The 560466-nt window shown below is 37.6% G+C and overlaps 1 protein-coding gene and 4 long non-coding RNA genes across 13 annotated transcripts; 2 read left to right on the top strand and 3 right to left on the bottom strand.

Annotated features, from left to right (window-relative positions):
* Positions 1 to 43269: 43269 nt before the first annotated feature.
* On the bottom strand, positions 43270 to 64606 carry LOC112446329 (uncharacterized). Of its 2 annotated transcripts, XR_009494226.1 has the most exons (4): positions 64490 to 64606; positions 63564 to 63653; positions 62088 to 62217; positions 43270 to 43777 (listed from the first exon to the last, which is right to left on the bottom strand). It is a non-coding gene; the product is annotated as an uncharacterized lncRNA (long non-coding RNA). The 2 variants fall into 2 exon arrangements; XR_003034259.2 differs by lacking the exon at positions 63564 to 63653 and having other exon boundaries at positions 43273 to 43777; positions 64490 to 64596.
* Positions 64607 to 132533: 67927 nt separating this feature from the next.
* GPR85 (G protein-coupled receptor 85) lies at positions 132534 to 141249 on the bottom strand. Of its 7 annotated transcripts, none has more exons than XM_010804194.4 (4): positions 139329 to 139928; positions 139039 to 139156; positions 137839 to 137928; positions 132534 to 136727 (listed from the first exon to the last, which is right to left on the bottom strand). In XM_010804194.4, exons 1-3 carry the CDS (start codon positions 139699 to 139701, stop codon positions 137886 to 137888), a joined length of 534 nt encoding a protein of 177 aa, XP_010802496.1. In that variant the 5' UTR covers positions 139702 to 139928; the 3' UTR covers positions 132534 to 136727; positions 137839 to 137885. The 7 variants fall into 7 exon arrangements, with proteins under 7 accessions (XP_010802496.1, XP_024846295.1, XP_005205451.1 ...); XM_010804195.4 differs by having other exon boundaries at positions 136639 to 136727; positions 139039 to 139153; positions 139329 to 139931; XM_024990527.2 differs by lacking the exon at positions 139329 to 139928 and adding an exon at positions 140410 to 141249 and having other exon boundaries at positions 132534 to 137928.
* Positions 141250 to 167434: 26185 nt separating this feature from the next.
* Positions 167435 to 169252, bottom strand: LOC100847946 (uncharacterized). The gene is made up of 3 exons (NR_046270.1): positions 169217 to 169252; positions 168770 to 168854; positions 167435 to 168307 (listed from the first exon to the last, which is right to left on the bottom strand). It is a non-coding gene; the product is annotated as an uncharacterized lncRNA (long non-coding RNA).
* Positions 169253 to 169332: 80 nt separating this feature from the next.
* On the top strand, positions 169333 to 289353 carry LOC101907959 (uncharacterized). 2 transcript variants are annotated; one of them, XR_009494225.1, is made up of 4 exons: positions 169333 to 169415; positions 287005 to 287141; positions 287802 to 288562; positions 289043 to 289353. It is a non-coding gene; the product is annotated as an uncharacterized lncRNA (long non-coding RNA). The 2 variants fall into 2 exon arrangements; XR_234295.5 differs by lacking the exon at positions 287802 to 288562.
* Positions 289354 to 292025: 2672 nt separating this feature from the next.
* On the top strand, positions 292026 to 554797 carry LOC132345096 (uncharacterized). Its single transcript, XR_009494224.1, has 3 exons — positions 292026 to 294537; positions 416139 to 416255; positions 554712 to 554797. It is a non-coding gene; the product is annotated as an uncharacterized lncRNA (long non-coding RNA).
* The last annotated feature ends 5669 nt before the right edge of the window (positions 554798 to 560466 follow it).

Here is a 560466-nt window from a genome sequence, read left to right as displayed (position 1 = left end):
TCCAGCATTTATTGCTTGTAGACTTTTGGATCACAGCCATTCTGACTGGCATGAAATGGTACCTCATAGTGGTTTTGATTTGCATTTCTCTGATAATGAGTGATGTTGAGCATCTTTTCATGTGTTTGTTAGCCATCTGTATGTCTTCTTTGGAGAAATGTCTATTTAGTTGCTCCAAAGTTTAAAAAAAAAAAAACTTTGGAGCACACTCCACTGATTTTTATGGTGTTTTAATGAGTCATGGCTTAAAATTTAGAAAACACTGGCAATTTAAAAGATCTCTTTCAACCCCAAACCACTGTAATTCTATGACTCACATTGATTTTAAGAATGCTTTGTGAGATGTACCTTGCCATGTTGAGGCTACTCAGTGCCTTTTAAACATCATTTTTATGTCTGGGGAATTTCCACTATTATGAATGCAGGCCTAAAGCAATGACCAGACTCTGCTAATCATATTCTCTGGAATGAGCTGTCTGTTCAGAAAAGAGCAGAACAATGAAGCAGAAGCTACAGGGAAACTTTTGATTTCTTGAGGGAGACTGTGCTGGTGTGGGTCTTTTAGGATAATAGCAACTGAAGTCCTATCTTCTACTGTCCAACATTTGCTCTTTAAGCCAAAAAACAGTGAGGTGAGAGCTAACACATTAGTAGCTGACAGTGAGATCTGACCTAGGACATTAGTTGCTGGGTCTGACTTAGGTGTAGATCCAGGCTGGGTGGTCTGTAAGTCTTCCTCACTGGTCCTTCTGGAGATTGAGGGGACAACTGACATCCTTAAAGAAGTGCCTTGTCTATTTGAACAGCTGGAGTGAGCCCTGTTTTTTGTATAGAAATGTCTAGTGAGGAAACATCTCAGAAGAGAATTAGTTGACCTGAAGGCAGTTTTCACTAGCCGTCACTGTGACTTTTGGTGATCTGTTCTCTATTGGGTTCCTTACCTTCCTCTACTGCCAATGACGGTGACTTGTTCTTACTTCACAGTTGTCTGAATAAAAGAAAATCATAAACTGAAAATGTTTTGAATGGTTAAAGAATTACAAAAGCAAATAAATGTGATAGGTATCATTTGTTTTTAAGGGACTTGATAAAATTTTCCTGGATGCTGGAAGCTAGATTTAGACTTTCCTTTATTGAATGTGCATCAGTCTCCCTCTAGATTTTAATAGCTTGTCACTGAATCATCTTTCATTTTTCTTGTCCTAAAGGAAAGGTCTTTAGAAAACACAGATCTCATACATAGATCTCATACACAGATCTCATACTAGATTTGAAATTACAAGATGTTATATGTCAAAGAAGGAAGCAACCACAATACATTTCCCAAAGTCAACTGTATTTCCCCATAATTTTAAAAATACAATTAGAATTTTTTTTGAAAGCCAAATCAAAAGTTCCAGCCATAAAATTTTAATAAAAATGATATTTCTAATTTACCTAGAGTTCTGAAAATTCTTTATTCTAAAACTGAACTTCAAAAATTCTTCTTTTATTCAGTAAAGATGTATTCAGCCATAGGTCAAAAGTCTCAGTATTGTTAGGATGTCAATTTTCCCTAAATTGATGTAAAGATTCAAGGAAACCCCAATCAAAATCCAAGTCATTCTTTTGGTAGAAACTGACAAGTGATTCTAAAGTTCATATGGGGGGAAAAACCCCAGCAAAAACCAGAAGGTTCAAAACAACTTTGAAAATGGAGAACAAAGTTGGAGATCTCAAGACTTAGTATATGGCCAAAATAATCAAGAGTCTGTATTGGCTTAAAGAGAAACAAACAGATCAATGAAACAGGAAAGAACATTCAGAAATAGACACATACATGTACAGATAACTGATTTTTCCACAAAGTTGCAAAGCTCACTTGGTGGAGAAAGGATAGTGTTTTTGACAAATGTTACTAGAAAAATTGGACATCCATGTGCAAAACAATGTCCTTCAATCCCTACCTCATACCATTTATAAAAATTAACTCAAAATAGAAAACAGACCTAAATATAAAACCTAACACCAAAACTTTTAGATAAAAATCTTTATGACCTTGAATTGGGCTAATAATTGGCAAAAAGTTCATGGAAAAGTACTCAATATCATTGGTCATTCAGTTCAGTTTAGTCGCTCAGTCGTGTCCAGCTCTTTGCGACCCTGTGGACTGCTGCACGCCAGGCCTCCCTGTCCATCACCAACTCCCAGAGTCTACCCAAACTCATGTCCATTGAGTCGGTGACGCCATCCAACCATCTCATCCTCTTTCGTCCCCTTCTCCACCTGCCTTCAATCTTTCTCAGTGTCAGCATCTTTTCAAATGAGTCAGCTCTTTGAATGAGGTGGCCAAAATATTGGAGTTCAGCTTTAACATTAGTCCTTCCAATGAACACCCAGGACTGATCTCCTCTAGAATGGACTGGTTGGACCTCCTTGCAGTCCAGGGGAGTCTCAAGAGTCTTCTCCAACACCACAGTTCAAAAGCATCAATTCTTTGGCACTCAGCTTCTTTATAGTCCAACTCTCACATCTATACATGACCACTGGAAAAACCATAGCCTTGACTAGACGGACCTTTGTTGGCAAAGTAATGTCTCTGCTTTTTAATATGCTATCTAGGTTGGTTATAATTTTCCTTCTAAAGAGTAAGTGTCTTTTAATTTCATGGCTGCAGTCACCATCTGCAGTGATTATGCAGCCCCCCAAAATAAAGTCAGCCCCTGTTTCCACTGTTTCCCCATCTATTTGCCATGAAGTGATGGGACCAGATGCCGTGATCTTAGTTTTCTGAATGTTGAGCTTTAAGCCAACTTTTTCACTCTCCTCTTTCTCTTTCCTCAAGATGATGTTTAGTTCTTCTTCACTTTCTGCCATAAGGGTGGTGTCATCTGCATATCTGAGGTTATTGATATTTCTCCCAGCAATCTTGATTGGTCATCAGGGGAAAGCAAATTAAAATCAGAGAGCTACCACTACACATCAATGCTAATGACTAAATTTTATAAGTTTGCCCATGCCAATTTTTGGCTTGAACATAGAGGAAGGAGAATTCTCACACAATGCAGGTGCAAATGTTAAATGATGTGATTACTTTTGGAAATGGTTTGACACTCTCTGTGACTCAGACAGTAAAACGTCTGCTTACAGTACAGGAAACCCGGGTTCGATTCCTGAGTCGGGAGGATCCCCTGGAGAAGGAAATAGTAACCCCCTCCAGTACACTTGCTTGGAAAATCCTGTAGACGGAGGATCCTGGTAGGCTACAGTCCACGGGGTTGCAAAGAGTAGGGCACAACTGAGCGATATAACTTGGGGCTTCCCTAGTGGCTCAGACAGTAAAGCATCTGTCTGCAATTCAGGAGACCCAGGTTTGATCCCTGGGTTGGGAAGATCCCCTGGAGAAGGAAATGGCATCCCACTCTAGTAATCTTGCCTGGAAAATCCGATGGACCGTGGAGCCTGGTAGGCTACCGTCCATGGGGTCGCAAAGAGTCGGACATGACTGAGCAACTTCACTTTAAAAAACTATACATACACCTACCATATGATCCAGCCATACCACTCCTAAGTATTTACCCAAGAGAAATGAAAGCATATATCTTTATAAAGACATACATGAATGTTCACAGAAGGTTAATGTGCAAGAGTCCCAAATGAAACAAATGTCTCTCAACAGATGAATGGATAAACAAGCTATGATTTAGCCATACAATAGAATACTAGTCAGCAGTAACAAGAAATAACTATTGATTCACACAGCACAAATTAATCTCAAAATAATTAAGCTGAGTGAAAGAAGCTAGAGAGAAAACAAAACATACTTTATGGTTTCACTTACATAGGAATCTAGAAAATGCAAACTAATCCATAGTGACAGAAAGTGGATCAGTAGTCATGATAGGAGGGATTAAAAGGGAGCATAAAGAAACTTTTGAGGATAATGGATATGTTTATTATCCTGATTTTGGTGATAGTTTTATGAGTCTATACAGATGTAAACATTTATCACACTATACACTTTAAATGTATGTTCTCTATTGTATATTCTGTTAAAAATAATATGAAAGTGAAAGTGAAGTCGCTCAGTCGTGTCCGACTCTTTGCGACCCCATGGACACCAGGCTCCTCCGTCCATGGGATTTTCTGGGCAAGAGCACTGGAGTGGGTTGCCATTTCCTTCTCCGGAGAATCTTCCCGACCCAGGGATCGAACCCAGGTCTCCCGCATTGTAGACAGACGCTTTATCGTCTGAGCCACCTATACGTGGCACCTACTATATGCCAGACATTCTGCTAGATATTGTGTCTTCAGTTGCAAAAAAAGAGAGATTGTATTTTCATAAAGTTTGCAGTTACTAGTTAGAGGATGCAAACCAGTGGAATTCTTATTTATGTGCTATTTATAAAATAAAGCAAGTGTAAATTTGATACAAACTAGTTATGTTGCTGCCTAGATAAATTTAGTGTAAAAATAGAAAGGGCTTGGCATATCCATTAAATGAGAAGATATATAAAATTGAAAGAGATATCAAATAATTCTTGAATATGTCTCTTAACAGTGCCCATGACTTTAAGATAGAAAATGACAGGCAGCATTTTAAATTCATGATTTGGATTAATTCCTAGAAGTCAATGGTGATAGAGACTGGATTTTTCTGTTGAATTAAAATATGCGCTAGTTAATTTTAGAATATGTTTTCCTAAATGGAAAAAAAAAATTCCCATTAAAGTATCAGTCTAGTTAAAGATAACTAGTGGCAGACTAGTTGAAGAGAAGTATGATACATTTTTGTTTTACCCTTTCGTTCACTTTACATGTTTTAGGAAAAGCATTGATGGGGTAAATCTTTTGTTTGTTAATTATTTTAAAATATTTATCTAAGTTGATTTTAGCCTATAAAAAATTGTCATTTGAGGTTTATAAAACAGTCATAGTAATTAACTTCGCTCAATTGAAAAAAAAACCTATAGTCAGTGACATAGTACTTTGAAGTAGAGAAATTAAGCAAAGAAAAATTGTGACCTAGATAATCTAAAGCAATATAGTTTAAATTGGACGCTTGGGGCTTTTATATGGTGATTTTATACTTCTCCTTTTCTTTCTTATTACGTTTCCACTCTACATCCTTTCCAGCCTTTGCATCTTAAAGATATTCCTAATTCCTATCTTCCTTTATTAAAAGATAAATACCATTAGAAGGAACATTTTGACCTTTTTAAAAAACAAATTAACCAGTCATCATATGATATGGATTTTGAGGATAAAGACTAAATGCTATGTGATGGAGAAGACAAAGATGGGAAAGTGAATAATAGTAAAGCCATTTTGCTTGTTATAATTTTAACTCATAACAAGAAAAGAGGTGGTGGTTCATTCTAAAATTTAATGATTGAGTATTGAGTATTAATAAATTTTTGCTCAAAATTCCAAAATTTAGGCAGGGCTGAGGGATGGTATCAAGCAGATAGCTCAACTACTGGGAGAAAACCTACTTCCAAGATGACCTCACACATGTTCCTGGCAAATTGGTGCTGTTTCACCTGGGGCTTCTCACAGCATCATAGGTTCAGGGTGCAAACGTGTGTGCTAAGTCACTTCAGTCATGTTTGTGATCCTATGGACTATAGCTTGCCAGGCTCCTCTGTCTATGGGATTTTCCAGGCAAGAATACTGGAGTGGGTTGCCATTCCCTCCTCCAAGGGATCTTTCTAACTTAGGGATAGACCCACGACTCTTATGTCTCCTGCATTGGCAGGCGGGTTCTTTACCACTAGCCCCACTGGGAAGCCCCAGACTCAGGGTAGTTAGACTTATTTCTTGGTTGCTACTTCCTCTAGAGCATAAAAGACACTTCCAGGCCTTCTTCAGGGTTGATTGGTCTAACATAATCTTGAGTAGTTCTACATCTCCTCTGGATCATTGTTTAAGCTAACTTCTCTGCCTATAAGGCCTTCCCCATGCCTTTTTGCTAACCTATGTCTTATACTGCCTCCCATATCTTACACAAGAAGCACTCTCCTTTATGAAACCTTTTCTAATTATTTCATATTGGTATGGTAAACCTTTCCTTTTGAAACCTGGTAGCTCTTATAATCTGTAATATTCATTTGTCATTGAAAATATACTGTCTTATATTATTATTTTCTTTCCTATGGATAACATATTCTTTCTCCTCAACACACTGGATAGTTCTTGAAAACAAACCAAGGTCTGTATCTCTATATCACAGTGCCCACCATATAATATATACTAAATAATGATTTGATAGCAAGGGCAGCTGAATCCTGGGGCATCTTAGTTCTTAGTTCTTTCTAGGAGAGATTATACTGCTCAAAGTAATGTAGTATACATAGATGAACTTACATAGATGCTGTGTAAAAAATTCTATTTGATGAGATGTTTACTTGTACTACTAAAGAATATTTTTAATTATTAGATATAATGGGCTTGGATCATTTATTTTATTACATTTTTTTTCTATCTTTCTTTTTTCACTTCATGTCTCTTGGTCTTTCTCACTGATCCAAAGAACCAACGGTTATTAGGATGTTCAGCATCAGTGAAATAAGCCTAGAAAATGCAAATATAAAACTAGTTAGCCTGCAAATAATGAGGAGAAATGTTTACTAACCCAATTGTCTTCAACTAGACAGAGGAATATTAATAGGATACCTTTTCTGAACCACAGGCAAAGGTACCATCAGGCAGAGCTGTACTGGTTTTGTCCTCTAGTAGGAGAAGGCAATGGCACCCCACTCCAGTACTCTTGCCTGGAGAATCCCATGGACGGAGGAGCCTGGTAGGCTGTAGTCCATGGGGTCACTAAGAGTCGGACACGACTGAGCGACTTCAGTTTCACTTTTCACTTTCATGCACTGGAGAAGGAAATGGCAACCCACAGTATTCTTGCCTGGAGAATCCCAGGGACAGAGGAGCCTGTTGGGCTGCTGTCTATGGGGTCGCACAGAGTCGGACACAACTGACGCGACTTAGCCGCAGCAGCAGCAGCAGCAGTAGTAGTGAAGTCGCTCAGTCGTGTCCAACTCTGTGACCCCATGGACTGTAGCCTGTAGACTGTAATCAGGCTTCTCCATCGATGGGATTTTCCAGGCAAGAATACTGGAGTGGCAAAAATACTTCCTTCTCCAGGAAATCTTCCCGACCCAGGGATCGAACCCTGGTCTCCCTCATTGTAGGCAGACACTTAACCGTCTGTCCTCTACTACTCCATATGTTTGTAACTGTTATGACTTGGAGAGTAAAAAATGTACTGTTACGATAAGGAAGGAAAACCAGTGAATATAAGAACTTGACAAAGAATAAGTTGGATCTATAAAACAATGAATTCAATCCAAAAAATGTCTTGGCTTATAGATGTGTCAGCATCTTCAAAAGTAGTTTCTTTACAGGACACTGCAGTGGTTTCAGTTTGAAGAAGTTTCTGAACCTTTAACTCAAAGTAATGAGCCAGTTAATAGGAGACTGGGTTTTGTGTAGGAAGCAATTACCCCGATTGATAGGAAACTTGAGAAAATGAGCACAAGCTTTAATGAGATCGACAAAAAGGTCATGTGTCTGAGAGCTGAGATGGAGTAAAAAAGAATGATGATGGGAGAAATCATTAAAGAGGATGGCATGAAAACCAGTAAAAATAAAGATGAGATATAATATCATTGGATCTACCTCTCTAAAAGGCCACAGAATTAATTTATTTAAAGATAAAGTGGTCTCTAGAAATTTGGGAGAAAGGAGTTCATGGTTCAATTGTACCTTTGTCAATTATTTAGTTTTCATTCAACCCAGTATAGTGATAAAATAAGTATTAATAGAATAAATCATTCTATACTGATATATATTCTAGTTTATAGATGACTTTTGGAAAGAGCAGGTCATAAGCACTGCTTCCACTTCCTCTTCTCTCAGTCACTTCTCAACCCACTGCAATCTGGATTCCACCCCCACCAGTCTACTGAAATTGCTCTGAGAGAGGTTAGCAGTCATGTGATCGCCAAATACATTAGCCTCTTTTCAGCTCGCAGCCTATTTCTCCTTCCAGCAGAATTTGACGTTGTTGATCATTTTTCTTTCCTGTAAAGCTCTTTCTTGACGTCTCAGACACAGTTATGTCTTATTTTTTTCCGTTATGTTTCTGCCTCCTCTTTCTTTTTCTCCTAGTTTCATCTCTTCTGCTGGAGTTTTCCAAAGGAACCGCTATCTTTTCTCACTTTACATGATCTTCCTGAGTGATATCATGCAGTTCTGGTGTTTCAAATATTGTCTTTGTATCTCTCAAATACTGATTTTTCAACCCTTTCTTGAATTTTGGATGTATCATTGGATTAACTATAACTCTTCAGGTTTCATATCACCCTTTCAAAACCTGTTTTTTGTTGTTGTTATTGTTTGACTTTTGTTTGTTTGTTTGTTTTTTTGTCTCAGTTATCAGCAATCATATTTACCCTATTGTTCAAGCTAGAAATCTTGGAGTAATCTTTTATTTTTCACCTTTCCTCACTACTTATATTAAAGTTTGATCCATTCTGCCTCTTAAGGTTCCATACATGCCTTTCCATTGCTACTATTGCTATCCCAAGTCAGATTCATTTTATTTTTTTGCTTGGCATTTTTCTTGGTATTTTCTTAACTGGACTTACCTCTGAATCTAACTTGTCTCTGTTTCTATATATTCTTTATATTGCTGCCAGAGTTATCTTTTTAAATGATGGGTTTGATCATATTACTTCAATATTAAAAAAATCTTCACATATCTTGATGACTTGAGGGCTGCCTACTTAACTTCTAAAAACATTATCTTATATGAGCTCAGCTATTGATCCACAAGAATGGGCTGTGAGAAACTATATTTATTGAATGACACCCCATACTTTAGCCATAGTTGACTGAAACAGGAGGAGTAGATACCTGCACTGGCTCAATCTCTCTCCCTCCTGTAAAAAGGTTGTACTTATGAGCAATGGAGTCACCATGCTCTAATATGTAAAATGGAGAAGAAAGAAACTAGGAAAGAAAAGGAGAAATGAGTGATGATATACATGCTAAATTTCAGCCCTTCCCGGGCTGTTACTGCTTTTCCACTCTTGAATTCTGTAAGATATTTGTATCTTTATTTTTACAACCCCTTTCATTATAGACATCACCCAAGTGTATATCTGTTATTTGCAACTCAAAGAGTCTTAATAATTATGATTGTCAACAAATTAAGTTCTAATTCTTTGGCAGGCATGCAGTACTCTCCAAAAACTAGCTTTCAAGTTTCATCTCTTTTCACTGCCTCCACTCTCCATTATAGCCTCAGAAGATAATACAACATTGGTTCAATCTTATGTCTCCATGGGATTGTCCTCTTCCTTTTCCAAGTATACTTCCTTCTCAGAGGGACAGATATTCATTGCTCTTTCTAGTTTTCTTTTTTATTTTTGAGTTGTTTCGCTTTACCATACTGCAATCTCTACTCTCCTCACTCCCTTCCTTGTCCAACTTAGATTCCACAGGCCATAATTCTCTCAAGGATTTCCTCAATTACCATGTTCCCTTCTCAGAATTCCCCTTTAATACTCCCTCTTTCTCTGAACCATCAATCTCTTTGTCTGAACTAGGACATCCCCATCACCATACAAATATGCTCTCATATCTCCTCTTGATTCAATATTTTCTTCCAACTTTCATTCCATTTTTATGCTTCCCTTCAAAACTAAACTTCTTGAAAATGTTATCTACTCCTGCTTCTTTTATTGCCTTAGCTAGTTAGTGTTAGTCACTTAGTCATATCTAACTCCTTGGGACCCTGTGGACTGTAGCCCACTGGGCTCCCCTCTCCATGGGATTTCCCAGGCAAGAATACCAGAATGCGCAGCCATTCCCTTCTGCAGGGGATCTTCCCAATGCAGATATTGAACCCGGGTCTCCTGCATTGCAGGCAGATTCTTTACCATCTGAGCCAGGGGAAGCCCCTTCCCTAGCTAGGCTACCAGGGAAGCCCCTTCATTACCTCACTTCCTATTTACTCTTCAGGGCTTCCCTGGTGGCACAGTGATAAGGAATCCACCTGCCAAGGCAGGAGACACAGAGATGCAGGTTTGATCCCTGGGTTGGGAAGATGCCCTGGAGTAGGAAATGGCAACCCATTCCAGTATTCTTGCCTGGAAAATTCAGTGGACAGAGAGGAGCCTAGTGGGCAACAGTCCATGTGGTCACACACAACTGAGCACAACACCTCTTTCATCTGAATTTTGTTTCAAAAGTTCTACTGAAATTGCTTTAGTCAAGATCACCAACAACTTTTGTTTTATAATATCCAGTGGATAGTTCTCTGCCCTTAGCCCCATTGAACATTTTTAATCACTTCTTCCTTCTTGAAATAGTCTCCTCTTTTAGGTAGAATTTTAGATTCTGAGATACCTCATGCTGTAGAACTCTCTGTTCCCTCTCTAGTTATTCCTTATTCCCCCTGGGTTCCTTTTCTACCTAAGCTTTAAATGTTGGAGTTGATCTATTCTTCCCTATCTATATAGTTATTTCCTCAATCCTCCCATTCTTGTAAATCTGAAACCTTTGGTCATTATTGATTCTGCCTTTTGCTTGCTCACTTTTTAATTTCTCACCAACTCCTGTCAAACCTCTCTTCAGATATATTCATAGCAGCTCACTTTTATCCATCTGCCCTGAAACCTCTCTAATTCACTGCCCTTATAATTTCTCACCTGGACTTATGTAAAAACTTCCTAACTAATCTTCAAGAAGCCTCTATTTTTGTCCACCTTCCAATCTATTTTACATTTGGAAAAAGAAATTCTTTTCATCTTTTAAACATATAAGTTATATCATGCCATTTATTGTTTAAAACCATTTTATAGATTCATATTGCCCTTAGAATAAAATTCAAACTTTCTACCATGACCTACCAGGCTGTGAATTTAATAACAACATCTATTATTTCACTTTTAACTTGTTCTACTTTCCATTTATGCTCTAGCCATTGGATTCTTTCAGGCCCTCGAACATGTCAAACTCTTTCCAACCTCAAGTATTTTGAACATATTTCCTCTGCTGGAAATTCTCTATGCATTTTGAATTTTTGGCTTCTTCTCATCATTACAGCTTCTCCCTAGAAAAGTATTTCCTGACCATCAAGTATAAAACAGTGCCTTTTACCTGACCAAATTCCCTATCACAGCATCATTATCATTTTCTTCATGATATTTATCACCAAGTATATATTTCCCCCTGTTTATTATCTTTCTCTTCCAGTAAATGGGAAGAGAATTATCATATTTGCTTGTTTGCCACAGCATATCCTGGCACATATATTCATGGCACATAGTAAGTGCTTAACCAGTATATTGAATTAATGAATAAATGGATGAACATTATTGTGCTAGACTTTCTCTTTACCACTAATCCCAAAAGGCTGGGAATTTCTCAATGCAGGACCGTGCCTTATTCACATTTGTATACTGTACTCTGAGCATAATTCCTGACACATAGGAAATGCTCAGTAAATGCTTAGTAATTTTTAGCTAAAATGAGTACAAATCACCAGATAATTTTTAATAAAATAACTGCTTTACATTTCTGTGCTCTATATCATCTAGAAGAATCCTGCCATTAAGAAAAATACTGATTGTCCTTGGTTTATAATAACTAGTGTATCCATCTGTACATCAAATATTGAGAGCATAATAGTGCCAGGCACTGTTCTAAGATCTGGGGATATAAGAATAAAAAAAAAAAGAAAGAAAAAAACAGAAAACAACTTTTCCCTCATGAAGTTTTTATTTCAATGAGAATAATAACTCAAGGATTCTGCTTCAATTAGTGAGTCTTAAGCCTTGGTATTTAGTATTTTAAATTAGTATTCTAATGTACAGCAGGAGTTAAGAACCATTGCTTTAGGATGAATACTCCTTATCGCTTTTTTCCCCCCACCGACCATATACCTCTAGTGGCATTTTTTTCTATCAGAAAAAATTGACACATTACTTTCAATGTGTCAATATTTGCTTTTTTTTTTTTTTACTACTTGCTTTTTAACTTAAAGTATTTCAGGATAAAACAAATATGCAAGATAAAGCACCATATTTTAATGAATTATTCTCCTTAGCTAGACACAGAATCCACTCTAGAGGAGTGGAATGATTTGAATCTCTCCCACTTAGAATGTAAATTTGAATCATGAAGGCAAAAAGAATCTGAACAAGGAACAGAAAATATCTGGAGTTTCCTTTTCCTAAGTAAGCATCGTTTTGTAAGACTGGAAAATTTCTTGTTCCTTTTTTTCCCCTCATTGCTTTCTATATTTACTATTTCTATTTATTGCATGGAAAACTATATTCAGTGATAATTATTCATAGACGATAATTAGATGCAACAGGTCCATGTTCTCTATTGGTGTTGAGGACTTTAAATTTTGCAAGTGAACATGTAGTCTCCAGATACTTTCTGACACCCATTTTTATTGAGAAAAATATACATACACTTTGGTGAGTTACAGTAGATGGATGCAGCCATGTAAACATCAATTCAAATAAAGTACGGAATGTTTTCATCATTCTAAGAAATTACATTGTGCCCCTTCCAGTCAGTCTTCACTTCCCATATACAACTGATGTCTAAATGTACTCACATTCCTTTGATGTGTCATTTTAGGAATATTTTTCCTGTCCTTCAGCTTCTTATAAAAGGAATCATACTGTAAATGTACCTTTGTGTCTGGCTTCTTTCAAATCAAGCCTCTACAAATTCATGCATATAAGCCAGTTACTTAACTGTCTAGTTACACAAAAATTAACAGTTCTCAGAGAAATACAGTGAAATCTAGAGTCTTTACAATGTATCACCCACAATATCCAGTGTGCAATCAAAAAGGAATAGACACACCAAGAAACAAAGGGTATAATCCCTAGTCAAATGAAAAAAGAATCAATAGAAAGAGATCCCAAGTTGATCTGGACATTAAAATTAGCTTTCAAGTACTTTAAAGAAATAATTATGAAGATGCTCGTGGTTTAGGAAACAGATGATCAAAATGAGTGAATGGATAAGCAAATCTCAGCAGAGAAGTGAAATGATATAAAAGAACCAAATGGAAATTCTATAACTAAAAAGTACCAGAAGCATATGAAAAGTGATCAATTTCATTAGTCATCAGGAAAATGCAAATTAAAAACACAATGAAATAACATTCATATCCCCAAATTGCTAAAATTTAAAAGATGACAACCAAATGTCAACAAGAATATAGACCATCCTTTTGGAATATTACTGGTGGGAGTGTTAAATGATAGAGCCACTTTGAAAAAAGTTTTGGCAGCTTCTTATAAAGTAAAATATACACATCCTGTGACTTAGTATTTCTATTTCTAAGTAATTAATCAAGAGAATGGAAATATAATTAACCAAGTGAATGGAAACATATCCATACAAATGCTTACAAACACATATATTAATAGCAGAAACAATTCAAATGGCCAACAAGAGTTTAATAAACTAATTATGATCTGTTTATACAACGGAATACTACTAAGCAATAGGAAAAATGTATTAAAGTGTATTTCCTCTAGATTGTGTTGTAATGCCTCTGTATTATTCTTCTGGGGGTAAAGGATAAAAGTCACAATATGAGAATACTGAGAGGTTTCTTCCAGCTGAGAATAAACTTCCTGTGATTGTCACAATTAATAGGTGTCTCATGCCAATTATTGCTAGCTTGACCTTAAGTAGAGAGATCAATATTTTGAGGGATTTCCAATGGATACCAGATATTAAAAACTAAATCATGTTCCTACAAAATTCTTAGGTTAAAAGCTTAACCCTCGGGGCCTTTCCTGGTGGTCCAGTGGTTAAGACTCTGAGCTCCCACTGCAGAGGGCACAGGTTCAGGGACATAAGATCCCACAAACCACACGGTGTGGCCCAAAAGAAAAAAAAGCCTAACCCTCCGTGTGATTGTACTTAGAGATACGGCCTTTAAAGAGTAGTTATGAGTAAGTGAGGTCACAAGGGTGAGACTCTAGTCCAGCAGGACTGTGTCTTTACAGGAAGAGACACCACAGCTCGTTCACTCTCCCTGTAGACACATGCCCAGAGGAAAGGCCATGTGAGGATACGTGGAGAAGGTGAGTTTCAGCAAGTCAAACAAAGAGGTCTAACCAGAAATCAAAAGTTGCCAGTGCCTTCCTCCTGGACTTCTGTGAGAAAATGAATTGTTTAAGGCACCAGTGTGGTACTTTGTTATGGTAGCCCAGGAGGCCTGATACATCAAGACTGAAAACTTCTTGACTATTCATTATTAAACTCATGATGTTAACTACTAGGGTTTCTAACTAAAAGCTATTTAGATTTCTCTGACCAGGTAATACTATCATTTTTCTTAAGTTTTCTTGTCCTCTCCCTGTTCTTTTTATTCTTAAATAATTCATATTCACAAATAAGAAGATAGGATCTGATTCTTTAGAACTCTTGAATGATTCTGAAATTCTCTAGAAACACGAACTGACAGTGAAATGCGATATCTCACTGTATTTCAAAATGTGGCATCAAACCTACTTTAGATTCATATAGTGTCTGTGTGCCACTCAAGATTATCTTCAGAGGTAGGTATCACTGATATCCAAACATTACAGAATAAAGAATCTTTTAACCATCATTTCTGTGTGTACTCTTGACAAAGGGAGGGGGATTTTTAGTTTTTCCTGTTTAGTTCACTTTCCTATATTGCTAGTATCGTTTAGCAAAATAAATATTTTATCATAAGAATCTATAACCCAATACTATAATTGATTTTATATAATTTTATAATAGTAATATATGATGTTTTGCTTACTGTTTGCGTCTGCTCTGGGCTCAGTTGCTCAGTTGTGTCTGACTCTTTGCAATCCCACTGACTATAGCCTGCCAGTTCCTCTGTCCATGGGATTATCCAGGCAAAAATACTGGAGGGAGTTGCCATTTCCTCCTTGAGGGGAATCTTCTTGACCCAGGGATCAAACCCACATCCCTGTAGTTTCCATGTTGACAGGTGGATTCTTTACTGCTGAGCCACCTGGGAACCCCTGAGTGTTCCAGTATTTGGGATAATGCTGATTTATTGTCAGTTTTTTTTTCCAGTTCTAACTACACAAAGGAAATAGTTCAAAAATCTAAGGGAAATGAGAAATTATGTGTATTAGTTGCAACTTCATAGAATGTCCACCTTATTTCATCTTTAAAATTCTGAATACTTTACAGCAACCATTAGGTTGTTAGGCTTACCATAATGTCTCTCATCTCACATGTGTTATAATCTTATAATTAGAGAATATCACTTCATTCCTCTGTAGACCTGCCACCATAATGGGAAAATCTCATAATTACATCTTTATGGAGCTTTTGCAAATGAATGTTTATTAAAAACCTGAATTTAGTAAAGCAGCACATAAGGAGAGATGCATTTGCTGCGTAACAAATTGTTGGACCATATTATTATCTGATTATATTAACATGATATATCATGGTATAGACATTGAAGTGGCTATTTTAATTTCCTAATTACATCTTAGGGTATATAGTTTAGCATCCCTGTTATACAGATGAGGAAAGTTCACAGAAGCTGTTCACAGAAAGTCCTTAAAGAAGTGAAAGAAATTATTTTAAAATTGACATCTTTCATTTCCCCACATATGAATTCAGTTGATAGTCATTTCTCCAAGTGTATCATGTCTCATGCATGTAGAAACACAGAGTTTTCTGTTTGCAAATGTTAAATGTTTATTTCTGGTACTTGAAGATGATAAAGACTACACTATGAGAATGGGAGATGGGATTGCATTGACAGTGCAGATTACATAGCAAAAATAGCAGAGTTTTTTTTAGAGAGGGGTACTGAAAAGCTAAACAGAAAGCATGATACAATAAAACAAGAAAATTTGTTGTTTTAATTTTTTAACTTTTTAAAATTTAGTATTTTTTTAAATTTTACAATTTAAAATTTTTTAAAAAATTAATCAGCTAAATTTTTAAAAAATTAAAATTTTAATTTAAAAAAATTAAAAAGCAATAAATTAAAAAATTAATCAGCAATACATTAAAAAATTAATCAGCAATACTTAACAATATATAGACATTTCTAAGTTATTGTATATGTTAACACATTAAGTTATTTTGCACCTTGAAAGGCTCTAGAAGATGTTAGATTTTGTACATAATTTGGTAGATGTAAAACCCTTGTTTTTTCTGGGTGGTGGTTTAGTCGCTAAGTCGTGTCAAACTCTTGTGGTCTCATGGACTGTAGCCCGCCAGGCTCCTCTGTCCATGGGATTCTTCTGGACAGCATACCCTATATTGGGCTTCCTAGGTGGCGCTAGCGGTAAAGAACCTGCCTGCCAATGCAGGAGACAAATGTGGGTTCGATCTCTGGGTGGGGAGGATCCCCTGGAGAAGGGTATGGCAATCCACTCCAGTATTCTTGCCTGAATAACCCTGGGAACAGAGGAGCCTAGTGAGCCACAGTCCATAGGGTCGCAGAGTTGGACGGACTGAAGTGATTTAGCACGCATCCATAACCTATATTATCACCATCATTTCTGATGCTATGGAGTCAGTCATATGGATACCATTCAGGTTCTTTGCCGGTTATCAGAAGGCATGAATATAACTGAAAAATAACCTTCAGAATGGAAGAACCTATATTGCAGTCTCATTTGTTTATTAACCTATTTGTTCATCCTTTTTCAAGTAATGTAAAGCTGAAAAAAAGGACAGGGAAAGAAATAGACAGTTTTAGGGTTAGAAGCAAAATTATTATACGATGATCGGAACATGAAAAGGATGCTTCGGGAGTGGCTCAATCAGAGCAAGATCTTTCGGGTTCCTAACTTGATGTGATAACTCCAAAAGCAAAAGTAAGACTATGGCTCTCTCCACCTCCTATAATCCCACATGCCTTAGCGCAACTGCACCAGAACCATTGAGGCTGTTCTCTAGAAGTGGGGAGCCGCTACTAATGAGCCAACGTGCCAACTACTGGAAGCCAGCGTGGCATAGAGCCTGTGCTCTGCGACTGGAGAATCAGCAGTGAGAAGCCTGTGCACCACAACTAGAAAGGAGCCTCTGCTTGCTGCAACTAGAGGAAGTCCATGCAGCAGTGAAGATCTGGCACAGCCAAAAGTAAATAAATAAAGTTATTTTTAAAAAAACAGAACAGAGTATAAAAGAGATAGTATTTTTGTTGCTGTTGTTAAAAATGTCAGAAAATTAATGTTGCTATTCCTTAGGGTATATTTCTAGATGTAAACAATAAAGCTTGAAATTTTGATATAGATTTTATTTCAATTTCACCATATTTCCGTTCCTGAAATGTTGGCTCTTAGTGATTCAAACAATTGAAAAAGGAACTGCTGTGTTATCCTTGGGGAGATGGCCTAAGGGAGTAAGGAAATTTGGGTTCTGAATAATTCAACTTTGATACTAACTTGCTGAATAACTGAGAAACTTGCTAAACCTCTCTGGGAACACAGTTTACCTCTATATAAGGGTATTGAACTAGATATCTCTGCAGTCTTTTGCAGATTTTATTTCTAATGGTTGTTAGACCTCTGTTTTCATGGCAAGGTATGGAATCAATTATTTCTAGATGAAAACATTAAATTTATTTTGTGAAGAGACCTAGAGAAGGATGATATGAGGCCGAAGCAAGTCTGATTATAATTTTGAATTAATAATGCTGGAGTGATTTAGTACTATCAAGTACACAGAAGATTTAGATTTGCAAAGGCAAGGTATTCAAATTTTTGTGAACTAGTCTACAGACTACATTAGATTAAAAAAAATAATTTTTTAACAGACCTAAAAGAAATTCCAAGAGTTAATTAATAAATGTACAATGGATAAGATAATTTATTAATAGATGGTTGTATGGGGATTAAGAAGTGACACATACCTATAAAGTTAGCAAGAAAATAAACTGCCCAAATGTTCAGCTATTATTTCAGATAGTTCAGGTTGCTTGGTAATGCTGCTGCTGCTGCTGCTGCTAAGTCACTTCAGTCGTGTCCGACTCTGTGTGACCCCATAGACAGCAGCCCACCAGGCTCCCCCGGTCACCCTGCTTATTTAACTTATATGCAGAGTACATCATGAGAAATGCTGGGCTGGAAGAAGCACAAGCTGGAATCAAGATTGCCCGGAGAAATATCAATAACCTCAGATATGCAGATGACACCACCCTTATGGCAGAAAGTGAAGAGGAACTCAAAAGCCTCTTGATGAAAGTGAAAGAGGAGAGTGAAAAAGTTGGCTTAAAGCTCAACATTCAGAAAACGAAGATCATGGCATCTGGTCCCATCACTTCATGGGAAATAGATGGGGAAACAGTGGAAACAGTGTCAGACTTTATTGTTTTGGGCTCCAAAATCACTGCAGATGGTGACTGCAGCCATGAAATTAAAAGACACTTACTCCTTGGAAGAAAAGTTATGACCAACCTAGATAGCATATTGAAAAGTAGAGACATTACTTTGTCAACAAAGTTCCGTCTAGTCAAGGTTATGGTTTTTCCTGTGGTCATGTATGGATGTGAGAGTTGGACTGTGAAGAAAGCTGAGCGCCAAAGAATTGATGCTTTTGAACTGTGGTGTTGGAGAAGGCTCTTGAGAGTCCCTTGAACTTCGAGGAGATCCAACCAGTCCATTCTGAAGGAGATCAGCCCTGGGATTTCTTTGGAAGGAATGATGCTAAAGCTGAAACTCCAGTACTTTGGCCACCTCATGGGAAGAGTTGACTCATTGGAAAAGACTCTGATGCTGGGAGGGATTGGGGGCAGGAGGAGAAGGAGACGACAGAGGATGAGATGGCTGGATGGCATCACTGACTCGATGGATGTGAGTCTGAGTGAACTCCGGGAGTTGGTGATGGACAGGGAAGCCTGGTGTGATGGGATTCGTGGGGTCACAAAGAGTTGGACACGACTGAGCAACTGAACTGAACTGAACTGACCTGAGGAAATTTGGCCATACATAATAATTAAGTTTTGGTATAGATAAGTAAGGTGAGACTATAGGTCTTTTCCCTCATAGCTTCACTGTGTAGTGAAATGTCACAGTGAAGGCAAGTCCAAATTTGTCACAAATACAAATATTACATAGCAATGTTTATTGGAAAAAGTTATGATGCTTTATAAACTGCATCATTTTAGGCACTCTGACGGAATCTTGCACATAAACTTCAATATAGATGAATATGGCTATATTGTAATGCCAAATATAGCTAAAATTTACTTAGAGTCAGGTGAGAAAATCTGCCATTAGGCAGCCAAACAATGTACTCATAAACCATAAATCAGGGCTTTCTTCTAAAAGGCATAGGATAATGGGTTGCTTAGATATTAGGTTGTTCACCTGAAGGTATGAAAATCTGTACATTTGTAGCCAATGCATATACCATGAACACCATTCATTTCACAGTGAAAAACTACTTCTAACAAAGCCTCATGTGCTGATTGGAAATAAAGATATTTGAAAGGCTAGTGTAGATGCTTCTGGATTGTTTTGATTAGAGCCATTAAAATCCAGCTGACCACCCATTATGTGTATGTTCCTTATTAAGACACATCAATGATAATTACCTGTTTGATGGCTCAGATAGTAAACAATCTGCCTACAATGCAGAAGACCCTGGTTTGATTCCTGGGTCAGGATGATCCCCTAGAGTAGAAAATGGCAACCCACTCCAGTATTCTTGCCTGGAGAATCCCATGGACAGAGGAGCCTGGTGAGCTAGAGTCTATGGGGTCACAAAGAATTGGACACGACTGAGTGACTAACACCTCTATTTACTTCTAGGGTAAAATTAAACTGAGATTCATATATCTCTCCATCCACATCGGATTATTTTAGGGTAAATTACAGACAATATAGAGCAGCTTCCTTAAAATGTTAAAAATAGCAGTAATATGTGTGCTTAGTTGCTCAGTCGTGCCGGACTCTGTGACCCCATTGACTCTAGCCCTACATGCTCCTCTGTTCATGGGGATTCTCCAGGCAAGATTACTGGTGTGGGTTGCCATGCCCTCCTCCAGAAACAATAATATGGGTTTATCTTTGAAGGGGGTGCCATTTGTCAGCACTCACCTTTCTCTTTCTTTCCCACAGTTTCTCTTGTACCCCATTGAACCTTCTAATTTTTAATTTGTAATCCTTCTGTCCTGTCTCCTTCAAGCCCAGTTGAGAAGAAATAAAAATAAAGGGAACAAACTCCCTTTCCTGATAAGTCTCTCCAGCTGTATGGCTGTCCTTTTGTAATCAGTGTTTCTCTGACAACATGAGCACCTCAATAAATGGAGGGAAGAGGTGACTAATAAAAAAAGTGTTTATTTATAAATAAAGAAAATAAAGACTGACCTAAAATTCCATTACCCAGGTAATATGTTGACAGGTTAAATGAATAAATATTTGAATATGATTGGAAAAATACATACCTTAGAAGAGTGTGCTCGTGACTCAGTCATGTCTGACTCTTTGTGACTCCATGGACTATAGTCCTCCAGGCTCCTCTATCAGTAGGATTCTCCAGGCAAGAATACTGGAGTGGGTTGCCGTTTTCTTCTCCAGGGGACCAGGGGAGAGACTCCCTTCCCTATCTCTCTCCAAGCATCTTTATTTATAGCCACAGTCTTTTTTTGTGTAAAATAATGATAGGTACCATTTTACTGCTTTTTTCTAGAGGAAAAATGAAATCATTCCTCTTATCTCTCACAAAATGATCATTTTTCCTTATTAATTTATGAGTTCTTTGTAAATATGTCACAAATATTTTTTCTTACATAGTCTTTGATTTTGTTTATGGTTATGATTTTAGTTTTTACCATTCAGAAGTTACTCCACATTGATTTGAAAGACAACTTTAACATAATGGAAAATCTCTATGCACGCTGTGCACCACTTGACTTTTTTTGGTTTCATTGATCTATTTCTTCTCATGTTCCAATCTGTTTAATTATGGAAGCTACATGACATCTTAAGAGCTAATAGGGCTAGCTCCATTCACTCTTCCCTTTTAGAATTTTCTTCATCATCTTTGTGTGTTTATTTTCCCAAATGATCTTTAGTATAATTTTGTCCAGCTTAAAAAAAAATCCGTTTGGTGTTTTGTGACAGCATTTAACCTACAGAGTAATTTAGAGAGGAAATGACAATATCATCTCCTTTTTATACAAGTGAATAGTGTGTATAACAATTTATTTAAACTCTTCCATATACTCTCCTGTGTAGTTTTAGATTTAGGCATATAGATTCTGTAAATTTCCTGCAAGTTTATAGTTAAATATTTAAGCTTGTTACTGTTCTTGTAAATGGGATAATTTCTTCCAGTACAGTTTCTATCCAGTTGTTTCTGAAATATTGCAAAGCTAACATTATTTTTTAATATTTACTGTGTAACCCTTGGGCTTACGAATTTTCATGTTATTTCTAACAGTTTTCAGTTACTCTTAAATATATACGCATGCCCTGACATGGAAATGGTCAGTAGATATATGGACATATGTACCACATTTTGAATCTCCACAAAATTAGTGCTAAAAGGATAAGGTAGTCTGTAAAAGTTTTTTCTCCACCTTAAGCAGAATGGACAAACTAGATATGTATATTTTATTTACGTAATGGCTATAGGGCTTCCCTTGTAGGTCAGTTGGTAAAGAATCTGCCTACAATGCAGAAGATTGTAGGGTTCGATTCCTGGGTTAGGAAGATCCCCTTGAAAAGGAAATGGCAACCCACTCCAGTATTCTTGCCTGGAGAATCCCATGGACAGAGGAGCCTGGCAGGCTACAGTCCACAGGGTCAAAAGAGTCGGACATGACTTAGCAACCAAACCGCCACCTCCATATTGGACAAAAGAGAAAGAGAATTGTGACAGTTTACAGCATTTTACTGTGGTTGAACTCTTTGTCTTGAAAAGCTTGGCATTTGTAACTATGAAACACTGAAATTTTGTGAACAGTTTGAGGAAGAAGTAATAAGTTAACCAATTATTCAGACTTTCTGACATATTATTTCAAGACTTAAGTCTGAGAACATAACCTAATTGATCCATTAGCCTTACTCTAGGTTTTTAATTGGACCTTTTGAAGACAAAATTTCTTTGCTTTTACCATGGGCGAAGGGAAAAAATGACCACAAAATGCAAGCACCCAGGTTACAACTGAACTGAGAGAAGAGACAGCTCCTTCCATTTCCCACCAAATAGATCTATAATGTGCATTTGCTCAGTCATGTCAGACTCTTTACAACCCTATGGACTGTAGCCCTCCAGGCTCCTTTGTCCATGGGATTTTCCCAGCAAGAATACTGGAGTGGGTTGCCATGTCCTCCTCCAGGGGATCTTCCCAATCCAGGAATCAAACCCACATCTCATGTGTCTCTTGCATTGCAGGCGGATTCTTTACTGCTGAGCCACAGGGAAAGCCCAGATCTATAATGGGGAGCAGCAATTTTCAGCCTGTAGTGACTGAAATCAAGGTGGGGTCTGTTATGTAAGGAGTGTCACCCAGGAAGCCTGGGTAGAAGTGGGGACCAAAAAGTGAGTCCCAGTCCCTGAGAGTCAGGCAATGGACCTTTGTAAGACCACTTCTCACCAGAACATAGGAACATGGGTTTTTTTTTTTTTTTTTTTTATACAGTTTTTAAAGGTTACACTTCATTTACAGTTATTATAGATTTTTGGCTGTATTCTCCATGTTGTACAATACATCTGGAGGATTTCTGGATCTTAGTTCCCTGTCTATGTATTGAACCTGGGCCCTGTGCATTGGAAATGTGGAGTCCTAACTACTTGACTGCCAGGGAATTTCCTGACTATTTAACTGAGCTTTCTGTGTATTAAGTTTTTTATAGCACTATCTGTGATCTCCTAGGTCTTTGTCCACATTTCTTTCCAAAAACCTGTTATCTTTTATTGTAGTTCATCTCACGTTATATCTCCTTCTAGACTCTAAGAGCCTTAAAAGCAAGCCTCATATCCTGTTTACCTTTATATTTTCAGGATTTGGCAAAGTAGCTGATATAAAATAATGTCACATAAACATTTAATGAAAAAATAAGTTATTGTGATTAGAAAGAGGCAGACTGGTAAAACCAAGAAGGGAAGCAAAATTCATCTTCCTCTGAAATAAGAGGCAATAAAGTTGTACATATGTAGTATTGGCCCTTCATGAATGTGCTCTCACCACTTCAAAGGTAAGGTAAAAATTCTTGGGGAAAAAACTGGTTCAGCTAATTATGAATTTGTGTCCTAAGTATTCACACTTTTATTTTGGCCTACAAATATTGATAGTTGTAAATAAAAGTTTACAAGATATTCTCCATGAACCAGGGATAAATGAAGAATATGATTCCGTAAATTAGAGAATGGTTCAATGAGGTGATTATCATCCCATCCATTATCAGATCAGGCTGTCCTAAGGATGAAGATACTCAGCTTAATCTTATTTTAGGACTAGAATTGAGAAACAAGAGTCTATGAAGTCTTGAATGCCTGTAATATGTAAATGTGCAAGTATCTTTTTCTTCTTCAACGGCACTGAATATTTATTTTGGCTGAAACTTGTAAGCTATGTGATATTGTGATTAATAATAAGAAATATACGTATAGTTTTCATTTGCATTAAAGGATTAGAGCTCCTAAAACCCTTGGAATTTCCTAAGTGATGGAAGCAGTAAAGGTATCTTTTGTTATGTCCTGATGTGATTTTTGGAAAGCTGTTGGGTAACCTAGCTTCCCAGTGGCACTAGTGGTAAAGAACCTGCCTGCAAATGCAGGAGATGCAAGAGACTCGGGTTCGATCTCTGGGTTGGGAAGATCCCTTTGGAGGAGAAAATGGCAACCCACTCCAGTATTCTTGCCTGGAGAATCTCATGGACAGGGGAGCCTGGTGGGTTACAGTCCGTGGGGTCACAAAGAGTCGGACACGGATGAATCAACTTAGCTGGGTAACCTAAGGTGGGGGCGGGTTGCTAAGCGAACCAACCAGGTGATTAGAGGGATGAAACTTTCAGTTCCACCTCCTGATCTGCGGGGAGGAGAGAGGAGCTGGAGTTAAATGGCCAATGATTTAATCAATCATGTCTATGTAATGTTGCTTTTAGTCACTCAGTCATGTCTGACTCTGGACTACAGTATGTCAGGCTTCTCTGTCCTTCACCATTTCCCAGTAATGAAGCCTTCCTAAAACTCAAAAGGATGGGGTTTGGAGAGCTTCTGTGTTGGTAAATGAGGAGATTCAGGGAAAGTGGCACTTCCAGAGAGCATGGAAATTCTGAGCCCTTTTCCCATACCTTACCACGTGGCATCACTTTCATCAGGTTGTTCCTGAATTGTATCCTTTTTAATAAACCAATGATCTAGTGAGTAAATAGGTTTTCTGAGTACTTTGAGCCACTGTTGTGAATTATTCAAACTCAGGGAGAGGCTTGTTGGAGCCTCTGGTCTGTAGCCCTTGGTCAGACATACAGACAGTAACCAGGGCTTGTGATTGGCATTCTTGAGTTGGAGGAGGTTGTTAGAACCTCCTGATTGTAGCCAATTTGTCAAAAGCACAGGTAAAAACTTGAACTTGGGACTGACCAGTATCTCAGATGAGGGGAGGGGCAGTCTTGTAGGGCTGGGCGCTTAACTGTGGACTCTGAGCCTATCTCTCAATGGATAGAATCAGAATTGTAGAATACCCACCTAGTAACCTGAATCTTTAACTTTACTATTAAATGCTATATAAATAGGAATTTGGGGGCTTCCCAGGTAGTGCTAGTGGTAAAGAATTTGCCTGTCAATGTGGGAAATTTAAGACATGCAGTTCTATCCCTGGGTTGGAAAGATCCCCTGGAGAAGGAAATGGCAACTCACTCCAGTATTCTTGCCTGGAGAATCTCATGGACAGAGGAGCCTGGTGGACTACAGTCCATAGGGTCACACAGAGTCGGACACAACTGAAGTGACTTAGTATGCATGCACGCAAATAAGGATTTTAAAAAATAATTTAGCTACTGAAAATACAGAGCTTATTTTCAATCCCTAAAAGTATCTGGTAAGCTAGTGTGGGTTCAAAAATATTTTATCTGTTTCCAAGTAAGCAATATTATTTTATCAATATCAAAAGTTAATATAGCCATGTCATTAAGAAATATGATGAAATTTCTGAATTTGTAATTTGTGTTCTAGTAGCACAGAGAAGGCAATGGCACCCCACTCCAGTACTCTTGCCTGGAAAATCCCAAGGATGGAGAAGCCTGGTGGGCTGCCGTCCATGGGGTCGCTAGGAGTCAGACACGACTGAGCGACTTCACTTTCACTTTTCACTTTCATGCATTGGAGAAGGAAATGGCAACCCACTCCAATGTTCTTGCCTGGAGAATCCCAGGGACGGGGGAGCCTGTTGGGCTGCCATCTATGGGGTCACACAGAGTCGGACAGGACTGAAGTGACTTAGCAGCAGCAGCAGCAGCACTGATTTGGGCTTCCATTGTAGCTCAGCTGGTAAAGAATCTACCTGCAATGCAGGAGACCTGGGTTCGATCCCTGGGTTGGAAGATCCCTTGCAGAAGGGAAAGACTACCCACTCCAGGTTGAATCTGTGCTTTTGAGTAACTGTGAGGACAGTTTATTTAATTGCTATAGAGAAAGAAACCATGTTATATATGTTTAAATGTATGTTATAGTCTGTTTTGAAATGAGAAGGGCATGCCCTTTTAATGACAACAAAAACAAGGGAATTTATTAGTAGTCTAAAGCCTGCTATACCTATTACTGAGAGAAAACGCAATATGAGCCAAAGTATTGTGCAAATTTGTATTTGTATTTGCACTAACTTTGCACTTCAAATTTGTATCGAAGCCCTGGCTTTAAAAAGGGAAAAGAATGGGCATGAAAAAGAAACATGGTCAGAAAAGGAAATTTTTCTGCTGATTTGAAAAATGCTGTCACATGAAAGTTATAATGGGAAATATAGGACATATTCAACCTTGGGCTCTTTCTGTCAAATCATGAAAGGAAGGAAAAGTTAGAACTCTGAAGCAAAGAGAGTTAAGCCTCTGGGGAATTCACTAAGTCAAAGGTAAGCTGAGATCATAGATAACTATTAAAATGAGAAAAGGTGCAGTAAAATTTCAACTCCAACAATTGAGGAAATTTGGACTTTTAAAATTTGAGAATATGAATACTCTGATTAAATCTGTAGGGGGTGGAGCAGGGGAGAGAGGCTCAAAAAAAAGGTGCTGCTGCTGCTAAGTCACTTCAGTCGTGTCCGACTCTGTGCGACCCCAGAGATGGTAGCCCACCAGGCTCCCCTGTCCCTGGGATTCTCCAGGCAAGAACACTGGAGTGGGTTGCCATTTCCTTCTCCAATGCATGAAAGTGAAAAAGTGAATGTGAAGTCGCTCAGTCATGTCCGACTCTTATCGACCCCATGGACTGCAGCCTACCAGGCTCCTCCATCCATGGGATTTTCCAGACAAGAGTACTGGAGTGGGGTGCCATTGCCCTCTCCAAAAAAAAAAAAAAAAGGTGATATATGTATAATTATGGCTGATTTGTGTTATCGTACAGCAGAGACCAACACAACAGTGTCACGTTCCTCCAATTAAGAAATAAATTAAAAAAGAAAAATTGTTTAAAAATCTGTAGGGAATAAAATTGGATTAAGGTTCATAATTGCTACACTTAATAAAGATACTCTCACATTTTACCCAAGTATTTGTACTTCTTCAGACTTTGATCTAAATAATCTAACCTTTAAAAACATTTTATCATAGGTTATAAATTTGTACGCTCTAAGATACACTATTTGGAAATTTGGAAAACTCAGCGTGGCCACAAGACTGGAAAAGGTCAGTTTTCATTCCAATCCCAAAGAAAGGCAATGCCAAAGAATGCTCAAACTACCACACAATTGCACTCATCTCCCACGCTAGGAAAGTAATGCTCAAAATTCTCCAAGCCAGGATTCAGCAATATGTGAACTGTGAACTTCCAGATGTTCAAGCTGGTTTTAGAAAAGGCAGAGGAACCAGAGATCAAATTGCCAACATCTACTGGATCATCAAAAAAGCAAGAGAGTTCCAGAAAAACATCTATTTCTGCTTTATTGACTATGCCAAAGCCTTTGACCGTGTGGATCACAATAAACTATGGAAAATTCTGAAAGAGATGGGAATACCAGACCACCTTACCTGCCTCTTGAGAAACCTATATGCAGGTCAGGAAGCAACAATTAGAACTGGACATGGAACAGCAGACTGGTTCCAAATAGGAAAAGGAGTACGTCAAGGCTGTGTATTGTCACCCCGCTTATTTAACTTATATGCAGAGTACATCATGAGAAACGCTGGGCTGGAAGAAGCACAAGCTGGAATCAAGATTGCCCAGAGAAATATCAATAACCTCAGATAGGCAGATGACACCACCCTTATGGCAGAAAGTGAAGAAGAACTAAACATCCTCTTGAGGAAAGTGAAAGAGAAGAGTGAAAAAGATGGCTCAAAGCTCAATATTCAGAAAACGAAGATCATGGCATCTGGTCCCATCACTTCATGGCAAATAAATGGGGAAACAGGGGAAACAGTGGCTGACTTTATTTTTCTGGGCTCCAAAATCACTGCAAATGGTGATTGCATCCATGAAATTAAAAGTGGCTTACTCCTTGGAAGGAAAGTTATGACCAACCTGCTGCTCCTGCTGCTAAGTCACTTCAATCGTGTCCGACTCTGTGCGACCCCATAGGTGGCAGCCCACCAGGATTGCCCATCCCTGGGATTCTCCAGGCAAGAACACTGGAGTGGGTTGCCATTTCCTTCTCCAATGCATGAAAGTGAAAAGTGAAGTCGCTCAGTCATGTCCGACTCTTCACCGCCCCATGGACTGCAGCCCACCAGGCTCCTCTGTCCATGGGATTTTCCAGGCAAGAGTACTGGAGTGGGATGCCACTGCCTTCTCCAATGACCAACCTAGACAGCATATTAAAAAGCAGAGACATTACTTTGTCAAAAAAGGTCTGTCTAGTCAAGGCTATAATTTTTCCAGTAGTCATGTATGGATGTGAGAGTTGGACTATAAAGAAAGCTGAGTGCCAAAGAATTGATGCTTTTGAACTGTTGTGTTGGAGAAGACTCTTGAGAGTTCCTGGACTGCAAGGAGATCCAACCAGTCCATCCTAAAGGAGATCAGTCCTGGGTGTTCATTGGAGGGACTGGTGTTGAAGCTGAAACTCCAACACTTTGGCTACCTGATTCGAAGAGCTGACTCATTTGAAAGACCCTGATTCTGGGAAAGATCAAGGGCAGGAGGAGAAGGGGACGATGGAGGATGAGATGGTTGGATGGTATCACCAAGTCAATAGACATGAGTTTGGGTGAACTCCAGGAGTTGCTGCGGAGAAGGCAATGGCACCCCACTCCAGTACTCTTGCCTGGAAAATCCCATGGACGGAGGAGCCTGGTAGGCTGCAGTCCATGGGGTCGCTGAGGGTCGGACACGACTGAGCAACTTCAGTTTCACTTTTCACTTTCATGCATTGGAGAAGAAAATGGCAACCCACTCCAGTGTTCTTGCCTAGAGCATCCCAGGGTTGGGGGAGTCTGGTGGGCTGCTGTCTATGGGGTCACACAGAGTGGGACACGACTGAAGTGACTTAGCAGCAGCAGCAGTAGCAGGAGTTGCTGATGGACAGGGAGGCCTGGTGTGCTGCGGTTCGTGAGGTTGCAAAGAGTCGGACACAACTGAGTGACTGAACTGAACTGAAGATACACCATTATTTATTTTGGACAATTTAACTATAATATGCTACAATATTATTTCATTTTGCATATTTAAATTTTAGTGAGGTTGAACAGTTTTTACAGTCATCATGTTATGTGAAGTGTTGATTCATTCGTGCCCTTTCTTATCTGTTACTGTGATTTCTGTGACTTTTCTTACTGATTTGACGAACATATTTGTAGGAATATTGACACTTTGCTATGTTTACACGTGAAAGATAACATCATAATGTGAGTAAATGTTTTATAGAAGTAACATAATTGTTATAAATAAGTGTTTTATTTTCATTATACAGTAATGGAAAGTCAGAGTTTTTGGATCTGGAGGCCATAGCCTGCTGCTGCTGCTGCTGCTAAGTCGCTTCAGTCGTGTCCAACTCTGTGCAACCCCATAGGTGGCAGCCCACTAGGCTCGCCTGTCCCTGGGATTCTCCAGGCAAGAACGCTGGAGTGGGTTGCCATTTCCTTCTCCAATGCATGAAAGTGAAAAGTGAAAGTGAAGTTGCTCAGTCGTGTCCGACCCTAGCGACCCCACGGACTGCAGCCCACCAGGCTCCTCTGTCCATGGGATCTTCCAGGCAAAAGTACTGCAGTGGGGTGCCATTGCCTTCTCCAGGCCATAGCCTAGGTGCTCCCATTTATTGGCTGTTTAATTACAAAAATTTCAAGCATGTAACTTAGAAATAATCGCTAGAGGGTTTTTCTTTGTTTTTTCAACTGAAAATGTCTATAGTGGAAACTAGAGTATGGAAAGTCAATTAACTTAGAAAATATCAATGATCTTTGTGCAAAATAACCTAAAATAAGAGTGTTAGACCCCCAACAGGAAAGTTAAACAATTCTCTAAAAGTTTTTTTTACAGCTTTATGATAGCATGAAATAAGTTGTTATTATTGTTATTTATATAATAAGTCCTTGAAAATAAAGATTACTCTGCAAATGAAATTTCTGAGGATAGTGTGTAGAATCAAAAGAATGTGATAATATGCTTCACAATCCATTCTTCAACTTGCTAAAAGTTTGGGTCAAATCCTAGTATAAAAGGACCTATATAAACAATAATACTTAATATTTACACTGAACCAGATATCCTCCTCTGATTAAAAATACCATACCAGACATGTTTAAAGGTTGAGTCAAAGGTTTTAGGCATCAAATAAATAAAGTTAGGTACTGCGGAATATTTCAGAGCCCATGTAGGCACACTTCTCAGTCTTAATCCTCTTAATAGTTCTGGTGCTTCCTAATCTGTTCCACTGTTGTGTAGGCAGCTTGTAGCAGATGTATTCGACAAATGCTAAGGTACCCTGGGATCACGGTTGCTTCTAACCCCAAGTACATGAATAGAGCTTTATCATTTCCAAATACAGGCTGATCCCTAGTCAAGAAAATTTGTAATTTGGGGGGCATCCTGACTTACAGTGAGGACTCAGCTACATTGTCATCAACTATCTCGTTTGGCTATGCCTTTGGATGACAGAAGTGTTTGTTTTAAATGTTTGGTTGCATAGAGTTGGTGGACAAGTTTACCCTTATTTTTGCCTTCTCTCTCTAGTGCTCTCTTTCTCAGGCAGAAGACATAACCCTTCCACCTAGCTAGAGGGGAACATTCCACAGGAATTTATACCTCTATTAATATTCTTACTTTTGCAATAGAAACATGTGCCTCCCTTGGTTGTAGAATTTCTATTTTAAAATTGCCAGGGGTAAGTTAGGGAGTTTTGCTACCTGTGACTCTCTTTCGCCTCTCTCTCAAGTTCCATTCCATGGTTAGAATAGTCCTTGTAAAGAGTAATAAACCACACCCGTGTGTCCTACCTCCAAGTCACTTCAAATGTACGTATCGTAACCCTGTTTCAGACATCTAAAGAATTCAGCCCCTGGGCAATTCTACCTAATAAGAAATGTCAAGAAAATTCAAACCCATGCACTTTCCTCAATTTATTACTTAACAGTGTTATGTCACAAAGGGAAGGAAAAATCCTTTAATTATTTCACATAAGATATTCCACTTTTTAATTTCTGAGTACTTTTTTTAGTCAATAAGTAGTGCTGATTAGGGCTTCCATGGTAGCTCAGTGGTAAAGAATCCGCCTGCAATGCAGGAGACCCCAGTTTGATTCCTGAGTTGGGAAGACCCCCTGGAGGAGGGTATGGCAACCCACTCCAGTATTCTTGCCTGGAGAATCCCCATGGACAGAGGAGCCTGGTGGGCTACAGTCCATGGGGTCATAAAGAGCTGGGCATGACTGATGACTGAGCACAGCAGAGCACAGTGGTGATTAATTTCCATATTTTCAAAAGGCATCATTTTTGTATTTTCCCCTGCAATATGTATATTTCTTATACTAAGTTGTATGTGTCTATGTATTTTGTGGGACCAGGATAAACTTAAGCTTAGGCAGCTTAACATAACGAGATTAAGCAAATGAAAAACGGGAAAGAATTCAAGAGATGATGTCTATACTGGTAATTGAGTAAGGGCAAACTACTATCATTCAAAAGAAAAGCAGAAGAGGATAATTTAGGAAACAACGATTTCCTTTATGCCTCTTGAGCAGCTGGTTAAAGCTCAACCGATTTTTTTTTTTTTTTTTTTTACATAACAGGATACCAAGTACCAGGGAGCCTTGTTGGTAATGCATCACTGAAAAACATTTACCAAATGCATACAGAGCTTATAAAACTTGAAATATATCTACTGGCCAAACATCAAGGTTTCAAGGTCTCTTAAGTACTTTCTGTGCAGCACAGAGTTGTATTCATTACTTGAAAGAATGACGTGTTAATGGGATTCAGTGGTATTGGTATTTGACGTATAAGCTAGAGATAAAATTGAGTGAAATGAGTAACTTTTAAGAATGAATACCGGGGCAGGAAGAAAAGATTCTCTCCATCATTATTGAATAATGTCAATGTTTTCTGTCTAGGGGGATTTTCCTTGCTGTACATTAGTGATTGTTCCTGAAAACAGCTTATGAAATTGACCTTAAATATATTTCATGATGATACTCACCACTATGAAGTGTGTGTGCGTGTTTAAACCAGAATCAAATTTCCATTTCCTATGGGCTTTGAAAGGCTGTCTCCATAGTGATGGCCAATGAGCAGAGAGGATTTCACAGGTTTCTTTCTCAGTACATGCAGCACAGTCATCTCTTTTTATGTCCTTCTGTTTGTTCCCTGTACACCATTACTGGCTGCCTCCATGGCAACATCCAATGAGCTCTTGCACATACATCAGTGCACCCTCTGTGTATGCTCCTCTGTGTGTGCCCTCATGCACTCAGTGTTATCATAAAGCATCTGAGTGCCATACATGTCCAGTCAGTTGGTTTTATGTCCCTGGCAACCGCCTTTTCCTTCCATAGCCTCAGGATAGTACCAATTCTAATTGTCTTAAGAATTGTACCTATTGAGTTGTCTACCTGCACCTGATACACATTAATCTTCTACGACTTTGGTTTCATGGATATAAACTGTTAATATATTTAAATATGGAGATTATTGGCTCCATACCTACAGAAGGGCCCTAACTTGTAAAATATCAAGTCTCAATATGATAGCTGTCTTAGCCTGCAGTATTTTCACATAAAAGACATTCTATTTATACATTTTTCATTTCATGCTATTTCTTCCTAGAATTTAAAACACTCTAGCTTCAAATTTGTATTGTTTTGTTGTTTGAATGACTTCTCTCTGTGTGGTATTTTATTTTATAAGGAAACATTAAATCTGCCCTCAAGACACTTAATTGTTTTGACAATCATCTGACATACCCACCTTGATGAGATATGTGCCTAATAAGAAGAAGTTGATGGTGATATCAAGTAATATATGGATCCACTACTTAACTGACTTATTAAAAAATCTGGCCATGAATGCAGGTAACTGAAAGTGTATATTATTCTATTTTTTAACAGGTGAGGAAAAGAATAAAAATGAAAAACAATTTGATATAAAGTTGATTTTTGTGAAAATAAAGTAAAATTACTGGTAGCATATTGTACAATTACTGCTATTTCTTACCATACATATTTGGGAAATGAATGGATGAAAGGTATGATTCTTTTGAACTGATCTAAATTATTCATTGATAAATGATTTGATAACTGCAATAAACTAAAGATTGATTACTAAATTTTCTTATATTGATATCTTAATTTAGAATGACAAATTTGATTTAGGTCAGATGAAGTTAATCATAAAACCTTCCAAAGTAAAAGTTTTGGCTCATAAAAAAGTCATGAATCATAGGATAAAATAACCCATATAATTATTAATTATTCAATTTATTTTAATTATCTTCCTAGAGAAAATTTTTATTTGTTTTCCCTAAGATCTATGATAAAGTGTAGAAAATGCATGTTTATTCATTTGGTACTCTGGGTTTTGGATTCTTATAAATATAATTCTGGTATCAATTATCTCAGAGTAAAGACCCTTTGTAAATAAGAGGAATGCTACTCATTCAAGGTATGAAAACGTTTTTGAAGGTTCCTTAACTTCAAGCACAAATTAAAAGAGTTGTAAAAATGTGAAAGTGGAAAATTTTTAAATCAAAGTATTACATTTAAAATTTATTTTAAGTCAAAGAGGCAAAAATGAAACAAAACAGAAATATTAATAGATCAGAAGCATAAAGATGGTACACTTAAGACATCAGTATGAGATCAAACTAAAGAGAAGACTACTCTGGTTTTAGACATTTTTGTTATTTTGCTTATTTTTAACTTTTATATTTCTTATTAAGATATTTTAATTAAAATCTGTTCTATTGTAGTACTACACTTATAATTCCTACTTCAACTACTAAAATCATCATTTAATATGAATCAATTCAAAGTTTGGGAGCACAGTTTAGACTATTTGAACTTGATTACATCCAGTTATTTTCATCATTCTGTGTTTTTTTAAAAGTTAACACATATTGCAATTGCAATAATGCCTTTCAAATGGGTGATTTTCCCATGCGTTTTGGTTTTGTTATCCCCTTAAACCAGAAGTCCCATGTGTTTGTCTTTGGGAACAGCAAGAAACCTTGAAGTTGCAGAGACGATTATAGTATTATTCCATCCAGAGTACTTATTAAGCAATACTTGGGAATCCATGTTATTTTGAAATTTTCTGATTTTTCTTTTTAATTTTATTTTATTTTTAAACTTTACAATATTGTATTAGTTTTGCCAAATATCGAAATGAATCCGCCACAGGTATACCTGTGTTCCGCATCCGAACCCTCCTCCATCCTCCCTCCCCATACCCTCCCTCTGGGCCGTCCCAGTGCACCAGCCCCAAGCAACCTCGTATTTCTAACTTACAACTCTGCTTCAGCATTTCCTTAAGAGCCTCCCAATTTCCTCTCTTATTTTATTCACCTATTTCAGGAGCATCAAATTACCGGCAATGGAACATTTGCAGTCATTCTTTGGTTTTTCTTTGTTTGCCAAGAGTCATTTTATGTAATTGTTCAATATCAGCTTTTCTCACCCAACCAGTCTTACTGGCATGTGTTAGGTTCTATCTCACTTTTATGTAGGATATTAAACTGTCAGGTAAAACGAACAATTCTAGTGTTAAAAATTATTCTTTGCTTATTGCAAAGTTTTTAATATGTTTCCTTTTTGTTTCCTTTAACTATGGTGGAACCTAAAATTATACAAGACTATTGCTCCTGCTAAGTTGCTTCAGTCGTGTCCAACTCTGTGTGACCCCATAGATGGCAGCCCACCAGGCTCCCCCATCCCTGGGATTCTCCAGGCAAGAACACTGGAGTGGGTTGCCAGTTCCTTCTCCAATGCATGAAAGTGAAAAGTGAAAGTAGAGTGGCTCAGTCATGTCTGACTCTTAGCGACCCCATGGACTGGAGCCCACCAGGCTCCTCTGTCCATGGGATTCTCCAGGCAAGAACACTGGAGTGGGTTGCCATTGCCTTCTCCAATACAAGACTAGAAATTGCTTAATATTTATGCCCTTGCTATTGTTATGCAAGCAAGTGGAAAGTCATTTCCAACACTACAATTCACTTCATTAACAGCAAATAAAATTTCTATTTCTTTTTTCCTTCAATTTTCACACTGATAATTTAATCTCAGTGACTCAAGTAAATTATAAATTTTGTGCATGGTTATTTTTATAGGATCATTATATTATCAAGAAACGTTTATATTTCTCCATTTACAAGCTGAACAACCCTCAAAATGATTGTGAAAGTAAAGATAGCCCTTTTCTGCAGTCTTATTTCCTACCTTCCAGTGACAACTCCAAGTAAATCACACCATGAGTTTCTAAAGTGCCACAAAAGTCAATCTGATGCTTCTAATATTAATGGTCATGTTTATTGAGGTCTTACTACATGATAGACTATGTATTAAGCACTTGATATGAATTTATTCAATTTATTCAAACTTAGAAAGTAGGTACTTACTATCCCAACAAACTAGCTCACAATAAACTGTAGAAAATTCTTCAAGAGATGGGAATACCAAACCACCTTACCTGCCTCCTGAGAAATCCGTATACAGGTCAAGAACAACAGTTAAGAACTGTCCACGGAACAGCAGACTGGTTCCAAATCGGGAAAGAAGTACGTCAAGGTTGTATATTGTCACCCTGCTTATTTAACTTATATGCAGAGTACATCATGAGAAACCCTGGACTGGAAGAAACACAAGCTGGAATCAAGATTGCCGGGAGAAATATCAATAACCTCAGATATGCAGATATGCCACCCTTATGGCAGAAAGTGAAGAGGAACTAAAAAGCCTCTTGATGAAAGTGAAAGTGGAGAGTGAAAAAGCTGGCTTAAAGCTCAACATTCAGAAAATGAAGATCATGGCATCTGGTCCCATCACTTCATGGCAAATAGATGGGGAAACAGTGGAAACAGTGACAGACTTTATTTTTCTGGGCTCCAAAATCACTGCAGATGGTGACTGAAGCCATGAAATTAAAAGACGCTTGCTCCTTGGAAGAAAAGCTATGACCAACCTAGACAGCATATTGAAAAGCAGAGACATTACTCTGCCAACAAAGGTCTATCTAGTCAAAGCTATGGTTTTTCCAGTAGTCATGTAAGGATGTGAGAGTTGGACTATAAAAAAAGCTGAGCACCAAAGAATTGGTGCTTTTGAACTGTGGTGTTGGAGAAGACTCTTGACAGTCCCTTGGACTGTGAGGAGATCAAACCAGGCAATCCTAAGGGAAATCAATCCTGAATATTCACCGGAAGTACTGATGCTGAAGCTGAAACTCCAATACTTGGCCACCTGACGTGAAGAGCTGACTCATTGGAAAAGACCCTGATGTTGGGCAGGAGAAGGGGATGACAGAGGATGAGATGGTTGGATGGCGTTACCCACTTGATGGACATGAGTTTGAGCAAGCTCTAGGAGTTTTTGATGGACCAGGAAGCGTGGCATGCTGCAGTCCATGGGGTCACAAAGAGTCGGACATGACTGAGCGATTGAAATGAACTGAATTGAACTTACCTGAACTTACCATCCCAACTTTATAAATGAAGAAACTGAGGCACAGAGAGGTTTAGCAACTTGTCCACGGCCATGCAGTTAGTGAGGGGAAGAGCTGAGATTTTGAATCTAGACCATCTGGCTCTATTATTCTACAATTCCATGATATTCACACATTTTAATGTTCCTTTTAGGGGATCCTTGGTGGCACTAGTGGTAAAGAACTCACCTACCAATGCAGGAGACATACAAGATGTGGGTTTGATACTTGGGTCAGGAAGAACCCCTAAAGGAGAGCATGGGAACCCACTCCAGTATTCTTGTCTGGAGAATCCCATGGACAGAGGAGCCTGGGGGGTTAAGGTTCATAGAATTGCAAGGAATCAGGCAGGACTGAGGTGACTTAGCATGCATGCATTATGAAACTCTAGTTATAATCCTTCCATTACCTTAATATGCTAAATGAATTACAAAAATTGAAATTGGAATCACAAAGGCTACAAGGGAAACCAATGTGTTCCCTGAAGCTGCCTAAGCCCCATTTTCCCCCAAGTCCTCTGGATTTTGTCTTCATAAAGGTCATTGTCTATGATACTGCTTTTAATACTACTGTTGCTTTAAAAGAATGCTGGTGTTCTTCTAGTGCACTCCTACTGAGAGGAAGAAAGATGAAATAGCTGGGAAAGCATAAGTTTGAGGGAAGTTAATATAAACTGGTGGTCAAAAATTATTCAAAGATTTTTGAAATTTATTTTTAAAAACTATTTATATCAGCTCCATGGCCTATATATTATAGGTAAATATTTCCTAGCTACTCCTGGGATACCTGGATTTGAATTGAGAGTTCTAGTTTGTATGCCATCCCACTTTTCTTCCCAATCCTCTTTAAAAGTATCAGGCATCCTCAATTGAGAAACAACTCAGGGAAACCAAGAAAACTAGTGACCTCTAGTGAATGTCACTCTTTCATTCAGCTCACTTTATCAACCATTTTTGATGGTATGTATAGTGAGTTCTCTATCCCTGACTGTCCTGATTGAATTTCATGACCTCAGTTTTACAAGGCACAGCCATCTCTGCTTCTGTATGACTTACTTTCTCTCTGGGATGCACAGAAGGCTCATCTCAGAGTCTTGTTTCATGTCTCTGTTCTGAAGAGCTCTAAAACCTGCAGGCAAATGTAATATGAAACTTTGGCGGAGGCATTGTGACTCAGCCAGGCTGGAGAGAAGACCTTGCTGGAAACTTCCCATGCCTTGGACAATATATATGTGAACTCGAATTCAAAGTTCTTCCCTATTTACAAAATATTTTTGTATTGTAAAACAGTGTAACAATAATACTAGAAAAGAAAAAGTTACTTAGATTGTCATCACCCTATAAAAACAATTCTTTTTATCTTGTCACAAACATAAATATTAACACTCCTCTATCTTTAAGTGGAGTATTACAGGCCTCCAAGAGAAAGCCTTTGTTTTACCTTATGCTTACCTCCCTCAACTTTTTACCTGAAAAAAAATAGAGCTAATTCCAATAGTGAGAAGTGGACAGTTTCCTAAGGATGTAGTAGGGAATTGAGGAAGAGGACTCAGATTGCATAATAGCATTTTCAATATTCTTATTTCCCGCTCAAGGTTTCTTCTCTCTTCTGGTCCCTTCATCCCATCCCTTTATAGTTCCCCCCAACTAGCCTTAGCTTTTCGGCTCTTCTCCTTGGTTTTCACTTCCACCATGGCAAAATGATCAGCCATCTATTATTTTTCAGATGTGTCCCTCTGGGGTGTAATTTCATCCTCTCAATGTAAATTTCATGCCTATCTTACTGCGTTCAGGCTACCATGAAAAAATACCATCAATTGGGACCTGGTAGGCTGCAGTCCACGGGGTCATGAAAAGTCGGACACGACTGAGTGACTTCACTTTCACTTTTCACTTTCATGCATTGGAGATGGAAATGGCAACCCACTCCAGTGTTCTTGCCTGGAGAATCCCAGGGACGGGAGAGCCTGGTGGGCTGCTACCTATGGGGTCGCACAGAGTCAGACACGACTGAAGAGACTTAGCAGCAGCAGCAGCTGGATGACTTCTAACAACAGAAATTTATTTCTTAACAGTTCTGGAGGGCAGGAAGTCCAAGACCAAAGCACTGGCATATTTGGTGTCTGGTGAAGCCTTTTTTTCTGGTTCATTGATGTCAGCTTCTCTCTGTAACCTCACACTGGGGGAGGGAGCTAGGAAGCTGTCTGTGGTCTCATTTTCATAAGGGTACTTATTCCTTTCATGAGGGCTCCATCCTCATGACCTAATCACTTCCCAAAAGCCCTATCACCAAATACCATTACACTGGGGATTAGGCTTCAACATAAGAATTTTGGGAGGGAGACATAAACATCCAGTCCACAGATACATCGTTGACAAAATCTGTTTCTGTCTGGCAGGCTTCAGTGGGCTATTTCTCAAATCCTTTCCTGGAAGTGGGCAAACGATTGTGTGTTTAGGCTGTGGGAGGTGATGGTGAGTATTTGAGATCTAGAGATGGAAAAGGGACCTTCAACTGAAGTTTATTTAGGCCATTGTATCTAACTCATATATGGTACAATACTCACTTTAGTATTTGAAATAAAAGAGAAGGAAGGAGAGGAAAGAAAGGAAGAATGGGAAGGAAACAGAAAGAGCATTTTTTTTCCACTGGGTGCTTTTTTCAGCAGTCCACAGCTTTTTTGGTATCCACTTCCTTCATTTATGACTTATCTATTTTTAAAAATAACTTTCTGAGGTCCTTTTTATAATTCCCAGGCATATATGCTTTCAGTCGTACCAAGTCCTCTTCAGTTCAACATCCATATCTCCCGTTGTCAATTACCTTCTCTCACATGCTTTTTGTCTCATCAGGAAGTCTGGTTTCATCTGGATGTCATGAGCATGTGTTTAAGCTAACATGTACTAATGTGCGGAGAGTGGAGAGACATTTACCCTTTCAAGAAGAATTGTGTTTTAAGGAAAGATATAAGCCAGAGGAAGATCTTTTGGGGAGGATTCTATAGTTTAATTCTATGGTGTAATAACTGAAGTGTAAAAAACCCAAACAAACGAGGAAGTATTTTGGGCATGCAGGACAATATTTAAGCAAGAAGTTCTGTTTGGGAATCTGGATTCAGGATCAATTCACTGTTTTCACAACTGCTTCTCTTACTCACTCTTCTGAATGTAAGGATTGTCTAAAAGAATTTCTCCTACCTATACTCCTCCTTTTTTACATGTTATGATAGCTCACCTGGCAACAGTTCTGGGACTTTTCTATGGGGGCACTGGTATGTCCAGCTAGAGGGAGAAAAGGTTGAGATAGGATTCAGGGAATGAAATTTGTGGATCATCAGTAAGTGCTATTTCTCTAAGTCAAAACTGCTTCAACTGAGAAGCAACATTATTTGACACCTGGTCAGAAATTTCAGTAATGTATGTTTTAAATTATAAAAGTAATATGTGACGATTATAATCAATTTAAACAAAAAATTTAAATGGAAAATACATGAATTTAAAAGTGATGATTCTCTTTCCTCAACTCTATTTCCATCGTGAAGGGGCAACTACTGTTAGTAATTTGGGGTATAACTCTCCATACTTTTATCCATGCTCAGCTAATTTTGGCTCTGCATAATCCTGACATTTAGCTTTTCTAGCATTCTCATAGGCTATCTTGTATCAAAAGTTAGGTCAGATTTACATCTGGGCTATGGCAGATAGTATTTAATAAAGGACACAGGGCTGTCAAAATGAACATTTTTTGTAACATTATTTTAGAGAATCAGTATTGAACATTTAGTTCTTTATACGCATATGATAGTTCATTATCTTCCACAAAATTTTTACTTGCAAACATGACTATGCCTAAACTACTTATTTATATGTTCCTGTTTTGTTTTTATGTGATTTTTAGCTTGGGGTCTTTCTTCATGTTCCTTTTCTTTCCATTCTGATTATTTGGCAATGCATTTTAAATGGAGAAGTGGAATACTGGCTGGAGTACAAAACAAACTAAAAAGACTCTTAAATTCAGAAACTTCTATTCTTCTACCTATATTGATCAATGATTATTTTACACTTCTGTTTCTTCATCTATAAATGAACATACATTTTGGACAAGTTTGCTCTTTGATATACATTTAAAAATAATCCTTTAAGCCTTAAATCTGTGATTGTTTTTCTTGCATTTTCTTTTCTACAGGTGGAATAATTCAAGTAATTTTTATGCCAGTTAACTCTCCTCTTTGGGGGTTGTTAATTTGTTTCAAATGCATCAGGATAATTTTTTAAACATAAAATTTGCTTGAGAACAGAGCAAATTTGTTTTTTACTTACATTTTTGATGTGTTCTCTCTTTTTAAAAAAACTGAATTTATTTGAATTGTATTGACTGTGCAACTGTTCTGCACTTCAGATACTATTTTTAAAGCCTAGGACTGGCAAAATCAGTGAAAATCAGTTATAGAAGAAGAATATTTAATGGCAATATTGGAAAGAAACTGAGCCCTGGGAGTGTTAGCATACTTTAAACTGGATGTGAGTCAGCCATGAAATGCTGTTATCAAAAAAAGGAATGCATAAATGAGGCAATTATCTATGCAAATTTGGCTTCAATATGTTGAATTTATTATCATTTTATTATACAGGATTAGGTAAGCAGTATAATATAAAAATTGAGAAAGTAAAGCCCGTTCAATTGTATATTTTAAACCCAGAGTTAAATGAACTCTGCAGAAGAAGCAAGCCTATTTGGAGATAACGGTAACATTGAACAGGAAAACACTTTTTATCATGAATCGTAATTACTTGTGCAAAAAATTTACTGTATTCTATGTTTAAAACCACCAGGCTCTTCTGTACTTGGAATTCTCCAGGCAAAAATACTGGAGTGGGTAGCCATTCCCTTCTCCAGGGAATCTTCCTGACCTAGGGATCAAACCCAGGTCACCTGACAGCAAAGAGATCAAAGCAGTCAGTCCTAAGGGAAATCAACCCTGAATATTCATTGGAAGGACCGATGCTGAAGCTGAAGCTCCAATACCTTGGCCACCTGATGCTACGAGCCGACTCATTGGAAAAGACCCTGATGCTGGGAAAGACTAAAGGCAAGAGGAGAAGGGGGCCACCAAGGATGAGATGGTTGGATGGCATCACTGACTCAACGGACATAAATTTGAGCAAACTCCGGAAAGCAGTGAAGGACAGGGAAGCCTGGTGTGCTTCAGTTCATTGGGTTACAAAGAGTCAGACACTACTTAGCAGCTGAATAACAGCTAAGTTCTATGTTAGAATCCAAGCCTTAAAAGCAATGCACTATTCATTGCTTTCCCCCCACCTTTCTCTAAGAACATCTTTTTCACATAATGAAGGTGGTAAATGTTATGTGCTTTTCTCTGAGAAGATGCCTCTATCAAGTTCTCCTTGTTTTGAAATTAGCATTACTCTTTCCCACATACCAGAGTTAGGCCATCTACTGTCTTGATTACCAGTGTGGTAGTTGCTTTCTTCTTTCTGTGTCTTTTTTGGCATTTTGGTGAGCAGTGGGGAAAGGCTCTGTGTAGGGTTGCTGAGGAAATGCTCAAAGTACAGTATCCTGTACACAGCAGAGCTTAATAAGTAATAATTGAAAAGGTTACCAACCCTCTCGAGTCACTCCCCAACAAGGGTCCTCCTGCTTGGTGTTATTTGAGCTAAGAGAATGAGACAGAGTTCCGTTTGGCGGCAAAAGAAAACTTTATTCTTTTTTTCTGTTTTTACACACTAATTTATTTTTTATTGGAACATAATTACTTTACAATGTTGTGTTAGTTTCTGCTGTACAGAAAAGTGGATCAGCTATATGTATACGTGTGTGTTCAATTGTGTCCAACTCTTTGTGACCTCGTGGACTAGAGCCTGCTAGGCTTCTCTGTTTATGGGATTTTTCCAGGCAGGAATACTGGAAGAGGTTGCCATTTCCTCTTCCAGGGTATCTTTTTAACGGAAGGATTGAACCACGTCTCTTGAGTCTCCTGCATTGGGGTAGATTCCTTACCACCGAGCCACCTGGGAAGCCCCTGTGTATACATATGAGAAAGCTTTATTCTTCAATGAAAGAATAGGGAGATACAAGCTTGCATAATAGAGCACAGCTCTTCCCAATAGCCTGTGGGCGAGGCTGCCTTATAGGATTCTCCTGGGTTTTGCGGAGAAGGGGCGAGTTCTCGTGGCTCAAGTGTGGCTCTGCTGCTCATGCCACACTTCAGACTGAGGTGCTCCGAGTGGCCGCTGTACGCAGAATATGCGGCTGCCATCTTGAATGAGGCGTCTACACAGAAGTCAGCTGTGGAAATTTACCTCTGAGGCAACATGCCCAACGCTTCTGCACATGCCAGCTACAGGCAGATGACACTGGACTAAGAAGAGGTTAGACTTTATCTTATCACTAAATACCATCTTATTTTTTTTCAGGAACCCCAGTTGGTTTTTCTGGTGATGAGCAAACAACTGCATGAGCAAAATTAAGAGAGTAAAATCAGCTCATGCATAGCAAAGCAGGCTGCTAATTACTTGATGTGATTTGAAAGGCAGTATGCTGCTGCTGCTGCTAAGTCGCTTCAGTCGTGTCCGACTATGTGCGACCCCATAGACGGAAGCCCACCAGGCTCCCCCGTCCCTGGGATTCTCCAGGCAAGAACACTGGAGTGGGTTGCCATTTCCTTCTCCAATGCAGGAAAGTGAAAAGTGAAAGTGAAGTCGCTCAGTCGTGTCTGACTCCTAGCGACCCCATGGACTACAGCCCACCAGGCCCCTCTGTCCATGGGATTTTCCAGGCAAGTGTACTGGAGTGGGTTGCCATTGCCTTCTCCGGAAAGGCACTATAAAGACTGCTTGGTCCCTTAATTTGGCAGATGTAACATAGTGCCTGGAATTCTCACCTTCGGTTTATAGTTTTTCACTTTATGTTTGGGCACTGAATACTGGGAGTAACTAAAATGGGAGTTATTCTGGAGATAAAACCTAGCGTCAACCAGTATGGCATGTTAGCTAGTTTGTTATCAGTGTGAGAGCTTTAGAAAGAAAAATCTTTGATTTCTGAAGAAGAGGGATGAGAAATGGAGGGGGAAAACGTTTAGAATCTGGAATGTTTGTTTCTCGAATCTTAGGAGCAGTGAGGAGAGGGCTGGTCAGGGGAGAGGCACTCTCTGATAAGGGGGGCCAGCATAGAGAAGGTGGTTTTGGCTGTGGTGGTGGCAGGTAGAGGTGTAGGGTTAACTGAGGAGAAGTTGGACCTCCTTTACAGTTTAGTCCACATGTGAAAGAAAGAGAACTAGTCCAACTTACTCCCTTAGTTTTCTGTTTATGGCCAAGAGGGCTGAAAGGGGGCGGGGGGCGGGGGGACATTTCTTCCAACTGGTTGTCTATTGAACTCTTCAGAGAATAGCTTGACTGTCACCCTGCTTGCCTTTGGAGCCTTGAGAAAGTTTCCTTCCTTATGCTGGTTTTTCCATTCATGAGACCTTCATTCTGGGGGAAAGGAAGGGATTGTGAGAAGCAAAAGAAGAGCAGATGAGTGTTAGATTTTGGTCATTCTAACAGGTGTGTGGGTGGGTGGGTTGTGTGTGTGTTGCTCAGTCATGTCTGACTCATTTCAACCCCATGGACTGTAGCCCGCTAGGCTCCTCTGTCCATTGGATTCTCCAGGCAAGAATATCGGAGTGGATTGCCATTCCCTTTTCCAAATAGGTGTGTAATGATATCTTATTGTTGTTCTAATTCCTTAACTACTTTAAGGGTGCAGTTCAGTAATAAATATGTTCACATTGTTGTGCAACCAATCTCTAGAACTTTTTGATCTTCAAAACTGAAACTCTATACCCATCAAACAACTACTTTCCATTTCCTCTTCCCCCTACCAACTGACAACAACCATTCTACTTCTTTTTTAAAGTGTACAATTAAATGGTTTTTAGTATAGAATTGTGCAGCCATTACCACTATTAATTTTAGAAAATTTTCATCACCTAAAAAAAATACGACCTTTAACGATGATGCTTCGATCATACCATCTGACTCCCCCATCCCAGTTGTTGCCAACCACTAATGTCTTGTGTCTTTATAGATTTACTTTTTCTGAACATTTTATACCAGGATGTGAACTCTTGTTACTGGCTTCTTTTGCTTAGCACAGTGTTTTCCAGTTTCATTCATTTTGTAGCAAGTATGAAATAATATGCATTTTGTTTCTGAGTTTGATTGCTTTGGATACTTCGTATAACATACAGTGTTTTGTTTTGTTTGGGTTTTTTGAGTCTATGCCTGGCTTATTTCACTTAGCATAATGTCCCCAAGATTTATTTATTTGTGTCAGAATTTTCTTTGTTTTTAAGTCTGAATAATATTCCATTATATGTGTATATCACATTTTGTTTATCCATTCATCTGTCAATGGACACTTGGGTTGTTTCCATCTCTTGACTATTGTGAATCAGATCAGATCAGATCAGTCGCTCAGTCGTGTCCGACTCTTTGCGACCCCTTGAGATGCTGCTCTTAGTTCTTTTAGGTATATACCTAAAAGTGGAATTGTTAGATTATTTTTTAATTACATTTATATTTTTTTGAGGAACTATCATAGTGTTTTTGCATAGTAGCTGCACTGTTTTACATTCTAACCAAGAGAGAAGAGGGGCTTCAATTTTTCTCCAGCCTTGCCAACATTTATATTCTGATTATTTTGAAGTTTGGTTTTGTTTTGATAGCAGCTCTAGGAATGACTTTAAAGGTCCCTATCATCAAACTATCATCTTTTCTTTATCGATGTGGAGATTGTAGTTCAAAGGAGCAGTGATTCCCGTTAACAGTAGCTAAATGATTGAACTCAGGTTTTTAGAACCCAAGTACAAGGGTTTATATACTATCGAAGGATTCTCACAATACATCAGACAAAGCTATTAGAAATGGCAATCAAGAGGATCTTAAAATAAGAGAGATGAGACATTAGAAGCATGATGGAGGTTTCTATTCTTTAGTGTTATGTTTGTGTTTGCAAGGATGAGAATCTGTTGATAGTAATAGTGCCAAGGGGAGGAAATTTTTTATTTTAATTAGCTACAGGAACAGTAACGCTTGACCCTCATCAATATGCTCAAATTAGCATTATCTGATTTACATTGGTATTAGCCCAGGTGTGTGGAAGAGCAGCAGGAGACTATCTCAGATCATTACAAAACTGGAGACATGTCTTCTGTCTTTCTCTGAGGATTTTCAAATAAACAGTAATTATAATGGTAGCAATTTAGGAATTGCTGATTACATAATTTCCCTAAACCTGTCATTATCTGTAAATATTTCATGAAAAATAGAAATACAGTGTTTTTGATAGCTTCATGAAGGTATTTTTTTTCTTTGAAGAAAAAAACCCATTAACTATGTTCCTTGTATACTTTCCAGGTCAGGCAAATACTACTTCTGGAGCAGAGAATTATATCTACAGTTTCACATATCATTGTTATTCTTTATGGCTATATATTTTGGGTACAATGTTGCAGAAACTGCTAAATGTTTATTTGATGACAGACTTTCTCTCTTGCACTGTGCAGAGAAATAAGATGTGATAATATAAGTGGAATGTAGTGCTCTGCACAGTACAAAATCCTGCAGTTTCTTTGTTTTCTTCCTGCTTGGTATGCAAGATACTTCTAAGCATTCTGAAAAAATACAGATCATGGAGAATTTAAAACACTGGACACTGTGAGAATATCATGTGGGGGGAACAGTGACAGCCTGGTGAGAGTCATGTTCGGTTCACACTTAACATTTCTTTATTCTATCACCCCAATTTTATGGATGATAAGTGTGAAGAAGAGAGAAGTCAGGAGAAGACAGTGTCAAACAAATCACAGAAATGATCACACATTAAATTTATTCACATAGGAAATATTTACTAAATATCTATTATGTGCCAGGGTATAGTATTAGACACACATGGGAATGATATAGATGAAAAAGACACCATTCTTAATTTCAAGGACCTTATAAATACTCTCTGTGATGTGCTATCAAACATCAGAATCACATGGAAGTCTTATTCAGAGGTTGCCGGATACTACCCTTTACTTTCTGATTCAGTAGATATGGGCAGTGGTTGGGGAACAAACATTTGCATTTCTAAAATGTTCTTAGAGGATGTTGATGCTGCTGGTCCTGGGACCACCCTTTGCAAACCACGATTATAATGGAACTTTTGTGTCCACTAAAGGAAATTCTAAATTTAGAAATTTTTACTTGTAAAAGCCTTGTTTGATTGTATGTAATAAAAATATTGAGGTTTAGGACTTCTCTGGTGGTCCAGTGGTTAAGACTCTGTGCTCCTAATGCAGGGGGATCCAGGTTCAACCCCTGGTCAAGGAACTGATCCCACAGCCACAGCTAAGAGTTTTCATGCTGCAGTGAAGATCCTGTGTCCCGCAGCTAAGACCCAGTGCAGCCAAATAAATCAATAATTTTTAAAGATATTGAGGCTTTACATAGTCAACTGAGGCTGTGCAATTAACATTGGCTGTAAAAGTGAACTTAAAATAATTATGCTTCTGACATAGCTATATTCATATCTATACATCTCTATTTTTCTGTATTCATGTGTATTTCTTTAAGAAAAGATATGAAGAAAAGGTACCCAGTGAAACAGTTTTGGAGATCTTGAAACATATTTAGTATATTATCAACAAAAAGATACCTACTAAGGTACATGAGATATAAGTAAAAATATTTAGGAAAAAAAGCTTCAAATCAGTGAAATGTACAACCCCCTACCCCTACTGCTGCTGCTAAGTCGCTTCAGTCGTGTCTGACTCTTCGCGACCCCAGAGATGGCAGCCCACTAGGCACCCCCGTCCCTGGGATTCTCCAAGCAAGAACATGGAGTGGGTTACCAGTTCCTTCTCCAATGCATGAAAGTGAAAGTGAAAGTGAAGTCGCTCAGTTGTGTCTGACTCCTAGTGACCCCATGGACAGCAGCCTACCAGGCTCCTCCATCCATGGGGTTTTCCAGGCAAGAGTACTGGAGTGGGGTGCCATTGCCTTCTCCACTACCCCTACTAAAAGCTCATAACCCAAAGAAGCCTCACGAATGTTATAGAAATAATAAAGAAGAAAAAAACCCTTAATGGTTGTCCTGTTACATTAAAAACAAAATAACAGAATAAAATAATTGGTATGTACTTTGATATAATACAAAAGTGATTGTGTTTTACTTTAAGAAAACGACCCAATTTTCCATGGATTGGCTCCTTGAAGGAATCTTCTTGGTTGTTTAATGATGAAAATAATATAATGATAAGTTAGTAATGGTGGATCCACTTCTTTATGTAACTGTACATACACATGGTACAAAGTACAAGCAATGACTTGAGGTTATCAGACAAGAAAGAGTTGAATGTGGTACAAACAAGTATATAAATAGCAGAAGTGGCTAAAAGTGAGCTAAATATGGGTTACGTATTATGTGACATCCTTTTTCTGATGTTCTCAAAGAATATTGACATTTAAAACATTAATCTGCACTCACAGTGCTATTGAGAGGAAGTAGGAAAGCATCATTGCCTATTTTGCTGCATATTTAAGATGGATATAGAGAGGCATGAAGTTTTCCTGATGCTCCCAAAGCTTGATACTTAAGACTTAGGATCAGTACATAGGATCATTACTTTTGCTGGTTTGTTCATTTTGCTGTTTTAATTTTAGTCTAGCTTTAAACACCAGACCGCATTTTTTTTTTTTTAATGTAAGATTTGTAACAGCCTTTGTTTTGGAAGGAATTTCCAGGGATTTAAACTTGTTAATTTCTTCATAGCTGAGTTCATCTTCCGTGTAGGCGTAGCAGGCAGTTGCTGTTAGTGTGATTCAAGTTTCACCACTAGAGTGTCATCTTTATTAAATCTCTCTCTCGTGGCATGCTAGTGAACTAGTTCCTATTTTTGCCTGATGCTCTTGCCAGTGTCGTCAATATTACAGAATGGTGACATGGGAAGGGTCTGGAATCAAGTTGTTGTGGTTCACATTTCAGCTCCACTAATACATTAGGTCTGTGATCTTGCAACAGTTTCTTAATCCTTCTAAACCTGAGGTTCCCAGTCTGTAAATGGACTTTAGCAGGAGCTGGGCCTGAATTGCTATGAGGGTCAAGGAACAGTAATAAAGTCATTCTGGAACCAGGTCAACCTCTAAAGTTCAAAAAGGAAGAATCTCTCCTGGAACACAGCTGGAATTTTGTTTGACTGTATAATTGGAGAATTGACCAATTATAGACCAAGCTAGAATCATCTAAAGCTTGGACATATCTGTTTAGAGTGTTCAACTTTAAGCTGTTCTGCCACTTTGGCAAGTTTTTCTGGATAGAGGGCATTCTGGCATTCTGTGAGGATAGTCCATTTGTTTAGATCGAAAGTTTCTCAAACAGGAAATGATCTTAACCTAATAGGACATTACAATGGGTTCTGGAGTTTCTTGAGGTACTTTGAGGTATTCCTATAGTTCTTTGTAGTTGTGTACAACTAATGGCAATGACTAATCTAGGAGTATATAACCACTGAACAGAAAAGGAAGTTGTAGTAGTCTTGAGGCAGAGGATACATTTCAGATTGTAATGAGAAGACAGAAGCCAACTGTAGCTTTAAGTTTAATTGAGTTTATAATGTGAGCGGTAGGAATGACAGGGAAATAAGGAATTTAGAGGAAAATTCCTGTGAATTTTTATATTGAAGAATAAAGCTTTTAGTCTATATAAAAGTAGACTCCTAATTAACAACATCTAGGTTAGAGTTTGCATATTATTATGCTAATTCTTAGGATGCACAAAAAATAAATCAAAGGCTTTTTGAGGATTTAATTTTTCTAACCAAGTTATAGAAGAGCACAGTAGGACATTCTTCACTTCTCACTTGACTTTTGCAGCGTGCTCATAAAGGGAGTTATTTTTACAAAATATTCAAGGGCTTCTTCAAAGCTTCTTTTGAAGGATTTACTTTGTCATCAGATCTTTACTTCTCAATGACTTATCTGTTTTCTAATTTCACTTTTATGGACTTCAAGAAATCCTGCACCTTTTGTAAGATTTTCAATTTCACTGATAATTATATCATAATTTTTATAAGAAAATGACAAAGATATGAAAATGGTGCATAGGATAAAAGCTAGTGTGAAGCAGAAAAAGATTTTTGAGTATGAATTAATTTTATGTGTGGGAGTTCCTTAGCAAATATTCTTCTGTCATAATAGTTTTGCTTGCCTATGAAACCTTGTAAGTCTGAGAGCTGGAAGAATACCTACATGGATAAAAAGAATGGCCTGTGTAATTTTGTTATCTACTCAGGGCAGGAATCTTATGGCTTTGTCTGTCCGAATGTGTTACTGATAATAGAAGCACCCACATTACTTTAATATTGGTTGCAACCTATTAGCTCTACCTTCTAGAATTGGGATTTACAGATTTGATGATTCTCTTCTCAAACCAAAGATTTCTAAAAGTAAGAGGATAACTACATTCATAGAGTAGTGCTCCAAATTCCAAGTTGTAATTTTTGGACATCTATCATGAAGGTGATATGTCTTCAGAAAGTGAGGACATCCATCTAGAGTAATTCTTAAAATGGCAAATCTGTCCAGTGGCCACCTTGCTCTGGTCAACAGTTCCCTCCTCTAAAATAATGAGCTTGAGGCATTTGGTCAGGGCACACTCCACTTGGGCTCATGAAGTAAGCCTTTATCCCTGTTTGTTCCTCTTTCTCTGCCAGGAAACTAAGAAAGAACTCTCATAAATGTAGACTTCAATGGTTCTTGTAGAGGCTGGATGCTGGGGGTCTAAGCAGAAGTCCTGACTATGGTTACCCTCTTATCTGGATGTGGTGAATAAAAGCCACCTCAAAACAGGCTTACTCATTATTCCTAAAATGAGCTCATTACAGAGGTTTCTTTCTCATTTAGGCTGGGTCCACTGGCAGAATGGATTTTGCTAGAGTCTGTCCTCTTCCATGGGCATTTGAACAATAGTTTTAGCTTAGTGCCAACATTCTTACAGAGGGCTCTCCTAAAGCATATAGTAGGGAAACACAGGATGATTCTCAAAGTGCATGTGAGAGCATAATTGACATTTTGGACTAGATAATTCTTTGTTGTATTAATTGTCCTGTGCAGTGCAGAATGTTTAGCATCAGTCCTAACTTCTGTTCACTAAATGCCTACAGCATGCTTTTAGTCATGACAATCAGAGATGTCTGTGCTGTTGTTCAGTTGCTCGGTCGCATCTGACTCTTGGTGAGCCATGGACTGGAGCATGCCAGGCTTCCCTGTCCTTCACTGCCTCCCAGAGCTTGCTCAAAGTCATGTCCATTGAGTGGGTGATGCCATCCAACCATCTCACCCTCTTCTCCTCCCACCTTCAATCTTTCTCAGCATCAGGGTCTTTTCTAATGAATTACCTCTTTGAATCAGGTGGCCAAAGTATTGGAGCTTCAGCTTCAGCATCAGTCCTTCCAATGAATATTCAGGGTTGACATCCTTTAGGATTGACTGGTTTGATCTCCTTGCAGTCTAAGGGACTCTCAAGAGTCTTCTCCAACACCACAGTTCAAAAGCATCAGTTCTTCGACATTCAGCCTTCTTTATGGTCCAACTCTCACATCCATACATGACTACTGGAAAAGCCATAGTTTTGACTAGATGGACACCTTTGTCAGCAAATTATGTCTCTGCTTTTTAATATGCTGTCTAGGTTGGTCATAGCTTTTCTTCCAAGGAGCAAGGGTCTTTTAATTTCATGGCTGCAGTCATCTCATATGCAGTGATTTTGGACCCCAAGAAAATAAAGTCTCTCACTGTTTCCATTGTTTCCCCATCTATTTGCCATGGAACTATGACACCAGATGCCATGAGCTTAGTTTTTTTGAACATTGAGTTTTAAGCCAGCTTTTTCACTGTCCTCTTCCACTTTCATCCAAAGAGATGTCTCTAGACATTGCCAAATGCCTCTTCAGTGGAAAATGGCCCCTGGCTGAGACCCAATCCAGACCAATATTGGGAAATCCTATTGACTGTATCTTCAAAATGTATTCAAAATTCAACTACCTCTCATCACTTCCGTTTTCTATCTTTGTTCAAGCCACCATCATCCTTTGTCTGGATTACTGCAATAACTTCCTAATTAGACTTCTAACATCTGTCTCACCTTCTACCCTTAACATTTCAGTGTCTTCTCAATGCATCATCCAGAGTGATCTTTTAGAAACATGCCTGTTTATATCAGCACTTATCTCCTCATAACCCTCCAGTGACTTCCCATTTCCTTTAGAGTAAAATGGTCAACTGAGTGAGCCAAAAAAAGGTCTGTCTAGTCAAGGCTATGGTTTTTCTACTAGTTATGTATGGATGTGAGAGTTGAACTGTGAAGAAAGCTGAGTGCCAAAGAATTGATGCTTTTGAACTGTGGTGTTAGAGAAAACTCTTGAGAGTCCCTTGGACTACAAGGAGATCCAATCAGTCCATCCTAAAGGAGATCAGTCCTGGGTGTTCTTTGGAAGGAATGATGCTAAAGCTGAAGCTCCAATACTTTGGCCACCTCATGGGAAGAGTTGACTCATTGGAAAAGACTCTGATGCTGGGAGGGATTGGGGGCAGGAGGAGAAGGGGACGACAGAGGATGAGATGTCTTGATGGCATCACCGACTCAATGGATGTGAGTCTGAGTGAACTCCAGGAGTTGGTGATGGACAGGGAGGCCTGGCGTGCTGCAATTCATGAGGTCGAAAAGAGTCGGACACGACTGAGCGACTGAACTGAACTGAGTGAGCTTAAGACCTGTTGATACATTGCTACCACTGGCTGAACCAAGGGTCTACACAGGAGCTGACCATATGACAGCCAATTGCTCTTGGCAAAACTCGAGAGCTTTCTAAAAGTTTTTCATGAAGTTGTCTTCAAAGCCAGCTTAATCAGACAAGAACACTACCCTCATTCCTTATAGTCAGATACTTTTTATCCCAGGTTTTTTCCCAGTCTGATCATCAACCCATATACTAGACTAGGATAACAATTATCTCTATCCAAAAATTTAAGTCCACATGTGAGGATGAAGTTTTACTACCACTAAGTTCATTTAAAATAAAGCAGTAGATTCTAAAGGCAAATCTACAAGAGGATTCCCCCAAATTGTTTTAAACAATGTCAAGATTGATGGAATAAAAGCAAAAATTCCTAAGGTAGCTATATAGAAGGAGATACTATTCATTTGTATTTTTAATTTTGAGGTGTAATTAATATGACCTTTCCTGTTTTATCCAAAATTGCCTCCTAGAATAGTTTAGCAATGTGACATCTTAAAATAATATTTTGTAAAATTTAAAGAATATGCCCTAGAAATGTGAAAAGTAAGATAAAAATTAAACATAGTGTAAATCAAGAGGTAGAACACCTTAATTACAAGTGACCCAAAAAACTTTTCCCCCCAGATCAACATGAAGTAAGATCCTATGAAAAGAGCAAAAATAAAGAATGGTTAAAGGTAAAAAATTTACCCCCCAAATCCTTATTTTGATTTTAAAAGATGTCATCAGTCTTTTAGAGCACAGAAATAGTGAATGCCCCTCTCACTACAGCTTGGGAAGATCACATTTGCCATTGCTAGTCTGCTTTCAGTCTAATGTCTTCATACAGGAAAAATAGAACTAATTGGATTATTTTCAACCAGAAATAAAGGAACATAAATTTAAAAAAATATGTAAGAATTGATACAAAATGATAATGTTTGACAGGTTATAAATGGGAATGCAGATAAAAGATCCTATTGCTCTGTGCAATGGGGGTGAAGTCAAGCAAAGTAAACCTGAAAGTCAAATATCACAGAGAATATTTTGATGACAAGTTGGTAATGTTCTATTGCATAGCAAGAGCCCTTCAAAATATGAGAATTTGAATGTAAATTGGAAATACTCAGAGAGGTTCTCAGAGGTACAATCCTTGTCCGGTGAGAGAGTTATAATTCCTTGTTTATTTTTTATCTTTGACATGTTATAAGCTATTCACTTTTTCAAGGATTTTGTGAATTATCATTAAAATATTTATTGCTTTTACCGCCTACTTTTTGGCCATCATACTTCTCTAGGGAGAGAATACAATAATTTGACAGCATGTTGGCTCTTACACTTAACTTTAATCTCTTGTTAGTAAGTCTACTTTTTCTCCAGGCTTTTGGCTTGGGATAACTTTTTTGCTGCCACAGAAAATAGTGCCATCTTTCAGACATTAGCAAAAGTGAATTTAATAACATGCTAAAAACTTGATTTTTAAATACAGAGATACAATATAATAAGAGGCATGGCTGATAAAATCATTTAAGTGCATTCATTAATAAAGACACATTTTCCCATACTAGAGATGGCATAAGTGGTGCTTATGGTCTCCAGCTAGCCAGCCATGCTTATTTAATTTAAAATGCAGTTGAAACTGAATGTTCTATAAATCAGATACATTACGGGTTAATAGGGCCTTTGGGGAGGTTGAGATTGGAGGCAGTGAGAGGAATAGTCAGGGAATTTGACGCTGTAAATTATTTCTAAGGTAATTGATTTCCAAGTCAGACTTCAGGATGCCAAGACCGCAACTAAAATATGTTCTGGGAAACTGAGAGATTGAGAGAGGGCAAAAAGGAAGAATAGGAGTTAGAATTTTCTTCTTGTCAGGCCACATGTGGCAGTAGAAGTGCACCCCAAACTAAACTCTCTCATCAGATTACCCAGGATGAAGAGGGCTCCTCTAACCTCAGCCCCAGAAAAGTCACCAGGAGAGGATTCTCTCTCTTCTTTCAACCTCTTTCCCCAGAAATCACTGCTTAGATTTGTTGAGAGACAATTATTCATGAGTCTTGCATTTCTGCACCTCTTATAAAGCAAGGCAGTGACTACTTTTTGTTCTCAACTATATTTTCAAGGATGTTTGTTAGGAAAATGGAGATATTGTCTCCTCCAAAGGAAAGGGTAGGATTGTTTATAGTAGGGAGATAGAGATAGTATCTTTCTCTGGAGCAATGGGCAGGAACTCTCACAAACACAAGATTTGTGTTCCCTAAGGTCAGGGTACCTCTGTTTTTATTAAATGCTATGGGAATGGTGGGTCTGGGTATCAGTGCAAATGCTAACAGTCTAGTTATTGCCATTGCTTTGAGTAATAACTTGTCCTTTATCTCTGATCCAGGGTTTCATGTCTTCTACCAATACCCATAAACCTGGCAGGCTAACTTGTTAACTTGAAAGTAGCTTGTATGTTAGTTTGTGGCAGGCTAATTTATTAGCTTGCTGCTTTTTAATAAAAGCAGCATATTTTGATTAGATTCTGATATATATATATATATATATATTATCAGATCAGATCAGATCAGTCGCTCAGTCGTGTCCGACTCTTTGTGACCCCATGAATCGCAGCACACCAACTCCCGGAGTTCACTCAGACTCACGTCCATCGAGTCAGTGATGCCATCCAGCCATATTATATATGTATATAAATCTATAAAACTAAATATACCACCTATTTTTTACAGATAAAACTCTGCTTGTTTATATATACTAATTTAGCATAACGAACAAGATGTTTTGTGAAAAGAGAGACATGATTGATTAAAAAAGTCATTAACCATGACTGTTCCTATTTATGCTATTCAAAATTTTATTTTCATTATAATCCATAAAGTTAAAAAAATTTTTTCTTTTAATTGAAGGATAATTGTTTTACAATATTGGCATTATACTACATAAAGTTTAATACATACATTTCTATAGTTGTAAAGCTGTTTGTTGTGTTTTTTTCCTAAGTATTTGTACAAAAGAAAAATAGGTTCTGTTATTCTAAATTTGCTCAGTGGTCCAAAGGACAAACTCAACTAAAGTTTACTTTTCTACCATAAAAACATTTGAATTTACTGTTGCTAGGGAGCATATTGTTCTGAATTTCCTATTGTTTGTGGCAGAGTATGGCTCAATCCTGGTTAGGTGTGGCTGAATGTAGAGCCTAAGACAATTTCAAGGGTCAAGAAAAAAAAGTAAGAGCTACATTTTATAGCTTTAAATATATTTTATTATTAGATTTAAATGTAGATTTAGATTTTTGGGGAGTGGTGTGTTCTCAATACATATTCACTCATTCACTAAACTACTTTATAGTTTATATTAGAGACTGAGAAAGCTCTCTTAATTATTGAAACAGCCTTTTTCTCAGGATCTACCAGTTTCTGGTATAGACAAGCTATACAGTAGATGCAGCTGCTTCTCTTACTTTTTAGTGACCTAATTATTTTTTTTCAGTGCCTTACACATGGCAGGATAGAGAAGGATACTGAATTGAATATAAGTATACTGTTCTTCTTTAAGACTATCATAGAAAGTAAAATTAGGAATTGACCCAGGTTATTTCAACAAATAGAACAGTAGCATGTGCCCTTTTGCTCTGTAAATATGGACAAAAACCGATTTTTGTCAAACAGGCCATTCCTTAACTAACAAGCTGAAGCTTTCAAAGATTTCTGTGAAAATGTGTATGTGCATTAAGACCTTTGGGTTCCCTGGTGGTTCAGCAGTAAAGAATCTGCCTGCCAATGTAGGAAACACTGGTTCGATTCCTGGAGATCCAGAAAGATTTCCTGGAGAAGGTATTGGCAACCCTTCCCTGGTGGCTCAGACAGTAAAGCATCTGTCTGCAATGCAGGAGACCCAGGTTCAATCCCTGGGGTGGGAAGATCCGCTGGAGAAGGAAATGGCAGCCCACTCCAGTGTTCTTGCCTGGAAAATCCCATGGACGGCAGAGCCTGGTAGGCTACGGTCCATGGGGTCGCAGAGTCGGACACGACTGAGCGACTTCACTTTCACTTTCACTTTATAGTATTCTTGCCTAGGAAATTCCATGAACAGAGCCTAGTAGGAGGTTACAGTCCATGGCATCACAAAATAGCTAGACATGACTTAGCCACTAAACAACACCAACATTAGGATCTTTAAAAGATAATTAGAATTGTCAGGATAGTAATCACTTTATTTTAGCTGGTGTTCTGCCAGATAAACTAGACAGATTTGACACAAAGTTATAACAGCAAATAAATTGAAACATCATTTAAAATACTTGTCTTCACTCATGTTTTGGAGCTCAAGTTTGGTCCTTCAAATTAAATATCCACATTTAATTATTTAGTAGGAGGATAAAACCAATTCTCAAAACATTTAATAATAAAAATAAAGTGACAGAAAATATCTGACAAATAAGTGTTAACTCATTTCTGCATTATCTCATTTAATAGTCACAATTATTGTTATTTCTGTATTATAGATTAGGAAATTAAGACTTAAATAGAAATTAAGTAACTTGCCTGAGTTTACATAGATACAAGGTGGTAGAATTTTAATTCAGTATAGTTAATTCTTATAGCCAGAAAATGATAGTGTTTTTCAATGAAAATGAAAATGCCATTGTTTTTAAACAATAAGTCTGGCACTTGATATTGTCTCAGAAACCAAATTCTGAAGAAGAAATTTGTATTTCTTTTGTTTTATCCAATTCAACCTTAAGGTGGAACTACCATGAAAAAGAAAACAAAACAAATTATGCACATGTTGGGAATAGCTTGTTAGAAACCCGTTAACTTTCAACTATCAAGATTTTAACCACTAAAAGTATTAGGTTAAAGCTATCACTTGAGAAAATTGCACATGTCTCCCTTGGGAGAAAAATAACTCAATCCTAAAACTACAAAGCTAAGACTACAAACTCTACAACAAGATAGTACACACTTTAGCAGCACTAATCAATTAAACCTCATAATCCTGCTGAAATTGAGTTCTAACTTTCCTGAGAGGACACACCAGTGGACATCTATAATCTTCAACTGCAGATGCCCCAGAAGGTTTCTATCCTGGGCAGCTGTGCGGCTGCCGCTGTTCCTATTAGCTGCCTGGTCAGTGTCAGCCAGCAGGGTTCTAGATTACCCAGGTCTGAGCAACCTGAAGTTCCAGTGCTGATCAGGAGATAAAGTATTTGCTTTTGGTTCTGCTCTAACTTCTCTGCCAGCATTTCTGCAAGGTGGATAATCTCTCCAAACACAATAACTTTTTTCAATCAATCAGACCCATGGGTGGCCTTGAGTATAGCTAAAGCACAGGGAACTCTGCTCAATATTCTGCAATAACCTAAATGGGGAAAGAATTTGAAAAAGGATTAAAAAAACACACACAAACAAAAGCTACATGGAGAAATAAAGATCTCAATAAAATACATGAGAAATTTAAAAAATAAAAAGAAGGTAACTGCTTCTATGGTATGATTTACAGGACCCTCAATAAAGGACTTTGCTATACCTTGCAAAGTCTCTCATTCCCCATTTAATTTCTAGGGATTAATTTCCTACAAAACTGGCATGCCTAGAAGGTCTCAAATTACTTTATTAAAAAGGATTTAAATAATTTGGGGGACACAGTCATCTTCCCTAGATGAAATTAAAACTTCTGTTCACTCGTTGATTTTTTAGTTTTTATAATTCCTTGTTAATCAACATCAATCTGTACCGTATTTGACTAAGCCATTTTTCTCACAATTGAGAACTTCTTCACAACCAAACTGCCCTTGCTTCATAGGGTATAATCTTCAAACCTGTTAAGGACTACCCATTACCCTCATTATACCAGAAGCCAGCTCTGAATGCATGTACCCATTGTTAATAGAAGAGCCATTGCCTCCAATTCAGCCAAATGATATTAAAGCTAGTGTGTACAACTCTAATCTCTCTAATTGCCGTAGTTTCCAACCTCTGTTTTCATCAGAACTGTTTTTGGTTCAAACAAAATTTCACGTAGAACCTCAGTATTGATTGATATGTTCAATAACTATTAAGCACTTATTATGTGACAAGCACTGAATATTTGCCTTAGTGAGTGGAAATACCATCCATCCACCAAATAAGTTTGGACCAAAGTGTAGGAGTCATCCCTGATTCCTTTTTCCTTCACTGCATATATTCTGTCCATCAGCATTTTGTTACCTCTGCTATCTCCAGCTCTACTATCTTCATTTTTCCACTTCTCCCTACCTACACATGGTCCAAGTCATTGTTATCTCCCATAACAATGCCAGGATACACCTCCCTGCTGATTCTGTTCTTGCTCACCTATCATCTATTCTACGTATATGTGGCAAGATAATCTAATGCTTCAACATGATCTACAATGCTCTGTATGAACTGCCCTCTGCCTGCCATTCCCATTTCGTCTTGTCATTCATGAAGCTCTAGACACAGTGAAATTTATGCTTCTTTTTGTCAAAGATATTCCTGATCTGAGTTCTTTGCACTTTCTCTTTCTGGAGTGCTCACCAGGACCACTCATGGTTATCTCTTTCATATGTCAATAATTTTCATCTCAAATCATGTTACATCCTTAGATCTTCCCCACCAGACACTTAAATTAACCCTCCAACCCTTAGGCAGAAAGTGAAGAACTAAACAGCCTTTCAATGAAAGTGAAAGAGGAGAGTGAGAAAGATGGCTTAAAACTCAACATTTGGAAAACTAAGATAATGGAATCTGGTTCCATCACATTATGGCAAATAGATGGGGAAACAATGGAAACAGTGACAGACTTTGTTTCCTGGGCTCCAAAATCACTGCAAATGAGATGACTGCAGCCATGAAATTAAAAGACACTTGCTCCTTGGAAGAAAAGCTATGACCAACCTAGACAGCATATTAAAAAGCAGAGACATTACTTTGCCAACAAAGGTCCATCTGGTCAAAGCTATGGTTTTTCCAGTAGTCATGTATGGATGTGAGAGTTAGACTACAAAGAAAGCTGAGCTCCGAAGAATTGATGCTTTTGAACTGTGGTGTTGGAGAAGACTCTTGAGAGTCCCTTGGACTTCAAGGAGATCAAACAGGTCAACCCTAAAGGAAATCAATCCTGATTATTCATTGGAAGGACCAATGCTGAAGCTGAAGTTCCAATACTTTGGCCACCTGATGTGAGGAACTGACTCATTGGAAAAGACCCTGATGCTGGGAAAGATTGAAGGCAGGGGGAGAAGGGGATGACAGAGGATAAGATGGTTGGATGGCATCATCGACTCAGTGGACATGAGTATGAGCAGTCTCCAGGAGTTGGTGATGCACAGGAAAGCCTGGCGTGTTGCAGACCATGGGGTCACAAAGAGTCAGACATGACTGAGCAACTGAACTGACTGAAAAAAACCCTTAGTCACTCTTTATCACATTCCCTTGTTTTATTTCCTTCAAATCATTGGGTACTGTCTGAACTATTATGCTGTTTTACTTGTGTACTTTTATTGTCTACCTCTCACTCTTCTATAATATAAACTCCTTTCATAACCATGTCCTTTAAAATTGTTTTTGACATATAGCTGGTCCTGAATGGCTATCTTTACAGACAGTGGGGGATAAAACAAAGTCCTTGTCTTGACAGAAATTTCAGTTAGACAAAAGAAGTAAATAATGAATAGATACAAAGTGGCATCAGTTCAGTTCAGTCGCTCAGTCATGTCTGATTCTTTATGACCCCATGAAACGAAGCACGCCAGGCCTCCCTGTCTATCACCAACTCCCAGAGTTCACTCAAACCCATGTCCATCGAGTCAGTGATGCCATCCAACCCTCTCATCCTCTGTCATCTACTTCTCCTGCCCTCAATCTTTCCCAGCATCAGGGTCTTTTCAAATGAGTCAGCTCTACACATCAGGTGGCCAAAGTATTGGAATTTCAGCTTCAACATCAGTCCCTCCAATGAACACCCAGGACTGATCTCCTTTAGGATGGACTGGTTGGATCTCCTTGCATTCCAAGGGACTCTCAAGAGTCTTCTCCAACACCACAGTTCAAAAGCGTCAATTCTTTGGTGCACAGCTTTCTTCACAGTCCAACTCTCACATCCATACCTGACTACTGAAAAAACCATAGCCTTGCCTAGATGGACCTTTGTTGGCAAAGTAATGTCTCTGCTTTTTAATATGCTGTCTAGGTTGGTTATAACTTTCCTTCCCAGGAGTAAGCGTCTTTTAATTTCATGGCTGCAATCACCATCTGCAGTGATTTTGGAGCCCCCCAAAATAAAGTCTGACACTGTGTCCACTGTTTCCCCATCTATTTGCCATGAAGTGATGGGACCAGATGCCATGATCTTAGTTTTCTGAATGTTGAAAACTAAGCGTTTCTCATGATGTACTCTGCATATAAGTTAAATAAGCAGGGTGACAATATACAGCCTTGACGTACTCCTTTTCCTATTTGGAACCAGTCTGTTGTTCTATGTCCAGTTCTAACTGTTGCTTCCTGACCTGCCTATAGGTTTATCGAAAGGCAGGTCAGGTGGTCTGGTATTCCCATCTCTTTCAGAATTTTCCACAGTTTATTGTGATCCACACAGTCAAAGGCTTTGGCATAGTCAATAAAGCAGAAATAGATGTTTTTCTGGAACTCTCTTGCTTTTTCCATGATCCAGTGGATGTTGACAACTTGATCTCTGGTTCCTCTGCCTTTTCTAAAACTAGCTTGAACATCTGGAAGTTCACAGTTCACATATTGCTGAAGCCTGGCTTGGAGAATTTTGAGCATTACTTTATTAGCGTGTGAGATGAGTGCAATTGTGTGGTAGTTTAAGCATTCTTTGGCATTGCTTTTCTTTGGGATTGGAATGAAAACTGACCTTTTCCAGTCCTGTGGCCACTGCTGAGTTTTCCAAATTTGCTGGCATATTGAGTGCAACACTTTCACAGCATCATCTTTCAGAATTTGAAATAGCTCAACTGGAATTCCATCACCTCCACTAGCTTTGTTCGTAGTGATGCTAAGGCCCACTTGACTTCACATTCCAGGATGTCTGGCTCTAGGTGAGTGATAATACCATCATGATTATCTGGGTCGTGAAGATCCGTTTTGTATAGTTCTTCTGTGTATTCTTGCCACTTCTTAATATCTTCTGCTTGTGTTAGGTCCCTAACATTTCTGTCCTTTATTGAGCCTACCTTTGCATGAAATGTTCCCTTGCTATCTAATTTTCTTGAAGAGATCTCTAGTCTTTCCCATTCTATTGTTTTTCTCTTTCTTTGCATTGATCCCTGAGGAAGCATAGGTACCATAAAATCATAGATTTCTCTGTGGTCGGAGAAGGTGGCTCCACACAGGGACCATTGAGGAAGTGAGCTGGAGGGAGTCAGCCATGTAGCTATCTGAGGCAAGAATACACAAGGAGAGGGAAAAGGGAAGGTTTTAATGTTTTTGAGGCAAGCCTGGCCTCTTTGAAGCTAGAGTGAAATGGGCAGAGAGGAGAGTAATGGGTTACAGTGGAAGGGCTGTTTCTTTGAGCATTATAAAGTGAAAGTGATAATAAAAAGTGTTAGTTATTTTATTTCTCTCCTAGTTGAGTGAGAAGGCAATGGCAAGCCACTCCGGTACTCTTGCCTAGAAAATCCCAGGAACGGGGGAGCCTGATGGGCTGCCGTCTATGGGGTCGCACAGAGTTGGACACGACTGAAGCGACTTAGCAGCAGCAGCAGTAAAGTGAAAGTGAAAGTGTTAGTCGTTTAACTATGTCTGATTCTTTGTCACTTCAAGGACTGTAGCCCACCAGGCTCTTCTGTTCATGGAATTGTCCAGGCAAGAATACTAGAGTGGGTTGCCATTCCCTTCTCCAGTGGATCTTCCTGACCTAGGGGTCGAATCCAGGTCCCTGACTTGCAGGTGGATTCTTTACCGTCTGAGCCACTAGGGAAGCCCTCAACTCCTAATAATTTAGACATTAAAACTCACATTTTCCTGAGCAGCACACTTGGAAGGTATTTCAGCCTTCATGGAAGGTTTTTCATAAGTAGCCTAATGGGTTCCATTGAGGTTGATGTCACTCTGGATGATATTAAATTGTTCTGGTGTATAAAAACCCCTGAAAAGAATGCAAAATTGTGAATCATACTGGACCTCTCAGAAATGATTATCTTTTACTCTAAACAGTCAGTTAATCATATTGCTGACATTTTGATTCAAGGTCAAAATGGGGGAGTTTAGTTTGATTATGACATTTGTGTCAAAGGGAGATCAGCCCTGGGATTTCTTTGGAGGGAATGATGCTGAAGCTGAAACTCCAGTACGTTGGCCACCTCATGCGAAGAGTTGACTCATTGGAAAAGACTCTGATGCTGGGAGGGATTGGGGGCAGGAGGAGAAGGGGACAAGAGAGGATGAAATGGCTGGATGGCATCACTGACTCGATGGACATGAGTCTCAGTGAACTCTGGGAGTTGGTGATGGACAGGGAGGCCTGGCGTGCTGCGATTCATGGGGTCACAAAGAATCAGACATGACTGAGTGACTGAACTGAACTGAATCTGGTTGCTTCTAGCTACTTGCAGGCAAAGGGTGTGTATACCAGAAAAATAGCTTCATTCCAGTTTTCAGAAACACTTGTAATTTTGGGGGGAAGTGGCTCAGATGGTAAAAGAATCTGCCTGAAATGCAGGAGATCTGAGTTTGATCCATGGGTGGGGAAGATCCCTTGGAAAAGGGAATGGCACCCCACTCCAGTGTTCTTGCCTGGAGAAGTCCATGGAATCGCAAAAAGTTATACATGACTGAGTAACAAAGGTCCGTCTAGTCAAGGCTATGGTTTTTCCTGTGGTCATGTATGGATGTTGAGAGTTGGATTGTGAAGAAGGCTGAGCACCAAAGAATTGATGCTTTTGAACTGTGGTGTTGGAGAAGACTCTTGAGAGTTCCTTGGACTGCAAGGAGATCCAGCCAGTCCATTCTGAAGGAGATCAGCCCTGGGATTTCTTTGGAAGGAATTATGCTGAAGCTGAAACTCCAGTACTTTGGCCACCTCATGCAAAGAGTTGACTCATTGGAAAAGACTCTGATGCTGGGAGGGATTGGGGGCAGGAGGAGAAGGGGACGACAGAGGATGAGATGGCTGGATGGCATCACCGACTCGATGGACATGAGTCTGAGTGAACTCCAGGGAGTTGGTGATGGACAGGGAGGCCTGGCATGCTGCGATTCATGGGGTCACAAAGAGTCGGACACAACTGAGCGACTGAACTGAACTGAACTGAGTGACTAGCACATTCTACTTCAGACAGTAAACTTTTTGATAGACAAAATTATAATTCGAGTAGTGGGTACACAGAAATTAGGTAAAATGTTGTTTATTACAGAGAACAAATATAGGGAAAACCTTGGTACTTAGCTTCAAGGTGTTCATGGTTTAACTGATAGACAAGACAAATCATATACCAGTGTAACAATGGTTGTTTCCATACTGCTGTGCTTGCCTTCCTTCTGCCATGATTTTCTAGCCTCTGAAAGTTACTTCATCTTCCTGACCTGGGGAGATGTGAGGAGTAGTTGGCTGGTCGTGGTGGGATCCATCATCATTCGTCATCTGTGTGACTAATCTAACTTTGGCCTCATACCCATATTCTAATAATTGGATCTGCCTTTTGCTTTGGCATTGACCAAGCTCTCCTTGCATCCTGGTTATCTCTGTGCTGTCAGCCTCATAACATTTCCAGGGTTAAAAAGATTAAAGTTCTCCCCCAAGTCAAACCTGGGCTTGTGATCATTTGTCTGAGGCCACCTGCCTGTTTTCCCACCTGTTGTCTGCCACCAGAATACTCAATCAATTCTGAGATTGATATGATAGTAGTAAAATATAATTAGCAGACACTTCTAATTCCCAGGTGACAGAACATGGGAAGAAAAGACACTTACCTCACTATACAGTTTTGAATTTTTTACCATGTACTTAAAGAAAAAAAGAAAAAAAAATTGAAACAGCAACAACTTCAAAAACTGACAAGATGGTATTTTTCTAGTTCACAGAAAAATCTAGTTCACCTCAAATGAAGTACCTGATGCTTGAGATCCCAAGAAAGCAATTCACACAATGGAAACCAGGTAAGCTAACCCTCGATTATAATCTGAGGACTTAGCATTAAACCTCAGTGGTATGCCCTGGAAGGTTGGACTCTAAGATTACCTACAACTCCAGTGTGTTTTGTGAGCCCGTATGATAGCAAGACACAGAAGAGTGTGAAGAGTGTGTAAGAGACAGAGGATTTGCCTCAGTGCCTATGTGTGATGTGGGGGAAGGGAAGGACTTGCAGGCTTGTCTTCTTCACTGCACGAAAACAGAGGGGCAGGTTGGACACCCGCCTTACCTTTCAGTCTCTTGAAAGGAAGAAAAAAAGCCCCAAGGAACCATCTTTATATTTGAGTAGTCTTTCAGTCTTTTTAATACTCTACCTTCTTGTACTGTGTTGTAATCAAGGATCACATTCCTTCTCCTTGGAGATAGAATGGGAGGCCTACATTCTAATCCATTATTTAGGAGATGGAGTAGGGAAGGAAAAGGGATCTTTAATTTCCTCCCTAGAGAAGAAAGATTGTTGGACAGATGAGTTCATGATGGGAGTGGGAATGGGGGAAATAGATATTGGAGATAGGATAAATATAAGGTGAGGGTGGCTAGGTAATGTCAGGTAGGTTTCAGAGAGTCTGAAAGTTTTGATTAAGAGATTGGACTTTTTTCCTCTTATTTTATTTAATCATTCAGTAAATGTTCCCCAGGTGCCCACATGATGCCAAGCCTGGGTTGGAGGCAGGGTGACAATGATGAACAATATAATCTTTTGTGCTTAAGTAGCCTAGATTCTCTAGGGGGGAATAGATAAGTAAAGAGGCAATTAAAATAATGTATTAGTGCCATGTCTGGAGCAGATGGAGCTGTTCCAGGAAGACATATGACCTAATTCTGGGAGGATGGAGAAAACTCCCTAGAGGAGGAGACATTTGGGAGGTAGTCTTGAGCTAAACCTGCAGAGATGGTGGCAAAAAGCATTCAGGCAAAAGGACAATCATGCAGATAGATCAGAAAGTGAGCTTGACTTATTAGAGGACTTAAATTCCCTTCAGTTTATGTGGAAAGTAACCAGGAAAACAGTGAGTAATGAGACTGGAGAAATCTTCTAGGCTGGATAGTCAAAGCCCTCATAAAACACATGTTAAGTGGTTTGGAATTTATCCCAGGAACAATGGCAGAGCCACTGGATAACTTTATTAGGGAAATGACATAAGCAGGTTTATACTTTTAGAAAGATCACTCTGTCTTGTGTGAACAATAGATAAGAAGGAGGCAAGACTGGAGGCAGAGACCAGTTAGCAGGACATTGAAATAATCCAGGCAGGAGATAATGGCCACTGTAGTAAAATGAAAACTTTGGGTTTGCAGGAAGTGCTTGAATTCTTTTGTTGCATCGCCATTTCCCCCCTCTACCTTTCTTGCTGCTACACTGGGCTTTGGGAAGCTGCCCCTTACAGGCTAATCAGCTTTGCCCTTTGGCTTCCAGGTAAATGTGGCCAATGGGAGATACCTGTAAGTGATCAGAGGAAAGAAGAGTGAGGGTGAGATATCAGTTCCCACGGATCCCTCGCAGTTTGGTCATTACAGGCTGGCATCCAGCAAAGCCTGTACCGAGTGTCCGGCAACCCTATCCATATAGCTCTCCTCTCCAGGTTGGGTAACTGCTCCCTACTCTTGCCTGTTATGGCCTAGGGGAGGTAACTTCCAAGGTACTGCATCACCCTTATGGTTTCCTTTAGATCCAATCATTTCTTTGTAAATATTCTCATTATTAAGCTCTTCTCAAATTATGTAGCTTTCTGTAACATCTTTTTTGCTACTGGGGCCCTGACTGATGAACAAGAGGACAGTGAGAGTACATAAATGTAGGCATCATAAAATGGTATAATTGAAATGATCCTATGTGAGAGTGCAGGCAAAGGGGCAGTTGATAATAATTCCTGTAAATAATACATTTGAGAGGTGTTTGGTTTGTTAATTAAAAGGAATAACTATAATAATAGCTAGTATCTTGTTAAACGTTAGACACAGGGACAGGTCTTTAAATGCATTGTCTTATAAATTTCATGAAGTAGGTATTATTCCATTTTATGGATATGAAAATCACATCTTTTAGCAGTTGCATAACCTGATGTAGGTTACTCTTCCATCAGTGTCAGAGGGAGAATTCAGATTCATCTCTGCATGACTCTACATCATATTTGTATGGAGCTCTGAGGTATTTCCTGAATGCAAATACTTAAGTTTCTTAGACTAAGTTTATACATGACTGTCAATGGACTATGTCTAGAAGAATTGAGGTTGAGTTTGGGGAGTTATTTTCTAATCAGTTGCTTTAGTATTTTACTATTCTGGTGTGATTATTAAAAAGCTACAAAAATAATTTGACACTATTTTCCAGGGTGATTGTGTAACAAAGAGGTGCAGTCTTTGTATTGATCGAACTAATAATTTTTGATGGTTTCCAATGGTCACATTTGGAGAAGGCAATGGCAACCCACTCCAGTGTTCTTGCCTGGAGAATCCCAGGGACGGGGGAGCCTGGTGGGCTGTCGTCTCTGGGGTCACACAGAGTTGGACACGACTGAAGCGACTTAGCAGTAGCAGCAGCAATGGTCACATTAGATTGTGGGTAGCATTAAGATAGAGAACACTACAGAAAGAGGGAAGAAATTATTGACTTTATAGGAAGAGAAATGTATACATGTACATTTCTTGAAAAAGATTAACATTCCATATTGCATTTGCCACCAGAGGGAGTCATGTGAATGCCATAACATATTGACAAAGGAAAAGGAAAAATCATTAAATATTTTCTCCCAATTCCGCTGATATTTCAACAAGAATTCAGAATTTGGTAGAGCTTGTGTAACTATGAGAAAGGACTTAAACATCTCACTGTAGGGTTGGAAACAAAAGAAATGTCTTGCTTAAATTAATCATGCAGGGTAAGAGATAGATATCAAAACAAATAGACACAGTGCAGATTTTAGCAACACAAGCTTAATGTTACACTAAAACTAAAAAATGAAGCTGTGATTTATTTCGTTCCAAAAATCATTCTCTACAATTACCAAAATACTGTTCTAAAAAAAGTTTTGGAATCAACAATCTAATCAACAATTTAACTAATATTTCATTGTATTTTATTTTACCTTTATATTCCCTGTGCCAGGATGACTGTGATTGTTATTTTCAGTAAATAAAATAAAAGTGCATTGAAAAGAAACTTAAATAGGTAGAAAGATTCTGCATCCAAAGAGTATTTGATGTATCTATGCTCTCTGAAAACTTGGCCAAGATTTTCTCAACTGGCAAATTATGGAGGGGGAATGGGCTATTCAATAACTGATAGATTTATAACTCAATTTATTTTATATTTAATTTTAGAATTGATCAGTTAACAGCATTTACTGAAAGCTACTATATACACAGTACTGAATTGTCCATTAAAATCAAGACCAAGTGATAATAAATCTTAGAAAGACGAGCTCTGAAATGATGTTTAATGCCTTATATAGATCACTAGTTCTCAAAATATGGTCTTTGCCAGCCCCAATACTATTGCCTGGGAACTTGTTCAAAATACAAATTCTCTTATTTCAGTCCCAGATCTGTGAATTCAGAAAGACTAGACATGGGGGCCTAGCAATCTGTGTTTTGACGAGCTCTGTAGATAATTCTAATGTTGCTGCTAAGTCATATCAGTCATGTCCGACTCTGTGCAACCCCATAGACAGCAGCCCACCAGGCTCCTCTGTCCCTGGGATACTCCAGGCAAGAATACTGGAGTGCGTTGCCATTTCCTTCTCCAATGCATGAAAATGAAAAGTGAAAGTGAAGTCGCTCAGTCATCTCTGACTCTTTGAGACCCCATGGACTGTAGCCCACCAGGCTCCTCCGTCCATGGGATTTCCCAGGCAAGATTACTGGAGTGGGTTGCCATTGCCTTCTCCCTTAGATAATTCTAATATGCACTTAAAGTGTGAATCAATGATAGAGATCTAAAATCTGATCTCTTCAAAGTATTATAAGTCCAGCAATTTATACAAATCGCAACATGAGCTTTCTGTTTTGTTGTAATAGCTATTTTCTTATGGGTAAATTAAATTTAAAAATAAAAATTAAATGAGTGATTATGGCAAAGAATTGCAACTTCTAGTAACACCAAATAGTCATAGATTAAAGTAATTGAGTTTAGAAATAATAAACAGATGGATTAGAGAAGCAAGAGTAAACAATACATACTTTCTGTTCAATGGCAGTGGAATTTATTTTTCCTCTGTCTCTACAAGCATTGCTTTGTCTAAAGATCACAATTTATTCATTTTTCCATTTATAATTTTGAGATTCTATGATTACTTAGGAACTTAGAAGATGCTCTAAAAACACATACTTTACAAGGGCAAAGTAAGATTTACCTAGAAAACTAGAAACAAGATTAATATTACAAGATGACTTTTATATCATATTGTCTGAATTTTTCACAGAATACATGAATTACTTTATAATAGAAAATACATTTCCATTAAGTAAAAAGTGTTTCAAATTATTTTTTAAAGTCTAGCTGCAAGCAAGTAACTTTAATGTGACAAAAGATCTAGTTTTTAGTTTTCTTTACCTAATAAGTACTGAATTGTCAATATGACTAGCTGTGTCTTATATTGGCTCTTTCATATATGGTCAAGTACAGTGCAGTCTATTAGATTACAGGCATACCTTGGAGATACTGTGGGCTTGGTTTTAACCCAAAGCAAATAAAGCAAATATTGCAGCAAAACAAGTCACAAATGTTTTGGTTTCCCAGTGCATATAAAAGTGTTTACACTATACTGTGGACTATTAAGTGGGCAATAGGATGCTGTCTAAAACACTGATGTACATACCTTAATTAAAAACATTGTGTAGTTGCTAAGTCATGTCTGACTCTTTTGCAGCCCCATGGACTGCCAGGCTCCTCTGTCCATGGGATTTCCCAGGCAAGAATAATGGGGTGGATTGCCATTTCCTTCTCTAGGGAATCTTCCCGACCCAGGGATTGAAGCCATGTCTCCAGCATTGGCAGATGGATTCTTTACCACTGAGCTACCAGGAAGACTCTAATTAAAAAATACTTTATTGCTAAAAAACGCTAACCATTATCTGAGCCTTTAGAAAGTCATAATTTTTGCTGGTAGAAGATCTTGTCTTCATATTGATAGCTCCTGACTTATCAGGGTATGGTGGTTGAACAATGGGGTGGCTGTGGCAATGCTTAAGGCAATGAAGTTTGCTGCATCAGCTGACTCTCTTTCATGAATGATTTCTCTGTAGCATGAGAAGAAGTTTGCTACCTTTTTACCCACAGTAGAACTTCTTTCAAAACTGGAGCCAATCCTCTCAAGCCCTGCCGTTGTGTTTCAACTAATTTTATGTAATATTCTAAATCATTTATTGTCATTTCAACAGTCTTCACCAGGAGAGGATTTCATCTCAAGAAATAACATTATTTGGTCTTTCATAGGGAGCACCTTCTCATCCATTAAAGTTTTATAGCAAGATTGTAGCAATTCACTCACATCCAGATCCACTTCTAGTTCTCTTGCTATTTCCACCACATCTTCAGTGGTGGAATTTGAAACAATTTAACTACTCGTCTAAAGTCTTGAACCTCTCAAAGTCATTCATGAGAGTTGGAATCAACTTCTTCCAACTCCTGTTAATGTTGATATTTTGACCTCTTCCCATGAATCATGAATGTTCTTAGTAATGTCTAGAATGGTGAATCCTTTCCAGAAGGTTTTCTATAAATTTTGCCCAGATTCATCAGAGGAATTAATATCTATGCCAGTTATAACCTTATAACCTGTATTTCTTAAATCATAAGACTTGAGAGTCAAAATGACTCCGTGATCCATGGGCTACAGATGAATGTTGTGATAGCAGGGAAGAAAACAACATTAATTTTGTACATCTCCACCAACATTCTTGGATGACCAGGTGTATTGTCAATGAGCAGTAATATTTTTTTTTTTTTCTGGGCAGCAGGTCTCAACAGTGGCCTTAAAACTTTCAGTAAACCAAATTGTAAACAGATGTACTGTCAGCCAAGCTTTGTTGTTCAATTTATAGAGCAGACACAGAGTAGGTGTAGCATAATTCTTGAGAGTCCTAGGATTTGGGGGATGGTAAATGAGCACTGGCTTCAACTTAAAGTCATTTATATCCTATCCCCATTGCTTCATCCATAAAATGGAAATAGTAATAGTTCATTCTTCATGTGGGGATTGTATGTGACAATGAAGGAAAAATACAGCCATTTAAAAATTAAATGTGGTGAGATTTCTTTTATTAGCTCCCAAAATACAAAGAAATAGATGAAGCTAAGTTTATGACTTATGAATATATAATTACTCTTGAGAACATGCCTCTTGCAACTTAAACATAGGTTTTTTTATTAAGATTTGATCTTATTTACTGCTATTACTTAGTGGCAGGTGTGTCCTAATCCTGTGATAAGAAAACCATTTCAAGTGAAGACGTTAATATCAATTGATGACAATTATGCAGCCTTTTGAAAATCCCAGGAATATATCATATTTGTCATCGTAATTTTCAACTTAAAAAATTCATGAATCAAAAGCAGGGAGATCCAAAAATGGAGAGGACATCTTGTTTTTCTTCAGTGTTTACAATGATTGAAATTTGGAACATTTTTCATATTTTAATTAAAATTTTTTCTAGGTGCTAAATGAATATTGTTGATGTTAATATTGACATAAACCTTATTTTGTCTGAGTGTAATAAATGTTCAAGGAAGATACAGATAGTTGATAAAACCATGGGCACTCAGCAATCACTGGGAGTGATTAAAAGGCTACAGGTGTCAGGGAATCAACTGACACAGCTCATTTAAGACTACTGAGTAGCTTATGGTCTTCCCAAGTGGCTCAGTGGTAAAGTATCTGCCACCAGTGCAGGAGACACAAGACACGTGGATTGCATCACTTGTAAGAAAGATCCCCTGGAGAAGGAAACAGCAACCCACTCCAGTATTCTTGCCTGGAAAATCCCATGGACAGAGGAGCCTGGCGGGCACAGTCTATGCGGTCACAAAGAGTCAGACACAACTGAGCACACACGAACATCTGTGCACACACATTCAGTGGCTTATGAGCAGCACTCTGATGGAGATTTTTCTTCCCTGAACGAGAAAAGAAAGCAAGAAACTGAGACTAGAGAGATCACCTGTCATACAACTTAAAAGGAAGTGGACTTCTGATTCCTAGTCATTTAAAAAATATTTTTCAATGTAAGCAAATCCTTACAAAGTGGAAAGGGTGGATATACTATGATAAGAATATCTTCTTAATTCTCCATTTCATTATTTTAAGTAGTACTTATCTATCCATAATATCCTGTTTCTGCTGTGCTGTGAAAAATAACTCAGATTCAAATTAAATAAAAAAGAACTCTTCAAGGGAAAATATATCAATCCTTAAGATGATTTCTTTTGAACATATAATGTTGGAAGGTGCAGATGAGGCTAATGTGTTAAACATTTTTTTAAATTTTATTTTATTTTTAAACTTTACATAATTGTATTAGTTTTGCCAAATATCAAAATGAATCCGCCACAGGTATACATGTGTTCCCATCCTGAACCCTCCTCCTTCCTCCCTCCCCATACCATCCCTCTGGGTCGTCCCAGTGCACTAGCCCCAAGCATCCAGTATCGTGCATCGAACCTGGACTGGCAACTCGTTTCATACATGATATTTTACATGTTTCAATGCCATTCTCCCAAATCTTCCCACCCTCTCCCTCTCCCACAGAGTCCATAAGACTGTTCTATACATCAGTGTCTCTTTTGCTGTCTCGTACACAGGGTTATTGTTACCATCTTTCTAAATTCCATATATATGCGTTAGTATACTGTATTGGTGTTTTTCTTTCTGGCTTACTTCACTCTGTATAATAGGCTCCAGTTTCATCCACCTCAGTAGAACTGATTCAAACGTATTCTTTTTAATGGCTGAGTAATACTCCATTGTGTATATGTACCACTGCTTTCTTATCCATTCATCTGCTGATGGACATCTAGGTTGCTTCCATGTCCTGGCTATTATAAACAGTGCTGCGATGAACATTGGGGTACACGTGTCTCTTTCCTTTCTGGTTTCCTCAGTGTGTATGCCCAGCAGTGGGATTGCTGGATCATAAGGCAGTTCTATTTCCAGTTTTTTAAGGAATCTCCACACTGTTCTCCATAGTGGCTGTACTAGTTTGCATTCCCACCAACAGTATAAGAGGGTTCCCTTTTCTCCACACCCTCTCCAGCATTTATTATTTGTAGACTTTTGGATTGCAGCCATTCTGACTGGCGTGAAATGGTACCTCATAGTGGTTTTGATTTGCATTTCTTTGATAATGAGTGATGTTGAGCATCTTTTCATGTGTTTGTTAGCCATCTGTATGTCTTCTTTGGAGAAATGTCTATTTAGTTCTTTGGCCCATTTTTTGATTGGGTCGTTTATTTTTCTGGAGTTGAGCTGTAGGAGTTGCTTGTATATTTTTGAGATTAGTTGTTTGTCAGTTGCTTCATTTGCTATTATTTTCTCCCATTCTGAAGGCTGTCTTTTCACCTTGCTAATAGTTTCCTTTGTTGTGCAGAAGCTTTTAAGGTTAATTAGGTCCCATTAGTTTATTTTTGCTTTTATTTCCAATATTCTGGGAGGTGGGTCATAGAGGATCCTGCTGTGATGTATGTCGGAGAGTGTTTTGCCTATGTTCTCCTCTAGGAGTTTTATAGTTTCTGGTCTTACATTTAGATCTTTAATCCATTTTGAGTTTGTTTTTGTGTATGGTGTTAGAAAGTGTTCTAGTTTCATTCTTTTACAAGTGGTTGACCAGATTTCCCAGCACCACTTGTTAAAGAGATTGTCTTTAATCCATTGTATATTCTTGCCTCCTTTGTCAAAGATAAGGTGTCCATATGTGCATGGATTTATCTCTGGGCTTTCTATTTTGTTCCATTGATCTATATTTCTGTCTTTGTGCCAGTACCATACTGTCTTGATAACTGTGGCTTTGTAGTAGAGCCTGAAGTCAGGTAGGTTGATTCCTCCAGTTCCATTCTTCTTTCTCAAGATCGCTTTGGTTTTTCGAGGTTTTTTGTATTTCCATACAAATTGTGAAATTATTTGTTCTATCTCTGTGAAGAATACTGTTGGTAGCTTGATAGGGATTGCATTGAATCTATAAATTGCTTTGGGTAGTATACTCATTTTCACTATATTGATTCTTCCAATCCATGAACATGGTATATTTCTCCATCTATTAGTGTCTTCTTTGATTTCTTTCACCAGTGTTTTATAGTTTTCTATGTATAGGTCTTTAGTTTCTTTAGGTAGATATATTCCTAAGTATTTTATTCTTTCCGTTGCAATGGTGAATGGAATTGTTTCCTTAATTTCTCTTTCTGTTTTCTCATTATTAGTGTATAGGAATGCAAGGGATTTCTGTGTGTTGATTTTATATCCTGCAACTTTACTATAGTCATTGATTAGTTCTAGTAATTTTCTGGTGGAGTCTTTAGGGTTTTCTATGTAGAGGATCATATCATCTGCAAACAGTGAGAGTTTTACTTCTTCTTTTCCAATTTGGATTCCTTTTATTTCTTTTTCTGCTCTGATTGCTGTGGCCAAAACTTCCAAAACTATGTTGAATAGTAATGGTGAAAGTGGGCACCCTTGTCTTGTTCCTGACTTTAGAAGAAATGCTTTCAATTTTTCACCATTGAGGATAATGTTTGCTGTGGGTTTGTCATATATAGCTTTTATTATGTTGAGGTATGTTCCTTCTATTCCTGCTTTCTGGAGAGTTTTTATCATAAATGGGTGTTGAATTTTGTCAAAGGCTTTCTCTGCATCTATTGAGATAATCATATGGTTTTTATTTTTCAATTTGTTAATGTAGTGTATTACATTGATTGATTTGCGGATATTGAAGAATCCTTGCATCCCTGGGATAAAGCCCACTTGGTCATGGTGTATGATCTTTTTAATGTGTTGTTGGATTCTGATTGCTAGAATTTTGTTAAGGATTTTTGCATCTATGTTCATCAGTGATATTGGCCTGTAGTTTTCTTTTTTTGTGGGATCTTTGTCAGGTTTTGGTATTAGGGTGATGGTGACCTCATAGAATGAGTTTGGAAGTTTACCTTCCTCTGCAATTTTCTGGAAGAGTTTGAGCAGGATAGGTGTTAGCTCTTCTCTAAATTTTTGGTAGAATTCAGCTGTGAAGCCGTCTGGACCTGGGCTTTTGTTTGCTGGAAGATTTTTGATTACAGTTTCAATCTCCGTGCTTGTGATGGGTCTGTTAAGATTTTCTATTTCTTCCTTGTCGAGTTTTGGAAAGTTGTACTTTTCTAAGAATTTGTCCATTTCTTCCACATTGTCCATTTTATTGGCATATAATTGTTGATAGTAGTCTCTTATGATCCTTTGTATTTCTGTGTTGTCTGTTGTGATCTCTCCATTTTCATTTCTAATTTTATTGATTTGATTTTTCTCCCTTTGTTTCTTGATGAGTCTGGCTAATGGTTTGTCAATTTTATATATGCTTTCAAAGAACCAGCTTTTGGTTTTGTTGATTTTTGCTATGGTCTCTTTTGTTTCTTTTGCATTTATTTCTGCTCTAATTTTTAAGATTTCTTCTACTAACCCTGGGGTTCTTCATTTCTTCCTTTTCTAGTTGCTTTAGGTGTAGAGTTAGGTTATTTATTTGACTTTTTCTTGTTTCTTGAGGTGTGCCTGTATGCTATGAACTTTCCCCTTAGGACTGCTTTTACCGTGTCCCACAGGTTTTGGGTTGTTTTTTCATTTTCATTCGTTTCTATGCAAATTTTGATTTCTTTTTTGATTTCTTCTGTGATTTGTTGGTTATTCAGCAGCGTGTTGTTCAGCCTCCATATGTTGGAATTTTTAATAGTTTTTCTCCTGTAATTGAGGTCTAATCTTACTGCATTGTGGTCAGAAAAGATGCTCGGAATGATTTCTATTTTTTTGAATTTACCAAGGCTAGATTTATGGCCCAGGATGTGATCTATCCTGGAGAAGGTTCCATGTGCGCTTGAGAAAAAGGTGAAATTCATTGTTTTGGGATGAAATGTCCTATAGATATCAATTAGGTCTAACTGGTCTATTGTATCATTTAAAGTTTGTGTTTCCTTGTTAATTTTCTGTTTAGTTGATCTATCCATAGGTGTGAGTGGGGTATTAAAGTCTCCCACTATTATTGTGTTATTGTTAATTTCTCCTTTCATACTTTTTAGCATTTGTCTTACATACTGCGGTGCTCCCGTGTTGGGTGCATATATATTTATAATTGTTATATATTCTTCTTGGATTGATCCTTTGATCATTATGTAGTGACCATCTTTGTCTCTTTTCACAGCCTTTGTTTTAAAGTCTATTTTATCTGATATGAGTATTGCTACTCCTGCTTTCTTTTGGTCCCTATTTGCATGGAAAATCTTTTTCCAGCCCTTCACTTTCAGTCTGTATGTGTCCCCTGTTTTGAGGTGGGTCTCTTGTAGACAACATATGTAGGGGTCTTGTTTTTGTATCCATTCAGCCAGTCTTTGTCTTTTGGTTGGGGCATTCAACCCATTTACATTTAAGGTAATTACTGATAAGTATGATCCCTTTGCCATTTACTTTATTGTTTTGGGTTCGAATTTATACCCCGTTTTTGTGTTTCCTGTCTAGAGAATATCCTTTAGTATTTGTTGGAGGGCTGGTTTGGTGGTGCAGAATTCTCTCAGCTTTTGCTTGTCTGAAAAGCTTTTGATTTCTCCTTCATACTTGAATGAGATCCTTGCTGGGTACAATAATCTGGGCTGTAGGTTATTTTCTTTCATCATTTTAAGTATGTCTTGCCATTCCCTCCTGGCTTGAAGAGTTTCTATTGAAAGATCAGCTGTTATCCTTATGGGAATTCCCTTGTGTGTTATTTGTTGTTTTTCCCTTGCTGCTTTTAATATTTGTTCTTTGTGTTTGATCTTTGATAATTTGATTAATATGTGTCTTGGGGTGTTTTGCCTTGGGTTTATCCTGTTTGGGACTCTCTGGATTTCTTGGACTTGGGTGATTATTTCCTTCCCCATTTTAGGGAAGTTTTCAACTATTATCTCCTCAAGTATTTTCTCATGGTCTTTCTTTTTGTCTTCTTCTTCTGGGACCCCTATGATTCGAATGTTGTAGCGTTTAATATTGTCTTGGAAGTCTCTGAGATTGTCCTCATTTCTTTTAATTCATTTTTCTTTTATCCTCTCTGATTCATTTATTTCTACCATTCTAACTCACTAATCCTATCTTCTGCCTCTGTTACTCTACTATTTGTTGCCTCCAGAGTGTTTTTAATTTCATTTATTGCATTATTCATTATATATTGACTCTTTTTTATTTCTTCTAGGTCCTTGTTAAACCTTTCTTGTATCTTTTCAATCCTTATCTCCAGGCTATTTATCTGTGATTCCATTTTAATTTCAAGATTTTGGATCAATTTCACTATCATTATTCGAAATTCTTTATCAGGTAGATTCCCTATCTCTTCCTCTTTGGTTTGGTGGGCATTTATCCTGTTCCTTTATCTGCTGGGTATTCCTCTGTCTCTTCATCTTGTTTAAATTGCTGAGTTTGGGGTGTCCTTTCTGTATTCTGGCAGTTTGTGGCATTTCCTCACTGTGTGTGGGTTTGTACAGGTGGCTTGTCAAGGTTTCCTGGTTAGGGAAGCTTGTGTTGGTGTTCTGGTGGGTGGAGCTGTATTTCTTCTCTCTGGAGTGTAATGAAATGTCCAGTAATGAGTTATGAGATGTCTATGGTTTTGGGGTGACTTTGGGCAGCCTGTATCTTGAAGCTCAGAGCTGTGTTCCTTTGTTGCTGGAGAATTTGCTTGGTGTGTCTTGCCCTGGAACTTTTTGGCCCTTGTGTGGTGCTTGGTTTCCGTGTTGGTATGGAGGCGTTTGATAAGCTCCTGTCAATTAATGTTCCTTGGAGTCAGGAGTTCCCTGGAGTCAGGGTTTGGACTTAAGCCTCCTGCTTCCAGTTATCGGTCTTATTTTTACAGTAGTTTCAAAACTTCTCCTTCTATACAGCACCATTGATAAAACATCTACATTAAAGATGAAAAGTTTCTCTATTGTGAGGGTCACTCAGAGAGGTTCACAGCGTTACATGGAGAAGAGAAGAGGGAGGAGGGAGTTAGAGGTGACCCGAATGAGATGAGGTGGAATCAATAGTGGAGAGAGTGGGCTAGCCAGTAGTCACTTCCTTATGTGCACTCCACAACTGGACCACTCAGAGATGTTCACGGAGTTATACAGAGAAGAGAAGAAGGAGGAAGGAGACAGAGGTGGCCAGAACGATAAAAGGGGGGAATGAAAAGGGGGGATCCAGCCAGTAATCAGTTCCCTAAGTGTTCTCCACCGTCTGGAACATACAGAAATTCACAGAGTTGGGTAGAGTAGAGAGGGGTTAGGGAGGAGACACAGGTGACCTGGTGGAGAAAAAGGAGAGTCCAAAGGGAGAGAGAGCAGTCAAGCCAGTAATCTCGCTCCCTAGTGAAAAATGGGTCCTGAAGATTGGGTTCTTAAAGGTACAAAATTGGTAACAAATACATAAAAGCAAAAATTAAAAATTTAGAGTAGAGTTTGGAATTTCAAAAATACAATGTTAAAAAAAAAAGGAAGAAGAAAAATGAAGAGAAAACAAACAAACAAAAACAAACAATGTCGCAAAAATTATAAAGAAAATACAGGTACAAAATTGATATCAAATACCAAAAAGCATAAATTAAAAATCTAGAGTAGAGTTTGGAATTTCAGGTATACAATGTGTTATATAAAAGAAGAAGAGAAAGAAACAGAGGAAAAAAAAAAGTCACAGAAATTATAAAAAAACTATAGGTACAAAATTGATAACATATACCAAAAAGCTAAAATTAAAAATCTGGAGTAGAGTTTGGAATTTCAAAAATACAATGTTAAAGAAAAGAAGAAAAAAACAACAAACAAACAAAAAAAACAAAACAAGGTCAAAAAATTATAAAATATATATATATGAAGTTTGCTGAAGAAGAAAAATATAGGGTTTTTTGTTTTTGTTTTTGTTTTGCAAAGTAATAGGTTATAAAAGTGAAAATTGAAGGAACAATAGAGGACTTAAAATTTTTTTTTTTAATTAAAAAAAAAAAGAAAAGAAAGAAGAATGATCGTAAAAATAGTAAAAATATATCTAGGACTTTCTCTGGTTTTGTTGTGAGTATTGTGGGTTCAGTTCATTTTTGGCTAGTTCCTTGGTCCGACATATATTTCTCAAGATCTGTAGGCCCTTTCCTATGTAGTCCGTAGTAACCACGGGGTTTTAATCTATTGCCTGTAGCTTCCAAGGCGTTTCCCTCTGTTATAGCTTCTTCTGTTTGCTGGTCTCTTCAGTGTCTGGTTTCTGTCCTGACACAAAGGGGATGGTGGAGGACACTTTTTTTTTTTTTTTAGGCTCACTTGTTCAGTCGCGCTGTGGGGAGGGAGGGAGGGATGCTGCAAACAAATAACACTGGCGTGCGCCCGCAATGCCTCAGCCACACTGGGTCTGCCCCCGCTCACGGCGCGTGTAGCCTCCCTGCCCACACTGCTCGGGCTCTAGGTTGTTCCGCCGGGAACAATCCGAGGCTGGCCCTGGGCTGCATGCACCTCCCAGGTCCAAGCTGCTCAGGTTCAGGCACTCGGGTAGTCCTCAGAGGCGCAGACTCAGTTGGGCCTGCGTTTTGTGCTCTTCCCAGGTCCAAGCAGCTCAGGTGATGAGGTGTTTGGCGAGCGCCAATGCTGCGACTTATCGCCTCCCCGCCACTCGGTTATCTGGGTGTAAAACCGGCACACCTTCTCAGGCAGATGTTGACCGTCCAGACCCCCAAGAAGTTTTAGTTAGCAAAGAAGCCTGCTTACAGTTTTATAGATAATGTCTCTCTGGGGCTGCGATTGACCCCTTCTGGCTCTGGCTGCCTGTCACCGGAGGGGGAAGGTCTGCAGCTGGCTATCTCTGTTCAGTCCTTTGTTCCGTGCACGGGCCTGGCGGTGTCTTAGGTTAGGGCTAGCTTTTCGCGAGGTAGATATCCCGCAGTCTGGTTTGCTAGCCCAAATTATTTCCCTCAGATAGCGCTCAGGGTATTCAGGCCAGATTCTTACTCTCAGCGATGCAGCCCGCGCCGCGCCTCCCTGCCCAGCCCCCGCTTGCTAATGGCGTGTGCAGGCCTCTGCGCTGCTTCTCCGCTGGGGGAGTTACCATAGGGCTCACAATCTGCGAGTTTTAATTGTTTGTTTATTTTTTCTCCCTGTTATGTTGCCCTCTGTGCTTCCAAAGCTTGGCACAGATTCGGCAGTGAGAAGGTTTCCTGGTGTTTGTGAAACTTCTCTCTTTTTAAGACTGCCTTCCCAGGACAGAACTCCGTCCCTCCCTCTTTTGTCTCTTTTTTTGTCTTTTATATTTTTTCCTACCTCCTTTTGAAGAGTTGGATTGCTTTTCTGGGTGCCTGATGTCCTCTGCCGGCATTCAGAAGTTGTTTTGTGGAATGTACTCGATGTTTAAATGCTCTTTTGATGAATTTGTGGGGGAGAAAGTGTTTCTCCCCGTCCTGCTCCTCCACCATCTTGGCTCCTCCAACCAAATATTTTTGTTGTAAACATCTTTCATGATATTTGAAAAACAGTTTATTCTAAAGTTCGAAATTGTTCTTTCCAGCTTGGTTTTCACTGTGCTTTTGCTTGATTAGGAGAAGAGATGACTACAAATAAGATAGAGGTTAATGATTTATGAAACCCCTTGTATCAAAAGCTGGGCTACTGTCCCACTGCCCCCAGGAATCATGAATGATAAATTAGTATGTTACCAGTAGGTTATTCATTGTAGTGGTGAATCATCAAATTTGCTGGCTTTCTCCTGTGGCTCTAGGCTTTCATTTTTCAGTCAGACTAAATGTTCTATCTAGGATCACAGTTTAGAGTGACCTAACCTGTCCTGCTTTATTGACTATGCCAAAGCCTTTGATTATGTGGATCACAATAAACTGTGGAAAATTCTGAAAGAGATGGGAATACCAGACCACCTTACCTGCCTCTTGAGAAACCTGTATGCAGGTCAGGAAGCAACAGTTAGAACTGGACATGGAACAATAGACTGGTTCCAAATAGGAAAAGGAGTTCGTCAAGGCTGTATATTGTCACCCTGCTTATTTAACTTCTATGCAGAGTACATCATGAGAAACGCTGGGCTGGAAGAAGCACAAGCTGTAATCAAGATTGCCGGGAGAAATCTCAATAACCTCAGATATGCAGATGACACCACCCTTATGGCAGAAAGTGAAGAGGAACTAAAAAGCCTTTTGATGAAAGTGAAAGAGGAGAGTGAAAAAGTTGGCTTAAAGCTCAACATTCAGAAAACTAAGATCATGGCATCTGGTCCCATCACTTCATGGGAAATAGATGGGGAAACAGTGTCAGACTTTATTTTTGGGGGCTCCAAAATCACTGCAGATGGTGACTGCAGCCATGAAATTAAAAGAGGCTTACTCCTTGGAAGGAAAGTTATGACCAACCTGCTGCTGCTGCTGCTAAGTTGCTTCAGTCGTGTCTGACTCTGTGCGACCCCATAGATGGCAGCCTACCAGGTTCTGCCATCTCTGGGATTCTCCAGGCAAGAACACTGGAGTGGGTTGCCATTTCCTTCTCCAATGCATAAAAGTGAAAAGTGAAAGGGAAGTCGCTCAGTCATGTCCGACTCTTCGAGACCCCATGGACTGCAGCCTACCAGGCTCCTCCGTCCATGGGATTTTCCAGGCAAGAGTACTAGAGTGGGGAGCCATCGCCTTCTGCCGATGACTAACCTAGATAGCATATTAAAAAGCAGAGACATGACTTTGCCAACAAAGGTCTGTCTAGTCAAGGCTATGGTTTTACCAGTGGTCATGTATGGATGTGAGAGTTGGACTGTGAAGAAAGCTGAGCGCTGAAGAATTGATGCTTTTGAACTGTGGTGTTGGAGAAGACTCTTGAGAGTCCCTTGGACTACAAGGAGATCCAACCAGTCTTTCCTAAAGGAGATCAGATGTATTCTTTTTAATGGCTGAGTAATACTCCATTGTGTATATGTACCACAGCTTTCTTATCCATTCATCTGCTGATGGACATCTAGGTTGCTTCCATGTCCTGGCTATTATAAACAGTGCTGCGATGAACATTGGGGTACACGTGTCTCTTTCCCTTCTGGTTTCCTCAGTGTGTATGCCCAGCAGTGGGATTGCTGGATCATAAGGCAGTTCTATTTCCAGTTTTTTAAGGAATCTCCACACTGTTCTCCATAGTGGCTGTACTAGTTTGCATTCCCACCAACAGTGTAAGAGGGTTCCCTTTTCTCCACACCCTCTCCAGCATTTATTATTTGTAGACTTTTGGATCGCAGCCATTCTGACTGGTGTGAAATGGTACCTCATAGTGGTTTTGATTTGCATTTCTCTGATAATGAGTGATGTTGAGCATCTTTTCATGTGTTTGTTAGCCATCTGTATGTCTTCTTTGGAGAAATGTCTATTTAGTTCTTTGGCCCATTTTTTGATTGGGTCATTTATTTTTCTGGAGTTGAGCTGTAGGAGTTGCTTGTATATTTTTGAGATTAGTTGTTTGTCAGTTGCTTCATTTGCTATTATTTTCTCCCATTCTGCAGATGAATGGATAAGAAAGCTATGGTACATATACACAATGGAGTATTACTCAGCCATTAAAAAGAATACATTTGAATCAGTTCTAATGAGGTGGATGAAACTGGAGCCTATTATACAGAGTGAAGTAAGCCAGAAGGAAAAACATAAATTCAGTATACTAACGCATATATATGGAATTTAGAAAGATGGTAACAATAACCTGGTGTATGAGACCGCAAAAGAGACACTGATGTATAGAACAGTCTTATGGACTCTGTGGGAGAGGGAGAGGGTGGGAAGATTTGGGAGAGCGACATTGAAACATGTAGAATATTATGTAAGAAACGAGTTGCCAGTCCAGGTTCGATGCACGATACTGGATGCTTGGGGCTAGTGCACTGGGACGACCCAGAAGGATGGTGTGGGGAGGGAGGAGGGAGGCGGGTTCAGGATGGGGAACACATGTATGCCTGTGGCGGATTCATTTTGATATTTGGCAAAACTAATACAATTATGTAAAGTTTAAAAATAAAAAAAAAATAAAAAAAAATAATAAAGGAGATCAGTCCTGGGTGTTCATTGGAGGGATTGATGCTGAAGCTGCAACTCCAATACTTTGGCCACCTCATGCAAACAGTTGACTCATTGGAAAAGACTCTGATGCTGGGAGGAATTGGGGGCAGGAGGAGAAGGGGACGACAGAGGATGAGATGGCTGGATGGCATCACCGACTCGATGCAGACGAATTTTAGTGAACTCTGGGAGTTGGTGATGACAGGGAGGCCTGGCATGCTGCGATTCATGGGGTTGCAAAGAGTCGGACACGACTGAGCGACTGAACTGAACTGAACTGAACATTTATCCACTCTTTCACCATTTTTTAGATCCTTATATCTATCATTTTCTGACTTCTTTTAAAAAATGATTCTGTTTTAAAATTTATATCATTTTCCAGTAATGGATTTAAGTTGTTTTAGTGTAGCCTGCTATTTGTTTATAGAAATAAACATGAGTTCTATCTTTAATACTATTATTTACTATTATTGGAAATAAGAATGTTGTTATTAATATTTTCAGTAATACAGCCTTCACCTGTATGCTGCTGCTGCTACTGCTGCTAAGTCGCTTCAGTCATGTCCGACTCCCACCAGGCTCCCCTCTCCCTGGGATTCTCCAGGCAAGAACACTGGAGTGGGTTACCATTTCCTTCTCCAATGCATGAAAGTGAAAAGTGAAAGTGAAATCGCTCAGTCGTGTCTGACTCTTAGTGACCCCATGGACTGCAGCCTACCGGGCTCCTCTGTCCATGGGATTTTCCAGGCAAGAGTACTAGAGTGGGGTACCATTGTCTTCTCTGCTTCACCTGTATAGTGATATGTGAATTCTCTTCTCCTCTTGCTTCAAAAAGCTTTTCATTAGCTCTCAATTTTTCTCTATCTAGAATAAATTACTGAATTTTTCTAGTATATTATGGAGAAGGCAATGGCACCCCACTCCAGTACTCTTGCCTGGAAAATCCCATGGACGGAGGGGCCTGGTAGGCTGCAGTCCATGGGGTCACTAAGAGTCGGACACGACTGAGCGACTTCCCTTTCACTTTTTACTTTCATGCATTGGAGAGGGAAATGGCAACCCACTCCAGTGTTCTTGGCTGGAGAATCCCAGGGATAGGGGAGCCTGGTGGGCTGCCCTCTGTGGGGTCGCACAGAGTCAGACACGATTGAAGCGACTTAGCAGCAGCAGCAGTATATTATGGCCAACATAAAGATAATTATTTGAAAACAATTTTACAGGCATAAACACACATATACTCTTCTTCTTCTTGTATACCTATTTCTAATTTTATTTGTGATTTGGCATTTGTATGTATAAATTTATCCTGAATGACAGATTTTTTATGTAATCCAGGAAGACTTTTGTTTTCTTTTGTTGTTCAGTTGCTAAGTTTTGTCTGACTCTTTGTGACCCCACTTACTGCAGCATGCCAGCCTCCCCTGTCTTTCACTGTCTCCTGGAGTTTGCTCAGATTCATGTCCACTGAGTTGGTGATGCTATCTAACCATCTCATCCTCTGTTGCCCACTTCTCCTTTTGCCCTCAATCTTTCCCAGCATCAGGGTCTTTTCAAATGAGTCAGTTCTTCACATCAGGTGGCCAAATAATTGGAGTTTCAGCTTCAGCATCAGTGCTTCCAATGAATATTCAGGACTGTTTTCCTTTAGGATGGACTGGTAGGATCTCTTTGCAGTCCAAGGGACTCTCAAGAGTCTTCTCCAACACCACAGTTCAAAAGCATCAATTCTTCAGTGCTCAACTTTCTTATAATCCAACTCTCACATTCATACATGACTACTGCAAAACCTATAGCTTTGACTAGATAGGCCTTTGTTGGCAAAGTAATGTCTCTGCTTTTTAATATGCTGTCTAGGTTGGTCATAGCTTTTCTTCCAAGGAGCAAGCATCTTTTAATTTCATGGCTGCAGTCACCATCTGCAGTGATTTTTCTTACTCTAAAGAAATTTGAAGTTAATATTAATTACAACCAGTTATTACTAGTAAATGTTTAATAACCAGCTCTCTAGGAAAAAAAAAAAAAAGCTTAACTAGTGGTGTTTGCTAATCTCCATGGTGTAAATAATTTCACCATGGCTGATTTCAACTACCAACCTGTTGTCATTGAAATGCTGAGTGGGAAGATAATGCATGTAATTGGTTCTCTCAAACTAGTATGAGCCAACTGTAGCCAACCAGCGATTTTAGTTCCATTTTTATAAATACTCAGTTGACCTAATAAAAATTGAAATTACAAGGTTTTAATGAAGTTTTTAAAAGTCCTAATATATTTTGTTATATGCTAAATTAATATATATGTATGTTTTGTGTTTTTCTTTTTTTTACTTGCTTGTTTTTGAGAGGAGTGAAGCAAGAAAATTATCTGAGTACTTCTAAATAGATGATCATTGCAGGAAACTCTTTGTTACAACAAATCCCAGACATCAGAAATAGAGCCAGGTTGTCAGAGACATGGTTTTTCCTGTGGTCATGTATGGATGTGAGAGTTGGACTGTGAAGAAGGCTGAGCGCTGAAGAATTGATGCTTTTGAACTGTGGTGTTGGAGAAGACTCTTGAGAGTCCCTTGGACTGCAAGGAGATCCAGCCAGTCCATTCTGAAGGAGATCAGCCCTGGGATTTCTTTGGAAGGAATGATGTTAAAGCTGAAACTCCAGTACTTTGGCCACCTCATGTGAAGAGTTGACTCATTGGAAAAGACTCTGATGCTGGGAGGGATTGGGGGCAGGAGGAGAAGGGGACGACAGAGGATGAGATGGCTGGATGGCATCACTGACTCGATGGACGTGAGTCTGAGTGAACTCCAGGAGTTGGTGATGGACAGGGAGGCCTGGCGTGCTGCGATTCATGGGGTTGCAAAGAGTCGGACACAACTGAGCGACTGATCTGATCTAATCTGTCAGAGACATGAATTACCCCAAATCTTTTTTTATTTGGAGAGAAATCCCTCTAACACTGGCTTTATTGCTGCTATTTTTATTATTTGCAATCTGTAACACTGATGCGGAGAAGGCAATGGCACCCCACTCCAGTACTCTTGCCTGGAAAATCCCATGGATGGAGGAGCCTGGTGGGCTGCAGTCCATGGGGTCGCTAAGAGTCGGACACGACTGAGCGACTTCACTTTCGTTTTTCACTTTAATGCATTGGAGAAGGAAATGGCAACCCACTCCATGTTCTTGCCTGGATAATCCCAGGGACAGGGGAGCCTGGTGGGCTGCCGTCTATGGGGTTGCACAGAGTCAGACACAACTGAAGTAACTTAGCAGCAGCAGCAACACTGGTGAGTAGAAAGCATCCCTCTACAGTGAGTTTAATGATTTTGAAAACATAAAGGTTTTTCTGTTGTTGTTTATAAAAAGGGTAATTTAGAATAGTGCTCTCCAAACTGAAGTTCATAAGTGGGTATGGGTCTAAGAACTGTGAGCAGAAACAGGCAAAAGTTGAAGTAAGGATTTGGAAACTTCTACAGTAATTTTTCGACATTGCTGCAACATTCTAGTTCACGATCAGTGGACTCATAAGCTACGACTGTAGTCATTGAATGGGAATAGACAGTTTAGGCTTTAGTTATACTTTTAGAGAGTCATTTGGTATATCTATGATGAGGGATTGAGGATTAATTTTGAAAATATAACACTTGCCTCATTTTGTGTAGAAGTTAAGAGTATCTTGAGCTTGCCAGAATTGCTTTAAAAATCTTTTGCATTCCTATTGATAGTCTTCTGCAAGACTGGTTTCTCTACTTTTGAGTGTTATTAAAAACAAGAAGCAGCTGTTTAGAAATACATTGTTGTCAGTCCTATCTCGATTAGATAATATGACAAGCAAGAAGCAAGCTCATTTATTGCACTAAAACATTAAGTATTGATATCTTGGTGTTTCTTTGAAGTGTATGAATAGGCATTTAATATGGGAAATCGCTATTTCCTCACATAGTCTTCAGTTACTATTGTGGAATGACAAAAAAGTACAAGTGTGTTAGAAATCACTTAGTTTTGCAGTTCTTTGTAATTCTTTTTCTCTGCTTTGGTTATGTTTCGAGTACATCTATTGAAATTTTATGTAATTTTATATGTTTATTGCACCTGATGATAATAAATTAAGCTTGTCTTTATTTTTATTGCATTTTATAAAAATATTGGTCAACATGGAAACACTGGGCCTTCTCCACAGATAGTTTGAAAAGCACTAGGCTAGAACAATAACTGGGTAGGGAAGTTGTTCAATAATTACTTATTAGACAAATGGAAAGTTAGAGCTTTCAATAAGGTATAGATAGAACCTGAGGTTTTTTATATCTCACATTATTATAAATTAACAGTTAATAGCAAATCTAAAAAAGCATATGTTGTTAGTCATAAGATAACTTACTTACAGACTGTAACTTGCTTTACTTGGTATTAGTAATAGAAATGGAGAAGGCAATGGCAACCCACTCCAGTACTCTTGCCTGGAAAATCCCATGGATGGAGGAGCCTGGTAGGCTGCAGTCCATGGGGTCACTAAGAGTCGGACACAACTGAGTTTTACTTTTCACTTTCATGCATTGGAGAAGGAAATGGCAACCCACTCCAGTGTTCTTGCCTGGAGAATCCCAGGGACAGAGGAGCCTGGTGGGAGGCCGTCTATGCGGTCGCACAGAGTTGGACACGACTGAAGTGACTTAGCAGCAGTAGCAGCAGCAGTAGTAGAAATTTTCATTTATCTTCCCCGAATGAAATTTGCTGCATTCTCTAGTGTGGCTACAATAGAGTCTAGGGTCATATTAGGCAAAATCTTCTTTGAAAAAATACAAATCTAGTTATGCTAGTCACTTCTCTGCTTGAAATCCTTTAATGGCTTCTCATCACATTTAGAATAAAATCTAAAATCTTTTTAATAATATGCAAGGTCCTACAGGGTCTGTACCCCACTACCCACCTGACTTTATCTTACCTTTAGAATACTCTAGTCATACTGTTCATAAATGTTTCTTGAATAAGCCAAGCATGCTCTCATCTCAGGGCCCTTTTCTTGATGGTCCCTCTACTGCATACTCTCTGCCTAAATCTGTCCACAGTTGACTCTTCCTCATCCTTTGAGATTTCAGATCAATATCACATTCTAGAGTCTTTCCTTTCACTTCTGTGGCTTATCTATCCTATGACCTTCATTTATCATCATCATGAACCTATCATTATTCGAAATTATCTTTGTTCTTTGTTTGATTTTTTCCTCTGGGGCTTCCCTGGTGGCTCAGATGGTAAATAATCTGTCTGCAATGTGGGAGACCAGGGTTCAATCCCTGGATCGGGAAGATCCCCTGGAGGAGGAAATGGCAACCCAGCCTGGTATTCTTGCTTGAAAAATTCCACGGACAGAAGAGCTTGGTGGGCTACAGTCCATGGGATCGCAAAGAGTTGGACATGATTGAGCATGCAGGCCATTGTTCTCTTCCTTTCCACTAGAAAGCAAGCTGCATGAGAGTGGGAACCTTGTATTTTTTTGTTTGTGCCTGTATCCTCAAAGCCTAGTATTCTAGGAAGATTCTAGCATGTAACAGGTATTCAATAAATGTTTTTTAAATTAATTTACTTTTTTGAATGAAGGATAATTGCTTTACAGACTTTTGTTGTTTTCTGTCAAATATCAACAAGAATCAACCATAGGTATACATATGCCCCCTCACTCCTATCTCCCTCCCCATCCCTCTGCTAGATTGTTACAGAGCCCCTAAATATCTGTTTAATAAATGGATGGATGGGGGAGAAAAAGCATTTGAAATGTGCTGACAACACTAAACCACTTGAATTGACAGTGATGAGAGACTTGGAAAAGCCATTTCACCAAAGAGAAGAATAAGCCAGTGGAGGCCACATTGTTAATGTAAAAGCATTCATCTATGGAAGTGAGATATGTTTCTCAATAGGTGGATAAACTCCACTTCCCATGGTATACATAATGATGTAATCACATCCGCCCCCCCCCCAAAATCTAAGATTCCTTATCTTCAATAAGATCACTGATCCATTTTTTCTTTAAGAAGTCCAACACATTTCATACACCCCTCTGGAAAAATCAAGTATTTGTTACAGAACACAAGTTCTTAAGCTGTACCCATAGATTATCTGAAATTGGATGCCATCTGTGAATATGTACATTTTTTAAAAGGAAAATATCATAGCTTTCATCAGATTCTAAATAGGTCCGTGATTCCTAAAAGATTAAGAACTTCTTTTACATGAACTCCAGAGAACATAAGCAGGAAAGACTCAGAAATAACATACAATCTGTGATATTTTGGCATCAGTTTATAGCATATACAAAGATGAAGGTAGAAATTTATAAAAATACTTATTTCTATATAACTGTTTTTGAATACATCTGTGATTAAATTCCCCACCATGCATGTCATAAGAATGATAAAGTTAAGTGGCAGGCTCTCTGAAGATGAGACACATTTTGCAATTAATTATTTTGGCAGAATGACATAATTGATGAAGCTCACTTCATTGATTTGAGATTAATCAAAAGATACCAATAATCTTATGGAATTTTTTTTTGGTATGTGAAAATTTTCCTCTGTTAAATATCATAAAAGCACTAATCATGACTAACAGCTGAAATCCATCACACTTGATTTTCAGTCTGACTCTGATCAAAGGATCTACTTGAACTTTGTTTTTTAAAAAGCTAAGGCCTAGAAAATACTGACATAATTTATCACTGCATGTCTACTGTTTCATTTATAGCCTAGGATGCATTAAATAGATTTAGATGTAGATTTCATCCTAATTTAGTTTAGAAACAGAGATGCTTTATCTCATGTCATTTAGATGCATTCAATCAATTCTAATCTATTTTAGATCATTGAAAATATTACATATGCCAATTTCTGTTATTTCATTTAACCTTTGTAATAAAGAATAATGAAAGTCATTTTTGGAAAAACATACTTATAGTTTGTAATATTTATTTTGTACCAACCACTTGCTAAATGTTAATAGGCTGGATGTTATTGCCTTCAACATTATATTGTTAGATGGATGAATATATATCTATATCAGTATTTTAAAATATAATATACACATATATCTGCTATAATTATTTTCACAAGATAGTTACCTAAGTTGTTGTGGTCACTGTAACACATAGTTGATATTATTATGTAAATTACATAGTGAATATGAAGTAGTCTAAAAAATTAAAGTTTTGCTCTCTTAATTTTCTAGTGCTTCATGGAGGCCTTTTAGCATTCCAGGGTAGATCCATATTTCATATAAGATCACCATATTAAGAACTCATAGGAAAAGTTTAGAAATTTCTATGTGATTTTGATATATAATATATCCAAGTAAGAAAAGATAAAGATATAATTAGATCAATTCTAATATCCTTTCCTAGTCTTAACTTTGTGCTTAGTTGCTTAGTCATGTCTGACTCTTCATGACCCAATGGACTGTAGCCTGCCAAGCTCCTCTGTCCATGAGAATTCTCCAGGCAAGAAAAATGGAGTGGATTGCCATGCCCTCGTCCAGGGGATCTTCCCAACCCAGGGATCAAACCCAGGTCTCCTGCGTTGTAGGCAAATTCTTTACCATCTGAGCCACCAGGGAAGCCCAAGAATATTGGAGTGGGTAGCCTATCCCTTCAGGGGAAGCTATCTCCAGGGGAACTTCCTGACCCAGGATGGAACCAGAGTCTTAGCATTAGCAACCTTTATATTCATGTTATCCAAGTTATATAAAATAAAAAAATCATCATGAGTGTACTCTAATATTCTTCTATGTTTTCTTAATGAAATTAAGCAATTGAGGAACCTATCAGAAAAAGTTATTACATGCTTTGCTGGCACAAAAATGCCTTGCATGTTAAGCTTTTATACTCTTGTGAATCATAGCAAAGAATAATAACTATAGAGAGATGTTTCTGACCACTGGTACCCTACTTTTTGGTGTTACAGCTACACTTATCCATAAAATATCACATAATACTGAGGTAGTGGCTGCTTTATTATCAAGAAGAGTATCATCTATAGAATGGAGCATGATTTACAAATTGATAATGAGGTCTACTGCTCTCTTTCTGTGGGTCCTAAAATTCCACAATTAATTCTATTACCACACTGGTACAATTTGTAGTATTTCAACCTCTTTGGGTTATTTTCTTTTAAAATATAATTTTATTATATTTTTTTGATTACAAAAATGTTCTTGAATGAACAGGATTCATTTTTATTTTCAGGAAAAATCACCAATAAAAGTTATATTTTTTTTAATAAATTGCTCTTGTATAGAAGTTAATGTAGTCCAGTGTTGAAGAATGGGGTGATGTGATTACAAGTGTGGGTTCTGGATTTGTTAATGTAGCTCTGACCCTAACTAGTCAAGTGATATGAAAAATAATGTAATCTCTGTTTCAGTCTCCTCAAGTGAAAAACTGAAATCATAATTCCTACCTAGAAGATAGTTATGATTGAGTTATTACATGACAATGGATGGCCTAGATTCAGTGAGACAGTTCTAGACAGTAGCATCCAGTCCAACATTTTCTACTAGTGTCTTTGGTCTCCAGCTTTCCATATTGTTGCTCCTGTAAACCAGCTAGCAGTTTACTTGGACCTCTACTTCATTTTTCTTTTTTTGTGCTTCAGCCTGTGCATTTGCTTCTTCCTCCACTTGTCTCTTATGATTCAGAGGTTTCCAAGAAGATGATGTTAAGGCTGGGAGCTGCAGAAGCTTTTTAGTTAGATGCAATCCCTTTTGTCTACTTCTGTCCAGTCCCATTTGTTCATTTGTTTTTGTTGCCTGTACTTTTGGTGTCATATCCAAAATATCATTGCCAAAACTAACATCAGATTTTTTCCCTATGTTTTCTTCTAGTAGTTTTACAAGTTTAGGTCTTAGGTTTAGGTCTTTAGTAAATTTTGCATTTATTTTTTGTTATATTGTGAGATAAAACTCCAATTTCATTCTTCTGCTTTGGGATATTGAGTCTGCTGAACACCACTGATTGGAGAGACAGTCCTTTCCCGGTTTTGGCACCCTCGAAGAAGATTAGTTGACTGTGGATGCACTGATTTACTTCTCGGCTCTCTAAAAGTCTATTTTAATTTTGTAGAGCCATTTCAGGACAATAACTTTTTTGCTTATAAGAGACTCTTCCCAAAATAGTTTGAAGCTGGCTCCTACTATTGCAATAATTAACAGTTTATATAAATAAATTGCAGTACACCAGATTAATAGTTATTTTTTTCTTAATGACCGGCCAGACTTTACTTAACTTTACTGACTTTGCAGAGAGATCCTTTTCTGTTATATTTTAACTTCATTAAACACGCAAATGGTGAGGCTGAAAGGAGCTTACAAGTGACAGAGGATGTCCAGGAGCAGATTTTTTTGGTGGCAAAATTGACCTTTCAAATTTCCAAATTTCTCATTACTAAGCAAGCTCTGTTAATTTGTTTCATCCACTGGTAACAAACCAATGTGTTTATGAATAAATTTCTGTTGATAACTACTCTTTGCTTTTTAAAAAAATACAAGGTGAAGGATGTGCTAATTTTTCTTTGACTGATAAATCTTTTCACCCCTATACTTCTTATGAGGATACTTGTTATATCCTTGGGATATTTTTGTAATTTTTAGATAACTGTGTTAATATAGGCAGCAACTGAGATAGTTCATAGTTATTTTTCATTGCCTCAATCTATCTATAGTTCCATATAAAGCAAATACTTATAGAATACTCACTGTGTACCAGGTATGGTACTAGGCACTGGCAACACAAAGATAAGTAAGACACAGTCTCTTCCCCACAAAAAGAAATGGTTTAGTAAGACAGATTTTAACAGAGAAGTTACAATAGAATATAATAAAGGCTTTTATGGATACATGTGTATGTATGGCTGGGTCCCTTCATTGTTCACCTGAAACTATCACAACATTGTTAATTAGACATCAGTTTAATTCAGTCACTCAGTCGTGTCCGACTCTTTGCAACCCCATGAATCGCAGCACACCAGGCCTCCCTGTCCATCACCAACTCCCCGAGTTCACCCAATCTCATGTGCATTCAAGTCGGTGATGCCATCAAGCCATCTCATCCTCTGTCATCCCCTTCTCCTTCTGCCCCCAATCCCTCCCAGGATCAGAGTCTTTTCCAATGAGTCAACTTCACATGAGGTGGCCAAAGTACTGGAGTTTCAGCTTCAACATCAGTCCCTCCAATGAACACCCAGGACTGATCTCCTTTAGGATGGACTGGTTGGATCTCCTTGCAGTCCAAGGGACTCTCAAGAGTCTTTTCCAAAACCACAGTTCAAAAACATCAATTCTTCGGCGCTCAGCTTTCTTCACAGTCCAACTCTCACATCCATACATGACCACTGGAAAAACCATAGCCTTGCCTAGATGGACCTTTGTTGGCAAAGTAATGTCTCTGCTTTTGAATATGCTTCACGGCTCAGGGTTCATGTATTGCTGAAGCCTGGCTTGGAGAATTTTGAGCATTATTTTACTAGAGTGTGAGATGACTGCAATTGTGCGGTAGTTTGAGCATTCTTTGGCATTGCTTTCTTTGGGATTGGAATGAAAACGGACCTTTTCCAGTCCTGTGGCCACTGCTGAGTTTTCCAAATTTGCTGGCATATTGAGTACAGCACTTTCACAGCATCATCTTCCAGGATTTGAAATAGCTCCACTGGAATTCATCACCTCCACTAGCTTTGTTCGTAGTGATGCTTTCTAAGGCCCACTTGACTTCACATTCCAGGATGTCTGGCTCCAGGTGAGTGATCACACCATCATGATTATCTGGATCTTGAAGATCTTTTTTGTACAGTTCTTCTGTGTATTCTTGCCATCTCTTCTTAATATCTTCTATTTCTGTTAGGTCCATACCATTTCTGTCCTTTATCGAGCCCATCTTTGCATGAAATATTCCCTTGGTATCTCTAATTTTCTTGAAGAGATCTCTAATCTTTCCCATTCTGTTGTTTTCCTCTATTTCTTTGCATTGATCACTGAGGAAGGCTTTTTTATCTCTCCTTGCTTTTCTTTGGAACTCTGCATTCAGATGCTTTTATCTTTCCTTTTCTTATTTGCTTTTTGCTTCTCTTCTTTTCACAGCTATTTGTAAGGCCTCCTCAGACAGTCATTTTGCTTTTTTGCATTTCTTTTCCATGGGGATGGTCTTGATCCCTGTCTCCTGTACAGTGTCACGAAGCTCCATCCATAGTTCATCAGGCACTCTGTCTATCAGATCTAGTTCCTTAAATCTACTTCTCACTTCCACTGTATAATCATAAGGGATTTGATTTAGGTCATACCTGAATGGTCTAGTGGTTTTCCCTACTTTCTTAAATTTGTCTGAATTTGGCAATAGGAGTTCATGATCTGAGCCACAGTCAGATCCCGGTCTTGTTTTTGCTGGACGTGGGGTATCTGTTCACGGCTGCTCCAGCAAAGCGCAGCCACTGCTCCTTACCTTGGACGAGGTCACCCCTCCTGACCTTGAATGTGGAATAGCTCCTCTCTACCCTCCTGTGCCCGTGCAGCTGCCGCCCCTGACCTCTGACGTGGGGTAGTTCCTCTCGTCCCCTCCTGCACCATTGCAGCCTGGTGCTCTTGGTCATCGCCCCTGACGTTGGGCATAATTATACATATCCCAATACAAAACAAAAAGTTAAAAAAAGAGATATCTTTTTTTAAGGACCATCCCTATAGGTGGGTGTTTGCCAAGGGGCAAAGGAATAAAGACATTAAAGGTAGAGGAACTTTAGGTACAGATGTATAGAATGTTTTAGGATGTTGTCTGCTGAGATATATGAAAAGAAGGAAAGGCAAGGCAGGGAAAGGGGCAGCAGTAGTTCAGTGGACTAAATTGTATGATTGTTGTCTCTGGTGCTAAGTGTAAAGATGTCCAAATTGGCCATTGACAAGCAGAGAAGAAGAGGTATGACATCATCAGATTTTATAAAGAAAAAACTTTGATAAAAATTCTGAAAGCAGGAAGTGGACAACAGTGTCAGATCTCCATCTACCAATCTCTCCATCTCAATAGGTCTCTTCTGTACCTTTAGAGAAATGCAACTGCTGCAATGTTCAAAGAAACAAACTATCTCACTCTTTATCCTTTTAGATATATTTGTTTTAAGGAAGAAAATATAGAAACTTATAGCTAGAAGAGACCTTAAAAGTCCTGTGGTTTATTTCTTACATGTCCCACATGGGGAAATAGAATCAAGCCATATAGGTGGCTGAGGAGCCAGGGCTGTAACCAGACCTACGGTACTTTCTGCTGCACCATTCTGGTAGTTTGTTCTGGTTGCGTTGTTGTTGTTCAGTTGCTGAGTTGTGTCCAACTCCTTGTAACCCCATTGGACTGGAATATGCAGGCTCCCCTGTCCTTCACTATCTCCCAGAATGTGCTCAGATTCATGTCCATTGAGTCGGTAGTGCTATCTAACTATCCCTTTCTCTGCCGCTCCCTTCTCCTTTTGTCTTCAGTCTTTGCCAGCATCAGGGTCTTTTCCAATGAGTTCAGCTCTTCGAATCGGGTGGCCAAAGTATTGGAGCTCCAGCTTTAGCAACAGTCCTTCCAATAAATATTCAGGGTTGATTTCTTTTAGGACTGACTGGTTTGATCTCCTTGGTGTCCAAGGGATTCTCAAACATCTTCTCCAGCACCACATTGTGAAAGTATCAGTTCTGGTTTTTGAGAATAGATCAAATTGAGGATGCTGCTCAGCTCATCTGTATTATGAGTACAACAGAATATTTCATTAGGACAAATGGATAGTTAAATGAATTCTGATATTCCTGGAGGGAAATAATGAAATAGAGTTTTATCTGATTTGGACTTGATTTATTTTCTCTACATCATCTTCAGCATGAAAGTGATTTGTTTGACAATGGCTTCATATTGTAAAAGCCAGCTTTACATACACACAAAGTGGTTTGGAAGCATACTGTATATAATAATATAGTATAGAGTTTCAAGTAGTAGTCATCTTCTCTATTTTATGTAAATGTGAAAATCATTTTTCATTTCTATGTTTTCTTTACAGACTAAGCCTATTATAAAAATACCCAATTCTAAGCTACTAAATCTTGTGATATATTACAAAAACTTTGAATATAGGCATATCTTGGGGATACTGTGGTTCCAGGCCACTGCAATAAACTGAATATCACAATAAAGAAACTCACGCGAATTTTTTGGTTTCCTGGTGCATGTAAAAGTTATGTTTACACTACTGTCGTCTATTACATGTGAAATAGCATTATATCTGAAAAATGTACATCCCTTAATTAAAAAATATTTTATTGCTAAAAATTGCCAACCATCATTTGAGCCTTCAGTGAATAGTAATTTTTTTGCTGGTGAAGAGTCTTTCCTCAGTATTAATAACTCCTGACTGATCAGGGTGCTGGCAGCTGAAGGTTGGTGTGGCTATGGTGATTTTTTAAATAAAACAAAGTGAAGTCTGTCACATTGTTTGACTCTTTCACTTGACTACTTAGAAGCCATTGTAGGGTTATTAGGGGCCTAATTTCAATATTGTAGTGTCTCAGGGAACAGGGAGGCCTGAGGGGAAGAAAAGAGATGGGATCAGTCTGTCAGTGGCAGGCAGAACACACAGAACATTTTTTCAAATAAGTTCACTGTCTTATATGGGTGTGATTTGTGGTGCCCCCAAACAATTATATTAGTAACATCAAAAATCGCTGATCACAGATCTCCAAAACAAATATATTAATCATGAAAATATTTTAAATATCCTGAGAGCTACCCAAATGTGACAAAGAGACATTAAATGAGCAAATGCTGTTGGAAAAATGGTGCCAATAGATTGCTTCAGGCAAGGTTACCACAAACAAAGCTTTAAGTTGTGAAAACAATACACTCTCTGTTAAATGCAATAAAATGAAGTATACCCATAGTTACGGTGAATAGAAAAAATAACGTGACAGAAATTTAAAGTGCAGTAGTTCATAGATTTAGTTAATATAATTTTTTTTTTATCATTTTACCAGAAAATTTATTTTTGAGGTTTTCCATTTTAATAATGAAGATGATCTTTTTTACACTATTTAATTTGAACTTTATGTATTTGCTGTTTGAGAAAGCGGCTAGGAATTCGTGTTGTTTTAGCCAAGGAATGGCTTCCGGAGAAAAAATGGTCTTAAAAAAGGATATATTTCCAATATAAAATAGAATCCTCAACTTAAAAATTTGCATGTAGTTTTGGAGATGATTTAATTCCTTTGGCTCTTTGATGCAGACATGTGTTGTAGGGTCGTTTTAAATATGGAAAAGAGTTCATTAAAATGAGCCTGTTACTTAAAGATATGTAATCTCTTGGTACTTCTTCATGCAAAACAATGAGTAGACCTGCTGACAAGAAATTAAACTGGTCTTAGCATGGGAACTATGATCATTTTCGTTCTTGAGAGCCAATAAATGCAGATCCCTGCACACCTGCTTGGCTTTTATAATAATATCAGATATCCTTCAGTTTGGATTTAATGCCCCAAACTATGCAAACACACAGATGGATTAGAGGTTTCAAAAGGTTGTTAAATAATTTCATTATTATAGCTGATGAAAATGTATGTTTCTGAACCACTCTGTAATTACTCTGAGGGCTAGCATTGTCTAGATTGGTATTTATTTTGGTAGGTTCCTAGTTTATCTAGATTGCAAGGAGAAATATTGATAACCTCAGATATGCAGATGACACCACCCTTATAGTAGAAATCGAAGAGGAACTAAAGAGCCTCTTGATGAAGGTGAAAGAGGAGAGTGAAAAAGCTGGCTTAAAACTTAACATTCAAAAAGTGAAGATCATGGCATCCAGTCCCATCACTTCATGGCAAATAAATGGAAAAACAATGGAAACTGTGACAGACTTTATTTTCTTGGGCTCCAAAATCACTGCAGATACTGACTGCTGCTATGAAATTAAAAGACACTTACTCCTTGGAAGAAAAGCTGTGACAAACCTAGATAGCATATTTAAAAGAAGAAACATTAATTTGCTGACAAAGATGCATATAGTTAAAGCAATGGCTTTTCCAGTAGTCATGTATGGATGTGAGACTTGGACCATAAAGAAGGCTGAGCACTGAAGAACTGATGCTTTTGAACTGTGGTGTGGAGAAGACTCTTTAGGGTCCCTTGGACTGCAAGGAGATCAAACCAGTCAATCCTGAAGGAAACCAATCCTGAATATTCATTGGAAGGACTGATGCTGAAGCTGAAGCTCCAGTAGTTTGATCACCTGATGAGAAGAGCTGACTCATTAGAAAAAACCCTGATGCTGGGAAGGATTGAGGGCAGGAGGAGAAGGGAATAACAGAGGATGAGATGGTTGGATGGCATCACCAACTCAATGGACATGAATTTGAGCGAACTCCAGGTGATGGTGATGGACAGGGAAGCCTGGCGTGCTGCAGTCCATAGGGTCCACAAGAATTGGACACAACTGAGTGACTGAACAACTAGTTTATCTTGTGAGCATACACAGTGTGAATCATGCTGAAGTAAAGGCTACCATTCTTTAGATATATACTGTGTAATACAGGAGAAACTTAGTTCATAATGAAAGTTATGTAGTATTTCAGAAATAATTTCTCTGATTAATTTCACAATTAATTCACCCTGACTGAAATTCATGTTCATTTATTCATTTTTTTAAAAAAAGATTATTTATTTAGTTGTGTCAGGTCCTACTTACAGTGCATGGGCTTAGCTGCCCTGCAGTTTGTGTGGTCTTAGTTCCATGACCAGCGACTGAACTAGTGTCCCCTGCACTGCAAGGCAGATTCTCAACCACCTGGCCACCAGGGATGTCCCTCATTCATTCTTTAACTTATTAAGCAAATATGTATTTGTTAAGGTCTGAGTATTTTCCAGGCATAATTCTAGATGCTGGGTTACAGCAATGTACAAAACAGATGAACTTGTCAAAAAGGGTCTTTTTGTTTTAGTGAGGGGAGACAGGCCATAAGCAAATGAGTAAAGAGACAATACTGGAGGTGGTTAAAAAGGGCTCAGAAGAGAAATAAAACAGAGTAAAGGGAGATAGAAGATAAAGGGGGTGATGTGTATGCTGTTTTATATGTGATGACCAAAGATTTCTGATAAAGAAAAAATATAAGCAGAGTCCTAAAGGAAAGGTGGTAGACCTAAGCAGAAATCTGGGTGTAGTGGTTACTGAGAAAAGAGAACCATAAGAGCAAAGGCATAGATATGTGTTATTATTTCATATCTACAAAAAAAGAGACTGGGATAGGAAAAAGGATAGGTAACTGTGGTAGAGTCACAGCAATGCTGGTGGGCGGTGCTGGGATTTGAACCTTAGTTTTCAGAAAGACATAGGAAGTATAGAGAAGATTAAGCTGTATCTGGGGAAAGAGCATTCTACGCAGAGCTGAGGCCCTTAGGAGAGCATATCCTTAGTCTGTTATGAGAATGACAGACACGTGTACCCCAATGTTCATCGCAGCACTGTTTATAATAGCCAGGACATGGAAGCAACCTAGATGTCCATCAGCGGATGAATGGATAAGAAAGCTGTGGTACATATACACAATGGAGTATTACTCAGCCATTAAAAAGAATACATTTGAATCAGTTCTAGTGAGGTGGATGAAACTGGAGCCTATTCTACAGAGTGAAGTAAGCCAGAAAGAAAAACACCAATACAGTATACTAATGCATATATATGGAATTTAGAAAGATGCTAACAATAACCCTGTGTATGAGACAGCAAAAGAGTCACTGATGTATAGAACAGGCTTATGGACTCTGTTGCAGAGGGAGAGGGTGGGAAGATTTGGGAGAATGGCATTGAAACATGTATAATATCATGTATGAAATGAGTTGCCAGTCCAGGTTCGATGCACGATACTGGATGCTTGGGGCTGGTGCACTGGGACGACCCAGAGGGATGGTACGGGGAGGGAGGAGGGAGGAGGGTTCAGGATGGGGAACACATGTATACCTGTGGTGGATTCATTTTGATATTTGGCAAAACCAATACAATTTGTAACGTTTAAAAATAAAATTAAAAAAGAAAAGATCAATTAGACTGAAAGATGGATTTAGGGAAAGAATGGTAGGAGATGAGACTGGCATGGCAGGGTATAAGAAAAAGAGTTGTACAGATTGTGTAGAGCCTTGTAGACTGTTACAAGGGCCTTGGATTCTATTCTCAGTGAGCGTTTTGAGCAGAAGAATGATATAATTTTATTTGTTTTCTAAAGATACTCCAGGTGCTATGTGGTGAATGCCCTGTAGCGGCAGTAAAGGTGCCAGTAGGGAGATTATGTAGTAAGCTCAATAGCCTTGATCAGAGAAAGATTATTATGGTTTGTTCTAAGGTGGTAGTGGAGGAAAGGGTGAGAAGTAATTGGATTCTGTATATATTAATATTTTGAAGGAAGGGCCATCGAGATTTACTGAAATGTGAGAGCAGATATTATAGTAAGTCTCTAGTAGACAAATCATAATAATTATATAGTCAAAACAAGCATGTTTAAATGGATTCACTGATGATAATGTCCACTTTCAAAATTTGCATTTCTTTAACCTGAAGGCTTTCAACATATTCCTGCTAGCACCATTTTCTGTTTGATCTACATGATGCTGCCTAGAAATTACTCACTCAGCCTTCATTTATACAAAGAAGGTGTGATCAACATCTAAGACTCCTGCACAATATATTTATGGAGAATTGTGTATCAGTTTTTATTACAGCAAACTCTACTGTGTTTGGTTATTTTTAGATAATGAAGTCATCTCAAGCCCTGTTATCTACAAGACAGAATCTGGTCTTTTGGTGACATCTTAACTAATTCAAACATTTATACTCACATACATTAAAGATGTATTATTAACAAGTGTAATGTAGGTGACCCTATCAATTTAAGAAAGTTGAAATTAGCAATTGAGAAAATATGCAAACGAGAGTTCCTACCTAATACATTTGGAAGAAAATTGTCTTGAATTATTAAATTTTATGTATTATCTCACATCACCATTTATTCTTATGTTCTGTTTCTTTTAAGTCAAAGTAATTATATGATCTTTGGCAGAGTAAAAAGAAACTCGTCTTTGGAGTAGGGGAAACTTTTTTTTTTTTTTTCAGGAATAGTGAGATACACATTAGCATTATGAATTTAATGACATGATGACATGTCTATATTTTGCATAACCTTATGGAGTTAAAACTGAAGAGTTTGTATCATCTTTATGTAGACTCAAAAAGGCAGCTAATCACTCTATTGTGGAGCTACTTCATAGCTGTCTAAGGTTTAGGAAATAGATTTGGATTGGATATAGAGATTTGGGATCCTTGAGTGTACAGCTGCTTGAAATCACAGTCTAGATGGCACCTCCCAGGAATGTATGTAGGAAGAAATGCAAGAACCTGGTATAAGAACCTCAGTGACACTACAGAATGAAGATCAGGTGAAGAAAAGGAATCATCCAAGGCTGCTGAGCAGTGAGTGAAGCCAAAGAACTAGGGATGGGAATCATTATAGAGAGGTTGGAGAAGATGTTAGGAAACATGTAGTTACCAGTGTTAAATGTAACAAAGACAACAGATAATACAAGGGCTGAAAATAATATATTGGACTCCGTAATTAGATCTTTAGCAAGAACAGTCTCAGTGGCATGCTAAAGAGAGAAGACACATTTTAGCAAATTGAAGAAAAAATAGGTGAGAAAATGAGTCAGAATACAGAAGCTTGAAGGAAAGAAAGAATATATGATCAACTAGAAGTGAGGGCATGAGTATTATAGGCCAAAAGCAGGAAACTCCTGGAGAGAGAAGGGTCAGGAGGAAGAGAGAATAATTACTGGAGCAAGTCTCTTGCTGAGGCATCATGGAGAGCAGACAGGAAGGATAGATTTTTTTGTGTGTTGTGGGAGTAAATTCTGGGGTCCTCTGAGGGCGGGAAATGGAAAGAGAAAATGCCTGAGTTCATTGCAGATGTTTCATCTTGTGTCTTTACCAGCACTACACTTCTATGTATGATGCAAATAAAGACATTTCAGTTTATTTGAAAGTAATCGATTAAGTTTTCTCTTCTTTATTCCTGCGCTCCCCCACTGAATAACCACAGTATCATTTGTGGAGATATTGCCATATAATTTTAGTTATGTATTCTTAGCACGATATATGTAGACAGGAGCTGGTATAATATACATGGAAATATGGACATGATTATCCCGCACATTTTCACAGAAGTAAAAGTATTAGGCAGGCATATCTGAAGCATCTTTTAAATTTCATTTTAAGAATTTATTACATTGGGAGTTAAGTTTTATTTGGGCAAAGAGCACTAATATAGAACTAACTGTAGGGTTACTATTTTAATAGAGTGGTCCAGAACAATTTTCATTTCACTGAGCAACTATGAGACATGTGAGAGACTGGTGACACCTCTGACTCTTCCAGGTGGCACAAGGCCTGAGGTCAGAGTTCTTCCCCCACAGCTGAAGCATTCCAGTGTGTGAGACTGAGTATCGTTATTCTGAGAAAAGACAGAGAGGGAGTGTCTTCATGGGATAGAGTTTCAGTAGCTAAATTGTTTGATTAAATGATGTCTTGCTTCTGTTTTATTATCTAATTTATTGTGTACAGATGGGCTGAAATGAAAACCACACTTCTGAATGCTTGATGAAAGGCATAGAGAGTGATAGAGAGTATTTTCTAAAGATTAGCCCCTTTATCTTCCTGTTTCTTTCTTTTTCAGTGAAAATAAACACACAGCTAAATTGCATTGTTTAAAAAAAACTGGAAGAAATGAACTGTATGTAGGCCTGTAACTGTAAGGATCATCTTTCTAATGATGCTAATGTGAATTACTTTTAATAGGATTTAATCTCATGGGTTGGAGTAATAGAGAAAGAATCATCTCAGCTATTTAAACAAAATGTGCCTAAGTGGTGTATAAGGATTCTAAATAATATTAGCGTTCTATAGGTAAAGCAGTTGTTGGACCTAATTAAAAATCATTATTCAAAATATAAAATTATATTCCTATTAATATTTAATTTCTTTATATCAAATTGTTCTTTTTTGAGAAGTGGTAGGAAACTTTGCCTAAAATGTTTATATAGAGCACCATTGTATGTAGTTGACACTTTGGAGAGCGTTTTTTCAGGAATCATTTTCCAGTGATTAAAAATCCTTTGGATATTAGTATAATAAGAATTTGTTGTTGTTGTTCATTGTTCAGTCGCTAGGTCATGTCTGACTCTTTGTGACCCCATGGACTGCAGGAGGCCAGGCTCCTCTGTCCACCACTATCTCCTGTTGCTCAAATTCATGTGCACTGAGTCAGCGATGCTGCTATGAAGAAAAAGATAGACAACTGGATAAATGATGCTGGGACAGATGACTATTTGGGAAAAGATAATTTCCTACCACATATATATATATGTGTGTGTGTGTATGTATGTGTGTATATATATATCACCAAGAATTTCTAGATAAATTAAACATTATATATTTATCTACTATATTATATATTTATAGCATTATATATTTATCTATATATACATGTATGTGTGCATAGTTGCTCAGTTGTGTCTGACTCTTTGTGACCCCATGGACTGTATGTAGCCTGCCAGGCTCTTCTGTCCATGGAATTCTCCAAGCAAGAATACCGGAGTGGGTAGCCATTACCTTCTCCAGAGGATCTTTTTGATGCAGGGATAGAACCCGGGTCTCCTGTATTGCAGGCAGATTCTTTATCATCTGAGCCACCAAACAAGACATTGTTATTCACCTTTCAAACAACAAAGATGAAAGTGACATCAAAGTGAGGGAAACCCGGCTCTCTCATAAAGTACTGGCGGTATCAGTGTAGGGGACATTACGCAAGGTGCAGGTCCTTCTTCACTGAAGCATAATTGATTCAGCTGCTGGGGCTGTCATCTGCAAGGATTTGGAGATTGCCTTAGCAGAATAAAAGTGAAAGAAAGTGAAAGTGAAGTTGCTCAGTCAGGTCTGACTCTTTGCGACCCATGGACTGTAGCCTACCAGGCTCCTCCCTCCATGGGATTCTCCAGGCAAGAATACTCAGCCAAAGTCACATTCCTTCTTTAGGTTGATCACTGTAGTTGCATAAATCCCTAGTTAGCTAAAGTCAATACAATTCTGAACAGCTGTCCTAGCTTCAGAGGACAAGTACAGCTTTGTTTTGTTTGAGGGTAAACTGGTTATGGGCATCAAAAGACTTAAATGCAGTTTATTGTTTGACTCAGTGATTGTATTTCTAAAAAAGTAGTCTTGAAGATAGGAAAAGATGTATTTCTAAGGATATCACTGCAGCACAATTGATAGTATAGAAACTGGGTAGACAATTTACATGGCCAGCTGTTGGATAGTTGCAAAATCGTTTTGATCGTGCAGTTATCACAAGGCCATGAAAAATGAAACTATGGAAAAACATTTGACAGAGTACAAAAGTACTTATGTATGTAAAAATAACAGATTTCTAAGAAGCATATTCAGCATAATCTGTTTTCAAAGTACATATCAATGCATACAAAAATATAAAACAGAAATATAATAAAATGTTATCATTGGTTTCCTCTAGAAAAATAAGGTTATGGAACACTATTTTCTTTGAGATCTCTGACTTTTCTGAATTTTCAGCAATAATAAGAAATGTCTTATAAATTTAGGGGAAAATGCATATTTTACTTTTTAGCAGATTTTTTTTAACTCCTTCACAAACACATGAGAACTGTCATGGAATCTGCTTTGATTCTGATTTATTTCGTTTCAGGAAGGGATGGGGGAGGAACTCCCTACAAACACTTCCTATTTGTAAATGTTTGCAATGGGACACCTGCTCCCCTATTGTATATGTGTATCTTGCATGTGAGGTTTTTTTTTTTGAGGAGGGGAGCAACACAGTAGGTCTATACTCTTGACTCTCATCTTGGAGCCTAAGATTGAACTGACGACTACTCAGAACCTGTCAAACAGTAGTTAATAGAAGGACCAGTTAGCCAACCATTTTTTTCTAGGGCAATGGTTTTGGAGCTGACTAGAGATGAGGTAGGGAAGTAAAGTAAAGAGGGGTTACTGAAAGATAGGGTCTCAGGCCTCCTCTGTTCTTTCTTCAAGTAGAGTGGCTGTACTTTGATCTGTTTTCCATGTCTGACTTCTGAGTAAGGTATACTTGGAATTGAGTTTTCTTTGGTTTAAAGTAGTCTTTGAATGACAGTTTTCTATGGTCTTTCAGTTCTATCCCTTAGATCACTCAGAAGTATTTGGACTCTATTAGTTTAGCTACCATTAGAAATGTCCCCAGTGAATTGTGAATCAACATCCACTTTATATAAGGGGTAAAATAAAAATTAGTGAAAACTTTTTTTGGCCACTTTATTTTTTTAATTGAAGGATAATTACAATGGAAAACATTTTAATGTTTTCCAGAAGCACTTTGGAAGATTCCATTGTGTTAATATTCAACACCCTTTTTATACAAAAAACATGTAGAAGATTTCTCCTTGAACTTAGGATGAGAAAGACTTTTTTCCTGTAGTGAAATTGACAGGAGATTCAAAAAAATTTATTTAAATTTATAAAAATTTTATTTATTTATTCCTTTATTTTTGGCTGTGCTCTGTCTTCTTTGCTGTGTGGGCTTTTCTCTAGTTGCAGTGAGCAGGGGCTACTCTTTGTTGCAGCGTGCCGGCTTCTCGTTTGCGTTGGCTTCTCTTGTGGAGTACAGGCTCTAGGGCACACGGGCTTCAGTAGTTGTGGCACATAGGCTCAGTAGTTGCAGCTTCTGGACTCTAGAGCATAGGCTCAATAGTTGTGGCTTAGTTGCTCCGAGGCATGTGGGATCTTCCTGTACCAGGAATCAAACTCATGTCTCCTGTGTTGTCAGGCAGATCCTTTACTACTAAGCCACCAGGGAGGTCCCCATCATGAGATTTTTAATCAAGAATTAAAAAAACCAACTAAATTTTCATTTTTGTTTTGTCTACAAGTATGCTTGGAGTCAATTTGTAATAATTATCTTATTTTTCAACTATTATTATGCAAATATCTTTCATTTTAATGATTTATGATATTTCTTATTTTCATATGACCTGTATACTTATGATGTATTTTTATTATATGTTCTAAAACTTTTTGACAAGTAAATGGAATATACATTATAAATGATACTTTAAAATCTCATAAAGACTAAGTGCTAGATAAAATATGACATTTATAATTACAACTAACTTGTTTATTATATGAATGCAAATATTATGATAGGCCTTTGGTTAATAATGTTTCATTTTACATACTAAATCAGTACTTCCTCTCCCATCCCACCCTTCCATCACTATAGACTAGTGTACTTGTATTACCAAGGTCCTATCTACCTGCACAGCTCATGAGCTGCTCACTCTAGACCATGTATTTTCCTTAAACATTTGCTTTTCTCTTTTTTTTTTCAGCTTTTAAAATGTTATTTATTTATTTATTATTATTATTATTTTACTTTACAATATTTTATCAGTTTTGCCATACATCAACGTGCATCCACCATGGGTCTACACGTGTTCCCCATCCTGAACCCCCCTCCCACCTCCCTCCCCATACCATCCCTCTGGGTCATCCCAGTGCACCAGTCCCAAGCTTCCTGTATCTTGCATCGAACCTGGACTGGCAATTCATTTCTTATATGATATTATACATGTTTTAATGCCATTCTCCCAAATCATCCCCTCCTCCCTCTCCCACAGAGTCCAAAAGACTGTTCTATACATCTGTGTCTCTTTTGCTGTCTTGGATTCAGGGTTGTCATTACCATCTTTCTAAATTCCATATATATGTGTTAGTATACTGTATTGGTGTTTTTCTTTCTGGCTTACTTCACTCTGTATAATAGGCTCCAGTTTCATCCATCTCATTAGAACGAATTCAAATGTATTCTTTTTAATGGCTGAGTAATACTCCATTGTGTATATGTACCACAGCTTTCTTATCCATTCATCTGCTGATGGACATCTAGGTTGCTTCCGTGTCCTGGCTATTATAAACAGTGCTGCGATGAACATTGGGGTACATGTGTCTCTTTCAATTCTGATTTCCTCAGTGTGTATGCCCAGCAGTGGGATTGCTGGGTCATAAGGCAGTTCTATTTCCAGTTTTTAAGGAATCTCCACACTGTTCTCCATAGTGGCTGTACTAGTTTGCATTCACACCAACAGTATAAGAAGGTTCCCTTTTCTCCACATCCTCTCCAGCATTTATTGCTTGTAGACTTTTGGATCGCACCATTCTGACTGGCGTGAAATGGTACTTCATTGTGGTTTTGATTTGCATTTCTCTGATAATGAGTGATGTTGAGCATCTTTTCATGTGTTTGTTAGCCATCTGTATATCTTCTTTGGAGAAATGTCTATTTAGTTCTTTGGCCTATTTATTGATTGGGTCATTTATTTTTCTGGAATTGAGCTGCAGGAGTTGCTTGTATATTTTTGAGATTAGTTGTTTGTCAGTTGCTTCATTTGCTATTATTTTCTCCCATTCTGAAGGCTGTTTTTTCACCTTGCTTATAGTTTCTTTTGTTGTGTAGAAGCTTTTAATTTTAATTAGATCCCATTTGTTTATTTTTACTTTTATTTCCAATATTCTGGGAGGTGGGTCATAGAGGATCCTGCTGTGATGTATGTCGGAGAGTGTTTTGCCTATGTTCTCCTCTAAGAGTTTTATAGTTTCTGGTCTTATGTTTAGATCTTTAATCCATTTTGAGTTTATTTTTGTGTATGGTGTTAGAAAGTGTTCTAGTTTCATTCTTTTACAAGTGGTTGACCAGTTTTCCCAGCACCACTTGTTAAAGAGATTGTCTTTTCTCCATTGTATATTCTTGCCTCCTTTGTCAAAGATAAGGTGTCCATAGGTGTGTGGGTTTATCTCTGGGCTTTCTATTTTGTTCCACTGATCTATATTTCTGTCTTTGTGCCAGTACCATACTGTCTTGATGACTGTGGCTTTGTAGTAGAGCCTGAAGTCAGGTAGGTTGATTCCTCCAGGTCCATTCTTCTTTCTCAAGATTGCTTTGGCTATTCGGGGTTTTTTGTATTTCCATACAAATGCATATGGAATGATTAAGGCAGAACCATGATATATAAAAATGTTTTCATAAGTTTCTGAACTGTACTGTATAGAAAAAAAAAACTGTGTGTGTGTGGGGGCAGTAAATATTAAATCACTCTTTTTAGGGGAAATGAATTTTTGAAATTCACTGTGTATGCAATTTGAAGTGTAGGATGTTTCCATAGGAAATGAATGATTCATTTCAATTACAGAAAAAGGCATTTCATTAGTCAAAAATCCTATCCAGATGAGAATTATATGAATCTGGTAAGAGATTATTTTTCTATTTTATATCTCTATGTAGTAGAACAAATCTTGTTTTCCCTCCATAATTAGTAGGTATTCTATCTGTTTTTAAACACTTTGCTACTAAGATCTGGAAAAAGAGGTTCACTCTTCCTTTTTGTTCCTCCAATGGGGGATTGCAGCATTTTAGAGTTGTGTGAAAAATCTGCACTTGTCTGCCTGAGTGAGATCCTTGGTTCCTAGTGAGGGAGTGGTGATGGTGCCAAAGTTTTTCCTGAGTAGCCCTGGTGTGGACTCCTCCATTCCCTAGGGCAACTGAAGGCCAGAAAATGAAGAGAGATGTAGGAAAAAGTAGATCTATATAAATATTATAAAATAGGTATGCTATTATACTCCCTCTGTTAATAGAACTAAACACCTTAGACTACATATTGTTTACTGTTTAGTTTTTCTACCTTACAGTTTTTTTTTTATTCATTTATTCAACAAATATTTGTGGAATACCTATATGTAGGGATACAGTGGAAGCAAGAAGGTGAAGGATATCATCCCTGGTCTTGTGAAGTTTAGAATCCAGTGTATAGAGAGGCAGGAATTAAATAATTTTCACAAGTATGTATATATACAAGTCAAAACTCTTGACTTAAAAATATTTTAAAGGAAAAGCTCAAGAAGCCTTACTTAAAATAGGGCAAGGGTGGTAGTGGGTAGTTAGCTTAGACCTAAAAATGAATAGGTAGATATTATCTAGGTGAGAAGTGTAAGTGTAGAGTATTTAGGCCTAAAAGTTAAGTTGCAAATGTAATAAGCAGCTTTAAAGTTATAACATAGACCACAAAATGAGGAATAATTTATAAAATGGAAATAAAAAATCAAAGAAAAAAATCTTTCACATCATCTTCTGTGTGTTGCATCCGACTCTGCAAACCCATGAACTGTAGCCTTCTAGGCTCCTCAGTCCATGGGATTCTCCAGGCAAGGATACTGGAGTGGGTAGCTATTCTTTTCTCCAGGGGATCTTGCCAACCCAAGGATTGAACCTGGGTCTCCCGCACTGTAGGGATATTCCATAGTTTCATAAGTCATGACACTTTATATAAAATTTTTATTCCAGCCTTTTTTATCATTGTTTTTTAACACTAAAGGGCAAGTTTTCTTATCATTAAATTCTTAGATCTTACTTTTGAGGAATTCCTTGGAAAGACAAAGATATAAAAGGTTAGTATTTTTCTAGATTGCTGACAATCTTGGAATTTTGAATGTTGTCAGCTTTTCCTGAAGGATTAGTAGGCTAAGACCTTTCCAGAACTGATTTCTGGTCTCCCTGAACTATCATTTATTCTATCTCTGAGAAACATCTTCCATGAAGAACGATTTGTCTTCAATAACTTTTAGATCTTGACATGTTTTAATTGTGGTTCATTGACCTTATATTGATTGTTGTGTGGCCTGAGGCTGAATGAACTCTTCTTTCAGCTTTACAGAGAGAGCACCATGGGAAATCAGGATCATATGGTAATTCTTGTCTTGTGGATTATCATATTACAAATTTTCCATCCTTTACATTATTCCCACTTCCAAACTCTGCACTTGAATGACTTGTGTACAGTCATTTTGGCAGGCATTTAAATGCACACAGGTTGTGTTTGCTCCTTGGAAGAAAAGCTATGACCAACCTAGACAGCATATTGAAAAGCAGAGACATTACTCTGCCAACAAAGGTCTATCTATTCAAAGCTATAGTTTTTCCAGTAGTCATGTATGGATGTGAGAGTTGAACTATAAAGAAAGCTGAGCACCAAAGAATTGATGTTCTTGAACTGTGGTGTTGGAGAAGACTCTTGAGAGTCCCTTGGACTGCAAGGAGATCCAACCAGTCCATCCTAAGGGAGATCAGTCCTGGGTGTTCACTGGAAGGACTGATGCTGAAGCTCCAATATTTTGGCCACCTGATGTGAAGAACTGACTCATTGGAACAGATCCTGATGCTGGGAAAGATTGAAGGTGGGAGGAGAAGGGGATGACAGAGGATATGATGGTTGGATGGCATCACTGATTCTATGAACATGAGTTTGAGTAAGCTCGGGGAGCTGGTGATGCACAGGGAAGCCTGGCATGTGGCAGTCCATGGGGTCGCAAAGAGTCAGACACGACTGAACAACTAAACTGAACTGAACTGTGTTTATGAATATATAAAGGTCTAAACATCTAGACAAAAAGCAAATACTGCAGTCAATTATCCAAAGGCTTTATCTGCATGAGGTTCAGCATGCAGAAATTTACCTTTACCTGTTTCCTCTCCATCACTGGAAACTCTGAGAAGACATTCAGGCCTATCATAGCCCCCAGGGAGACTGGATCTCACAGCTCCAAGTTCACAAATATTTTGCCAACTCATTATCATGGGTTGAATTGTACTACCCCAAAATTCATATTTTGAAGCTTTAAAAAGCCCCCAGTACCTCAGAATGTGACCTTATTTGGAAATAGGGTGATTGTCACTGTAACTAAGAAGAGATCAAGCTGGAGTAGGGCAGGCCCCTAACCAAATGGGACTTGGTGTCTTTACAAAATGGAGAAATTTGGACATGGGCTTACATAAACAGGGAGAATGCTATAAGAAGAAGAAGTCAGAGATATCAGGGTAATGTTTCTGCAGGCCAAGGAATGCCAAAGATTGCCAACAAGCCAAAAGAGGCTATGCAAGAAGCATGAAGCAGATTCTCCCTGACAGCCCTCAGAAAGGACCAACTCTGCTCATACCTCGATCTCAACCTTCTATCCTCCAGAACCATGAGAGTAAGTTTCTGATGTTTAAGTCGCCCGGTTTGTGGTGCTCTGTTACAGCAGCCCTAGAAAGCAAATACACCCACATTTCAGTTGGTCTACTAGAACCCAAGTAAAGTTGGTCAAGTATTCAAACCCAAGTAAAAAATTTTTACCTTTGTTGAAGCTCTCTTCTTGGATCGTACAGCTTCTTTCATCTCTGTGATAATCAGAGATGATTCTCCCTCATCTGGCTCTTATGGAATATATATATTTTTCCATTTCATCTCTTTCCATACCTGATCTACCTTACTGCCTCCCCTCCTCATTCTCTACTAGTTTCTTCTATTGTGCCTTGAGGAAACCTGTCCATCTTCTCTGTATGATTTCTCTGTAAGTATTTCTTCTGCTTTTTTCACTTTAAATAAAGACCTGCATTTTAATCCTGCCTATTAGCATATGATTTGAAATCTATCATAAGGACTGATGTTGAAGCTGAAACTCCGATACTTTGGCCATCTGATGTGAAGAGCTGACTCATTTGAAAAGACCCTGATGCTGGGAAAGATTGAGGGCAGGAGGAGAAGGGGACAACAGAGGATGAGATGGTTGGATGGCCTCACCGACTCAATGGACGTGGGTTTGGGTGGACTCTGGGAGTTGGTGATGGACAGGGAGGCTTGGCATGCTGCAGTTCATGGGGTTGCAAAGAGTCAGACACGACTGAACTGAACTGAACAAAATCTTGTCGCTGATTCTTCCTCTGTCTACAACCGTTTTTACCTCCTCTCTCATGCCTGCTCTTTTTTTTTTTTTAATTTTAAATAGTTTTATATTTTTATATTCAATTTGAATCATGAGAAATTTTACATATCAGAATAAGAAAATATGTTAATCCTTCATACAATTAAAATACTAAAATGTGACTTTATTATTTTTTTTATTTTATTTTCTTTCCGTCACTTTTGTGATCTCCTCATTGTAGACTTGTCACCCTTCTGCCAGGCCGTTGACCCATTGATTCATTTGCCTCCATAACGAAGACGGCCCTCTTGTATTCCTTTATTATTTCCTGTGGCATCCTAAAATTGTTTGCAGTCTTGGCTTTCTGACATATCCATTGTCAATGATAAGTTATTCACATCACCCATTTCTCTGTTCCAACCTTGTTGGATAAAATGACAAAATAATGCCATTGGGTCCAATATTCATTTATGCTATGTAATTTCAGCTGGCCTTTGCTATTGCATAGCCATTATGATGTTTTCATAGCAATTCTTGTGTCCTATTCTCCCCTTCTGTCAAATTCTCCTCTGGTCCTGGTAAATCATCTTGCCTTCAACTATGATGAGGTTTAGTCCATATGACTTGGTGACCTCAGCATCTAAAAATGGAATTAATTGCATTCCTTCTACAAATAATTCTACTCTTTGGATTCTCTGTGATTGTCTATGTAGTCAGCCAATGGAAGCCTCCAAATGCAAGCCCAGGTTTACTTTCCTGGAAATATTTCCTGTTTATATCTTGGATATAGTTCAAGTAGAATATATGGCATTCCCCAAATAGGCTTTAAAATTTCCCAACTTTATGCCTCTGCTAATATTTCATACTTCCGAATGCTGCTATTTTTCACTCCTCATTTTGTTCATATCAAATAATTTTCACCTTTCAAAAGCCAACTCAAATGTAGCCTCTCCATCAAGCCATTCCTCATCACCCAGCTGGTACTGATCCTTTCCCCTCTTATGGCATTTAGTCCACCAGTTATAGGTAATTATTTTACCATTATAACATAGGCATTCCCCTTTTTTTAATTTTAATAGATTCTAAGCTTCTTTAGGTCAGACATGCAGTTTTATTACTCTATCTCTTGTGTTGCTTGCACATGATAGATAAAAACAAGTATTGTTGAAGAAATAATTTAACTGTTTAATTATTATAGCTAAATAGTTACATGTTTATTCATCCAGATACCTGAAAATTTTTAAACGTGGAAATCTTAGTATAGAAACATCATTTTCTGAGATGATACAATAATCTTCCAAAGCCAAATCAAGAGGAACCAAACCAAACCAAACAAACACACAAAAAAACAACCAAAAAATAAAAAACTCAGAGTTTAATACATGAGGTTTAATTTTTTTATAACCAGTGTGCTTTAGTTTTTCTTACTCTAAGGTATTATTTCCTAATTCAAAATGAAGTTGTGAGGATAATTTTTTCTCTGTATGTAGGTGAGTAAAGCTGTACAAAGCAGCCAAAAGCACCCTTTTTGTGTGTATGTCTATGCTACACTTTGTAGATTTACTCTGAATACTATTATTTCCCACAGGATTTTCAGTGTGGGTGTTCTTTGCCTCTGTCTTCTCTGCCACAACACACACTAACATAATGCTGAGAAATGCAAATACAAAACCAGGCAGATTAATTCTGGACTTCTTAGTTCTGTAACCTCAAGAAAGCAACAATGCATAAAATGCTGTCATTTGGGAACATAAAAAGAGATTCATGCCAAATTTATTTTTCTTTTCTTTCTTTCTTCCTTTAATACAGAATGTCTACTGTATCTTTTGGTTCATTAATTAAACCTGTCTTTTCTGAGGTATGCCTAGGAATTACTAGTATGGCCTTTCTAAATTTAATCTTAACTCCTCTTCTGTCTTCTGATCCTTCTGCTATCACTTTTTTATTCTTGCTGCCTAATTGAGTTGAGAGATGGTACTAGAGGACCTACAAATGAGTAACACTTACCGTTTTGTTTTCTGAAAGTTCTGAGCCATATATTGATTTGATAGGACATTTTGTTGTTGGTTGGACTTCCCCAGAGTCTCAGCAGTAAAGAATCTTCCTGCATTGCAGGAGACTTGTAGGAGACGTGGGTTCGATCCCTGGGTCAGAAATATCCCCTGGAGAAGGAAATGGCAACCCACTCTAGTATTCTTGCCTGGGAAATCCCATGGACAGAGTGGCCTGGCAGGCTATAGTCCATGGGGTTGCAAAGAGTTGGACACGACCGAGCGACGAAACAACACAAACTGGTAAATAGAGCATGTGCTTTTGAATTAGCTAAGCCTAAATTTAAATTCCAGTTCTACTATATATCCCCAGTAACTGAGCAAATCATTTAACTTCTCTAAGCCTCAATTTCCTTATCTTTTATTTTTTTATTTTTTATTTTTCTGGGGCTGGACCCCGGCGCCCGAAAGAGGGAGCGGCCGGCAGCCCCGCAGCCCGGGGTTGGGCATGGCGCGGCCCTTGCTCGGAAGGGCCCAAGAAGGGGAGCTGGGGCCTCTGGGCTGTGGGCGGCGCCCCTTATCTTTTAAAAGGAGATAATAACATTGACTTTTCAGGGTTTTTTGGAGTTTTAAATGAAATAGCATATATAAAGCACATAACACAGAGCCTGGCACAGAATGCATATAATAAATGGTGGGTATTATTCTGTTTCTACTTAAGGAGATATGTGATAATTTCATTTAATTACTACACATTCCATTGGCCCTAGGTTCTCTTTTTAGAATGTTAACAATTTGTAGCTGTGAGTCAAGTTTACCCCATACCTCCTCTACCACTTTGCCCTCCAAATCCAGCTTATTTTTGGAAGGTACTTTCCCTGGGAAGATAGAGATGAGCTTCTGAGTTTGATGAAACACGGCAAAGTGAGGAGGGGACTATGTACTGTCTCTTCCGTGAAGTTCATGTATAACTTGCCCATATTCCATGTACTTTCAGTGTTTTATTTCACCAGGATATTGCTGCTGAGAAAAACTATCTTTAGTGCTATACACAGGAACAATGTCTGCTGTGAAGCTCTGGGCAAAGAATAATGTAGCTTCTCTCATCACAGTGTTGGTTTTACTCAGGATTGGACATCAACATGGAAGTTAGAGAGTTTGGGATTGACATGTGTATACTGTTTTATTTAAAATGGATTACCAACAAGGACCTACTGTATAGCACAGGGAACGCTGCTCAATATTCTGTTGTACTGATTATACATACTCATGGTGCTATATTTATTGGAATGAATATGTAGTTTTCCTGTTTCCTTATTACTTCAATTATGAAGATTCATGAGAGTGTATCTATAGCCACAGTTATAATTTTATTAAAATAGTTATTTGGCTATTATTTTATAGATTTGATAGTGTGTGTGTGTATATATATATATATATATTCATGTGCACCCAATTTTTTGAAGGTTTATTTATCTATTTTCAAATCTGTCATTTATTAGATTTCATATCAGTAGTCATTTAAAAATAAATGGATGGCAGGATATATTTTTAAAATAAAATAAGCATTGGTAGGATTGTTTTATTTTTTCCCCCAAATTTAAATTGCTATTTCTGTATCCTGTTTTGAAGAGCACAGGATAAAATTAGTTATATGGAGTTTGTGGTTTGTTTATTGGAAATAAATGTCACTAATTAGTTAACTGCAAAATCTGCTGATTCCATTCATGCTAAGCCTATGAACAGAAAGTATAAAATTTGTTTTAGATAAGAATCAGTGAATTTCATATCCATGATTGGTGCCAGGTTGGCAACCTTTTAATAATACCAGATGGACATGGAGATTTTATTTTATTTTTTATAATGAACAAAATAGAGAAGCAGGTGCTACAGAACTATTCTCAGGGTTCCATGGGGGGAAATTTGGCTTCTATTTTCATTCTAGTATTATTTCTTGTTTTGAAACAGCTAAAGATTAGATATTGAAGGAAGGGAGTGAACGGTCACCAGTTGGGAATTCCTAGGAAATGAATTAGTACCACAACTACTACTGTGGGGTAGGTACGCTCACAAGCAGGATCTTAATACTCAAACACTTAACACATTAGAGCTGTTAGAATCAATCAGTTTAGTATCACTGTATCTCATAATTGAAAAGGATTAGGATATTTTTACTGGAGAAGGCAGTGGCACCCCACTCCAGTACTCTTGCCTGGAAAATCCCACGAATGGTGGAGCCTGCTAGGCTGCAGTCCACGGGGTCGCACAGAGTTGGACACAAGTGAGCAACTTAGCAGCAGCAGCAGCAGCAGGATATTTTTACAGATGTGACAAAAGAGGCCTACAGAAAGGAGATTTGCCCTAAGTTACATAGCTAGTTAGTGGTATACCCACAATTGAATTCCAGGTATCTAACTTTGAATCTGTTACTCTTACCATCACACGATATTGCTAAACTCTTAACAAGGAGAAGAGTAAAAATATCATCTGTTGGGTTTTTCCTTCCTATAGGATGAACTTAATGAAACAAACAATCAAACAAAGAAATGAGCTGTCTGTTGGAACATTTGCCTTGAGACAGCTCTTCCTTATTTGGTGGATTCTCTCAAGTTTCCACATAGAACTTCTTCCTTGGCAATTAGCACATTAGAAAGGAAAAATATTTGCAGCCTAATTTAAATCTTCTAATTAATAGTCATTATTATTTTTAATGTAATCCAATCGCACTGCAAACATTGGAGAAAACAATTAAGGCAAGCTGAGAGGGAGAGAGAGAAACTCTTTCACAATTATCACATTGCTGATCTCTTCTAGACCATTTCATATTGGGGATATTTTCTTGGAATTAATCAAAAGATCATTCCCCAGTTGCTTCATCTGGGATGTATGGTATGTGACTATGTCCAAACAAACCAAAAGAAATAGTCTATTTTAAATGGTTTTAGCGGTGAAAATTCTATCTCATCACAACATTGCAGAATGACCAAGTTATAGGATATAAGTGCACAGAAATATGTAAAATATAGTTAGAAGTTTTGCTAACCAAACTTTAAATGGTTAAGATGGTTTTATATTGCTTATTCCACATTTTTGCTTTTCCATTTATTATTTCTATCAGCTGCCATTCATTCTTGACTGGGTATCTAGTCCACTTAGCTCTCACCTCTGCATCCCTGGAACCACTGGTCCTCTGGGCAAACTGTCCAGATTGCTTGGCACCCCTTCCTTAATCTCTTCCTGAACCTCTCTTTCCAATTCACCCCCCGACCCAGTCCTAACCAGACTGGCTGCTACTAAGATCAGTCATGGCCAGGGCTGGCAGTAGGAAGGATTCGATCTCTTCTTTTCCACCTTGGTGCTGAAACTCTATCCCAACACACCCTTGTTCATTGTGTGGCCCTAACCCAGGACTCTTCTGGTAAAGATTAATTTTTAAGCATGGAGATAACAATGCAAAGGGTGAACATTTAAGCTTTTGAGACAGGTAGACCTAGGTTTAAACCCAGCTCCAACTCTTGTTACCCATTTGACATTAGACAAAATACTTTTCCTTTCTAAGTCTCAGTTTCAAACTATGAGAGTTGTGAAAGTGTAAGTGTTAGTCACTCAGTCCTATCTGACTCTTTGTGACCCTGTGGACTGCAGACTGCTAGGCTCCTCTGTCCATGGAATTCTCCAGGCAAGAATACTGGAGTGGGTTGCCATTTCCTGCTCCAAGGGATCTTCCCAACCCAGGGATCAAACCCAGGTTTCCTGCATTGCAGGCAGATTCTTCATTGTCTGAGTTGTGTTAGTCATTCAGCTGTGTCCAACTCTTTGCAACCCATTGGACTGTAGCTTGCCAGGCTCCATTGTCCATGGAGTTCTCCAGGCAAGAATACTGGAGAGGGTAGCCATTCCTTTCTCCAGGGGATCTTCCTGACCCAGGGATTGAACCTGCGAAGAACTGACTCATTGGGAAAGACCCTGATGCTGGGGAAGATTGAAGGTGGGAAGAGAAGGGGATGACAGAGGATGAGATGGTTGGGTGGCATCACCGACTCAATGGACATGAGTTTGAGTAAACTCCAGGAGTTGGTGATGGACAAGGAGGCCTGGCATGCTGCAGTCCATGGGGTCACAAAGAGTCAGACATGACTGAGTGACTGAACTGAACTGAACTGATGATGTTTATTATGATATAAGGCAGAAGAGCATGGAAAGTTAAAGAGTTTGGGCTTGGGAGGCAAAAGGCATATATTTAAATATTGTTGCACTCATCACTAGCAAGTTATTTTTTCCTCAGAGTCTCAATTTTCTCATTTGCAAAATAAAATGAATAATAATGCCTACCTTGCAGAAGATTTAGTGAGATAATAGCTCTAAGCTACTTGACACTCTAAGGTATATCTGTAAAGTGAATGCGAGAAGTCAAGTTCATTATGTATTACACTGCCTCCCTCTGACCTCTTCACTGTCATGGTTAGCTTTTCTATCAGAAGACTGGGTTACTCTCTTGCTAGCCTCTTAGAACCTAAGCACATTACCCAGAAAATCAGAGGAAATCTGCATTCATCTAACCATCCATTTATTTATTCATTTAACAAGTATCTATTATTGGCTATTGCTGTCCTTTATTTAACCTCTGTGTTGAACTTCCTTCCATAGCTGACAGATAGGTCTTCCATCTAGACTGGAAAAGCTTAATTTTAAGTCCCCAGCAACTTTCAGTCTTCCCTGTACTGCTGTGGGTACTGGAGCCATATCCTGTGGCTGTTGACTGGCCCCACCCACCCACCCCCAGCTCTGTCCTGAGCTTGTCCATTACAACTTGTGCCTAATTGACTCTTAATCATCCAGAATACTTTACCTTTAAACTAAATACTTAACCTTTCCTCCCCTTGATTTATGTCTCCCTTATTTTCTTCTTTCAGGTCCAGGTTTTCATGCTATCTAATATAACAATGATAAACTATTAATAAACTATTCTGGGCTTATGGAAAAGAGTTAGGTCCAATATATTCTAAGGATGCCAGATGCCAGGCAGTGTAGTAGCTATTGTGGAAGTCAGTGGTGAATTAGATGGGTGCAATACTTGTATCCACAGATCTTACAGTCAAGATGGTGAAATAGATAATTAAAATATGATGTGCTGAGGATTTCCATGGCAGGGAAACCACTTAGGATATGCACCTAATCCAGATTTGAGCGATCAGGGATAGCTTCCTAGAAGGAGAAATGTCTTTTTTCTTGGATTTAATATTTCTTTATTTTAATTTTTAACACCGAAAACATGTTGTATTGGGGTATAGCTGATTAACAGTGTGATAGATTCAGGTGAATATTGAAGTGACTCAGTCATACTTATACATGTGTCCATTCTCCCCCAACCCCCCTTCCCGTCCAGATTGGCACGTAACATTGAGTGGAGTTCCATGTGCTATATAATAGGTCCTTGATGGTTATCTGTTTTAAATATTACAGTGTGTACATGACTTTCCCAAAGTCCTTAACTATCCCTTGCCCCTGGCAACCATGAGTTCGTTTTCTAGAAAACAAACTCAAGGAGAAATTTCTTAACCAAGAGAAATGGGTGGTTGGAAGCCAGTGGTCCAGGCTAAAGCAAGTATAAAAGTTCTGAGTAGAGAGAGGGAATGACGTATTCATGGTAACAGGAAACATTCAGTACAGCTGGAGAATGGTGTGTAAACAGGGATTGAGAATAGATTAGGTGATCAAGGTATACATGGTCCAGATTAAAAGTGGCTTTGTAAAACACATCAAAGAGTTTAGACTATCCATGCAAAGAAATAGAGGAAAACAACAGAATGGGAAAAACTAGAGATCTCTTCAAGAAAATTACAGATACCAAGGGAACATTTCATGCAAAGATGGGCTTGATAAAGGACAGAAATGGTATGGACCTAACAGAAGCAGAAGATATTAAGAACGGGTGTCAAGAATACACAAAAGAACTGTACAAAAAAGATCTTCAAGACCAAGATAATCACTATGGTGTGATCACTCACCTAGAGCCAGACATCCTGGAATGTGAAGTCAAGTCGGCCTTAGAAAGTATCACTATGAACAAAGCTAGCAGAGGTGATAGAATTCCAGTTGAGCTATTTCAAATCCTGAAAGATGATGCTGTGAAAGTGCTGCACTCAATATGCCAGCAAATTTGGAAAACTCAGCAGTGGCCACAGGACTGGAAAAGGTCAGTTTTCATTCCAGTCCCAAAGAAAGGCAATGCCAAAGAATGCTCAAACTACCACACAATTGCACTCATCTCACACTCTAGTAAAATAATGCTCAAAATTCTCCAAGCCAGGCTTCAGCAATATGTGAACTGTGAACTTCCAGATGTTCAAGCTGGTTTTAGAAGAGGCAGAGGAACCAGAGATCAAATTGCCAACATCTGCTGGATCATGAAAAAAGCAAGAGAGTTCCAGAAAAACATCTATTTCTGCTTTATTGACTATGCCAAAGCCTTTGACTGTGTGGATCACAATAAACTGTGGAAAATTCTGAAAGAGATGGGAATACCAGACCACCTGACCTGCCCCTTGAGAAATCTGTATGCAGGTCAGGAAGCAACAGTTAAAACTGGACATGGAACAATAGACTGATTCCAAATAGGAAAAGGAGTACGTCAAGGCTGTATGTTGTCACCCTGCTTATTTAACTTCTATGCAGAGTACATCATGAGAAACGCTGGGCAGGAAGAAGCACAAGCTGGAATCAAGATTGCTGGGAGAAATATCAATAACCTCAGATATGCAGATGACACCACCCTTATGGCAGAAAGTGAAGAGAAACTAAACATCCTCTTGAGGAAAGTGAAAGAGAAGAGTGAAAAAGATGGCTTAAAGCTCAACATTCAGAAAACGTAGATCATGGCATCCGGTCCCATCACTTCATGGGAAATAGATGGGGAAACAGTGGAAACAGTGTCAGACTTTATTTTGGGGGGCTCCAAAATCACTGCAGATGGTGACTGCAGCCATGAAATTAAAAGATGCTTACTCCTTGGAAGGAAAGTTATGACCAACCTAGACAGCATATTCAAAAGCAGAGACATTACTTTGCCAACAAAGGTCCGTCTAGTCAAGGCTATGGTTTTTCCAGTGGTCATGTATGGATGTGAGAGTTGGACTGTGAAGAAAGCTGAGCGCTGAGGAATTTATGCTTTTGAACTGTGGTGTTGGAGAACACTCTTGAGAGTTGCTTGGACTGCAAGGAGATACAACAAGTCCATTCTGAAGGAGATCAGCCCTGGGATTTCTTTGGAAGGAATGATGCTAAAGCTGAAACTCCAGTACTTTGGCCACCTCATGCAAAGAGTTGACTCATTGGAAAAGACTCTGATGCTGGGAGGGATTGGGGGCAGGAGGAGAAGGGGACGACAGAGGATGAGATGGCTGGATGGCATCACTGACTCGATGGACGTGAGTCTGGGTGAACTCCGGGAGTTAGTGATGGACAAGGAGGCCTGGTGTACTGCGATTCATGGGGTCGCAAAGAGTCGGACACGACTGAGCGACTGAACTGAACTGAACTGAAGAGCATTAGGGAACCACTGAGGGGTTTTATATAGGACAGAGACATTATCAAGTTTGGTTTTAGAAAACTCATTTTGGTTAGTGTACAGAGAATGGTCAGGAAGGGTAGCTGAGCCATTGAAAATAGTCCATCTAGTTAGAAAGCTGCAGTGATTCAGGTGAGCAACGAGATTGTTAGAGGTTGAGACATAGAGGAAATCTGCAGTCATTCATGCATCCATTTATTTATTCATTCAACAAATAAATATTGTGCTGGGTTCTTTGCTGGGTTTTAGGGATTAAATTGTGAATGAAAGAGACTAGAGAATCCTAGCATTTATTGGGGGATTCTGAATGGTTGTGATAAGTGCCAGGACTGTGCTGAGTATGATAGGAGAGTGTCTAGCTGATACTTTGAGGGGTCAGCTGAAAGACAAGTAAAAGAAGTAAAAAGCAAGTTCAGATTCACAAGTACCTTGTACAGCTGCAATTATTTTTAAGCTGCCTAAATTTTCCTGGGGCTTCCCCCTTGGCTCAGTGGTAAAGAACCTGTCTGCAATGCAGGAGATGCAGGAGACATGGGTTTGATCCCTGGGTTGGGAAGATCCCCTAGAAGAGGGCATGGCAACCCACTTCAGTATTCTTGCCTGGAGAATCCCATGGACAGAGGAGCTTGTCAGGCCACAGTCCACAGGGTCTCAGTCTCAGAGTTGGACACGACTGAAGTGACTGAGCATGTACCCACGGAAGTTCTCTTGAGTTTTCATGGTGCACTGCTGGTTTCTAACTCTATTTGGTTCCTGGAATTGTAAATAAAATAATACCTAGTTTCTACTTCCCAAGTACCCATAGGGTTTGAATCTGGATGTGTCTCATGTCCCCTCCATCTAATGTGTTATTTCAGTCATTCTCACAGCTGTCTCCTTTAAAGTGTCAAAATGATATATGATATATTTTTTTCTAATATCAAAGATATTTTCTCAATTGTTTTATAGCTAATATAACTTTCAGGGTATAGAATTGTTTTAAGTTTATTTATGTGTGTAGAGCAGATATTTTCCACACATTTAGAATTTCCTTAATTTCTTTTGGGTGCTTATGGAAGTAGGATATTTTGTTATTATATGAATCCATTATTCTTTAATCTGTTTGAGAGATATAATGCAGTGTATATGAATTAAAATTTTGTCCCATGAGAGTCTTAGAATAAAAATGCATAGTTTAAACAGTGGAAGAATCTAAGTGTCAGAGTGGAAAGAGTTTGTCTCAGAGGTTCTTTTAAAAATGATGAGACAAAAATCAAGAAAGATTGATGACATTAGCTGGTTCACTCAGTAGTTTATTAGCAGCACTGAAATAGAATTGAATTCAGGTCTTCTGACTCTTAGTTAGAGGTACACTTTTTGTCATATTAAAATAGTTAGAAAGACATAAATTCTTGTTATTTCTAAAATATACCAGTATAATCAATTTTTACTAAAAATAAAAAATATAAATAATGCAAAGATATTTCTGTCTAGGTAATATGTATGAATAAGCTAACTAAACATTTTTCCATTGAATTTTTTTGTTCTATGCTAATAAACAAACCAGTGACTTGCTGTTGATAACATAGAAACTAAAAGATGTAAATTTCTTTTGAGAAGGCTTTTAAGATAGCCAACGAAATACTTACTGCTCCCCTGAAATTTCATTCTATCCAAAGATTTATAAGTCCTTTTATTTCATTGAAACAATGTAATATGCTATATATAATAAGAATTCAATCTGTTGTGATATTATTGCCTAGGAATATTCATCAGCCTTATAAACTTAGACACAATTAGGTCCATCCTCCTCAGAGCCTTTCAGACTCCATTTTCCATTAACTCATCCTTGTTGTGACATTTATGCCTTAGAAATGCTTTTTTTATTTTTACAGACCTAAAACAGCTGTTTGTATTATTCATCCAACGATGCCATTTATTTCATCAGCAGGAATCACAACCTTTGTTTTGTGTTTTCTCTGTTACTTTGGTTGGTTCATGAAATTGAGTCATTGGGATCCTGAGGGCGATGTGGAGTGGGCAGCCTTGGTTTTGTGGCCTTTGATTTGCCCTTCAGTGTCCATTGACACGTGAATTTGTTTAAATCCCTTATATCACAATAACCCTGAAAATCTTAATTTTATGGTATATCCCTTAGAAAGAGGAAACATCTAGCAATTTCAAGTCTGTGCATTGATGATGAGGGAAGAGAAATAGGAAATTGTATTTTTCATTTGCATTCTTTTAAAGTGAATGCACTGTAATTATATCTGAATTTCTCAAAAATAATGCTTACTAAAAGTTTTGAAATAGTGTAGAAATTCAAAGTGAAAGCAATACTAATTTGTACAAAACAGAAGCATACATTTTTAAAAAAGCAAATTCAATAGAGAAATTTCTGTATCAGTTGTGATCACTCAAAACAATTATTTGAATCTCTTGACCCCAAAAAGCATTTCCTATTATTGCTGATGTGTTTGACATTGACATGATGGAGTTAGGCTGGTATTAGCCTTTAGCCATTTTATGAAGGATGGCAGGTGAATTGTGGAGTGGGAGAGGTAGAGCTGGCCCTAGAGAAATATTGTGAATATGTGTTCAGTCACTCAGTCATGTCTGACTCTTTGTGACCCCATGGACTGTAGCCCACCAGGCTCTTCTGCCATGGAATTTTCCAGGCAAGAATACTCAAGTGGGTTGTTATTTCCTACTCCAGGGTATCTTCCTGAGCCAGAGGTTGAACTTGTGTCTCCTGTATTGGCAGGTGGACTCATTATCACTGTACCACCTGGGAAGCCCAGAGAAGTAATGCTGCTGTGGCTGCTGCTAAGTCGCTTCAGTCATGTCCGACTCTGTGCGACCCCATAGATGGCAGCCCACCAGGCTCCGCTGTCCCTGGGATTCTCCAGGCAAGGACACTGGAGTGGGTTGCCATTTCCTTCTCCAATGCATGAAAGTGAAAAGTGAAAGAGAGGTCGCTCAGTCGTGTCTGACTCTTCGCAACCCCATGGACTGCAGCCTCCCAGGCTCTTCCATCCATGGGATTTTCCAGGCAAGTACTGGAGTGGGGTGCCATTGCCTTCTCCAAGAGAAGTAATAGGGGATGTAAATTTCTCTTTCCAAAGAATCCAGTTTCTCCCTCATGTTACACTTACTTTAGTGCTGGCTTTTTCAAGTTTCAAAAAGTAAAACTTACTTGACTACCAAATAGGACTGAAGTTACCAATGTGTGGCTCTCAGTTCTCCCAGGTACATACTTTTTATCATAATACTATTTTCTGTGAATTCATTCTAGCCTGTTCTGCTAAGCTTGTCCGGCACTGCCTGAATTTATGAAAAAGGTAGTTTCAGGTAGATATTTCTAAGTAAAAAAAGAAATCTGTGCTGTCCTTCATATTTGACACTTTCCCTTGCAATTTAAAAGCAAACGTTAATCAAATCAATAATAATTCATTTCCTTCCTACTAAGTGTAGAAAATACCAAATCATACAGCCCTGGTTGATGAATACTGTTGTTGTGTTGGTGAAACATGACTTTATCAGGAGGCCTGGGGAGCTGGCCACTGATTTACTGAATCACTGCACAAAACCATATACCCACCTATTGGCAACTACTATAAGCTTAGAAGCTAATAATCTCATTCCTTCAGCAATGTCTGACACCTGTGAAGTGCAGTTTTATGATATAATTGATCTTTTCCTGAACTTGTTACCCAGAATTCAATCCTTTTTGATGGGATGAAACATTTGCTTTGCTAATTTGTTCCATGTATAAAGGGGAACATAATAGGTGGTGCATAAATGTTTGTTGAATGAATAACTGAATTCTCTTGAACATTAATTTACAATCGTTAAACAATCTTTTCTATGATCTCTCCTTCAGAAATAAACCACAAGCCCAGTTTAGTTAGATGAATAGAGAAAATTATTACTTATAGTTTTTCTGGGTTAATAAAATAAAGGCTTATAATTATTTGTCCCTGATCCTTACAATTATTTAACTCTCAGGAGAGCCTTTGAACTGAAAGTTTTAGTTTTTTGTTTTTTAAAAAAGTATTAGCTATAGGAATGGGTTTACAGGAATATGCCCACTTCCCCATTTCTTTTAAATAGTTGTAAAATCAAGAAATCCAACCATCCAGTTTTATTTATCACCGATTAATATCCAGAGTGCTCATTTCTCTAACAAATTAATGAAGTTTCAAGACTCACTTACTCTTACGTCCAACTGACACCCAAATTGTTCCCATTTATTTTGACTTAAAATAACTATGATCATGATAAAAATAATTTAATAAAATAATGAGTACAACACATATACAAAACCCAACATCATTTATGTTGTTTTTAACAGTTTATATCTGAAATGAAACAAATTATTCTAAAGTGTACTTGAATATACATTAAAAATGCAGTTGCTATTAGAAGGTTAATATCCTAAGCCAATAAAAAATGGAATATAAAATTACAGGGTTATATTCTTAATGGCATTTTAAGGGGGTTTTTCAAACATGGATTTGAAACATCTGTTAAAAACTGGGTTACTCTAGAATATATTTTATAATTTATTTTAATTACTGGGGAAATATGCTGATATTTAAAATTAAATGAAATTAAAAGATGCTTGCTCCTTGGAAGAAAAGTTATGACCAAGCTAGACAGCATATTAAAAAGCAAAGACATTACTTTGCCAACAAAGGTCCATCTAGTCAAAGCTATGGTTTTTTCAGTAGTCAGGTATGGATGTGAGTGTTGGATTATAAAGAAAGCTGAGCACCAAAGAATTAATGCTTTTGAACTGTGGTGTTGGAGAAGACTCTTGAGAGTCCCTTGGACTGCAAGGAGATCCAACCAGTCCATCCTAAAGGAAATCAGACCTGAATATTCATTGGAAGTACTGATGCTGAAGCTGAAACTCCAATACTTTGGCCATCTGATGCTAAGAACTGACTCCTTGGAAAAGACTCTGATGCTGGGAAAGATTGAAGGCAGGAGGAGAAGGGGACGACAGAGGATGAGATGGTTGGATGGCATCAGCGACTCAATGGACATGAGTTTGAGTAAACTCCGGGAGTTGGTGATGGACAGGGAAGCCTGGTGTGCTGCAGTCCATGGGGTCACAAAGAGTTAGACATGACTAAGGAACTGAACTGAACTGATGCTGATATTAAAACAATATTTATTTATGCTTGATAAGCCCTCTTAGTCTTGAAATTGTTCTTAGTGATATAAAAATGCATCTGTATACTTTATTACACTATAGCCTAACTGATTTCTAGAAAGAAAGAAAGTGAAGTCGTTCAGTTGTGTCCAACTCTTTGAAACCCCATGGACCATAGCTACCAGGCTCCTCTGTCCATGGTTTTTTCCAGGCAAGAGTACTGGAGTGGGTTGCCATTTCCTTCTCCAAATCGATTTCTAAATGATGCTATTTTTGAAGTCATGATGTGATGTATTGAAGTCTAAGTCCTTACTGAAGAATGGATTGAGATATCCTTGATTAACACAATGTGCCTACCTCTAAACTATTGTCCAATGTGAAGAATGTTCCAATATAAAAATGTCTTTAAAAATTTAAACATATAGCTTCAATATTGCTTAGTATATTAATGTTAAACTTACAGAGCTATTATAAATAAAACTCACATAGTCTTTCTGATTATGTAGGACATTTGTTTGAAACTCATCACAAGGAAGTCAAATGAGAAAACATGATAGTTCAAAATTTGTCACCACTAAAGAAAACTTTAAAGTTCCTTTGCCATTAAAAAGTAGCATTAGTAGCATATTTATTAATAAAGGAGAGGGCAGGATTATCTAGATTACAGATTCTCTTTCTCTCTCCCTGTTTTAGGAATAATATTTAGGTTAATATCTCAACTGGGACAAGGCAAAAATATATTTTTAATTTAAACATTTCTAAAATTACTATTTTTGCTCTTCTGTCCTTGTATGCAAATAATATGTCTACTTTTGGGGCTTCCCTTGTGGCTCAGCTGGTAAAGAATCCACCTGCAACATGGGAGATCTGGGTTCAATCCCTGGGTTGAGAAGATCCCCTGGAAAAGGAAACAGCTACCCACTCCAGTATTCAGGCCTGGAGAATTCCATGGACTGTATAGTCCATGGGGTAGCAAAGAGTCAGACATGAATGAGTGACTTTCACTTCACTTTTTAAGCATCCATTTATCCCTTAATAGTAGGGCTTCCCTCATAGCTCAGTCGGTAAAGAATCTGCCTACAATGCAGGAGACCCGGGTTCGATTCCTGGGTTGGGAAAATCCCCTGGAGAAGGTAATGGCAACCCACTCCAGTATTCTTGCCATGGACAGAGGGGCCTCCTAGGGTACTTAGTGGGGGTGGTAAATAGGCAGATGGCAAGACCCATGGGCTTAGAATCTTGCTAGAGAAATCTGAAGCAATTAAAGAACAGCATCCTATCATATAAAATCACACACAGATCACATATAACCTAGGCATGTGGAGAACTTAACTTGGGTTAAACTGATCAAGGATGGGACTGGAGTGGGGCTATGGACTGGATTGCATAGCCTGGGGAAGAAAGAGAAGTGTGTGTCTGTATGTTGGGGGACGTGTGTGTGCATGTGTGTGTGTGTGCATGTGGTATGTGTGTGTTTATATGATATGGAAAACAAGAAAATAATGAGAGAACAATATGGATAAATGAGCACAGTGCTACATCTTAAAATGTCTTATAATGGGTTTGGAACTTGATCTTATGAACACTATTTAGAGAGATATTGAACGTTCTTTAAAATAAAGTCAAATTCTAAACTGCTTAAAATATTAGTGCTATCCTTCTTTCCTATTACTTTCAAGTTTTCTCACTCCTACAGATGATGTTTTCCCCCAGTGTCACTAGTACATGTCACTGGAACAACTTTACCATTCTCTCTCATTTTTGATGTGGCTTCTTTCTGGTGATTAGGTACACGTGTCCTGCTACCTCTTGGCTTCTGCTACTAACAGTGAAACTGTATTTAACTGTCAATATAAATACAGATTTAGTTGACTGAAAATAGAGTAGTTCTTGGTTGAATATGTATGAGGATTTATTTTGTTACGTATATACAATTTAAGCTGGTCTTAAAAAAATAACAGAGAACAAATATTCCTCAGCAAAGCTCAATATAATAAGAAATGTCTTTCTCTCTTGCTATTTTTCTCCTAAAAATGATAGTTTTTTATGCCCAGGATGGAAATACAGAGCACTGGAGCTCTGGCACTGCAGAAAATGCTCAAGACCTTCCAGGCATAACAAATAATGGCACCAGAGAAGAACACAGGTTCTTTCTGCATCAGGGAACAGAGTGGCATCATATCTAAAAGCACTGATGCAATAATTGTACAGAATCCCAGTGCAAGTTGTGTGTTTCAGGAGCATGTAAAAATAGGAATATTTGTTTCTCTGAGTTATGAATTCTAGCACTCATGAATATTTTCTCATGCTACTACCAAATTCTTTATTAGTAGCTAAAAATTTTCTACAAAGGTAAGAATAATATCTCTTTCTAGTTTATTCTCTTACAAGTCAACAACCCTATAGACTCAAAAGATATAAAACTGGATGTATAACTAAGTAATTTTGTTGCTAAAAATCAGAAATTGTAAATTTAAAATGCATTGTTGATTATAGCCATTTAAACTTAAGCCTAGGATGTGATTAAAATAATAGCAAAACACTTCTGTAGTGGGTTGAAATTAAAAGCCAGTGTTTTCATGCATGTAAAACATAGCAAAAACAACTACAAAAAAAAAAAAAAAACCACCAGATTTGTGTTCATTTCACAAGTCTTTAAGACTACAACCTCAGCCATATTAGATTCAATTATAAGATTTTTAAAGCACACAGTACAACTAGTTGTTCACAATAGGTGCTTATTAAGTAACTGTTCAATGATAGATCATTCTGTAATCACAAACTGTGGAGGAAAACTAAGTTATCTTCCTAAATTTTGTTTCATATATTTGAAACAGGAACTTGAAACAAAATGCAGTGCCCTCTAAAAGAAATTTATGAATTATTTATAGTTGAGAATAGAACTTAAAAAGGAATAACAGGGCACAAATATCCATAATTTGGTCATTTGAAATGGAAGCAGGACATCAAGCCTGTCTGATTAAAATTAAAAGTGCTGTTATGAAGTTAGCACATGAATAAAGCAGAAGCCTGGTAAAAGAGAATTTTAATATGCTATAGATATTCTCCAGCATTGATATCGACAAGCTGGGATCAGTTTGGGCCTATAACTGCTTAGATAGGAATCTAGTTAGTTGAAATACTGTATGTAAGGAATGACTGTCAGTGGACCAGTGTAAGCGGTGGGAAGCTATATTTGAAATAACCATGCCGTTAATCTCCTGGGGACACAGGTGACCCAAATGGATAAACCATAGATTTGTTCAAGCTGGAAGAATTTTAGAGATCAATGACTTTGCTATACAATTGAGGGAACTAAGAGGTCAAGTGAATAGACCATGGTCTACAGCTACTCAGCAACTCAGTTCTTGACACCCAGGCCGGCACCCTTTTCTACATGGTACAGGATAATTAAATAGAAACTGTGTTTACTGAGACCACACACATGAACAAACAGGAGTGGCGGTATGGCAGTGGCTGTCACTTTAGAAGATGAAATCACCTAAGTAAGAGATCAAATATAAAGAATGAAATTGAATTGGGATGGATGTCAGGGGGCTCAAATGAACAAAACAAGAGCTTTAGAAAATTCAGTGAAGGATGGCCAGGTATGTAAATACAGAACTATGAGTCAATAGTTTATAACAGTGTGAGGACCATGTGGATGCACGAATGCCAAGTGGGCAGGACTCTTAATTCTGCCATTATATTCTCCATTAATCATTCCTTTACTATGTATAGTTATGAATGCTAGTTACAGAAGGCTTTGGAGAGATTTCAGGAAAGTAAGTGTAAATAGTTGAGACATGGGAATGGTGATCCTGAAAGTTGGCCTTTAAAGGGAGACTAGATAATGGACTTCACAAAAAGATTTTACCCAGCCAGAATAACCATCCTTTTAAAATCTCAACTTTATATAAAATGTGACATAACTGATTTAAGACTGAAGAATATGAGCTAGATGTAGGTAAAACTCTGCATATGGTAAGAGTTGTGTAGCCCACTTTCAAAATTTGAGTGATATAATATGAGCTGCTGCTGCTAAGTCACTTCAGTTGTGTCCGACTCTGTGCGACCCCAGAGACGGCAGCCCACCAGGCTCCCCTGTCCCTGGGATTCTCCAGGCAAGAACACTGGAGTGGGTTGCCATATGAGCAGTGTTATTCTAAACAGTCATGGCAGATTAGATGGATTCTCTTGTTTCTTTGGTAATACGATCCTATGTGAGAGTAGAGAGGGCTTAGTTACTGTCTACTCTTCTTTGCTTCCCTTAGTGGAATAAGAAGGTGAATAGCAAAGTGGAGGTGACGTCTGAAGGCTGGAACTCTGTTTCTGCTCAGTTACTTCAGCTCCCATTAGTCTTTAACCTTTTACAGTTATTTTGTTAAAATGAACAATAGCAATAGCAATAACAGAAGCAACAACAATAATAATAGCCAGTATTTACTGAATGGTCAATCCTGGCTGCATGCTGTTCTCAGTACTTTACATCCATTTTTTTCCTATTACTACTTTATGCAAGTTACTTAAGCTCTCTGTGCTTCAGTTTCTTCATTTGTAAAGTACAGATTATAACGGCATCTGCTTATTGTGATAATCAAGTGAATTCATATATGAAAAGTGTTTAAAACTGTCTTCAGCACAAAGTACTTAATTATTATTATCATCTCATTTTTGATCTTCAAAGCACAATCTTCAAAAATATTGTGATTGCTGCTACTTATTCCATTTACAGGTGAGCAAATTGAGACTCAAAGAGTTTAATAAACTGTTTTTAAGATCATAAAGATAGTAAGGGATATAGAATAAGGACTTGAACTTCCAAATCTTATGCTTTTTAATCTCCTTCCTATTGTGGTCCTCCTCTTCCAGGCACCAAAGGCTCAGCCACACCACATTAAACTTTTCTGATTAATAGTGGATCCTTATGTTGATCTACAGTTTGCTCATTTTATTATTTCCTGTCTCTGAAATGGCTTTCCTAACTTTGTCAAGTAGATAAATTTAAAATTATCCTTCAAGACTGAGTTCAGCTGCTACCTCTTCTATCTCACCTTCCTTCTCCCATCTTCACAGAGTTAATTGCTTGTCTGTGTTTCTCTTACACTTATCTCACATATCTCTCTTACAGCACTTATCACATTGTCTCATAATTTGTTCTCTGCTGGTAGATGGTGAACTATGAATCAGTAAAAATTAAAATTTATTTAAGATGCCAGACTTCCTTCTAAGGGCTTCATAAGGATGCCCTCGTTGAATCCTTTCCATAACCCCAGGATGTATGTTCTGTTATCCCTTTTCCCTTGAGGAGACATAGAAAGATTAAATAAGTTGCCCAAGATCATAAATGCAATAGGCACACAATAAATGATTGCTGAATTGAATTATGTCTAAGTAAAAATGCTTACTAAAAATGATCAAAAATTTCCTTTTTTCTCCTGAAGAAAATGAAATCTCTCAATTCAACATCATTTTGGATAGAGGAGAAAAAATAAACTTCTCTTTCATCTAGTTCAATTTTTCCTTTCTTAAAGCTATGAAAAGAAACAACCAATTACCTTTAGCTAGTTGAAACTCAATTATCAGTTCAGCTTTAAAGTTTTTAAAATAATATAATAACTTTCCCCCATGATATAGTAAATGATTTACTTCCCAATGATCATTATTAACATGATCTTGAACATCCATATAAGTTAAATGATATTTTATTGTCTATTCAAAACCCAGTAATTCAGGACATGCATTACAATGTCAATTTTAATACTTGTATCAAGAATCTATAAGTTTCCAAACACACAGATTAAAAAAAGAACTGTTTTCTGCCTCTAAGCCAAGACCCTGTGTCTTTCTGAGGATGATGAGGTACCAGAAAGAATGCCGGGTGTGAATAATTTCAAGCCCCAAACTACCTGTGACTCCTTTAAGGCCTTTTTTTCCCACAGTCACTCAGAGGGAAACACACTCTTTACTTTCTTCTGGGGCCTTAAGCGCTCCAGCCCCTGTATTAACTGCCTAATTTGGCGGGAGGAAAACTGGCTTTAATAGCTTTTTGAGCAGTAATGGACATCATCCCCTTAGCAAAAGGGGATGATAGAAAAATTTGTTTCTCTATTTTTAAAAACAAGATCTTGTTTATATAATCCTTTTATAAATTTAAAGCCTCTTGGTTTAAATATATTTTTTAGAGCTTGTTACAGTGCAGTAAATGGCAAAATGAGTTAGCCAAACAATCTTTTCTTCATCACTTCAGTTCTCAATAGCCCTTTAGCTTTTATGACTGCTTCGACTGATGATAAAAAATAATCCAGCCATTTCCAAATGCTACCTTAGTTTGAACCACTGTATAGACTAATTTTGAACTTGTGCCTCAAAATTGAGCAATTCCATCACTTTAGTATTAAAAAAAGCTTGTGAGAAAATTAGGAAAGTCATAGAACACTAGCATGCTTAGAATCAAGAACAACAGCAAAAAAAGTCAGCAACAGACAATTGTTTTAGTAGACCCTGCAATTTCCATTAAAAGCATTTAAAAGAGAATATTAACAAACATGAAAGTGATTCATTTTTGCATAGAAAAATAAACTCACATGATTTTAGAATCTTAAATAACCCATAATTCTGGGAACCATTCACCTTGTGTTTAGCCAGTATTTGAAACACTGCCATTTGTCATCTTTTAAATTTTCTTTTTCATATAGTTAATATAAGCTAGAGTTTTTGTTCTGCTTTAGTAACAATATAGTTTATGCTATATGTGGAATAAAGAATAGAACAAAGTAAATATATTTAATGTGAATACGCAGAAAGGAAGGGTTTTGGTTCTGTTTGCAGCTCTCCTACAGTAATTCCCATTGCAACACAACTCACTATTGTATGACTTAGCTGAAAAGGATATATCTCTAATTGTACATTTCATTGTATTTGCAATAGAAGTAAATTTTGGAGGCCAAATAAACTTTTCAGCTGATGAGGGTGAGGTAGGGAGTTTTGTTGTATCTACAGTAAGGAATAAGAAAAACATTGAAGGAGTAGCATGCCTTCATAATGAAAGACATGTAACCTGTTTCACGGGTTATTCCTATTTTTGCTTGAGCACCATGGGAGTTGGCATTTTAGTGCTTTCTTTTGATTGCACTTTACCCAGGCATTCTCATGCTAAGTTGCAGGAAGGTGCAAGTATGGAAGAATACCACCTCCCTCTCTCTTGAAGGAATTGAAATATCTCTTAAGTGGAAGTGGAGAGTCAGGACATGGGAGAACTTTTAACACTCAGGGTTTGCTGTTACTTTGTATATAGCACTAATAACTGCAATCTCAGGGTTCCAAAACACAGCACAGTGATTCATATACATGAAACAGTGAGCAGAATAGGGAGGCTTCCCTCTGAGTTGAGGGAGTTGATGTATAAAAGACCCCAGGGAATACTGGGAAAAGACAAGTGATAAGGCACTGAAGGAAAAATGGAAAACAGTCCATTTACAGTTATTATTACCGAGTCTATCTTAGAAACATTTACTATTGTAACACTTGTAACTTGTTGCTATGACATATTACTGTGATTAATTTTGTATTATTTAAATGGAGCCAATATGAGAAACTGAACAAGTTACTCACCTCCTTCTGCCTCAGTTAATATCTACATAGGATTTCACAGTTATAAACTGAAAGCCTAGCTCCAGCCAGGTATCTCACAATTAAACCCACTGTGTACAAAAGGAACCAGATGAGATAGTGTAGACACATCCATGCAAACACATTACCACTATTAAGGAAAACAATTTAAAGCCTGTTCAACTCAGATATAATTAGTCCTAGAGGGACACATTATTATTGATAATAGGTTTTTCTCACAAGGAAGTTGAACTCCAGTGGGAATGTATTTTTATGGGTTGCAGATTAGTAACATTTCCAAATTGAATTAGTTACAACTGTTTCAAAATATTGAATATTAGAATGAGTACCAAAATAGATAATGTGATTTGGTCATTAAGACACTGAAGCAGACTTTTATTTTATATGATTGCTACCATTACTCATTGACTTATAAATAGTATGATTAACTGGGGATGTATCTCACCCACTGCTTGCCCCTTGACTTGAAATACCAAGCTAGTCAAGAGTAAGCTTAAATGAGAGTCACTACAGTTCAGTATTATTCACTGATCACTGGGGCTGATCACTTACCTAAGCTGTTGGAATGTGTTATTCCAGATAGCTAGGTAGAATCAGGCAACCCCACTTGCTTGTTGCTGTTGACTCCTCAGTTCCCTATTCTTAATCCATGCCTCAGATTTTTTTCTCATATAACAGAGGCCAGTGTTCAGAAAACCGGGTCTCTCTGGCCTCAAAATCATTGCTGAATTTTCTCCTGATTGCTGGTGATATTTGAACCTCTCAGCAAAGTTCTTTATAAATACACTTGTGGTAGTTATATCTCCACTGTAAACTTTTTGAATTGGAAACATAATGTTATCAGAATATCTTTCAATAACATTTCCTTTATTGTATTTTAGATAATAATTTAGTACTAAAAAGGGGTCTTTATTGCTAGATTCAATTCACTGTTGTATATTAAATTTTGTCTCAGGTCCAGTATAAAGTAAAAATGAGTTCAAACAAAGTGCTTATTAAATCATGGCTTGAGTGGCCCTTATATGAGCTAAACTGCATATATCATTGAGTATTTCAATTATTTCTTTTTCCTTACTTATATTTATATTGATGTTCTTTACAGAAACACTGTAGCAATAAATAATTCTGTTTCACTAGATTCCTAATCTTATTTTTCAGGTACCAATAAAAAAAATAAAATAAAAACCCCAAACAAACAAAAGCAATAACAACTTTTCTGTTTTTGTCATAATGTAATTATAAACCATTTTTTTTACAAGTTATGTATTTAGAATCCAAGATTTCCACCATGGCCCAAATTAAAATGTGATGTCTATATTAAAATTCTGAACCAACCAGCTAAGCAGGTTTACATCTTTAAATATTCTGGCTTGTAAGAATAAATAAGTATGATAAGCTACCAAATAATGCTTTTGCAGACATTATTATTTGTCAGCTTTATACTCCCTTTCATTCATGCATTTCCAGTTCCACAATATAAAGTAGCTACAAAAATAAAAAACAAAACAAAACTATAATAGAGCTAGTCTTGCTATTTTGTGCTTGCCTCCCTGGTAAGAAAAATTAAGTGCCAAAAATGTAAAATTTATTTCAAGAAAAGTAACAGGCTACACAAGTAAATTTTGGCAAATGCAACTTTATATTGAAATTCACACATCTGAATCTTAAAGAATGAGACTCACAGACTCTAATGTATTTCTAAAATACCAGAAATTATATTATAAGCTTTCACAAGTTAAAACTGAAATAATTTAAACGACCAATACACTGAATGTGCAGAAAGTATAAACAAGACTGTGCCTTCGGTAGAATAAACGCTTCACAAATTGTGCAAGATGTCATACTAAGGCTGTGGTCTCCCCTTAACAGCCGACTTAAAATATAAACACACATCAACTGCCTGCTTCTTAGAACACACTAGAATGGGTAGCACACCTCAGAAGAAAATTTCATTATTCCAGTGATGTGCACCTTAATTTTGAAATCATGTGAGGAAAAAGGAAAAAGAGTGTTAAATGATCGTCCATGCACTTCCAGATGCATGACCATGACCAGTTACTGATTCAGTTTCCCCTGACTCCAATTTGCTCCAATACTAAATAAGATGAAAGATACTAGATAACCCTTTAAGGCAACATGTGTTTATTCTGCATTATTAGAACTGTTCAATTGTGACTGGTTGGTACCATTAATGTTGCCTCCCAGACCAATATCTAGTATTCATAAAATATAGATGAATTAGAAAAAACTTTATACCAAATCAACAAAAACCACATAGTTCGATGCTAGCAATTTCACTAGTAGATAAGGAAAGCGGTATTTAGAAATAGTAATGTATTAATACAAAAAAGTAAACTATAATTGGAACCAATATACTGCTTTGGAATGCTCCCCAAAACTTACAAGGTGATTTTTTAAAAGTGATAATCCAATTAATTCATGGCATGTCTTTAGTGAATTACAGTACTTTAAGTCCCCAAATATTTTAGTCCTTGCAAAACAATAATAGTATGAAATGTTTTAAAGTCTTCAAACTTCTAAAATTAGTTTTTTATCAACACATTTACCTCATGTCAACTTAATTTATTAAGATGTCCAATGCTAATTGGTTTTTTTTTTTATGTTTTTTCATAAGTAGTCATATACACAGCATTTAGCACTGATACTTAGCACCTGCTACTTTCATTATCTAGTTTTCAACCACATAAAGAAACTCAGGGCAGTGGTTCAGTCCTTTCTTAATTACAAACCTTCGCTGGCAGTCAGCAGGATCACTCTGAGATTTAAAATAGGATTATAGGTGAACTATTGCAAAGACTGCAGAATGTTGCCCAAATCCTTATAACTGCTGATCCCATTCTTGATTTTCTTCTCAAGAAATGGCTACAGGCCACAATTGCTTAGCAGAGAAGGTTAGTGTTTCACAAGGCTAAAGATTTACAGATGCTCCTTCATATAACACAGTAAGGTTCCCTTGGTAACCTGGATTTTCTGCAGTAAAGAAGGGTTGTGCTGAAACAGCGCCTCAGCTCCCTGTTGGAGAAAATGCAGACAAAAGGATTGATTCCTGCTTGGGCAAAACTCATCCAGACAGCAGCTGTTAGAAATCCCCCTGGTACTACAGGCCCTCTTGCAAAAACTCTCCAATAACAGGCCACCAGGTAGGGGCCCCACAAGGTTAAGAAGAGAAAAGTCATTATATAGAACATTCTGCTGATTCTTTTCTCCATTTTGAATTCATCTAAGACCAATAGCCTTCTTCTGCTCGTGGTGTTTGCATTTTGCCTGATGCCCAGCAAGGTGGGTGGTGTGGGACCCCTTCCAAATCCTGCTAGCCAATTGGCAGCTGCCTGGCCACTGGCTCCAGGACCATGAAAAGTCCAGTTCTGGCTGACTGCTGCTACAAACTGGACTGGCTTCATTTTCCTTCGGTCGTGGACAAAAAATATCAGCTTGAGGTAGACAAGCTGTGTAGCTAGGAGGATGAGGGCAAGGAGCAGCATAAATCCTAAGGAATCATTAGCCCTGAAGGAGCGGTGTTGGAAGGTACATTGATCTTCTTCCCTAATGAATGAGTAAGTGCCCACATCTAAAACTGGGGGAAATGCCATGGCCACAGACAGAGTCCACACCATGCAGATCACAGCCAGACACGTCCAAAAGGTCAGCCTCTTTGTATAGAAGCGATGATGGGCGATAGCTAAGTATCTGGTGACACTGATACAGAAGAGCATGAAAGCAGTGTGAAAACAGGACAAAACCCCCAGAAAGGCAATCACTTTGCAAGTCAGAGTCCCATAAGTCCAAGTAGAGCCATTTTTGACAGAGTTGAATACAAATGGGAAACAAATTGCAGATCTGAGGATATCTGAACAGCAAAGATCCAACAGGAAGTAGTAAGGTGCTCTATGCAAGGTCTTATCTTTCACGAGCAAAATGGAGATCAGAAGGTTGCCCACCACGCTGACTCCTATTATGAAACCCAAGGAAGTCAGTTTCAGAAAGGCTGTTAGAGGAGAGAGATTTTGCAAAATGTTGTCAGCTGCATGGCTATAGTTCGCCATAGATGGATGGAGGATAAAGATACAGCCTCAGTCAAGTCTCATGATCTAGATATAAGAACAAGGAAAAGATAGATCCATACATTTTACTGAAAATGTAATCCACAAAGAGAACGGATCTGATCTGCAGTCATGCTTCCTCTTTTCTTTCACTTGATTTGCCATCAGAATATCTGAAAACAAACAAAAAAAGCTATCAGTTTTTAAGTTAACAAGCAATGATGTCAGGCAGTGCTAATATAGAGCTGTTCATTTATGGGGAAGCAAATAAAGTTTTAATTTTGAATAATATTATTTGCTTTAGTATTTGTGCTTGAGATTTCAGAGAATTGACTTGTTTAGTTTTCTGAGCTAGATGAATTTTAAAATGTCCCTATTTAAAAGAACATACATTTGATTGGGCACCTTTAGGAGAGAAGGAATATAATGTTCCCCAAGCATAAAATATGCCAGTCTAGGAATTAATCACTGGTGTTGCAATGGAATCTACAAGATCGCTACCAGGAGACAGGAGACTGCCCACATTTATTTGATGTCTGTTAGTATCTGTCAGTGTTTTCCCAGCAGCTTCTCTGCTGATATGGATCCAGTGAACCCTTGCAGAATACATCTTTTAACTCTAGAGCCACTTTTCATGCTGCATGTTATAAGAAGAATATTTGTTGATTCATCTTAAAGCATAATTTCAACATTAGACTTCTAAATTCATAGGAACTTGTCCCAGGATTTGATTTGATTTAATCTTTTGTCTTTCCCTTCCCTTCCCATCCCCCATTTCTGGCAAATCTTTTCTCTTTTAAACCCACATGATTATTAGAAATGGTTAATGTAAATACTCGTCAGGGAAACACCCAGAGGAATAATGCACTTTCATTTGTAAACCTTGGCTGCCTGGTTTCAAATGAATTTAACATGAACCTGTATTTCTCGGGGAATTAAGCTTTTACCATTTATACTGACAATCTTCGTTGCAAATCGCAAGTAGCTTCATTTTAAAACAAAATGCACATTGTCTCCTAGGTGTTTGGGAACCCCACCAGGGAAATCGGTTTCCTCTGTTATTCCCACGAAGCATGTTTCCTTTGCCACTTCTCACTTGCCTGGAATATGCTGATAGAAGCCCAGGCAAAACTGCGTTGGATGATTTTAATTTCCTCACCGGTACATCCCCGGGTAAATACCGATCGCATCATGCAACATTATGAAACCTGAAATCCGCCACCCCTGGATTTATAATGGGGGGGTGGAGGAGGGGGAGGGGGAGAGAGACATGCATTACATACGCGAAGATGGGGAGAGAGATTGCTTCTGTGCTGCAAGGGAACTGTTCCCGGTGATTCGCAGTCCGATATTCCTCAGTCTTGCAACGCTTTCCAGAAATGGAGCTCTCAATAAGCCCTACTGAAGATGCATTGTCTGAATGTACTTCCATTATGCAGTTTATTGTAAAACACACACACACAAAACCCACACACAAAAAAACTCAAGGAGGGCTCTTTCCCTGTGAACCTGCAGTTTCATCAGCACTGTGCGCCCCCTCCCCCCAAACTTAACCGAGAGTATATCCTCCTACCTGTTGGTGTTGGATATCCCGACAGACTATAGCTTCTTCTTTCTATAAATTGCTGATTTTTTTTTTGCCTTAGTGCCTTGACTGAGCATCCAGGCAGGGCTCGGCGGCGCCTGCGCGATGGAGCCTCCTTGAGCTCCAGCCGCGTCCTCCCCTGTCGCAGCGGCACCGTCTCCCCCAGTAACGCAGGGGCCGCGGCGGCGGCGGCTGCCGTGGCGAGGGCGGCGGCAGGGGCTACTTCTGCCTCTGTGGAGCCAACTGGAGCCCCGACCCGTTTCCAGAGCGGGCTGGGTTTATTGAATGTCCTGTCCTGTTGAACTGGTAAAAATGGGCTTTTGTCCCCTGTAGCTGCTTCTGAACTTTTCCCTCCCTGCATTGGACGTGGGGATTTGGAAAGGCTAGTTCAGAACCTCAGTCCCACCCTCTTCCCTTAGGGCAGCGCATCCCGGTGCTGGGGGGTGCCTGCCCAGCCCTCAGCTTCCTGAAACCCTGCTCTCCCCAAACATTTTTTTCCCATGCTCTTTTAGGGTGGTCCAAAGCATTGGCAGCTTCTTTTAGCTTTCTTCTTTAATGATCTCTCCAGCTGACTGCATTTGCAGGTTAGCTGGGGGGGTGGGGGGGGTGGGGGTGGGGCTGGTGGTGGGGTAGGGAGGGAAGGGGTGAAGGAGGAGAGAAAGAAGAAAGAAAAGAAATTTTTTTTAAAGAAAAAAAGCTCAGTCAGGAAAATTCTTGTCAATGGGGAAGAAGGGAAACCAGGTTAGGGTAGCCCTTTCTTTGTTAGTCATCTGTTCTCCAGTGCACGCAGATGCGCGGTAAGTAGGGAGAAGCTAAGTTCAGAGGAAAACTGCAAAATGATTTATGTCCATTCTACCTTGACGAAAATGACTGTAGAATCAGGCATACACAAATTTTAAATGACCATTCCTCGCATTCCACCCCACCAAGCAACAGCCTTTCTTTTATTTTCTTGCAAGTACGACTGACCAATAGATTGGTAATGTTAAAGCAGTTGTGCGTGAGTTTCCTTCTCCCCTTTGTTTTACGGAAGAAAAATACTAGGAATATAACGATTCATAAAACTTACACCCGTTCAAAAGGTCCGATGATATCACGAGACAGCACATAGCCTGACACCTGGTAGTTAAGCGTGTCTCTGGAATCATACATTTCCTTATTTTACCATTTCAGAAGAATTTGTGGGGGTGGTATAAGATTTTAAACAATTCCCCACCTCCAAAAAAATGATCAGAAATGCTTTCATTAATTCCCAAGGTAAAAGGTCTGCTTCTCCTCCTGCATGCTTATTGCTTTATAATAATCTGTTAATGAAACAGAAAAAATAAAGATCTTCTGTACAGCAATAATTTGATCTCCAGACAGCAGTAAAATACCTCATTGCTGGGTGGTGAGATTGTGACATTCGGGGGAACTCAAGCCAATCAGCATACAGATAATATGGGTTAATTTGCATATTGTATTTCTATTGGACATACCAAGGTAAAGCTTTCTCTGGTTTAAAGCTTAAAATTGAATACTTCACTGTCATGATGTCACAGTCATTACACAAAGCCCTATGTTGGTAATATTGAAACAAAGTTATAGTTTCCTGATTTGTTTTGCCATGTCCTAAACCCAGTTAAGAAAAATAGATAATGATTAATATATATGTATGTATATATATGTGTGTGTGTGTATATATATGTGTGTGTGTATATATATATATATATATATGTCCTAACTTTGGCATTCCCTTAAACTAGAAAAATCAATTCTACAGCAGTACTGGAAATAACTTGAGGGCATTTCCATTCTAGTGAAACATTCTACTTTTTCGCAAAACAAGGAAATTCAGAAGTGTTTAAAACTATACATTGGTTTGCAACTTGTAAGTGAAATGTCAAATTCATTTCTGCAGAACTACAAATCAATTCAATTTGTTGTTACTTCCCAATTACTGTCCCAATGTACATTGCAAAAGAGTTATTATTTCCTGAATTTTTACAGTTTTAAAAAAGCTATAGGATAAGTGACAAATAAGTTTGCTGAAAATCTATGATATGTACAATCTTAGGTTGTATGGATTAGGGAAAAACTTTTTAAAAGTAAATTTAAAGGGTAACTGCACAGCCTGGCTTTGAAACAATAATTTACTTTGCAAAAAGGTATACGGCCAAGTTCCAAGAGTTTAACTTTCCTTAAATTGTAAGAAGCAGGTATTGATTCCTTAAAAATAAGGGAGGGAATACTGCATGTATGCAGTATTCTTTCATATCCACAACTCAGGGTATATTAAAGCTACTATTTTCCTTTGCAGTTGAGTGCAGTTCCATCTACTAGTTCGGTTTTTCCAGCTGTTAGACGAGAATGTCATTTTCTTGCCTCACAAGGGGGGTTTAAGAAATTAATGAGATATTTTCCATTTAGTTCATTAACCCCACTGGAGAAAACATTGAAGTCTGAATCTTCCACCAACAGGGTTTTTTTTAAAGTATGTTTAATACAGTAATAGTCAAAAGCTTTATATCATCTACAAATTCTCAGATATAAAATTATCACTTCAGTTGTTCAGATCAAAACATTATTTGTTCATAGCTAATTTCTTTTTGATTCCTTATATCACCAAACTTAGAAAAATTGGTTGTCAGGTTAAGAGTAAAGAGACAAAGCAAACAGCAAAATACTATGTACATTGCACTTGAAGGACTCTAAAAGTTTGAAGAAATGTAGAAATTTTCAAGCTCTGGCATATTATATTTACTATATTGATCAGTGGATTAGGAAGACTGATGCAATCTGTTTAATTTGGTTCTTATAATAAATATATATAATTTTATTTCAAGTAGCAATTATCTTCTTTTAAAAATTAATCAGACATTTCAGATTTTTGCCAAATGCACAATCTCATGATAGACAAATGCAGAATTTTCATTCTATGCATTATGTGAAAATGTGTGTCAGGAAGTAAACAATCCTTCCCAAATGCAGAGAATAATAGGCTAGGATAAATTTCTAAAGATTTTGCAGTCATTCATTTAAAGCACTCTCTCTCCATTCTAAAGCTGTCACTAAACATTTAAAAATGTGTATATAACAGCCCCAACTGTTACTAAAATCTAAAGCTATATATGAAAAAGAAGCTTCCATAAAATTTCTGGAAGTTATCTTGATAAGAATGACTCTCACTATGGATTTTTGTACAGAAGGATTTTTTAATAGATTATTTTAAAAAAGTCACTAACCTAGAACAAGTGACCAACAGAAAGGGAGAGTATGCATTTCTATTTTAAAAATGGTTTTCACCTCCTAATCTGTGGCAAAAAAAATGACCTTTTTCATACTGACATCTAAGTTACTGAAAGTTAGGGCTTTGGGAATTCTGCTTGAGGAACAAAATTATGAAAGAATATACTATACCGAAAAGATTGCCACTAGATTTTAAAAATCATACCTCTGGAATTTTGAATAATCATAATTGTGAATACCTCAGTGAAATTTCTTTATAATTTAAAGGAATTTTAAAGGATTAAGACTATGTCATGTTTCTTTTCAAAATGATAAAAGAAATTCATTTGTCAGATTTTTCTCTTTACTCTTTCACAAAACAGGCTACAAAGTGTTAATATATTTAAAAATTTAAAGTTATCATCTCTAAGACCTTTCTTCCCAATTTAATATCCAGGCTTTAAAACTTAGCAGTTTACCTTTTCTGATCTTTATTGTTCACAGTTTCATGCTCTCTGAAAACTTTTTCCTTTATTTAATTCATTTAACAAACATTTGTTGAGGTTACTCTGTAGAAATCACTATGCTAGATCTTGCAAGAAATGAAACATTAAGAGATAGGATTGATGTACAGCAGTTGCATCAATGTAGGGGAAGCCTGAACTGGTTAGAAGTAGAGGAGGTAGAATGAACAGAGACAAAGGGATAGATCCGGGGTAAGAGGAGGTAGAAGCTGTATTTTTCTTTTTTAAAATCAAATGATTAGGTAGGTAAGCAAAGGAAATTGAGGAATAAGAATTGACTCTAAGGTTTGGAGCTTGGATAACTGAGAGGTTCAGTTCAGTTCAGTTCAGTCACTCAGTCGTGTTCGACTCCTTGAGACCCCATGAATCGCAGCACACCAGGCCTCCCTGTCATCACCAACTCCCGGAGTTCACTCAAACTCACGTCCATCGAGTCGGTGATGCCATCCAGCCATCTCATCCTCTGTTGTCCCCTTCTCCTCCTGCCCCCAATCCCTCCCAGCATGAGAGTCTTTTCCAATGAATCAACTCTTCGCATGAGGTGGCCAAAGTACTGGAGTTTCAGCTTCAGGAGATGCCATTAACTAGGGGGAAAGTGAAAGTGTTAGTGGCTCAGTCCTGCTGACTCAGCAACCCATGGACTACTGTAGCCCCCCGCAGGCTCCTCTGTCCATGGGATTCTCCAGGCAAGGATACTGGAGTGGGTTGCCATTCCCTTCTCCAGGGGATCTTTCCAACTCAGGGATCGAACCCAGGTCTCCTGACTTTCAGGTGGTTTCTTTACCCACTGAAACATCAGGGAAGCCCTAACGTGGGGGAGCTGAAGTTAAAAAAGAGGGGCCTGGTTTGGTAAGGAAGATAATGAGTTAATTTTAGACAGATTGAATGTGAAATGCTGGTGGAACATTTAAATGCTGATGTCATATATGCAATTGGAAATGAAGACTGCAGATTCAGGAAGCACTTACAGGTAGGTGATGGTGGAAGTAGGTTAACTGTTGAATAACATTGCCAAGTGAGACTCTTGAGAGATAAAGTGTTGATCAGTTGTGTCCAGCTCTTTGTGACCCTGTGTGCCAGGTTCCTCTGTCCATGGAATTCTCCAGGTAAGAATACTGGAGTGGGTAGCCATTTCCTTCTCCAGGGGATCTTCCCAAACCAGGGATCAAACCTGGGTCTCTGCATTGCAGGCAGATTCTTTACTGTCTGAGCCCCCAGGGAAGCCCACTGATAGATAAAGTTGAGGTTAAATAAGTAAACAAACATGCCCATTCTTCTCTTTGTGAACAAACTAAAAAGCAAAAAGAATGCCTACGTTTAGGAAACAAGAAGGAACATGGAAGAACCAGAGCTAGAAGAAAATGAAAGGAAGAAGCACCAGTGCCACAGACCCCGAGGGAGAAAAGAATTTCAAGGAGGGAGTGGTCATCAGTATAAATTATATCTAGGAGGTTTTAAAAGGATGAGGGGCTAGAAGATATTATTGGATCTGGTGGTAAGGAAATCATTAGCAACCTTGGAGAGAGCAGTTTCAGAAAAGCAAGTCAGATTGAAAGGGATTAACAAGTGAGGGGCACAGGTTTAGTGGTTTATAGGATCAGACTCAGAAATTATTTTGCTATTAATGACAGTACTGTTAGTGATAAAGGTTTTAATGAATTCTCTTGATGTTTTGTGAACAGAATGTTATTTAAATAAGCATAGCATGCCTTTTTCTTCTGGAAGTCTTTAAAACTCTTCTTCTACTATACATTATTTAAATGTAATCCTGTGAATGAAAGAAAATGCAAGTTTCCCTACCATGTCTGGTAAAACTTTAGAGATTTGATCAAAGGTCCATGGTCTATTAAAATATTTTAAATTGTCTCTTTGTCTTTTTTTTTTTTTTTAATGGAGTTAGTTTCAACCATGTAAAAGAGAAAAGTGACCTATGTGGGTATAGCATGAGAATAAGTGTGGTGTGTGTGTGTGTGTGTGTGTGTGTGTGTGTTGGAGGAAGGTAGGAAAGCAAAGTGAGTGCTCATAAAATAATTAAGAATTGGGAAGTGTAATTTAATATTCAGGTTAATGAAGAGTCATACATATCTTACATGGATTATAAATTTTCACAGAATAAAAATGCAATATAATTTAAAAAACTCAAGAAGTCTAAGGCATTCTTTTCTTTGATTACTCAGAGGTTACCTCAATGATACAGTGCATTAAGGCCATTATTATAAGCACCAGTTATATGATAGGTATGAGCAGATTATCGTTATTTAAGCTTTTGTGGTGTTTAGCTTTTTGATAAATGGGCATCATTAAAGCATGGCTGAAAATAATGTTACCTTAGACTCTAATTTAAGAGCTTCTGATATTAACCCTCCAGTCCTGCATTATGATTTTCTGGCTAGCCCTTTCACTTTCATTTCTCCTAATTTTTTACACCTTGTAATTTTCTCTATACAGAGTAATAATTTTATAAAACAAAGACAAAACCAAAATTCCCATACTTCATAAACATGTTTACTACTTTAACTTGGTTAACATTTGGTAAAAGTGTGTGATATCTACCTAATTTTACATTAAAAAGGACATAAGAATAAGTCCTGGCACAACACTGCTTCATTCCTTCTGTAAACGTCAGTCTCCATCAGTATATGAGAGTTCAGACATTATCTTGTTTTGCCCTGTTTTTCTCTGGTGACCACATCTGGCACATAGAGGGCATTCCATACTTTTGGTTGAATGGGTGATTATGAATTGTGGATGTTGAATTGTGGTGCTGGAGAAGACTCTTGAGAGTCACTTGGATGGCAAGATCAAACCAGTCAATCCTAAAGGAAATCAACCCTGAATATTGGAAGGATTGATGCTGAAGCTGAATCTCAAACACTTTGGTCACCTGATGAGAAGAGCTGATTCACTGGAAAAGACCCTGACTGCTGGGAAAGGTTAAGGGTGGAAGAGAAGGGGGCTACAGAGGATTGAGATAGTTGGATGGCATCACAATCTCATTGGACATCTGTTTGAGTAGACTCGGAGATAGTGAAGGACAGGGAAGCCTGGCGTGCTGCAGTCCGTGGAGTTGCAGAGCGTCAGACATGACTTAGCAACTGAAGAACAATAACGAGAAGGGTGCTCTGCTAGGCACTGTGGGGAGGACATAAAAGAAAAGAAGAGAAAAAGAAAACAAAAACAAAACCCAGTGACACAGGCGCAGCTGAACTCTATGTTTCCTTAATTTAATAAGGCTGGGATAATTATTTGTATTATGGGCAGAAAGTTTTCTTGGCCAAGGATTTACTCTGGGTTTGGGGAAATTTTGTTTGCTTCTTAGCTGTATTACATTAGCATTTACATGATTCTTATTTGTCTTACTTCTTAGTAATTTCAAACTGGTTTTTAATAACAATGTCTCTCATGCAGTATAAGCCAAGAGCAAAAATTTATGCTTTATCTGGTACTCTTAATCTGGTACTCAAATATATGACAAAATATCTTAGCTGTTATCTGACTTCAGACTTACAATCACTAATTTTTTAACAGCCATAATGGTGGTGTATCATGAGAACAAATTTAAATCTGGTTTATCAATTCAGAAGTGAAAACTTGATAATATAAAAAGAAAATTTTAATCGTGAGTACTCTTTACTTAGTTTTGCAAATGGGTTTTCATAATTATGTGTAGAATAGACAGGAAAAGAGTCAAAACAGAAACTGGCCATTTAGATACTTAGAAAAGACTTCACATGGATAATATTACTCTTAGTTAAAAATCAGGGTTATCTTTTCTTGCACTTTGTCTTTTTTTTTTTTTTTTAGAAGATATTCATTTCCCTCCTTTACCAGGCATAAATTAGAATTGAATATGAGAGTTTTTTCTATACAGTAGTGCTGATTCATCTTACTAATTGAATACAATAAAAAGCTAAATCACCCTGTAAGTCCTCTTAGCTTGAACTAAGGCCAGAACTGATGATAGGGTTTGCAACATCTGGAACAAGGAGTGGATAGAATATTGCTTCCAGCAACTTGAAACAGGATGGTAGCTCACTTTCAGTAGGTGGTAATGACCTGGGAGTCGGTGTATACAATTTCACTGTATATAATATGGTTGAGATTACCTTTCTCCTTTATCTGATCTAGAATCATGGCATCCTGTATTAGCAGTTGGTATGTGATTCTTAGCAGTTTTTTCGGGGACAGCTATTGTTAATGGGTCATTAATCATTTCCATGGGGTATGAGGAATAATATTTCTTGCATAAATTATGAAACTGTGAGTCTTGTTTATAGAGATTCAAAATACCAAATGTCTTAAACCTAAAAACTCTGTAATCATTATGACTAGCTGTTACTCACAATCTTCTTGAATGTCACTGTGATGTATAGAAGTGGGCTGGTAAACAGGCTTACAATGTGGAGATGGAAATGGTTCCATGCCAAGAGTTCTAATATTTGAAATATTTTTTGACTATGGATTTCACGTCACTATTCTAAAGGAGATCAGTCCTGGGTGTTCTTTGGAAGGAATGATGCTAAAGCTGAAACTCCAGTACTTTGGCCACCTCATGTGAAGAGTTGACTCATTGGAAAAGACTCTGATGCTGGGAGGGATTGGGGGCAGGAGGAGAAGGGGACGACAGAGGATGAGATGGCTGGATGGCATCACCGACTCGATGGATGTGAGTTTGAGTGAACTCCAGGAGCTGGTGATGGACAGGAAGGCCTGGCATGCTGCAGTTCGTGGGGTTGCAAAGAGTCAGACATGACTGAGCGACTGAACTGAACTGAATCCCAATTAAAACTGTAGAGTAGAGCAATGATTGTACTTGCTGGTTGTTTGACCAAGGAATTTAAGTAAGAGATACAGATCAATGTTAGGTCCAGGTAAAAAATTTGTCCTTCTTGAGAATTCTTTTTTTTTTAATTTATTTATTTTAATTGGAGGCTAATTACAATATTGTAGTGGTTTTTGCCATACATTGATATGAATCAGCCATGGTTGTATACGTGTTCCCCATCCTGAACCCCCCTCCTACATTCCTCCCCACCCATCCCTCGGGGTCATCCCAGTGCACCAGCCCTGAGCACCCTGTCTCATGCATCAAACCTGGACTGGCAATCTATTTCACATATGATAATATACCTGTTTCAATGCTATTCTCTCAAATCATCCCACCCTTACCTTCTCCCATAGAGTCCAAAGACTGTTCTTTACATCAGTGTCTCTTTTGCTGTCTTGCATATAGGGTCATCATTACCATCTTTCTAAATTCCATACATACACGTTAGTATACTGTATTGGTGTTTTTCTTTCTGATTTACTTCACTCTGTATAATAGGCTCCAGTTTCATCCACCTCATTAGAACTGATTCAAATGCATTCTTTTTAATGGTCGAGTAATATTCCATTTTGTACATGCACCACAGCTTTCTTATCCATTCATCTGCCGATGGACATCTAGGTTGCTTCCATGTCCTGGCTATTGTAAACAGTGTTGCGATGAACATTGGGGTACACTTTCAATTCTGGGTGTCTCTTTCAATTCTGGTTTCCTCAGTGTGTATGCCCAGCAGTGGGATTGCTGGGTCATATGGCAGCTCTATTTCCAGTTTTTTAAGGAATTCGAGAATTCTGAATGTAGAAATTTCTGACAGTTTTAGTTGGTGTAGTGTCTCCTCTGGTCACTATGGGATTGTGGCACATAGCTCCAGGGCTGCTGTCATTTTATTCTACTTGTATTAAATCCTTTAACAATGAGAAGTATTTTAAAGCTTCCAGGTCTTTACTATCAGGTTTCTTCCAATGGAACTATGGATCCCTTGCATTTCTTTTTATAACAAATCTTGTTGGTTAATTAAAAACAACAAACCCATCATTTAAAATCTAAAATTTTCTATTCATTAGTTATTCACTGGTTCAGGTATATATACTGTGTGCAAGGGGGTTCCCAGATGGCACTAGTGGTAAAGAACCAGCCTGCCAATGCAGGAGACATAAGAGATGCAAGTTTGATCCCTGGGTAAGGAAGATCCCCCTGAGGAGGGTATGGTAACCCACTCCAGTTTCTTGCCTGGAGAATCCCATGGACAGAGGAGCCTGACCGGCTACAGTCCATAGTGTAGCAATGAGTCAGACATTACTGAAGGGACTTAGCACACAGCACACACACTGTATGCAGGTCTAGCTGTATTTATTGATTAGCATTATATAAAACCGGAGAAGGCAATGGCACCCCACTCCAGTACTCTTGCTTGGAAAATCCCATGGACGGAGGAGCCTGTTAGGCTGCAGTCCATGGGGTCTCTAAGAGTCGGACACGACTGAGCGACTTCCCTTTCACTTTTCACTTTCATGCATTGGAGAAGGAAATGGCAACCCACTCCAGTGTTCTTGCCTGGAGAATCCCAGGGACGGGGGAGCCTGGTGGGCTGCCGTCTATGGGGTCGCACAGAGTCGGACACGACTGAAGTGACTTAGCATAGCATAGCATATAAAACATTTTCACATTCATTGGTCCTTCTACACCCAAACAAAGCTTGTAAGTTCTTGAGTCCAGAAAAAAAACAACAACAAAATTTGTCTGTAAATATCCAGCCCAGGAAATGTTTTCCACTGCATCATGCATTCAGCCTCTGTTAAGTCAAGTCAGCACATGCTTAATCTGCTCCCCCACTTACAACATAAACAGTTCTAAAATTTAACTTTAAAAGGCCCTTATCAACAACATATGTAAAATGTGCACTTTTATCTTGGGGCTCTTCAAGATTTCACCTTCCAGTTAAAGATTCTTTCTCTCCATCCATGCACTGTTAATTCTCATAAATTCTAATGGGAATTAAGCACATAAATCCTTGGCACTTAGTTGAAAAACTAGGACTCATGCAGAGACAGCACTTTTGTATATAGCCTACTTGTAATCCTTTCTATAAATGGTTTGTTTTTTGTGCCATCTGGCATTGAATTGGTGAGATTTCTGCTGGGGTTTCAAGAAGACCATACATACATTGACATTTGGTGAAGAGAAGGGCTAAAGGTTTAATTCCACTTACAGACTATGTTCAGAAGGATGTTTTACTAAAAAGTAAAAAAAACCACAGTATTGATGCCGTCACCCTTTATCTTGGGCATATACAATATGCTTGATATTTAAATTTCTCTCTCAATATTTTTAATACTGCATAGCTCCATGAAGGCAGAATTCTGTTGATTATCTTTGTGTCCCTGGTGGCTAGAATAGTACCTGGCATATAGTGTGTGTTAGTTGCTCAGCTGTGTCTGACTCTTTGTGACCCCATAGACTGTAGCCCACCAGACTCCACTGTCCATGGGGTTTCCTAGGCAAGAATACTGGAGTGGGTAGCCATTCTCTTCTTCAGGGGATCTTTTCAACCCAAGGAGCAAACCCTGCATGTCTCCTGCATTGCAGGCAGATTCTTTACTGTTTGAGTCACCAGGGAAGCCTAAAATAATTGCATTAATTTTCAAGTAATAGAAATACAGGTTTTAGCCAAAGGGTTCCTTTTAGGTAAAATATAATTCAGGACTGTGTGTGTGCTGTGCTCTGTAGTGTCCGACTTTGCGACCCCATGGATGTAGCCCACCAGGCACCTCTGTCCATGGAATTTCCCAGGCAAGAATACTGCAGTCGGTTGCCATATAATAGGCATTAGTAATTATTAGTGGAGTAAATAGTTCCATTAAAAGCATCATCATAACTAAGAATTAAATGCTTTTTCTTTTATATCTATTTCTCCTACTAAATCTCCAAGTGGTAGTTTCGAAAATCAATTAAAGAATAGTCTCGTCCTTCCCCTCAGGAGTCATACTATATATTGTGGCCAAACACTTTTGCATATAATATGTTCAAATAATTTTAAAGTATAACATGTTCTAGAAAGCCCAAAGTCAACTTAAAAACTAGGCAGTATTAAAATTAGCAAGAGAACAACTTCAATGTCCAGTATATGTGTAAATACACAACTTTGAGAATCCTGAGTTTTTTTGACTGTTTATTAAACTCATTCTGAACATAGCCTTCAATAGAATACAAAAAATATGTACAGTAGGCCAATATTCTGATACCCTGGGGTTAAGGACTATAAGAGCTGAACTCATGTTTATCCTGGAAGACTGAAACTTTGAAATGACCACCAGGATTGCACAGATTTATTAGCTTTTGGAGATGAACAGTCACCAATATTTACCTAGTTTTTATAATTTATAAATTAATCTATGATACATTATTCTATTGAATTCCAACCTCATCCTATGAAGTATTATTCTCCTTTTAATATAAAAAAGTTTGGAGATAGGACTAATGAATAGTTACATGGTGCTTATAATGTGGCAGGTGTAATTCTTTGCATTATTCACTTACTTGATTTCCACAAAACCTAATCAAGTAGATTGCATGATTCACTTTACTGGTGAGGAAACTTGAAGCACAGAATTATATAAGAACCTAGGTCAATGGAAAAGGTGAGATTAAAAAGTGGTAAAAACCAGAAACTTGATTGAAGTTTTTCTTATACTAAGTCTGACTCTAGCATCTAAACCAGTCGAGAGAGATTTAATGTGAGCCATATACAAAATTTTAAATTTCCTAGTAGCCAAAATTAAAATGTAAAATGGAGCAAGAAAAACTAATTTTAGCAATACATATTGTTTAAACCAATATATCCAGAATATTAAGTCAATATATAATAATCCAAAAGTATTAAAGAGATATTTCATGTATTTTTTTCTAGTCAAGGCTATGGTTTTTCCAGTAGTCTTGTATGGATGTGAGAGATGGACTGTGAAGAAAGCTGAGTGCTGAAGAATTGATGCTTTTGAACTGTGGTGTTGGAGAAGACTCTTGAGGGTCCCTTGGACTGCAAGGAGATCCAACCAGTCCATTCTAAAGGAAATCAGTCCTGGGTGTTCTTTGGAAGGAATGATACTAAAGCTGAAACTCCAGTACTTTGGCCACCTCATGCAAAGAGTTGACTCATTGGAAAAGTCTCTGATGCTGGGAGGGATTGGGGGCAGGAGGAGAAGGGGACAACAGAGGATGAGATGGCTGGATGGCATCACCGACTCGATGGACGTGGGTTTAGGTGAACTCTGGGAGTTGGTGATGGACAGGGAGGCCTAGTGTGCTGCAATTCATGGGGTCGCAAAGAGTCGGACACGACTGAGTGACTGAACTGAAGTCTCCAAAGTCCAATATGTATTTTAGGGCATCTTTTAGGGCAGCACTTTTAGGGCAGCATTTTTAGGGCATCTTAGTTCAGACCTGCCACATTTCCAGTGTGAAACCAGCTCTGAGTCATCAAGCCTAAAGTCTTTACATATTGTTGTTGTTGATCAGTCTCTGTGTCCGACTCTTTGTGTCTCCATGAGCTCTAGCCCACAAGGCTCCTCTGTCCAAGGGGTTTTTCCAGGCAAGAAAATTGGAGTGGGTTGCCATTTCTTTCTCCAGGGAATCTTCCTCGACCAGGGATCAAACCTGAGTTTCCTACATTGGCAGGTGGATTCTTTAACACTGAGCCACCTGGGAAGCCCCATTTTTACATATACAGTACATATATTAATAGAATAAAAAGCTTGGAGAAGTGAATTCCCATACTGAGAGTTAATCAAGTACATAAACATTATGTTGGTAACCAGACTTGAAGAGAAAAATCAGTTGCCAAGACTTGAAGCCCCATAAAGCCTCTGTGGCCCTACTGTGAGGTATGGCTTCGAGGTTCCCCTCCTGCCTGGCTTCTCTCAGCATCTAATCTTCAGACCTAAATACCAAGAACTCACTGTACTACATTCCATCTTCCACACCTTGAAGGCCATACAAGCTGGTTTCACTCTCCAGAGGGACACTTGTTATTTATTTGCTATTGCAAAGTTGCATGAAGCAGAAAGAAAAAGTCCCCAAAAGTTCAAATTGCCATGGAATATAGGAGGCTGGAAACTCTCTTTTCATAGATTCAGTCATTGTTTCAATACAGATGGGCTATGGAAAGCATATTATCACAATGTGCTTCCATTTGGGAACAAGGCTAAAATCCTATGCACTTCAGGGTATGTGCTGTCTTAGAGATATTTCCCTACTTCTTCATGGATGCTATGGACTCTTGGAGGATTATTACACTCTCCCCCTGTTGACTGTTAGTAAATCCAGAATAACTTCTGTATTTTTACCTTAAATTTATTCAAACCTTTTAAATTACAAGAGCCAGAATTGATCTAAAGATGTACATTAATAAGTAGAAGTTTAGGAATTTTAAAAATTCTGTCTTAATAACTGTATTACTGTATTTCACAGGACTTGAATTTTAGAGGTAAGAAGGGCCTTAAAAAGTCACAAAACAGTGGTTTTGGAACTTTTCTTCCTTAAGGTAATAGCACAGGTTTTTTCAGATAAGATCATACTTGGAATTTGCACATAAAACAGATAATGGTGGAGCTCAGAGTAAAGTGGGATTGGGGCTGGACTCATATTCTGTTGGTCTTTTACTGTTTGATTGGGCAGCTGCCGAGTCAGCTCTGTGGGCCTAGATGTCTAATTAGCACAGTGAAAAACACTGCTTTAGTCCATACAACCCCCTCATATTTGATTTTGTGAAAAATGGTCCAGGTGTGAGTTCTAGAGTGATAGAGCAGTCAACAGAAAGAATTGTAATGAGAAAGAACCAAGATAGGTCAGAATTATTGCCTGGATATGAGAGTAGAACAAGTTTAAACTTGGCTGGTAGTAGATTGATGGGTACAGACACATACACAGACACACAGACACACATAGGGAGAGACAGAGATCAGACAAAGCATCCAGTTTTGACAGGCAGATAAGTTTAATTTTAGCAAAGGAGCATGAAGTAACAGCCAGCCATTCACATAACATCATTTATAAATGCTACTCTGTCTTGAACTGGAGTGTGGAGTCAGGGTCAGCCATCTGGAGTTGCCTGCCCAAAATGCAAGCCCCGGGGCCATCCTCTGAGGGGAGTAAAATGGAGAAAGGAATTTTCTAAGAAAGACAGACAAGAAGGCCAAAGTCTGAGACTTCAAGAATAAATGAACATTAAGGCATCAGAAGAGCAAGAAAAAAATTAAGAAGATAGAAAATGAGTAGCAGAGACGTATGAGGAAAACAGTCTAACGGTTATCAGTTCCTCCTTGAGGCTCCCTTGACAAAACCACCAGCCTCTCCCTAAAGCCACTGTAACAGCCTTGTAATTGGATCAAGTATCTTATCTTTTTTTTTTTTTCGCTTTCATAGCAAATAAAAACATAAGTGAAAATTTATTTTATCCATACAATTACTCATTATAGTAAAAGATTTTTAAAAAGACAATGCATTCTCTTAAATAGAATAGCTGCCTTTCTTCTTTTCTCTTTTTTTTCCTTCCTGCCTTCTTTTATTTTTGAATTCTGTCATTTGAGTACAATGAGATGTAGGCAACCTTTATCAGGCCCAAGGATAGGAGGGGAACTTAGAGTGCTTTCATTCACATAAAAAACCACTATAGAAACTATTTTATGCCAATTTATTTAGAAAGATAAAACACATATACAGATTAGCAACTGCGAACATAATATAAAATCATGAAGTGCTCCTTCCTTATTTTGATTCTATATTTTTATGGTAATGCTACTAATTTGAATTTTATTTTGATTCTACTTGAATTTTTTCCAGGCTACCAAATACAATAGATCATATTTCTTATTTACTATGAAATCCTTTATTTTGTCATTTAAGCCAGTGGTTCCCCCAACCTTTTTGGCACCAGGGACTGGTTTCATGGAAGACAATTTTTCCATGGACCAAGGACAGGTGGGATGGTTTCAGGATGATTATATTTTCCTTTTACACATTAACAAAATGAGACCCACCTTAACTTGTAAGTGACCTGCCCAGTGACCTCTAGTCTGTTTGCATTACAGCCAGAACTGGGATCCTTATCTCCTTGACTCCTCACTTAGTGCTCTTTTCATTATATCACATGGCCTTTCTTAGCCATAAATTTCTATCACATAGCAATGACACTGAGGAAAGAAACACTTCACTGTATGGTTTGCTGTTTATTATTTTAATAATGATCAAATTGGGCTTCCTAAGTGGCACAGTGGTAAAGAATCTGCCTACCAATACGTGAGATGAGGATTTGATCCCTGGGCTGGGAAGATCCTCTGGAGAAGGAAATGGCAACCCATTCCAGTATTCTTGCCTGGAAAATTCCATGGACAGAGAAGACTGGCAGGCTACAGTCTATGTGGTCACAAAGAGTTGGACACGACTGAGCACACACAGATAGTGATCAAATTAATATGCTTTCTTGTTAGCTATCATTACTATTGACCACTAACAATTAATAAATGTAGGGATCACTGGACAAGTAATGCTTAATTTCAATTATGAAAACAAAAAAATCATCTTGAAAATGAATATTCAAGAACATATAATTATTTTTCTTTTCACTTCATGTGCTCCCAATTATAGATTGCTTATTATAAAAGTACACAATGACTCTGGGCCTCTTCTCTAATAAGAGATTTGCTATCTTCTCTTCCTGGGTAGAAACCTTTCCTTCTACATTTAGATCTCAAGTGAAGTGAAGTGAAGTGAAGTCGCTCGGTCGTGCCTGACTCTTTGCGACCCCATGGACAGTAGCCTGCATCAAGCTCCTCCGTCCATGGGACTTTCTAGGCAAGAGTACTAGAGTGGGTTGCTGTTTCCTTCTCCAGGGAATCTTCCCAACCCAGGGATTGAACCCAGGTTTCCCGCATTGTAGACAGACGCTTTACCATCTGAGCCACCAGGGAAGTCTCAAACAATCTTTTATAAAACTAGACCTTGAGCACTTCTGGAACTATACAGTAACTATATACAGTAATTTCAACCATCCTCCTTTGTTTTTGGCCACACTGTGCACCATGCAGGATCTTTGTTCCCCAACCAGGGATTGAATCTGTGCCCCCTGCATTGGAAGCACAGAGTTCTAACCACTGGACCACAGGGAATTCTCCAATCCTCCATTTTTGAAAATATGGCTTCTTTAGAGACTCAAGATAACAGATTTATTATAAATATATTTGTGTACACATTTCTATTGAATTATCTAAAAATTAATATTTAAAAATCAACTTCTACTTCACACCTCTTAGCATGATTATCATCAAAAAGACCACAAATAACAAATGGTGGTGCTGATGTGCAGGAAAGGGAACCTTTGTACACTGTTGGTGGGAATGTAAACTGGTGTACCCACTATGGACAACAGTATGGACATTCCTCAAACAATTAAAAATAGAATTCCCATATGGTCCAGCAATTCCACTCCTGGGTATATATCTGAAGAAAATGAAGACATTAATTTGAAGATACCTGTACCCCAATGTTAATAGCTGCATCATTTATAATTGCCAAGATACAGAAGCAACTGAAATGTCCATCAACAGATGAATGGATAGAGAAGATACAGTGTATATATTTACTCATACATACACATATAGTTTTTCCAGGAGTCATGTACAGATGTGAGAGTTGGACCATAAAGAAGGCTGAACACTGAAGAATTGATACTTTGGAACTGTGATGCTGAAGAAGACTCTTGAGAATCCTTTGTACAGCAAGGAGATCAAACCAGTCAGTACTAAAGGAAATCAACCCTGAATGTTCATTGGAAGGATGGATGCTAAAGTTGAAGCTCCAACACTTTGGCTGCCTGATGTGAATCGCCGACTCATTGGAAAAGACCCTGATGCTGGGAAAGATTGAGGGCAGGAGGAGAAGGAGGCAGCAGAGGATGAGATGGTTAGATAGCATCACCAACTCAATGGACATGAATTTGAGCAAACTCCAGGAGATAGTAAAGGACAGGGAAGCCTGGTGTGTTGCAGTCTATGGAGTAGCAAAGAACTGGACACAACTTAGTCACTGAACAACACAATGGAATACTGCTCAGTCATAAAAAAATAATGTTAAAAATTCCAAAAGGCATTATTTGCAGTGGTAACAGTGTTAGAGTTAGTATTTTTCAGATATGCTGATCAACCGTTAATTGTAATGATGTTCATGAATTCATTTCTTGTTTAAAAACAGTTAAATTTTGGGAGAGGGAAATAAAAGCAAGTACTTTTCCTACCTGGGAAAGTGTCTTAGTATAGTGTCATGTCAACTTATTCATTAATCCCTTTTACAATTTTTGCCGAATCTATGTAACAACTACAGTGTTATTTATTTAGTATTTTTCACCAAATTTGATTATTTTTTTTGTCTTTCATAAAAGCCAGATGTGTGTTAATACAGTTTCTATAGTCATAAAGTAAAAATCTAATATTAAAATATAACTTTAAAAGTTTCAGTTGGTGAATTAGCTGCGTGGTCACCCTTTGGGAAATATTGGTATAGGGAAAAGAGAATTGCTGTGGAATCAAGCCTGGTTTGGAATCCTGACTCCATCACATATTTGCGTGAGCACTTACCTGATTCTGTTTCTGGATTATAAAACTGGAGCAATTAATACTGAAAGAGTTGATGTGTGCTTTAATTAAATGATTAAGTTTGTAAATTCCGCTCTCTCACCATCCGCAACCCGTCACAGGTCATCTCTGCAAGAAGTTACTTTCATTTTAGTGTCATAGTTCTTGGACAGTTCAGCTAGCTGCTTGGGGACCAAAATTGTCCCTTATGTTAATTGTATATTTATTAGAAATTAATCCAGTTTTGGTCCTTGTTGATAAACTCTTGTGCTTGGTTTTCTCATTTGGATTAAAAAAATTTGAAAAGACAAAAAAAAAAAAAAAAGAAAATTTGCCATTTGCAAAAACATGGATAGATCTGAAGGGTATTTTGCTTAGTGAAATAAGTCAGAGAAAAACAGATATTGTATGTTATCACTTAAACATAAAATCTAAAAACTAAAACGAATGAATATAAGAAAACAGAAAAAGACAGATACAAAGCGCAAACTAATGGTTACCAGTGGAGAGAGGGAAGGGCAGAGGGACAAGATAGTGGTAGGGGATTTTAAGAGGTACAAACTACTATATATGAAATAAATAAGCTACAAGGATATACAGCTAATATAACTTTAAATGGAGTATAATATATAAAAATGCTGAATCACTGTATTATATACCTGAAACTAATATACTATTGTAAATCAACTATGTGTGTGTGTGAAAGTCACTCAGTCGTGTCTGACTCTTTGTGACTGCATGGACTATAGCCTGCCAGCTCCTTTGTCCAAGCACCTCTGTCCATGGAATTCTCCAGGCTAGAATACTGGAGTGGGTAGCCATTCCCTTCTCCAGGGGATCTTCCCAACCCAGGAATCAAACCCAGGTCTCCCACATTGCAGGTGGATTCTTTACCAACTGAGCCACCAGGGAGGTTAATTCCAGGCTGGTTCAAAGGATATGAATATCTATTTGGCAACTGATAAGAACTGCCTTTTTTCTTATTGCAGTATAGTGTTATCAAAAAATGGCAAGATGTTGGATAGCACTGACATGCCCAGCATTATTTAAACATTTGTTTTTGAATAAATGATAGCAAATGTATGGGATGGAATATTATTTGGTTGTTAAAATATCCATTAAGCACTTAAATGTTAAACAAATGCTGGAAAACAAAATGGTAGGTATGCTCTATCACAGTTTTGTTAAACTTGTGAAAAGTGGCATGGAAAAGTGAGAATGGTTTTACCAAGGACAGCTGGTATGGATCATTTTGTTACTATACCATATCATTATTTCATGCTGTTTTGTAATTTTTTTAGTTAAAAAAGTAAAACATGACAAAGTGTAACAACCAGTTAATTTGGCTTAGAAGTTATAGGAAAAAATTATTTGTTACTTTGAAGTCACTTGTCATTCATTATATCAAACTGTGTAACTTTACTTCTCCAAGTAACTTCTCTCTCCAAGCATTAGTGTCTTCATCTATAAAATATGAGAGTACAGAGCTCTCAGACAATTAAAAAGTTAGCTCCCCAAGTGGTTGTTGTTTCTATTTCTGGAATGGCAACCTACTGTAGTATTCTTGCCTGGATAATCCTATGGACAGAGGAGCCTGGCAGGCTATAGCCCATGGGGTTGCAAAAAGTCAGACACAACTGAGCAACTGAGCACTCACGACCTTATTCACAGTGCTCAGCTGCCAATGATATTGTTGATATTTTTTAAAATGACTTTCATTGCTTCTTTGTACCTTTAGTGATACCTGAGCACTGAATTGATTTACTCTTTAGAAGTGGAAAGTCACAGGGCTCAAGTCAAAGTTCCAACACAACAGCAAGGTGAAAAATAGAGGAGTTACCTGATCCACTTGCCATGACTAAGGGTGAAAAGTAGAACCCTATTTGGGACTTTATTTGAGAGTTATCTTTGGAAACATAGAAAGATTTTGGGCTTCAGGTATTTTTTCTCTTTTTAAATTTTTGTCGATAAAGGCTTCTCATCCAAATGAAAATGAAATGTAGGCTTTGATATCACCTATGGTAGCCTAACCTAAGAACTAATGTGTTTACAACTGTCTTGTGATTACTTCACAGTGGATGTTTTTCAATGGATGACATTTAGAGTAAACATGAACTGCTTTCAGATAGAGTTCACACATTTGTGTGTAAAAACTCCCAACCTGCAATATTATTAAAAAGCAGTAACATTAGTTTCAATATCATACATTTATTAGCATATAGGCTTGTTTATTCAGTGCTACCATTTAATTTCTTCTTCAGGATTACTTAGGAAATAAATTCAATGCACAAATAATAAGTACTTACTGAAACTTCTAATAGCATAGACAAGATATGTTAGTATTTACAATGATAAAAGACACAATCTTGATTTCAAGAAATTTAAGATAAAGGTGACAAGGGCAGGGATGGATGTGAATGGGAGGGGTTGGTGGGGCTGGTGGTAGGTACAAAAGGGACAATAAGTATCTAAATAATCATAAAACAAGACTACAAGAAGTGCAGTAGTACAGGTATGAGCACTGAACTATGGACTCTGGAAGACAGATATTAACTCCTTTTGGGAAAGACTTCATGGAGAAGAGGACACTTATAAAGCAAATGAAATGTAAGCATGGAGGCATGGCAAGGCATTTGACTATGGTAATTCCAGCAGTATGAATAAAGAAATTGAGAAGGAAACAGAGGAGATCACCTTGTGTTTCAAAATAGTGGATTCTTTCTAAACTAAATTAGACATGTCATTAAACATGTACACACATGCAAGATTTTATAATGTTTCCAGTCATTCAGGTCAACTAACTACACTACATATTAAAACTTATTAAAATTATGTTCTGTAATTATAATTTAGATGTTCAAGAAAATGTTAAGACCTTGCAATGACTCCCAGAGCCGTCCTGGGCAAAATCTGAAAGGCTGGTAGCACTGTACTGAGGACAGTAAGGGCACACGCAAGTGACAGGATGCCATGGTCCACTGTGTATTCTTGGCTGGGGCATCCCTTTAATATATTAGCTCAGTATCATGAATACATTGATTAAGTGAGCAGCAATTAATATTTGACAGGCATTGTACTTGAAAATAGGAATACAACAGTAAATTAATGATATAGTCCCTGTCCTGATGGGGTTGAGTTTGGTTGAGATAAGTAGAGATTCAAATACAGAGTGCCTGATGGATATGTAAAGAATGCTGTGTGAGCATACAGTGGGCTGCATAGTTTGGAGAGGATGGATCAGGGAAGACATCCTAAAGAAGTGCTGCTTAAGTCTAAGACATTAGGAATAAAGCAGATGAACCGGGAAAACTAGGCCAGGCAGAGTAAGGAATATGCAGACAAAGAGAATAGTGGTAAAGGTGGGTAGAAAGAGAGAGAGGAGAGGAACATACATGGTGCTTTCTGGGAAGGGAAAAGCTTTAATGTGGCTGAAAGCTAGAATGTAAAATAGACTGAGGGTCATGGTCCTAGAGGAGACTGGGAAAATAGGGGAGAAAATAGGGTACATTAATAGTGCTGAGGTTTAAGTAAGTGTTAAGTGCTGGTCGCTCAGTCGTGCCCGACTCTTTGTGACCCCATGGACTGCAGCCCATCAGGCTCCTGTGTCCATGAGATTTTCCAAGCAAGGATACTGGAGTGGGTTGCCATTTCCTTCTCCAGGGGATCTTCCCAACCCAGGGATTGAACCCGGGACTCCTGCACTGCAGGCAGATTCTTTACTGACTGAGCTACAAGGGAAGCCAAGATTCATTAAGGATTTCATAAAACTAAGAAATCTGCTAATGAGCTTTGAGTTGGTATGTAACAGGATCAGATCTGTGTTTTAAGAAGTTTACCATGGTTGTTGTGTTTAGAAAAGATTGCAGAGGGTTAAAATGGGAGGTCAGAAGACAAGAGGTTGCTGTGGATCTCATCCATATCATGATGGTGGTCTGAACTTGGGTAGGAGCCTTGAGGATGGAGAGAAGTGGGTGATTCTAGGCAGAGTTTGGAGGTGGGCTCCGTAAGACTTAAGAGATGGACTGGATGTGGGGTGTGAGGGAGAGGAAGGGGCCACACACCCTCTTGGATGTGTCTTGGCCACTGGGAAGATGTGTCTAATAGCTGAGTCTCCCCAGCAGTGCCATAGGGACTGAGAACATGAAATTTCAAGGTTGCTTGTTCCTGGATCCTGCCTAGTTGACTTCAGTTAGTGTGTGTGCTGTTTGCTGTGAGTGGGAGTGGCAGGGCTACCGTTTGTTTTTATTCTTCCTTCTTGAGACAATCCCTAATCATACTCGTTCAGTTCAGAAAATGAACTGCCCCCGCTTCACTAAATTGAAATCCAAAAATGTACCAAATGACTAGACTAGTTTTCACTGAGGAATTTGAAGAGGAACTCCTCCTCATGCTGCCATATGAAAATGGGTAATTACAGTATTTTTAACTCATTAGACCTTGTTGTTTTTGAAATTAGGAAAACTCTTTATATGGAGCAACACATTTCTATCATTAGGACGCCTTTTAGAGATTACTGATGGCTAATTTTATAGATGAAAAAATTGTGATTAAGTTATTGGCTCAAGGTCAATTGCCTGGTAGTTGATTAATTTCTTTCTACATTGTACTGATGATGTCTTAAAAAAATGTTGACTAAACAAGTGAAAGTGGGCACATGTCATCATAGGACCCATAAAATTGTTTTATGTAGGTTATCACAATGCCCTGGTAATTTCTGTGGCAAAATGAAAGAGCTGTTCTGACAAATCATCTGAAATGGAATGTTACAGTTTCTGGTCTTGGCCATCATGTTTGCTTCTAAATTATTTTGTTAAGTGATCTACATACATTTATCCAGAGCATAATTATCTTGATTAACATTGAGAAATATGGTATTTATAATTCCCATGTTTAACAAAGTACTTCATGATTAGCCCTTTAAAAATAAATTCTCTTGTATATAAAATTTCATAATTTTATTTCACATTATCAGGTGCCAATATTTCCAAAATTTTACTCACCCATATACAGTAGATTCAGTGCAAATATTTGTGAAAGGGGTATTGTGGCTTTCATACTACAAATCACATTTTAGCATTTTATAGCAGTCATATTTTTCTGGTCTGCCTTTTGTTTTTAGATGTTAAATGTATACTAGTTAATCACAGAAGCAATTCAGAAAAATGATGTTACTAAAAATTAGGAAAAATAAAATCTTAAATGTGCTATTCTGTACACATATTTATTGATTTGGGCGTATTCTCACCTAGGAATAAAAATTCTCTTTGGGGTTCATAAGTTAAAATAAGAGCTTCCTCCACACTCCCCATGTAGGAAACAAACATTAAACACATTTTATGGTGCTTATATATTTATGACTTCCAATGAGATATGTTAAGAATATTTTTCTTGATGGAATATGGACTAGATTTTCTATTTTCCTGAAAGACAGAGGCAAATTTCTTGCATCTCCTTAAATGATCTGGGCCAGTTGCTAAGCTTTCATTATATCACTTAGAAAAGACCCATGGTTGAGCATGTTAGGAATTACTAAAGTGGATTCAATTTTCTTTTTTTCCTTTTTCTTTTTCTCAAGAGACTCAGGTACAGATAAGATGGCCCGAGGAAACTTTAGAGAAGCCAAATTTTCTTTTCTTTATAGATATCTTTGAGTTTTAGCAATTTGTAAGCTTATAATGATGAGAGAAACTATAATAAAGAAAACGGACTCAAAGAAAATGTCAAAATTAAAATATAAATGAACTGTTTAATAAGGGTTGTTTCTATAACTTCCTAAAGATACCCTCTTTATATATAAGCACAAAATTGAGGCTAGTAGTTTCCCACCCTCACCTTGTGTCTAGAAACTGTCCCCAAATATCAATTATAACAACATCCAGCATGCCAGGTCTTTAATAGTCCTTATTTCATGTATTCCTCACCTATCTATGAGGGAAGTAATATTTTTCCTCATTTAACCAGATAGGGAGGCAGAAATTTAAAAGAAATTGACTTGTCCAAGATCACATTTTAAGTGATGGAATCTGGCTATCTATTGAGATCGACTGGATTCCAGAGCTTGGGCTCTTAATCCCTATTGTGATACCACCAAAGAGGCTGATATGTGTTTCTGGGGAGAGATTGGTTTGGAGATTTGCTCCTATTCAGAGAATTCTCCCTTCATTATGTGCCACAGGCTAATATAGCTACACTTTTCTTACACTCAAAGTTGGACATGGCATTTGACAAACTTCTGCAGAGCTTAGAAAGACTAAGAGGGTGAAGGTGCATGTGACATGTAGCTACCGAGATTTCCTAGGCCTAGTTGGTTCCTTCACAGTTGGTATATTTGGTACAGTTTTTTTAAAAAGTTGCCATTTGCACTGGCAATGCTGAGACAAAGCATGGATACAGATCATTTTGTAAACTTCATCTGTACTCCTGCATTCTTGACTGAGCTTATCGGGTAAAAGTAATAATATATTATTTGATGGGTGAAAAGGGGAGGGTAAATGTGAGCGATCACAGGACCAAGGTCTCTGAGTAAAAATTCCTTGAATCGATGGTTTACCTGGTGCTTTTATCCCTCACTCTTTAAATATGCACCGAGGAGACTTGGACTTCCAGGAAGATGCACTAGGCCTCTTTTTTCCTATTTCTACTGCTGCTGCTGCTGCTAAGTCGCTTCATTCGTGTCCGACTCTATGCGACCCCATAGACGGCAGCCCACCAGGCTCCCCCGTCCCTGGGATTCTCCAGGCAAGAACACTGGAGTGGGTTGCCATTTCCTTCTCCAATGCATGAAAGTGAAAAGTGAAAGGGAAGTCACTCAGTCGTGTCCAACTCTTAGTGACCCCATGGACTGCAGCCTACCAGGCTCCTCCATCCATAGGAGTTTCCAGGCAAGAGTACTGGAGTGGGGTGCCATTGCCTTCTCCATTTCTACTGCTAAATATAGCTAAAAATCTCAGATATTATTTATAAAATGTATATAAAATTTGGAAGAAGGCAGACTAACTAGCGACCTCAGGAACAGAAAATATGGTATGAATTCTCTAGATTTTCTTTTTGTCTCATAGATCTCTGAGTAGGACTGGAAAAGCTGGTGACCCAGAAATGTCACGTGCTTAGACATGGCCATGGGCCACTGGAGACTATGCAGGGAGCCTGAACTTCTTCTCCCTCCTAGTAAGCACAAGGTACCCTATCTGCAGGGTCAGTGGATGGCAAGCAAGGAACAGTAAAGAGGTTCCCCTAGGACTTTTACCTCTGTCTGGCAGTTATAAGGCAGAATCCCAGAAGGAAAGAAGTAGATATGGTTGACAGAGCATTTGAAAAAATAATGGCTAAAAATCACCTAAATTTGGGTAAAAGACACAAATCTGTAGGTTCAAGTTGAGTGAATCTCAAACAGGATAAACCCAAAGATATTTATGCCAAGACATATACATCACCTTTTAAAAACTACGAAAGGAGAAAAAAACAATTTGAAAGCACCAGAGAGAAATGATACAGGAGAGGCACTGATTTTTGGCATTGGATGAATGGGTCGGCAACCAGCATTTCTTGCTGATTTTAGCTATTAGTCTTTTTAACTTGACTCAAACAAGCTAATATGTACAGAGCATTTACTAGATGTCTACAAATTATGCTGGGCACCCAGGGGACATCTGCTAATCCCATTCTTCCTGTAATTGCTCCACAGCAGGTATTACCCTCAGAGCAAGTGAAAGAATCTCAGAATTATAAGGAAACTAGAAAAAAAAAAAAAAGGAAACAGCAAATTTTGTAATTTGGGATTTCTAGATGAGCTTCAGCTCTGTGAACTCCCTGAAATTAATCAAAAGATGCCAGCATGTATATGCATTTTTCTAGGGAAACGACCATGGCTTTCATCAGATTCTTAAGACAGCTGGTGGCTCACAAAACCTTTAGAGACCATAAGAGTTTCTGCTCTTTTCAAGAAAAATCATATACTCCAACCTAGATAGAAAGAACTAGAGAAGGTATTTCTCATCATATACATCAGAATTACTGAAAGTCGCCTCACAATTCTCTATTATTAAGGAGAAAATAGAAAAATGGCAGTTTCTAATTCCTTTTAGGCACTTGTAGAAACACAGGCTCATTAAAGAATGTTTGCCTATAACCTTATTTTGAACATTAAAAAAATACTATCTGTTGGTGACTAAATAACCAATGCACTGTGATTTAAAATGTATTTTAAGACTTTCCAGGTGGCTCAGTGGTAAAGAATACACTTGCCAAAGCAGGAGACATGGATTCGATTCCTGGGTTGGGAAGATCCTCCTGGAAGAGAAAATGACAACCTACTCCAGTATTCTTGTCTGGAGAATCCCATGGACAGAGGAGCCTGGAGGGCAACAGTGCATGGGGTCAGAGTAGGGCATGACTGATGGTCTCTGTCCAATGCTAAGTCATGTCTGATTCTTTGCCACCCCAGGGACTATAGCCCCTGAGGCTCCTCTGTTCATGGGATTTCCCAGGCAAGAATACTAGGGTGGGTTGTCATTTCTTTCTCCAGGGGATCTTTCTGACCCAGGGATCAAACCTGAGTCTCCTGCACTAGCAGATGGATTCTTTACCGCTGAGCCACCAGGGAAACCCAGCCTGGCGGGCTATAGTCCATGGGGTCGCAGACTCAGATATGACTGAGCATGCACACAAGCAAGCATTAGGTTTCCTCTACCTTTAAAGCTGTTTTATGAACTGTCTTATGCCACTTGAGCCTCTAGTAAAGATAAAAACAGGCTTTCCTGTACTTTAGGTAGGATTTCTTCCAATGACAATGGAAAAGTTCAGACATACAAGGATACAGCAACAGCCTCTTTACCTCAGTACCAGTAGGCTGGTATAGGTATACCAGTAGGCTGGTATGTAAGAGATAGGACAAACTGTCCCACAAGCTGCATTTCTTTTTCCATCTTAAAAAAAAAAAAGACATGCAAAAAAGTTCTGTTGTAAATCAACTGAACTCCAATAAAAATTAAAAAAAATTTCTATTACTCAATGTATAACAGCCAATTTATCAGATAAAAGACTGTTTTCTTTGGTGGGAAAAACAAAACAGCTATGACAAAAACAGATCCATGTGGTTTCTGTCTTCAGTGTGTGGCTGTCCCTCATTCTTTGTATCCCCCACCAAATCCTTCATGCAAGCCAGGTCAGCTCATACCTGGAGAAATGCATACAAAGGATTTTAGATTGTTATTGCCTGTTTTCTGATCAAAATTAAGGCTCCCAATGTTACCTGGAGAGCTAGAGATTGGATAATGCATTAGTTTAGGAAAAAAATGTGACCACCTTTCATTAAGACCCCAGAGCAGTTTGATTTACTCATACAATTCTATGTTGGCTGTATCTACAGTCAAAGGAATCACTGTGGTCCCTTGTTAAACAAAGAATTCCATACCGCAACCTACAATGCAACCAGGAGAGGAACCTGGGAATCTAACGGTTTTTATCAACTTGTTTGATCCTTGCATTCAAACAAGTTAAAGCAATCTTCTTAAACTTGAATGTGTATAAAGTTATGCTGGGTTCTTGAAACAAAAGCAGATTCTGATTCAATTGGTTGGGGGTGGGGTGGAGGGGGCCTAAGACTGCAGTTTTAACAAGTCCTAAGGTGATACTGCTGCTGCCGAGGACACTTTAAGTAGCAAGGAAGAGTGTGCCTCATGTGGCTTGTGTGTAAATCAGTACATGCCATAATAACATTTGCCTTCTGCATCTGTGGATTCTCTACCAGGGGCCTCTTCCCTACCTTGATGCTGCCCATTTCTCATTTTTCACTGATTATATCTCTAAAAGCTGGAGTCATCAGTTAAGATAAGGCATCTACTCGTCTCCACTTAGTTCATAGAAACTTCACAGAGATAAAAACAGTCTGAAATAAACAGAAATGGACACCACAAATTAACTTACATAATAGGTTTATACTTAACATAGTATTTCTCACCATGGAGATGTTACTTAATTAATATAAACATTTTTTGTTTTTGTTAAACAATAAATCTCTTCTCCATTTCAATGTCAATATAAAGTATTTTTTTTACATTAAATCTTCTCTCCATTTCAATGTTAGATACATTGAATACATTTTCTGAACTTTTTCCCACACAGAGATAAGTTTTAATTTCTGACCAACTGTATTTAATGTCTAGGTACAGTACTAACTTGGAGATAACAAAACAAAAATCCAATAAAAATATGGAGAAAAATTCCTCAATGATGCAGGAGGCAGTGATTATAACTGAACAGTGGCAATTTCCTAGGATTCTGGGCAAGAGTTTCTTTCTTCCTACTGAGAATTCTGAAACTATGAAATATTACTTATGCAAATTTCAGCAAATGCAAATTACAGATGGCATTTTCCAGTGCATTATCTGTTGTGACAAAAACATGTTGTTTTACCTTTAACACAGTATATCAATTTGTTCCTTTTTATAGGAAAATACCCAATAAATTGAAACTTCTCTATTAACTGTTTCTTGGGAACTTTCAGACACCAAAGCTCAGTTCTGAAACTCAATAGCACAAAGGTTTTCAGAGGAAGGTTTGATTCAGGAGGCCCTTCAAAGTCATATCTGTCCATTTCTTTTTCGTGCATACACCCCCAAACAAGCACAAATGCCTGTAATACTGAGAATCACACCTAACAAGAGAGCAATTGCATCTCCGGCTTCTACTGCTTCAACAACAGGCAGCACCAAAAGCAATGAAAAGAGGACTAGGAACAACTGTGTTGAAACTGAGATCATGATGTGGCTGGTTCTTGAAGGATGATCTCTATAAATTAAAACATGGAAAAAAAAGGAATCATTAAAAATTCCAACCTTTTCACATGACAATATGAATACATGATAAGTAACAGTTCATGCAACCTTTTCAATTAGGGCCTATAAATTATATTCAGACTCATCTCATTTTATGGTGAAAGAACCTTTGGGAAGTAAATGGTAATTAAAGATAGTCATTTGAGGCTCATCTCCCTTTCTCATGATAATTTCCTGACTCCAGCGATTTTTCCACACTGTATAAGGCCAACACTATGGGTATCAACAAAACAGAAATTGAACAGTAGAACATAAGAAAGATAGATGATGATGCACAAGACAGTAACTTGGAAATTGTCCTAGAGAGTGAAAATTATATTTTCTTAGGACCTCTCCCATCCAGGAAATGCAGACAAATCTAGCAAAGTCAAACAACATATAGCTGTGAAGTCGTGGGGAAATAGTTAAGACTTACCAAAGAAAGCGGTACTGAATTCTATCTGACTCCCTTCCAGCAGCTCCGGATGCAGAGGCTAAGAGATTCCACGTGACAGCGCCTACTATCAGAGGGGCGTAGCAGGATTTAAAAATTACACATTATTAATTATTATTATTTTAAAGAGGCATCTAGAGTCAGCGCAGAGCGGGGAGGTTGTATGGAAGGGAGAAGAATGGGTAAAAACTAAAGACAAACAGTTTGTTCAAACGGGAACTAGATTTAAAAGTTCGTTTGTTCGCCTATAAAGAAAAAGCTAAAAAAAAAAAAAAAGAAAAAGTCAACCGAAAACCAAGTTCGTCCCAGGACTTGAAAGTAAGACTTTAAAAACAATCCCTGCTTTGGCCCGGCAAGGTGCAAATTTGCCCCGTTTGACAAATACACTGGGCAAGCTAAGGAGCCTTCGGAGACAAGCTCGTACATTACCTTCAAGGAAGCAGCCATTACAGAAATGGTGAGCAGGGCGATGTCTCCAAACTACATTTCCCACAATCCCCGGTGCCCACAACTCCCAGGGTTCTCCGGCGCGCTTCCATGTAACTGGCTGTAGGATGACGGTCCGGCTGTACCGGTGACGCGAAGAGGCGAGCTCCAGGGTTTCCTCACGTGGCCAAGCCTGTTACTGGTAAAGTGGTGTTGTGTATTTGTACGGAAGCTCACTGAAAAAAAAGGTCAAAAAATGACAGCAAGTGTTTTTCTTTTATTTTTTAATGCTGTTAAAGGTTTCAAGACGCACAAGAATTTTTGTCCTTTGACTGAAATGCATGCACCTCAGTCTGAAGAGATCATTGGAACAAAGCGGAAAATCTCTCAGATACATTTAAACTAGCAGCTTCTAACATTTTTGAAGGAGGGAATCCTTTGACACCATCTTTTAAATGTCTTATGACATTTGTTAATTCTTTTTAAGCAGTGGGGGAAAATATGATTAATAAGACGTTTTGGAAAGTGTTTAATACGTTTGTAGGGAAAAACAGGAAGTTTAAGGAAAAACAAGTTAACATTCTTTAGATCTCGGATTCAGGTTCTAGAGTTCTGAGTTTCCTCATTCCGGAGTGCAGTGTATGGTACACTTTAGAGACTTCTTACTCATGTGTTTGTGATACCCACCCTAAATATCCCCAAATATGGAAAGTTGTAAATTATTACTTTTAAGTCATAAGGATAAATTATTTGCATAAGAACCCTTCCTGAACGGCTTTCTTGCAATCTAATCTATGAAATCCTTACTGAACCTTTCTAGTCATCCAGTCTTCTGAACTCTCATTTACTGACTGCTGCTAAGTCACTTCAGTCGTGTCTGACTCTCTGTTACCCCATAGACGGCAGCCCACCAGGCTCCCCCGTCCCTGGGATTCTCCAGGCAAGAACACTGGAGTGGGTTGCATTTCCTTCTCCAATGCATGAAAGTGAAAAGTGAAAGTGAAGTCACTCAGTCGTGTCCGACTCCTAGCGACCCTATGGACTGCAGCCTACCAGGCGCCTCTGTCCATGGGATTTGCCAGGCAAGAGTACTGGAGTGGGTTGCCATTGCCTTCTCCCCTCATTTACTGACTAGAAAATTTATTTGGCACCCAGGAAATTATCAGTTATTAATGATGTGGCTTAGTCCCTCTGATTCAGTCTCTCAGACACAGAAGGTATATTTCAGTTCGGTGCCTGTAATTGGCATGCATTTTTTTTTTTTTTTTTTACTATTGGTCATCTTTTTTCTTACACTTTACTAATCTGTGGACTGACAGCAATGCTTTATATTGCTAGCTTCTAACACACACACAGCAGGTGCTCAGAAATGTTGGTTGATAACAATTATTTGAATAAATAAATGTGCCATCTGGATTCCATGAGAGACAAAGCAGTGTCAAATAAACCAAAGCAAGGTGTCTTGCGAATTGGAAGTCTGTGGATAATTACGCAATAAAGTCAGCATTGCTTCTCTAAACTTGATTATTTTTTTAAAAACTTGACTATTTTAACAAATTCTGTCTTTGACTTATTTTCCTTGAGCCCCTAGTTTTGTACTTTTCTAATCAGTTATATTTGAAATAGGAGCTATTTTAAAATATTCTCTAGTATTCTAGTGTGAACAATTTGGGGATTTAATTTTTCCATATATGTTTATTCAGTTAGCTGAAGTCAGCAGAGACCACAACAAATTTAGTATTATTGCAGACTTGTTTCTAGGTGTGTCAGCATTGAAAATAATGGACTAATTTTAACTTTGAAGAGTCTGTAGGTGGTAAAATGCTTTTTCTTTAAATTATGTTAAGAGATCACTTGGCCTATCTGAAAAAGAGTGGCAGAAGTTTGTGCAGGGATGTTTTGGACCCGTGTAGTTTCAAAATAAAATTGGTTAACTTTTTTAACCAGCATCTCCCCTAATCAGGCAATTTAACAAAGGTGTTGCTATATATGCTTTTGTCTACCTTATCACAACCCTAATTTCCAAGTAGAATGGTATCCTAGTTCTCAGTTTTCTTTTCTTACTCCCCTAACTAGAGGTTTAAAAATAAATCAGATCATTTATTCCTTGCTTAAAGTTCTCCAGTTCCATCACAACAAGCATAAGTCCACACTCCTTATTAAGACTCCACAATATGCCCTACACATTTTGGCCTCTGCCTGCCTTTCTAACATCAGCCTACCAGTCACTCATTCTTTCATGCTTATTCCGATCGAATCACACTCATCTTTTTGCTGTTTCTTAAACATGCCAATTTTGTGGTTTTATTGATTCAAATTTTTATTGAATCAAATTTTGTTCATTAATGTTTAGCCACTTTTATACTATTCATAGTAGAAACTACCTTATAAGTAAGAAGTCTACTTTTGGGCTAAACTGTGAAGGTGTTTAGAGATTATTTTGAGTCTTCACTCAAAATTTAGGTATTACATATTTTCTCTATCATATTAATAGCAAAACTTTATGTCTACATGTATATAAGACACAGGATGGTAAAATGCTTTTTCTAAAGCATTTCTAAAACAGAAGCATACTTTGTTAGGAACCTGTCTATAATGGTCCCTATTTATTCCTCTGTCCATTTGGTGCACAATTGGTAAGTCCACCTGGATGCTGTATTTTTTTTTTTCCTTAGTGATACCTGAATGGTTTCTTTTAAGTACTTTTTATTGCTAGATGAGCAGTATTGGCATTTTTGGTGATTTAGTGCTTTGTTGTGCTGACATTATATTGCAGGATGTTTAGCATCTCTAGCCTGTGCCTGCTCAATGAAAATAAAATTGCCCAATCATGAAGAGAATCAATTCTCCTCACTATTGCCAGACAGTCTTTGATGAGATACTGTTCCTAGTTGAGAACTACTCAAGTTTTCATCAAGAAAATAAAAGTAGTTGAAAACAGAATGAAACAGTTTACACACACACACACATACACCACACCCCCCAACACTGCAGTGCTCTAAGGTTTTAGATCCTTTCTCCCTTGGTTATGCTGATTTTGTTGTTATCTATTGATTTCCTTTGGGTCCTACCAGCATCTTTTCCAGATAGGTTTCCTTGATCACTGTCTTATAAAAGCACTGATAAGCAAATTGAGGTGAGATTTCTGCTTCTGTTTCTGTGACTTAGTCTTTAAGCTGTGGAGAGGTGCTGTGATGTAGTATATGGAATATTAGCTTTTCCTCTGGCTGATGTCATGGATTTGAGTAGTTACTTAATCTCTCTGAAACTTACTTTACTTTTATAAAATATGCTTTGTGAGAATTAAGTGAAATGTTTCTAATGTGACCAAAAAGATGCCAGAGCTCAGTACGTACCAATTCTCTCTTATTTGTATTTCTGTTCCCCTAGTTGCTGGTTGAGAGTTAGGGTCTCTGGGATTAGGCCACTTGGTTAGAATTCTGGTTCTGCTGCTTGTTAAATGTATGTAAACATTTGTAAAACTCAGCTTGTCCTTCTATACAACGGGATACAGTAGTACCTACTTCATATGTATATTATGAGGATTAAATGAGTTAATTTCTGGAATTAGTGGCTGGTATATAGTGGGCCCTCATTAAATATTAACTATTGTTACTTTATGCTGCTAATATTCTTGCCTGGAGACTTCCGTGGACAGAGGAGCCTGGTGGGCTGCTGTCCATGGGGTCACACAGAGTTGGACACGACTGAAGCGACTTAGCATTCATGCATGCATTGGAGAAGGAAATGGCAACCCACTTCAGTGTTCTTGCCTGGAGAATCCCAGGGACAGAGAAGCCTGGTGGGCTGCCGTCTATGGGGTCGCACAGAGTCAGACACAACTGAAGCGACTTAGCATGCAGCAACAGCAGCTGTTAATAAAATCCATGAAATTTGGGGTCTTCAAGATGTGCCTTCTCTCCATTGTGAATATGCTCTTCTGCAGACAAACATGGTAAATAAAAAATGTCTGTGGAACTCCCCTGATACAGAGGCATTTTAGGTATGGCAACCCACTCCAGTATTCTTCCTTAGAGAATCCCGTGAACAGAGGAGCCTGGGGGGCTGTAGTCCCCCAGGGTTGCAAAGAGTCAGATATGAATGAAGCAACTTAACACGCATACACTCAGGCTTTGGCTTCAGAGCTGACTGGAAAACATTCCCCTATTAGGCAAAGGCTGTCTGTTTGTTCCTTTGATGGGATTTTAATATTTATTTCATAGCCACTGGTGGTTACATTTATCTTTAAAATATATTCTCTATTCAGTGATTGTCACATCATTGATTCATCATACTGGATCAAAAGGGTTTTGAAAATATAGGTAATAGGGTCTAGATATGGGTGAATAGCTCCAAGAAATCATTCAGCTGGAATGAACTCTATGGCTACCTGAAGAAAACCCAACAAACACTTTTGAATTCTATTTCTAATTACAGCAGCTAATCTATAACTCTGCATTGCTTTTTCTATAAATTTCAGCAAAGAAAATGGCAGCGTTAGAAGCTTTGCTAAAAGGGAATATAATAATTGAGACTGTGGGCTCAGAGAAATGTATTATTCTTTCTTTTTTTAAAATTTATTTTTTAATCAAAGGATAATTGTTTTACAGAATTTTGTTGTTTTCTGTCAAACCTCAACATGAATCAGTCATAGGTATACATATATCCCCTCCCTCTAAAAAATTTTTATGTATTTATTTATTTTTGACTGTGCTAGGTCTTTGTTGTTGTGAAAGGGTTTTCTCTGGTTCTGGGGAGCGGAGGCTACACTTCTTTGTGGAACACAGGCTCTAGAGTGTGGGTTCACTAGTTATTGTGCATGGGCATAGTTGCTCCATGGCCTGTGGGTTCTTCCTGGACTGGGGATGGAACCTTGTATCCACCTGCATGGGCAGGCAGATTCTTTACCCCTGAGACACCAGGGAAGCCCAGAAACATATTACTCTTGATGGATTGTTAATGATATAATTAATTGCAGAGCTTGCAGGACAGAAGGAAGTATTTCTGTCTTACTCCTGAGAGATGGCACTCAACACAGTGTTGAACATGGTACCAAGATTTTTATCTTACCTCCTTTGCTTCTGTGAGGTCCACTGTTTGAATAGGATAAGCATTATTCTTACAACGCCTACTTACAACTAATTTGCTTATCTTCATGGATGAGGGAACTCTATTTTGCCAAATAGCTTTAAAAATCATGTTTGTTTCTCTTTAAAGTTTGACTTGTTAAGTCAAAGGTCATACATGTGGTTTTTATTAGTTTATAATGTATACTGTAATTGGAAATGTCAACTCAGGATTTGCTAGTATTAAGTGATGTAGTGAAAGTGAAGTCGCTCAGTCATGTCCGACTCTCTGCGACCCCATGGATTGAAGCCTACCAGGCTTCTCCGTCCATGGGATTTTCCAGGCAAGAATACTAGAGTGGGGTTGCCATTTCCTTCTTCAAGGGATCTTCCCGACCCAGGGATCGAACCCAGGTCTCCTTCAATGCAAGCAGACGCTTTTACCCTCTGAGCCACCAGGGAAGCCCCCAAGTGATGTAGAGGCAGGGATTAATTTCTGAGATACAGTCAGTATAATGATCCCCTCTATTCCTTTGACCTGAAGTTGTTTTTTTTAAATTTCTGATGTGCCTGTAAACTATCTTAACGAACTATTATTTCCTAACTGTAACTCAGATTTAGATGTTTTGTCTAGATCACTGACAAGGACAACGAGTGCTATGTTGTACATATGTAGTTCCCTCTTCTAAAACAGATGAGCATTTCCTTAGCAGTGCTACAGAGATGAGCAGCTTCTCCTGTGCCAAGCATCTGCTAGCTACAGGTTCTGCTTGTGAACATCTCTGGTAGCAACATGAACCACAGCTCTTCTGAAGCAGTGCCATATTCCATACCCCCACCTCCTGCCCAAGTTGTCTGAATGCTCCTGCAGGCTTCTATATAGTTCCTCTTTTGGCATTAAATATCTAGTGTTATCAGATCCAGAATTTAGTCTTTCAGTTTAGGAGAACCTAAGCTTATACCATCCTTCACTGAAACAGAGGAGGTCACTGCTAGGTAATGATACTCAGAGACCAAGAACATTACTTTAGACGCACATCTGAGTGGTAGAGGGCAAAATGTCACGTCAGTTGTTACTGAGAAGTGGTTTCAGTGATGATTGAAGAAGTTGCTTCTGCTTATTTTAACTGTTCGAAGTGGGTCATTGGTAGTCCCTGAAGGAAGGGGCTTCTGGGATCCATCAGGGAAGGCAGGATAGGCTGACATCAAGATATTGCAGTGACTGGTGTGTATCAGGAAGTTCATAAAACCCAGACTTCCTCATTAGTGATTGAGCCCAGCCAAGTGAGTGGAGACATTTTATTGGAGCTTCAGAATTAAAAAAGGCCATCCCAGAGTTAGTCAGTATTTCCCATCAGTAATAGGACATTCATCACTGAGACTGCTGCATTAGAACTGACTAATCATTAGGCTAACAGGATGAGATAAACTGCACTTTTCAAAGCTGTTCAGTGGCTTCAGAAAAAACTCCTGCTGCGTCTGAACGCTCCAGTGCCAGAATTTTACAGACATGTATGGGCAAGCTGCAAAAGATCATTTTTCATATGGTTCCAGGCACCATCTAGAGCCTGCTGCCAATGTAGGCTTGATTTCCACCAAAGAACCTTAGTAATCTGTGAGAATCAATCACATACACAAGTCTGTGGTGTTCAGGAAGCAGAGGAACCACGCCCGCAGGCACTGACAAATTCAAATTTTACATTGCTGGGGTTCCAGGAGCAGGCTAAGAATACCTGGATGGAACAAATTTATAGTTTTGAAGAGTTGTGACATTCTCTCTTTTAAAAAAAATTTTGTTTGGCTGTGCTGGATCTTAGTTGCAGCATACAGGATCTTTGGTCTTTGTTGCACCATGCTCTTAGCTGTGACATGTGGGATCTAAGTCCCTGACCAGAGATTGAACTGGGGCCCCCAGCATTGAGAGTGTGAAATCTTAGCCACTGTACCACCAGGCAAGTCCTGTGAAATTATCTTTTAATGTAGTATTTTGTTGATGGTAATGGACTGATTAAAAACATTGACTTTGGAGATGTCATCTGCTGACCCATCTCTGCCACTTACCAACTCAGTGAATTTGTGCAAATTAATCTAACTTCATTAAACCTGAGTTTTCTCATTTGTAATAGGGAAATCACCAGTCTTTTGTAGGATTTCCATTGTTGATTAAATGAAGTGATATATAAAATGCTCCATATGGTCAGTGTCTAGAACTCTCAAAGATATGGGATTAGCTGATCAGATAACATTTAAGTTGCATAAGAAAATTTAAAGTCAGGACTATCTTGCCTTATGGGAGGGTAAAAAAAATATTTCTCATGGAAAAAAAAGATTTTCTTAGAAAGCATGTTTTCATGATACATGGGGTAAGACTTTGATTGATTTATATTTAATAAATGCTTATATAGTAACTAATGTGTGTCAGGAGCTATTCTACACATTAATCAATGTAGATCCCTTTAGTCCCTAAAATAATCCTGTGAGGCAGATACTATTATTATCCCCTGATACAGATGCGGAAACTGAGGCATGGTTAAATAATTTGTCTAAGGTCACATGAGTGAGTTAGGATATGAACCTAGGAAGTTTGACAAAGTCTGCCTCTTAATCATTGCCCACATGCTTTCATGTGGAAAATGTCCACAACATCAAACTGCATTTTAATTTTCTTAGAAATAAAGTGTTCCAGTGTTGCTTAGGAAACATAACTGTGGTGAGTCACTGAGGAGTTGTTGGTGTTTATATACTTCCCTCTAGGCTCTTGTCTGGTGAATGAATGAATACCGGTATTCACCTAATTTGTTAATTGATTTTGACTTTTATAAGTATATACAAAATATAGTTTTTAAAAATTAAGGTATGTCTGACTTAATCTCAGAAGAGTACCTACTGATGGGTATAGACATCATATGTAAAATAACATATTGTGATGTGTTGGCAAATCTTAACTATCATGAAATTACTGAATTCCATATAATGTGCAAAATTTAAAAAGGAAAAAAAGAAAATAAAAAGAACCTTTTGAAAATCTTTGCTTAGAAGTGAAAAACTTAGTCATTGAGAAAGTGTAGAGAGGTTTTGAGCAAGTTAGTATGTGCAGTTCATAGGGAAATATTAATACCTGTGTATAGACCAGGTGCTTGTTATGATTAAGCACTGGTAACCATGGAGACAGCATGAAATTTATAAAATTAAAAACATACCAGGTAGAAAATGCAAGTAGCATAGGAGAGTGAATCATGCCCCAACTGGTCTTAGCTTGATTTCTCTCAAATATAAAGACTTAAAGAATTTCTATCTGGTCATTTTCTGAGTAAAATCACTCATTTTTCAGACTCTGAGTTTGTGCTTTGGATATCTCAACTTGTTCTTTGAAAATGTTTTTTATCTAAAGTTAATTTAGTCATGATAGAATGTGTGTAGGGTTAGAGTTTTTATAAGTAAGAAATAGCTTGAAAGCAGTAACTTTTAGATTGATCTTGGTAACTTAAATGAGTACCTGAACCTTTTATGTAGACATTTACTGTGAATTTTCAGTTGGCATACTGTAAGCGATTGGTCATGTTTAGTTTTTCAAATGTTTCTTTTGATAAATCATATAGATGGTCCAGGTAGAGAACTTTATGGTGTAACATCAGTTTCTGTCATGGAATGATTTGTTCATCCATGAAATGGTGAGCTGGAGAGCAACAATAAAGTTTCTTTACTCTTGCCTGTAATGTTTTGATTGTTTATAAATCTATTCCCTGAGTCCTTTATGACAACAGGTTACTTGCCTGTAGATATTCTGAAAGTGGTATTGTTTGAATTTAAAATCATCATAAATAATTAAAAAATTATAACAAAAAGGTCTTACTTTCAGGAAGAATAATTTTACTCAAGGAGGTTGCCAGATTTTCTGTTCAAAGCAAAATTCTTAATTTTAAAAGTAGAATAGATTATATTTTAAAAAAAGATTGCAACTGGTTTAATTGAGAAAAAGGTCCGATACAATGCTCTTCACAGTTTCATTTGATTGTGATTTGGACCTACTTTAATTCATTTTTAGCTCCCATTTCTCAAGAGAGTCAAAATAAGTGACCTCTATCAGACAGTCAAAGTGAAGCATTGCCTTTGTGAACATGCCTATCAACACTAGGATGTATTAAAGCGAATGTGGTTGTGGTGCATAGGAGTAGGGACGTAATCCTTTTATATTCTCTGCTTTAGTAGGACCCTTCATAAGAATACTCATTATACCATTGGTCACCAGGTTTTTAGAGGGACCAAGAGAGACAACAGAGAGCCCAGAGATGAGGGACAAGAGTTGATTCAAGTGATCCGAAAGTTAGTCCTGGAAGAGGGTTCTCAAAATGTATTATGTGGCTCACTTGCTTCCCAAATGACGTGGGGAGTTTATTTAAAAATGTAAATTTCTTAAAGAAATTCTCTAGATAGTTCTTAGGTTCATGAGATCTTAGAACCTTTGTCATTGGGGAAAGTAAGTTATTGGGCCTGATTATTTGGAAAGAGGAAATATAGAGGAAACTGAATAATGATCTTTCACTTAATTAATAATAAATTTAATAAGACCCAATTTGAATTATCCATCCTGCTCTCATGTACCCTTTTCCGGTTGCTGATGAAGCAGGAAATACAAATATTTCTTGATATTTGTTCATGTATTAAATGGCATTTTTTTCTCATTATTTCTTATAAACTTACTTTTATCTCTCTAAAACTTATTTAAAAAAAATGTATAAAACATGCTGATGATTTTCATTGTTAGAACTGTAGAAACATCTCATTCCTCAGAGAAACAAAACCTTTTCTATCAGTAAAAGGAACTCATTAGCAAAATGGATAGTATTAGCAGCTTTAAAACATAATGCAGTTGTGACTTTCACATAGTACTTCTTACAATAATCTGTTAAAGGTTAGGACAAAGTATTAAATGCAACTCACTGAAGATGATCAGAACGGTATGTGGTTGGTTCCTAACATGTAGCTTTCTGGTAATTCAACATTAACCAAGGATTGACTTTTTAAAGCCTTGGACCTATCTTCTTTAAACGTTTCTTCTCTCAGTAGGTATTTGGAAGGGAACTGGATAACCTGGAGTGCTGGTATTCTAAATTTCTGGCTGAAGGCCTAGTCATATGTTTTGGAACTCTGACCAGGATGTAGCAAGATAGTTATCCTGTTATGAAAATTGAGTAGCTCTAACAAAGACTGTGAAGAAAGCTGAGTGCTGAAGAATTGATGCTTTTGGACTATGGTGTTGGAGAAGAGTCTTGAGAGTCCCTTGGACTGCAAGGAGATCCAACCAGTCAATTCTAAAGGAGATCAGTCCTGGGTGTTCATTGGACTGATGCTAAAGGACTAATGCTAAAGGACTGATACTAAAGCTGAAACTCCAGTACTTTGGCCACCTTATACAAAGAGTTGACTCATTGGAAAAGACTCTGATGCTTGGAGGGATTGGGGGCAGGAGGAGAAGGGGACGACAGAGGATGAGATGGCTGGATGGCATCACTGACTCGATGGACATGGGTTTGGGTGAACTCCGGGAGTTGGTGATAGACAGGGAGGCCTGGCGTGCTGCAATTCATGGGGTCACAAAGAGTCGGACACGACTGAGCAACTGAAGTGAACTGAACAAGTGTTCTCTCCCAGGTATAGCTGGATAAAGTGGGGCTTGGGCCCAGGTCTTAACCTCTTTCAGTTATAGCTCACTGATTTTTCATACTGTTCCTAGTATTGTAATATACTTTTAGTAGCAGTTTTTTTATTATTTAGTTGCTAAGTGGAGTCTGACTCTTTTGTGACCCCATGGACTGAAGTCTGCCAGGCAACTCTGTCCATGGGATTTTCCAGGCAAGAACACTGGAGTGGGTTGCCATCTCCTTCTCCAGGGGATCTTCCCCACCCAGCAATCAAACCCAGGTCTCCTGCATTGCAGGCAGATTCTTTACCTCTGAGCATTACATAAATATTTGTTGAGTAAATGAATAATTTGTCGACTTAAAAAAATGCACTATGTGAGAATTGTGAGTTAAGAGTTATTTGGAGCAAAATTATGACTATAGCCTGGGATGTGGCCTTTCAGAACTGCTCCATAGAAGTGGAGGAGGGGACATCAATATATATGTGATTCTGGTGAAGAGGGATAGAAGTAACCAATCACACATTTGGAAGAAGGTGGTTGCTAGTTATGAAGATCAGGTGTCTCTTTTAATGATTTTAGTGCTTTTCTGGATATGAGAAGATGCAAGAAATTGGGCTCATAAAATCTTTTATCTGAAGGCCTGTTCTGCCAGTTTTCCCAGATCACAGAATGCCTCATACCTGATTTCCACCCTAAACTCCTTTCGGGGCATGTTGGAGGTCAGCAACTGCAGTGGCTAGTGACTTCATCCTTGTAGAGGCAGATGATGAGTGACAATTTTTAGTTGACAAAATAAGGCTAAAGTTTTAGTCAGCATAAAGCTCAGTTTGAATCATATATGTGACATAGCCATGGAAACAGTGAATATAATCTTGGGCTTCAAGAATAGATGTGTAGTATCTAGAATGGAGAGGGTAAGTATTACTTTGCTCTTTCCAATTTGGGGCATGTCTAGCAATATAGTATTCTTTTATAGGTCCCACAGGTGGCTCAATGGTAAATAATCTGACTGCCAATGCAGCTGATGCAGCAGATTCAATCCCTGGGTTGGAAAGATTCCCCTGGAGTAGAAAATGGCAATCCACTCCATTATTCTTACCTGGAAAATTCCATGGACAGAGGAACCTGGTGGGCTACAGTCCAGGTGTCACAAAGAGTTGGACACGACTGAGAAACTGAGCATTTTCACACTTTCAGAGAAACATTAATAAACTGGATATTAACTAATAGTGTGATATGATAAGACTACAATTTTTAATTGAAAAATGTAGTTGAAAAATAATGGAATGTAAATAAAAAGATTCATTGAGACTAACTAGTATTTTTGATAGCTATCCCTTAGGAGAGGTCCTAGAGGGAAGGAGTTGGAGTTGTTCTGGATGCCTGTGGGTGACAGGGAGAGAGAGGCATGTATTAGCTCATTAGCTTTTCATGTATGGAAAGCTTTCTCATGTTTTAAGAGAGAAGTGGCTGCGTTGGTGAGCAGTGAACGCTTGATCAGTCAGTAGGTTGGCTTAATGAACACTTTGCATGGTGTTACAGAAAGAATCCATGCTTCAAAAGGATGATCAGCTTCGATGTCCTTGAAGGTTCCATATGAACCTGACATTCTCTTGTTCTCTTATCTCCTCCTACCACCCCCAAGTCTTATGCTAGTTGTCTAGTGCTCAATACAAGAGTTTGTTTAAGAAATCTCCGAGACCCTGCTATTTATCTTTTCAAAGGCTTTATTTTTAGTATTTCTTTATTTAAAGTTGGGAGCAAACTGGACTTCTATTTCTGAAGAGAAAACTTTGTTAATGATTTCTCAATATTTGTAAATACATAAGAATATGATATATTATTTATTACTTATATTTTATCACCAGTAAGTGTTAGTTCAGTCAGTTCAGTCGCTCAGTCGTGTCCGACTCTTTGCGACCCCATGAATCGCAGCATGCCAGGCCTCCCTGTCCATCACCAACTCCCGGAGTTCACCCAGACTCACGTCCATCGAGTCAGTGATGCCATCCAGCCATCTCATCCTCTGTCGTCCCCTTCTCCTCCTGCCTCCAATCCCTCCCAGCATCAGAGTCTTTTCCAATGAGTCAACTCTTTGTATAAGGTGGCCAAAGTACTGGAGTTTCAGCTTTAGCATCATTCCTTCCAAAGAAATCCCAGGGCTGATCTCCTTCAGAATGGACTGGTTGGATCTCCTTGCAGTCCAAGGGACTCTCAAGAGTCTTCTCCAACACCACAGTTCAAAAGCATCAATTCTTGGGCACTCAGCCTTCTTCACAGTCCAATTCTCACATCCATACATGACCACAGGAAAAACCATAGCCTTGACTAGACGGACCTTTGTTGGCAAAGTAATGTCTCTGCTTTTGAATATGCTACCTAGGTTGGTCATAACTTTCCTTCCAAGGAGTAAGCGTCTTTTAATTTCATGGCTGCAGTCACCATCTGCAGTGATTTTGGAGCCCCCCAAAATAAAGTCTGACACTGTTTCCACTGTTTCCCCATCTATTTCCCATGAAGTGATGGGACTGGATGCCATGATCTTAGTTTTCTGAATGTTGAGCTTTAAGCCAACTTTTTCACTCTCCTCTTTCACTTTCATCAAGAGGCTTTTGAGTTCCTCTTCACTTTCTGCCATAAGGGTGGTGTCATCTGCATATCTGAGGTTATTGATATTTCTCCCAGAAATCTTGATTCCAGCTTGTGTTTCTTCCAGTCTAGCGTTTCTCATGATGTACTCTGCATAGAAGTTAAATAAGCAGGGTGACAATATACAGCCTTGACGTACTCCTTTTCCTATTTGGAACCAGTGTGTTGTTCCATGTCCAGTTCTAACTGTTGCTTCCTGACCTGCATACAGGTTTCTCAAGAGGCAGGTCAGGTGGTCTGGTATTCCCATCTCTTTCAGAATTTTCCACAGTTGATTGTGATCCACACAGTCAAAGGCTTTGGCATAGTCAATAAAGCAGAAATAGATGTTTTTCTGGAACTCTTTTGCTTTTTTGATGATCCAGCAGATGTTGGCAATTTGATCTCTGGTTCCTCTGCCTTTTCTAAAACCAGCTTGAACATCTGGAAGTTCATGGTTCACATATTGCTGAAGCCTGGCTTGGAGAATTTTGAGCATTACTTTACTAGCCTGTGAGATGAGTGCAATTGTGCGGTAGTTTGAGCATTCTTTGGCATTGCCTTTCTTTGGGATTGGAATGAAAACTGACCTTTTCCAGTCCTGTGGCCACTGCTGAGTTTTCCAAATTTGCTAGCATATTGAGGGCAGCACTTTCACAGCATCATCTTTCAGGATTTGAAATAGCTCAACTGGAATTCCATCACCTCCACTAGCTTTGTTCGACTGATACTATTTCATACGTAATGCTAAAGTGAACAGATGAATGGAAGATTCTGTATATTTTATGTAGACCAGCAAAAGTTTATAATCTGAAGATTAGGATAAAAGCTTAATCAAGCTTTTTTGAATGTGATATGTCTTAAAAATAGATTTACTGTGGAATACCTACAAAATGCTTCCTGCCATTAGTCAGATGTTCTCAACAGATTTGTGACTAACAAGTCATTTTACTGTACATTTGTATTTTGCTGGATGATTAAATCTTGGACCAAAGTAAGTTTTCATATTTCTTTTTATTCTAAATTTCAAATTGTGCTTTCCTGGGAAATTAACTGTTTTGATTTAGTTTCTGAGTGAGTAAATCCCTTAAACACTGGATATCAAAGTACAGTTAACCCTTGAGCAATATGGGTTTGAACTGTGGGGGTCCACTTGAATTCGTCTCGATAAATATATTGGAAAATTTTGTGGAGATTTTCAACAATCTGATGAAACTCAGAGGAACTGTATGGCCCAGAAATATAGAAAAAATTAAGAGAAAAATGTAATGAATGCATAGAATACATGTAGATACAAGTCTCTTTTATCATTTAATACCATAAAATATACACAAATCTATTATAAAGATTTAAAATTTATAAAAAATTACACATACACTTACAGACCATATATGGCACCATTTGCAGTGGAGAGAAATGTAAACAAATGTAAAGATGCAGTTTTCTAGGCTTTAGCAGTACATGAACTGAGAACTTCCAGATGTACAAAACAGGGTTTAGAAAAGGCAAAGGAGCCAGAGGTGAAATTACCAACATTTGTTGGATCATGGAGAAAGCAAAGGAATTCCAGAAAAACATCTATTTCTGTTTCATTGACTATTCAAAAGCCTTTGACTCTGTGGATCACAACTAACTGTGGAAAATTCTTATAAAGATACGGGAGTACCAGACCGCCTTACCTGTCTCTCCAAACCTATATATGAGTTAGGAAGCAAAATTAGTACCATATATGGAACAACTGACTAGTTCAAAACTGGGAAAGGAGTACAACAAGGCTGTATATTGGCACCCTGCTTATTTAAGTTCTGTGCAGAGTACATCCTGTGAAATACAGGGCTGGATGAATCACAAGCTGGAATCAAGATTGCTGGGAGAAATATCAACAACTGGATGTGGATATGAGGATGATACCACTCTAATGGTGAAAGCAAAGAGGAACTAGAAAGCCTCTTGATGAGGGTGAAAGAGTGAAAAAGTTGTCCTGAAACTCAACATTCAGAAAACTAGGATTATGGCATCCAGTCCCACCACTTCATGGCAAATAGAAGGGGAAAAAGTGGGAGCAGTGACAGATTTTCTTTTCTTGGGCTGCAAAATCACTGTGGATGGTGATTGCAGCCACGAAATTAAAAGATGCTTGCTCCTTGGAAAGAAATTCATAACAAACTTGACAGCATATTAAAAAGCAGACACATCACTATGCTGACAAAGGCCCCTACAGCCAAAGCTATGATTTTTCCAGTAGTCATGTACAGATGTGAGAGTTGGATCATAAAGAAGGCTGATAGCCGAAGAACTGATGCTTTCCAATTGTGGTGGTAGAGAAGACTCTTGAGAGTCCCTTGGACTGAAAGGAGATCAAACTAGTCAATCCTAAAGGAAATCAATCCTGAATATTCATTGGAAGGACTGATGCTGAAGCTTCAACACTTTGGCCGCCTGATGTGAAGAGCCAACTCTTTGGAAAAGATCCTGATGCTGGGAAAGATTGAGGGCAGGAAGAGAAGGGGGCGACAGAGAATGAGATGGTTAGAGAGCATCACCAACTCAATGAACGTAAATGTGAGCAAATTCCAGGAGATAGTGAAGGACAGGGAAGCCTGGCATGCTGCAGTCCGTGAGGCTACAAAGAGTCAGATTCGTCTAACAACTGAGCAACAACAAAGTGGAGTGAAAGTCGCTCAGCTGTGTCTGACTCTTGCGATGCCATGGACTAAACAGTCCATGCAGTTTTCCAGGTCAGAATACTGGAGTGGGTAGCCTTACCCTTCTCGGGATCTTCCCAACTCAGGGGTCAAACCCAGGCCTCCCACATTGCAAGTGAATTCTTTACCAGCTGAGCCACAGGGGAAGCCCAAGCAACAAAAGGGACTTCCTTGATAATCCAGTGATTAAGAATCTGTGCTTCTACTGCAGGGGCATGAGTTTGATCCCTGGGTGGGGAACTAAGATCCCACATGCCACATGGTATGTAGTACACTATTCCTAATGTAATAATTTCATAGCTACCTCCTGTTGCTATTGTGGTGAACTTGTTTTGCAGTAAGAACTCTGTGAGATATTTTTGTGTTTTTTTAAAGTTATAATGTTTCCGGTAATATATTATGAATATGACTGTAATACTGTATGCCATGAAAATTTTATAACAATTCATTCATTACCATATAGACTAGCTACTCTGGCTACTATAAAGTAATCGTATTGCTGCTGCTTCATTATGAATGCTTGAATCACTATACCTGTAAATAGGAATTTCTTTTTCATATTATCTTTTTGTTTTTGATTTGTAGTGTTAGTATTCTGTAAACAGCTACAGTATCTTGTATCATATAATGCAGTATTAATGTAGATTGTTGTTCAGTCACTATGTTGTGTCCAACTCTGTGACCTATCACTGCAGCACACCAGGCTTCCTTGTCCTTCACCGTCTCCTGGAGTTTGCTCAAACTCATGTTGATTGAGTCAGTGATGCCACTGAACCATCTCATCCTCTGTCGCCCTCTTCTCCTCCTGCCCTCAATCTGGTACTGACAGACAATTCATTTTATAGACAGATGATGTAGACTTATGACATCTATAAATACAGTATTGTAAATCTATTTTCCTTTTGGTTTTCTTACTATTTTCTTTTCTCTTTTTATTTTAAGAATACAGTGTATAAAACATATACAAAATATGTGTTAATTGACTGTTCATGTTGTTGGTAGGGCTTCTATTCAACAATAGGCTGTTTTAGTTAAGATATTGGAGAGTCAGAAAGTTTTGACTGCATGGGAGTTGGTGCCCTTACCCCCATGTCATTTAAGGGTCAACTGTGTATTTGACTTTTGAGCATGTGAGTACCAAAATATGTGTAATGTGCTGATCTGGAAACATGCTGACCCTGCTTGTTATACTATCTAGGTGCTTGAAGCAAAGCCTGAAAGAAAACCTAGGTTAAAATTTTGATGTCTTCTCGAAGCAATTCCTTAGTATCAGTTTTCTTAGGTCATATATTTTCTCCCTGGATTGCCAGAGAGTTTGGGAAAAAAATGTTCAAATTCTTTTTATAATTAACTTCCTCTGGAAAGTAAGAAATACAAATGTTATAACATTTATCACATGGTTTAACACTAGTGCCTTACACCGCCCACTTGTCAAATAGTCATGGGTTCTAATGAGTCTCCCAGCTATTCTAGAAAGAGTGGGAGTCAAACATCCTGCCCATATTTATTAGTTCACTTTCAACATATAATAGTTTTTTTGTGGTGCCTGTCTTTCTTATTTAGTAGACAAGCATATTGTGCTATCTAGTTTTGGTTCACATAACTTTCAAAGATTCGTGCAAAAAAACACCATGGGTTAAATATAATACTAACCACTCAAATGATTACAAAATGAATTTCATGATTTAATAAGCACAGCCAATAATGTGCCTCATCTATTTGGATCTTTTTATCTTTGTGTAGCATTTTCTTTCTAGATTATGTCAACCAGAATTGAATTAAGAGCCAGACTTTTGAATCATAGCATCAGTAAATGTTAAGCTAAGTTTGAAGGAGATGGTGTATATTTGATTGCATTGATCTTTATTTTGAAGTTATTAATAATATTTTAGTGTGAGGAAAGATTTTTGGATCACTAATTAATAAACTGGTATTACATAAAATTTTAATTCCATTTTATTTATTTTTAATAATATTTCTGTTATTGTATGTTTTGTACCTACTAGCACAGTAAATGATATAATTTATGTTATATATGTGAAGATTTAAAACATTTTTATTCGTAGAAGTACATAGTTCCGTTGACTCTTGAACAACACGGGTTTGAATTGTTCAAGTCCACTTATAAGCAGATTTCTTTCAACAAATATACAGTTGACTTTCCACATATGCTGGTTCTGAATCTGCTGGTTCAGCACCCTTGGATACAGAGGGTCCACTATGAGAGTTAAGCATACTCAGATATTTGTGTCTATGGTGGGTCCTTGAACCAATTCCCTGTGAATGCTGAGGGATAACTGTAGAAAAATCTGGAGATACTAGTCTAGGTTTAATTCACTAGGAGTAAAAGAAAAAGGCATATCATTTTATTTTCCCCCTAAAACATAAAAGAATGAATCTTTGTCCACATGTGCATCTTCCTATCCCCAACAGGAACAGATTTTTGTCATTCAGTTATTGGAAACCATTGTCAAATTATTTTATTTGTCCTTGTCAGAAATTTCTACTTAAGGAAACAGAAGATGCGTTTTCTGTAGGCAAGCTTTCTTTTCTGTGTGACAACTTATATCTATACATAATAGTTACATCTTTTAAAAAGAATGGCACATCAGCATTTGCTGTTGTACTCTTATCTATTTAATTTTCTGTGTGTCCATATGGTTTAGAAGAGAAACTTAGTTTGTATTAACTAAGACAAATGAGACTACAGTTAAGCAGACCAACTGATTTTATTTCTATTCTTCAAAATAGTGGTACTAAAACAACAACAAAACAAAAAAAATGAACAAACTGAAAAACAAAGAAGTCAAAACTTAGGATCTTTTCATATTCTTTGGATTGAAAAGTGAATAGAATAAAAGAATCAGTTGATTCCATGGCAACCTTTCATTCCTTTCCAAAGAAGATTTTAAGAGATTGAAAACATAAAAAGTAGATGCTGTTCTAATAATTCTTTTGTATTTTGATCAGAAAAGGCCTGAATCTTTATAAATCCAACAAAAGTACATTTGTCCCATCTTTGGGAACATAGAGATCTATTGTGGACAAATCATTTTTATTCTCCTTTTCTTCTTATGCTTTCAATTAGAATTTCATCTAGAGTATTTCTTCTCTTATAATTGAGTAACAAAATTATCCAATAATTTTTGCCAAACATTCAGGATTGTTCAGGAGAAAGGGTAGAAATAAGGTAACCTATAATACTAATAATTTGGTTCCTGAATTTTTTTGCAATTAAATGGGAACTGGAGTCAGTCAGTGATGAATTAAAGTTTAGATCTTTTCTCTGCCTCAATTAATAGGTTGACATCTATAACAGAAGATCAAGACTGACACCAAGATCTATGAAGTCAGCAAAATTACTGTATACTAGTGTATTTGCCTTTCATAATTATTGACTTGAGTCTTAGATTAGGCTGGATGGAAATAGATTCTGAGATGAAGAGGCTATTTGACAAGTGGTCTCCAGAGTGCATATGTAAGGAAGTGAGAAAAGGATCAGCAAGAGGGAGACACTGACCCTCAATGCAACTGAGCATCAGTAGAGACTCTAGGGAGCTCTGGAGCTGGGATGTCCTTTCAGAGATACTCTGTATTGAAGCAAGGGGTTCTTTGTTTCACAGTCAAGCTCATTGACTATGGGCTCTCCCCTGAGAGGGAGCTTAACTTTAAGTGAGGTAGTTCTTTGTGGCCAAGGGCATTTCTCTGTGAGGGACCCAAATGTGAACTGTCAAGAGATTGTATTCCCAACAGCTGAGAGAAGAATGCTTTATCCTTGAGGAAGGAATCTGGGTGAAGCATCCAGTACCAGCTATACTCCATAAGGTAGCACAGAATTCTGCACTCAGCTGTACAGGATACAGAATAGCAGCTTGGCTGAGAAGGTAAGTTCTTGTGGATCATGGCTTTTGTTACTGGCAAGATTAATTAGAACTGTGCTTGCTATGGATCATTGAGGCAAGCAGAGAGTATTCACATTTTACCCCCTTCATCATCCATCACACTCAAAAACCAAAGCTTAGATACTGTGTGTGAGAGTTGAACCTTAGATTTCTTAATCAAGAGATTCTCTAAATTGGACAGAGTTTATATTGATGCCAGCTGACAGAACAGAATTAAGCCTTAACATTAGGAACTCCTAAGTTTAGAGTCACTTTTGAATGGGCTCTAATTTTTTTTTGTTAGATCACTGGTTTTACTTTAATCATTGAGAAAGTGGTAATGTTTCTTTTGATTGAATTTGATTTCACTTATCATATTTGTTTAGATTCAGATAACATTAAGCGTGTTAGAGCCATGTAATTCTCTACCTTCTGTTAACCAGGCAGTTTTTAATGACTGTGAAAAGGAAGCAGATGATCAATTTTCAGACAGTTATCTGTCACTGAGATAACCCTGAAACAATAAAGATTGATTTTTATGTTAATAAAACTAGAGAGATCTCTTGACAAACTCAAACCTGGGTTTTCTGGAAAATATAAACTCATATATTTTTATATTTATAGGACTTGGCTTTAATGATACCAGGGTCCCTGTCAGACCTTAATAGTATAAAATTAAAATTGCCTAGTTTATGTATTTCCAAGCACTTAAGTTGGGATGTAGAGCTAAGCAGCTTAGTTCATTGTTAGTTAATTTAGATCTTTATATACACATGCTACAGTCAAACCAGTTGTGCAACAAAATGATTTGAATTTTTAAGTGTTTTTCAACATAGACTTACTGATGTATTGTTGTTGTTCAGTTGCACAGTCCTGCCATACTCTTTGTGACCCCATGGACTGCAGCACGCCAGGCTTCCCTGACCTTCATCTCCCAGAGCTTGCTCAAATTCATGTCCATTGAGTTGGTGATGTCATCCAACCATCTTGTTCTCTGTCGTCCCCTTCTTCTCCTGCCTTCAGTCTTTCTCAACATCAGGGTCTTTTCCAGTGAGTCAACTCTTCACATCAGGTGGCCAAAGATTTGGAGCTTCAGCTTCAGCATCAGTCCTTCCAGTGATTATTCAGAACTGATTTCCCTCAGCATAGACTGGTTTGATCTCCTTGCAGTCCAAGAGACTCTCAAGAGTCTTCTCTGACACCACAATTCAAAAGCATCAATTCTTCCATGCTCAACCTTCTTAATGGCCCATCTCACATCTATATGTGACTACTGGAAAAACCATAGTTTGATTATACTGACCTTTGTTGGCAACGTGATATCTCTGTTTTTTAATATACTATCTAGGTTTATCATAGCTTTTCTTTTAAGTAGCAGGTGTCTTTTAATTTTATGGCTACAGTCACTGTACAGTGATTTTGGAGTCCAAGAAAATAAAGTTTTCCTACGCTTTTGATGTAGACACCTAGATAAATATGAAATAGAATTTTTTCTCTGGAGGTAGGTTATGTGAAAAATTGACAGATTTACTTTGGGCGATGATCCATTGGTCTTCAAATGTAGCCTGTGATAGGGATTGTGGTACATGTAGACCTACTGGCACCCATTTTTTCCACTGTTGGACAAAAGAAAAGACAAGATGAAATGATGGAGAAATGGATAGAGTGAGAGGAAGGAAGGAAGGAGGAAAGGAGACCTAACTAGAATTTTTTTTAAAGCCTCATCTTATTAGACATCAGTCGGAAGTACTTAAATAACATCAAATGAGTGCAGGTAATATATTAGTATTTTCATTGCTACTGGTAGGAATTAGCCTCATGACACAGATATGGGGAGTTCCTTTGTTTATCACACTTTGAGAAACTGCAAAAGCCATCATGACTTCTGTTTCCTTTGAATCCTGCTTGTGAAAACACCTCACTTTGTTAAGAGAGCCTTGTAGGGAACAGTTCTCTTGTATTAGAATGTTGGTACACATTTCGAATACTTTTAGTAGTAGAAATAGCATTGCTTGCTTTGGAGCTATTCTGTGGTAAGTGGAGTCTCTTAATTTGTTTTTCTTCGGAGAAGGTATAATTGACTTAAAATATTTATATTAGTTTCAAGTCTACAACATAGTGATTCAGTATTTTTTTTGTATTATAAAATGATCACCATGATAAAATAGTTACCATCTGTCACCATACAAAGTTGTTACAGTATTATTGACTATATTCCCCATACTGTACATTACATCCCTGTGACTTGATAACTGGAAGTTTGTACCTTTCTTAATCTCCCTCACCTATTTCACTCATCCCATCATTTCTCTCCCCTGTGGCAATGACTAATTTGTTCTATGTCTGTTTCTGTTTTGTTTGTTTTAGACTCTGAAATCATATAGTATTTGTCTTTCTCTGTCTGAGTTATTTCACTTAGCATAATACCCTCTAGGTACATCTGTATTGTTGCAAGTGGTTTCATTATTTTTTATAGCTGAAAAATACTCAGTTGCATACCACATCTTCTTTATCCATTCATCTGTCAATGGACACTTAGGTCTCAGCATGGCTGTCTCCATTGTCTGGTGGGTCTTGAGGTTGGTACTGGCCCACTGGTGGGCAGATAAGCCCTTAGCACTAATAAGCTAGGAGGAGGACTCCAAAATGGTACATGCCATAGCCGTGTCCTTCCGGTAGATCAAGCTCCCCAAATTGGCTGCTACCAGTGTCTGTGTCCTCAGGAGGAGTCCCAGTTGCTTCCACCCCTTTAGGAGGTTTTCCAAGACTAGCAAGTGGTCTAACCTAGGCTCCTTTCAAATTATAGTCTCTGTGCTAGAACTTGAAGCATGTGAGATTTTTGAGTGCCTGAAAGCTCTCATTTCCAACAGCCCTCTATGGCTGTCCTGTGTAAGCTCTGCTAACCTTCAAAGCTTGATGTTTTGGGAGTTCTTCATTCTGGAGCAGGATCCCCATGCTGAGGAGCCTGATCTGGAGCTTGGGTCTTGCTTCTTAGGGAGAACTTTCACAATTGTGGTTATCTTCCCATTTGTGGGTTGCCTACCTGGGACTGTGGGTCTTGATTACATCATATCTCTGCCCCTCCTACCCACCTGGTTGTGGTTTGTTTTTATCTTTAGTTGTGGAAAATCTTCTCTGGTAGTCATCAGCTGGTTCTCATAGATAGTTGTTCTGTAAATAGTTGTAATTTTGGTGTGCCTGTGGGAGAAGGTGCACTCAGGCCTTCCTTCTCTGTCATCTTGGCTATTCCCCAGGACTCGGATTTTTTTTTTTTTTTGTATGCTCAAGGAAATATGTAGGACAATTAAAAATATGTTTTTAAAAGCAATAGAAATAACACTATCACTAAAATATCTGGTAGAATTTATTACCAGAATTTGTTTCTTTCCTATGTTGTGGAGACAGCAGTATTTTCACCCTTGAGACATTTATGAGATCTGTTATTTTCCTTTGGATTTCTTTTTTGTTAATTATTATTTTGTCCAGTGTTGAAGCTGGTCAACATTTATATTACTTGAATATATATGCACCATATGCTAAAATGTGTAAAGATTTATGATACACACATTGTCATTTTTATATATGACCGCCTTAGATTTTTATTTTCCATTTTATTTGACTCTTTGGCCTCATTTCATCCTGACCATTGCCCAGCATACAAGACGTAAGCAACAATTCACATGCATTGTAAACCCTCATAAACTACTCAGTAAGTTTCAGGGTGAGTCATCTTTATCAGTTGAAACTTCAGGCACTTTATTCTCCCTCTGGGCAACTGTAGAAGTACAGTGGGATGAATAAACATGCTATTTTGTGTGAAAAAGCAGGAATCACTAGGTCTTAGCCTCCTGTCTTCTGATGTCATAACTCTAGTTTATATTTTTGCACGTACTGAATATGTGAAAATTCTATCACCATCTATCTTCATTTTGGAGTGTGATCAGAGATTTTGATACTCCTGGATGTGGGGATTGGACTTGGGATGGCTGGTCATGAGAAATAGTTTTGGTTCCCAATTCCAAGTAAGTCACCCTTATATAATGAGAATCTGTTGTTCTATCTGGGGAGACATGGATAGTTTATCCTGGGAGACATATCATTTACCAAATAATGATAAAATTACTTCAGATAACACTGACTTTCATAGTCTCTCTGATCTGTTTATATTCTAACCATTTTCACTAGATTTCATTATAATAAATGGAGAAATGTCACTATAACTATTTTGTACAATTTTATGATTAATGTGTGTATCTAATTAAAATGACTTTATTAGACATTTTTCCACTTGATAAATTATTTTATTTTTCTTAAAGAAAAATACCTTTAAGCCTCCCTATAAAGAATATTGAGATTATTCAGAATCAAAGAACTAGATTTATAGCTTATGCTGCTGTGTTGAAGAGAATATGTTTAATGAGCTAGAAAGTCTGTGATCAATTTCAGTAACTGAATTTCCTTTTTTCTTATTTAATTCTTAGGGGCAGCAGTAGAAACTTGACTTTAGAAGGGAATAAAGAGCCATTTCCAGAAAGATGCTTGAGATTTAGAAATTGTTTGTATAGGTATTGTATATTAAACAGGTTAAACAAATATGTTCTTATTCAAATCTGAGAGTTTATATTCATAAATAATATTGCTTTTTTTACATTGGGCCTTGCATTTGGAAAAATAATGCTTATATAAACACATTTGTCAAAAAAGGCACTTCTCTTCACAAAGATCAATATTTGTAACTGAGGCAGTGAGGCTTTTAAAGTCCTTTAGAAGAGCAGTAGAAACTGCCTGATGCACATACCCTTAACTGTGACTCTCAAGATAACATCCTACAGTTATGGGAAATGCAAGGTTTTCGGGTAGAACTAACAGACTTATACACTTCTCCAAGCATACTGAGCTCTGACTGTGCCTCAAGGTGGGACTAGATGGAGTGTGATGACAGGGCCCCTGAAAAAGTGAAAAAAGTGAAAGCAGAGTCGCTCTGTCTTGTCTGACTCTGCGACCCCATGGACTGTAGCCTATGAAGTTCCTCGCTCCATGGGATTTTCCTGGCAAGAGTACTGGAGTGGGTTGCCGTTTCCTTCTCCAGGGCATCTTTCTGACCCAGGGGTTGAATCCGGGTCTCCAGTATTGCAAGCAGACGATTTTACCATCTGAGCCACCAGAGAAGCTCCCTCACGCGGCCCCAGATGGCACTATAAAACGGCTCTACAAAACCAAAACACTTCTTGTAATTTTATTGCAGATCACTATCTTGTCCTCCACCTTCATCTTTTTGTGACCTCACTTTCCCTCTTGTACTTTGAGGAACTAGCAGCTAGCAGATTGCTGTTCTACTTCTGATACCTTCAGGGGTCCACTATTCATCTTGCCTCCCATCACCTCCTGTGCATAATTCATGGAAACTATTTGTTCTGCTGTGTTCCGGCCACACTACACTGGAGAAACACTCACTGTAAGTAATACATGATCCACTGAATGTGCCTGCTTGTTTCTTCAGATTCGTTTGAGGCATCTTGTCTGTCAACCCTTCTTTGATCTCTCTGGGTTGGGGCTGATTAGTCCTGCCTTGAATCCCTGGGGCATATTGTACCTGTTTCTTTCATACCCAAAACCCTGTATTATTGCTTATCTTGTTCTTAACCCCTGCTCCAGACTGCAGGTTCTTCTAGGATGGAAAGTATGTCTTAATCATTTTTAATACTGTCATGCCTAGTGCTATGTGAGACCAGTTCAGAAAGGATAAATGCATACATTTATGCTTTCTCTTATCCTGAATAAATTATTTAAAAAAGGAAAGTGATGCTCAGGAAGCTAGGTACATTCAGTTCATCACCAAGTTCTGCCTATTATTCCATTCAGACATGTCTTATTTCCTAGTTTTCCATCTTGTTCTCTCTACCCAATTTCAGGTTTTTATCCTCTCTCTGTTGCATATTAAAAAGATTTCCTTACTGTACTGTATACTTAAAATTGTTAGTAAATTTATGTTATTTGTTTTTTATAGTAATAATAATAATGACTGTCTCCTAATGGACTCTCTTCCCTCCAGTCTTAACTGACATTCATCCTTCAAATAGCTGGCATAATTGTTTATTAATGTATGAATCTGAAAATATTCCTCCATAATTTATAGGATAAATTCTAAGAGCCTAGGATGTTACACAAGACCTTTTGTGGTCTGGCCCATAATTCTCTAATTTCATCTCTTGTTATTTTCTGCTTCAGTTATACTGTACCCATACTGTGCAGTTTATCAGCCTGAACCTTGCTCTCAGTTTTCCTTTGCAAAAAAATGCTCCTCTTCAGTCCACTTTTCTAGTAAACTCCTACTCATATGCAGTATACTGTAGAGGTTAAGAGAAAATAGGTTCATACCCTGGTTCTGCCACATATTTATAAATGATGTAAGTTGCTCACTTCAATTTTTCTCAACTGTAAATCAGGGCTAATAATAGTATATGCCTATGGTAAAGAATCTGCCTGCAATGTTGGAGACCTGGGTTCGGTGCTTGGGTCGGGAAGATCCCCTGGAGAAGGGAATGGCAACCCACTCCAGTACTCTTGCCTGGGAAATCCCATGGACAGAGGAGCCTGGAGGGCTACAGTCCATGGGATCACAGAGTTGGACATGACTGAGCAACTCACACCTTGACAGTAAATACACAAATGTAAGCTATTATTGCTTTTTTTTAATTTTAATTTTTTAAGACTTAATAAAGAATTCTATTCCTCCAGGAAATCTTCCAGGATTTCCCAGGATGGATTAGGTTTCTTTCCTGTGTGCTCCATAACTTACTCAGCAATTCTCTATTTTTGGACTCATCACATTTTGTTGAAGTGGTTTCTTTATATAACTGCCTCCTCATCAGACCAGAACTACTTGAAGGAAGAAATCATGTTTTATTTAGTTTTCTATCTTCAGCACAACACTTGCTCAATAAATGTTTGATGAAAGAATGAGTTGTATCATGGGAAGAATTCATGCTTTGGAGTGAGATGTGTTCAAATCTAATACTTACTATCGCTACATCTGTAGAGAAGTACTTAGTTTCTTTAACTGTTTCTATCTATACAAGGATTATACCACCCCCTCCTTTTTTTTCTTTTCTTTTTTTTTAGAATTAGTGACAGTATGTAGAGTCTACTGCATTGCCTGAAATAACGTTGTTATTATTAATATTACCTTGAAAATATATAATAATTTTATCTCAGAGTTAGTAAGCTGATGCATTTTTCCCCTGCAGAATCATCTAATTCTAAAGAACATATACATTAGTGCTTGCGTTTTTCTAAAGATCATCTCTTATTTAATTTCCCAGAGGTATCCATGGCTGTGCTTAACACTCTGTGGACACTTAGCATTTTTTCCTTGCAGTTTTACCAACCTCTTTATGTTTGCTTTGTCTGTGCAAATAGATTGTAAGCCTTTTGAGGACAATCATATATATTATTTAGTTTTATTCCTATCTTTCCCATCCATTGTTCTTATTCCCTCTTCCTAATAGAGATCTCTATATAAATAACAAGTCAATAAATGTTGATCTGTAGTGAAGAATGGAGGACTAAGAGTAGTCAGTGGCAACTGGAATATTTTGACTCTGGGAAGGTCCATGTCATTTGAAGTAGAATCTCAGCCAACAGTTAATGGAAAGATTGCACTCGATGTGAAGTGGAACATAAAAAAAGTATAAGATATGAGGCCTTCTCTGCAGGAGTTGGCAGTCTATTTGGCAAGATAAAGCATGCCCAAACTGAACTGTGAGGGAGTAGCACTGGACAGAATATGATTAGGTCTACACAGTGTTCAGAGGAAGGAAAATTAGGAATTCATGCAGGTGAGGCTGAAGTCAAGAGATTGCTGGGAGATTCAAAGGAGGGAAAAGAAGCCCATAGATATTTGAATGCTTATGATGTGCCAGGTATTGTTATGAACCTGTGTTGTATGTGAGCACACTTGTGCACATGATAGGAACTTTTCTTTCATTCATTCAGCAAACATTTTTTAAAAATTGTGTTAAAAACACAGAACATAAAATTTGCCTTTGTAACCATTTAAATGTATAGTTCAGCAGTGTTAAATGTATTCACATTGCTGTGCAACATATTTCCCAGAGGTCTTTCATCTTGTAAAACTAAAACTCTATACTGAATAAACAACTCCCCATTTCTTTATTCTCCTTGAACTTGTGTGGCTTTATCTAATTCCTGCAACACAATTATGAGATGATGTTAGGGATCCCATTTCACAAGGAATTAAATGAGGCTTAGAGGTTTAAGAAAATTTCCCAAGATCTTACAGTCAATAAAGATAGAAACATGAACCATGGTCAGGGAGGGAATGAACTATTAGGAAGCCACAGTTTTAGGTGAGATCCTGGAGAACTATATTTTGATTTCTGTAGTTGTTTTTTATGGGTCATTCATGGCCATGGTGGCTCTTGCCTCAAAAATGTGCCATAAAACATCTAATACTGCTCAATTTTCAGTAATTCTCCTTCCTAGGTCTTAGATCTCTGATATCTGCAATGTCACTGAGGAAAATGGCTGCTAGATAGAGAACATCAGGAAAAAGATAGTGAGTCTTTATGTCTGCTTTATAGGCATGTGATCCTCCAAGGCCATAAGATATTGAAGACAATTCTTTAGGGTGAAAGATGTTGGGTCAAGTTCGAAATATTGCTAGAGCTGTACATGAGGTGGGAGGATGGAACTTGAATGTGTCTTAATGGAAAGCCACCCTATTGGACTGACGGTGGCAGGGGCAAGGATGTGTGGGGGTGATGTTTTTGGCAGGTTATCAGAATGATAGGGAGGAATGGAAGTGAAAATACAAGAGCCAAAATACGGTCCCCAACTTAGGAGAGCTCCCTGTTTATTGAGGTCTTATAAATAGAATTTTCTTGTTGAGATACATTCTGGTAATAGATTAGGCCACACGTGGGGGTCTACAAAGTAATTGTTTAAGGAAGACACAAGTGGCAGATGTACTTGAAAGGATGAATTAGGAGTGGAAACCATTAATTGTTGCAAAAAACCCCACAACATTTTATTTATCAGGCAGTATGTAAAGTACTTTGTGTATATTTTTTGTCTTAATTCTTGTGGTAGGCATTATGTCCTTATTTGAAAAGCCAGTGTCTCAAAAAGGTAAAGAATTTGCTCTAGATTGCTGGGATGGTTATTAAACTATCATCTCAGCTTTAAAACCACTCTTCTGTATTTTGCTTTTTGATACTGAGGATGGGTGTCTGCAAATAACATTTCTGCTTTGTCAATTGGTTTGATTTGTCAGTGGCAGGTACTAGAGGGAGACTGCAAGCAGGAGGAAGTACATGGAATGTGCTTCTTCCTCTCTACTCTTGTTTTGTCTTTTTCTTCCTATCTGTTTGCTGCTACTGCTGCTAAGTCACTTCAGTCGTGTCCGACTCTGTGTGACCCCATAGATGGCAGCCTATCAGGCTCCGCCATCCCTGGGATTCTCCAGGCAAGAACACTGGAGTGGGTTGCCATTTCCTTCTCCAATGCAGGTAAGTGAAAAGTGAAAGTGAAGTCGCTCAGTCGTGTCCGACCCTCAGCGACCCCATGGACTGCAGCCTTCCAGGCTCCTCCATCCATGGGATTTTCCAGGCAAGAGTACTGGAGTGGGGGCCCATTGCCTTCTCCGTCCGGTTTACTGTTGTCTATTTTCCCTGTGAGCATCACCCCAGAAACGCTTCTTTCCCTCTGTGGTTTGTTCCAATAGCAGCAGTTGAGTCCAGTTTTCAGTTTTGTCTCAAAATCCCTAGAGCCAACCCTTAGAAACCCCAGAAACAGTTGGCCAGTCCCCTATCTTCAGATATCTGGGGCATTTCCCTCCTAGGTCTAGAATGCCTCCTACTTCTGAACTTAGGGACCTAGCATTATCTGGGTGTCCACCCTTCTAAGAAGTGTGAGTTTTAGCACCGTGGGGTCTGTCCTTCAGGTTTCTGTTAATAATTCCCACTTATTTCCTTATTCCTTCAAACTCAGGAGTGGCAGTTGCATCTTACAGTTACTATTTCTGTGATACCTCAGAATTCTTTTTTTCACTAGCTAATTAACAACTTTTATTGAATTAACATTTTTTTGTTGCTGTATAGTTGCTGTTCAATATTATGTAAGATACAGGTATATAATATAATGATCCACAATTTTTAAAGGTTATATTCTATTTATAGTTCTTATAAAATATTGTCCATATACCCCATGTTGTATGCTATATCTTGGTAGCTTATTTCATATATAATACTCCATATTTCTTCATTTCCCTACCCCTTTATTGCTTCTCTCCCTTCCCTCTTTCCATTGGTAACCACTAGTTTGTTTTCTGTATTTGTGAGTCTGCTTCTTTTTGTTATATTCACTACCTTGTTGAAAGACAAATACTATATGATATCAGTTATATGTGGAATCTAAAAAATACAACAAAGTAGTGAATATAACAGTACTTTATACTAATTTCTGTTTAAATAGCTGGTATAATTTCAGTCTCTTGGTTGAATCATGAAACAGTTATATACTACTCATTATCATCATCATCACGGCCTCTATTTATTATTTAATATATGTTTATAAGATGGCAGGACTACATTTCTTTTCTTGCTACTGATCTGGCTGCCTGTGGACTGGATCAAAATTTTTCATGGACACAGGCAGTTCAATCTTGCTAGCACTAGTAGTGTCCAACAGCCCTGTCTTGATGATGTTTTTTAACCTAAATATTCACCAGTACTCAAACACCAAAACGATACTAGTAAAGCTCTTTACAAGAGCAGGGACAAGCTTATTTTCCCCTGTTGAATCTGTAGGGACAGGAATAGTGTTTAGCAGTGTTTGGTATGTGTTTAGTGTGAATTTGCTGAACAAAGGATTAGATGAACGAATGAATGAGCAAGACTTGGCTAGAACTTCATCCTTTCTAATGGATGGATTATGGAAACTAACTTTCTGGATTTCTGACTTTATTTCTGATTTACACTTCTATTTCCATCTGGGACTAAATTGTTGATCTGGAACCCAGGATGTTTTACTGAGGCATAATAGCCATTCTAGAATTTTGTCAGTCTTACACTTCTTATTCTTTCACCAATCTTGGAGCTAGTGGCTGGGTATTTACTTCCAACCAGATGGACCTTCCTTCAATTGTAATATTACTGTGATCTCTCTCTGCTGCTAGGCTCAACTCTAGGTGTATCTGTGGAAGTAACCTCACCCTGAGCAGTTGGATAGTTCTCTGTGTCATTAGGATTTGCACAGTAGGCAGCTTCTCACTGCCAGCCTTTGGAGATTCTATATGTCATATGGTTAAGGCTGCACAGTATAGGATGTGTATATTTCAGATATTTTTTCCACTGGTGCTTATCATGTGCAGTACAAGCTAATAAAAGGACGACAGACTTTCTCCTTAATCTCACCTCAGAGGTGAAATGAAAATCACTTTAGTGATTAAATTTTTCTTGGTTACTTTTATGCTTGAATAAACTTTCTGGGGTATATGACCATTAAAGCAAGGGTACATTAATATACATTGATATATTTATATTTAAACATGACTTAATATATATTAAAAGTTAAAAAAATAATAAAGTTAAAAAAGAATAATGTATATAGGAATAAAGTAAATAATGGAAATTAAATACTTGTATGCTGAAAAATGTATAATATTAATAAAAGAAATTAAAGAAACAAAACATGACTTAATTATCTCAAATTGGGGCTAAAATAACTTTGTAAAAGATATAAAAATGAATATCTCATGTTTTGTTTCCACTTGTTATTATCTCTACCGTTTTACTTTTCCAGGCGGAGGAGAACCATTCATGGATCATATCACCTTACTGACTTCTTTCTGGTTCTGCCTTCTCTACCTGTAATACCAGAGAGCAGTAGAAATTTCTGCATGACTAAATGTTGGAAAGCCTCATTTCATAGTAATATGATATAACAGCATATCCTGAGCAGATAGGAGGCCTAGGTCCTAGAACAGAGTTTGACATCAGGGACTTAGGAGCTCAAATTCATACAGACCGACTCAGTTCTGTGTCATTGAGCTATGACTTAAGGCTCTGTAACTATTTTTTACCAGTAACTGAATCAGGCATTTATGAATGAGAATTTAGGAGTTAAGTAGGATACATAGACAGTTGGGTCTTACTTCCCTGTGTGTAAAATTTAGAAATGGTAACATTGCCACTGGACAAGGGTTAGATACTGTTTAGGATTAGGACAAGGGACTAACACAGTGGTGTGTGTGTGTGTGTGTGTGTGTGTTCAGTTGCTCAGTCCTATCCACCTCTTTGCGACCCTGTGGACTGTAGCCCTCTAGGCTCCTCTGTCCATGGAGTTTCCCAGGCAAGAATACTGGAGTTGATTGCTATTTCCTCTTTCAGGGGATCTTCCTGACCCATAAATTGAACCCACATCTGTGGTACTCTTTCTCTAAATATTGTTGCTTGCACTTTTGCTCTCATTGTCGTCTGGGTGATTGTCTGATGTATTGGGAGCAGGGAATAATTAGTCAGAAGAGAACTTAGAGGTCATTGTAATAAAATATTGTGAATATCAAGTTGAGTCTGGAATAACACTTGACTCCTGAAGTGATGATGATTTATGGCTAATTTGATATCAAGTTTCTATAATCCATGGGTTCTCAACAAATTGTGATTTTGCCCCTTCTTCCCACTACCCAGAACATCTGTCAAAACCTGGAGACCTTTTGTTTGTCATGACTGAAGGAGGAGAAAAGGGAACTGCTGTTACTCCATCTAGTGGATATAGGCCAGGGATGCTGTGAATTCTACAATGCACAGGAGCTCCCCAAATGTCAATAGTGCTGAGGTTGAGAAACTATCTGTTTCTCAACCAAATGGACTCTGTTATTATTTTTATTATCCTAGGATTTTTTTTTGTCACTGTGTACCTGTTTCTTGGGAAGCAGTAATATCCTCAAATTAAAAAAAAAATTATTTTGAATGTTACAGAATGTTCAGCACACAAGTTATCTACTTGTTCTCCACAGATGAGCATTCTCAAGCTATGGTCCCTCTGTGTTTGTATTTGTGTGTTCTTAATTCATAGTGATGGAACAGTATGAAATTGGAGACCTTTGTAGACAGCCATTCACAAGAAATTAACACATGGCTTTGACTTTTGAGGCTTTCACCATTTGAGCTACTCAGTGAAATAGATAACTATATAGAGATTCAAAATGGTTCTTTGTGAATTTGAAGCTGCAATGTGACCTAATATTTGTTTTAATGCCGATGAGTTCTTTCTGTGCCGTCAAAAGCAAAAAATACCTGGAGTGAAATCCTTTTTCTTGTAAACTCATGTGGATATTCTCCCCTCATCTAGAAACAACTTATTTTGACCTAAATTTTTTAGTATCTGTACGTATCTTGGGCTACCAGTAGAATGTATACTGACTGACGACAGTAGTGGGACCTTTGTTAATCTTTTAATCAGCTGGGCTTACTTTGGTCTACTTGATTTGTATCAGAGGAATTTTTTGGCAACGGGGAATTTCTGTGCTCCTTTAATTCTGGGTCACTGAGGGACTAGATGAGTTCATTCCCCCTTGTGCTACTCAGGAGCCTTATATGTATCTAACATATAGAATCATCGATTTGAAAGAGATCTGACAGTGGTTGGCAAGCTATTGGACAGAGCTAAATCTGTCCTTCTACTTGCTTATTTTTGTAAATAACATTTTATTGGAACACAGAAATGCTTATACATTTACTTATTACATATGGCTGCTTTTGTGTTAAAACTGTAGAGTTGATTATTTGCTATAGAGCCTACATGTCCCTCAAAGCATAAAACACTTTTTATCTGTCTCTTTATAGAGCAAATTTGTTCACCCCAACCCAATCTAACTTTCTCATTTTACAGATGAAGAAACTGAATACTAGGCATATTGACTAGCCTAAGGTCAGAATTAAGGTTAAAGCCTGATTAATAAATTTTGAGGAATGAGGATGATGAATATCAGACCAGTGACAAACTATGTTCTAACAGCAAAATGAAGGAAAAAATAAATATGCTGTAAGTCGATTACCTGAAGACAAAAAAACCTGGCTTGATTGATTCATTTCCTTCACAGAATTGATCATTCATCTTTATGTCATGCAGATACCACTGAAGTAAGACTTGAGTCAAGTGATATCACAATTTTATGCAGTTAGGTCCCTGTTTCCCAAATAATAGCAGAGTATTTATTGGTCAGCCTCCTGTATCTCAGTATAATATTCCTCAAAAGTTGAATTATTGATGGTAAGTCAGGGAAGACATTTTGGTAATTGCTGAAATCCTGAATGTATTAAGACTGACTAACTGTCCCTGTGTTCTGCTGTGGTACCAGCTGACAGTGATGAAATCTATAGAAGTAGGACACATTTCCATAACATGAATATTCAGGGTTGGTGATGCAAGAATTATTATTAAACTACTGGGAAGGAACACGTTCCCCTTATTATTTGATTGAATACTAACTGCTGTCTTTTTAAAATAATTCAGTATGAATACTTCAATAATGAGGAAAGAGAGATACATGGGCAAAAAAACTCATACATTTTTCTCCAGGTACATAAGGAGGAAATTAAGTTTAAAATACATAGTATGTCTACAGGGACTGTTTTGGAATAATTAACTATATTTTATCTAAATCTGTCTGTCTGACATATATTGAATTGTAATAGAAATCGAGATAGTTTAATTTAAATGATTTATATAAAATAGAATATGTAAAGAAGCATGTTTAACCATAAACAAAGACCCCTAAAATAAGTAAAATACCCACTACAAATAATAAAAATTATTACCAAAACAGTATATGTTAGATGTTAGACCTTACCACATTTCTGAGAAAAGATATTTACTTTTATGCAAATGAAATAGTTTATACTTTTCAAAAGGCCCTAGCACCTCTAAGAATCCTGAGTATACAGCTGAAGTGTCACCATATATGAAGTATATCTGATTCTTCATAGTGATGATTTTATGTGTGAGTAATAGAAAATAAAGGAAATTGATTTCATTCATTTGTCCTTCAGGTGTGAATTGAGTCTCTATAATGTGCCAGGCAGTGCACCAGGCTCTGGTTCCATGCAGATTCCCTGTCTTCTAAAAACCTATGACCCAGAGAAAGGTACAAACAAATAGTTTCATCAAAGAGTGATATGTGATGTATATTCTATAACAGAAATAAGCTCCGGAGTCTGTTGTGCCAATTTATCTTCTCTTTTACTAGTTTCTCATTATTTGTTCCAGTTCTTTCCTCTAAATAGTTTGGGTGGGGTTGTTCTTAAGCCAATATTGGGTTTCAGTCAGTTCAATCTCTCAGTCATGTCTGACTCTTTGTGACCCCATGGACAACACACCAGGCTTCCCTGTCCATCGCAACTCCCCAAACTTGCTCAAACTCATGTCCATCTAGTCGGTGATGCCATCCAATCATCTAATCCTCTATCGTCTCCTTCTCCTCCTGCCTTCAATCTTTCCCAGCATCATCGTCTTTCAAATGAGTCAGTTCTTCTCATCAGGTGGCCAAAGTATTGGAGCTTCACCTTTAGTATCAGTCCTTCCTTCCGGTGAATATTCAGGACTGCTTTCCTTTAGGATTGACTGATTCGATCTCCTTGTAGTCTAAGAGACTCTCAAGAGTCTTCTCCAACACCACAGTTCAAAAGCATCAATTCTTCAGCACTCAGCATTTTTTGTGGTCCAACTCCCACATCTTTACATGGCTATTGGAAAAACCATAGCTTTGACTGTGCAGACCTTTGTTGGTAAAGTAATGTCTCTACTTTTTAATATGCTGTCTAGGTTTGTCATAGCTTTTCTTCCAAGGGACAAGCATCTTTTAATTTCATGACTGCAGTCACCATCTGCAGTGATTTTGGAGCCCAAGAAAATAAAGTCTGTCACCATTTCCATTGTTTCCCCATCTATTTGCCACGAAGTGATGGGACTGGATGCCATGACTTTAGTTTTTTGAATGTTGAGCTTTAAGCCAGCTTTTTCACTCTCCTCTTTCACTTTCATCAAGAGGCTCTTTAGTTCCTCTTTGCTTTCTGCCATAAGGGTGTTGTGTCATCTGCATATCTGAGGTTATTGATATTTCTTCTGGCAATCTTGATTCCAGCTTGTGCTTCATCCAGTCTGACATTTCATATGATGTACTCTGCGTATAAGTGAAATAAGCAAGGTGACAATATGATACTTTTCTGTTTTTCTCTTTCTACCACCTTCTTCTGCCTTGAGGGTTTCAACTCTTCCCTGACTTATAAAATGGCTTCTGTTTCCACTTGACTGCCTTCCCCAAGCTGTTCTTACTTCAGTGCTTTGGACTTTAGATTTTTCACTTCCTCCATGTTCTTGTCCTCATTTTCCTCACCAAATCTAAGCTATCCAATGCCCTATTACTGAGGTTCACTCTGTTAGCTATTAAATCAAGCAGATATTCTGTTTATTTGTATATTAGGTGTTCATATTGGGTATCAGCAAATATAGTTCAGAATCTATGTAGCATTTTTAAATAGGAGTTCTTGATGATTACACATCCTTTATCCAAAATGAATGGAGGGGAGTGAAGCTGAAGTTTAAGGCTTTGTCTTCAAAAGGTGGAAGGACATGTTTTTTTGTATCTCATATCACACTGTGTAGGTGAAAGGTAAATGAATAAGAGACTTGATGAGTCAAGGTTAATGAGAGACTAGAACAGCCATAGATGTGTTATAAGCAATTCTTTTTAGCACAATGGTCACTTATCCCATATATTCCCCACTCCCCAGCCTATTTATTAAAAATATATGGGGCTCTATATGGGTCATGGCAGTGGGATATAATGTGAAGAAATGTGGATTTGGTATTCAAATTAGACTCAGTTTCTGCAAAAATTAAAATGCACGTGCAAACATTTAACATACAGGGAGGCTTTTGATGTCAGTATATGTGTTCTGCTCAATATATGTGTTACTTTTTAAAATTTTTTCCCCTTTCCTTCCTTTTACTAAGAGCAACAATGAGCCGTAGCTATTTGCACAAGTCTAAGTAAAGAAGCTTTGTAGAGAGAGCAAAAGGTTTTTCTGAAAGTGATCTCCACTTTCAGGGCAAATTCAGAAACTGGCAGATCTACATTGTTTGTTCAAAGATAAAACTGCATCGTAATCATACTCGTGGATGCATGGGGTGAATGAGTGACAAATGAACACCTCAGTGACTGTGAGATGGCAACCTGAAATGGGTGCCTCTGAGGGTAGGGGTAGGGACCTTCTCCAACGTTGCACAGAAGCAAGACAGCAGGAAAGGCAGCTGCTAAGAGGAGCTATCACGGATGCCTGTCTCTGAGATAGAATGACACTGTATATATGTTTCAAGATGCCGATCATCCTCAGTGTGCTACTCTGGGAACAATGGTTTTGATTTTTTTTTTTTTTTAGGCTTTAAAAAAACAACACCCTGAAGCTATTTTGTTTGTTTTGTTTTGCTTTAACTACTTACAACATTACAACCTGGGTTTAAATGCAAGAGAGTTTAGAAAATATTTAAAGAAATGGAAAATCACACTGATGTAAGCAAAGTTGAAAAGGAAACACGAGAATTATGTTAATGTTTGCAACAGGACTCAGGGCGGAAGTGGCTGAATTTTTGGTAGAAGAAGTAGGGCACTGCTGGAAGGTATTTTGTGATCCTAACTGAGATAGTGAGGGTAAGGTATGAGCCAGGAACTGTTGTCTTGACTGGGAAGTGGGAAGAATGTCTGAAACCACTTCAATAAAGAAGTGTCAGAAATGGAAACAAAAAGAATCAAACTAAACCCATTCATAACAAAGCAACTTCTTTCACTCTGCTGCTCTACAGAAGAGCTGGGATGGGAGTGGTACAGGGGATTAATGGCTGTTGTCCAAGGTACTGTGGTGGGGAGGTTATGGGAAGATGATATCAGCAGTGATTTCAGGACTAAATAGATTCATTGTGAATTGTTGAACACTACCTGGGTCACTTATGAAACCAAGAGAGAACACTGGATAACCTCCAGGAATCAGAAAGTTAAAAAAAGGACTAGGAAGTGGGCTGCAGAGTGGTACAACTGATGATGTAGTCATGAGCCCAAAATGGGCCGACAAATAGGAAGCAAAATATGTGGGGGAGGAGCAGGCGCTGGGATGAGAGGCAGTTCTAGGATAACTTCCAAACAGTAGAGATATACCAACAATAGCTTGATGATAAAGTATTTTGTCAGGGCCACTTATTTTGGTCCTTCAAATGTGAGCAAAATCTTCTAGGTTGAAACTACTAGAGCCAGTGGGTGATTTGTCACACTGTCCTTTTCCCTTTGCCAATGTGATTCCAAACAGTTGCTGGTCAATTAACGAGCATTCTGAGTGAAGACAACACAGAGCAGACTCAGGTGATCTACAGATGAATAGCATGAGTAAAGAATACATCTTGATTTTTTTTTTTTTTGAGCCACTGAAATGTTAGGATTGCTTGTTAAGGCAACATAACGTAGTATATTAGAACTGTAATTGTAGCTTGTGTTTTCTTTGAGAAGCAAGAAGGGAAATCCTAAGATGAGCCCTGAAGTGAAACTATCTTTTAAAGTCAATCTAGGTTATCAATCATACTTATCAATTTTACACATTTAGTTGAAAGCAAAAGAAATGATTACTTGTTCACTTATTTAGGATTTTAATTTTTATTCACATAGCAGCAGTAATGACTCATTTATAATATTATAGAACCACTTTTTAAAAATATACAGAGTAGATGTCTTGTGTGGTTTGCTGTGTTTGTGCTGTGCTTAGTTGCTCAGTTGTGGTCAGCTCTTTGTGCCTATAGACTGTAGCTTGGCAGGCTCCTTTTTCCATGGAGATTCTCCAAGCAAGAATACTGGAATGGGTTGCCATGACCTCCTCCAGGGGATGTTACCAACCCAGAGATCGAACCCAGGTCTCCCACATTGCAGGTGGATTCTTTACCTTGTGCAGAGTAATTTTAAAAAAGTAAAGGACAAGTGGGCCATTGATGAAGGGAAGTTTTATTGCTAAAAACCTACTTTAGAATATCCCCTTTCTAAATTATCATAGACTAAAAAGATGAAAGCATAATATGGAGAGATAAAACTGAGAGACTTACAGGTTCCTAAAGATATCAAGAAGACTTGCTATTCTACCAAAATATCAAGGCACAGTTAGGAATTTAAGGACAGAAAAAGATGCTAGAAGAGACTAGAACTTGATTCATGATAAAAATTTGTGAAAGCTAGTGGTTTTATAAAATATTTTCAACAGTATCTTTTTAACTAGTGTCCAGTTAAAAACAATTTCAATACATAATGAATAGCAAGGAGAGATAAGAAAGCCTTCCTCAGTGATCAATGCAAAGAAATAGAGGAAAACAATAGAACAGGAAAGACTAGAGATCTCTTCAAGAAAATTAGAGATACCCAGGGAGCATTTCATGCAAAGATGGACTCAATAAAGGACAGAAATGGTATGGACCTAACAGCAGCAGAAGATATTAAGAAGAGATGTCAAGAATACACAGAAGAACTATACAAAAAAGATCTTCACAACCCAGATAATCATGATGATGTGATCACTCACCTGGAGCCAGACATCCTGGAATGTGAAGTCAAGTGGGCCTTAGGAAGTTATTATTATGAACAAAGCTAGTGGAGGTGATGGATTTCCAGTCGAGCTATTTCAAATCCTGAAAGCTGATGCTGTGAAAGTGCTGCAGTCAATATGCCAGCAAATTTGGAAAACTCAGAAGTGGCCACAGAACTGGAAAAGGTCAGTTTTCATTCCAGTCCCAAAGAAAGGCAATGCCAAAGAATGCTCAAACTACCGCACAATTGCACTCAACTCACATGCTAGTAAAGTAATGCTCAAAATTCCCCAAGCCAGGCTTCAGCAATATATGATGTTCAAGCTGGTTTTAGAAAAGTCAGAGGAACCAGAGATCAAATTGCCAACATCTGCTGGATCATCGAAAAAGCAAGAGAGTTCCAGAAAAAACATCTATTTCTGCTTTATTGACTATGCCAAAGCCTTTGACTGTGTGGATCACAACAAACTGGAAAATTCTGAAAGAGCTGGGAATACCAGATCACCTGACCTGCCTCTTGAGAAACCTGTATGCAGGTCAGGAAGCAACAGTTAGAACTGGACATGGAACAACAGACTAGTTCCAAATGTGAAAAGGAGTACGTCAAGGCTGTATATTGTCATCCTGCTTATTTAACTTCTATGCAGAGTACATCATGAGAAACGCTGGACTGGAAGAAACACAAGCTGGAATCAAGATTTCTGGGAGAAATATCAATAACCTCAGATATGCAGATGACACCACTCTTATGGCAGAAAGTGAAGAGGAACTCAAAAGCCTCTTGATGAAAGTGAAAGAGGAGAGTGAAAAAGTTGGCTTAAAACTCAACATTCAGAAAACTAAGATCATGGCATCTGGTCCCGTCACTTCATGGGAAATAGATGGGGAAACAGTGGAAACAATGTCAGACTTTATTTTCTGGGGCTCCAAAATCACTGCAGGTAGTGATTGCAGCCATGAAATTAAAAGACGCTTACTCCTTGGAAGGAAAGTTATGACCAACCTAGACAGCATATTTAAAAGCAGAGACATTACTTTGCCAACAAAGGTCCGTCTAGGCAAGGCTATGGTTTTTCCTGTGGTCATGTATGGATGTGAGAGTTGGACTGTGAAGAAGGCTGAGCGCCGAAGAATTGATGCTTTTGAACTGTGGTGTTGGAGAAGACTCTTGAGAGTCCCTTGGACTGCAAGGAGATCCAACCAGTCCATCCTAAAGGAGATCAGTCCTGAGTGTTCATTGGAAGGACTGATGTTGAAGCTGAAACTCCAATATTTTGGCCACCTGATGTGAAGAGCTGACTCATTGGAAAAGACCCTGATTTTGGGAAAGATTGAAGGCAGGAGGAGAAGGAGATGACAGAGGATGAGATGATTAGATGGCATCACCGACTCAATGGACATGGATTTGGGTGGACTCCAGGAGTTGGTATTGGACATGGCAGCCTGGCGTGCTGTGGTTCATCGGGTTGCAAAGAGTCAGACATGACTGAGTGACTGAACTGAACTGAAAGTGAATATGGCTTCATATACAAATTTTAATATACAAATAGAAATACACATTTATACAAAAAAAGCTGGATAGTTCTGAATGCAAACTTCATAAAAACAATTTGATAATAAGAGGTTTTATTGTCTTTGTTCCACTTAAGTTAACAGCATTCCTAAATGAATAGTTTTGTAAGAGGAAGAAGGGCAAAAAGTTCTCGCTTACTTTAAACTCAGTCATCACTCAGAATCATGCTTGTATATACTTAATTGCTAGATTGTTTAAAAACAAATGAAAAATAAGAATAATGCATCATCTTTTAGTCTTCTAATTTCTTAGATGATGTTCTAGGCCAGAATACTGATATAGCTTAGACCCTCAGAGATGTTTTGAGATGAATTTGGGTAGGTTCAGAGGTTCACTGAAGCTAGACTACGTAACAATATTCTAAAAATATAGGAACAGATAAACAAGTCAATTTATCTGAAAAGAATGTATATTTTATTCCAGATAACTTGCAAATATCCCATATAGCTACAAAAATGGAAAATTATGGTGAACTTCAGTAGAAAATGGAAATGCCAGGGTTTCCTGCTTGTGTTTCAGTGGGGCAGTAGGTATTTGGCTTGCTGCTGCTGCTGCTAAATTGCTTTAGCTGTGTCTGACTCTGTGCGACCCCATAGACGGCAGCCCACCAGGCTCCGCCTTCCCTGGGATTCTCCAGGCAAGAACACTGGAGTGGGTTGTCATTTCCTTCTCCAATGCAGGTAAGTGAAAAGTGAAAGGGAAGTCGCTCAGTCGTGTCCGACTCTTCGAGACCCCATGGACTGCAGCCCACTAGGCTCCTCCATCCATGAGATTTTACAGGCAAGTGTATGGAGTGGGTTGCCATTGCCTTCTCTGAATTTTATTTGGTGAAGATTCAAAGTTATGAAAAATAGAGACACAACAAATAAAAATTACTGAATCAGCAGCATCAGAAAATCCAGCTCAAATTGTCTTAAACAACATAGAAAGTGTTGGTCCCATATTTATAAGTCAAAAGATGTTGTGAGCTTGAGTTGCCTCAAGCAGTTTTTTTTTTTCTACTTTCCTCCATGTGTATGGTTCTTTAGTGAAAGTAAAAATGAAGTCGCTTAGTCGTGTCCAACTCTTTGCGACCCGTGGACTATAGCCCACCAAACTCCTCTATCCATGGGATTCTCCAGGCAAGAATACTGGAGTGGGTTGCCATTTCCTTCTCCAGGGGATCTTCCTGGCTGTAAATAAGATGGCGACTATAGTTCCTGGCTTTACAAATCACCCAGGAGAGAATTCCAAGGAAAAAGAGGAAATGCTTGTGTGCCATGGTCATATGACACTGAATCAGTAATAAAGACTGGGAAGAGACAATGTTCTGTTTGGTTTAAGCCATATATAGTCATACTGGTACTGAGTCATATCTGCTGTTTGTGGAAGGGCTACCTGACAGGAGGAAGGAGAGAGTGGAGGATGGTTCTAGTCAGGGATCGATAGTATCTATAACATTGCTTTTATGATGGATACAGACTCTGTTACTTTCTCTGCCTGTGGTAAGATTTGGTAGAGCAAATTTAAGGTGTTATCCTTGCAGCTGAATCCTCCTAGAGAGTCAGGTCAATGACGTAACTAGAGTCCATTAGAGAGACTAGTTTATATAAGTGTACTTAATTTTATTGCTAAAGAAGGCATTTCTCAGACCTTCCCTTCTCTAAAGAAGGTTCCAAAATGCTCAGAGTTACTTGCCTCAAAGGGAACTTTCATAAGTTGTTAATGAGTTTCAGTGCTTGCACTGAAGGGTATTTGATTACTGGAAAATCTTCAATTTAACCCCTAATTGTCTCTCAGCTCTCTATCATTAAAGACATCTTCTCATTGGTCAGGTTATCTCCACTAATACTGATCTTGTTCCAATCTACCATGTCTCGCAGTGAAAACGGAAAACTGGAGAATGTGGTACAACCCCTTCCATTCTTCTACTTTCCACACACACATAATGCTTTTCTTATGGAGATCAATGGGTTTAGAACATCACAGGACCAAGTAGGATATATATTATTTGGAGCACAACTTTATTGTGTTGTCATTTTTTTCATTGTTTTTACTAAGGTCATCCTTCATTAAGGGTGTACCCATATTGTACCCTTCCACAAATAAGATGAAGTGTGTTAGTCACTCAGTCATGTCCGACTGTTTGTGACCCCCATGGACTACAGCCCACAAGGCTTCGCTGTCCGTGGAATTCTCCAGGGAAGAAAACTGGAGTTTAAGATAGTCTACAAATAACACCTCGAAGATCCTGGCAGAATTAAACATTTATTGCCTATAGTGTTGGTCAACTCAATAAAGTTTTTTTAAAAGATTTTTAAAAAACTGAGGCAAAATTTATATGAAACTCCACACATCTTATATGTATAGATTTATGGATTTTTACATATGTGTACATGCATGTAGCTACCACAAAGTTCAATATAAAGAATATTTAGAGTATCTTGGAATACTAGCTTGTGCCCCCTCTGTTTTAAAATTTTATATAAATAGATTCATACTTTATATCCTATTTTGGGTCTCACTTCTGACACTCAGTATTATGCTGGTGGGGTTCACCTATGTTACTGTAGGTGTTAGTGGCTGGTTCTTTTTCACTGCTGTGTAGTATCCTATATCAAACAATTCACTAAGCATTGTTGTATTGGCTTTCTTCCTTTCCTGTTTTACTCTCCATGCTTCTTCAGTTATGTTCCCTGAGATCACATCTCATACTACCTGTACCCATTTTTCCTTCTCTCCCTACACCCCTTTTATAGGCTCCCAGTGCTATTCCTATGAGTTAGGAGATAGGGATTTGATTTAGCTCTGTTCTTTACTTGATATTATTCCAGGGAAGCCACTTCATCACTTAGGGGCTCAATTTTCCTCATCTCTTATGGTGATTTATTCACAAAGTTGTGTCTGACTCTTGCAACCCCATGGGCTGTAACCTGCCAGGCTCCTCTGTCTGTGGGATTTTCCAGGTAAGACTAATGGAGTGGGTTGCCATTTCCTTCTCCAGGGGAATCTTCCTGACCCAGGGATTGAACCCACATCTCCTGTACTGCAGGCTGATTCATCTCTTATAGATAGATCCTCATGAGGATCTTTGAGATATATTCTTGTCTTAAATTTCTGCAGTTTAAAAGATGTCTTCTAGAGAAGACAATACTCAAAAAGTGGAAATAAATGGTGGAATTTCATGGACAAGAGGCGATGGGGTGAGGGGTAATATTTATAAAGAGATTTTCCTGTTGCCCTAAAATATCACCACCTGATTGTTTGCTTACCTTTTGGCTTTTCTTGAGCTGAGTCAGTCATCTATAAAGAAATCACTGATAGAGAAATCAGTACTTCAGTGTAAGGCACAGCCAGAGGAGGCAAAGATCCTTTGAAAGGGCAGTGCATAGGCTATGAATTGCCTTGTTTCATTTCCCATCTTTTCTGAGGATGACTAAAATCTATGGACCATTTCTGAGATGTTTTATTTGGCAAAGTTTTCCAAAAGAAGCATACATTTTAAGAGGGTGGCTGATAATGAACTTACCTGAGATTGTAGAAGTGAAAAACTCTGATGGTGACTACATGCCCTCCCCCCCAACTTCTATGATGTTTATTTTACACTAGATCACCTAACCCTTTCTAAGTAACTGTTATAAATTGCACAGCCATCATATTAATTGATTTCATATTTCATCGATTGTGGATGTCACTGAGGTTTGCCCTTAGTTGATGACATTGTTTCCATGGTAACATTTTAAATGATTGGGAATATGATGAGTAGAAAAGATCATTATAAATACATAACCTCAATTAATATATAAATGTTTGAGATTAAAGATGCATAATGCAATTTCTCAAAAGTGACCGAAACAGTTCAACTGTGGTTGGACACTGGTGGATGGTGCCTACACTGGTGATAAAGAAATCTGTATGCTGTTGCACAAATTGTTTGACCATACCACTTTTTAGGCTTTTGTGTAATTGAGAAATTGTGAAAAAAATAATTATATAATCAGTCATTAATTAGTTGTGTACAATTTTGATGCCTCCTGCTTCTCTCCTCTTATTTTTCTGTTATTTCATTCTTTGCATTTCTACCATAAAAGAAGGAAGAGAAGGTAAATTTTATGTGATTTTCATTTTACTTCTCAATAGCTCTGTGAGGGCACATTAATTAATTAATTAATTAATCAAAGTTTTATTGAGCACTTACTGGAACTAGTCCATGCTTAGATATCACAAATACAAAGACACGTGGTTCCTAACTGTAAGAAGCTCATTGTCTGTTGTAAATATAGACAAATTAGCAAATAATTGCCGTTGGGTAAAACAAGCCATTTCAAGTTGTTTTTATCTGTATTTTTGCCTATTTTGCTATAATTGCATAACCAAGGAAGTGCTAGAACTTCCCCAAAATGTAGGGAAGTACTTATAGTTACTAATTTAGATGAAAACATATAACTTACTGGAATTAAAGTGCCACTTAAAAATAATACAATTCAAAAGAGGAAGAAAGTTGAATTGGATTATGGGGTTTCATTTAAGGTCTTCATCTGAAAGTTCCCTCAGTGTTACTAACTATAGTACCACTTAACTCAAAATTGCCAGAATAGGCCTCCATGTAGAAAATATTATTTTCCTAAGTAGGCTCATCAGAGAAAAGCTTGCTTTTGACCAAGGTATTCTGTACTGCTGAGGCTGACCATAAAATAGCTGACAACTGGACTTTCCTTAAACTGGGAAGCAAGTCCTTTCTTGAAGGAGGAATTTGAGTGGTGCATCTCCATGGTACTATCCTCATTATGACCCTGTTTCATCTGCTCATTTCTCTTCATCTCCCAGATATCTAAACCTTGGCAAGCTCTGAGTCTCTGGACTTCTTCTCCTTCTATAATAACGTCCTTGGTAATTTCATCCCATCTGTCTTTCTAAATATTACCTATGCCCTGGTCAATCCTAGGTTTATGTCTTCAGTCTGCATGTCTTCCCTAAAGTTCAGTCATAAACATCCAGTTGTTTTTGTGACATTCCCACTTGGATGCCTAGTAGACATCACAGGTTTTGTCTAGCACTGAACTCCTGATTCTTCCCGTTCCCTCACCCCAGACCAATTTCTCCTGTAGTCTTTTCCATCTTAGTAAATGCATAACTTCTTCTGTTTAGTACTTAGGCCAAAATTTTGACTCCTCTCTTTTTCTCATACCCTACATCCAATCTATCAGCAAGTCTTGTTGGCTCCACCTTCAAAATATATACAGAATCCGATAGCCTTTTATCATCCTATCTGCTACCAGTCTGGTCCACTCCACTGTCATTTATTGCATTTCATTATGGAAGTTCCCTCCTAACTGGTCACCTTTGTCAGGTTTTACTCTCCTTCCATCTATTCTTAACTTTGTAGCCACAGTGATATTATTAAAACATAAGCCAGATCATATTCCTCCTTCAGTGGCTTCCCATCTCATTCAGAGTAGAAGCCAAAGTCATCACGACAGTGTGCCAGACCGTGCATGAATAGCACCCTCTTCTCTTACTTTCTGCGCAGTATCCTATCCCTGCCCTTGCTTCCTCCCGTTTAGCCACACTGGGTTCTTTGCTGTTCTTCAGTCAGGCAAAGCACTGCCTACTCAAAGACATAGGTGCTTAATGTTCCTTTTGACGTTAAGCACATGACAAAAGGGAAGCTCTTCCTTGGGTATCTATGTGGATCACTCTCCATTTCTTTTATGTCTTCACTCAAATGTCACCTTCTTGGAGAGATCTCTGTTATCATTTATAAAATATCAACCCTCACTCCCACCCCACAGCCCTCTGTCCTAAAGGAATACTTTATATTCCTTATTTATTGCCATGTAACATAGTCTAATTTTTCTTATTTATTTACTCATTTATTTTGTATTTCCTCTTAAGATCAAAAAGGCATGAGTACAGAGAATTCACTTGTTTTGTTCACTGTTATATACACCAGTTTCTAGAATATTTAGTAGGAGCTCAAAAATATTTTTTTGAATGACAATGAATATAAGGGTGAAAGAGCTAGACTCTGTCCCTTCAGGGAGCTTGTACTGGGAGACTGAGACCTAATAAACAAGTGATAATAGCAAAGAGTGTGTCATAACCTATGTGCTGGCCAGGTTGGTCAGCTCAAGAAACATATTGTGTGATTCCATTTAGAGCATAATGTATTATTAGCCATATTTTATGTACTTGACACAATATTTTAAAGTTGAATTTGAGTGTTTTTATATAGGTTGTGCCTTCTCTAGTTAACTCTAGGTTCTCCTCCTGCAGATTATATTGTATTCCATAGGATTTATGTATTAAAGTTACCTGCCTGGGCCCTCTAGGACTGTGAGTCCGCAACCTCTGTTTCAGAGGTTTCCAAGGATTTGGAGGTTCCCTGGCATGTTGAGAAGGATGTATTCTGAGCCTGTTACTACTGCTACTGCTAAGTCACTTCAGTCGTGTCTGACTATGTGCGACCCCATAGACGGCAGCCCACCAGGCTCCCCCGTCCCTGGGATTCTCAAGGCAAGAACACTGGAGTGGGTTGCCATTTCCTTCTTCAATACATGAAAGTGAAAAGTGAAAGTGAAGTCACTCAGTCGTGTCCAACCCTCAGTGACCCTATGGACTGCAGCCCACCAGGCTCCTCCATCCATGGGATTTTCCAGGCAAGAGTACTGGAGTGGGTTGCCATGGCCTTCTCCGAGGTCTTGTTAAAGTTTTAGTGTGAATCATAATAATTGATCTTACACACTAATGCTATTTTATGGTTTCAAAATACACTGGGTAAAGTGTCACATCCTGAACTTTTATAAAATTCAGAGTAAATTTTTAAAATGAATGCATGTCTGACTTTTATATTTTTAGAAGGTGGAAATATGAATCAAAATGGCAAAGCCATATACTATTCAGAAAAATGTAAGATTTTTAAAAATATGCATATTTGAAATGGGTTTTTATTTCCTTCACTGTACTTTTTGGGAGTTAGGCTTCTTGGGGGTAGCGGATAGCATAGCTTGTGATATAGCAAAAGCCAGCACTGTAGTGTTCACCTTTTCAGACCCTAGTCTCATCACAAGTGCATCTTGTCTGTGAACAGCTGGGCAGCATGGCCTAGAATTTCAGCAGACTCTGGAGTAAGACTCCTTGGGTTTGAATTCAGGTTTCCCCAGCTACCAGCTGTGTAACTTGGGAAATTACTAAACCTCTTTGTGCCTTAATTCCTTCCTCTGTAAAATGGGAATAATAATAGTGCCTACTTGGTAGGGTTGTTATTGAAGATTGTATACATTTATTTATATAAAGCAGTTTGATGAAGTTTGAAATTCAATCTCATGATAAATGTTAGCCACTGTTAAAACTATTATAATAATTTTTATAGAATATGCAAGAAAATTCTGAAAGCTGCTAAACTTTTATGGAAAAAAGATATTTTTTACTGATCTTTCATGTTGCTGTCAGGAAGAAAGTAAAATGTAGAACAATAATCTTATGACTGATGAATATGAACATTATTAAGGCTGATGTCATCTAATTTAACAATATGGCTCAGTTTATGGAATTTGAAAAAAGAGACGTGGTGTTTTTTAAGATGCTAGAAAGGAAGAATTTTCTTAGAATTTGCCTATCTTAAAATCTTATAAGTAGCTATTTTAGGAAAAAATATCTAGCTGTCTAAAAAATACTTCACAAAAGCAATCTTGCTATAATCTTACAAAGGGTAAGATTGTACAAATTCAGTAATGCTTTTGTGTACAAATACTTCAAGTATGCCTCATAAGGATAAAGTTGGGAGGGTCTTTTGTGTCCCACTTTTTAGTCTTTAGTAACATAGAATTGGGTAATGCAACTTTTGGCTGTGGCCCCTCCTTCTTAGATTGTATAACATTTCACCCCATACCTCAAGAAGGATGATACAGCAGTTCTTGGGGAGTGCATCTGGGCCAACTGCTGGAAGACAACACCAATTTCTCTCCCATTCTTTTTTTTTTTTCTTTTTAAAAATTTTTAAAAAATTATTATTTTTTTACTTTACAATATTGTATTGGTTTTGCCATACATCAACATGCATCCACCATGGGTGTACATGTGTTCCCCATCCTGAACCCCCCTCCCACCTCCCTCCCTATACCATCCCTCTGGGTTATCTCAGTGCACCAGCCCCAAGCTTGAGCACAAAGTTGCTCATGGAGGAGAATGTGAAAAAGGCAGTGGACTATTTCCAGGCTTGGGAAATGGAAGTTAACTCTGTCATTTAATTTTGCCTACATTTGCCTGTCTTATTTGTTCTCTGTAATCAAGATCCACTGAGAACATGAGTGAGGGCCTGCTAGGGAGGACTGGTGATATCAGAAGCTTGACTCATAGTAAATCAGTTGGAATGGAAAGGAATGTACTAAGGCTTCTTCAGAGACTGCCATTCATCTGTGTAACTCCTGCCAACATTTAAAATTTTAGAAGAAATTATTTCCAGATATTTTTAAGATATTTTAAAGAATTCAGGCAATTAGATTGCTTTAAAAAAAAAAAAAAGCTCTCACTTAGTATAATATGTTTTATATTTTTTAAGATAAAACTAACCATTATGATATCCTATGTGAGCTAATGCACAATTACATTATCTAGGAGGGGAGTGGTTAAAATAGTACTTTAGTAGACATTTACTGTGTGAGATGTCTTTTGCTTGCATTCTTTAAGGGAATTTACATGACAACTATAAAGTTGTTTTGTTGTTGTTTTAGTCGCTAGGTCCTATCTGACTCTTTTGTGACACTGGGGACTCTAGCCTACCAGGCTACAAACTCCGGAAGATAGTGGAGGACAGAGGAGCCAGGCATGTTGCAGTCCATGGGGTTGCAAGGAGTCGGACAAAACTTAGCAACTGAACAACAGCAGTTCTTCTACAAGGGATTGACCAGTACCCTCATCAGTGAAAGCACAGAGTTCTAACCATTGGACAACCAGGGAATTCCTCAACTCATGAACTTAAAATTGCATGAGTAGAACCCATTTCCGTATAGGAACAAATACAATTTGTCCACTACATACAAACTGTGAAGTTGTGAACTTTCAAAGATACGAGTGTGCATTCACATGTCCAATCACATAAGTTAGTGCGCTACTATATAGGTGATCGTGTTAGTTGGGCTAACATTGTTGGACTTCTGAACAAATTGGACTTATGAATGTGCTCTTGTAATGGAACTCATTCATATGTAGGGGACTTACTGTATGCACAAAAAATAGTAAAATTGGCTTTAAATCTCAGGTTTTTTTTCCTTTATTATTTTAAGCTTTCCTATAAAATTGAGGTATAGACTTTCACTCCAAACAATTCTCTGTTGTACAGATCTAATAAGATATGTAGCTGTCTTTTGAACCCTAAAAATTTTTGCCTTAACCTAATTAAAAATTCTTTTTCTTTATTTCATTGTATATATCTTTTTTTAGTCTTAACCAAGTTGTGATTGGTGTCCATTTCTTGACCTACGTTTCTCTCAGTGTTTTTAATGAGAAACAATATTAAAGAAGAAAACTCTAGGAATCAAAAAGATTGGATTCAAACCCTGACTCAGTAAGTTCTAGTTGTGTGTTTTGGACAAGGTACTAAAGAATCAATTTTCTCATCTGTTATATATTTAATAATTGTGCTTACTTTATAGTTGGATTTCCCAGGTAACTTAGTGCTAAAGAATCCGCCAATGCAGGAGACAGGGGGTTTGATTGCGGGGTCAGGAACATCCCCTGGAGAAGGAAATGGTAACCATTCCAGTATTCTTGCCTGGGAAATCCCATGGACAGAAGAGCCTGGTGGGCTACAGTGCATGGGGTTGCAGAAGGATTGGACACAACTTAGTGACCAAACAACAAGACTTATTCTAAACAAAAGCAAGCTCATGCATACATAAACTTGTTTCTTTTTTTCTTTTTAAAAATGAAAACATACAGAACATCATTTGCAAATTGTTTTCCATTTATTTAATGCTGTATAAGGAATATCACAAAAAAGATCTTCTCAACCAAGATAATCACGATGGTGAGATCACTCACCCAGAGCCACACATCCTGGAATGTGAAGTCAAGTGGGCCTTAGAAAGCATCACTACAATCAAAGCTAGTGGAGGTGATGGCATTCCAGTTGAGCTATTTCAAATCCTGAAGGATGAGGCTGTGAAAGTGCTGCACTCAATATGCCAGCAAATTTGGAAACTCAGCAGTGGCCACAGGACTGGAAAAGGTTTCATTCCAATCCCAAAGAAAGGCAATGCCAAAGAATGCTCAAACTACCGCACAATTGCACTCATCTCGCACGCTAGTAAAGTAATGCTCAAAATTCTCCAAGCCAGACTTCAGCAATACGTGAACCGTGAACTTCCAGATGTTCAAGCTGGTTTTAGAAAAGGCAGAGGAACCAGAGATCAAATTGCCAACATCCGCTGGATCATGGAAAAAGCAAGAGAGTTCCAGCAAAACATTTATTTCTGCTTTATTGACTATGCCAAAGCCTTTGACTATGTGGATCACAATAAACTGTGGAAAATTCTGAAAGAGATGGGAATACCAGACCACCTGACCTGCCTCTTGAGAAACCTGTATGCAGGTTAAGAAGCAACAGTTAGAATGGGACATGGAACAACAGACTGGTTCCAAATAGGAAAAGGAGTTTGTCAAGGCTGTATATTGTCACCCTGTTTATTTAACTTATATGAAGAGTACATCATGAAAAATGCTGGGCTGGAAGAAGCACAAGCTGGAATCAAGATTGCCGGGAGAAATATCAATAACCTCAGATATGCAGATGACACCACTCTTATGGCAGAAAGTGAAGAGGAACTAAAAAGCCTCTTGATAAAAGTGAAAGTGGAGAGTGAAAAAGTTGGCTTAAAGCTCAACATTCAGAAAACAAAGATCATGGCATCTGGTCCCATCACTTCATGGGAAATAGATGGGGAAACAGTGGAAACAGTGTCAGACTTTATTTTCTGGGGCTCCAAAATCACTGCAGATGGTGACTGCAGCCATGAAATTAAAAGACGCTTACTCTTTGGAAGAAAAGTTATGATCAACCTAGATAGCATATTCAAAAGCAGAAACATTACTTTGCCAACACAAGTCCTTCTTGTCAAGGCTATGATTTTTCCATTGGTCATGTATGGATGTGAGAGTTGGACTGTGAAGAAAGCTGAATGCTGAAGAATTGATGCTTTTGAACTGTGGTGTTGGAGAAGACTCTTGAGAGTCCCTTGGACTGCAAGGAGATCCAACCAGTCCATTCTGAAGGAGATAGCCCTGGGTGTTCTTTGGAAGGAATGATGCTAAAGCTGAAACTCCAGTACTTCGGCCACCTCATGCGAAGAGTTGACGATTTGGAAAAGACTCTGATGCTGGGAGGGATTGGGGGCAGGAGGAGAGGGGGAGGACAGAGGATGAGATGGCTGGATGGCATCACTGACTCAATGGACGTGAGTCTGAGTGAACTCCGGGAGTTGGTGATGGACAGGGAGGCCTGGCGATTCATGGGGTCTCAAAGAGTTGGACATGACTGAGCGACTGAACTGAACTGAAGGAATATCATTCTGTGTCAACACACAGGCTCAATCTCATTCCTTTAAATCACTATATAGTATTATATGGTATGTGAAATGTTTTATTTAGCCATTCCCATTTAAAAAAATCACAATTTAGATCATTTCAGTTTTGCTGTTAGAAACAAAGCCTAAATGAACAGCCTCTTGTTCTGAGAGCTGGTGTAAGTCGGATGGATTTCTAAAAGTAGAATTACTTAGTGAAAGATATATGCATTTATATTTTTGTTAAATATTGCCAAATTCTCTTCCTAAAACATTATCTAAATCGTTTGTTCCTACAGTAATACATAAGCATGCATCATGAAAATCACTTAGTTGTGTCTGACTCTTTGAGACTTCATGGACTCTAGCCTATTAGGCTCCTCTGTCCATTAACTTCTCCAGGCCAGAATACTGGAGTGGGTAATGGTTCCCTTCTCCAGGGGATATTCCCAACCCAGGGATTGAACCCAGGTTTCCTGCATTGCAGGTAGATTCTTTACTGTCTGAGCCACCAGGGAAGCCCAGAAGTAGAATTACAGTAATACACAAGAGGCTTTGATTTTGCTGTATTTTTACCACCTAGACATCAATCTTTTTTTTTTTTTCAGATTTAAAGTAAAAAGTTTCTTTTTGGTTTATTTTAGGAAATCCTCAATTTTTCGAGCCCTTCCCCCACCTCCCCTCATAAAGGCATCCCACTTTAAGAGAGAGCTTGGATGTCCTCCTGGTGGTGGAGGAGAGCAACCAGACCTTGTGGTGTTCTCTGGGTTCTTGATAGCCTCTTCAAATAGACATTATCAATCTTGAAAATTGTTATCAGTGTAACAGGTGAAACATGACATCCTACTGTTTAAAGTTACATTTCTTTACTATAATAAGGCTAAACATCTTTTCTTCCATGAATTATTGGTTTATCTCTTATTTAAATTTCTTTTGAGTTATTTTTAGTCTTATTGATATTCAAAAACATTTTACACATATATATTTATTAAACATGAAAATATTTCTTTGTAATCTATCAGATGAATGATTTAGTTAACCTCTTTAATTTTCTAAACCTATTTGCTCATGAGCATATTATTGAGTAGCAAAAAATGAAATACTAAGCAGCAGGACTAAAAAGGAGGAGAAATAACAACATTTAGAGATAATCCATGTGTTGTACCAAAAATTCTTGAATAAGCAAGTGATTGGATCCCTGTCTCCAAAATAGCTGATCATTTTTGTTAATTTAATAAAATATGAGATAACAATTAGAGTGTCTCATAATTTCTTTTACTTAACTGGAATGAGAATTGTTGAGGTTAGAGGCATTGTCCTATTATAGTGCTCACCTGAGTGCCTGTTACATAGCTGGTTCTTGGTAGTGATTTGATGAATAAGAGGAGTAAAAAGGAAACCAGGCAAAACAGAGGTCTTTTGTTAAAAAACATAGTAATTCATTTTAAAATGACATTTAAACATCAGTAGCTGATTTCATAATCATATGCTTCCCTGATGACTCAGCAGTTAAGAACCTGCCTGCAATGTAGGAGCCTCAGGAGATGCAGGTTTCTTCCTGGGTTGGGAAGATACCCTGGAGGAGGGCATGGCAACCCACTCTAGTATTCTTGTCTGGAGAATCTCATGGACAGAGGAGCCTGGCAGGCTACAGTCCATAGGGTCACAAAGAGTCAGACACAAATTAAATGACTTAGCATGCATGCACGTCATAATCATACAGCCAATATGATGCTTTAAGCTTGCAATAATTCCTAGGAACATTCATTTTTGCCATATTTTTGCCAGTTACAAGTAAAATTATTTTTCCCCCATGACTTGTGATATAAATTTGTAAATTATTTAAACAAATCTGACTACCTTTCTGCCTGCTAGGAACTCATATCAATCCTTATAATTGCCATTTAAACCACTACCTTTTTAAATGCAAACATGCATATCGAATGAAAGGCAATTTATTGTCAAGTGAACAGACCCTTTTATGGACCTTTTTTCCCCCCTCTTGAGGAAACCTTTGGCAAGAGAAATGATCATTCAAGCACTTGGAAAATGTCACAAAGGCATTACCACACTCGAAAAAACCTTTATTTTCCTTAGAAAGAAGGTAATTTTGTTATCTCATGGTCCACATTTAGTTCCTTCCACCTCATGACACCTGACATACCCTCAAAAGATGTTAGTGACAATCCTTGAACCTCTAAATTATAGGTTGATCACTCGTACCTTTCTTTTAGAAAGGGCAGTACTAAGTCAGCTTGACTGATGAAAATTTCAAAAAATTCTTGGCCTAATGTTAACCACTTGAAAAATAAAGTCAGTTAGGCAAGACTGTGCTACCATCCCGAAAGCATTTAGCTTACTTCAAAAATGCCTGAAAGTGCCATTCATTTATTCTGTTTGTCCAAAAGCATTTACTGAGCATCTACTCTATGCCAGAGGTGGGCTAGGTCCTGGGGAATAAAGGCAATTAAGACATAATATTGTTCTCCAAGAACACATAGTTTGAAGTCATACTTGCTTTACTCTTTTCAATAGTGGTAAATAATTTTGTTAAATTAATTCTAAGAATAGATATAGGTAGGGACAGTTATTGCCCATCTGCTGCAATAGGATAGTGCTATATAGGAAAAACAGAAACCGGAAATTAGATTGAACCACTGGAATGGAGCAGGTGTTTGGAATACATAAGCATACATAAACTAGGAGAAATTCCAGTTTAGGAGATAAAAATGGTATCCAGAATCTCTGTTAGTGAATAGGCAGAGTCCTTACTGGAGGGTCTAACCAGTGATCAGTGAGAATGTACAATGAGAGTTCAACATCAGTAGTCTTAGATGTCCAGACAGGCAGGCAGTTCATGTGCAAGTAGTTTGTCAGCAGATATTGAAGTGAACAAGACATGGTTTCAGAGCTGCTTCATATGGGAGAGTTTAACCTGGGGCATCAATTCTTCGACTCAGCTTTCTTTATAGTCCAACTCTCACATCCATACATGACTACTGGAAAAACCATAGCTTTGACTAGACAGAACTTGGTTGGCAAAGTAATGTCTCTGCTTTTTAATAAGCTGTCTAAGTTGGTCATAACTTTTCTTCCAAGGAGCAAGTGTCTTTTAATTTCATGGCTGCATTCACCATCTGCAGTTATTTTGGAGCCCTCCCCGCCCCCCCCCCCCCCCGAATAAAATCTGTCACTGTTTCCACTGTTTCCCCATCTATTTGCCATGAAGTGATGGGACCAGATGCCATGATCTTAGTTTTCTGAATGTTGAGTTTTAAGCCAACATTTTCACTCTCTTCTTTCACTTTCATCAAGAGGCTCTTTAGTTCTTCTTCACTTTCTGCCATCAGGGTGGTATCATCTGCATATCTGAGGTTACTGCTATTTCTCCTGGCAATCTTGATTCCAGCTTGTGCTTCATCCAGCCCAGCGTTTCTCATGATGTATTGTGCATATAAGTTAAATAAGCAGAGTGACAATATACAGCCTTGACATACTCCTTTCCCAATCTGGAACCAGTCTGTTGTTCCAGCTGAGCACTGAAGAATTGATGCTTTTGAACTGTGGTGTTGGAGAAGACTTTTGAGAGTCCCTTGGACTGCAAGGAGATCCAACCAGTCCAGACTAAAGGAAATCTGCCCTGAATATTCATTGGAAGGACTGATGCTGAAGCTGAAACTCCAATACTTTGGCCACCTGATAAGAACTGACTCATTTGAAAAGACCCTGATGCTGGGAGAGGTTAAAGGCAGGAGGAGAAGGGGACAACAGAGGATGAGATGGTTGGATGGCATCACTGACTCAATGGACATGAGTTAGAATAAACTTGGCAGTTGGTGATGGACAGGGAGGCCTGGCGTGCTGCATCCATGGGGTCGCTGAGAGTCGGACACGACTGAGCAACTGAAGTGAACTGGAACTCAACTGAACCTGGGGCAGGTAGAAAGGGAAAAGAATGGAAAGAGTATGGCATGTTTCTGGTTCTAATAATATTTTTTTATTTTATTTTATTTTTTAACTTTACAATATTGTTTTGGTTTTGCCATATATCAAAATGAATCTGCCACAGGTATACATGTGTTCCCCATCCTGAACCCTCCTCCCTCCTCCCTCCCCGTACCATCCCTCTAGGTCGTCCCAGTGCACCAGCCCCAAGCATCCAGTATCGTGCATCGAACCTGGACTGGTGACTCGTTTCATATATGATATTATACATATTTCAATGCCATTCTCCCAAATCATCCCACCCTCTCCCTCTCCCATAGAGTCCAAAAGACTGTTCTATACATCAGTGTCTCTTCTGTGGTCTCGTATACAGGGTTGTTGTTACCATAACATAGACAGTCGTAATAGAACAAGGCAGAAAACTAGTTAAGCAAACTGGGGCATATGGACCTCTAAGGGGGAACCCAGGGTTCTGCTCTTGGCTATTTCCCCCATCCCTATACCCCCTACCCCATTCATACAACTTCCTGCTCTCATATCCATGTACATATTTCACCTTTAAGGAGGAATGCTGCCAGGATAGGTCAAGTTCAAAGGCCCTCTCTTTAGATCCTAGTACTAGAAGGTAGAACATGGTAAGTGTACTTCTTCTGCCCCAGGGCCTTTGTAGTTACTGTGATACTTTCATCTATCAGATACACGTACAGCTTACACCTTTATCGTTTTGCTCAGATGACACCCTCTTAGAGAGGGAATATTGGCTTTGCTGTGTAAAATAATATTCCAACTCTAGACACTTCTACTGTCCTTACACATTTTTAGCCTTCTTCATAATGCTTATAACCTTCTGATATATTGTGAATTTCCTGAGGGCCAGACTCTTACCGTTGTATTCATTAGAGCAGAACTTGGCACATAGCAAGTGCTCAGTTAATACATCTTGAATGTAAAAGTTGATAATAAATTTATAAACTCATAAATAAATCATAAAGTTTATTAATAAACTCATAAATTTTGTATTTGTTTATAAGTGAGACTGCTTTCCTGGGCCCCAGAGTCTTGTGAACAATGAAAGGTAGAAGTTAGACGATAGACCCTGAGGCCTGACTATCTGGGTTTGTTTCCAGCTCCATACAATTGTATGACCCACTCACTTAATCTTGCTGTGCCTTTATAAAATAAGGATGGTATTATATTTACTTCATATGTTGTTTTAAGGCATGAATTATAATGTAAATCATAGATGCAAAACACTCAGAATGATGCTTCTTAAGTAATAAAAGTACTCAATAATTCTTAGCTATTATTGTTGTTTTATTATTATTAAACTATATAGCTACCTACTTATCTACTGGGTTGTCAAACAGGCATCTCAAACTTACAATGTGTAAAACAGATTTCTTGTTTTTTTCCTCTCTAGTGTTCACTGTCTCAGTCAGTGTTACTATCTGTTGCTCACAAAATTGGGGGATTATGTCTTTGATTCTTCTCCTTTCTTATCTATCATATTCAGTACATCAAATACAGCAAATTCATGAAGATTCTGTCTTCAAAATATATCCATGTCTCTCTAACTCCATTGCTAACACCATAATCCCAGATACCATGCTTTCCCCTTTACTTGCTATATCTAGACTGGTTTCTTTTTCCTCCCCTTGCTCCCTTATAGTCCATTATCACATAGAAGCCACAGTAATTTTTCATGAAGTCTCCTCTGCTTATTTCCATTGGTGACTTATCATTGCTTGTAGAATAAAATACAAACTGTACTGTGACCTGCAGAGCTGTGCCTATCTAAAACCCACCAATTGATTCTGTGTCATCTTGTTCCACTTTCCCCTTCATCTATAATCATTCAGCCACACTTGCTGTCTTTTTTCTTCCTTGAAACTGTTTACTGACTCAGAGCCTCTGCATGATTATTCCTGTGGCCTGGAATGCTATTCCCTGAATTCTTTGAATAAGTATTTCTTTTCATTTCTCAGATTTTAGATCAAATGTCATTTGTGCAGAATGATCTTCCCATAATACCTGTGGTAAAATTTAAAGATTATATGTGCATTAATTTTATGATATTTTAACCTGAGTAGTTTGCTTTACTGAAATAATTATTCTTATCATTGACTTTTAAGCTTTATTTATTTTCCCTGGACAACAGTATATTATGTTGAACCTGTCAATACGTTATTATAATGAACCTCATTGTAGAAAAATGATAAAATCAGAATTGCTTTGCTTACATTGGGATGAGGTGAGGTGTGAGGAACCAGATTCCCAACTGCTCATCCTTTATGTGGTCCTCCTAAGTGATTCTGAGCTTCAGGAGCCAAGTCTTTATAACCTGCACATAAATTTAGTCATTTTTGAATTAGAAAGTTGATCACAAAAGATCAGTGTATCTGGTCAGTGTAACGAAGTCTCTAAGAGTTTCTTACTGCATTTTAAAATAATTTCATTCTCATGCATTTATTCCTACAACTATATTTTCTACCTCTGAGGTCAGTAAATAGATATCTTTGAATTCCGAGCACCTAGTCTTCCGTGAAATGCTAGCCACTCAGCAAATGATTATTGACTAAATGAAATATGTAGATGAAGACAGACAGAGGTGAGATGTATAACTTTGGCTTTTTACTCTTTGTGGCCTTTACAAAAAGTTCCATGTCATAACCTCATTTCACAGGTTGTGCCAGTAATCTATTCTAACATGATATATTTTTGGCATGTCTGCTGAGTACCTGTAAATGCTAGGTACTTACCTGTATCATGAAGTTTTTTTTCCTCACAAAAATTCTTGAAAGCATTACCCTCACTTTTACATATGAAGAAATTGAGGTTCATAAAGATTAATTTATTAGCACCTTGTTAAACAAAAAGGACAGGATTAAAACATTTTCTTTCTGACCTCAAAGTCCATTATTTTTCCTTTATATTATGAAAAATCCAAAACATAATTCCTTGGTCCATACAGAAGAATCTTGAAAGAGTCATGTTAGTGGACATAAAATTTTAAAAGCTCTAAAAAGGGCATGCTGCTGCTGCTAAGTCACTTCGGTCGTGTCCGACTCTGTGCAACCCCAGAGATGGCAGCCCATAAGGCTCCCCCGTCCCTGGGATTCTCAAGGCAAAAAGGGCATAGACAATGGTAAAGGGCAAGTGTGATGACACCTGGCTTCCTTAAAAGATTATATCTCTTTATATTAGAATTTTACATTATGCATTAGGTATAATTAACAAAGGGGCATTAAATTTTATTTCACTTAATTTTGTTTTGTTAGAGCTTGACAGAATGTTGTTAGCATTAAAATGTGCCCTCATTTTATAAGTCAAGAAGCCTAGGCCCTCTGAAGTTGGCTATTATATAATTTTGAATCTTTGGTTAATGATAAAGTTGAGGAGAGACCTTTTTTAGCCATAATAAGAATGAGGGACATTGTAGAAGATTTATAACACCAAATGGACTATTCTCCTTTCTGATGGTATGTCTAGTATCCATTCACCAAGTAAGTAGTAAGTTTGAGTGCTTCTGGTATGGTTATGGAAATCCTCTTGTCTCTCCTTTTGGAGATGTGAGCCTTGTAACTGATGCCAGTCTTGCTACCACCCTGAGGATGAAGCTGAGACAGGGAGATGGGTGGACATGAAAACACTGTAAGATAACAGAATGGATTCATTTGTATTTTCTGTGACCCTTGTTACTCTTTGTTCTTTCAGTATGTGAACCAATACATTTTCTTATTAAGTCAGTTTATTGTTGTTTTTAGGTTTCCTATAACTTTCAGGCATGCTATTCTAACATTTAGAAAACTATAATGTGAAAATCCACAGATCTATATGGAAGGAATTAATTTTCCAAGTTTGCTTTTGATGACATTAAAATCTGTTTCAGAGGCTTGCGGAATGTTTGCCCTCACAGAATAAATGGCGAATACAAAGCTTTTAGTTGTATTTGCATTCAATAGATGACTGAGTTTGCTGACCTAAGTGTTATATCTTTTTTTTTGAAAGTTATTCTGAAAACTCTAATCACTACTGGATAGGAGAAAGCCATGTAGCCTTCCTATAATAATCTCCCATTTTCAGTATTTCATACTAAGGTAATAGAGATTCATATGGAGATGAAAAATAACTTACAGGTTTTTAGTGTAGGAAACCTACTATTTTCTTATGAAGGGGTGGTTACCTGGGGACAATCTGAATCAAATCCATTCATTTGGTTTATACTGTGTATATGGTGGAAATGGTGCTCCTGTCTCCTAAGATGCAACAATTATGTGATGTGCTCAGATGCTCAGTTATGTTCAACTATTTGTGACTCCACGGACTGTAGCTTGCCAGACTCTTCTGTCTATGGGATTCTCCTGGCAAGAATATTGGAGTGCGGTGCCATTTCTTCCTCCAGAAGATTTTCCCAGCCCAGAGACTGAACCAGTGCAGGTGGATCCTTTACCACTAGCGCCCCTGGGAAGCCCCAATTATGCTAGTATCCTTATTAACACATGTAAGTAGCACACCTAGAAGTGTATGTGTGTGTGTGTGTGTGAATTTGTATGTGTGCATACATGTAAACACTTTATTATTAGAACTGTATTTCTTATGCTAAATAGGACTCTAGTTTAATAAATATGAGAGGTTTAACTTCATAACATGAAATTTATAAAAGCTTTTTTAAAATTAATGCATGCACACGACTTTAAAACTGTAATTTCACAGTCTTCAGACCAAAAACCACAATCACAGAAAGCTAACCAAAATTGTCACATGGATCACAGCCTTGTCATGGTGAAAGGCCCTCCATAACTCAATGAAGCTATGAGCTATGACATGTAGGGCTACGCACGATTGGACAGAACTCTCATGGTGGAGAGTTCTGAAAAAATGTGGCCCACTGGAGAAAAGAATGGCAAACCACTCAGTATTCTTGCCTTGAGAACTCCATGAATAGTATGAAAAGGCAAAAAGATATGACACTGGAAGATGACCTCCTCAGGTCCATAGGTGTGCCATATGCTACTGGGAAATTGTGAAGAAATAGCTCCAGAAAGAATGAAGAGGCTGGGCCAAAGTGGAAATGATGCTCAGTTGTGCATGTGTCTGGTGGTGAAAGTAAAGTCTGATGCTGTAAGAACAATATTGCATAGGAACCTGGAATGTTAGGTCCATGAGTCAAGGTATATTGGACATGTTCAAGCAGGAGATGGCAAGAGTGAACATCGACATTTTAAGAATCAGTGAACTAAAATGGATGGGAATGGGGGAATTTAATTCAGATGAGCATTTATATCTACTACTGTGGGTAAGAATCTCCTTGAAGAAGGGGACTAGCCCTCATAGTCAATTAAAAAGTCCAAAATGCAGCACTTGAGTGCAATCTCAAAAATGACCCGATGATCTCAGTTTGTTTCCAAGGCAAACCATTCAACATTACAGTAATCCAAGTCTATGCCTCAACCACTAATGCCAAAGAAACTGAAATTGAATGATTCTATGAAGACCTATAAGACCTTCTAGAACCAACACCAAAGAGAAGATGTCCTTTTCATCATAGAGGATTGGGATGAGAAAGTAGAAAGTCAAGAGATACCTGAAGCAACACACAAGTTTGGCCTTGGAGTACAAAATGAAGCAGGGAAAAAGCTAACAGAGTTTTGTCAGAACACTGGTCATAGCAAACACACTTTTCTGACAACACAAGAGACGACTATACATGGACATCACCAGGTGGTCAATACCAAAATCAGATTGATTATATTCTTTTTTTTTTAAATTTTATTTTATTTTTAAACTTTACATAATTGTATTAGTTTTGCCAAATATGATTATATTCTTTGTAGCCAAAGATGGAGAAGCTCTACACAGACAGCAAAAATAAGACTTAGAGCTGACTCTGGCTCTATCATGAGCTCCTTATTGACAAATTCAGGCTTTAGTTTAAGAAAGATGAGAAAACCACTAGGCCATTTGGTGTACCTAAATCAAATCTTTATGATTATACAGTGGAGGTGATAAATGCATTAAAGGGATTAGATCTGGTGGACAGTGCCTGAAAAAACTGTAGATGGAGGTTTGTAAATATACAGGAGGTTTGTAATATTGTACCATCGCAAAGAAAAAGAAATGTAACAAGGCAAAATGATTATTTGAGGAGTCCTTACAAATAGCTGAGAAAGGAAGAGAAGGGAAAGGTAAAGGAGAAAGGGTAAGACATATTCAGTTGAATGTAGAGTTCCAGAGAATAGCAAGAAGAGATAAGAAAGCATTCCTAAGTGAACAATGTAAAGAAATAGAGGAAAACAATAGAATGGGAAAAACTAGGGATCTCTTCAAGAAAATTAGAGATACCAAGGAAACATTTCATGCAAAGATGGACACAATCAAGGACAGAAATGGTATGGACTTGACAGAAGCAGAAGAGGTGACGAGAATACACAGAAGAATTATACAAAAAGGTTTTAATGACCTGGATAACCACGATGGTGTGATCCCTCACCTAGAACTGGAAATCCTGGAGTGTGAAGTGGAGTGGATCTTAGGAAGCATTACTAAGAGCAAAGCTAGTGGAGGTGATAGAATTCCAGCTGAGCTATTTAAAAATCCTAAAAGATGATGCTGTTAAATTGCTGCCCTTAATACGTCAGCAAATTTGGAAAACTCAGCAGTCGCCACAAGACTGGAAAAGGTCAGTTTTCCAATTTCAACCCAAAAGGGGCAATGCCAAAAAATATTTAAACTGCTGCACAGTTGTGCTCATTTCTCATGCTAGCAAAATAATACTCAAAATTCTTCAGGCTAGGCTTTAGCAGTACATTAACCAAGAACTCCCAGATGTATAAGCTGGATTTTGAAAAGGCAGAGGAACCAGAGATCAAATTGCCAGTATCTGTTGGATCATAGAGAAAGCAAGGGTATTCCAGAAAAACATCTACTTCTGCTTCATTGACTACACTAAAGCATTTAATGGTGTGAATCACAACAAACTGTGGAAAATTCTTAAAAAAACGGGACTACCAGACCATCTTACCTGTTTCCTGAGAATCCTATATGGAAATCAAGAAGCAACAAATAGAAATGCACATGAAGCAATGGACTGGTTTCAAATTGGGAAAGGAGTATATCAAGGCTGTATATTGTCACTCTGCTTATTTAACTGATTTGCAGAATATATCATGGAAAATGCTGGACTGGATGAATCACAAGCTGGAATCAAGATTGCTGTGAGAAATATCAATCAACCTCAGATACACAGGTGATACCACTCTAGTGGCAGAAAGTGAAAGGGAACTAAAGAGACTCTTGATGAAGGTGGAAGAGGAGAATGAAAAAGCTTTCTTGAAACTCAACATTCAAAAAAGTAAGATCATGGCATCCTGTCCCATCACTTCATGGCAAATAGGCAAAAGTGGTTACAGTGACAGATTTTATTTTCTTGGGCTCCAAAATCACTGTGGACATGACTGTAGCCATGAAATTAAGGAAGACTGCTCCTTGGAAAACAAACTATAACAAAGGTGGACAGCATATTAAAAGGCAAAGACATCACTCTGTTGACAACAGTCCATATAGTCAAAGTTATGGTTTTTCCAGTAATTATGTATGGATGTTAGAGTTGGACTGTAAAGCTGAGTGTTGAAGATTTGATGCTTTTGAACTGTAATGCTGGAGAAGACTTTTGAGAATTCCTTGGACTGCAAGGTGATCAAACCAGTCAATCGTAAAGGAAATCAGTCCTGAATGTTCATTGGAAGGACTGATGCTAAAGCAGGAGCTCCAGTAGTTTGGCCACCTGATGCGAAGAGCTGATTCATTGGAAAAGACCCTGATGCTGGGAAAGATTGACGGAGGGAGGAGAAGGAGGTGACAGTGGATAAGATGGTTGGATGGCATCACCAGCTCAATGGATATGACTTTGAGCAAACTCCAGGAGATAGGGAAGGACAAGAAAGCCTGGCATGGTGCAGTCACTGCAAAGAGTGAGACATGCGTTAGCAACTGAACAACAATGGCTTTTAAAAAATCAAATAATACCAAAAGTGATTATGATGAAAAATAGTATCTTTCTTTATTGCCCATCCAGTTTCAATCCCTATGGTCAACAGTTTTAGCTTTCTTCTGTGATTTCCATGTATTTCTATATGACGTTTTTACTGTTGTATATTTACTGATTAGTTTTGGTTTTTATATATTGGCTACTTTTTGTGATTTGTGTGTTTGACTCCCTTGTACTTCTACCTTCCTTTCCCCATCCTCTTAATGTAGTTTTATTACTGTTCTTAGTTAAATAAATAATCTATGTATATATCATTATGACAATATCAATACAGTTTAAGTGAAGAAATACACTATAGTATACCTCTATATACTATAAAAGTGTATCGAAGTGTAAAAAGTAGGCAAATATTTTATTTGCCTATTTTTAATTTTTATTTAATCAGTCAGCCCTAAAGGAAATTAGTCCTAAATATTCATTGGAAGGACTGATGCTAAAGCTGAAATTCTAATACTTTGGCCACCTGATGAGAAGAACTGACTCATTGGAAAAGACCCTGATGCTGGGAAGGATTGAAGGCATGAGAAGAAGGAGACGACAGAGGATGAGATGGTTGGATGGCATCATTGACTCGATGGACATGAGTATGAACAAGCTTTGGGAGTTGGTGATGGACAGGGAAACCTGGCATGCTGTGGTCCATAGGGTCAGAAAGAGTCAGACACAACTGAGCAACAGAACTGACTGAATTTTTATTTGCTTACTTTTTTACATATATATCCTTGTTTTTCCATATACTCCATTATATAATTTATCATATAAATTTGTCATCTGTTAATTTCTGTGAGTGTAACCTTGGAGAGCTCCTTCCTTATGCTTGATTTGGACTTGTTGCTTTCTGGGACTGCTGTGATGCACTGCTGTCAAGCTCTAGGTGTTCTTTCTTACTCTCTTGGTTTGAGCCATCATTTCCTAAATTCCCTGTCTTCTGCTTTCTTGGTTTGTTCTTTATTTTGCTGAAGCACATTCTCCTGTTGTCCCTAAGAGAGACTGTGTGGTGGTTCTACCATATTAAAGATATCTTTTATTCTGCTTTTGGATTGGGTTTAGTTTGAAGAAAGCTCCTCTAGAATTTTGAACACATTCCTCTATTTTTCTTCTGGCATATAGTGTTGTAAAGAAATCTAAAGCCATTCTAGTTTTCTGATATTTTCCCTTCCCTCTAAGCATTACCCATCCTTAAATTTGTCATGGATCTTCATTACTTATTTTGTATTTTATCCAACTTTCTTCTTGATTATATCATTCTGTGATCCAAGCCTCTCTTGATTTGCAGCTGTCCTCTAACTCTTCTCTCTCCTTCAGCTTCTGCTTGTTTTCACATAGTAGTCAGACCTATTCTTTAAAAACTCAAGTCTTATTGTGTTGCTTCTCTATTCATAACCCCTCATTGACTTCCCATCTCAGAGTAGAAGGCTTCATGTGATTTGGTCTTTCTTTTTTTTCAATTGTGTATTTTTAATTAGATGATAATTGCTTTACAATGTTATGTTGATTTCTGCCATGAATCAGTCATAGGTATACATATGTCCCCTCCCTCTTGAACCTTCTCCCATCTCTTACTCCATTCGGCCTCTCTGGGTCATCACAGAGCACCAGGTTGAGCTCCGTCTGTCATACAGCTAATTTCCGCTGGCCATCTATTTTATATATGGTAATGTATGCCACCCTTATGGCAGAAAGTGAAGAGGAACTAAAAAGCTTCTTGATGAAAGTGAAAGTGGAGAGTGAAAAAGTTGGCTTAAAGCTCAACATTCAGAAAGCTAAGATCATGGCATCCAGTCCCATCACTTCATGGGAAATAGATGGGGAAAGAGTGGAAACAGTGTCAGACTTTATTTTTTGGGGCTCCAAAAGCACTGCAGATGGTGACTGAAGCCATGAAATTAAAAGACGCTTACTCCTTGGAAGGAAAGTTATGACCAATCTAGATAGCATATTAAAAAGTATAGACATAACTTTGGCCAACAAAGGTCTGGCTAGTCAAGGCTGTGGTTTTTCCAGTAGTTATGTATGGATGTGAGAGTTGGACTGTGAAGAAAGCTTAGCGCCAAAGAATTGATGCTTTTGAACTGTGGTGTTGGAGAAGACTCTTGAGAGTCCCTTGGACTGCAAGGAGATCCAACCAGTTCATTCTAAAGGAGATCAGTCCTGGGTGTTCTTTGGAAGGACTGATGCTAAAGCTGAAACTCCAGTACTTTGGCCACCTCATGTGAAGAGTTGACTCATTGGAAAAGACTCTGATGCTGGGAGGGATTGGGGGCAGGGGGAGAAGGGGACGACAGAGGATGAGATGGCTGGATGGCATCACTGACTCGCTGGACGTGGGTTTGAGTGAACTCCGGGAGTTGGTGATGGACAGGGAGGCCTGGTGTGCTGCAGTTCATGGGGTCTCAAAGAGTTGGACACGACTGAGCGACTGAACTGAACTGAACTGAATGTATATGTTTCAGTGCTGCTTTTTCAATTTGTTCCACCCTCTCCTTCCCCTGCTGTGTCCGCAAGTCTGGACAAAGCCTCTTGATGAAGGTGAAAGAGGAGAGTGAAAAAGCTGGCTTAAAACTCAACATTAAAAAAGCTATGATCATGGCACCTAGTCCCATCACTTCATGGCAAATAGATGGGGAAACAATGGAAACAGTGACAGACTTTATTTTCTTGGGCTCCAAAATCACTGCAAACGATGACTTCAGTCATGAAATGAAAAGATGCTTGCTCCTTGGAACAAAAGCTATGATGAACATATTAAAAAGCTATGATGAGCAAAAGCTATGACAGTATATTAAAAAGCAGAGATATCACTTTGCTGACAAAGGTCCATATGGTCAAAGCTATGAGTTTTTCCAGTAGTCATGTATGGATGTGAGAGTTGGACCATAAATAAGGCTGAACACTGAAGAACTGCTGCCTTTGAATTGTGGTGCTGGAGAAGACTCGGGGAGTCTTTGGACAGCAAGGAGGTCAAACCAGTCAGTCCTAAAGGAAATCAACCTTGAATATTCATTGGAAAGAGTGATGCTGAGGCTTAGCTTTGATCAAAGTTAATACTTTGGCTATCTAATAAGAAGAGCCAGCTCATTGGAAAAGACCCTGATGCTGGGAAAGATTGAGGGCAGGAAGAGAAGGGGGCAACAGAGCATGAAATAGTTGGATGACATCAGTGTATCAGTGGACAAGGATTTGAGCAAACTCTGCTAGATAGTGAAGGACAGGGAAGCCCGGCATGCTGCAGTTCATGGGGTCTCAAAGAGCCAGACACAACAACTGAACAACAGCAAGGAGAAATATGGGATATTTGATTGATTTTTGGTTGCTTGGCTTCTGAAACCTTTTCCTGTGTTTGGTATAATCTCTATATTAAGGGGAAGGATCCAGGACCACTGGTGAGTTGGCATTAGAAGAGGTAGCTACATCAGGCCACAGAGGCAGCAGTGACCCTTTTTCTGTGAACAGTGTTCAGAAATCTTAGCTTTTAGTGGTGGCATTGTGGGTTCTGTTGTCTCTATGCAGGGCCAGTTATAGAGGTGTCATCAGAGGAATAGGTTTTCAGCATGCTTTTAGATTTTTTTTCTCCTTCATTGCCCACAAATACATTTATAAACAATTTGCCAAAATAATTTTACCAATTAGCATTTCTATCAACTCTACAAGGAGAGTTGCTCTACACTTTCAACAATACTTGATATTATCTCTGATAATATGTTTTTAGTAAATTGTTTCTCTTTAAATCAGCCAAACTTTGTTTATTTGTTGATTGGTTGGTTGGTGGAAACTTAGAACCATATTTGATGCCAAAGGGGAGGCATAAAGTTGAAGGATCAAGGAAATGTGAGCAGGAAGTATGAAGAGGAAAGGGAAGACCAAAAATATGAGAGAAGTTATTTTGTGTAAATAAAGTCTCAGAAAATGTAGGTATAGAGTCTCAGAGGGCTAATACAGGAGGAAAGACACAAGAGAAGCCATTGGAGAAGATATGAAAATGTAGAGGGAAAGTAAAAATGGAACATTTTCGTATAGAATGATTAAAACTTTAAAACATTCAGAGTAACAATTAGATTTAAAGTACCTAAAAATTTTACTCAAAATTTATTTGTTCTGTGTAAGTGTAACTTTATGTGAAATTTTTTTGTTTTTTTTTTTTGATCAGTTGCTAAGTCGTGTCCAACACTTCGTGACCCCATGGACTGCAGCATGGTAGGGTTCCCTATCCACTATCTCCCGGAGTCCACCCAAACCCATGTCCATTGAGTTGGTGATGCCATCCAACCATCTCATCCTCTGTCATCCCCTTCTCCTCCTGCCCTCAATCTTTCCCAGCATCAGTATCTTTTCCAATGAGTTGGCTCTTTACATGAGGTGACCAAAGTATTGGAGCTTCAGCTTCAGCATCAGTCCTTCCAATGAATATTCAGGGTTTATTTTCTTTAGGACAAACTGGTTTGATCTCCTGTGAAGTTTAATCTTATTTAAATAAGCATTTGCTATATACATGAACTATAATTAAAGTGTAATTTTCCTTTTTAAAATATGTTTGTATATTACTTGCTGTTCTCACATAAAATTATAAATTTATTTAATTTTCCTAAATAGTCATAATGTCAAGAAACACCCTTCTTTTCTCATGGTTTCTATTTGAAGAGAAGACAAACTTCTAGAGTTATTTTCCCTAGGATTTTTATTAGTATCCTCCTTTAATGTGAGAAGTGCTTTGCTTCCTATTGTTGTTGTAACAAATTACTATGAACAGTGGCTTAAACAACACAAATTTATTATCTCACAGTTCTGTGAAGTTCAGAAGTCTGACATAGGTCTCACTGGATTAAAATCAAATTGGTGTGGCTGAATTCCTCCTGAAGGTTTTCAGAGTGAATCTGCTTCCTTGCCTTATGTGCTGCCTGCATTCCTTGGCTCATGGTTGCCAGCCCATTTTTTTTTTTTAATTAATTTATTTTTTTGACATCTCAGTGCTTTTATTTCATTTTTTTAAATTTTATTTTTAAACTTTAAAATATTGTATTAGTTTTGCCAAATATCAAAATGAATCCGCCACAGGTATACCTGTGTTCCCCATCCTGAACCCTCCTCCCTCCTCCCTCCCCATACCCTCCCTCTGGGTCCTCCCAGTGCACCAGCCGCAAGCATCCAGTATCGTGCATCGAACCTGGACTGGCAACTCATTTCTTACATGATATTATACATGTTTCAATGCTATTCTCCCAAATCTCCCCACCCTCTCCCTCTCCCACAGAGTCCATAAGACTGATCTATACATCAGTGTCTCTTTTGCTGTCTCGTACACAGGGTTATTGTTACCATCTTTCTAAGTTCCATATATATGCGTTAGTATACTGTATTGGTGTTTTTCTTTCTGGCTTACTTCACTCTGTATAATAGGTTCCACTTTCATCCATCTCATTAGAACTGATTCAAATGTATTCTTTTTAATGGCTGAGTAATACTCCATTGTGTATATGTACCACAGCTTCCTTATCCATTCATCTGCTGATGGGCATCTAGGTTGCTTCCATGTCCTGGCTATTATAAACGGTGCTGCGATGAACATTGGGGTACACATGTCTCTTTCCCTTCTGGTTTCCTCAGTGTGTATGCCCAGCAGTGGGATTGCTGGATCATAAGGCAGTTCTATTTCCAGTTTTTTAAGGAATCTCCACACTGTTCTCCATAGTGGCTGTATTAGTTTGCATTCCCAGCAACAGTGTAAGAAGGTTCCCTTTTCTCCACACCCTCTCCAGCATTTATTGCTTGTAGACTTTTGGATTGCAGCCATTCTGACTGGTGTGAAATGGTACCTCATAGTGGTTTTGATTTGCATTTCTCTGATAATGAGTGATGTTGAGCATCTTTTCATGTGTTTGTTAGCCATCTGTATGTCTTCTTTGGAGAAATGTCTTTTTAGTTCTTTGGCCCATTTTTTGATTGGGTCATTTATTTTTCTGGAGTTGAGCTGTAGGAGTTGCTTGTATATTTTTGAGATTAGTTGTTTGTCAGTTGCTTCATTTGCTATTATTTTCTCCCATTCTGAAGGCTGCCTTTTCACCTTGCTAATAGTTTCCTTTGATGTGCAGAAGCTTTTAAGTTTAATTAGGTCCCATTTGTTTATTTTTGCTTTTATTTCCAATATTCTGGGAGGTGGGTCATAGAGGATCCTGCTGTGCTGTATGTCGGAGAGTGTTTTGTGTATGTTCTCCTCTAGGAGTTTTATAGTTTCTGGTCTTACGTTGAGATCTTTAATCCATTTTGAGTTTATTTTTGTGTATGGTGTTAGAAAGTGTTCTAGTTTCATTCTTTTACAAGTGGTTGACCAGTTTTCCCAGCACCACTTGTTAAAGAGATTGTCTTTAATCCATTGTATATTCTTGCCTCCTTTGTCAAAGATAAGGTGTCCATATGTGCGTGGATTTATCTCTGGGCTTTCTGTTTTGTTCCATTGATCAATATTTCTGTCTTTGTGCCAGTACCATATTGTCTTGATAACTGTGGCTTTGTAGTAGAGCCTGAAGTCAGGTAGGTTGATTCCTCCAGTTCCATTCTTCTTTCTCAAGATCGCTTTGGCTATTTGAGGTTTTTTGTATTTCCATACAAATGGTGAAATTATTTGTTCTAGCTCTGTGAAGAATACCGTTGGTAGCTTGATAGGGATTGCATTGAATCTATAAATTGCTTTGGGTAGTATACTCACTTTCACTATATTGATTCTTTCAATCCATGAACATGGTATATTTCTCCATCTATTAGTGTCCTCTTTGATTTTTTTCCACCAGTGTTTTATAGTTTTCTATATATAGGTCTTTAGTTTCTTTAGGTAGATATATTCCTAAGTATTTTATTCTTTCCGTTGCAATGGTGAATGGAATTGTTTCCTTAATTTCTCTTTCAGTTTTCTCATTATTAGTGTATAGGAATGCAAGGGATTTCTGTGTGTTGATTTTATATCCTGCAACTTTACTATAGTCATTGATTAGTTCTAGTAATTTTCTGGTGGAGTCTTTAGGGTTTTCTATGTAGAGGATCATGTCATCTGCAAACAGTGAGAGTTTTACTTCTTCTTTTCCAATTTGGATTCCTTTTATTTCTTTTTCTGCTCTGGTTGCCAGCCTATTTTTAAAGCCAGCAGTGTAGCATCTTCAGATCTCTCTCTAACTGATTGTCATGCCTCCCTATTTCACTTATAAGGACCTCTGTGACTACAGATAATCCCATTCAGATAGTCCAGGATAATCTCCCATCTTGTTAGCAAGTTTGTTAGCAAGCTGATTAGGAAGTTTGATTGCATCTGCTGCATTTTCCTTTGCTGAGCAACTTATACTCACCGTTAGACATGCATTCTTTATGTGGCTATCTTTCTGTCAACTATTTCAGAAGGTAGAGGAAACCAGTATTATTGAATTTTATCTGCTTACTCTGAAGGTGTGATGGTCTTTTCCTTTTTAGCTGTTTTAAGGATATTTCCTTTAATTATTGGAAATGGAGAGATAATGCCAGTGAATTAAAAAAAATGCATGTTTTGAGGCTTTTCTTTACAGGCTGGTTTTTTTTGATGTTTCATGTAAATAGTCCAGAAGTAATATTTATCTACTATAATTACTAAAATCTACATTATACTCTTAAAAGGATTGCAGATTATGACCTTTCAGAATACTCTGTAATCACCTGTTTCATGTATGATTTTTTTGGTATAAATTTTAAAAGCTAGAATTATTGTGAATTCTGGATTCTTTGTGAAACAGCACTTATTTCCATGTCAAATTTGTTGGCTATCAAAGACTTTCTACCAGGTTGAAGTGAAATAGGTGAATTGCCGTAAGTGATATGAACTGCAGAATTCTATTTCATTAGAAAAGTCCAATTTCTCTTTTTTACTAACTTTTACTTTCATCTTATAGGTCTTTTTTCTTTTTTAGAAATACTTACTAGATTAGTTAATAGTTTTGACCTAATATGGCCTATCCATTTTCAGTTCTTGTTCTTAAAACTTATCTTTAGAGTGTGCAGTGACATCTGTACCCATGGAAATCAAATCAATTGTCTTTGTTATAACTCCCATAGAGACTAGCTGTATGATTTTCTTGAGGTTGGTCACAGTCATAATAGATTAATTTTAGCATATTGAAAAGAAAATAATAACAGTTTGAGTACTAAAATTTTTATATGCTTATTTAGAAGATTATATTGAGGGTTTCATGTTTGAAACATACATCAGTCATATCTGAACTATTTTTTAAAATGATTTTGCATATAGAAAGTATGTTTGGTCATAAAATTTGCTTTTCTCACATATATTTATGCCATTATATCTCTATTCCTTTACTTTCTATTTCTCTCTGAATTATCAGAGAAGTTATTATTGCCTTATCATCTCTCATTTAACCACATATGATAATATACTTAATTTTGGATACTACATTTTACACATATTATAGTGTGAACTTTTTCTATGCCATTGAAAAAGATTTAAAAGTATGTTTTAATGTTTGAATTGTTGTTGTTATTCAGTCACCAAGTCATGTCTGACCCTTTGCAATCCCAGGGACTGCAGCACACCAGGCCTCCCTGTCCCTCATCATCTCTTGGGATTTGCCCAAGTTCATGTTCATTAAATCGGTGATGCTATTCAGTCATCTCATCCTCTGTCACCCTCTTCTCTGCCCTCTGTTATTATTGTTATTGCCCTCTGCCTTTTTGTTATTATTCTGTTTCAATTTTTAATATTATAAATAATGCTGAAAAAGCATTGAAAGCTTTGAATTTATATCTGAAATCCAACCTTGAAACCAATCACAGGTTTTGATATGATGGCCCCATTTTTGTTTTTTTTTCAAATAGTCTCTCATTATAGTTTTGCTTTGAATCAGTGGTTATTCTGGAGAGTGTTAGAGTATTTTCAGTCACCATGATTTAATTTGTCTCCATTAAACATTTTCAAAAAAGGATTCAAGCCTTCGTGGATTGCGATTGAAAACGTGAACTGTACAGTTTCTGCTTTTAGGAATTGATTGGGGAGTGGGGAGTTCTTTGAAGCTATATTTACCTAGTTATCAAAGTCAAGAATCAAATAGGATCTTTGAAGTCCCGAGATAAAGAATTTTATTAAATTTTTTGAAATTGCATCTGAAACCCGCTCCTGTTCTCCCTGCGACATATCTAGCTGATAAAAAACTAGAGGTTTGGATACAATATGTTCTTTATGTATTATTCATTATGTTTATTTTATATCTTTTACATTTCTATTTAAAGGAAATTTTCTGGATTATCAAAGGATTTTTATATATATTTGTAATGGTTTTCAAATATTTACATCTATTCTGTGTGCTTTATTCTTGAAACCTTGGAATCCCTTGACAGCACTCTATCATGTCTCTCCCCATTTGTGATGAGTTTTATGTTTCCTTTTCTCACTTATTCATTCATTATTGAGTACCTATCATGTGCTGACATCATGCTAAGTGCTTGAAATACAGTGGTTAGCAAAAGCTAACCCCTAAGCCCAGATTGCTTGTCTCATTGAGTATAAGACATTTCTCAAATAAGTTGTCAATAATTGTGAATTTGCACCAATGATAATATTATAAAGAAAAAGTATATAGATAGTGATAACTCATAACTATTATTCTAGTTTTGTCTAAATAATGGTATTTCTGAGATCCCAATTGTTATCCCTCTTGTCATGCTATATATTCTTCTTGAAAATGTGGTTTTAGCTGCTTTTTTCTTTCACATGTATGTGTGGGTGAGACACATCTAGGACTTAGAGAGTAAACCCCATGCCAGAGCTCAGTGTGTCTCCTAAACTCTAACCTGTTTATTCTCTGCATCCTAGACACTGCCCTTGGATATCTCACAGACACTAAAATCCAATATGGTCAAAACCTGGCACATCATCTTTCTTTTCTTCACTACAAAAATTGTTTCTGTTTTCATACTGTTTTCTGTTAGCGGTACTACCATGTATCCAGAGAAATTATTGTGTTTAATTTCTTTCTCTGTCTTTAGGTCTCTTTCCCTAAGCTTCCTTCCCCTACAACTTGTGTGTCATTGGAAATATCACTGACTCTGTGATACTTAAGAATGTGAGCTCTGGAGTTAGAAAACCCTGGGTTCAGGTCTCAGCTCCATTGTTTACTAGCTATAGGTTAATATTAATTAACTGTACTGTTCCTCAGTTTCTAATTTGTAAAATTGGGATAATAATTGTACTTATCATATAAGGTGTTAAAGAGATTAAGTGAGATAGGCATAATACATTTCACCTACCTTGCTGGTGTTATTATTGCTATTATTATTTAGAACTTGATTAAAGTGTTTCGGACTCTATACATCCTTTTCTGATATTTTCTGGCAGAATTGATACTTTTTCCCTTTGTATATTTCTGATACCATGTGGATACTTATATGTATAATACTTTATTTCATTTGTTTATATACATGCCTTTCTGTCTTTCTAACTACATTGAGATAACTTTGAAGATAGGGCATATGTTTTTAGAATTTACATATATTCTAAGTGATAACAGTACTTAGTACACAGTAAGAATATAATACATATTCGTTCACAGGAAAAGGAACAGCATATAAAACATTCTGAAATGAGTGTGTACTGGGCCCTGTTCCTGATAATCTCTGGTTTAGTGGGGATATTGCCCTGAGAAGTCTGATATTTTGAGAACTCAGACTCTGCAGGTCTGGAAATCCTCAACTGCAGGCCTGCAGGCAGTTTTCAAAATTTCTATGGACTGTTTTTGAAGGAAGTATCAGGTATATATTTTATTGAAGCTGTGGAGAAGGCGATTGCACCCCACTCCTGTACTCTTGCCTGGAAAATCCCATGGACGGAGGAGCCTGGTAGGCTGCAGTCCATGGGGTCGTGAAGAGTTGGACATGACTGAGCGACTTCACTTTCACTTTTCACTTTCATGCATTGGAGAAGGAAATGGCAACCCACTCCAGTGATCTTGCCTGGAGAATCCCAGGGACAGGGGAGCCTGGTGGGCTATACAGTGACTTAGCAGCAGTGATTAAAAATAATATTGAATGCATTTAATAGTGTAAAATTGTAGTACAGCATGTAGATTGAGAATTTTTAGTTAACCTTCATTTAATAAATGTATTATTTATAGAAAATCAGAAGTTTTTTCATTTTTTGAAAAATCACTATCTTCTTTGATCAGTGACATAGATAAATTCTACCTACTACCTTTAGTGACCTGCACCTATCCTTGCAAGTTTTTGGAACATAAACTAATTTTTCTTTTTCTATTCAACATTTTCATCAGTTACTTTGATGCAGACATTTGTGACATGCCCATCAAATTTGCAGATAACATAAACCTGGGAAGAATGGTGAATTTGTTAAAATCCAAAAGGACCAACAGCTTAACAGGATTTAATATAACATTCTATCATAATATTGCTCAGATAACATGTGAACTTTTAACTATATACATAAAACAAATTGTATAAATAGCTCTAACTTGAAATTTATCTACAATATCTATCTAACTATGAATTTTGTTTTGTTTTGTTTTTTAAGCTGAATTTTCACCCGGGGAATAATGATCCAGAAAACTTCTCAGGTTATTTTGTTCTGGATAAAAATGAAAATAACTCCCTCATTAGGCGAGTGGTGGTGGTGGAGGGGACAAGGGTTCACACTAGAGTTGTGAGAGTTGAGTGCTGAAGAGCAGAGTGAAGTAGGATTATCTGGAAGATTCATTTGTTTTTAGGAAGAACAGGTTTCTGAATAAGTTGTTTTCACCTTTCCTCTGTGATAAGAAGGCTTGTCTGTGCCTGGTTTGGTGGGGGATGGGTGGATTGATTGATGGAGTTCTTTCATTTTCTTATTATCAAAGAATTTATTATGAGCCTACACAGCTAGAGACTAGGGGACAAAGTAGGATATTTTTCCTTCCACAGAGGATTTGTATTGGTATAAACCTATTATAACAGAAACATGAAGGAAGTAGTGGATTTGTCAATAATGATTGACGAGAAAGACTGAATCAGTATAACAACTAATGTTAACTATTGATTTGATATTGATGTAGAAAGAAAATTGAATCTAAGATCATAAGTCTGACTTTGCCACTACTCTATTATGTGACTTAGTCATTCTGAGTCTGTTAGATGAGGATTAACTTTCATGTCCCTTATTTCTAGAACATTCAGTTACTTTATTAAAGTATTAATTCTGTCAAAGGAATTGCCAAACAATCCTTTTTCCAAATGGCTGATCTAATTTAGAACTGACCATCAAAATAACTCTATGGTATTGATTTTCTGTCTTATAAGCCTGATTCAGGTAGACTATTTTAGGCACAGACAATAGGAGGTGAAATGCTACTCACAATCCAGATGATTGTTCCATCTACCTGAATGTCATCAAGTTATTCATCAATATTATCACAGTTTTACCTGGCTTCCTAATATTCAAATTCTAGTTTTAAAAAGGACAGTGTATTTTGACAGAACATATCAAGAAAAGTAAAACAATTCAATGAAATAATAAGCAATAAATTATCTAGCTTAGTTACATAAAAGAATAAAGGGGAAAGAAGGTTGCAAACTAAGTGCACAGTAGAAAGTCTGTATTTTGAGGGTTTCAAAGAGACATTCTGAAATATGAAATATTTTTTGTTTATTAATTCAACAAATAATTGTTAAATGCCTAGTATGGTGAATAAGGCATAGAATTTACAGTCTCATGGAATGGAAATATGCACAAATACATAGTTAGTTGATAAAGGGAAATATAAAGTACAAGTAGAGAGAAAGGCGACTGAATCCAGACATGGACATGTGGACAGGTGTCCAGAGGACATAGTGTCTAAAATGAGAAGGTATTAACAACAGAGAGTGTTGGGGGATATGGAAAAGGAGAATGTTATGAAAAATGTTTTGTGTTTAGAACTTAAATACATTTAAAAAAGTTTTAATTGGAAGATAATTGTTTTAAAATGCTGTGTTAGTTTCTGCTATACAACCACGTGAATCAGTCTTATGTATACATATATCCCCTCCCTCTTGAGCTTCCCTCCCTCTCCCCACCACCCCCCATCCCACCCCTTTAGGTCATCACAGAGCACTAGACAGAGCTCCTTGTGCTATATAGCAGGTTCCCACTAGTTATATATTTTACAAATGAGAGTATATATATGTCAGTGCTACTATCTTAATTTGTCCCACCCTCTTCTTCCCCTGCTGTGTCCACAAGTCCTCCCTCTACGTCTGAGTCTTTATTTCTGCCCTGCAGTAGATTCATCAGTACCATTTTTCTAGATTCCATATGTATGTGTTAATATATGATATTTTTCTCTTTCTGACTTACTTCACACTGTATAACAGGCTCTAGGTTTATCCACTTCACTTCAACTGACTCAGATGTGTTCCTTTTATGCCCGAGTAATATTCCATTGTGTATATGTACCACAACTTCTTTATCTATTCATTGGTTGATGGACATCTAGGTTGCTTCCAGGTCCTGGCTATTGTAAATAGTGTTGCAGTGAACATTAAGGTATGTGTGTCTTTTTGAATTATCATTAAACAAATAGGAATTTAATGGATTAATTTTAAATGTAGTTAGTTTATTTTTCCAGCTTTATTGAGGTATGATTGACAAAAACTGATAAAATGTGGTGTTTCGATATATGTATACATTGTGAAATGATACTGCACTCAAGTTGATAAACATATGCATCACCTCACGTAGTTAAACTTTGTGTATGTGTATATATACACATATTTTAAGTACAAAATACATTAACTATGGTCACTATGCTGTACATTAGTTTCCAGAATTTATTCATCTTGTAACTCAAAGTTTGCACCCTTCCACCATTAGCTCCACTTTTCCCCTATCTACTTGTCCCTGTCCCAATCCCCAGCCTCTGGTAGCCTCTATTCTACTGTCTGTCACTGTGAGTTGAAACTTTTTTAAAAAGATTCTATATGTAAGTGAGATCATGCATCATTTGTCTTTCTGTGTCTGGCTTGTTTTGGTTAGCATAACATTCTCCATTTTTATCCATGTAGCCACATATGAAAGGATTTCCTCTTTTTAAATTGAGATCTAACTGGTATATGCTGCTGCTGCTGCTAAGTCACTTCAGTCATGTCTGACTTTGTGCGACCCCATAGACAGAAGCCCACCAGGCTCCCCTGTCCCTGGGATTCTCCAGGCAAGAACACTGGAGTGGGTTGCCATTTCCTTCTCCAATGTATGAAAGTGAAAAGTGAAAGTGAAGTCACTCAGTTGTGTCCGACCCTCAGCGACCCCATGGACTGCAGCCTACCAGACTCTGCTGTCCATGGGATTTTCCAGGTAAGAGTACTGGAGTGGGGTGCCATTGCCTTCTCTGAATTAACATATAATACTATATTAATTTTCAAATGTACAACATAGTGATTAAATATTCGTATGAACTGTGAAATGATCACCACAATAAGGAGACCAGGGTTCAATCCCTGGTTCAGGAAGATACCCTGGAGAAGGAAATGGCAGCCCACTCCGGTATTCTTGTCTGGAAAATCCAAGCCCCATGGACAGAAGAGCCTGACGGGCTGCAGTCCATGGGGTCACAAAGAGTTGGACACGACCGAGCAACTAACACTTTCCACTGTATAATTAACATATAATATTACATTAGTTTTCAGGTGTATAACATAGTAATTAAATGTATATGAACTTGAAATGATCACAATAAGTCTAGTTTACATCCATCAGCATACATATTTGTAATTTTTTTCTTGTCATGAGAAGTTTTAAGATTTACTCTCTTAGCAGCTTTCAAATATGTGTTGTTAACAATAGTTACTATATTGTGTATAATGTCTCATGACTTATTTTATAGCTTTAAGTTTGTACCTTTTGAACCCCCTTCACCCATTTTACCCACCTCCTACCCTCTGCCTATGTATTCTCTGTATCTATGAGCTCTTCCTTTTTTTGTTTTTGTTTTAGATTCTACATGTAAGTGAGATCATATGGTATTTGTCCTTCTTTGACTTATTTCACTTAGTATAATGCCCTCAAGGTCATCCATGTTATTGCAAATGACAAGATTTTCTCCTTTTTTAGGGCTGAATAATATTTCTGTGCATGCACACATGTGTATGTGTGTGTAGTGCATTTTCTTTATCCATTCATCTGTCAATGGATTTCTAGGTTGTTTCCACATCTTGCTTACTGTGAATAATACTGTAATGAATATGGAAGTGTAGATACCTCTTCTAAGTAGTCATTTTATATCCTTTTGAAGTGTACCCAGAAGTGGGATTGCTAGATTGTATAGTAGTTATTATTCCATTTTTTGAGGACCCACCATATTGTTTTTCTTACTGGCTTGTACCAATTTACATTTCTACCAACAGTGCTCAAATGTTCCCTTTTCTCTATACCAGCATATGTGTCATTTGTCTTTTTTATAATAACTATTCTTACAGATAGGAGGTCATACCTCATTATGGTTTTGACTTCAGTTTTTCTGATGATTTGTGATATTGAGCACCTTTTCATATATCTGTTGACTATTTGTATGTTTTCTCTGGAAAAATCTTTTCAGGTTGTTTGCCCATTTAAAAAATCTGGGCTTTCCAACTCTTGCAGCTCAATTCCAGAAAAACGATCCAATCAAAAAAATGGGCCAAAGAACTAAACAGACATTTCTCCAAAGAAGACATATAGATGGCTAACAAACACATGAAAAAATGCTCAACATCACTCATTATCAGAGAAATGCAAATCAAAACACAGTGAGGTACCATTGCACGCCAGTCAGAATGGCTGTGATCCAAAAGTCTACAAGCAATAAATGCTGGAGAGGGTGTGGAGAAAAGGGAACCCTCTTACACTGTTGGCGGGAATGCAAACTAGTACAGCCACTATGGAGAACAGTGTGGAGATTCCTTAAAAAACTGGAAGTAGAACTGCCTTATGATCCAGCAGTCCCACTGCTGGGCATACACACTGAGGAAACTAGAATTGAAAGAGACACGTGTACCCCAATGTTCATCGCAGCACTGTTTATAATAGCCAGGACATGGAAGCAACCTAGATGTCCATCAGCAGATGAATGGATAAGAAAGCTGTGGTACATATACACAATGGAATATTACTCAGACATTAAAAAGAATACATTTGACTCAGTTCTAATGAGGTGGATGAAACTGGAGCCTATTATACAGAGTGAAGTAAGCCAGAAGGAAAAACACCATTACAGTATACTAACGCATATATATGGAATTTAGAAAGATGATAACGATAACCCTGTATGTGAAACAGCAAAAGAGACACAGATGTAGAGAACAATCTTTTGGACTCTGTGGGAGAGGGAGAGGGTGGGAAGATTTGGGAGAATGGCATTGAAACATGTATAATATCATATATGAAATGAATCGCCAGTTCAGGTTCGATGCATGATACAGGATGCTTGGGGCTGGTGCACTGGGATGACCCGGAGGGATGGTATAGGGAGGGAGGAGGGAGGAGGGTTCAGGATGGGGAATACGTGCACTCGTGGTGGATTCATGTTGATGTATGGCAAAACCAATACAATATTGTAAAGTAATTAGCCTCCAATTAAAATAAATAAATTATATTAAAAAATAAAAAATCTGGGCTTTCTATTGCTATTGACTTGATGAGTTCTTCATATATTTTGGATAGTTATCAGATATATGACTTGCCAGTATTTTCTCCCATTCTGTAGGTTACCTTTTCATTTTGTTGATTGTTTACTGTGCAGAAGGTTTTAAGTTTGATGTAGTGTTACTTGTTTATTTGTACTTCTTTTGCCTAGGCTTTGGTGTCATATCCAAGAATTATAAAGAATAATATCAAGGAACTTTTCCTCTGTGTTTTTCTTCTAGGACTTTCACAAGCTCACGTCTTATATTAAGTCTTTAATCTATTGGATTGGCCAGAATATGCAAATATTCTGCCAGAATAAGAAAGATTCCACATTTGCTCAAGGACTCAAATATAGTAAATGGTTAGTAATGGTTGAGGTAAAATTCATATCTAGCTCTATATGACTCTATATTATCTTTTCAATTGATTCACTGCCTCTCTTACTATTATGACAAGGCTCTTCAAAGTGTGCCTTGATGAGCAAGCACATTCTGCTTAGATATAAAGTGACCTATACATAGAAATTTACTATGCGTGAGTGATAATGTAGCTTTTATTCATTTGGTAACCAGAAAATGTTTTGCTAGGCAAAGAAAAGTGAAGAGGCAAGTTGGTGACTTGAACTCTCCAGATCATTAACCAAAAACAGAGTCCTTAGCTACCATTGATTTTTTCCTTTCTTGTTTAGACTGCTTTTGTTTGCCATCTGATTGTACTTGGGCCTGATGGTAGATAAGTAAATTATACTTGGGCAGGGATTTTTACCTGGATAAACCTTAAACCTGTTGACTAATTACTCCAATGTGACTATTTTTCTTCCCTTGTCTTTTTCTTTCTTCATATTGTCATCATGTATGATTGTATTTATAAAATTTTTTATTTTCATTTATACTCAAGTAGATGTTCAAAATGAAGTCCTTTAATAAAACATTTGAGTTCTTAACTTTTGTATATCAACAGATTTGTTTGAATAGTAAGAAGAACATCTACTAAACACTATGACTCTATTGGGATATGGTAGATAAATACATAGGATTCTTTTTTTTTTATTTTTAAATATTGTACTTACTTATATACTCAGATTAAAGCACCCCTTTAAATCTCTCTTTAAATAGAGACTGAGCATATAATAATTTTTATGATCTGAATGTTTGTGTCCTCAAATTCTTGTGTTGAAACCCCAAGGCCAGTGTGATGGTAAAGATGAGGACTTTGAGAGGTAATTAGGATTGTTAGGTCATGAAAGTGAGTTCTCATGTTGAAATAAGTGTCCTTATAAGAAGGGACACTAGAGAATGTGTTTTCTCTGTCCTTAAAGGAGGTCATGAGAGCACACAGGGAGATTGTAGCCCCCTGGAAGTCAAGAGAAGGGACTTCAGAATTAAACCTGTCTTGCAGGCATCTTGATCTTGGATTTCCAGTCTTCAGAACTGTGGGAAATAAATTTCTGTTGTTTAAAGCACCCAGTCTATGGTATTTTGTTACGGCAGCCCAAACTGATGAATAGAATGTTGTCACACAGATCTTATGAGAGCTAAACTTAATATTTAAGACTTTGAGGTAGTTATTTATTTTAAATACCTACATTTAGATAAAAACTTATTATTTCTCACAATCTAAGAAAGATTATAACAGATCCATTGTCACTATATAGATTAGATATTCCAAATTCATTACTTATCTGAATAATAATTGCCAGCCTTCCTCTCCATTATCTGTCTTATTTCCTTATCAGCCCTTTTTCCTTTTCTGACTTTGTGTTCATAATGAAAAATGTTAGCAATAATAGCTTTAATAATGGCAACATGTCTTGAATTTTTATAGCACATTTCCTCTGAGAGGTTTAAAGTGATTCAGATAAATTTCCTAGGTTTCACTGGCAATCTTCCAGTGAATTAGCACATCAGAATGAATGCAACCTCAGCTTCACAGCTATCTGTGTCGTCCTCTGTCCTCTTCTTTGCTGCTTGTATCTTATGCGACCCTACTCTTTTTCTCATCCTCTCTCCAGTCACAGGAGCCTATTATTATTCTCTTTATGTTTGAGTGGAATTTGTGTATGTTGCTTTTCACTCCTGCTGCCCCATGCGCATCTTGGGGGTTAGCAGTGCTTTGGACTAAAGAATATACACTGGAAATGAAAAGCAAGGACCTTGCTGGAAGCAACACTTAACAGAAGTGCCAGTTCTGTTTATAAGAAATGTAACCACTTTCGCCTTCAGTTCAGTTCAGTTCAGTCGCTCAGTCGTATCTGACTCTTTGCGACCCCATGAATCGCAGCACACCAGGCCTCCCTGTCCATCACCAACTCCCAGAGTTCACTCAAACTCATGTCCATTGAGTTGGTGATGCCATCCAGCCATCTCATCCTCTGTTGTCCCCTTCTCCTCCTGCCCCCAATCCCTCCCAGCATCAGAGTCTTTTCCAATGAGTCAACCCTTCGCATGAGGTGGCCAAAGCATTGGAGTTTCAGCTTTAGCATCATTCCTTCCAAAGAACACCCAGGACTGATCTCCTTTACAATGGACTTTAACTCGTAACAAATGGCAATTTTCACATCTAGGCAAGAATAGGAAAGAATCAGATTAACTAAAACCTAACATAAAATATTCAATTTTGAATGAGTAGGATAAGAACACTGAAGTGGACAGTAAAGACTGAGAGAGCAGGATAACACTTCTTGAATGCTAAGGGTATTTAATTAAATAACATCTCAGTGTTTTATTTGCTAATAGCTAGTCACTGGTGTCAGTGCTGAACAGAAGTTTATGAGCCTTGGGGAGGACATTGGAGCAATATAGACTGAGAGAAGGAAGAGGAATTCTTGGATACAGACATTGTTTTTCTTCTCATTATCTTTATTCTAATAATTTTTAATTCTTATATTTAAAGACATATAAAAGTGAAAGAATCTCAATTCAACTATACTTTTATGTCTCAAAATCTTAAATGCATGCTGGAAAAACAAAATATGCAAAATATAAAATCATGAGAAAAGACATATTTCAGTCAGTTTTATGAAAAATTTGTAATATTAAGAAATGATAAAGTAATTTATTGTTATGAAAGAATAAATATAAAACATCTATATTTAATTCACTTGTAAAATGCTCAGTAGTTTTGAATGCTCTTCTACAATGGAAGTTGGATATAATTTTCCTATGATGCTTTAGTAACTACTCATTCTTAATTTTTATAACAAGGTTTTTATGTAAATATACTGTAGTTTTCTGTAGTTAAGGTATATATTAGAACATAATAAAATGCTGAACATTTAGGTTACTCTAAAGATTTGTGTAAATAAACATTTTAAAAATTACATATAAAAATTTCTTCCTATTGGCTCCTGACCTCCCTTTTCTTAGAACTCTTACTCTAGAAAGCTTGCACTTATAAATTATTCCTTTGTTCCTTTGAGGTGTAAATCTCCCAGCCTCTTTCCAGTTTTGGAACTCAGGAGTATCTTTCTCAAGGAGCCATCCCTCTGAAAAGTAATCATCAATGTTAGATGATGATCTAAGACTGTGTGGGAGGGTAAGAGCTTAAGTTCTACAGTCAGTCAGCACATGATAAGTATAGGTAAATTCCACTGTGGTGGAGTCAGGATGTTGAGAACAAGGGAAGAAGAACTAGAAATGGGACCTATGACAAGGCAGGAGATGGATCCAAAGCACTTTTTTTTTTTTTGGTCTATTTTCTTGCATAAAGATACAGGCACCATGAACAGCCCATTGTCTCTTTTCCTTCCAGAACATTCCCAGTGAGTCCTACCTCTTGGAGTCTATCTGGAGAAAGACTGATGCTACAATTAATTGTTTGGTGCTGAGTTGATAGGGTCCTAAATTTGTTGGAAAGAAATAGCCAAATTATTTCCTTTTGTATGTGTATGTAATGGATCTCTTATGAAAATAAAGCCTCAGATATGTAGCATTTTACTTAATGTTATGGAATATTTGCCACATAGTAAGAACAAATTTATAAGTCACAGAAAATTAAAGAATATTTTCACTAATAGGAAGAATCTCTAAAGTATTTGGGCAGTTGTCTTCCTGTAGTACCTAAGCTTGATGAACAATATCATCAGCAAGTTTACATATAATCTCCTGAGTATGCTGTTGCTCTGCATTTATTAGTCTCTTCAAAGACGCTTTCAAAACTTTTCCATAGTTGCTTAATTTCAAAATGTTAAAAAGCAAATCCCTGACATGCTGACAACAGTGTCGATACTAATGAAATATTTTTGTTGGTTTTTGCCAAAATGCTTAGGTAACCTTTACTGTCTGCCTCAAGCTTGCTGGAAAATGCAGTGTTTTTTCAGAGTCTTATTGGGCTTCCAGCAAGGCAAACCATTTCTTTCTAGAGTGCTGAGAGAACTGTATTACCAGTGGGAGGAGTATGTGGCTTAGTAGGTATTGTAGGACTGGTTCCTATAACAAACTCAGAGATCAGGAAGTTTTGGGGAATGGGCCCTGGAAATAACACCTTTTGTGAAGGGAGGGAAGCAAGAAAGAGTGACCACGATTTCAGTGCAGTGGTGACAAGTGGTCTCAGCCTTTTCTGCAGGGAGCTCTGAACTGGAACACCCTTCTGAGCTCCCCATCGGGAGCTAGCCCCATAAAGGCAGCCCTGCCTGGCATGTGGAGGCATTGCAATCAGCATTACCACTTTCAGTTACAAGGATACCCCAAAGGACAGTTTTCTCAATAATTGTTTAAATAAATTTTACCAGGTCCTATTTGCTTCCTCCTTAAAAAGATAAATATTATGCCAATACAGTCTAAGTACTAGAAATCTGTTAATGGCATTTCAAATTCTGTTCTGATCTAATTCAATTCTGGTTAAACAGATTTGACCTGGAGAGCACTGATTCCTCTATCTAGTAATCTCTTTAAAAATTACTTTAAACTGGGTTGATTTATCAACAGGAAGATTCTATTTCTTCCATATTCCTTGACATCGTTGTCAGTGCACATTGAGAGAGTAGAGAGACTATCTTTGGATTATCTATGCCATTCTATCTAATCTTGAGATACTGTATTCATGAAAAAAAATGAGAGGAAAAGTGTGAAAAATGAAAATTTCTTAAGATACTTCAAAGATTTATAGCTCTTTTCTGTTTAAATATATTCTCCAGTAAATACTTTTTCCTATTTTTATGTGTACATATACATAATGTAAGCAATGAAAATATAAGAGAAATAACTTGATTTCATGCCAATTCAGGAGTTTTATAATTAGTTTCAAGTTTGAAAATACATAAATAATGTTTTATAGTTTATGACATGGTGCTAGAAAGACCAAGAGCTTTGATATTTTATAATTTTGGAACAATTTTTACTCTTACGGTATTTTCAATTTTTAACTTGTTAGTTTAGTAATGAGTAGGTGTCAAGTATGATACTAGACCCAGGAACAAAAACTGCCATCTTCAAAGACCCCACAGGGTAGTGGGACAATGGATTAGAAAGAGAGATTTACAAAATGGTGTGATAAGTGCTTAAGGACATTTATTTCCCAATTTTTCCCATATTATAAATGATGTGGAAAGAAAATAAGTGTGGCTTAGGAAAAAGACTGATATTTTTCTCTTGTTCTAATCCTGATTCTCTTACTAGTTAATAAAATAACCTTGCAACACTTAAGAAATCTTGTTCATGAATAAGGTGAGGATAACCACAATAAAATTAGATGATCTATTTACAATTTTTCAAGTGTAAACATTATAGGTAAGTTGACATTAATGTCATAGGTGAAACCTTGAAAACTGTAGTGAAATTTTAAGAATGTACACACCATAGAAAACATAATGCAACTTAGATATCTGTTTATACAAATCAATTTTTAAAATAGTGTTGTACAACAATTTTTGAACATTTACTTATAATTAATTGCAGTTTAAAGAACTCAACAAAACCTTAAAATACATCAACAATCTTCAGGCCTGCTGAGTGCTTCTGAAGTCTCCAGCAGTTTTGCTTAAATGTAATAGAAAGTTAAAAATGAAAGAGTGTTTATCTCTAAGGATCAAGGTTAGCTAAGAATTCAACCTTGGCCTAGTCCATTCTAGGTCCCACAAATAGAAGGTTGCCTACTTCCTCCTTGGCTGAGCAAAATGTTTTTTCCTAAGGTATGGACTCACCTGTGTCCTGGAGTTTCCAGCAGAGGCATGGCTCAGCGGTGGACTTCTGCAGGGTTGGAGGCACTGAGAAAGGCACACCTGCACAGGACCTTTTGAAGGAAAAAGCAAGAGAGTTCCAGAAAAAACATCTATTTCTGCTTTATTGACTATGCCAAAGCCTTTGACTGTGTGGATCACAATAAACTGTGGAAAGTCTTTCAAGAGATGGGAATACCAGACCACCTGATCTGCCTCTTGAGAAACCTGTATGCAGGTCAGGAAGCAACAGTTAGAACTGGACATGGAACAACAGACTGGTTCCAAATAGGAAAAGGAGTACATCAAGGCTGTATATTGTCACCCTGCTTATTTAACTTATATGCAGAGTACATCATGAGAAACGCTGGACTGGAAGAAACACAAGCTGGAATCAAGATTTCTGGGAGAAATATCAATAACCTCAGATATGCAGATGACACCACCCTTAAGGCAGAAAGCGAAGAGGAACTCAAAAGCCTCTTGATGAAAGTGAAAGTGGAGAGTGAAAAAGTTGGCTTAAAGCTCAACATTCAGAAAACGAAGATCCATGGCATCTGGTCCCATCACTTCATGGGAAATAGATGGGGAAACAGTGGAAGCAGTGTCAGACTTTATTTTTCTGGGCTCCAAAATCACTGCAGATGGTGACTGCAGCCATGAAATTAAAAGAGGCTTACTCCTTGGAAGGAAAGTTATGACCAACCTAGATAGCATATTCAAAAGCAGAGACATTACTCTGCCAACAAAGGTTTGTCTAGTCAAGGCTATGGTTTTTCCTGTGGTCATGTATGATGTGAGAGTTGGACTGTGCAGAAGGCTGAGTGCCGAAGAATTGATGCTTTTGAACTGTGGTGTTGGAAAAGACTCTTGAGAGTCCCTTGGACTACAAGGAGATCCAACCAGTCCATTCTGAAGGAGATCAGCCCTGGGATTTCTTTGGAAGGAATGATGCTAAAGCTGAAACTCCAGTACTTTGGCCACCTCATGCAAAGAGTTGACTCATTGGAAAAGACTCTGATGCTGGGAGGGATTGGGGGCAAGAGGAGAAGGGGACGCCAGAGGATGAGATGGCTGGATGGCATCACTGACTCGATGGATGTGAGTCTGGGTGAACTCCGGGAGTTGGTGATGGACAGGGAGGCCTGGCGTGCTGTGATTCATGGGGTCACAAAGAGTCAGACAGGACTGAGCCACTGATATGATCTGTTTTTTTGCTTACTGATATTTTGTTTCAGAGTATTGTAGAAATAAAACTCTTTGATGATCTCAGAAGGGAAATTGCGAAATAGTTTTCTTTCTCCTTCTTCTGTAACTCAGTGTTTGATTGGTCATTAGAACATGCTGAACTTTTTTTATATCCATCTGCTCTCCTCAATTTCCAACTCTGCCTTCAGTTTGGAGCTTATGAACTTTACTAGGTAATGGAATAGCTTACTCCTAACTAGGTCTCTTGTCTCTTGTGTGTTCTTCTTCCACTTGATCTTTCATATTGCCCATGAGTTCTTTGGAAAAGAAAGGTCTGATCCAATTATTAAAACAGATAACTTAGATGACTCCCCATGGCTGACAGTTATAAATTCCTCTAAGAAGCAGTCTTTGACTATGTTTGTTATAAGTGTTACATGCTCTTCAGAGAAGGCAATGGCACCCCACTCCAGTACTCTTGCCTGGAAAATCCCATGGACAGAGGAGCCTGGTAGGCTGCAGTCCATGGGGTCACGAAGAGTTGGACACGACTGAGTGACTTCACTTTCACTTTTCACTTCCATGCACTGGAGAAGGAAATGGCAACCCACTCCAGTGTTCTTGCCTGGAGAATCCCAGAGACGGCGGAGCCTGGTGGGCTGCCATCTCTGGGGTCGCACAGAGTCAGACACGACTGAAGCAACTTGGTAGCAGCAGAAGCACATGCTCTTAAAAAATTTTTTTCCCTTCTAATATTCTTTTGTTTTTTTAATTTATTTTTTGTTAATTTATTTTTTATTGAAGCATAATTGCTTTGCAGAATTTTGCTGTTTTCTGTTAAACCTAACATGAATCAGCCATAGGTATACATATATTCCCTCTCTTTTGAAACTCCCTTCATCTCCCTCCCCATTCCACCCCTCTAGGTTGATACAGAGCCCCTGTTTGAGTTTTCTGAGCCATATAGCAAATTCTTGCACTGTTGGTAGGTAAATTGATATAGCCACTATGGAAAGATGGTTTGGAGCTTCCTTAAAAATTTTTGTATTTTACTTGTCATAAGATCTTAACCAAAATGTGTTGAAAGTCTTGATTTCATTATTGACCTACTGTGCTTACGTGGTCAGACTCATTTCCAGTTGTATCAGTCTTTCTGGTGGTCACTGCTATATAGTAGGTGCTCATTAAATATGAAAGTTAAGTGCTGGAACATTTGGGCCTTAATTAGGCTTAGTTTTATACTTCTTGCCCTTCTTATGCATACTTCAGTATATCTGTTCTCAACACTTGCCCAGAACTCTTGGTTTTTCACCTTGGTACTCTCTCTATGTACTGTTGCCTTCTCATACATAGCGAAATCTTACCTGTTTTTTTAAGACAGGCTTTTAATTAATTCCACATTATCTTTGAAGACTTCTCTCATCTTGTTGGGGTATTTATTTCCTTTTTTGGTAATCCAATTGCATGCTCTTTTGGACCTCTGTGGCACTAAACTCTTCCTGCTTGGGAATGCAGTTAGTTTCTAATCTCTCATTTCTTCTACTTTGAAAGTATCTTGAGGGCACAGGTAATTTTAACTCATCTTAATTGCCTCCAAAGCATAGATGAAAAAAACACTAACTTCATGAGGAAGATACTAAGTTTTTATTAAATGGAGGTTTGATAAATTAGTATTTTTCTATAAATATTCTTCTGAACTCTTATTTCTGTAAGGTGTCAGAGATACTATATTAAATGAGTTCTTTGGCCAAATAGGCTTGAAAATACTGAGTTAAACAGAATTAAACACACTTTCAAAAAATCTGAGATGCTCTTTGGAGCTTTGAATGCTATTTTTTTTTTTTTTTAAAGAAATATTGTACCTAGCATTTCTGAACTTACCTGGCCACAGACTCTTCATCCACAGATTGAGGTGCTACTGGCTGGTTCCTGTCTTAGAGGTGAGAACAGTTCCAAATTCCAAACTAGATAGCCTAGGAGTTAACTAGATTAGAGATTAAATCTATAACAGAATTTGGAGGGGGCTCTGATCTTCCCACAGCTGCAGCCATGAGTTTTGAGCTGCAGGAGACATCTTAAGGATACTCAGCAGGTCAAGCACTGTTACAAGATTTTTTTTTTTTTTTTTACATTCTGAATGTTTAAATTGCAGTTATGTATTATAGAATGTCTCAATATTATATAATTTTTCTTTGTATAGGATATTATATGAACATTCTCTCAGTTGTTATGTGATTTTGCTTAACATATATATATATATATATATATAAAACATATATCTATAGCATGTGAAAATCCTGAAGAACAATTTTATAGGTGCACAGTTACTTGGGCTTTAGATAAAAAGGATTGAAACTCGTTGTTCAGAGTCAAAATGGAAGGTGATTTGATAAATAGTTTTTTTTTTTTTTCAGGGATTAGTTCTCCAGTTTTAATAACCCCATCAGTAACATGCATTAGGACCTCCCCTGATAGGTCACATATGATCTCGTTAGTTTTTTATCATTAACATATGCTCAATTTTCACTTGAAATCTGTACTTGGACACAATGGAAACGGTTGCCCTGGAAAAATATGCTTCAGTTTCTGTCATTCTCTTCATGTCAAGTACAACCTTTAAAAGAACTGAGCTGTATCATTTGTTTCCTTTGTATTTTCCTTTAACTTGAATACTGTGCTATGTACCCAGCAGGTACTTCAAAGGTATTGTTAGGCTGACTCTCTCACAGTCAGCACCTTCATTAAGTTTTACATGAAAGAACATCTTGGTGATAAGGTAGGGTGGAGTGTAGGGGTGGTGGTGGGCAGAAGCACCAGGCCCCTGGAGACTAGGAACAGTATTCAGAAGATCTTGATGAGCAAGAAACAAATATAAGGACGTTTACTAGTACACTCAAAGGACAAAAACCACTTTAAAGTGAGTAATGAGCTATATCCAAATATCTCAGAAAAACATCTAAAAGTCATAATGAATTACAAGAGTCTCCATGAGTCAACAACATGGTGCTTTTCAAAAATAGAGCATTTTCCCTAGGCTTTGTTAAAAAGGAGTATAGTAGGCAACATTTAGGCTTGACGTCTATCTCATAAAATGGCATAATTCCATGAGGTAGCTTGGAAGATACGTTGTAAGCTAAAGAAGTAAAAACCCAATTGATATTTTAATTTTGAGAGTCTTCCGTGAAAGATTCTTGAAAATACTGTGCCCATTAAGTCTCTTTATAAATAATGGCAGCATTCATCCACAAGCCAAGCTCTCAGATTCCCAAGTGCATTGGTTATAGTGCAGATGATGTATCCATTGCATTTTTAACCATAAAAAGTGACAATCACTACAGAGAGGAAACATTGCTTTGTGAAGAAGAGTGACTTTTCCCTGTCTTTGTAATACCTCTGGTAGTGTTAAGAACAGTAATATATTCCCATACTATCAACCTGTATGCAGCTATGATGCTAAATATTCATTAACTTCAGTTATACATGCTATGGGATTTCAAAGATGTGTAACAATTTAAAAAATTAATATACCTCTTGTGGAAAATTTATGTTGAATATTAAATACAATATGAAATGAAATAAAATATTTTTTCTCTGCCATTAACTCATTAAAACTATTATTTAGTTAATAATTTTAAATAAATTATGGAACTGGTAAAAATTAAAACAAGCACAGAGTTTTATCATAGTTTATAATAGTCTGTAAAAGGGCTCACTTTGTCATCAGATAGGTTTCATTAGTGGGGAATGTACATATCAAATAAACTCTGAAGCTAAAGAGTAGAAATTCCTTGTTTTATACAAGCCAGCCAAAAAATATAGAGAGGTTTTGGATAGTATACTTGATACACAAATAAGAAATATCAACCCAGCTTTGCACTTCATAAAAAAATAATACACATTTTCAAATTGTACCTTTATAAAAATAAGACATTATGCTGGGAGAAGCCCAAAAGCCCAAAAAGAAACCCACATCAGGCCAGCCACCCTAATTTACCAGTTATAAAAGTAAACCATCTTGAAAAGGGATCTTCCAACAGTCAGTTGAGCTGCCTACTGCATGTTAGTTTCTCTGGAAGCAAGCACTGAGATGGAATTGTTGATATAAATAGTTAGTAGACTTCAGCATCTGTATAAGGAGGGGCAACAGCAGGATTGGCAGAGAATCTTAACTTCAATAAAAGTCTTTACTAACCCTGTGTGAAGGTCTACAGTGAATTTTGCCCATCAGATTTGGTCCTGGTCAATCTGAGATGGCTGTTCCTTCATATTCCTGCCTTGCTCAGTCATCAAATGTGAGCTGTTCTGTAAATAATGTGACCTCGGATGAAGCAACTCTCTGTATCTGAGGCAGACCCTGAAGGAGCTGATAGCATACCTTATAGCTGGATAGCCAGTCCTTTGAAAAGAGGATCTTGGTCATGTTTCTCCCTGCTGACCCACTACCCTACTTGGAACAGAGATAAGTTTCCCTGGTATGGTTTATTATACAGTAATATTAATGGTAATACATCAAAATTTTGGGAAATTAAGTTATAAAATAAAAAAACAAAGCAAAATTTATTACTTAATATAGGTGTTTATTTATTTGATCTCCATATGGGTAAGATTGTTGAGGTATTTACTTATTTGATCTCTGTATACAATGGGAGGAATCAAAAGGAGAAAACATCAAGGGATTAAAAAACTCTTTAGTGTCAAACTGTCATAAGATGAAAGTTTGAACAATAAAAGGGATAATATTTGTAAAAAAAAATAGGTGAAGGATTTCTATCCCTTAATACATGATACTTTCAAATGAATACATATAAGATTTTTTTTTAGTACAGAAACAAGTCATGTGAGAAAGGATATGGGTACAGATAACACAAGAAAAATGTTTAATCTCATGAATAAAGAAATGTAAATTAAGACTAAAAATGCCATTTTAACTTATCAAATAAATATTAAAAGAAAGTGGTACTTATTGCTTATGCTGGTGGATGAGAAGGTCATTCACATAAATCGTGGTGGGAAAATAATTCCTTAAGACTTGTCTAGAAAACGTTTTGGCAATCTGCAGTAAAAGTCATAAAAATAAACATTCTCATCCAGCAATTACATTTCCAAAGTCCTACCTTGGAGAAGTGTTTCAGTATTTATGTATTAAAATATTCATCGCAGCCTTTTATGTTCATTAATAATCAAGTACAGGGATAGTGATAGTAAATGATGGGATGGAATGGTATATGACCATTAAGAATGCTATTTAGTAAAAAAATTTAACAGTGAGAAGAAGTGTTTATTATATTAAAAAAATTAATAAAATCTATATACAATATATACAATAAAGGGCTTCTCTCATAGCTCAGTCAGTAAAGAATCTGCCTGCAATGCAGGAGACCCGGGTTTGATTCCTGGGTTGGGGAGATCCTCTGGAGAAGGAAATGCCAACCCATTCCAGTATTCTTGCCTGGAGAATCCCATGGACAGAAGAGCCTGGCAGGCTACAGTCTACAGGGTCGCAAGAGTCAGACACGACTTAGCGACTTTACTACTACTACTACTATTACTACTACTACTATATGCAATAAAAATTCAGCTCTGAAGAATACATATTTGAGAGTATGGAGGAAGACTGCCAAATGGTATTGATTTCCACCTACTTTGACCGGGAAAAGTTTTTCATGTCAAACTGCCTGCCATCTTAATAAAGGCATTCATATCATCATTGTCTAGCACTTAAAAGTATCCAGATCTCCAAGACATTGAGGGGTTCCCAGGCAAAGATTAGGAAGCAGTTCACCCTCAAGTTCATCCAAGTACTGAACTTCTTCCTCTCACACTTTGAATCTTGTAGCTGAAGGTCTCTTTCTTCTATTAGACTTCCTTTCTCTCTTGAGTTTCTCTGGGTCTAGTTACCTCTGCTTCGTCTTACTCATATTTTCCAATCACAGTGTTTTCCCCACAAATTGAATTCAGCCAAGATTAGAAAGATGTTTAAATCTCTGTTTCTGCTCTGGTGAGAGCTTCAGTTGCTACTGAGTCATGAAAGAGCAGAGGATATGGGAAATATACATATATAAAGTTTCAGCAATACATGAACCGTGAAATTCCAGATATTCAAGCTAGTTTTAGAAAAGGCAGAGGAACCAGAGATAAAATGGCCAACATCTGCTGGATCATGGAAAAAGCAAGAGAGTTCCAGAAAAATATCTATTTCTGCTTTATTGACTATGCCAAAGCCTTTGACTGTGTGGATCACATTAAACTGTGGAAAATTCTGAAAGAGATGGAAATACCAGACCACCTGACCTGCCTCTTGAGAAACCTATATGCAGGTCAGGAAGCAACAGTTAGAACTGGACATGAAACAACAGACTGGTTCCAAATAGGAAAAGGAGTACATCAAGGCTGTATATTGTCACCCTGCTTATTTAACTTCTATGCAGAGTACATCATGAGAAACACTAGACTGGAAGAAGCATAAGCTGGAATCAAGATTGCTGGGAGAAATATCAATAACCTCAGATATGCAGATGACACCACCCTTATGGCAGAAAGTGAAGAGGAACTCAAAAGCCTCTTGATGAAAGTGAAAGCGGAGAGTGAAAAAGTTGGCTTAAAGCTCAACATTCAGAAAACGAAGATCATGGCATCCGGTCCCATCACTTCATGGGAAATAGATGGGGAAACAGTGGAAACAGTGTCAAACTTTATTTTTTTGGGCTCCAAAATCACTGCAGATGGTGATTGCAGCCATGAAATTAAAAGACGCTTACTTCTGGGAAGGAAAGTTATGACCAACCTAGACAGCATATTCAAAAGCAGAGACATAACTGCCAACAAAGGTCCGTCTAGTCAAGGCTATGGTTTTTCCTGTGGTCATGTATGGATGTGATAGTTGGACTCTGAAGAAAGCTGAGCACTGAAGAATTGATACTTTTGAACTGTGGTGTTGGAGAAGATTCTTGTGAGTCCCTTGGACTGCAAGGAGATCCAACCAGTCCATTCTGAAGGAGATCAGCCCTGGGATTTCTTTGGAAGGAATGATGCTAAAGCTGAAACTCCAGTACTTTGGCCACCTCATGCAAAGAGTTGACTCATTGGAAAAGACTCTGATGCTGGGAGGGATTGGGGGCAAGAGGAGAAGGGGACGCCAGAGGATGAGATGGCTGGATGGCATCACTGACTCGATGGATGTGAGTCTGGGTGAACTCCGGGAGTTGGTGATGGACAGGGAGGCCTGGCGTGCTGTGATTCATGGGGTCACAAAGAGTCAGACAGGACTGAGCCACTGATATGATCTGTTTTTTTGCTTACTGATATTTTGTTTCAGAGTATTGTAGAAATAAAACTCTTTGATGATCTCAGAAGGGAAATTGCGAAATAGTTTTCTTTCTCCTTCTTCTGTAACTCAGTGTTTGATTGGTCATTAGAACATGCTGAACTTTTTTTATATCCATCTGCTCTCCTCAATTTCCAACTCTGCCTTCAGTTTGGAGCTTATGAACTTTACTAGGTAATGGAATAGCTTACTCCTAACTAGGTCTCTTGTCTCTTGTGTGTTCTTCTTCCACTTGATCTTTCATATTGCCCATGAGTTCTTTGGAAAAGAAAGGTCTGATCCAATTATTAAAACAGATAACTTAGATGACTCCCCATGGCTGACAGTTATAAATTCCTCTAAGAAGCAGTCTTTGACTATGTTTGTTATAAGTGTTACATGCTCTTCAGAGAAGGCAATGGCACCCCACTCCAGTACTCTTGCCTGGAAAATCCCATGGACAGAGGAGCCTGGTAGGCTGCAGTCCATGGGGTCACGAAGAGTTGGACACGACTGAGTGACTTCACTTTCACTTTTCACTTCCATGCACTGGAGAAGGAAATGGCAACCCACTCCAGTGTTCTTGCCTGGAGAATCCCAGAGACGGCGGAGCCTGGTGGGCTGCCATCTCTGGGGTCGCACAGAGTCAGACACGACTGAAGCAACTTGGTAGCAGCAGAAGCACATGCTCTTAAAAAATTTTTTTCCCTTCTAATATTCTTTTGTTTTTTTAATTTATTTTTTGTTAATTTATTTTTTATTGAAGCATAATTGCTTTGCAGAATTTTGCTGTTTTCTGTTAAACCTAACATGAATCAGCCATAGGTATACATATATTCCCTCTCTTTTGAAACTCCCTTCATCTCCCTCCCCATTCCACCCCTCTAGGTTGATACAGAGCCCCTGTTTGAGTTTTCTGAGCCATATAGCAAATTCTTGCACTGTTGGTAGGTAAATTGATATAGCCACTATGGAAAGATGGTTTGGAGCTTCCTTAAAAATTTTTGTATTTTACTTGTCATAAGATCTTAACCAAAATGTGTTGAAAGTCTTGATTTCATTATTGACCTACTGTGCTTACGTGGTCAGACTCATTTCCAGTTGTATCAGTCTTTCTGGTGGTCACTGCTATATAGTAGGTGCTCATTAAATATGAAAGTTAAGTGCTGGAACATTTGGGCCTTAATTAGGCTTAGTTTTATACTTCTTGCCCTTCTTATGCATACTTCAGTATATCTGTTCTCAACACTTGCCCAGAACTCTTGGTTTTTCACCTTGGTACTCTCTCTATGTACTGTTGCCTTCTCATACATAGCGAAATCTTACCTGTTTTTTTAAGACAGGCTTTTAATTAATTCCACATTATCTTTGAAGACTTCTCTCATCTTGTTGGGGTATTTATTTCCTTTTTTGGTAATCCAATTGCATGCTCTTTTGGACCTCTGTGGCACTAAACTCTTCCTGCTTGGGAATGCAGTTAGTTTCTAATCTCTCATTTCTTCTACTTTGAAAGTATCTTGAGGGCACAGGTAATTTTAACTCATCTTAATTGCCTCCAAAGCACAGATGAAAAAAACACTAACTTCATGAGGAAGATACTAAGTTTTTATTAAATGGAGGTTTGATAAATTAGTATTTTTCTATAAATATTCTTCTGAACTCTTATTTCTGTAAGGTGTCAGAGATACTATATTAAATGAGTTCTTTGGCCAAATAGGCTTGAAAATACTGAGTTAAACAGAATTAAACACACTTTCAAAAAATCTGAGATGCTCTTTGGAGCTTTGAATGCTGTTTTTTTTTTTTTTAAAGAAATATTGTACCTAGCATTTCTGAACTTACCTGGCCACAGACTCTTCATCCACAGATTGAGGTGCTACTGGCTGGTTCCTGTCTTAGAGGTGAGAACAGTTCCAAATTCCAAACTAGATAGCCTAGGAGTTAACTAGATTAGAGATTAAATCTATAACAGAATTTGGAGGGGGCTCTGATCTTCCCACAGCTGCAGCCATGAGTTTTGAGCTGCAGGAGACATCTTAAGGATACTCAGCAGGTCAAGCACTGTTACAAGATTTTTTTTTTTTTTTTTACATTCTGAATGTTTAAATTGCAGTTATGTATTATAGAATGTCTCAATATTATATAATTTTTCTTTGTATAGGATATTATATGAACATTCTCTCAATTGTTATGTGATTTTGCTTAACATATATATATATATATATATATAAAACATATATCTATAGCATGTGAAAATCCTGAAGAACAATTTTATAGGTGCACAGTTACTTGGGCTTTAGATAAAAAGGATTGAAACTCGTTCAGAGTCAAAATGGAAGGTGATTTGATAAATAGTTTTTTTTTTTTTCAGGGATTAGTTCTCCAGTTTTAATAACCCCATCAGTAACATGCATTAGGACCTCCCCTGATAGGTCACATATGATCTCGTTAGTTTTTTATCATTAACATATGCTCAATTTTCACTTGAAATCTGTACTTGGACACAATGGAAACGGTTGCCCTGGAAAAATATGCTTCAGTTTCTGTCATTCTCTTCATGTCAAGTACAACCTTTAAAAGAACTGAGCTGTATCATTTGTTTCCTTTGTATTTTCCTTTAACTTGAATACTGTGCTATGTACCCAGCAGGTACTTCAAAGGTATTGTTAGGCTGACTCTCTCACAGTCAGCACCTTCATTAAGTTTTACATGAAAGAACATCTTGGTGATAAGGTAGGGTGGAGTGTAGGGGTGGTGGTGGGCAGAAGCACCAGGCCCCTGGAGACTAGGAACAGTATTCAGAAGATCTTGATGAGCAAGAAACAAATATAAGGACGTTTACTAGTACACTCAAAGGACAAAAACCACTTTAAAGTGAGTAATGAGCTATATCCAAATATCTCAGAAAAACATCTAAAAGTCATAATGAATTACAAGAGTCTCCATGAGTCAACAACATGGTGCTTTTCAAAAATAGAGCATTTTCCCTAGGCTTTGTTAAAAAGGAGTATAGTAGGCAACATTTAGGCTTGACGTCTATCTCATAAAATGGCATAATTCCATGAGGTAGCTTGGAAGATACGTTGTAAGCTAAAGAAGTAAAAACCCAATTGATATTTTAATTTTGAGAGTCTTCCGTGAAAGATTCTTGAAAATACTGTGCCCATTAAGTCTCTTTATAAATAATGGCAGCATTCATCCACAAGCCAAGCTCTCAGATTCCCAAGTGCATTGGTTATAGTGCAGATGATGTATCCATTGCATTTTTAACCATAAAAAGTGACAATCACTACAGAGAGGAAACATTGCTTTGTGAAGAAGAGTGACTTTTCCCTGTCTTTGTAATACCTCTGGTAGTGTTAAGAACAGTAATATATTCCCATACTATCAACCTGTATGCAGCTATGATGCTAAATATTCATTAACTTCAGTTATACATGCTATGGGATTTCAAAGATGTGTAACAATTTAAAAAATTAATATACCTCTTGTGGAAAATTTATGTTGAATATTAAATACAATATGAAATGAAATAAAATATTTTTTCTCTGCCATTAACTCATTAAAACTATTATTTAGTTAATAATTTTAAATAAATTATGGAACTGGTAAAAATTAAAACAAGCACAGAGTTTTATCATAGTTTATAATAGTCTGTAAAAGGGCTCACTTTGTCATCAGATAGGTTTCATTAGTGGGGAATGTACATATCAAATAAACTCTGAAGCTAAAGAGTAGAAATTCCTTGTTTTATACAAGCCAGCCAAAAAATATAGAGAGGTTTTGGATAGTATACTTGATACACAAATAAGAAATATCAACCCAGCTTTGCACTTCATAAAAAAATAATACACATTTTCAAATTGTACCTTTATAAAAATAAGACATTATGCTGGGAGAAGCCCAAAAGCCCAAAAAGAAACCCACATCAGGCCAGCCACCCTAATTTACCAGTTATAAAAGTAAACCATCTTGAAAAGGGATCTTCCAACAGTCAGTTGAGCTGCCTACTGCATGTTAGTTTCTCTGGAAGCAAGCACTGAGATGGAATTGTTGATATAAATAGTTAGTAGACTTCAGCATCTGTATAAGGAGGGGCAACAGCAGGATTGGCAGAGAATCTTAACTTCAATAAAAGTCTTTACTAACCCTGTGTGAAGGTCTACAGTGAATTTTGCCCATCAGATTTGGTCCTGGTCAATCTGAGATGGCTGTTCCTTCATATTCCTGCCTTGCTCAGTCATCAAATGTGAGCTGTTCTGTAAATAATGTGACCTCGGATGAAGCAACTCTCTGTATCTGAGGCAGACCCTGAAGGAGCTGATAGCATACCTTATAGCTGGATAGCCAGTCCTTTGAAAAGAGGATCTTGGTCATGTTTCTCCCTGCTGACCCACTACCCTACTTGGAACAGAGATAAGTTTCCCTGGTATGGTTTATTATACAGTAATATTAATGGTAATACATCAAAATTTTGGGAAATTAAGTTATAAAATAAAAAAACAAAGCAAAATTTATTACTTGATTTAGGTGTTTATTTATTTGATCTCCATATGGGTAAGATTGTTGAGGTATTTACTTATTTGATCTCTGTATACAATGGGAGGAATCAAAAGGAGAAAACATCAAGGGATTAAAAAACTCTTTAGTGTCAAACTGTCATAAGATGAAAGTTTGAACAATAAAAGGGATAATATTTGTAAAAAAAATAGGTGAAGGATTTCTATCCCTTAATACACGATACTTTCAAATGAATACATATAAGATTTTTTTTTAGTACAGAAACAAGTCATGTGAGAAAGGATATGGGTACAGATAACACAAGAAAAATGTTTAATCTCATGAATAAAGAAATGTAAATTAAGACTAAAAATGCCATTTTAACTTATCAAATAAATATTAAAAGAAAGTGGTACTTATTGCTTATGCTGGTGGATGAGAAGGTCATTCACATAAATCGTGGTGGGAAAATAATTCCTTAAGACTTGTCTAGAAAACGTTTTGGCAATCTGCAGTAAAAGTCATAAAAATAAACATTCTCATCCAGCAATTACATTTCCAAAGTCCTACCTTGGAGAAGTGTTTCAGTATTTATGTATTAAAATATTCATCGCAGCCTTTTATGTTCATTAATAATCAAGTACAGGGATAGTGATAGTAAATGATGGGATGGAATGGTATATGACCATTAAGAATGCTATTTAGTAAAAAAATTTAACAGTGAGAAGAAGTGTTTATTATATTAAAAAATTAATAAAATCTATATACAATATATACAATAAAGGGCTTCTCTCATAGCTCAGTCGGTAAAGAATCTGCCTGCAATGCAGGAGACCCGGGTTTGATTCCTGGGTTGGGGAGATCCTCTGGAGAAGGAAATGCCAACCCATTCCAGTATTCTTGCCTGGAGAATCCCATGGACAGAAGAGCCTGGCAGGCTACAGTCTACAGGGTCGCAAGAGTCAGACACGACTTAGCGACTTTACTACTACTACTACTATTACTACTACTACTACTACTATATGCAATAAAAATTCAGCTCTGAAGAATACATATTTGAGAGTATGGAGGAAGACTGCCAAATGGTATTGATTTCCACCTACTTTGACCGGGAAAAGTTTTTCATGTCAAACTGCCTGCCATCTTAATAAAGGCATTCATATCATCATTGTCTAGCACTTAAAAGTATCCAGATCTCCAAGACATTGAGGGGTTCCCAGGCAAAGATTAGGAAGCAGTTCACCCTCAAGTTCATCCAAGTACTGAACTTCTTCCTCTCACACTTTGAATCTTGTAGCTGAAGGTCTCTTTCTTCTATTAGACTTCCTTTCTCTCTTGAGTTTCTCTGGGTCTAGTTACCTCTGCTTCGTCTTACTCATATTTTCCAATCACAGTGTTTTCCCCACAAATTGAATTCAGCCAAGATTAGAAAGATGTTTAAATCTCTGTTTCTGCTCTGGTGAGAGCTTCAGTTGCTACTGAGTCATGAAAGAGCAGAGGATATGGGAAATATACATATATAAAGTTTCAGCAATACATGAACCGTGAAATTCCAGATATTCAAGCTAGTTTTAGAAAAGGCAGAGGAACCAGAGATAAAATGGCCAACATCTGCTGGATCATGGAAAAAGCAAGAGAGTTCCAGAAAAATATCTATTTCTGCTTTATTGACTATGCCAAAGCCTTTGACTGTGTGGATCACATTAAACTGTGGAAAATTCTGAAAGAGATGGAAATACCAGACCACCTGACCTGCCTCTTGAGAAACCTATATGCAGGTCAGGAAGCAACAGTTAGAACTGGACATGAAACAACAGACTGGTTCCAAATAGGAAAAGGAGTACATCAAGGCTGTATATTGTCACCCTGCTTATTTAACTTCTATGCAGAGTACATCATGAGAAACACTAGACTGGAAGAAGCACAAGCTGGAATCAAGATTGCTGGGAGAAATATCAATAACCTCAGATATGCAGATGACACCACCCTTATGGCAGAAAGTGAAGAGGAACTCAAAAGCCTCTTGATGAAAGTGAAAGCGGAGAGTGAAAAAGTTGGCTTAAAGCTCAACATTCAGAAAATGAAGATCATGGCATCCGGTCCCATCACTTCATGGGAAATAGATGGGGAAACAGTGGAAACAGTGTCAAACTTTATTTTTTTGGGCTCCAAAATCACTGCAGATGGTGATTGCAGCCATGAAATTAAAAGACGCTTACTTCTGGGAAGGAAAGTTATGACCAACCTAGACAGCATATTCAAAAGCAGAGACATAACTGCCAACAAAGGTCCGTCTAGTCAAGGCTATGGTTTTTCCTGTGGTCATGTATGGATGTGATAGTTGGACTCTGAAGAAAGCTGAGCACTGAAGAATTGATACTTTTGAACTGTGGTGTTGGAGAAGATTCTTGTGAGTCCCTTGGACTGCAAGGAGATCCAACCAGTCCATTCTGAAGGAGATCAGCCCTGGGATTTCTTTGGAAGGAATGATGCTAAAGCTGAAACTCCAGTACTTTGGCCACCTCATGCAAAGAGTTGACTCATTGGAAAAGACTCTGATGCTGGGAGGGATTGGGGGCAGGAGGAGAGGGGACGCCAGAGGATGAGATGGCTGGATGGCATCACCGACTTGATGGACGTGAGTCTGAGTGAACTCTGGGAGTTGGTGATGGACAGGGAGGCCTGGCGTGCTGCAATTCATGGGGTCGCAAAGAGTCAGATACAACTGAGCGACTGAACTGATCTGAACTGAAATGATTTAGGTTAATAAATATTTTGGCTTGATATATCTATATTATTGTAAGACTTGTGCTGGCTAAGGGAGATTAGATGAATTGAAAATCTGCTTGAAATTTTATAATTGCTGCTTGAGATCTTAGTCTGAGAACATTCAGAAAGTGTATTACTTTAATATTTAGGTTTTAACATAGTTCTTAGGGAATTTACAAGACTTTTAGAGAATCATTGAAGTGACACTGAAGACTTTTCATCTGAAGTGTGGAGGAATTTCTCAGTTACCTTATGAGGTCTCTGTGCTCCTTAATCAGTTTCATGGCAGAAGAAGGCAGTGCATGTTCTCTTATACAACTGAAAAGTAGTATTCTTCTCTTATTCAGAAATCTGTCTGTGCTTGGCTCAGACTTTCTTTGTGAGGAAAAGAAAGTATGTATGTGTGGGTTTTAAAGGCTATTTTAGGGGAATTTAGTGACTGTAGCAGCCTTTAAAGCAGCCTCTCTATTCTTGCTTCTTTTCTAAGTAGAGGAGAAAAATCAGCAGAAGCTAAGTTGACATCAAAAAAATCATTTCTGCCTATGACAATGTGTCTGGGACACAAAGCATTGACCTTGAAGCACTGGTCTATTCATTTATGGATGGTTTAATCAATGAGGTCTTTTAACAGCTGGACCATTTCTTCCTTGTAACCCAGTGGCTCACCCTTGCTTTTACTTTCTAGGTCTATCTTTATTACTCATGACAAAAAAGGAAGCTTAGGCTTCCACTTCTCTGAAGGTATTTCCTCAGTCTTACAAAAATGGAAGAAATGAATAGAAATTTGAGAATAAAAGAAGCTATCAAACTATGCAAAGCATTTGTGAAAATATATTCATATACCCAAAGAACTACAGCCTTGTATATATAATATGGTGAAGATAGTTCTCAGTTTCTATTGTAATCCCTGCCACTTTTGGTAAATAATCTGTGCTCATCAATCAATTTCTTCCTGGCAGCTGGGATAAGTTTATGAAATTGTCTAATATGGGCCCTTAAGAAAATAGTTATGTAAACATCCCTACAGCAATGTATATTCTTTAATCATTAAACTTTAAATATACAATCATCACGCTTTTATTGAGAAAAAACCCAAATGACCATCATAGGAGCCTAAGTAAAAAAAGTTGGGATTTCTTCTCTGCATCAATTAAAGCTAAAATGGAATAATAACTTTAAAACCTTTAAGGGAAGAAAGTGTATTCTAACGTAGCTCTTCAGCTGTGCTATTATTCATAGGTAAAGTCTACGAAAACATATTCTCTGACTTACAACCATTCAGAATACTTATGATATAAATATCTTTTTTGTTGATATTACTAAAGGAAATTTATCTGGAACTACAGAAAAAAATTAAATTGAAGTAGGTAGATGAGTCAAATGAAGAAGGAGAAAGAAAACTTTTGATTAAGGAGGTTGATTGAAAATGGATGTATGATTACAATATTAAAGAACCATCCTTTTTTATAAAAGGTGCATCTGTGTGTATGATGAGATAATGTTGCTGAAATGACCATGATATGAAGGAAGTATATTATTTCTAATTCACTTACCTGTGAAAACAAAAGCAGAACATAAAAGATAAAAAAACTTAATATGGAAATACAAACCTTTGTACAAAGTAGTAAATTTGAAGTAGGAGAATGAGTTTCAGAAAAGGAAAAAGGCTCTAATTAAAAAAATTCAAATAAAGGATATTTTTTAAAATGTGTGCTTGATTATATAGTTATGAATTAATATTTATAGAATGACTAACATTCTATAAATTTGTCATATTAATCTCAATGATAAGATTTATCATATTAATCTCAGTGATAAAAACTTTCATTTCACTCTAAAACATAAAAAGAGAGTACATGATCCATATTTCAAAACCATATCAGAAAAGAGACAACATTTTCAAAAAGAGAAGCTTGAAGGAAAATAGCATATCATGAAGCTATTATTATAATTATGAATACTACTGAAAAGTACTGAAAATGAGTAATATTGAGTGAAATATAACAATACTGAAATGTGTGAATTATTAATATATAAATTATGTAAATTACCATCATGTGGAAAATAATATGATCATATTAGGATAGTGGCACTAACACTATTATTACTATTATTTTGTTATTATTATTTTAAATATTTAATTATTTATTTGACTGCTTCGGGTCTTAGTTGTGGCACCCGGCATCTTTGTTGCATCATGCTGGATTTTTCACTGTGGTGCATGGATTCTCTAGTTGTGGCACAGGGCCTCAGTAGTTAGAGCACTCGGGCTCAGTTACTCTGAGGCGTCTGATATCTTAGTTTCCTGACCAGGGATCAAACCCACATCCCCTGCATTGCAAGGCAGATTCTTAACTGCATCACATCAGGTCTAACTGTTCTGCTGGTTCAAATATATGATATTTATGCTTATCTGATACCAAAATACCTGAGTGTCTAAGAGAATCATGCTGTACCAGTTCCTGCAAGGGCTGAGGCCTCTGTGGATGTTCTGGAACATGCCAAGGGTCAGACAATTCAGTTGATTTACACTCTCAGTTAGCTCAGGGTCCTCTAGTGACCCTACAGAACACCAAGCTTTCAACCAGCCAAGATACCACAGCAGGGCACCTTTCAGAAGCCACGCATCAGGGGCTCTATCATGAAAACTCATATTTGCTGCTTGGTGAAAACAAAGGTCTTCTAAAAAGAAAGGGCTGAGCCCAGGGTGATATAAGCCTCTGTACTCTGATCCCAGTATTTCCCAATCTTCAAAGAACTGGTGAGAAGTAATTTGTAGCCTGTATACAAGCACACCTTCTGTGGGGGAGTCTGGTATATTCCCTAATGGTAAGCCTCTCCTTATTATGGTGCACTTCTGACTCCAGGACTCCTTCAGTGTTTTGACTTACTGGGGCTGTGGTAGAAATAGCATGAATAACCTTAAATAGGAATGTTCTCTGTCCTCAGGGAGACCTGTAAAAATAAGACTTGTGAGCTCTGTTTAATGGCACTTTCCGTTTCTGCCCTAGTATATGTATACTAGGACTATTCATCCTGTTAAATACAACACATACTGACACAACTTGAAGATGAATCACATTTTTTCCAGTGATGTGATATGTCCATACAATTCAGCACCATTGACAAGTATGGTCCTAGTATCTATTGAGAAAGATCTGTTGAGAAATTGTGCATTGCTTGGACTCAGTTTTTGATAGAATACATTTTTTTAAAGGAGTCATTTTTCCCCCCAAGTGATATAATTGTTTTCAAATGATTAAGTTCTAAATTAGGAAGAAAATGTGAGCAGTGAATAGCACTCATATTGTTCAGTCATGATCAATTACCCCATATCCTTGGCATAGTCAATGATGCTTTTAACATAGAATAATCTTTGAGGTCACTGAAACTCTGCTGGTGACATGCAGAAGTCAGAGTGATCCATGTTGGACTCTCAGTGAACCTTCAAATCCAAAAATGATGTGGAAATAGAATGTATATAAAGTCGATAAAATACCATTAATTTGTTTAACAATCTTTTGATAACCCTGTGAGATATATAAAGAAGTTTGGCTTGGTAATTAGAACCTGCAGATCCTTTCCTCTGTCTCCTAAAATGGACTCCATCAAGGCTGGCTGAATACTTAGCTTCCCTGCAAAAAGTAATCTTATTTGAAATATACTTGCCACTCCTGCTAGAAAAAGTCACCTTGCTTTCTAATCATACAACAAAATATTTTAAGCATGAGTGGTGTGGGTACACCAGCTCCCTTCTCCCCAGGTCTCCAAAATACAACTTTTATTAATCTACAAATTTGGGGGATAAATTTGAGATGCACCTTACCCTTAGATGCTATGGGTTAGAAATTTATTCCTAGATTAGTATTTATCTCTAGCAAATTCTCTTTTATTAAAAGTATTTATAGTTCTTACAGAGTTCAATATGTCAGATCAGATCAGTCGCTCAGTCATGTCCGACTCTTTGTGACCCCATGAATCGCAGCACTCCAGGCCTCCCTGTCCATCACCAACTCCCGGAGTTCACCCAGACTCATGTCCATCAAGTCAGTGATGTCATCCAGCCATCTCATCCTCTGTCGTCCCCTTCTCCTCCTGCCCCCAGTCCCTTCCAGCATCAGAGTCTTTTCCAATGAGTCAACTCTTTGCATGAGGTGGCCAAAGTACTGGAGTTTCAGCTTTAGCATCATTCCTTCCAAAGAAATCCCAGGGTTGATCTCCTTCAGAATGGACTGGTTGGATCTCCTTGCAGTCCAAGGGACTCTCAAGAGTCTTTTCCAACACCACAGTTCAAAAGCATCAATTCTTGGGCACTCAGCCTTCTTCACAGTCCAATTCTCACATCCATACATGACCACAGGAAAAACCATAGCCTTGACTAGACGAACCTTTGTTGGCAAAGTAATGTCTCTGCTTTTCAATATGCTATGTAGGTTGGTCATAACTTTCCTTCCAAGGAGTAAGCGTCTTTTAATTTCAATATGTAGTGAGTCTATTAACAGTTTAAATTTTAACTTCACCAGATATAAGCTTTATTTAAATTTGGACTAATCTTGTACAACTCAATGAGTTATTCAGGTCACTGTTTGGCTTTTAGTGGAAATCTCGCAGACAGGCCTGGAGATCAGTGGGTGATATCAGTGGAGAATACATTGTGCCACAGGTTTATATTACAGCAATTAATACAGCTTCTGGGAGAAACTCAGACATAGGCCTTAACATCATCTCTCCATCATAATCATTCCTCATTTAGTTTGTTTGGGAAGTCTTGCTATTGCCTGCAAAAAAATGATCACAGATGAAAGTTGTCACATCCTGTTGAGAATGGACAATTATCCTTTATTTGGTTTCCACTTTCCTTGTAACAATACTGACAGATAATAGTATTGGTTAGAGTGTAGCGCTGTTAGAATTACTTTTTTCTCACCACATGAGTGAGGCATGTCCTCAGGCCTCATTACCTGGAGATGGCTGTGTTCTACCAAGCATTACTTTGCAGTGGCTATGTCTCTATGACAATAAGTAATCATTATAAAAGGGAATAAAATGGTCAAGTCAGTGAACCATTCTTTGTGATCATGCCATATGGGACACTTGTTTTCAGTGTTAAAAGAAAGATTCTTGTGATGTTTTCCCTTGGAAACTGGGTTCAAATATGGCCAGATAGAAACTGGTTCTTCAGGCTTTATCCTTCCAGGGTTGATGCTTATTCCTGATTGTCATCCCCCAAAGGAATGCTGATGCATGATTGCAATGGGCTTGTGATCATGATAATGTTTAATTACCTATTATTTAGGGAATAGTTCTTACAGGGGAATTCAGAGTAAAAGAATGTGAGATTTTGAATCACAACCTAACTCTTGACTCTGCCAGTTACTAATCACTTTTATATATTTTTTGAAATTACATTTACTTTTTATTGTGGTAAATAATACATAATGTGAAATTTATCACTTTAAATATTTTATTTTTTTTAAAATTTTATTTTATTTTTAAACTTTACAATATTGTATTAGTTTTGCCCAACATCAAAATGAATCCACCACAGGTATTCCCATGCTCCCCATCCTGAACCCACCTCCCTCCTCCCTCCCCATACCCTCCCTGTGGGCCGTCCCTAAGTACATCACATTGTTGTGATGTAACTCCATCAGAACATCAGAAAAGTTCCTCCAGAACTTTTTCAAATCTGAAGTTCTATATCCATTAAATAGCAACTTTCCATTTCTTTGTCTTTTCAGCCATTAGTAATCACCGTTCTATTGATACTTCCTGTTTCCATAAACTTGACTATTAAAATATGCTTCGTCCCTTAAGTACTCATAAATGTTAGTTCTTCCTATTAAGACATAGTTATTAACATTTCAGGCAGGATGCAGACACATTATCATAATTACTACATTGATTATTTTATAGTCTTTGGTATTTTCTCTTAATTATTTTTATCAGTTTTCTAAGCTTGGGAGTATACTTTAATTTAGGGGAAGGGGGATATCTGTTGCCCATCATTGAATAAAACACCAAATTTTAAGAAAAACATTGCATCATTAAACTAGCATTATGGGAGAGTCTGGAGAAGGAAGGGAAAAAGAATGGAGGCCTACAATAAATGATAATGTACTTGCATTTTTTCCCATTGACTCCATTTTTATCTAATCGTTTACTTTTAAAAGCTAAAGCTTCTCCAGAGATAGGTCTTTGCTCCCAGTTTTTTCAGGTAGAGTTCTGCTTGTTATACTGCATTGGCTAAATGCAGGAGTGGAGAGAGTCACAAGGTAATTTAATAGGAGTCAGCCCTGAAACCATCCTCCCAACTCTCCTCTTCTTGCTCCTCAGGTGACTGCCCATCTTCAGTTGTTTATGTTGCATTTCCTGAAATGAGGGTGTAGGAGGAAGAGATTTCCAGGAAAAATACCATTAAAATATGACTTTATAATTATTAGGCTGGCCCCATATTCCCTGGGCTCCTCTAAATTTCTTCTCTTTTTTCCCCTTCACTATGGCACCCCATTCCAGTACTCTTGCCTGGAAAATCCCATGGATGGAGGAGCCTGGTGTGCTGCAGTCCATGGGGTTGCTAAGAGTCGGACATGACTGAGTGACTTCACTTTCACTTTTCACTTTCATGCATTGGAGAAGGAAATGGCAACCTGCTCCAGTGTTCTTGCCTGGAGAATCCCAGGGACAATGGAGCCTGGTGGGCTGCCGTCTATGGGGTCGCACAGAGTCGGACACGACTGAAGTGACTTAACAGCAGCAGCAGTATTCCAGCTCCCTAAGCCTCTAGATCTGGTGCAAAAAACCTGAAAGTTCCTCTGATGACAGAAATTCATCCTTGAAGTTTTCTTAATGAAACCTTTGATAGGGTTTATTAAACTATGATTCACAAATGTAACTTGGTATACATGACATCTTGTGATATGTTAAGAATAAGCGAGTGCATCACAGCTCAGGTGAGGCTTCCAGATACTACATTCCATGATTCTGATTAAGCAAAATCATGGCTTATGATTCTTCAGGCATGGTAGAAAGGCTAATTACATTGACTATGTCATCAGCATGTAGCTGCATGTTTCTAGAGTCAGAGCTTATATATTATATATGACTTATAATAAGAAAAAATGAAAACTGATTTAGAAAGGCTGAATTTATCATTTTGATCAGCTATACTTCAGTTAAATTCAGCTCGTCTCCTCAAAATAATCTCAATTTATCCTAGCTTGATAGATCATAATAATATAATAAGTATATTATCTCTTGTGCTTTCTGAGCATTGTCCCATTCTGGAGGAAAACAAATACATTAGGGCAGTGATTGTTAACTTTTGTACAAACTTAACTAGATTAAAAAAAATCCCATTGTTCAGGTCATACTCTATACATTATATCAAAATTCCTGAAACTGGAGCCACAGAATAAAGCGTTTTAAAAGGTCCCCCAGGTGGTTCAGAAGTGCAGCCATGGTTGAGAGTTTGAGCCCTTGCCTCTTTTACCATTCTCGTTAATGTTCACATGCATACTTGATATTGATCAGAAACTAGTCAGTCACTCAATTGACCGAAAGGGTCATGAACACATACTTTTAAGATATTAAAATATTTTGTTAAGAGTTTGCTCAAGAAGTGTTTGTTCAAATCTGATCTAAGTGATTTGAAGAAGTAATTAAATATGTGTATGCAGCTTCCCTGGTGACTCAGACGGTAAGGAATCTGCCTGCAATGCTGGAGACCTGGTTTCAAACCCTGGGTTAGAAAGATGCCCTGCTCCCCACTGCAGTATTTTTGCCTGGAAAATTCACTGGACAGGGGTGCCTGGTAGGTTACAGTCCATGAAGTCGCAGAGTCAGACATGACTGAGTGACTAACACATTGCACATTCAGTTCAGTTCAGTTGCTCAGTTGTGTTCAACTCTTCACAACCCCATGGACTGCAGCATGCCAGACAGCTTCCCTGTCCATCACCAACTCTCAGAGCTTACTCAAACTCATGTCCATTGAGTCAGTGATGCCATCCAACCATCTCATCCTCTGTTTTCCCCTTCTCCTCCTGCCTTCAATCTTTCCCAGCATCAGGGTCTTTTCCAATGAGTCAGTTCTTCTCATCAGGTGGCCAAAGTAATGGAGTTTCAGCTTTAGCATCAGACCTTCCAATGAATATTCAGCATGGATTTCCTTTAGGAAGGACTGGTTGGATCTCCTTGCAGTCCAAGGGACTCTCAGGAGTCTTCTCCAACTCCACAGCTCAAAAGCATCAATTCTTCAGCAGTCAGCTTTCTTTATAGTCCAACTCTCACATCCATACATGATTACTGGAAAAACCATAGCTTTGAATAGATGGACTTTTGTTGGTAAAGTAATGTCTCTGCTTTTTAATATGCCGTCTATGTTGATCATAGCTTTCCTTCCAAGGAGCAAGCATCTTTTAATTTCAAGGCTGTAGTCACCATCTGCAGTGATCTTGGCGCCCCCAAAATAGTCTCTCACTGTTTCCATTATTTCCCTGTCTATTTGCCATGAAGTGATTGGACCTGCCACCATGATCTTAGTTTTCTGAATGTTGAGTTTTAAGCCAACTTTTTCACTCTCCTCTTTCACTTTCATCAAGAGGCTCTTTAGTTCTTCTTTGCTTTTTGCCATAAGACTGGTGTCATCTGCGTATCTGAGGTTATTGATATTTCTCTTGGCAAACTTGATTCCAGCTTGTGCTTCATCCAGCCTGGCATTTTGCATGATGTACTCTGCATATAAGTTAAATAAGCAAGGTGACAATATGCAGCCTTGACATACTCCTTTCCTGATTTAGTACCAGTCTGTTGTTCCATGTACAGTTCTAACTGTTGCTTCTTGACCTGCATACAGATTTCTCAGGACGCAGATCAGGTGGTCTGTATTCCCATCTCTAGGAATTTTCCACATTTTTTTGTGAAACACACCGTCAGAATCTTTGGTGTAGTCACTAAAGCAGAAAGAGATGTTTTTTCTGGAACTCTCTTGCTTTTTTGATGATCCAACAGATGTTGGCAATTTGATTGCACATTATATTGCATATATATATAATTAAATTCAAATATATAACTATTATTTAACAATTCAATTCAATTCTGTAACATGATAAGAAACCATAATGTGTTAAGATAGCTTCTAGGAAAATAGAAGTGAACTCTTGAGTATTTCATTTAAATTTCTTTTTTACCATGTAGACCAAATCACTTATATGCATATTTAAATATTTTTAAATAAAGATATGTGCCTTGGATAAAGAATTTGAAAATAAAACATATATAGCACTATAACCAAAATGTACATAGTAAAGCTCCTATAAAACCAGCCTTGGAGGACAGGATCAGCATCTATAAGGGAGACATTTCTTTTTTTTTTTTTTAATTTAATTTTATTTTTAAACTTTACATAATTGTATTAGTTTTGCCAAATATCAAAATGAATCCGCCACAGGTATACCTGTGTTCCCCATCCTGAACCCTCCTCCCTCCTCTCTCCCCATACCATCCCTCTGGGTCGTCCCAGTGCACTAGCCCCAAGCATCCAGTATCGCGCATCGAACCTGGACTGGCATCTTGTTTCATACATGATATTTTACATGTTTCAATGCCATTCTCCCAAATCTTCCCACCCTCTCCCTCTCCCACAGAGTCCATAAGACTGTTCTATACATCAATGTCTCTTTTGCTGTCTCGTACACAGGGTTATTTTTACCATCTTTCTAAATTCCATATATATGTGTTATTATACTGTATTGGTGTTTTTCCTTCTGGCTTACTTCACTCTGTATAATAGGCTCCAGTTTCATCCACCTCAGTAGAACTGATTCAAATGTTTTCTTTTTAATGGCTGAGTAATACTCCATTGTGTATATGTACCACAGCTTTCTTATCCATTATCTGCTGATGGACATCTAGGTTGCTTCCATGTCCTGGCTATTATAAACAGTGCTGCGATGAACATTGGGGTACACGTGTCTCTTTCCCTTCTGGTTTCCTCAGTGTGTATGCCCAGCAGTGGGATTGCTGGATCATAAGGCAGTTCTATTTCCAGTTTTTTAAGGAATCTCCACACTGTTCTCCATAGTGGCTGTACTAGTTTGCATTCCCAGCAACAGTGTAAGAAGGTTCCCTTTTCTCCACACCCTCTCCAGCATTTATTATTTGTAGACTTTTGGATCGCAGCCATTCTGACTGGTGTGAAATGGTACCTCATAGTGGTTTTGATTTGCATTTCTCTGATAATGAGTGATGTTGAGCATCTTTTCATGTGTTTGTTAGCCATCTGTATGTCTTCTTTGGAGAAATGTCTTTTTAGTTCTTTGGCCCATTTTTTGATTGGGTCATTTATTTTTCTGGAGTTGAGCTGTAGGAGTTGCTTGTATATTTTTGAGATTAGTTGTTTGTCAGTTGCTTCATTTGCTATTATTTTCTCCCATTCTGAAGGCTGCCTTTTCACCTTGCTAATAGTTTCCTTTGATGTGCAGAAGCTTTTAAGTTTAATTAGGTCCCATTTGTTTATTTTTGCTTTTATTTCCAATATTCTGGGAGGTGGGTCATAGAGGATCCTGCTGTGCTGTATGTCAGAGAGTGTTTTGTGTATGTTCTCCTCTAGGAGTTTTATAGTTTCTGGTCTTACGTTGAGATCTTTAATCCATTTTGAGTTTATTTTTGTGTATGGTGTTAGAAAGTGTTCTAGTTTCATTCTTTTACAAGTGGTTGACCAGATTTCCCAGCACCGCTTGTTAAAGAGATTGTCTTTAATCCATTGTATATTCTTGCCTCCTTTGTCAAAGATAAGGTGTCCATATGTGCATGGATTTATCTCTGGGCTTTCTATTTTGTTCCATTGATCTATATTTCTGTCTTTGTGCCAGTACCATACTGTCTTGATAACTGTGGCTTTGTAATAGAGCCTGAAGTCAGGTAGGTTGATTCCTCCAGTTCCATTCTTCTTTCTCAAGATTGCTTTGGCTATTCGAGTAAGGGAGACATTTCTCTAGACTTGGCTTTGTGGTTCAGAGCATCCTTAAAACTCTTTTAACTACTTGCAAAATGATGTGACGTGTGTGTGCGTGTGTGTGTGCATGTGTGTGTCTGCACATGTGGCTGACAACTAATATGGGTTTTTCTGGGAAGAGGAATCATGATTTTGATGAGGTTCCTATGAAGGAAATCTACTGTCACTTAAGGATGGGATGACATTCTGTGATTACAGTCTGGATACATTAGAGGATCGCATTTAACATGTAGCATGTCTCCATCTTTGTGGAGACAGTTGACCATAATACACTGGATCTGAACTCAGACAACTTGGATTTGAGTTTCAGCTCTGCAATTTACTGGCTTGAGTAAATTCAGCTTTCTAAGTTTCAGGTTTCTGGTCTAATAGTGATAATAATATCTATCCTACCTACCTAATAATATTTTAAGTTTAAAATCAACTAATTATTTGTAAACTCTAAACTTCAATGAAAATAAAAGATTTAGCATAAAAAGCAATTCCTGTGTTGACTGATAGCTAGCTTCCAGGCCAGTTCTCATGAACTCATATTTAAGAAGAGATAATCAGGCTGATACTGAAATAATGGTTTATGTATAATTAAGTAAGTTTCAGGGAATACAATTGACATATACTTGAAACCTTCTTTGTAGGTTTTGGCACATAGATGTGTTTGGGGGATATCATCTCCTCTTTAAAAGAACTACTTAAGCCCAGTAGATTTTGGCACAGAGGCAATTAACAGGAGGTATCTCTATTTTATAAACATGGAAGTTAAGGCCGATAACAGGAGAGTAATCTGTCTAAGGTCAAGGCCAGACACTTAGATTCCAAAGTCTACAATGTTAACTTCTGCACAGTATTGCTTATATACAAAATGATTTGAACCCATTTAGGAAAAAGCTGCAAGAAGCTGCATTTCTGAGAAAAGTGACTCAATATGGTGGCAAACTAAATGGGGGAACCTCTGGAAAATTTCATTTAAATCACATTTAAATCTCATTGAAATCATGAAGTGTCAATCATTTCAGTTGCTCAGTCATGTCTGACTCTTTGCGACCCCATGGACTGCAGTACGCCAGGCTTCCCTGTCCATCAAAAATTCCCAGAGATTGCTCAAACTCATGTCCATCGAGTCGGTGATACCATCCAACCATCTCATCCTCTGTCATCCCCTTCTCCTGCCTTCAATCTTTCCCAACATTAGAGGCTTTTCCAATGAGTTAGTTCTTTGCATCAGGTGGCTAAAATATTGGAGCTTCAGCTTTAGCATTAGTCCTTCCAATGATATTCAAGGCTGATTTCCTTTAGGATTGACTGATTTGATCTCCTTGCAGTCCAAGGGACTCTCAAGAGTGTTCTCCAACACCACAGTTCAAAAGCATCAATTCTTCAGCGCTGAGCTTTCTTTATAGTCCAACTCTCACATCCATGCGTGACTACTGGAAAAACCATAGCTTTGACTAGATGGACCTTTGTTGGCAAAGTAATGTCTTTGCTTTTTAGTATGCTCTCTAGGTTGGTCATAGCTTGTCTTCCAAGGAGCAAGTGTCTTTTAATTTCATGGCTGCAGTAACCATCTGCAGTGATTTTGGAGCCCAAGAAAATAGTCTGTCACTGTTTCTGTTGTTTCCTCATCTATTCACCATAAAGTGGTGGGACCAGATGCCATGATCTTCTTTTTTGAATGTTGAGCTTCAAGCCAGCTTTTTCATTCTCCTCTTTCACCCTCATCAAGAGGCTCTTAAGTTCCTCTTCACTTTCTGCCATAAGTGTGGTGTCATCTGCATATCTGAGGTTATTGATATTTCTCCCAGCAATCTTGATTACAGCTTGTGCTTCATCCAGCCCAGCATTTCACATGATATACTCTGCATATAAGTTAAATAATCAGGGTGACCATATACAGTCTTGTCGTACTCCTTTTCCCAATTTTAAACCAGTCAATTGTTCCATGTCCGATTCTAACTGTTGCTTCTTGACCTGCAAACAGATTTTTCAGGAGGCAGGTAAGGTTAGTCTGATATTCCCATCTCCTGAAGAATTTTCCACAGTTTGTTGTGATCCACACATTTAAAGGCTTTAGCGTAGTCAATGAAACAGAAGGAGATGTTCTTCTGGAATTCTTTTGCTTTTTCTATGATCCAATGGAGGTTGGCAATTTGATCTCTTTTTCCTCTGCCTTTTCTAAATTCAACTTGAACATCTGAAGTTCTCGGTTCACATACTGTTGAAGCCTGGCTTGGCAAATTTTGAACATTACTTTTCTAGTGTGTGAGATGAGTACAGTTGTGCGGTAGTTTAAATATTCTTTGGCATTACCTTTCCTTGGGATTGGAATGAAAACTGACGTTTTTCCAGTCTTGTGGCCACTGCTGAGTTTTCCAAATTTGTTGGCATATTGAGTGCAGCACTTTCACAGCATCTTCTTTTAGGATTTGAAATAGCTCAGCTGGAATTCCATCACCTCCACTAGCTTTGTTTGTACTGATGCTTCCTAAGGCCCAGATGACTTCACACTACAGGATGTCTGACTGTTGTTGCTTAGGTGAGTGATCACACCATCATGATTATCTGGGGCTTAGCAGAGTTAAATGACCTGACTTGCCAGGAAAAATATGAAAAATATTCTTTACTTCCTTAGATAAGCAGGACTGAAGTTCTGGGACTAGAACACTATCTAAGGTAGATAAACAAGAAGACATAAGAAATAATCTCCTAGAAATAATTACCTTAGCCAGGATCAGCAGTAGTAAATGGAGGAGTGTGAGCAGAGGAAAATAATCACCATGTCAAAAAGAAGTGATGACCAGGAAACTGATCCTTAATGTAGAGGCTTAAGCAAAATAAGGTAGAAAGAGAATAGAGACAAATTTCCCCAAGACTGACTCCCACAGCCTTCGACTCTTTCTCAGTCTTGCTGCAGTAAAATGAATAATCCATCAGTTCATATTTTAGGACTACTTGAATGGTATTAAAGAATATTTGTGTCCATTATTTTAAAAATGCTTTTTTTTGGTTATTATTTTGGTCTATAAAATTTCTCCTGAAGTATAACAAATGTATAGAAAATTACAGAAATCAAAAGAACAAAACAATAAATGATCACAAGTAAAAATTCACATGTGATGACTACATAGGTCAAGGAATAAAACATCAATAGCACCACAGATATATTTGTTGGACTCTTTCATGTATTTGTTTTGCAGATTTTTGCATTTTATATAAATGTAACAAGTTATATATATTTGTGACTTGCATCATTTGCTCAACATTGTGAAGTTCATCCCTGTTGTTGCTTACAGCAGTAATTGATTCATTTTCATTGCTGTATATTGGTTGTGGTAGATTGCTGTAACGATGGCTCCCAATAAATCAGGCCTCTCTGTGTTCATGCCCCTCTGCAATGTGTTATTGCTGCTTCTCCTTTACAAAAAGGAGACTATTCCTTCAGTGTCTTAAATCTGAGCTCGTCTTATAAATGCTTTGGCATAGTTTGTGGTGGAAATTATGTAAGTTCTAGGGCTTAGCCCTAAGAACACTTGCAGATTTCTCTCTTGCCTTCTTAGGTCCTTTTATTACCATGCTGTGAAGAAGCCTAAAGTAGCCTACTGTAGATGAAAGTCTATCCATGATGGGAGAGTAGAGGTTACCCACTGACAACCAGAACCATGTTCCAGAGGCCATCTGGGACCTACAGATTCAGGTGAGACATCAGATGACTGTAACCACATGAGTGAATCTAGATGAGACTAGTAGAAGAACCTCCTGGCCAACCTACAAAATTTTCAAAAATAATAAATCGTGGTTGAAGCCACTAAGTTCTAGGGTAGTTTGCTAAACAACAGTGAATAACTGAAATAGCACATATAAAAATATGACTTTATTTATTTATCCATTGTATTATGATGGATATTTTTTTTCAGTTTGGGGCTATTATAGATAGTTACACTATGATATGTTTTAGGAAAAATATGTATCATTTCTGTTGAATATATACCTGAAAGTAGACTTAAAAGATCAGTATTAATAGATACTGCTAGAAAGTTTCCCATAGTGGCTGTACCAATTTATACTTCCATCAGCAGTGTAGGAGTGTTCCAGTTGCTCCACAGTGCCATTAATCCTTGGCAATGTCTGTTATTTTCATTTTAGTCTTATTGGTATGTGGGGAGTGGTATCTCATAGTACACTTAATTTTAATTCTTCTAATGACTAAAGAGTTGATTACTTTTTCATATATTTATTGGCCTTTGGAACAACAAATGCATGTTTATTGTACCTGGAACAACAGACTGGTTCCAAATTGGGAAAAGAGTAGGTCAAGGCTGTTTATTGTCACCCTGCTTATTTAACTTATGTGCAGAGTACATCATGCAGAATACCAGGCTGGATAAATCACAAGCTGGAATCAAGTTTGCCGGGAGATATATCAATAACCTCGGATATTCAGATGACACCACCTTTATGGCAGAAAGTGAAGAAGAACTAAAGAGCCTCTTGATGAAAGTGAAAGAGGAGAGTGAAAAAGTTGGCTTAAAACTCAACATTCAGAAACTAAGTTCATGGCATCCGGTCCCATCACTTCATTGCAAATAGACGGGGAAATAATGGAAACTGTGAGAGACTTTGTTTTGGGGGGCTCCAAAGTCACTGCAGATGGTGATTGCAGTTATGAAATTAAAGGATGCTTGCTCCTTGGAAGAAAAGCAATAACCAACCTAGACAGCATATTAAAAAGCAGAGACATTACTTTGCCAACAAAAGTCCATCTAGTTAAAGTTATGGTTTTTCCAGTAGTCATGTATGGATGTGAGAGTTGAACCATGAAGAAATCTGAGCGCCGAAGAATTGGTGCTTTTGAACTGCGGTGTTGGAGAGGACTCCTGAGAGTCCCTTGGACTGCAAGGAGATTCAACCAGTCCATCCTAAAGGAAATAAGTCCTGAATATTCATTGGGAGGACTGATGCCAAAGCTGAAGCTCCAAATTTTTGGCCACCCGATGAAAACAACTGACTCATTGGAAAAGACCGTGATGCTGGGAAAGATTGAAGGCAGGAGGAGAAGGGGACAACAGAGAATGAGATGACTGGATAGTATCACTGACTCAATGGACATGAGTTTGAGTAAGCTCTGGGAGTTGGTGATGGACAGGGAAGCCTGGCATGCTGCAATCCATGGGGTTGTGAAGAATTGGACATGACTGAGTGACTGAGCTGAACTGACTGATTGGCCTTTGGGGTGTATGCCTTTTTTTAAAAAAAGTATTTGATTGAAGTATGTTACTTTATTATTGAGTTATCTGTCTTTTTCTTATTAGTTTGTAGAATTTCTTTATATATTCTTAATATAAGCCTTGTCAGTTTCATGTATTGAGAATATTGCCTCCCATTCTGTTGGATTGTCATTTCTTTCCATTAATGACCTTTTTTGAAAGTTTGCATCACCCCATCACTTAGGCCAACAGAAGTGATAGCTACAGGTGAGGTAATTTAGAATGAATACCATATAAAGAAGAGCATGCATGGCAATATGGCCCTGAGTTTATTGGTTTTACAGGGATGTGGTTCATACCATTAACTTTCTTTTTTTGTATTTCTCCTCAGGAAGAATTGCCTGTGGAAGTGACATAAGTGGTGAACTGTGGCAGCCATTAGATGTGCCTCATAGACCTCTAGCTGCAGCAACTGTGAGTAATGATGCTTTCTTGTTTATTGGCCACTTATATATCATGTTTTGTATAGTTAGTTCTTAAAAATTTGGTGTCTTTTTTTGTCTTATTTTGATGTATACAGTTTTTTACACATTCTAAATATGAAGTCTTTTTCAGATAAATGTAGGAGACTATTTTTCCCCATAGATATCCCAGGAAATAGCACTCAGGGAATGACATCACAAAACATAATAATATATAATAGGAAGAAATGATAGCATATGTGCAAAATGATAACATATGTACAAAATGGCTTGGTTTAAATGCCAAGAAAAATCTGTATGAAATAACCAAAGGGTTATTTTCCATGTGTTAAAAATAATAAAAAAAATCAATTATTAGACAAAATCAGAACATTATGGAAAAAGTATAGGGAAAATTTAAAATACCAAAATATAAATTTCAGAAATTAAACATGCGTGATTTTTGAAATTAAAATAATAATATATATGACAAAGAAAAGACTAGCTATAGTTGAAGAGAGGAAGATATTTAGAATACAACACAGAAAAATTAAGTGTTGGAAAATAGGAAGAAGAAATAAAAAGACATGGGAATATGGAGTGAGAAGACCTATATATGAGTTATAAATTAATAGAGAGTTGGAGAGAAAAAAATGTTTGAAAACAGGTTTGATAAAATGAAATTTCAGATTTATGAAACAGACTGAAAGAATTGTTTCAGTTCAGTCCAGTTCAGTCGCTCAGTCTGAGATGGACAAATAAAAACAAATATATTACTAAATCTATTTCTAATCAATAAAAATGAAGGGGAACAATAAAGAAGAAACATGTAATTCAGTACAAGTGCAGAAAAAGAATGAAGCAAATAAAAATCATTATTAAAATAAAACACAAAAGAAGATAGTGGAGATAGGATAAGACATACCATAAATCATTATAAAAATAGATTAAATTCACATATGTAAAAGGGAGACTCAAATTTTTCAGACCTTTTTTAGATATATTCCATTTGTATTAGACACAAAATATTATATAGTGACCCAGATATGTAAGATACATTTTGGGGAAAAAAACATACCAGGAAGTAACAGCCAAATAAATATTTTGATTAATAAAAAAGTTTTAACATGTGAATTATTAATAGGGACAAAAAGGGGTGTCACATACAAAGTAAAAAGACTCTTCTATCAATAAAGAATAAAATTAAACTTTATATATCATGGCTTCAAAATATTTGAAGCATATTTAAATATTTTAGTATTAAATATTGAAAAGGTGAAGGTGTTCAAAAGGTACAAACTTCCAGTTTAAAATAAATAAGACCTGGGGATGTAATATACAGCATGGTGATGATAGTTAACAATACTGTATTGTATATTTGAAAGTTGCTAAGAGAGTAAGTCTTAAAAGTTTTCTTCACAAGGGAAAAAATTGTTTAAAAGTGTATATTTAAAGAAAAAATTGACAGAATTATAAAAAGAATTTGACTAATCCATAGTTATGGCAGGAGATTTGCGCATGCCTTTCTAGTAACTAGTAAATCAAGGAGACAAAAAAATTTTCAAGGTACAGAAAGTCTGAAGAATTCAATTAACAAGCTTGATCTAATAGATATAAAAGACCTAATACATATGGCTCTTGACTACAGCAAATAGAGAACCCATGTTTTTCTCAGGTACTCAGAGATTAATGAACTTGCCTTTTTTTTTTTCTCTTTTTCTCTTTTATTTTTTTAAAATTTTATTTTATTTTTAAACTTTACAATATTGTATTAGTTTTGCCAAATATCAAAATGAATCCATCTCAGGTATACATGTGTTCCCCATCCTGAACCCTCCTCCCTCCTCCCTCCCCATACCATCCCTCTGGGTCGTCCCAGTGCACCAGCCCCAAGCATCCAGTATCGTGCATCGAACCTGGACTGGCGACTCGTTTCATACATGATAGTGTACATGTTTCAGTGCCATTCTCCCAAATCTTCCCACCCTCTCGCTCTCCCACAGAGTCCATAAGACTGTTCTATACATCAGTGTCTCTTTTACTGTCTCGTATACAGGGTTATTGTTACCATCTTTCTAAATTCCATATATATGTGTTAGTATACTGTATTGGTGTTTTTCTTTCTGGCTTACTTCACTCTGTATAATAGGCTCCAGTTTCATCCATCTCATTAGAACTGATTCAAATGAATTCTTTTTAATGGCTGAGTAATACTCCATTGTGTATACGTACCATAGCTTTCTTATCCATTCATCTGCTGATGGACATCTAGGTCTCAATAGATGCAGAGAAAGCCTGAACTTGCTTTTTAAGTGTGTTAAAATATTTCAAATCTGATAGATTTAAAAAAAATAAAGTGTTGTCTTTACAAAGTACAGCATGACTATTATATATATATATATAAATCAATCTTCTGCAATGCAAATTTAATATGGTAATGAATATAAGAAAGTATAGAAACCTAGATGAGTTGGATAGTTTTCTCTGAGATGAAAGGAAGCAGAATGACTCAAAGAAAGACTCAAAGTCTGGAATGAGTAGTTTTTTTTTTTTAACAATAGTTAAAGAGAAATATTGGAGAAGGCAATGGCACCCCACTCCAGTACTCTTGCCTGGAAAATCCCATGGACGGAGGAGCCTGGTGGGCTGCAGTCCATGGGGTTGCTAAGAGCCCGACTCGACTCAGCGATTTCACTTTCACTTTTCACTTTCATGCATTGGAGAAGGCAATGGCAACGCACTCCAGTGTTCTTGCCTGGAGAATCCCAGGGACAGGGGAGCCTGGTGGGCTGCCGTCTATGGGGTCACAAACAGTTGGATACAACTGAATCGACTTAGCAGTAGCAGCAAAGAGAAATATAAAGCAAAGATAGTAAACAGTTATTAGCGTATTATTAATTCTGGGTTGTGATTATGTGAGTATTGATTATCTTATACTAAAATTTTCTGTGTGTTTAAGTATATAAAAGTATTTTAAAGTGTGAAAAAAATCTGTGGAAGAATTAACTTGTAGGTGAAAACTTGTTTTTGAGATAGTATGTCCTAAGTCTTATCATGATATATTGATATATGCTTGATATTAGTATTATGGGCTCTGATAAAATGCAGTGTCAGGAAGATCTTTATATCAGCAACAGGGTGTTAGCAAATTCCTTGGAATTTGTCTCAGAAAGTACTGTATAAGTGGAACAGTTTGGGGGCAGTTTATTCAAAGTATCATAGTGTCTGCCTTCTTCATCATCACTAAGACCAGCTGATAACTTTGAGTGTGTTTCAGTGAATCTCAAATATCACAGAGTTGCTACAAGAATTAAAGGCAGCAATGTATGCCAGGTATATATTATGCTGTTAATATTAAATATCCAATCAGAAGAAACACTTCATTCAAAAGTGTTATATAAAAAATCAAGCTAGCTTCAGTATTCTCCTGGGGACTTTAGATACCAGTAGTCAACTGAGCAATACATAAAGAGTTGATAAGGGTAAATTAATGTACCCCTAGTATTTCATATTAGCCATGTTTTCATTCATGTATGGAATTAACCTAAAAATAAATTTAAATATTCAAGGAACCTTAAAATATATCATCTATATATTCTCGCTAAGAAACTTACCTAAGCAAAAAATCCTTCATCAAAAAAGAGCAACTCTGTTTTTGTTTAATGTTCTATATATTGTGTTCACTTTTGGCAAACATTGGTTTGTCAAACAAAACAAACACTTTTTGTTTTTATACTTCTGGTTTTCCTTTGCCCACTCTTTTATATTCATGCTATGAATTATAGTGTCTTAGATATCATCTTGTGTACAGCATATTTTTGGGACTTATTGTTTCTTTTATCTCTTCTCAATGTATGAGTCAATTTCTTTTAAAAAGTGGTTTTTATCTCACTTACCTTTATTACTATGATAGATATTTGAACTTAATTCTCTTATATTCATGTTTATTTAGGTATCTTATTTTTGGCTTTCTTGCTGTGTTCTGTTTCCTTTCTGTTGATACGTAATATCTGTCTCCTTTGTACCCACTCCCACCTCCTTTGTCACATACCAGTAACTTGAAAGTATATACTGAAGCATATTTTTATGTCTACTAGTAATCATCCCCATTAATACAAATATTCTCATCTTACAGCTTGAGGAATAAAATGATACATATTGATTTCTTCTTATAATAGATGAGGAATTAGCAAATGTGTAGTTTTGTTTTCTTTTTTTTAATTCTCTTATTAGTGCATCATTAATTAATCTTTTTGCCCTTATCTTATTATATAGCTTTTATTTAAATAGTGATAACAATTGTGTTCTCATTTGTAGAGAGCTACGTATTACATTGGTTATTTGGGCCAGACAGAACAGGAATATTGGAAAATAGACAAAATGAATTTGAACAGTTTTTATAAATATATTCATTAGTAGAATGCATCATACTTAATGCCTTTCTAAAGGAAGCCAAATAGTTTAAATGCTATAAAACATTTACAAAAATAACCATACATTAATCCACAAAGAAACCTTAATAGATGCTTTGGATTGGGAAGAGTGCAGCTATACTTTCTGATCACAATGCAGTAACAATTAGAAGTTCATGACAAAAAAAGAAATAAATAAGGAAATTTATTTTTAAGCAATTAAGAAACTAAATAACAATTAAAAAATTAACACTTCAAACCTTGAGAAGAATAAATATAAAATTTAAAAAATTTTCCAAAATAACTCTTAGGTGAAATAGAAGAAGTATTGACTAGCTGTGTGACTCTGGGTGATTTATATCTCATTACTGTGCCTGTGTTTCTTCATATGTTATTATGGTTCTTGTGAGGATTTAGTGAGATAATATATATAAGATCATTCCTGGCACATGATTAAACACTCAGATAGTAAGGCTGAGGTATAAAATCAAGCAGCTGACTGCCCAGGCTGCTGCTCTGAGCCACTCTACTGTGTTGCTTAGGTCTTCAGAAGGCAGTTGTTCTATGTCTGGCTTTTCAACCTTCCAACAAAATTGATTTTTAAAAATTAGAGCAACCTATATACAAGGTATCATAAAACTCTGTAGCTGATAAACACATGAATATGACATATTTCTTGCCCTCAGGAAACTAATTCTCTAGCAAAAGAGACAACACAGGTTATATACTTCAAGGCTGGATGTAGAGTGCTCAACTGTGGTCATGGGTAGGTCACAGCTCCTCAAATTATGCTTTGGGGATGTAGAGGCAGAAGACCTTCTTCAGAATATCCATACTTTTGGAATTCCTTTTTTTTCCCTTTATGAGTCACAAACCTATAGTGATGTTCTCTGAAGTATATGGTGAGTTCTATGCCTTCAGTGTTTTGAATGCATGTCCTAAAAAGGCAGAGACTACCTCTCCAGGCATTTTATTACTCATATGGCCATGGAAAAGACTTTGGGAGAAACTTAGTAAGTAAATTTATTAATAAATATGACTAAGTAGCATGCAACTTCTGACCCTCTCCCCTTTCAGAAAGTGAAATGAATGGTATCATAAAAAGAAAGACAGTAATTTATTCTCTATTTTGGGTAACCCACTGGGAAAAAAACTTTGAGAGTTGTAGATAGGAGGGTGAGAGAAATTGGTCCTGCTAGAATTGCTCTTTGAGTTGACAGCACATTTTAATGCAATGCCAGTCTTTTCATGCCAAAAACTAAAGGAAACCTCTGGGTACTGATTGATGAAATTATTTCACTCCCAAATGGAGTCTAAACTAAAAGTTTTTCCCATTTTGCAAAGCATAGCACTCTACAAGTTGGAAAGGTAAGGCATACTTTCAGCATGTATAAACTGTGGAGTACATTTCAAAATAAAAATTTTAATTGTGTTTGACATCTCAGGCCCGGTGCTATCATCCTATGAGAAAGTAACATCTGTTTTGACATTTCTAGTGGTAGAGACTTTAAATCAATTTCCACATTGCTTATCTGCTGGCTAATCAGAATGGATATGGCATTCTTCTTACCAACACATCCACAGGGAAGAAAGAAAAAGTACACAGGAAGTAAGGCTGGGCTCAATCTGGTTGATGAATTTAAATAAAAAATTTAAACTCCTTTGAATGTTATATCTAAGTTTTAATTCAGTGCAAAATTTGAAAATGTTCTTTTAGTTCCTAAACATTTAGAATTTTTTCTTATTTCTGACATATACCTTCTATTTGACTTAAAATTAATAGAACATTAAAGCATATTTTACCTCTAAAGCCATTTGGTTTGATCTCAAGTTAAGCTTGGATAAGGTTAATTTGCTATTATCAATAACAAGTGCTATAAAAATGGCTGAAGTAGATTTTTTTCGTATTTTGTGTTTCAAATTACAGGTATTGAAAAGGCAATTTGTAATCTTATTGCCTTGATTGTTGTGTCATCTTAACATCTCTTGACTCATCATATACATTATATTTAAAAGCATATTCAAAACAGATCCTTATAGGAATCATTGCTTCCATATCTTCCTTGTTTATAGGGCTTTCTTAAAGCTGCTGCTGCTAAGTTGCTTCAGTCATGTCCAACTCTGTTCGACTCCCATAGACGGCAGCCCACCAGGCTCCCCCGTCCCTGGGATTCTCCAGTCAAGAACACTGGACTGGGTTCCCATTTCCTTCTCCAATGCATGAAAGTGAAAAGTGAGAGTGAAGTCGCTCAGTCGTGTCTGACTCTTAGCGACCCCATGACTGTAGCCCACCAGGCTCCTCCATCCATGGGATTTTCCAGGCAAGAGTACTGGAGTGGGCTATACCAACTTCATTTTAGGTATATCTTTTGAAGAAAAAAAAAAGATTTCTACTTAACAACTCTGGATTTTCCTCAAAATTTTATCTGTATTATTTGGGTTGTAATCATATTACTTCTATTCTTTTCTTCTTTCTAATATGTAGGCATAGACTTCCTATTTTTACTTAAAATAGACATTGATTATAAACTTTTTGTTGGGTTACAAAGCACACACACCAATCAGCCCAATTGGCCAACTCACTTGTCATTTTGTTAGTATAGATGCAGCTTTAGTTAAGAGAGAGAAGCTTACAGAGGACTTTATTGGTAAATATGTGGGAGGATAATATTTTAACTTAATTAATACTCAAAGAAACTTCTGTGTTCTTTAAAGAAAAAGGCAACATTTAAGAACCTAAAAATAATTGAAATAATTTTCACTCTAGAATGTATTTGAATGGGTAAAGATGTGTCATAAATTTAAGATTTAATTTACCAAACAAGAAAACAGACATGATTGCTTGGATGCATAATGATTAAAAATAATTACTAATCATAGTTAATAATAAAGTAAGGTTTAATGGCTTTTCCTTTCCTTTTGACTCTGTTTATTGCATACAGTGGTGAACACAGTGCAGACCTCCTCTATATAAGTGTTGATAATGCTTAGATGAGCCAGCATTTTTATAATGCTACATGCATGTGTGTTAAGTCACATTAGTCATGTCTGACTTTTTGTGACCCACTGGACTGTACCCCACAGGACTGGAAAAGGTCAGTTTTCATTCCAATCCCAAAGAAAGGTAATGCCAAAGAATGCTCAAACTGCCACACTGGTGCAGTAATCTCACATGCTAGTAAAGTAATGCTCAAAATTCTCCAAGCCAGGCTTAAACAGTTGTGAACCATGAACTATCAGATGTTCAAGCTGGATTTAGAACAGGCAGAGGAACTAGAGATCAAATTGCCAACATCCGCTGGATCATTGAAAAAGCAAGAGAGTTTCAGAAAAATATCTATTTCTGCTTTAATGACTATGCCAAAGCCTTTGACTGTGTGGATCACAATAAACTGTGGAAAATTCTGAAAGAGATGGGAATACCAGACCACCTGACCTGCCTCTTGAGACACCTATATGCAGGTCAGGAAGCAACAGTTAGAACTGGACATGGAACAACAGACTGGTTCCAAATAGGAAAAGGAGTACATCAAGGCTGTATATTGTCATCCTACTTATTTAACTTCTGTGCAGAGTACATCATGAGAAACGCTGGGCTGGGAGAAGCACAAGCTGGAATCAAGATTGCTGGGAGAAATATCAATAAATTCAGATATGTAGGTGACACTACCCTTATAGCAGAAAGTGAAGAACCAAAGAGCCTCTTGATGAAAGTGAAAGAGGAGAGTGAAAAAATTGGCTTAAAGCTCAACATTCAGAAAACTAAGATCTTGGCATCCGGTCCCATCCCTTCATGGCAAATAGATGGGGAAACAGTGGAAACAGCCTCTGACTTTATTTTTGGGGGCTACAAAATCACTGCAGATGGTGATTGCATCCATGAAATTAAAAGACACTTGCTCTTGGAAGGAAAGTTATGACCAACCTAGACAGAATATTCAAAAGCAGAGACATTCCTTTGCCAACAAAGGTCTATCTAGTCAAGGCTATGGTTTTTCAGTAGTCATGTATGGATGTGAGAGTTGGACTATAAAGAAAGCTGAGTGCTGAAGAATTGATGCTTTTGAACTGTGGTGTTGGAGAAGACTCTTGAGAGTCCCTTGGACTGCAAGGAGATCCAACCAGTCCATCCTAAAGGAGATCAGTCCTGGGTGTTCATTGGAGGGACTGATGTTGAATCTGAAACTCCAATACTTTGGCCACCTGATGTGGAGAGCTGACTCATTGGAAAAGACTCTGATGCTGGGAAAGATTGAGGGAAGGAGGAGAAGGGGACGACAAAGGATGAGATGGTTGGATGGCATCACCGACACAATGGACATGGGTTTGGGTGGACTCTGGGAGTTGGTGATGGACAGGGAGGCCTGGCTACTGCAGTTCACGAGGTTGCAAAGAGTCGGACACGACTGAGGGACTAAACTGAACTGTACCCCACCAGATTCCTCTGTTCATGGGATTCTCCAGGCAAGAATACTGGAGTGGGTTGTCATGCCCTCCAGGGGATCTTCCCGACTCAGGGAAAACCCATGTTTCTTGTGTCTCTGCATTGGCAGGAAGGTTCTTTACCACTAGCGCCGGTTGAGAAGCCCTTTTAATACTACAATTAAGGTCATTGACAATAGTATTTGGGGAAATCAGATATTAGTTTCTAATGGATTAAAATAGGGAAATGGTCAAGACTTTTTTTTTAATCTATAGTTATGATGCCATTTTTGGATGAGTTGTAAAGATAATTAATTCTCTCATCACCACATCATAGAATTTTATATTGTCTCTTCAAAATGCAGAATATATATATTCATCATAATTACATAAGTTATTATAAATGCTTTAATTCTTAGTAGACCAGTAGTGCATGCACATAGCCATAAGAAAGTGTCCAATCCAAAATTATTTGGAACTTGAAGCTATGCTGAAAGAATCTTAGCTTTAAATTATTGGTTGTTTTTTCTTGTTGAATATAAAATTTTTATTAGCTTAAGGAAAAGTAACTAGCAATATTCTGTGTACAAGTCATTTCATTTATCCTCATAAAGTAATGGCAGCTTTAATTCTAACTATATTGTGGAGAGGAGTACCATAGATAAATCTTGAACCAAAAAATCATTTTTGGTAGATGTCATACAAACATCATACAAACATTTAATAACTCTATTCTGTCAGGTATTTGATTTAATTTTATTTATTTAATTTTATTTGCAATAATTTTATTTTGGAGGATACAGGAGAGAGTTACACAGGTGAAGGCTAGACATTTTGGGTTATTTTTTTGTAGTTGGGGTGAATGTTAGATATAATTTCTTAAATATTACCACCACTACAATTATAGAAACAATAATAAATAACTGGGTTTTGTCTGAGAATTGTCAGGAGCTGGTCTTAACCCAATTTCCGTATCTACATAACCTGTGTAAGCATTGAGTCAGGAGTGTTGCTGATCTTCTAGGCCACATATTCTATAGATCAAGATTTGCAATCCTCTTTCTCTGATATTGTTCTGATATTATTCAAAGACAAAATTAATTTGTCAATAACTCAGAAATTAGTAATTTTATTGGGGGATTTGGTTTTATTGGAAATATTCAAGAAATGATTAATGAACTGTGACAATATCAGATTTAGCTATTTATTTATTTATTTTTATCCACTTATGATTTTGGTAGTGTGAATGAGGATATACAGGTTCTTCCCATTTCAGAAAATTCTATCTTGTAGATCAAGTGGGACAAAAGTGAGAACCAAGAAGAAAGAAACATCCAGTGTGAGACTTAGGGTATTTTAGGAAGGAGGGAAGATTCTTACAGATTTCCTCTTTTCTACCCTTGCCATTTGAGTGATAAGTTTTGCACAGTCACACTTTTGGAGAGTCACAGCTAAGATGATGTCCAACAGAATGGACAAAACTAATGATGTTTAGGCCAGATTGTTGTTTAGACCTTGTGAGAAAAGAGCCAATGGGTGGTGTTGTTTAAGATCTTGAGTGAGGTAAAAATTCAGCTTTTAGGTTGTTGTTGTTAAGTCACTAAGTTACATCTGACTCTTTGCAACTCTATGGACTGTGGCACACCAGACTCCCATGTCCTTCACTGTCTCTTAGAATTTGCTCAAAATCATGTCCATCGAGTCCGTGATGCTATCTAACCATCTCATCCTCTGCTGCCCTCTTCTCCCTTTCCCTTCAATTTTCCCCAGCATCAGTGTCTTTTCCAATGAGTAACTTCTTTGCATCAGGTGGCCAAAGTATTGGAAGTTCAGCTTCAACAACAGTCCTTCCAATGAATATTCAGAGTTGATTTCCTTTAGGATGGACTGCTTTGATCTCCTTGCAGTCAAGGGACTCTTATGTGTCTTCTGATGTTTGTATATAAAATCCTAATCATTATCATGGACTAAGGCTGATGGTGGCTTTGAAGATCTGGAGAAGCTGTCCATTTCGCACTATGGCCTTGATGAACAAATACTTTAATGTCAAAAAGTGTAGTAGGAATATTTAGCATCTAGAGTTCATGGAGAAGGCAATGGCATCCCACTCCAATACTCTTGCCTGGAAAATTCCATGGATGGAGGAGCCTGGTAGGCTGCAGTCCATGGGGTCGCTAAGAGTCGGCGACGACTGAGTGACTTCATTTTCACTTTTCACTTTCATGCATTGGAAAAGTAAATGGCAACCCATTCCAGTGTTTTTGCCTGGAGAATCCCAGGGATGGGGGAGCCTGGTGGGCTGCCGTCTATGGAGTTGCACAGAGTCGGACACGACTGAAGTGACTTAGCAGCAGCAGAGTTTACAAAGCCTCAGAATTGCTTTTGAGGGTTACTCCGTCATATTTTTCCTCAAGTAATTCTGATTATAGAGTAGTCTATGAATGTGTTAGTCACTTAGTCATGTCTGACCCTTTGTGACCCCATGGACTATAGCCCACCAGGCTCCTCTGTCCATGGAATTCTCCAGGAAAGAATACTGGAGTAGGTTGCCATTGCCTTTTCCAGGGGATCTTCCTGACCCAGGGATCAAACCTGGGTCTCCTGCATTGCAGGCAGATTCTTTACCATCTGAGCCACCAGGGAAGCCCCAGTCTATGAATAGTTGATTTAAATTAGTTAAGATAGAAGTAAACAACCTAAAGCTCTTCATGTGTGGTATAGTGAAGTATGAATATAAGTTTGGGACACATTTTAGCTGTTCATGTGTCTCTTCATTAAAGCAAAGAGATTTCCCATCTAGAGATTAATTTGGTTTTCACATAACAATTTTATGTAGTATAAAAATATAAATTATATCTTTCTTTTCAAATTTTTGGCATTTTAACTATAAAGGAGAGCCAAGCTACCATTAGTAGCTTAAAAAAGGTCAACAATATAATTATTCCTTTAATGTAATTTCTAATTCTTAGTGAAGCAATTGATTTTGCATTAATTTCTCTCACTTTACACTGTAATATGCATTTGTACTTAATTTATATAGGCTATATTTGAAATAAGTAAAACACAATGCTTTGAAGTTTTCTATGATTTTTTCATGTATGTGTTCTGTTTGGTATATTATTATTTTTTGAATCATTGAAATTTTGTTGTATTGAATGTGATTAAATAGAATTAATAGGAAGAAAAACAAAGTGAAGTTAATCATCTCCGACTCTTTGTGACCCCGTGGACTGTAGTCTTGACAGGCTCCTCCGTCCATGGGATTTTCCAGGCAAGAATACTGGAGTGGGTTGCCATTTCCTTTGCCAGGGGATCTTCCTAAACCAGCAATTGAACCTGGCTCTCCCACACTGCAAGCAGACTCTTTACCATCTGAGTTATAGTTTGGCTCAGATGGTAAAGATCTGGCTGCAGTGCAGGAGACCCAGGTTGGGAAGATTCGTTGGAGAAGAAAATGGCAACCCAATCCAGTATTCTTTCCTAGAAAATCCCATGGACAAAGGAGCCTGGTGGGCTATAGTCCATGGTTTTGCAAAGAGTTGAACATGACTGAGTGACTAAGACATACACACACACAGACAAAGAGAATTTTGGATAATTGCACTCTTTTAAAATAATTGCTTTAACAGTTAAAATTACTAAATGAACTTTATCAATAAATAAGCAAAAGCAGGCTCAAACCTGCATTCTGAACCTTGAATCATGTGTTTTTCTTCCTGATTGGATTTGTCAGAGAATTTTTAAATCTCCATTTTGGAGATGTATCTTGCATCTCTTGGCTTTCTTATTATATCTTATGAATATTAAAAAGTTGCAAAAGTAATTTTTTCTGAGTTAATTGAGATTAGTTTTTCCTCAGACTTTTCTCTCAGCATTTTAAAAGGTGGATTCCTTAGTGGTGTCATTTTATGTTTCTTTTTTTCTTTTTTTGGTTTTTGCCTTGCATTGACATGAATCCACCATGGGTGTACATGTGTTCCCCATCCTGAACCCCCCTCCTACGTCCCTCCCCATCGCATCCCTCATGGTCATCCCAGTGCACCAGCACTGAGCACCGTCTCATGCATCGAACCTAGACTGGTGATCTGTTTCACATATGATAATATACATGTTTCAATGCTATTCTCTCAAATCATCCCACCCTCGCCTTCTCCCACAGAGTCCAAAAGACCGTTTTATACATTTGTGTCTCTTTTGCTGTCTTGCATATAGAGTCATCATTACCATCTTTCTAAATTCCATATATATGTGTTAGTATACTGTATTGGTGTTTTTCTTTCTGACTTACTTCACTCTGTATAATAGGCTCCAGTTTCATCCACCTCATTAGAACTGATTCAAATGTATTCTTTTTAATGGCTGAGTAATATTCCATTGTGTATATGTACCACAGCTTTCTTATCCATTTGTCTGCCGATGGACATCTAGGTTGCTTCTGTGTCCAGGCTATTATAAACAGTGTTGCAGTGAACATTGGGGTACATGTGTCTCTTTCAATTCTGGTTTCCTCTAATTATGTTTATTTTTTTAAGGATAATTTTTACTTTTGAAAACTCAAATTCCTCTTTTCTATGAGAATTATGATATAAAAATTGCATCTCCATCCCTAAGTCTGTACTGATATTAATGAATAAATCTTTTAAAAAGTTGAAAATAGAGAAGTCTGTGTAGAAGAATTCCAAGTAAGTATGCAGCTACTCCATATAATAAACATTATCTCAGCCAGGTGGTCAAAGTTAAAAATCATGATAAGTCATATTGAATAGTATATGCTCTTGATATGATGTACTGAGAATGGCGCTTTCAGTCTGTATTCTTCCTGTCTACAATCTATAACCTAAGACTTATGTTTCTTTCTAACATAAGAAAAACATTAGAAAAATCTCAATTGCGGTAAATTCTAAAAAATTACCTGACCAGTACTCCTCAAAACTGACAAGGTTATTAAAAACAAAAAATGCCTGAGAAGATGTCACAGCCAAGAGGAACCTAAGGAGGAATGACAACTAAATGTAGTGTGGTGTCCTGGAACAGAAAAAGAACATTAGGTAAAAACTAAGCGCCGAAGAATTGATGCTTTTGAACTGTGGTGTTGGAGAAGACTCTTGAGTCCCTTGGACTGCAAGGAGATCCAACTAGTCCATTCTGAAGGAGATCAGCCCTGGGATTTCTTTGGAAGGAATGATGCTAAAGCTGAAACTCCAATACTTTGGCCACCCTCATGCGAAGAGCTGACTCATTGGAAAAGACTCTGATGCTGGGAGGGATTGGGGACAGGAGGAGAAGGGGGCGACAGAGGATGAGATGGCTGGATGGCATCACTGACTCGATGGACGTGAGTCTGAGTGAACCCCAGGAGTTGGTGATGGACAGGGAGGCCTGGCGTGCTGCGATTCATGGGGTCGCAAAGAGTCGGACATGACTGAGCGACTGAACTGAACTGAACTGAAGGAAGTATGAATTAAAACATAGATTTAGTTAATTAAAAATGCATTTGCTAGGCAATCCCTCTTGTAGGTGTTGAAAATTTATTTCTAGACTATTATTAATGCTTTCTCAGGCATTCAATGTAATTTAGCAATATGCTGGAACAAAGAAACTGACACCATGCCCATATAAAGACGAGCTGTAACCAATGCCAATACATTTCTCTTTTTATTAATTTCACGTACCAAGAAAAATTAATCAAAATATCATATGGTATACTGGAATAAGAAAAGGACCAACCATCTGAAAACTTTGTAATGGGAAAAAGCTAATGTGGAAGCATCTCTAACTTAAAGAGGGAAATACGTGCATTTATAAATATCAGACATAACTACTTAGAATATAAATTGCTTGGGATTCTGTATGCAGCATATACCTTGGAGACAATCTCTGTTTAAAGTTGTAAAAAGGACATGTAATTATAGAATCATGTGTAGTTTCAGAAATTATATCTGCTATGATTGAAAACAGACTATTAGGTGATACCTCCCATACAGAAAATTTTTACCAAATATGTAAGTTACAATTCTAATTTTTCTTTAATTTTCCAAGCTTTATAAGAATGTTGATTAAGTTTACTCATGACCCTGAGATAAATGAAAATATACATATCTTCGATTTTGCATCACTAGTGGTATCATCTTAAGAAGAATAGCACCTTTTGGAGGAACCTTATGACTGACACATAATTATTTTTATACTCTGTGGTCTGTAGTGCATGCATTAGCAGGCATATTCTTTGGTGAATGACAGCATAATGTAGAGAAAAAGGACTCTGGAGAACCATATGGAGCTTCTGTGTTTCCATAGCAACTTGAGCATACATTGAAAGGATTTGTTGTTATGTATTCTTTATCTGTTGTATAATGAACTTAGTACAGAGACTCTTATCTTGTTTTTCTTTCCTTGTTGCCTACGTGGTAATTAAGGTGAAGCATTCTAATCTTAACTGATTTTCGAGTCAGATGATGGACTACAACACAATATATAAATATAATCTCAACTCTGCTACTTAGGATCAATATGGTAGAAAAATTGCATTTCCTAATTTTTAGAAGTGAGGTCATCAATTTGTGATAGTTTAATATAGAATAGATGCTGAATAAATATTTGCCTTCCTCCAACCTAGGTGAGGTTGTGTACATTCTTCAATATCATTTCAAGCATGTTTTTATTTCCATGACATAAAAATTATTTTGCTTCTATTACCATTGTTAGACTCAAACCTTATTTTGAAAGAAATGCCTCTATGGTGGAAAACTGATGGACTAGATGGCAGAGAATATTTTTGATGGTTGATGATTCAGCTTTGAGCATAAAGAGAGAAGGGTTTTAAATCTTTGCTTGGTTTCTTTCAAGAAATGTAACTGAGGTCAGTCATTGGTTTTATTTTCCTAAATGTATAGAAATTCCCTTTCTTTTTGATTTTCCATTTATAACTGTTTGTGATAAATACAAATGAGAAATATACAGGAAATAAAAGTAAAATATGAAAATTATATATATAATGACTGCCATCATTTAAATAAATATGGGCAAAGTTGATAGACAAAATTTGTAGTGTTAAGATAATAGACTTACATTTTTCAATATCTTGTTTTATTTTGCATTTTAAGTTAAAACACTTAAACTTTTTCATTTTAAATTTATTTCTAAGAAAGAATTAACATAGAGAATATCAGTTGTATGTGCAATCAATAATTTTCTGAACTGCTGCTCAGCCTTCTACTCTTAAGATCAACATGTATATATTTAGTCACTTTTGTTAAGTTGTGCCCCCCGCTATTACCAGACAGTATTACCCCAGGTTTCCCCGTCATTCTTCCAGAGTAGTAATCTCACACTCAAATATGTTGGGGGGCTTCTTAAGAAAAGGCATTGTATATAATAGAGAGTGATAGGTCTATTAGTAGAGTATGAAGAACCTGCATAGAGATATTAAACATGTATTCCGTTTCAGCATCTAGTAAATTCTGATATACAAAGAAGACAAATCTCTGGGCTAGATTCTTTTATCAACTGGGATTTTGCTAGTTCTGCTCTATTTAGAGCACATTTTCTTAACCTGACATCTGGAGACAGAATTTATCTTTAAATGGAAAAATATTTTTTTATTCTAACTGAAATTAAATATTTAATTATGAATGAAAATAATCGATCACAGTGGTATTAGCAGTAATTATGAGTTTGTCACCATTTTAAACCAGAGATGTTTTCATATCACATTACAACTTATGTAAATATCTCAATATGTTTTCATTTGCTACTACTTCGAAATGCAGTGCTTATTAGATACAGCACTAGGTCTTAATAGGAGAAGGCAATGGCACCCCACTCCAGTGCTCTTGCCTGGAAAATCCCATGGATGGAGGAGCCTGGTGGGCTGCAGTCCATGGGGTCAGGAAGAGTCAGACAGGACTGAGCGACTTCACTTTCACTTTTCACTTTCATGCTTTGGAGAAGGAAATGGCAACCCACTCCAGTGTTCTTGCCTGGAGAATCCCAGGGACGGGGGAGCCTGGTGGGCTTCCGTCTATGGGGTCGCACAGAGTCAGCCACGACTGATGACTTAGCAGTTAGCAGTAGGTCTTATTAAGGAAGATAGATATCTAACAATGAGGATGGATCAATTGAGACACAATTTGGGATAAGGAGGCTGGAAAATGAGATCAAGGAGCACTTTCTATTGTGTTTATAATATTCCATTTCTTAAGTTAGATGGTGACTTTATGAATGTTCATTTTATTGCTATCTTTTATAACCTACTTATTATTCTCTAAGGGTTCTTTTGTATGCAAAATTTTTATAACTTGTGAATCTTTTTATAGTATTTCTTCAGAAACCAATATTACCTGCTCTACTGTACCCCTTACTGAAAATTTCTTACCCAGTGTCCCTGTTGAACTGGTAGAGCACCATGTGACACTATCTTGAGAGAAGGAAACTAAAACTTGAAATGTTTAAAATTTACCATGTGAAGAATTTGTTGGCTCTGTATCCTCCAACCAGTATTTCTGAAGTCCCTTTTGATTTGTAAACTTCTGTAATCATTCAGGGGCTTCTCAGGTGGCTCAGTGGTAAAGAATCTACCTGCCAATGCAGAAGACTCAGGAGATATGGGTTTGATTCCTGGATTGGGAAAATCTCCTGGAGGAGGACATGGTAACCTACTCCAATATTCTTGCCTGGATAATCCCATGAACAGAAGAGCCTGGCAGACCACAGTCCATGGGATTGCAAGAGTCAAACACGATTGAGTGACTTCACACACATGCACAATAATCATTCAGAGGAATTATTTTACTTGTAAAAGATATTTTGTTTTATGATGTTAGGAGGCCTTGTCATTCAACACTTGAGGAGGGAGTAATTTTTTTTCCAACTGGCAAAAGCTGCAAGAAAAACACATGGGACAATTTAGCACCCTCTTGTAACACAACACAATGTCAGTCAGTGGCCCTGAACTATAGGTCTCTCCTTAATCTATTAGAAAGCAAACTATATCAGAAGTTAATTTTTTTTCCTACCTTTTCCTATAACTTAGGCACTTCACTGTCATATGGTTTGAAGTTAAACAGATGTGATTTTTTAAGTTTCATGCAAAGAATTATTATTGATGTGAACTTGGGTACTCTCACCTGCCATATAGTAAAGCCAATCCACTGACACCAGGCTGTGGTAAAGTACAGTGTTTATTACAGAGTGCCAAGCAAGGAAAACAGGCAGCTGTGTTCAGAAAACCTGAACTTCTCAATGGCTTTCAGGGAAGGTTTTTATTTATTTATTTATTTATTTTTGCTGTGCTGTGCAGCATGCAGTATCTTTGTTCCTCAATCAGGAATTGAACCTGGGCTATGGCTCAGAGGTAAAGAATCTGTCTGCAATGCAGGAGACCCGGTTTCAATCCTTGGGTAGGGAAGATACCCTGGAGAAGGAAATGGCAACCCACCCCAGTATTCTTGCCTGGAGTATCCCCATGGTCAGAGGAGCCTGGTGGGTTACAGTCCGTGGGGTTGCAAAGAGTCAGACACAACTGAACAGCTGACACACATATGATACTGAAAGTGCTGAGTCCTAACCACTGAACCACCAGGGAACTCCCCAAGAAAGAGTTTTTAAAGGCAACATTTGAGGTGAGGATTATTACAGAATTATGACTTTCCTCTGATTAGTTTTGTCCCTGGTGGCTCAGACGGTAAAACATCTGCCTGCAATGCGGGAGACCTGGGTTCTATTCCTGGTTTGGGAAGATCCCCTGGAGAAGGAAACGGCAATCCACTCCAGCACTCTTGCCTGGAAAATCGCATGGACGGAGGAGCCTGGTAGGCTACAGTCCATGGGGTTGCAAAGAGTCGGACACAACTGAGCGACTTCACTTTTACTTTCTGATTAGTTGGTAGTGAGGTAACAAGGTGATGTTTTGGGAATCTTAATTGTTAGTCTTCTGGCACCAACCAGTCTGGGGTTTATGTACTTGTGGTTGGTACATAGTCCCTATTATACACCTGGGTTGCAGAGAGTCATTGTGTCTGCATATCTCACAGATATGAGTCAGATTGTTATGAGCAGTTGTCCAGGACTTCGTTGTTTTTTTTTTTTTCCCTGAATTTTTGTTTAAAATATCAGTACTTTTCTTGTTTGGCTACTTTTCTTTTGTTTCTACATTCCCTAATTTTTCTATTTAGTTAACTGCTTGTTGGATCTCTGGGAAGACCTCAGAGACTAAAGCCTTTTTCTACAAAAAAGAAAGGGGGAACTAAAGGAGCTTTTGTATTTAGGGCTCCGCAGGGTCCTGCTCAGTTTCAGAAGAATAAAAAATAGTATCTTTTAAGTAGATGTAAGTACTATTAAGCATTATATATCATACATGAGCAACCCACTGTAAATGACATACAAAGGCCAGTTTTTGGCTGTTTTGAGTCCAATTCAGTTCAAAGGTATAGGCATTTTCAGCTATGCATAATTTAATCTGACTTTTCCTATCAGTGAAAATTGTCTTATTTTGATATAGTAACTTAATATTGTACCTGTGATCCTCACTTCATTTAGATAATGTAATTTTAATATATAACCTATGAATTTTATGAGACTCAGTAGAAAAAACAGCTCAAACTGGAAAGGCCAGATGAGTAAGGTGACCAAATAATTATAATCTGAAAAATTGTCACTAAAAATATCACATATGGGAAGCACAGTGGCAAGGAATATTGTCTGCATATCATTGGAAAGACTTCATTATTACAGGTTAGAGATAAAGGCATTCTGAAATATATTAAAGGAATGCTCAGCATAGATTGCTGTTGAATTTTTAAGAAAATAAAGGAGAAGTCATAATGTTTGACTATTAGAGAAGATTTCAGGATTTGGGAATACTTCTCTAATGGAAATTAGCAAAACAGGCAAACTGAACACGAAGAAGAGACAGCTTTCACTAAAATCAAAAACTTGATGAAAAGTGTGCTTACGTAATGTTGCAGTTTGACTCTAGGGTACATACAGCTGCTGCTGCTGCTGCTAAGTTGCTTCAGTCGTGTCCAACTCTGTGCGACCCCATAGACGGCAGCCCACCAAGCTCCCCCATCCCTGGGATTTTCCAGGCAAGGGTTCATACAGAGTTATACTTAAAAAATTACAGAATGCTTTTACAAACGGAGTCTTTGAAAAAGTAGTTCATTATATGCAAAAGTTGTTCAAGTAATATTTTGGAAAAGCAGTACAACATTTATTATTGCGTATATCTCTATTTATGGGCTGAATTGTGTTCCCTCAAAATTCATATATTAAAGTCCTAATTTCCAGCATCTCAGAATGTGACTTTGTTTGGAAAGAATATCTTTAAAGAAGTAATTAAATTAAAACGAGGCCATAAGTGTGAGCCCTAATTGAATCTGACTAATGTCCTTATAAAAAATTAGTACAAACAAAGAGACACCAGGGATGGATGTGTATAGAGAAAAGATTATTTGAGGACATAGCAAGAAGGCATCGTGCTAGAAAAGGAGAGAGCCCCTCACAATAAACCAAAGCTGCCAGCACCTTGATCTTGGACTTTCAGCTTTCATAGCTGTGAAAAATAAATTTCTGTTGTTTAAGCTACCCAGTCTGATACTTTGTTTTAATTTTTTTTAATCTTAATTTTAGATGAGTATTTCATACAGTTAATTTATTAGTTAGTTTTGATATTAGAGACATTTAAATGACTGCAGACCACTATTTCTAATTGAAATGCCTTTTTTTCTTTCATTCCAACAGTGATGTTTGATGTAGCTTTGATAACATAGGTTATGCCTATTTCTTCAGTCAAGGCATCCATTTAAATGGTTTATAGACTCAGTAAACCTCCCTACCCTAGCTCCGCTTTTTTGATGTGTGATTCAGTTAATTGTAAATGTCAAACTGTCTCTATTTATAAGAAATATCTTCTTTAACATGATAATACATTTCTTAAGGACTATTTATAAGTTATACAAAAATGTACTGTTCTTATATGAATAAAAATGATCTTTGAGGAGAATGTGATACTCAGAAAGAGGTTATTCTAATAATAAATATGAATTTTCAATTAGTATATTTCTGTATGATAGTAACTTTTTAATTAGGGCTGATTAACTCTGTGTGTGAAGTATTTTGCTTCATTATTTCTCTTGCATGCATTTGTCTGATCAGATATAACCTGTAAGAAATGGTGGGGAAGGGTTATTAAAAGAAAGAAAATTTTAATCAGCCTAATAGTTGTGGTAAAGGATGATGACTGGAGGTTTTAACTATTGATTAACATTAACCTTATAGGTTATTTATTAAAAATTATCTCTTATATAAATGAGAATACAGTAAATTTATAACTAAATTCAAGTAATACAGAAAGCAAATTATTATAGTACATTTTATTATTTTATAGAGGGAAATATAACTGAAACATAGAAATATAAAGCAACAATAATAATAAACTAGGGTTAAAGTGGGCTTCCCTGGTGGCTCAACTGGTAAAGAATCCATCTGCAATGTGGGAAACCTGGGTTGAATCCCTGGGTTGGAAAGATCCCCTAGAGAAGGAAAAGGCCACCCACTCCAGTATTCTGGCCTGGAGAATTTCATGGATTGTATAGTCCATGGGGTCACAGAGAGTCAGATGCAACTGAGTAACTTTCACTTTCAGGGTTAAGCTAGACTCATAAAAGTGATCAAAAGGTCTAGGATTTTGTGTCACTTATAGTTTGTCTTCTTTTCCCTGGAAAAATATAATTATAGATCATACTAACAACTATGAAAATGCTTCATTATTTTAAAAGCAGCTAGTGTTGTCCTCAGAAAAAAAATCATTCAAAAGAACACAGTTCCCTGTTACTTTTGTATCAGTTGTAAATATATTATATATGAAATGCATGTGTATTTCACTGATGATTAAGATGATAACAGAATTTACATGGCATGCTTTAGTCATCTTACAATATACCATTAAAAGAAAACAAAAACCAAAGTAATGATATAATCTCCCTACCTCAAATCTGATTGTCAGGTTCCAAATGTACAGGGGTTAATGTGTCCATTTCTTCCTTCTCAACCTTCCTATTTATAGGCTTAAGGAAAAAAAAAAAAAACTGACATGACTGGTATAAGAAGAAAATGTCAAAAGGTTATAAAACACTGCAGAGAAGACATTTTTAATGAGTCTTCGAAAACCCTGAAATAAGAAAGATCAGAAATAAGGTTATTATAATGAAACCAGTGTTCAAGACATGTTTTCTAGTATTATTTCTGCCTATCTGTACTGCATAATTAGTGGTAGGCAAGATAGGTTTTAAACTGTGATAAAAACAACATATTTTCAAACTCTGACTCCTAGCTCTGCTGCAGGCAGCTGGGAATGTTTTCCAGAAATAGAAGATGGCTGTAACAAACAATAAAATACAGGCAGTGAAAACCATGGTGATCTCTTTATCACATCTGTCATCACTGCACATACTGATGGATTTATCACAATGCCATGTGAATCTGAAGGCAAAGTGTCACATTCTGTGGATATGCCTTTCCTGAAGGATTTATTGCTTCATTAGGAAACAAGGGAAGAACTTTTTTTTTAATAAAAAATTTAAGAATGGATTCATATTCTCTGATAACCTGAAATAAGATTTTGAATGCTATAAAAACATATGCTTCATTTACACAGATTTACTTCTGCATTTACTCATTGCACTTCTTTTGAGAAAAAATTATGTCTTAGTTTCTCATAAATCAGGAACACAAAAGCTTGGCTCCTTTTACTTAATAGTTTGGTGATGTTGAAGACTCCAAAACCCAAATAATAAAACTGGTTAGAGGCTTTATTATTATTTTTTTTTAACTGTCCTGTTTTATCAAGTCAGCCAGGAAATTAAACCACTTGTCCACATTGCTCAAGCCTGAGGTCTTATCCTGTCATACAGATTAATTATATGACTTTAGGTCTAAATAGGAATGTGTCAAAAAGGGTGCGGATAAGGGTCAGAAAACCTGGGTTCCAGTTCAAGTCTTCCGAACTTAATGACCTTAGAGAATCATTACGTTTCACCTGAGCATGGTGTAAGTAAAATAAGAGCACTGCAATCTTTTGTGAATTAGAAAATTATATTCATTCTTTTATTTGTCATATATCTACATATTATTAAGGCAACAAAATCTAGAATATTACTGGATGATAGTGAGTGTTGGGGCTCTACATCCAATAATATATGTTCATTGAATTCTTCCAGTTGTATGGGATTTACCTAAATTCATCTTTGGCAATTTAAGACTGTTTTGTAAAAGATCTGCTAGTATCTTATTTTTTTTATTTCTAAAAATTGTACCTGTATGTCATGTATGGATGTGAGAGTTGGACTGTGAAGAAAGCTGAGCACCAAAAAATTGATGCTTAGGAACTGTGGTGTTGGATAAGACCCTTGAGAGTCCCTTGACTGCAAGGAGATCCAACCAGTCCATTCTGAAGGAGATCAGCCCTGGGTGTTCTTTGGAAGGAATGATGCTGAAGCTGAAACTCCAGTACTACTTTGGCCACCTCATGCGAAGAGTTGACTCATTGGAAAAGTCTCTGATGCTGGGAGGGATTGGGGGCAGGAGGAGAAGGGGACGACAGAGGATGAGATGGCTGGATGGCATCACTGACTCGATGGATGTGAGTCTGAGTGAACCCCGGGAGTGGGTGATGGACAGGGAGGCCTGGCGTGCTGCGATTCATGGGGTTGCAAAGAGTCGGACACGACTGAGTGACTGAACTGAACTGAACTGATGACTTTGGCTATAGTCACTTAGTATCTTGGGAAAACTAACTTACTTTATAGGAGCACAAAGTATTTGGAGTAGATGGTTATTAACATCCATTCGAGTCTTACAGTGTTCTGCCACATTTGTGCCACTCGTTCTTTGTTTTGAAATCTAGGACACCAGGCAGTAAAAGGACTTCAGACTCAGCAGTTCCTATGTGCTTGTGGCTGAATGGAACTGAAGTTGCCTCCGTCACTGGCTTCACTGTCCAGTTTACTTCACGTTACAAATTCTGTTACAAAGTCCTCACTATTTTGGTCATAGAGATTCTTGCTTGTTTTTGCCTAAGGCTTACAGAGTTATGAGTAAATATTTCATCAGTCAAACTAACACCTAAATTTACCCTTTCTTTTACTTTATTTTCTATTTTCATGAAAGATCTGTCACAGAAACCCCTATATACTAATGTTGCCACAGGCATAGATCATCAGTAATTCAAAATCCACAACCATAGATTCTGGATTGATTGTCATTTGTTTGAATTTTACTTTCTGCCTCTTTTGTGATTTGGAATCATGTTAAATCAGTTATCCCTTTTACTCTTTTCAAAATCACCTGTATTAATTAGTGCTCTCCAGAGAAGCAGAACCAATTAGAATGTTTATATATCTCTCTATATATATCTGTCTGCCTGTCTGTCCATCCATCCATCCATCCATCCATCCTTCTATCTAGAAAGAGAAAGAGTTTTTTTTTTTTTTAAACAAGGAATAGGCTTGTTGTGGAGACTGGCAAATCCCAAATCTTTGGGTTAGCTGGCATGCTGGAGAATGGAATTGTTGCAGTTTGAGTGTGAAAGCAGTCTGCTGGCAGAATTCCTTATTTTGGGGAGTACGAGGGGTTTTGTTCCTATTAAGGCCTGATTGAATGAGGCCCACCCACATAATAGGAGACACTCTGATTTAAATGTTATTCTCATCTAAAAAGACAAGACACTTTCACAGAAATATCTAGACTGTTGTTTGGCTAAGTAGCTGAGTATCATGACCTAGCCAAGTTGACCCATCAAATTAACCATTATACAACCCTTGACATGTGCTTCATTGTTTTCTTCAACATACTGCTTTTAGCCTTCCTTCACAATCTCCCACACTAATCTACCACATAAAACCTTCAGTTCTCATCTGTTATCATATTTTCAGCTGTCTCCTTAGTATCTGCCCCCCGCCCCTGACCATGTTCTCTTCAGGCCCTTTTGTTCCAGCAGGTTTAAAACAAAAGCTCATGATCTTTTCCCCCTTATCTCTTATTTTCTTTTATTAATGACAACATTGTTCAATCTAGAAAGCTTGAAATCATCTTTGAATTAGTCCCCTTCATCCTTTTCTCTAATGAAATTCCAGCTCATTCACTTACTCAAGATAATGTCCTAACCAAAGTAAATAAAATAATGAGGAGGCAAACAATAAGTAAATAATTCCTCAAATAATTATAATTGTGATAAATGGTATGATGAAAAAGCACAGGGTAGTAGAATATTTTATAACTTGGGGACCTCATGTAGTATGAGAGGAGCAGGGAAGACTGATATCAGAAGGATTCATATAAGTTAGTTAGGTAAAATTGGGGCATAAGGAGATGAAGAGTATTCAAGGCAGAGTAAACAGCTTGTGTAAAGACCCTGATATAGGAAAAAATGAGAATTGATATGATGCCTGAGTACTAACTCTGAGTCAGGAATTTTTATTCTCAGACTATGATATGGATATTATGATTTAGATACTAATTTTGGTAAATTGTAGGGGTTCAACAAATGTCTGTTGTATAAATAAATAAATCTTTATTTTAAATGAGAAAAACGAGACTCAAAAGATTAAGTAAGGAGTTCAGATTTACACAAGATGAAGTGGCAGAATGAGGAATCTGCTGATTACAGGAGACACAGGGAAGAAAGCCACTGCCTCCAGTCACCCCATTATTGCCCCATCAGCAAGACTAAGAAACACTGTCAAACTTCTAAATTATTAGTAAATCCTGGTAAAGAAGTGTATGATATTCTAATTTTGCTAGACTGATTTTTTTTTTTTTTTTTGGTGTTTGGTTTGCATGATCTTGATAACTTTGGAATATATTCACATAATTAACCCTAGAGATTTATTGGATGATTCATTTCTTTTCTGTTCTTAATTAATCTCAGCATTAGTTTATTTCTTTCTTTCCTAAAAGTAATAATGACTTTTTAAAACCTACCAAAATATTTGCTTTAATTGCATACAAATGAAGTGATTATGAATTTCAGATTGGCTAGATTTCAGAATAATTTACTCCATCTTTTTTTCTTACAGTAAGAAATAACATTTCTATTAATAATTTAGAATACACTGTCTTGTAAAAATGAAATCAAATTTAAGTGGACTCCATTGACATCTCTTTTAATTTGCAGTTATAAGTTTCAGTTTTCTTGCTTGGAGAATTCTATGGACAGGAGCCTGGCAGGCTACAGTCCACAGGGTTGCAAATAGTTGGACGTGACTGAAGTAACTTAGCACACAAGCACTGCCAAAGGAAGAATTAGACTTCTTACAGAAAGAATCACTTCGAAATTAAGAAGCTTTCCATAGATTCCCAGTTTTAATATCATGGTGGTGGTACCAGAAATTTTGAAAGAGATATGGAGCATTGTCTAAACGTGAAGATTCACTGCCAATAGATATCAGAGGTGTTACTCTTTTCCTGTGGCTGGCTACTTTTTAAATAATTTCACTACAGCTTCTGGCCTCACCACTCCACTCCTGATTATGTTCAGGGTCTCAGTGATATCCAGTTTGTTGGAATTCAATAGAAACTTCTCAGTACCATCAGATACAAAAGGATTCTCTTCATTCTTTTCTTAGTTTTAAGGACATCACCACTTGTGGTTTTCCTTTTGCATCTTGTAGTGACTCACCATGTTCTTTGCTGGTGCTCCTCAGTACTTGACCTTCAGATGCTGGCAGGCAGGCATATTGGTTCGTCTTATGTACCATGTCCTTTCTGGGTGATCACATTAATCACCATTACTTTAAATATTGTCTTTGTGCCAAGAGTTCTGAAGTATCTTTATAATCCACGTATTTCTTTAGAGCTTCAGGATCATTTATTCAGCAACATCTTTGATATTTCCATTTGGACTTCTCCTCTGCATCTCAAACTTAACATGTCTAAAAACTGAGCTGCTAATCATCTCTCACACCCAAACCTGCTCCTTTCATTGTTTTCCCAATTCAATTACCATCTATCCCCCAAACTGTTTCATCTTTGATTTAGATCTTTCTCTTTCAGAAAATCACATTAATCTTATCTTAAAAATATATGACATGTCTTCACTTTTCTTCTTTTCACTGCTGCTCTTCTCATAAAAGCAACCATTGTCTTTTGCCTGAACTGCTTTAGTAGCCTTGTAACTGGTCTCTTTGCTTTTACTCTTGTCTTTAATTTGTTCTCAGTACAAGGATCATTTAAAATATAGGTCATCATCTAATGTCCCTGCTCAAAACTCTTTTCATTATACTTAGAATGGAATCAAATGTTGCCATGAGTTCCAACACTCCATGCCATCTGGCCCTGTCTACCTCTCCTTACCGTATTGTGACTTTCTTTTGCTCGCTATACTCCAAAGTTATGGATTAGCCTTGTTAATGTAATTTCTTCCTTGTTTCTGTTTCTCAGACATGTAAAGTCTTTCCAGCTTTTGAGTTTTGTTGTTGTAGCCTTGCAAAAAAACTCTTTCCTCAATTATTGTTTTTGAATTTTGTTTTTATTTTTTATAATGGCTGATCCTTTTTTTGTCCTTTAGGACATTTCATGAAAGTTTCCTTCTCAGAAAGTTATTTCCAGACTTCCCTATCTAAGTGCTTATTCTAGTCCCAATCATATTCTCATGTTGTTCTGTTTAGTTCCTGCCATCACTTGGCTCAATTTGAAATTATCTTGTTTGTTTGTTGCCTTATTCCTAAAGCTAGCTTGTAAGTAATTTTTCTGAAAATTTAAAATTAGTGTTAAATGTAAATTTTAAATGTGATTGAACAGACATGAAATACTTTAAAATGAGTTGATGATCTGACAAAAAGCTTAGGAATTTGCAGAGGTAATAAAAATGAAATCAGGAATTCCTAAATTCATTATGACTGCTACATTGGAGGAATAGTGTCTTTTCTTTTTTTCTAGTAAATTATTTTTATGTTGGGATGAGATGTTGAGGATCTGTCTGCTTTGAACCTCTTGTGCATCTCCATGTCTTGCTAAGTCTTGTTAGGCCAAAACGAAAGTTCTTGATTGAGCGCTTCTCAGAATTTTTTTTTAAATTGCATCAGTATACATATATCTCCTCCCTCTTGGACCTCTCACTCACTCTCAACCCCTACCCGCTCATCTAGTGACCACAGAGCACTGAACCAAGCTCCCTTAGCTGTACAGCAAGTTCCCACTAGTTATCTATTTTACACATGGTGGTGTATATATGTCAATCCCAATCTCCCAAGTCATTCCATCCTCCCTTCTGCATCTCATGTCCAATCTCCATTCTCTATGTCTGCATCTCTATTCCTGCCCTGCAGATAGGTTCATCAATACCATATTTCTAGATTCCACATATATATATTAATGTATGCTGAAGACAGTCTTGAAAAGTGAGGTTCTTTCTCTACATGAGGTAGGCCTCTGGACAAATAAGTTGTGCTTACTTCTTGTCATAAAAGCAATGGATTCTCAAGTTCAGGCTTCCTCTCCTATAGTGAAAGTGAAGTGAAAGTGCAAGTTGCTCAGCCATGTCTGACTCTTTGAGACCCCATGGATTATACAGTTCATGGAATTCTCCAGGCCAGAATACTTGAGTGAGTAGCCTTTCTCTTCTCCAGGGGCTCTTCCCAACCCAGGGATCAAACTGAGGTCTCTTGCATTGCAGGCAGATTCTTTACCAGCTGAGCCACAAGGGAAGCCCAAGAATACTGGAGTGGGTAGTCTATCCCTTCTCTAGTGGATCTTCCCGCCCAAGAATCAAACTGGGGTCTCCTGCATTGCAGGTGGATTCTTTACCAACTGAGCTATCAGGGAAGCCCTCTCCTGTAGTACATCCTCATATATGTGTGGGTTTACTCTCTCTCTCCTTGCTGCTCTGTAGAATTGAATCTTTGCAACTAGACTGATAATCCTTGTATTATTTTGCTGCAGTCAAGTCCTTTTCTGTGGTCTGGAAGTCTTGTGTCTTCTATCAGCTTTCTGTGGAATGGTAGAAGGCTTGTACAGATATTTTGGTGGGCATTCTCTAGGTTTTAGGCTTCCCTGGTGTCTTAGATAGTAAAGAATCTGTCTGCAATGAAGGAGACCTGGATTCAATTCCTGAGCCAGGAAGATCCCCTGGAAAGTGAAATGACTACCCATTCCAGTATTCTTGCTTGGAGAATTCCAGGGACAGAGGAGCCTGGCAGGCTATAGTCTATGGGGTCACAAAGAGTTGGAAATGACTGAGTGACTAACACTTTCCCTGGGTTCTAGCTCTTCTCAAAATAATTATATTTATTTAAGCAGAATAAAATCCCAATAGAATGATGATTTCCAATTTTTTCTTCTACTCTGAAACTATGATTACACATATATTGGCAAACCGCGCCCACCCCCCCCCATATATTGGCCTTCTTTTTATATTCTTCAATTTTATTTAAATGCCTATTTCTTCCACCTTTTTAATTTCCTGTTCAAGCTGGCTTTAGAAAAGGCAGAGGAACCTTTTTCCTCTGAGATCAAATTACCAATATCCACTGGATCATGGAAAAAGCAAGAGAGTTCCAGAAAAACATCTATTTCTGCTTTATTGACTATGTCAAAGCCTTTGACTGTGTGGATCACAATCAACTGTGGAAAATTCTGAAAGAGACGGGAATACCAGACCACCTGATCTGCCTCTTGAGAAATTGGTATGCAGGTCAGGAAGCAACAGTTAGAACTGGACATGGAACAACACACTGGTTCCAAATAGGAAAAGGCGTACATCAAGGCTGTATATTGTCACCCTGCTTATTTAACTTCTATGCAGAGTACATCATGAGAAACGCTGGACTGGAAGAAACACAAGCTGGAATCAAGATTTCTGGGAGAAATATCAGTAACCTCAGATATGCAGATGACACCACCCTTATGGCAGAAAGTGAAGAGGAACTCAAAAGCCTCTTGATGAAAGTGAAAGAGGAGAGTGAAAAAGTTGGCTTAAAGCTCAACATTCAGAAAACGAAGATCGTGGCATCTGGTCCCATCACTTCATGGGAAATAGATGGGGAAACAGTGTCAGACTTTATTTTTGGGGGCTCCAAAATCACTGCAGATGGTGACTGCAGCCATGAAATTAAAAGACGCTTACTCCTGGGAAGGAAAGTTATGACCAACCTAGATAGCATATTCAAAAGCAGAGACATTACTTTGCCAACAAAGGTTCGTCTAGTCAAGGCTATGGTTTTTCCTGTGGTCATGTATGGATGTGAGAGTTGGACTGTGAAGAAGGCTGAGCGCCGAAGAATTGATGCTTTGAACTGTAGTGTTGGAGAAGACTCTTGAGAGTCCCTTGGACTGCAAGGAGATCCAACCAGTCCATTCTGAAGGAGATCAGCCCTGGGATTTCTTTGGAAGGAATGATGCTAAAGCTGAAACTCCAGTACTTCGGCTACCTCACGCGAAGAGTTGACTCATTGGAAAAGACTCTGATGCTGCGAGGGATTGGGGGCAGGAGGAGAAGGGGACGCCAGAGGATGAGATGGCTGGATGTCATCACTGACTCGATGGATGTGAGTCTGGGTGAACTCCGGGAGTTGGTGATGGACAGGGAGGCCTGGCGTGCTGCAATTCATGGGGTTGCAAAGAGTTAGACACGACTGAGCGATTGAACTGAACTGAACTGTCTTATTATCTCATTTGCTAATTCTCTTTTCAGTTGTTTTTATTATTCTGTTTAAATTGTCCATTGAGTGTTTGATATTGACAATTATGGTTTTTCCAGAAATTCCATCTATTTTTTAAAAAGACCTGCCAGACCAGAAAAAGTCTCTTGTCTCTTACTCATGTTTTCAAATTCATTTTTAACTTATTTTAATCATTTTTAAGTACACTTAAAAATTTTGTTTCTTATAATTCCAATATCCGAATTTTTTGAAATTTCATATGTGTTTTCTTTGCTGTCTCTTCCTCATGGTGCCTTATTTTTTCATGCTTTGGCTATTTTGGAGTGTAAGTGCATGTTCTGCTGCTGCTGCTGCTAAGTTGCTTCAGACGTGTCCGACTCTGTGCGACCCCATAGACGGCAGCCCTTCAGGCTCCCCCATCCCTGGGATTCTCCAGGCAAGAACACTGGAGTGGCTTTCCATTTCCTTCTCCAATGAATGTAACTGAAAAGTGAAATTGAAGTCGCTCAGTCATGCCCGGCTCTTAGCAACCCCATGGACTGCAGCCTATCAGCCTCCTCCATCCATGGGATTTTCCAGGCAAGAGTACTGGAGTGGGGAGTACATGTTCAGTTAGGCCCATTTCAGTGACCTAGCTTGAGATCATACCTATAGAAAGGATTTGAATTTGTTTCAGGTGGGTTATCTGGAAGACCCCAATATCTGATCCTTTAAATTAATTACCACTAACTAAAGGTAAAACTGGGGCTTTCCAGGTGGCTCAGTGGGTAAAAAATCTTCCTGCAATACAGAAGATGTGGGTTCATTTCTTGGGTCTGGAAGATACCATGGAAGAAGGCATGGTAATCCACTTCAGTGTTCTTGCTCTGAGAATCCCATGGACAAGAGGAGCCTGGAGGGGTGTAGTCCATAGTGTTGCAAAGTGTCCGACATGACTGAAGTGACTGAGCGCACACACAAAGGTGAAGCTATTGCCAAAATTATCAAAGGTGACTTCCTTGCCTGCTGCATTAGCATCCCAGAATCCAAAGCCCCGGAGGAGACTGAAAAATTTTCCTGCTACTTTTACTTGTAGGTAGATATTTTTCTAAGTTCATCATTTCATTGAGATTGTAGCTTTGAGGGCCTCTATCTTGCCTGGGCTCTATCTTGCCTGGAGTAAACTCTGGGAGTTGGTGATGGACAGGGAGGCCTGGTGTGCTGCAATTCTTGGGGTTGGAAAGAGTCGGACACGACTGAGTGACTGAACTGAACTGATCTTGCCCAAGCTCTTGTTGCTTTTTCACTTATAGTTGTTGTACTATTATCTTCTTTTATTGTACACATAGAATTTTCCTTCTTTTCCTATTTTTATAGTCTTACCTTGGAAGTTTTACATTCCATTTGTATTCTTTTGTTGTCACTATTACCCTTAAATTTTATTATGCATACTTAACGCTTTAGTCTTTCTGTCCTCGTTTGGACTAACACAAGCACATTGTATCAGTATAACTGTAAGTCTTCTGTTACTATCTTCCATGTATTTTTATTTAGCATTTTTGGTGCTATAATTTTTCTTCAACTTTTAATTGAAATATACATAGAGAAAAATAAACTTGTCTTAAGGTACTTGCTCAGTGAAATTTTATAAAGATTTTACAGGGTGAACACAGCTGTGTATTCACTTTTCAGATCATAAATAGAGTATTTATGAATATAAATAATATTTATAGCACTCCAGAGACCCTTGTATACTCTCCCAGTCACTACCTCTCTAAAATGTAACTAGTTTTTTTTTCCATTGATTAATTTTGACTAAGTTATGGTTTTGAATTTTGTAAAAATAGAGTAAATAAAATATTTTTTTTATTTGGCATCTTTTACTCAATATTATTTGTATGGCTTATCAATATTTTTGTGTGTGGCAGTAGACTGTTTATTTTCATTGTTGTAAAGTTTTGCAATGTATGGATATGTATTTTTATTTATCTACTTTAATATTGAGGAAGTATTTGTGATGTTTCCAGTTTTTAGCTGATACTAATAGCTATGTCAGCATGATACCAATGATACTGTGAAAATGCTATAAAAATTTTATATATGTTTTTGGTCACATATATGTGTGCATTTCTGTTGGAGTAGAATTACTATAACATAAGGAAGCACATGTTCCGTTTGCTAGACATTGCCAAGCAGTCTACCAAAAGTGATTATTTCAATTTATACTCTTACATAAAAAGTGTTCAATAGTATCAGTTATTTCACATCCTTTCCAATATTTGGTGTTGCCAGTCTTTTTCATTTTAGCATGGTGTGTTGGTAGTTGTTGGAGAAGGCCATGGAACCCCACTCTAGTACTCTTGCCTGGAAAATCCCATGGACGGAGGAGCCTGGTAGGCTGCAGTTCATGGGGTCGCTAAGAGTTGGACACGACTGAACGACTTCACTTTCACTTTTCACTTTCATGCATTGGAGAAGGAAATGGCAACCCATTCCAGTGTTCTTGCCTGGAGAATCCCAGGGACGGGGTGGGAGGCCGTCTATGGGGTCACACAGAGTCGGACACGACTGAAGAGTCTTAGCAGCAGCAGCAGCAGTAGCAATATTGAACACCTTTTCAAATTGGCCATTTGTTTACCCTTTTTAGTCTGAAAGTGTTAGTCAGTCAGTTGTGTCCAACTCTTTGCAACCCCATGGACTGTAGCTTGCCAGGCTCCTCTGTCCATGGAATTCTTCAGGTAAGAATACTGGAATGGGTAGCCATTCCCTTCTCCTGGGGAATCTTCCTGATCCAGAGATTGAACCTGGGCCTCCTGTGTTCTAGTTTCATTCTTTAACAGGTGGTTGACCAGTTTTCCACCTTGTTTTTAACCTCTCCCCAGTTAATAGTTTTTATACTGTTTTTATATTTAGATTTACTGTTCTACCTTGTAATGTATTTACTTATCACTGATTTTTATATTCAGTTCTTTCCATCTAGAATTAATTTTCTTCCTTTAGTGTGTCTTTCAGTGTTATGTTTTGTGATGTGTAAAGTTTCTCAGTCCATGTTTGTCAGAAATAGTTTTTATTTTGACCGTTTTATGAATTTCTTTTTTAACTGGATTTATAATTCTAGGTTTGACAGTTATTTTTCTTCTGTATTTTCAAGACCTATTTCTACTGTCTTCTAATTTCTTTTGATATTAATAAAATATCTTCTGTCTGTTATATAGTTCTGTTGGAAGGAATCTATTGTTTTCCTGCAGATACGCTATTTTAACAATAACCCCTTGTAATTGGTAGTCTTCGTATACTTTATATTCTTAAAGTTCCATCAAATACTCTTTGCATTTTTGCTTTCATCAGTCCTGCTAAGTATGTGGTGGTTTTCTTCAATCTGAGAATGTTTAAAAATTTTTTAAATTTAATTCTGGAAAACTTTAGCCTAGTATCATTGCTTTCTCATAATCCTTGTTTGAATCAATTGTCTCCTCGTATTTCATCCTTCTTGAATTTTATCTTGCTGCTGCTGCTGCTGCTGCTAAGTCACTTCAGTCATGTCCAACTCTGTGCAACCCCATAGACGGCAGCCCACCAGGCTCCCCCGACCCTGGGATTCTCCAGGCAAGAACACTGGAGTGGGTTGCCATTTCCTTCTCCAATGCACGGAAGGGAAAAGTGAAAGTGAAGTCTCTCAATCATGTCTGACTCTTAGTGACCCCATGGACTGCAGCCTACCAGGCTCCTCTGTCCATGGGATTTTCCAGGCAAGAGTACTGGAGTGGGTTGCTATTGCCTTCTCCATGAATTTTATCCTATCATCCCTATTTTCAATCTCTTTAAATTATTGCATGGCATTCCATATAATTTTCTCAGCTATAACTTCAACTACCTTATTTCCACTTTAGCTGTCTATTCTAGTCATTAACTTACCCGTTGAATTCATCTAGTAGGATTTTTTTTTAATTTAAATAATTATATATTATGGGCAATTTTTGCAATCTCTATTTGGCTCTGTTTTCAAATCAGTCTGCTATTTTCATATAACTGTACTTGCTTTACAAGTATAGTTTTTGTTCTTTCACCTCTTTGAAATTTATATGTAGTAATTAAAATTAACCTTTCAGATTATATTATTTGTTTATATTATATATAATATTATATAATTATATTCTATATATATTTGTTTCATTCATTTTTTGAATTTAGAATTTTTCATCTGTATTGTTATCTCTCTCTTCTTCTGGGTACTACTCATATACTTTGTGACTCTGAGCTCATTTTTAGTGGTGGTTAATTTTTGTAGAGGACTGGTTATGTCCTGGACTTCAGAAGTAAACACCAAGGTGTTTGATTCAACTTTATGTTAAAAATTTTAATAAATGTTTACTCCTTTTCTTTGGTTTTCAGCAGCAGACAACCATCAATGTTTTGACCTTTTTAGCTTAGAATTTCAATTTTTTTGAAAAGCTGTATTTTCATCCATGCTGGGAATAGATAGTAAATAGATAGAAAATAGGAGACAGAATTTCTCTAGTTTCTGTTCATTGGTAGGGTTGCCTTTATAGATCTCGGCTTTATATATGGGTTTAAAGTACAACTCTCTACTTTTTATTGCCCAGAGATGTCTGCTACATGCATGTACAAGAATTAAATTTTCAGTCCCTGGCATTAAGATCAGTATTCTATGATCTTAATGAACCATTTGGCTTTTACTCCAAATTATTGCTTTAAATACATTTTGTTTCTGGAACATGGAATTTTCTCTTCCTTCCTTTTTTCTTTCATTTATTCAAATTATACCATAATTAAAAACATTTTCACTACAATTTATTTAACATTTTTATATATTTAGAACATGGCAAATCAAACATATTGATCAGATGTCTTTTCCAAGACTCTTCATATATAGGAAACTTTGTGTTGCAGTAGATAACATCCTATCCCTATAATGTATCTTATAAAGAATTGCATATTTTTTGTTCTTAAACTGTATAATTTTATTACTATTTTATATACTTAATTTATTGAGAGGTCATTTGTGTGAGACACTGTGGTGTGTATCCATTTCATATGAATTATGCTCACTCTCATAGAGCTTACTGTCTAGTTAGGGAGAAAAGCATAAATAAATATTCCTACACATAAATGACAATTACAGAATGTTTTGAAGGAGTTATTTAATACTGGAGAGATTTGTTAGAAAGCCCTTTCTCAAAAAGTGATATTTAAGCCAACAAGAAGGAACTCATCAGCTTAAGGGGTCAAAAAGAACATCTTAGGCAGAAAGAACAGTATACATAAAGATAGGAGAAAATATGATACCACTGAAGAACTGAAATAAGACCAGTGTAATTGGAGTGTCCTGGGAAAGGGAAAGCTACTAAAAGGTGAACCTGTAGAAAAATTGGGAATCAGGACATTCAGGGCCTTGTCAATTTTGTAAGGAATTCATTTTGTTATGAATGCGATGGAAAACATTTAAAGGATTTTACATTGAGTGGTGATGTAATCTTATAAAATATCACTTTGATTGCTGTTTGTAATAGATTTGAAGGAAGAAAAAATAGAATGAAGAAAAGGTTTATCATAAGAGCCTAGAAATAAGATACAACAGGGACTTGAGCTAGAAATGGTGGTAGAAATGAGCACAAGTGGAAAGTAAAGAATAGCATGATATTAAACAATAAAAGAAATTCTACAAGTGGTAAGAATAATGACATCTAAGTATACAACTCTTTGAGTACTGCTCTAAGGGTCAATTTTAGTGTATACGTCCAGAAGTTCTTAGCCTGGGAACTATATGAACGTCAAAGGACCTTCAAAATTTTTGAAATTTCATTTGAACGTTCATAGATCTACATGTAAATTTTAATAGATCTACATGTGAGGTTTTCTCTAAGGAGATGGTCCAAATGTCTTACTACATTCTCAAAGGATCTGTGTCCCCAAATCCTGAGAGCTCTAGATTTAGGAGAGCTATTTATAAATATTGTTTCTCTAATGCAGGCTTTTAATTAGGATTTTCTGGTAAGACAATTAAAAATTGTACCTCTTGTCAAGAACCTGGAAAGAATACTTTCCATGTAGGCATGATATTAAAAATAATTAACAACCATTGGCATATACCAGTCTAAAGATGGTACCATCTGAATGGATGCTGGCCATAAATGACTATTTCATCATTTGCATTCCAGATTCTATATTGTTAATTAAGGGAAAGATTTGTTTGTAATCAAACATGGTAGAGTATAGCAATAAAATCCATTTATGAAAACAGAGAGGATGACTGCATACAGAGTAAACCCATTACCCTTTATGGTAGTGGGTCATGGTTCCATATTAAATAGTTTATTTTCTAGAACAATTTTGATTTATAGAACATGAAAACTGTTTAAAAATAGTGTAGATATTAAGAAAGCATGCCATTATTTTTTCTTTGATCTTCAGAGTTTGTAAGATTCATCCAACAGAATAGACTGAACTAATATTCAGGTAACCTAAATAATTTTAATATAATGGAAAATAATTTAAAGAACTTATTTACAGCAGTAGCTGTTTCCAAGTTTTGTTCCATGGAGACACGACATAAATGGCAATTAAAGCACATGAAAAAAAAGTATTGTTATGCTGGGTATAAGTTTTCTTCATCAGTTCTAGACTCTTACTTACATCACCTTGAGTAGTGTTAAGGTCTTAATTTATGAAAGTAGTGTAAGGAGTTTTATTTTACAACACAAGCAAATTGCAAAAAAATACAAAACAGAGAAGCTAAAACTAAATGTTTTAAGACTCAAGATTTTGGGTTAATGGAAGGAAGGACTACCTTGTATTCATAAAGATCCTGAATGATTAGACTTCTCTTGAAGACATACAGCTGGGTTTTTCTATAGAATGCACAGTTATTTAAACACATTGTTTTCAAACCATTCCAAGGAGAACACCTATGGGTCTTTATTTAAAGAATTAATGAGAATGACTTGTAATTAAGAGTATCCATTTATGTAAACATTTGTTAAAAATCTATAAAAATGATTATCATGTTATTTAGAAACCCAATATCATCTCCTTTACCTTTGTCTACATTATTAATTTGATTAACAGTGGTATTTGTTATTGTTGTATTCCAGGTTTAATTGTCATAAATCTTAAATTAGTGTAATCTGAATTAATAAGATTTGACTGTATTTAAAAATGAATGCTTTTTAAATGAAAACAAACTACATCTACAAGAATTGTTGAAACATAGGTCTGTAATAATTCTAAACATATTTTTGGCATATTACTTATTGTTTTAAGCTGTCTTGGTTAAGATAGAGTTAAGAATTAGACATACCAATCAAATGGACTGAAGCACACCTTCCTTCCAAGTTTATCTTTATATTATTTAATTAATTTAATACATACGAATGATGTCCCTTGGGTGTTGGGCATTATTCTGAGTACAGGAGATACAGGAGTGGACAAACTCTTATTAGCACCTTTTGCCCCATCTTTTTCAGTGGGGGTGCTTCATACATTTGTAGTACAGTTAGATCTTTTGTCACATTCTGTACTTCATCCTAAGATCCTCAGAACTCCTAAATGTTTGATTATCTTTAATTAGCATATATTAAGATATTGCAAAGTTTTATGGGTTTTGAAAAATACACAGTGTCCTATATCCATCACAATAGTATACCAAATAGCAATCCCCTGAGCTTCATTTATTCAACCCTTCTCTCCACATACTTAGTAACTATTTGGTACAAATTTATGATTTTTGAACTGCAGAGTACAGACGTTAAATAATCATCTTACTCATTTGTGTTTAAAAGTTACTTTAAAAAAAATAGCTAGCATTTAGTGAGCGCTTACTACATGACAGGTACCATTTGCAAGAATTGTCTTTTTTTTTTTTTGCCATACATGTCGTAAGGGTTCTTAGTTCCCTGACCAGAAATTGAATCCATGCCCCCTGCAGGCCTGCAGTGGAAGCTTGGAGTCCCAATTACCAGTCTGGCATGGAATTTCCAAAAGTTACTTTAATAAGAATATAAAGATGATGAGTATAATTACGATTGTTCTGGTTATATAGTGCTGCTTAACAAATCACCTAAAACTTGGTCATGTGAAAGAGCAGTGATTTTTCTTCCCTTCCCTTCCTTTTCTTTCCTCTCCTCCCATCCTCTCCTCTTCTCTTTCCCTCCTTTCCTTTCCTTTCCCCCTGCCCCTCCCCACTTTCTTATAACAAGCTTTCAATTTGTGCAAGGCTTACAGGAGAAGGCTTATCTTTATTTCTCTACCGTGTGATCCAGTTTTATTCCTTTGGTGACTGGTCTGCTTATATATAAAAGATGTTATCTAGTGAACATTTGGGGAAGTATGTTCAATGCAACAAATATTTATTGAATACTCATTATGGATAAATCATTCTGCTAAGAAAGATAATGAATAAAAAAGATTTAAAAAGAAGATATGATTCCTGCCTCCAAGGAATTTGTAGGATATGTTTATTTTAATGGAAATTATTTAAGTGCTTTAACAAAGCAAAATAGCAGTGGCTTCAATGAAAAGTAGTACTTATTCTTCAGATTATAATCTAAGTGATTTATGGTTGATATGGTAGATCCATGATATCAAGGACCCAGTTGTCTATCTAGTTGCCTTATCATCTCTAGGAATAAAGTATTTCACAAACAGTACCACATTCTGGTAATAGAATGCTGGAAGAAGGGGTGGAAGGACTAACATATCACTGTTTTTAAAATCATGATATAGAAATTGTTCACTTCTGTTTTCCTCCCTTTTATGAGATTTTTCTCATATGGGCACACCTACATTAAAAGGTAGATGGAAAATAGTTTATGAAGCCGATTCAGATTGTAGTACTGAATGTAGATGGGGAGAATTTTCCACGAAGTAAAAATCATTTTGAAAAATGACTATGATACAAGGAAGAATGATATAGACGTTGTTAAGGCTGATATGAACAATAGAGTTTGGAAATTCAAAGTAGAGTTTAATTCTATATTAATAAACGGAATTATAAATACACTAATGTGAGCATTTAATTAGGCATAAGAATTTGAAAGACTAAATTCTTATCAGAATCTGAAAAATATAAAGTTGAATTTTGGATGAACAGAAACTCCAGTCTTAGTTTAAGCCATGCTTCAAGACTGAAGGGCTTCTCGATGACTCAGAGGTAAAGAATCCACATGCAGTGCAAGAGGCACAGGAGACTCAGGTTTGATCCCTAGGTCTGGAAGATCCCCTGGAGGAGGGCATGGCAACTCACTCCAGTATTTTTAAAAATCCCATAGACAGAGAAGCTGGGCCGGCTACAGTCCAAAGGGTCACAAAGAGTTAGACATGACTGAGCACACACAGCATTCAATAATGAAAGTAGCTGAAGATAAAGGTAGATGGAGATAGTTATTTGAAGAGGACCATAAATTAGGATATATATACTGGAATGAGGTTTGTGGATGGACATTGCTAAATGTATAGCATATTCTAGATTACTAATAAATATATTTTAATAAATATCAGATTACCTCCCCAAAGATTTAGATGTACTTCTCCATTATTGAATGTGTTATTTGGGAAGTGACATATAACCTTATTTTGGAGAAGTTGCTTCATAGTGAGTATCATTCCTCCATGGTCACTTGGTATTTCCCAGCACCAAATGAAAGGCAATTGGCCTATGTGTCCCCCTCTCATACCTTATGAGGAAGGACCATGAGCACTCTCCACAGAGGACATATATAGCAGTGGGTTTGCCAAGTGCTTACAGAGAAAAAAAGAGCAGGTATTGGGCTTATGGGGGTACCCAGGTGGCACTAGTGGTAAAGAATCTTCATGTCAGTGCAGGAGCTATAAGAGAAGAGGGTTCTATCCCCTGGAGAAGGGCATGGCAACCCATTCCAGTATTTTTTGCCTGGAGAATCCCATGGATAGAGGAGCCTGGCAAGCTATAGTCCACAGTGTCTCAAAGAATCGGATACAGCTGAAGTGACTTAGCACACATGCATGTGTTCAGTTCAGTTCAGTTGCTCAGTCAGGTCCGACTCTTTGTGACCCCATGAACTGTAGCACGCCAAGCCTCCTGAAGTCCACCCAAACCCATGTCCATTGAGTCAGTGATGCCACCCAACCATCTCATCCTCTATCGTCCCCTTCTCCTCCTGCCCTCAGTCTTTCCCAGCATCAGGGTCTTTTCAAATGAGTCAGCTCTTTGTATCAGGTGGCCAAAGTTTTGGAGTTTTAGCTTCAAAATCAGTCCTTCCAATGAACACCGAGGACTGATCTCCTTTAGGATGGACTGGTTGGATCTCCTTGCAGTCCAAGGGACTCTCAAGAGTCTTTTCCAATACCACAGTTCAAAAGCATCAATTCTTCAACACTCAGGTTTCTTTATAGTCCAACTCTCACGTCCATACGTGACCACTGGAAAAACCATAGCCTTGACTAGACAGAACTTTGTTGACAAAGTGATGTCTCTGACAGTAATATGTTGTCTAGGTTGGTCATAACTTTCCTTCCAAGGAGTACGTGTCTTTTAATTTCATGGCTGTAATCACCATCTGCAGTGATTTTGGAGCCCAGAAAAATAAAGTCAGCCATTATTTCCACTATTTCCACATCTATTTGCCATGAAGTGAGGCTTGTAATATGGAAAGATATTCTCACACAAGGTGATAAGCCCAGCATAGACTGTGAGGACTTTTTATCTCTTGGTAAGGAAGTGTTTGCGGAGAAGGCAATGGCACCCCACTCCAGTACTTTTGCCTGGAAAATCCCATGGACGGAGGAGCCTGGTAGGCTGCAGTCCATGGGGTCGCTAAGAGTCGGACACGACTGAGCGACTTCACTTTCATGCATTGGAGAAGGAAATGGCAACCCACTCCAGTGTTCTTGCCTTGAGGATCCCAGGGACAGGATGGGCTGCTGTCTATGGGGTCGCACAGAGTCGGACACGACTGAAGTGACTTAGCAGCAAGGAAGTGTCTGAGGCCCAAGGCCCATTTTTATGTGACTGTGGTTGGGGGTTACGGAGGGGTGGTGGGATGTCAAAAGACTGCATGCATGAAACTACCTTTCCCAACACTAATTCCTACCACAATTTTAGAAAAGGTATAAAGAAGCTGATAAAAGATAAATTACCTGGATATATATACTCTTTCTTTAAAATAATTGCTTGGAAAAAATGTCAGTAGATAATACTGCACATAAATGTAGAAATGGCATATTCTATTATATGTGGAAATTATAATTAATAAGCACTGTCATTTAATCTTTTTGCTCTTAATAGTAATGCACGAGCTTGATTTAAGTCCTGTGGCATTGAAAAATTACTTTTATGACACAATATGGTTCACTAAATTTTTCTTCTTGGTATTGCATTATTTCTGCCTTTATCTTTATTTCCTTCTTTGTACTTATTTTGAATTTGTTTTGCCCTTCTTTCTCAAGATGAAAACTTATATTAATTATTTGGTCTATTTCCTGTTTTTCTAATGTAAGAATATACTACTATAAACTTACTGCTTTTATGGCAGCTCACAAATTTTGTTGTATCAGGCTTCTATTTTCATTATATTCAGAATATTTTTATCATTTCTCTCATGATTACCTGTGATATACGAATTATTTACGATGTGTTATTTAATTTCTGAATTTTTTCACATTTCTTTTTCTTTTTAATTTTAAGTTTCATTCCATTGTGGTCTGAAAACATACTTTGTATGATTTTAATTCTTTTCAATTTGTTAAGGTTTGTTTCCTAGCCGAAAATATCGTCTGTCTTGGTGAACATTCCATTGTATTTGAAAATAATGTGCATTCTTGAGTGCCCTATAAATATCAACTAGGTTAACTTGGTTGATGGTGCTCTTCAGGTCTACTATATCTTTGTGAATTTCTTCTTACTTTTTCTGCTTTTTACTAAGAGAAGAATGTTGAAGTTGCCAGCTATAAAAATGGATTTGCCTATTTTTCCACAGTTCAGTCAGTTATTCTTTGATGCATTGTTAAGTTTTGTTTTTAGGTGCATAAACATTTAAGATTGTTATGATCTATACAATGGTAATGAGTCTATATAATTCATCAGTTCTTGATGAATTAATTTCCTTCTAACTAAGTTATGGTGCTATTCCTTGTTTTGAAGTCTATTTTTATCTGACAGTATATTCACTTCAGTTTTGTTTTACATAGTGTTTGCATGACGTATCTTTTCCATCCTTTTACTTTTTACCCCTTTGTTATTTTATATTTAAAGTGTTTCATAATTTCTTTATTTCGTCCTTATTGCATTGTCCAATCTAACAATTTCTGCCTTTTAATTATGGTTTTCACATCATTTTCATGTAGTGTAGTTATTGTTACTTATGTTGTTTTTAAAAAATTTATACTCACCTTCTAGTTTTCTATTTTCTCCTCTGTTCTTTGCTTTTTAAAAATTGAATATTTTTATGATTCTATTTTGTTTCTACTATTGGATTATTAGTTGATACATTTGAAAACATATATAGTGAATGCTCTAGGGTTTACAGTATACATGTGTGACATATCACAACCTCCAAATATTACTATATCATTTCATGTAAAGTTTAAGCAGCTTGTACCACTACCATTATATTTGCTCTTTTATTTTTTGTTCTGTGATTGTCATGCATTTTACTTCTGCATATGTTATAACCCACAGTCTTGTTACTATTTTTGCTTTAGACTGTCAATTTATCTTTAAAGTGATAAAAAATAAGAAAAAGTCTTTAATGATTACCTTTATTTGATCATTTCTGGCACTCCTCATTTCTTTGTGTACATCAAGGTTTGCTTCTGGTATCACATTTCTTTTGCTTGAAGAATTTCCTTTAACATTTCTTGCTGTGGGTGTGTATTGCTAATGAATTAATCTTTATTATATCCAAAAAAAGACTATTTTGCTATCGGTTTTAAAGAATATGTTGGGAATGGAATTCAGAATCAATAGATTTTCTTCTTTCAGTGCTTTAAAGATATGCTATTGTATTCTAATCTGCTTCAGTTCAGTTGAGTTCAGTTCAGTCTCTCAGTCATGTCTGACTCTTTTCGACCCCATGAATTACAGCACACCAGGCCTCCCTGTCCATCACCCACTCCCGGGGTTCACTCAGAAAGGATAGCCAGGGCAACTTATAGTCTTGTGGGAAAGATGTACAAAACTCAAGCAAATATATACCTTTTAGAAATTACAAACTGGTTAAAGGAAAGGGCTTTATCAGAACAGTCAGAAAAGGAGACTTGAGAGCTTTCATTACTGTAAACAACATATGCATGCATGTGTGTTAAGTTGTCTCAGTTATGTCTGACTCTGTGACACTATGGATTCTAGCCCACCAAGCTTCTCTGTCCATGGGATTCTCCAAGCTAAAATACTGGAGTGGGTTGCCATGCCTTCCTCTGGGGTATCTTCTCGACCCAGGATTGAACCTGCTTCTCTTATGTCTCCTGCATTGGCAGGCTGGTTCTTTACCACTAGTGCCACCTGGGAAGCCCCATAAACAACATATTTTTAATACTGTTAATGAGAAACCTTACAACTGATTACAGCAACCAGGTTGTCATGGCACTTGAGCTGAAAGCACTAAGGAACAACCCTCATGTAACATTCAATCTGGAATTTGTTCTCTTACTTTCCAAATCCAGAAAGATTTATAAAATCTTTTTCTTTGCAGTTGTACAAAGAAAAAAAAAAAACAACTATATTTTAAATATGTAACTCTTAAGATTTGAGTTGGAAAATAGCTGCACCTCTGGAAGTTGATGCATTATATGAATCTTTGTATAGGAATAGAAATACTTGAAGTCTGAATTTTAAAGATTTAATTTTGAGCAATTACAAAGCTGTAAAAAGATGCTACACTGGTTAGCAAATGAGGCCTGATATAACACAATATACATCAGGTATAACAGGCCTGATATATCAGATATAACCTGATCTGAGTGAACTTGCAGAGGTAATGACAAGCCATGAACTGGTGTGATATACTCAGGTGGGTCTGGGCATAACATAGAAAAAGCTATCATAAAGTGATTCCCTTAGGGAGTAGGAAAGACATTTCACAAGCTCCTCTGGCAAGTGATGGGGATTCATGATTCAGAACAGAACCACAGTCTATTGTTTTTTATATTATTATATGTAGGTTTTAAAAATTTTATTATACATGTGAGTATATATGTGTATCTATTAAAGTTATATAAAACATGGATTTTATAATGTAGGTTCTGTTCTCAATTAGAAAATTTTAAATAATATTCCAAGTGATCTTTTACCAATATATCTGAGTTGGTTAGATTTTTCCAGCAATTGCATACATGAAGTAAGCAACACCTCTTACCTAAGCAACACCTCTTATCTTACCAAGGTCTGCTCCTGTATGGTATATTGTCCAGTTGTTGAAACTTTATTAGTTTATCAGATTAAAGGGATGTTTATTTTTGAGGGGAACTGTCATGTTTAAGTGACTAAGAGTGATGACTCAGGTCTCAGAAGGAATGGGTTCCAGTCCTCCATGTGCTATTTGTTAGCTTGAACTTTAGGCAAGTTACCTAATCTTGTTAAGTCTAGTTTATTCACATTTAGATTAGGGAGAGAAATGCTACAAATTCATAGGCTGTTTGTAAGAGTTCAATAAGATAAACTACAGTCTCCGCCATATGTTAATTGCTCAGTGTTTTAATTTATGATTATTTAGCAAAAACTATGCACACAGTCTCCCTAAAGAAAAATAATTTACTGGCAAAAATCAAAAGTAAAGTTGGAAAATTTGGACTTATTTTGTTCTGAATAAAGTCAAAAATTTGCATACAATTACAAGGTCACTGATGATGAAAAGGACGGGGAAAATTAAACTAATCTTTATCAATTTTAAGAAGTTTCATTAAAAAGCTTTCAATGACCCAGGTTTCACAATGTGGATATATGGATAACGTAGTATTCATATGGTATTCATTATTAAAAGATTTATCTAGTTGGCACATTGTTAGTTTTTATTAGTATTACTGTTTGACTGGTCACAAATATCTTGTTTGAAGACCAAAATGTCTTAGCATGGTTGGACATAAGTAGTTCAAGAAATGTTTCAAAATCAAAGCTTATGTTTATAAACTAAAGTGCTAATAAAAGAGTAGAAGCTTAAAAAAAAGAGTAGAAGCAATAATATAATAAGTGAACTGCTGTTTAGTGAAATGCTCCCATTAAAATTAATGTCTTATTTGAGAAGAGAGGTGGTGAAGAGAACAGAATAAAGTTGAATGAAAATTCTCCTTGGTTTTTCCAATATGAAAATGATGTCAAAATGAAAAAATGATGACAGCTATTTTATTCCACTCCTAGGAATGTTTGGAAATGTATCTGAATATTCATAGGAACACAGAAATCTTGCTATTGTCATGTCTAAAATGGACATTATAGTTGAAAATATTCTATAATGAAATTAACATTGTTATTTTTTAAATTATTTGTACTTCTCATATCTTTAGATCAAGATATGTTTTAAACATCTTGAGAGCAGTGACTATATTTTTCTCATTTTTTATTTCTTTCAGGATAAGGCACATACAAGTTTGTTTAACCATGATAATGTTCATAATGTATTTCACTTATACTAGGTTTTATTTCTCTACCTAGGATGTGTTCTAATTAGAGGCTAATGTAGTCATCAATATTTCCATTTTGAATTTCACTGTTAAGTAGATTTTCTGTCACAATTAGGGCTTAGTGGGAAGATGAAAGGACAGAATATTTTTAGCCTGTACTGACAAGGCTTCTAAACTATTTATTGACTTTTTGCAGATATACTAGTTATTCAGATCAGATCAGATCAGTTGGTCAGTCGTGTCCGACTCTTCGCAACCCCATGAATCACAGCACGCCAGGCCTCCCTGTCCATCACCTACTCCCGGAGTTCACTCAGACTTACGTCCATCGAGTCAGTGATGCCATCCAGGCATCTCATCCTCTGTCGTCCCCTTCTCCTCCTGCCCCCAATCCCTCCCAGCATCAGAGTCTTTTCCAATGAGTCAACTCTTCGCATGAGGTGGCCAGAGCATTGGAGTTTCAGCTTTAGCATCAGTCCTTCCAATGAACACTCAGGACTGATCTCCTTTTAGAATGGACTGGTTGGATCTTGCAGTCCAAGGGACTCTCAAGAGTCTTCTCCAACACTACAATTCAAAAGCATCAATTCTTCGGCGCTCAGCCTTCTTCACAGTCCAACTCTCACATACATACATCACCCCTGGAAAAACCATAGCCTGGACTAGATGGACCTTTGTTGGCAAAGTAATGTCTGTGCTTTTTAATATGCTATCTAGGTTGGCCATAACTTTCCTTCCGAGGAGTAAGCATCTTTTAATTTCATGGCTGCAGTCACTATCTGCAGTGATTTTACTTGTGTACAATAGAGAAAAATATATAGAATGTAATTATTTTGGCCATTATTTCAAACAGAAAAGCTGAACTTTTTATTTTTCTTTTTTAAATATAATAATACATTTATTTTACAGTGAGAACAACACCAGTAATGTTGGACCAGCCTTCCTAACAATGTTAGCACCATTAAGTTCAGTCTCTTTTTCTGAGCTGCCTTTAAAAATAAACAAAAAAACTGTCTTCTAGAAGCTAGTGGCTTATTAAAACATGACTTATACACTCATTTTATCCTCAACATTTTTCTCTTGGCAATGGAGAATAGAATTTTAACCAGATTTTTGATTAAGTGGGTATAGAAATGAGTCTGTCTAATACCTTGCCATTTTTGTTTTATTTAGAACCTGTAAAGAGTTTGAAGTTTCATAATACATTCTAAGTGACTTTATATCTGAAAATTAAAGTCTTTTAAGGGTGTTCCTAACATTCTACTTCCACTTTAACTACAAAGTGCTTGACTCTGTATGCAACTTAAAACAATATTGGGTCAAGTGGTGAACTTAAACTAATAGTGTTTATCATGACAGATATTTCAATACTGTCTTTGCTGTGAAAAATGCTGGTGTCATGTAAAAGGACAATTACATCTTTCAGCCTTACTGGACTCAGTCCTTGTTTTTCTTCTGGGTGTTTTGTTTTTTTTTTTTTTTCTCTTCTATTTCCCTTAATTCACTTGTAAAATTGGATACTGCAACAGAGACTATGGTATAATTGTACATTCTGCTGCCATAAGATAATTTTATTTTTAAGGAGACACTGCTTTCTGCTTCAGGGTAGAAGTAGATATTTTTTAGTGACATATTTGTCCTAAATCCAGCTGTGCTACCTAGCTATCTGGTTTTAATTATTTTTGGTGAGGAAAGTACTGTCCTAAACTCAAATAAGGATATGTGAATACATTTAGTTGATATTACAACTCACACACTTTGTGTTTATTATTAGCTATAACTATATACAGCCTGGAGTTCACATAATTTAATATCTCTCAAATGTGAACTCAGACACACAGAACAATTCTTTAAACAGACACAGAAAACCTCTATTCTAAAATCATTATTTTAACCAAATACAACAGGAACTCTGCAGTTTTGAAATGTGTCATTTCCCCCAAAGGAACTTCTGGGAACAATGCCCAAATCAGACTGTTATCTTCTGAAACAAAACTTGAGATTTAGCAAAGATGAATTTCTTACCACACATACATATCATTATATGCAAACTCTAAGGGCCTCACATCATTCCTATAGTGCTTGGATTGGTTGACTTACTGTTTAATTTTAAATGAAAAAAGGAAATTTTCTTAAAATTGAGAGTTTTCTCCCAAAGACTAGTTATAAAATCTTCCAAAGCTAAGGGGAAAATGTCGTTAGATGACAAATATAATTTTTTTTCAGAGAAAGAGATATTCATGATCATTATTTCTTAACCTTACCAAAAAGTCTCTTGATTTTTGTCCAAATTTAGATAAGCAAAGATAAAAAACAAATTAATAGATAGTTGACTTCTTTCTTTTATAGGAATAATTCTATATAAGCATCTGAATTTGTATCTGTTTATTTGTCTTTATCCTTATTAATCTTTGTGTTAGTCAATACACCCTTGAATATTTTGTAATAATCTCATAAAAGCAATGTTAATAATTTCTATAGCTTTAAGCACAGTATCTTTGGTCATATGTAATCTGGGAACTCATAGTTGATAATATCATTAAATGGATTATTTGGAAACTTAACATTTGTAGACAAATTTCAGGGATGGCTCAGTTTATACTAATTCTGCTATATGGAAACTTGAAAAGTATTATATATAAATTTTACCATTTATGATTCCTTTTGGTTATTTCTGATTCGTTGGGGACAAAGATTGATGTATACAAAAGTCCTAATGGAAACAGGTTATGTTCTTATGGATTCTGTGAATTGAAAAGAATCTCCACAATTTGTACTATATATTACTTTTATCATATTATACCTCTGGTCAGAAACACAATTGCTAACCCCAAAGATTCTGCAGCAAAATTATTGCCCTGTATTGAAGGAATTTATTTTACCATATGTTTCAACCCGTCTTTTCATTTAAACTTTGACCATGTTCCTACATAAATTATCACAAGTAGTCATATTTGTTATTAACTTCCAAACATTCAGTCTCTTCATTCCTTGTTCTCCAATTCATCATCCTTAGTGCAATCAAGTGTAGAGACTGGAACTTCAACATCATGGATAGTTTTGTACTACTGAAATCATTGGCCTCCTTTGATGAAAAGTCAGTCTTAATAACTTTACGTTTACAGCCTTTCAAAAGCTGAGCCTTTCAAAATCTGAGCATAAGAGATGCTCATGGTTGTTTTCATTGAATGTAGATAATGTTAACTTTCTTGAGAAGGATATGAGTCTATTCTATGGTATCTTGAGTTCCCATTCATTGAAGTATTCTTCTCTGAGCTTTTGGACTTTATTGTACCCCAAGAAATAGGTGTTGACATACATTAGAATTCAAGTCCCTTAATTTTTAGAAGTGACTTTCTTCATCATGCTAATTTAATAGTTTTTCATCATTCTTATGCCTAAACTAGAGGCTCAAAATGAGGTGAGGGTGGAAGTGAATACAACTTCTTTAAGAACTTGGAACTCTAATCATTTACCACTTCTATTTGCTTTTTCCATAGTAAACAGTTGTAAATATCATCATAACCAGCATTACAGAGAAAGCAGAATCATAAGTCACAAACTAAAAATCCATGGAAGGGTCTGTAAAGTTGCATATTTACCTAATTCAACTTTGTATAATTCTGAAGTAAGTTTTAGATTTTAAAAAATTTCTGGATGATTCTGTTCAGCTATCCAAGGCTAAGAAATATCAGTTCAGAATTTTCGTGAATGCCAAAAGTCCAATTTATTTTCTTCTCTTTACCTAGAGTTTGATCCATGAATGTCACAGAAGTCCAATTTTGCTTGCTGTTTGCATTCTAAGTAGTCCTGTTAGTAATGTGTCCCTTTTACACATATAATTTCCTTATCTCCATTATAATCTCTGTTATTTTTAACAGAGATCTATAGTTTATAAAACTTTATTAATTTATTGGGGAAGTCCAATTACATATGGTATGTTGCACATAACTGTATCCATTTTTTCCTGTTATAAGATGAAGAATTTACCTACAGAGTATATCTTAGTTCCATTTGTATTTATATCTAACCTGGCTGCGTTCATTTTTATAGTCAGTTTTGGTTGGCTAACAGCTCTTTTTTTTTTATTTGATTTTTAAAATTTGATTCCTCCCATCTGTTCTTTTTTGTCTTTTGCTGCCTTATCTTTTTCACTGGAACTTGGATTCAACCTGCTGCTGCTCCTGCTGCTAAGTCGCTTCAGTCATGTCCGACTCTGTGCAACCCCATAGACGGCAGCCCACCAGGCTTCCCCGTCCCTGGGATTCTCCAGGCAAGAACACTGGAGTGGGTTGCCATTTCTTTCTCCAAATGCATGAAAGTGAAAAGTGAAAGTGAAGTCGCTCAGTCGTGTCTGACTCTAGCGACCTCATGGACTGCAGCCTACCAGGCTTCTCCATCCATGGGATCTTCCAGGCAAAAGTACTGGAGTGGGGTGCCATTGCCTTCTCCGGATTCAACCTGGTATCCACTTATTTTCTCTTTTCCCCAATCACCCTCTTATTTATAAAAGTTAACAATTAGAAACAGGTTTTTGACATTAAATATTATCAAGCCTTCCTACAGCCAAAATTGTATGGAGAAAATAAAGATTTTAAAAAATTCATGTATTTTAAACTAATTTTAAAATAGCTATATTAGTGTTTTGAAGAAATATAAAGTACATGATTTATCATAAGTAATTTGCAAAGTAAGCAGAAATATGGGGCTTCCCGGGAGTTCAGTTGGTAAAGAATCCGCCTGCAATGCAGGAGACCCTGGTTTGATTCCTGGGTTGGGAAGATCCTCTGGAAAAGGGATAGGCTACCCACTCCAGTATTCTTGGGCTTCCCTTGTGGCTCAGCAGATAAAGAAACCACCTGCAATGTGGGAGACCTGGGTTCGATCCCTGGGTTGGGAAGATCCCCTGGAGAAAAGCTACCCACTCCAGTATTCTGGCCTGAAGAATTCCTGTATAGTCCATGGGATCGCAAAGACCAGAAATATAAGGAATTATGCACACTGATAGACAAACAGTAACATAAAGCAGAATAAAGAATTAATATTATTAATAAGTGGCTATTGAATAGGTCTTTTTTGATAATAGAAATTTGTAGTTCTCTTCATTTGCTGAAATTTCTAATATATGTCTTCCCCTACATGGAACTGATTAAATTAAGCAGTCTTAACATTTAGGCCTTAAAAATAGAGCTTATATGTAACAGGATTTCTGTAGTGAAAAAGGAAGAGAGCAGTTTTGCTCTTCTCATCTTCCCCTGTCCTGCGTAGTCTCTAATCCTTGGCCATTAGGACTCCTCAAGATCATGGCTTTTAAGCGTGTGAATCCAACTTGTGGGGAAACTTGTATAGAGAAATTTAGATTTGAGCCAGAATGGGTCTCCCTTGGCAAGTGAGAGGCTTGTGTATAGAATCCTTCTAATTGGGATCCTTCTACATGGGATCCTCCTATCATCTTGCATAGGGTCTTTCTGTTAGAATGCTCATTTCTGTATGTCAGAAGAATTGTGTAGCATAGATAAGGTTGTAACTGACCATTTTCTACCCTCTCAGAGTTTTTCTATGGACTGTTACATATCTACCCATTATTAGGCAACCAGATTATGTTGTATCTGGACAGAACAGGGCCTCTGAACATGCTGCACAGGCAAGACTTAACAGATGTTTCATTTTTATTATCACTGATGAGTTTATGCTTGCAAATAAAACATCTTTTGGTTTTCATTCTTACAAAAAGCCTTCTACCAGGAAAATACTTACAAAAAACAATATTGAGGTATACCTTTAAATGTGAACTTTTTGAAAGATCTTAGTGCTGAGTGTGTGAGGAGATGCAAAATATTAGAGTCAGCAGATATAAAATTAGTTCTGCACAGTAGCTCATCTTCATCTGAATGTCATATGAGTGACATAAGGTGTAAATGATTTTAAACTATAGAGTGCCATAAAATATAAAACACTGAAATTACTATTGGTCATTTATAGTAATATGTTTTTATTCAGACAAAGCTTTTTAGAGCAAAGTGTATTGGTAAGATTTAGGAAAATCTCATTATGGAAATAGGTCTTGATACAGGCTTCAGAGGAAAATAACAGATAAGCCATGGAGAATGGAATGATATTAAAGGCAGAGTAAAGAGGATGATCACAGTCTCATAAACTAAACTGAGTGGATTGGGGAGCAGTGAGATGTTGAATGTAACATTTACTATTTTCCTAGGTTTACATATAGACTGAAGCTTAAAAATGTTAGTTAAATGGTTAGATATAGAGATTAACACAGGCTTCCCAGGTGGTGCTAGTGGTAAAGAACCTGCCTGTTAAGGCAGGAGATGTAAGACATATGGGTTTGATTCCTGAGTTGGGAAGATCCCCTGGAAGAGGGCATGGCAACCCGTTCCAGTATTCTTACCTGGGAAATCCCATGGACAGAGGAGCCTGGTGGGCTACAGTCCATGGGGTCACAAAAGAGTCAGATATGTCTTAGTAACTAAGCACCAACAACATACTTCAGTCAACACGTCCTGTTTTGAGACTTTAATTTTTTAACCCAATGTAACTGGGCTTCCCAGATGGTTCAGTGGTAAAGAATCCACCTGATCTGTCAATCAGGAGATGCAGGTTTGATCCTTGGGTTGGGAAGACACCCAAAGAAGGAAGTGGCAACTCATTCCAGTATTCTTGCTTGGGAAATCCTATGGACAGAGAAGCCTGGAAGGCGACTGTCTATTGGGTTGCAAAAGAGTCAAGACACAACTTAGCCTCTAAACAACAAACAACAATGGGTTTATATCATACAGTTCACTAATGATATTGATAATCTTTTTACATATTTGTTGGAAAACAATTATCCATGGGTCCTTTATGTTTCTGAACATCCTTCATGAGGCACTGACTGCTGTTTATTTAGGACATAAACGGATGCTTATCATGTTCATTATTGGATATTAGAGACACCATTTCCCTTTGGTGCAAAGGACAGGTTTTCTTACTTTCCAGTATAATATGTCTTCCTATAGAGTGAAGAGCAGGCGTGTTTACTACATATTATAACAATTTGGGTTCCCTAAACTTAGAGTTCCTCTTCTGTAATGCAATACACTGGATGTGCATGTGTCATCTGCTTCTCTTTAGTTGCCTGTGGTTATTTGAGCTCAGGGAATTATCACAAAAATGCTGGCATTCTGTACTTAAATCATTTTCTAAACTTTCTTCCTATCCCTTGATGATAGTCCAAAAGAAATGATATGGAATCCCATGAAAACAAAGGGAAACCATTATTTAATTAACATCTCTCTTAATTAAGAACTTAAAGGCAAAGCAACATTAAGAAATGTTTATCTTAATATGGCCGCTTAAACAAGCTAACAGAAGCTAGAGGCTTACAGTGGATTATTGCCAACAGAATTCAACTGTATCTCCCAGGGCCCTGAGTGTTTTAGACATTGTGACTGTAACTTTATCTATTGTGCAGACTGATGACACTTGTTACACAGTCTTAGATATGGCCAAAGCAGCTTTTTCCCCCTTTTGCACCTGTTCATGTGGCAAGGCATCAGATATATGTTTTCAGTACTCTTTGGGAACACTGAAATTCCCCTATTTGTTGCCAGTGGATAGTGGAGGGTTTAGTCTCTGTCTTCATGAGTGTTGATCTGTACCAGTTATAGGAATAGAACTTTGGGCAAACTGCTTGTTTTTGAATTCTAAAACTCTCCAGCTTTCAGATCCTGTCTCACACAGTGTTTCTGTTGTATGTCTTGACCACAGAGCTGCTTATATTTTACCTGATTTCAATTATGTCTCTTATTTTACTGCTTTTCTACTTTGCCCATCATTGTGTAATTAAAGCAGAGGGTAATATCAAAGCATAAACTTGTTATATTATCTTGATCAGAAGCTAACCCAAATATACTTTTTATGCAAGGGATATGTGGTTGAAGTAACTCTAGTCAATTCTGAAGACAAAGGAAAATAAACTACAAAAGGGAAGTCTGAGGTCCTTTGTGACTATTAAATGAACTTAAAGCCCATAGACATGTCAAAACACAGCATCTGAAATATGGAAGGTATTTGGTAACTTTTAATAATTTCTCTTATTCTTTTATCCCTCATTCCCTCCTTTCTACCTTTCTTCCAATATGTTGTAATGGCAAGGGGAGGAGGAAGTGGAAGGTATGCTTAATTAGAGTTATCTTAACTGCAAGACTATGAACATTAGGGTTCTTTGTTCAGTGGCTGTCTTTCTGAGTCAATCCCTGTTTGTCCATGTTTGCATCTCAGTTGTGAATCCATAACAGACTTGGGAGAGGGGTAATTTTATAAAGAAGGGCTTCAAGGCTGAAAGGAACAGTATGTTGCAAGAATGCCTGCTCACAAACACATTAGTCAGGACTATAACACAGATAATGAATGACTTGGAGGATTGGATAAATGCACAGACCTAAGAAATAAATTGATAGTCCAACTGTAGATTGAGATGCTGAAACAGTATAGAGGGCTGTTTATGTTGGGGAACTTTCATAGGACTTTTAACTCCTGGGCTCAGGTTACATATCCTGGACCACATGAATGTCCCATATTTTTCTGACTACTTTTTATATTTCCTAAGGAATGAGCCTGTTTTTTTTACCCTGTTAATTTTGACCATCATTTACTTTTCACCTTGGAAGAACTTTCTATAAACATGGTTCTTGAGTAGTATCTAAACTTCAAAACAAATATGTCTTATTGTAACCGGTTTCTAATGTCCTTTGCTGCTAATTATTACAGAGAAACAGACAGGATAAGGAAAATAACAAGCTGAGAAATTTACTAAAAAATCTTACCATAGTAATTCTTTTTATTTAGTTCCTTATTCACTCTTTTGAAAACTTTAGCCACTCTTTTGAAAACTTTGGCCACAGTATTACAGAGTGGTAAAGAGCCCCATTTTTGCTGCTGTGCTTATTATCTCTGTGATCTTGCTCAAACTATTAAGCCTCAGTTTCCTCATCTATTAAATGGAGATAAAACACCTATTTCATCAGATTATTGTAAGGATTAAATAAAATAATATAGGTATATAATATTGTATATGTTATTATTATTTCATTTCTGATGCTATCCTTTCTCCTTCCCTTTCCAATTCCATCTGATTCTATATTGGCAAAGGCCAGGTGGATTTTTTTCCCCTAAAAGGCAATTCATACCTGAAGAATAAATCTATGTCAAGTTATAGGTTTTCCCTTTGTCTCTAAAAGACCTCTAAATTAGTTTGCTCCACTGGTTTCCTATTCTGCTTATAAGAAGCTTGAAGTCACCACTTCATCCTAACAAAAAGTAAAAAATCGAGGAGACAAAAATCAGCAACTCTTCTTGGATCTGTAAGACAGGGAATGACAAAGAGTAAATCCTGTGCCCAAGACCCAAGAGACATATAGGCAGATACAAAGGGTTACAGCTTCCTGGAGCATAGACTTATGAGTGGAAACTATGTGGGAACCAGTGTCGGGGTAGGAAAGCCTGAATTGTAATTGCTGGGTACTCCGTGTGGACAACGCCAAGATTTAAAGACTCTAGAGGACCCGGTCATAGGAGGCCTCTTTTCTATAAGGAGAATTATCTCCGGGAGCTTGATCAGGTTTTCCATAAATGGAGAAAATTCTCCTTATGCTTCCAGGAGGGAAAGACAGAAAGGAACCGTTATGAAACATATCATAGCACTCTGTTCTTAAGAAGGCCTGCCCTCAGGAGAGACTAAATACCTGGAGCCTACTTTGCTGGGGTTTTTATCAGAGCCTAACTTTGCAGGAGGGATTTGATTCAATTCCAGGCAGCCCTAGATTCCATATGAGAGAAGAGAAATATCTAATTTTAGCGCACTTCAGCAATCCTGGTCCCACCTTAGGGGTAGATGGAGGGGGAATTGAGACGCATTTGTGAAGTTCACAGTCTAGGGGTACAAGCTCTAAAGACTTGTACCTCTAAAAGACTGAGACCTAATTATGGGACTATTGAATGATTGCCCTCCTGCCACTGCTTACTACCACATTTCTAAAGGCCTGTTTATCACAGTTCCTTTTACCCAGTACATCATGTCCAGCTGCAAGAAAAAAAAAAAAACAAAAAAAAACTGCAAGGCATACTCAAAGGCAAAGCAACATAATTTGAAACAGCAAGCATCAAAACCAGACATGGCAGGGATGTTGGAATTATCAGATTGGGAATATAAAATAAAGCAAGATTATGCTCAAAATCCTTCAAGCTAGGCTTCAGCAGTACATGAACTGAGAAATTCCAGATGTACAAATTGGAATTAGAAAGGAAGAGGAACCAGAGATGAAATTGCCAACATCCTCTGGATAATAGAAAAAGTAAGGGAATTCCAAAAAAACATCTACTCCTGCATCATTGACTATGCTAAAACCTTTGACTGTGTGCGGATTACAACAAACTGGTAAATTCTTAAAGAGATGGGAATACCAGACCACCTTACCTGTCCTCTGGGACACCTATATGCAGGACAAAGAGCAACAGTTAGAACTGGACATGGAACAAAGGACTGGTTCCGCATTGGGAAAGGAGTATGTCAAGGCCATATATTGTCACCTAGCTTGTTTAACTTCTGTTCATAGTATATCATGCAAAATGCCAGGCTGGGTGAATTGCAAGCTGGAATCAAGATTTCCAGGAGAAATATCAACAATCTTGAATACACAGGTGATACCGCTTTAACAGCAGAAATCACAGAAGAACTAAAGAGCCTCTTTTTCTTTTAATAATTTATTTTTTCATTGAAGGATAATTACTTTATAGAATTTTGTTGTTTTCTGTCAAACCTCAACATGAATCATATATATATCTGTTCCCTTTTGAATCTCCCTCCCATCTCCCTCCCTACCCCACCATGCTAGGTTGATACAGAGCCCCTGTTTGAGTTTCCTGAACCATGCAGCAAATTCCCATTGGCTATCTATTTTACATATGGTAATGTAAGTTTCCATATTACTTTTTCCATACATCTCCCCCTCTCCTCCCTTCCCCACATGTCCATAAGTCTGTTCTCTATGTCTGTTTCTCCACTGCTGCCTTATAAATAAATTCTTCAGTACTCTTTTTCTAGATTCCATATATATGCATTAGAATACGATATTTATCTTTCTTTTTCTGACTCACTTCACTCTGTATAATAGGTTCTAGGTTCATCCACCTCATAAGAACTGATTCAAATGCATTCCTTTTTTTGGCTGAGTAATATTCCATTGTGTGTATGTACCACTACTTATTTATCCATTCATCTGTTGATGAACATCTAGATTGCTTCCATGTTCTAGCAATTGTAAACAGTGCTGCAGTGAACAAACTGATATTTTTGTCTTTGTCAATTTTGGTATTCTCAGGGTATATGCCTAGAAGTGGGATTGCTGGCTCATATGGTGGTTTTATTTCTAGTTTTTTAAGGAATCGTCATATCATCTTCCATAGTGGCTGTATCAATTTACATTCCCACCAACAGTGCAAGAGTGTTTCCTTTTCTCCAGCCCCTCTCCAGCATTTTTTGTTTGTAGACTTTTTGATGATGGCCATTCTGACTGGTGTGAGATGATATCTCATGTAGTTTTAATTTACATTTCTCTAATACTGAGCAATGTTGAGCATCTTTTCATGTGTTTGCTAGCCATCTGTCTGTCTTCTTTGGAGAAATGTTTAGATCTTTTTCCCACTTTTTGATTGGGTTGTTTGCTTTTCTGGCATTGAGTTGTATGAGCTTCTTGTATATTTTGGAAATTAATCCTTTGTCAGTTGTTTCATTTGCTATTATTTTCTCCCATTCTGAGCATTGTCTTTTCACCTTGATTAGTGTTTCCTTTACTCTGCAAAAGCTTTTACATTTAATCAGGTCTCATTTGTTTACTTTTGTTTTTATTTCCATTACTCTATCCTGCTTTGATTTATATCATCCAGTATTCTGCCTACCTTTTCCTCTAAGAGTTTTATAGTTTCTGGTCTTACAGGTATGTCTTTAATCCATTTTGAGCTTATCTTTGTGTAAGGTATTAGGAAATGTTCTAATTTCATTCTTTTATGGGTAACTGTCCAGTTTTACCAGTGTCATTTATTGAAGAGGCTGTCTTTGCCCCATTGTAATATTCTTGCCTCCTTTGTCAAAAATAAGATAACTCTAGGTGCATGGGTTTATTTCTTGGTTTTCTTTTTTTTTTAATTAAATTTATTTATTTAATTAGAGGCTAATTACTTTACAATATTGTATTGGTTTTGCCATACATCGACATGAATCCACAACAGGTATACACGTGTTCCCCATCCTGAACCCCCCTCCCACCGCCCTCCCCGTACCATCCCTCTGGGTCATCCCAGTGCACCAGGCCCAAGCTTCCTGTATCCTGCATCAAACCTGGACTGGCGATTTGTTTCTTATATGATATTATACATGTTTCAATGCCATTCTTCCAAATCATTCCCCCCTCCCTCTCCCACAGAGTCGAAAAGACTGTTCTATACATCTGTGTCTCTTTTGCTGTCTCCCGTATTTCTTGGTTTTCTATATTGTTCCATTGGTCTATATTTCTGTTTTTGTGCCAATACCATAGTCTCTTGATGACTGTAGCTTTGTAGTGTGATCTGAAGTCAGGAACGTTGATTATTCCAGCTCCATTCTTCTTTCTCAAAACTGCTTTGGCTATTTGGGGTCTTTTGTGTTTCCATATGAATTGTGAAATTTTTTGTTCCAATTCTTTGAAAAATGCCATTGGTAATTTGATAGGGATCACATTGAATCTGGAGATTGTGTTTGGTAGTATAGTCGTTTTCACAATATTGATTCTTCCTACCCAGGAACATGGAATATCTCTCTATTTGTTTATGTCATCTTTGACTTGTTTCATTAGTGTCTTATAATTTTATGTGTACAGTTCTTTTATCTTCTTAGGTAAGTTTATTCCTAGATATTTAATTCTTTTTGTTGCAATGGTGAATGCGATTGATTCCTTAATTTCTCTTTCTGATTTTTCATTGTTAGTATATAGAGATGCAAGTGATTTCTGTGTATTGATTTTGTATCCTGCAACTTTGCTAAATTCACTGATTAGCTCTAGTCTTTTTCTGGTACTATCATTAGGGTTTCCTACGTACAGTATCATGTCATCTACAAACAGTGAGACCTTTAATTCTTCTTTTCTGATCTGGATTCCTTTTCTTCCTTTTTCTTCTCTGATTGCTGTAGCTAACTACATTGTCCAAAACTACATTGAATAATAGTGGTAAAAGTGGACACCCTTGTTTTGTTCCTGATCTTATGGGGAATGCTTTTTTTCACCATTGAGAATAATGTATGCTGTAGGGTTATCATCTATGGCCTTTAATATGTTGAGGTAGGTTTTTTCTATGCCCATTATTTGAAGAGTTTTAATCATAAATGGGTGCTGAATTTTGTCAAAGGCTTTTTCTGCATCTATTGAGATTATCATATGGTTTTTATGTTTCAATTTGTTAATATGTTATATCACATTGATTGATTTGCATATATTGAAGAATTCTTGCATTCCTGGAATAAATCCAACTTGATCATGGTGTGATCATGCTTCTTGATGTGTTGCTGAATTCTGTTTGCTAAAATTTTGTTGATGGTTTTTGCATCTATGTTCATCAGTGGTATTGCTTGTAGTTTTCTTTTTGTGTGTTGTCTTTGTCTGGTTTTGGTATCAGGGTAATGGTGGTCTCATAGAATGAGTTTGAAAGTGTTCCTTCCTCTGCAATTTTTTTTGAAAGTGTTTTGGAAGGATAGGCATTAGCTCCTCTCTGATAGAATTTTCCTGTGAAGCTGTCTCGTCCTGGGCTTTTGTTTTCTGAGAGATTTTTGATCACAGCTTCAATTTCAGTGCTTGTAATTGGGTTGGTTATAATTTCTATTTCTTCCTGATTCAGTCTTAGAAGATTGAGCTTTTCTAAGAATCTGTGCATTTCTTCCAGGTTATCATTTTATTGCCATATAATTGTTCATAATAGTCTCTTATAATCCTTTGTATTTCTTCATTGTCTGTTGTAACCTCTCCTTTTTCATTTCTAGTTTTGTTGATTTGATTCTTCTCTCTTTTTGTCTTGATGAATCTAGCTTAAGATTTGTCAATTTTCTTTATCTTTTTAAAGAACCAGCTTTTAGTTTTATTAGTCTTTATTATTGTTACTTTCATTTCTTTTTCATTTATTTCTGCTCAGATCTTTATGATTTCTTTCCTTCTACTAATTTTTGGGGTTTTTTTTTGTTCTTCTTTTTTCCAGTTGTTTTAGGTGTAACGTTAGGTTGTCTATTCGATGTTTTCCTTGTTTCTTGAGGTAGGATTGTATTGCTATAAAACTTCCCTCTTAGAACTGCTTTTGCTGCATCCCATAGGTTTTGAGTTGTCATGTTTTCATTATCATTTGTTTCTATAAATTTTTTGATTTCCCTTTTGATTTCTTCAGTAACCTGTTGGTTATTTAGAAACATGTTTTTAAATCTCTATGTGTTTGTGTTTATTACAGTTTTTTGTTTTCTTGTAATTTATATCTAGTCTCATAGCATTGAAGTTGGAGAAGATGCTTGATATGATTTCAGTTTTCTTAAATTAACTGTGGTTTGATTTGTGACCCAAGATGTGATCTATCCTGGAGAATGTTCCATGTACACTTGAGAATGAGGTGTATTATTCTGCATTTGGATGGAATGTCCTGAAGATATTGAGATTCATCTCATCTAATGTATCATTTAAGACTTGTGTTTCCTTGTTAATCTTCTATTTTGATGATCTGTCCATTGGTGTGAGTGGGGTGTTAAAGTCTCCTACTATTATTGTGTTACTGTCTATTTCTCCTTTTGTGTCTGTTAGTGTTTGTCTCATGTATTGAGGTGCTCCTATGTTGGGTGCTTAGATATTTACAATTGTTATGTCTTCCTCTTGGACTGATCCCTTGATCATTATGTAATGTCCTTCCTTATCTCTTGTAACCTTCTTTATTTTAAGGTCTATTTTGTCTGATACGAGGATTGCTAGTCCAGCTTTCTTTTGCTTCCCATTTGCATGGAATATATTTTTCCATCCTCTCACTTTCAGCCCATAGATGTCTTGAGGTCTGAAGTGGGTTTCTTGTAGACAGCATATATATGGGTCTTGTTTTTGTATCCATTCAGTCAGTCTGTGTCTTTTGCTTGGAGCATTTAATCCACTTACATTTAAGGTAATTATTTTTATATATGTTCCTATTGCCATTTTCTTAATTGTTTGGGGTTGATTTTATAGATCTGTTTTCTTCTGTTGTATTTCTTGACCATATCAGTCCCTTTAACATTTGTTGTAAAGCTTGTTTGGTGATACTGAATTCTCTTAACTTTTGCTTGTCTGAAAAGTTTTTTATTTCTCCATCAATTTTGAATGAGATCCTTGCTAGGTACAGTAATCTTGTTTGTAGATTTTTCACTTTCAGTACTTTAAATATATCTGCCATTCCCTCTGGCCTGTAGTTTCTACTGAAAGGTCAGCTGTTAAGCATATGGTGTTTCCCATGTATGTTACTTTTTGCTTTTCCTTTTTTGATTTTTAATATTCTTTCATTGTGTTTAGTCTTTGTTAGTTTGGTTTGTATGTCTTGGCATGTTTCTCCTTGGGTTTAACCTGTATGGGACTCTGTGCCTCTTGGACTTGATTGACTATTTCCTTTTCCATGTTGGGGAATTTTCAACTATAACCTCTTCAAACTTTTCTCACACCCTTTCTTTTTCTCTTCTTCTTCTGGGAACCCTATAATTCGAATGTTGGTGCATTTGATATTGTCCCAGAAGCCTCTGAGACTATCCTGAGTTCTTTTCATTGTTTTTACTTTGTTCTGCTCTTCAGAAGTTATTTCCACCATTTTATCTTCCAGCTCACTGATTCGTTCTTCTGCTTAAGATATTCTGCTATTGATTCCTTCTAGAGTATTTTTGATTTCAGTAATTGTGTTGTTTTTTTCTGTATGTTTATTCTTTAATTCTTCTAGGTCTTTATTAATTCATCTTGAATTTTCTCCATTTTGTTTTCAGAGTTTTTGATCATCTTTATTATCTTTATTCTGAATTCTTTTTCAGGTAGTGTGCCTATTTCCTCTTCATTTATTTGGACTTCTGTGTTTCTAGTTTGTTCCTTCATTTGTGCAGTATTTCTCTGCCTTTTCATTATTTTTTTTAAACTTATTTTTTGGAGGTCTCCTTTTCCCAGGCTTCAAGGTTGAATTCTTTCTTCCTTTTGGTTTCTGCCCTGCTAGGATTGGCCCAGTGGTTTGTGTAAGCATCCTATAGGGTGAGATTTGTGCAGAGTTTTTGTATGTTTGTTTTTCCTCTGATGGGCAAGGCTGATTGAGATGGTAGTCCTGTCTGCTAATGATTAGATTTATATTTTTGTATTGTTTGTTGTTTAGATGAAGTGTCCTGCACAGGGTGCTACTGGTGGTTGGGTGATGCCAGGTCTTATATTCAACTGGTTTCCTTTGTGTGAGTTCTCACTATTTGATACTCCCTAGGGTTAGTTCTCCAACCAGTCCATCCTAAAGGAGATCAGTCCTGGGTGTTCATTGAAAGGACTGATGCTGAAGCTGAAACTCCCAATACTTTGGCCACCTCATGCGAAGAGTTGACTCATTGGAAAAGATCCTGATGCTGGGAGGGATTGTGGGCAGGAGGAGAAGGGGACGACAGAGGATGACATGGCTGGATGGTTTCACTAACTTGATTGACATGAGTCTGAGTAAACTCCGGGAGTTGGTGATGGACAGGGAGGCCTGGCATGCTGTGATTCATGGGGTTGCAAAGAGTCGGACATGACTGAGCGACTGAACTGAACTGAACCAAACTGAGGGTTAGTTCTCCAGTAGTCTAGGGTCTTGGAGTCAGTGTTCCCACTTCAAAGGTTCAGAACTTGATCTAGTTCTGGAGGCCAGAGTCACGATCAAGGTGCCAGTGGGATTGGTTTTGTGAGAGGTCTCTTCTCAGCTTGTCAATGGTAGACTCCTAGCTGTGTCTTCACATGGCCTTTCCTCTGAGAACCCTAGGATCTTAGAGATACAGTAAGAGCATCTTCCCTTGTCTAGGAGGAGAATGGAGGAGGTTTAATGGATCTGAAACACTCTTGTAGCATTCCCTGTAACACTGGTAACATTCCCATTAATAATCCAGAGGATACAATAAGTGTCCTGCCTAGCCTAGTTCTGTTGAGCCGCAGGAACTAAAGAGCCTATTGATGAAGGTTAAAGAGAAGAGATAAAAAGCTGGTTTAAGACTCAACATTCAAAAAACTAATGACATCTGGTCCCATCACTTCATGGCAAATAGATGGGGAAAAGTGGAAATAGTGACAGATTTTATTTTGCTGGGCTTCAAAATCACTGGGGCTTCCCGGATGGTTCTAGTGGTAAAGAACTCACCTGCTAAGGCAGGGGATATAAAAGATGTGGGTTCAATCCCTGGGTTGGGAAGATCACCTGGAGTAGGGCCTGGCAACCCACTCCAGTATTGCCTGGTAAATCTCATGGACAGAGGAGACTGGCAGGCTACAGTCTATAGCATCACACAGAGTCAGACATGACTGAAGCAACTTAGCACACATGCATGCATGCACAAAATCACAGCAGACAGTGACTGAAGCCATGAAATTTAAAGAAAATCTAGCTCCTTGGAAGAAAATCTATGACAAACCTAGAGAGTATATTTAAAAGCAAAGACGTTATTTTGCAGACAAAGGTCCATATAGTCAAAGCTATAATTTTTCCAGTAGTTATGTGTGGAAGTGAGACTTGGACTGTGAAGAAGGATGAGAACCAAAGAATTGATGCTTTTGAACTGTGGTGCTGGAGAAGACTCTTGAGAGTCTCTTGGACAGCAAGGAGATCAAACCAATCAATATTAAGGAAAATCAACTCTGAATAGTCATTGGAAGGAGTGATGCTGAAGCTGAAGCTATGATACTTTGGCCACCTGATGTGAAGAGTTGACTCATTGGAAAAGACCCTGATTCTAAGAAAGATTGAGGGTAAGAGGATAAGGTGGAGGCAGAGAATGAGATGGTTGAATGGCATCACTGCTTCAGTGGACATGAGTTTGAGCAAGCTACGGGAGTTGGTGAAGGACAGGGAAGCCTGGCATGCTGTAATTCATGGAGTTGCAAAGAGTCGGACACAACTTAGTGGCTGAACAACAACAACTGACTAATATGCTAAGGACTTTAGTGGATAAAGTAGACAGCATACAAGAAGAGATGGGTGATTTGAGCAGAAAATGAAATCCTAAGAAAAGTCTAAAAAGAAATGTTAGAGGTCAAAAGCACTGTGACAATAATAAAGGATACCTTTAACGGGTTTATTAGTAGACTGGGTTGCTGCTGCTGCTGCTAAGTCACTTCAGTCGTGTTTGACTCTGTGCGACCCCATAGACGGCAACCCACCAGGCTCCGCCATCCCTGGGATTCTCCAGGCAAGAACACTGGAGTGGGTTGCCATTTCCTTCTCCAATGTATGAAAATGAAAAGTGAAAGTGAAGTCGCTCAGTTGTGTCCAACTCTTCGCGACCTCATGGACTGCAGCCTACCAGCCTTCTCCATTCATGGGATTTTCCAGGCAAGAGTACTGGAGTGGGTTGCCATTGCCTTCTCTGGTAGACTGGGTTACTCCTACGTGTATGTGGTTTTTATAAAGACCTGGACATTTCCTTGTTGACCAGATGTACCAGCGGAATGAGGTAGTGCATGCCAACATGTCTCAAAGGGATTTATCCTTCAATGCTAGTGTTTGTTAAGGTGACCTTTCCATACAGTATCAGGACTGCATTGTAGGGTGGCTATTTAAATATATTATGCTTTTAAAAGTTGTTCTTTAAAGTCCTTCATGTAGGAAAAGAACTTTTGAAATCATGATCAGCAAGACACTTAATTTTTTTTATGTACTCTAGGGGTAATCCATTTTCCAGAGAATTTCTAAAGTTGATAATTCTCAGAATTGGTGCACTTCTGTTGGATTGAATCTTGCTTACTTTATTTCAATACTGTGCTCTGAGTTTATGAAGAATGAATGCAAGTAAAACAGTGAAATTTTAAGTTTTTTTAATCATCCATTTGTTGCATTTCTATCTGACCTGAGCCCAAGTGAGCTGCATAGCTGGCTTTCTATGCTTTGGGTTACAGCATATTAAATAATGTATAACTCAATGGCAGTAGCCTTATCTTCTCACCTGACCTTAAAACTTAGAGAAAAACTTTTACATGTCATTTCAAGACTGTTGCTTAAGAATTACTAACTGCTTTACCAAGAGTTGGCTTGATTTTCCTTATTCACTAAGATCTAAAAACCTGCCAAGTTTGAATTTTATAGCTTTAGAAGATTTATATATATATATATATATTTTTTTTTTTTTCCCTCTTAATTTTAGCAGAAAAGGTCAATGTTCTTTCCCAGGTTGATATACTTGACAGATAGTTGAGTGGCCTAAATAAAAATTATAGATAAACATACGTTGAAACCACAAAATTCTGGAGTAATCACATTAGATAATTTCTGAAAAGGCAAATCTGGAAATAAAGCTTTTTAATATTGTCATTTGCATTGCATATTGGATAGCAGTTGGGGTGAGGGGAGCCTTAGACAATAAGAATATAATTTAATTCAATCTTATAAAGTGACCTTGGGAAGGTACTGAGAATGCTTTTTTTTTTAAGCTGCATTTCATTAGCATATGTGATTTATAAACAGTTGTATAATACGGATTGCGATTGGCTTTCTATTATGCTTCCCAATGCATGTAACCAGTCATGTTTTGGTAAATGTTTACTATCTGGTTCTTGGGGGAGAGGCAACTTTGATTTGTAAAATTTGTGAATTTATATGGTATAAATACTTAATCCATGGCTGCTGTTGACATGTTTCCAAAAGTTCTGAAATTTTATCAGTCAGCTCTCAGAAGCTAAGCACAACACTAAGTGTAACTTGTCCACTTCCATGAGGTGATATAAATCTATGAAGACAACTTATTTAGTAATTTAGTTTTAATGACTATATGTTTATATATCAAAACTAAATTTGAAGTATTGTGAGATCTTTAAAATGAGATCTGGAACTCTAAGTAAAGACTAAATTGTGTCTCAGTCTATCATTGTTTTTTTGTTAAATGAAGATAATGATATACATTTGTTTATTCCCTTACAATGGAATTTTATTTAAAAATGATTTTAATATAGAGATCAATTGTTTAAGAACATATATTTAATCTTTTAAAGTAACTTGGCAGATTATATATAATTTGGGGGTTCAAAATATAATATTAGAGAAGAAAAGAGAGGTCATTCTATTTTGATAGATAAAAAGGTTTGGGACAAGCCTTAGACTAATCTAGTTGTTTGGTGGTAGGCTGGATCAGTGATTCTCTAAGGGGTCCAGAATTTTAAAGAAACGAATTAGTCCATTATCTTTAGACTTGTTCATATTTAGTCTGTACCTTCAAATATCTGTATCAAGATTGAACAAATGTCCATAGGACTTGATTCTTTGGTCAGTGGGTAATTGCAGATTTGGCTCTATTGTCTTCTTTTAGTACTTGTCCACACTTTAGTTGGGCTTCGCTTGTAGCTCAGCTGGTAAACCATCTGCCTGCAATGAAGGAGACCCTGGTTCAATTCCTGGGTCAGGAAAATCCCATGGAGAAGGGATGGGTTACCCACTCCAGTATTCTTGGGCTTCCCTGGTGGCTCAGATGGTAAAGAATCCATCTGCAGTGCAGGATATCTGGGTTTGATACCTAGGTTGGGAAGATCCCCTCGAGGAGGGTATCACAACCCACTCCAGTATTCTTGCCTGGAGAATCCCCATGGATACAGGAACCTGATGGGCTGCAGTCCATGGTGTCACAAAGTGTCAGACATGACTGAACGACTAAGCATAGCACAGAAAGCTTTAGCCTCTCCCTAAATAATTATAAGAAATTAATTTCATTCTTGAACCAATGAAGAATAATTTTAGCAGTAAAAAGCCCTAGCTGTTATAGCCAGTAGAATATGAAAGAATTGAATGATATCTACTTCCCTCTACACTCCTGGTATGGTTGGCTAGTTCTTCTTTAAAATTTTTTTTTCCTTTTTAATACAGTAGGACATAACCTACTGAATATAATAAAAGCCTGGCTGATCCCCTTTTGTAAGTTCTCTTAGGTTCTAGAAATTTCCTGATTATACCACACTCTCTAGCTTCTAGGACTTTGCATATTCTGTTCCTTATTTCTGATATTTATCCCTTTTCTTTGATTGGCTAACTGTAATCATTGTTTATTTCTCAGCTTTGACATTTAAAAAAATTTCTAGGATAACCTTGTTTAATTCTATAATCCCAGTTTAGTTACCTGTACTGTGTGTTCCTGCTGTTTCATGTAACTGCGTATTGTTATCGCCTATTTGTTTCTCCAACTAGTGTCACCTGTGTTGGAGCAGAAACAATAATCAGTTTTAGTTTTGTTGTTCACCTCATATCTTGCATCATGCCTGGCACATAGTGAACTTTCAAAAGCAATTTGTTTTGTAAATGAATGGAGGACTGGACAAATTATCTTGGACATTACTTTGAAAGTAATGTACCTTTCTTGACCAGTTATGAAAATTTGTTTCCTTGTAGTTCTAATTTTCCCCTCAATAAGCTTTACCAAATGGAGATCCTTTTGTTGAGGATTGTTTATAATTCAACTGCTGTTAATTGAAACTTATACATATATCCTAATTTCTCGGAAGAGCATATTTGGGGAATTAATTAACTGAATTATTTTCCAGGTGGTCACTTTTTGAGCAGTGATTTGGTAGGAAGAAACAATATTAAATGGTAAAATGAGAGAAAAGTAGCTTCAGTTTTGTCATTTCCATGTGATGTATATGGAGAAGGAAATGGCAACCCAATTCAGTATTTTTGCCTGGAGACTTCCATGGTCATGAATAAATTAAAAAAAGAAACTCAGATAGACTCAACTTGATAACAGTTTCTGAGACAATATTATCTAGAATGTAGTTTACAATTTATTATGCTGAGTAATTTTAGTAGCCAACTTGTTTTGCAATTTTAGTAGCCAACTTGTTTTAGAAAAACAACAAAAATAAACTATAAGGTGGTCGTATCTATATGGAAGTCATTGACCTAGAGAGTTCCAGGTTTCCTTGAGTGAAGATTTTAAATAAAATAACATTCAGTATCTCTGCTATGTTGTTGTTCAGTAGCTAATTCGTATCTGATTCTTTGTGACCCCATGGACTGCAGTATGCCAGGCTTCCCTGTCCTTCACGGTCTCCTGGAGTTTGTTCAAATTCATGTCCATTGAGTCAGTGTTGCTATCCAACTGTCTCATCCTCCAACACTCCCTTCTCTTGCCCTCATTTTTTCTCAGCATCAGGGCCTTTTCCAATGATTCAGCTCTAAGCACCAGGTGGCTGCAATGTTGTTTGGCTAAAACAATATACATGGGATGGCCTATGTGAATATGTTGTCAAATATTCTTTGAAAATATTGTAAAAATAAAAATATGTTGTGTGTGTAGTTTCTGTGTAATTTTAAAATTTAATTCAATCTTGGTAGGAAAGTGTAATTGCAGCAAAAACTACAAGCCTCAGTTAATCGTTAATGCATCATCTTGCGAGAATAGGAGTCTGTGTTCATAGTTACTTTGAAGAGATATCATGTGATTAAGGCATTGATTCTTATCATCTAAGGTTAGACTATTCTTCAAAGTTCTGTGTTTCACACTTCTCTTTGCTTGAACTATTTCTTCCACTAGAGTGCTTTATTCCTCAATCATGCAAGCCAAGGTATCTTCACACTAATCCTTTCAAGGTCTTTTTCTGATTCCTTTCCAGAACAATACATCTCTCATATGTACTTTTGTTTTTCTAAACTACAAAATAATTATTTATTTCAGCAGTTGTGAATTAAATTCAATGCTTGATAAGCCAACAGAGTCATAAAATCCAAAACATATGTAAGACTTTGGCCTCCAGAATTGTTCATAGTATTTTTGTGACATCATTCTATTGACCTCTATTGTTACTTTTCATTGTTACAATACATTGAGAGTGTATTGATCACTCTCATAAAACTTGTTTCCTCCCCTTTGAGTCTCTGCCTTTGGTTGGTATCTATGAGGTACAGGTGATACTAGCTTCAAGTCAAGCCTCAGTGATTGACAATGATTGATATTTGCAGGTTGATATAATCTTAAAAATTGGTTCAGGGATTGGCAGTAACTAACGCTTAAGCAGATCAGCACAGGATATATTCATAGCCATGGTGATTATTTGGTTTGGTCAAATCATATCCAAGTAGGACTTTGATGGTTAAATGTGTAGAAGAGCTCCTTTTTGTGACATGTAGATATAAACCTGGAATACTATAGCCATTTGACCACTACAAGAAAATATAGCATAAGAGTTAAGCCAGCCTAGATTCTTGATCAAAATTGAAATCTGTTCATTGATATTGATAATAAAAATCTTAATTTTTAAACTACTTGAATTTTCTGATTCTTGCGAATGAAAATAGCCTAACTGATGCAACTACCAAATGGACAGTAATAGAAAGAGTCTGTGTCTCATAGTTCTTTATGTCTCCAGTACCTAGGAAATGTCTACTTATAAAAGTTTTACAGTAAATTTTTCAGTACATTGAGAAAACTGGTGATGAGTTTCAGGTGTACAGTTTCTAAGCTGATTATCATTTGGGAAGTTGTCAATTTCCAACTGCTGCTGCTGCTGAGTCGCTTCAGTCATGTCCGACTCTGTGCGACCCCATAGATGGCAGCCCACCAGGCTCCCCCGTCCCTGGGATTCTCCAGGCAAGAACATTGGAGTGGGTTGCCATTTCCTTCTCCAATCAATTTCCAGCAACTAATTTCAAAAATTTTTCATCTTAAAAGTTTGCCATCTTGCCTGGGACATGTGTGATACCATCTGAGATCTGAGAGAACCTATACCTGAATAAATTCTAGGAATATTTATATTATTCATCATAGGATTGACAAAAAGAAAAAAAATTGTCATATTCAACCTCAATATATAACTTTCTTGTTATAAAATTATAAGATACATTTAGTAAAAAGTTATTAATAATGTGGCCTTTAAGAAGGAACGAACCTTGCTACTTCTAATGAATATTTCTGGCTTACCAGGTGGATTTTGACATGCTCTTCTTGAAATCCTTAAGGTATTTTACATACTTCAGTTTAGGAGTGGTAGGCTAGAACTAGCTTATCTTTTTGAAAGAATGGTTTAAAAAGAATAAAACTATATCCAATGACATATTTTTAAGACTAATTTTTAGAAACAGCATTTTCAATGTTTCAAAAAATATTGTTAGAGACATAAAATTTTCATTTTAAATGTAATATAGTCATGTTAAAAAATAGAATATAAAGAAAACAGGAACCATAATGTAACTAGCATTAGTTGTGTATTTTCTTCTGGTTTTTGTTATTGAATATGCTTTTATTGCTTTCTTGTCATCAGAGGCAAGATAGAAATTTTTAGGTTATACTTTTGATGTAATCATTCTTGTAAATGAACTGTGGTACTGGCAAATTCTTTTGGTCTTCAGATTGCAGATTTTAAGTATGATAGCCTTAGGGGTAAAATCTGAGAGTGAGATTTGTTTGGATGTATAAAGATCTTGTTTCCCTTGAGCAACTTTATGGAGGTATGGAGGCTGAAAAAATGAAATGGATGACTGGAAAATAAAACAGAGCAACTCCATATATAGATTGCAACAGAGGGAGAAAGAGAAGGCTTTAAATCCCAATATTCTCATTTATTTTTAAATAAAACACCATTTTTATTCCTCTTTCCAAATTTAAATAAAATAAGCATGAAAATGTATTTTTATTAACTGTATTTTGGTATGAAAATAATTCTATATTTGAAAAACTACCCTCAGGTGGCTATTATATTCCTCCAATTCAGATTGTATAATTTTATAAGGCATATTAATGCTTACTGATAGTTTCTTATTCCTAAGAATTCTAAATCTTTATTTAGAATTAGATTAAGCTACTTTGTGCTTTGTGTGCCTTGTGATGATCTGAAACTTTGAAAAAGAAAACATACACACAAACAAATGGGAATAAAAATTTAGTAATGCTAGTATTGTTGATGAAGTAGTAACCTTTAGAACTAAACTTTTTTTAATATAAATTTATCTGTTTTAATTGGAGGCTAATTACTTTACAATATTGTATTGGTTTTGCCATACATCAACATGATTGTTCTTTCTATTGGATTAAAATTAACTGTCATTCTTCCCTAATATTTCTAAGAGAAAATTAAGGCTGTATATCTCTAGTGTTTTTTTTAATGTTAAATCAACATCTCAAAAATTCCATGATTAGTTTCTCAGTGTTTTAGTGACCTGTCTTATCTTTGCTGGATAGTTATCAATGTTATTTCATGAACTGAGTGATAGGTTCAGCTGACTAAAACAATATAAAAATAAAATCAGTATGATTAGTTGATTTGGGGGGTCAGTAAGAATGATAAATAAGTTGTGTTGTGCATTTACTATTACTTTTCCCTTCTGAGATCCTGGCAGACAATGATTATCAGTTATGGAATATTTTTTTACCTGGGCTTCAATACTGAGACATGTCAGTTGGCACTTGAGTCAAGACATATTTGTTGGCTTGATGTGAACCACAAATTACATTTCCAACCCTGGTCAGCTGTCTTGCTTGGGGGAGAAAGTACAGTTGAGGTTAATATAAATGTATTGCCTCTACTATAAAAAATAAGTTTAGAGAGCATGTTCCACTGATATAGAATCAGAACTTCAGCTGTGTATATAGAAGACACAATATTATTAATGACCTAAACTGAGGGGGCTCTATTGGAGCCAACATATATGCATTATCTAAGTGGGAGGACTCTCAGCTAGCCTTACTCCTAGTTCTGGCAAAACAGGGGGTGAATTCCAGGGAGCAGGGATTTCCCCATTTATTAAACAATTATATTGAGATTTTGGGCTTCCCTGGTGGCTCAGATGGTAGAGAAATTGGCCGCAATGCAGGAGACCTGGGTTCAATCCCTGGGTCAGGAAGATCCCCTGGAGGAGGGCATGGCAACCCACTCCAGTATTCTTGCCTGGAGAATCCCATGAACAGAGGAGCCTGGTGGGCTATAGTCTATAGGGTCGCAGAGTCAGACATCACTGAAGCAATTTAGCATGCAGTCACACTGAGATTTGAGGCGAGTTATTGAAGTAGAAGGATAGAGAATCTTCATGATGACTATGGTCAGTGTCTGAATTCTTTTTTTAACAAGAAAAATGTAAGCTTAAATAGATCCCCTTTTTAATTAGTAATATTTTATACTCTCATGCTAATGGTAAGTATGTCCTTATGCTAATAGTGACCATACACAATTGATATTTTAAAATACTTTTAGAAATGAAATCTCAGGACCAAGAGCTACCTATGACTTAAGTACTTTATGACTGTTATTCAGTTTCCTTACTGGTGAATTTTGCATGTTCTGACCAGAAGATAATGTACTTTGGGTACTTAATTTGTATACCTGAAAGAAAAAATGATAGTATTGTACTCATGTTCACTGTCTTTTTAAAGTCTTCATGCATTCCTATTCATACCAATTTAGCACATTCTCCTAGATCACCTAACCAGGACAATTGCATTATCTATAATCATTAGTTTCTCCCTGATTCACTGCTTTTAATTGATATCACTACATTTTATTAAATTAAATTTGAAAAAAGTGTTGTGATTAAAAATAACCAGTTAAATGATCCAGTCAGAATGAACAGTGATTAGAAATAAAAAAGATAATAATATGCATTGTTATAATTATTGCAATGCTTTCTTATCAAATGATCCTTTTAATTTCTCTCCTTCCTCTTTAAATACTAATTGTCAGTCTTTCTGTATTTTTAGAATCTAGTGTTTATTTTAAAACTGGTTGAGTCAAACTGGTTGTGACATTCATTTTTATTGTTTCTGACAATGAATGGAGACAAATGGATTAAGGAACTGTATTTCTAAAAAATCTAGTCTTCTCCTTAACCCCGGTCACAGTTTCTATTCCTTCTGTGAAGGTCCCTGACCCCTAAACATCACCTGGAAGATTTGTCACTGGCCCACAACAAAATTTTCCACAACTGATCCATCCATCTTTGGATGAAATATTAATAACAGAGCATAAAGCCAACTCTGGAAAGTATGTCGTTCCATAAAATAAACTTTTTTGTTGTTTATCACTTTTCAATGTCATTATCAATGTCATCGATGGGGCTTATGGCTACACAGCAGAACTATTTGTGATATCAGAATGAAGCATTCATCTCAGGTCACCTCTGAAAAGGCAACCTGTCTTTATTGTTCAATCTAATTTTCTGGTCTTAAGCTTGAGTCCATCTAACAGTTGGGCTATTATATTAGGGAGTGCTATTTTCAAAGCATTTTCACCTTTTTTCTTTAATTTCTCACAGTATTTCTCTAAGAGTTAACAACCTTGTGTGGTTATTGGTTATTGTGTGGTTATTCTTGGCATTTGAATTGGCAGCATTAGCTATATCCCACAAGATCAAAACAACCTACTAGTAAATGAATAATAACTGAAATTTGAAATCTAGTTCTAAAGTCCAGGTATGAGTTTCCCTCTGGATACTTATAATTATTGTATATGTGACTTTGGATTAGGTTCTTTGGGCATCAGTTTATTTAGGTTTAGTAATATAAATTTAAGAAGGTGGTTTTGAGAATCAGTTAAAATAATGTGAAAGTGCTTTGTAAAGAATTATCTTTAACAGCTTGGTTAACTCTCTTCATTTCACCTGCATATGCTCATCCAAGGTAAATTGAGAGAATTCTCAATAACTGATTTATACTTTTGTGATAGTTGCGAACAGTTGTTCTAATGGTGACATACTGATTTAGATTTTGGATTTTTCCCCCTTTCTCTGAAAATTGGTTTCCATGTGACTTCCACATTTGTTCTAAATGTCCTCATCAAGACATTTAGATCTCTATGTTTACTTCTGGTAAGGATTAGGAACAAAAGCAGGGGTCATTTTCTAGGATAAATAAAACGGAGTACACATAGCTAATCCTATATTAAACTTCCACTCCCAAATAATATATATTTTTAATTTATTTATTATTTGATTGAAGGATAATTGCTTTACAGAATTTTGTTGTTTTCTGTCAAACCTCAACATGAATCAGCCATAGGAGTACATATGTCCCCTCTCTTTTGAACCTCCTTCCCATTTCCCTCCCCATCCCACCCCTCTAGGTTGATACAGAGCCCCTGTTTGAGTTCTCTGAGACATACAGCAAATTCCCACTGGCTATCTATTTTACATATGGTAATGTTAGTTTCCATCTTACTCTATCCATACATCTCACCCTCTCCTCCCCTCTCCCCGTGTTCATAAGTCTGTTCTCTATGTTTCTCCATTGCTGCCTTGCAAATAGATTCATCAGTACCATCTTTCTAGATTACATATATATGCTTTAGTATATGATATTTTGTTGGGGGCCAGAGTGAGGTACTCCGCCCATGGCAAAGGTCATGAGGAAGGAGGCTCGACATACGCAAAGGCGGGATCGAGCCTCAGGAGTCCCCCTGGAACTCCTCGAGCATCTACCCCCATAACCAGAGCCTGCCTACTTTACTACTTTGTGCTCACCTACACCTCTGACTTTACGGGGGGCTGTCCCCCACCACCTCTTTCGGAGAAGGAGTTAACCTAGAGCTCCAGTCAATAAAAACTCTTGGGTGTGACAAGAGTGTTTTAACCTACAAACTCCTCTGAAGGTTCTCTAGCCTGCCTGACAGGCTCGTCCAGCCACATGTGATTGCTCACAGCCTCCTAACCGTGAGAGGCACAAGATGCTTTAAACCCTCTAAAAACAGGTTCTTTAGAAAAGTTAGAAAACTATTAGTATAAGTATAATGGGCTGATTAGAAATTGTATTGGTGAAGGGTTTTTCATTTGTTGAGCCAATGTTTGTTGCTAAGTCTCCACATCCCCTGCCCTTACACACATTAATGAATACATAGAAGAAATAAATATTAACCTTTGATATTAATCACGTTAGACCTTAGGCTAAGTAAATTCTTTCCTTAACTAAAACCCACTACACCCTCACCCTGTAGGAATGTAACTTTATTTGGGTGGCGTCTGTTTTGAGAATAATCAGCCCTGGAGAAATAAGTGTCCTGATTGACTGACCGCTGTCACAAGGAGAGGGTCGTAAATTGTCAGCAGGCCCCCCTGGCCAGAAGATGATGTAACACCCCTAAGACCTCTGTATACATTTGTGTGAAGCACCTGACTTTAATAAAAGTCAGGACTGCTGTCCCCACGTGACTTTTGTATAACATCTCAGTGTATAAAAACAGACTCTGGAAAATAAAGAATTGGGATCAGTTTCTCGAAATACTGGTCTCCCCATGTCGCTCTCTCTCTCACTCTGGCTGAGTCTCCATCTGGAGCGCGGAACCCACCATGCTTACTAATTATGCCTGGGCTTCTAAGATCCGACCGGGGAGGCCTCAGTGTCTCCTCTCCTTCGGGAGAACGGAAGGACGCCTGCGGCCTACGTAAGTGGTGCAAGCTTCTTGTCTTGAAGTTTTATTGGTCCCCCGCGTAAACCAAGCTACTCAGCCTCTTTTCTCCACTGAATTTTCCTACTGAGCTATCCTCATCCTATTACTCTTTTTATCTTTGATAAAATATTTAAATAAATAGGTCGCCGACGCCGTCCCCGCTTCGAATACCCTGGATCAGCCGGGGCTGGACCCCGGCAATATTTATCTTTTTCTTTTTGACTTACTTCTGTCTGTATAATAGCTCTAGGTTCATCCACCTCATTAGAACTTACTCAAATGCATTCCTTTTTATGGCGGAGTAATATTCCATTGTGTGTATGTACCACTACTTATTTATCCACTCATCTGTCGATGGACATCTACGTTGCTTCCATGTTAAAGCTATTGTAAATAGTGCTGCAATAAACACTGGGGTATATGTGTCTTTTCAGTTTTGGTTTCCTCTAGGTATATGCCTAGGAGTGGGATTGCTGATCATATGGTGGTTTTATTCCTAGTTTTTTAAGGAATCTCCGCACCGTCTTCCATAGTAGCTATATCAATTTGCATTCCCACCAACAGTGCAAGAGGGTTCCTTTTTCTCCATACTCACTCCAGCATTTATTGTTTGTAGACTTTTTGTTGATGGTCATTCTGACTGGTGTTAGGTGATATCTCATTGTTGTTTTGATTTTCATTTCTCTAATACTGAGCAATGTTGAGCATCTTCTCATGTGTTTGCTAGCCATCTGTCTGTCTTCTTTGGAGAAATGTTTAGATCTTTTTCCCGCTCTTTGATTGGGTTGTTTGCTTTTCTGGCATTGAGTTGTATGAGCTGCTAGTATACTTTGGAAATTAATCCTTTGTCAGTTGTTTCATTTGCTATTATTTTCTCCCTTTATGAGTGTTGTCTCTTCACCTTGTTTATAGGTTCTTTTGGAATGGGTGAATTTAACTCAGATGACCATTATATCTACTACTGCGGGCAGGAATCCCTCAGAAGAAATGGAGTAGCCTTCATGGTCAACAAAAGAGTCCGAAATGCAGTACTTGGATGCAATCTCAAAAATGACAGAATGATCTCTGTTCGTTTCCAAGGCAAACCATTCAATATCACAAAAAATCCAAGTCTATGCCCCAACCAGTAATGCTGAAGAAGCTGAAGTTGAACGGTTCTATGAAGACCTACAAAACCTTTTAGAACTAACATCCAAAAAAGATGTTCTTTTCATTATAGGGGACTGGAATGCAAAAGTAGGAAGTCAAGAAACACCTGAAGTAATAGGCAAATTTGGCCTTGGAATACGGAATGAAGCAGGGCAAAGACTAATAGAGTTTTGCCAAGAAAATGCACTGGTCATAGCAAACACCCTCTTCCAACAACACAAGAGAAGACTCTATACATGGACATCACCAGATGGTCAACACCGAAACCAGATTGATTATATTCTTTGCAGCCAAAGATGGAGAAGCTCTATACAGTCAGCAAAAACAAGACCAGGAGCTGACTGTGGCTCAGACCATGAACTCCTTATTGCCAAATTCAGACTTAAATTGAAGAAAGTAGGGAAAACCACTAGACCATTCAGGTATGACCTAAATCAAATCCCGTATGATTATACAGTGGAAGTGAGAAATAGATTTAAGGGCCTAGATCAGATAGATAGAGTACCTGATGAACTATGGAATGAGGTTCATGACATTGTACAGGAGACAGGGATCAAGACCATCCCCATGGAAAAGAAATGCAAAAAAGCAAAATGGCTGTCTGGGGAGGCCTTACAAATAGCTGTGAAAAGAAGAGAAGTAAAAAGCAAAGGAGAAAAGGAAAGATATAAACATCTGAATGCAGTGTTCCAAAGAATAGCAAGAAGAGATAAGAAAGTCTTCTTCAGCAATCAATGCAAAGAAATAGAGGAAAACAACAGAGTGGGAAAGACTAGAGATCTCTTCCAGAAAATCAAAGATACCAAAGGAACATTTCATGCAAAGATGGGCTCGATAAAGGACAGAAATGGTTTGGACCTAACAGAAGCAGAAGATATTAAGAAGAGGTGGCAAGAATACACAGAAGAACTGTACAAAAAAGATCTTCACAACCCAGATAATCACCATGGTGTAATCAGTGACCTACAGCCAGACATCCTGGAATGTGAAGTCAAGTGGGCCTTGGAAAGCATCACTACAAACAAAGCTAGTGGAGGTGATGGAATTCCAGTTGAGCTATTTCAAATCCTGAAAGATGATGCTTTGAAAGTGCTGCACTCAACATGCCAGCAAATTTGGAAAACTCAGCAATGGCCACAGGACTGGAGAAGGTCAGTTTTCATTCCAATCCCAAAGAAAGGCAATGCCAAAGAATGCTCAAACTACCGCACAATTGTACTCTGCTGACACGCTAGTAAAGTAATGCTGAAAATTCTCCAAGCCAGACTTCAGCAATATGTGAACCGTGAACTTCCTGATGTTCAAGCTGGTTTTAGAAAAGGCAGAGGAACCAGAGATCAAATTGCCAACATCTGCTGGATCATGGAAAAAGCAAGAGAGTTCCAGAAAATCATCTATTTCTGCTTTATTGACTATGCCAAAGCCTTTGACTGTGTGGATCACAATAAACTGTGGAAAATTCTGAAAGAGATGCGAATACCAGACCACCTGATCTGCCTCTTGAGAAACCTATATGCAGGTCAGAAAGCAACAGTTAGAACTGGACATGGAACAACAGACTGGTTCCAAATAGGAAAAGGAGTTTGTCAAGGCTGTATATTGTCACCCTGCTTATTTAACTTATATGCAGAGTACATCATGAGAAATGCTGGACTGGAAGAAACACAAGCTGGAATCAGATTGCTGGGAGAAATATCAATAACCTCAGATATGCAGATGACACCACCCTTATGGCAGAAAGTGAAGAGGAACTCAAAAGCCTCTTGATGAAAGTGAAAGTGGAGAGTGAAAAAGTTGGCTTAAACCTCAAGATTCAGAAAACGAAGATCATGGCATCCAGTCCCATCACTTCATGGGAAATAGATGGGGAAACAGTGGAAACAGTGTCAGACTTTATTTTTCTGGGCTCCAAAATCACTGCAGATGGTGACTGCAGCCATGAAATTAAGAGATGCTTACTCCTTGGAAGGAAAGTTATGACCAATCTAGATAGCATATTCAAAAGCAGAGACATTACTTTGCCAACAAAGGTCCATCTAGTCAAGGCTATGGTTTTTCAAGTAGTCATGTATGGATGTGAGAGTTGGACTGTGAAGAAGGCTAAGTGCTGAAGAATTGATGCTTTTGCACTGTGGTGTTGGAGAAGACTCTTGAGAGTCCCTTGGACTGCAAGGAGATCCAACCAGTCCATTCTGAAGGAGATCAGCCCTGGGATTTCTTTGGACAGAATGATGCTAAAGCGGAAACTCCAGTACTTTGGCCACCTCATGTGAAGAGTTGACTCATTGGAAAAGACTCTGATGCTGGGAGGGATTGGGGGCAAGAGGAGAAGGGGACAACAGAGGATGAGATGGCTGGATGGCATCACTGATTCGATGGACGTGAGTCTGAGTGAACTCCGGGAGTTGGTGATGGACAGGGAGGCCTGGTGTGCTGCAATTCATGGGGTCACAAAGAGCCGGACATGACTGAGTGACTGATATGATCTGATCTGATCTTGCTGTGCAAAAGTTTTTAAGTTTAATCAGGCCCCACTTGTTTACTTTGTTTTTATTTCCATTACTCTAGGAGGTGGGTCATAGAGGATCCTGCTTTGATTTATGTCATTGAGTGTTCAGCTCATGTTTTCCTCTAAGATTTTTATAGTTTCTGGTCTTACATTTAGGTCTTTAATCCAATTTTCATTTATCTTTGTTTATAGTATTAGAAAATACTCTGTTTTCATTCTTTTACATGCTGCTGTCCAGTTTTCCCAAGACCACTTACTTAAGAGGCTGTCTTTGCCCCATTGTATATTCTTGCCTCCTTTGTCCACATATAAGCTACCCATAGGTGTGTGGGTTCATTTCTGGGCTTTCTATCTTGTTGTGTTGGTCTATATTTCTGTTTTTGTGCCAGTACCATACTGTCTTAATGATTTTTGCTTTGTAGTATAATCTGAAGTCAGGAAGATTGATTCCTCCAGCTCCATTCTTCTTTCTGAAGACTGCGTTGGCTATTTGGGGGTCTTTTGTATTTCCATATGAGTTGTTAAATTTTTTGTTCTAGTTCCTTGAAAAATGCCATTGGTAATTTGATAGGGATAGCTTTGAATCTGTAGATTGCATTTGGTGATAGTCTTTTTCACAATACTGATTCTTCCTACCCAGGAACATAGATATCTCTCCATCTGTTTATGTTGTTTTGATATGTTTCATCAGTGTCTTATAGTTTTCTGTATGCAGTTCTTTTATCTCCTTAGGTAGGTTTATTCCTAAATATTTTATTCTTTTTTTGCAATGGTGAATGGGATTGATTCCTTAGTTTCTCTTTCTGATTTTTCTTTGTTAGTATATAGGGATGGAATTGTATTGATTTTGTATCCTGCAACTTTGCTAAATTCAGTGATTAGCTCTAGTAATTTTCTGATATTATCTTTATGGTTTTCTATGTATAGTATCATATAGTATCTGCAAATAGTGAGAGCTTTACTTTTTCTTCTCTGATGTGGATTCCTTTTATGTCTTTTTCTTCTCTGCTTGATGTAGTTAGGACTTCCAAAACTATGTTGAATAATAGTGGTGAAAGTGGACACCCTTGTCTTGTTCCTGATTTTAGGAGGAATGCTTTCATTTTTCTCCATTAAGAATAACGTTTGCTGTGGGCTTATCTGCAAAAGGCTACTATATGGCCTTTACTGTGTTGAGGTCCAAATTGTATTTTTTGACCAAGATAAAGTAGTTGAATTGAGGTGCTCTTTGCATAACTGGTACCTAAGAAATTGATCCCAGAAAGAACCTTAAATATCAAAGAGTATCTTCCAAAAACATAAGGACATTCCTCTGTGGGGCAACAATAAATCTACTACAAAATAAAAACCTGTACAAAAGTTCAGTACACTTTATTTTAAAATAGTTAGAGGAAAAAGCAACAAGAAAAACTCAGTAGCCCTTCAAAATATTACTGATTTTCTATTTAGTCCTTGTAATTAATTCTGGTCATGAATACCAATTCACCATTGAATTCAGAATTGTTACTCATTTTGAGAAATGCATTTGCTTCTCTTCATAGAGTATCATTTTTTCCTTCTTACCATTGGCAATAAATTATCTCATCTTTGTTCTCTTCAATATTCTAACATTTCCCAACTCTTCCCTAAAAAATACCCCCAGTCATTCAAGATTTTAAATCTCTTCTCTTTTTCATTGACTAATTTCAGAGCACTTAAGCACTGAATACTTTATGCTCTTGTAACTGTGATCCCTTTTATGTTATGCATGTTCAAAGGGTTTTAACATATATTTAAAACATTGTTATCTTAGCTTTAAGAGAGTATACAATATTTTAATGTCACTGCAAAGAATGCAAGCTTCTTTGAAGGACTACCAATGTCAGTTACTTTTGTTGAGACATATTTATGCATTTACTCTGCTTATGAGAGGCTATTATGGTCATTCTAAAGAAAAAGTGGTCATATACAAATGCCTTTTTTTTTTCCCTCCAGTGAATCAAGAAAATTTACCCCCTATTTTAAAGGAAAACCTTTCATTACTATTAGAAATGGAGAAATGGTTTATTGGAGTATATCCCTAGTGAAAGCTGGACAACATCTTTGCTATTATTTCATCTTTAAAATGGAGGAAAATGGTACATACAGGTTGAGTTTTTAATTATATGACTGATACAGATGGTATGAGTATTTATTAAGTTAAGCTAGGTAAAAGTAATCATGATATCTGTAGTTATTTTGCCACAAATTTTAAACACTATAATATTTTCCTAGAAATATAATGTCAGAGTTCATTCTATTATAAAATGTTGGTGGACTCTGCGGAATGTGATCTGAATAAAAATAAAAAGATATTCAGATTTTAAAATGCTGATATGGTTGTATAAATTTCCCATGGCTGCTGTAACAAATTAGTATAAATTTAGTGGCTTAAAGGAACACACATTTATTCTCTTACATTTCTGGAGGTCAGAAGTCTAAAAAGAATTGACAGGACTGTGTTTCTCTGGAAGCTTTAAGAGAAAATCTATCCTTGCCTTTTACAACTTATAGAGGCTGCCTGCATTCCTTACTGTGTATTGACTCCAACCTCTGCTGCTATTTTTTTCACATCTTTCTCTGACTTATTCTTATGTTTCCCTCTTATAAGAACCTTCAGGGTAATTCAGGATAATCTCCCTACATCCAGGTCTTTAATTACATTTGCAAAATTGCTTTTGCCATGTAAAGTAACAAATTCATAGTTTCTGGGTTTAGGATGCGGACATCTTTGGATGTCATATTTTGTTTACCACAATGGTAACATAAACATATGTGCTTATATTAAAAACACTAAATCTAAGAAGGAAAATTCTTTTTGGTCCTTTTTGTGAGACCACTGTAGTAATCAATTTAGACTGAGACAATTTTACTTAAATCAGTCTTGACTCAAAACTAGGGAAGAAGAGATATAATCATGGCTTATTCCAGGTGTGGAACATCAGAAAGAGAGTTACTTGTCACTTCTTTTAACAAGAACTAGTAGCAAAGGGTATTTTTACAGGATATCTAATTTCCAGGTGAAATGTAAATTGTATGAATTTGGGATTTTGTGAAAGATTACTTTTTGTCTGACTTGAAGACATATGAATATGAACCATCGCCTTCACGTAGAAGGACTGTGTTTACTTCACTGACCACTAAGGAAACATTTGCTTCAGGTAATTATATGAATAAGAACACAATTCAGTTCTCCAAAATATCTCAAATAATGTTTTGAAGATGATTCAACTATATCTTGTAGTTGATATTTTTAAAAAACAGTATCTCTGCCATTACAGCAACTCATTTTGGCATCTCTTATAACAGCATCTGGAAGAATATGATGAGTTTTACTTTTTTTCCTTTGTTTGAAGGAGTATGGTCGAAAGTTTTAAATGGCTCTTTCATATAAACATATAAAGTGATTCTTGTCACTGTTCAGTTTTGAAGTAATATTGGAAAATAATGAACTAAAATAAGCCAGTGATTTTTGGAACCCAGATTTTGAGCATTTGATCATATCCCTGTCATCATTCTAAAAGACTAAATATAAATGTACCAGTCATATATTCACTATAATTTTTGATCAGAGGAGGGAGAAAAGAATTTTAGAAACTTGAACTACTCTTTTGAGAGAGATTTTTGTAGAAACTTAGGACAATATAAGCGTAGTGAAAAAACCATGAGACTGATGTGTATTGTGTGTAAGTTTCATGTAGTTGGAGGCAGAGAGAGTTAGCCTTCCCTTGATGATCTCCAGAGACACCTTACCCTGAATCTACTTGCCACTGCATATAATATTCCTGACACATGAGATACAATTAATAAACATTTCTGAAAATAAAAGGAGGAAAGAATATAAAATTAAGGGAAAGGATTATTAGTGCTTCAGTCACTCTAGATTTTATTTTTCACAAATACAAGTATATTGAGCTGAAGAATGAAAATGAACATGTTTAATTTGACTAAAAATAATTAAATCTCTAAAGTATGTAATTTAGGACAAATATTTTGTTTCTAATTTCTAACTCTGTATTAATGAAAGATAATATTAGGCTAGGTGGATGATGGACTTAAAATTAAATTTCGTATGACTTTTATTTTTCATTTTCAAATAATATTAGATATTCTTCTAAAACAAAATCAATCAGAACTGGTGAATATAAATGAATTATATCTGCTTGTCATCCTGATATTAGGTATGCAGTTGTTTGTATAATTCAGATTTGTAGTAGATGACACAATAATGCTATAGATAGTGGGCTTTATAGAGTCACTCAGTTGACTGTCAAGAGGCTCTTGTCCTTAAAATCCAAATGAAATGTGCCTGAATCCCAAGGGGGCTGTATACCTTTCTCCTAGATGTCTTTGGTTACAAATGCTTTTTCCTAGGTTTTGGATCACTTTGCTTTCCTTTTTCTGCCCCATAATATGCTCAGAAAGATCTCTATTCCTTCCCTTAAAGCTCACACACACACACACACAGACACACATACATACACACTCATGTCCATAGTCTCATTAGGTCAAGTTTTCAAGTATAGAGAGTGAGCCTTGATTTTTTTGTACCTATCGAAAGGGTTTTAAACTGTAGGGTGAAGAACTTGTAATTGAATATTAGATGTGCCTGTACTTAAAAAAGTGTTTTAGTTATTTTTTGCTAACTTTAGTCACTTTAAGAATTTTCCATAGTTTGTTGTGGTCAACACAGTCAAGGGTTTATCATAGTGAGTAAAGCAGAAGTAGATATTTTTCTGGAACTGTCTTCCCTTTTTGATGACCCAACAGATGTTGGCAATTTGGTCTCTGGTTCCTCCGCCTTTTCTAAATCCAGCTGGAACATCTGGAATTTCATGGTTCACGTACTAATGAAGTCTGGCTTGGAGAATTTTGAGGATGACTTTACTAGCATGTGAGTGCAATTGTGCAGTAGTTTGAACATTCTTTGGCATTGCCTTTCTTTGGGATTGGAATGAAAACTGACCTTTTTCAGTCTTGTGACCACTGCTGAGTTTTCCAGATTTGCTGGCATATTGAGTGCAGCACTTTCACAGCATCATCTTTTAGGATTTGAAGTACCTCAACTGGAATTCCATCACCTCCACTAGCTTTGTTTGTCGTGATGCTTCCTAAGGGCAAGTTGACTTCTTATTCCAGGATATCAGGCTCCAGGTTGGTGATCACACCATTGTGATTATCTGGGTTGTGAAGATCTTTTTTGTATAGCTCTTCTGTGTATTGTTGCTACCGCTTCTTAATATCTTCTGCTTCTGTTTGGTCCATACCATTTCTGTCTTTTATTGTGCCCATCTTTGCATGAAATGTTCCCTTGGTATTTCTAATTTTCTGGAAGAGACCTCTAGTCTTTCCCATTCTATTGTTTTCCTCTATTTCTTTGCACTGATCACAGACAAAGGCTTTCTTATCTCTCCTTGCTATTCTTTGGAACTCTGCATTCAAATAGGTATATCTTTCCTATTCTCCTTTGCCTTTCACTTGTCTTCTATTCACAACTATTTGTAAGGCCTCCTCAGACAACCATTTTGCCTTTTTCCATTTCTTTTCCTTGGGCATGGTCTTGATCCCAGGCTCCTGTACAATGTCATGAACTTCCATCCACAGTTCTTCAGGCACTCTTAAAGAGATAGGAATACCAGACCTGCTGACCTGCCTCTTGAGAAATATGTATGCAGGTCAGGAAACAACAGTTAGAACTAGAAATGGAACAACAGACTGGTCCCAAATAGGGAAAGGAGTACGTCAAGGCTGTATATTGTCACCCTGCTTATTTAACTTATATGCAGAGTACATCATGAGAAACATTGGGCTGGATGAAGAACAAGCTGAAATCAAGATTGCCGGGAGAGATATCAATAACCTCAGATATGCAGATGACACCACCCTTATGGCAGAAAGTGAAGAAGAACTAAAGAGCTTCTTGATGAAAGTGAAAGAGAAGAGTAAAAAAGTTGGCTTAAAGCTCAATATTCAGAAACCTAAGATCGTGACATCTGGTCCCATCACTTCATGGGAAATAAATGGGGAAATAGTGGAAACAGTGGCTGACTTTATTTTGGGGGGCTCCAAAATCACTGCAGATGATGATTGCAGCCATGAAATTAAAAGATGCTTACTCCTTGGAAGGAAAGTTATGGCCAATCTAGATAGCATATTAAAAAGCAGACATTACTTTGCCAACAAAGGTCCATCTAGTCAAGGCTATGGATTTTCCAGTAGTCATGTATGGATATGAGAGTTGGACTATAAAGAAAGTTGAGCACTGAAGAATTGATGCTTTTGCACTGTGGTGTTGGAGAAGACTCTTGAGAGTCCCTTGGACTGCAAGGAGATCCAACTAGTCCATCCTAAAGGATATCAGTCCTCAATATTCATTGGAAGGACTGATGCTGAAGCTGAAACTCCAATACCTTGATCACCTGATGCAAAGAACTGACTCATTTGAAAAGACCATGATGCTAGGAAAGATTGAGGTCAGGAGGAGAAGGGGATGACAGAGGATGAGATAGTTGGATGGCTTCACTGACTAAATGGACATGAGTTTCAGTAAACTCTGGGAGTTGGTGATGGACAGGGAGGCCTGGCGTGCTGAGTCATACGGTCACAGAGTCAGACATGACTGAGCGACTGAACTGAACTGAACTTTAGTTTCTAGCTTAAAGATCATTTCAGAACCCTTTAGTCCCATCTCCAAGCTCAGTCTTGGGCTTCTATTTTATACCCAAAAGTTTGGTGAAATGCTTTATTCAACAGTGGCTTGGCTCAAAATCTCACTTTTTCTTTTTTCCCCACTCATCAGTACAAAGAAAAATGAGCCTGTTTTCCCATTGATATGAAATTTGTTTTCCCCCACAGAATGAATCATTATCAGCAGTTTATGGATTGAAATAACATTTTTGTCTGTATTTTGTCTACTATTTTAAATATTAGTTTAAGGTATGATACTGCTGTCAATGTTAGATTATAACTAGTAGATATAAGGAAAATGTCTGGGAAATTCAAATGGTTCAGAGCTTGTGACACATGACAGCTCTTTCAATGTTCCTTAAGTAGACTAAAGAAAATGAAAATGGCTTTTTTCAGAACTCTTGAGAAATTAAATAGTAGAATATGTGTGCAAGACTAATAAAGATCGTTAGATTTGCTGACTAGGAACTATTAGAAACCTTGGTTGCTCATATTTCTCCAACTTCAGTGTACAGGATGATCAACTTGTACAGAGAGTTCAGCTGTCTTGTGGCTGGTAGAGGAGATACCACAGAGACTCAATTTTATGCTCACAAAACATTGCTTTGGGGTTCATTGTTACCAAGGCAGAAATGAGCTGGGACCTTATTTGGGTACATGAAAACATCTACCATTGAAAGTTGGTATTTGAGAGTTTCACAAGCTTTTTTACGGAAAGGGATTAACATGGTATAGATACACAATGAATCAAGTATTAGATTATCTGTTCAAATACTTCCAAGGATGGGTAAGGTAAATTACTTCTTCAGTATATTTACATTTTAAATGATAGTCCTTAGGTCTTGAAGGTTTTAATGCAATCTTCATAGGAACATGAATTCAAATCCAAATATCTGCTTATTGAAATGAGAAGTTTTTTTTTTTTTTTCAAGTTATTGTCCATTTGTGGCCTAGATAAGGCCTTGCCTAAGGTTTCAGATGATGCAAAATTTGACTCATTTCAACAACCTGTTTGAAATTAGGTAAAACAGATTTATTATTTTAATTTTTTTTTGGGGGGGGGGATCACTTGGGATTAACCTGAGCCAGAAATTTAACCCATAGTCAAAGACAATGAAGACAGAATAGCACAGTGGACATAGTACTAGACTTGGCAGTCAAACAGATTGTGTTTGAGCTCTTCTGTCATCCATTTGGTATTTGACTTTGGGAAAATTAACCTCTTTTTCTGATGTTTTCATCTGTAAAATGGGAGATGTTACCAAACCAAACTTGGATATGCTTGCCTGTGTACCCTAAGGCCAATCTCTGACACCATGTTATGATTAAGGAAAGTGCAGTTCATCGTAAGGCCAAGCAAGGAATATGGATGGATAATGTTCAAAACACCCAAATTCCCCAGTAGCTTTGAGGGAAAGGTTTTTAAGACAGGATGAGGGAGAGGGCTGCGGGGTATGTGGTCAGCTTATGGACATTCTTCTGACTGATTGGTAGTGATGTGATTGAGAGTCAGCATCATCAATCTTGTTCCTAACAATCTGGAGTCTATGTGCTTGTGGTCAACATACACTTAACTTCTTCCACCTGGTAGCAATTTCAGTATCTGCAAAATAGTTCCAAGATATGGCTATAATTATCTATAACCCTTGAAGAGGAACTAAAGGTCCTTAACTTTGTTTAATGGCTCTACTATTATTATTTTGTCTTGTTTGTTTTCCTTTCTTTCTGCATTTTCTCACTTATCTTATTAAATTTTTTCTTTGGCACTTGGGGATGACCCAGAAGGCTAGTTTTTCTATTCACAGGATGCAGGCAAAGGACATGATGCAGGAGGCATGTCCTAGGAAGGCCCCATAGGGTCCTGCTTAGTTACAGTCCCCTCTTTGATATTTCTCAGTCTTCAGAGGGAACAGGTGCAGGCAAGAATGAGAGTAAATTTTTAGACAGAGTAGTTAATCATAAACTTGTTGGGGCACTCAGTTTCAGAGACAATAACAAATTCCCCTTTAGATAGTTATTGTGAGCAATAAATGAGTTAATAAATGAGTACTGGCAATAGAAGCTCTAAAACATTTTCTATAATTTATATAGTACTTTATCTATGAAACACATGTGCAAAAACTTGTATGGAGAACATGTATATCTTAAGCTATTTAGATTTTGAAATGCTTATTTCTTATAAATATAAGAAAACGAGTGTTAATATGGAATTTTAATTAGACTATCAATTGAGTGAATTTTTACCTTTTGGTTATATATCTATTTGGAATAACATATAAAATACTTATTCATTTTAGCAAGCATTATAGTATAATAAATACTGATTATAGAAAATCCATCTGTTAATTAGCCAGGGCTAAATAAATTCACATAGCAGTGAGTAAAGTTCAGCCTTACATTGTGTTCCTGGATTTATACTGTGTAATAAAGTGTTGCTCATAATCTATATTTTTATTGGGAAAATATTAATTTAAAAAATAGAATGAATTTTAATGGCAATAAATAATGAGAAAATTGATTTTCCAGTCTTCATGGAAGTGAAGCTGTGGTTTTCTCTTAATTTTTTTTACATTAACAGAAAAATTCAGCTATATATAAGGGATAGTTGGTAAAATCTTATAATAAGCCTTGAACTATTGAGATAAAAATGACTATAAAGGTTCCATGAAGGTTATCTATCTTATAAGATTAACCTTATGATAAGCATTATAAAATTCAAATCTATTAATATTTTTGCTGTTTAAAATTAAATGAAATATAGTATATCTTGAATAACATTTCGGTTCAGTTCAGTTCAGTCGCTTAGTCGTGTCCAACTCTTTGCGACCCCAAGAATCGCAGCACGCCAGGCCACCCTGTCCATCACCAACTCCCAGAGTTCACTCAGACTCACATCCATCGAGTAGTGATGCCATCCAGCCATCTCATCCTCTGTCGTCCCCTTTTCCTCCTGCCCTCAACCCCTCCCAGCATCAGAGTCTTTTCCAGTGAGTCAACTGTTCGCATGAGGTGGCCAAAGTACTGGAGTTTCAGCTTTAGCATCATTCCTTCCAAAGAAATCCCAGGACTGATCTCCTTCAGAATGGACTGGTTGGATCTCCTTGCAGTCCAAGAGACTCTCAAGAGTCTTCTCCAACACCACAGTTCAAAAGCATCAATTTTTCGGCGCTCAGCTTTCTTCACAGTCCAACTCTCACATCCATACATGACTACAGGAAAAACCATAGCCTTGACTAGACGGACCTTTGTTGGCAAAGTAATGTCTCTGCTTTTGAATATGCTATCTAGGTTGGTCATAACTTTTCTTCCAAGGAGTAAGCATCTTTTAATTTCATGGCTGCAGTCACCATCTGCAGTGATTTTGGAGCCCAAAAAAGTAAAGTCTGACACTGTTTCCACTGTTTCCCCATCTGTTTCCCATTAAGTGATGGGACCAGATGCCATGATCTTCGTTTTCTGAATGTTGAGTTTTAAGCCAACTTTTTCACTCTGCTCTTTCACCTTCATCAAGAGCCTTTTTAGTTCCTCTTCACTTTCTGCCATAAGGGTGGTGTCATCTGCATACTGAGGTTATTGATATTTCTCCCAGCAATCTTGATTCCAGCTTGTGCTTCTTCCAGCCCAGCGTTTCTTATGAAGTACTCTGCATATAAGTTAAATAAGCAGGGTGACAATATACAGCCTTGACGAACTCCTTTCCTATTTGGAACCAGTCTGTTGTTCCATGTCCAGTTCTAACTGTTGCTTCCTGACCTGCATACAAATTTCTCAAGAGGCACCTCAGCATTAAGTTAATAGAAATTCAAATGAAAGAGTTAAGTCAGTTAAACATCTGTAGGTAGTTTTCATTATTGTTGAATCATCCTAAAGAAAAGAGACGCTGATCCTACAAACTTAAGTATATTTTTGTATCTTGTCTTTGAGAGCAGGAACTCAGCTATTTCTATTCTTTTGACCTCACTGGATTCTTGCCTCCAATCTCTGTATTGCTCTGAGATCATCTCATCATATTCTTGCACCTTAAATTTCTCTTGTTTCTCCCTTTCCTTTTTTATTTTTCAGCTTCAAAAGCTGCTCAATACTTTTTGGTAATCTTCAGAAATATATTTATAATTTTGTTTATGCCTCAAGCTACCAAGGCAACTCCTTCCTTTTCTCTCCTGCCAGCCTTCTACACCCATTACCTTTATTGCTTGCTTCTCATTTGCTCCCTACCATGGTTTGATTGATTGCCCCCCAGTCACTCTCCTGTCACTGCTTTTATGACAAATTAGATGTTTTTTAAAAAAATTTTAAATTTATTTATTTTTAATTGAAAGATAATTGCTTTATAGAATTGTGTTGGTTTTTGCCAAACATCATCTCTTACACTGAAAACTGCCAATTCTCTCTGCTGCATTGAAGAAACTTTGTTTTTTAAGTGAGATATGGTTCACACACATACACACACATATATAAAACAGTGTGTGTTAAGGTATACAGTGTGTTGATTTGAAACATATATGTATTGCAATATTATTACCACCATAGTGTTAGCAAACATCTTTGTTATATCATGGAATTATCATTTCTTTTTTGTGGTAAGATCATTTAACATCTAGTCCCTCAGTAACTTTGAAGCATGTAATGCAGTATTGTTAACTATAATCACTCTGCTGTGCATTAGATTTCCAGGAATTACTCATCTCTGGTTGCAGATTTATATCCTTTAATAACATCTGTCCAATTCCCCTACCTTCCAGTCCCTCTGTATTTCTATGAGTTTAGCTTTTTTAAGATTCTACATATTAGTGAAAAGCTTTTTACATGGTTTCTCTGCTGAGATCTAGTATACTTGTTTTACTTCTCTCAACTCTTTCAGTATTTATTACTCCTGTTCCCAAAGTGTTACTGTCCCCTAGTAATTACTTGCATGTTTTGGAGGACTCATGCTGCTGCTGCTGCTGCTAAGTCGCTTCAGTTGTGTCCGACTCTGTGCGACCCCATAGATGGCAGCCCACCAGGCTCCCCGTCCCTGGGATTCTCTAGGCAAGAACACTGGAGTGGGTTGCCATTTCCTTCTCCAATGCATGAAAGTGAAAAGTGAAAGTGAAGTCGCTCAGTTTTGTCCGACTCCCAGCGACCTCATAGACTGCAGCCTCCCAGGCTCCTCCGTCCATGGGATTTTCCAGGCAAGAGTACTGGAGTAGTGCCATTGGAGGACTCATAGAGAGACTTTTTTAAACTCAAAAAAAACTTATGTCTTTCCCTTGCCCCGTTTGTTTCTCTTCATTGTGACCCTATAACCTATGTTGTTTATTTAAGCCAGCAACCTAAGCTAAACCATTGTATGTTTACTTCTAGTGGGTCATGAACTTTTGGCAACAGCTTTTCTCTTCATCCTCTGCACCCTTCACCCTTAATAATCACCTTGTACAATGTGCTCTATGGCTATGTTGACATAGACGAAGTTTAGAAGTTTTTCTATGACCCTTCCTAGGAATCTTCCAACATTTTGGCTGGTTCTCTGATTCATTCACTTTTATCTGATTGTTGAATTTGCCCTCTAAAGGTCTTTCAGAGTCAGTAGTCAGACTTTCTCTTGCTTCTGTAGCCGTCAATACCAGAAAAAATAAATACCAAGATCCTTTTGCCAGGAACCTTTAGGCCTACTCTCTTCCAGGTCAGACTTAACATGTCTGTCTGCAGAGCTAGTTAGAGGGTAATGGGCCATGATTAAAGCACAGAGTTGTCTAACTCCTCCAAAGATACTGCCTCTCTGAAAGCAAAATTCATTAGTTTCACTGAACAAAAATTGAGCCTAGTGAAAAATTCTCTACATCTTTGTAAAGATTGCTTGTGTATGCTAAGTCGCTTTAGTCATTTCTGACTCTTTGCAACTTTATGGGCTGTAGCCTACCAGGCTTATCTGTCCATGGGATTCTCTAGGCAAGGATACTGGAGTGGGTTGCCATTTCCTACTCCAGGGAATCTTCCTGACCCAGGGATAAAACCTACAGCTTCTGCATCTCCTGGATTGGTAGGTAGATTATTTATCCATTGAGTCATCTGGGAAACTATAGGATATTAAAATGTTTAGGACCAATAGAACGTGGATATAGAAGTTGGGCTGGTGGTTCAGACGGTAAACAATCCATCTACAATGCTGGAGACCCAGGTTCAATCCCTGGGTCAGGTAGATACCCTGGAGAAGGAAATGGCTACCCATTCCAGTATTTTTCCTGAAGATTCCATGGACAGAGGAGCCTGACCGGTTACAGTCCATGGAGTTGCAAAGAGTCAGACATGACTGAGCAACTAACACTTTAACTTTTCATAGGTGTCAGGAACTCATGGAAATTTTGTTGACAGTAGCTGTGGATTGACAATATCAACATGTAGACAATAATTTAAACATACAGGAATTACTGGATATTTTCAGGGAGAATAAATAGTGTGAGAAAAGTTGAGTAGCAGGAGTAACACTCTTTTAATTATTCCCATTTTACAGATAAAATTGGAGCAAACTAGTCCATGTCACTAGTCCAGAGCTTCCCTGATAGGTCAGTTGGTAAAGAATCCACCTGCAATGCAGGAGCCCCCCGTTCGATTCCTGGGTCGGGAAGATCCGCTGAAGATGGGAGAGGCTACCCACTCTGGTATTCTTGGGCTTCCCTTGTGGCTCAACTGGTAAAGAATCTGCCTGCAATGTGGGAGACCTGGGTTCAATCCCTGGGTTGGGAAGATCCCCTGGAGAAAGGAAAGGGTACCCACTTCAGTATTCTGGCCTGGAGAATTGCTTGGACTGTGTAGTTGATGGGGTCACAAAGAATTGGACAAGACTGAGAAACTTTCACTTTCACTTTCAGTCCATGTTACAGTGGAGGTAGAAATACCTGCCCCTAAGATCCACGTTCTTTCTTATGAAGGCTCTAAGAAAATAGATTAGTGGCATCAAGCCTCTTCTCTTAATATTTAAAATAATTGGGTCAACTACAGTACTGGTTTTGAATATCTGTACTTGCACATAAAAATTACTAACACTTGATTTTTGCTTTGCTCTGCAGAACATGGCCTATTCTAGAATAAGTGTCCTTTTTAAAGTTTGTACTGTAGACATTGAATTATAAGAGATGTGGAACAAAAAGATACTCTATGACCTAGATTCTATCAAGCTACCTTAAAGAGTTTAAAATTTTTTATTTAGGCCTCACCATGGCATATGAGGTGGAGAAGGCAATGGCACCCCACTCCAGTACTCTTGCCTGGGAAATCCCATGGACACAGGAGCCTGGTAGGCTGCAGTCCATGGGGTCACTAAGAGTCGGACACGACTGAGCGAATTCACTTTCACTTTTCACTTTCATGCATTGGAGAAGGAAATGGCAACGCACTCCAGTGTTCTTGCCTGGAGAATCCCAGGGACGGGGGAGCCTGGTGGGCGGCATGCCGTCTCTGGGGTTGCACAGAGTCGGACATGACTGATGCGACTTAACAGCAGCAGCAGCAGCATGGCATATGAGGGGTTTTCTATAGGGTAGATATTAAAAATTAACTCATAAAATAATTTTTTTACTTCTATTAAACTCAAGGCAAAATGTGTCAAGATAGGTCATTGTTTTAAACATACGGTATAGCAAAGCAAATGTTAAACCTTTGGCAAATTACTCTATTTTTTGAAGGACGGATTTGAAGTTAGATAAAAAGAATAGGTTTTTGTGTGGGTCAAACTGTGCTGAATTTTTGGTTTTATTGAAGATTTAAAGCTAATGGTATTGAGGAGACTAACCAATTGAACTCTTGATTTACCTTTAGTGTTACTTTATAGTAAAGGGGACAAATACATCTGACACAGGTAGAAACAGGAAATACACGTCATGATCTATTTGAAGTATTGAAGATCTTTTTTGAAATGCTTCAGTTCAGTTCAGTTCAGTTTAGTTGCTCAGTTGTTTCCGACTCTGAAATGCTAGTCAGAAGTAATTAGATTTAAGAAAATCAGCGTTTGGGTATTTCTCTAATATCACTCCATAGTTTTGTCAAAACTTTGTACCTAGAAAACTCCTCTCTGAAGCTGAGGGGGATACATGATTACCCTTATTGATGATGTTGCCCAAAGCAAACTATTTGTTCCCTTTAATCTTTGTATATATCTTCCTTATTGCTTCCTTACCATAGCTTCCTTTTATTTCCTTCTGCCAAGGTTCAGTTCAGTTCAGTTCAGTCCCTCAGTTGTGTCTGGCTCTTTGCGACTCCATGAATCACAGCACGCTGAGCCTCCCTGTCAATCACCAACTCCCAGAGTTCACCCAAACTCATGTCTGTCAAGTCGGTGATGCCATCCAGCCATCTCATCCTCTGTCGTCCCCTTCTCCTCCTGCCATCAATCCCTCCCAGCATCAGAGTCTTTTCCAATGAGTCAGCTCTTCGCATGAAGTGGCCAAAGTATTGGAGTTTCAGCTTTAGCATCAGTCCTTCCAAAGAAATTCCAGGGCTGATGTCCTTCAGAATGGACTGGTTGGATCTCCTTGCAGTCCAAGGGACTCTCAAGAGTCTTCTCCAACACCACAGTTCAAAAGCATCAATTCTTTGGTGCTCAGCTTTCTTCACAGTCCAACTCTCATATCCATACATGACTACTGAAAAACCATAGCCTTGACTAGACGAACCTTTGTTGGCAAAGTAATGTCTCTGCTTTTGAATATGCTATCTAAGTTGGTCATAACTTTCCTTCCAAAGAGTAAGTGGCTTTTAATTTCATGGCTGCAGTCACCATCTGCAGTGATTTTGGAGCCCAGAAAAATAAAGTCTGACACTGTTTCCACTGTTTCCCCATCTATTTCCCATGAAGTGATGGGACAGGATGCCATGATCTTTGTTTTCTGAAGGTTGAGCTTTAAGCCAACTTTTTCACTCTCCGCTTTCACTTTCATCAAGAGGCTTTTGAGTTCCTCTTCACTTTCTGCCATAAGGGTGGTGTCATCTGCATATCTGAGGTTATTGATATTTCTCCTGGCAATCTTGATTCCAGCTTGTGCTTCTTCTAGCCCAGTGTTTCTCATAATGTACTCTGCATATAAGTTAAATAAACAGGGTGACAATATACAGCCTTAACGTACTCCTTTTCCTATTTGGAACCAGTCTGTTGTTCCATGTCCAGTTCTAACTGTTGCTTCCTGACCTGCGTATAGGTTTCTCAAGAGGCAGATCAGGTGGTCTGGTATTCGCATCTCTTTCAGAATTTTCCACAGTTTATTGTGATCCACACAGTCAAAGGCTTTGGCATAGTCAATAAAGCAGAAATAGATGTTTTTCTGGAACTCTCTTGCTTTTTCCATGATCCAGCGGATGTTGGCAATTTGATCTCTGGTTTCTCTGACTTTTCTAAAACCAGCTTGAACATCTGAAAGTTCACAGTTCACATATTGCTGAAGCCTGGCTTGGAGAATTTTGAGCATTACTTTACTAGCATGTGAGATGAGTGCAATTGTGTTGTAGTTTGAGCATTCTTTGGCATTGCCTTTCTTTGGGATTTGTATTTTTCCTAACACTGATAAGAACTTATTAGTTCTTATCCAAATCTGTTTATTAAAAATGTATTTATTTATTTACTAAGCACATATTCAAGCTGGTGACAGAAAGAGGAAATACACAGATTCTTTTAAAAGCTAGTGTATAAGGAAAGACAGAAAATAATGTTGGCTATATTCTCTCAAAAAGTTAACACTTGTTTTCAATTCATGTGATTACCACTGATAACTTAGGAATTTGGTAGATGAATTTGTCATAGTATTTAATATATTTGTTAAAACTTTGTATATCTAGGCCCAAGAATGCTAATCACTTTAGTCCATTTGTGTACTTCAGTGCACCTATCTCCTTGATTATTTGTGCTTGTCTCTTAAATTTCATTTTACCTGAGGAGCAGTGATTAGACCTGAATAGGAATGCATGTGATAGACAAATCAGCATTTTGTACAAAGGCAGTAACATGTGTCTGTGCTAAGTTGCTTTAGTCGTGTCCGACTCTTTGCTACCCTATGGACTGTAGCTCACCAGGCTCCTCTGTCCATGGGATTCTCCAGGCATGAATACTCGAGTGGATTACCATGCCCTCGTCCAGGGGATCTTCTTGACCCAGGGACTGAACCCATGTCTCCTGCAGCTCCTGCATTACAGGTGGATATTTTACTGCCGAGGCACCGGGGAAGCCCACAAAGGCAGGATAGTTTTTCTGAATTAAAGAAAGAAATGGGGCTTTAGGAGAATACATAAAAGGTAAATGGCATACCACTTCCTTTAACAAACACATACATGTGTTTTACATGTACATATATTTTTTATAGTTACTATTGTGCTTTTGGTGGGAAATGGTCTATATATGTAGGTTTTTTTCATCGGACCGTGAAATGATTATTTCAAATACAAAGACTAGTATTAATAACAGATTCTAAAAGCCAGCAAGGAAACCTGAAAGATACCTCCTCATTCTACATCTTAAGAAAAATAAAAAGGCCTAATCTGTGTCAAGAGCCACCCACTTGTTCACTTTAGAAAACTGTAAAGAAGTTACAGTGGAGCTGGCTCTGGAGCCTGGGCTGCTCTTGGTTCCCAGGGATTCTTCTCTTCCACACAGTTTATTTCTTCACCATTTCTATCACGTGACTGGTGCTGTGAAGTGCTTCCTGATAAGAGGGTGCCTCTGGAGAAGGATCCATGGAGTAGGCTAGTTCAGTATGACAAAACCTTAAAGGAGAGAAGCAAAATAAATAAAACCCACAAGCTCTTTTATTGTCTAGCTCAGCTCACTAGGGTTGAGCTCATAGTAGGCAGGCAGTAAGAATTCAGTGAATGACCAGATAAGGAGCCTCCAGCACCCTTCCCAAGGATTAGAAACGTTACAAAATCCCAAGTTTATGAGTCTTGTGCATTAGGATTTTGTGGTAGGCAGAATTCTAATATAACCCCTAAGAGTGTACTCTGATGTACACAAAGAATTCTCTCCCAGGTGTATACACACCTTTTGGATGACTTTCTGGGAGAACTCACAAAACTCTGCATATAGTCATACCTATGGCTATTATTTGTTTTACAGTGAGAGAATACAAAGCAAAATTACCAAATGGAAATGGTTCATGGAGGGGTGTATAGAGAAAACTAGGCAAAATCCAGAATTCTTCCCCTCAAGGATCATACATGACAAGCTTAATTGCCCCAGGGATGAGTTGTGAAGTGTTGTCTACCAAGGAAGCTCATTAGACATTCAGTTTCCAGGGTTTTTCTTAAGAGATTGGTCACTTAGCTTTTTCTTGGCATTCCAAACTTCCAGAAGGAAAGCAGGTGTTTTACATAAACCATATTGTTTGCACAGCCAATTTAGGCATAGCGCACCATTCTTATCAGTTAGGGCAGTGAGAAATCTCCCAAAATCTAACTTCCCATAATACCAGTTGAGTGTCAAATTTGCAAGCAGGCCTTTCTAAAAATAGCAGTCTTAGGTCAGCTGTGGTTAACTGTTTTCTGCACAGTGCCAAAGTAGAGATTTGGAGCCAAGACCTATCCAATGTATGCTTGGTCTGTACCCTTAGGAACAGAGCATATGGATTGGTAGCCAGGAAAATATTTGAATGTTTTTATGTTTTAGACACCTGCAGCTAATTAAAAGACCAATAAATATAAATCAAAGGAAAATATGGACTATGGGAAATTAAAATAGGATGGATTCATGATACAGAGTGTCCCTCAAAGCTCTGGATAAGCCCATTCAGCTATTTTTTCTTACAGAGTATGTACTATGTCTTAGGCATGTTCCTGGTACAAAATTATGGCTTGAGCAAGAGAAAAAAATATGTGCCTTCTGGAACTCATATCATAGTGAGGGAAGTCAGATAAATACAAATGAATAAATGATAATACCAAAAATAAAAATAAAGCATAGATGAAGGACAGAGGACTGTAGGATGGTAGGGGTAAATTTTTAAATATTTTGGAAAGACCTCATGATTAAGTTTCAGAGAGGGCAATGGCACCCCACTCCAGTACTCTTGCCTGGAAAATCCCATGGACGGAGGAGCCTGGTAGGCTGCAGTCCATGGGGTCGCGAAGAGTCAGGCATGGCTGAGCGACTTCACTTTCACTTTTCATTTTCATGCACTGGAGAAGGAAATGGCAACCCACTCTAGTGTTCTTGCCTGGAGAATCCCAGGGACAGCGGAGCCTGGTGGGCTACCGTCTATGGGGTTGCACAGAGTCGGACACAACTGAAGTGACGTAGCAGCAGCAGCAGCATGACTTAAGCTGAAGCAAAGACTTAAAGAGTGTGAAGGAGTAAGCCATGTTGATATATCGGGGGAAAGCATTCCATGTAGAAGAAACCATAAATGCCAATAAAAAGGTTTTGAGGTATGAGTATAAAATAGTGTGTTCAAGGAACAGCAAAGAGGCAATCTAGCTTTAGTAGAGTAAGCCAGAGATGGAAGGGCCAGGGGGCATAGAACCTTGAAGGTAATTGTAAGGCTTTGACTTTACCTTGAATAAGATAGGAAGTCTTTAGAGAGTTTTGAGTAGAGAAGTAACATGGCCAAACTTTGTTTTAAAGAATATTCTGGCTGCTGTGTTGATGATATATTGTTGGGAGCAGGGGTGGAAACATAGAGACTGGTTCAGAAGCTAATGCTGAGATGCTGATGACTTGGATCAAAGTGATCACTTGGGTGTAGTGAGATGTGGTCATATTTTGAAGGTAAAGTCAAAATTCTGTCTTTATTCTATTTGACTTATCAGCAGTCAGTAGGGCTGAGCACGCCTTCCTCCCTCAAGTATTGCCTTCATTTGTCTTCCAGCCACACTCTGTTGGCTGTACCCCTCTCACACAGGTGATTCCTTCTCAGTCTCCACTGTCAATGCCTCTTACTTTTAAACAAAGAATACCTAATGTTGGCTCCTTGGTCCTTTTCTGTATTTACACTTATTTACACTTGGCAATCACATCTGTTATGGATTCAAATACCACCTATTGGGTCACAATTCCCACAATTATACCTTCTACCCTGACCTTTTCCCTGACTCCCAGGTTTTTATTTCTAGCTACCTACTTGGTACTTCGCATGTGTATATCTAAAAAGTATTTCATATTCTTCAAAATTAAACTCCTAAGTGTCGACCTGAAATGTGCTACACTGGCACTCTTCCCTGTCTAGTAAGTGGCAGTTCCATCCTTCCAGTTGTTCACACCAAAAACTATGATATCATTATTGGCTCCTCTTTTTCTTGTATCTCATATTTAGCTCCTCCCCAACAAATGTTAGAATGTTTCTTTAGTTTTACTTATGTTGTACCAAACTCACCAAATTACTTTTTAGTCATTTTTATAGCACTTATCTTCTAAATTTAAGGACTATGTAAAAAGAAGAAAAAAAAAATACAGTTTTTACAGAGAGTAATATTGGATACTCATTTCCTTATTTCTGGATGAAGCACAGAGATAGGCATAGGCGATTGACTGAAATCTCTTTTAAATAATTGTGTAATTCAGTTAATGATTCAAATATACTTAAAGGCTTTATATCTAATTTTAAACCATGATAAAAATTTTATGCTTTAATACATTTTTTAGAAATAATTGTTTTATTAGTTATGCTTGTAAGTGTTAGCTTTGATTATAGATCACTTCTTACATCTTCATAATTAGCCTTTAAGTGGCTATGTTGTGAGTCTTCTTCTAAACTGTAACCTTTAATTATCACTAGAAGGTTGATTTCTTAAAGCCTTTGGACTATAATTAATCTTTGCATTTAAAAGAGAAATGTCTTTACCTTCTAAGAAGAAGATAGTAGAAAAAGATATTAAACTGCAAAAGAGAAACTTTAATTTCAAGTTCCTATATTGAAACACATGTAGAAAGTATGAAGTTAGTTGTGGGGATGCATCATATATCTCATTCTTATTTTTTACAATTAGCAGGTATTTATTTTGATGACTAAAGTTTAAAGAAAAGGAAGGCCTTAAATATGTATTTTGTTAACACTGATTTTGTTTTTGCTTTCTCTTCTAGAAGATTCTTTAGTTTTAAGGAAAAGATCCAGTTATTTTAACCATTAACATTGATATATTGGTTAAAGTAGCTCTTTCTGTGCTGTCTAAACTAAGGAGTAGGAGGGATCATTATTCAGTAAATTAGAAAAGATACACAGAGTATGTGACTAGTCAAGTGAATGTGAAAAGAAAGTGAAAGTGAAAGTGGCTCAATTGTGTCCAACTCTTTGTGACCCCATGACATGCAGTCCATGGAATTCTCCAGGCCAGAATACTGGAGTGGATAGCATTTCCCTTCTCCAGGGGATCTTCCCAACCCAGGGATCAAACCCAGGTCTCCCACATTGCGGGTAGATTCTTTACCAGCTGAGCCCTAAGGGAAGCCCCAAATGAATGTGACTCCCTCCATTTAAAGATTGATGACACATTTTTCACTCTTCACTAGACTAAATCCTAGACTTGAGAAGGATATCACATGTTTAAATATTTATAAAGGGTTCAGACAGGGCACTCTTACAGAATCATAAAACCCAAGAATTTTGCTCTTTGAGAGCATCTACTTACTCACCTGCTTGTTTCATGAGGTGAAGAAATATGTCCTAGAGGGATCCTTTGTTTTCCTAATCTCATATATTAAGTGGCAGAGAAAACCCCAAAACTGGTCTCTTGATTCTCAGTCCAGCATTCTGTTTACTACAGAGAAAGGCTGTTGTTGAGGCTGGAAAAAAGAGCTTTAGGTCAAATTTTACAGAACTTTATTTTCTACCATAGAGAGTAATCATTTGTTTCTCTGTAAATGCATGCATATATAGAATAATGAAAAAATGTATATATTAATGTAAATAAAATAGAAAAGTATAAATTTAAAATATTTATGATACTGAAAATCAAACACTGCATATTCATCGATATTATGGAATTAATCTGAATTTAAGTATAGTAGTGGTACTGTTACTCTTGCCTGGAAAATCCCATGGACGGAGGAACCTGGTGGGCTGCAGTCCATGGGGTCGCTGAGTCGGACACGACTGGGCGACTTCACTTTCGCTTTTCATTTTCATGCATTGGAGGAGGAAATGGCAACCCACTCCAGTGTTCTTGCCTGGAGAATCCCAGGGATGGAGGAGCCTGGTGAGCTGTCGTCAATGGGGTCGCACAGAGTCGGACATGACTGACGTGACTTAGCAGCAGCAGCAGCAGTGGTATTGTGGTGTGGTGGTAAAGAATCCACCTGCCAATGCAGGAGACACAAGAGACATAGCTTTAATGTAGGAAATGGCAATCTGCTCTAGTATTCTTGTCAGGAAAATTTAATGGACAGAGAAGCCTGGCAGGCTACAGTCCACAGGGTCACAAAGAGTTGGACACAACTGAACACATTCATGTATGCAATGGTATTGTGGTTATGATTATAAAGAGCTCTTATAGAGATACATATTGAAATATTCTCAGAACAAATGAAAAATAAATATAAGAAGTGTTTAAAAGAAAATGTTGCAGGAAAGAAACATAATGCTTGACTGACAACTTGGCAGTTAAAAACTATGTCCCTGCTATGTAGGCAGAGCCTCAAGGGAAACCACTACCTTTGTGGGCTCAACGAGGAGTTAGGATCTGGTTCTTAGTATTCCATGTTCAGGAAGTTATTTTTACATAGAAAACTCTGGGGACTTGATTGAAACTATCCAGGCTTACCAGTTTATTAATTCATACTGAGGAAGTTCATTTCCAGTGGTAGAAATAATTATATCCTCTACTGAGCATATTACCTTTGTAATATCAGAATACCTGGGAAACTGAGTTGGAAATCAGAAGTTTCTTAGTGATGCTAGAATCAAAGGAGGTTAACAGATGTAGGGATATTTCAGTCATAAGTCAGACTGAAAACTTGCTTTTGCTTCATTCTATATCATTTCTTCCTAAAGAGAGAATTCCTTTATAAAAGTGTTTCCCCCTTACCAGGCTTTTAAATATGTTAAAACTCTAGAGTAAGGGAGTTAGAGAAGGGGAGGTTCAGAAAAAGAACGAGACCGGCATTTTACAGGAACAGATCACCTTTAATAATGTGAAAAGGGGCAGCAGTCAGATTAGTGAGCTGCTGCACTAACCCAAGAAAAGAGTATATATAGGATATATAGGCATATATGTGGAAATCTACTGTCTTAAGGGGGCCTGTTCTCTAAGATTGTTCGGAGTAGTTATCTCTTAAACGGCTGGGGCAAGGAATTCTGGAGATCAGCCAGAGGCTGGACTGGCTGGGAGCTGGCTGTAATCAATCTTAATGTCCATTTTTTTTTCCCTTTGGGTGAGAGAGTTCTTTGTTTTGCATAGAATGGTGGGGAGGCCCCGGAGAGGAGTTTTAACTCCAGGCTATTTTGAGCTGTGTAACTTTCCTTCAGAAATTATTCTTTACTTCTTGTTGCTTATCAAGACTGTCACAACTTCATGCTAGACTTGAATGAACCTAACGCAAAATTTTCAGGATTACATTTTACTGGTCTAACTGAAGTTAATCCTTGATCAAATAAATAGGATTTGGTGGATACCTTAGTCCCATCAGAACTTCCTTGGTGGCTCAGACAGTAAAGCGTCTGCCTACAATGCGGGAGACCTGGGTTCAACCCCTGGGTCAGGAAGATCTCCTGGAGAAGGAAATGGCAACCCACTCCAGTATTCTTGCCTGGAAAATCCCATGGACGGAGGAACCTGGTAGGCTACAGCTCATGGGGTTGCAAAGAGTTGGACACGACTGAGCGACTTCACTTTCACTTTCTTTCTTAGTCCCATCATCACCACCTTTACAAAACTATCTTCCTTGCCATGGTCTCTCCAGTACCTGACATTAGGGAGATCAGGAGGTCAGAAAATTGGTTACATGACTGCTTTGTAAAGCCTGTGGGCCAGAAATGGCTTTTATACTTTTAAATGATTGAAGAAATGCAAAAGAAGAATATTTCAGAACACATGGATATTACATGAAGTTTAAATTTATATGTCCATAAATAAAGTTTAATTGAAATACAATCATTTATGGCAGAGTTGAATAGTAGCAACTTTGTAGACTTTGGTTGGCAAAGTCCAAATGTCTCCTGTCTAGCCCTTTAGGGAGAAAGCTTGCTGAACCAGCAGTAGATAAGTAAAATTTATTTAACAAATCAAGGCATCTTTTGAAATGGGCTACTCTTGTGAATGGCTAAACTCATTTAGATGTTGGTTCACAATTTTCTGATTATAGAAGATGGATGTTCTTATTTATAATATCTTGAGGGTATTATTTATTTTACTCATTCATTCATTTAATCATCATTCCACATTCATTATACACTTACTACATGAAATTACATCTTATTTTCCCAGCTAGAGAAATTTGAATGGTCAAATTAACTCTTAAACTTTAGAGGTCAGTGTCATAAAAGAAAATGTTCTCTTTGCACTTTGTTCTAAGTGGGAATGTGAAAAGCAGCATTAGGCAGAATAAACCGTAGGTTGGATTTAGTTTGTCTATAGTTCCCAAATTCATGAAACAGTTATGTAGGCCTGTTGTGCTAACAATGCCTGCTCCTTCATTTTTCATTAACTGGATTAGTGGTAGGGGTAGGGGGAAACTAGAAACAAAGAAGGATATGTGACTCTCTTAGAGCACAATTGTGAGTCAGTCAGGTCCACACATCTTCTGAGAGAACTCCATCAACATAGAAATCAGTTAACACATGTTTAGTGCTCTTTGGTATAACTGGAATAGTTTACCATTGCATTTGGTTTAATATATTAAATAAACATTTAATTTTAATTAAATTCTCTTTACTTTTATCTTAGAAGACCAAATGCCAAGTAAATTTTCTTTAGGGAAAAATCAATCTTACATTTATTCCCAGTTCTCTAAACTCCCAAGTCGCCTGACCTATATTTCTTAGATCTGAACTCTTTGAAAGTACTTATATTTTCCAAAATGAAGATTGAAAGATTGACTCCATGACTGGGAACCACTCTTAACTGCATCCAATTTATCTTCCTTGGAGCTGCTGGACTTTTTTTTTTTGACCCAAACTAGGTCATATTTTTCCTTTTCTTAAAACTTTTCAATGGTTTCCCAATACTCTTGCAATAAAATCTAACCTTTCAACCTTGACCTATAAGATATAGTGTGACCTGGTCGCTGCTTGCCATCAGTCTTACACCACTGTCTCTCACTCCTGTGTCATTGTCACCCTGGTCTTCTGAGAATATAGCAAGCTCTTTTGAGCCTCTGAGCTTTAATGCTTCTGGCTTCATCTGCTCTGAAGTACTTGCTCTTCCTTGATTCCACCCATTGCTGCTGCTTTCATTATTTAGGTCAGAGCTTAAAGGCCTTCCCTTCATGGATGCCTTTTCTTCACTCTACTTAAAGTAGATGGCAGAATTTCCTTCTCCCTATTTTCAGAGAAAAATTGTGCTGCGAAATTAAACAGACAAAGAAGACTTGTTCAAGACTATTGCAATAAAGGAGAGAGATTGAACTCCATTGAAACAAAAAGCAGGGAAGTGTTTAAGTTCGGAGGTGAGCTAATGGATAGCTTTTGGAGGAAATTTGGTGAGAAGGGTTGTCAGGCCAGCTGTGTTCACTGGTGAAGTTAGGCTCCTACCCTCCAACAGAGCCTGGAAGATAGGGTATCTATTTTTCTTGATCATTGCAGTTCAAAGGGATACCCCCGGTCCTTGATGAAGACATCCTTGGGTTGTAAAGCTGGTCAGAGGCTGCGAGAAGATTTTCATCTCAAAGGGACTGAGAAAGAATTGCAATTACAAGTTTTCTAAAGTAAATCTTCTAAGGAAAGGGAATTCAGCTAACTATAGTCAGAAGGAAACTGGTCTAAAGCTTGGTTAAGAAGAGGGGAATGTTCAGTGTTGGTCACCAATATGCCTTATCACAGCATTCCAGTTATTTTCTTCATAGCATTTTAAAAGTAGTTAATTATTGAATTATTTTCTGTCTATTCCACTAAAAATACATGAAAGGAGGGACTTTGTTATATCCTCAATTCCTTGGACAGTGCCTAGAACACAGTAAGTACTCAAGAAATTTTATTTAATGTATAAGTGAATGAGTGTAGGCATAGAGGCAAGTGGGGTCTTATAGAGATATTCTGTACATATTAATGTTATTAACAACTGGGTCAGCAGCTAGACTTCTTTGTGTGCTTATGTATGTCCATGGTACAAGAATACTGAAAATCTGAATTAATGACTACTAATTTGAAATTTGCTTAAATGAAAACCGATGAATAAGTATTAAAGCACATTGAGTGGGAACAATAATACAACAGTACATTTAATTACTTCATGTCATTCCTTTATGTGCTGCTCCATATTCTTCCATGGCAGATTTGCTGCTAAAGTGAGACCTTATACTTTTTATATCCATGGTAAACATGTCCATTCCAGGACTCAGAGAATGTTAACATAATCAAATACAATTAAGAAAGATTCACTCTATAAGAATTCTTAATATTAGAGCTAAGACCCTTAAAGAACTTGGGTTCATTCCAGATTCGTGAAATCATCAAGGCATCAGTGTGACTGTCATAATTAACTAAATCACAACATCCAAGTTGTAATATATTCATTTTATGCAAATGCATCAGTAAAGAGCAAAATGCTACAGTACTGGAAAATCATGTTTTTCATGAAAAACAAGGATGACTCATTAGGCATGCATCCCACAAAGTCTGTTTTGTATTCAGAAAGCCAAGAAAATATAGATCAAATCTAATTTCTGAAAATGTTATTAGAAACACTGGTTCTGGATGACTGACTTTTGAAAGCTGAGATAATCAATCAGAAAATGATGACATCCTTTTCTTCAGGTTAATTGTACTCTCAATTGCCTTCAAAAGATCATGATTCTATGGTAATGAGGTAAAGCTAATGTTCAAAAATTTAGACCACTTAAGTGAAGTTTTTAACAAAAAATGCCAGTAAAGAGTAATATGTACTTTTACACCAGACAACTTTTATGCATCGTTTTTTCCTTAAACATACACTATGTTTGATTGAGAAGTGAAGCACAGCCTTTAAGATCTTAAAAGCTTCAATTAAAAGAAGTTAAAGTCACATAATTGCTTAAGAATATACAAAGTGATTTACTTCTAATGGAAGGCACAGAATTTTATGAGGTATATTCAATTATGTTTTAAACCTGAAAAAAAATTTACAGGTTTAAATTTACATATTTTCCTTTAAATATCCAAACACATACTAGTACCCTGGTTATTCTAGACTCTATTCTTTTTATCTTTTTTCTTTATACAGTTTTGCTAGTAGATCTCACCCCTCCCTTAGTTTGGGAGCCATCTGGGCACATATTTTTTGTTTTTGCTCTTATCAGAATATAAATCACACCATTTGCAAGGCACAACAAATCAGATCAAAATATGACAAACAGGAATTCTGGCATCAGGAAGTAAATCTACTTGTTCTGCAGGGTCTCCTTAGATATGAGGGAGTTGAAGGAATGGATGGGATATCTGGGAAGTTAGACAGCAGACACCATGTGAAAATCAAAGTAGGCAATTGGCATACAAAAAGGAAAAGTGGTAGGTACAGGGTGCAGCAAATCAGGGATCTGTTTATGGGCACTGGCAACGAGGTCAGGATTCTCATTCTTATTCAACAAATGTGTATGAAGTACTCTAAATGATATTGAATTCTCTCCATATGTTCTACCCCTCAATTACCTATGAATAATTCTCATAGGTTCAATTATGTCTAATGCTGGTAGTCCCAGGTGTCTGACTTAACTCAGATCTCCTCCACTCTAGACTAGCATATAACTGTTTACTTGATATCTGCTCTTGGATATCTGAGTCGCTTTTCAAATCATGGTAATGGAACTCTTGACTTCTTCCTACTCCACCCTCCCCAACCTGTATCCATCTGTTCCTCCCACTACAATAACACATCTTCCCCATCTCCTCATTATAAGTAGCTTCTCAAGCCTGAGATTATCCTGGATTCCTTACACTGTCAGTGTTTATGTTCAGGTCCTCAGTACATTCTGTGAAATAAATGGCTAAAATTCATCTTGGATCTGCCTTCTTCTCTCCATCTTTGTTGCCTTCATCTTGGTCTAAGTCTTCAACATCTCTCATTTGGGATCAGTTAAATAACCTGCTAAATCTTTCCGACATACCAATCCATTACCCACATACAAGTGCTCTTCTCAAAATTCAAATTAGGTAATATCAGGTGGTTTAGTCGCTAAGTTGTGTCTGACTCTTGTGACCCCATGGACTGTAGCCCGCCAGGATCTTCTGTCCATGGGACTTTCCAGGCAAGAATACAGGAGTGGGTTCCCATTTCCTTCTCCAGGGGATCTTCCTGACCCAGGGATCAAACCTGGTCTTCTGCATTGCTGGCAGATTCTTTACTGACTGAGCCACCAGGGCAACATTGGGCTTCCCAGGTGGCACTAGGGTATAACACTGCAATGGTCTTCTATTGTACTTAAAATAAAATCCAAATTTCTTACTATAGTTTCTAAAACTATCTACCTCCTTACCTCATTCTAGACCATGCTCTCTTCATTTATTGCATTCACACTCACTGGCCTTTTAAAATTATGCAAATACCCCAAGCATTTCCTGATTCAGAGCCCCAGCACATACTCTTTCTTCTGTTAGCTGTTTCCCACCACAAAATGCACACACGCTTTTTACATAGATAGCTATTTCTCTTCCTTCAGATCCATCTTTTAATTTCTTCTCTCAGAAGGACATACTTTGATTACCCTACCTAAAGAAGCCTCTCTTCTACTATTCCCTATTTCTGCTCTTTTTTTAATCATAGAAATTATTTTATCTTGAAATAATTAAATGTTTTAAATCCCCTGTTGAATGTAATATACAAAAGGTTAGAGACTTTGTGGTCTTGTTCACCTATCTTCTGTACCTAGCATAGGGTCTGGCACATAGTAGATGTTCCATGAATATTTTATGAATAAATGACTCTTGGGGATACAGAGAAGAGTAAGACAAAGCCCCTATATTCAAGCCATCACTGCTGAGTGAGAATAATCCTACAGAAATAGCCAACCCATACCTCTTTAGTGCTGAATACAGGCTTACACAAATTTCTGTGCATGTAAAAGAAACTGAAAGTGTACAGAGGGAGGGAACATATGGAGAAATATAGAGAAATTAAGTACATGTCATTATTAACTGATATTTTAACAGAGAGGGAACTTCTCTGTGACTAAGATTCAGCCCTTAAGAAGAATATGAGTGATTCTCTGACCGTCCCTTCTGCCCACTCCTACCATGACTCTGGAACTATATATGTGTAGGAAATGAAATCTATAGCAATGGATACCCAGGCAAGTCACTGTGGGTTACATATCCCTTCTATAATTTTTTCTAATCCTCTGTTTAGAATCTTTCCTAATGAGTGGGCAGCCATTATTTCTAATTTAATTAATTTACTCCCTTTGAAAACTTCATGTTTGGTTATTTTTCCTGTCTCAGAAAGAACATTATTTCAAGCTCTTTGCAGGTCTAGTAATTGTGGACTTGTATTTTTCTTCTGCTCAGAATATCAGGCATAAAAACTCAAACAATCTCTGCCAAGAGAGTTTGTTTTCTATTTGTTGCGTCTTCCTTACTCTGACACCTTTGTAGGACATAATTATCAAAGATGCTGACTTCTTTTCACGTATCTTCATCTGTACCTGACTATGTAAAATAGGGTAATGCTAGTTGCTGTAACAGCTAAACCTTAGAGTTTTAATGTGATGTGATGAAACTCACGTTTTAGTTCTCACAACTTAGTGGTTTATGTTTCACAAACTTAATGGCTCTCTATGAATATTCCTGGGCTTCTCTGGTGGCTCAGTGGTAAAGAATCTGCCTCCAATACAGGAGTCATAGGAGATGCAAGTTTGACCCTTGGGTTGGGAAGATCCCCTAGAGGTGAGCATGGCAACCCACTCCAGTATTCTTGCTTGGAGAATCCCATAGACAGAGGAGCCTTGTGGGCTACAATCCATAAGGTCTCAAATAATTGAACATGACTGAAGCGATTTAGCATGCACACATGCATAAATATTCCTGGTGGGCTGGAGTTTCCTCCATGTGGTAATTCTGGGATCCACACTCCTTCCATCTTGTGGTTTTTACATCCCATGGGGATCTTAGGTGAAAAGACAAAGAGTTAGTGGATAATTAACATTTGTGTTTTTAAAACTATACCATGAAGGTGACAAACATATCTGCCCACATCCACGAGTAAGAGCTAAACCAGTGGTTCTTGGATGCAAGAGGAATCTGGGAAATGTAGTTTATGGGTGAGTTAATAGCTCACAGCATTGAATCTTCCATATACAAGGGAAATACAGCATTTTGTTGGAGATTAGCCATCTATAACTTCTGGAGTGGTGCAGTGGTAAAGAATCTGCCTACCAGTGCAGGAAATGGGAGGAGATATGGATTCAATCCCTGAATCGGAAAGATACCTTGGAGTGGGAAATGACAACCCACTCCATATTCTTACCTGGAATTTCCATGGACAGAGGAATCTGGCAGGTGGACTACAGTCCATGGGGTTGCAAAGAGTCGGATATGACTGAGCACACACACATGCACAGCCATTTATGCCACAATGACCAAAAGTGTAATAGAAATATTTACTTCCTTATTCCAGTTTGATCTCTGCATAACATAATTATCCATAGTAAATTTATTTTATTTAATGTTAGTAATCTATTTTATTACCAGTTCCCCAATAACTTTATGTCTTATTTATTTCTTGGAATCCCTGGTGGCTTGGTGGTGGAGAATCTGCTCGCAGTGCAGGAGACATGGGTTCAATCCCTGGGTCAGGAAGATCCCCTGGAGAAGGAAAAGGCAACCCATTCCAATATTATTGCATAGAGAATTCCATGGGCAGAGGAGCCTGGTGGGCTATAGTCCATGGGATAGCAAAGAGTTGAACACTACTTGGCTACTAAATCACCATTTACTTCTCATATTATTTACTTATAGGACTGTAAGTCCCTTTTAAAGGCAACATGGTAAGGAATATTAGGCAGATTGGTTGGTTCTGCTTTTGGCACAGAGATGAAGTGCTCACTATTAATGAATAAGGCATAGGATACATGACACCCATTTTAGTTTACTTCCCCCAGGTAAAATAGGCCAACAAGGTAATAAGACCACACACTATTAGGACGTTCTTTTCTGGAAGAATGTCCCTGCAGTGTTTCTTTGCACTGTATTCCAGTTATATGGGCATATACTCTAAGTATATAAATCTGCTCCCATGGAATAATTATGTCTTTCTGCGTTTTCCCAGAAAGTTATTGAATCAATTCAAGAATCACATGCTTATTTTGATGAAATATATAGTATTGATTCTTTTTATTGTATTTGTATTACACCAAATAGCTCAGAGATACCAAAGGAACATTTCATGCAAAGATGAGTTCAATAAAGGACAGAAATGGTATGGACCTAACAGAATCAGAAGATATTAAGAAGAGATGGCAAGAATACACAGAAGAACTGTACAAAAAAGATCTTCACGACCCAGATAATCACGATGGTGTGATCAGTGACCTACAGCCAGACATCCTGGAATGTGAAGTCAAGTGGGCCTTAGAAAGCATCACTACGAACAAAGCTGGTGGAGGTGATGGAATTCCAGTTGAACTATTCCAAATCCTGAAAGATGACGCTGTGAAAGTGCTGCACTCAACATGCCAGCAAATTTGGAAAACTCAGCAGTGGCCACAGGACTGGAAAAGGTCAGTTTTCATTCCAATCCCAAAGAAAGGCAATGCCAAAGAATGCTCAAACTACCGCACAATTGCACACATCTGACACGCTAGTAAAGTAATGCTCAAAATTCTCCAAGCCAGGCTTCAGCAATATGTGAACCGTGAACTTCCTGATGTTCAAGCTGGTTTTAGAAAAGGCAGAGAAACCAGAGATCAAATTGCCAACATCTGCTGGATCATGGAAAAAGCAAGAGAGTTCCAGAAAAACATATATTTCTGCTTTATTGACTATGCCAAAGCCTTTGACTGTGTGGATCACAATAAACTGTGGAAAATTCTGAAAGAGATGGGAATACCAGACCACCTGATCTGCCTCTTGAGAAATCTGTATGCAGGTCAGGAAGCAACAGTTAGAACTGGACTTGGAACAACAGACTGGTTCCAAATAGGAAAAGGAGTTCATCAAGGCTGTATATTGTCACCCTGTTTATTTAACTTATATGCAGAGTACATCATGAGAAACGCTGGACTGGAAGAAACACAAGCTGGAATCAAGATTGCTGGGAGAAATATCAATAACCTCAGATATGCAGATGACACCACCCTTATGGCAGAAAGTGAAGAGGAACTCAAAAGCCTCTTGATGAAAGTGAAAATGGAGAGTGAAAAAGTTGGCTTAAAACTCAACATTCAGAAAACGAAGATCATGGCATCCGGTCCCATCACTTCATGGGAAATAGATGGGGAAACAGTGGAAACAGTGTCAGACTTTATTTTTCTGGGCTCCAAAATCACTGCAGATGGTGACTGCAGCCATGAAATTAAAAGACGCTTACTCCTTGGAAGGAAAGTTATGACCAACCTAGATAGCATATTCAAAAGCAGAGACATTACTTTGCCAACAAAGGTCCATCTAGTCAAGGCTATGGTTTTTCCTGTGGTCATGTATGGATGGGAGAGTTGGACTGTGAAGAAGGCTGAGCGCTGAAGAATTGATGCTTTTGCACTGTGGTGTTGGAGAAGACTTTTGAGAGTCCCCTGGACTGCAAGGAGATCCAACCAGTCCATTCTGAAGGACATCAGCTCTGGGATTTCTTTGAAAGGAATGATGCTAAAGCTGAAACTCCAGTACTTTGGCTACCTCATGCGAAGAGTTGACTCATTGGAAAAGACCCTGATGCTGGGAGGGATTGGGGGCAGGAGGAGAAGGGGACGACAGAAGATGAGATGGCTGGATGGCATCACTGACTCGATGGATGTGAGTCTGGGTGAACTCTGGGAGTTGGTGATGGACAGGGAGGCCTGGCGTGCTGCGATTTATGGGGTCGCAAAGAGTTGGACACGACTGAGCGACTGATCTGATCTGATCTGATTACACCAAAATCTAATGAAATTTTAAGTATAAAATCTTGTGATTTTATATGAGAATTTAAGCATAAAATGCAAGACAAAATGGAAACAAATGACATTCGCAGCATCATTATTTTCTTATGTGATATAGGCAGAGGGAAAGAGTAGTATTTCATAGATGACAACATTATATTTTTCTAGTCTCAGACTTCTTATCTCATCTTGTTAAAATAAAAAAAAAATGCAGAGTTTCTTTTCCAGCTTTAGAGAAGAGAATGAGATTGTTCCACTCTTCTTTTAAATGTAATTAGTATAATAGAATATCCTTACATCAGTGTGTTCTTTCAGAGCTGCCAGTCATTTGCTGAATTCCTAAAATATTTTATTCCCAAATTCTTTGCATGCATACATACAACCAGATCATTTTGAAAGCTGTAAAGTGTGATGTAAAAAGTGAGCAGTCACTTCCATCCTCTTCCTGCCATTGCCCCCTAAAATGGACACAAATTAATCTTAATCTTTGAGCTATAAAGAGATTTCTGTGGCTTTATGAAAAACATTACAATTTTATAGTCCCTGTGCATGGCTAGTATATGGCACTTATGGCTAAAATCTCCTTCCTAATAACATTTTAAATTCCACTGAATAAATATCATAGAAGATGAGATAATACCTCCAGTTTTTCTGAATTGGTCTTTCAATCCTGGAAGGTAAACAGGTAGAAACATGTATCCTGAGGATTTGCTTCTTTGTGTTCTGACACTTTATAAAGTGTCAACACTTTAAAGATTCTTGGCTAAATATCCTCCTCTGCTATTACCATTGAGCTTGATGAGCTTGGATTTAGCGGGGTGGTTACTGCCAGGGGAGTAGTTCAGCTGTGTCAAATTACATAAAATAAAACCTGTTTTAGAAATAGTAAGGAATGCGATTGCTCAACAATAAGCTTGCTTAAGCCTGAACAGACGGAAGAAAAGTAGAGCAGACTGCTAAACAGATGATAATAAGCAACAGTTAGACTCAAAGATGGTGGCCTGATCTGAAGAGAATTAAAGAACCATTTGCATCAGATGTTGGAACAGTTAAGCCACGCTTAAAGTCAGTGAATGTCATTGGAAGCTGCTTTAAATAATGTGATGCAACACAGATTATTTTATGTATTTGCAAAGCCAGATTGGATAAGGAGTAAGAATTTCAGAGGGAACAAACTGACCGGAGATGTCAGTTTGTTTATAGTTTGTTTACTACCTTTATAGATGGCACTAATATAGATGAACTAGTACATTATGGAGAAGTGAGCTAATGGGCTCAGGAAGAGAAATATGAATATTAAACTGACTTCTCAGATTTCATCAGAAGTTTTTAGTTTATATGTGTGCATCTTAATGTCTACACTAAAGCAGAACACACCTCTCATCCCTGCCATCTCATGCTTAATGAGGAAGATAATGTGTGTGTGTGTATGTGTATTTGTGAATGTTTATGTGCATATATCTTGTCTCCATATCTAGCTGCAGATAGATAGATGCCAAAACTGACCTCCTTTAATCACTATAGATATTTTGTTTAAATATCTTGAATTAACAAACTTATATAAGCTCTCAAAGTTATAGTTTATTTTTAATCCTTTTCATTTCAAAATAATTTTAGTCTTATAGAAGAGTCGAACATGCAGAATGGAATGTTTCTGTATATCATTCACTAGCTTCCTTTAAAGTCAATTTCTTATATACTCTATATTACATTTATCAACTAAGGAATGAATGTTGGTATAATACCATTATACCAAAATCAGATTGATTATATTCTTTGTAGCCGAAGACAGAGAAGCTCTGTACAGTCAGCAAAAACAAGACTGTGGCTCAGATCATGAACTCCTTATTGGAAAATCCAGACAAATTGAAGAAAGTACAGAAAACCACTAAACCATTCAGGTATGACCTAAATCAAATCCCTTACAATTATACAGTGGAAATAACAAATAGATTCAAGGGATTAGATCTGATAGAGTACCTGAAGAACTATGCATGAAGGTTTGTAACATTGTATAAGATGCAGTGATCAAGACCATCCCCAAGAAAAAGAAATGCAAAAAAGGCAAAATGGTTGTCTGAGGAGGCCTTACAAATAGCTGAGAAAAGAAGAGAAGCTAAAAGCAAAGGAGAAAAGGGAAGATATACCCATCTGAATGCAGAGTTCCAAAGAATAGCAAGGAGAGATAAAAAAGCCTTCCTCATTGATCAGTGCAAAGAAATAGAGGAAAACAATAGAATGGGAAACTACAGATCTCTTCAAGAAATTAGAGATATCAAGGGAACATTTCATGCAAAGATAGGCACAATAAAGGACAGAAACGGTATGGACTTAACAAAAGCAAAAGATGTTAGGAAGAGGTGGTAAGAATACACAGAAAGTGAAAATTGCTCAGTCCTGTCCAAGTCTTTGCCACCCCATGGACTATATAGTCCATGGAATTTTCCAGGCCAGAATACTGGGGTAGGTAGACGTTTCCTTCTCTAAGGGATCTTCCCAACCCAGGGATCGAACCCAGGTTTCCCACATAGTACACAGTTTCTTTACCAGATAAGCCACCAAGGAAGCCTAGAATACACAGAAGAACTATACAAAAGAGACTTGACCCAGATAACTATGATCATGTGATCACTCACCTTGAGCCAGACATCCTGGAATGCGAAGTCAAGTGGGCCTTAGGAAGCATCACTATGAGCAAAGCTAGTGGAGATGATGGAATTCCAGCTGAACGATTTCAAATACTAAAAGATGATGCTGTGAAAGTGCTATCCTCAATATGCCAGCAAATTTGGAAAACTCAGCAGTGGCCACAGGACTGGAAAAGGTCAGTTTTCATTCCAATCCCAAAAAAAGGCAATGCCAAAGAATGCTCAAACTACCACACAGTTTTACTCATCATATGCTAGCAAAGTAATGCCCCAAATTCTCCAAGCCAGGCTTCAACTGTACATGAACCGAGAACTTTCAGATGTTCAAGCTAGATTTAGAAAAGGCAGAGGAACCAGAGATCAAATTGCCAACATCTGTTGGATCATAGAAAAAGCAAGAGAGTTCCAGAAAAACATCTACTTCTGCTTTATTGACTATGTCAAAGCCTTTGACTGTGTGGATCACAATAAACTGAAAATTCTTAAAGAGATGGGAATAACAGACCTGAGATCTCTGGTCTTACCTACCTCCTGAGATCTCTGTATGCAGTCAAGAAGCAACAGTTAGAACCGGACATGGAACAAAGGACTGGTTTGAAATTGGGAAAGGAATACGTCAAAGCTGTATATTGTCATCCTGCTTATTTAACTTATGTGCAGAGTACATCATGCAAAATGCCTGGTTGGATGAAGAACAAGCTGGAATCAAGATTGCTGGGAGAAATGTCAATAAGCTCAGATATGCAGATTATACTACCCTTATGGCAGAGAGTGAAAAGGAACTAGAGAGCCTCTTGATGAAAGTGAAAGAGGAGAGTGAAAAAGCTGGCTTTAAAATCAACATTTAAAAAACTAAGATCGTGGCATCTGGTCCCATCACTTCATGGCAAATAGTAGGGGAAACAATGGAAACAGTGACAGACTTTATTTTCTTGGGCTCCAAAGTTACTGCAGATGGTGACTGCAGCCATGAAATTAAGAGACACTTGCTCCTTGGAAGAAAAGCTATGACCAACCTAGACAGCATATTAAAGAGCATTACTTTGCCAACAAAGGTCTGTCTAATGAAAGCTATGGTTTTTCCAGTACTCATGTATGGATGTGAAAGTTGGACCATAAAGAAAGAAGAATGTTGAAGAATGGATGCTTTTGAACTGTGGTGTTGGAGAAGACTCTTGAGATCCCTTAGACTGTAAGGAGATCCAACCAATTAATCCTAAAAGAAATCAGTCGTTAATATTCATTGGAAGGACTGATGCTGAAGCTGAGGCTCTGGCCATTGATGTGAAGAACTGTCTCATTGGAAAAGATGCTGATGCTGGGAAAGATTGAAGGCAGGAGGAGAAGCGGACAACAGAGGATGAGATGATTGGAAGGCATCACCAATGATGATGGCATCATGTCCATAGGGACATGAATTTGAGCAAGCTCTGGGAGTTGGTGACAGACAGGGAAGCCTGTCATGCAGCAGTCCATGGGGTTGCAAAGAGTTGGACACAACTGAGCAACTGAGCTGAACTGACAATACTATTAACTAGACTAGTCTTCATTCAAATTTCCATTGTTGTTCTAACATTTTTGGGGGAGATACCCAAAATACCACATTACATTTAGGCATTGTGTCTCCTTATTCTCTTCTGACCTGTGGTTATTTCTTGGTCTTTCCCTTATCATTCATGGTTTTGATAGCTTTGAAGAGTACTGGTCAAGTATTTTGACCCTCAGTTTTGGTTTGCCTGATGTTTTCTCATGGATAGATTGTAGAGTTTGGAGAATACCACAGAGGTGATGTGCTCTTGTCACACCATACTGGGGATGTGTGCTGTCAAAGTGACTTATTAGTTTGTTAAGTGGATATATGCCAGGTTTCTCCACTTGAAATTACTATTGAAAGTGAAAGTCATTCAGTCATGTCTGACTCTTTGGGACACCATGAACTGTAGCCTGCCAGGCTTCTCTGTCCATGAAATTCTCCACGCCAGAATACTAGAGTGGGTAACCATTTTCTTCTCCAGGGGATCCAACCAACCTAGGGATCAATCCCAGGTCTCTTACATTGCAGGTGAATTCTTTACTGTCTGAGCCATCAGGGAAGCCCAAGAGTACTGGAGTGGGTAGCCTATACCTTCTCCAGTGGATATTCCCAACCCAGGAACTGAACCTGGGTTTCCTGCATTGCAGGTGAATTCTCTACCAGATGAGCTATCAGGGAAGCCTGAAATTACTATTACATCTACTTTAAAATCTCTGTATCTTTTATGAAAGTGTTGCATGTAAGATACAATAGTTGTTATTGTTTAGCTGCTAAGTCATGTCTGACTCTTTTGCAACCTCAGGTACTGTAACCCACTAGGCTTCTTTGTCCACAGGATTATCCCAGGCAAGTGTACTGGAGTGGGTTGCCATTTTCTCCTCCAGGGGTTCTTCGCAACCCAAAGATCTAACCCCAGTCTCCTGCATTGGCAGGCGGATTCTTTACCACTGAGCCACCAGGTAAGCCTGGTGAAAGTAGTCATTGCATGCATGTGTGCTAAGTTGTTTCAATCATGTCAGACTGTTTGCAACCCTATGTACTGTGGGTCCCAATGCTTCTCTGTCCATGGGATTCTCCAGGCAAGAATACTGGAGTGCCTTGTTATGCCCTCCTCCAGTGATTCTTCCTGACCCAGGGATTGAACCTGCATCTCCTGTGGCTGCAGGCAGATTATTTACCACTGAACCACCAGGGAAGGCCCGGGTAGTATTGAGCTAACTTTAACTGTTAGTCATGTTAGGTGAATAGGAAGAGATTAGTTTCAGTGACATTCACAAAAGCACAAAGTGTGGAGAATATATCCTTTGCATTTTGAACATACAAACAGTAGAATATGCATAATCCCTAGATTAGCATTTTGAAGTTGTTTCATAGAAATAATAATTTCGACACATTCAATATTGCCTACTTATTTACAACAATATTCAGTTCACTTCAGTCACTCAGTCGTGTCCAACTCTTTGCGACCCCATGAATCGCAGCACGCCAGGCCTCCCTGTCCATCACCAACTCCTGGAGTTCACCCAAACTCATGCCCATCGAGTCAGTGACGCCATCCAGCCATCTCATGCTTTGTTGTCCCCTTCTCCTCCTGCCCAGAATCCCTCCCAGCATCAGAGTTTTTCTAATGAGTCAACTCTTCATACGAGGTGGCCAAAGTATTGGAGTTTCAGCTTTAGCATCAGTCCTTCAAAAGAACATGCAGAACTGATCTCCTTTAGAATGGACTGGTTGGATCTCCCTGCAGTCCAAGGGACTCCCAAGAGTCTTTTCCAACACCACAGTTCAAAAGCATCAATTCTTAGGCACTCAGGTTTCTTCACAGTCCAACACTCACATCCATACATGACCACTGGAAAAACCATAGCTTTGACTAGATGGACCTTTGTTGGCAAAGTAATGTCTCTGCTTTTCAATATGCTATTTAGGTTGGTCATAACGTTCCTTCCAAGGAGTAAGCGTCTTTTATTTTCATGGCTGCAGTCACCATCTGCAGTGATTTTGGAGCCCCCCAAAATAAACTCTGACACTATTTCTACTGTTTCTCCATCTATTTCCCATGAAGTGATGGGACCAGATGCCATGATCATCGTTCTCTGAATGTTGAGCTCTAAGCCAACTTTTTCACTCTCCTCTTTCACTTTCATCAAGAGGCCTTTTAGTTCTTCTTCACTTTCTGCCATAAGGGTGGTGTCATGTGAACATCTGAGGTTATTGATATTTCTCTCAGCAATCTTGATTCCAGCTTGTGCTTCTTCCAGCCCAGCGTTTCTCATGATGTACTCTGCATAGAAGTTAAATAAGCAGAGTGACAGTATACAGCCTTGATGTACTCCTTTCCCAGTTCTGAACCATTCCATTGTTCCATGTCCAGTTCTAACTGTTGCTTCCTGACCTGCATACAGGTTGCTCAAGAGGAAGGTCAGGTGGTCTGGTATTCCCATCTCTTTCAGAATTTCCCACGGTTTATTGTGATCCACACAGTCAAAGGTTTTGGCATAGTCAATAAACAGGAATAGATGTTTTTCTGGAACTCTCTTCTTTTTTCCATGATCCAACATATTAGGAAATAGAAAATGAGTCCTTTATCATTCTTAACCTTTTAAACTTTGGCTCTATTTTTTCTGTTTTTAAACACAGCTGTTTAATCAGTTCATTTTGTCATAGGTAAAATGCTGTCCAAAAAACTGATAACATTAGTCTTTTAATTTATCACTTGTTTTGGTGTATATACACAGGCTCTTATTACAGTTTCTTGAGACTACAAAGAAAAAAGCAAAAATATTGTAAACATGCAAAGGCATACCAGTCAGACTGCCAAGATAAAAATAGAACTGAAGGGAAAATGTATAAACACTTCTGTAATTCTAACATTTAGTTATTAATCAGCACAGAGAAATCCCTTGCATTCCTATACACTAACAGTGAGAAAACAGAAAGAGAAATTAAAGAAAAAATTCCATTTACCATTGCAATGAAAAGAACAAAATACTTAGGAATAAATCTACATAAAGAAACAGAAGACCTATATATCAGATCAGAGATCAGTCGCTCAGTCGTGTCCGACTGCATGCGACTCCATGAATCGCAGCACGCCAGGCCTCCCTGTCCATCACCAACTCCTGGAGTTCACTCAGACTCACGTCCATTAAGTCAGTGATGCCATCCAGCCATCTCATCCTCTGTAGTCCCCTTCTCCTCCTGCCCCCAATCCCTCCCAGCATCAGGGTCTTTTCCAATGAATCAACTCTTCGCATGAGGTGGCCAAAGTACTGGAGTTTCAGCTTTAGCATCATTCCTTTCAAAGAAATCCCAGGGCTGATGTCCTTCAGAATGGACTGGTTGGATCTCCTTGCAGTCCAAGAGACTCTTAAGAGTCTTCTCCAACACCACAATTCAAAAGCATCAATTCTTCGGCGCTCAGCCTTCTTCACAGTCCAACTCTCCCATCCATACATGACCACAGGAAAAACCACAGCCTTGACTAGACGAACCTTTGTTGGCAAAGTGATGTCTCTGCTTTTGAATATGCTATCTAGGTTGGTCATAACTTTCCTTCCAAGGAGTAAGCGTCTTTTAATTTCATGGCTGCAGTCACCATCTGTAGTGATTTTGGAGCCCAGAAAAATAAAGTCTGACACTGTTTCCACTGTTTCCCCATCTATTTCCCATGAAGTGGTGGGAAACTATATAGAAAACTATAAAACACTGATGAAAGAAATCAAAGATGACACAAATAGATGGAGAAATATACCGTGTTTGTGGATCAGAAGAATCAATATAGTGAAAATGAGTATACAACCCAAAGCAATCTATAGATTCAATGCAATCCCTATCAAGCTACCAATGGTATTTTTCAGAGAACTAGAACAAATAATTTCACAATTTGTGTGGAAATACAAAAAACCTCGAATAGCCAAAACAATCTTGAGAAAGAAGAATGGAATTGGAGGAATCAACCTGCCTGACTTCAGACTGTACTACAGAGCAACAGTCATCAAGACAGTATGTTACTGGCGCAAAGACAGAAATGTAGGTCAATGGAACAAAATAGAAAGCCCAGAGATAAGCCCATGCACCTATGGACACCTTATCTTTAACAAAGGAGGCAAGAATATACAATGGAGAAAAGACAATCTCTTTACCAAGTGGTGCTGGGAAAACTGGTCAACCACTTGTAAAAGAATGAAACTAGAATACTTTCTAATACCATACACAAAAATAAACTCAAAATGGATTAAAGATCTAAATGTAAGGCCAGAAACTATAAAACTCCTAGAGGAAAACATAGGCAAAACATTCTCTGACATACATCACAGCAGGATCCTCTATGACCCACCTCCCAGAGTAATGGAAATAAAAGCAAAATAAATAAGTGGGACCTAATTAAACTTAAAAGCTTTTGCACAATGAAGGATACTCTAAGCAAGGTGAAAAGACAGCCTTCAGAATGGGAGAAAATAATAGCAAAAAAAGCAACTGACAAAGAATTAATCTCAAAAATATTCAAGCAGCCCATGCAGCTCAATTCCAGAAAAATAAATGACCCAGTCAAAAAATGGGCCAAAGAACTAAATAGACATTTCTCCAAAGAAGACATACACATGTGTAACAAACACATGGAAAGATGCTCAACATCTCTCATTATCAGAGAAATGCAAATCAAACCACAATGAGGTACCATTTCATGTCAGTCAGAATGGCTGCTATCCAAAAGTCTAAAAACAATAAATGCTGGAGAGGGTGTGGTGAAAAGGCAACCTTCTTACACTATTGGTGGGAATGCAAACTAGGCCAGCTACTATGGAGAACAGTGTGGAGATTGCTTAAAAAACTGGAAATAGAACTGTCATATGACCCAGCAATCCCACTGCTGGGCATACACACTGAGGAAACCAGAATTGAAAGAGACACGTGTACCCCAGTGTTCATCACGGTACTGTTTACAATAGCTAGGACATGGAAGCAATGTAGATCCCCATTGGCAGACGAATGGACAAGAAAGCTGTGGTACATATACACAATGGAATATTACTCAGCTATTAAAAAGAATGCATTTGAATCATTTTTACTGAGGTGGATGAAACTGGAGCCTATTATACAGAGTGAAGTAAGTCAGAAAGAAAAACACCAATACAGTATAATAATGCATATATATGGAATTTAGAAAGATGGTAATGATGACCCTATATGCGAGACAGCAAAAGAGACACAGAGATAAAGAACAGACTTTTGGACTCTGGGAGAAGGTGAGGGTGGGATTATTTGAGAGAATAGCATTGAAACATGTATATTACCATATGTGAAGTAGATAGCCAGTCCAGATTTGATGCATGAGACAGGGCGCTCATGGCCGGTGCACTGGTATAACCCTGAGGGATGGGATGGGGAGGGAGGTTGGAGGGGGTTTCAGCATGGGGACATATGTACCCCAATGGCTCATTCATGTAAATGTATGGCAAAACCACTACAATATTTTAAGGTAATTAGCCTCCAATTAAAATAAATAAATCATTTAAAAAATAAAAACACTTTTGGTGTGTTTGACATTAAAGAAGAAATATAGATATATTACAGTGACACAGAGATAACTTTCTTTATAACTTCTACTGTTTAAACAGTTTCACAGTGATGCCAGGGTAATGTGAAGCATTTTGAAAGCTTTGATTTTAGGCTACTTCCTTTTCCCACCACTTTTTTCTAAGCTTACAATGCTAAAGATAATCAAGGCTTAATCTCTGGGCTCATTTGAGGGGGACTTGTTGACAGTTAAGCAACATTAGGAAGATAAACTTTCCTCAAAGTAGATCAAAGGAAACATATGACTTGGGAAAAATGAAAAAGAATAAAAGAAAGTAATTTAAAAACTATGAGAAAATTGTGCATCAGCAAATTACCTTTTCATGTGTCCAAAGATCTCACCTAGCTTTAAAGCCTACCAGTCAGCAACTGACAGTTGAGGATGCACTTTATTCTTGAGAAGGGCAGCATGCCAAATGCTCACTGTTCTCAGAAGGTAGTCCCACTGTGAGAGGCAAAAGAGTGAGGGCAATGAGCCCCTCTAGCTTATTATCTATGTTCCCAGCAATAGTGTAAGTCAGATGCCATCTTATGTTTCTGGAGTAATTTTAAGGGGATAAAAATATTCTGTACAGATATTTTATTTTATTTATTCTCTTACCATCACCTACTTTCTTAATAGATACTGATACTAATGAGAAAATTACAAAAATAGTCATTAGTTATTAGTCACTAGCAGATGGTTTTAAGCACACAGATTTCTTATTGGAAGGCTCTCTTTAAACTGTGCAGCTGTTAACCATGAACTGAAACTAAAGTTGTTTTTGAAGATCCTCTGTTACTCAGGTTTAGAGTGTTAATCCTGACTTAGTACCCATTCCTCCTGATCAAGTTTATTTTTGGACCTATCTCTACCTTTTGTAGGAAAAATTTAAAAGCCAGTACTCTTTAGCATAGACAATCAGAAAGAAAGACAAAAATGAGAAGGGAGGAAGAGAGGGGAAGCATTAAAAATATCATCCTTCTTTCCAAGAACTGGAAATTTAGGGTCTTAGAACAAGTGAACGACTTGATCTCCAGCTTTTATTTCTGCCCTATCCTGTGTTTACCCGTTGACAAATCTATGGCAGGTAGGCTCACAGCTTGAGTCTTTGTTTTACTAATTTAAGGTCTGCATATTTTCAGAGTTCCACGGAGAGGAAGGATGTCTAGGGACCTCTGAAAGGTATAGGCCTTACCTTACCTAAATAAAGAGAAAGATAAGCAGTGAGCCAGTTGGAGGTGGGAGTAGCATCTATGCTTGGATTCCAGCCTAACACACTATATGTCTTACAGAGAGGAGATTATATTTGAGAATTTAAAAAGAAGAGATACTTTACTAAAATCACAGCAAGATAGATAAAGTATAAGGCAATAAACCTTACTTGATTATGTCACAAATGTTTACTTCAACATGAGAGAAGGGGTACTGTTTGAGCACACGATAGATGTCTGAACAGGAAGCCATGCTCATCTACATTTGGAATCAAGGGACAGTAGAACAGCAGGGAGCCCAGGCACAAATCATGATACCTTTGGCTTTGGCTTCAGAATCTTCAGTAGCAGACATTGCTCCATGAAGTAGGGCCTGAGGAAAAGGGATGAGAATTCCTGTCTGGTTGCTCTTGAGAACAGAGTGAGAGGTGGCTTCTAGAATTACTTAGAAGGGATTTGAGAAGCCTACTTTTTTTTCTTAATTAGGCAAAGAGGAGCAGGACTAGAGAAATATTATTTTTGCCAGTGTTATTCTGGGTCTGTTTTATATTTCATGGCCTGGACACACAAAGAGCATAAGACATTTAACTGATGTGCAGTTTTAAATATTTGCATTCATAAACAATGCAAATTTTATTTTACCTCTTTGGAGTCAGAGATTTAAATTCAATTCACAAAGATATATAACACAGTACCTGAATCTAGGCTTTATGCATTTAGAGAAAAAAATATTAACAGTAGTATTCTGGAAGGGACCTGCAAGTTTCATGATTATGAGTATAAATTTATTGACCCAGATTTCCTTCATTCTCACAAATGAGCATGAGTTTCTGGTAAAACTTTGGTTTTAGCTGTTCTGGCAAGAAGGAAAGAAAAGGAGGGAGGGAGAGAAAGGAAGGAGGACCAAGTTAGTTGTTTGTTTGAGGTGCTCAATTAGTTTTGGACCACCTCAAATATTTTCAACAGACGTGACAGGTTAAGTCAAAGGAGTAAAACCACTTTGTTGGTCCTAATGGTCCCAGATGGACTTAATATCCCTCATGTGAATGGTAGAGTTTGCATATATATAATATATATATAATATATATATATATAGGAGCGGGGAATTTCCATATATATATACTGCTGCTACTGCTGCTAAATCGCTTCAGTCGTGTCCGACTCTGTGCGACCCCAGAGACCGCAGCCCACCAGGCTCCGCCTTCCCTGGGATTCTCCAGGCAAGAACACTGGCGTGGGTTGCCATTTCCTTCTCCAATGCATGAAAGTGAGAAGCGAAAGTGAAGTCGCTCAGTCGTGTCCGACTCTTAGCGACCCCATGGACTGCAGCCTACCAGGCTCCTCTGTCCATGGGATTTTCCAGGCAAGAGTACTGGAGTGGGGTGCCATTGCCTTCTCCTATAGGAGCAGGGAATGGTTAGGAAAGTATGCGTAGAGACTGGTATGCGAGAATGAAAATTCTAAACCCTCAAACCATCAACTAGTTCTTAGGTGCTACTGAAGAATGGAAAGAATGGGACCCTTACTTTCAGGATCTGAAGACATTTAGTGTCAAGTTTTGGACTGAATAGGCAGTGATGAGCTAAATTGATGTACATAATAAATGGAGGGGATCTGAAAGGAGAAAAAGCCTTCTAGAAGAGAGAAGGCTGGTCAGTGCCTAGTCTGTATTAAAATGTTCAAATTTGGTAAAACTTAAAGTCCTGGTCCTCCAAACCTTTAGTACGCAACATGATAACCTTGAGTGAGTGGGTTGGGAAAAATTGGAGAAAGGGATAAATTCCAGATCTGGGCTTTCACAGAGCAGAAGGAAGAGAATGACTACAAGATAGAAGTCTTTGAATCCACTGGAAACTGAAAAAATTCAAAGCCAAAAGTGGCCAGGAAATTTTAGGTCCTAGAAATTATCAGGAGCAGAGGAAAGACATTAAAATTAACATTGAATTTTACTTAGACCTCAAAGGCAGGATGACCTCAGCTGCTTTTTTGGTCTTTCAAGCAGCACATCATTGGCAGTAGTGGAACCAACTAGGCAGCCAACAGCCTAAAGAGATGGTAGTCATTTGGCCCTGCTGCTAATAATTTAACTGCATAGAGATGATAACAGGAATTTAGCAGGGATCACAGTTTAAGTCATTTCCCTATTTTATGTCACTCAGAATATTTTTCTAAAAGTGTTTCAGTCCCTGAGAAGAGAAAGAGCAGTAATAATGTGCACCCTATGACTTCTGAGAGAAATCTAGTATCTCATATGACATTTACTTTTTCCTTGCCTGTAAAGAGGAATGAGATACCTTGGTGATGAAGATAAATGAGATCAACTACCGTGTATCATTTATATCTCAAGTTGCATTTTTTTTTTAAACAAGCCACATGGGCCTGTTAAAATTGGAATTTAAACAAAACTGCAGGGAAATAATTATCTTAAGGTGAATTGCTTAAGAGGGAAATTGCAGTTTGACACTGGGGGCTGGGTAGTTTATGAGTGTAGAATCATAGAAATAGTCTGCTCTGAACAAAAGTAGCATTTAGCTGCAGGTTCTATTATGTATTTGATATTACTGATCCTAGCAAAGTGAGGAATAAAAATTGAGCATTTATACACACCAAGCTGAAGAAAGAGGCCTTTAAATTACCTTTCAGACTGTGAGTTTAATTGAATTTCTCACATTTATTTCAGTATAATGACAGCAGGTTTGTTGTGTGGATGTCACCATTCTTTGAAAGCTGCTTTATTCTTCCCAATAGCACAGAACCTGCATTCTTCATTTTTAGAGAGCATTCCCAACAATAAGTAATGCTTGCTTATAAATTGGAGTGCACCAGAGTCCTATTTAAAGGCCAGCCTCACTGACAGCCTTGCAGGATAGAAGGGGAGAATATATGTTTTATGCTCATACAGCTTCTTGAGGAAATGGAGTATATATAGTCAAGTTATGATTACAGTTATGGTTAGGTTCATTTATTTGTCAAGTGCCAAGGAATACACTTGAAAAAGCAAAAAAAAAAAAAAAAAAAAGACGAAGAAGATCAAGACAATATGCTTGTTTCATAGATGATGTTACTATAGAATAAAAGTTTGTATGAATCCCCAAGACAGATACATGCCATTATTTTTTATCAGTTGAGTATTATGTGAAGTTGTTTTATATTTTTTGGCACATAAAGCTTTTCCCCATTGAAATAGTTGATTGTCTTTATCAGTTCAATGTAAAATATAGTGGATGTTTGCTCTTCAGAGAGGATGATCCTTATAAAAACTCCCCAAATTAAAAATATATATATTGTTTATTTACTCCTGGATTTCCTAAAAGTCATATTTCCATTATGCTACACATGCCTGCTATGCAAGTTGACTTTTCACAGGTTGCTAAGACTTTCTCTCTCATTTAATGAGCTATCTCTGTCCTAGCTGGAATAGTCATGCTAATTCTATCTGAATTTATTTAAACAAATACTTATATAGTACTACTGTAAACGCTTTATAAATATTAACTAACTTCAATCCTCATTATAACACTTTGAGAGATCATTATTTTCACTTTAGAGATGAGAAAAATAAGCAGGTACTGCTGAGAATTTGCCAGAAATCAGTTTGATTAAAACTCAAGAAGTCTGGTTCCAAGGTCTATATGTTTAATAATTATGCTATGCCCAGGAGTTTATAGCACATACACATTTCTTCTTATCAATGATATGCTATTCTTTAAAAATTCTTTCCTGCAAAGATCTATCTGTTTCTTTGACTTTTTATTTACTTCTATCACCAATTTTAAAAACTAACTTTGATGTGGTAGTGGGGGATGGTGCATAAGTATTATTCCACATGTATAATTATGGTCATGTTTTCATTGCTCAGCTGCTGCCCAGGTGCCTTGATGGACTGCAAGACTCGCTCTGATATTCTGCCCTTTCAATACATGTAATCAAATTGTTTCTCATCAAAATTACAGATTACTGCATGCAAGGGACCCAGGTCAGTCTACAGTAGTCAAACCTATGAATGTTAAACCCATAAGTGCCAAGATTTTATTACAGTCAGTGCTTAGGGCGAGTGAAGTGTTTCATTTTCTTAAATGCTTTCTGGCCATACCCACCCCAAATGCAAACATATACTATTTTTCTTTGCATAATTCTACTACAGAAAAATATTTCAGGATGACTTTATTCCTTGGAAGATAGTACTCTGAAATCTCTTATGGGTAGATGTGAAGTATTTAATACATATTTCCAAGTAAATTTAGCCATTTATTTCTCTATCCCCTGTCTCTTCCCCCCTCACATTGCCTTGTTTGTTTTTGTTTATACACTGTATTTCTATTTATCTTAACTCAGGCCAAGAATTCATGTTATCTAACTCAATATATAACCTGATGAATTTTCCCAATTAAAAGCTAATTATTTTCACATCTAGGATTTAGATTAGAAAGTCAGGAAGCAAACTTTTAAAATATACAGTTTTTAAGTGATATTCCTGTGGACTTTTGATTTACATTGAGCAAAAGTTAACAAAAGGGGAAGTGGTCTGTTATATGTGGTCAATGATCAATTGCTTTTTAAAATTTCCTTGCCAACTTTTCCATTCTCAATTTTTGTTTATTTCTCACAAAGATATTTTTATACCAGGAGACATATGTCTTTAAGAGTATTTATGGAAAGGGTTACCTTACTTTATATTTGTACTATAGTTAGATTGTTCTAGGCTTTGCTGCATTGGACACTGTTTACCCACTGCTTCTGCAAATAGCTTCAGTGAATTCCTGTACTTTAATCTTTTCCTTTTTTAAACTCTCTTAAAAGGCAGTGAGCAGAATGAGAGTTATAAATTACCCTCCAGCAAGTCAGTAGTTCTCTAGCATGTGACTCATTCAGGAACTTATTTAAAATGCAGGTTACTGGGTTCCAGCCTTGGAAAATCTGGTTCAAGTTGTTTCATTCTGGTTGTTTAGTCTTTGATAACCAGTGATTCTAATGCTTTTGCTCTGTGGAGGACACTTGGCAAAATGTGTTTCACAGTGTCCAGTGCTAAGTCTCCTTCCCTTTATTTCCTAAAGAGGTTCCAATGTATGATATGACGGGTGACATCTACACTAAATGCCATGGGAGTAAGAAAAGAACAAATTGGTTTAATTTGAAATTATCTTCTGCCAATAGTCAAGAAATGACTATATCCAAAGTGCTACAGCCACTTTGGAAAACACTATGGGGTTTCTTCAAAAAATAAAAATAGAACTACTATGTGATCCAGAAATTCCACTTCTGAGTATATATACATTAAAAAAAAAAAAAAAAAAAAACTGAAGCATGGGTTTGAAAAGATACATGGATCCCAAAGTTCATAGCAGCATTATTTACAATTGCAAAGATATGGAAGGAACTTAAGAGTCCATCAATAGATGGACAAAGAAGATGTGGTATACCTCCACCACATATAATGGACTATCACTCAGCCATAAAAAAGAATGAGATCATGCCATTTGTAACAACATGGATAGACCTAGAGATTATCAAACTAAGTGAAGTAAGCCAGAGAAAGACAAATACAAGATGATATTGCTTATATGTAGAATCTAAATTAAAAAAAAGCATAAATATGAACTTATTTACAAAACAGAAATAGATTCACAGACATAGAAAACAAATTTATGGTTACCAAAGGGAAGGGTGGAGAGGAATAAATTAGGAGTTTGAGGTTAAAATATATACACTATTATATATAAAATAGACAACCAACAAGGACCTACAGTATAACACAGGAAACTATACTGAATTTCTTATAATAACCTATAATGAAAGAGAATGTAAAAAAGAATATATATATATTTATATATGTATAACTAGATCGCTTTACTGTATAACTGAAACTAATATTGTAAATAAACTATGTTTCAGTAATAAAAAGAATAATGAAATTTTTCCATTTGCAGCCACATGGATGTACTTGGAGGGTCTTATGCTAAGTTTAATAAACCAGACAAAAAATGACAAATACTAGATAATATCACTTACATGTGGATTCTAAAAAATAGAGCAAATGAGTGACTATAACAAAAAAGAAGCAGACTCACAGATATAGAGAATAGAATTAGTGGTTCCCAGGGTGGAGTGGGCAATATAGGAGGGTGGAAGTAGAAGGAACAAACTATTGGATGTAAGATAGGCTACAAGAATGTATTGTACAACATGGAGAATTTAGTCAATCTCTTCTAATAACTATAAATGGAAAGTAACCTTTAAAATTGCATAAAAATTTTTGAAAAAGAAAAGACTATATCTGTAGGCTTTTATCTTCCCCTGATCTCTGAATATAAGGGGACAGGGTAGAGTTTATGTAGCAGTGAAAGGATCTCTTTCTTTTGGAGTATTAGTATTAATATTGGAGGAGGAAATGGCAACCCACTCCAGTATTCTTGCCTGGAGAATCCCAGGGGCAGAGGAGCCTGGTGGGCTACAATCCATAGGGTGTCACAGAATCAGACAAAACTGAAGTGACTTAGCATGCACGCATGCAAGAAAAAGATAACATTAAGTAAATATGTGTTGGTTATCAAGTATTTATTGAAAACACAACATATCCTATCTGCAGATCACTGCCTGAAATAAAGACACATTTGGGACCATTTTGATCCCTACCTTCCCGAATTACATGGCAACACATCTAAGCACAACCCCAGAGAAATGAAGACAAGGCCCAAATCTCCAAATGAAAGTTTCATAGGAATTTAGTTCAACCTGCTGATAGCATTCATAATACATAGTAGTTAATGTGACAGCAGTGACCCATGCTAACAAATGGCAAGTGTAAAGGGAGGATTGGGAAAGGACAAAGTTGCTTTGTCACAGGCTTGTTCAGTTATTCAATCTGGAGTCTCAATACTGATTTAGCTTTTCTGCCTCAGTTCCTCTGCTTACTTTTTGTGTGTGCATGCCCAGTCATGTCTGACTCTTTGTGAACCCATGGACTGTAGTGCATCATGCTCCTCTGTCCATGGGATTATCCAGGCAAGAATCCTGGAGTAGGTTGCCAATCCCTCCTCCAGGAGATCTTCCCTACTCAGGGACCGAACCCAAGTTTCCTGCATTGGCAGGTGGATTCTTTACCACCGAACCACCTGGGAAGCCCTCTGTATTTCCTTTACAGTTAACTATTTTCCTAGAGTCCTTACTGGATTAGGAGTCAAAAATAATGAAGTAAAATGTTGGTTTTAAAAACCTGATGCATAAGTGCAATTTTGACTTGATCACCTCAGTCATCATAAAATATTTATAAAACAATTTCGTAATTTATTAATTGCTTTAAAAAATCCATGCCCTTCACCAAGAAACCTTTGTGTGATAAAAAATACATTAAAATATTTTAATATTTTAGCAACAACAAACTGCATTACAAAAACAAAGACTAAACACCTGTTAGGACTGTAAGCCCAGGCATGTCTAATTGGATAGGTATTCCTGGAACTCATTACTTGGTGCTCTGCTGATTGCTGCTCAGAATGCCAGGTCTCAATTTAAATCAGTTGGTTAGAAAATCCTATTGTAGGGTTTCAAAACACTTGGCCACTTCTGGATCTTCTGTAATTATTAGACTTTCATAATTAACTGAATATTTAAAAAAAAAAGCATATACTGTGGGTCATGAATAAAGCTAGGAATTTGTGAGTGGATCAAAGCAAATCCATCAATATTATTGGAACTGCAACTCAAAGTGCGAGTCCTGACAATCATAGGCCAGTAATGTCATCCTGTATATGAGGATGATACAGCACCAAGAGCCCTCCCTCACATAGATGGGTATTCTACGTGAATCAAAAGATGATTCATCCATCTTTTGTCACTAGCCAGTTCAGTGACCTTGGATGACTCACTCAACTTCCCTATATGAGGGCCCATTTGGTAGTTATATGTAAGTACTTTCAAAAGTTCTATAAAAATGTTCCCATTGCCTATGGAAAAAATGTCAGTTTATTATGGCCTACATACTTAGAAGTTTGCTAGGAATTCTGGACCAGGAGAAGACATGGAAAGTATAGGAAAAATAACAAGGAAGCTGTAAAACAATAAAACTCAGTAAAATCATAATTGTAGAGACCCAGAGACCTTGTGAAATTCTCCTTTAAGTTAAGACACAAAGTCTTTAATTGAAGAAATAACACATGTCTTCATGGTGTCCACTATATGCTTGATATTTAGCAAAAGCTAGAGTTCAACTCTTGAGATGGCTAATTAGTTTTCTGTTTTACCTAGTACGTTGCACTGCAGAGATGACCTCCTAGAAGTGTAATTTAGGGGTTAACAAGACTAACATAAAGTTTTTTAGCTCCTGCTCATTCTTGCTGGTGTTTCATAATCTACGGTAGAACTTTAGTGTTCTATTTTAAGACTTTAATCTCTGGCAAAATTCAAATCCTCTCAAGATTTAGCATGCATGAGTTTCTGATGCTTCCTGAGAAGTCTCTAAAGTAGGAAGAAAGATAGAAGCTCTTTCTTGAGAGTGTCTAATATAGAAGAAAGTGACCAGTGATCAGAATGGGGGAGTGGTGTGAAATCACTGAGAATTCCAAACTGGGGAGAAAAAATACAAAGTAATGACTACCTGATGAGAAAGGAAAATAGTATGATGGGGAAGGTGATGTATGTAGGAATAAAAAATAGACTCAAAGACTCATTCCCTACTATATAAAGTTTCCCAAAGCCCTCTGCCTTCATACTATAAAAAGAATAACATTCTAAATGTGGCTCTTTAACTTACATTTCTCAGTTTTGTCCCATTCCATGTTTTTTCTGTTAAGAAAAGAAAGGAAAAGAAATGGAGGTGGCAGAAGTTCAACCAAAACTATTAATTAGCCAGAAAGAAGAGAATATTATTCTATATTGAACATAACGTTAAAAATACTAACTTACTGAATGCACACTTATCAATTGCTTATATACAAATGGGAAAGACAAGCAATAAACACATGCAAAAGTATATTAAATACAAATAAGATAGAGATGAGTGCTAGGAAGAAAAATGCAGAAGAGGGATAAGAAAGTTGGGGGAATTGGGGCATGATTGTTGTTGTTGGGGTTATTTTATATGGATTGACAGAGAGGGCTCTAAAATAAACTGATATTGGGGCCTAGGGTCAAACAAAGTGAGGGAAGGAGCTGTGTTGGTAGGTGAGTAAAGAGATTTCCAGTTAGAGAGAGCTGTAAAGTGCAAAGGCTCTGAGGCAAGTGTATGCTTAGTATGTTCAAGAAATGAAAAGGAGGCCAGTATGAGTGGAGTGATGTGGTGGAGAATGGAAGTGAGAGTAAATGAGGTTCATGAAGCAATAGCGTCCTGGTCACTCATACCTTGAGGTAATTGTAATTACTTAGGCTTTACTTCAGAGAAAGTGATGGCACCCCACTCCAGTACTCTTGCCTGGAAAATCCCATGGACAGAGGAGCCTGGTAGGCTGCAGTCCATGGAACTGCGAAGAGTTGGACACGACTGAGCGACTTCACTTTCTCTTTTCACTTTCATGCATTGGAGAAGGAAACGGCAACCCACTCCAGTGTTCTTGCCTGGAGAATCCCAGGGACGGGGGAGCCTAGTGGGCTGCCATCTATGGGGTCGCACAGAGTTGGACATGACTAAAGTGACTTAGCAGCAGCAGCAGGCTTTACTTTAAATGGGATGGGAAATCATTGGAGGGTACTGAGTAGCAATCTGATGGCTTTGCTGGGCAAAGACTATGGAAAGATAGATGTGTGCCAGGAAACTTAGTGATTGATTTGGATTGGGATCAGGGTGGATCAATGGAGGTGGTAAGAATTGGTAAAAAAAAAAAAAAATGTTCGTATGTTTGGTCACAAATTCATTTATTAAAGCAAATATTAGTGACAGAAGTCACAGATCATGTTCCATGCTGGAGAGATAACAAACAGAACAAAGTCCATGCCTGCCATCAGTAAACTCATGGCTTAATAGGGGCAAACAGGTGAACACCTGCCTTTAATGCCTGGTAAGACAAATGAATCTAATAGAAAGGAAAGCGTTATTACTCTTGCTTAGAAAGTGGGAAGCATCAGCAAAGACTATCCAGAAGGAAAGATTCATGAGTTGGGTAATGAAGGAGGAGCACATTTGGCAGGAGATTAAAGGAAGGAAAAGAGAAGGCCTTCCACATAAGGGCCACAGTATAGAAAGAGGTGCAGAGACACAGATAGCATGGAATATTCAGGGACTGTGAATATGATAGTTGCATTTATTCAAGTCAGAGAGAGAGTAGGTAAAGCCAGGGAGTAGTGGGGCAAGAAGGGAGATGATGAGAGAATTTGTATAGCATGACAAAGCATTTGCATGTGGTCAGCCAGATTATGGGGAATCACTGAAGGATCTTATGCAAGGAAGTAGAATCAGCTTTATATTCTGGAAATGTAAAATTTTCATTAATAGGAGCATTTCCTTTCAACTTTAATTATACAGTTACATTTCTGTAATAGAGCAGTATATAGTAAAACTATTGTATGACTTCTTCTTCAAACATGATAATAAGCAATCATTTATTGAGCACTTACTCTGTCAGGTATGGGGCAGAGGGCATTGCTCACATTAATTCATTAGATCTTGACTAATGCCTGTTGAAGTAACTATTGTTATGACTCTCTTTAAGAGGTAGGAAAGCTAGTGCTTTGAGAGGTTCAGGAACTCATCCAAATTAATAGGTGTGAGTTGGGCTGGGCTTTCAGTCCAGTGTCACAGGCTCTCCTCTAACCCACTTCAGATACTGGTTGATGCTCTCGAAAGGACAACAGAAGGTACTAGGAATAGGTCTCTTCTAAAGACTGTTTCATTAAATTGAGTCTCTTTATAATAGGCTAACCTAAATTATAATTTATTAATTTAATTATGTATGCTGCAAAGAATAGAAGGACATGAATAATGTTCTAGGAGCTGGGAATGAATGAATTCAGTGTTAGAATGAATTTATAGATAGAGTTGTTGCTTTGTAGGTTTAATTTCAGTTTTAATGATTCACTAAGGTAGAGAAAAGAAAGAAAAACTAATTTCAAAATATTATTTAGACCTTAAGAACAAGTTATCATTTACAGTACCGTATCTGAGACAAAATGCATCCTTCATAATATAGACAAGTTTTCACAATGTACCAGTCTCTTAAAATTTACTAGTGTATGTTGCTGTCTGATCTTTACTATAGTATATACTACAATTAAATTATTTGTAAACTCATTCTGCTGTTGTATGTTATTCTTGAGGTGGTTAGCTTAGTCCTTTCAAGGTTTCAGCTGGTTCAGCAGATCTGTCCAAGGATCAAAATCTTCAGTAAAGGGAAAGTTTTTATCTGGCTCAATGCCCTGTGCTAGTCAGACATCAGCAGTAGTTTGCTATGTCACTCCTCATTGGTCTGAGGTTAAAACTGCTTTTGTGGAGGTGGTTGGTCAGGATCTCTTCTCATTGTTCTCTAGTATTATAGAGATGGAGCACACACATTTTCTTCCTTGCTTACTTTATCATGCTTCATATCCAACAGCACAGCAAACAACTGATTAGATGACCTACTTAAGTGTGCCAGCATGAATTCACACACTTCTAGTATTTAAGATGTGTGAGTCTTTGACTCTTCTCCTGAGGTCCAGCTTTTTATGTATTTTTTCCCTTACATTTTCAGTATTTCCTTTTTGAGTGGATTTATTCACTCTAAATACTTTGTTCAATAGCTTTAAGGAAGAAGTAATAAAGTGGGTACCTAGGCTGTGAAAGTGAATTTTAGGTGATCACTAAAGGAGAAAAAGAAAGATACACCCATATGAATGCAGAGTTCCAAAGAATAGCAATGAGAGATAAGAAAGGCTACCCAAGTGAACAATGCAAAGAAATAGAGGAAAACAATAGAATGGGAAAGACTAGAGATCTCTTCAAGAAAATTAGAGATACCAAGGGAACATTTCATGCAAATGTGGGCACAATCAAGGACAGAAATGGTATGGACCTAAAAGAAGCAGAAGATATTAAAAAGAGGTGGCAAGAATACACAGAAGAACTATACCAAAAAATCTTAATAACTTAGGTAACCACAATGGTGTGATCACTCACCTAGAGCAAGACATCTTGGAGTGTGAAATTAAGTGGGCCTTAAGAAATGTCATTATGAACAAAGCTAGTGGAGGTGATGGAATTCCAGTTGAGCTATTTCAAATCTGAAAAGATGATGCTGTGAAAGTGTTGCACTCAACATGCCAGCAAATTTGGAAAAGTCAGCAGTGGCCACGGGACTGCAAAAGCTCAGCTTACATTCCAATCCCAAGGAAAGGCAGTGCTAAAGAATGGTTCAGTTCAGTTCAGTTCAGTTGCTCAGTTGTGTCCAACTCTTTGTGACCCCATGGACTGCAGCACACCAGGCCTCCCTGTCCATCACTAACTCCCAGAGTTTACCCAAACTCATGTCCATTGAGTCGGTGATGCCATCCAACCATCTTATCCTCTGTCATCCCCTTCTCCTCCTGCCCTCATTCTTTCCCAGCATCAGGGTCTTTTCAAATGAATCAGCTCTTCACATCAGGTGGCCAAAGTATTGGAGTTTCAGCTTCAACATCAGTCCTTCCAATGAACACCGAGGACTGATCTCATTTAGGATGGACGGGTTAGATCTCCTTGCAGTCCAAGGGACTCTCAAGAGTCTTCTCCAATACCACAGTTCAAAAGCATCAATTCTTCAGAACTCAAACTTCTTTATAGTCCAACTCTCACATCCATATATAACTACTGGAAAAACCATAGCTTTGAATAGACCTTTGTAGGCAAAGTAATGTCTCTGCTTTTTAATAAGCTGTCTAGGTTGGTCATACCTTTTCTTCCAAGGAGTAAGGCTCTTTTAATTTCATGGCGGCAGTCACCATCTGCTGTAATTTTGGAGCCCCCCAATTAAAGTCAGCCACTGTTTCCACTGTTTCGCCATCTATTTGCCATGAAGTGATGGGACCAGATGCCATGATCTTTGTTTTCTGAATGTTGAGCTTAAAGCCAACTTTTTCACTCTCCACTTTCACTTTCATCAAGAGGCTCTTTACTTCTTCTTCACTTTCTGCCATAAGTATGGTGTCATCTGCATATCTGAGGTTATTGATATTTCTTCCAGCAAATGATTCCAGCTTGTGCTTCATGCATTTCTCATGATGTACTCTGCATATAAGTTAAATAAGCAGGGTGACAGTATACAGCCTTGATGTACTGTTTTCCCAATTCTGAACCAGTCCATTGTTCCATGTCCAGTTCTAGCTGCTGCTTCCTGACCTGCATACAGGTTTCTCAAGAGGCAGGTCAGGTGATCTGGTATTCCCATCTCTTTCAGAATTTTCCACAGTTTATGGTGATCCACACAGTCAAAGGCTTTGGCATAGTCATTAAAGCAGAAATAGATGTTTTCTGGAACTCTCTTGCTTTTTCCATGATCCAACGGATGTTGGCAATTTGCTCTCTGGTTCCTCTGCCTTTTCTAAAACCAGCTTGAACATCTGGAAGTTTACAGTTCACATATTGCTGAAGCCTGGCTTGGAGCATAGCATTACTTTGCTAGCATGTGAGATGAGTACAATTGTGTGGTAGTTGGAACATTCTTTGGCATTGCCTTTTTTTGGGATTTGAATGAAAACTGACCTTTTCCAGTCCTATGGCCACTGCTGAGTTTTCCAAATTTGCTGGCATATTGAGTGCAGCACTTTCAGAACATCATCTTTTAGGATTTGAAATAGTTCAACTAGAATCCTATCATAGAAGGCAATGGCAACCCACTCCAGTACTCTTGCCTGGGAAGTTCCATGGATGGAGGAGTCTGGTAGGCTGCAGTCCATGGGGTCTCGAAGAGTCAGACATGACTGAGAGACTTCACTTTCACTTTTCACTTTGATGCATTGGAGAAGGAGATGGCAACCCACTCCAGTGTTCTTGCCTGGAGAATCCCAGGGACAGGGTAGCCTCATGGGTTGCTGTCTATGGGGTCACACAGAGTCGGACACGACTGAAGTGACTTAGCAGCAGCAGAATCCTTTCACCTCCACTAGCTTTGTTTGTAGTGATGCTTCCTAAGGCCCACTTGACTTCACATTCCAGGTTGTCTGGCTCTAAGTGAGTGATCACACCATTGTGATTATCTGGGTCATGAAGATCTTTTTTGTATAGTTCTTCTGTGTATTCTTGCCACCTATTCTTAATATCTTCTGCTTCTGTTAGATCCATACCATTTCTGTCCTTTATCGAGCCCATCTTTGCATGAAATGTTCCCTTGGTATCTCTAATATTCTAGAAGAGATCTCTAGTCTTCCCCATTCTATTGTTTTCCTCTATTTCTTTGCAGTGATCACTGAAGAAGGGTTTCTTATCTCTCCTTGTTATTCTTTGGGACTCTGCATTCAAATAGGTATATCTTTCCTTTTCTCCTTTGTTTTTTTGCTTGTCTTCTTTTCATAGCTTTTTGTAAGGCCTTGTCAGACAGCCATTTTGCTTTTTGGCATTTGTTTTTCTTGGGGATGGTCTTACTCCCTGTCTCCTGTACAATGTCACAAACCTCCATCCATAATTCATCAGGCACTCTATCAGATTTAGTCCCTTAAGTCTATTTCTCACTTCCACTGTATAATCATAAGGGATTTGATTTAGATCATACCTGAATGGTCAAGTGGTTTTCCCCACTTTCTTCCATTTAAGTCTGAATTTGGCAAGAATGTTCAAACTACTGCACAAATGTACTCATTTCACAATCTAGCAAGGTAATGGTAAAAATTCTCCAAGCTAAGCTTCAACAGTACATGAACTGAGAACTTCCAGATGTTCAAGCTGGATTTAGAAAAGGCAGAGAAACCAGAGAACAAATTGCCAACATCCACTGGATCATAGAATAAGCAAGAGAGTTCCAGATAAACATCTATTTCTACTTCATTGACTACAGTAAAGCCTTTTACTGTGTGTATCACAACAAACTATGAAAATTCTTAAAGAGATGGGAATAACAGACCACCTTACCTGCCTTCTGAGAAACCTGTATGCAGGTCAAGAAGCAACAGTTATGACTGGACATGAAACAATGGACTGGTTCTAAATAGGGAATGGAGTACATCAAGGCTGTATATTGTCACCCTGCTTATTTAACTTATATGCAGAGTACGTCATTTGAAATACCTGGCTGGATGAAGCACAACCTGGAATCAGGATTGCTAGGAGAAATATTAATAACCTCAGATATGCAGAGACACCACCCTTATGGCAGAGAGTGAAGAGGAACTAAAGAACCTCTTGATGACAGTGAAAGTGAAAAAGCTGGCTTAAAACTTCATCTCTAAAAAAACAAAGATTATGACATCTGGGTCCATCTCTTCATGGTAAATAGAGGGGGAAACAATGGAAACAGTGAGAGTTTATTTTCTTTGTCTCCAAAATCACTGAAGATAGTGACTGCAGCCATGAAATTAAAAAACACTTGCTCCTTCAAAGAAAAGCTATGACCAACCTAGACAGGATATTAAAAATAAAAGACATTACTTTGCTGATAGTGGTCTGTATAATCAAAGCTAAGGTTTTTCTGGTAGTCATGTGTGTATGTGAGACCATTCCTCATCAATTGAAGAACTGATGCTTTAGAACTGTGGTATGAGAGAAGACTCTTGAGAATCCCTTAAACTGCAAGATCAAACCAGTCAATCCTAAAGGAAATCAGTCATGAATACTCATTGGAAGGACTGATGCTGAAGCTCCAATACTTTGGCTACCTGATGCAAAGAGCTGACTCATTAGAAAAGGCCCTGATGCTGGGAAAGATTGAAGGCAGGAGAAGGGGACAACAGAGGATGAGATGGTTGGATAGCATCACTGACTCAATAGACACAAGTTTGAGCAAGCTCCGGGAGATGGTAAAGGACAGGGAAGCCTGGCATGCCGCAGTCCATGGGGTCGCAAGGAACCAGACACAACTGGGTGGCTGAACAACAAATTAACACAATATAAAAACCCATACTAATTCAAGGACACAACATAGTGCAGTATGCCAAAACAGTATCAGGGACATTGAGCACATCAGTTCTTGCAACTCGGAGCAGCTGAAGGAAGAAAAGGGCAGGAGGAAATAAATTTAGTGATTTTTTGACTTATCTTGATGTCCCATCACTTCATGGGAAATAGATGGGGAAACAGTGGAAACAGTGTCAGACTTTATTTTTCTGGGCTCCAAAATCACTGCAGATGGTGACTGCAGCCATGAAATTAAAAGACGCTTACTCCTTGGAAGGAAAGTTATGACCAACCTAGATAGCATATTCAAAAGCAGAGACATTACTTTGCCAACAAAGGTTCGTCTAGTCAAGGCTATGGTTTTTCCTGTGGTCATGTATGGATGTGAGAGTTGGACTGTGAAGAAGGCTGAGCACTGAAGAATTGATGCTTTTGAACTGTGGTGTTGGAGAAGACTCTTGAGAGTCCCTTGGACTGCAAGGAGATCCAACCAGTCCATTCTGAAGATCAGCCCTGGGATTTCTTTGGAAGGCATGAAGCTAAAGTTGAAACTCCAGTACTTTGGCCACCTCATGCGAAGAATTGACTCATTGGAAAAGACTCTGATGCTGGGAGGGATTGGAGGCACGAGAAGAAAGGGATGACAGAGGATGAGATGGCTGGATGGCATCATTGACTGGATGGACATGAGTCTCAGTGAACTCCCAGAGTTGGTGATGGACAGGGAGGCCTGGCGTGCTGCGATTCATGGGGTTGCAAAGAGTCGGACACAACTGAGCGACTGATCTGATCTGATCTGATTAGAATGAGAGGAAAGAAAGCATAAGAGATTGAATTAAGGTATACTGCTTAGAAAAAAAATAAGCTATGAACAACATCATATATATGCTGAACAGAAGGTATGTAGCAGTCTGGATACTTGAATTAGGATTTTGGTTCTGTAGAAGATGCTGTTGATGCCCTGCTCAATACTCTGTTACTGGACTGGTGCACTACCTGTCAGTTTCAGAGTTGGATACACATGGCTCACAGCAGGCCTCCAAGAGATGGCCCACCTGGGAAGTTATTCCTATTTCCTACCTCCAGGTAGCCCACATCCAGTGACTAATGGATGCAAAACTCCAGCTGCTTTGCCTGAGTTGGGATCAGTTCTGCAAAGTGCTTACTGCTCCAGCACCATCATGGATCAGGAGAAGGTTAGGCTTACCTGTGATTTATCCTTGCTGGGCTCTTTCCCTTTCCTGCATCCCTCATTCAGTTTCAAATATCTTCTGAGATCACTCCCTCAGTAAACTTCGTTCATCCTGACTCTTTGTCTAAGGCTTTGCTCCTCGGAAGGCCACCTGAATGTGGCTAGCTTACCAATTAGCTTTAGAGTATATAGCAGGTGCCTGATCTCTACTAGCCTTGGTGTTCTCACTAGTGAAGTGAGAGGATTCATGATAACTTTGTTTCCTTCCAGCTCCAAAATTTTCTTTTCAGGGGAAGGAGAAGTATTGGGTCTTTTCTCTCAGCAATTTTTTTTCTGATCCAGATTTTCTGTGTATTCTGAGCATTTTTGATCTTTGAAGCAGATTGATAATAACTAAGTTGTCATTTAATTCTAATTTTCTTCCTTAATTGTTTTCTTCTGCCTTTAAATGTACACCCTCTGGAGTGGAGAGAACCATATCTTAAAGCACTGCGATCATGAATGTATTGATAATTCCTTTCTCCTGGAGTTTGTCAATAACATTGGCCCTAAGGGAGGAGGCAAGGGATCTCATCTCAGCTGTTCTTTAACTCTGGAAAGTTATTGAAAAAACAATTCATGTTTTTTTATCCTATACAATCATTAAATAACACACAAATGGAAACACTCATGGAAAGCAGTATAGCTGTTGATCTGAATTAGCATCCACATAAAGGATCATAAAATATTAGAAGAATATTCTTATAACAGAAAACCCTCTGTATGATTTCCTGCTAAGTTCTATACTGTCTGGTTAAAATCACACCACAAGAGAAAGGGGTTCAAGATGGTAGCATAGGAAGATGTTGAACTCTCCTCTTCCCACATACACAGTGAATCTACAACTACATATGGAGTAATTTTCTCTGAAGGGGACCTGAAAACAGGATGAACAGCTTCTTTAAAGGGTAAAAGGAGAATATTGAGATGAATAGGAAAAACAGTGAGATGGCCATGCCAAGGGAAAAAAATAACACATCCCAGCTGTGGTAATCCACAATGGGAAGGATCACAAAGGTACAGTTATTATCCCCAGTGAGTGAGAGATTTGACCTTCACATCAGATACCCCAACCCTTACATCCAGCATAGGAGAGAAGGGTCCAGAAAGCACCTAGGTTTGAAAACCAATGGGGGATATGTATAAGAAACTATAGAAATATAGCAAATGTAAAACTTGCTCTTAAGGGGCTTATATGCAAACTCACTTGACTCAAAAGCTTGCTCAAAAACACCAGATTGAGAACACATGGACCCTCAGTGAAGAGGACCCACTTCCTAATGTTGAAGCATCTGGCAGAGAGGCAGGAACAAGGTGACATGACATTCTCCTTGGGGTCTAAGACACTGGAAGAAACAGTTTTTGTGATATCAGTCTACCTTGCTAGGGGTAGAGATATTATGTTAAGTGAAATAATTCAGATGAAGAAAGACAAATGCTTTATGATTTTACTCCTACTCTTTTTAGATTCCACAATGAAATCTAAAAAGAGCAACAAAACAAAGTCAATCAACAAAGAAAATAGCACAGAAACAATTTCATAGATGCAGAAAAAATATTATTGATTACCACAGGGGCAGGAGGTGAGAGAGGGTATGCAAAATTGGTGAAGGAGAGTCAACTGTATGGTGATAGATGTAACTAGATTGGTGGTGGTGACCACACTAGTGTATACAGATGTTAAACTACAAGCTGTATGCCTGAAACTTATATAATAAAAGAGTAATAATGAATGAAATATAATCATGACTTAAGATAGAATAAGTTTAGTTCAAATCCTTGTCAACCAGAGCCCATTCTAATGAAAAGTATGAACATGTGTCAATGTATGACATCACGTCTGATTTTAATAGCCTCCAAAAAAGAGTTTTGAGAGTAAAATTGTGATAGCTCCAAACACTGTGGCAATACAACTACTTTGATACCTAGTGGGAAATTTGCAGAGATCTCTGGCATAGGGTATTCAGAATATATAGTTTCTTTTTAGATAACAAGAATGAGACACAATTGTATGCATCTGGCCCTCCAAAGTACTAGGGAATCATCCTTATAGGTAGCTAATAATGGATACTGGAGTGGGTAGCCTTTCCCTTCTCCAGTGGATCTTCCCAACCCATTGATAGAACCCATGTCCCAGGGATTGAACCCAGGTCTCCTGCATTGCAGGTGGATTTTTTACCAGTTGGGTCACAAGGGAAGCCCAAACAAACAGGACCATCATATGATGCATTGACTGGGAATCGAAACTGGGTCTCCTGCATGGGAGGCAAGAATTCTACCACTGAACCACTAATGCCCCTATGGAGGGGTCCTCCAAAACACACTTGAGGTCTTGAATAACAAGTGATGTCCGAGATGACTCAGTTGAATGGAATAGCAATTTCATTGATCCTTAGGGGCTTCCCTGGTAGCTCAGATGGTAAAGTGTCTGCCTACACTTTACCATCTGTGGTAAAGTCTGTGGGAGACCCAGGTTCGATCCCCGGGTCGGGAAGATCCCCTGGAGAAGGAAATGGCAACCCACTCCAGTATTCTTGCCTGGAAAATCCCATGGACTAAGGATCCTGGTAGGCTACAGTCCATGGGGTCGCAAAGAGTCAGACACGACTGAGTGACTTCAATTTCACTTAAGGCAATATAATAGACATAATACATACATGCTTAAAAATAATACATGGTTTGTATATGCATACAAACTCCTCTTTGGGGTGGTAAATTAAAAATGTGTAAATTCCTTTGAAGCTTCATAGGCTTTAATGAGTAGAATATCTTATTGCCTCCTTACAAGTCATGCATATTTACATATTTGATTCTTGTTAACTATTACTGCTGTAACTGCTTCTGAACTAAAAGCTTGATAAAGTATGAATGTGCATATAGCATGTGATGATTTCTCTCTATTTGCCTTTCTTCAGTTCAGTTCAGTTCAGTCGCTCAGTCGTGTCCGACTCTTTGAGATCCCATGAATCACAGCACGCCAGGCCTCCCTGTCCATCACCAACTCCCGGAGTTCACTCAGACTCACGTCCATGGAGTCAGTGATGCTATCCAGCCATCTCATCTTCTGTCATCCCTTTCTCCTCCTGCCTCCAATCCCTCCCAGCATCAGAGTCTTTTCCAATGAGTCAACTCTTCCCATGAGGTGGCCAAAGTACTGGAGTTTCAGCTTTAGCATCATTCCTTCCAAAGAAATCCCAGGGCTGATCTCCTTCAGAATGGACTGGTTGGATCTCCTTGCAGTCCAAGGGACTCTCAAGAGTCTTCTCCAACACCACAGTTCAAAAGCATCAATTCTTCAGCGCTCAGCTTTCTTCACAGTCCAACTCTCACATCCATACATGACCACTGGAAAAACCATAGCCTTGACTAGGCTTTGTTGACTTGACTTTGCCTTTGTTGGCAAAGTACTGTCTCTGCTTTTGAATATGCTATCTAGGTTGGTCATAACTTTCCTTCCAAGGAGTAAGCATCTTTTAATTTCATGGCTTCAGTCACCATCTGCAATGATTTTGGAGCCCAAAAATATAAAGTCTGACACTGTTTCCACTGTTTCCCCATCTATTTGCCATGAAGTGATGGGACCAGATGCCATGATCTTCATTTTCTGAATGTTGAGTTTTAAGCCAACTTTTTCACTCTCCTCTTTCACTTTCATCAAGAGGCTTTTTAGTTCCTCTTCACTTTCTACCGTAAGGGTGGTGTCATCTGCATATCTGAGGTTATTGATATTTCTCCTGGCAATCTTGATTCCAGCTTGTGCTTCTTCCAGCCCAGCGTTTCTCATGATGTACTTTTCTTACCTATCCCTAATTCTCTTTCTACTTTATGCCTGAGACTGCAGAACTCTGTAGCAAAGTTACCAAGGCTCCTTGCCCTTAGAATTCCAGGTGAAGTGGGTCAATAGAAGGCACTGATGGGTGTGAGAAGAGAGTGTGTGAGAAGAAAGAGACTGGGCCTTAACTTCCCCTGGTTCCTTTCCTTTGGGTCTCTAATCTGCAGAGGGTGCCTAACCTATAACTTGTGGTGAGCAATCCCTCTTGCATGGCTACAGCTCCCGTTTTTAGACTTGTAACATCGTTACTCCCCTTACACTGCAGGTGGTGGTTTCTTACTGTTGTTAGCTTCTGGAAACCCACTCCTCTATAAATACTCCTTTACATATGTACTCTTAGCGATCCTACTTGAATGTGCCTTGTTTCTTGTTAATGTGTGAATTATCCTTCTTTTTTATATTATTAATATATCAAACTAAAATCAGGAACTCTTAAGCTTTTTTCAAATGCCCATTTATAGAGTCAGGGATCAAGATGAATATCACAGAAAAAGAGAGGAATAGTTTATCACAAGTAAATATGTTTGAGTAGAGAATCATTCTGTCCTTTTTCTGTACACTCCCTTGCCTGTCCAACCTTCCCACATCCTCACTCTTTCTCCAATACACAGAGCAATCCTCTGCCTCAAGTCTTTGTATTTGCTGTTTTCTGTAGATACTCCTCTGAAATATCTGACAGAAGTGTTTGATTTGCCTCTTCACTTCTTCAGGACAATGCCCCAAAGCCTTATTTTTATAGAGGCCATCTTTGTTCATCTCCGTTAAAATCACAACTCTTGACTCCATTGTTGTACCCTAGTTAATTTTAATTATTGTGCTTATTTCCAAGTTGCATTATTTATTTATGTGTTTATAGTCTGTCTCTTCTCACTAGAATATTTTTTCTATGGTACTTTTTTTAGCATCAGGAACTTCCCCAGTGGCTTAGCGGTAAAGAATCTGCCTGCAGTGCAGGAGCTGCAGGAGACATGAGTTCAATCCCTGGATGGGGAAGATCCCCTGCAGCAGGAAATGGCAACCCACTTCAGTATTCTTGCCTGGAGAATTCCATGGACAGAGGAACCTGACAGGCTACAGTCTGTGAGGCTGCAAAGAGTTAGACATGGCTGAGCACACGCACACACTTTTAGCGTCTAGCACAGTTTCTGGCACATATTAGTAGCTCCATTTTTTTTTTTTTTGCATGAGTGGATAATGAGAAGAAAGCCAGTGAAAGATCAAGTGAACATCTATGTGTGTGTGTTAGTGGCTCAGTTGTGTCCAACTCTTTGCGACCCCACAAACTGTAGCCCTCCAGACTTCTCTGCCCATGGAATTCTCCAGGCAAGAATACTGGAGTGGATTGCCATTCCCTTCTCCGGGAGATCTTCCTGACCCAGGGATACTTAGAATTCTTTAAAAAGAGGAGACACAAAACAAACTCAATTGCAATTAAAATTTCACCAGCATACATCATGGAAGCTCTTTTAACTTGTAGATGAAGTAAACTGTAGGTTAAGTTTTTCAAGTAATTTAAAAATTATTATTTCATTATATTTCTATACATTCTTCCAAGTAAATATGAAGAACAACAACCAAAATAACTCACTATCTCTGGTTCAGGACTAATTTATACTGAGGGTAATGATATGAAGTGTAGAGAGAAAGATATAACCTAGAATTCTGATTTTGACTAACAAGTAGAATTTCCTCTTTTCTCAATAATGTAAATAATTGGTGGATTTGGAGAAATTTGGAGGACCTCAGAAAGAGAAACCAGATGAAAATCATAGGGTGCTAAAACTATAACACATGATGACTCCATCAGACAGATGTGAGTCTACTTGAGTTTTAAACAATCTATGCAAGAGAGTCACAGTTTTTAGTATTTTTTTTCATTGAAGTGTTGAAGATTCTTGCTTCCAAAATGTTTTCCCTAACATTTGCCTACATTTCCTACAACACTCACTTTGCTCACTTCATCCTTTGTTCAGGAAGTGTTTGTAAAAACGTCGGTCACTATCCATGGTAAAGTAACACTATCTAGTGAGATCTTTTATTTACCTTATTTACCTACGTTTATCATTTAACCAAAATAGAACCTGTTGTACTTAGTGAGTGTTCAAACAATCATTTGCTGAAAATCAAGTTCACAGTTGTTTTCTCCTACAGTTCCTTTACTTTTGGTTTTAATGTCTCACTTTTAAACACATATATTTTTATTTCAATCTCTGATCCGCTTAAAATGCCCTGTCATTTTTTTCAAATTTGGTTGAAATTTGACAAGATTTGAGTACACTTACTATTCTCAAAGGCTTTAAACAGTGTTTCTTAAATCTAGTTGCACTTTTAGAATTACTTGCAAAGCTTTTACAAAAAGGATACTGATGTCCAGACCCCAAACCTCGAGAGACTGATTAAATTTATATTTAAAAGTACATATATAGAACAGTCTTTTGGACTCTGTGGGAGAGGGCGAGGGTGGGATGATTTGGGAGAATGGCATTGAAACATGTATAATATCATATATGAAACGAGTCGCCAGTCCAGGTTCGATGCCTGATACTGGATGCTTGGGGCTGGTGCACTGAGACGACCCAGAGGGATGGTATGGGGAGGGAGGAGGGAGGGGTGTTCAGGATGGGGAACACGTGTATACCCGTGGCAGATTCATGTTGATGTATGGCAAAACCAATACAATATTGTAAAGTAAAATAAATAAATAAATCAAAATAAATCAAAATCTATTAAAAAAAAAAAAGTACATGGATATCAGCATTTTAAAAAATGTTCCCATGTAGTTTTTTTGTGCAAGAAAGGACTGGTACCACTGCCTTAGAGGATTCAGATTTGTGGATTTATTTTTGCATTAACTTGCAGCAAATTTATTTAATCTGAAAGGACCCTGATAACGAGATGACCTAGTGAGCAGACAGTATTACAGATGGCCAGATGCTTGTCTACCTATCTTGAATCTCTGTATGTCATATGAATGCCATCTTATGTTATCACCCAACAAGGAGGATTAGCTGGGAAAAATATGAACATATTTATCTCTAGCAGAGTGGGAGGAATCACACAATTGCTGAAGTTTATCTTTGACATCTGAAGAATAGGTCACACAGTTTTAAGCCAGCCTTCCAGCAGAGATGGAAACATCCGACAAACTGCTTATGTGATGTACCCATAATAATTTAACATACTGTGCTTTTATCCACTTTTTTGTTCATTTGCTCTGCTAAGCATGAAGAGTGACAAAGAAAGACAAACTGTTAGCATTTAAATATTATGATGCATCCCTGTCTTTATCATCTATTTTATTTCTATTTATCTCAGTTCCTTTCTTTTCTCCATTCTACCTCATATTATATCTTTCCCTCCTCCACCTTAAGGAGCCAATATGATAATAAGGGTCATTTTTAAATAATAATTTTTAATAAGCAAGTGACACTGTGATAAATTCCTCCATATGATGTATGTAGTGGCTCACTGCCTTACTCAAATGATTAATTAAAATTGATCATAAAAGAATGCTAATTTACTGAGACCTCTTTAATACCTCTGAATCCTCTATTATAAGTGCAAAATCACAATGATGTGCAGCAGCAGAGACATTAATCTTTGAATGAGGAATCCTTTGAGTTATGGACAGCTACAGGCTTCTCTGAAGTTTGGTGCTTTTAAAGCAAGTAATGAATGTCCTTTGGGAACCCCCTGACAGATTTCATAGGATTTGTTTCCTTTTCTATTGGGAATATGGCAAATATATCTAAGGGAAATGGGGAAACATAAAAATGTATCATTCTAATTATGTCTATATGGATAGAAGATTTATTCTAGTTCTTTGAAAATTTGAGTGTATATTCCTGGTGTTATTTAACAATTACGTGACACTATATAAAATGAGACTGTCTTAAAATGGATCCCAGGAGACAAAGGAAAAATTTCTGAGGACAGGATTTCAGGCTCTGTAGATCTCATCCTTTGGAGAAGGTGATGGCACCCCACACCAGTACTCTTGCCTGGAAAATCCCATGGACGGAGAAGCCTGGTGGGCTGCAGTCCATGGGGTCACAAAGAGTTGGAGACGACTGAGCAACTTCACTTTCCCTTTTCACTTTCATGCACTGGAGAAGGCAATGGCAACCCACTCCAGTGTTCTTGCCTGGAGAATCCCAGGGACGGGGGAGCCGGATGGGCTGCCATCTATGGGGTTGCACAGAGTCAGACACGACTGAAGCCACGTAGCAGCAGCAGCAGCAGATCTCATCCTTACCTGTCATCAACCCCATTGTTCTAAACAGGTGATTAGAATTCAGCCATTAACAATGTCCAGGAATAAAAACCACAAAGTGATTGCTGTAAAAATAGAAAAAGAAGGGAAAAGAAAAGTAAATATAAAGAAATGTAAACTGTTGAGTGTAAGAATTAAATCTGGCTGAATTTTCTTAGCTCTCATGTTAGGTAAAAGAAAATATACTTTGGCCAAAATATTTTGGCCACCTGATATGAAGAGCTGACTCATTGGAAAAGACCCTGATGCTGGGAAAGATTGAGGGCAAGAGGATAAGGGGACAACAGACGTTGAGGTGGTTCAATGGGATAACCAACTCAATGGCCCTGAGTTTGAACAAGTTCCAGGAATAGGTGATGGACAGGGAAGCCTGGCATGCTGCAGTCCATGGGGTCACAAAGAGTCAGACATGACTTAGTGACTGAAAACAACAATATCAGGTATTTTAAATATAAATAAATAGAAGGGAGTAATGCTAGTGTTATTAATTTATATGGAGGAGAGAAGGCTAGAACTTTATAACCTTTAGGCTGTGCTTCCTAGGTGAGACAAAAAGTTACAGTAAATTCAGGGTAGAAAATCAATTTTACTGATTATTAGGCAAGTCAGTCTGAAGGGATCATCTAGTGTTCTGTTTATATATGCCCTGAAGATATGACACAGAGACAGAGAATAATCAAGGACTTTTCTGTTTTGGCTACATAACATCATAATCATCATCAAGCATTAATTGATGTTTGGGTTCAGTAGTAATCACTAGTGTTCTGAACAATAATGAAGAGGTATTAGACATATCAGAAGAACAATGTGAATAGAAGGTTGAAATCTTATCTTCTAGTTGAAAGAAACAAATACTCAAAAAAAAAAAAAAATAGTGCTGTAAGGTTCCCAGAATTATGTGTAGTGTCACTGGATTTATAGACAAATCTAGGCCATATTTGAATCAGAATTAAACAAAATGACTAAGCCTTTAAGTAAAAACTACCTTTGCCTTCTATGCCCAAAGCACCTCTTGGTTCACATTTTACAAGAAGGAAGGCATAATATACACTTTAAAGTACATGAGGTCATTGGAAATTACACATGAAGTAATTGAAAATTACATTTTTACATAATTGTGATTTTGAGAAAAAAGGGACTCATGCTTTTGCTGAAGTACAGATCAATTGAAAGATGAACATAGGAGCATTTTCACTTGAAAAATCTGGGAAAGTAAGTGTCTTTGAAAGTATAAATGAATATTCCTAGATACAGAAACACAATCCTAGGGATAATTTGTTGTTTTTGTTCAGTCACTAAGTTGTGTCCAACTCTTTGTGACTGCATGGACTGCAGCATGCCAGGCTCCCTCATGTATCACTATCTCCTGGAGTTTGCTTAATTTCATGTCCTTTGGGTCCGCGATGCTATCTAACCATTTCATTCTTTGTCACTCTCTTCTCCTTTTGCTTTCAGTCTTTACCACCATGAGTGACTCTTTTCCAATGAGTTGGCTGTTCACATCATGTGGTCAAAGTACTGGAGCTTCAGCTTCAGCAGCTGTCCTTCCAATGAATATTCAGGGTTGATTTCCTTTAGGATTGACTTGTTTGATCTCATAGTCCAAGGGACTCTTAAGAGTCTTCTCTGCACCACAGTTTAAAAGCATCAGTTCTTTAGCACTCCACCTTCTTTATAAGCCAACTCACATCTGTACATGACTACTGGAAAAACCATAGCTTTGATGATATGGACCTTTGTCAGGAAAGTGATGTCTCTGCTTTTTTAATATGCTCGATGGGTTTGTCATAGCTTTTCTTCCAAGGAACAAGCACCTTTTTATTTCATGGCTGCAGTCACTATCCACAGTGATTTTGGAGCCCCCCAAAATAAAATCTGTCACTGTTTCCACTTCTTCCCCCTCTTTTTGCTGCTAAGTCACTTCAGTTGTGTCCGACTCTGTGCGACCCACAGACGGCAGCCCACCAGGCTCCCCTGTCCCTGGGATTCTGCAGGCAAGAACACTGGAGTGGGTTGCCGTTTCCTTCTCCAATGCATGAAAGTGGAAAGTGAAAGTGAAGTCGCTCAGTCGTATCCGACTCCTAGCGACCCCATGGACTGCAGCCTTCCAGGCTCCTCCATCCATGGGATTTTCCAGGCAAGAGTACTGGAGTGGGGTGCCATTGCCTTCTCCTCCCCTTCTTTTTGCCATGCAGTAATGGAACCAGATGCCACGATCTTAGTCTTCTGGAATATTGAGTTTCATGCCAGCTTTTTCGCTCTCCTCCTTCACCCTCATCAAGAGGCTCTTTGGTTTTTCTTTGCTTTCTGCCACTAGAGTGGTATCATCTGTATATCTGAGGTTGTTGATATTTCTCCCAGCAGTCTTGATCCCAGCTTGTGATTCATGCATCCCAGCACGTCACATGATGTATCAGTGCTCTCCATAGAAGTTAAATAAGCATGTTGACAATATATAGTCTTGGTGTGCTCCTTTTCTGATTTTGAACCAGTCAGTTTTTCCATGTCCAGTTCTAATTGTTGCTTCTTGACTTGGCGTACAGGTTTTTCAGGAGACGGGTAAGTTGGCCTGGTATTTCCTTTCTTTAAGAATTTTCCAGTTTCTTGTGATCCACACAGTCAAAGGCTTTTGTGTAATCATTGAAACAGAATTAGATGTTTTTGTGGAATTCCTTTGCTTTTTCTATGATCCAGCAGATGTTGGCCCTTTGATCTCTGGTTCCTCTGCCTTTCCTAAACCCAGTTTGTACATCTGAAAGTTCTTTGTTCACATACTGTTGAAGCCTAGCTGGAAGGATTTTGAGCATTACCTTGCTAGTATGTGAAATGAATGCAATTTTACTGTAGTGTGAACATTCTTAGGCATCGCCCTTCTTTGGGACTGTAATGAAAACTGACCTTTTCCAGTCCTGTGACCATGAAGAGTTTTACAAATTTGCTGACATATTGAGTGCAGCACTTTAACAGTATCATGTTTTAGGATTCTAAGTAGCTCAGCTGAAATTCCATCACCTCCACTAGCTTTGTGAGATAATAATTAATATTTATTGAATAATTATTATGTGCAAGGTGCTGTTGTTTTAAGAACTTTATGTAAATTGACTGGTTTAATCCACTTTGCAATCCTGTGTGATAGATATATACTGTTATAATCACCATTGTACAGGAGAACTAAACCAGAGATTAAGTACCTAAACCAAGGTCACAAAGCTGGTAAATGGCACAGCTATCATTGGAACCTGAGAATTTGGGGTTCAGATTCTGTATACAAAAACCATCACACTAGAGTACCTAGATATATTAGGATGATTTTTAAAAATGCTTCCTTGCCTTTGGCCAGGATTTTATCATAACCTTATAAAGTTACTTTTCATTATGTGAATTTCATATAATTAAAAGTTCAGTGACTACAGTGAAAAGCTGAACCTATGTCAAAAGCAATAAGAGATGACCATCATACATCAGTGGGCAAACTTGTATATGGTTCTGGAAGCCTTTGGAGGAAGGGGAACAGGTGAAGGAGAGGAGAACTAAGGGCACACAGCCAACTGAATTTTCCTGGACTCTTAATACCAGGTTGAGTCATAGTGGGAGTGTCAAGCAGAATGAGAAAAGAAGTTTGATATATTGATATATCTGTGGGAAAAGGCTTCTTTGTTTAAGCTGTCTGAGGCAGCAGGGCCCTCAAACCACTTAGGTGATAGATACAATTCAAGGACCAACACATGGCTGAACAAACTGAAGCCAGTATTCTGCTTTTGATATGTTAACTCATTATATTAGAATGAGATTTCTTCCAGGCTATGACCTGATCTAAGAGATCAGGGTAGGGTTTCTCATGCTCAGGACTATCATGAAACAAACCATTGTATCATATATAGAGAGATACTAAAGTGTAAATTCCTGGTGTACATCTCTTAATATACCTAGTCAGTGCTCTCAAATAGTTGGTGGGGAATCTGCTGTAATTTGTCCTAAATAAGAGCCTCTAAAACCCTCTAGCGAGGAGATGATACAGTTCCCCTTATCATGTAAGTTTCAGAAGTCAAAGGTTCTCTGTATCATTCAACTAGTAACCCTTTTATAACAAATGTTTTGTAATGCTCCTTTTTAATTTCAAGATTAAATTGTAGATACTATATTCTATGTATAGGGGCTTCCCTTGTGGCTTAGTGGTAACGAATCTGCCTGCCAATACAGGAGACACAGATTCAATCCCTGGATCTGGAAGATCACCTGGAGAAGGGAATGACAACCCACTTCAGTATTCTTGCCTGGAGAATCCCATGGACAGAGGAGCCTGATGGTCCATGGGGTCACAAAGAGTCAGATATGACTGAATGACTAAATGACAATGACCATATCCTGTATATAATATTAAAAATCAATATAATGATCTGTTTTATTATAAAAGAAAAATAAATGAAATAAGGTATACTTTAATATGAAAATAGTCATGACCACACAAGAAAATCAAAGTGGTGGGATGCTTGCATCTCTACATGGGATTCCAGAAATGTGACTGTTTCAAATGCAGATTGAGGCAGGCATATTGAATTGGTTATATTGGTGACTCAAACGTCACAAGTAACATTGCTGTCAGAGATATGGTTTTATGAAATTATAAACAATTCTTGGCTAAAATTCAGATAAAGCAAAATAAAATTTTCCACAATTTTTTTAGTACTGGCATTCCTGGAAAAATCCCTATAGGGAAAACCATGTAAAATACACTATGCTTATTGTAAAATTTACTTAGAATCCAAAGACTCAGGTTATAAACAGACTTTTTCTGTTTACTGTGTAAGTGACCAGTGGGATATTTTTGGAAGTCATGTGGAATGTCGAACAATGTTTGGTCAGTATACCACATTATGTACTATAGAACACACATTTTTGGCTCTCTCTCATGAAAAACAAGTGGTGCCCAGCATTGTTATGACAACTCAAAATATCCCACTCTTAGTACCACCATCCTGAGAACCGTTGGTCTGGCTCACACTTGCTTCAGTGGAATTTAAGTCTTTTATTTATTTTATTTTAAAGTGGAAATAGCATAGTTATTTATCTGCTCTCATGTACCAGTGACTGCAGACTGTATGTACTGCACATGAAGGTTATTGTTTAAGTCTTCTTTAACCCTATGAAATGCCAGGGAAGACATTAAACAAGACATCTCTCTGTAAAACTGAAGTTGCTTTATGAATGATTCCATTATGGCAACAGTGAAATTCAGTTCTTAGAAAGAAAGTGTTCTTTAGCCAATGTAAATTCCAGAAGGGAAAAAAAGAAAAAAAGCCGCAGAAACCATTATGGTCATTTTGAAGGGCAAATAAATCTAAACTATGGATTTTATCCAATACACAAGCACAAATGCAAAGCAGTTTTTCAGAGGGTCAGAAGCTCTTACACAAGATTATACAGTCAAGTTCAGTTAGCATGAATCCAGCCACAAAAATCAATGTTACATATGTCCTGTCATAATGACCCACACATAAATCTCATTGTCCTGTCATAATGACCCACCCATAAATCTCATTAAGTGCCAGACATATTGATAAATCCACCAAGTGCTAATGCTATCTGACTCAAAGATAAGATGCCACATGTTTTGTGTCATTCATAGATTATTTTAGACAGGAATAAATTCTTAAAGGAAAAGAGGATAAGAGAATGAAGAGAAAGTTTATGCTGTTAAATACATTGAGATTTCTTTTTTTCTGTATTGTTTGAGAAAAGCACCAACTTAGTAACCTTGAATTTTGTCAAAGGATTTGACATCCATGAAAACAGAGAATGAGTGGAGCCTGATGAACTATAATCCATGGGGTCACAAAAGACTTGGACACGACTTAGCTGCTAAACCACCACTACCACCATGGGAGATCAGGGAGCCTGTACGTTCCAGTGACTACATTGATAGATTATCAGGACAGTGCCCAAATGGTTAGACAGAAACAAGACAGCCTTTCATGCTTTTTAACTTGGCAAGCATTGCTGTTATTAAGAACTCTCTGAGCATACGTAAGATTCTTGAAAGATTTAAAATGCAAATAGATCTCCCTCAATATGTCATAAATCAACACAGAGTGGCCATATATATTAGTTTACTAAATGTAGTATGTCTTCAGATTCATAAATCTTGTATTATTTTTGTATTCACCACAGTGATAACCATTCAAAAAAGTGAACCTCTTGTACAACAATGTGTGTATGCTTAACTCTTCTGAACTGTTAATAAAATGTATTAGAATTTTAAAAAGTGAATATCTGAAGTCAAAACTCTGCACATCTGAATAATTAGCCCTGTGTGGTACACTTTAATTATTGCAAAGGATATTATCCCTGTGAGTGCAGGGAAGTGATTTCTTTTGTTCACAGATATATCCACAGAATCTAGAACTTGCCTCTCACAACAGGAGTCCACAAAACTTATTGAATAAATATTGAATGTATTATTAAATATTAGTTGCTTGCAAGAACCCTGGTGTCTTTAAGTGTATAATACAATCAGTAATAAAATATACTTGTTGTTGGAATCAAGTCAGATAAAGTATGTGAAAGTAGTTTACCAACTCTATCTGAATTATTATTACTGTTACATTATTTGGTAACAGTATTTACCTTTTACAATAAACTTCCAGGTATTAATCAATAAATGAATAAAAACCAAAAGAGTACCTGACTTCTCAGTAATGCAACACATTTCTTGAAACACTGTCTTGTTTTTTTGCATGATGTCTACTGTCCCATATTTCATTGGCTACTCAATCTCTTGTTTAGTTTTACTTTTTGCCCTGGAACTTGTGAGATCCTCTTTTCTTCTTTCTTTGCACTTTCTCTTTTGGTAATACTGCTCATTACTATCACTCTATATATCATCTATGAACTGAGAACCCTTCAGTTATGCTCATTTCAAATGTATCCTCATGTACATATTTAACTGCCCACTTGACATTTTGAAAAGACTATTTCATAAGCATCTCAAAATCTCTGTGACTATGACTGAATTTCACTCTCAAACACCCCTTCTTGCTTTAAATTTCATTCTGCTTTCATACTTCCCCAACTCAGTAGATGTGAAGAATACCCCTTCAGTTACTTAAGCCAGAAATCTGGGCAGCATCCTTAATTTACTTTTCTTAATCCTTTGCATTACCCAAGCCAATTCATCAACAGATTTTTAAAGTCTATCTTCAAAATCTACCTCAGATCTCTGTCTTCCTTGTTTCTATCTTCCTTGCAAGCACTCTGGTACAATATACCCTCTCTTCTTCCTTGGAGGACAGTAATAGTGTCCAATTGGACTTCCTTATTTCTTTTTTTTTAAAATTTTATTTTATTTTTAAACTTTACAAATTGTATTAGTTTTGCCAAATATCAAAATGAATCTGCCACAGGTATACATGTGTTCCCCATCCTGAACCCTCCTGCCTCCTCCCTCCCCATACCATCCCTCTGGGTCGTCTTATGGACTCTGTTGCAGAGGGAGAGGGTGGGAAGATTTGGGAGAATGGCATTGAAACATGTATAATATCATGTATGAAACGAGTTGCCAGTCCAGGTTCGATGCACGATACTGGACTTCCTTATTTCATAGTCTATTTAGTTGCCAAGAAGAACGATTTAAAGTTAAAATTATTTTAGTACCCCTGTATGTTCTCTTGTTGTAGTTAGGATGTAATTTAAACTCCATGATACATCTTATATGGTTATGATGATCTGACCACAATCTATATTTTTTCTAAATAAATTATTTTAATTGGAGGTTAATTATTTTACAGTACTGTAGTGGTTTTTGCCATACATTCACATGAATCAGCCAGGGGTGTACATGTGTTCCCCATCCGAACCCCGCTCCAACCTCTCCCCCATCCCATCCCTCAGGGTCATCCCAGTGCTCCAGCCCTGAGCGCCCTGTCTCATGCATCAAACCTGGACTGGTGATCTATTTCACATATGGTAATATACATGTTTCAATGCTATTCTTTCAAATCATCCCACCCTTGCCTTCTCCCACAGAGTCCAAAAGTTTGTACTTTACATCTGTGTCTCTTTTGCTGTCTTGCATATAGGGTCATCATTACCATCTTTATAAATTCCATCTATATGCATTAATATACTGTATTGGTGTTTTTCTTTCTGACTTACTTCACTCTGTATAATAGGTTCCAGTTTCATCCACCTTATTAGAACTGATTCAAATGCATTCTTTTAAATAGCTGAGTCTATTCCATTGTGTATATGTACCACAGCTTTCTTGTCCATTCATCTGCTGATGGGCATCTAGGTTGCTTCCATGTCCTGGATATTATAAATAGTACTGTGATGAACACTGGGGTACATGTGTCTCTTTCAATTTTGGTTTCCTCTGTGTGTATGCCCAGCAGTGGGATTGCTGGATCATAAGGCAGTTCTATTTCCAGTTTTTTTTAAGGACTCTCCACACTGTTCTCCATAGTGGCTGTCCTAGTTTGCATTCCCACCAACAGTGTAAGAGGGTTCCCTTTTCTCCACACCCTCTCCAGCATTTATTATTTGTAGACTTTTGGATAGCAGCCATTCTGACTGGCATGAAATGGTACCTCATAGTGGTTTTGATTTGCATTTCTCTGATAATGAGTGATGTTGAGCATCTTTTCATGTGTTTGTTAGCCATCTATATGTCTTCTTTGGAGAAATGTCTTTTTAGTTCTTTGTCCCATTTTTTGATTGGGTCGTTTGTTTTTCCGGAATGAGATGCATGGGCTGCTTGAATATTTTTGAGATTAATTCTTTGTCAGTTGCTTTGTTTGCTATTATTTTCTCCCATTCTGAAGGCTGTCTTTTCACCTTGATTACAGTATCCTTCGTTGTGCAAAAGCTTTTAAGTTTAATTAGGTCCCACCTGTTTATTTTTGCTTTTATTTCCATTACCCTGGGAGGTGGGTCATAGAGGATCCTGCTGTGATGTATGTCAGAGAATGTTTTGCCTATGTTTTCCTCTAGGAGTTTTATAGTTTCTGGTCTTACATTTAGATCTTTAATCCATTTTGAGTTTATTTTTGTGTATGGTGTTAGAAAGTGTTCTAGTTTCATTCTTTTACAAATGGTTGACCAGTTTTCCCAGCACCACTTGGTAAAGAGATAGTCTTTTCTCCATTGTATATTCTTGCCTCCTTTGTTAAAGATAAGGTGTCCATAGGTGCATGGGCTTATCTCTGGGCTTTCTATTTTGTTCCATTGACCTACATTTCTGTCTTTGTGCCAGTACCATACTGTCTTGATGACTGTTGCTTTGTAGTATAGTCTGAAGTCAAGCAGGTTGATTCCTCCAATTCCATTCTTATTTCTCAAGATCGTTTTGGCTATTCGAGGTTTTTTGTATTTCCATACAAATCGTGAAATTCTTTGTTCTAGTTCTCTGAAAAATACCGTTGGTAGCTTGATAGGGATTGCATTGAATCTATAGATTGCTTTGGGTTGTATACTCATTTTCACTATATTGATTCTTCCAATCCACAAACATGGTATATTTCTCCATCTATTTGTGTCATCTTTGATTTCTTTCATCAGTATTTTATAGTTTTCTATATATAGGTCTTCTGTTTCTTTATGTAGATTTATTCCTAAGTATTTTGTTCTTTGGAGAAGGCAATGGCACCCCACTCCAGTACTCTTACCTGGAAAATCCCATGGACGGAGGAGCCTGGTATGCTCCAGTCGATGGGGTCGCTAAGAGTCGGGCAGGACTGAGTGACTTCACTTTCACTTTTCACTTCATGCATTGGAGAAGGAAATGGCAACCCACTCCAGTATTCTTGCCTGGAGAATCCCAGGGACGGGGAGCCTTGTGGGCTGCCATCTATGGGGTCGCACAGAGTCGGACACGACTGAAGCGACGCAGCAGCGGCAGCAGCAGCAGCAGCAGCATTTTGTTCTTTTCATTGCAATGGTGAATGGAATTTTTTCTTTAATTTCTCTTTCTGTTTTCTCATTGTTAGTGTATAGGAATGCAAGGGATTTCTGTGTGTTAATTTTATATCCTGCAACTTTGCTATATTTATTGATTAGCTCTAGTAATTTTCTGATGGAGTCTTTAGGGTTTTCTATATAGAGGATCATGTCATCTGCAAACAGAGAAAGCTTTACTTCCTCTTTTCCAATCTGGATTCCTTTTGTTTATTTTTCTTCTCTGATTGCTGTGACTAAAACTTTGAAAACTCTGTTTAATAGTAGTGGTGAGAGTGAGCACCCTTGTCTTGTTCCTGGCTTTAGGGGAAATGCTTTCAATATTTCACCATTGAGTATAATGTTTGCCGTGGGTTTATTATATATGGCTTTTATTATGTCGAAGTATGTTCCTTCTATGCTTGCTTTCTGGAGGGTTTTTTTAAATAAATGGATGTTGAATTTTTGTCAAAGGCTTTCTCTGCATCTGTTGAGATAATCATATGGTATTTTCCTTCAATTTGTTATATATATAATATATCACATTGATTGATTTGTGAATATTGAAGAATCCTTGCATCCCTGGAATAAAGCCCATTTGGTCTTTTGTATGATCTTTTTAATATGTTGTTGGATTCTGTTTGCTAGAATTTTGTTGAGGATTTTTGAATCTATTTTCATTAGTGATATTGACCTGTAGTTTTCTCTTTTTGTGGCATCTTTGTCTAGTTTTGGGATTAGGGTGATAGTGGCTTCATATAATGAGTTTGGCAGTTTACCTTCCTCTGCAATTTTCTAAAAGAGTTTGAGTAGGATAGGTGTTAGTTCTTCTCTAAATTTTTGGTAAAATTCAGCTGTGAAGCCATTTGGTCCTGGGCTTTTGTTAGTTGGAAGATTTTTGATTAAAGTTTCGATTTCCATGCTTGTGTTGGATCTGTTAAGATTTTCTATTTCCTCCTGGTTCAGTTTTGGAAGGTTATATTTTTCTAAGAATTCATCCATTTCTTCCAAGTTGTCCACTTTATTAGCATATAGTTGGTGAGAGTAGTCTCATGATCCTTTGTATTTCTATGTTGTCTGTTGCGATTTCTCCATTTTCATTTCTATTTCTGTTGATTTGATTCTTCTCCCTTTTTTTCTTGATGAGTCTGGCTAATGATTTGTCTATTTTATTTATCTTATCAAAGAACCAGCTTTTAGTTTTGTTGATTTTTGCTATAGTCTCCTTTCTTTCTCTTTCATTTATTTCTCCCCTAATTTTTATGATTTCTTTCCTTCTACTTACCCTGGGGTTCTTCATTTCTTCTTTTTGTATTGCTTTAGGAGTAAAGTTTGGAGAAGGCAATGGCACCCCACTCCAATACTCTTGCCTGGAAAATCCCATGGACAGAGGAGCCTGGAGGCTGCAGTCCATGGGGTCGCTAAGAGTCAGACACGACTGAGCGACTTCACTTTCACTTTTCACTTTCATGCATTGGAGAAGGAAATGGCAACCCACTCCAGTGTTCTTGCCTGGAGAATCCCAGGGATGGGGCATCCTGGTGGGCTGCCGTCTATGGGGTCGCACTGAGTCGGACACAACTGAAGTGACTCAGCAGCAGCATGAGTAAAGTTAGGTTATTTATTTGATTTTTCTCTTGTTTCTTGAGGGAAGCTTGTACTGCTATGAACCTTCCCCTTAGCACTGCTTTTACTGAATTCCATAGGTTTTGGGTTGTCGTGTTTTAATTTTCATTCATTTATATGCATATTTTTATTTCTTTTCAGTTTTTTTATGAGATTTTTTGGTTATTCAGAAGTGTGTTTTTTAGCCTCCATATGTTTGTATTTTTAATAGGTTTTTTTTTCTCCTGTAGTTGACATCTAATCTTACTGCTTTGTGATAAGATGCTTGAAATGAATTCAGTATTTTGAATTTACCAAGGGTAGATTTATGGCCCAGGATGTGATCTATCCTAGAGAATGTTCCATGTGCACTTGAGAAAAAGGTGAAATTCATTGTTTTGGGGAGAAATGTCCTATAGATATCAATTAAGTCTAACTGGTCCATTGCATCATTTAAAGTTTGTGTTTCCTTGCTAATTTTCTTTTTAGTTAATCTATCCATTGTGTGAGTGGGGTATTAAAGTCCCCCACTATTATTGTGTTACTGTTAATTTCCCCTTTCATACTTGTTAGCATTTGCCTTACATATTGTGGTGCTCCTATGTTCGGTGCTTATATATTTATAATTGTTATATATTCTTCTTGGATTGATCCTTTGATCATTATATAGTGTCCTTCTTTGTCTCTTTTCACGGCCTTTATTTCAAAGTCTATTTCATCTGATATGAGTATTGCTACTCCTGCTTTGTTTTGGTCTCCATTTGCATGAAATACCTTTTTCCAGCCCTTTACTTTCAGTACGTTTGTGTCCCTTGTTTTGAGGTGGGTCTCTTGTAAACAACATATATAGGGGTCTTGTTTTTGTATCCATTCAGCCAGTCTTTGTCTTTTGGTTGGGGCATTCAACCCGTTTACATTTAAAGTAATTATTGATAAGTATGATCCCGTTGCCATTTACTTTGTTGTTTTGGGTTTGAGTTTATAAACCTTTTCTGTGTTTCCTGTCTAAAGAAGATCCTTTAGCATTTGTTGAAGAACTGGTTTGGTGGTGCTGAATTCTCTCAGCTTTTTCTTTCTTTTTTTTTTTCTTTTTTCTTTTTTTAATTTTATTTTATTTTTAAACTTTACATAATTGTATTAGTTTTGCCAAATATCAAAATGAATCCGCCACAGGTATACATGTGTTCCCCATCCTGAACCCTCCTCCCTCCTCCCTCCCCATACCATCCCTCTGGGTCGTCCCAGTGCACCAGCCCCAAGCACCCAGTATCGTGCATCGAACCTGGACTGGCAACTCGTTTCTTACATGATATTTTACATGTTTCAATGTCATTCTCCCAAATCTTCCCACCCTCTCCCTCTCCCACAGAGTCCATAAGACTGTTCTATACATCAGTGTCTCTTTTGCTGTCTCGTACACTGGGTTATTGTTACCATCTTTCTAAATTCCATATATATGTGTTAGTGTACTGTATTTATGTTTTTCCTTCTGGCTTACTTCACTCTGTATAATAGGCTCCAGTTTCATCCACCTCATTAGAACTGATTCAAATGTATTCTTTTTAATGGCTGAGTAATACTCCATTGTGTATATGTACCACTGCTTTCTTATCCATTCATCTGCTGATGGACATCCAGGTTGCTTCCATGTCCTGGCTATTATAAACAGTGCTGCGATGAACATTGGGGTACATGTGTCTCTTTCCCTTCTGGTTTCCTCAGCGTGTATGCCCAGCAGTGGGATTGCTGGATCATAAGGCAGTTCTGTTTCCAGTTTTTTAAGGAATCTCCACACTGTTCTCCATAGTGGCTGTCCTAGTTTGCATTCCCACCAACAGTGTAAGAGGGTTCCCTTTTCTCCACACCCTCTCCAGCATTTATTATTTGTAGACTTTTGGATCGCAGCCATTCTGACTGGTGTGAAATGGTACCTCATAGTGGTTTTGATTTGCATTTCTCTGATAATGAGTGATGTTGAGCATCTTTTCATGTGTTTGTTAGCCATCAGTATGTCTTCTTTGGAGAAATGTCTATTTAGTTCTTTGGCCAATTTTTTGATTGGGTCGTTTATTTTTCTGGAGTTGAGCTGTAGGAATTGCTTGTATATTTTTGAGATTAGTTGTTTGCCAGTTGCTTCATTTGCTATTATTTTCTCCCATTCTGAAGACTGTCTTTTCACCTTGCTAATAGTTTCCTTTGATGTGCAGAAGCTTTTAAGTTTAATTAGGTCCCATTTGTTTATTTTTGCTTTTATTTCCAATATTCTGGGAGGTGGGTCATAGAGGATCCTGCTGTGATGTATGTCAGAGAGTGTTTTGCCTATGTTCTCCTCTAGGAGTTTTATAGTTTCTGGTCTTACGTTGAGATCTTTAATCCATTTTGAGTTTATTTTTGTGTATGGTGTTAGAAAGTGTTCTAGTTTCATTCTTTTACAAGTGGTTGACCAGATTTCCCAGCACCACTTGTTAAAGAGATTGTCTTTAATCCATTGCATATTCTTGCCTCCTTTGTCAAAGATAAGGTGTCCATATGTGCGTGGATTTATCTCTGGGCTTTCTATTTTATTCCATTGATCTATAGTTCTGTCTTTGTGCCAGTACCATACTGTCTTGATAACTGTGGCTTTGTAGTAGAGCCTGAAGTCAGGTAGGTTGATTCCTCCAGTTCCATTCTTCTTTCTCAAGATCGCTTTGGCTATTCGAGGTTTTTTGTATTTCCATACAAATGGTGAAATTATTTGTTCTAGCTCTGTGAAGAATACTGTTGGTAGCTTGATAGGGATTGCGTTGAATCTATAAATTGCTTTGGGTAGTATACTCATTTTCACTATATTGATTCTTCCAATCCATGAACATGGTATATTTCTCCATCTATTAGTGTCCTCTTTGATTTCTTTCACCAGTGTTTTATAGTTTTCTATATATAGGTCTTTAGTTTCTTTAGGTAGATATATTCCTAAGTATTTTATTCTTTCCGTTGCAATGGTGAATGGAATTGTTTCCTGAATTTCTCTTTCTGTTTTCTCATTATTAGTGTATAGGAATGCAAGGGATTTCTGTGTGTTGATTTTATATCCTGCAACTTTACTATAGTCATTGATTATTTCTAGTAATTTTCTGGTGGAATCTTTAGGGTTTTCTATGTAGAAGATCATGTCATCTGCAAATAGTGAGAGTTTTACTTCTTCTTTTCCAATTTGGATTCCTTTTATTTCTTTTTCTGCTCTGATTGCTGTGGCCAAAACTTCCAAAACTATGTTGAATAGTAATGGTGAAAGTGGGCACCCTTGTCTTGTTCCTGACTTTAGAGGAAATGCTTTCAATTTTTCACCATTGAGGATAATGTTTGCTGTGGGTTTGTCATATATAGCTTTTATTATGTTGAGGTATGTTCCTTCTATTCCTGCTTTCTGGAGAGATTTTATCATAAATGGATGTTGAATTTTGTCAAAGGCTTTCTCTGCATCTATTGAGATAATCATATGGTTTTTATTTTTCAATTTGTTAATGTGGTGTATTACATTGATTGATTTGCAGATATTGAAGAATCCTTGCATCCCTGGGATAAAGCCCACTTGATCATGGTGTATGATCTTTTTAATGTGTTGTTGGATTCTGATTGCTAGAATTTTGTTAAGGATTTTTGCATCTATGTTCATCAGTGATATTGGCCTGTAGTTTTCTTTTTTTGTGGGATCTTTGTCAGGTTTTGGTATTAGGGTGATGGTGGCCTCATAGAATGAGTTTGGAAGTTTACCTTCCTCTGCAATTTTCTGGAAGAGTTTGAGCAGGATAGGTGTCAGCTCTTCTCTAAATTTTTGGTAGAATTCAGCTGTGAAGCCGTCTGGACCGGGGTTTTTGTTTGCTGGAAGATTTTTGATTACAGTTTCAATTTCCATGCTTGTGATGGGTCTGTTAAGATTTTCTATTTCTTCCTTGTCGAGTTTTGGAAAGTTGTACTTTTCTAAGAATTTGTCCATTTCTTCCACGTTGTCCATTTTATTGGCATATAATTGTTGATAGTAGTCTCTTATGATCCTTTGTATTTCTGTGTTGTCTGTTGTGATCTCTCCATTTTCGTTTCTAATTTTGTTGATTTGATTTTTCTCCCTTTGTTTCTTGATGAGTCTGGCTAATGGTTTGTCAATTTTATTTATCCTTTCAAAGAACCAGCTTTTGATTTTGTTGATTTTTGCTATGGTCTCTTTTGTTTCTTTTGCATTTATTTCTGCCCTAATTTTTAAGATTTCTTTCCTGCTACTAACCCTGGGGTTCTTCATTTCTTCCTTTTCTAGTTGCTTTAGGTGTAGAGTTAGGTTATTTATTTGACTTTTTTCTTGTTTCTTGAGGTGTGCCTGTATTGCTATGAACTTTCCCCTTAGGACTGCTTTTACCGTGTCCCACAGGTCCTGTTTGGGACTCTCTGGGTTTCTTGGACTTGGGTGATTATTTCCTTCCCCATTTTAGGGAAGTTTTCAACTATTATCTCCTCAAGTATTTTCTCATGGTCTTTCTTTTTGTCTTCTTCTTCTGGAACCCCTATGATTCGAATGTTGTAGCGTTTAATATTGTCCTGGAGGTCTCTGAGATTGTCCTCATTTCTTTTAATTCGTTTTTCTTTTATCCTCTCTGATTCATTTTTTTCTACCATTCTATCTTCTAATTCACTAATCCTATCTTCTGCCTCTGTTATTCTACTATTTGTTGCCTCCAGAGTGTTTTTAATTTCATTTATTGCATTATTCATTATATATTGACTCTTTTTTATTTCTTCTAGGTCCTTGTTAAACCTTTCTTGCATCTTCTCAATCCTTGTCTCCAGGCTATTTATCTGTGATTCCATTTTAGTTTCAAGATTTTGGATCAATTACACTATCATTATTCGGAATTCTTTATCAGGTAGATTCCCTATCTCTTCCTCTTTTGTTTGGTTTGGTGGGCATTTATCCTGTTCCTTTATCTGCTGGGTATTCCTCTGTCTCTTCATCTTGTTTAAATTCTGAGTTTTGGGTGTCCTTTCTGTATCCTGGCAGTTTGTGGAGTTCTCTTTATTGTGGCTTTTCCTCGCTGTGTGTGGGTTTGTACAGGTGGCTTGTCAAGGTTTCCTGGTTAGGGAAGCTTGTGTCGGTGTTCTGGTGGGTGGAGCTGTATTTCGTCTCTCTCCTTTCGAAGAGTTGGGTTGCTTTTCTGGGTGTCTGATGTCCTCTGCCGGCATTCAGAAGTTGTTTTATGGATTTTACTCGATGTTTAAATGCTCTTTGGATGAATTTGTGGGGGAGAAAGTGTTCTCCCCGTCCTACTCCTCCGCCATCTTGGCTCCTCCCCCTCTCAACTTTTTCTTATCTGGAAAGCTTTTGATTTCTCCTTCATATCTGAACGAGATAATATATGCAGATATATTGCTGGATATAGTAATCTGGGTTTTAGGTTTTTCTCTTTCATCCTTTAAGTATGTCCTGCCATTGCCTTCTGACTTGCAGAGTTTCTATTGAAAAATCACCTGGTATCCTTATGGGGAAGTTTTCAACTATTATCTCCTCAAGTATTTTGTCATGCTCTTTATTTTTGTCTTCTCCTTCTGGGAGTCCTATGATTTGAAATTGGGGCATTTAACATTGTCCCAGATGTCTCTGTGGCTGTCCTCATTTATTTTCATTCTTTTTTTCCTCTCTGCTTTATTTCCACCATTCTATCTTCCACCTCACTTATCCTATCTTCTGCCTCTGTTATTCTACTGTTGGTCCCCTCCAGATTGCTTTTGATCTCAGTTATTGCATTATTATTCATTATTGATTGACTTTTTTAAAAATTTCTTCTAGGTCCTTGTTAAACATTTCTTGCATCTTCTCAATCCTTGTCTCTAGTCTGTTTATCTGTAACTCCATTTTGTTTTCACGATTTTGGATCATCTTTACTAGCATTATTCTGAATTCTTTTTCAGGTAGGCTCCCTATCTCCTCTTCTTTTGTTTGGTTTGGTGAGCATTGATCATGTTCCTTTACTTGCTGAATATTTCTCTGCCGTTTCATTTTGTTTAGATTGCTCTCTTTGGGGTGGCCTTTCTGTATACTAGAAGTTTGTGGTTCCTCTTTATTGTGAGGTTCCTCCCTGTGGGTGGGGTTGGACTAGTGGCTTGTCAAGGTTTCCTGGTTAGGGAAGCTTGTATCAGTGTTCTGGTGGGTGGAGCTGGATCTCTTTTCTCTGGAGCACAATAAAGTGTCCAGTAGTGAATTTTGAGGTGTCTATGAGTTTGGTGTGACTTTGGGCAGCCTGTATTTTAATGCTCAGGGCTATGTTCCTGTGTTCTTGAAGAATTAGCATGGTATGTCTCGCTCTGGAATTTGTTGGCTCTTGGGTGGAGCTTGGTTTCAGTGTAGGTATGAAGGCTTTTGGTTGAGCTCTTGTCGATTAATGTTCCCTGGAGTCAGGAGTTTTCAGGTGTTCTAAAGTTTTGGATTTAAGCCTCCTGCTTCTGGCTTTCAGTCTTATTCTTACAGTAGCCTTGAGACTTCTTCATCCATATAGCACAGATGATAAAACTTCTAGGTTAATGGTGAAAATATTCTCCACAGTGAGGGACATTCAGAAAGGTTCACAGAGTTATGTGGAGAAGAGAAGAGGGAGGAGGGAGATAGAGGTGACCAGGAGGAGAAGAGGGGGAGTCAAAAGAGGAGAGAGCAATCTAGCCAGTAATCAGTTCCCTTAGAGTTCTCCACAGCCTGGAACACCCAGAGAGACTCACAGAATTATGTAGAGAAGAGAAGGGGGAGGGAGGAGATAGAGGTGACCTGGGGGAGAAAAGGGAGAGTCTAAAGGGGCGAGACCAATCAAGCCTGTAATCACACTCCTGAGTAAAAATGGGTACTGAAGATTAGATTCTTAAAGATACAAAATTGATAACAAATGCCAAAAAGCAAAGATTAAAAATCTAGAGTAGAGGTTAGACTCTGAAAAATACAATATTAAAAATACAAAACAAAATCAATCACAAAAATTATAAAATATATATGTATGAAATTTGCTCTAAAATGGGGTTTTTCTGGGTTAACTCCTGGAGTTGGTGATGGACAGGGAGGCCTGGTGTGCTGTGATTCGTGAGGTCACAAAGAGTCGGACACGACTGAGCAACTGAACTGAACTGAACTGAATAGTAGTTTATAAAAATGAAAATTAAAGGAGTAATAAAGAACTTTAAAATAAAAAATAAAAAAATGATAATAGTAAAAATATATCTAGGAATTTCTCTGGAGATGTTGAGGGCAGTGTGGGGTCAGTTCAGTTTCAGATAGTTCTTTGTTCCAGCTTATGTTTCTTCTGGCATCCGGTCCCACCACTTCATGGGAAATAGATGGGGAAACAGTGGAAACAGTGTCAGACTTTATTTTTCTGGGCTCCAAAATCACTACAGATGGTGACTGCAGCCATGAAATTAAAAGACGCTTACTCCTTGGAAGGAAAGTTATGACCAACCTAGATAGCATATTCAAAAGCAAAGACATTACTTTGCCAACAAAGGTTCGTCTAGTCAAGGCTATGGTTTTTCCTGTAGTCATGTATGGATGTGAGAGTTGGACTGTGAAGAAGGCTGAGCGCTGAAGAATTGATTTTGAACTGTGGTGTTGGAGAAGGCTCTTGAGAGTGGTGTTGGAGAATACTCTTGAGAGTCCCTTGGACTGCAAGGAGATCCAACCAGTCCATTCTGAGAGAGATCAGCCCTGGGATTTCTTTGGAAGGAATGATGCTAAAGCTGAAACTCCAGTACTTTGGCCACCTCATGTGAAGAATTGACTCATTGGAAAAGACTCTGATGCTGGGAGGGATTAGGGGCAGGAGGAGAAGGGGACAACAGAGGATGAGATGGCTGGATGGCATCACTGACTTGATGGACATGAGTCTGAGTGAACTCTGGGAGTTGGTGATGGACAGGGAGGCCTGGCATGCTGCGATTCATGGGGTCACAAAGAGTTGGACATGACTGAGTGACTGATCTGATCTGATGCTTCTTCTTAAGGTTTGTAGGCCCCTTCCAATGCTTAGATAATGCTAACTACAGGGTTTTAATCTGTTGCACCCATCACTTTCAGAGCGGTTCCCTCTTCTTTGTTTATTTTGGCTTCCTCTGTTTGCGGATGTCTTTAGTGTCTAATTTCTGCCGTGACACAAGTGGGTGAAGGTGGTCACTTATTTAGGCTCACTTGTTCAGTTGTGCTCTGGGGAGGGGGGAACACTGCAAACAAATATCACTGGTGTGTGTGGGGAGTGCTCACAGTATGTCTGGACCACACTGGGTTTGCCCCCACTCATGACGTGTGTCCTTTCCCTGTCTACACAGCTCAGGCTCCAGGTTGCTCTACAGGGGAACTGTCCAAAGCAGGCCCTGGGTTTCATGCACTTCCTGGGTCTAAGCTGCTCAGGTTCAGGTTCTCGGGTACTCCACAAAGGCACAGACTCGGTTGGGCGCACGTTTTGTGCCATTCCCAGGTCCAAGCAGTTCAGGTGACCAGGTGCTTGGCGAGCACACTGTCCCAGGTGGGCTGTGCATCTTATTACCTACCCAGTCCTAGCCGCTCAGTTTCCCGGGTGCACAGTGAGAGCGCCTACTCAAGTGTGCTGTGTGTCTCCTCTGGGGAGTTGATCTCTGGCTGCAACCCTCCTGGCAGATGTCACCTGTCCAGGATCCCAGGAAGACTTGGTTAGGAACTGGAAGCCTGCTTACAGTTTGGTGAGGGATGTTGTCTCTGGGGCCAAGATTGCCTCTTGCCTTCTGGCTCTGGCTGTCGCCCGCCTGCCTCTATGCCTCCGGCTGGGGAATGGGCAGGTCCACAGCTGGCTAGCTCTCCTCTGATATTCTCTCAATCCATTGTTCTGTGAGCGAGTCAGGCTGTGCCTTAGGTCAGAGCTTTTCACAGGAAAGTTCTCTTTCTCTCTCTCTTTCCTCCCCCCCCCAGCTATCCTACAGTTTGGATGGCTATCTCACCTTAGCTCCCTCAGATTGTCCTTAGGGCATTCAGGCCTGGTCCTCACCCTAATCATGCAACCCGTGGCTCCCTGTTCAGCCCCCACTCAATGGTGGCAGACGCAAGCATCTGGGCTACTTCTCCACTGGAAGTTGTGGTTAGGCGCATATTCTGTGGGTTTTTTCTTTTTTTATTCCTCCCAGTTATGTTGCCCTCTGAGATTCCAAAACTCCCCACAGACCTGCCGGTGAGAGGGTTTCCTGATGTTTGGAAACTTTTCTTCCTTCACGACTCTGTCTTTGGGACGGGTCTCTGTCTCTAACTCTTTTGTCTCTCTTTTTGTCTTTTATATTTTGTCCTACCTCCTTTCAAAGAGAATGGGCTGCCTTTCTGGGTTCCTGGTGTCCTCCGACAGTGTTCAGAAGTTGTTTAAGTTGCTCAGCAGTCAAATGATCTTTTGATGAATTAGTGGGGGAGAAAGTGATCTCCCTCTTCTATTCCTTTGCCATCTTTGGACCTCCCCCTGCAATCTATTTTTTTACAAATTTATTTCATATCTCTCTTCTTTTCCATACTCTGGTTCTAGTTAGCATACACTCTGATCTTTGAACAAATATACCTTTTTGTTTGTTTGTTTTAGGACCTTTATACATGGTTTTGTCTTTCTCTAACACTGCTTAACCTGAAGAAGGAAATGGCAACCCACTCCAGTATTCTTGCCTGGAGAATCCCCATGGGTAGAGGAGCCTGGTAGGCTACAGTCCATGGGGTCACAAAGAGTTGGGCACAAATGAGCAACTCACTCACACACACACAACACTGCTTAAATGGCTGAATTCTTCTCACACTGTAGCCCTCAGCTTATGTATCTCTCAAAGCATCTCTTAGCTCTTTCTCAGAATTAGCCCCCTCCTTGTTCTTCAGCACTATACACTGTGGTTTCTCCATAAGATAAACTGTGATCTGGGATAATGTATTCATTTGTTTACTTACATAATACTGTCCCTCCCTAACAGTAGCCTAATTCCTTGAGGGCATAAACATGTCTATTTTTGCTGTTACTTTCCTGCTGCATCATTTCTGTCTTCTCCACAAACCTGAAAGATCTAGGACAGGAACTGTGTCTGACTTTGACCACTTGGTACCTAGCACAGAGCCTGTGTTACCTTGTTGGATTTTTTTTTTAAACTAAAAAGCAACTTTTGATTATGTAGAAGGAAATTATTATCCAATCAACAACGTTAGATGAAAAGTAGCAGATTCTAACCAGATCATCTTGCATAACTGCATGTATGTTTCTATGTATCTAAGAATGGGCCATTACACTATCTTCAATCTTCCAAAACTGATAGTTTTAAAAATTGTGCTTAAAAATTCTTAAATATAAGAAACTTGCCATAAATAATTCTTACCACTTGATTTCGTTAAACCATAGTGTGGGAAACATCTACTAAACAATGAATGTCATTCGAACTAAAAAGTTGTATGACTTTGATGGCTACAATTACTTGTAATGCCTATGTTGAAAAATATCAACTATCCTGCTTAGTATCTATGAGTTTTATTCTGAATTATGAAGCCATTTTAGAGAACAGTTTCCCTTCATGAAAAGAAAAACAAGATGGATATTTTATTTATCTTCAAGTTTTATTTATTATGAATGTGGAAGCATCACAGATACAAGTATTGTGACTGCATGCATGTGTGCTCAGTTGCATCTGACTCTTTTCGACTCCATGGACTGTATGTAGCCCACCAGGTTCCTTTGCCCGTGGAATTTTCCAGGCAAGAATACTAGAGTCGGTTGCCATTTCCTCCTCCAGGGGATGTTCTTGACCTAGGGATTGAGCCCACATCACCTGAATCTCCTGCATTGACAGGCAGATTCTTTACCCCTGCATCACCTGGGAAACCCTCAAATACTGTGGATTGTTTTTCAGAACTTGACAACTTTAAGAGTGGAGTTTGTTAGGCTTATATTCAAGTAGTTCAGTGGAGCCACATTGTTGACCTAAAGTCTTATGAAAAATGTGACCCCTTATATTCTAAGGAGCATAGTGTTGGAATTTGCAGTCTAGCTTCAGCTATGCATTTTGCTTTATTCTAAAGAGAAAAAGCCTCAGAGCTTCCTTTGCCATAAATGTCCCCTGATTTCCTTATAATATCATTGTTTTAAATCCATGCTTTGTGAATACTATAAGTAAGATTATGTTATAAGATGACAACAACAATAGTCTTTGTAGCATTTCTGCTCACTGAACTCTGCTAAATGATGAACTATGGAGGGATCCTTGGAGAACTGGTGACATTTGCCTAGGGGACAGAAGAGGAAATAACAAAGCTTGGGGTGACATTGAGTATAATATATTTATAGGACAGTGCAAATACTGATCCACATTGCTCAGAGGGACTATGTGGAAAAGAAGAAGAAATAAGACAGACTGGGTAGTAAGACCAGTGAGGACCTTGAAAAGCAGGCAGAATTATTCAAACTTTATCCAGTGGGGGACAGGGAGTCACTGAATATCATTAAGCAAGTAAGAGAGTGCTCCCAAATCATCCAGACTTATGTTATTCATGGTAACAGATTTTGCTTTGAAAATGGTCAGTTATGGACAAACACAATTGTGATGCAATGCTTATAAAAGATGTATCTATCTATACCTATGTCTAAATCTATATCTGTTTCTATAGAGTGAGAAGGAGAGAGATAGAAACCGTATGTGTTAACACATAGTATATCTTCAGTGCATGTTAGTTTCTAGCCCTCCTCTCTAAGGCTTAGCACCTTTGGGCTAGATAATTTTGCTCCAGGAACATAGTTATTTTTTATAAAGTATGACAGTTATAATACAATACTTGTCATTTGTGTGTCTCACAAAAACCTTTAGTAAGAGAGCGTCCAAACATGGATACAATTATCAAATTTCTGGAGACATATTGCTGAGAGATGTATTTTGTACAGATCTGCACTTCATACCAACAGATGACTGGTAATTCTATACTCAACACATTTTAAGAAAAATTTTTAATAACTTACTAAATAAAACCATAATTCAGAGTTAGATACCCAATAAAAGTTCAGGTATACTTGGAAATTACTAAGGCAAATTAAATTTTCAGTTGTAACTAACTGCCTACTAAGACTCTGTTCCAAGTCTAGTGTCCAGGATCCTTACCCTGGAACAATACTGAAAGAACAGTCTGAGGTCAAAATACCAAATTTCTTTAGGAAACTCATTCAATCAGATATGCTTTAAACTCTCAAATCTGTTTTCAGCCTGCCTAGTGATGACAGTGCAGTCTTGCAGTATTGCTTCCTGGGCAGATACTGACCCAGTTGAGACCTATAGGTCCAGTGTGGACAAGTAAAGGATCTTTAAAAAGTAACAGAATTGCCACCAGGGTGATGGTGACTAAGCAAACATGGGCCATCTCAACGTAGGATCGATCAAACTGCTCCCTTGGATGTCTCTCAACTATTTAAAGGTGTTTGCTTTCTGTCACAGTACGTCTGAGGAATAAGATGGTCCCTTGTGCTCAGGAGAATTTGTTCTTTGCAGTCTTTCACACACGGTTTGGAGAGCAGGGTTTGTCAAGGCAGGCATCCTTAGAGAAGATGTGATCAGAGAAATGTTTGAGTCCACTTGCCAGCTGTTTCTCGCTTAATGAGTATCAGCCACAAGGTCTGGCTCTAATATTGCTAATACATGTGAGGCCCAATTTCTCTCTCCAAAATTTGAGGGTGTTGGACTTCTATTCATCTTCTTTCACATTGGTTTCCCCCTGCTGACATCTATGGGATAACTTCCGCCTCTGGCCTGGAAATGTTTCTTTCTCGATTTGCCAACATTATGACCAACACGGCCAGCAACTGCTGTGTATAAATGGCTTAGTGGTGATAGCACTAAATAAAATTGTACCATAAATTGTGCTATGGCTTTTGCTAATATGCAGTGGTATGTGTATATTCTCAAATTACCAATCTAACCCCAAAACACTAATTGGCTTCCTACTATGTCTTCTGCTTAGGTCTTCTGGCTCTTCAAAGGTCATCAACAGTATAAAAGAACTGAAAAAAATCTTTGATTGCAAAATATAAAAAAGAAAACAATCCAGAAGAATTAAAAATAGTAAATGTCTAAATAACTACCAAAATTAATATTGTTACAACCTCATTAATAGTTAAGGTTCCTGCCCATTAAAATTTCATGACTATTGAAAAAATTGTTATTTAGATTATTTCACATTGGAAGAATTCCTGGGTATGCATTATGAGACTGAAGAATTTAGCACCATTCATAGGTGTTTGGCTTATAGCCAAATTAAAAAATAAAATTATACATATCTATAAGATTTTATACTAAAAATAATCTTTTAAATGAGCCATAATGTGGCTCTTAAAATTTAACATGTTTCAAATGATGTGGAGTGACACTTCTAAAAAACATCTAAGTCCTACAGTGGCCCTAAGGCAGCTATGCTTGTTGTACATGGTATCAGGAAACACAGGGTGAGCAAAACTACCTATTTTCAGGGAAAAGTGAAAATGAAAGTTGCTCAGTTGTGTCTGACTATTTGTGAACCCCTGCACTGTAGTTCATGGAATTCTCCAGGCCAGAATACGAACGTGGGTAGCCTTTCCCTTCTCCAGGAAATCTTCCCAACGCAGGGATCAAACCCAGGTCTCCTGCATTGCACGTGGATTCTTTACAAGCTGAGCCACAAGGGAAGCCCAAGAATACTGGAATGGGAGGTCTATCCCTTCTTTTCAGGGAACTCACAGTCAAGTAAGTGATAGGCACTGAAACAAACATCAAAAAGACCAGGTGACATACGATAAGATGCATAATTCAGCGAGACAAAAATGAGTGTTAAAACATGATTCTTAAAGAGGTACTGCTTACTCATTCTACTCATGCTGGACTCCAGAATTTCTGGGGTATCTTTTGAGGCTATGTCTGTATATGGTTATCTAACATAGAGTTTCATGGAGATCAAAAGAAGATTCCTTGAGAATTGTGGATCCCAACTTCAAATTGACAGTGCATATATTATTATACCTTAACATGAACATAAATGCAAATACCTGTAAAACTTACATCGTGTTAAGTTCAGTTCAGTAGCTCACTCGTGTCTGACTCTTTGTGACCCCATGGACTGCAGCATGCAAAGCCTCCCTATCCATCACCAACTCCCAGAGTTTACTCAAACTCATGTGATTGAGTCAGTGATGCCATCCAACCATCTAATCCTCTGTTGTCCCCTTCTCCTCTCATCTTCAATCTTTCCCAGCATCAGAGTCTTTTCAAATGAGACAGTTCTTCACATCAGGTGGCCAAAGTATTGGAGTTTTAGTTTCAGGATCAGTCCTTCCAATGAATATTCAGGACTGCTTTCCTTTAGGATAGACTGGTTGGATCTCCTTGCAGTCCAAAAGACTCTTAAGAGTCTTCTCCAATACCACAGTTCAAAAGCATCAATTCTTTGGCCCTCAGCTTTCTTCATAATACAACTCTCACATTCCATACATGACTACTGGAAAAACCATAGCCTTGACTAGAAGAATCTTTGTTGGCAAAGTAATGTCTCTGCTTTTCAATATGCTGTCTAGATTGGTCATAACTCTTCTTTGATGGAGTAAATGTCTTCTAATTTCATGGCTGCAATCACCATCTGCAGTAATTTTGGAGCCCCCCAAAATAAAGTCTGTAATTGTTTCCACTGTTTCCACATCTATTTACCATGAAGTGATGGGGCCAGATGCCATGATCTTAGTTTTCTGAATGTTTAGCTTTAAGCCAACTTTTTTATTCTCCTCTTTCACTTTCATCAAGAGGATCTTTAGTTCCTCTTCAATGTCTGCCATAAGGGTGGTGTCATCTGCATATCTGAGGTTATTGATATTTCTCCCGGCAATCTTGAGTCCAGCTTGTGTTTCCTCCAGCCCAGCGTTTCTCATAATGTACTCTGCATAGAAGTTAAATAAGCAGGGTGACAATATACAGCCTGGATGTACTCTTCCCTATATGGAACCAGTCTGTTCTTCTGTGTCCAGTTCTAACTGTTGCTTCCTGACCTGCATGCATATATCTCAAGAGGCAAGTCAGGTGAACTGATATTCCCACCTCTTTCAGAATTTTCCACAGTTTGTTGTGATCCACACAGTCAAAAGGACTGATGCTGAGGCTGAAACTCCAACACCTTGGCCACCTCATGCGAAGAGTTGACTCATTGGAAAAGACTCTAATGCTGGGAGGGATTGGGGGCAGGAGGAGAAGGGGATGACAGAGAATGAGATGGCTGGATGGCATCACCGACTTGATGCACATGAGTTTGGGTGAACTCCAGGAGTTGGTGATGGACAGGGAGGACTGGCGTGCTGTGATTCATGGGGTCACAAAGAGTTGGACACGACTGAGCAACTGAACTGAACTGAACTGAACTGAACACAGTCAAAGGCTTTGGCATAGTCAATAAAGCAGAAATAGATGTTTTTCTGGAACTGTCTTGCTTTTTTGATGATCCAACGGATGTTGGCAATTTGACCTCTGGTTCCTTGCCTTTTCTAAAACCAGCTTGAACATCTGGAAGTTCACGGTTCATGTACTGGTGAAGCCTGGCTTGGAAAATTTTGAACATTACTTTGCTAGCTTGTGAGATGAGCACAATTGTGTGGTAGCTTGAGCATTCTTTGGCATTGCCTTTCTTTGGGATTGGAATGAAAACTGACCTTTTCCAGCCCGTGGCCACTGCTGAATTTTCCAAATTTTCTGGCGTATTGAGTGCAGCACATTCACAGCATCATCTTTTAGGATTTGAAATAGTTCAACTAGAATTCCATCACCTCCCCTAGCTTTGTTCATAGTGATGCTTTCTAAGGCCCACTTGACTTCCCATTCAAGGATGTCTGGCTCTAAGAGAGTGATCATACCATCATGCTTATCTGGGAAGTGAAGATCATTTCTGTATAGTTCTTCTGTGTATTCTTGCCACCTCTTCTTAATATCTTCTGCTTCTGTTAGGTCCATACCATTTCTGTCCTTTATTGTGCACATCTTTGCATGAAATGTTCCCTTGGTATCTCTAATTTTCTTGAAGAGATCTCGAGTCTTTCCCATTGTATTGTTTTCCTCTATTTCTTTGCACTAACCACTGAGGCAGGCTTTCTTATCTCTCCTTGCTGTTCATTGGAACTCTTCATTCAAATGGGTATATGTTTCCTTTTCTTCTTTGCTTTCATTTCTCTTTTCACAGCTATTGGTAAGGCCTCCTCAGACAGCCATTTTGAGTTTTTGCATTTTTTTTTCCCTTGGGTGTGGTCTTGATCCCTGTCTTCTGTACAATGTCTCGAACCTCCATCCATAATTCTTCAGGCACTCTATCAGATTTAATCCCTTGAATGTATTTCTCACTTCCACTGTATAATCATAAGGAATTTGATTTGGGTCATACCTGAATAGTCAAGTGGTTTTCCCTACTTTATTCAATTTAAGACTGAATTTGGCAATAAGGGGTTCATGATCTAAGCCACAATCATTTCCTGGTCTTGATTTTGCTGACAGTATTGCCCTTCTCCCTCTTTAGCCACAAAGAATATAATCAATCTGATTTCGGTGTTGACCATCTGGTGATGTCCGTGTGTAGTCTTCTCTTGTGTTGTTGGAGGAGGATGTTTGCTATGGCCAGTGCGTTCTCTTGGCAAAATTCTATTAGCATTTGCCCTGCTTCATTTTGTACTTCAAGGCCAAAATTGCCTGTTACTCTAGGTGTTTCTTGACTTCCTACTTTTGCATTCCAGTCCCCTGTAATGAAAAGGACTTCTTTTTTGGGTGTTAGTTCTAGTAGGTCTTGTAGGTCTTCATAGAACCACTCAACTTCAGCTTCTGCAGTATTATTGATTGGGGCATAGACTTGGATTACTGTGATATTGAATGGTTTGCCTTTGAAATGAACAGAGGTCATTCTGTCATTTTTGAGATTGCATCTAAGTACTGCATTTCGGACTCTCTTGTTGACTATGATGACTACTCCATTTCTTCGAAGGGATTCTTGCCCACAGTAATAGATATAAGGGTCAGCTGAGTTAAATTCACCCATTCCAGTCCTGTTTAGCTCACTGATTCCTAAAATGTTGACATTTACTCTTGCAATCTCCTGTTTGACCACTTCCAATTTGCCTTGATTCAAGGACCTAACATTCCAGGTTCCTATGCAATATTGCTCTTTATAGTATTGGACATTGCTTCTATCACCAGTCACATCCACAACTGGGTGTTGTTTTTGCTTTGGCTCTGTCTCTTCATTCTTTCTGGAGTTATTTCTCCACTGGTCTCCAGTAGCATACTGGGCACCTACCGGCCTGGGAAATTCATCTTTCAATGTCCTATCTTTTTGCCTTTTCATACTGTTCATGGGGTTCTCAAGGCAAGAATACTGAAGTGGTTTGCCATTCCCTTCTCCAGTGGACCACATTTTGTCAGAACTCTCCACCATGACCTGTGCATCTTCAGTGGCTCTACATGGCCTGGCTCATAGTTTCATATTAGATAAGGCTGTGGGCTATGTGATCAGATTGGTTAGTTTTCTGTGATTGTGGTTTTCAGTATGTCTGCCTTCTGTTTGAGAAGGATAAGAGGCTTATGGAAGCTTCCTGATGGGAGGGACTGACTGATGGGGAAATTGTCTTGAGTACGTTGTGTACTCAGATGTAATTGTCCCATTTTCCTACCTGAGGGGCTAAGTTTGACTAAGAGCTAATAGAGCTTAGGGGAGAGCCTTCCATCTCCATCCTCATGCATACTGAGGTCCTCTTTTCCCAAGTTTTATTCATATTTTTCTGTGTTCCGCATTCTTGTTCCACAGTGAATGAAAATATCACTTCTTTGTGTTAGGTCTCATTTCTATTTAAATATATTTCAAAGTATCTGTTATATTTCTCTAGGTTTGCTTCAATAATAATAAAGTAAAAACCATTTCTTATTGAATGTGCTTAGTTGCTCAGTCGTGTCCGACTCTTTGTGACTCCATGAACTGTAGCGCGCTAGGCTCCTCTGTCCTTGGGGGTCCTCCAGGCAAGAATACTGAAGTGGGTATTAATAATGATATTTTATTATTAATAATACTTTATTATTATTCATTCAATCTCAGAATGATAATGAGATACCCATGGAAACAGACCATGACAATCATGTGCAGGGAAGACGAAAATGAGACTGAATAGTGGTGGGCCCACTTGAACGACAAGGAAGGATACATTTCACACAATTTGCTGGGACTATACCCATGAATTAAACCAAGACAAAGGAGCTTTATTAATAATAAAGCCATGTCCTCCTCCAGGGGATCTTCCCAACACAGGTACTGAACCCAGGTCTCCTGCATTGCAGGCATATTCTTTACCATCTGAGGCACCAGGGAAGCCCCAGTAGTCCAATAAGTGGTCCCAGTTCTTGCACAGAACAGGATTGTCACTGTGTATCTTTCTGAATGTGACATGGGGCACCTGTGCCCATGCAGTGCATCAGCTTCCTGCCAAGCTCTGCTCCACCAAGCTGAGCATCCTCTGCCAACAGTGACTGCTCCAAGTTACATCTACTTCCAGAGCACCTTCTTCATGACTTTCAAGTTACTCTGTCATTAAAGTGAGTCTTGAGAAATTTCTGCCACAAATGTCGTATTATTTCTTCTTAGTGGTAACAGAGATTAATTCTTCATGAACTAAAAAGTCTGCAAAGTTTCAGGCCAAGCTCCTTTGTCTTGGTTTAATTTTTGGGTATAGTCCCAGCAAATTGTGTGGAATGTATTCTTTGTTTCGTTCAAGCATACCCATTAAGATGGGTCTTAAGACCATTCAATCTCATCTTAATCTTCCCTGCGCATGATTGTCATGCAGTCTCCTTCTTTCATGGGCAGTTTATCATCATTCGGAGATTGAATGAATAATAATAAAGTAAAAACCATTTCTTATTGAATCCTTAGCATATATTGTTGTTTTTGAAGTTGCTAAGTTGTGTCTGATTCTTTTGTGACCCCATGGACTGTAACCCGCTTGGCTCCTCTGATCATGGAATTTCCGAGGCAAGTATGTTGCCATGTCTTCCTCCAAGGGATCTTCCCATGGCTCTGAGCTACAGATATACATTTCAACTAGTTCCAGTATCTTCTCAACGTAGATATTTTTATCTCTATTTTACAGGTGAAGAAAAATAGTCTCAGATTTTATGTAGTTGCTTATGGACTTGCAGAAATATCTCAGTCAAGATTCAGCTCCCTGATGGTTAACTCCCACCATCTTTTCACTACAGGATACTCGCTTCCAAATCTTTATCACGTATTTCTTAGGGGATAGATTGACTTTTCAATATATTATATATGATGCCAGCTCTGTATGGGAACTTCCAATAACTATGATGTATGATAAGTTACTTTCCACTTAATGTCTCTGCCTGCTGCATTTTGGCCATGATAAGAGTTCTTTCTGTTCATGCCTTTCTCTGTTGCGCTTATAATATGGGGAGAGTTAAATAGATCTCCTCTGGACAAGAATCAATATTTAGTTGCAGGAATCTCAGCTGGAGACAGATTTTCTCCCACTGTGTAGTGTCAGGCTACTTCTTATTTAATGCCATTGAGTTGTTTCTCATAACTGCAATCATAAGTCGTATTGTTCAGTAGAATCTTTTCCAATACTAGATATACTACTGAATAATAGAGATAAGCCCAGAATGCTGTGGGCACAAAAGAAAGGGACATAGGTCCATGTGGTTCCTTTGTTGCAGGGTCTTTACTACTGTTTACAAATTATTCTAATTATTTGCTAATGTAATTGCTCAAAGTTTGCTTTCAGTTGATAAGTCTTTACCAGTTGATTTGTACTGCAATGTTTCCTTTAATGTACTTTACAAAATGCCTCCTTCTATTTACTTAGTATTAAGCAGAGAATGGCTCCTTTCTGATTTGCATGTGCTGTCCTATGCCTGTTTTTCTTCTTTACGTATAAAGAAGTCTTTATGTGTAAAGAAGTCTTTCAGCAGTCTGTTTGCTATTTACTGCCACAATTGAAAGGGTTATAATTTATTCCCTTTAGTGGGAAGAAAAACTTGCTGATTGGGATCACAGTTGAATATGAATCTTTTATAGGACACAAATATGTTCAACATGTTTAGTGATTAAACATTCCTTAGAGGGTGGTCTGGTTTATCCGTTTTGTATTCAAAATCATAATTGTTATACAAAATTAGTTCAGTATTAAGAAAACAATTAGTGTACTACTTCCTACAACAGAACAGAAAAGAAAAAAAGCAATTTGGTAATTTCAATAATATCAGAAAAAAACCTGGAAAAACTTTACACTCATATCTTATTTTTAAAATATCTTTCTGGACTCACATATAAAATTTCATCAATATATATTGTTTTTGTAGCAATATTCATCTCAAATCAGTGGTGGACTTCATTCTTAATAGAATCCAGTTAAAATCAGGTGGAAAACAAAAATGCCTGTTATTATCATTGTTATCTAATTGTTCCGAAAGCACTAATCAAAGCCATAAGTTATGAAACTGAAATAAGAGGTATAATTATTAGAAAGGAAATGTAAAATTATCCTCATTTGCAGATGGTATAATTATATACTAAGAAAAAAAGAATGAACTGAAAACTATAAGAATTAGTAAGAAACTGAAATAAATGTACTGATGTAAGAAGAATACACAGCCCCCTCATCCCATAAATGACCCACCAAGACAGACTTTTTACTACTATTACTACTATTTCTATTATTAAAAGTGACCTCTCAGGACTTTCTTTGAAGTGATGTCCCTGCTTTTGATGAATATGATGAAGATGAAGCATGTCCTAAGCTTCAAGGCACAGGCACAAGTTCAAATTCTGAGGGCCCTTCATCAAGGTCATCCCTATCATCCTAAAACTTGGCAATCTTAATATATGTTTTAAAGACAGTCTTAATATATGTTAAAAGATTCTGGCACCACACTGGTTCAGAGAGGGTTTGATGCATCTGTGACATTACGTGTTTCCAATTAGGAGTCCAATGAGAAAAGTAAACAATATTTAGGGTCCAATCTTTGTCTACTCCCACTGACACTTCTGACAATAATAGGAGCAATATGTCCAGAGGCAAAACCAGAAGACATGGATCCAACACTCAGCTGTGTTAGAATGGTTAGCAGAAAATAATGTCACATGTTGCAGAATTAGAAAAAAATCCACAACTGCATTAGGGACAAAAACACTGACAGTATCTAAATCTCTAATTTCTCTAACTTGGGAGAATGCTGAAGTTAAGAAATGAATGAAGGTAGGAAGTTACAGGTGAAATTTGGAGGCCACAAAGAGGAGAGCAAATGATTAAAAGATGACCTTCTGTATTAGTCAGCTCAGACTGCCGTAAGGAAATACAATAGAGTGGGCTGCTTAAACAACAGACATTTATTTTCTAAAAGTTGTGGAAGCTAAAAGTCCATGATCATGCTGCTAGCAAATTTGGTTTCTGGTGAAGGCTTTCTTTCTGGCTTGTGAATGGCTACTTTTTTGGTATATGCTCACATGGCCTTTCCTTTGTGCTTGTGTATAGAGAGAATAAGAGCAATCTCTGGTGTCTCTTTTTTACTTATGAGGAGACCAATCCTGTAGGGACCCTATCCATATAACATCATTTAATCTTAATTATATTTCTAAAGGCCCTATTTCCAAATACAGTTGCATTGGAGATTCCAAATACATTGCATAGGTCTTCAATTTAAGAATTTGCTGTAAGCAGACACAGTACAGTACATAACAGCTTCATGTGAGGAAGACAGTGCAGAGCAATAGCTCAGCTTCTGCCTTAGTTACAGCTCCTTGCTCTGGGGGTTTCTTTCTTTACTATGGTAGTATAAAGAAAATCACCTTGGAGAGGTAGCATGCATAGAATGGAACACTGGATTAAGGAATCTATAATACCTTGAGGTCTAAATTTATCTTCAGTTCAGTTCAGTTCAGTCGCTCAGTTGTGTCCGACTCTTTGCGACCCCATGAATTGCAGCACACCAGGCCTCCCTGTCCATCACCATCTCCCGGAGTTCACTCAAACTCACATCCATCGAGTTAGTGATGCCATCCAGCCATCTCATCCTCTGTTGTCCCCTTCTCCTCCTGCCCCTAATCCCTCCCAGCATCAGAGTCTTTTCCATTGAGTCAAATCTTCGCATGAGGTGGCCAAAGTATTGGAGTTTCAGCCTCACCATCAGTCCTTCCAAAGAACACCCAGGGCTGATCTCCTTTAGAATGGACTGGTTGAATCTCCTTGCAGTCCAAGGGACTCTCAAGAGTCTTCTCCAACACCACAGTTCAAAAGCATCAGTTCTTCAGCGCTCAGCTTTCTTCACAGTCCAACTCTCTCATCCATACATGACCACTGGAAAAATCATAGCCTTAACTAGAGGAACCTTTGTTGGCAAAGTAATGTCTCTGCTTTTGAATATGCTATCTAGGTTGGTCATAACTTTTCTTCCAAGGAGTAAACATCTTTTAATTTCATGGCTGCAGTCACCATCTGCAGTGATTTTGGAGGCCCAAAGCATAAAGTCTGACACTGTTTCCACTGTTTCCCCATCTATTTGCCATGAAGTGATGGGACCAGATGCCATGATCTTCATTTTCTGAATGTTGAGCTTTAAGCCAACTTTTTCACTCTCCACTTTCACCTTCATCAAGAGGCTTTTTAGTTCCTCTTCACTTTCTACCATAATTTATCTTATCTGTATTTAAAAAGACATTAATGACTGATGATATCTCACAGGTCTTATCTTAAAATTACCCCTCCCTGTGCACATATAGACACACATACGTACGTATATGCACGTGCACACAACACCATAACCCTTTAGACAATTAAAAATGTGCAGTAAGTTATTTGGTTAGGGGAAGGTGAATATTCTTTATTAAATAACAAAGGGAACTGTAAATAATACCACAATGGGCTATTGTTAAGATAATTTTAACCAATGCAGGATTACCAAGGCATTTTTACTTTTATTGCTGGTGCTGGCCCCTGGGAACTGAGTTCATCATGATATTCCCATCACAATGTGATCATGTCTGTAGAGAAATCCATCCCACCACACTATTCAAACTTCAGGGGTTTCTTTCCCATGTCTTCAATTTTGTGCAAGTTATCAGTTTCATGGGAACCAATGAACAGACTTTAAAGTCAAAAAATATTGTATAGTGGCACTGTGAGGTCTGAGATGTGCAATTCATGAATGAAATGCATATAGTGATTAATTTACCTTGTACACTGAAATCAGTTACTGTTTTGTTCTCTTAAAGGGGAATAAGCTAATTTAGTGTTTGTTCACTTAGTGAAATTGAACTGTGATTCAGATATGTAAATTGTATTTTTAACTTATTTAATGTATTTCATCTCATGTTTTCTTATTGTCACAGGTTATAATAAATGCTGTGGCCTAAACCCATGTGGTCTAATAAATGCCACCAGGTTAAGCTGAGCATTGCCGACTGAGAGCTGTGCTGGCCCCTTTTCTCTACCATATGGTGGGAGGTGTGATTTATTTAAATGTTGGAAAACAGCTGTAAGGAAATATTTTTCTGTGTAAATATGTAACATCAATCACAGGCAGGGACATTCTTAGTAGCAGCAGTCAACTCTAGGTTATCCTTTTAATGAAAAGAGAAACAGTGTGATGCTGATCCTAACAAATAGTACATATTATTTTTCCACAAATCCTGACTACCATACTTACTTATTCTCCAGCTCTGGCCTTTCTTGGGTGGATTTTAGTTTTGAATCAGGAAGCATGAATCAGGCTGCAGAATGGTTAGAAGAGAGGGTAACCAGCTTTACGTGGTAGAAGAAAGGAGGAGGAATCTGAGAAGCAATAATTAAGAATTTAACTATGAGTTTTGATTATAAGAATTTGACTACTAAGACCAAAGCACTTCTGTTTAACTTTATAGCATCTTAAGGTAGAAAAAATTAAAATAAAACTCCAAAATTGAATTCTTCCATTTTGAAACATTTACTGAATGGGGGTGGTTTTTATTGTTGTTATTATCATTATTATTTTGTCATCAGAAACTTGATTTTAGAATGAGTCTTATCTGTGAGAAACAGATATATTACTTAATGAATTAACTGTGTTTTCTTTGATTGACTTCTGCTGAGCATATGAAAACAGCACTACTGAAAAATCTTTTTTTTACTTTTATTTTACCATTTCTTTATTGAAGTACAGTTGATTTACATTATATTAGTTTCAGGTTTGCAACATAATGATTATATGTTTTTATAGATTATGCTTTATTTAAGCAGTTTCCCAGGTGACTCAGTAGTAAATAATCCACTTGCCAATGAAGGAGACACGGGTTCAATCCCTGGGTTGGGAAGATCCCTGGAGGAGCAAATAGCAACCCACTCCAGTATTCTTGCCTGGAAAATCTCATGGACAGGAGAGCCTGGTGGACTATAGTCCATGGGATTGCCAAGAGTTGGACATGACTAGAGTGTATGACTGAGTATACACACACTCTATTTAAAGTTATTATAAAGTGTTGACTATATTCCCTGTGCTGTACAATATATCCTTGCACCTTTTTTATTTTATAGATAGTAGTTTGCACTGTTAATTCATTACCCTTATCTTTCCCCTCCCCCATCCCCTCTGGTAATCATTAGTTTGTTATTTATACATGTGAGTCTGTTTCTGATTTGTTATATACATTATTCTAATTTTTTAAGATTTCACAAGTAGGTGATAACATGCACTATTTCTTTCCCTGTTGACTTATTTCATTAAGAATAATACCCTCCAGGTCCATCCATGTTATCGTAGATGCAAAATTTCACTATTTTTATGAATAAATAGTATTCCATTGTATATATATCACATCTTCTTTATCCATTCATTTGCTGAGGGACACTTTGGTTGCTTCCATATCTTGGCTATTATAAATAATACTGGTATGAATATTGGGGTACGTGTACCATTTTGAATTAGCATTTTCAATTTCTTCAGATATATACCAGCAGTGGAATTTCTAGATCATATGATAGATCTATTTTCAGCTTTTTAAGAAACCTCCGTATTGCTTCCCTTAGTGGCTGTACCAATTTATTTTCCTAGCAACAGTGTACTAGGGTTCCCTTTTCTCCACATCATCACCAGCATTTGTTATCTGTAGACTTTTAGATGATAGCCATTCTGACAGGTGTGTGGTGATATCTCATTGTGATTTTGATTTGCATTTCTCTGATGATTATCAATGTTGAGCATCTTTTTGAATATCTATATGCCATCTGTATATTAGAAAAAATGTCTATTCAGATCTGCCCATTTTTTAATTGGGTTGTTTGGGTTTTTGATGTTGAGTTACCTGAGTGGTTTATGTATTTTTGGTATTAACTCCTTATCACTCATATTTGCAAATATTTTCTCCCATTCAGTAGGTTGTCTTTTCATTTTGCCAGTGGTTTCCTTTTCTGTGTAAAAGCTCTTCGGTTTAATTAGATTCTATTTCCTTTCCCTCAAGAGATAGATCAAAAGAAGTATTGCTACCATTTATGTCAAATTGTGTTCTGTCTATTTTTTTTTAGGAATTTTGTGGTTTCCAGGTTTGTATTTAGATCTTTAATCCATTTTGAGTTTATTTTTGTATAAGATATGAGAAAATGTAATCTCATTTTTTTATGTGTAGCTGTTCAGTTTTCCCAGCACCACTCATTGAAGAGACTATCTTTTCTCCATTGTATATTCCTGCCTCCTTTGTCATATATTAATTGATCATGGATGCATAGGTTTATTTTTGGGCTCACTGTTCTGTCCCATTGATCTATATGTCTGCTTTTGTGTATACTGTTTGGGTGACTCTAGCTTTGCAATACAATATGAAGTCAGGGAGCATGACACCTCTAGCTTTGTTCTTATTTTCTCAAGATTGCTCTGGCTATTTGGGGTATAAATTTTAGAACCATTTGTTCTCGTTCTGTGAAAAATGTCATGTGTGTTTTGATAGGGATTACATTAAACCTGTATATTGCTTTGGGTAGTATTGAAAATTTAGCAGATTGGAAGAATTAGAAGTACTAATTCTTCCAATCAGTGAATTTAGGATTGTGAAAGTGTACAGAGTGAAGTAATCCAGAAAGAAAAACACCAATACAGTATACTAATGCATATATATAGAATTTAGAAAGATGGTAATGATAACCCCTATGCTAGACAGCAAAAGAGACACAGATGTATAGAACAGTCTTTTGGACTCTGTGGGAGAAGGCAAGGGTGAGATGATTTGAGAGAATTAAAACATGTATATTATCATATGTGAAACAGATCGCCAGTACAGGTTTGATGCATGAGACAGGGGGCTCAGGGCTGGTGCACTGGCATGACCCTGAGGGATGGGATGGGGAGGGATGTGGGAGGGGGTTCAGAATGGGGAACACATGTACACCCATGGCTGATTCATGTCAATGTTTGGCAAAGCCAGTACAATATTGTAAAGTAATTAGCCTCCAATTAAAATAAATAAATAAAAAATAAAAACTTAAAAAAAAAAAGTGTTAGTTGCTCAGCTGTGTCTGACTCTGTGACCCCATGGACTGCAGCCCACATGGACTGCAGCTCGCCAGGCTCTTCTGTCCATTGAATTCTCTAAGCAAGAATCCTGGAGTGGGTTCCTATGCCCTTCTCCAAGGGAGCATCCTAACCCAAGGATTGAACCTGGTCTCTTGCATTGCAGGCAGATTCTTTACCATCTGAGCTACCTGGGAAGCCTGAACATGGGATATTTCCCCATTTATTTATATCATCTTTATTTTCCTTCAATAATAGAGTTTTCAGAATTCAGTTTTCAGGTTCAATAGAATTTCAGTTTTCAGAATTCAGTTTTTTAAGCCTTTCACCTCCAAAGTTAAATAAATCTCGTTACTTTTTTATTTTAATGCAATTTTAAGTGGAATTGTTCAATTGAAATAAGAATAAGTGAAAATGTATAATTCAGAAATCTCATTTTCAATCCCTGTAAGCAGATACATGACAAAAGAATGACCTTAATATTAGAAAATATGTGATATTCACATGAGGAAAACTATAACACTCTACCTAAGTGCTTTTTAGTAAGAGATGCTTATAATAGGAAGAATAATTATTTTAAAGTATCAATCATTCACCCATCAATTATAGTTTCAATAAAAATTCCAGTGACATTTTACCATGTAACAAAGTATTCTAAATGTATTTTGAAAGAATACAAAGTTATTATAATGGAGAACTTTCTATAAATCAAAGTAAGAGGGAGGGATTATTATTATAAAATATAAAAGTGTATCATAGAACTAATTTTAAAAGTCCTACTGGCAGAGTAACCAATCTAATATATTAAAGAACCCCCAAAAATAACTTACAAAATAATTTAGTATGTGAGAGAGGATTTTTAATAAATCACTATAAAATGAAAAAGCATACAGTAAACTGATTTTATAAAGTTAGTTCACTATATTAGAACAACAGTATTCAAGTTGTTATACCATATACTAAAATAAATACCTATTAGACTAATGAGTTAAATATTTAATATTTCTTTCATTCAGCATATATTTATGGAGTACTTACTACGTCATAGGTTGTATTCTTGGCACTTGGCTAAAGGATTAAACAAAGTAGAAAAAACTTGTCTCTTAAGGTCAGTGGAGGAGAAAGAAAGTAAACAAGCAAATATATCTAAAGTATAATACCACATAGTTGTAAGTATAAAGAAGAAAAATAAAGTGGGAGAAGACAATAAAAACTAGTGGAGATTCCATATCAGATATAGGGGTAGGGAGTAGTGACACTTTCTAAGGGAAGAGGACGTTTGAACAGAGATCTGAATTCAGTAAAGGAGCAATCCACCAAGATGTCTGAGAGAAGACCATTCTTGGTAGACAGAATAGCAAGCACTTAGAGCTAGAATTAGGAATATGCAGGTGATGATATAGGAGCAACAAGAAGACCACCATGGCTGTCACAAAGAGAAAGAGAAAGAGTGAGTTGAAAATGATAACTTGTCAGGGGTCAGATCATGTAGAGTTTTGTATGTCATACTGCAGGATTTGGGTGTTATTCTAAGTATGATAAAAAGCTATTGAATAAAGAGAATAAGCAGCTCATTTGAAAATAATTACTGCAGTTTTTGTGTGGATGATAAACCATGGCAGGGCATGGAATGGGGTGGGGGGAGGTGGTAGTAGCTTAAAAAGAGGAAAATCAGTTGGGAGGCTATGGCATAACTCTTGAAGACAAATGCTGGTGCCTTAGATAATGTTGAGAGTGGTGAAGATTATGCTAAATGGTCAGATTATGAATGTTGAAAGGCCAGATGGATTTACTGGTGGAATGGATGTATACTTTGAGAGAGAAGTATTTAAGGGCAATAGTAAGGTCTTGGTTTTGAGCAAATGGTGGTGTTATTTGCAAGAGTGAAAGAGTACATCAGAAGATAGTTGAAGATGGCTAAGGAGGTATCAATAGCTCTTTTTTGGTTATCTTTGTGATGGCTACTAGACATGTAAGGAAGATATTCTGGTTGTTGTATATAAATTCTGGAGAACAGGGAATGACTCACCTGTTTATAGAATACATTTACAATAGACAATGATATCGAGGAAGTGAGTGTAAATACAAAAGAATCTGAAAGATGGAGCCTCCAGGTGATCCACAGTTTTTGCAGAATAAGAAAGTGGATCTAGCAAAAGATTGAGAAGGAGTAAAGAGGAAGGTCAGAGAAGACAATGGGGCCCCACTCCAGTACTCTTGCCTGGAAAATTCCATGGACAGAGGAGGCTGGTAGGCTGCAGTCCATGGGGTCGCTAAGGGTCGGACATGACTGAGCAACTTCACTTTCACTTTTCACTTTCATGCATTGGAGAAGGAAATGGCAACCCACTCCAGTGTTCTTGCCTGGAGAATCCCAGGGACAGGGGAGCCTGGTGGGCTGCCGTCTATGGGGTCGCACAGAGTCGGACACGACTGAAGTGACTTAGCAGCAGCAGCAGCAGCAAAAAGAAAGATACAAAGAGAATCAGGGGACTATAAAGACTTAGAATGTAAGTAAAGAAAATATTTTTTAAAAGGAGAGATTGATTCTCAAGTAAATGAATATAGAGAATTATGTTTAATAATCTAAAAGTGATGGGTGGCTTTGACCAGAGTAGATTTAATGCAGTGTGAATGAGTATCTTATTGTACAGTTTCAAGAGAGAATGGGAGATGAAACTGGAAAATGAGTACAGACAACTGTTTTGAGTAGATTTACAATAAAAAGGTGTAACACATGGGTGGTGGAGAGATTTTTATTTTATTTTCAAGAAAGTAATTATTATAGCATGTTTTCTGAACTGATGTGAATGATCCAGTAGAGAAGGAAAAATTAATAGTAAAAAAGAGAAAAGGGATAATTACAGATGCAAAGTCTGAACATGCTGAGAGTGGATGGGATGTTAGGCAAAAGTAGAACTATCTTAAACTCATGAGGGAGAGTTATGGTTATATGCTAAAATTAAAATAAGATAAAAATAGAATAAAACAATGAAAAGACTATAATTTAATGTAGGTGGCTCAGCAGTGAAGAATCCATGTACCAATGCAGGAGATGCGGTTCAATCCCTGGCTCAGTAAGATCCCCTGGAGAAGAAAATGGCGCCCCACTTTAGTATTCTTGCCTGGAAAACTCCATGGACAGAGGAGCCTGGCAGGCTGTAGTCCCTGGGGTTTCAGAGAGTTAGACACAAATGAGCAACTGAGTGTAGCAACTAAACAACAACAAAAAAGGAAAGGGTAATACTTTATTTCAGTAATATATACATTATTGAGAGAAAAATATACACCTGTTAAATGTCTGATGGACAACCAGAAAGAAAAATTATGGGAAATCTATGATAATAATATTATTTTAAATAATGCACACAAATATGTTAATTTGACAGTAATACACCATTCATAAATATACATAACCAAGATTAAGGAACAAAAAGGAAATCTCAGAACACTATATTCATAGTACTATCTTAATTAAAAGAAGAAAGGAATGCATATGACTTTTTTGTATGTATTCACAGAAAATATTTGAAAAAATATGCATTAACTTAAAAATGGTCCATGGGAAAGTGTGAGAGAATGTCTGTATTTCACTTTGGATCCTTCAGTGCTATTTGAAATTTTTTATAGAAACATCTGTTGAATTTAAAATTAAAATACGTCAAATCAAAAAGGAATATACTGATAGATGCTACCCATATAAATAAAATTAATACTTAAAAAAAATAAAGTAGAAGGAAAAATGAACCAGAAACTATCATATACCATACACACACACACACAGACAACCCTAATAGTTAAAATGAACACATTCTGATAGTAGTAGTAATTCATTCATTCAACATTAAAAAATGTATGTATTTATTATGTGGTTCAGTTCAGTTCAGTTCAGTTCAGTCGCTCAGTCATGTCCAACTCTGCGAACCCATGAATCTCAGCACGCCAGGCCTCCCTGTCCATCACCAACTCCCGGAGTTCACTCAGACTCACGTCCATCGAGTCAGTGATGCCATCCAGCCATCTCATCCTCTGTCGTCCCCTTCTCCTCCTGTCCCCAATCCGTCCCAGCATCAGAGTCTTTTCCAATGAGTCAACTCTTCCCATGAGGTGGCCAAAGTACTGGAATTTCAGCTTTAGCATCATTCCTTCCAAAGAAATCCCAGGGCTGATCTCCTTCAGAATGGACTGGTTGGATCTCCTTGCAGTCCAAGGCACTCTCAAGAGTCTTCTCCAACACCACAATTCAAAAGCATCAATTCTTCAGCGCTCAGCCTTCTTCACAGTCCAACTCTCACATCCATAGATGACCACAGGAAAAACCATAGCCTTGACTAGATGAACCTTTGTTGGCAAAGTAATGTCTCTGCTTTTGAATATGCTATCTAGGTTGGTCATAAGTTTCCTTCCAAGGAGTAAGCGTCTTTTAATTTCATGGCTGTAGTCACCATCTGCAGTGATTTAGGTACCAAACATTTTTAGATAGTGTATATGCAAATGTGACTGTGGAACCCTGTCCTCAAGGAGCTTCCAATCCATGGAAGAGACAGAGAAGTAAACATGAAATTATAACTCAAAGCGATAATGCCTATGACAGGGAAAGGATGGATTCCATAAAGAACACACGTACGATGAGTTTCTAATAGTAACAAAATCTAAGCAGAAGCAATCAACAGTTATCCAGAGAAGGAGGAGCATTTCAGGTAGCAACAACAGCATGTGCAAAGGCCTAGAACAAATAAAAGCAGTACACACTGAGGGAACTGCAAATCAGTTTCGTTAATGTGTTCCCATTACTCACCACAGTGCCTAACATCCAATACTTGCCCAGTAAATAGTAAACTGCGGTTTTGTGCATTTCCAGTGGAAGCGGAGTTGAACACTTGAGATGAGAGTTTTGCAAAATAAATAAAGAGCTTTAAAAATGTACATGTTCTAATCTAGTAAGTTGGGTTACTCTCCTGAACAGTTTTAGTTTCAGAAAAAAAAAAGTCCCAAATTTGTATACAAAAAACCAGTTTCCACACTTTCAATAAGTCAAAAGTAGAGGTAGCATGTCATAACAGTGAAAAATATTCCAGTAGATTATCCATTTTGTATTATCATAAAAGATACTTGAGGAAAGTTTAAAGTTCTCAGGAAAGACCTTGCTGATATAAAAATGTAAAGTACAAAAATAAGAAACATTTTTTTAAGGATGTGCTATGGACTGAAGGAAATGCAGTAAGATGTTGACCACTGATATTAGATGGGAGAACTACAAACGACACTTTTTCTTCCTTCTACCTCTCTATAATTTATACATTTACTATACTTAAGAAAACTACTAAAATATTGTTTTTAAAATATTTACCAATTACCTTAAGTTTAAAATATCTGTAGTCTTCTGTGATGCCATTTAGAAATAATACCCTAAAGCCTGGCATACACAGTAGTGACTTTGGGAGCTATGTTCTCTCCATATTAGTTTTATCTGCTTCCCAAAAGTAATTCAAAGGTAATTCCTAAAGATTAAAATTGGACTGGCCAAAACTGTTTATTCACAGGAAGGAAAAAAAGAGGGAGAACTATGTAGAAAGGGTTTGGCTTTGTAGTCAGCCTTACTAGAGAGGAGAACCTGAAACCAAGGAGTTCCTGGTAACATGTAGAATGAGAAAAGACAGTCAATAGTGGATTCTGTGATGATGATAGTACAATATAATGAGGAATGATTTACTATCTAGGTTTTAAACAATTTATTGTAGATTCAGGTCTTCCAGTAAACCAGTTTTTTAGTAATAAATGTGTCAATGAGGTAAAAGTTTTCTTGATAATGAGGTTGAATATTTGACTGCTTTTATTTTATTTTATTTTTTTAGTCCATTATAGAATTCTAATAACAGGACACATTCCAGACAAAGGAATTGTACAGTTACTATTGTAGATTTCTCTTTGTATAATAAAAAATAATCTTTTCCTTGGTGCTAAGAGTTCTTAGCATACATACATATATATATGTATGTACATACATACATATATGTATGTACATACATATATACACACACATATACACACATATATGGATACATACATATATACATACACACATATATACACATACATACATATATACATACATACATATATATATACACACATATATGGATATATGTTTGTGTGTGTGAAAGAAATTTGCCTTTTGTTTGGCAAATATGTTGTTTAAATATTTTGCTCTCACTTGATAATTTATCTTTTGACTTTGTTTATAAATTTTTGCCAGAAATTTTTAACGTATAATTTCCTTAAGCTATAGTCATGTGTGTAAAAAATAAAATATAGTAGCATTTAGTAGCATTTTCCTTCATTATTGAATACCTCAATTTCACTTCTGTTTTCAGCACTCTTTCAACCCCACCTCCTGTTCCACCTGATAACAGCTGATTTTAATTCACTTCAGTGTAACTCCAATCATTTCAGGTTTAAACTATGGCAACTCAGGATTCCCTCCATTCCTTTACCCTCTGTATCTCCCAAGAGTCATGTAAGTACTGGAGGCCTTTTAGAGGGTCGTGGCATTGGGGGAGTGTGATTGTCCTTCAGCTGCGTTTTGTCCTGTTTGGTGCTGCTGAGATGACTATAACACCCACTGATGTGGGCCTCACTACAATGGTTGAGGTCCCTAACTGTACAGTAGTCCATGCTGCCATCTGGTGTTTCCTCTTGTTACTACTGTGAGACCTTAGATGTTCAAGATGGCTCCTGAAATTTATATCATAGTTGTATACTTTTCAGGGTAATTTCATCTTCTCTCTTATTATTCTTGGAGGCTACAGAAGGTTGGTGGGATTTCTTTGGGTTCTTCATTCAGACATTCCAGTTGCTCTCATTCCTTTATGAGGATGCAAATTGGAGACCCCTGTGAAGAGGCCTTTTCCTTAGTGTTCCAAGAAGGAACACTGGAAGGTACACAGGAAGCAGTATACCAGTCTTCTCTGCTCTTAGATCCAAACCTTCTTCTACCCTTGAGAGAATTTTAATTTCCTTTTAGACAGACAAAAACTGTCTCAGCATTGTTCTCCCATATTTTTCTGCCATGAAACTGGGCCACAGAAATGCTGAGAAACTGACAGAATTCTCTTTGCCTATGAGGAGATTATCTTCCCTCTTTGTGTTAGTGAAGACCTTGTGCTCAGTTCTGATGTTTAGATTAACACTGCAGTGAAGGCAAAGGTAGCACAGGAAATAATCCACCTGCTCAAAGTTAAAGGTGTCATCCTGTGTTCATTTTTATGCAGTGAAATACATCCATCCCTCTGCTTTTGCTTCTGGGCTTATGTCACAGTAATTCTAATGTCTTTTTTATATCACAATTTTGCAAAATTTCATCCACATATACTTCTAGGACTTTAATAGAACAACATTTTAAACATATAAATCTTGGACTTATCTTGCATCTATTTTAGTATACACAAGATATGAATTCAGTTTACTAATTTCTCAAAATGATACTATAGCAACTTAGTGGTTTGGAGTTCTTGGAGGGATATTTTGCCTCAAGTATCCAACTTGCCAGGAATATTCACTGATTTCATGATGGGACCTGTGAACCAGTCTTTGGAGTTAAGAGTAGTGATTGTCAACTTTGACTGCCTATCAGAACATTTGGAGAGAGTTAAAAATACTGATAACTGGATCCCAGCTTCTCATGTAATTGTTTTGGAGTACAGTCTGTGCGTCATGATTTTAAAAATCTTTCTGGATGATTATAATGCATTCAAAATTGAATACTATTAAATTATAAACCTGTCTTTAGGGCAAAAAAGAGCATGAGTGAAAGCCATGTGATGCTTTTTAATAGAGCAGTATGGAGCATGTATCCCAGTCACCTTGGATATGTGGGCTTGTTGAAACCCAGATTTCTGTGCCCTTCTCTCAGAGTTTCTGAGTCAGAAGCTGCAGAGTGATGCCAAAGAATTTGCATTTCTAACAAGTTCTTGATTCCTACTAATGTTACTGGTCCAGGGACCACACTTGGAGAGGAAATGTAATAGAGTATTAAAAGAACTTCTGGAGGAAAATAACTCTAGACCTTTTATTTGGTCAGAAGGCAGCATCCATATTTATACTGGTACTTTTCATTCTCCCATTTGAGTTTCAAAAAGATTATAAATGAAATTTATGCAGAATTTATTATTTAGCTACACTCATTCTTAAGATGTGATTTAAGGTGCAATAAAATAAAACATAAATGGAAAGAAGGGGAGAAAATTTAGAACATGAGTAAAATGATGTCTGGAAAGACAAAATTAAGAGGGTGGTATACATATGTACATTTGCTGATGTTGGACCATAAATTTGGTAAACTTTCAACAGTGAACATTAAACAGGGAAACAAAATCATAGCAAAATTTATAGTGCTCCTGAGATGAAAACAAGCCAGTACTTCAGAGAAAAAAACACATCACTGTCTTTACATCAGAGGAAACTTTCTTCTATATTTGCTTTCAAGATAAGTCTATATGACATTGTGAATAACATCTTTTCTCTTCATGATTATTACAATAAATGTAGATATTCTGTTGATCAAAGCTTAATTATAACATTAGAATACTAGGTAATTTGATCACTAGGTTATTTGGAGTTTTTTTTTTTTTTTCTTAAATGAGTTTCAGAGTACTTTTATTTAAATGACTCCTCAGTCCTCAATATAAATTATTGATTCCCATCAAAATATAGCAGAAGCAGTTATACTGAGGACACATGAGAGTGTTCAGATTTAACATTCTCAGTTTGTTGGTCTGGAGCACAGATGAACTTTCCTTCATTTTGGATCTTGGTTCTTACCTTAGAGAGTGAGAGCTCATAGAACTTTTTGAGAATCTGGTGATAACAAAGCACCTGCTTTCTAGAAAATAATATACAGATCATAATTATTCATAAATTCCAAATTTATGGACTTGGTTCCTTGCTAAAATGTACTTGTAACCCTAAAGTCAATACTCCAGTTGTGGTAGAACCAGGCAGTATTTCATCTCTCACTGTAAACAAGTGTTATTTTTAACAGCACGTTTAGTGGCATGTTTTTCACATTTTTGTGCTTTTTCTTTTTATTTCACTGGTTAAAATAACCCCGAAGCACAGGAAGGCCATGATGTGCCTCATGGAAAAAATGTGTGTTGGATACTCTTTATTAGCTTCATTCAAGCATGAGTTAGAGTGTGGTTAGCCATTAGTTCAATGTTAATGAATTAACAGTAAATATTAAATGAAAGTAAAACAAAAAAAAAGAAAGTGAAGGTTGCTCAGTAATGTCTGACTCTTTGTGACCCCATGGACTGCAGCCTGCCAGTCTCCTCTGTCCATGGGATTCTCTAGGCAAGAATACAGGAGTGGGTTGCCATGCCCTTCTCCAGGGGAATTTTCCCAATCCAGGGATTGAACCCAGGTCTCCCACACTGCAGGCAGATTCTTAGCATCTGAATCACCAGAGAAGCCCAATATTAAATGTTCAGTCAGTTCAGTTCAGTCGCTCAGCTGTGTCCAACTCTTTGCAACCTATGGACCATACCATGCCAAACCTCCCTGTCCATCACCAACTCCTGGAGTTTATTCAAACTCATGACCATTGAGTCAGTGATGCCATCCAACCACCTCATCCTCTGTCTTGCCCTTCTCCTCCCACCTTCAATCTTTTCCAGCATCAGGATCTTTTCAAATGAGTCAGCTCTTCCCATCAAGTGGCCAAAGTATTGGAGTTTCAGCTTCAGCATCAGTCCTTCCACCGAATATTCAGGACTGATTTCCTTTAGGACGGACTGGTTGGTTCTTCTTGCAGTCCAAGGGGCTCTCAAGAGTTTTCTCCAACACCACAGTTCAAAAGCATCAATTATTCAGCAGTCAGCTTTCTTTATAGTCCAACTCTTACATCCATACATGACTACTGGAAAAACCATAGCCTTGACTAGATGGACCTTTGTATTAAATGAGGTGTCTTTATTAAATGAGGTGTCTTTAAATAGAAACACACATAAAACAAGATTATGTATTAATAAGTTGAAAACCAATATTGTGACCACAGGTGTGCAAAATCCTTTCTCTGTATTTTCCCAAGGAAAGTAACCCTTCATTTCCCCTAAGAGCAATGATTCAGTAGTCACTAATTCTGTGTTTTGAGATGACATTATAAAACATAACTACTCCAGATATCAAGAACTGACTGTATATACCCCAAATTTGCCTTCAGATTCAGGGATTTTATAAGATACTGAGTATGTGTTAGATAAGAGCCCTCAATGAAGAATGGATGTACTGAGTTTTTTTGGGGAATTATCTTGAAGGAGTAATATTTCTCTTAATGAGGTTTTTTTTAGGGTTATTGGCTCAAAACCAGACTGCTGAGTTTCAAACTACATTACTCATTAGCTGTATGATCTTGGGCAAGTTTCTTAGCCCAAGCTTCCTCATTTATAAAATAAATAAGGGAATTAAGAAAAGGACTGGAACATCAAACAGTTCATATGATATTGTTAATAATATTGTTAATATTATTAATAATAATCAATAAATTAATTGATTAACAGCAGGGAAATATGGGAATAATTAGAGTTCTCATTACCCAGCAAAAAGGGTGTTAGACAGTAGGATGCAAATATTCAAAAATAAACTGCTTAATTTTTATACCTCAATGAGTATGACTTCTCAAACTGTTTACCATTCAGCTTCTCATGGCTCTGTTCACAAATGAGTTTGTTGGAATTAATAACTGAAGGGATAGCTCACAACAAAACAAACTTCTCATTCCCCAACTTTGGGTTGAAAATAATCATGGGAAAAATAGCTAAGCTTCAAAATGAAGAAAAAAGAGATAGCAATGAGATTAAAAATATTAAAGTTAAGATAAAAGGCTAAAGTAAAGGCAAGAAGCTTAGCGATTATAAGAGAAAAAAAATCAAAAGGAAAACTTACAAAATGAAATAAGGTATTTATGCCCAAGACAAAGTTCAAGGTATATCTGGTTTCCTGAAGGGTTGGGTCCCCTACTGTAACTATGGTATTAACTACTCTGCTACACAGTTCTTCAGAGATCTTTAGTAACATAGTACAGGACCAATGAGTTCAAACAACTGGAGGGCTTTAGGCAAAGCATCAGTTTGTCTCAGCTAAGTAGAGCACACTGATAGAATAAATATGATAGTGAAATAATTCTGTGGACTAAAAAGTTGACGTTTAAAGACTTCCAAGTTTGTTCTTTACATTGCTTTGGTTATTTTTGACCCTTTGCATTCTAATATAAGACTTAAAGAATTTATGTATAAATTTCCACTGAGTGTATTTGCAATTTAATCCATGATGCAATCAGTTGGCAGTCTTACATATCTCTTGTTAGATATGTGTGTGTTTGTGTGTGTGTGTGTGTGTGTGTGTGTGTATGCACTCAGTCATGTCCGACTCTTTACAACCCCACAAACTGTAGCTTACCAGGCTCTTCTATCCATGGGATTTCCCAGGCAAGAATACTGAAGTGAGTTGCTGATTCTTCCTCCAGGGGATCTTCCCAACCTGAGGATCAAACCCACATCTCTTGCGTCTCCTGCCTTGGGAGGTGGACTTTTTTTTTTAATTAATTAATTAATTTTAATTGGAGGATAATTACTTTACAGTCTTGTGGGGGGTTTTGTCATATGAATTTGCCATAGGTATGCAGGTGTCCTGTCCATTCTGAAACCCTCTCCCACCACCCTCCCCACCCTGCCCCTCCAGGTTGTCACGTAGCACCAGTTTTGGGTGCCTGCAGGCAGATTCTTTACTACTGCACCACCTAGGAAGCCCTTTGTTAGATTTATTTCTAGCTATTTGATTTTTTTTTGCTTTTATAAAAATAGAATTGTTTTAAATTTTCATTTTATATTTGCTCATTTCTTGTATATAGAAAAAACAATTGACTTTTAAAATATTAACCTTGTGTTCAGTGATCTGGTCAATCGCCCCATTGTCTAATAGTTTTCATGTTCTTTTGGACCTTCTAACCTTCTAAAGTACTATTTTTGTCTATGAATTATAAAAACTTTAATAATTTCTTTCCAGTCCTTACAATTCTTTTAATTTTTTTTTCTCTCTCCTCCTCTGCATCTCCGTTCCTCTCCCTTTTCTCTTTTTCCTAGTCCTCCTCCTCCTTTTTTGCCTAACGGCACTTGTTACAAACTTCGTTTCAGTGTTGAATAGAAACGGTATTAGTAGGCATCTTTGTCATATTTCAATTCCAGAGGAAAGCTTCAACATTTCTCCATTAATTACATTTGGTATGTTAAAATTATGAATATATGCACATTAAAAGACACTATTAACATTTGGAGAGGGCAGCCCCAGAATGGAAAATATATTTTCAATACATAACTTTGGGTGGGAGGGAGGCTCAAGAGGGAAGGGGTAATGAATACTTATAGTTGATTCAATTTGTTGTACAGCAGAAACAAACACAACATTGTAAAGCAATTATCCTCCAAATAAAAATAAATAAATGAATGCCTATCCTTAACAAAACACTTCTGTTAAAAATATATAAACTAACAATTCATAAATGAGTTGAAAAAATGGGCAAACACCTGAATAAATACTTTATAAAGAGGATACCTAAGAAGCCAGAGAGACATAAAAAGATGCATACATTGATGAGTCATTAAGGAAACAGAAATTAAGACCACAGTGTAATATCACTATATATCCACTAGAAGGGCTAAAATGAAAATGACTGACAACTTCAAGTATTGGTGAGTATATAGAGAGCTAGAAATCTCATAAACAGCTGGTAGGAGTAGAAAAATGGTAAAACCAATTCCTGTTTAACAGCATATATTAAAGCTTACTGGTTTCCCAGGTGGCACAGTGGTAAAGAATCCACCTGCCAATGCAGGAGAGGCAAGAGATGCAGATTTGATCCCTGAGTTGGAAAGATTCCCTGGAGGAAATGGCAACCCACTCCAGTATTCTGGCCTGGAAAATTCCATACACAGAGGAGCCTGGTGGGGTGCAGTCCATGGGTTGCAAAGAGTCGGACATGACTGAGTGACTAAGCATGCGTTCATGTGTGCACATGGTCATACACACACACACTTGAAAGCTTACTGAAATCAAAGAAAGAAAAGCCACAGATTAGGGGGAACCAGTATACAAGTCTACAGTATATATTCCTCTGAATCCAGAGTTGTGTGGCACTAGTGTCTTCTCATTATTTTATAGAATTATATATATATATATATTTATATTTATATGTGTATATATATAATTTATGGAGAAGGCAATGGCACCCCACTCCAGTACTCTTGCCTGGAAAATCCCATGGATGGAGGAGCCTGGTGGGCTGCAGTCCATGGGGTCGCTAGGAGTCGGACACGACTGAGCGACTTCACTTTTACTTTTCATGTTCCTGCATTGGAGAAGGAAATGGCAACCCACTCCAGTGTTCTTGCCTGGAGAATCCCAGGGACGGGGGAGCCTGGTGGGCTGCAGTCTATGGGGTCGCACAGAGTCAGACACGACTGAAGCGACTTAGCAGCAGCAGCATATATAATTTATATATTTATTCTTCCTACTATTAATAGACAATTGAGTCATTTCCCAGTTTTCAGTTAAAATGTAATGCTCCTATGAGCAGTCTTGTACATGTACTATAATAATCATAGTTTGGCATATCTGTTGAATATATAATTGTTTGGACTAGAGAACACATGGATATTAAGATTTAGCTGGTTGAGGTTGTGCTGTGCTCAGCCATGTCCAATTTTTTGCATCCCCATGGACTGTAGCCCACCAGGCTCCTCTGTCCATAGGATTCTCTGGCAAACATACTGGGGTATATTTTTGGATCTCTAGGAGATCTTCCAGACCTAGGGATTGAACTGGTATCCCTTATGTTTCCTGCATTGGCAGGTGGCTTCTTTATCACTAATGCCACCTGGGAAGTCCTAAATGTTATCGAGTGTGCAGTATAAACTGGAATATCAGTTACTTCAGGTTGGAATTTAAAAAATTATTTCTTAAATTTTTATTTTTCAAGACTAGTAAAATCTAAAAGCCTATATTTTCTATCATCCCTTTGTTCAGCATATCCTGCTATTAATCACTTAGTAGCCATCTTGGTTATCAGATTGACTGTTGCATATTCCAAAGAGAAACTGTAAAGTGCTTCCTTTAAGTGAAAAGTTGGAAGTTTTTGGCCTAAATAAGGCCAAAAAAAAAAAAATTGTATGCTGAAGTTGCCAAGATCTATAGTTAGAATAAATCCTCTGTTCCTGAAATTGTGGAAAAGGAAAGAGAAATTCATGCTAGTTTTGCTGTCACATCTCAGACTGCAAAAGTTAATGACTGTAGTGTACGATAAACCCTAAGTTAAGATGGAAAAGGCATTATTTTGTACAAGATATTCTGAGAGACCACATTCATATGACTTTTATCACAATATATTGTTATAATTATTCTATTTTCTTATTAATTTATTACTGTGCCTAATTTAAGTTAAACTTTATCGTGGTATATATTTATAGGAAGAAGCAATACATATATGGTTTGGTATAATCTGAGGTTTCCGGAATTCACTGGTGATCTTGGAAAAACATATGCTCCACAAATAAGGGAGAGCTACTTAATTGACATAAAATTTAAAAACAAAACTAACCTACAATCAGTTCAGTTCAGTTCAGTCGCTCAGTTGTGTCCGACTCTTTGCGACCCCATGAATCGCAGCACGCCAGGCCTCCCTGTCCATCACCAACTCCCGGAGTTCACTCAAACTCACGTCCATCGAGTCAGTGATGCCATCCAGCCATCTCATCCTCTGTCGTCCCCTTCTCCTCCTGCCCCTAATCTCTCCCAGCATCAGAGTCTTTTCCAATGAGTCAACTCTTCACATGAGGTGGCCAAAGTACTGGAGTTTCAGCTTTAGCATCATTCCTTCCAAAGAAATCCCAGGGCTGATCTCCTTCAAAATGGACTGGCTGGATCTCCTTGCAGTCCAAGGAACTCTCAAGAGTCTTCTCCAACACCACAGTTCAAAAGCATCAATTCTTCAGCTAGAAGTCAAATTGGAAAAGTACCCAGGAGAAGGCACTAGGGCATTTCTAGAGTAATACTGGTAATATTAATTACTTGATCTGGAGATTTGTTATATAAGGGTGTGTGAAATTTCAGTGAGCTGTATTTGTGATTTGTACACTTTCCTGAATGTATGTTGTACTTCAGTAAAAGCAATGAAAACAAACAGAAAGCCTAAGGGATCAAATAAAGCTATTTGATTTTAAATGACTAAAGGGGTGCCATAAATGCCTACTGTACTTCAGAAGAAAAAGTAATCCATACTTAAAGGTATTTGAAATTTATGAGCTGAAAGCCTAGACCTCTGTCAAAAATCCTGATGGGAAAATTTTGAAAGGGGTATTCTGCTTGTACCTCAGAATAGGCAACCTGTACTTCTCCACTGGGAGAAGCAACTATTAGTAGACAGGAAATTCTGCATTCTCACACCATCAACCATCTCCAGAGTCCATGTTAACCCCTTCACCAAGAATATTTTAGCAGGAGTTTCTCCATTGAATTCCCCAATTCCATTTGCCCCATAGTGTTGTCTCACAGGGCTTCCCAGGTGGCGCTAGTGGTAAAGAACCCTCCTGACAATGCAGGAGACCTGAGACTGGGGTTCCATCCCTAGGTCCCGAAGATGCCCTGGAGGAGGACATGGCAACTCACGCCAGTATTCTTGCCTGGAGATTCCCATGGACAGTGGAGCCTTGGCAGACTATAGTCCATGAGGTCGCAAAGAGTCAGACTCGACTGAAGTGACTTAGCAGGCACTCACGTTCTCCTGGTAATACATGATCATTATTTGGTCCTCATTTGTAGCTGAATCTATTTGTCAGCCACAAATATATGGCCAAATGAATGCATCCACTGGCTAATGAACCTGATTGCTTTATTATGTTTTCTTCTTTTCAAATAAGGAAGAAGAAGCATCCCCAGATAAAATATATCAAGATTTCTGAGTTCTGTGACTAATGACAGAATTTTCACTGTCTCTTTCTTAGATTGCTAATTCAATTACTAACAAACTATGAAAATAAGGGCAAACATATAGCATGTCTGAAAACTGAGAAAGGTCCATAAGGATGTCAGAAACTCCCAGGAATTTCTGATATAAAATAATGGATGAGTCCAGACTAGAGTCCTTAGTTGAAAGTTGACTCACCGCCTTACAAGGAAAAAATGAGTCAGTATTCCCAAGATGAAAATGGAGAACACCCTGGAGAACATAAATTGCCTAATTTGAGGAGAGTTTTAGAGGCAAAGATAAATAGAGAGACAATAAAGACACAGTACTTTTTAAAAAAACTTTTGATTTGATCAACCACAGTTGAGAGCAGGGCACCTGAAATGTGGCAAGGATCCTGCAGTAACCAGAGAGATCATGCAGTGTTGAATAAAGCTGTCCTCTCTCTCTGTTAGAATTTATAACTGCTCTGGATTTTCCGATAGTTTCCATTAGATAATCAATCATCAATATAAAATGCATTTTCAGAAAGAAAATAAATGTATTATTATTTTTAGATATGATTATTTGCCTAGAACACAAAACAAATAAAAACTGATAGCAATCTTGATATTAGAGTCTGATTATACAGTAAATATGTTGCACTCCATCAGAGAAACAATGACACATTAGAAAAGAAAACATTATATCAGCAACAATAGATGCAAAATGGGTAGGAAAACTTTTCAGTAAGAGTGGAGAACCCTCAAATTGTGCAGTTATTATAAACGTGGTAATTCTCCTTAAGAAAAGAGAGCAACTCAAAGCAATCCCAATGAGATGCTTTTCTTTTTGAAATTTGATATAATGAATCTAAATGTCAACTGAAAGAATAATTTGATGTTTTCTTCTCCCCAATTTACCACATTATATTCAATGAAATACACAGACCTTATATTTATGATCAATCATGTTTGACATAATCATCAAGATTATTAAAAAATACCCCAATTTGTTTTATTCCCAGAAAGTTATTTATTTTATACCTCCTTTAAATCAATTTTCATCTCCAAACTTCCCCACACCCACAATTCCCACCATAGGCAAATATCATGCTGTTTTGTTTATTTTTTTTCTCTACACGTTATTTAGGTTAGTTTTTGAACTTTCAGTTCAGTTCAGTCACTCAGTCGTATGTGACTCTTTGCGACCCCATGAATCGCAGCATGCCAGGCCTCCCTGTCCATCACCAACTCCCGGAGTTTACCCAAACTCATGTCCATTGAGTTGGTGATGCATCCAGCCATCTCATCCTGTTGTCCCCTTCTCCTCCTGCCCCTAATCCCTCCCAGCATCAGAGTCTTTTCCAATGAGTCAATTCTTCCCATGCGGTGGCCAAAGTATTGGAGTTTCAACTTTAGCATCAGTCCTTCCAATGAACACCCAGGACTGGTCTCCTTTAGGATGGACTGGTTGGATCTCCTTGCAGTCCAAGGAACTTCTTGGACTGCAATCCATTCTTCGGCACTCAGCTTTCTTCACAGTCCAACTCTCACATCCATACATGACCACAGGAAAAACCATAGCCTTGACTAGACAGACTAGACTTTGCTTTGTTGGCAAAGTAATGTCTCTGCTTTTTAACATGCTATCTGTGTTGCTCATAACTTCCCTTCCAAGGAGTAAGCGTCTTTTAATTTCATGGCTGCAATCACCATCTGCAGTGATTTTGGAGCCCCCCAAAAATAAAGTTTGACACTGTTTCCACTGTATCCCCATCTATTTCCCATGAAGTGATGGGACCAGATGCCATGATCTTCATATTCTGAATGTTGAGCTTTAAGCCAACTTTTTCACTCTCCTCTTTCACTTTCATCAAGAGGCTTTTTACTTTCTCTTCACTTTCTGCGATAAATGTGGTATCATCTGGATATCTGAGGTTATTGATATTTCTCCCGGCAATCTTGATTCCAGCTTGTGCGTCTTCCAGCCCAGTGTTTCTCATGATATCCTCTGCATATAAGTTAAATAGCAGGGTGACAATATGCAGCCTTGACGTACTCCTTTTCCTATTTGGAACCAGTCTGTTGTTCCATATCCAGTTCTAACTGTTGCTTCCTCACCTGCATATAGGTTTCTCAAGAGGCAGGTCAGATGGTCTGGTATTCCCATCTCCTTCAGAATTTTCCACAGTTTCTTGTGATCCACACAGTCAAAGGCTTTGGCATAGTCAATAAAGCAGAAATAGATGTTTTTCTGGAACCCTCTTGCTTTTTCGATGATCCAGTGGATGTTGCCAATTTGATCTCTGTTTCCTCTGCCTTTTCTTAAACCAGCTTCAACATCTGGAAGTTCATGGTTCACGTACTGCTGAAGCCTGGCTTGAAGAGTTTTGAGCATTACTAGCGTATGAGATGAGTGCAATTGTGCGGTAGTTTGAGCATGATTTTGGCATTGCCTTTCTTTGGGATTGAAATGAAAACTGACCTTTTCCAGCTCTGTGGACATTGCTGAGTTTTCCAAATTTGCTGGCATATTGAGTGCAGCACTTTCACAGCATCATCTTTCAGGATTTGAAATAGCTCAACTGGAATTCCATCACCTCCACTAGCTTTGTTCGTAGTGATGCTTCCTAAGGCCTACTTGACATCCCATTCCAAGATGTCTGGCTCTAGGTGAGTGGTCACACCATCCTGATTATCTGGGTTGTGAAGATCTTTTATGTACAATTCTTTTGTGTATTCTTGCCACCTCTTCTTAATATCTTCTGCTTCTGTTAGGTCCATACCATTTCTGTCCTTTATCAAGCCCATCTTTGCATGAAATGTTCCCTTGGTATCTCTGATTTTCTTGAAGAGATCTCTGGTCTTTCCCCTTCTGTTGTTTTCCTCTATTTCCTTGCATTGATTGCTGAGGAAGACTTTCTTATCTCTCCTTGCTATTCCTTGGAACTCTGCATTCAGATGCTTATATCTTTCCTTTTCTCCTTTGCTTTTTGCTTCTCTTCTTTTCACAGCTTTTGTAAGGTCTCCCCAGACAGCCATTTTGCTTTTTTGCATTTCTTTTCCATGGGGATGGTCTTGATCCCTGTCTCCTGTACAATGTCCTGAACCTCTGTCCATAGTTCATCAGGCACTCTATCTATCAGATTAGTCCCTTAAATCTACTTCTCACTTCCACTGTATAATCATAAGGGATTTGATTTAGGTCATACCTGAATGGTCTAGTGGTTTTCCCTACTTTCTTCAATTTAAGTCTGAATTTGGCAATAGGGACTTTATGATCTGAGCTACAGTCAGCTCCCGGTCTTGTTTTTGTTGACTGTATAGAGCTTCTCCATCTCTGGCTGCAAAGAATATAATCAATCTGATTTCAGTTTTGACCATCTGGTGATCTCCATGTGTAGAATCTTCTGTTGTGTTGTTGCAAGAGGATGTTGTTATGTTGTTGTTTGAACTTTAGATGATCATATAATTGTTAATCTTTTCTTCTGAACTGCTTTTATTAGAAATATCATTTATGTTGTTGATCAATTGTTTATTCTTTTCATTGCTGAGAGTTTTATATTTTGTTATTAATATAACATTCTACTTTTATTCAGTCTTCTGTTTTTTTCTCAATTCTCCTATTGTTGGCTAATTGGATTGTTTCCAGTTTTCAAGGGTATTTGTAAGCATATAGCCTTGGAAAATAAAAATAGGGTCTCTTCATGGAACAAAGGGTGTGAGTTCAGCTGTTAAATCATGTCTGACTTTGCAACATCATAGACTGTAGCCCACCAAGCTTCTCTGTCCTTGGGATTTCCCAGGCAAGAATATTGGAATGGGTTGCTATTTCCTTCCCCAAGGTATCTTCCAGACCCAGGGATCAAGGATACATCTTTTGCACTGGCAGGCAGATTCTTACCGCTGAGCCACATCAGGGAAGCCCAGAACAAAGGGTTGGCATATTTTAACTCCCATAGCAAAAGACTTGGATTCCCTAAGCTTAGGATTTTTCTTCTGCAATATAATCCACTGTCTGTGCATGCTTTCATATGAGTCCATTAGCATAACTGTGAAGGACTTGGCAACAAAAGAAACTGACCCAAATGTATTGAATATAGAAGAGTCTCCTCTGTTCTAGAATCCAATAAATTGTGGCAGGCCAACTTGGTAGCTTTTACAGTTCTTGACAGTACCTATGGTTAGAGGGATATTGGTGTGTAATTTTCTTTTTTATGATGTCCTTATCAGATTATGGTATCAGTATTATGTTTCACTCAAAGCACAGGTTAGTAATTATTCCCTCCTTTATTTTCTGAAAGTATTTATGTAGTAATGGGGTTATTTCTTCCTTAAATGTTTGATGAATTTTATTTGACAAATAACCTTGGCCTAGAGCTATCTTCATGCTGAGATTATTTCAAATTCAGTTTTTGTAATATATAAAAAGGTAATCAGATTTTCTTATTTTTAATTTTTTTTTAAATTTTATGAAAATTTTATTTTTCTATTTTTTCAAGTGTCTTATTTGGTCATTTGTGTTTTATAAGAAATATATTCATTTAACCTAAATTGTCATATTTATTATGAAAGTCTTTTATAATATTCTAAATTATTTTTAAAATATCTGTATTGTCTGTAATGTAATACTCTCAATACTTCTTTTGATTTTTCTTTTTTTTTTTTTTAATTTGATCTTGCCATAGGTTTGTTAGTTTATTAACCTTTCAAAAAACTAGCTTTGGCTTCATTAATGTTTCCTCTTTATTTTCTGTTTCATAGGTTTGTGCATTTATATTTATTATGTCTTCTTATTTTGGGGTTTAATGTGTTCTTTAAAATCTTATATAATTGAGTTCAAATCTTCTCTTTCATTTTGCATTTAAGTTATAAATTCTTAGCTATTGAGTGGTCTAGCTATATCTTTCTATTTTTGATATGTTCTATTTTATTATTATTTGATTTTATGTTCTTTCTTTTTCCCCTTTATGTTCAAGTTTCTATATGACATGATTTGCCTTCAGCCTGAACAATGTTTTTTTTAACATTTCTTCTAGTACAGTCATCTGGTGGTTAATTTTCTCAGCTTTTTTAAAATCTGAAATATCACTACTTCAATCTCATTTTTGAAGGATGCTTTCAGTGGATGTAGTACATTTAGTACTTCAGAGTTAGTTTTGCCATTATCTCTGGCTGCCATTGTTCATGATGAGAGGTCTCATGTATCCTTATTTTTGTTCTTTTATATATATCTTTCTTCCATCCAGCAATTAACATATAACATTTATAAGTTTAAAGTGTGTGTGTGCTCAGTCACTGTGTCTGACTCTTTGTGACCTATGGACTGTAGCCTGCCAGACTCCTATGTCCATGGGATTAAGAATACTGGAGTGCTCTCCTCTAGGGGATCTTCCTGACCCTGGACTCAAACCCATATCTGGCATCTCCTGCATTGCTGGCAGGTTCTTTGCCCACTAAAGCCACCTGGAAAGCTGCAATATATGCCTATATTACCACAGTAAGGTCAGTTAATTTAATATGGCTTGAATTCTGGTTGCTTTTTACATTTTTTCCCTTTATCTTTTGCTTTCAGCAGTCTGACTAAGATGTGTTGGGGAATGACTTTACTTTACTTGTATTTATCAAATTTGGAGTCTGCTGAGCTTCTTGGATATCTTTACCAAATTTTAGAAATTTTCAGCTACTATTTTTAAGTGCCTTCCTTTTTGCTTTTTCATTTTGTTTTATTCTTTATCTGTAGCTTGAATCACATTTCTTAGACTAATTGATGTCACTTCTTTGTTCACGTGGCTCTGTTTTTTTTTTTTTGGCTTGTTTTGTCTTTTCTCTCTGTTCTTCAGCTTGAATATTTTTATTTGTCCTAAATTCTATTGACCTTTTCTTCTTCTATATCCTAACTTCTGTTAAGCTTATTCAGTGGATCTTTCATTTCACTTATTATATTTTTCAACACTAGAACATTATATGGCTATTGTTGAATATTTACAATTTTTCTTCTGAAAGACTCCACACATTCATTTACTCTATTCTTGTATATACTTAAGCATATCAATAAAAGTAGTTTTAACATCCTTGTTTGATAATTTCAATATTGAGATCATCTCAAAGTTTCTTTCTACGGACTCCTTTTTATTTAGTAATATTTCATATTTCTCTACTTCTTTGCAGATACAATGATTTTAGATTATTTGCTGGGCTTTATAGATGGAATGAGGTTCGTGACATTGTACAGGAGACAGGGAACAAGACCATTCCAGTAGAAAAGAAATGCAAAAAAGCAAAATGGCTGTCTGGGGAGGCCTTACAAAAGCTGTGAAAAGAAGAGAAGCGAAAAGGAAAGGAGAAAAGCAAAGAGATAAACATCTGAATGCAGAGTTCCAAAGAATAGCAAGAAGAGATAAGAAAGCCTTCTTCAGCGATCAATGCAAAGAAATAGAGGAAAACAACAGAACGGGAAAGACTAGGGATCTCTTCAAGAAAATCAGAGATACCAAAGGAACATTTCATGCAAAGATGAGCTCGCTAAAGGACAGAAATGGTATGGACCTAACAGAAGCAGAAGATATTAAGAAGAGATGGCAAGAATACACAGAAGAACTATACAAAAAAGATCTCACAACCCAGATAATCACGGTGTGATCACTGACCTAGAGCCAGACATCCTGGAATGTGAAGTCAAGTGGGCCTTAGAAAGCATCACTATGAACAAAGCTAATGGAGGTGATGGAATTCCAGTTGAGCTATTCCAAATCCTGAAAGATGATGCTGTGAAAGTGCTGCACTCAATATGCCAGCAAATTTGGAAAACTCAGCAGTGGCCACAGGACTGGAAAAGGTCAGTTTTCATTCCAATCCCAAAGAAAGGCAATGCCTAAGAATGCTCAAACTACCACACAATTGCACTCATCTCACACGCTAGTAAAATAATGCTCAAAATTCTCCAAGTCAGGCTTCAGCAATATGTGAACCATGAACTTCCTGATGTTCAAGCTGGTTTTAGAAAAGGCAGAGGAACCAGAGATCAAATTGCCAACATCTGCTGGATCATAGAAAAAGCAAGAGAGTTCCAGAAAAACATCTATTTCTGCTTTATTGACTATGCCAAAGCCTTTGACTGTGTGGATCACAATCAACTGTGGAAAATTCTGAAAGAGATGGGAATACCAGACCACCTGATCTGCCTCTTGAGAAATTTGTATGCAGGTCAGGAAGCAACAGTTAGAACTGGACCTGGAACTACAGACTGGTTCCAAATAGGAAAAGGAGTACGTCAAGGCTGTATATTGTCACCCTGTTTATTTAACTTCTATGCAGAGTACATCATGAGAAACGCTGGACTGGAAGAAACACAAGCTGGAATCAAGATTGCCAGGAGAAATATCAATAACCTCAGACATGCAGATGACACCACCCTTATGGCAGAAAGTGAAGAGGAACTCAAAAGCCTCTTGATGAAAGTGAAAGTGGAGAGTGAGAAAGTTGGCTTAAAGCTCAACATTCAGAAAATGAAGATCATGGCATCCGGTCCCACCACTTCTTGGGAAATAGATGGGGAAACAGTGGAAACAGTGTCAGACTTTATTTTTCTGGGCTCCAAAATCACTACAGATGGTGACTGCAGCCATGAAATTAAAAGACGCTTACTCCTTGGAAGAAAAGTTATGACCAACCTAGATAGCTTATTCAAAAGCAGAGACATTACTTTGCCAACAAAGGTTCGTCTAGTCAAGGCTATGGTTTTTCCTGTGATCATGTATGGATGTGAGAGTTGGACTGTGAAGAAGGCTGAGTGCCGAAGAATTGATGCTTTTGAACTGTGGTGTTGGAGAAGACTCTTGAGAGTCCCTTGGACTGCAAGGAGATCCAACCAGTCCATTCTGAGAGAGATCAGCCCTGGGATTTCTTTGGAAGGAATGATGCTAAAGCTGAAACTCCAGTACTTTGGCCACCTCATGTGAAGAGTTGACTCATTGGAAAAGACTCTGATGCTGGGAGGGATTGGGGGGCAGGAGGAGAAGGGGACGACAGAGGATGAGATGGCTGGATGACATCACTGACTCGATGGACGTGAGTCTGAGTGAACTCTGGGAGTTGGTGATGGACAGGGAGGCCTGGCGTGCTGCAATTCATGGGGTCGCAAAGAGTCGGACATGACTGAGTGACTAATCTGATCTGATCTGATGGATGATAGATTGTAGGGATTCTTGATGATGTTGCTTTTATTTTGTCAAATTTTGTCTTGACAGACAGTTAAATTTACTAGATCTTCTTAAATCTGTCACTCAGCTTTCGTTTTGTTTAAGCAAATGTATTACTGTTTTATCATTAATCTACTTTTAGTACATGTACCTTAGTCCTGTATTTTATCATTTATGGGGTCTCAGATGAATGTGGAAAGGGTTCAGTAGAATCTCTTTACTCTGACTCAGACAATACTCCCCTACGTTGCAGTCTTTCAAAACTTCAAGTGGCTTGTTTTTTTATCTCTTAGCTCTGAAGCAGCCTCTATATTGAAGTCTTTCTCTAGGTGTACAGCTTAGATGTTTGTCAAGCACTCCAGAGTAATCCCCTTGACTCCTGGGACTCACATCTAGGTGACTCCATCCGTTCTGATATGCTGTTCTGAAAATTCCACCTTTTTAAGATCCTTTAGCCCATACATGTGCCTTATCAGCTCAGCATGTATGTTGGCTGTTATTTCTTAACCATAGTAGTCAGTGTGTTTCCAAGAAGAGAGCATAACTAATTATGTTGCTTATCCTACTGTGTTCTTTCCCTTCTCTCAAGTTCTGTTCTGCTTGTTGAGCAATGCCTGGTAATTTCTGCCTTATATGTTTTCATAGTCATATGAATGTGTACATATAAGAGGTAAATCCAATATCAGTTTTTCTGTCATTATTTGAAACAAATTAAGCAGCAGATTTTTAAAAAATTTTTATTTTATTTTTTAACTTTACAATATTGTATTGGTTTTGCCATATATCAACATGAATCCACCACAGGTATACACATGTTCCCCATCCTGAACCCTCCTCCATCCTCCCTGCCCTATGTTTCAGGATACTAGATTATATTATTACAATATTTAAATAGGGCTGTAATTTCTCCGAGATTAATAGATCATATTACTGTAAAGTAATTTATGTATAAAAACTTTCACTACCTTGTGTGTGTTTGTGTATATGTGTGTGCTCAGTCATGTCTGACTCTTTGTGACCCAATGAACTATTCCCTGGTGGCTCAGTCGGTAAAGAATCCACTTGCAATGCAGGAGACCGCCTGCAGTGTAGGAGACCCAGGTTTGATCCCTGAATTGGGAAGATCCCCAGAAAAGGAAAGGGCAACCCACTCCAGTATTTAGGCCTGGAGAATCCCATGGACAGAGGAGCCTGGTGGGCTATAGTCCATGTGGTCGCAAGAGTCGGACATGATTGGGCGACTGAACAATAACAACAAACTGTAGCCTGCCAGGGTCCTCTTGTCCATGGAATTTTCCAGGTAAGAATACTGGAGTGAGTTGCCATTTCCTATTGCAGAGGATCTTCCAGATCCAGGGATCGAACTTGCCTCTCTTGCCTCTCCTGCATTGGCAAGCAGATTTTCTACCAGGACACCACCTGGAAAACCCCTTATTCAACAACTATTATGAAGTATCTAGTATATACATGTTATACTAGTTCTCTCTTGGAGAACTAACTATCTTGATTTGTATCATTTTTATTTTATTGTGTCTTCCAGGAATATTCTCATTGTGACTTTATATGTAGCAATGTATCTAAAATCTTGTATGCCTGAGAATATAAAGTTCTTAAATATTTTAAATGTACTATTTCACTGTTTTTTTTGTTTCTAGTGGTGGAGACATCATATAGAAATAACATCTAGAAATCTGATGTTATTCTAACTTTTGTTTGTAGGTGATCTACTCTTTCCCTTTTTTTGCTTTTATACTTCTAATATTGTGTTTGTTATTTTTCCCCACATTAAGTCTAGTTACCTTCTGTCAGCATACAGTTATTACAATATTATTGACTATATTCCCCACACTGTACATTTCATACCCAGAACTGATTTATTTTATAACTAAACATTTGTATATCTTAATTTCCCTGATCTATTTCTCTCATCCTCTTAAAACCTTTCCCTTTTGGCAACCCTGTTTGTTCTCTTATGTCCACAATTCTGTTTTATTATGTTTGTTCATTTGGTTTAGTTTTTAGATTCCACATATAAGTGAAATCATATGATATGTATCTTTCTTTGTCTGATTTACTTCACATAATATAGTGCACTTTAGATCGATCCATGTTGTGCAAATGGCAATATTTCATTATCTTATGGCTGTGTAATACCCCACCTTCTTTATCCATTTGTCTGTTGATGAACATTTAGATTGCTTCCGTATCTTGGCTATTGTAAATAATGCTTCAGTGAACATGGGGGTGCATATATGTCTTCAAATTACTATTTTTGTTTTCTTTGGATAAATAAATACCCAGGGTTGGAATTGCTGGGTCATATGGAGATGATGATGGACAGGGAGGCGTGGCATGCTGAGATTCATGGGGTTGCAAAGAGTCGGACACGACGGAGCCACTGAACTGAACTGAACTGAACTGATGGTAATTTTATTTTTCAGTTTTTGAGGAAACTTTGCACTGTTTTCCATAGTAGCTGTATGACTTTTTTCAATCCACAGTAATGAGCATTCTCTTTTTTCTGCATTCTCTCTAATACTTGTTATTTGTTGTCTTTTTGATAGTAACTACTCTGAAAGATCTGAGGTGATGTGGTGGTTCTGATTTACACTTCCTTGATGATTAGTGATGCTGAACATCTTTTCATGTGCTTGTTGGCCATCCGTATACACGCTTTGGCAGAAATGCTCCATTTAGATCCTCTGCCCATTTTTGAGTTGTTTGGCTTTCTTGATGTTGAATTTTATGAGTTCTCTAGGTACTTTTGATATATTATTATTTTATAAGATTACAATTTGCAAATATCTTCTCCCATTCAATAGGTGACCTTTTTGTTTTCTCAACAGCTTCCTTTGCTATGCAAAATATTTTTAGTTTGATATAGTCCCATTTCTTTATTTTTACTTTTATTTATTTTGCTTAACAGGACATAGCCCCAAGACAATGCTAAGACTGATGTTAAACAGCATACTGCCTATGTTTTCTTCTAGGAGTTTTATGGTTTCAGATTTTATATTTAGGTATTGAATCAATTTTGACTTTATTTTTGTATGATGTGAAAAAGCAGTCCAGTTAAATTCTTTCACATGTAGCTGTACAGTTTTCTGAACACCATTTCTTGAAGAAGCTGTCTTTCCCACCGTTTAATGTTTTTGCCTCTTTTGTCATAGATTAATTGACTGTGTAAGTATGGGTTCAATTCTGGACCCTCTGTTCTGTTCTCTTGTTCTGTTTTGACATCAGTACCAGACTGTTTTGATTACTGTAGCTTTGTAGTAAAGTTTGAAATCAGGGAGTGTGATATCTCCAGCTGTTTTTTTTTTTTTTTCAAGATGGTTTTGACTATTTGGGCTCTTTTGTGTTTCCATTCAAATTTAGAATTATTTTTTCTAGCTCTGTGAAAAAATGCCATTGGTATTTTGATACGGATTGCATTGTATATGTAGATTGTCTTGAAGAGTAATTGCTTTAGTCATTTCAACTATATTAATGCTTCAAATTCATGAGAACAATCTTTCCATTTGCTTGTGTTGTCTTTATTTTCTTTCATCAGTGTCTTATGGTTTTCCAAGTGTAGGTATTTTACCTCCTTTGTTACATGTATTCCTAGATATTTATTCTTCTTCATAAAATTATAAATTGTATTTGTTTTTAATTTCTCTTTCTGATAGTTTGTTGTTATTTTGTGGGAATGTAACAGATTTCTGCTTTTGTTAGGTCCATACCATTTCTGTCCTTTATCGAGCCCATCTTTTCATGAAATGTTCCCTTGGTGTCTCTAATTTTCTTCAAGAGATCTCTAGTCTTTCGCATTTTGTTGTTTTCCTCTATTTCTTTGCATTGATTGCTGAGGAGGGCTTTGTTATCTCTTTTTGCTATTCTTTGGAACTCCGCATTCAGATGTTTATATCTTTCCTTTTCCCCTTTGCTTTTCACTTCTCTTCTTTTCACAGCTATTTGTAAGGTCTCCCCAGACAGCCATTTTGCTTTTTTGCATTTCCTTTCCATGGGGATAGTCTTGATCCCTGTCTCCTGTACAATGTCCTGAACCTCTGTCCATAGTTCATCAGGCACTCTATCTATCAGATCTAGTCCCTTCAATCTATTTCTCACTTCCATTGTATAATCATAAGGGATTTGCTTTAGGTCATACCTGAATGGTCTAGTGGTTTTCCCTACTTTCTTCAATTTCAGTCTGAATTTGGCAATAAGGAGCTCATGATCTGAGCCACAGTCAGCTCCCAGTGTTGTTTTTGCTGACAGTATAGAGCTTCTCCATCTTTGGCTGAAAAGAATGTAATCAATCTGATTTTGGTGTTGACCATTTGGTGATGTCCATGTGTAGTCTTCTCTTGTGTTCTTGGAAGAAGGTGTTTGCTATGACCAGTGCGTTCTCTTGGCAAAACTCTATTATCCTTTGCCCTGCTTCATTCCGTGTTCCAAGGCCAAATTTGCCTGTTACTCCAGTTACTCCTGTTTCTTGACATCCTACTTTTGTATTCTAGTCCTCTATAATGAAAACGACATCTTTTTTTGGATGTTAGTTCTAAAAGGTCTTGTAGGACTTCATAGAACCGTTCAACTTCAAATCACTGCAGATGGTGACTGCAGCCATGAAATTAGAAGATGCTTGCTCCTTGGAAGGAAAGTTGTGACCAACCTAGATAGCATATTGAAAAGCAGATACATTACTTTGCCAACAAAGGTCTGTTTAGTCAAGGCTATGGTTTTTCCAGTGGTCATGTATGGATGTGAGAGTTGGACTGTGAAGAAAGCTGAGCACTGAAGAATTGATGCTTTTGAACTGTGGTGTTGGAGAAGACTCTTGAGAGTCCCTTGGACTGTAAGGAGATCCAACTAGTCCATTCTAAAGGAGATCAGCCCTGGGTGTTCTTTGGAAGGAATGATGCTAAAGCTGAAACTCCAGTACTTTGGCCACTTCAAGCGAAGAGTTGACTTATTGGAAAAGATTCTGATGCTGGGAGGGATTGGGGGCAGGAGGAGAAGGGGACGACAGAGGATGGGATGGCTGGATGGCATCACCGACCCGATGGATGTAAGTTTGAGTCAACTCCGGGAGTTGGTGATGGACAGGGAGGCCTGGCGTGCTGTGATTCATGGGGTCACAAAGAGTCGGACACGACTGAGGGACTGAACTGAACAGATTTATGCATATTAATTTTGAATCCTGCTACTTTCCTGAATTCATTGGTGAATTCTAATAGTTTTTTGGTGGATCTTTAGGATTACTATGTATAGTATCATATGCCAGTTTTACCTTTTCCTTTCCAATCTGGATTCCTTTTATTGATTTTTCTTGTCTGATTGCTGTCACTAGGACTTCCCATACTATCAGTATTAAGGATTAGTATGATGGAAAAAGTAAAGGACGGAATAAATGATCAAGTTCCTTCCTGTGGACTAAATTATTATGTAAGTCTGGTTAGTTTACACACCTCTGAGGTAAGACACTGAAGGTATATTGCTGGTCTTGCCAACTGAGAAAAACCTTCAGATGGTCTATACAAGCCATCAGAACAAGTACAGATTGAAAAGCGTTGGTCAGATCAGTAGTTGCAAACAAGGTGTTAGGGGATGTATTGATTTGTTCAAGCAATAAAACATCTGGAATTGCAACTGCAAATTTGTGTCACCATCACCTGATTGAATTTAGGATAATTCAATGTCATTCCCTAAAATTACTCTATCTTCTGCACAGACTAGTAGACAGGCTGAATTAGAATGTGGTAGGAAGGAATTTAATACTAAATGTTGGTGAAGATGTAGGAAATGAGGAACTTTGTGAATGTTCAAGCATAAACACTTGCATAGAAATTCTGGAGACCAATCTTGTTAAACAGTAAAACTGCCCTGCCCTCTAATCCAACAGTGTAATCACATATACATTATTTTATATATGTTTATAAGATTATATGTATAAAAGTACATGGTATATGTGTCCAAGAGATATTCTTTCATAAGTTTATGAAAGACAAGGAAAATCTGCATTCTGAAAATATAGTTCCTATAGACTTTAGTACATAGATGCTATTTAAAATTAACGCATAAGATTACATAGAGATAGAAGAAAAAGTTCTTGAATGTAATAGTATAACAGTTTAATATTTTGATAAACCTGTTTAAATAGAAAAAAGGAAAAGTTAAGAAAATATACATTAGAAATGTAGACATGGAAATATACATTAGAAATATAGAATTCTAGATTTTTAATCTAGAATTAAAAAATTTTTAATCTAGATTTTTAAATGTGAATTCTAGATTTTTAATATTTTTGTGAATTCTAGATTTTTCTCCTTTTTTCACCTTGATCACATGGTTTAGGTAGTAGTTACTAGTCACTCAGTTATAAGTTGAATAATATATATGGCTATAAGAAAACTGTTCTAATATAATATATAATCAAGAAAGCTGTTTTTTATAAACTATATGTGTAAGATACATTAAAAAAAGGTCTAAAGGAAATATGACAAATGTTAATAGCTTTTATCTTTGAATAGTATCATCAAACATTTTTTCCTTATAATACACATATTTTCTTTATAATTAATACATTAGCCAATATCTTCTTAAAATGTTTATGCATTTGATGAAGTTTAGAACAATTTATAGATATATTATCTGAATAGCTTAAGAGATTCTTATAAAGATTGCAGAAAGAATTTGGATCATTCTATTAGAAATAAGAGATAATTATAATATATATAGCAGAATTACTTACACTATCAAAATTAGTTTTTCAAATTATTACTGGTAAAATATATGATATATTCTAAGCTTAAAAAAGCAGATTAAAGTACATTACTATGATTTTATAAGACATTGCATACATTTATACACTATAAAAATGATAAGATACATCAAATATAGTCACTGGTTGTATCTTAATGGCTATGCATTGGGAGAATGGTTGGCTTTTCTTTTCTTCCTTATGCTTTTCTGAATTTTCCAATGTGATTTACAAGTACAAAAACTACATTAAAAAAAGATTGTATACTTTAAAAGTGGTGTTTCTCCCTCCATACCTTCTTTTTAAAAACTTAGCAGAAAAAGAGCACTAGACAAGAAAAAATAACGGAAAGAAATATGGAAAAAAGATTGAATATATAACTAGAAAATGACAGAAAATAAGAATATAGAAAAAGTAGAAACAAATGAGATGTGATAGATTCTAAGTATATATAAAGACAATGTTTTACCACTTATTTTAATGACAAGTATTTGAACTATGGTGTTGGAGAAGACTCTTGAGAGTCCCTTAGACTGCAAGGAGATCCAACCAGTCCATCCTAAAGGAGATCAGTCTTGGGTGTTCACTGGAAGGACTGATGCCGAAGCTGAAACTCCAAAACTTTGGCCACCTCATGTGAAGAGTTGACTCATTGGAAAAGACTCTGATGCTGGGAGGGATTGGGGGCAGGAGGAGAAGGGGACAACAGAGGATGAGATGGCTGGATGGCATCACCGACTCGATGCCGATGAATTTGAGTAAACTCTGGGAGTTTGTGATGGACAGGGAGGCCTGGCGTGCTGCGATTCATGGGGTCACAATGAGTCAGACACGACTGAATGACTGAACTAACTAGTCTATTATATTCAAATGAAGTCTTTCAGAATACTTTACTGTATCTGACATTTGTATAGAAACTTGAAGCTTTCAATAGTTCTTTTCTAAAAGTTGCTTAAGAAGTTTTTTCTTTTTCTTTTTTTTTTAAGAAAAGCAATCAGCTATTGAGATTTAAATTAAATCTCTACCAAATGTAAGTAACTTAAAAGTATGTCATATTGTTATTTTGATGTGTACTTAGTGAAAAAAAAGGGATGTACAACTTAATTAAAAAGTTTATTAGTGATGATATTAATCTAGTTATTTTCAGCGCAGATTGACACTAAATAACACATCAGTTCAGTTCAGTCGCTCAGTCGTGTCTGACTCTTTGTGACCCCATGAATAAATAACTCATAGTAATGACATATTTCATCTTCAAATATCTGAGCAAGCACTATCTATAGTAAGTGTATGTTCCAGGCTGTTGTAGATGTTCTTATGTCAAAAATGTTTATGTGAAAAACTGCAAAATTTTTGAAAAATGTTGGGTATTTATCTGTGCTCCTTTTTAAAAAGTTGTTTAATGTGATGTATGTCCACTCTTCAGAATATAATCCTTTCCTTGGACCCTTATAGGAAGTTATTTAAAATATGTGTAAATATTTTGTTCTTTTAAATATATCTTTGTTCCAGAAAACTCGCCAACTGGTTATCAATTGAATACAGCGCAAACACCTTATCCTGGGGTTCAAAACTCTTTAGAATCAGTCAGGTCTCAATATACTTTTTAAATCTTATATATATATATACTTTTCCTCTTCCTTCACCCTAAATGCCTTACATTCCTTCCATAACAGTATACTCCTCATTTTCTGAATATACTCCATTTTCTCATGTCAGTTTCTTAGCCCAAAATATCTTTCCACTGTATCTCCACCTGTCACGGTTCTACCCATCTTCCAAGAACTATATCATGTCATCTGCTCCACAAAGCTGTCTCTAATTTTAGATTATGCTCATTATTCATGTATTTTAAGATATTTAAAAAATATTTTTGACTGAGAGAGTGGATTTTTTTAAAATAAAAAGTAGATGGCAGTGACCTCAATGTTTATAGAATCTCTTTAGGTAAGTGATTCTGTTCAGCAACAAAAGCAAGAACAGTGACTAACATGACATTCATTTTTCTTCCCTTTAGTAAAAACTTGCTGCATTGTCACACTGGTGATTTTTATGAGCCTGTAGGAAACATTTTTAATTTATTATGGTGAATATCTTATAATAAGGCAAAAAGAAATTAATCCAGATAGATGGATATCTAACGTAAGACATTGACTTCTTCTGAGGTAAAATTGGAATTAAGGCTGCAGAACAGAAACTTTATCATGTATACGATGTACCATTCTTCTAAAAGTATTTAGATGGAAGATTTGGCATGAAATCTAGCTATCAAAATTACTCATTCTACTCTCACTATGTTGGGAGGATAGCAACCTCACAGTTTTTTGGGTAAAGTACAACCCCATTCCTCATGTCAGAGATAAAAATAATTTTTTCATTCTGTCCTGGAAATGAGTAACTGTAGTTAGCAGATCTCTGCAACTGGAGATAGCCTGAAATGACAACCAGCTCTTGGGTGTACTCAGGTTGGAATATCAGTTCTACCTCTTTCTAACATGACTTATAAGGGTTGTGTGATTGTGAGGTTTTAAGGACTTTCTTCAGTAAGTAGAAGTCAGAGGGCTCTGTGATTTTCAGTTTTTCCAGAACTGAATTAGGCCAGTTTCACCTACAGCTCATTCCTGGTAGTTAGCTATATAATGAAAAAGCTCTGAGGTATGATTATTTTATACTATGTATTTTATTGTCCAGTCACTTCATAAACTAATGATTCAGTTTTAATGTTGTTGTTTAGCTAAGTCATGTCCGACTCATTTGCGACCCCATGGACTATAACTGGGGCTTTGCCAGTGGCTCAGCAGTAAAGAATCTGTCTGCAATGTAGGAGACACTGGATACTCAGGTTTGGAAAGATGAGTGGGGGTCAGGGTCGAGACTCTGGGTCGGGCAGATACCCTTGAGGAGGACATGGCAACTCACTCCAGTATTCTTGCCTGGAAAATCCCATGGACAAAGGACCCTGGCAGGTTGCAGTCCATAGAGTGGAAGAGTTGGACAGGACTGAAGTGACAATATGCATGCTTGCAGGCCTTTTTTAATGCAAGGCAATAAAGCAGATGAACATTTAGGGTTACTAATGACATTATCCACTACAGTATGAATGAATACTTAAATTTACAGTGTTAACGCTTGTGCATGCATGCACAGTTGTGTCTGACTCTTTGTGACCCCATGGACTGTAGCCCTCCAGACTTCTCTGTCCATGGAATTTTTCAGGCAAGAATACTGGAGTGGGTTGCCATTTCCTTCTCCAGGAGATCTTCCTGAAAGAGGGATGGAACCCATGTCTCTTGAGTCTCCTGTACTGGTAGGCAGATTCTTTACCACTGCACCACCTGGGAAGCCCACTATTAACATATTACTTATAAATAATATAGTGCATTTTCCCAGTGAGCACAAAGGCATTTATCCTGTTGAAATGACTAATTTTAGCCATATGTTTACTGATTAAAATTTTGAATCATAATTCTGTATATTCATTGAAAAAATTTTAAAGCAAAGCATGCCCTTTAATAACTTTGTTTTAAAAAACAAATGGAAAACAAAAAAAATATTAGGAGGCATTTGATTAAAGAAACTAGAGTTATAAATGTTTAGAAAATTGCTATTTTCATAACAGCTTAATATTAAATCAGAATAAACACACACTTGGTAGAATACTAGTTCATGGTAATATTTTAAATTCTACATTAGGTATTGTTTTGAGTTCATTGTTTTATTCATTTTCTAGGATACATGAACAATGCTTAGCAATTTAAGGAGAGAACCACACCAATTTACTAGTATAAAACTTGCAAATGCTATATACCCAGAAACAATACATGATTATGTTATTTAATTTTCTTTGGGCATTGTTAGTTGAGGGTTAAAGGAAACTCTAAAACAATTCATATACTTTGGTTTGTGATTAAAATAATCTTTCTTTGAAAAATAAGAATTCTTTAAATGATGAGCCTTATTGATATTATTAGGGATATAAAAAGGAGGATATATATGAAATTCCATTCTATTGTGGGACATTACGTTCTAGTGAGGAAGATTCTTTGATCTTCTTCATAACCTTCATTGACATACATTTTCTGAATACAATGGTGTGCAAGTCTAAAATTAGAAAATAAGAATTCCAGTTCCCATTTCCACAAGCCCCTCATCTGTGTCCCTTCATGAAGTCACTGTTTTAGTGAAAAGATTGGTGACAGTAGGTTCACTTGAAAATTAAAATTGCTATAGTTTAATGTTTTGGTATATCAACATTTATGCTAAAAGATAATCTTAAAATCTTCCAAATTTGTGACAGATTTGCTTGCCAAAATTTATTAAAAACAACTTTGTTTTGGTATAATTTACTTACAGATCTTCAACAGCCAAATAAATTGAACGATGTTTAGCTATATATTCCTCAACTGCTCAAACATTTTCATTATTAAATAATAAATTAAGAGATATTATTAACTATGTCAAATTCAACTTATTTGAACATCAAAGATATTCTGTTTAAAAGTTCCTGGGAACTCATACAACTCAGCATCAAAAAAAGAAAAAAAAAATTCTGGTAAAAATTGGGCAGAGGACCTGAATAGACATTTTTCTGAAAAAAGCATACAGATGGCCAATAGGCCCATGAAAAGATGCTCAGCATCTCTAATCATCAGGGAAATGCAAATCAAAACCACAATGAGATGTCACCTCACACCTGTCACAATGGCTGTTATCCAAAATGCAACCAATAATAAGTGCTGGCGAGGGTGTTGGAAAGAGAATGCTCCTGCACTGTTGGTGGGACTGTAAATTGGTGCGGCCACTATGGGAATCAGTGTGGAGGTTCCTCAAAAAATTAAAAAAAGAAACTACCGTATGGCACAGCACTTCAAATCCTGGGTATTTATTCAAAGAAAATAAAAACAGTGTTTGAAAAAATATATGTAACCCCTGCGTTCATTGCAGCATTATTTATAATAGCCGAGATATGGAAGTAACCATAGATGAATGGATAAAGAAGATGTGGAATACAAATACAATGAAATATTAGTCATAAGAAAGAATGAAGTATTGCCATTTTTGACAACATGTATGGTCCTAGAAGGCATTATGCTAAGTGAAATAAGTCAGACAAAGATACATATCATATGATTTCACTTATATGTGGAATCTAAAAACCAAAGCATAGGAACAAACATAACAAAACAGAAACAGAGTCATGGATACAGAGAACAAACAGGTATTGCCAGAGGGGAGGCAGTTTGAGAGGACAAGAGAAATAGGTCAGGGAAATTCAGAGGTGAAAACTTTCTGTTACAAAGTAAATGAGCCACAGGTAAGAATTATATAACTTGGGAAATACAGTCAGTAATAATTTAATAACACTGTATGGTAAGAAATGGTAATGGGACTTACTGTGGTGATCATTTTATAATGTATAAAAATGGTGAATCACTGAGCACCTGGAACTAACAGTTTTATAGGTCAGTAAAATTTTTTCTAATTAAAAAAAAACTTCAAGTGCCTGGGGAAACCTTAAAAATTTGAAGCATGCATGAAATGAAAATCCTTGGTTTAATTCCTTGATCTGTGTTGGACAAGTATTTTCAGGCAGATGGTATAGTAAGTATATATTCTACCTCAGAAATAAATTTAGTCAAGTCTTCACTTTCTCTGACACTTGGTTTACATTTTATTAAACTCTTAATACTCAGATTTGAAAAGATCTAATGTTTGACATGACTGCATAAAGATCATTCTGTCAACCGTATTGATTTTTTTAGTGGTCTAGGAAAAATTTCAAATGATTTAAATCTGGAAGCTTAAATCATTTGTATGGATATGATCTGCTTTCAATTGACTAGTCTCTTTAAGCTAGGCCTGCTATTCTAAGATCAAAACTCTATAAGAAAAGATCCTCTACAATATCAAGTGGTATTTGATAATTAAATATGTCATGTTCTTTATGACTCAGTGCTCAGTACCACAGGGAACTGCTGTTCTGCATTTGGTTATTCATTCATTCAATGCATGTTTATTAAGCAGTTTTTATGCCACGCAAAGTGCAAGGCTTTGGGATGTTGAATGAGTAAGAGTGTTCTTTACCCTTGAACTGCTTGCAATTAGATCCAGACACTAAGAAATTTCAGTTCTATGTAACTGCTACAGTAGATATGTGAAAAAGTGCTATGAGGTCATTGACTAGGAGTAGAAAGGGGTACCTTTCAGTAAATGAGATGAAGCAAAAGTTCAAGTGCTTGGTCACTAAAATAGGCTTATTTTCATCAGAGAAAGTCTTACTTAGAAATAGTAATTAAATAGCTGTCCCTTGGTATGGAGAGCAGAGGGAGATTGGTCTTAGGTCCCTGACATAAAAATCCATGGATGCTCAAGTTCTTTATATAAAATGGCATAGTACAGTCAGTCTTCTGTATCTGCAGGTGAGGAACCCACAGATACAGAGAGCTGACTATAATAGGTAATGATTACCAGGTACTTGCTGAGTGCCAAACATTGTTCTAAAGATGTTATAAGTAATATTCATCTAGCTTTTCTTATCCAATTTAAATCAGTGGGCTAAAGGAACATAGCTTCTGTACTCCAAGGTGCCCAGGAGCAGCAACATGGAGGCATATTGGCTTTTTCAGGGAAACACAGTGATGCCCAATAGGTGTCAGACATTGTATGAAATACTAGGTTGAGGTATGTCACAATATCTTCATGAAATCACACTAAACTTTTAAAAATTAAAGTCATATCTCCGGGTCTTCACTGGTGGCACAGTGGTAAAGAATCTGCCTGCCAATGCAGGGGACATGGGTTTGATCCTTGATCAAGCAGATCCTACAGGCCGTGGAGCAATTAAACCCATGCACCAAAACTATTGAACCTGTGCTCTGGAGCCCAGGAGCCACAACTACTGAGCCCACATGCCACAACCACTGAAGCCCGTGAACCCCAGAGCCCATGCTCCCCAACAAAAGAAGCCACTGCAATGAGAAGCCCACACACTGCAACTAGAGAGTAACCCCAACTTGCCATAATTAGAGAAAGTCCTCACAGCAATGAAGACCCATCACAACCAAAAATAAATAAATAAAAATAAAAAGTTTTTAAAATAGTATCTTCGCAAAGTTGGGTTTTCAGCAATTTCTCTGATAAAAAGTAGTTACTATTTAAAAATCAATATGGAACAGAAAAAGAGGGTGATTGACCTTATTTAGTCTGAATGCACAGCTTGAGAAACTGTGCAGTACTCAACAGACACACACATCTCGTCAGTAAGTAACTGCAGTTATTTAAAGGTAAAATTAAAATTTTTGTCTTTCAAATTTTTTGCATTATTTTTCCAAATAGCAGTGGTTTTGTTCAGGTATAAAAATGTATTATTAACTTGCTGGCCCTAATTACTTAATAAAAGGAACTGTTATTTATTTTTAATTATCATTTTGTTTGATTTTGATCACTTGTTAGAAAAGTCACTAAAACTGTGAAGGTGCTTTGAACTAAGAAAGTTTAGGAATCTCTGATCTTTGTTGTTGTTGCTTAGTCACTAAATCGTGTCCGATTTTTGAGAGCCCGTGGACTGTAGCCCATCAGGCCTATCTATCCATGGAATTTTCCCAGCAAGAATACTGGAGCAGGTTGCTATTCCTTCTCAAGGGATCTTCCTGACCCAGTGATAGAACCCGTCTCTTGCACTGGCAGGCAAATTCTTTACCACTGAGCCACCAGGGAAGCCCAATCTCTGATCTACAACATTTTTATTTAGAATATAATCCCAAATGCCTATTTTAAAGTTTATGTAAATAAAAACAGTTTAAATAGAATTAATTGAATATGCTTTACATCTGTTCCTTATCTTCTATAAGGAACAAAATTATTCCAGGGTTGTATTGAGGGGCTATAAGATATAAATTAATGCAATATCTATTTTCCTTCACTAAGTAATAGGAATATAATCTGGTTCAATGAATTCATGGTCAGTTTGACTGTGCATGAATGCATGGTAGATTTACAAAATTACTCATACCCCACTCATGTAAATGATCTGGATAGCAAAAAACAAAGAAAAAATACATGTAATCTAATTCAGTTTACAATTTAGTCCAAGGCAGTCATTTAAGTGGTCCCTTTAGTTTTCACTCTGTTTCATTTGTATACTTGCTTCGTCTTCCACAAACCTCTGTTTCTTTCCCCTTATTCATTTCTAGGAAATGAGAAGTGACTGGTGCCTTTGCTGTGGGGGGAGGGGGGGCAGGTCATCTCCATGTAATCCCCTTGTCTTTCTCCACCATGTTATTGTTCCTCATCTGCCTGTGCTCTGGTCAGCCTGCCAACACTCAGACTGAACTTGGGTATCAATATGCATATCTGGTCTGGCCTCTTCTAGAATGGTAGGAGCTTGGCACCCTTTCCTCATCTTGCTTGGCTCCTACCATTGCCTGTACCCACTGAAACTCTGCCACATTTTATAACCTACCCATGGTCTAGTAAACACCATGCCAGGCCTGCTGGCTCACAGAACAGCTACTTTCATCTGCTCCTTCTAAGATCAGAGACCTTCTGGGTGCTGTCCTCAACACAAGCAAATGAAGAGCAGACCAAGAAAGCAAAACCCTGTCCTTCTTCATAAGAACATGTACATATTATTTCCTGTCTCTCTTTCCTCATTATTCCCTTTTCTTCCCTTAATATCTTTGGATCAGAAGAGGAGGACCTTCTTTTACCTTATCCATGTCCTGGTGTCTTGTTATAGTCTCTGGCCTCTTAGTGAAGTATTAATGGAATTCAGGCATCAGGGAGAGAGAGAGGCTTACAGATAAGGGGTCTTGAAATAGGAGTAGATTACAGTCTAGTCTGATTCAGTGAAACTATGAACCATGCATGTAGGGGCACCCAAGACAGACAGGTCATGGTGGAGAATTCTGGCAAAACGTGTTCCACTGGAAAAGGGGATGGCAAACCACTTCAGTATTCTTGCCTTGAGAACCCCATGAACAGTATGAAAAGGCAAAAAGGTAGGACACTGAAAGATGAATTCCCCAGGTCGGTAGGTGCCCAATATGCTACTGGAAAAGAGTGGAGATATAACTACAGAAAGAATGAAGAGATGGAACCAAAGCAGAAACAGCACCCAGTTGTGGATGTGACTGGTGATGGAAGTAAAGTCTGATTCTGTAAAGAACAATATCGCATAGTAACGTGGAATGTTAGGTCCATGAATCAAGGTAAATTGGAAGTGGTCAAACAGGAGGTGGCAAGAGTAAATATCTAAATTTTAGGATTCAGTGAACTAAAATGGACTGGAATGGGCAAATTTAATTCAGATGACCATTATATCTACTACTGTGGGCAAGAATCCCTTAGAAGAATGGAGTAACCATTATAGTCAACAAAAGAGTCCAACAAACAGTACTTGGGTGCAATCTGAAAAACAACAGAAGGATCTCTGTTCGTTTCCAAGACAAACCATTCAATATCACAGTAATCCAAGTCTATGCCCAACCAGTAATGCTGCAGAAACTGAAGTTGAGCGGTTCTATGAAGACCTACAAGACCTTCTAGAACTAACACCCCCCAAAAGATGTCCTTTTCATTATAGGGGACTGGAATGCAAAAGTAGGAAGTCAAGAGATACCTGAAGTAACAGGCAAATTTGGTCTTGGAGTACAAAATGAAGCAGTGCAAAGACTAACAGAGTTTTGCCAAGAGAACACACTGGCCCTAGTAAACACCCTCTTCCAACAACATAAGAGACGACTCTACACATGGACATCACCAGATGGTCAATACCGAAATCAGATTGATTATATTCTTTGCAGCCAAAGATAGAGAAGATCTATACAATTAGCAAAAATAAGACAAGGAGCACTGACTGTGGCTCAGATCATGAACTCCTTATTGCCAAATACAGGCTTAAGTTGAATAAAGTATGGAAAACCTCTAGACCATTCAGGTATGACCTAAATCAAATCCCTTATGATTATACAGTGGAAGTGAGAAATAGATTTTTAGGGACTAGATCTGGTAGAGTGCCTGAAGAACTATGGACAGAGGTTTGTGACATTGTGTAGGAGGCAGTGATCAAGATCATTCCCAAGATAAATAAATCCATGAAGACAAAATGGTTATCTGAGGAGGCCTTATAAATAGCTGTGGAAAGAAGACAAGCTAAAGGTGAAGGAGAAGTGGAAAGATACATCCATCTGAATGCAGAGTTCCAAAGAATAGCAAGGAGAGATAAGAAAGCCTTCCTCAGTGATCAGTGCAAAGAAATAGAGGAAAGCAATAGAATGGGAAAGACTAGAGATCTCTTCAAGAAAACTAGAGATACCAAGGGAACATTTTTATGCAGAGATGGGCACAATAAAGGACAGAAATGGTATGGACCTAACAGAAGTTAGAAGAGGTAGCAAGAATACACAGAAGAACTATACAAAAATGATCTTCATGATCCAGATAATCATGATGGTATCATCACTCTCCTAGAGTCAGATGTCCTGGAATGGGATGTCAAATGGGCCTTAGGAAGCATCACTATGAACAAAGCTAGTGGAGGTGATGGAACTCCAGTTGAGCTATTTCAAATCCTAAAAGATGATGCTGTGAAAGTGCTGCACTCAATATGCCAGCAAATTTGGAAAACTCAGCAGTGGCCATGGGCTGGAAAAGGTCAGTTTTCATTCCAATCCCAAAGAAAGGCAATGCCAAAGAATGCTCAAACTACTGCACAGTTGTCCTCATCTCATACCCTAGCAATGTAATGCTCAAAATTCTCCAAGCCAGGCTTCAATGGTACATGAACCGTGAACTTCCTGATGTTCAAGCTGGTTTTAGAAAAGGCAGAGGAACCAGAGATCAAATTGCCAACATTCGCTGGATCATCAAAAAAGCAAGAGAATTCCAGAAAAACATTACTTCCGCTTTTTGACTACACCAAAGCTTTTGTGTGGATCACAACAAACTGGAAAATTCTTCAAGAGATGGGAATGGCACACCACCTGATTTGCCTCCTGAGAAATTTGTATGCAGGTCAAGAAGCAACAGTTAGAACTAGACATGAAACAACAGACAGGTTCCAAATCAGAAAAGGAGTACGTCAAGACTATATATTGTCACCCTGTTTATTTGACTTATAGCAGATTACATCATAAGAAATGCCAGGTTGGATGAAGCACAAACTGGAATCAAGATTGCCGGGAGAAATATCAATAACCTCAGATATGCAGATGACACCACCCTTATAGCAGAAAGTGAAGAACTAAAGAGCCTCTTGATGAAAGTGAAAGAGGAGAGTGAAAAAGTTGGCTTAAAACTCAACATTCAAAAAACTAAGGTCATGGCATCTGATCCCATCACTTCATGGCAGATAGATGGGGAAACAATGGAAACAGTGAGAGACTTTATTTTCTTGGGCTCCAAAATCACTGCAGATGGTGACTGCAGCCATGAAATTAAAAGATGCTTGCTCCTTGTAAGAAAAGTTATGACCAACCTAGACAGCATATTTAAAAGCAGAGACATTACTTGGCTGACAAAGATCTGTCTAGTCAAAGCTATGTTTTTTCCAGTAGTCATGCATGGGTGTGAGAGTTGGGACTACAAAGAAAGCTGAGTGCCAAAGAATTGATGCTTTTGAACTGTGGTGTTGGAGAAGACTCTTGAGAGTCCCTTTGACTGAAAGAAGATCAAACCGGTCAATCCTAAAGGAAATCAGTCCTGAATATTCATTGGAAGGACTGACATTAAAGCTGAAACTCCAATACTTAGGCCACCTGATGCAATGAATTGACTCATTGGAAAAGACCCTGATGTTGGAAAAGATTGAAGGCAGGAGGAAAAGTGACCAACAGAGTAATAGCTGGTTGGATGGCATCACTGACTCAATGGACATGAGTTTGAGCAAACCCTGTGAGTTGGGAAGCCTGTTGTGCTGCAGTCCATGGGGTGCAAAGAGTGGGACACAACTGAGCGACTGCACTGAACTAACTGAAACATAGTTGACATATATGTAATAAGGAATTAGAAACTAAAGTCAAATATATGGATCTCAGATCTTTGTATTTTAGATTTTTGCAAAATGATCAAGTTAGGGATAGTTAAATATCAATAGGTTTTTTAATTCCTGTTCTTTTCATTTATTTTTTTTTTAATTTGAGGGTAATTACTTTACAACGTTGTGTTGGTTTCTGCCATACAAGAATGTGCATCAGTTACATATATATATATATATCCTTTCTCTCATCAGCCTCTTTCCCCAATATAAAAAATGTTTGATTAAAAATTATCTCTCCATATAGTAGGGCCCAGAGGACTGAAACACATGTTTTCAAAGAAGCTTGCAAATATGTGTCTAGCACTGATGATTCTGTGTAGTAAGGTAGGAAGTTTTATTCAGCACTCCTGGATTCTTGTTTTATGACAACTAACACTGAATACCCAGTGCGTTATTCTGTTGACTGAATCACCCCCTTCCTCTCAGTCATCTACCACAGTTCCTGACTGTAATTACCAACATGTGTTTAAGCTCTGTGGTCACCATGTTCCACAATCAGAATTTTTCTGTGTTCACTGCTCTCTGCAGTGGGTCCTATGTAGGTACCAATCCCTAGGTATGTTCTGTAATGGGGTATAAACAAGTTTGCATGTTAACTAGAGTTTTCCCAATAATACCTTAATATTTAACAGCAAATATAATGATCATATATTTATATAAAGCAATAGACTTGGAGAATCAATTTTGGACTGTGAACTCATTCAGTTACTCAAAATGCACCATATGGAAAACTGCACATTTAAGTTGACCCTATTTACTAGTTCATTTTTTCAGGAAGTATCAGTTTACATGAAAATGTGGCTTCAGGATAGAAATGAAAGATCCGGGAAAGCAAATATTGCATTTCATTGTCAACTAACTTGTATAAGAGAGGCAATGAAGTATGATAGAAAGAATGCCAGCCACAGAATTAGATGGTTTTATACAACTACTTGCAGGCACTTGGATAAATCCATTCCTCTTTTGGAGTGGCATTTTCCTTATTTGCATAAAACAAAGTTCAACCAGATGATGCTTCTAGTTGAAACAGCTGTTATTCTAATGATGCATATTTTTACCATATTTTAACATTTTCTTCAAGAATATAATCTTTGTAAAATCATTTCAAGAAACTCGCTGTTATTGAATAGTCTATCTAAGTTTTGTCATATACTGGATACTTCTATTAAATAGATAAAGAGAAGGCATCACCTGAATTCTTTCCTTCATGGTCACTAAACATGATAAAGACCATTGAGCAATACAGCTCTTAATATTTGATCAATCAAATTAAACATTTGAGACTGAGAGGCCTTGTCTTTTTTGTTCTGAAGCCAGGCTATAAAATGAATCTATCCTTTTGGTATCTTGCTCTGATTGCACTGTGGTTTCCTACATATGGGGCATTGGTGCATGTAAACAGAATAGTTCCACTTAGCAGAGCACATAGCTCAGAGCCTTCTGTCCTGTTTGCAGTGACCTGGAAAGTACAAAGAGAGCAGTATCACAAAAATGGCTTTACTAGTATATTTGTGGATGGATGGAACCTTCATCATCATCACAAATTTAAGATCTGTCAACTTCCTCCAAGAACACTATTACAGGAGAAATAGTAATACTGAATTCTGTTTCATAACCATTTCATTTGGGAAATTGTGAAAAATAAGAGGGGAAATGGGAACATCTTTACTCCCGATGTGAAATAATAAATTAATAACCTAAAAGAGGAAGAAAATTCTACCAGCAGCTTATTAAAATGAATTCTATTCATAATCATACTACTTTTGTAAACAATATTTTACTTAATATACCTACAAATTACTTTTCTGTACTAAGTTCATTTAATTACTGGCACTGTTTCCTTTGGTCTTCCTAAATAGGAAAATATATAAACCCAAATGCATCAGATGGTTTTATTGCTTACTAAACAGGTGATGGAGAAAGAACTTATTGCAACATATTTAGATGTTAAAAACTTACTTATGGTCGTCACTTTCAGTGAAGTCATTTATTTTATTTTATGTACACATTAAAGATATAATCCGCCTGCATAAATATCCATTTTTTTTTAGAAATTCATGAAGAATATTTAATATTTCTTAATGGAAGAAAGTTAAACTGATTTGAAACTGTGCTTTTATAGAATTGCACTTCAGATTTTGTTTTGTTTAATTTTTAAATTGCAGGTCTATTATATTTTCCCCTGCAGCATCAGATATGGTGGAATATATTTATATGAAACAAAATATCTATTCTCTGCTGAGGTAGTTAATAAATGAGGTTCCATTATAAGTAACTATTTTAAAAATATCTAGATGTCAATGGGATTGAGAACCCAGGTGCATCTTTCTGGCTTGGCAATGTAAAAGAAGAAATATCAATCAAAGCCGATCAGTTCCTCTGACTTTGATATTTTAAGACTTTATCAGTTCAGTTCAGTTCAGTCGCTCAGTTGTGTCTGACTCTTTGCAACCCCATGAATTGCAGTACACCAGGCCTCCCTGTCCATCACCAACTCCCGGAGTTCACCCAAACTCATGTGCATCAAGTCGGTAATGCCATCCAGCCATCTCATCCTCTGTCATCCCCTTCTCCTCCTGCCACCAATCCCTCCCAGCATCAGGGCCTTTTCCAATGAGTCAACTCTTTGCATGAGGTGGTCAAAGTATTGGAGTTTCAACTTTAGTATCAGTCCCTCCAAAGAACACCCAGGGCTGATCTCCTTTAGAATGGACTGGTTGGATCTTCTTGTAGTCCAAGGGACTCTCAAGAGTCTTCTCCAACACCACAGTTCAAAAGCATCAGTTCTCCAGCACTCAGCTTTCTTCACAGTCCCACTCTCACATCCATACATCACCACTGGAAAAACCATAGCCTTGACTAGACGGACCTTTGTTGGCAAAATAATGTCTCTGCTTTTGAATATGCTATCTAGGTTGGTCATAACTTTCCTTCCAAGGAGTAAGCATCTTTTAATTTCGTGGCTGCAATCACCATCTGCAGTGATTTTGGGGCCCCAAAAAATAAAGTCTGACACTGTTTCCACTGTTTCCCCATCTATTTTCCATGAAGTGATGGGACCAGATGCCATGATCTTCATTTTCTGAATGTTGAGCTTTAAGCCAACTTTTTCACTCTTCTCTTTCGCTTTCATCAAGAGGCTTTTTAGTTCCTCTTCACTTTCTGCCACACCTAATACTGTAGTTTGTAAACTTGAAGATCTTAGATAAATACCCAAGACATTTATCTTTAATGTTCCCATTTGTGCAAAGGAAGGTGGCTTTACATGTTTTTTCTTTATACACAGATTTCTGACACTGAAATAGACTTGAATTGTTATATGTTGCCCTTTATCACCTTAAGAAGCTAGAATTCATTTATTAAAATTTTGTTTTTATTTTTTCTATTAACAAGTAGGGCTTTATTATTGTGGTCAATAGACAATATTTTCTATATTAAAGCAGGCATTTTTATAATGCTTTATTTCAGTTACTATTAGGTGATTGAATTCTCTCATGTTGTTAAGGATTTTTATTCTGTATTACTATTTTCATAAATTTTGTTTGCCTTTATTAAATTAAGCTATAGCTATATTCTCAAATGGATGTCTACTAGTATTTAGAAGCCTAGTGAAGACCCTCACCCTTACCACTTATCGATTCATTTAATTTTTCCCTTTAATGTTGAACCTGTATAAATATTTATCTATATTTTTAAAATACTTATATGTTTTAAATATCAAGGTTAGCCTATTTAGCAAGTCAGTCCATGTAAGCACATCTCTCATTTTAATTGTATTAATTCGCCTCTTCAGAGAAAGAAGGCGAAGCTTCCATCTGTCCCTGTCAATTTTGTTTCTTCCCAAAGAGATGACAAAGACATTTTTGCTGTATAGGTGTGAAATGCACAAGTATGGTAACCCAAGTTCACTCCCACGCCTACTTATTTTCCCATAAAACATTCTATCGACAAGTGGAGCGCTTAAAGATGAGTGACACTAGTGGGCTCAGCATCCTTACTTTCATCTCAGTCTCCAATTAGAAAGCAACAATTCCAAGCCACAAATCTTCAGTGAGTCTCTCTTTTTTAAAAAATTAATTAATTTATTTTAATTGGAAGCTAATTACTTTACCAATACTGTAGTGGTTTTTTGCCATACATCGACATGAATCAGCCACGGGCGCACATGTGTTCCCCATCCAGAACCCCCCTCCTCACTCCCTCCCCATCCCATCCCCCAGGGTCATCCCAGTGCACCGGCCCTGAGCACCCTGTCGCATGAATCGAACCTGGACCGGCACCACTTCTACGGGATTTAGAGATGCACTATTAATGATGACTTGTCCTCCAGGAATATTTCATAGCCTCTTCATGCATGAATTTAATTCCTCAGTAAAGGCAAAATAACGTCACATGAAGTCCCATCACTGTAATTTCCAAAGAACCAAGACAGGAAATATTTGAGGAAGAAAATGTTTTACGTGAAATACAAAACATAGGTTTTTAGATTTGACTAGTCTTGAGAAAATAAAGATTTTAAGAAATGTTTTATATGGGTTTTGCTAAAGTAGTTAACATGTTAAACTAGTAAAATTGTCCAACAGTAACATACTTTTATACTTAAAAGGTAGTAGGATCCTTAGGCTACACACTTTCTGCCTGGGGCTGCAGGACACAATGATACTGCTTCTCCTTATGGCAGGCAGAAAAACTCTCCTCCCTGTGACTGTTTTCCCACTGTGTCCACACTTACTCTGAACTTTTTTCCTATGTAAAACCATGACCTTCAGCTTTCCCTTTTTTTGAGATTCTCTTGATTACCACAACTACACTTTTAGCAATCTGACAACCCAAAATATACTTTCTTGATCACCATGTCTTCACAGACAGTCTGGTAGTCTGAGAATTCACAGAGTAGGGATGCATGGAGAAAATTAGTCTATCTACTTTTGCTCTGGCCTCGTCTTTCATTAACTTTAATGTATTTGGAACAGGGCAGCAGGATCATCCCCAGTCAAGTTTCTGGCTCTTCAGCTTATTTGTAAAGCATTAGATGACAGCAGGTTCCTAAAAAGCAATCCTTTTTTCATTCAAGGGAAGAATTTTGTATAGAAAAATATTTAAAAAAAAAGAGAGAGAGAGAAACGGAAGGTTTAGTTTAGCAGTAACCTTAGTAATAAAGTATTTGTTTTTATCCCAGTGATTCTAATTAAGAAAGATATTGAGCCCCAACATGCCTGTGTATTAGCAGAGGTCTCATTCTTAATGCCTAAGCAGAATCCCATTTACTCCTTTTCTAATCGCTGAATTGCTGAGAAACACTCAATTTTTACATGTAATTGTAATTACCTACTTGTACTTATTATCATAACTAATAGTTGTTGTGTAAAGATAAACATTGAATTTACAGTAAGAAGAAAGAGTATCAAAACTACCTACTATAGGTCAACTAGTGGGCAATTACAGTTGGATCAAACATTTAGGGAGAGAGTGGTTGGAAATTTAAATAAGGAAAAAATATTTCTGTGATGTTTTACATGCAACTCTTTCCCTTAATTTTAAAATGTTAACAGTAACTTGTATCACAACTTGGTTTAAAAAAAAAATCAATAAACTTTGTTTTTTAAGCATTTAAGTTTATCAGTAAAACTGACCAGGAAGTACAGTTTCTGTGTGTTCCCCACACATACACAACTTCCTCCACTATGGACACCCCACATTACAGTGGTACATTTATCACAATTGTTAGACCTACACTGTCAACTTACTGTCACCCAAAGTCTGTTGTTTACTTTAGGATTCACTATTGGTGTTATATGTTTCATGGATTTGGCCTGAATGGCACCCCACTCCAGTACTCTTGCTTGGAAAATCCCATGGACAGAGGAGCCTGTTAGGCTGCAATCCATGGGGTCACTAAGAGTCGGACACGACTGAGCGACTTCACTTTCACTTTTCACTTTCATGCATTGGAGAAGGAAATGGCAGCCCACTCCAGTGTTCTTGCCTGGAGAATCCCAGGGACGGGGGAGCCTGGTGGGCTGCCATCTATGGGGTCGCACAGAGTCGGATACGACTGAAGTGACTTAGCATAGCATAGCATAATGACATTATCCCCTAGTGTAGTATCGTATCTATGTACATAGATTCACTCCCCTAAAAATCCTCTATGTTCTCCCTATTCATACCTCCCTCTCCTCCACCAGCCCCTGGACACCACTGATTTTTTTACTGTCTCCATTTTTCCCTCTTCCAGAATGTCATATCAGTTCAGTTCAGTTGCTCAGTCATGTCCGACTCTTTGCGACCCCATGAATTGCAGCATGCCAGGCCTCCCTGTCCATCACCAACTCCCAGAGTTCACCCAAACTCATGTCCATCGAGTCGGTGATGCCATCCAGCCATCTCATCCTCTGTCGTCCCCTTCTCCTCCTGTCCCCAATCCCTCCCAGCATCAGGGCCTTTTCCAATGAGTCAACTCTTCGCATGAGGTGGCCAAAGTATTGGAGTTTCAGCTTCAGCATCAGTCCTTCCAATGAACACCCAGGACTGGTCTCCTTTAGGATGGACTGGTTGGATCTCCTTGCAGTCCAAGGGACTCTCAAGAGTCTTCTCCAACACCACAGTTCAAAAGCATCAATTCTTCGGTGCTCAGCTTTCTTCACAGTCCAATTCTCACATCCATACATGACCACCGGAAAAACCATAGCCTTGACTAGACAGACCTTTGTTGGCAAAGTAATGGCTCTGCTTTTGAATATGCTATCTAGGTTGGTCATAACTTTTCTTCCAAGGAGTAAGCATCTTTTCACTTCATGGCTGCAATCACCATCTGCAGTGATTTTGGAGCCAAAAAAAAAAAAAAACAAAGTCTTATACTGTTTCCACTGTTTCCCTATCTATTTCCTATGAAGTGTGATGGGACCAAATGACATGATTTAGATTTCTGACTGTTGAGCTTTAAGCCAATAGATGGAGTCATAACATATGTAGCCTTTTCAGATTGGCTTCTTTCACTTAGCATGCATTTAATGTTCTTCCTGGTTTTCTTCTTCTTTTTTCCCCCTAAGTTCTGGTAATATTATTTCCCCCAACTCTCTTTTTCTATTGTCACTGAAGTATAAAATCATTCAAAGATGAAAGAGTAAGATTAGTAGGGTACAATTAAGCATATGCCTGAATCACTTGTTTCTGATGCTGTAAGTTACCTTTGAGTTTTAAGAGAGTTCATAGGAACAGTCTGGTCTATTCACAGAAAAACTGAGCACATCTGGAAAAATGTAATTAAATATCTTGGATTTTAAAAATCCTTTGAGTATGGCTTTATAACATCTTTTCACAAAACCTCATTTAAAGGAATTCCAACAGGTACTAAAGCATCATCCAAAATAATGTGCTGCAGTATCAAGGGGGCATGCACAGGAGTGCAAACTGAGGGACTGAAGGAAAGAATATTCAACAGCCTAAAACTTGAGAGGCATCAAAAATACTATTTAAGACATTCAGAAATCAAATCAAATAATTTCTTCCTCAGTAGGGACATGGCTTTCCATCTAGACCATTCATTTTTGCTCTTGTCTAAATGACTGTGCTTGTATGGGAGGATCATCACAAATCGTAGCTTTGCCTTTCTGTTATTCTGAAAATGAGCTTCAGTAATCAAAAGAAAATTCTAGTAATTTAGGAAGAAATGTGGAAAGTAAAATTTTAAGAAGCCATATTGGAGCCTATCAAGCTGAAAGAATTATAAACATTATATTCTCAAAAATGAACAAAAAATCCAAGATTGAAACTGCAGCTTGAGTGCGAGATTTTAGGACTCAGTTTCCTGAAATTTACAAGAAAGATCATTGAAACCTGATTTTGAATTAATATCTGTGAGGTTTAATTTTGTCAGCTATATAAACCAGAGTCATCTTTAAAATATATAGAGTTCAATTATCTTTCTTATTCCTCTTCTAATATTTTTTTCACAGTAATGCTTGCATAAGGGTTAAAAGGATCAAGTAGTGCAGAAGAGATTATTAAGAGTAACTGTCTACCATCCCATTCAGTTCACAAACTCATACTATTCCTTGTTCTTCCTATCATAAAAAATATCTCTTTTCAACTTTTATGCAAGTTATTACAAAGCAACTAAATATTAGACATAATTTATTAATGTTAGTATGATATTTGGTTTATCTATTGACCAAATTGATCACATGGACCACAGCCTTGTCTAAGTCAATAAAACCTTGAGACATGCTGTATAGGGACACGCAAGATGGACAGGTCATGGTGGAGAGTTCTGACAAAACATGGCCCTCTGGAGAAGGGAATGGCAAACCACTTCAGTATTCTTGCCTTGAGAACCCCATGAACAGTATGAAAAGGCAAAAAGGTAGGACACTGAAAGATGAACTCCCCAGGTAGGTAGGTGCCCAATATGCTACTGGAGAAGAGTGGAGAAATAACTCCAGAAAGAATGAAGAGACAGAACCAAAGCAAAAACAGTACACAGTTGTGGATGTGACTGGTGATGGAAGTAAAGTCTGATTCTGTAAAGAACAATATTGCATAGGAATGGGGAATGTTAGGTCCATGAATCAAGGTAAATTGGAAGTGGTCAAACAGGAGGTGGCAAGAGTAAATATCTAAATTTTAGGATTCAGTGAACTAAAATGGACTGGAATGGGCAAATTTAATTCAGATGACCATTATATCTACTACTGTGGGCAAGAATCCCTTAGAAGAAATGGAGTAGCCATCATAGTCAACAAAAGAGTCCAAAATACAGTACTTGGATGCAATCTGAAAAACAACAGAAGAATCTCTGTTCATTTCCAAGACAAACCATTCAGTATCATACTAATCCATGTCTATTCCCCGACCAGTAATGCTGCAGAAGCTGAAGTTGAGTGGTTCTATGAAGACCTACAAGACCTTCTAGAACTAACACCCCCCAAAAGATGTACTTTTCATTATAGGGGACTGGAATGCAAAAGTAGGAAGTCAAGAGATACCTGAAGTAACAGGCAAATTTGGTCTTGGAGTACAAAATGAAGCAGTGCAAAGGCTAACAGAGTTTCCCAAGAGAACGCACTGGTCATAGCAAACACCTTCTTCCAACAACGTAAGAGACGACTCTACACATAGACATTACCAGGTGGTCAATACTGGAATCAGACTGATTATATTCTTTACAGCCAAAGATGGAAAAGCTGTATACAGTTAGCAAAAACAAGACCAGGAGCTCTGACTGCGGCTCAGATTATGAACTCCTTATAGCCGAATTCAGACTTAAATTGAAGAAAGCAAGGAAAGGAAAACCACTAGACCATTCAGGTATGACCTAAACCAAATCCCTTGCAATTATACAGTGCAAGTGACAAATAGTTCCAAGGGATTAGATCTGGTGCAGTGCCTGAAAACTTATGGATGGAGGTTTGTGACATTGTACAGGAGGCAGCGATCAAGACCATCCCCAAGAAAAAGAAATGCAAAAGGAAAAATGGTTGTCTGAGGAGGCCTTAAAAGAAGACAAGCTAAAGGCAAAGGAAAAATGGAAAGATATACCCATTTGACTGCAGAGTTCCAAAGAATAGCAAGGAGAGATAAGAAAGGCTTCCTCAGTGATCAGTGCAAAGAAATAGAGGAAAATAATAGAATGGGAAAGACTAGAGATCTCTTCAAGAAAATTAGAGGTGCCAAGGGAATATTTCATGCAAAGATGGGCACAATAAAAGACAGAAATGGTATGAACCTAACAGAAGCAGAATATTAAGAAGAGGTGGCAAGAATACACAGAAAAACTATGCAAAACAGATCTTGATGTACCAGATAACCATGATGGTGTGATCACTCACCTAGAGCCAGACATCCTGGAACGGGATGTCAAGTGGGCCTTAGGAAGCATCACTATGAACAAGGTAGTGGAGGTGATGGAATTCAAGTTGAGCTATTAAAATCCTAAAAGATGATGTTGTGAATGTGCTGCACTCAATATGCCAGAAAATTTGGAAAACTCAGCAGTGGCCACAGGACTGGAAAAAGTCAGTTTTCATTCCAATTCCCAAAAAAGACAATGCCAAAGAATGCTTAAACTATCACACAATTGTACTCATCTCACACACTAGCAAAGTAATGCTCAAAATTCTCCAAGCCAGGCTTTAACAGTATGTGAACTATGAACTTCCAGATGTTCAAGCTGGATTTAGAAAAGGCAGAGGAACCAGAGATCAAATTGCCTGTATCCTATGAATCATCAAAAAAGAAAGAGAGTTCCAGAAAAACATCTACTTCTGCTTTATTGACTATATCAAAGCCTTTGACTGTGTGGATCACAACAAACTGTGGAAAATTCTGAAAGAGATGGGAATACCAGACCACCTGACCTGCCTCCTGAGAAATCTGTAAGCAGGTCAAGAGGTAACAGGTAGAACTAGACATTGGAACAACAGACAGTTTCCAAATCGGGAAAGGAGTACATCAAGGCTGCATATTGTCACCCTGCTTATTTAACTTTTATGCAGACTACATCATGCAAAATGCTGGGCTGGATGAAGCACAAGCTGGAATCAAGATTGATGGGAGAAATATCTACAACTTCAGATATGCAGATGACACCATCCTTATGGCAGAAAGCAAAGAAGAACTAAATAGTTTCTTGATGAATTGGCAGATTCATTTTGATATTTGGCAAAACTAATACAATTATGTAAAGTTTAAAAATAAAATAAAATTAGGAAAAAAAGTTAAAAAAAAAGAAAGAGGAGAGTAAAAAAGTTGGCTTAAAGCTCAACATTCAGAAAACTAAGATCTTGGCATCCGATCCCATCACTTCATGGCAAATAGATGGGGAAACAATGGAAACAGTGAGAGATTTTATTTTCTTGGGCTCCAAAATCTCTGCAGATGGTGACTGCAGCTATGAAATTAAAACACACTTGCTCCTTGGAAGGAAAGCTATTATCAACCTAGACAGCATAGTAAAAAGCAGAGATATTACTTTGCCATCAAAGATCCAACTAGTCAAAGCTATGGTTTCTCCAGTAGTCATGTATGGATTTGAGAGTTGGACTATAAAGAAAGCTGAGCGCTGAAGAATTGATGCTTTTGAATTGTGTTGTTGGAGAAGATTTTTGAGAGTATTTTGGACTTCAAGGAGTTCCAACCAGTCCATCCTAAAAGAAATCAGTCCTGAATATTCATTGGAAGGACTGATGTTGAAGCTGAAACTCCAATGCTCTGGCCACCTGATTCAAAGAACTGACACTAGAAAAGACCCTGATCATGGAAAGATTGAAGGCGGGAGGAAAAGGGGATAACAGAGGATGAGATGGTTGGATGGCATCACTGACTCAATGGACATGAGTTTAAGTAAGCTCCAGGAGTTGGTGATGGACAAGGAAGCCTTGGATACTTCAGTCCATGGAGTCTCAAAGAGTCGCACACGACTGAGTGAACTGAATTGAACTGAATTGAATTGACTTAGCATTGTGAAATTTGAAGATTCATTTCAATAAAATCTTATCCATTTTAATAGTTATTAGAGTTTTTTATTTGTTAACTACTTTTGTAATATAAAACTGTATTTCTGTATTTTCAGTTTCTGGTTTCACATGTAAGGTTCATGGAAGTTTCCACTCCATCCTGACAATTAGTAAAAAGCTGAATACTTTGAAAAAAACATAAATTCTTCTTGGAATCAGAAGAGAGGGGAGGACACTGGGCAAACCACTGCCCCCCCGCCCAGGTTGGAGAGATAAACAGGTCAACACAAGGAGTCATGGCTTCCTGTAGCAGAGAGTCACAATTGGAAACTACCAGGGGAACCAGTGACAAGACAGGAAAACTCTAACTGTAATTGATGAATTGCTGGAAGGTGAGTGTGGACAACTGTGACTGTTAAAAATTCCCAAAGGACCCAGTGAAATTGGAGGTCACTATACTTTTGTTAGTTTCACCTCTGGAGCTCAATCAGATCTTTCAGTAAATATTGGATAAAAATACTTATATGTAAAAAAATAAATGACAGTAATGATACAAGGTCAGGAAGGATAAATTAGGATTATTTTATTATAAGATACTCCCATACTTATGAAGCAATATGGTTTTATTCAAAAGTGGCCTTCAGTTAATTGCGAATGTATATTGCAAACTCTAAAGCAACCACTAAAAACAGTTTTTTTTTTTTTAAAAAAGCATAAATGATACTCCTAGAAATGAAAGAAAATGGAATTATATAGAATATTTGGGTAAAAACACAAAAGATAGAAAAACAGGGGAGACAAAAATAGAAACAATGAACAAGGGTAGCAAATAGAAAACAATAACAAATATGGTAGATATTAATCAAATGATATCAATAATTACTTTGAACGTATGTGGTTTAAATTCACGTTAGAAGACAGTGATTATTAAAGTGGACTTCCCAGGTGACTCAGTGGTAAAGAATCTGCTTGCCAATGCATGAGAGGCAGGTTCAATCCCTGTGTCAGGAAGATCCCCTGGAGTAGGAAATGGCAACCCACTTCAGTATTCTTGCCTAGAAAATTCTATGGACAGAGGACCCTGGTGAGTTTACAGTCCATGGAGTTATAAATAGTCAGACATGACTAAGCATGCACGCACATATTGTCTATAATAAAACCACTTTAAATATAAAAATGCATATAGACTAAAAGTAAATGGATGGAGAAATGTACACCATGCTATCACTAATCAAAATAAAGTAAGAGTAGGTATATTAATTTCAGACCATAAATTTCAATGCAAGGAAAGTTATCAGGGATAAAGAAAAGCATTTCATAGTGATGAATTCAGTTCATCAGGGATCAGTTCACCAAAAACATAACAACCCTGAACATGTTTGCACCTCAGAACAGAGCATCAGATTATGTGAGGCAAAAACTAATGGAACTGCATGGAGAAATAGATGACTCCATTATCATAGCTGTATATTTCACCACCTCAGAAATGGACAGATACAGTAGATAGAAAATTAGTAAGGACACAGTTAAACTCAACAGCACCGTCATAAATACATGACTGTATTTATGGGGGTCTATTTCTGTGTTCTCTGTTCCATTCCACTAATCTTTGTGTTTATTCTTTTGCCAGTGCTACACTTTCTTGATTACTTTAGCTTTATAGTAAGTCTTAAAGTTAGGTTGTGACAGTCCTCCATCTTTGTTCTCCTTTAATATTGTATCATCTATTCTGGGTTTGTTGCCTCTCCAAGTAAATTTTAGAATTAGTTTGACAAAAGAACAAAGGCAAATCAGTGAAACAAAGATAGTCTTTTCAACAAATGGTGCTGGAACATCTAACATCTACATGCAGGAAAATGAATCTGTATACAGACCATACACCCTTCACAAAAGTGATCTCAAAATGAATCATAGAGCTAAATGTAAAATGCAAAAGTATAAATTTATACTTCTATAAAATTCCTAAAATTCATATCAAAACAACTGTGAGATACCAATACAAATCTACTAGTATGGCCAAATCTGGAACACTGTAACAACAAATGCTGGTAAGGATGTAGAACAAGAAATCTTCCTTTCTGGTGGTAATGAAAAATGGTACAGCTCCTTTGGAAGACTGTTTGGCAGTTTCTTAAAATAGTAAACATATTCTCACCATATGTTCCAGCAATTGCACACCTTAGTGCCTACCCAAAGGAGTTGATAGCTTATATGTACTCAAAAACCTGCACACAGATGATTATAGCATCTTTAATCATAAATGCCCAAAGCTAGAGGCAACCGAGCATCCTTTTCAGTAGGTGAGTGGATAAATAAACTGTAGTACATCCAGGCAATGTAATATTATTCAGGACTAAAAAGAATGAATTATCAAACTGTGAAAAGATACGGAAGAATCTTAAATTATTTCTAAGTGAAAGAAGGCAAGCTGAAAAGGCTACATACTGTATGACTCCAACATTCTGGAAAAGGCAAAACTATGGAGACAGTGAAGTGATGAGTAGTTGCCATGGATTCTGGAACAATGGGGAAAGGGATGAATATGCAGAGGATGGAGGATATTTAGGGCATTGAAAATGCTTTGTATGACAGCATAATGATAGATGCATGTCACTATGCATTTGTCCAAACCCATAGGATACAACACCAAAAGTGAATGTTAATGTAAACTATGGACTTTGGGTGATAATGAAATGCCAATGTAGGGTCATCAGTTATAACAAATGTACCACTCTGCTGCGAGGATCTTGATAATGGAGGAGACTGTAGTTGTAAGGGTAAAATGGGTTTATGGGATATCCCTACACCTTCCTCTCAATCTGCTTTGAACCTAAAACTTCTCTGAAAAGTAAAATCTTAAGTGAAAACTCTATTTCTTGCTCCATCGAACTTTAGAGAGCATCTGTTGATCACTCATCCCCCAACTGTTTCATGAGATTATTAATGTCCCTCTGCTCTCTCCACTTTGCCTTTCCATTATAACTCTCAGTCTCTCAGCTACACCATTAATTCCACAGACCTATGACTAAAAACATTAATATTCTGTTTTGTAAGCATATTTAAGTCCTACATCAATTTATTAACCACTATTGACTCTCTTTGGGGCTTCCTCTTAATATAGACAGTTCCATCATAATAAACAAAAACAATGGACAACTTTCAGTATCTGCAAATTTTAGTTTTTTTAAGCTTTGCAAGACCTTGCTGCTGCTGCTAAGTTGCTTCAGTCATGTCCAACTCTGTACGACCCCATAGATGGCAGCCCACCGGGCTCCCCAATCCCTGGGATTCTCCAGGCAAGAACACTGGAGTGGGTTGCCATTTCCTTCTCCAATGCATGAAAGAGAAAAGTGAAAGTTAAGTCTCTCAGTCGTGCCTGACTCTTAGCGACCCCATGGACTGCAGCCCACCAGGCTCCTCCGTCCATGGGATTTTCCAGGCAAGAGTATTGAAGTGGGGTGCCATCGCCTTCTCTGTTGCAAGACTTTACTTCTTGATAAATTATTAAACTGAACTTATTGAGATCGACCTTTTATGCCAGGGATAAATTATGATTTAGGCTCTGTTACTGTTTTTGTCATCACTGGTACAAATTTATCAGGAACAACACATGATTATATATAACTTTTATGGATCATTTTATGGTCTTTGACTCTAATTACACAGTTAAAGGTATAACGAAATGAATTTAGTACAGGCCAGAAGCTTTTGATATAACCTGCACTTAGAAACAGTCTCCTGATGAGTCATGTAATAATTTCCAGTGAATAAAACATGGCTGTGTTCTGGCTTCCCTCCTCTTCAACTAGTTATTTAATAACTCCATACTTTTTTTGAGTGAGTTTGGAATAAACACCTGCTGGCTCTCCAACTAGAGAGAACAAGAAAATAATCTCTTTTGTGTGTTTTGGGAACATTATATTACTGTCACAAATTAGGAGTGGTGTTAGCAGTGCTATCTAATTAATGTCAGATAGAATGACTAATCATCAACTATTGCAAGAAGAGAGTTATCATTTTAGGTAATGAGCATCCAGCTTTCATCTAGTTTATCGTGAGCAGGCTTGCCGTGTTCCCTAAATCCGGATGCATCAGAATTACTTAGGAAGCATTTTAGGCATACAGTCTCTGGGGACCCACCCACAGAGATTCTCAGTTAGTGGATGTGTTGGAATGATTTAGAAAATCTTCTAAGTGATGCTAAGACAAAGCCAGGTTTTGTAACTACTGTATTCAGCAAGCCAGATTGCTCATTATTTAAAGACATGTTATGTAATATGAGAGGGCCATCAAAAAGTCACATGATTTCTATAGAAATAAACTTTAAAAGAATTTTTGAAAAAAAAGTTTATATCTACAGTAGGTGTTTAGTAGCACTTGCTTAAATGTTTTTTTGTTTTTTATTTAAATGTATCATGGGCATTCTGTTGATGTTTCCTTTGGACACTAGATTATCCATTTTTATATAAGTTGGAATGAATGCAAAGTTGTTTTCTAAGGGTATTTTATCTCCCATGGTTACCCATAGAATCATTTACACAAAAGTGAGATTTCTCTTATGTTTCAACTCATTCGCTCGAAGAGCTAATGTATGCTTCTTTTTAGGAACATATGCTTTATGTCTTTGGTTCTGTTAACCTGAATTTCTCCCTAAATGTTTGATCATTAATGTATATAAATCAGTATATACTAAGTGGTAACATAAAATATACTCTAGATACTTATTAAATGCTATAAACTTGAACTCTCTGCTGTCCAATATTTATAAAACTTTTGTTGAAATATTACTCTTGAAGGAATAAATTAAATATATGCATTACAACTCAAATAAAATTGAGTCTTGAATCAAGACAAGCCAACAGAGGATTGAGTAGTATTCTGCATTGTTTTAGTCCCTAGCACATGGCTATTATTATTAGCATTAGACAACCAGTTTCCATTGAGAGAACAAAAATCTATATAAAACCATAATGCTAGTTAATTTAGGATTGTATATTAATATATCCAGTGTTTAAATTAATAGAAAATTTTCAAAAGCAGAATATATAAAACCTTCAAGAGATAGGGGAGAATGTATCAGTATCTTTCAGTTTATGGGATCTAACCATACATGTAATGTACATGTACATTAATTGTAGACTCACATTTTTTCCTGCTACTACATACATCAGATCAGATCAGTCGCTCAGTCATGTCCGACTCTTTGCGACCCCATGAATTGCCTCCCTGTCCATCACCACCTCCCGGAGTTCACTCAGACTCATGTCCATTGAGTCAGTGATGCCATCCAGCCATCTCATCCTCTGTCGTCCCCTTCTCCTCTTGCCCCCAATCCCTCCCAGCATCAGAGTCTTTTCCAATGAGTCAACTCTTAACATGAGGTGGCCAAAGTACTGGAGTTTCAGCTTTAGCATCATTCCTTCCAAAGAAATCCCAGGGCTGATCTCTTTCAGAATGGACTGGTTGGATCTCCTTGCAGTCCAAGGGACTCTCAAGAATCTTCTCCAATACCATAGTTCAAAAGCATCAATTCTTCGGCACTCAGCCTTCTTCACAGTCGAACTCTCACATCCATACATGACCACTGGAAAAACCATAGCCTTGACTAGACGGACCTTTGTTGGCAAAATAATGTCTCTGCTTTTGAATATGCTATCTAGGTTGGTCATAACTTTCCTTCCAAGGAGTAAACGTCTTTTAATTTCACGGCTTCAGTCACCATCTGCAGTGATTTTGGAGCTCAGAAAAATAAAGTCTGACACTGTTTCCACTGTTTCTCCATCTATTTCCCATGAAGTGATGGGACTGGATGCCATGATCTTCGTTTTCTGAATGTTGAGCTTTAAGCCCACTTTTTCACTCTCCACTTTCACTTTCATCAAGAGGCTTTTGAGTTCCTCTTCACTTTCTGCCATAAGGGTGGTGTCATCTGCATATCTGAGGTTATTGATATTTCTCCTGGCAATCTTGATTCCAGCTTGTGTTTCTTCCAGTCCAGTGTTTCTCATGATGTACTCTGCATATAAGTTAAATAAACAGGGTGACAATATACAGCCTTGACGTACTGCTTTTCCTATTTGGAACCAGTCTGTTGTTCCATGTCCAGTTCTAACTGTTGCTTCCTGACTTGCATACAAATTTCTCAAGAGGCAGGTCAGGTGGTCTGGTATTCCCATCTCTTTCAGAATTTTCCACAGTTGATTGTGATCCACACAGTCAAAGGCTTTGGCATAGTCAATAAAGCAGAAATAGATGTTTTTGTGGAGCTCTCTTGCTTTTTCCCTCATCCAGCAGATGTTGATTTTACAAATAATGATTTTTTCAGTTCAGTTCAGTCTCTCGGTCGTGTCTGACTCTTTACGACTCCATGAACTGCCACACACCAGGCCTCCCTGTCCATCACCAACTCCCAGAGTACACCTAAACCCATGTCCATTGAGTCGATGATGCCATCCAACCATCTCATCCTCTGTCACCCCATTCTCCTCCTGCCCTCAATCTTTCCCAGCATCAGGGTCTTTTCAAATGAGTCAGCTTTTCGCATGAGGTGGCCAAAGTATTGGAGTTTCAGCTTCAACATCAGTCCTTCCAATGAACACCCAGGACTAATGTCCTTTAGGATGGACTGGTTGGATCTCCTTGCAGTCCAAGGGACTCTGAAGAGTCTTCTCAAACACCACAGTTCAAAAGCATCACTTCTTCAGCACTCAACATTCTTTATAGTCCAACTCTCACATCCATACAAGACTACTGGAAAAACCACAGCTTTGAGTATATGGACCTTTGTTGGCAAAGTAATGTCTCTGCTTTTTAATAAGCTGTCTAGGTTTATCATGGCTTTTCCTCAAAGGAGCAAGTATCTTTTAATTTCATGGATGCAGTCACCATCTTCAATGGTTTTGGAGCCCAAGAAAATAAATTCTGTCATTCTTTCCATTGTTTCCCCATCTATTTGCCATGAAGTGATGGAATCAGATGCCATGATCTTAGTTTTTTGAATGTTGAATTTTAAGCCAGCTTTTTTACTCTCCTCTTTCACCTTCATCAAGATGCTCTTTAGTTCCTCTTTGCTTTTTGCCAAAAGGGTGGTGTCATCTGCATATCTGAGGTTATTTATATTTCTTCCTGCAGTATTAATTCCAGCTTGTGCTTCATCCAGCCTGGCATTTTGCATGATGTATTCTGCATATAAGTTAAACAAGCAAGGTGATGATATATAGCCTTGATTTACTCAGTCTGTTCCATGTCCAATTTTAACTGTTGCTTCTTGACCTACATACAGATTTCTCAGAAGGAAGGTCAGGTGGTCTGGTATTCCCATCTCTTTAAGAATTTTCCACGGTTTGTTGTGATCCACACAAAGGTTTTGGCATAGTCAATGTAGCAGAAGTGGATATTTTTCTGGAATTGTTTTGCTTTTTTGATGATCCAGTGGATGTTGGCAATTTGATGTCTGGTTCCTTTGCCTTTTCTAAATCCAGCTTGAACATCTGGAAGTTTTCAGTTCACGTGCTGTTGAAGCCTAGCTTGGAGAATTTTGAGCATTGCTTTGCTAGAGTGTTAAATGAGTGCAATTTTGCCGTAGTTTGAACATTCTTTGGCATTGCCTTTCTTTGGGATTAGAATGAAAACTGACCTTTTCCAGCCCTGTGGCCACTGCTGAGTTTTCCAAATTTGCTGGCATATTGAGTGTAGCACTTTCACAGCATCATCTTTCAGGATTTGAAATAGTTCAACTGGAGTTCTATCACTTCCACTAGCTTTGTTTATAGTGATGCTTCCTTAGGCCCACTTGACTTCACATTCCAGGATGTCTGGCTCTAGGTGAGTGATCACACCATCGTGATTATCATGGTCGTGAAGATCTTTTTTGTACATTTCTTCTGTGTATTCTTGCCACCTCTTCGTTTTTTTTTTTTTTCACCCACCTTACAACTTTGCTCAAGGATACTATTTTATTTTATTTTTTTTAAATTTTATTTTATTTTTAAACTTTACATAATTGTATTAGTTTTGCCAAATATCGAAATGAATCCGCCACAGGTATACCCGCGTTCCCCATCCTGAACCCTCCACCCTCCTCCCTCCCCTCCCCTCCCTCTGGGTCATCCCAGTGCACCAGCCCCAAGCATCCAGTACCGTGCATCGAACCTGGACTGGTGACTCGTTTCATACCTGATATTATACATGTTTCAATGCTATTTTCCCAAATCTCCCCACCCTTTCCCTCTCCCACAGAGTCCATAAGACTGATCTATACATCGGTGTCTCTTTTGCTGTCTCGTACACAGGGTTATTGTTTCCATCTTTCTAAATTCCATATATATGCGTTAGTATACTGTATTGGTGTTTTTCTTTCTGGCTTACTTCACTCTGTATAATAGGTTCCAGTTTCATCCATCTCATTAGAACTGATTCAAATGTATTCTTTTTAATGGCTGAGTAATACTCCATTGTGTATATGTACCACAGCTTTCTTATCCATTCATCTGCTGATGGGCATCTAGGTTGCTTCCATGTCCTGGCTATTATAAACAGTGCTGCGATGAACACTGGGGTACACGTATCTCTTTCCCTTCTGGTTTCCTCAGTGTGTATGCCCAGCAGTGGGATTGCTGGATCATAAGACAGTTCTATTTCCAGTTTTTTAAGGAATCTCCACACTGTTCTCCATAGTGGCTGTACTAGTTTGCATTCCCACCAACAGTGCAAGAGAATTCCCTTCTCTCCACACCCTCTCCAGCATTTATTGCTTGTAGACTTATGGATTGCAGCCATTCTGACTGGCGTGAAATGGTACCTCATAGTGGTTTTGATTTGCATTTCTCTGATAATGAGTGATGTTGAGCATCTTTTCATGTGTTTGTTAGCCATCTGCACGTCTTCTTTGGAGAAATGTCTATTTAGTTCTTTGGCCCATTTTTTGATTGGGTCATTTATTTTTCTGGAGTTGAGCTGTAGTAGTTGCTTGTATATTTTTGAGATTAGTTGTTTGTCAGTTGCTTCATTTGCTATTATTTTCTCCCATTATGAAGGCTGCCTTTTCACCTTGCTTATAGTTTCCTTTGTTGTGCAGAAGCTTTTAAGTTTAATTAGGTCCCATTTGTTTATTTTTGCTTTTATTTCCAATATTCTGGGAGGTGGGTCATAGAGGATCCTGCTGTGCTCAATAGATGCAGAGAAAGCCTTTGACAAAATTCAACATCCATTTATGATAAGAACTCTCCAGAAAGCAGGAATAGAAGGAACATACCTCAACATAATAAAAGCTATATATGACAAACCCACAGCAAACATTATCCTCAATGGTGAAAAATTGAAAGCATTTCCTCTAAAGTCAGGAACAAGACAAGGGTGCCCACTTTCACCACTACTATTCAACATAGTTTTGGAAGTTTTGGCCACAGCAATCAGAGCAGAAAAAGAAATAACAGGAATCCAAATTGGAAAAGAAGAAGTAAAACTCTCACTGTTTGCAGATGACATGATCCTTTACATAGAAAACCCTAAAGACTCCACCAGAAAATTACTAGAACTAATCAATGATTATAGTAAAGTTGCAGGATATAAAATCAACACACAGAAATCCCTTGCATTCCTATACACTAATAATGAGAAAACTGAAAGAGAAATTCAGGAAACAATTCCATTCACCATTGCAACGGAAAAAATAAAATACTTAGGAATATATCTACCTAAAGAAACCAAAGACCTATATATAGAAAACTATAAAACACTGGTGAAAGAAATCAAAGAGGACACTAATAGATGGAGAAATATACCATGTTCATGGATTGGAAGAATCAATATAGTGAAAATGAGTATACTACCCAAAGCAATTTATAGATTCAATGCAATCCCTATCAAACTACCACCTCTTCTTAATATCTTCTGCTTCTGTTACGTCCATACCATTTCTGTCCTTTATCGAGCCCATCTTTGCATGAAATGTTCCCTTGGTATCGCTGATTTTCTTGAAGAGATCTCTTCCATTCTATTATTTTCCTCTATTTCTTTGCATTGATCACTTAGGAAGGCTTTCTTATCTCTCCTTGCTGTTCTTTGGAACTCTCCATTCAGACAGGTATATCTTTCCTTTTCTCCTTTGCCTTTCACTTCTCTTCTTTTCTCGGTTACTTATAAGCCCTCCTCAGACAAGCATTTTGCCTTTTTTGCATTTCTTTTTCTTGGGGATTGTTTGGGTCACCACCTCCTATACAGTGTTATGATCCCCCATCCATAGTTCTTCAGGCACTCTGTCTCTCAGATCTAATCCCTTGAATCTATTGGTCACTTCCACTGTAATTGTAAGGGATTTGATTTAGGTCATATCTGAATGGTCTAGTGGTTTTCCCTACTTTCTTCAATTGAATTCTGAATTTTGCAATAAGGAATTAATGATCTGAGCCACAGTCAACTTCTGGTCTTTTCTTTTCTTTTTTTTTTTGCTGACTTTATAGAGCTTCTCCATCTTCAGCTGCAAAGAGTATAATCAATCTGATTTTGGTGTTGACTGTCTTTGATGTCCATGTGTCTAGTCATCTCTTGTGTTGTTGGAAGAAGCCATCTTGAGTGGGACAATGACAGAACTAACATATGATACAACAATCCATTCCTGTGTATTTATCCAAAGAAATGAAAGCACTTTTCAAAAATATATGTGCATCCAAGTGTTCACAGCAGCGTTATTTATAATAGCCAAGATATAGAAGCAATATAAGTGTTCGTCACCAGATGAATGATAAAAATGTGCTCTCTCTCTCTCTCTCTCTATATATATATATATATATGAGTATGTGTGTATATATATATATATGAGTATGAGTATATATACACACATACTCACAATGGAACTTGCAAATTCATAAAAAGAATGAAATTTTGCCATTTGAAACAATATTCATGGACCTGTAAGGCATTAAGCTTAGTGAAATAAGTCAGACAGTGAAAAGAAATACCATATGTTTTCACTTATATGTGGAGTGAAAAGATAAAACAAGTGAACAAATATAACAAAACAGAAACATAAAAAAAAAAAAAATACAGAGAACAAACCAGTGGTTGCCAGAAGGGAAAGGGGTGGGGGAAAGGGCAAAATAGATGAAAGAAATTAATTAAAAGATATAAACTACTAGGTATAAAATAAATAAGTTACAACGATGTAATACACAACACAGGGAATATTGTCAATATTTTATAATAACTTTGTTATGGAATATAATCTATAAAAAGGTCAGAATTATTACATTGTACATCTGAAATACTGTATTTCTGTACATCTGATACAATACTGATAACTATACTTCAGTTAAAAAATATATTAATGAAAATGACAAACAAAAGTATCTTGTGGTGGGACACTTTGAGGCTATATAAAAATCTTATTCCTCATTAAACTTTCACCCTCTGGTTTTAGCTCATCCATTGATGAGTTTTCCTTGACTCAGTTATTTTGCTAGTAGTTGCCAAATGATGATTATCTAATTCTGTCATTCCTTCTATATTTAATGGCTATTAAATGTTCTTCTGTAAGAAAGAACATTTCTTTCTTATTGGTTAATTGATTTTTTGATTGGCAGATAACAATATGTATTCATGTATTCTTATTTTAGTTATGGGCTATAACTTGTTATGGTCATTATTCAGGTGTTCAGATTGTTGCAGATTTAACTGGTGGGAACATGTTCAGGTTGACTTTTGTGATCTTTTGCCATTTTCATTATTATTTCAGTACTTCCTTATTGTCTTGCAATGCAAGATATTCCACTAATGGGCTTTATAGTTTGTTGCATAGAACTCCTTGCTTGGCCTTGGGTGTTGCCTGTTTATGATGCCACTTGTCTGACATTTTGTCTATCTGTGAACCTAAAAATGCTTATTTAGCTTTATCTCTACCGGCTTCTTGAACCTTCTCTAGGCTTCCAGAATGCTGCTTGTATGTGTTCTATCTTGTCTATTTTGAAACCTGTCAGATATTATCTGTAGTTTTTTTTAACATACCACTCTGGCACTCTGTATAATGCTACATTCTGTGGGCATTCAGTAGGTATTGGTTGATAGATGGTCATACTCAGAAATGCTTGCTATATTATAAACCTCAGGAAGAAGAGCAAGCTAAAAACATGACTTAATCTTTGCAATAGTTAGGACCACAGTAACCTAAATGGCACATGATTTTGAATGAAGGCCTTAGGATTATTAATTTTCAGAAGAGTCTAAATGTTACTAGAACACCTGTAGTGAAGAAAATGTGTTTGCACTTGCTGAACAGAAGACTAGTGGAACAAAAATGTGTCTAACATTGAAATATATCTTAATGAGATATTTTGTGTTTTCTATTCTATTTATATTAGATTCAGTACTGTTTCTCTCTTTTCATCTCCATTTTGGTAAAGGATCTTCTTATTATCCCAATTGTTCAATCATCTTGGCTTAAAGTAGACCAGAATTCAGTGGATATTTGTTTCTAGCTTTTGTCAAGAGAACAAAGAGGAAATAGATGAGGAGGAAAAGAGGAAAGTAGTGGAGAAAATAAAAGGTGTGAAGTTCAGCACTTGAGAGTAAAGTTGCTGCTTAGCAGAGTAATGGGAAAAAAGATACATTTGGGAACTTCAACATCAAAGATAATTTTATTGACACTTTTTCATTTTTCTCTATAATTTTCTCTGTAATATAATAGGTAATTTACTAAGAAAATACATTTTAAGTGTCATGCTAGGCATCCTTCAACACAATGTAGGGCAAGATATATTTTAAAGTAAAGAGTGCAGAAACTGGAATCAGTAGGAGATGCTATTTCCACTCATTAGTTTTGAGACCTTGAACAAGACCATGAATGTTAGTTTCATCATGTTGGAATTGGGGATAAGATATCTATTTTATTATGTTGTTGTAAGATATAGAAACTGTATAAGCATAAAGCTTAGAGTTCCTAACACATAATAAATGCTTAACAAATGTTGCTATTAGACCAGCAGATTCCACAATTCCATGCTGATAAGAATTGTCTAAAAGTATTTTTTTTTTTAAAACAAAATAAGACAAACAGGTCTCTAGGCCTTTCTTTGAAGATTCTGATCCACTCAGTGTGGGAAAAGACTTGGGAATATCATTTCTTTTAAAAATTTCCTTAATGAATATATCAAAAGACCCATATGATCACCAAAGGTGGGCAAACCTATAACAGAGAATCCAGTGCAGCATTGTCCTCTTAAGGGGGAGGTTATAAGGACCAAGGAAACTTATACCCATAGCATCATGATGCCCAAAATCTATTTCTGCTGCTACTGCTGCTGCTAAGTCACTTCAGTCGTGTCCGACTCTGTGCGATCCCACAGACGGCAGCCCACCAGGCTCCCCCGTCCCTGGGATTCTCCAGGCAAGAACACTGGAGTGGGTTGCCATTTCCTTCTCCAAATCTATTTCTAATTGATATTTTTTCTGAGCTCCTGTTCCCTATTTCTGTGTTGTACATGACTTTGAAACTAGAACATCCAAATTGAACTTGGCCTTTCCTTCACTATTCACCTTTCAAAGGAAGAAAATTCTTTGTGTTTCATTTCCAGGCAGAAGCACAGCTATCTTTCCAGTTTTCTAACAGAGATGAAAGGGCATCTTTCCTTCCTTCTCTTTCTCTTGCTAACTGGTTTTCTGCCTGCAATCTTGCTCCACTCTTAATGCCAGAGTATTAAGTATCTTTCCAAAATATAAATCTAGCTGTGTTTGAACATTTTTAGTGTCCCCTTACAGATCTTTAGAATAGAATTCAAATTTCTCCTGGAAACATTTGAGGACTTTTATGGCCCTAGCAACCCTCTCTCTAGCTTTGCCTTAGACAATAGTCCTTGTTTCTTACCCTTCTCTCCAGGTAAACTACTCTACAGGCCACATCCCACCGGTGTTTGAGTTTGCTGTTTCTGATCTTTCCTGGAATTATGTCCATATCAGCGGCCATACTTTGCTGTAGTTTCAGGAGACTCCTTTACACTTAGTCTCCTAGATAGCTCAAGGTTCAGATCAAGCATGACATTCTCCTGAAAGCTTTTCTTAGCCCTCTTTGCTCACATTTGCTAACCTTTTCCTATGATCTTCTTTTCGCTTTCATAGCCTAATAGTGGTATATGTTAAGCATCAATTTTCAAATTCATCTTTATCTAGAGTGGGATTACTTTGAGGAGAATGATTATATTTTAATCATTTTTATTTTCTCAATTACTTGAACAACTTCTGATTTATGGAAGGTCCTCACTAAATATGTGTTAAATGAATGAATTGGGTGCAAAATAGCTCTTTCCTTTTTATCCACTAACAATTCCCATTTTACAGTTAGACATAGTAACATTTACCAGTTACTAAGATCTTACCCTAATTACAATTACATAGATTTATCCTTATCTCAGGCACATCCTAAAAGTATAGTAGGCTGTTCCCCAGGGGATGTTATTAGGGGTAAAAAAATGTCTCTTAAATATCCTGCAAAATATGAGTTATGGGTTATTATCATTTTCATCCACATAAATTTGAGAAATGAGAAGTGGTAATATTTTGGAGATTATTTCTTAATTCTATTCCAGCAGACATGGGGAGGATAGCCTGGGTTTCATCTGCCTCACTTAGTGTCCTTTATTTCATGGATCATCCAATCACTAGTGACAACTTAATCATTTCTTCCTGTCATTAATGTGAGTAGATAGATTCTATCAATAGAAACTGGCTCAGGGGAAATGATTCAGAAAGAAAAAAAAAAAAAAAAAACTTTTAACAAATATCCAAGATGTGTTTTATTGAGTTTTTACTGATGAACAAAATTGCTAATTTGTATAGTAATGGGAGCTATACATAGACGCTGATGATTTGCTGCATGTCAATTTCTGAGGAAAATCTCTCAGAAGGATGCAGAAGTCATGGTGAATTTACAATGTCGTACTTGAAGTCATTTTCAAGAAAGCCTTTTTCTTCAACTTAAATGTAATTCATTTTCTGGAAGTAAACAGGGGTTTCTTTGTAACAGTATTCAGCATAGTAGTGGTACTGTGCAGTAGTGGTACTGATCTATTCGAGAAGACTTACTACTGAGTACCTCATAGTAGCACGCTATCGTACTTATTGCATGAGTCCATTCTATAGAAAAGTATTTTACAAGAAGTCTTTCATTAAAGCCTTTTCTCTACGGGGGTAGAGATAGAGAATACAACAATACAAGTTACAGTGTCAAGGATAAGGAAGAATAATTAGGGAATTACTGTGTGCTCAGTAGTTCAGTCATGTCTGACTCTTTGCAGCCCTGTGGACTGTATCCTGCCAGACTCCTTGGTCCACTGGTCCAGAATACTGGAGTTCATTTCCATCCCTTCTCCAAGGGATCTTCTTGACCCAGGGATTGAACCCACATCTCTTGTGTCTCCTGAATTAGCAGGCAGATTCTTTACTCCTGAGCCACCTGGGAAGCCCATTTATTCCATATCCTCTATATAATTTTCCAGTTATGAGTAATGGCTTAAGTATTAATGAAATATAAATTAATACTACCCAGCATGAACATCAGTAACTAACCTATGTTTACATTGCACAAAAATGTATACACTTAAGTTTTACATCAAGTTGCTAATATCAAACATAGCACATCCTTCAGGAAACTCTTACTAAGACAAAAAGCTTGATTTAGGCACACTCAGTTTTGCTTTTTGATGAAAAGAAGAATTAATTTATTTGTTCCTTCCTGCTGTGTTTAGTCAACACAGCTTGCAGCCTAAAAAAAATGAAAAATACACTTACATAATAGAGCTATCAAGTGATAAGAACATTTCTTTACTAATTCACAAAGACATTTTTAATGAATAGAATTAATGTCTTAAGACATTTTCTCCTCCACACAAGTAGATTAGCTTTAGCATTCTACAGGCGACTTGGGCTTCCGATTTTTCCAAGCTCATTAGACTGTAATGGTCCCTTATCATTGTTGGCATTGTCAGGGATTGGACAGAAGTCCAGTAAAGCTGTGCATTAATTAGACAAAAGCGTGAATATCCTCCCCACAGTTTCTGTATGTATAGTTGTGTGCCAGATCCTATAAGAAAGCAGAATAACAGGAGTTAGACATTTTGCAAGCTTTGCATTTTAAGTAAGGACATGAGAAATGTTAACACTTTCAGCAGCTTTCAACATTGTGGAGGCAAGGTAGTCCTCCCAGCCCCAACCCCTGATTTGTTTCCTCTATAATCATTCTCTTCAGCAGTAGACAGAGGTAAGCTGGCATATTCTGAATTCACAAAATCAAGGGCATTCTTGTTCATTTCTGAATTAATATTTTTGCATTTATCGATTGAATTATTCCTGAGAATAAAACAAAAATTTTTAATTTTATTATTATAATTAAAATTTGAATAGCACTTGTTAGTGCTATCTCAACTGCAAGGAGTGGAAACCAAATTCAAAGCAGTTTCATATGGAAGGGAGTTCAAGTGAAATATTCATTCAAGTTATAAAACTATAAAGAAGGCTAGAGTGAAATAGCCACTGGGAATGACTGGAACCATGGATTTGCATGTTTCAGGATCTGTGTGCCTATCCTCTTTTTCCTACCCTCTCTCTCTCCTCCTTTACACCCTATTACACCTTTCTCTCTTTTGTTTTCAGTCTTAAATCAGTGCTTGCCACAAAGTAAAGAACTTGCCCTCCAGGAGCTCCCAACTTACCTTATATAATTTTGCAACTGGAGAAGAAAGATGCTTCTCTTTCAACTGTAGTTGGGTAATATTTAAAGGAAGAAACAAAGAACAAGAGAATAGAAATGGTCTCTGACTAGACACTTGAAATGCCTTCAGTTCAGTTCAGTTCAGCTCAGTCGCTCAGTCATGTCTGACTCCTTGCGACCCCATGAATCACAGCACCCCAGGTGCCCTGTCAATCACCAACTCCCAGAGTTCACTCAAACTCATGTCCTTCGAGTCAGTGATGCCATCCAGCCATCTCATCCTCTGTTGTCCCCTTCTCCTCCTGCCTCCAATCCCTCCCAGCATCAGAGTCTTTTCCAATTAGTCAACTCTTTGCATGAGGTGGCCAAAGTATTGGAGTTTCAGCTTCAACATCAGTCCTTCCAATGAACACCCAGGACTGATCTCCTTCAGAATGGACTGGTTGGATCTCCTTGCAGTCCAAGGGACTCTCAAGAGTCTTCTCCGACTCCACAGTTCAAAAGCATCAATTCTTCGGTCTCAGCTTTCTTCACGGTCCAATTCTCACATCCATACATGACCACTGGAAAAACCATAGCCTTGAGTAGACGGACCTTTGTTGGCAAAGTAATCTCTCAGCTTTTCAATATACTATCTAGGTTGGTCATAACTTTCCTTACAAGGAGTAAGCATCTTTTAATTTCGTGGCTGCAATCACCATCTGCAGTGATTTTGGAGCCCCCAAAAATAAAGTCTGACACTGTTTCCACTGTTTCCCCATCTATTTCCCATGAAGTGATGCCTTAGGCCAGAACAAATATTGACAAACATAAAAACAAATGTTCATATCATGCTTTTATTCTGAGGGATAATCTTTTGTTCATTTATAATCTTAGGTGATGCTTACAGGTCACCCATAAGAAAACTATGATCTCAAAATATACAGAAAAACACATTTTTTTAATTTAGGAAAAACTAATGACTTCATGAAGAAGCAATATATTGCTTTTAAAGAAGTGAACAGATGAACAACGAGATAATAAAGTATAAAAGAATTCCTTTAATTGAATTTGCTTGTTGGAAAAACTGCTGGAGATCTTAGTCATTTGTTCTTGACATGCCTTCCTTCTTACCCCCTGCCTTGCCACACAAATTCATTAATCATTCTTCAGTCTATTGAGAAACATTAACAAGTTATGGGGTTCCAGAGGCCTAATGAAACAAAGGCTTGATATCAATCATGTGGAAGTTGCATACACAAATAAAATTAGAGAAAACTAAGAGTTGCAGAATAATTCTGAGGGCTTCTAAACCTTCCTCATCCCAGATTCTCTACTAAACATCTGACATTACCTCCTCAGGAAATAAATATGGCCAGTCAGATTATTGCCCAATGGCTCTCCTATTTTAATTTAATTGTTATTAAAAAAATATCTCCTTAGGTTTGAGAATATTACTGTTTATTCAATTTTAACTTTCTCATGTTACCTCCCCTAAAGACTACAGATTAGTAAAGGTAATCAATGGAAAATTAATGTAGGCTCTTTTTATAATTGATATATAGCCTGGATCATGTAGGAGTCTGTGCATGGTCTATTTTGAACTCAAAAGAGAAGACCAGATTCCTGGCATATAAACACCTGGAACCTCTCTTAATTCTTTTGAATATGCTACCTCAGATGAAAATAGGGAAGGGTTTTAATTTGAGAATAGACTGAAAGACACTGTAATAATGGATCTCTAAAAACCTAAAGAAGGAAAGGTGTTGTGTTTTTGGTTTTTCCTTTTTCCATGAAAAGGTTAGGCCAGGACAGTGTTCAAGTGTCAAGTCATGGGGCCATCTTATGTGTCATAACATTTCCCATGAACCCTCAGGTAAGATTGATCCTTTTTATTCTAATCCAGGATCTAAGGAGACATTGTTATTAGATGAGTCCTCGTTCTTACCAGTAACATTTAGCGAGGGGTTATTTTGTGGCAAGCACTAAAATACTTAAAGGCAATCTAAAAAAGAGATGGTGCAATCCTGTTTCAAAAAGGTTAATTTCTTAAAAAGTGAAGTAGACAAAACCAAAAAAAAAAAAATGCATGATAAAGTAATACAAACATATACAAGGTGCAGAAGGGGCATATCTGAGGAAATCAATTCTATATGTGGTAAAAAGAGAGGTCAGAAACTATAGAAGTTATTTTTGAGCTGAATTCAAAGATAAGTAGGCATTTGTCAGAGAGGCTCAGGAAAACATTCCAGGCTAAGTGAGCAGAATCAGAAGATGTGTGAATTATTCAGGTGCATTAGGGGAATGGTCAGCAGTTCTTAATGGCTGGTATGTAGGATAAAGGTCAAGATCCACAGGTCTTGTACCATGTCAGAATCCTGGATTATTTTTCCCTTGTGGAAAAAAGCTGGGCTTCCCAGGTGGTGCAGTCTTCAAAAATCTGCCTGCCAATGCAGAAGACACAAGAGATGCATGCTCGATTCCTGGGTCTGGAAGATCCTCTGGAGAAAGAAATGGCAACCGACTCCAGTATTCTTGCCTGGAAAATCCCATGGACAGAGGAGCCTGGCAGGCTACATTCCATGGAGTCCAAAGAGTCAGATACCACTGAGCACTAGCACTCTCTCAAAATGGGAAAAAATAAGCTTATTAAGATTTTGGTTTTCTTAAAGACCAAAATGGTTTTGGTTTGGTTTTCTTGAGAGCAGTTTGGAAGATTGACTAGAAATGGCAATAACAGAAATAAGGAGAATGTTGTGAGGCAATTGTACTAGTCTATGTGTGACAGTGATTTGGTCTGCATAAGACTGAAGTCTAGGGATAGGAGGTGAGGCCTATTTACCTGAAAATACTGTGTTAGCATTTTTTAATTGTCAATGATGTGGAATTGTCTAGTGTATTGTTATGATTTCCATTTCTTTGATTATTATTAATGGCCATTTGTATTCTTTGTTATTTTTCTCATATCCCATGGCTTTGTTGTTGTTTTTTAGTTGGGGCAGTGTTTGACAGAGCTGCCAGCTATCCTCACTATTGTCTTTCCTTTTTAAGTTGAGAGTAAATCCACATATTTTATTTGGGCACATTGTCATTGATATAATAAGTTCCAGCATCTTATATCTGCTTTCTGGCTAGTGAGATGTGAGCAGTATTGATGTACGCAACATCTGGGGAGTGTCCATAAAGAGAAAGAGGGAAGGATCATGTCTACCCCACTTCCTCCTTTTTGCCAGCTGGAATGGGACATGATGGCAGAAACTGGAACAGCAATTTCAGCTCACAAAGTGGAAGATGCAAATTAAGAATAACAGAACCGCAACTAGAAGGAACATGGTGCTTACCACTACCAAATTTGTTATAAATATGAAAAAATTTTCTCCATTTTTTCCTTTTTCTTTTACGTTTAAGAATTTTTTTCCAACAGTTAAGACTGAAAAACTATTTCTTCTAGAAGCTATTATAATTTTTCTTCTTAGATGACTATTTTTTCTCTTGGCTCTTCTTTTCTCGTCCTTAAAATACATGTATTCTTAAAGTTCTATCCTTGAATACCTTTTTGTTTAAAAAATTCTTTTCCTAAATCTTTATCTACATATGCAATTTTTTATATTATTATTACTGGGGCATGTCTGGATCTCAGGTACAATTTCTATCTTCAGTCACTCTTCTGAGCTTTAGATCATTGACTGTCCACTAGCCATTTCTGCAACAATGTATTACTGGGACTTTGAGCTTAGCATGTCCAGTATCATGTTTGTTGTCCTTTTCCCAATCACATCCTTCTCCTTATACCCCAGTTTTCACCAATGGTACTAATATTCTCTAAGTACCAAGACTTAAAACCCTGGAGTCATTTCATTTTCTTTCTTTATTCCTTATACCCAGGAAGTCATCAAATTCTATGTATTCTGTCTCTGGATGATTTCTCTGCTTCTTTGATAGTCTACTGCTATTTATGCTCAAAATGTGTTTCCTCCTTGACTATATAGCTATTTTTCTAAACAGATTCAATTACCTTGGCTTCCCATAAGTCTAGCATATGAATGGCAAATTTTTTTCTGTAAATGGTCACATAGTAAATATTTTTGACTTGAGAGCCCTATAGTCTCTGTTGTAACTACTTGACTCTGTCCTTATAGTGTGAAAGCAGCCACAAACAGTTCTTAAATGAATGGGTATTGTTGTGTTTCAGTTAAACTTTGTTTGTAAAAAAGGTGGTGGGTTGGGTTGGCTTTGAAGTAATAGTTTGTCAACCACTGGTCTAGACCAGTTTACAAGAGGACAATTCCTGGATCTCAGATAACATCTAATTTAGACAAATAAGAAGACAACACATAAAGAAGGAAGAAAATAAATGATCAAGATTATGACTCATTTCATTGCTGTAGTAAATGTTATGAAACCAATGAAATAAGAATTCTCTCTAGATTGCATGACAAGGGAAGCTTTTTTGAGAAGGTGATGTTTGAACTGAAACCTAAATAATGTACACACTCAGAGGAAGGTATATCCAAACAGAGATGGAAATGATACAAAAATTTATACTGTGAAGGAGATTGGTTTATTTAAGGAACATGTTAGTAGGAGAAGAGCTAAGAGAGATTTCTGGTATTGGAGGGAACCTCATGAAGGCCTTCTACACAGGCCATGGTAAACATTTGGGGTTCTACTCTACATCCAATAAAAAATTGGTAGAAGACTTAAAAGAAGGGAAGTGAGAAGTTCTGATTACCTTTAAATGAATAATAGATGGTCAAGATACGTATGTAGGCAGGAGACCAATTAGGGGGATATTGTAGTAGTAGTGGGCTTCTCAGGTGGTGCTAGTGGTAAAGAATCCACCTGCCAATTCAGGAGATGCAAGAGATGAGGGTTCCATCCCTGGGTCAGAAAAATCCCCTGCAGAAGGAAATGGCAACCCACTCCAGTATTTTTGCCTGGGAAATCCCATGGACAGAGGAGCCTGCTGGGCTACAGTTCATGGGCTTGCAAAAAGTCAGACATGACTGAACACAACACAGTAGTAGTAGTAGTAGTTCAATAGTTTTAAGTAAATCTATCTTTAATATGGTTGCAGTGGAGATGCGAGGAAATAGGATGCATTTTGTAGGAAGCATTAACAGAACTTAGTTCTGTTGGCTTAAATGCAGGAAGTGAAGGAAGAAAAAAAAAGGATTAGTTCTAAGTTTTGGGCTTGAATAAATGGGCAGTGATTTGTTACTGAGCTGGAGAAGAATTGAGGAAATGTCTGGAGAAGTGTGTAGAGGGCACAGGGGAAATCAAGAGACCCCTTTTTATGTTATGGCAATTCTGCTGAGCTAAGAAGAGAAATACAAGGATTAGATTTTGTGAGTGGGAGGTGATTGACCTTGACAAGAGTGATTTTAACAGGGTGATTAGGAGCAAGGTCCAATTGGGTAAAGAAGAGAGAGCATAGGTAGCAAGTGTGAATACGTTTTTAGAACTATTGCTTTAACCATTTGTTATAGTATCTAACAAAGTGCTCTGCTGCTGCTGCTGCTGCTGCTAAGTCACTTCAGTCGTGTCCGACTCTGTGTGACCCCATAGACGGCAGCCCACCGGGCTCCCCCGTCCCTGGGATTCTCCAGGCAAGAACACTGGAGTGGGTTGCCATTTCCTTCTCCAATGCATGAAAGTGAAAAGTGAAAGTAAAGTTGCTCAGTCGTGTCCGACGCTCAGTGACCCCATGGACTGCAGCCTTACAGGCTCCTCCGTCCATGGGATTTTCCAGGCAGGAGTATTGGAGTGGGGTGCCATTGCCTTCTCCGAACAAAGTGCTCTACATGTATGCAATTCTAAGTAATATTTATCAGTTGCCACTTACAACCCACTCCAGTATTTTTGCATGGAGAATTCCATGGACAGAGGAGCCTGGTGGCCTGCAGTCCATGGGGTCACAAAGAGTTGGACACAACTGAGTGACTAACACACACACTAACAATGTAAGTACTTAAATAAGAGAAAATTGTAGCTCTCAATGTTTTAAAGAAAAAAAAAAAAGAGGGCAATAATAGGCATACCATTTCTTGTAAGAAGCCATTACTTTTTAAAAATATACTAAGTGGAAAATATTATGGCCTTTAGAACAAATTTTTTCTTTGTAATAGTGATATACTACAGATGAGTGGAAAAAAATAGAAAGCCTATATTGTGTACTTCATTGAGGCCTTTAACTCATTCCTTTATTCAAAAAATAATATCTCAACATCTATTCTGCCATAGTAAGCTAAGCGAAAGATTTTAGTGTCTATGATAGCTGTATTTTCAGGGAAGGCATGGGTTAAGTCTTAAATGAAGAAGGCATCAACAGAGTGATATCAGAATGTTTTCTCTGGGAATGTGTTATTATTATTATTAGCTATTTGATGTTGCTGTTGAAATGGTGTGCACTAGAGTTATTTGGGAATCATTAACATTTCAGAAGACTAAAACAGCATTGAAAATGATGACAGATGACAATACAAATTTTGAAAGTGGCAAGGACAAAATCAGCAAACCTATAAACTCCTCATATTGGTATTGGCTGGGAAGGACACGGATCATTGTAGTGTAGTAGACAATAAGGTTGCAAAGACAAATAAATGAAGACAAATACTCCTCTGACTTTGAGGAGTTTAAAATCTAGTTCAGTTTGGCTGAAGCATAAGATTTATAAAGGAAAAGGGTAAGGGATAATGTCTGAAGGATGAGTTAGGACCAAATTTGTGGAGAGTATTGAAAAGCAAGGTAAGTTTGGACTTTATTCAGTGGGCAATTGGGAATCTGTGAAGAATTTTGAACAAGAGACTAGAAAGATGATAGTTGTTCTTTGGAAAGATTAATCCAGCAGAAGGTAAATCAGAGGAAGAAAAAGGGAGAGGAAGAAAAGACACAGAACTTGGGGAGTAAATTAGATTGTTAATTCCTTTTATTATCCTATATGTTCTAATAAATACCTAGTTAAATTATTACTGTCTTCTTTTATAAAAATGAAAATATTTTTAAAATATATTGTAGGCAGCTGTGAAATACATATTAAAATGGAAATAAATTTTCTTATATTGTCTCATTTTTTTGTTGTGAGTGTATTTATTGATTAGTACCTTCTAACCAGGTACTTAATCTAACAGATCACTACTGTTTTTTTAGCTCTCCTGTCAGGCACTGTTCTATGGGCTTGACAACTTTTTCACTGATACTTTTCATAACCCTATAAGGAAAGAATTTTCACCTCTTTCCTATAGGTCTATAGAAATTTAGGTCTATAATAATTGTATAACCCATTTGACTTCACCCAACTAAGGACTTAAACCCAATTCTGTTTCACTCCAGAGCCTGTGCCTTTGCTCTTAGGCACTTTACTGTTGAATTTCATATAAGTGGTAATTTGTTCTCCAGCAATTCATATTAAAAATTAGCTTTTTTAGTAGTATGTCACTAACAGCTCTGGGAACAAGTCAGACTATTTGGTTATTGTTATTTTGTTATTGTAGTTTCTTGTGGTCTTCAAATTTGATTTTGAAAGTAAAATTGATTTTCTTTTTACTCTTGAGATTGTGAAGTTTTAGCACATAAGTGAGGCATGCCATCGCATTTAGAAATGTAGAAACTATATAAGTGTCTGCCAATTTATATAAATAGAGCCTGCAAGTCTCACTGACATTAAACAGTGGTCAGATTTCATGGCTCGGTTCTTGAGGGGATTATGGGTGCCTTTTTGTGCAGAGCATGAAGGTTATATTTAGAACTAGTGTTTATTTCACTGTTAGGAGTCTTTTTTAAAATAAATTTTTGTACTGATAAACCTTTCTAGGTTGAACTTAAGGAGAATAATACATGGTGAAAAATAAAAATATTCAATGAAAATCTGTGAATGCAAATAGACTGTCTTTTTTTTTTAATAACTCTTTTTGTTGTAGGTATGAAAACATTCTTGGACTTGTTCTGGAAGAAAAAGCATAATGTTATGGATTGCAGATAATTTAAAGCTTTCATTCACCTTGTCTCTTGTTGTGGGTATCCTTTGAAGCCATGCTATACATAAGAAGTGATAGCCAAATTAAAGCCTTAACTCCTAGGCAAGCTACAACTTTCTCAAAGCAAGGCTTCTCTGATAAGTCAGACACAGAAGCTTCCCACTCCCTACCCACTGCGTTTAGAACATTTGAATCTTGAAACAGACTCCAGATCCCCTTCCTGAATCAGTCTTATGGAATTGGGGATACCCATGGGGCTTCCCTGGTGGCTCAGACGGTGATGCGTCTGCCTGCAATGCGGGAGACCAGGGTTCGATTCCTGGGTCGGGGAGATCCCCTGGAGAAGGAAATGGTGATCTACTCCAGCACTCTTGCCTGGAAAATCCCATGGATGGAGGAGCCTGATAGGCTACAGTCCATGGGGTCGCAAAGAGTTGGACACGACTGAGCGACTTCACTTTCACTTCACGCATCCACAGGCAAGAGACAGAAACAGGGAGGGCCTGTGTGTGTGTGACCTTGCCTCTCTGTACCAGAAATACTTTTATGGCTGCTTCCCATCAGGGAGATTAAAAAGTAAGATAAACGGCACAAAATAAGGTCTAAATCTTCTTAGCAAACAACAAAACAAAGGGTAAGAAAGGCTTCCATATGGTTGCTTTTGTCCTTAGTTGGGATTCCCTGGTGGCACAGATGGTAAAGAATCTGCCTGCAATGTGGGAGACCTGGTTCGATTGATCCCTGGGTTGAGAAGATCCCCTGGAAGAGGGCATGGCAACCCGCTCTAGTATTCTTGCTTAGAGAATCCCCATGGACATAAGAGCCTGGTGGGCTACAGTCCATGGGGTTGCAAAGAGTCTGACACGACTGAGCGACTAAGCACCCACACAAGATGCAGTAACACTTCTCAATTGGAAAGCCTAGTGACTGTCATAGGCCCTAACAAATTCCATTGCTGGCTCTCCTTTGCTTAGGAGTTAGTAAGGAGATGGACATAGGGTTGAAAGAAGACTCTTTAATACTCTCCTAGGTGGGGGGAAAAAAAAGGCCTAAGTTCCTTCTCACTATAGGCAGAGGCATTTTGTATTTTTAAGGCTGAAACCTGAACCAAAGGGAAGAATGGCCCCTGTTACACAACTGTACTCAGTTGAAGCATGGTGAGAGTCATCTTAAAAATTAGGCTCAACATAAAAAACAGTCAAAACATATAATGTCTATATCCTTACATTTTACCTATTTAAGAGATAAGCAACGGCACCCCACTCCAGTACTCTTGCCTGGAAAATCCCATGGATGGAGGAGCCTGGTAGGCTGCAGTCCATGAGGTCGCTAAGAGTCGGACATGACTGAGCGACTTCCCTTTCACTTTTCACTTTCCTGCATTGGAGAAGGAAATGGCAACCCACTCCAGTGTTCTTGCCTGGAGAATCCCAGGGACGGGGGAGCCTGGTGGGCTGCCCTCTATGGGATCGCACAGAGTCGGACACAACTGAAGCGACTTAGCAGCAGCAGCAGCAGCACAAAATAAGTAATAAAAATAGGAAAAATTTGAGTAAAATGGAGTAATTTTGTCACTTAACTATTGAAGACACAACAAACTTTCTGCAGAAATGTATTAAAAATTTATAGCCAAACATATATATTAGACACAAATAGTTAAATAATTAAAGGTGATAGCCATGGATATTGCTAATGATAGTAGTTAGCATATATTGGACACACAGTGCCAAGCCCCTAGTTAAGGCTTTTACTTGCTTTATTTCAGTTAATTCTAGAAAATCATATACCATAGCAATTGCTAGAATTCCTTTTTTACAGTGGGAAAAATAGAGGCTTACAAAGGTTAAAAAACTTAACCAAAAGTACACAGCACACAATGAATGTAGGAGCGAAGGCCAATGGATGTGTTTCCACACTAATATCAGCTGGTTTGAGTTATTTAACACATTAATCAGACCTGAATAAGTTCAGCAAAAGGTGTAAAGGTGAGAAGTGTCTTTGAAAATTAATTCTGAGAATCTTTAATAAGAGAGAAGACAAGCACTCCATTGCTTAACTTCAGTTTATTTCCTAAGAAATCTTCCTGTGAGGAAGACTTTCTTGAACTCTCTTTCTGTGCTTAAATTTGAGGAAAGTTCACATGTTTGAAGAGTCTAATGTAAAGCTTCAACAACTACAGGTGCAATTTTGAGTAATTTCTGGAGATATTCATGATATTCACAATGATACAAAACAAGATGAAAAAATTAATGTCAAAGCAACTCTTTTAGGTTTTCAGAGATAAGCTTTTAGATGAATTCAATATGGTTGAGCCAATAGGGCTCCCAGCAAATCAAATTAAATTTCATTAGGTCTTTTCAGATCTCAGGACAAGTGAAAATTCTGGATGAACCTGGTCTCATGCAATATCATGCTTCATGGCCCAGCACCAAGGAAATGCAAAGAATATCTGGACTATCTGTTTTATCAGCACTTTGGGCATAAAATTTAAATCTGCATGGTTACAGACAAAGTGCACTTTCCATAGAAGTTACTGATTTATGTATAGAAGCTATACATTTCTTCCAAGTGAATGTAGCTTATATCAACTATCTGAATGACTGGGGCTTCAAGGAATTCATCATCACTAGCTCCTAACATACTCCTGGCAGAATCCTAAGTGAGAGCTGGAGATATGACCAACACTCCAGTAATTCTTATCATGTCTGCCCAGTCAAAGCACCATGCTTTTGTTTGAAGTATCTGTTGGCATGGTTGTTTTTTATTATGGAATGTTTAAAGACAATATAGTAGTAGTAGCAATAGATGTTTTAAGTGACTAAAGCTACATTATCCCAACTATGGAAGGCATTTTGTAATTTAAAAATAATATTTAAGCATAACTGACTAAATTTTAAACTACAACATATAGTATGATTCTTCTTCCATTCTGCTCAGTAAATATTAAGTGAGAAAGATACAATAGTGACGGCACTATAATAGATAAGGTCCCCATCATATGGAGCTTATAACAAAGGGGGAGACAGACAAAAAACTAGTAAAATAAATAAGCACATTAATTAATTAATGATATAATTGCAAATTGTGATATATATAGTACAAGTTAAAAATGGTAATGTGATAGAAAGCAGAGAACTGAGTTCTTACCACTCTTGACACTATGATCAGAAGCCACTTTGATAATGTGACATTTTGGCTTGCTAACAGCCTAAGCACACAGAATGGTGAATTGAAGAGGCTCAAAGGCACATAAGAGTTTGTCTTTCTCAAGGAACAGAAAAGAGATCATTGTGGCTGAGAGTGAGAGTGATAACATTGGAGATGTAGCAGAAACTGGATCATACTGGCTGGTAGAACAGTTTAACTTCAGTTTTGATGTTACTAAAAAAGATTTCAATCCATATGAATGATAGCCATTGACATTTTCAATATCAGTCTGCTTCCAAGAGTAGAACAAAGTGGAAATGATACAAAAGTTAGTTTAGGAGTCTAGTCAAGACATAATGAGGGTTGGGCCAGAATAATGGTAAAGATGATGGAAAGAAAAGGATAGATCCTAGCTACATTTTCAGCAGAGCTGGTAGGCTCTTCTGATGATTAGATGGGGGAGGTTCAGTTCGGTTCAGTTCAGTCATAGGTCATGTCCGACTCTTTGCGACCCCATGAATCGCAGCATGCCAGGCCTCCCTGTCCATCGCCAACTCCCGGAGTACACCCAAACCCATGTCCATCGAGTCAGTGATGCCATCCAGCCATCTCATCCTCTGTCGTCCCCTTCTCCTCCTGCCCCCAATCCCTCCCAGCATCAGAGTCTTTTCCAATGAGTCAACTCTTCGCATGAGGTGGCCAAAGTATTGGAGTTTCAGCTTTAGCATCATTCCCTCCAAAGAAATCCCAAGGCTGATCTCTTTCAGAATGGACTGGTTGGATCTCTTTGCAGTCCAAGTGACTCTCAAGAGTCTTCTCCAACACCACAGTTCAAAAGCATCAATTCTTCGGTGCTCAGCTTTCTTCACAGTCCAACTCTTCCATCCATACATGACCACTGGAAAAACCATAGCCTTGACTAAACGGACCTCTGTTGGCAAAGTAATGTCTCTGCTTTTGAATATGCTATCTAGGTTGGTCATAACTTTCCTTCCAAGGAGTAAGCGTCTTTTAACTTCATGGCTGCAGTCACCATCTGCAGTGATTTTGGAGCCCCCAAAAATAAAGTCTGACACTGTTTCCACTGTTTCCACATCTATTTCGCATGAAGTGATGGGACCAGATGCCATGATCTTCATATTCTGAATGTTTAGCTTTAAGCCAACTTTTTCACTCTCCATTTTCACTTCATCAAGAGGCTTTTGAGTTCCTCTTCACTTTCTGCCATAAGGGTGGTGTCATCTGCATATCTGAGGTTATTGATATTTCTCCCGGCAATCTTGATTCCAGCTTGTGCTTCTTCTAGCCCAGCATTTCTCATGATGTACTCTGCATATAAGTTAAATAAACAGGGTGACAATATACAGCCTTAACGTACTCCTTTTCCTATTTGGAACCAGTCTGTTGTTCCATGTCCAGTTCTAACTGTTGCTTCCTGACCTGCATATAGGTTTCTCAGAGGCAGGTCAGGTGAAAAGAAGAGAAGCAAAAAGCAAAGGAGAAAAGGAAAGATATAAGCATCTGAATGCAGAGGTCCAAAGAATAGCAAGAAAAGATAACAAAGCCTTCCTCAGCAATCAATGCAAAGAAATAGAGGAAAACAGTAGGATGGAAAAGACTAGATGGGGGAGGTAAAGGAAAGCAAATGAATCCTGGGGTTTTGTCTTGAGAAACTAGGTGATAATGGGACCATTCACATGAATGGGGAACATCCCAAAGGAATAAAACATGAGTTCTCTTTTGGACATTTCAGATTGTGATGCTTATTACATATAAAATGTCAAGTAAGCACCTTGACATACAAATCTTGAGCTCAGAGAGCATGTCTGAGCATCACACAAAACATCAGAAGATGCCATGAAAAAAGATTCCCAATAATTCACTCTTTAGAGATCTAATGAAGCAAACATTCCTCTATTCATGTTCTGAGATACCACCTTAGGGGAAGAACTGAGGAAAGAAGATCACCATCCAAGAAAATATGCTAATCCTAGGAAGTCTAATTACTTAGCTTAATTATTACTTAAGTTATGATAAATGTAAATGATGCTGAGTTAATTTTTCCCTGCTAAATAGTGTGTGAGGGCCTGTGTAGAAGTATATAGATAATCTATAAGGGTTTTTTTTTTTTTTAATATCCAGATTGTAGTATCAGTTGAATTTTCAACCTCACTCTACATTATAGAAAAATTACTCCAGTTGAGTAAACTTCTTTCATAAATCACTTCTTCTGATGAAATATACTTACCACTTGGGCACTCATAGTATAGAAGAAGGCATTGAGCAGAGTGGAAGAGTGAATAAAAAATGGGTACACCTGATTATGACACCACCTTGATTTTGACACTCCATGATGGTTAGAACTACATGATATATTCATTCTTAACAAGTTGCACTATTGATCTTCATTCAGCATATACAGAGAGTCCAGTAAATGCAGTTTTTCTAGGTTTGCACAAACATCATGGAGCTTCAGTTATTTCAAATTAGAATCTGAATGTTCTTGTGAAATAGAAAAGTCCTTAGGCTGTTGTATCACATGTTCAAAATA

This window comes from Bos taurus, chromosome 4, assembly GCF_002263795.3.
Source record: "Bos taurus isolate L1 Dominette 01449 registration number 42190680 breed Hereford chromosome 4, ARS-UCD2.0, whole genome shotgun sequence".
Lineage (NCBI taxonomy): Eukaryota > Metazoa > Chordata > Mammalia > Artiodactyla > Bovidae > Bos > Bos taurus.
The sequence above is the reverse complement of the archived record's forward strand: the minus strand, read 5'-3'. Positions and strand labels throughout refer to the sequence as shown.

Coding starts and splice junctions, on each gene's coding strand:
- GPR85 (XM_024990527.2), bottom strand. CDS start 137,758: ATGGCGAACTATAGCCATGCAGCTGACAACATTTTGCAAAATCTCTCT.